A 576716-nucleotide genomic window follows, 5' to 3' on the forward strand; every position below is an offset into this window, starting at 1 on the left:
GCCACATACAGAGAGGGGAGACCACACTGTCAAAGCCATACATGGAACAGTGCCAGGAATCTTTCATCTCCTGCCTAGCTCCAGCTTCCTTCTCCACCCTACTGCTCCCCTGGCAGCAGCAGCTGTAGAGTTGACCTACTTCCTCTGCCCTCTCTGCTCCCTCCTTCTTCCCAAAGACAGGCAGAGAGAAAAGAAAAGAAAAGCTCCAGGGGTTGCCAGTAAGTTGAGTCTGGTGATATTGTGACAGCTGTGGAGAAGGACAGACAGGAGAAAGGGAGCAAGGGCTACTTGGAAAATGGATGATTCCTTTCCCCTCCCTCTGAAGCTGTGGAGGAACAGCCTGATTCAGCTGCCAACAGTTGCCTCTCCCTGCTTGTGGCTGGCAGCCATGTTTCATCTTTTAATTTCTGCCCCCCTCCCACCCGCCCTGAGGCTGCAGTGGCAAAGCAGAATTGCTGGGCTGCGGGACTTCTCTCAATTCCTCCCTCGCCCTTCCCTATCACTCCCATGCCAGGGCCATGGAATCAGTGGAGATGGTTCTTTGGCTCCTACAGAAGGTCTCCTGCACTGGGGTATTCACTTGGGGACCTTAGGTTTTTTTTGTGCTGCTCATAGTACACGTAGGAATTCCTTTGATGGTGTACGTCCCCTCCAGAACCCATCCAGCACCCTCAAAAGCAGACAATTTAGCCTGAAACTTCCTTTCAATGAGAGGAACTTAAAGTAGCCACCAAGAGAAAGAAGCTCATACTAACTGTTGAAAGCCACCTTATGAGGTCAGAGTTATGGAAGAGAATGACAAGGGAGCCACTCAATCAGTGGCTGAGGATAAACGGTTTCAGAGTAACAGCCGTGTTAGTCTGTATTCGCAAAAAGAAAAGGAGTACTTGTGGCACCTTAGAGACTAACCAATTTATTTGAGCATGAGCTTTCGTGAGCTACAGCTCACTGGAAATAGGTTACCTTGCATAATGACTTAGCCACAGAGGGAGTGGCTTGTTTTTTCCCCTTGTTTTTTCCTACCTGCCCCCTCCCCCCACCCCTGTTCCTCAGACGTTCTTGTTAAACCCTGGATTTGTGCTGGAAATGGCCCACCTTGATTATCACACACATTGTAAGGAGAGTGATCACTTTAGATAAGCTGTTACCAACAGGAGAGTGGGTTTGTTGGGGAGGGTGGGGAGAAAACCTGGATTTGTGCTGGAAATGGCCCACCTTGATTATCATACACATTGTAAGGAGAGTGATCACTTTAGATAAGCTATTACCAGCAGGAGAGTGGGGTGGGGGGAGAGAAAATCTTTTGTAGTGATAAACATCCATTTTTTCATGGTTTGTGTGTATAAAAACATCTTCTGTATTTTCCACAGTATGCATCCGATGAAGTGAGCTGTAGCTCACGAAAGCTTATGCTCAAATAAATTGGTTAGTCTCTAAGGTGCCACAAGTACTCCTTTTCTTTTTGCGAATACAGACTAACACGGCTGTTACTCTGAAACCTGTCATTAGTGTTTAAAACTAATGTGCAAATTATGCACCTAGATTTTTGTCTTGATTGCTGTGGTACAACTCAATATTAGCAAGCAGGTACTAGGTGAATTCAAAATATCAAGAAAAAGAAAGTCACTTAAACACAAAACCTGAAGTAATTGTTATGACCTAGTGAACAAGACTGGTTGCTAAATACATTATCACTTCCTAAAATGAAGCATTGCTTCAGGTTTGTTCACATGATGGTGGCTTTTTTTAAAAAGGTGATCTAATCACATGGTAATGGATAGCGGCCCCAGGTCCCACTGTAGTTGTTGAAGATAAGTAACTAAGCCAGTCGCTGTTATCACAGATGGCACAAGTCTTCATCCTTTAGACAGACATAAGGCCTAATCAGCTTCTCCTAATGACAGATTTAAATTCATAGCACATTACCTTGCCCCTGGGGTCTGGCACTATTTATATTTATGTTATCATTTTCCAGTAATATAAACACACTGCTGGGTAGTGAGAAAGTATCTAGTGTCAGAAGCTCACTCTTCTTTAAAGTTGTATTTTTCCATAAGGATTTCACTATGGTTAGTACACACATCGGGCCTGCCTAAGATTAGCCATGCTGTAACTCAAACTTGTGTTTGCTTTGGGGAGAATGCCCCAGAGATTGGAAACCTTATTCAGCAAAAGTTTGGGGCAAAGTTTAGTTGTATGTACTGGATTTAAGTTTTTTAAGCAGGAACAGTAAAGTTGAGCGAAAGGTTGGAAAGAAAACCTTCAAAATATGAATAAAAAGTCACAATATTTTTTCCTGAGTCTGCAAACAGGCTGGAACAACTGCTCTTAGAGGTGTGGACTTCCCCACACCCATTAATCTCAATGGGGCATTGACTCTAAAGTCCAATGAAGTTGCTTTAAAATGCTATATTAACGATTTAACTGCTGGCCATTTTAGTGGACAAAATGGGAAAGAGGAGGACAGCAGTCCATGGGAGATGGAATTGGTGCAGGAAAGGAAAGACAGAGATGGGGTGTGAGGGAGAAGAGAGAGGCAAAAAGAAAACGGAGAGAAACTTAGAAGAAGAAAGGTGCAGGAACAGAAACAGAGGGCAAAAATAAAACTAGTATAAGTGAGATGAATCAGGACTTATTCTGTGCATGAGTAAACTCTTCCAAGGCATAATTAGTAAAATCTAATAAATATGAAAAGGAATAATATTGCTCTTCGAAAGATCTGGGGGCCCTATGGATAGGATGAAATGTTTAATCTAAAATATGAGAATATAACTTACCATATATAGCAGGATTGTAGGGTACACTGAAGAAATCTCATGTTATTCTTTATTGCAAGGCTTAGTACCACTTTCTGAAACTATTGCCTCTTCTTTATATTAATAAAAAATGTCTAATGTTGCTGTGATTAGAATATTGGCTTTGGGCTGGAAATTCTACTTGTAAAGGGTATTTACAGAGTACAATTAAACAGATTTTGAAGCTAGTTTGATTAGAATGTCATCACTGGTGAAAATAACCTGATGCCTACCTTCCCTCAATAGTCTTGCCATGTAAATGGCAGAATGGATCAAGCTCCTGCAAAAGAAATGGAAAGAAAATGTTTTACACCAACCATGAATTTAAAAAGCCACAACATGGTGAGTTTTTCTTCTGGATTCAGTAAAACTGGTAATACTCCAGATTTGTGGTTAACAGCAGCTCTTTTTCATAAAGAAGGTGGTTGTGTGTTATCTTCCCGTTTTCAGTTAGGAATTGCATGGAAACTATGAGTAATAGTCTGGATGTTTCACAGACAACTTGTTTCAATAGCAAGTAAAGATAATTGCTATCATTTTAGTTTCTCAAATATTTTATATAATGGCAACACAAAGTATTTCACTCTAGGATATATTAACCAGAAGCCATTTTTTAAAACAATGACGACAAGAGTGGGATAAAGAAAAGGAGTACTTGTGGCACCTTAGAGACTAACCAATTTATTTGAGCATAAGCTTTCGTGAGCTACAGCTCACTTCATCGGATGCATACTGTGGAAAATACAGAAGATGTTTTTATACACACACAAAGCATGAAAAAATACCTCCTCCCACCCCACTCTCCTGCTGGTAATAGCTTATCTAAAGCGATCACTCTCCTTACAATGTGTATGATAATCAAGTTGGGCCATTTCCAGCACAAATCCAGGTTTTCTCACCCCCCCCCCCCCCCCCCGCTCTCCCCCACACACAAACCCACTCTCCTGCTGGTAATAGCTTATCTAAAGTGACCACTCTCCTTACAATGTGTATGATAATCAAGGTGGCCCATTTCCAGCACAAATCTAGGGTTTAACAAGAATGTCTGAGGAGGGGGCGGGGGGTAGGAAAAAACAAGGGGAAATAGGTTACCTTGCATAATGACTTAGCCACTCCCAGTCTCTATTCAAGCCTAAGTTAATTGCATCAAATTTGCAAATGAATTCCAATTCAACAGTTTCTCGCTGGAGTCTGGATTTGAAGTTTTTTTGTTGTAATATCACAACTTTCATGTCTTTAATCGCATGACCAGAGAGATTGAAGTGTTCACCGACTGGTTTATGAATGTTATAATTCTTGACATCTGATTTGTGTCCATTTATTCTTTTACGTACAGACTGTCCAGTTTGACCAATGTACATGACAGAGGGGCATTGCTGGCACATGATGGCATATATCACATTGGTGGATGTGCAGGTGAACGAGCCTCTGATAGTGTGGCTGATGTGATTAGGCCCTATGATGGTGTCCCCTGAATAGATATGTCGACACAGTTGGCAACGGGCTTTGTTGCAAGGATAGGTTCCTGGGTTAGTGGTTCTGTTGTGTGGTATGTGGTTGCTGGTGAGTATTTGCTTCAGGTTGGGGGGCTGTCTGTAGGCAAGGACTGGCCTGTCTCCCAAGATTTGTGAGAGTGTTGGGTCGTCCTTTAGGATAGGTTGTAGATCCTTAATAATGCGTTGGAGGGGTTTTAATTGGGGGCTGAACGTGACGGCTAGTAGCGTTCTGTTATTTTCTTTGTTAGGCCTTTCCTGTAGTAGGAGACTTCTGGGAACTCTTCTGGCTCTATCAATCTGTTTCTTCACTTCCGCAGGTGGGTATTGTAGTGGTAAGAATGCTTGATAGAGCTCTTGTAGGCGTTTGTCTCTGTCTGAGGGGTTGGAGCAAATGCGGTTGTATCGCAGAGCTTGGCTGTAGACGATGGATCGTGTGGTGTGGTCAGGGTGAAAGCTGGAGGCATGTAGGCAGGAATAGCGGTCAGAAGGTTTCCGGTATAGGGTGGTGTTTATGTGACCATCGTTTATTAGCACTGTAGTGTCCATGAAGTGGATCGCTTGCGTGGACTGGACCAGGCTGAGGTTGATGATGGGATGGAAATTGTTGAAATCATGGTGGAATTCCTCAAGGGCTTCTTTTCCATGGGTCCAGATGATGAAGATGTCATCAATATAGCGCAAGTAGAGTAGGGGCGTTAGGGGACGAGAGCTGAGGAAGCGTTGTTCTAAGTCAGCCATAAAAATGCTGGCATACTGTGGGGCCATGCGGGTACCCATAGCAGTGCCGCTGATCTGAAGGTATACATTGTCCCCAAATGTAAAATAGTTATGGGTAAGGACTAAGTCACAAAGTTCAGCCACCATGTTAGCCGTGACATTATCGGGGATAGTGTTCTTGACGGCTTGTAGTCCATCTTTGTGTGGAATGTTGGTGTAGAGGGCTTCTACATCCATAGTGGCCAGGATGGTGTTATCAGGAAGATCACCGATGGATTGTAGTTTCCTCAGGAAGTCAGTCATGTCTCGAAGGTAGCTGGGAGTGCTGGTAGCATAGGGCCTGAGGAGGGAGTCTACATAGCCAGACAATCCTGCTGTCAGGGTGCCAATGCCTGAGATGATGGGGCGCCCAGGATTTCCAGGTTTATGGATCTTGGGTAGTAGATAGAATTTCCCAGGTCGGGGTTCCAGGGGTGTGTCTGTGCGGATTTGATCTTGTGCTTTTTCAGGGAGTTTGTTGAGCAAATGCTGTAGTTTCTTTTGGTAACTCTCAGTGGGATCAGAGGGTAATGGCTTGTAGAAAGTGGTGTTGGAGAGCTGCCGAGCAGCCTCTTGTTCATATTCCGACCTATTCATGATGACAACAGCACCTCCTTTGTCAGCCTTTTTGATTATGATGTCAGAATTGTTTCTGAGGCTGTGGATGGCATTGTGTTCCGCACGGCTGAGGTTATGGGGCAAGTGATGCTGCTTTTCCACAATTTCAGCCCGTGCACGTCGGCGGAAGCACTCTATGTAGAAGTCCAGTCTGCTGTTTCGACCTTCAGGAGGAGTCCACCTACAATCCTTCTTTTTGTAGTGTTGGTAGGGAGGTCTCTGTGGATTAGTATGTTGTTCAGAGGTATGTTGGAAATATTCCTTGAGTGGGATAACATGCCAATTACATTAATTTGGGATAATGCTGCAGAAAATTTTGTGCGATAGATAGATACACACATCCCTAAAATTATGGCGACTCCCCAGTGCCAACCTATCTTGCAAGTAAAATAACACAAATTCATTAAAAGGTAGACATAAAATACCCACTGTGATAGATATGGCAATTTCGTGCAATATCTTGGAGACATCTTACTGTATTAAATGTATGTGTAGGCCAGTGATTGTATGTAATTCCATGGAGGAGGGTGCCCTCAGCCCTCCAGGAACTAAGAACAGTTGGGGGTGATTAGGAAAATTCACCCAGATTGTAACACTCCAGAGAGATACCACGACTTGGAGAGGCTTGCATATACTGGTTCAAACTGGATTCTCCAGAGACCATACAAAGGAAGGACTTTTGGATAAATAGCCTAAATGTAAATAGACTCCGGCCTTCTTTCTGATCCAACCAACCACCAGGATCTTCTGTCTAAGAGGGGCCTCAATCCTTCCTGAGAAGGATTGGAAGGACTTTGGCCCCGTAAGTCTGGTGGGTGACCTTTGGGAAGCTTTTAGCATGCAGATAGGAACTTCCATTGTTTTTTATAGGTTTGCTCTGTAATGCTTTCACCTTAAGAATAAATGTGCTTGCTTAGAAAAAGCTGTGTGGCATCTTATAACTGTGGGCAATTACATAGTTTATACCCTCGAGAGAGAGAGAGAAAGAGAAAGCGCAAAGCACAGATGCTGCTCATTTAGTGGGAATAACAGTATAGGCAAGGCATTGTGCAGCCTGGATAAACCCCTGCTCAGGAGGGTGAGACATGGGTTTCCACCCAAAAGAGGTGATGGCTGAGAAGCTGGGAGCCTATAAGTGGGTGGACACAAATGGGGAATACAGGTGCAGCTGCCCTGAGCAGTGACACCCGCCACTGTAAACTTTCTGTCCTGACCCATAAAAATCAGGCTCCCTAGCTAAGAAGCCACAGAATCTGCTTCCTAGTCTAAGGCACTTCTTCCCACTCAACAGCAGATGTGTATTACAATTAGGTGTTATAATCCCAGCCAAGGCCATTGTCTTTCCCGTCTAAGGACCTGATCCTTGGGTTCAGCTGATCTGCGATCCCAATCCCAGCCACAATCAGGAGTAGTTCAGCCCCATAGGGGCTGTTCAAACATTCCAGTGGTGTAAGCACAAGGTGCATCAGCCACATCCTCCCCAAACTCTATGGCAAAGGTGAGAAGAAATCTATTCACTTTTCCCCCTGTCCCCCCCCCATACACCCACACACTTATTAATCAAAAATGCTCTTCTGAACAAGGAAGGAGGGAGCACCGTTTCACCAAAATTTTATGAAGTTCATTTGCTAGAAATTTACTCCCAGAACCTATTTTTGCTAGCACAGTGTAGAATTTGAAATGGGTGGAGACAAAGATTTTAGAAGGGGTCTGGAATTATCCTCCCCCAGGGAATATTTTGAAATGCCAGTTATTTGGTAAAAAATAGACACTATAAGCGGTGATTTAGTATAGGTGTCCTCAAACTTTTTCACAGCCTGAACCATCTCTCGACAGAGAGACTGTCTCCTGTGGTTTCAGACCATCTTGGGGCACCACCAATATAATTTTTGTTGCATGACAGATCCAAGAAAAGTGTAGAGAACACCACCAGCAGTTGTCTCTGGCATTTCTTGACCTAACTAAGGCCTTTGAATCCATCAGTCGTGAAGCATTATGGAAGGTGCTGTCTAAGTTTGGTTGTCCATTAAAGTTAATTCGTGTTCTCAGACTACTTCGTGATGGCATGACCGCCACCATCCTCTGTAATGGATTGGAGACAGACTCGTTCATCATCTGTACTGTTTAAGCAGGGCTGCGTTATTGCCCCAACCCCTTTTTCCATATAGCTTTCCATAATCTTGATTCTTATTCATGACGGCCTTTCTTCTGGAATTGGGATTGAGTAGCACATGGACAGCCAGTTCTTCAATCTGTGGCATCTTCATTCTAAAACTAAAGTCACCAGGACTGTTGTAATCGATCTTCAGTATGCTGATGACTGTGCTATCCTCAGCACACTGAGGCTAACTTGCAATCCACTCTAGATCTCTTCTCCTGTGCCTACTATACCCTGAGACTTTCCCTCAACATTGGGACAACTAAGGTGCTCTACCAGCCAGCCCCAGCACAAGTTGACACCCACAAATTGTCATTCTTCCCCCACAATTTGTCATTGGTGGTGAGCCCCTAGAAAACATTGAGCATTTCCCTTACCTTGGTAGCCACCTCTCCCAAAAAGCCAATCTTAACGGGGAGATTCAACATAGGATACATTGAGTCAGTGTAACCTTCAGAAAGTTGCTCCATCATGTCTTTATTTACAGAGATCTGCGGATGGAAACTAAGATCCTGGAAACTAAGAGGCTGCAGTAGTCATCCTCACTCTTCTTTATGGGTGCGAGACACGGATGACATATTGAAACCATCTAAAGCATCTGGAATGATACCACCAGCCTTCGGAAGATTCTCCATATCAGATGAGAAGACTGTCGCATCTATGCCAGTGTTCGCTCTGCAGCTAACATCACCAGTGTCGAGGTGAAGATTATGAAACCTCAACTTAGCTGGGCTGGTCATTGTGTGCAAATGTCTGATACTTGTCTTCTGAAGCAAGTCCTCTTTTCTCAACTTAATCATGGTAAGAGGACCCCATGGGGGACAGAGGAAATGCTACAAGGACACCCAACATTGGGAAGAGCTCAGCTTGCTGGTAATAGACTGCAATGGCATCACATCTTACATCAAGCCTCAGTCCATTTTGAAGAGAATCACCTTGCTCAAGAGGCTGAGAAATGGCAGAGGAGGAAGGAATGGGTACAGCATCCCAGCCAGCAGTTGTACTCTCTCCAAGCAACCACCTGTCACATATGTGGAAACACCTATACAGCATGAATTGGACACCTCAGCCATCCTAAATCTCACCAGTGATTTTCCCCGCTGCCGACATCTCATGGTCCTGCTCTTCTACTTGTTATTACACTGATCACATGCCCTTCCAAAACATCTCTGTGGCAGCTACAACAATTGCTTACATGGAAAAGTAATAAAAGGAAAATATTTAATGCATTTTAGCTGTCTTTTAATGTGATTTAGCAGCTAGAAATAAGACAGCCAACACCATGTATCCAGCAAGCCCTCCATGAACCAACATATCCTGCAGATCACAGTTTGAGAACCCATTCCTGATTTAGAAATATTCAGGGAGGCAAATTTCAGGGGCAGCGAAATCATCCTAAGCTTCCCTTGTGTCAGGTGGCAGAACTTTTGAAAGGGGTACTTTGAAGCCCCCGCCCAAAGATCCTAGCAGCATGTTACTGCTTTAAATATGAAACAAAACCAACCCCAACTCCTTTGCAAAGACTCAAAGAATTGGATCTTTGGTGTCTTGTGGCTGACCTGGAACTAAGTGTTAGTTGAGTCATATGCCTGCTGTGAAATCCGTGAAGTACAATGTTTGCCAAATCCTAACTAGCATGTTATGATCAACTTAATTAGGCAAAGAATGTATCCTTACATAGTTTGCCAAACTTTTTGAACAATGCCTTCTGGGAATGTATTGTGATCAACCATTTTCTTAATACCCTGTTTCAAGTGCTTCTAATGATGTACAGTATATAAAAGTGAAAAAAAAAGCAAGCTTTGTCCTGTCATGCAGTACTTAGAAACTAGTACTTTAAACTAATTTGTCAAAATAACATTAATCTATGGGCCTGATTCATTCTGTTCTCACAGTTGCTTTACACTAATGTAACTCCATTGAAGTAAACGGAGTTACTGCTGATTTACACTGATGTAAGTGAGAGCAGAATCAGTCCCTATTAATCGCTGAAATTTATAGCACTGGGTCAAGGTGAAATCAGTGCATTGAAGTGTAACCTCCATAAGATTAACCACTTGTTTGTGAGCCCTATTATGCAGACCTAGGGAGCTCATGTAAACACAATCCCACTGGCAACAATCACTGCAGAACCAAAAAATGATCTGAACACCTACTGAAACATTGATATAGGCTCTAGCAATCACAGAAATTAAAGCCCATTTTTCCCAAAAATAGCCAGTGCAGGTTAGGAAAGGACCTTTTGAATGGACCAAAAGCCAGAGACTTTTCTCCACAGGTAGAGGAAGTAAGTGCTGAGCTGAAACTTGAGAGAGTCAGTTCTCTGCTATCACTAGTTTTTGCTATTGACACAAAAGCATCTGAGACTCTGTGTAGTCTGTAAGGACTTTGGAAGAGAGCCAGCTCAGAGACCCAGAAGCACTTCCCCATTCTACACTCCTCAGAAGCTCCTGCTTCTCTCCTTTTATCAAGGTGAATGAAATCTCAAGTGGATCTAGATAACCACCTGCTATAGTTTAGAGTAGGTTTCACAGCCTTCCCCTTTCACAGGAAAACTCATACCCCATTTGTTCCTGAGAGATCTCCAAACTACTGTTGCTTTGTGCAGTCTTCTCTTCTGTTCCCTGTCTCCTGCTCACCAGTGTAACAGGCCCCACAATCTGCTAACACAGTGTGTAGTTTTTGCATAAGTGAGACCCATTCAGTGGGGGTGTTTGTGGGGGCAATTAGATCATTTATTTTATCTGCAAGAGAGTTGTTTCAGCTGTGAACAGGTGCCCTTCCCAACCTGCTCTACAAGACAGTCCAAGCCTACCCATTTCCTGGGGGTTGGCTTTATTAACAAATAAACTAGTTTTTTATTTTTTCAAATTAAATTTTTTAATAAAAAATGGCTTTTTAGATGAACATTTTCATGAAAATTTGTCAATGTTATGGAAGTTTTTGCTTTGTCATTTTTATCAAAATACCCACTGAAATTTTTCATTGACTGAAAACTGGGTTTTTAGTAAACAAAATATTGATAATAATTTTTCAATAAAAAGTCATTGAAAAAAATCACTAAATAAATAATGGGTGCACTTGGAGCCCTGTGAAACCACAAACCACCTCTGAATGTTTTCCATTTGTTGACCACTTCTACCATGAATGTCATTGATATGTTACTGCCACCTGTTGGAAGGGTTGGGGGATACAGGGATAGAATGCAAAAGGAGAGAATGCCTGGCTTGGGGTCTACGTAGTGAGCCCAGGATTTCTCATGGATCTCTGGCATCCCAGTTATCTGGTCAAGCTTCCTGCCCTCACTCTGTCACATCAGAACTGTTCGATGCTGGCAGACCAGGTGCCGCCTCATGCCTAGGCCTCTCTGAACACTGACAAATGCATAGCTGGAAACCTATCTGGCTCACCTGTGTGTTAATATTGTTAAAATAGGTACTATATTTAGAGAAATGTGTTTAGTGTTTGGACTTTATGAAGTGCTTGTGAGTTGCTGCATGCATTAATCTCAATTATAATATCTGTATCCCATGTTATAAAGCAATATTTAAGTGTTTGCTATGAAACTAGAAACCCCCATAGTCAGGAGAGAAGCATTTCCAAGTGTAAAATACTAGTTTACAAGAGGTATCAGGTCCTGGCAAACAAAGGAAGACCTGTAAACACTAGATGAACCTTTGTGGAACATCAGTGGACAAAAGACTTTGGGAATGTCTTCACTGCACTTAAAGACCCACGGCTGGCTCACGCCAGCTAATTCAGTCTTGTGGGACTTGGGATACGGGGCCGTTTTAATTCTTGTGTAACGTTCAGGCTCAGGTTGCAGCCGAAGCTCTGGGACCCTCCCATCTTGCAGGGTCTTAGAGGCAGGGCTTCAGTCCAAATGTCTACACCACAATTAGATAGTCCCTTAGCCTGAGCTCAAGTCAGCCAGCCAGCCAGCCATGGGTTTTTATGTCCAGTGTAGACATACGTTTTGTTGATTGTTTACCCTATACCCATGGAGAGGGGACATGCACAAACACTTGTCCCATCACATCTTGAACTCTGGGGGAAGGAAATAAAAATCCCTGCCAAGAAGAAATTAGCATCACTAGGCTGCTTGGAATTTGAAGAGGGCAATATTTCTAAGCATAAGGAAGGATCCCCAATCTGCTTAGCTCTAAAGAACTACAGTGTTAGGTTCCAAAACCTAACTCATTTGTGTGTGTATGTTAATCTGCTTTAACCTTGAAAATAATGTGTTTCCTTTTCTTAGTTCATAAATCTTTAGTTAGTTGATTACAAGATTGGCTACAAGCATTGTCTTTGGTATGTGATCTGAGATGCAATTGACCTGGGGTAAGTGACTGTTCCTTTGGGACTGGGAATAACCTGAATATTGTGATTTTTGGTGTAAGGACCATCTATCACAAAGGCAAGTTTGCCTGGGTGGCAAGATAGAGCAGAGTGCCCAAGAGGATTGTCTGTGACTCCATGGTAAGGCTGTTATGGTGCTTGATGAGTTCACACTTTATACTTGGTTAGTGGAATCTAATTATAGAACACACAGCCAACTGGAGATTTGTGCCCTGGTTTGTAACAGTCTGCCATGAAGCTGGCACCCACATTTATGAGCCACTCCAGACTGCTTCACTGAGGGGACATATGGGATTCAGACTATTTTCTTCCCTTCTGTGGATTTTGACAGTTGAGAAGAGCATGAACTATAGTGACTGCTGCCTTCTGGGTTATGTTACAGTAGGTAGAGCCTCTGCTATGTAATTTTTTCACACTGTTACTGACATCATTTATATAATACTCTGTATAAGTCTTGCCAAAGAGACACAGATCATTGTCCCAGAAGAGACCTACCTAAGTGGCAGCTGCATATAATACTCAACAACACATGTTAGAACAGACTAACCTCTCGAGCACAGGATTAAAAACAGTGCATCCTTTTTTTAAACATTTCCAGCTCCTCTTGTGCTCTCTTTCTGAAACAGAGTAAAGGCTGCCTACTTGAATGCAAAGTTAGCATTAGGAATTTTAAACATAACTTCTGACAAACATTTGGCAAAACAAGTTCTTCCATCTCTATGGTAGCAAGTAGGCAATTGCAACATCTCCTAGAACAAAGCAGAGACTTTCGGGGGGGGGGGGGGCGTAATTTTTGCTTTGACATGTTAGATTTATTGCATAGAATTTTATTTTTAAAGATAATCTGCCAAATGCTAGAAGTCAAATCCAAAAGCTAAAATTACAAATATTCTTTAAAAGGTAGCATTTAAAAATATCCCTCCTCTTAAACTCTTCCTCCCAGCCCTACACCCGGGAAGAGTGACTCGAGAATTATGGAATATAAACAAAGTGATTCCGAACTCCCTGCACCACCCAAGCTAGCCATCATTACAGATCTATTTTTAAGAAGGAAGCATGCATGGATGTATTTAATTAAATACCAAGTGAAACGTAATTGCAGCATGCACAGGCTTTTCCCCTGCTATTGGTCGTAGCAGAGTAGATCTTTAGTGTCAGGATCAGACCTTAAAAGAAAAATACACCAGTCCATTTAAAATATATAAAGGGCCTGAATGCAGCAGACTCTTTAGGGAGTATAGGTAAGATACAAAGAACCCACAACAAGAGCTAGTTTAGAGGGGGTTTTGGACACAGGGTGAGTAAGGCATAGTCATGAGTCCACCGGGCATGGTCCCTATGTGGATTCACCAGCCAACTGTCTGCCTTCCATATTTCTCCTCCCTTCATCTCCTCCCCCGAAAAGTCTGGGTATGTTGGGGGATAGGGTTGTGGGATACAACTGCTCTGTTGCCTATTTCAGCTTTGATACTGCAGTAGTAGATTCTGCTGCCACCCCATGGCTTTAGGGGAGGGGAAAGACTTATTTTAACCCCTATATGTGCAGTAGGGCTCTAGCCCACTTACTCTGGCTGTGCAAAGTGAACATGATTTTCTCCTAAGTCCTGATTCTCAACAACTGAGGCAAGGAGAGCAAGATCAAGCTCTAGAACAGCCAGTTTTGTTCATATACACAAATACCGTGTAGATCATACCGTCTTCATAGTATAAACAGACTCTGCCTATAGGAGGACCAGAAACATTGTCAATTTATATCTCTCAGTTGTATGCTTCGTTCCTCTGTCTAAGGCAAGTCATGAACCTACCTATTTGAGGGTAGATTTACTGTAAATTAGTTTCCATAATAGTGGCAGTTTAATGTTTATTCTAAAAGTGTCATACTTGTAAGCATCAATGGTTTACACATGGAAAATATAAATCAATATTATGCCATTGTTCAAAATAGCAATACAAAAAATCTAATTCTAATGCATCTCAAACTAGTGAAAGACTGTATTATACTGGTCAATACTCTAAAATAAAAGGCTAGAAGTCCAACTGACTAGGGATATGTGAAAGGATTCAGCTCCCCAAGAGTCACAATTTGCCATTGATGTGTCCAGAGTTTGTGTTTTAAAATTGATCGGAGTCTCATTCATGCATGAAAATGCAACATTTTATAGCTGCTTGTCATTAAGAATATGGATTGACAATTTGCATAAAAATATCAGTTTTGAATGACTAGGCAGTTAATGTTATCACTGAAATACTTGACGGGAAACACATTCTTATCATTAGACTATAGCAATTTAAAGTCAACAAGCAACACTTTCTCAAATAAGTCCTAGAGCTAGTCCTGGCATCTTAAAGAAAAGAGAGCATTGGTGGAAGACAGACATGATTAGACTCCAACATTTGTAAGTAGCTATATCTGTCAAATGTTTTATCATGTTTTCAAAAACCTGCTTTTGGACATAGTTTGTGACTAGCCTAATAGTAGAAAAACTGAAATAAAAAAAAACTTTCCATACCACACGCACGTGCGCACACACACACACAACTTTGCAGGTTATATGGATTGTAAAACAAGTTATGCAAAAGATTATGAAAACAAAGCCTCAAAATGAGCCTTTAATTTTGCTTATAAGCAAACAAACTTTTCTCCAGCACTTGGACTTTTTGTAATTCCTAAAATTCCAATTAGCAATTTCCAATCTGTACATTATTAAAATGATTAATGAAAAATACGATTTGTGATTTACTTACCCAGCTTTCCTCCTAAAATAAAAAAGCCACAACAATGTGCCACTCTGTCCCTATTTTATAACCCTCTGTACTGCTTTCCTTCTTGGTGGTGTATAGAACCCCTTTCCCCTGGGATCACATGAAAGTGTTCTATTAATGTGAATTGGCTTATGTTTGAGAACACTATGTTGGATAGCAATGAAGTGTAAGGAATCTGATCCTGGGAGCTTTATAGCTATGACACATCAGATGCTGGATGAGAACAACATGAGAAGCAGGCAGCCCCCAACTACTGCAAACTGAGTGCAGTCTGTTTTTCTTTAGCTGTTTAAAATAGTGGGTCAAGTTCTCACACCAGTAGAACTCCACAGGAGTTACACCCACTACCTTTCTGTCCTATGGCTACACCTCTGTGACTTCAAACTGTTTGCCTCACCTAATGAACATTTTTCAGTGGAACATGACAAAGGCAATGGGAGTTCTCTCAGTTAGGAGTTCAGGATTGGGTAGTAATAAAACAACACAGATCATACCACCATTTTTAGGACTGTACTGCAAATCCAAGTGTGTCGGGGGAAAGCAGGGGGAGGGGTGGAGCATGAGATGCACACCTGAGCAGTAGAGATTGAGATTCCACTGGAATTAGAAATCTATCCCTAATATCAGAAATAACTCTTAAAGATGTTTTTACCTGATTTGAATTATGTAGCAGCTTTGGTTAAGCACCTTCTGAAATGGTTTATTGCTGAAATGAAAACAAACCATTTACTGAGATAGAGGCATTTAATTGCCTCATTGGATACATATCCAACTCAGCAAAAAAACATTAAGAAATTATCTATTTCACAGGAGTTTTGAGGCTTAACTAATTTTTTGGTGATGCCACAAATGCGAGGTGTTACAATAAAGACAAATGCATTAATATGGATTATTTGACCATAAAGTTGTTATCAGCAAGTTAAAGTTCAATGCATAGGTATCAGAATAATTGCTATATTATTTACCAAAAATTGCAACTCAGGCAAATCACCAGCTGGATCTTAATACAATATCCTGGCATTGCTTCTGCTTTTAATTCCTTTTAAAACATCAGAAGTACAAAGTGTGGAATATCTAGCCAACCGTTAGCTGGTTATTCTTATTAATTATTCATGTACATACATGTGAGAAGGAAGAGGAAAAGTGTTTGTAAATAGCTGTGGATTCCAGGGAAATAGATGGCTTTGAGTATTCCATTCTCTGCCAGTATGTTACCTTATCATAGCAACCTTGTCTACTGTTTCACTCCGTTCAATTCATTAATCTTTCCTTTTGAAAAAAATTCCTGGCGCCCCTTTGAAGGCTTTATCCTGCAAGGTGCTGAGTGCTCTTCCCTGAATTCCCAGCACCTCACAAGATTGGGCCCTAAGTTTGCTAGATTTCCATCAATAACTGGTGATCTTCATCCTCTGAAAATACCTACTCAGACTGACAATGTATATTATGATTTGATGGGTTGTAACCAAACCCACTGCACTGAAAGAATATCTGGAGGCAGAATTTTACCTCCCTCTGAGGTGAACTGCAAATGAGGAAAGGGAAGCATCTGTAAGAATCAAGAAGTGTTTTTAAAAAGATACCAGCACCAGTTAAACTACCTCCTTCTGTTCTCACTTGCAGAAATTGTTCCTTGAGGGGTAATCTGTACATCAGAAAGATCTATGATTGGACTTCTCCAGTTTACAATATTTACAGAGAGGTGTGAAATTTCCTTAGTAGCAGATAACCTATTAGGCTACAATCAGGGAGAATTATGTCTGAGAGGAAACCCCTAATTATGGCAAGCAGTTACTTCCTGGTAGAAGAGATGTGTGTTTGGAGGCTACAGAACTTGGATAGCCTCCAGTTACGGCCTTTTCCATGAGCTTTTTCCTTATCTTTAGGCTCCCCATCCCTTTCTCTGGGTTATACAGCCTCACAATTCCCCAGAGGAGAGGATGGGGGAGTCAGAAAGTAAGGAAAGGGCTCAGGGAAAAGGCAATAAGGTCCAGGAGTGAACAGACCTTGGCTGCTGAGTAGAGGGTCCCAGAGCTGGAACGCAGAGTAGAGGCCAGGGCAGGGTTCTCCTTCCAGCCACTGAGGAAGTGGTACTATGGGGCTAGTGAATGGGAAGATTGCCTGAGACTGTTGACAAAGAAAGACTTGGATACCCAGGAAGGGGGAATACACAGTGACCTGGCCAAAGGGCCAAATCATGAAGAAAGAGCACCTGGAGTCAGAGAGAGAGAGCACTAATCCCCATAGTGGCCAGCAGGAGGCACCCCTAGCAGTAAGTGGACCCCAGGACACTTTCATTAAGATTTAAAAGCAACTGGTAGTGGCTAGTGAATTTCTACACCAGTAAGTCTCTCTTTTGGAGTTAGAGAAGTGGTTTATGTCATATTGGTATATAAAGGTGGCCAAAGCATGTGCCAGCAAAGGAACATACAGTTGGAGCTGATTTCACGGCATCAGCGTTAGCACTGGGGGGCAAGTCACTTGGCTGTCTTATAAAACAAATCTGTTCCTGTGTACAACATACCAATGGAGGCTGCCGGACCCTGCACTTCAGAAGGAACAATGTAATCACTTAGACTGTTCCATTAAATCATGGTATAAAAAAAGCATGAAGCAATCTGAAATTCAATTCAGACTGAGCTATTGTGCCAGAGGCTAGGAAAATTGTGTATGTATTGCATTTGGTCCCGGTGGAAGAGGACTTGGGATCGCAAATGCTGACCCTTCACAAGTTACCCATTTTTTTAGGTTTCACACACTGATACATCTTGTAATTCCAATGAAAATACATCACTGAAGGGTGAACCTAACAGAGTCTGATGGACAGCAAATAAAAACAGTCCTGTCAAGAATAAATCATTGAAAAGCCTACAAGCAACTGAGCATAAACTAGTTTCTTTTGCCACAATCTTGGGTGTTGATGATACCCATTGGTGTATAAGCCTACTTATAGTCAGGAAAGTGAGGGATAAGGTGAGCTGAATAAGAGGAAATATAGAAATCAAAAAGTAGGGAAGCTTTAGGCAATATGTGAAAGTATGCAGCTCGCAACAGATGCTCATTCATAAAAAGATAATTCATATGTACTTGCATTAAGCCAGTGTTTCTATCCTGCCATAAGGAATCACTGGGAGGATGCAGTGCATATATGTTAGTTATTTAAGAATACTACCCTAAATTGCCTCAATTTCAGAAATAATGTGGTTTGTGTTGACTAATATTGCTGTAAGTGAGCCAATAGAAGACCTTGGTATGATTTTGGAAATACTGCTCTTTAAGCCTTCAGAGGTCATCAAGATCAATCAATCAGAGATGTTGCATATATATTGCATTACAAATTTACTGTAGTGTAGGTTGTTAAACAGGAGTCCCTCTGGAAATTGCTGGTAGTCTGCTGGGATCTGGCTGATCACATGATGCTGGCTTCTCATTTCCAAGAGCTGAATTGTTTAAAAGTCATCTAAAAATACGGAGCGGATATCTGTCTATGGAAATAATTTCCACAGGGATTGTTATATGATGGTGAAGGGAAGGGGAACAATGCTGCCAACTCATCAATAATGTGATTTATGCTCGTGTTATAGTTGTGAGTCCCACATGTGCTATTCCGGAGCCTAGGAGAAGGTGCACTAAACTGCACAGCTAGAACCCATGAATTTGGCTGCTAATACTTTTGTGCTCTTCACAATCCTTATGACAACCCAAATCCTGTTACTGCTGCCTTGATGGAGGTAACTATCATTCATCCCGTACACAGATAAGAACTTGCAGTGGATCACTTCTGGTAGAGCTGGAAATAGAACCCAGGTCCCTAATATAACAGAGCCAAGTTTTATCCGCTCGACACATTACTTCTGAGGGACTTATGGCAAAGTTAGGTGTGCTGTAATCATCTGCATTAAGCGTGGCTCTGTCACCCTTTACTGGCTAGACCACATAGAGAGGTTTGGGACTGCCACTGCTTCCATTATAGGACCACTGATTCCAGGGCCGGCTCCAGCGTTTTTGCTGCCCCAAGCGGCAGAAAAAAAAAGGAAAAAAACAAACAAACCAATTGAGCTGCCGCCGAAGTGCTGCCAAAGACCTGGACGTGCCGCCCCAATAACTGATGGAGTGCCACCCCTTTCTATTGGCTGCCCCAGGCACCTGCTTCCTTCGCTGGTGCCTGGAGCTGGCCCTGACTGATTCTGTAGCTCAAGTGATAGAGATTTATGATTTTACATCCAGAAGTCCGAGGCTCACTCCCCACAGATGAACCAACCATGGGTGCTGTGACATTTGGCTATGCTGTCTGTAGCCACTACACTTCTCTACTCACAGGGTCAGGAAGAGAAACCAATATCCCTAACGCCCAGCATTCAAATTCTCACAAATATTTATGTAACCCAGGGCACAGTGTCCTCCTCTGTATAAGTTAGACCACAGGGGACAATAGCATGCGTCTCTCCCACCATGGAGTTGCATCTCTGACCATCTTGGCTAATAGTAATTGATGGCTATCCTTCGTGAACTTTTCTAATTCTTTTTTGAACCCAGTTATACTTTTGCCCTTCACATCCCATGGCAATGAATTCCACTGGTTAAATGTGTTGGGTGAAGAGTACTTCCTCTAGATTGTTTTAAAGCTGCTACCTATTAATTTCCTCAGATAACCCCTAGTTCTTGTTATGTGAAGGGGTAAATAACATTTCTGTATTCACTTTATATCTGTACTATTTATAATTTTATAGACCTCTATCCTATCACTTAGTCATCTCTTTTCTAAGCTAATCAGTCCCAGTCTTTTTAATCTCTCCTCCTACAGAAGCTGTTCCATACTCTGAATAATTTTTGGTGCCCTTCTCTGTACTTCTTCCAGTTCTAGTATCTTTTTTTGAGATTGAGTAACCAGAATTGTATGCAGCATTCATGGTGTTGGCATACCATAGTTTTACTGGGGCATTATATTTTCTGTCTTATTATCTATCCCTTTCCTAATGGTTCCTAACATTGTTAGTTTTTTTTGACGGCTGCTGCACACTGAGCAAACGTTTTCAGAGAACTATCCATGATGACTCCAAGATCTTTCTTAAGTGGTAATTTAGACCCCACCATTTTATATGTATAGTTGGGATGAGATTTTCCAATGTGTATTACTTTACATTTATCAACATTGAATTTCATCTGCCATGTTGTCACCCAGAGTGAGACCTGAAGAAGAGATCTGTGTAGTTCAATAACTTCTCTCTCTCACAAAGAGAAGTTGGTCCAATAAAAGATATTACCTTACCCACCTTGTCTCTCTAATATCCTGGGGCCAACAGGGCTACAACAACACTTTGTCCATTTGTAACTCTTTGCAGTCAGTTTTTGTCTTAGCTTGAGTAACTTTATCATCTGCAAATTTTGCCATGTCACTGTTTACTTCCTTTTCCAGATCACTTATGAACATTGAACAGCACAGGTCCCAGTACAGATTCTTGGGAAACTCACTATTTATCTTTCTCCACTGTGAAAACTGACCATTTATTCCCACCCTTTGTTTCCTATCTTTTAACCAATTAATGATCCATGGGGACCTTTCCTCTTACCCCACGAATGCCTAATTTGCAAAAAAGCCTTTGGTGAGACTTTGTCTAAGGCTTTCTGAAAGTTCAAGTATATTATATCCACTGGATCACCCTTGTCCATATGCTTGTTTACTCCTTCAAAGAATTCTAATAGATTGGTGAGACATGATTTCCCTTTACAAAAGGGATGTTGACTCTTCAACAAAATATCATTTATCTATGTGTCTGATAATTCTGTTCTTTAAACAATAGTATAGTTACTACCAGTTTGCCTGGTACAGAAGTTAGGTTTACTGGCCTGTAATTGCCAGGATCATTTCTGGAGCCTTTAGAATACATATATCACTGTTACATTAGCTACCCTCTACACATCTGGTACAGAGGCTGATTTAAGTGATAGGTTATATACCATAGTGAATAGTTCTGCAATTTCATACTTGAGTTCCTTCCGAACTCTTGGGTTAATACCATCTGGTTCTGGTGACTTATTACTGTTTAACTTATCAATTTGTTCCAAAACCACCTCTATTGACCCTCAATCTGGGATAGTTCCTCAGACTTGGCACCTAAAATGAATGGCTCGGGTTTGGCGATCTCCACCACATCCTCTGCAGCGAAGGTCAAAGCAAGAATTCATTTAGTTTCTCCACAACAGCCTTGTCTTCCTTGACTGCTCCTTTAGCCCCACAATCATCCAGTGGCTCTACTACCTGTTTAGTAGGTTTCCTGCTTCTGGTGTACTTCAGTGGCATGCTATTTGTGTAAACGAGGCATGCAATGCATGCCCAACGCCCATGAGACAATTCCATCCAGCCCCTGAATGTGCATGGAGGACATTATTTTGCATGCAAGTGTAGAATTGCATGCCTGACTAAATGTCATTGCACGCCACTGATGTACTTAAATTGTTGTTAGTTTGTGTCTTCAGTTAGTAACTCCAAGTTCTTTCTTGCTTTCAACAAACCAGTTTGTGTATAGTCTTTTTAAAAAGATAGTAAGAGTTCTTGTGAATCAAACTGTACCTTTACATATTAGGTATTGTATCAACTACTTATTTCAGTAAATCTTAGATAGTGATATTGGAATTTTAAAATAAAATTATGCAAACTTGTTAAAAAGACATTGTATTAAGTGACGTTTGTTTTGCCTTGTAACAATATACTAGGCCAAATTCTTCCTTGGTGTAATTTGATTGAAGTCAGACTTGCACTAGGGATTTTTTTTTCTGCTGCTGCCCTGTGCAGTATAAAGACTACATAAACCTAAGCTTTTTTAATGGAATATACTAACCTGTGTTTCTGCTGTTATTCATCAGGCATTTGGATCTTGACTCAATCTTCACAAGCTTGTTTCTTTTCCAACTGAACTTCAAATGGAACATTCCTCTGGATTGATGTTACAGGACTAAATGATAAATCAACAAATGTAGATGAAAATGGTGAGTCTGAGCAACACATGTAGTCAAAACAAGATTATAATTTGGGACTCTCCCAGATTGCAAGTTACTTCTTTTCTATGTTATGTATTCAGAAAGTGTCTGAAATAAATATCTAGGAAAGAATTTTATATTAACGAGGCCCAAATGGGGTAATGTAGGTAAGAACTAACTTGTTTTAGGTTTCAGAGTAACAGCCGTGTTAGTCTGTATTCGCAAAAAGAAAAGGAGTACTTGTGGCACCATGCTCAAATAAACTGGTTAGTCTCTAAGGTGCCACAAGTACTCCTTAACTTGTTTTAGTATAGAATAGCTTTTATCTGAATTATAGAATACTCCACCTTAAATTAATATTCATCATAACTGTCTTCTCAGCAATAAGCATAAATTATTTGTTGTTCTTCTCAGCCCCTTGAAAGGCTCCCAAAAGTAAAAATCCTCTATAGTAATCCTTTTAGCTGCAATTCCTTCTTCTGCTTCTTTTAAATTACATAAATATTCATTAATGTTAAAAGGTGAGTCAGAGGTTCCAGTCCTGCAGCTGCAAGTTCTATCTGAAAAAGTTTGGTTTAAACCCAGTACAAAAAGCAAACAGGTTTTGAATAACAAAGTTTTGAATTTTTGGTCTCTCTGTGTTGATTGGTGATGAGATTACAGTGCCTAGCACAATGTAATCCTGACCTAGTTAAAACCTTAACAAGCTATTGTAATATCAGTTAAGAAAAATAGCTATCGCTATGTAAAAAAAGTAAACAATGTTTTAAATAGGATTCTTTCTTGTACTTTTTTGGGGGATGGTTAACAGCTCTTACAAACTGCAGTGATGAGTCTGACAGTGGGTCAGAAGGCACCGTAAACTGTAATTCCAGATGTAACGTTACATTGTTAGAGTTTAAATAGATCTATTTTGAAAAAGAAAGTTGTCACTTTAAAATGTTTTTTTTACCAATGCACGTAAACCCATTCTGAGCAACGGAACAGGATATTAAGGCTTTGAGGTTTCCATTTCACTCTTTACTTAGATTGTTAGCTTGTTTGGGCAGGGACTGCATTTGTGTTGGTACAATGGCTAGCACACTGGGGCTGAAGCTGTACGCACTACTGTATTATTATGGAGGCACCAGTCATTATTCCATAACTAAGATTGAACTCCATTTCATGCTTCTATAAAGCAGGAATTAAGCCTGTTTCTTATGAGTTTTTTAAATATTTACAGTAGTTACTCAGGGTACAGAATGAATTTGCTGAGAATTCACAAGTTACTATTAAATAGTTGTTAAATTTAAAAGTGGTTCTTTTGTTGTAGTAGCCAGGCAAGGTACCAACAAACTTCAACAGGACTTTATTTTTTTAAAGTGGAAACCTCTTTTCAAGCTGCTGCTGCACCCTCGGTAGCTCTCCCTCAGCCTCTTCAACTCCTCCCCCGTCCTTCCTGATTCCTGTCCTTTCAGACTCCAAACAGTGCTCCCAATTCTAGTAATTACAAGCAGCATCTAAACACCACATCTTTTAAGAAACTTATCATCTGCGACACACAGTCTTTTCTTTGTCCCAAACCATATTAAAGTATCACTAGAACTCTTCAGACTTTCCAAACATTCACATTAATCAGAATCTTGTGCACTGGCTATATCTGGAAAAATTAGGTTATAACTAAGCTAAGTTACTAAAGATTGTTTTATCTAGTTATGATTATATAGGCTACAAACAGGCTCAGGTCACTCTTAAGTGGGACCATCTTGACAGAGGTGACTTTAACCTTTCCTCTCAGTTAATTTGCATCCAACAATTCTAATGGTTGTAATGAGGCCATGGAATGAGGGATACTGCACAATGACAAGTGTTCTTATTGGAATATTAGTTGGGGATAATTTTAACAATCATTTTCATCCACTTTGTGACCATAAACACTAACAATCTTTAATCTTAATAGTTGTGGCATAATGTCAATAGAGAACAAAATTAAGGTTGTTTGGGTTGTAAGCTCTTTAGGGCAGGGACTATCTTTTTGTTTCATGTTTGAATAGAACCTAGCACAATAGGGTCCTAGTCCATTACTAGGACTCTGCGGAAGGATAGACTTACCATTGTAGTGCCCTCTTGTGACTTGACATGGCATAGCATCTCTTTCATCTTTAGCACCCCCTGCTCCACTTTTAGTGGTCTCTCTTGTTGCAAGTTGGCCTTCCAACCAGGTCAAATTTAGCCCCACCCCTTCCAGGGTAACAGAAACTCAACAAGTAATTCCAAGACCTTGTGTCAGGCATGGAAACTCAAGCATCCTTATGCCTTCCTAAAGATTTTACATCATCCTTATGTCAGAGTGGATTCATGCTACATTTCTTGTGGCTTGTAGGGGAACTCAGAAACACCCTCTACACTGGGTTCTAAACCAGGGACCTTAGAACATGCAGACAGTCTGTTCCATCAGCCACTTTCCCACTGCCTCCCTGGAGGATGCCTTCCTACCATTAGCCTTTTCCCCTCAGACTTTTCCTCAGCCCCTTTGTAATAAGCAATAGCTCCAAGGACTTCTCAGAGGTTTAGCTCCTGTCCTTATGTCAGCTACAGGAGTGTATGCCAATCACGTGTATTCCCAGACTTCCTTCTTCTACTGGTCTCTCTAGTCTTTATCAACTACAGAGAACTTGTTTATCTCCCAGCTACTTCCTTCTGTTGCAGACATCCTCTCTTTTTAATAGCACCTAACTTCATTTTTTATTATTCCTGACCCCTCTTTCAGGTGCAACCAGGTAGGAGAATTGGCTTTTCATGTGTACCCTATCACAGGCTCCTACATGCTACTGCAATGCAAATAATAATTTCCTGTAGCCAGGTCTATACTTTGAATTGATAGCTTAACATACAATAGTCTGGAAGAGTTCAGCCAGATCAGTTACAGCATTAGCAATGTCATTAGTGTGAGAACATCAATGAGTGCATGAGACCCACTTAAAATTTGGGAATACCTTTTGAATCATCAACAATTTGAGTAGCACAGCACCCAGAAACACAAACAACATAGCATAGCAAACAAGATAGAGGTAGTACAAAATGCCCAGCACTTGCATGAGTCACACCATGTCTTGCAGGGAAACCCCAACTGTTAGTCATTATCCTCCTTATCATCATCATCCTGATGTCTCCTACACTGCAGCACACAGGCTGGGCAATGTTTATTACAATGTGTTACACTGATGCCCCCTATATCCAATACATATTTATGGGGGTTTCAGTCCCTTTTTCCCCTATTTGAATTTTTACATGCCACTTGTATTGAAGTACCCCACTTCCTATAGGTTAATTAACCATTTATATCAAATTAATTAGCATTTATGTAAATTGGTTGCCATACTATTATTACAGTTAAACCTTATGAGTTTCATTTTTTACATACTGCCCAAAAATATCCTAAACTTCAGTCACCTGTGTTTGTGTTTTTCTTACTTCACATCCATCAACACATCTTATTTGTTGCAGAGCAAGCATCTTGTGACTTGTCATTTGCCTGTCATCTAGTCATGTCAAGCCTAGGCTTTACTTATGATAAGCCATACTTACCTTATAGACCTTGGGCCTGTCTGTTCTCTACTTGTATTATAACATTAATCAATACTTTTTTTTATTATAGACAAGATTACATTCCATATCTTAATATGACTGATTTTCTTTTAAATAAAACCTTAACTTTGAATTTCCTGGGTTTGTAATGCTTGGTTTTTGGATAAATACAACATTCTTGTAATGTTCTCTTCTTCCCCCACCTTAATTTACTGATATGTACTCTCAACCTTAGATCCATATTGAGTACTTTATCTTTGGCTAAATAACACAACTGTAGTCTGTGGTTAGCTGATGAGTTGGTGTCTGTATCTCAGTACCAAGTATATGCTTGTTAATTTACTTCACATGACATAAACTGCTTATTCAGGGATTAATTAATGTACATACTTAGATAACTGAAATGTCTCTAAATTAATTTTCACATTGTCTAGAAATAAAGATTCAATTATACTGTTGAACTGTACTTCGAGTGAATTTATGCAGGGAAGCTTAAGCACAGTAGCAGAATCTCTTGCAATCATGTCTAGTGTGAAATCAGTTTCTTAACAGGGTGAAAGTCTTAAGTCATCTTTGAATGGCTTTGCTCCATCTGGCCTTTTTGTTAATAGCAAGCCAAAACATAAAAACATAACTTTTTTTGCTAAGCCAAGAGGTAAAGAGCCACTGCTATCTCTTCCCTGCAGAGACAATTTTGCTTATAGACGTCTATTTCTTTTATTCCATATGTAATTACTAGAAATGTTTTAATTAAAACAGGATCTTTGTTTAAGAGTTGTAGTATCTTTGAGTACCTGTACATCTCTGCCCCCTACTGGATAGAAGATCAGATCCTATTCCATCTGTGCCAAAGGGAGGATTTCAGGTATCTAGTTTTCATACTTTTGGAATCTATTTTAGGGAAATTCTGGCTTCCTTCAAGGAGTTAAAATTATTCAGAAAGTAAAAATGGGGAAAAAAGTTCCCTGTGAATCCCCATTCTTACAGAAATGAGACAACCATATCTGAGAGATCTTTGGGGCCCACTCATCTCTTTTGTAATCAGTTTTCAATGTTAAAAAGGTTTAATTTAAAGCTTCATAATAAAAGCTTTTTACAAACATTTGCTTGATGTTTTAGCAATCTTAACCTAAAACTAGAAACTAAAGTCATAAGCCCTGCATTGGCACAGACAACAAGGATTTTCCTTTGTTTGTAGGCACCTGTGGAGTATCACATACAGTCCTCAACTAAAACCTCTCCAACACATCATCAGTGATCTACAACCCATCCTGGACAACCATCCCTCACTTTCACAGGCCTTGGGAGGCACGCCAGTCCTCACCCACAGACAACCTGCCAACCTGAAGCATAGTCTCACCAGCAACTACACACCGCACCATAGTAACTCAGGAACCAATCCATGCAACAAACGTCGATGCCAACTCTGCCCACATATCTACACCAGCGACACCATCACAGGACGTAACCAGATCAGCCACACCATCACCGGTTCATTCACCTGCATGTCCACCAATGTAATATATGCCATCATGTGCCAGCAATGCCCCTCTGCTATGTACATCGGCCAAACTGGACAGTCCCTGTATAAAAGAATAAATGGACACAAATCAGACAGTAGGAATGACAATATATAAAAACCTGTAGGAGAACACTTCAATCTCGCTGGACACACAATAACAGATTTAAAGGTAGCCATCCTGCAGCAAAAAAACTTCAGGACCAGACTTCAACGAGAAACTGCTGAGCTTCAGTTCATTTGCAAATTTGACACCATCAGCTCAGGATTTAACAAAGACTGTGACCGGCTAGCCAACTACAAAAGTTTCTCCTCCCTTGGTGTTCACACCTCAACTGCTAGAAGAGGGCCTCATCCTCCCTGATTGAACTAATCTCGTTATCCCCAGCCTGATTCTTGCTTGCATATTTATACCTGCCTCTGGAAATTTCTACTACATGCATCCGACAAAGTTGGTATTCACCCACGAGAGCTTATGCTCCAATACGTCTCTTAGTCTATAAGGTGCCACAGGACTCCTTGCCACTTTTACAGATCCAGACTAACACAGCTACTCCTCTGATGCCTGATTACTGAGGAAGCAGTGATAATTGTGCAGGCCTTGCTGGTCATAGATTCATTATGCTTGGCAACAGATTATTATATTTGAAGTCTTGTGAACTGCAGCTGCCTGGAGATGAATTTTGCGTAAAGGGGATGTGGAAATACAGCATATGCAGTCACGTACATACTTGAATAACTATTCACATGTGGTTTTTTTCATTACACACACATCTATGTTTCAGAACTGGTGTCTGGATGTTTATTTTCACTTAAAAATGGCTAGTTCTCTCTGAGGGATAGTCCTCAGTAACCTTCTGAAAAACATTTGAAACAACAAAGTTACAAGTAATTCATATTTAGCTTTCATGTACATATAGTAGAAAATATCTTTCTAGTTTTAGGTTTCACAGTTGCCTGCTGTGTAACTCCACAGTTCCATGTCGGTGCAGTACTCTGACAATTTATTTTTTGAGCACCTGGTGAAGTGCTGCAGTTTAAATACTAGTTCCAGCCATCAGAGGGTTCAATTTTGAAACAAGAATGTCTTCTCAAAAGCCAGATCAGGCTGTGGGGTAAGGATGTGCAGTAACCACGGCCTAACGTTGTGGACCAATCCTGTCTCATTGTTTGCTAGTACAGTGTCGCCCACTCTGTCTAGATCCGTCTGTTGTCTCTTTATAGTTAGGCTGTAAGCTCCTGGGAGCAGGGACCATCTTTTTGTAGGGCTCCTAGCAGTACAGGGTCTGGGTCCAGGACCAGACAATGCGACAGTAACACAGCTACACTACCGTGCTATGAACAAGGTAGGGAAGTGCCCTGCTGCAGATTGCACCGGCTGTAAAACCGCACTGTGCGTTGAACACGGTCACGCCCCAGGACCGGGGGCAAACCTGCAGCTCCCTTCGTCCTCCGCCTGGTGCGGCCGGTGTGCACCCACCATTTTGCATGAAGCGTGGGCCCTGCAGTTAATTTCCAGGTTTTAAAGAGAGATGAGGTGAGGGGGGAATGTAAAAGAACAACTACAGCGTGTCTCCCCGGCGCTCAGGGCAGCGTCAGGACCCCGCCCCCGCTGAGCAGAAACACCCGCCGCTCTAACTCCTCAGAAGCGCTTCAGCGGCTCCCTGAGCGCTGTGTGCCTCCTACACGCCAGGGGGCGCTGCAGATACTGAGCGACGGAGGCAACAGGGGACGCCGCCGGCGCTACACATAGCCCTCGGACGAGTTGCTTCCTCTCTGCTCTCCCCGCCCTCCATTGGCTTCGCGCTTTGGCCCTCGCGCTTCGCCGTTTCTAACAACGCATAACGCTCAGGGCGCTAGTGGCACGCGGGGCCCAGCGCGTTGAGGGGTGAGAGCCTGGCGGAGCGGGAGGGTCTGAGGAGGTGTTTCCCCCGGAGGGGGGAATGGGGCAAGGCCCGAGCCTGAAGGAGGCCGGGGGAGTGAGGAACGCGTAGGGCCGCCCGCGGCTCACGCTCTCCTTCTGCCCCGCCCGCAGCGGGGGCCGAGGCGGCGATGTCTGAAGATGCTGGAAGCGGCGGCGACTCCCTCCAGGACCGGGGCCCGGACTCGGGCCGCAGCCACCGCCAGCCTTTCCCGTCCACCTCTCGCAACGGGGCCGTGCCCGAGCACCAGCAGCGCAGGCTGGCGGGAGGCCCAGGCCGTCAGGGCCCCCCGGAGGCTGCGAACGAAGCGGGTGACGGGGAGGAAGAGGAGTCGGAAGAGGAGTCCGGGCAGGGCAGCGAGAGAGCCGAGCCCGATGAGGACCACACGGACAGGAGGATGCTGCGGCAGCAGTATCGTCAGCTGATCAACAGAGTGCAGCGTAAGCCTGGGGATCGCCCCGGCCCTGGGGTCCGGGAGGGTGATCTGTGTTCGTACGGGGCTGGCACAGTGCGGTCCTGGGCAGTGGCTGGTGCTCCTGGGCGCTAGGGTAATACAAATAGTAACAATGATAGCGCTGGGGTCTCTCTGCAGCAGCCAGAGACTTAGCGCTGCCGCAGAGCTGCAGCTGTCTCTGTCGTGCTTGCTGCAGCTGCAGGAGACTACTCCGCCCAGGACAAACGGCGTGTGCCCTACCCACTGGGAGGCTTATCGAGAGCTAGGGCTGAAGCTGGTGCTGGTCTTCGGATGATGGAGACTAACGTCATAGCAGAATTCGTCCTCTCCAGAGGGAAAACACTTTACCAGGTTCTTTAAAGGATTGTCTCTCCTCCTGAATTGTATGAGTGAGCATTGCCAAATTTTGGGCACTTAAGTGGTTTAACTTTCATAGGTGCTGGATAACCAGACAATTTGTTGCAGGAGTTGAGGGTGTTTGACATTTCTGAAATTTAGGCACCCAAATCTTTATTTAACATCTCGTTTTAGGCATCCAAGTTTGAAAATTTTGCTGTAAATGTGTTGCATCCTTTTTTGCTGCCAAGGCCCAATTGAGGGAGGCATACAGACTAACATGGCTGCTACTCTGATACCAGTATAAATTAAGCAATTTGAGGTGATGGCCTATTTAGTAGACTTTTATCTTTGAATTAAAAATAACTTTTGTCATCACATTTTTAATGTTAAAATGTAGAAGGGTAGCTGGTCAGTGACATGAGACGTTTAGTAATCACTATGTGGTCACCATAATTCCATATAAAACTGTATTAAAGCAATGTTAAGACTTCGTGCTTTATGACTTTTGGGATGAGATATGGAAAGTCCTTATCAGTATACAGCAATGCAGTGCACAGATGAAGATATCGTATTTTTACCAGAAAGAACAGAAGAATCATAGCCAGAATAGACCTAAACCAGAACGCTATCCTACAATTTGCAAAAGGGTCCATGGGGTTTTCAGTGATCACCAGTAGTTATGACCTGTATTTTACCTCTATGATCTCTTTCCCCTATGTGAACAGTCATCAGTGATGTCCCTTTGTCACTATTCTTCTGACTTGTAAGAGTGCTTGACTACTAAGTCATCAATAACAATTCCAGCAGCACCTGGTATTTTTTGTCTTTTTTTTGTTTTTGTTCCCCCTGCCCCCCGCTCCTAATTCCCCCGGAAATCTTCCATCTCATTCTGACTTGCTTAATTTACATGATTTTTACATGAAATTGCAACTCAGTTTTAGAATAACTCAACTAGTGTTATAAGATGTTTAATAATACACTTATCAAGAAAAACACCAGCGCTTTGGAAAAGTGTATCAAGAGCTGGATGCATGTGCTCAAACCACTTGAACACTATGATGCTGTGAGTAGTCATATGGAATCAGGCATTAAATATTCCCATTGTGTCGATGTTTATTAATCTAAATAAATGTAGTTTTGTTTTAACCTAGTGATGTCTAGAAATGAAACAACCTTTATTATTATTATATGTATTATTGTATAGTGTTTAGGAGCCTTAGTCAAGACCATGATCCCATTATGCTGTACAACCTTGCATGTTTTTATAGAGGTCCCTAATTGGTGATCTTTAAATGTGTAAGACAAATGACGTATGGCAGAACTCTCATGAGCTCTGGTAACTACTTTGACTTAGAACAGGATATTTTAATTGGAATGATCAGCAAATTACATATAAGATTGAGATCTACTTTTTAAAAATGTGCACATGCCAGAAATATACTGTGGATGGTTTGTAATCACTTTAGGGCTTGTGGGGGAAATCCTAGCTTTTGCATTTCTGAGTCTCATTCTATAAATGGGAACTCTTTTTATTGAAACATTCATTTTACAGTACTGAAATAGTCCTACTATCTGCAGTGACAAGTGCTACTGTTTTGATCTGCAAATACTTAAATGCTTAGCAGTAAACATGCGAATAGTCCCATTGATTTCAGTGGGACTACCCGTATGCTTAAAGTTAAGCATGGGCATAAACGTTTGCAGGATCAGGGCCTACATAAATGCTCACTGTAAAAAGTACTATAAACAGATTTGGAGTACTTTGAATTTGGTGAGATTTAGTGTCAAGCACTGTTAGCTACTTATGGTTAAGGCTATAGGTGTTTATTTTTTGATGTGTACATGTTTAATTTAAGATTTCATTTATTTGTTGTTTTCTTTTTTCCCAGAGAATCGTGAGGATATGCTGAGTTCAAAAAGCAATAGTTTGACAGATGCACTACAAGAAGCCAATAAATTGTTCAGTGGAGGTAAAGTTAATCCCACAGTCTATTTCAGAAATTTTTGCTTTGAACCTCAAAGCTATTGATGTGATACTCAAAATAAAAAAATTTATGGGAATCAAATTCAGGTCCAAGTATTATATGAAAACACTAAAATATAGCAGTACAGTTCTTTAATAAATTGAAATGAAGATGGAACTGCTTGAGCAGGCCTCACTACACTTAAAAAAAGGCAACAAACAAAGCAGCCAGGAAACTCCCCTTTAATAAATTTAGGTTTATAGCTAAAAACACAACAGTTTATTTATACTTCTGTATCTTGGCTTTGCAGTGCAACAGGAGTGAAAAAATAGTGTAAAAACTAATGTTGTTTAAGTAAATAGATTCAGTATGCTATATTTGGAAAGAGCAAATATATTGCGGAAGAAAATGTAATTTTACTTTAATGATAGCTTGACAGTGTTTCATGCTTCCTATTGGCAATGATTGCTATTGGCAAATAGCAAACGTTTTCTTTTAGAGCAGTCTGTACAATAAAAGGAATGGTTTGATCTTCAAAAATTGACTTACAAAGCACATTAGCTCCGATTTTAGAGTTAGTGTAGTGTATACTTTATCACATTTAGACAATTGTATTTTGCTAACATACATCTCTTTCTTTTTCCATAACAGTTTCCCAGGCAAGGGAGGCTGCTCTGGATGCCCAGTTCCTTGTTTTGGCATCAAATCTAGGAAAGGAGAAAGCAAATGAGTTACACTCTGAAATGACAGTATTTGACTTGCCAGCGTTTGCTGAAGATTTAGTAAGTTAAAAACTGCTGACTTGTTAAAATGTGGCTTGAGATTGCCCTATATGTAATAGAAGGGGAAAAGAAACTGGGGTTTGAAGATTTCAGACAAAACACTGCTCTTGCATTAAAACTTAGCATAATTTCTATGAGGTTCTTTAACTTTTTTTGCAAGCAGTCTAGAAGTTTATTCTAACTTTCTGCTCAATCTACAGTAGTTGTTTTAAAGGCTACATTTAGAATCTCCAGTTTTAATAAAGGAAATGTAGCTATACAAATTTAGACTCCAAATGTTACAGGATCAGCGTCTTACTGCATCAAATGATATTTCACAGCAGTAAATTGAATGAGGTTCTTTACAATAGTGTATTTAGTAAAGAAAAGAAATCTGCTGTTTGGTTTTGAAAAGCTATACCTTCAAAACAGCAATGTTTGCTGTTTTTTTTCTATTACATGCACTAATTCCTATTTTAACCAAAGCTGTGATTTTCAGTGGGACTTTGATATCTGAATCTTTTTGGCAGTTTTGAAGATCTTCTGTTTTATTTCTTGATACTCTGGCTAAAAAGTGCCAGTTTGTGCTGACATTGGAGCAAAAGCCAATTTCATCTTCTCATTATAAGCTGTTACAGTAGCCTAATGAGGAGTTGCAACTTTTTGTCAAAGGTGTAGCTTTGTTGTACAAGAGAATTAGGTTCCATTGCTTATTATTGGCTAAAGGGGGAAGAGGCATGTGATGTTTATACGGTACTTGAAATGTGTTCAGTTGTCCCAAAAATGTGGTATGTTCAGAAACTGTGTGCTTTTAATTGCATTGTAAAGTTAAGAAACAGTAACTTCCACACTTGCTGGCATAGTGGTCATGGATTGTATGAAGGCAGAGGCTAAACTGTACTCTCATTCTTAGATAAACTTGTCTTTGCATAGCTATAACACGCACTGGGCAATGGAAGAAAGCTTGCAAATGAATAGAGGACTTGTGTTGTCTTTCTAGCACCATTCATAACCATCCATTTGCATAGATATTTAGTTTATGGGTAAAAATACAGGTATCTGAAGTTATAACTGGCAACTGAACTTCTGGAGAACATCTGATAAGTAAGATAGTAGATAGCACAGCATCACTCTTTGCTGCTATGCAGGAGGACACTTCAATTCCTGTCCTCTGAAATGCAGGAAAGCTGTCATGTTGAAGACAGCCGTGAGGCAGTGTCTCTTTAAACAGCCTCGTGCTGGCAGTCTGAAAAAGAGAATTGATAACTGCCTTAGGTCCCATTGATTTCAGTGGAACTACTCACAAACTGGTCATAACTTTTTGCCTAAATCTTAGCAGAATCGGGGCTACAGGTCCCAGTTCTGCAATAAACTCTGTTCAGGCAGATGCCTATACCCACGTAGATGTCTGACTTCAGTGGGGCTCCCATAGGGCTGAATGGGCTACCTGTGTAGAGCTTGTTGCAGGATTGAGGCCTAAAAATTATACAGTGGGGGTGAGGATAGACAAATGAGAAACTATAATTAAGAGAAACTGCTATGTTCCAAGAAGGAACATAACAGTTTCTTTTTTTGTGATAAGACCAGTAAGATGTTGGACCAAGACCAATCATTCTTTCATATAATATTTAGTGAATTATTGTATAATTTTTAAAATGTGGATTTTTTTCCTTTTTAGTACAATTTGGGAAGAAATATCTAAATATTGGAATTTTTGTTTCAGTAGCAATTGACGACAGTGTGTGATTCTTTCATTAGGTAATTCATGTTTCTATAGTTGACTTTAACTTATGTTCTTTTTTGTTTTTTTTACTCTAATTGGAAAAAAAGTAAGCGATTCTTGCAGTATTCAAGTAGGGTATACATTATAATGCAATATGTTAGAAATAAGCAGCCATTGACTTTGCTTTAAGTGAAATTGAGATGCAATATCTTCCCCCCCTCCCCCCTTCAATAGCTAACATTTATGGGCCTAAATCGTCTAGAAGGAGAAGAAAATGATAGTGATGATGAGAGCATTGCTCATGGATTTTTACCTAATAATGCCTGGCATAAACTGGGAGCAGAAGCAGAAAGATATTTCAGAAGATCTCCTTCTTTTCACTACATGTAAGTATATTCAAGGAAAATGATCATGTATGCTGAAGTGCAACATGGCCTAATTCAAGTTAGTTTTCAAAAGGACTGACCCTTACATTATCAATGTTTAGGTAGTGCACTGTATTTGAGAGAAGAGATTAACTTGGGAGTCTGGCTGCAGTCCACAGCAGAGGTCTCTCTTGGCATTGCAGTTGCGTCACTGCACACTGAGTTGTGCCCTTCTCCCACCTAGATGAACTCATGTTCACCCAGGCATTTCAGATAACATTGTCGTTTCGGAGTCTGGTTTATGAATTAGTAACACAAAATGAACATAAACCATTTTTTCGCTCTTCTGAAGCAAACAGTTCTTCCACTGGACAGTAAGATGTCAAAATTTCCTTTACCTAGTCTTTTCTGCCCTACAGTGCCATCCTCTGAAAACATTCCTTCTGCCCTTGTAATATTTTCCATTTTCCTCATCTGGGAGGCACAGCCAAAGTCACAGGAGAGTCCTCCTCTCCTCCTTAGGCCTTCCCCAGGCCCGGTAAAGCACTTTGTGGGCTTTGCTCCCAGACCTCCTACCTGATTGTGTGTCTATCCTGATCTGTCTCCCTGAGCACCATGTAATCCTCTGCAGGATTCTGTAGTTTGAGAGCTTCCCAGTATTTCCTGCTTTTCTCAGCTCTTTCCTAGGAAACAATCTGAATCCTGGAAATCATCCCCACACTTCTCCTTTCCTGGCTCTACTGCAGGAGAGGCTTTCTGCTCCATGCAAGTTTTCCTCTGTGTGAAGAGGCACTCTTATGAGGTGCTGCCTCCAGGCTGCCGTCAAATGATCCTTGGTTACCTGACTCAGGCCCAGAAGCCCGGCATTAACTTCAGACAGTCCCAGCTCACCCTGTGATAGATCCCAATTTAAATGAAAAAGATCAGTTTGGTCATCCTGTCCCTGCTAATGCAGTTTTTCCCCCCTACCAGTAGAATTTCAACTCTGATAAAAGACTGAAGTATTTGGAGGCCTCAACCAGCTATACCACTTGTACTACAAGTAACTGTTGCAAGTGGTTGTAAAGATGATCATATGGTCTAACACACTGGATTGTAATAACAGATGATTGATATGTTAGGAAGACTAGTAGCTAGTTTACTGTTGTAATCTCAGATAGTTTTTGTGTTTTAAAAGTACCAACAAAGTGCTGAGGGTAATTTTATTCAAACATTATACTGGAAATGAACAAAGATATTGAATGGAAGAAAGTCTAACTTTGATTTCTCTCTAAATAGTTGAGTCTGGACCTTTAGCTAAACCCTTCTTTTATAGAAGTTTAGGTTTCCTATGGCAAAGTGTGAATATTGACAAAGTACTGAATTTTTGGTATCTATTAAAGTGCCCTGAATTAGAACCCATGTTTTAAGAAATTAGATCTATATCCATTTTTTCAGTCCATTGAACATACTATGCCCTATTCTGAGAGTTTTGTTTCCAAATGAGAAGTTAACATGTTCATAGCTACAGGCCTACAATTGTAAAAATTAAACAAATGATCAGAGAAAAAATATAAAATTAGACTATTTTCAGAAAAAGAAGCATGGACTACCCCAAAAGCTCAGTTTACAGAAGATATAAATTCAGTGTTACCAGTTAATATAAAAAATGTCATGTCTCTATGACAAATAGATTTTAATTTATTTTACTAAAAAAAACTTGGAATAAAATAATGCATTTAACATTGTATTGATTTATACTGTTACAAAGCTGATTGCAAATTGTAATTCACAGAATCATTAGTGGTGACAGTTTAGAGGAATCATAGTATATATTAGAAGCTTCATGTTCAGTTTCCTAGCATTATTTTCCATCGTAACCCAGCAAACAAACTGCTCAGTATATTCTCTAGTCAAGTAGTTTACATACATTCATGCTACTTTTCTACTTGGGTTAGGTTGGGATCTTTCAAGGCTGATCCTCCTGTACCAAGGCAACGGATTGAGAGGCAGAAAAGGAAAGCAGGAACAGAAGAAAAAAGGGCAATGCCTGCTCAGGTTTGTAAAGTAATATTTTTAATAATCATTTTTGACAGCATAGCTATCCTAAGTCACTTTTTTAGTTTGTGAATTATCTGTTTTCTCTACCACTATGGCTGCACTTAAAACACTATAGTGGCACAGCTGCAGTGGTGAGGGATTCTCCCGTTGCTGTAGTTAATCCACCTGCCAGAGAGGTGGTAGTTAGGTTCATGGAAGAATCTTTCCGATGACCTTGTGCTGTCTACAACAGGGGTTAGGTCGTCTTAACTACATCTCTCAGGGTTGTGGATTTTTCACAACTTTGGGAGACTTAGGTGATGTGGTCCAAGTAGGAGATGCCCAGGATTTTACAGAAATATCTCATCTCTGCTACCTGTATTTTCTGTTCAAGTTCTGCGGTAACGTTCCGTGTCTCGCGCACACATACTGAAAAATGGATATGACCAATGCGTGCAGCAGTTTCGGTTTGGATTCCAGGGAGATGTTCTTATTCCTCCAAATTGGCTTTTGTTTTGCCACTGCTGCTTTAGTATGCCACTCTTTATTATAGATAAGACAGATCTGCAAAATCACATTATGTCATTAATATCCTGTTAGGAGTAATTTCAAATCTGTCATGACTTTTCTTAAGTAAATGTCGGGCCGCCTTATCAATATAGGTCAAAGAAAACCTTAAGTAACTGTCCATTTTAGTAATAACAAGCCCCCCAACCCCCCAACCTGATTTTAAGGTTTTAGAAGTTTATGCACCAGCAGAATCCTCCCAATTCCTCACAACTAGGAAAAACAAATGGGCCTTACAATAAGTCCTGGAAATTGATAAACTGGAACTCTTGAGCTGGATTGGAAGAGGGGGAGTAAGTTTCCAAAGCAGCGGCCAACTGTCTCCTTTCTTAAATAAGTGGGGCTGCAGTTCAGGTGCCACTGTGCATGGCAGATGTGGCAAAGAGAGAAAGGTAGTCTTTCAGATAAATAGATTCCAGGCATTTGACATAGTCAAGTATGTTATGCATATTATGTTCCATGCAGCAGCCTTTTATTACTCTGTCTTCTGTTTTTTATAGCCAAATGCAACAATTCAGAGCTGATGTTTTCTTTCTGCTTAGTACTAAAACTTGTCACTAAAAGAATATGATTAAAAAAATGTAGAAAAGTGTTTTTTTCTCTGTAATGTTGGCTTACAGGAGGATAGATGCATGATTCTTGATATTTTTTTTCAGTTGAAGAAAATGGAGGAGTCTCATCAGGAAGCCACAGAAAAAGAAGTAGAGAGGATCTTGGGATTGTTGCAGAGCTATTTTCAAGATGATCGTAAGTGTGCCTCCAGTTTAGCTAAAATTTGCACTAAACAGGGAGGTGTAATATGCTATATAGATTACACTTTGGAAGCTAGGGAAGGAAACTCAGTTACTACATTAGTCATTAATGGGGTCTAGAATCCAAGGTCCCAGTGTGTCCTCCTTTGCTGATGAGGAGGTTAGGCTTGTAGACTTGAACTCTGGCCACATTCTAAATTCTGTCTCTGTGCGGTCTCCACAGCGATTGTAGTGCATTTATGGCCTGCAATTGCAGCATTTAGCCTGAGGAGCTATTGTTTCTCTCTCTGCAGACTCAGAAAAACATGGTTTCGGTTGACATTTGGAACAATAAGGACTAGAAACTTGATATTTTTAAATGTAAGCTTGGGTTCTGCTGAAACTGATGGAGGCTGTTCGAGAAATATGACAGTGAACCAGTTCAACTAATCTCTTGACTCTAGTCAAAAATAGGGGAATTAGAAAGGTTCTTTTAGTCCTTTTTTTTTTTTTTTAAACAAGTAACTGTGACAGCAGCCAGCTATCATCTAACTGATGATATTGCACGAAGTTAATTGAGCACAAATGACGCAAACAGTTGTGAGACCTCATCCACAATAAGTTTTTGAGCGGACATTAATTTGGGCTCTACTTGAATTTCATCCAGCATCACTTATGAGATTTTGGATGTGTTGAGACAACTTTTTTTCCATGACTTGTGTATTGTCTTGGCTAGTGAAAGCCAGTGGGGGAAAAACTGAATCCTTCACAGATGGGAATTTACAGTCCCTCTGTTAAGGGAGGACAAAATTCCAGTTCGCCTTAAGGAAGTGTGTTTCGTGGAGCCTGTGTTCTAGAAACTAGTCCTTGGTGTTGAGAGTCTATTCATTATCAAACTGTATTTAATCTTTCATTTTTGGTTAAGATTATTATTATTTGGATTGTTATGATGTGACAGTTTTCACAGCATATGGATTTCTTTGACGTATAGTAACTCCTCACTTAATGTTGCACTTATGTTCCTGAAAAATGCTACTTTAAGTGAAACGATGTTAAGTGAATCCAATTTCCTCATAAGAATGAATGTTAGCGGGGGGTTAGGTTCCAGGAAAAAAATTTTCGCCAGACAAAAGACTATATTTTTTACACACACAGAATAGAAGTTTTAAATAATTTAATACTGTACACAGCAATGATGATTGTGAAGCTTGGTTGAGGTGGTGAAGTCAGAGGATGGAAGAGGATGGGATATTTCCTAGGGAATACCTTACTGTTAAATGACCAGTTTCAGATTAGCAGCCGTGTTAGTCTGTATTCACAAAAAGAAAAGGACGACTTGTGGCACCCTAAAGACTAACCAATTTATTTGAGCATAAGCTTTTGTGAGCTACAGCTCACTTCATTGGATGCATTCAGTGGAAAATACTGAGTGGAGAGATTTATATACATAGAGAACATGAAACAGTCGGTGTTACCATACACACTGTAACGAGAGTGATCACTTAAAGTGAGCTATTACCAGCAGGAGAGCGCGGGGGGGAAAAAACCTTTTGTAGTGATAATCAAGGTGGGCCATTTCCAGCAGTTCACAAGAACGTCTGAGGAACAGTGGGAGGTTGAGGGGGGGAATAAACATGGGGAAATAGTTTTACTTTGTGTAATGACCCATCCACTCCCAGTCTCTATTCAAGCCTAAGTTAATTGTATCCAGTTTGCAAATTAATTCCAATTCAGCAGTCTCTCGTTGGAGTCTGTTTTTGAAGTTGGTTTTTTTTTTTTTTTTTTAAGAATTGCCACTTTCAGGTCTGTAATCGAGTCACCAGAGAAATTGAAGTGTTCTCCGACAGGTTTTTGAATGTTATAATTCTTGACGTCTGATTTGTGTCCATTTATTCTTTTACGTAGAGTTTGACCAATGTACATGGCAGAGGGGCATTGCTGGCACATGATGGCATATAGCACATTGGTAGATGTGCAGGTGAACGAGCCTCTGATAGTGTGGCTGATGTGATTAGCCCTATGGTGGTGTCCCCTGAATAGATATGTGGACGCAGTCAGCAACGGGCTTTGTTGCAAGGATAGGTTCCTGGGTTAGTGGTTCTGTTGTGTGTTTGAGTGGACAGCCCCCCAACCTGAAGCAAATCCTCACCAGCAACCACACAACAGAACCACTAACCCAGGAACCTCTCCTTGCAACAAAGCCTGTTGCCGACTGCGTCCACATATCTATTCAGGGGACACCACCATAGGGCCTAATAAATGATTTAAATAACTAGGGCTGCATCTTACAATCTGTCTAGTCAGGAGGTTGCAACCTTCTGTGATTTATACAGACCTTTCTATTGTGATACGTGCTTTTGTCACCTCAAGATTAAGCCGTATGCTCTCCATGGGGCTACATCTTTAGTTTGCTAAAACGGAAGCTACTGCTGAATGCAGCTCTTCACTTCTTAAGCAGGTGTCTTGCTGCAAACATGCAGTGACGGTATTTGGAATTTGTATTGGCCGCCTATTTGCTTCTGGCTGGAGATAAAGGTGGTGATTTGGACCTGAGAAGCCCTAAATGGCTTCGGCCCTGCCTGCCTTCACCTGAGATTGACACAGTTTGAGTAGTGAGGGGTGTTGAAGCTGGAGCTCACTTGGTATTTGAGAGGGCGCTATTGGCAGGGCGTTTTGAGGGCCTTTCAACTTTCCAGTTTAGTTAGCAATAATCTGAATTCGTTGATATCTAGAACCAAGAGTAATCTTAGACTTAGAAGTGTGTGTGTGTGTGGGTGATTACCAGCTCGAGGAGACATACTTGCATACATTCCCAGCTTGAGGAGACATACTCTCATCAAGCTACCATACTAAGAATAGTATTGTAGCCACAGTAGCATGGGCAGTGGTGAACTCAGGGTGACCAGCCTCACCACTGCCCTTGCTACTGTGGCTACACTACTACTTTTAGTGCACTAGCTCAATGAGAGCTAGTGTGAATATGTGTACTGGAGCTGGGAATCACCCCCAGCTCCCAGTATAGACCTAGTCTAAAAGCCTACCAGTTTAGAAGGCTAAGGTGGCTAGGGTTTGAAGGTTTTGTCAACTCAAAGGTGTGGAGTTTGTGCTTTCTGTCAAAGCAGAGATGAGGATGTTTAATATTTGTTGTGTGTTGTGCCTGGCTATTTTTTATGCTTGGAGTAAAGGGGTGCAGGCACTTTGATTGCTGGTCTCCCATTGCTGTTTTTGTTATGGATCTGTGTTTTTAATTTGTCATGCATCTAAAATCAGAGACAGGTGTGTTGGTTTTCATTTTAAATAAACAAATAGTTTGTTGAGCCACATTCTGCAGGCTCAAAGGCTAATATTTAGGGTGGGAGGTGCTGTTTTGGCTTCATTTCGTGTCTTGCTCTGGTTGCTGGGATCCCGATCAGGGTGCAGAATCCATAATTTTCAGATTTGAATGGGGAAACAGATTGTTCTCAGGTTTTTTGCATATGTAATAAATATGCTGATTGTGGACATGCTTTTGCCAGTAGTATATTAATATATTTGTATAAGAACATTTTAGTAGCATTGATCATCTATATTTAAAAAATATCTTCTCCAGCTAGACTTGCAGGGAAAACATATGTTTTAAAAAAAAAAAAAAGTCTACTTAGGATGCATAACTGGGAAACTTCTTTTAACAAGACTCCTAGGCAGAGAGAGTTCAGAGCCGTTAATTACATGTCTTTTGATCTCCTACCACCCCTTTCCTTCCTTTTTAATTCTTTCCAATGTATGGCCATTCCAACAGAGTAGGGCATGTTAGCACTTACCTTGCAGGAGTGTTCTTAATTAATGAAACAATGACAATTTTTAACTACTTTATTTCATTTCAGTGTATGTGGGGAGGTGGGATGTAGCGGGGAGAAAGGGGTAATACGCTGTGTATTAAAAAACAAAAAACAAAACCCTATTACACATTAAGAATTTGAAAATATATTAAAATTGTTTCACATAAGAACAGTTAAATATATAACAATTTGCTTAAGCCCTACATAGACTATTATATCTCTTAAATTAGCTTTTACATCTCTGCTAGCTTTATGTATACCATTTGTTTTATAACCACTGTTTTCTTATGTCTATAGCGAATATACCTATTTCCTTCTTTGATTTTGTGATTGATCCAAGTTCTTTTGCACGCACTGTGGAAAACATCTTTCATGTGTCCTTCATTATAAGGGTAAGGAGTAACTTGGTCTTCAAATCTTACTTGTATATTGGAATGATACAAGAAAACCAGAATATTTATTTGTTTTTTTATTCACTGTAATTGCAGCTGCTGTTTCCACAGTTTTAGTGAGGTGGTATATTTTTTGCTTCTGGGACAGGATGATTTGGGAATGCAGGTCTAACATTTGACACTCTGATTTGATACTGTGGAGTCCAACTCTGATTTTTTGCATTTGTGAAAATTTTATTGGCAAAGTGTTTGAAATCCCATTTTTTTCATTAGTCTAATAGAGAAGTTTTAATAGATTTGTGATCAAAGACAATAAAGCATAAATGGATTTTACATTGTCACCAGAACCCTAAGATAAAAATTGGGGTGGATTGATTTAAATTAAAGCTATATAAATCACCAATTTTAATTATAATTTCAATCAGCAATCAGGAATTTTGATCTTGTTTTGCATTTTTACTTTAGTTACTGTCTTAAAGGTTAATTCTCATTGGTCAGTAGTTGTTGCTAACAGGAGGATACACTGTAACAAATACACATCATTGCTTAAATTAAGATAGTTTAACATACATTTTTAAAATTAATTTTTACATTTGTATTGTTAGAAAATGGTGACCAATGCTTTTTTTATTTACTAGGTTGTTTCAGGCTGCATTTGGATGAAAATCTGTTTTAGTTTTTAAAAAAATTAAATAATATATTTAGCACTTTTTTGATTTTTATTTAGTTTTATTAATGTCTGTTTTGCATTTATAAGTATGGTTTATGCATTGAGCCTGGGACTTATACCCAGAAACTCCTGAGATCTAATCCTTGCTCTGACACTGACTCATTCGGTGGACTTGTCCATGTGGTTTATTGTCTGTGTAGATCAGTGGTGGGCAACCTGCGGCGCACGCAGCCTGTCAGGGTAATCCGCTGGTGGGCTGCAAGGCCGTTCGTTTACATTGGCACGGCTGCCCGCAGCTCCCAGTGGCTGCAGTTCGCCGTTGCAGGACAATGGGAGCCACAGGAAGCGGCGGCCAGCAAGTCCCTGTGGTTTGCGCCGCTTCCCGCAGTGCATCTGGTTGTGAAATCAACCATTTACCACCCGCGGAGGTGGTTTGAGGGTTTTTTTAGTGTTTGTTTGTAAATCATTTTAAAGAACTAAAATTTTGTGCAGGCACTAATTGATATACTCTTTTGCTTATATTTTTGTAAATTAATCCTCACTTAATCTGTGAAAGTGCTTTGCTCCTTTTGCCTGATTTCATACATGAAGTGTGGAGTACCAAGCATTATTCTTCTCCCGAATGACATTGTCCAGCAAGAAATAGGAATAATGCAAATGTGATAGTGTTTTTTTCCTTTGTTTTTCCTTTGAAGCGGCTGGTAAACGTATCAAGTTATCACAGTTACAGAACTGTGGAATATATTGGAATAGTAGTTGAATTGTTTTTACGCTGAGTTTTAAGGGCAAAAGCCTGTAATCGCTTAAGAAAACCGTGTTTTCCTGCGCATGTGTTTTAATGTATTTAATTCTGTAGTTGACACATTTTTAATTCCAAATCCCCTATTTTTGTATCCTTAACTTCACTTATATATTTTGCTTTGGGCTAGAATATCTCAAGTTTGTTCTCTGCCTAAAGTTTTTTTTCAGTGGTTTAAAAGTAACCAATCCAGTTCTCAAATCTTTTCAGGACTACTATGTGCTCAGATAACCTACTCTCTTAATTCAAGTTTGGCATGTATGTAATCAGTGAAAGGAATTCTTTTGAATTCAGCAAAGAAAATTTGAAAATGAATAAATGATAATGAAAACTATAACTATATTTTCAATTTAAAATGAATGTGGTGAAATGACAAAGGGAAGTGTGTCCATACTATATTCATGTTATGATTGAGATTTTACAGATACATGTTAGGAAGTTCAGTTATGTCTACCTTAGCAACTGTAAATTTGCACTCCTGTGAATATGTAGGAAGTATTTGCAAGAAGCTTAGTTATTGTTGCTCTGGTAACATAACTAAGATTCTTGATGCAAGAATATATGTACATTTCCACTAATATAGCATTACAAAGTTAGTCATATAAATAAACGAAAACTGTGTAGCCTTTTTAAAAAAAAAATTGTCGTTGTCTATTTCAATATTTTAAATCATCTGAACAGTTTTAGTTTCTGTAATTGTAAATCAAATTGTATTGCATTCTAGGATGGCTTTGCAAGAATAAAGCTGGATCAGGACAAACTGCCAGTAATAGGTAAAATACATTTAACTTTTAAAAAGACATATAAATTACTCAGGCACCAAAAGAGTTTGTGTATCTAGACGATTTATAGGTCTTTTAAGCAATAGATTTAGGACTTGTATCTCAAGACCTGACCATGACCTATTGCCTTCAGTGGGCATTGCTTCTGTTCCTAGGTGGTATCTGCTTCATAGGCCTGATCGCATAACCCTTGCTTATTTGAGTAACTGTAGGATTGGGCCATGCAACTTTCAAAGTATTGCAAACAGAGAGAAGCACTATAACTTGCATTTGTTAAATGAAGAGTCCTTTAAAGTTTACTTTAGTTTCAAACCAGTTCTGTTAGGATGCTTGACCTTTTTCTCTGCAGACAGACACAGACTGCATGGGCTTTGGTATATAGGTCACTGAAGTTGCTAAAAAGATTGCTATTAACTTCAATAGGCTGTGGAGCAGGCCCTATATGAGCTAAGAACATACATAAGAACGGCCATACTGGATCAGATCAAAAGTCCATCTAGCCCAGTAGCCTGTCTTCCGACAGTGGCCAATGCCAGGTGCCCCAGAAGGAATGAACAGAACAGATAATCATCAGGTGATCTGTCCCCTGTTGCCCATTCCCAGATTCTGGCAAAAGAAGCTAAATTCTGGCTAAAGAAGTACCTGTCCAAAAAACCCTAGAAAATAGAAGTCTAATCCAAGTGAACCTAATGGAAAGAAGTATAAATTATGGTAGGTAAAAAGTAAGATGAACATTAGGAGAGCAAAGAGAATTTGAAGAGAAAATAGTCTGCAAATAACAAAAGTCTTAAACATAATAGACAAAGCAGGAAGCCTGCAAAAGCAAAGCAGGCAGCCTGGTGTGTCTGCTAGAATGCCAAGGAAAAAAAGGGAAATTGAGGATAAGCTAAATTATTTTCTTTTTAGTTTTCACAGAGGGTAATGGGGTATATCTACCTGAGACCTTCATTTTTTAGGTAACAAAGAATTAGTCCTGGAACAAATTGATAAAGAGCAGTAAGTCACCTGGAGCAGATAGTATTAATCCAAGAGTACTGAAAGAATAAGAGAGAAGTTGACAGTGGCAAGCAAAAAATGCAATACACTAAAGTCAGCTACGGATGGCTGGAGAACTGGAGGGGAGCAGATGTCATATAAAAGGCAGTGACAGATACTTGGACTTACAGACCAGTGAGCCTTATATCAATACCAGGAAAATTGGTTAAAACAAGAATTAAGAACAGAATTATAAACACCTAGACTGTAATATTGTAGGGACAAACAAGTACATCACTTATAAAAGATAATGTGTCTAATCTAGAATTCCCTGAGCACATCATCAGTCATTAGTAAAGGATAATTAGTTGGCATGAATTGACAAAACCCTTCCTTAGAGGATACTAGGAAAACATGAGGTGTGAGGTAAAATCCTGTAATGGATTAGAAACTGCAATGTGGTGGTAATAGGTGAAGTTTTAAGATGGCAAAATATATATATTTTTGCCTGAAACAGTCTGGCAGATTTGACACAAATTCACTACCAACTACTGAAGTTAAGAGAGTGTTTACTGTTGGTTTTTTATGTAGCATCTGGTACTGGCCTGTCAGAGATGTAATAATGGACTAGATGGGCCACTAATTTGATCTGATATGGCAATTCTGATGTTCCTGAATGGTACTGTAACACCTGACATGCCTTTCTAACTGTATGGGTCCTGAAAACGTGGTATTTTGAACAGAGCCTTCACATGAAGAAGAAGGTAGAGAAAATGACCAGAATGCCCAAGTACGGAACCAAGCAGTCATATCTTTGAGCCATCAAGACTGGAAGGTACAATAGATGACACTGCCTTTTGTTTAGTTTAAATTTAAAGAGTCTCGGAGAGCTGTGCTATTCTATGATGTGAAGTCACAAAGTAATGCATCTTATGACAAGTTGTGTACACATCTTTGTATCAGTACATATTGATCATTATGGACTGTGGAAAACTAGTAGGTACAATCAGTTTCTTTCTATAGTGAGATATGGAATGGAGACTTCATTCCAGTCCATGTCACATTTATACTGCTTCCAATCTAAGGCTGTGCAGCTACAAATAACTTTCAATTACTGTACTATATAAAAGCCATGTAGATATTAGAAATCAGTCCAAATTGCTGTCTGTTTTCCTGTGTTACATGGCATTCAGTCATGGAGGGGGGGAAGGGATTTGTCTGCTATTTATCATATTCATAATTTGATTTAAAAGAATGTCCTAGGGTGCATAAGATCAGGCTTATCTAAGTTCCTGAAGGTGGTATGAAACAATGATAGTGCTCCATATGGTGAAGTGCTAATTGTAAAGCTATCACATATGCACCCACTTTTCACAGGCTGGGTGTGCAGAACTTGGTGACCTGAAGTTTAGTTTGACTAATAGACCTCAAAGTGATTTATTTTTAAATATACCTGTAGCAAAAAAAGATTTTGGGCACATGGAACTCCCATCCCTTCTCCTCCCTAAGTTGACCTAATCAGTCTAGCAAGTGCTGAAATGTGAATGCCCTGTGTATTTCTAATACAACTAATTCCTATGTGTTTAAGTAGTCATAGTAGTGTAATAAACTTTTTTTTTTTTTTTTAAATCTTACTTTCTCTGATCAGGACATTGTAGAAACTTTTGAAATCACAGAACCTATGATTCCCCCTCCTGGTGTCAGCCAAGAAAATGAAAGTAAGTATTTATTTAAATTGATTTGTCAGAAGACTTCTTCATAGTTCAAACCATACATTTTGTATGTATTTGAAAGAATTGTAGAGAAATTACCTGTAATGCTTGTTTAACCCATAGAATGTAATATGTTTAATGTAAATACTTGAAATTGCATATTTGTTTAGGGTTTTTTCCTTAAGTATACTTTAAAGACCACTTTAATTCAGGTGAATTACTCTGGATATTGCAAAGTGTTCAATTACAATGATGGGTGCTGTAGAAAAACCTGAGTGTGACTGTATTCTTTCTGGATCAAAAGTCTTTGCGTATAAATCTTTTAAACAGCAAAGAGTTGAAATATGTGTACTTGAACATTTTATGGCTGGCTAGTTGTTTGGTTCTCAGAACTTCATACTGATATTGTAAATATAATGCTGTGAATGATCATGGTTTAGTTTATATAATTTTTAATTTTAAAGAGGACAGTTGATAAGTGATAAAATATTCTAAAGGCATCTTAAAATACATCTATGGAATTTATTTTTAGGAATAGAATACATGAAGGAGCAATGATAAATGCAATGTAATAAGGTTTAGGTGATATTGAACTGTCTTTTAAAATGTCCTTTATTTCTTTTCTAGGTTAGGTGCCATGAAGGAAAAAAATGTGTGTTAAAATATTCAGATAAGTTTTATATGTATATACTGTATGATAAAATTTATTTTTGATGAGAACACTAGTTTAGTTTAAATTTGATTCTTTTTATATAACAAGCTTATTGTATCTTTTATTTATACATGTCATTTACAGTAGTAAAGGTTGTCATGATACATAAGGCATTTTCATCCTATCATGATTTTCTTTAATAAAGCCCTTCTGTAATGTTGACTGTTTTCCAAATTTTTATACAATAAATGTAGACAGGGATGGCCCAGAATACACAGACTACGTGACTGCAGCTTAAGTTCCATTTCTGGTTATTAGTGATTGTTATTGATACTCTGTACTTGATATGGAGGTGGGGTATACAGAAAATAGAAGGTGGTTTAGCACTCCTCATCGGGAGCTTTAGAAAAATGTTGGTGTCATAGTTGAAGTGGAATTAGAATGGAATGGAATATAAACACCAGAGGAAGAAACAAAACTTGCCAGATTTTGATCCTCAGTGTAGTGTCGGATGAATGCTACTCTGAAACCTGTTTAGAGGCTGTTGGTTTCAGACCTGTTGATAGTAACACTTCCCCCTCTTTTTTTTGTCTTTTTAACTTTCCTGTCTTAAGTGAGTTGACTTACGTCATGCCAATAACTTAATCAGTATTTTTCTGAAGACAGAGCTTCCTTTCTTATGAGGGATATTTTTGATGGGTTTAGATCCCCGCCCCGTCCCTTCTCCTTTCTGTTCTTTCCCACCCACTTATTGTTGCCTCTTCTGCTTTGTCTGATGCTGTTCTCCATTAGCACTCTGTTTTCCGGTGCATGATGTGCTGAAATACCTTGGCTGACATAATAACCTCCTCTGCTAGCTTAGGTAGTGTTGCCTCTGGTTTGAACATTTTAGGACAATTTATTGGCGCATTAGGCAGATTGAACTAGGCAAGGAAGGAGTTAACTCCCATGCAGGTTGAATGCAACAATTTCCTGCTTTTATCAGGGTGCTGCACTGAGGCCCTGATTCAGCAAGGCACTTCAGCAGGTGGTAAGGTCCCATTGACTGTAGTGGACTTAAGCACATATTTGAGTTATTTGCTGAATTGGGGCCTAAGTCTTGAATGGATTCACTTCAGCTACTCATTAGACAGTAGGTTTTGAATGGGACTCCAGTTCTGATGGACCTTACAAGAGAAAACTGCAAGTTTCTTGAAATGTTACACCTCTAGTGCAGTTTGCCTCCCCAATTTTTGTACAGATTCTTCCCTGGTTTTGGAAATCTTGCACTTTTTGCCACATGTTGTAATGCTCACTCATACTACACGCTGTTACAAAAAACTATGTTTTATCTGTCAGGATTTAAGCTGCACTGTAGAGTAGAGGCGAGGAGTGAGATTGATAGTGGACATTGGAAAAGAATTAAAACACAGGGAAATAAAGAGTTAAACAGGATAGTGTTTCACTCACTAACATCTGTGGGGAGGAGGGAGAGGCTGGGAAGGAGGAAAAGAATCAGAAGAAAAGGGAAATGAAATAAAGGCAAAAAGAACAAAAGTAAGGAAGAAACAGCAGTAATCACTTTCTTCTATTGAGATTTCTGTGAAATCCTTAGAACAAGAGGTGCCTTTGGTTATTTAAAAAACAAAACAAAACACCACCACCTGAGCTCATAAGTACTGACTGGCTCAAAAGGAACTGTCACCAGCTTTGTTAGACATAGTCTACCTTCAGCTACTAGTTCCTGACAGGCCAAAGCAATTGCAACATGCACATGGAGATTCTTTAAACTAATATCCAGTAAATAAACGGAGAGCTGAGAAACATTGGTTTCTGATCATGATGCCATGGTGATTATCAACTCCTTGTTTCTTCTAATCTTTATCAGGACTTTTAGTATTGAGGCAGTGGTAGAAAGGCACCTAGGAGCCTCATTCCTCAATGGAAAGAGGAGACATTACTCATTGTTGCAGTCTGTTGTTTGAACAGAAAATTGCTTCTACTCAAAACAATGACTAAGAGATCCATCCATTACCAAAGAATACCTCATCAGAAGAATTATGAGACTGAGGATGGAGCAAATCAGTTTGTTTTCAATTCTGTTCTCATAGAAGTTGGTGCCCCACAAGACCACCTCTTTGATGCCAGATGTATGAAAGATCTTAGACCATTCAAGACAATCCTCAACTCTAGAATATTAATGTATAGTTACTGTTAACCAAGGAGAGGAGATTTCATGGGTTTGAAGTGTCTGTGAATCCCAGGGAGGATGCATCTATGGACACTAAAATGTGAATGGGTAGTACTTGTAAGTCTACTCCTGACTGAAGATTGTCCTTGGTCTCCCATGATGCCAGAAAGACCCTGAACTCATCTACTCTTTAGGGGTGATACAAGAATCTCCAGCTTGCTTCCATTCACCACTGTTTTCAAGTTTCCCTGCACTTTCATTTGCATCTGATAATTCCACATAGTTGTGACTGAATGAATGTCAGTAAATTGATCAACCTTCGGTTAATAAGAATTTCCGGTCACTGCTTATTTTGTTATAGATGTAAGGAAAGGCACTTAGTATTGAAGTCCATGAAAGAGCTAGGAACTGCTGTTTATGGGGGCACTTGCATTACTGTAGGCAAATCACTTAATTTTAATTTTTGGAGGTGCCATATATGTTACTGAGGTCTCTGAAGAGAATCCTTCCCCATGTCTGTGAAAGTGAGGAAGAATGGTCTTGCAGTTAAAGCACAGGAGTGGGGCTCAACAGACTGGGTTCCATTCCTGACTCCTTGAGTAACCCTGTCAAGATTACTTAATATCTTGCTCAGTTTCTCCATCTTTATGCTGTCTTCAAGGGGCCAGCTAGCCTACTTTCCCTTTTTTGAAGTTTGGGAGAAAATTTTGGCAGATTTAGTACTGAAAACCATTTTGTGTTTAAGGCTTTAAGGGGGTCCTATAATCAAAATTGCCTTTTGCTAAAGGGGAAGAAAGTGTCGGAAAGAGACACGAGGGACACTTGCAGAAGTGGCAGGTGTGGGAGCCAGTGTTGTGCTTGATATGTTTGTAAGTGGCAGCTGTGGACCTCCTGTGAGCACAGGGAAAACTCTATAATCCCTTTCTTCCCCTATTATGGGGAACCTCCTTAGATTGCCAGGGGCCAGGAAAACAGGCATGTTCAGTGCATGCAGAGCTGAAAATGGGAAAAGGTGGTGTATGTCACAAATACTCCATGTTGGAGGGAGTGAAACTGGACATGGTCAAGCCTATATGCCTTGCAGTGAGATGAGGGAAGCTAATAGGGGGACTCTATGCTTGCACCAGGCCCATGGTGCTGCGGGAGGAGAAGAGACTAGTCCCACTTTTACAAAGGGGGGGAAAGGAGAAATTCATTTCACACAAACTTTAACCTGGAATTAAAGCTGCTTATACTCAATTGCCTCCTGTGCCCCACTTCTCCTACCTTGCCCAATATGAGTTTAATTCCAAAAACTCCAGAGTTAGAAAAGGTAGGATAGGTAGAGTACAGCCTTTTCCACACACAAAGAGCATTAGAAGGAAAAAAACCCCAACCAGGCAGCAAAAGTGTTGGAAGACTGAGGTGCAGAGTTAAGGTGATATCTTTCCCCCCCCCACCCCTCAACTCTTAAACGTTTATAAGAACAGTAAGTGAAATTTTAGGCGTACATTGATTATTTTAAGTTCATCTCTTTACAGCCCATGACTTGCTCAAAAATAGCTTTAGTAAGAGGGAAAAGCCTTTCATAATAATGGCAGAGTTCATGCCTCTAACCTTCCATGACAGACACTTTTTTATTTTGTAAGAGAGGGCTTCACTCCTTAAAATACATCTGGTAACGTATGTTCTTAAAGTGTATCCCACAATAAATATAAAAAAATATTGCTTTTATCATCCTGCATTTACTAGAATTGTGTACTAAACATTTTATTTAGGCTCCACAGCATAGGGTCTGCGTGAGTATTCGCTACCAGAGGGTTGTAGTAATGGGTTTTATGCAAAGTGCCACGGCAGGGGCAATACCTGCTTCGTTGAAAGTAATTGAACAAACAGCTTGGCGGGGCGGGGTTCTCGCGGAGAACGCTGTGTCGCCTCATCGACCCTCTACAGTCCACCCACCCAGGCTCCCAAGCGGTGAATTTTCAATCCCCGGAGCAAGTTCGTGAGGCGGAGCAGCTCCCGTGCATTGAACAGGGCGCCCGGGAGCACTACCTCACCGCAGCTATTATGCTTTATGATTCCAAACAGCGCCACGCCTGCCAACTCCCCAAATGCACGAAAAGCGTAAACCGGCTGCGTCCCGGCTGACGGCTTGTCGAATAAGGCCCGTGCACATGGCGGAGCAGCTGCGACCTTTCCCCCCCCGTGGAGGGGCGCTGCAGGGCGCAGTCCGTGGCCTGGTGTGAGCCCCCCCCCCCGTGCACGATGCACTGTACCGTAGTGGAGTACAGAGGCTGGAAGGAGGGTTACCAGTGTGGCTATTGCGCCTCTGCCCAAGGGAAAGTCTCCACTGGTAAGTAGGTATAAAGGGCTGGGCTGGAAACAAGCCCTGTAACACCGGCTCTCGCAAAGGCCGAGCAAGCAGCCCCCATCTTCAAGCACTGGTTGCCCAGGAGCCGGGCACAGCCCTCTCTGCCTGCTGCTACCTGTGGCGGAGTACACAGCACCTCCGCAAATGCCTGGGCAGAGGTCCAGCTTGCTCAACTAAAGCTGGGCACCCCGCCACCACCGGTCCGGGCCGGAGCTCTGAAATACCGCTGGGAAACTGGGACTCCCTCAGCGGCACTTGCCCTTGGTAAAGATGGCGGAGCTTGCGCCCTTCTCCTCGAGGAAGCTCCCGTGCCCTTAGTAAAGAGGACGGACCCGCCCCCTCTGTTTCTACTGGAAAACGTGTGGGCTGCCTCTAGTAAAGATGGCGGAGTTTATGACTGTTCCTTCCTGTGGGGGCGCAACCTCGCCAGGCTTGCCCATAACCAAAATGGCGACGGCGGTTGCTTCCGTGCTCCCCGGGGTCGCGAGTAGGGTTTCAGGCACGGCGCTGCCCTGAGCTGGTGGGTCACTACGGACCGTGGGGAAGATGGCGGGGGCCGACCGCTCCTCGAGCATCGTTGAGTACTTCGGGGGAGAGGCCGGCTACCGCTGCGGCTACTGCAAGAACGTGACTGGCAACCTCTCCCATGGTGCGGGCCGGGACCTCCCCGGGGGCGGGGGGGAGATGGGGGAGTTGGCGGGGGGCGGTTGTTGGAGCATTTGGACCGGTTAAAGGGGACTGAGGGGGTAGTTGGGCGGGGGGGCCGACCCGGAGGATAGCCTGTGGGGTGGGAGAGGTTGGTGGGAGGGGCTGGCTGGGGAGGGACTGATGCGGGCACTTTAGGTGAGGGGACTGGTTTGATTCAGGCTGCAGGATAGGGAGAGTTGCCACTGTGAGGGGGGCCGAGGGCGGAGAAGAGACGTCGGGACTGGGGGAGAGGGACTCGGGAGCATAGGTGCTTCTTTGTTTATTTTGAGCTGAGGGAAGTGTGGGAACCGGGGCCGTTCATAGGCTGGCTGGTGGAAGGGGTAGTTCTGAGGGTTAAAATCCAGTAGCAACCTGTTCACATTAAAATGCCCTGGTAAAACTGCCCCTTCTTCCTTTAAGCCTTTCTGTGAGCCCTGCCTTTCCCCCCAATTTCTATCAAGCCTGCATCTGAGTAGAGTTTACAGGTGTGCCAGTCAATCCCAGAAGTTTTAAAAAGCTCTCCTTAAAGTAGGCTATGCCACTTTTGGCTGTGAGAGATGTAGCATTTGTGGACTGAGGGAAGTCGGCATTCAGATTGATAGTCAGGAGAGGTATGGGGTGTGTCTGACCTTGCTGCTGACTTGCAACGTGACCTTGGCAAGTCACTTAAAGCCAAACTTTCAAAACTGGCCTCTAATGTGGGTGCTTCCGGTTTTGGATTCCTAGCTTCAAGGAACCTAGATCTTGACGTTCAAGGTGCTTAGATCCCACAACTCTTAACTGAACTCAGTGGGAGCTGTAGTCACTGAAAAGTTAGGTACATAGGTTTGAAAATGTGTCCCCTAACCTGTGTGGGCCTCAATTTGTGAAAGACTTTCAGCTCTAAAAAGCAAACATTTAAATATTGTTTTTACACTATTAATAGATGGGTATTTCATTATTATCATAATTTTAATGATTTGTCTAGATGTAATTTTTTCAAGTATAAATAGCTATTCAGTTTTCAGAGTAACAGCTGTGTTAGTCTGTATTCGCAAAAAGAAAAGGAGTACTTGTGGCACCTTAGAGACTAACCAATTTATTTGAGCATAAGCTTTCGGATGAAGTGAGCTGTAGCTCACGAAAGCTTATGCTCAGATAAATTGGTTAGTCTCTAAGGTGCCACAAGTACTCCTTTTCTTTTAGCTATTCAGTGCTTGGCAGTGTGAAACTGACAAGAATCATGTGAATTTCAGGCAGCAGCTGCCAAGGCTTACAGGGTCTGTTACTGGGGGGGGGGCTGCCCCACCATGTGGACTGCCCATTGCTGGATGCACAACAGGGCTTCTGTGGGAGTTGCTTAGCCAGCCAGCCGGCTTGGGAGTCTAGAAGCCCAGGTATCACTAGCCCAGGACAGTCAAAGCTGCAGGGCTGCCATGGAGTCGCGAACCCTGGATGTCCATCTCAGGATATCCAGACCCCCGGCTGCAGAGCCAGGAAGCTGGAAGCCCTCAGGGTATGTCTGTGCTGCAGTTGGGAGTGAATATCCAAGCCTGGGTAGACAGACTTGCACTAGTGGGACCTGAGCTACTGAGCTAAAGATAGCAATGTGGACATTATGGCTCAGGCTCTCAAGCCCACCCCACCCTGTAGGCCTGTGACCCTGAGCTGGAACATCCACGTACCTATTTTAGCATGGTGGCTTGAGCTAGGCATACCCTGAGAGTCCCATCTTGAGCTGGTGTGACTGGTTCGGTCACAGAGACCCCCTTGGGACTGTCACCTGATGTGTTGAATTTGCCTCTGAGCCCGTTTTCCCTGCCACCTTGGGACTTCAGAACCCTTGCCTCTGAGCTAGACATGCTGGTCAGCTGCAAACACAGACCCACATCTGGTCCACACCCCCAAAGCAGCAGATTTCAACCAAAAACTGCTCAGCAGGTCACCTATCTCCAGCACCCAGACACCCAGTTCCCAATGGGATCCAAACCCCAAATAAATCTGTTTTACTCTGTATAAAGCTTATACAGGGTAAACTCATAAATTGTCCACTCTCTAACACTGATAGCTGTGCATATCTCTCTGTTTTGCTCCCCCAGATGTTAATCACATACTCTGGGTTAATTAATAAAAGTGATTTTATTAAGTGTAAAAAGTAGGATTTAAGTGGTTCCAAGTAATAACAGACAGAACGAAGTAAATTATCAAGCAAAATAAAACAAATTACACAAGTCTAAGCCTAATACATGAAGAAACTGAATACAGTTAAATCTCACCGTTACAGATGTTCCAATAAGCTTCTTTCACAAAAAGAAAAGGAGTACTTGTGGCACCTTAGAGACTAACCAGTTTATTTGAGCATGAGCTTTCGTGAGCTACAGCTCACTTCATCGGATGCATAGCATATCGTGGAAACTGCAGAAGACATTATATACACACAGAGACCATGAAACAAAACTTCCTCCCACCCCACTCTCCTGCTGGTAACAGCTTATCTAAAGTGATCATCAAGTAGAGCCATTTCCAGCACAAATCCAGGTTTTCTCACCCTTCCCCCCCCCCCCCCCCCCCCCCCCCCCCCCACACACACACACACATACAAACTCACTCTCCTGCTGGTAATAGCCCATCCCTCTTTGAAACCTCTCTTTATAATGCGCATGATAATCAAGGTGGGTCATTTCCAGCACTAATCCAGGTTTTCTCACACCCCCCCCCCCCCCACACACACACCCCTCCAGTCTCGGCCCAATCCTTTCCCTGGTACAGTTCTTGTTAGTTCCAGCTCAGGTGGTAACTAGGGGATTTCTCATGACTGGCAGCCGCATTTGTTCTGTTCCACCCCCTATTATAGCTTTGGCACAAGGTGGGAATCCTTTGTGTGTCTCTCTGGGTTCCCACCCCTCCTCCTAAATGGAAAAGCACCAGGTTAAAGATGGATTCCAGTATCATGGGACATGTTCACGTGTCCTGTGAGCCCCCCTCCATTCTTCCAGGATTGGCCGCATGTATGTAGTGGAGGCTTGCAGGTAAACAGAGCCATCTACAGTTAATTGTCCTAGTCAATGAGAGCCATCAAGATTCTAAACCACCATTAATGGCCCACACTTTGAATAATTACAGTAGGACCTCAGAGTTATACTTCATATTTCAGGCTTCAGATACAAGAATGATACATTCATACAAATAGGATGAACGCACTCTGTAGATTGGTTTCAGAGTAACAGCCGTGTTAGTCTGTATTCGCAAAAAGAAAAAGAGTACTTGTGGCACCTTAGAGACTAACCAATTTATCTGAGCATAAGCTTTTCGTGAGCTGTAGATTATAAGCTTTGTAATGATACCTTACAAGAGACCTTTTGCATTAATCATATTCCAGTTACATTATATTCACACTTATAAACATCTTCTTATAAAACATGAAGTGCAACGTCATGCTAGTGGGGCCTGAGGTATTGAGCTAAAGATAGCAATGTGGACATTATGGCTCAGGCTCTCAAGCCCATCCAACCCCCTAGGCCTGTGACCGTGAGCTGGAACATTCACATAGCTATTTTAGCATGGTGGCTTGAGCTCAACATACCCTGAGAGTCCTGTCTTGAGCCAGTTCTTAGCTCTGTGTTTCCCAACCCTGGCTGCAGTCCACACAATGGGGCTGCCCCAGAGCCACAGATCCTAGAAGCCTAGGCTCCTTAGCGGCACACCAGGAAAATAGGCAGGCTTCTGATAGAGTTTGTCAAACCTGGGACGTTTCCGTGAAATATTTCAGGTTCAACAAATTTGCATTTTCCTTTGAAACTGTTTGGCTGGAAAGTTCCTGACCGGCTGTAATGCTTCAGAACCAGAATTCCAAGGTTCAGTCCCCACCCAAGAACACAGCATTATATTCACACAAGTAGTTCTTCTGTTTTCAGCTGGAGTACTCTTGTGAGTAAGGATTTGTCTACATGGGAAAGTTATACTAGTGAAGTTGTGAATTTAAACTGATACACATGTGTGGACACTCTTGTTTTGGAATAAGAGTGGCTTTTTTTGGTTTAGCTTATGCTGCTGTGGAAGGAGTTTAAGATAAACCAAAAAAAAAAAAAAAAAACCAAACAAAAAACCCCCACCACCTTTATTCTGGAATTATACTGGTATAACTGGTTAAACTTTCCTGTGTAGACATACTTTAAGGATCTGCAAGGTTAGGCCCTATACTGGTAGCTGTCTGTGATCATATTCTGTGCACTTGTCCTAACCACCCGTACAGTTCAGGCCATTTTATGGTCTGTCTTGCTTCTCTTGGCTTGAGGACTGCTCTGTTTCTTGAGTTCAGAGTCCCATTGTCAGGTAATATGGTATTAAGTCTTTTCATGTTGGGAATATGGAATCGTGTGTTAAAGTCTTTATCAGAACCACCACTGTGGTAGATACCGCAGTAAATGATAGCATAGTAGGCACAGAAAGAAGCTTGGATAATCCCTCTCATTACTTGTGCCCTTTCATCTGCATTTTGTTTTGCCATTTCTTCTGGTGTTAAGGGTCTGAAACTCTGGGTTTAAATCTGCATCAGGAGGCCTTTCAAATATATCCTGAGCTACTCATATCTAAGAAGTGGGGTATTTTGCTCCTAGCCTTGAATGGCATCACCTTAAAATTGGGGAACTCTATGTGATTGTCTCTTTCAGACATGTCAGTAGGGAATTTGGGAAACTAATAAATATAATCAGATTATAAAGTCGGTTCTACCTTTTGTATGGATGTGTTTGAATAAAATGACAAAACACAAGTATTTTAATACACTTAAACATAGTAACTATTTGACACTAAATTGTTCTAAATTAATTGGATGATTGACTTTCAGTTTTACTTCAATCTTGTTTTACATTGCCTGTTTTTAAATTCTCTTAACAAATTTCCCATTAAGTTTTTTGTCTCTTTATTCATTGAAGTGTTTGATATGAAGTTTATAAATATAAGAAACTGGTCCCCCAAAAATTGTTAGAAGAAATCCCAAATTAATCTTTTAGATTTACAGTAAGCTTTCAGTAGAAATTGCTTAAATTTTAATGTTTTAAAGATAACTGTGACAGTGACCTGTTTGTTACAGGCATGTGGGCGCATTCGATGACTGTTCAAGATTACCAGGATCTTATAGACAGAGGATGGCGAAGGTAAATTAAGAAAAACAGTCTTTAAAGGGATGCTGTCATTTTAAGCTTGGTCCAAAATTTAAATTTTGTTTAAGGAAGAAAAAGCTTTCATAATACCTAAGATCAATAGACTATTTTACTAATTAGATGGAAAAGTGAAAACAGCTGTATTTAAACAAATACACACATCACAGCACTGAGGAACTGAAAATGATTTTCCTTGTCCTAGCTGATATAAATGCAATGTGCAAAAGTATAAATAATGGCAGGTGAATTGGATTTTCAAAACTTTCACCAACATAAGTGAATATGTATTTATTTATAATATATTGTTCTTAAATTGTGTTAGTTTGAATTATCCTTAATACAAAAATACTTAAATATTTAACTCGAGGCCTACTTTTTCCTTTGGAGATTGGCATTAGATGACTTCCTTTGACTAAGACTTGAAGAAAATGGGTGCCTAAAGTCAGGCTGCTAACCCTGTATTTAGTCATTCAAATAAATGGCTGGGTTTTTAAAAGTGCTGAGCACCCAGCAGCACCTGTTGATTTCAGTGGGAGCTGCTAGGCACTCAGTATGTACGAAAATCCAACATGTAATCAGATGACTAAATATGGGTTTAGGAGCCTAATGTTAGGCACTTCATTATTATGTCTTGGCGTTTATGTTTTAGAACAGTACTGAAGTACTTTATACATCTTGAAAATGTTACTCTAATCCAGATAATCTGTAAATGCAAGAGTTGGGTCAAACTGGAGAAAGTTCTTTTCACAATTCTCCCCACCCCCCTTCAAAGGTGGAAGATGTGGATGTGGTAACCAACTCTAGCATCCACCTGCATGGAGAAATGAAGGAAGAGTGTCATAGCCTTTAAAAACTGAAATATTTTAAAAGATATCTGTAACATTCCCAATTTATTTGTACAGTATGCATGAAAGAAGAAACTTTCTTTTGAAGAAAATGCAAGTTTTCAAGTACTACTTGTTAGTAAATAAAAGAGAACTGCCATACAGATATGATTTTTATTCACATGTCAGCTCTCAAAACTTTCACCAGAGAACTACTGGCCAGAGGCTAACCGTTCTCGCTAGTGGCAGATATGAAAAATACCCTATTGAGAATCCCAGCTCACTCCCTAATTGTCAAGAAAAGGGGTGTGTTCTAAGACAGTGGTTTTCCACCTTTTTTTCTGGTGACCCAGTTAAACAAAATTGTTGATGTCCACGACCCAGCGGAGCTGGGGATGAGGGGTTTGAGGTGTGGGATAGGCTCAGGGCTGGGGCAGAGGGTTGGGTTTTGGGACTGAGGGCTGCGGGGTGTGGCTGGGAATGAGGGGTTCAGGGTGTGGGAGGGGGCTCTAGGCTAGGGCAAGGGGTTGGGATGCAGGAGGGGAGCAGGGCTCTGGGGTGGGGCTCAGATTAGGGGTTTGGGGTACAGGAGGGGGCTCTGGATTTGTGGCGGGGGCTCAGGGCTGGGGCAGGGGATTGGGGTGCGGACTTACCTCGGACGGCTACTGGTCAGCGGCGCAGCAGGGGTGCTAAGGCAGGCTTCCTGCCTGTCTTGGCACCGTGGACCATGCTGTGCCCCGGAAGCGGCGAGCAGCAGGTCTGGCTCCTAAGCAGAGGCGTGCAAGCGGCTCCGCGTGGCTCTTGCCCACAGGCACTGCCCTCTCCAGCTCCTGGCCAATGGGAGTGTGGAGTCAGTGCTCAGAGCAGGGGCAGTGCTCAGAGCCCCGCGGCCCCCCGCCTCTGAGCTGGACCTGCTGCTGGCCGCTTCCGGGGTGCAGCATGATGTCAGAACAGGTCGGGGCTAGCCTGCGTTAGTCGGACAGCACCGCCGACGGGACTTCTAACAGCCTGGTCGGTGGTGCTGACCAGAGCCGCCGTGACCCAGTTCCTTATATTCCATGACCCACGGTTTGAAAACCACTGTTCTAGGATTCCTACCAAGGTGCTATCCTTGAGTATTTTTGGAGATGCCATCTTTTTTATCGAACGTTGACTAGTGGGGACGGGGTAATAAATTGGAAGCTGAATTTCTGTATTTGAGGAAGAAATTGTTTTTTCATCTCTCTCTAACCCCTAATCCAGCGTCTTTTGGTTGCTTCAAGGAGGATTGCTACTTTACCTTTTCCCTAGTTTCTGTTTTTTTGGTTTTCCTACTCTGTGGATACCAATACTTGCCTCCACAGTTGCTCATAGTTTTTCCAAGGAGCAGTAGCAGAAGTATGTAATTGCCATGATCCTGATTCTTGTCAGTTTCATCGCTGTCCAGGTCTCTACAGCATTCATGAAATTGACCATTCTAATTTGTGAAGTCATTCCAACTTGACTTGGTTGTGGCTTGCAAAAGCTGTGAGCAAACAGATGACACTTGTAGGTATATGTCTGGAGACTCAGAAAAACAGTCCTGTATCAGGAAAAATATCTGCCATTATGAGGGCTAGGCATGTAACTTAAAAGAAAAAAATCTCACATTGTGTGGAAATTGTTAGCTTAGGCCCCTCCACGCTCCAGGATAAGCTTCCGTGGTAATAAGCAAGTAGATTTTTCAAGCCCTATTCTGCTTCTAATTACAGAGAATTGGAGATCACTATAAAAAGTGTCTTAACTAGAATATAAATTAACAATCAGGTAGGAAGGTATTGAAAAGTTAGGAGATGGGGCTACATGACCAAGATAAGAGTCTTTCATAGTTGTGTTTCCATGCCTCAGTTGGCATTATTGAAAGGCCTAAATATGACTGGATAAAATTTGAATGTGGAAGCAGGTAGCAGGTTGGTGAAAATGCTAAAGAACTTGCTATTTCAGTTTTGTTACTCTAGTCAGTACAAGATTTTCATATTACTTGAAGGAACAGTTTCACGTGTTTTTAGAACAATTTAGAAACTTCTGTGAATTAATTTTGTCTTGTACTTATAACAGACATCATTACAAGTTTAATGAAGTATTTTATTATAATTTTTAGAAGTGGGAAATATGTCTACAAGCCCATTATGAATCAGACATGTTGTCCTCAGTATACAATAAGGTAAGAGCTTATTGCATGTGAATAGTGCCTTTAAAGCTGTGTTGCATATAAAAGGAATAATTTAAAATATGATAGTAGTGTGAAAAATCGTAACATTTAAGGCCACATGTTCAAAAATAACTTGGCTTGACCATTTCCAGTTGAGATCGTGGTCATACAAACATGGTCTTCCAGGATGTATTAGTTCCTCCAGGTTAAAATAATCAGTTGGATGGTAAACCTACTTTTTAATGGTATTGCGTTCTTTGAATGTTACATAAGACATAAGTGGGTTCATGCAAACTATGACAGGCTTCATAATTCTGCGCCATCCCGTCGTGAATGCATCCTGGCCTATCACATCTAGATTGCCAGCTCAGAGCAGCAGTTATGTGAAGGCATACATGAAATGAGTTGGTGGTTGCAGGCTGGCTCTTAATGGATGTGTCTGCATCCTACAGGCACTCTCTTTAGTATTCTCAAAAGGGAATACTATGGACTGAATAGTCATGGAGAATGAACTACCTTTACTTCCAGGTAATGGTGGTGGGTAGTATCAAGGAAGCTTGGATTGCTGCCACCAGTGCTGTAACTGTTCTTTGGGTAACTGGATGGCTCCCAATAAGTTCTTTTCTCAAGCAATAAAACTCGCTTTATATTTTTAATGAGAATGTACTCCTTTGTCCATATACAGTTGCAAGGGTGCATATAAAGGTGCATATTGCAAAGGCATCCATGAGGTCAGAATCTTGAAAATAATCCTTTTAATAAAGTAGTTGAGCAGGTGGTTACAAGGGAATTTAAATAGACAAGAAATGAGTTAAAGAAAAATAAATAGTTGTATGCAATATTGTATTATAACGTTCTATAGTTCTTTGTTTTCTTTGAACTATATTTCTTGTAAAAAAGAGAATATTTAAAAATATTTGATTTCCTGTTTTAGATGTCGACCTTTACATTTTCAACCTTCCAAATCTCACAAGAAAGTTCTGAAGAAAATGTTGAAATTTCTCGCTAAAGGGGATTCTCCCAAAGTGGCTGGTGATGGTAAGAAATTGTTGGTCGCTGAAGAAGTGTGAGGATTATTCCCATGGAAGAGTTAATGTAGCCTGCTATGTTTTTAGAAATGGTTCAGGCCCTGAAAGGGGCTTTGATGGAGGGTGGGGTGGGTAAGAAAGTACTCTCATTTAACAAAAAAACAAAAAAACCCAAACAAACTAAAAACAAGATCGAATCTAGCCTCGGTGTTTATTGGTTGGATTCTAAATACTGTATCTTTACAACCTGCCCTGAGAAGGGGGCACCATGTGGCTACATTGCCCCAGGAGCAGACTAGGAATGAATTGTGACAATTCCTCGTGTGCTACTTCCTTTTCTGTGGAGGAGTAAGTTTAACTTTTTTTTCATATAGTAGCTTGCTTCCCCCACCATGTACCTGGCACTTTCTAGCTAGGGGAGTATCAGGCAAGCGGCTTTGTCTCGCCCTTGCAACTGAAGCCACAATCTGAACAGGATCAAGCGAGGGGCCTTTATTCCCATATGTGATTACAAGAACCCCTACTCAAGAAAGCTCAGAGAAATTTACAGAAAAACAAAACTGGCAATTTTTTTGGTGAGCCTTTCAGTTATTTTGTGCTTCCTCTATTGGTCACAGCAGGTTATTAGATCATAACTTGAGTATCTTTCTTGTTTGAAGTGAGATTAGTTGTGATTTTCATTTTAGGAAAGCAAACAGCTGTTATCATGGATGTGTGGCACAAAGAAGACATTTGATTTGATTTTTCAGGCTTTTAAGAGGGTAGTGCAAATAAACAAAAGCAGTGTATCTTTTTATGTTGAAAAAAACTTGTAAAATTGGGAAAGTGTAACACTATTTTGGATGTTGCCATGAGCGAAGTATGAGCTATAATTTATACAATGAAATTCACTCACACAGTTTTTTCCATGCCGCTTAAGCCTGTAGTGGGCTAGGCAGATGGAAATTGTAAAGGTGGAGAGGACATGTAGTGCTGTGCATGTTGGAGTCTCTACGACAGCACTGCACAAGGTATTGTGGTATTGGAATGGAGAGTAGTATTGGTGTTTGTCAGTGTACATGAAGCACAAGGATATGAATCCAATTGTTACAGCACACCTCACATGAGTTAGTGCAGCCTCTATTCCCATCAATAAGATAGAATAGTAGTCTGAGTTATAAGTAGTTTCAGGCCTAATCTGCTCGTGAATCTGAGTTCCCCTGGATGCTGTGTGCATAGGCCTCCAGCTCCTTTGGAAGCTGACTGACTATATTGGGTGGAGAGGAGAAACGTGATTGTAAAACTGATCCTAAAAAGTGGGGAAAAATAGACTTTTCTTGAATATTTTTATAATAATCGTTACTGATAACTAAGGTCCTACTTGCAATATTGAGGAAATTGTGGATTCTGCAGTATTAGGCTTCCAGTGCAGTTTTGACAGTGGGAGCCCTGACGTGTGTGGGACTGATGCTGGGAGTCCCGGCAGCCCTGGGCCCTCACTCTCAGCCCCGGTGGCTGACAGCGGGAGCCTCCCGCTCTCAGCCTCAGGCAACTGACAGCAGAAAATGGCCGAAAAGTGATAATGGACTTTATTACCACGAATAATAAGGTCCATTATTACTTTTCTGCAATTTTCCATGGCTTGTCTGCAACTCGGCTGCAATTTTTTGACAGTCATCCCACAATTCAAGTAGGGCTTTACTTGTGACATTAAAAGGTTAAAAAAAAAATTAGGAAGTGATTTTTAAGTGGACTGTCTCTTCAAGTGTTGGATAAAAATCCAGTGATATGTTTATACAAGCCAAAGACAATTACACCCACTGCTGTCCTTCTTTTTTACACGTTACTGTTTCCTATCTTAGTTACAGAAGAACCTATGGATTCCCACAGAGAGGATGCTGTTGCTTGCAGTTTTGTATTAAAAAATGAATCTGACATCAGTCAATCTGAACTGAAACCTCTGAGTGTGGAGGAGACGGAGAGGGTGGAGACTGAAGATAACGCAGAGGAGGAATTGAAAAAAGAAGTGGAGTCAGAGCCTCCCCAGACATGTGCAGATAAAGACAGTGCAGGATCTAGTGAACGATCGGATTCAGCTAAACTTGTTCATACAACACCCAAGCCAGGTAGCCAAAGTTTCTTTATTTGCCCCTCCCCCCATTATTTTTCCCTTCAGATTGTTTTGTTAGAGTGTTATACCTTGGCTAGTAAACCTAGGGCTGTTCCTCTTTCTTTCGTATGCTCTCAGTTGCCCAGGGAACTACAGTCTGTAAATCAAGATCTGGTGCATATTGCATGACTTTTTAATGCTCCCAATATTTTGCCCAGTTCATTTTGTTCAGTTCACTGGAGCCATCCAGCAGGTGCACCTCTACCCTGATATAACATGGTCTTTGGGAGACAAAAAATCTCACCGCGTTATATCGAGCTTGCTGTGGCCCCCCGTTCCTTGTTCCCTGACCACCCCCTCCAGAGACCCCCCTGTCCCTAATTGCCTCCAGGACCTCACACCCTACCCAACCCCCCTGCTCCCTGTCCCTTGACTGCTCCGACCCCTATCCACACCCCCTGCCCCCTGACAGGCACTCACCGGCAGTGGCGGGAAGCGGCGCAACATGGCCCCAGCCCGCTCCACTCCGCCACTTCCGCTTCCCGCCGCCGGTGAGTGTGGGGAGGTTGGGGAAAGGATGCCCTCTGCACTCACCTGTGGCGGGAAGCGGAGTGCTGCGGCTGGGAGCTGGCGGAGTGGAGCGGGTTGGGGCCGGGCTGCTCCGCTTCCGCCACCTCCAGTGAGTGCGGGGGGGATCCCTTCCCCCAAGCCCCCTCCCCTGAGGGACACGGCTGGGGCCAGGGCGAGGGAAGTGGAGCGGGCTGCTCCTGGCCCCCCGCTAATCCCCTGGGCCACTCTGGGACTGTGGGCCCACAAAAGTGCCCCCTCCCCCAGCTCCTGCCTCCCAGACCTGGCGGGGGGGAGCCCCTGACCGCCCCGGAGACCCTCTGCCCCTTATCCAACCCCTCGGCCCCGGCCTGGCACTCTTAACACGCTGCTCAGAGCAACGTGTTGAAGCTTTACCGCATTGTATGCGAACCCACGTTATGTCAGGGTAGAGGTGTATTTATGTCCATGGTTGCTAGTTTCTATGGCTGCCAGCTCATGGAAGCTTTGAGAGTCATCTAGGCTCTCCAGCCAAATAGGCAATTGATAAATCTCACCTCATGAGCAGCAATAGAAAACCAAATTGGTGTCTAAAAAAGTGGACTTAGTTACTTCCATTCATGAAAACTAGTTAGCTAAGGGTTATCTTCCTTTAGGTGGTATGTCTAGTTATCCTGTAAATTATTTTCTCTGTTATAGTTGCCTGTCTTATTTGTGCATTTTTATAAATTATTTTCTTCTTTTTAGGAGCTATGTTTCTTACACAGAAAAAAACATCATTTGCATATGTTCAGTGGCCTAGGGTTGTACTTGCCATTTTCTGTTCCAAGGACAAGTTGGATGGTACTTTGCTGCAGAAGCAGAATGCTAGTGTTTTTGCACTCCAGAGAAGGATAGCTTTGCCTTGGCCCTGAGCCCATGGAAAGACCCTCTATGGAAGTGCCCCTTGGCCTGTTTCATGTGTTTAGGATGTAGCCTCATTTTTCTTTGAGAGACTTAAATATTTTAAAAACTCCCACCCTGCTTGATGGTAAAATGTGAGATAGTGAAACTGTATTTTTTTAATTGTACGTGTAGTAGTTCCATTTTTCTTCTTTTATACAGCAAAAATAGACGTTTTCTAGTTCATTACACTTCCAAAGACTCATGCATTTGTACAATGCTGGGGGTTTTGTGTATCAAACACTGCACAGGAATTTTTGCTTATTTTACTTATTCTGTAGGACAATGACCTGTCTATGTAATGAGGTTTTTATTTCTATATAAACAAATTTTATCATGGAAAAGGTCAACTTTTTCCAAGGCAAAAACTAAACGTCTCTCAATCTGGAAAGTTTTAAACTAGAAGTAACCTTTAACACTAACTTCAAAGAGTTTTTCTTTAGAATTAAGAAGCAGAATAGTGGAGATATTTTTAACATTTTTCATAACTTAGTGGTTGTTTTACATTTTTATCGCACAAGTTACAGTTCAATCTCTCAACTGCCTTCAGATTTGTTGTTTTCCAAAATATTCACCTTTAACGGCAGAAACTAAGTATGAGATGTTTATTCCTAAAAAAACCCCAAACAAACAAAAAAAAAAAAAACCCAAAGCAAAATACTACCAATTGAGCATTCTAAAGGAATAACTTGAACAGGAGTCCTTCCATTCTAAACTCTTCTGTTTGTGGGAGCTGTGATATTGCTTAGTGTGGCAGCGGAGCCAGGCAATTTATAGCTCATGGACTAGGTTTTCTAAAATGATCAACGCCCCCCCCACCCCACCCCCCAATGGATTGTCTTTATTAGAAAAAAAAGTGTGTTCTTACCTCCTGTTAGTGAGCACATTCTAACTATACTGGGTGAAACCCTAGTGAAGAAAGACAAGGCAGTTTGTAGTTTTCACACATGTTGGCAGGTAAGTATACTGACTATGGGGGACCCTAGAGGTTAGCTTTACTTGCAAACGTGTGAAAACTACAAACCACTTTCTCTTCATGAATTATTTCTTACATTAGTTAGTGTCTGGCGAACGTGAGATAAACTAAGTATACACATTTTTTTTCCTAGCAAAAGCTCACCCAGCGAGTGACAGATTTTCAACAACACAATTTCCATTTAAGCACCTAAATGAAAGAGCCAGACTTCTTGTAAAAGTACAAAGCAAGAGCATTGGGAAAGCTGCTTGTTGGGCACTTCTGTAAATCTGGTCCCAGATTTCTAAAGGCTTGTTAGAATATGGTGATTACATTTTTTAAAAAGTTAAGTACTTTTCTACCCCCTCGTGGACATTTTTACCAAAAAACAAAACAAACAAACTGTTAAAAAGACAAAGCTTTGCCATTAACTATGTAAACTGTTTTCCTAGACCTTGAATGCAAACTAAATGGAAATTGAAAAGGAGTACTGGTGGCACCTTAGAGACTAACACATTTATTTGAGCATAAGCTTTCATGAGCTACAGCTCACTTCATCGGATGCATGGAAATTGACAGCAGATGGCAGTAAAGATTAGTATAAATTGCCTTGTTTTAAAGTCGAGGTAGAGTCCTCAATTTGTGTGAAGAATAACATTGTGTGACACTTTTTAAACAATATAGATGCAGAGAAAGTGTGAAATGTATTGTTTGTATTCATTATTTCAAAATTAAGCACATATTTTAGAAACAAATTTCTAGTGTTGTCCTTTTCCTTTTTGGAAGGCTTTAAATAAAATATAAAAGTGAGTTACAAACACACCCAAATCTTACTCAGTATACCTGCAATGTTTTAGATGTCGTCAGTGTTAAAGGTTACTTCTAGTTTAAAACTTTCCAGATTGAGAGATGTTTAGTTTTTGCCTTGGAAAAAGTTGACGTTTTCCATGATAAAATTTGTTTATGTAGAAATAAAAACCTCATTACATAAACAGGTCATTGTCCTACAGAATAAGTGGTCTGTTTCTGCACATTTTCATAAGGAAAAAAGGTTTGAATATTTACATAAAAAAAATGTATTTATTCCTTTGCTAATATATTGTTTGTGTAATTTACAGAAGAAATGTGAGATTAAACAGATGCTGAGGACAGGCTAGATGCTCAAAAAACTCTTCAAGAGTATCATGAATATTTTAAACTCTTCTGCTGATTTCTTCTAGGACCTTGGGCAAGTCACAATCTTTGTGGTTTCCCAATCTGTCAAATGGGTATAATGATGCTTACTTATCTTTGTCAAGTGCTTTGAGATCTCTAGATGAAAAGTATTATTCTCCTAAACAAAAATGTTAGTTAACTGAACAATAAGGATGATCACTTACATTCTTTTCATTGCATTGGCCGGAATTGCAGAGGAAGAGAGCAGGAGTGGTGTTGGGGTGTGGCAATTACAAGCTCCCACTTATTGGCCAGTCTTGCCTCTTCCCAAGGTCCTTGGGAAGTCTTCACCCTCTCACCTGTGGTGGTCGCTGCTCAAGTCCATTAGACTAGAACCCTTCTGGTAAATCATGGCAGGCTTGCCAGTGGAAGAAGCTGTCTCAGGAATGCAGTATGGTACCTCTGCTCCTGAGGGGCATCCCCCCCCCGCCGGTCTGATGGAACAAGTTTGCTGGTGAAAAGACTAACTTAGGGGTGGGTGACCATGGGTAGATCACCTGCTCCTCTGTGATATCTCATCTGTGTCTTCCTCTTGTCTCCCTCCTCCTCCCCATATCTTCCCCAGGTGCTTCCTTGTATTCTAGTAGAGCTGAGGCAACATCACCACAGATTTATTCATACATTTAAAGGTCAGAAAGGACCATTAGATCATCTAGCCTGTCCTCTTGAATAGCAGTCCATAAAATGTTACCCAGTTACCCCTGTATTGAGCTTCCCCTGGAGAGCCCTGGTTGTGCTAGAGCCTCTGCACCAGGTATCACACCTTGGAGAGCAAAGCCTGTGTGTGTCAAGACATTAGCCCGTCCATCTCTGGTTCCGCACAGTGTTGAGTCTTGATGTACCTGATATTGGACAGGTGTAACTTTATTACCTGGTTAAGTAGCATTAGATTAGATTAAGTAGCATTAGATTAGGCACTTAACTTTACTCCTCCAAGGGCTCCAGGCTCTACTCCTCTGTGGGCTCAGGACCTATTCCCTGTGGACTCAGGGTTTAATCTTTTGCAGGTTTACAACGTCTTTTACCAGTGAAAGAGCCTTACACAGTAATATCCTACTTAAGCTCTATTTATTAACAATCACCAGAACAATACACACGCTAAGCCTACAATGCTCACCACTCCCAATAAAGCAGATGAACTTTTCTTGATGGCCAGTCAAGATCAGGTCATCTGGGGGACTCCAGCTTCTGCATGGTGTCATTGGCAGGGTGTTGAGGGCTGCCAGCTCTGATCTTGGGGCTGTCCTGGAATTGGTTTCCAAGAACTTCCTTTTGTACCACAGTTAATATAGTGAAACTTGAGTCTTGCTTAGCTTTCCCTTAACCAATCATTTTACTAAAATATTACTAAACAATTTTCTAATCAATCCTAACATATTGTAAAACAATTCTTTAACCAATCCTATATACAACTTATTTAAGGATGTTTTGTTAAACATTTTGTTTGTTTAAGTGCTCTTATGAGGAAAGCACAGGAAATAGCTGTCCTTTTTTCTAACTGGATGAAATCAATGTTAATTTTCCAACTCTTGATATTCCCCATATCTTGTGTTCTAACATTGATAGCTTTTGCCTCATTGTCAATATCATACTTATAAAATGAATGATAAAATGGAAGATTACAGTTCCTTACGTTCTGAGTTCATTTTGTTGTATAAAAGCAAACGGAAATGAGACTACAGATTTTAGTCTTGGACCAAGGCCAAAATATTACTGCTGACTTGAAGGATCAGTCACTTTTGAAAGATTCAATATCTTGGCCAATGAAGCTAAGTAAAGAAAATAACAGATTTAGAAGACTGGAATATTTTCTCCAATTATCTTTTTCTAAGTCTGATGTTTTCTCCAGTATGCGTAATGGGACTTCATCAAAAACCATAACAACACAACAACTACTACCACCCACAATAAAACAATAACGCGACTTAATGGAAATTTTTTGACCAGCCCTGTTTATCATTGTACCAGATCTGTAGAGCTTGGGTAGAGAGTAGTGAGTTAATTCTTAAACTTTTAGGTTATGAAAGTATTCAGCACCCATTATTTTTTAATGAACAAAAGGGAAAATTATAAGTTGTATTGCCTTAATTTATGTACATTCAGCATTTGTTCATGAAAGACTGTTTATCTGTAGCATGTAGCTACTGGTTTTAGACTCTCTGTCAACCATGAAAATCAGCAAAATTCTAATAAGGGGTCAGGACTCAAGCATTTTTCTTGTTTTTCTTTCCAGCAGGGCCATTTCTGCAAAGGGAGACTTTCTCTTCATTTGTTTCTGTGCATCATTCCATATATATGTTTTTACCAAGTGCACCCGTTGTACCTCTGGATCAGAGGAGTATGCATAAATTTAAATGATTGTGTCTCATACTAGAAATGGAAATAGGCCTGTTATAGTTTATTTAAACTCAGACATTTAGTTCAGCTTCATGCGAGATAGGAAAGTGACATATCTGAATGTTTAGAAAAGGTGTCATTGGGAAAGAAAGCCACAGAATTTGAAGGTGAACAGGAATTCAGTGAGTCTAGTCATAAATTAGCGCTTTAAACAATGATTAATATAGCAAATATTAATTATTAAGTATTGTAATACTTTAATACCTTTTTAGTGAAAAGCAGGAGAAAAATTACATTATCCCATCTCAGTAAATATCAGGAGAGTTTTAATTATTATAAGCAATGTGTTGGTGTGTTTCCTGCAGCATGATGGGTCCAGTGAAATCTAAGAATACACTCTTTGAATTAATAACCATGACTTGCATGAATACATGTAATGTTCTGCATTCTATCAAAGGTCTAAAAATGAATATGCTTTCTTAAAGGCATAATTAATAGGTGTGAGATTTTTCCATTTTAACTATTTGACATCGGTACTCCAATATGAATCTTACTTCAAGTGTTTTTACAGGCACAAAGCCTGTGTATGGTTGGAAAATTTTAAAAGTTTTGATTATTTTTTAAAAGAAAAGCTCACTGTTTGTAAAGCATATAGTATTAGACGTTTCTTTGGTAAGTAAAAAAAACACCTGAATTTAAATATGATATGTCTAAAAATACAGTAAGTGAGATTTTTACAACAAAGCCAAGAATATTTTAACTTGTTTTAAAGCAGTATAATATATATTACAGCTGATGTGCTATTTTCATTTGCTAAATAAGAAAATAAGTTTTAATAAAATGGAAGGGAGAGTGGTTGGTTGTTTTTTCAGATCTTGTAAATTACATAAATACTAGAATACCAAAATGCTGTATTTTCTAGAGAGACCTGTTGTAAAATATTGTACCAAGTGTCTTCTATACAGTATACTGTTTCTAATGTGACTTAAATAAGATAAGAATGATATTTGGAATATTTATTTGCTTCTGAAACAAATGGAAATGCTAGAAATGGAAATATGAGAAAATACTATGAAATTATACATACTGTTGTACCGTTCTTGTTTTCATAGTTTAGAGTTATAGGAATATATTCAGACAGTAACATTTTCAAGAACATTGAAGTCTCATTCTCAAAGTGATGAGGGCACTTAAGAGCTTTGTAAGTCCCATTGAAAGTCATTTTTAAGTCAGCCACTTCTGAAAATGAGAATTAAACTCCAAAGTCAGTTATGCACTTCTGAAAATTTTACTCAGTATTAGTGATCAGTTTGTAGTAGTGAAGCACCATATAGTCTTTTCTCACTTATGTTAAATTATATATGGTCCGATAATCTTTAAGCTATTACTATTAATGACTCTTTCCCGTACATGTTCCTCTTATACATTTGTCTTCTTTAAAAAAAACAAAAACAAAAAAAAAAAAAACTATTTCACAACCAACCATAAGAAGTAACCAATAAGAGCCGACATAAAAATATGCACATTCAAAATACTGATGATGATGGGGTGCCGATATAGTTATTTAAACCTTTTTAAAAGTAGGCAAGCTAGGTCATATTTCAGACTACACACTTATCTGGCCTTTAGTTCTTCTCTGCTCTGCATATTAGAGCTATTGGCAATGACTGTATATATGTAGCAAAGGGTTTTCAGGCTGTGCGAAATAAATCCATTCTACTTTGCGTCCTGTGCATGATTCTGTCAGGTTGCCCTCTGCGTTGCTAATGCAATATGTCAATTCGCTGTTGGTGGTGACAGGTCCTTCCAGTGCCTCAAGGTGATCCTTTTAATTGCTTGGATATAGGACTGCTTTACACAATGCAACTAAATAGGAGCTGGCCTTTGTTTGTGGATAGATGTGGTAGTGCTTTAAGCACAGTGTGTGTGGGGAATTGGGAAGTCTTGATTTGTATCCTTGACTCTGAAACTGACTTAAGGTCTAGGCCAAGACCTTTAACTATTTACCTCAGTTTCTCCATCTCGAAACAGGGAATGATATTTGCATCACGGGGTTATTGTCAGGGCCTTGTTTATTTTGCACTCTGCCACCACTGAATCCATCATTTATAATATAACTTTGCTACAGAATTTAAGCTTTCATTTAAAATAAATAAGGTATTTTAGTCCTTGTGGTTGTGAATATAAGCATAAAAATGTGAATGAATGAGTATAACTAGATTATCCTCCTAAGTCTGTAGAAAGCATGAAACAGTAGCTCTGCCCATTTGTCTCAGTGGAACATTAATTCTGAAACCAACCCTTTTATTGGCTGAGCATTTTAGCTGAAACACCCACCTACTGTGTTTATCTCTGATTTCAAACTGACTTCCATGCCAAACATCCCATTTCCTACTCAGCAGCTAAAATCCTGTATAATTTATATGATACAGCTATTCATTTAGACAAAAATATGCAGCATATTGAAAACTGAGTTCAGGGTACAATGTAAAATTGAATTTAATGTCAAAATGAATGAGGGCTACTGTAATGATTGTATTTTTGTTTAATTCATTTAAAAATCTCAAATTTTAATTTAAGTGAAGCTACCATAGGATTTTTAGGTTGCCATATCAGATGCCATGAAAGGAATGATCTTGCTGCAGTTTAGGTCTGGCTTGCCTTAAGGCATGTGGGATCCTAGCTAATGGCTGCAAAATGTTCTGAACATGGAAAAGAGTGCTGTGTAAATGCTAAATAACATCATGCTATTAAAAAAATTATATCTTTTGTAAAAGTATTTTTTGTAACCAACTCTCTTCTGTCCCACCTTTCATGTAATAGCTATCTGTGATATAACCTTGTTGTTTAATTCTTTATGTCCGTCTAGGAAAAGGGGCTGATTTGAGCAAGCCGCCCTGTCGAAAAGCTAAGGCCATTCGGAAAGAAAGAAAATTGCACAAGCTTCTTCAGAACCAGACACACACACTTGAAGGCTCTCCAAGTCAAGTGGAGCCTCAGGTTTTACACTCTCAAAACTCTAAATCTAAAGCGAATCAACCTAAGTCCATTGAAGACTTCATTTTTGTCTCCTTACCTGATGATGCTGCACATCAGTTAGAGGTATTGTCAGTTACATTGCTATTGATTTATTTTTATGCACATACATAAGATAAATCATTTCTACCATTAGAAGCAACTTTCAAAGAAAAGACTAGTGAAAACATCTGAAGTGGAAAAGGCTCACTTTTAAAATAAAAGCACTGGAGCAATGATAAATATTATTTACATTTCCAGTGCTTAATTTGTCAGCTTTTGAAAATATATTTTGCTATAAAATATACATTATCAGGGAGATTTTCAAAAGTACCTAAATTATTTAGAACCGTGTGCTCATAAATTGCCTAGCCATTTTTTGAAAAATTTCCCCTTGAAATCTTATGAATGAGAAAACAAAGGTGAGCCTTGCTTGGCCTCTAGAGGGCACTCTGACTCTTACAATCATGGGCTCTTACTGCTGAGAATCCTACATTTAACAAAATACTTTGAATCATGGTGTATAAAATCAGTTTACAAATGAAAGAATTAGAATTAGTTGAGTGTTATGGAGAGAAAAATGCAATATAAATTTCTAAAGCATATACATATTTAACTGTCTATGATGAACCTAATAGGAAAATAAAACCTGTTCTTACAACTGAATTGAAAAGGCATAGTACAAAACTCTTTCCTATAAACGTATGTCTGAAATGATTTATAGCAGGTCATCAAGCTTTGCATCTATAATTTTTTTCTTAATGGCAGTCAATACATTTAGTTGTCTGTTAAATGAGTTACAAAAGAATTAGTAATATACTGGCTACCGGCTGGCAAGTCTGAGTTTTGAGAACTTTCTAAGCTTTTTGTTTATTTTTAAATTGGACAAACATTGTTCCTGGAATATGAGACAGAGAATAGTTTATTGAAGACTTTCTTGCCTCTTCTATAAACTAGAGCCTGGTATTTATTGACCACCATGGGCAGTAGCGTTCATAATATTGACTGAAGTTGAGAAATATAGTGCTTTTGTGCTCATAGGTTGAAAAGATCACTAGTGGTGGAAAATAATGACTTGATTTGTACAGCCTAAATAATAATAATAATAAAAAAAAAAAAAGAAAGAAAGAAAAACCCCACAGGCCTGGCTCATTCTTCCAGGTTTTCTGGTACAGTTAAGTTACAGGAGAGTAGGAGAGGACTTATGTATTAAGAAGGAAGGAGGGATAGTTGACCAGAAGATACCAGGCTTGTGGAAGGGGGGCCAAGAGTTTAGGAGGATTGGCAGGAGGGAGCCAGCACAACTGTCGAAGGGTGATTCCATGAGTTTTCATGGGTCATGGTGGATTTTATAGGCAACAGCAGAACCTCCCCAGAACTGGAAATTATATTGTTTCCAAGCTGTCCTTGATATTGAATACAGTCTTACAATATGTCTGAAGATACGGGATGAAGATGAGGTTGTCTATATGATATTACTTTTTTTAGTCTAGGAAGCAGCCATTTTCACTATAAACTAAAATTTCCAGTTATTACTTTTCATTTGTCATGCGGATGCCTGCTGTTGTAGCTCTGTAGTAAATTACGATTCCTGAGGCAACTAACAGATAGGAAATGGGAACAGAAAATGAGAAATGATTACCTAGGAAAGAGTATTGGAGAAAAGGAGCTCGGGTTATAATGGGGACCACAAACTAAATATGAGTTAGCAATGTAATACTGTTGCAAAAAAAGGGAATATCATTCTGGGATGTTTTTGCAGGCATGTTTCGAAGTAAGATAAGAGAAGTAATTCTTCCACTCAGCACTGATAAGGCCTCAGCTATAGTACTGTGTCCAGTTCTGGGAACCACAGTTTGGGAAAAATGTGGACAAATTGGACAAAGTCCAGAGGAGAGCAACAAAATGAGGACAGGACAAGAAGTAATGGGCTTAAATTGCAGCAAGGGAGATTTCGGTTAGACATTAGGAAACCTTCTTAACTGTAAGGGTAGTAAGCACAGGAACAAATTACCTAGGGAGGACGTGGAATTTCCATCATTGGAAGCTTTTAAGAAAAGGTTAGGCAAACACTAATTGGGGTGGTCTAGGTCAGCGGTTCTCGGGGGGTGTGGGGGTAGGTGTGGGCTGCGAGCAGGTTTCAGGTGGTCCGTCAAGCAAGGCTAGTGTTAGACTTGCTGGGGCCCAGGGTGGAAAGCTGAAGCCCGAGCAATTGCCCTGCTTGCTACCCCATAACATCAGCCCTGGCTTTTATATGCAGAAAAACAGTTGTTGTGGCACAACTGGGCTATGGGTTGGCCTCAGAAAGAAAAATGGTTGAGAACTCATGGTCTAGATGATATTTAATCCTGCATTGGTGTAGAGGACTAGACTAGACTAGAGGACTAGACATTTTGGAGGAAGTTCACTACTGTGGTGATGACAGGAGAACAGTTAGACCTTTTCCTAATTAAAAGGAAAAGAAGAGAGGAATCATACAATCACATGAATCATAAAAACGTAGGACTGGAAGGCCCCAGTAGTGAACTTCCTCCAAGATGTATAGAGTTCAGACTTCCAAGATTTAAGTGCATCTAGCATTTTTTCAGCATGATGTGAGATTACAGTAAAAACACATTTTTAAATTATGGAGATCAGTTAGCGTCTTGCATTTCACTCATTGGCTTATTAGTTTTTTTGAACAATATTTGTATATTTCTAATATAAGGGCTTAATTACCTTAAAATTAATACTTAGAAAAACTCAAGTTTCATGCACTGAGAATAAAAGAAAACCTTTTTTATTTATCTGTTACATGGTAGAATTTTTTAGCTAACACACACCTGAAAAAAATTGAAAGGTTGAAGCCTGATTTATTAATTAGACTTTTAAGTGTGATCTGTTTTGCTGAAAGTCAGAATTTCTCTGGTTGTGATATCTTTCATCAGCTTTTATTTATGTATGTAATTATGTGATATTGCAATAATGAATCTGTCTTTAACTTCTTCTGAAGGTGAGGGTAGTGAGATCATCTCCACCAAGTTGCCAGTTCAAAGCCTCATTTCAGGAATCTTACCAGGTCTATAAACGTTACCAGATGGCTATTCACAAGGACCCACCTGATAAACCAACCATAAGTCAGGTCAGAAGGCCACGTATAATTTTATGCAAAACCTCAGGTTCCCCTCCATTTCATAGGTCTTGGATGGATTCTGTGAGAAACAAATGTGGACTTTATATCCATTATATACATGTAACTCTAATGGAAGCATGTAAAATCAAGGGAATAGTGAATTAAACCAAACCAACATCCTGGAAGTGCAAGCTGTTTTTTGGTATCTTATTGTAGGTGCCACAAATATTTAAACTTTATTGCAGACAAAAAAATGAAGAAATCATGGGCATGATTCAGAACATTTGGAAGAACTATACAGGAAAGCCATAGGGGAGTAGGAGAGGTGGACCGTGGGAGGCACTCAGATACTAATATGAGGACCACCATATACATATTCAGCATTTCAGAGGGGTAAATCCTGAAGTAGAGTTTCATTGACTTAGATGTGACTCTTTACATGAGGAAGGCAAGCATAATATGAACCAAAATGTGTGTGCAATAATTATCACATGCAAAAATTGCCTGTTGAGGGTTTACTGGAGTTCATATAAAGCTCTTTGCTACTTACAGTTTAAAACAGTTTAAAAGAAAACAATACATTCTAGCTAAATTACATGTTGTCACTATTTCACACAATGAATGGACCTCATGTAATAGTTAAACTTGCCTGGTATATTATTTCTCTGTGAAGCAAAGCAAAAACTGGGGCAGGGGTGGGAGGGGAACTTAGGTAGCAAGTATTAGGGATGTGCCTCTAAAAAGAAGACTTTCAACCACACTCTGAACTGTGCAGTCAAAATAAAATGTCTGTTATTTTGTACTGTTTGTATTACCCAAGGATAAGAGGGCAGAATAAATTAGTACTTGCAGTATGACAGCCTTATATAAAATCTAATTTAAAATATCTATAATACTTTAATATCACACTCCTTTAAGGTTATGGGGTATACTTGCCTTACCCCATTTAAGATATGATGCTAATGGCTGCGGCTTTGAAATTGCTTTGAGGAGATCTTCCACTAGCCTTACCTTCAGGAGCATATAATCTGATAAGATGCATTTAAATATTTTGCTTGTATTTTCCTTGCTCTGAAGGTGAGGTTAGTACCTGTCTCCTTTGAAGACCCACAGTTCAAATCATCCTTCAGCCAGTCAGCTACTTTATTTGCCAAGTATCAGATGGCTATACACAAGGATACACCTTCTGAATGTGGCGAGTATGAGGTACAGTTCACTGCATGCACCTTTACCAATATTTTTTGATAATGTTCAGATAAGTGGTAGCAAAGGGTATACCTTTGAACTAGTCTGCACACTGAAAACTGTACTGCTATTACAATTTGGGAAGGAAAAAATAAAGCATTGTTGCATTCAGTATTTGTGCCAGGTTTTAGCTCAGAGGAAAATATCTCAGCAGGAGAGAGACTGGATATGTTATTGCAATCATAACAAAAAAAAATACTGACACCAGCAAGTAAATAGAGCAGTTGTACATGGTTTAATTAAGGAAATTTGAGACTGACATCTACAGTGAAAACAATGAATCGCAATGTGATGACTAAATATTTTTTACCTGAGTTAGAAAATGTGTTAGATTCAGGATACTGTTTGGTAGCTGTGACAACTTTACATTTCAGATGCCATTCTTCGCTGTATTTTGATGTGTTACTTCTTTTTACAGCTTTTTTTTTTTAACATCTCTATTTGTTTTGTTTTTACTACATTGCTAATGACATCATATATGGTCTGTTTTTTCCACTGCGAAAGCCAAATTAGCATTAAGAATATGCTTTAGACTGGTGGTTGCACACTCAACAAGAATACAAAGACTGTGGAAGAAGCTTGCTTTTTAAACCCCAAAAAGTGTTTATCCGATTTTAATCCTAGCTAACCACATAGAACGTAGGTGATTTCCTAAGAGGCAACATTAAACTTTAGCTAGCAAACTTTACAGAATTTGTGTCTTGTAATCTTTTCCACTCTTTTCCACTGGGCACAAGTATAAAGTTAATATGTATCCCTTATCTAGTCAGAAACCTCTTCCGAAGTTATACTTAGCTAGAGCATTTCATTCTTAGGAATAAGATTTGTACTAGCAGAGGTGGTATCAGATAACTCATAGTTGATTTCCACCTGGAATAATAAATAGAGTAATTTTCTCATTTGTTTTCAGGACAAAAGTTTTTAAAACATTTAAGGGAGGTCAGAAGGGCGTTACTGAAGGATGTTGAAAATACTGGTCTGTGAAGCCAAGAACTCTGATTTTTCACTTCATTTGATATCATAGTTTTATTATGGTTCCTAACATAGTGAAATCTGAATAATGTTTAGTCATTCCTTTCACTGGCATAACCATAGGTGGTTATACTGCAAACCATGGAAAGCAATACTGGGGAGGTGGTCTAGTTTGGACTCTAATGTTCATGGTGGTTAGATCATGAAATTGCTCTTGCTTGGGGTATAATGACTCTTTCCAACTTTAATGTCTTGAGTTTTAGTTTGACACAATATCCCCGATCTTTTTCGCTCCAAAGATCTTGCTGACACACAGAAGCAGAGATCAGAACCTGCCACTTTTAATTTCTTCTTGTTCTTTATATTAAAAAATGAATGAGGAAGTCTTCATATCATAAAGAAGCCTTAAAGGACAAAATCAAAATAGCTGTTTGATTTGCAGTTCATCTTTGAACTAGGGATCAGGAATTAGGGGTTGTCATAAATATAAAGGGAAGGGTAACCACCTTTCTGTATACAGTGCTATAAAATCCCTCCTGGCCAGAGGTAACATCCTGTTACCTGTAAAGGGTAAAGAAGCTCAGCTAACCTGGCTGGCACCTGACCCAAAGGACCAATAAGGGGACAAGATACTTTCAAATCTAGGTCGGGGGGGGGGGGGGGGAAAGGTTTTGTTTGTGCTCTTTGTTTTACGTGGTTGTTCTTGCTTGGGACTGAGAGAGGCCAGACAAAAATCCATCTTCTCCAACCCATCCTAATCCAAGTCTCCAATATTGCAACCAGTATAGGTAAGCCAGGCAAGGCGGATTAGTTTATCTTTTGTTTTATGTGAGTTTTCCCTGTGTTAAGAGGGAGGTTTATTCCTGTTTTCTGTAACTTTAAGGTTTTGCCCAGAGGGGGATCCTCTGTGTTTTGAATCTGAATACCCTGTAAAGTATTTTCCATCCTGATTTTACAGAGGTGATTCTTTTACCTTTTCTTTAATTAAAATTCTTCTTTTAAGAACCTGATTGATTTTTCATTGTTCTTAAGATCCAAGGGGGTCTGTGTTCACTTGTACCAATTGGTGAGGATTCTTATCAAGCCTTCCCCAGGAAAGGGGTGTAGGGCTTGGGGGGATATTTTGGTGGAAGAAGTCTCCAATTGGGTTCTTTCCCTGTTCTTTGTTTAAAACGCTTGGTGGTGGCAGCATACTGTTCAAGGACAAGGCAAAGTTTGTACCTTGGGGAAGTTTTTAACCTAAGCTAGTAAGAATAAGCTTAGGGGGTCTTTCATGCAGGTCCCCACATCTGTACCCTAGAGTTCAGAGTGTGGAAGGAACCCTGACAGGGGTGATATGAGACTCGGCAGCTCTTTGGACCAATGCGAGAAGTCTACCATAGGCTTTGATGGCTGTGGGCCCTGTTGATTTATGTTAAGAGGGAGACCTGAAAACAACAATTTGTAAAGATGGCTTGGTAGGAATCCTAATTTTCCATGTCTCAAGGTATCAAGAGTGCCATGAGGCATTTATTTGAATTTCAGAGTGGAAGGAAGGTGAATTTCCAAGAACAACTTAGCGCTTCTTCATCCGCCTCATCCTTGTGTAGAAATACAGTGTAATGTGATCCACTTGAATGATTTTACTATTCTTTTTTTTGATAGCTTGAGTATCAAGGCTACGTGTAGTTCCCTGCTTGGGAAGAAAGACCTAGTGCCTTATCCAAAGCTCATTGAAGGGAGTGGAAATACTTCTACTGACTCAAATGCCACGTTGCTCAAATGCATCCACCAGGGGCTTTTCTTGTGGCCGCAGCCTCCTGGGTGGTGAGGGGGGAAGAGCAAAGCAGCCATCCCTCCCCAGGGCCACCAGCAGGAGCTGGTCCTTGCTGTTTTCTGGAACCACAAACATGTAGGAGCAGGCAACCAGTGTGAGTTCCCCACCTTCGTGGGGGTAGTGGGGCTTGGACTTCGGCCCTGAGGTGGGCGGCAGGCTCTGGCCGTGTGGCGGTGGACTCCATCCCCCAGCCGCAGGGCTTCAGACTCCAACGCCAGCTCACCCTCCCATCGCCCCTGGCCCGCCCTGCCTGCCTGCCTCCCTCCCCACCTCCCCATCTAGGGCTTAATTTGTCCCCCAGCTTGCTGGCGCTGAGTAAGTCTGCTGTGAAAAGTGGTATTAACAAATATACAAATATCACTTTTCACAGTAGCAGATTTACTAGCTAGCACGTCTTTTTAAAAAAAAAAAAAAAAAAAAAAAAAGCAAAACATGCAAAGCATCTTATTTGTGTTTCTATTCTGTTTAGGTCCAGTAAAGAACAGACACAACTGTATATTACTTTTATTATTGAGTCTGCAAAAAAAAAACAACCCTACATAAATAAATTAAATGATTTGGACATGTATATGTGCATATTTATTTGTTTTTCCTAAAATTAAGTAAGTATTTTAGGAAAAAGTGTTAGTGCGTCCACCAGCAAGAGTTGGTGGCTGCACTCTGAGGCCACCAAAAAATTTGTTGTGAGAACCCCTGCTCTAATGACCTTGGATCAGGCCCCTTGAAAGCAATAGTAAGTCTCCTTTGGTAGAAGTCATTTTGGGAATTGTTTGCCCTTAGGATTTCTTGATTCACCATTAACATGCAATGAGGCAGAGCAGGGTGACCGATGAAGTAGCTAGAAGAATTGCAAGATGTTGTGTGACCACAACCAGTTGCCTCTCATGTCTGCTCCAGGGTGGATTTGATTTAAATCATGATTTAAATCACTAGTCAGGAAGACTCGATTTAATCATGGATTTCTTCATAAAAGTGCATTCTGGTTGGTTGTTATAATCTTAATACATATTCTTCACAACTCAGAGATAGATGTAGGTTTCATTTTTAGAAGGTACACACTATCCATTTTTTAAGTGATTTATTTTGAAATCTTTTCAGATTAGCTTTACAGCTATATCAGAAAATGAATGATTGTTTGGTTATTTCATTTACCAAAGATAATTGAAGCAGATATTTATGAAGTCATTGGGAGGTGAACTATCTCCAATTCAACAGGTTAATCATCAATATTTGGAGGATTTTCTTGCGATGCGGTATTAGGAGGAGAACATCACCAGACAGACATTTAAATTGTTTTATTTAACTAAAACAATGTTATGTATTCTGGATTTTTTTTCTTCAACAGCAAACATATAATATTTTAACAAAACAAGCAGATGAATTTTTGAATTTAGTTAAACATTTGAGTTTTTTTAAAATCAGGTTTGTTTTTGTTAAAATGAAATATTAAAACACAAAAATTAAATCGACTGTGTCAGCCAGGTCAACATGCCAAATTTAAAATATTGGCTTCTGCAGCTAACTCAGTCATCTTCAGCTTCATTTTCCTGTTTGTTCATAATCTGGAAAGGAAAAACAAGCTTTCCTGCTTTTTCAGGTCCCAAACGATTTCTCAGTTTGGAATGAATTAGTCCAAAAGAAGAAAATATTCTTTCTACGCCGGCAGAAGAAGCTACTGCTGTTAAAAGTGAGATTATCACTTCAACAGTCTCTGAATCCAAGTGCTTAAGTGACTTCCACCAGTTCACTGGTGTTACTTTCCTTAAAACATCATCAACAAACATAGACAGTATTTCTTGAAAGGTTCTTATTCCCAAACTGGGTCTCTTTTAAGGCCTGCTGCCATTATAGGTTTTCTCTTCTAGTGAGAGTATGGTATGGAAGATCTCAAATCAATGAAGTCTACACTCAGAAAGACCTCAAGACTTCTGGAATATGCTGCTCAAACAGTTTCGCTTTTGTTTCTACTGCTTGTCCCTCCCTTCTCACATTTATCTCCAGACTTCTTCTCCTTGTCCAGATCTATTCCGCCCCCAAAAATCTTCTATTCATTGAACTTTTTGAAACTTTGCACTTTCAGAGAGAGATAAGGGATTGACTCTGTGTACACAGATTTGCAGAGGGACAATATGGTTGAGGTCTGTTATTTGTCACCTCCTATATAGTTATTTTATTTTAAAAACATTTTTTCTATTAACAAGCATGTTTGAGAACTGCAAAACTAAGCATCTCTGATGGTATCTTCTAGACTGAGCACTGAGTCCCATAGGGTAGATAGAAAGATTTATCTAACTAATCTTTACAGAAGTTCCTGGAACCTAATCAGACTGGGTCCCTAATCCATGAACTATTGGAACTCATTTACAAAACTTTTCTTAAACATTACATGAATATATTGTCTCATACTATAGAACTATAATTTATAATCCCTATTCCATGATGAGAGAACTTTGAGCTATAATGTAGCTTAATTAAAACTATCTTTAGACAGGTTTTTTCCCCTAAAAAAGCATTTTGTCAAAAAAAAATCTGTTTAAAAAAAAAAAATCATTGATTTTTATTCACCCTGGTCTGCCCTGACTTAGTCGTTGTACGGTAGGAACAAACAAATATGACAGGAACCAGTGCTCGGACATTGGGCAGAGAGGGTTTTGTTTTGGTTCCTAAAGGAAATAGTCCACTGAGTGGATTCTGCATACTGTTTGTTACATATTAGAAGCCCCTAATTTTTCAGACTATGAGGGATAAGGAAGATGTCCTCAAGTCCTTGATCTGAGTCACTTGTAGGAGAAGATGGAAATCACCACATACAAGATTTAAGAGCTCTTAAAACACTCTTTTCTCTCCTCTTTAATTTATTTATTTAATAAATCATGCAGACATTAAAAAAACCCACTTTCTGGAGCCAAGCACTTCCTTGAGTGAATGTAGAATTAATTCTCTCTCCCCTGCGAAAGGCCTCTTATCAGGGTAGCCGCCAGAGTGGATTGAGTTTAAACTGATAAAAGCTAGGTAATGCAGAGTAAAGACTGAATAAAGAACAAAGACCCCTACTTCAAAAAGTTAGGTCTTGTCTACATATTGTAGCACATATGGGTGTAGTGGATAATCTTTCTGCTCAGGAAGAGAGTACCACAATTCACATATTTGGAGTATGGACTGATGCCAGTTCAGAAACTTTTCTAAGTTTTAAATTCAGAAACCAACCTCCTGAAAAAATTATGGAACACATTTCACATGCTCTTTCAGGAAGATGATCCTGAAATGTTGGCATAGGTATATACTGTGTACTCACATTGATAATTTTTTTTTGTAGCTCAAATATTTCTCATTGCAGCAGATGGCAGTTTTAGGAATAAAATAATTTTGTGACTGACAGAAAAAACTAAAGATGAAAGTTGTAAAGTAGTTAATAAAACTCTTAATCTGTAAAACTGAGTACTGCTAATATAACATGAAAGAACATTCACTTCCATGCAGGTTTAAGATGAGAACATGTCCCTTTACATCTGGATGTCAAATGAGAAGGGGGATAATGAGCCTTCTCTAAGAATATCAGATTGACTGGATTTCCTGTAGCATGGCACAGGCTGCAACTGTCCTAGCGCTCAAAGACTTTTTGAAGCACAGGCTGTTTAGTCCCATTCTGAGACCAGTGCTCAGTGCCCTCTAGAATATTCAGTTTAATTTTCTTTCCGACCATGGTTAGCTAAAAATACTAGAATAGTGCCTTTCATTCATACCTCTCAAACTGCTTTACAAAGGAAGGGAAATATAATTATTCACTTTAAGTTGGAGAAACTGAGGTGGTTGGTGGAAGTGGTTTGCTGTCAGAACAGGCTTTCTTTTTTGGTATGTTCCTTACTCCTAGGTTAGTATGTCTAACCACTGCAGTGATAGAACTGAATATCCTTCTCAGTTGCAGCTGAAGGAATTGTTCGCAGAGATTGTAAAACTCTCTGTGGGTTGGTCCTCATTTGTTTATTTTATGAGTAATATGCTCATGTCGCTTAGAGGGGTGTTTTTTCCCTCAATCCTGAGCGACAAAAGTTTTGCTGACATAAGTACTAGTGTAGACATGGCCTTAGTCAACTCTTCTGGACGACTTCAAGTGTCTGGTCCAGCATGTATAGCTGTACTAATTTGAAAGAATAAATCTTGTATCTGGCTCTGGTAAATAGTGAGTATTTCATGCTTGACTTGAGGGCAGTATGTGAGTGGAACGTGTGCTGTGGCCAATACCCTTTTGCGCTTGCTTGATAAGATTGCAAAAATGACAAAAGCCAGATATTAAAAATCTCTTATGTGCCATGAGTTCCTTTATTATATAAAAAAGAATGCTTTTTAAGACTGTATTGCTAGATTTTTTTTTTAAAGGAACTTTAACACTGAATTAAAAAGTTTCAGGAGCTAGTTGACATTGGGGGGTGTTCTGGGTGTTTTTTAAACCTTGATTTAATTTGGGTTGTCTTTCCAAAACTACAGCTATTTGGTGTGATATTTTTGCTCTGTCAGTGTGCACAACTCTACCTGAGCATGTGCACAAGAGAGAATAAATGACAGTATTCTGAACAGGAAGTTAGTGTGGTGTATTAACTCTTGTTTTGTTCTCTAATTTTTCTCCTTTCTTTTAAATTGAAAAGGCGAGCTTTGCCTTCCTAATAAACAATTTCATTAGTGGCCCATAATTAGATGCTCTACCTTCCTGCTCTGTGCAACGACAGTAGAACCACAAGACTAATACAGTTCCTTTAAAAAGAATACCAGTTTGTTCAGTCGAGTTCAGTGACTAGCTACTAGTCAAAACTGACTGAAATAATTGAACAGAAAAGAGCTGTGTGTTGCTGTTGTCTGCTTCATCTGGCAGTCAAGTTTTTCCCTTAAAAAAATTTTTTTTTTTTACATTCTACAAGTGCAAGACAGTCTCTTTTTGGTTCCCAAATCTCAGGATTTATGTAAATTCATAGCTAGACTAGTTGCAAGACTGAGCTCTACTTGTAGGAAAATATGTCATAGGTTATATATTTTGCTAATTTCTTGTTCCAATTAAGATATTGTTAATTTTGGATATTAATCTCTAATAGGTTTGTCAAAGACCACAAAATTATGGTAGTATAGGTATATTAAATATAGAGCTGAAAGGAAAAGGAAGGGAGACCATTCACTTTTTAAAAAACATTCTGATGCTATGTCTCATAGCTTTGTTTTTTGCTCACCACCATTGCCAATCTATTTCTACTGGACCATTGCCTGTATCAAAAATCTCTCTCTCCCTTTCTTTGTAAAATACATATTCACTTAACCTTTTCTCAGTTGCCAATTACAGTATTTTGTTTCCAACCTCCCCTTATTCAGCAGTGTTCTGGAGATGGCAGTCTTTTTGCCCCTCTAGCAGCATTTCTCAGCATAGTCTTGGTGACAATTTTATTTCTAGTTTTCACCTCTGAGATTGCCATTCTCCTTGTAAGATTATCACACTTCTTTTGGACCTAAACTGAACAGAAAAATCTTTGCTGACTCACTTGCCAGTCCTGTTCTGAGATGGCTGTGTCCCCCCCGTTCCTCCCCCCCCGCCCCCCTCACTATACATCTTGGCTACCAAATAACTTCTTGTACCTTGTGTTAACTTAAGCCCCAATCCTGCAAACCTTTACACGTGTTTAACTATACTACCTTGAGTAATCTCATTGAAATCAAAGCAACAACTCTCAGTAGTAGAGTTTAGCACACGAATAAGTGTTTGCGGGATCAGGTCCTTAGACTTTAAACTCTTTGAACAGGGGCTCTCTTACTTTTTAAAAACCCTGTATTTGTACAGTACCCAGCACAGCAGAGCCAAACTATGGTCATAGCCTTTGGGTACTGCGGTAATACAAGTAATGATTCTGCAGGGCATTGAGCACATTCCAAACCCAACTTTCCCTCCACCCTCTCACTGTATCTTTCCATTCTTCCTTATGCAAAAATACCTTCTTCTTTGCCACTTTCGAATTTCAGTTTTCATTTACTTACATTGCGTACTCAAATTCATGTTCAACTTCCTTCCTTCTTTCCTTCCTGAGTTTTAGTAGTAAACTAAATGATCAACAATCTTGTCTTCTGTGCACTGAATACACTAAAATTTGTAATGTTTTTCTCTTCTGCCTCTTATTCATATATGCACCCAATAAAGTGCTCACTCGCTAATAATATTTTCACCTGTATAATTGAAATTTTGAAATAGTTAATGTACAGATATCGAAATAGCAATCATTTTAAAAAAGGCAGTCATTTTTAGTCCATTGTATTTCATAAGTATTTTGCTCAACATCCCTTTTATTTCCTTCTAAACAGCACATATAATCACCTAAACAAGACCTTAGTGTTACTTGTTACATGATCATTTGTTACACCATATTCATGGCTGAAACCCTGGTGTTAAAGCTGCTCCCATTTTGTAAAGATTGCGCTGAGCAACTATATATTTTATTTTCCCATTGATACGTTTCTTATTAATGATACATTGATAATTGCATATATGGACACAATATATTAATCAGTGAGTTTAGTAAACCTATGTTAGTTGTGAATCAAGTCTCCTTCCCTCTTTGCCAGTTAAAAATACTGTCTACATTGTATGTCAACTTGATGTACTCAAGTCAGTTTCAGGCTTTGTTTAAGGTTAGCGTCCTACTGGATTTTGAGCATTTGCTGTCAGTGTCTATCAATACAATGGTTTTTATGATTCATCGTAACAGATATGCTGGAGGTGAGAGTCCTGGTGGAGGTAATCTAGTTCCAAGCCCCACTGATTGCGACAATATATTAAAAAAGTAACATTGTGATTGGTTCTCTAGTTGAAGACATTTTTTTTCTCTGATATCTTCTTCAGAATCTTTATAGCTCTTCCAACTGGTGGGCAGAGAAAATGGTTGCTTTGGAGCATGCTTGCCCTTTGCCAAAAATGCTATAGTTTCTCCTGGAATCCAAGGTAGTTTTAATTGCCAACAAAAATATTTTTTCATCTGTGCTTTCATCTTGACTTGAAAATAGCAACCATTTGGCACGTAAATCTTGCATCTATTAACTATTCCCTTTGTCTAGATTTGTTTACTATCAATTGCGTTACCCTTGGAAGACCACTTAAAAGCTACAGATAGCAATGACGCTTGCTTGGAGATGTTAGCCATGTGTAGAGCATGTTACTCCAGTGCTTCAAAGTTTGCAGTGGCCACCTCTTTGCTTCCACGTGCAATTCAAGTGCTGATGTTAATATGTGAAGTCCTAACTACTACAGGCCAGCCCTCCATATGCTCATTCTAATAGAGTAAATGAAGCAAGGTTCCAGTGTGGGAAAAAGACATGATTATATGACTGAAAACTCTCAATGCATTATAAGTAAGTAGAGGTGTGTGTGAACTGGATTTTTTTTGCTTTGGGGAGAGTGTCACAAATTTGAGTTTTCTTTGGTTTTCTTCCAGAATAAAAGCCTTTAAAACTTTCTAGAAGCTAAAATTAGGAAAAAGTTGATCAAGACATTTTGTTTTGACAAAATCTAAACATTTCTTTCTGATTTTGACTTGCTTCATTTTATAATATGAAATAAACTGAAAAAGTAATTTCAAAATGGAAAATCAAAACATTTCAAAAAAGTTGAAATGGGATGTATTGACCTTATGAAATGCTTTTTTAAAATTTTTTTAGTTTCTAAATGAATTTTTATTAAAAGGCAGCACACTTCCTCAAGATGCCATGCTTTCGATGAATCAGTGGTTTTCAGAGGAAAAATGTTCTATAGGAAAATTTCCAACCAGCCCTACACATGGAGGGCCAGAACTAGTGTTCCTGGGTGGTCTTGATTCTGGTATTTCCTGAGTTTTGGGTGCTTGACTTTCCAGTCTCAACTTTCTTTTAACATAGTTTATATATATATTATATATAAATTTCCTAGGTTATTTTAAAAAGAGGAAAAATAAATTGTATTTTGTGCAATTGTAGGATATTTGAACATTCAGGAACTTTAGTATTAAGGCTCCAGCAAGGTTCACAGAACAAAATACAGACAAGAAATGGTGATATTTGACAGTTTATAACACAATTAAATCTGAAAGGATTTTAAGGGGGATAACAAAAGTCTCCTTTCTGACCCCAGGGTCATCATCCGACCAAATTTCAAGTTCCTGCTGCAAACTATGGTGATGGTAGAGCTCTTAAAAAGAAAAAGTCAAAACATAGTTATAATGGAAAATGTTAGACAATATGAATATAGAGTTTGCCTCCACTCCTTGTATCATAAATTTGCTACTATATCAGGCTTCAGCTTTCCCATAATCATACCTTTTAGTATGTAGAAAGATGCTAATGAAATCAGTGCTGCAAGGATTTATTTACAGACTTAACAAAATTATTTGCTTATTTGTACTGAACTTGGGTGGTGGTTATGTGGGTTTGGTAAACCAAAGGAAATGATTCAAGCCATAAAGTAAGAGGAGAAATTACTAACGGTAGGAAAAAGTAAGTATAGATGTGACCTCTGTAATGAATAGCAATTTAACATGATGTTCTGATCACTGACCAAAAGTAAATTGCAATGTATATTTTGGAGAACTTTATCATGAATAGTGAACCGTAATGGATTTTGTGCAACCCTCCATTAAACAAGTTTTTAAAAAGTATTGAGTTTTAAATCAATGTCAGATGAACACAGTATCATTTAAAACGGAATTCTACAGATTACCAGGAGATCAAGAATAATATAGCTGTTCAGACAAACTGTAGTAAATGGAATTTTGTTCACTGATTGTGTTTTGAAATGTTTTTAGAGTTACACATTTGTATTAGTCTTTGAGTGACTAGGAAGGAGAAGTGGTTTATGAACTTGTGATATTGTTTGGAGATGTGAGTAATTTTCATGTTGAAAAAGCGATGTGGTGGTAAAATCAACTCCATTTTTCTTAGGAGCATTAATCTTAATTTTCTGCAGTAAACTATTATAAACCTTGCATACACTTAGAAAATTTATATGAAAATATTGGCTTCTTTGTTAAACCCATACACAACTGTGTATTTAGAAATCAGCTTGAGGTCAAACTCAGATGAACTATTCACTGAAATGTACATTTAAACTATGATATTGTCACCTCCTTATTTTTCTTCATCTCAGAAAGACATCCAGTGGCTGCCAATATATAAATATTAGAACTTGCCTCTAAGCCACAGTGACTATGAAAATGATAGAGTAAGATAGTTGCTATGAGAGAGTAAATAATTCACTGTCATGCTATCGAAAGCAAACAGTCATATTGTATTTCCATAATGAGAAATTAGTACAACAATATTGTTTGATTTATAAATGAATTAGATTTGTCTGACTCATCTAGCTTATTCGCTCCTCCAGACAAATGAGTTAAGTCAACTAATATCCAAAAACACTCCACAATTCAATACCATTTTGCTTTCCAATGTGATCTAGAGGAATTCGTTTCTCAGTTCCTGTGGCTTTGCTAGGCAATGTTAGCAGAATATCAAAATACACAATGCAAACTTTTCTTTTGTTTACTAGTTATAGTTTCAACAACAGAGGGATTTGACAAAGTTTATGTGCGCTAATTGGTCCAGGAGAATAAGGTGTTCATTCCAGTTTACCCCTCTGCTTATGCAGGTGCTCAGCGGAAAGGTTGAGTGACTCTCTTGAGACAGGGATTGGGAAGAGAGAGGGATTGGGAATTTCCCTGAGGCACAGGAGTCAAGGAGAGGTCCAAGAACACAGCAGAACCTGGTTGATATGACTTCCTGATGTGTGGCTTTGTTTACTTACTTAAAAAAAAAAAAGTGTGAATCAGAATAAAAAATGAGTTCAGGAGGTGTATAGTGATTTATCCATCTGTCTCCCATTGCTGTTATTGCAGTCTAGTTGTAGCTGTGTTGGTGCTAGGATATTAGAGAGACAAGGTGGAAGAGGTAATATCTCTTATTGGACCAACTTCTGTTGGTGAAAGAGAAACGTTTTCGAGCCACACATTGCTCTTCTTCAGCTCTGGGAAAGGTACGCTGAGCATCATAGCAAAATGCAAAGTGGAACAGATTGTTTAGCTTAAGTAGTGAGCACATATTGCAAGGGATCGCTCAAGCTAGAGGGGCCTGCTAACACCTCTGCAGACATAGGACAAAAAGATGGGGTTAGTGGGTGACAGATTGTTGTAATAAATCATAAATCCAGAGTCTGTTCAATCCATGATTTTTAATGTCTAGCAGAGTAATAAATTTAAGCTCCCAGGCTTAACTTCTGAAAGGGTTGTGCAGGTTTCCTTTGAGGATGAGGACTGATAAGTCAGATGTGGCATGATCACTTTGTGAAGTGTTTACCCACAGGTGATGTGGTATTTTGTCTTCTATCATTTTCCTGTGAGTTCATTCAAAAGCGTAGTGATTGTCTGGTTTCACCCACATAGTAGTGGTTGGGGTTTTTAGTGCGCTGGAGGAGGTATCCCACATGTTGTGATAGGCATGTGAAAGGTGTGTTGTGGAGGGTGTTGATAATTGTAGCAGTAGAGATATATATGTCTGCAGGTTTTGCATCTGTTGTTCTGGCAGGGGCTGGTGCTGCTTTGGGTTGGTGTGTCCTGGTCTGTGGGGAGCTTGCTTCTGATGATGACTTGGAGGGGGTGGGGTGTTGTTTGAAGGCCAGAAGTGGGGGGGTCAAGAAAGATATTTCTTTCAGGATGGGGTCCCCATTGAGTAGACGTTGTAGTCTGATATCCCGAATGGGTTCCAATGTGGAAAGTGAGAACAGGGGGGACAGTTGGAATGGGTTTTCTTTTATTGAAGCAGGTTCTTTCGGGGTATTTGGGAGGCCTATTCCATGATGCTATCTACTTCTGGTACAGTGTCCTTGTTTGGTGAAGGCGGTTTTAAGTTTGTTGAGGTGTATATCCTGGACTTCCTCCTCGGAGCACATTCTGTGGTATCTGAGTGCCTGGCTGTAGATAACAGATTTCTTGGTGTGTTTGGGGTGGTTACTGGATCTATGAAGGTGGGTATAGTGATCCATGGGTTTATCGTATATGGTTGCCTGTATGATTCCATTGTTGAAGCTGATTGTGGTGATTATTGCAGGGGACTGGACTAGAAGACCTCTCGAGGTCCCTTCCAGTCCTATGATTCTATGATTATTGAAAGTCATGAAGCTAGCACCCTGTATGCTACTTTGAAAATTTACCCTGCCTGTTTGTATTGTGAAAGGGTATCCAAAAAAATAATTAATATTTGTGATTGTAAACTTTACTAGGGGTGATGGATATTCCTAGTTTTTCAATGTAATATGCGTTACCAACTTAGTTACTATACTATGACTGTAATGTAGGGAGAAGAACAAATTATGTATACATCAAGTATCAAATGATTGATTGAACTGCTTTGAGTAAAAGATGTATAAATGTAAGCCTTTCATTTGATGTCATACAGTAGGTTATCAGCTAGTGGTAAATAATGAATAACTGAAAAGATTGTTAAGTTTTAGTGAATAAAGATCTAAACAATCCTTTAGGTTCCAAATTCTCTGCTGGTGGTGTTGAGTGCAGCTCCATTGATTACACTGGAGTTTTCCCATTTACACCAGCAGAGAATTTGGCCCTTTATATTTGAGTATGTTGATAGCATGAATTATGACAGTTGTTGCTACCCTATAGTGACTGTGCCATTTTGTTACTATGTTCTTTGGACAACTCCTTGAACTTTTAAGTTTATGGACAAACTGTTGAATGGTGTGGGGCATTAAATACTATACTAGCATATCTAAGTGGTTAGTTAAAACACTGAGGAATCTGTCTCCAGCTTGGAACCTTCAGGGACATTCTTAAAGTAGATGTAGTGAGTGCAAACATTTGTAATCACCATATACCAATATGAATTCTGAATAACATTCAAATCATACCTTTGTTAAAGAATATTCAACACCGAGAATGGACTATAATTAAAACTCTTACACCTACGATTGGTATGCAACAGTTGACAATTCATAAGTTTTTGTTGTTGTTGTTGAGGTTACTGCCCTTCTCACAGAAAGTACTGTACACTGGCTAGAGACACGTGAACACTTAACAAAAAAAATTTGAAAACCCTCCAAACGACAACTGGCCTCAAACTGACCTTTTTTTTCAGTTTTTTCTTCTTCTGCACTGACCTCAAAGTTAGGGTTAGAAGAACTCCTTAACTGAGAAAGAGGTTGGAGAAAGCAATTTTCTATTTCACACAGTCCCTAGAAACAACAGTACTTGGACAAGGAACTTGAATGCCTGGAAGTGAAATAATTTATTAGTCCCTACTGTCTTACCTTATTGGTAGGGAATATGTTTAAGTGACAGATCACTGTCCATTGTTCTAGCTGAACTACATTAGAATACTAGGGTAACCAGATAGTATTTGATGCTTTAGCGCAAATTCATGACTAGAACCAGGCTTTGCTCTCCTGGGTTTAATTTCTGCTGGTCGTGTTCCAACTTGATGTTGGTTAGTAACGCACACCCCAACTGTCTAAAATGTTTGGGGGAATCCAACATCAGTGGCAAATGCCACATTTGTAAAGCGTTCAAGCCTCGCTCTAAGAAACATTGAGCAGCTAGGCTTAAGTGTCTTCTAATGGAGTCAGTGTTTTGCCTTCTATTACAGCTGTCATGCTCAGATTGGACTTTGTGTGACAGTCTTGATATGGAAGTCTCCGCTTGTGATGTCTTCAGCACCTTGTTCTCTGTCTCTGATACCAATGAAGAGACACATCTTCCAAGGACTCAGTACCACAATGAGCAAGATCATCTGTACTAAGGCCAACTAGAGGCAAGGACTCTGGAAGAAGCTCTGATGGGAGACTCTTACCAAAGCATCCCTCATCTAAAAAGGGGGATTGTAGACTCTGTAACTTGTGCCATGTCAGTCGAGGTTGAATCCTGAAGTTTGCATCAAGCTCAGGACTCAATACTAGTGCTGATGATGTTGGAGGCATACACAGCTGTCAGTGGCCTTCCTGGACACTGTGAGGTATCCCCTATCCTGCTAGGATCTCCTCTCACCTACCTCTGTTGGTTTTATCGAGGGCTCACTGAGAACATTCAGGCAACATTCCTCAATACCTGGTACCGGGATTGGTACCAAGCAGCTGGAAGTTGCTCCGAGAGCTCCTCCATCGCAAGAGACTGACCAGGTATTGCCTCAGCATCCTGGTGCATCATCATCTTCATCACGAGAAGAGGCTATAGAGATGGTGAGCAATTCACCACTTCCAAGGGATTACAGGGCTCACAAGAGCCACTTAAAAGGGTAGCATCTGTTCTGGGCTTTCAGGCAGAAGAGGTCTGTTAGAAATCCAACAAGCTAATGGATATATTAGCTTTGGCGGGCCCTCCAGGGTGGCACTCCTGATTAACAAAGCAACTTTGGAGTGAGTCAAAACACTTTGGCAAACCCTTTCTTCCCTCCGTCCCACAGCGAAATGGGCAGAAAGGAGATATGTCCCTTCTAAGAATTTTGAACACTCCGATTGTGGCAGCAGCTAATGAACTGGGGCACCAAGTGTTGACCCCAAAGAGAAAGGAATTGAAGAGACTAGACTTGTTCGGCTGTAAGCTTTATTCAATGGGAGGGCTGCAATTTAGAATTGCTAACTAACAGGCTCTTCTAAGTCGCTATGACTACTCTCTGGGAGAACATGATGAAGTTTAAAGGAGCAGGAAGGAGTTTAATGTGATGGAGGAGGAGGACAAGCCGGTGGCCAGGACAGCTTGGAAGTGGCTGAGTCAGCAGCTCGAACCAGGGCATCTGCCGTAACTATGAGAAGATGTTTGTGGCCACAGTCTTCAGATTTTCCTCCATAAGTGCAGCAGGCTACCCAAGACCCCTGAAGGTCCCTCTCTCTCTACAGGAAAGATAGAGATGGTAAGGTACAAAGTAGACTAAAAGATTCCAGGGCGATCCTGAAGTCATCGCTTGGAATCTATACACCAGTGATGAAAAGGAAGCAGTTCAATTGGCAGCAGATTCTCAAATATCTGAGCTTTATACCTTGGTCCCAAGATGTGCAGAAAGAGAGTAGCAGAAATTCCAGGAGGTGACTCCCTCTCCTCTGCATCTTTGCATGGCAGATTCCTCTTGACCACCAGCCTGAGTTTGTCAAGGGCAATATAACAATCTGTTCGTATCCCTGTGTTTTTCAGTAGTCTATTCTGTTTCCTCCATGCTTGGGGACACATAAACAGGCAGGGGAGGAGTGTGTTTATCGCAACTGCATCAGGAGGTGATTCTCCTCTGGGAGTTCTGCATAGCCAGCTCCATTCACTTCAGAACTGCATACCTTCCAGGTGTGCAGAGCATGTTGGAAGATCATCAGGGCAAGGGCTTTCTCTGATCATTGTGACTACACACTATGTCTGGACATGTCCCGGTCCATCTTTCAGCTGTGGAGGGACTCCCCAAGAAAGTGCTATCAGTTCTGTTCCTGGGAAGGGCACAGCCATGGCTCATTGATGGACACTTTCCTGCTACCATGGAAGAACTCCCTAATGTATAGTGTATAGCACTGGTTTGGCCTTGAAAGCGCTGGTATTTGACCTTACTAACCATGTCAGTCAGACCTCTGTCTCTCCTCTTGGATCCAGATGCAATTTCTCAGGACCATGGCTATCTGGTCTAGGCCAGTCTGCAAACCCTCCAGCTGACAGAGTGGATGCTTCATGGCTAACACTGTTGGAAAGGGGTTGCTCTAAGGACGTTTTATAATTATTGAACACTAGAAAGTCCAGGTGCACGTACCTGATGAGATGAATTTTTTTTCCCTTTTAAATCTGATATCAACAGAAGCATCTCTTGGCATAGCAGGCTTCTATCAGCCACATATTTCGCACTAAAACATCAAGGTCTGACAGTTAGCTGTATTAAAGTATATTTGGCAGCTATTTCAGCTTTCTATCCTTCAGTGGATAATGGCTTTATTTTTTCTAACTACATTACTATCAGATTGCTACAAGGGTTAGGCTGATTATACCCACAGGTATACCTGTTCCCCATAGGATCTGACCCTGGTGATGCTAAAATTAATGGGGCCACTCTTTGAAATTCTCAAGACTTGCTCCCTGCTCCACCTCTCTGTGAAGGTGGTATTTGTAGTTGCAATAATTTCATCCAGGAGAGCAGGTGAGTTGAGAGTCTTGGTGTTAGAGCTTCCTTATACAGGTTTCCATAAGAGTAAAGTTTACTTCTGCCCTCACCCAAAGTTCCTAAAGGTAGTGTCTAATTGCCACGTTAATCAGTCAATTTATTTTCTGACTTTCTTTCCAAAGCCTTCATTCATTTGATGTGAGAAGAGCTTTAGCTTCCATTTGGACCGCACAAGGTCTTTTAGATCCTCAATTCCATTGTTTGTTGCAGTTGCAGACAGAGACCAACCAGTTTCCACTCATAGAATTTCCTCTGGTATTTCTTCTTGCATTCATTTGTGCTACCAGTTAGCTAATGTCACGCCAGCACCTAGAATGTTAGCCCGTTCAACTAGAGCATAGAAAGCTTCAGCATTTTTCCTGGTGCAAGTAACCCTTCGAGACATTTCCAAAGTGTCAGCTTGGTCATCAGACTACAACTTTGTTTCTCGTTATGCCATTTCCCATCAGTCCAGGAATGATGCTAGTTTTGGATGGTTGTCCAATTGCAGGTACACTTAACATGGAGCCAGGTCTGGAATCTGCTTCTGAGTCACCTACAGTGGAATGGACATGTCCAAAGACTTGGAGAAGAAGAAAGAGATACCTACCTTTCCATAAGTATAGTTCTTTAAGATGTCACATGTCGATTTTTTGCACATGTTTTGCACATGTCGATTTCGTGACCCACCCTCCTTTCCTTCTCTATTGGAGTCTATCTGATAAGAAGGAACTGAGGAGGGTTGGGGTGGCTCTGTCCCCTTATCTGCATGCAGTTGTGCACGACACCTGAGGCCATTTGAATTGCTCCAACAGATAGCACTGAGGAGAAAAAGTTCTCCAATAGCTGTGCATGAGGTGTGCACACACACCAACAATGGAATGGACATGTGCAACACATCTCGAAGAACAACAGTTACAGAAACGTAGGTAGCAGTTTCTTCTCGTGATGTGGCCTTCCACTAGTTTGGACAGAATAGTGGGTAGCTCCATCTAGTTCTTGCTTGAGGTAAAATTATTTAAACTTGTCCTTAATGAAATACGTAGACACCAAATATCCTAGTTTTCCGGACTCTGGCAGCCAAGCTTTCAGCACTGTGTACAATTACCTTCTTTTAGTTAGTTGAGGTGTTTTGTTTTTTTTTTCTTCCCCTCCCTTACCATCTCTTTCTGCTCTGTCCGCCACTCTTTGACCTATGAGATTCAGCCACCTTAGGGCAATGGCTTCTCTCTTTCTCTCCACACCTGGCAGGGGAAGCTTCAGCAGTAGTTTGCTCAGTTGACTTCCTCTCTCTCCCCTATGGCCACTAGCAGCAGTTTGTTTGTTTAAAGTTGTTTGGATCACCACACTCCTTAGCTGCAGTGGCTTATTGGTTTTGATCTCCAGTTCAGTGAAACAGCCTTGGGCAAGCCATCAGCAATATGAATTGCAGCAATGAAGATTCCTTCTCATGGCCTTAGTGTATACGCACCTGGTCATTAGACAGATAAAGATGAATTGAGGGGATGCAGAAAAAAGATACAAAGTTAGACACAGACTTCATGTGTGATCTTAGGCCAGGTCACTTCGAACCTGACTCCTGTGATGCTCAGCACTTATAGTTCTCAGTGAATTCTGCTGGAGTTTTGAGTGCTCAGCACCTCTGAAAAGTCTTTGTGCCTGTCTTCTGTTAAATAATACTTCCCCACTTTACATGGTGGTTGAAACTAAATAATTCATATTTGAAAGGTCACTACACTGTAAGTGCGAACTGTATTTATTGTGACTCAAAAGGAAAAGGCCAAAATCAGTAGGGAAAACAAGTATTTTGAAGAGGATATATACTGTGAATAAAAATAAATGGAAAGCTATTAGAAATGCTTCACGCAATCCCTTCCTCAACATCTTAACAATAAAAGACAGCAGTTGTTTAATTTCTGGTGCAGTGTGCTAAAAACTTAACCTTCGATAAGTTAAATAAACATTAACAAGTGTGAAGTTATATTTTACTAAACAAGTAATTCTTCTATGAACAGATCAGTTGTTGTTAACACTTATATTACATGCCTACTTTTTCCAGTAAGCCTAAGGGTGATCCCATTTTATGACAGTTGACAAATGAACAATATTAAATTCCTATAACTTAGTGTAAATGTTAGTTGTTTGTCTTTTGATGTGGAAATTCATTTTACCAGCAAAGTCATTTTGAACAACTGCTTATTTGATTAAAGATAATGTCCCCTGTCCTAGAATACTGTTAATTCTCAATTACTGCAGCTGTAAATACTGTGAATGTGTGTGTGACTGTTTTAAGTAGCCATCCAGGCATCCAGTAGATTTATCTGTCTAATAGATATTGAATGATTGTTGTTGTTTTTTATTTTAGTAATGTTGAAATCTGAAAGAAACAGGTAGCTTTTCCTGATGCTCTTGGTGATGTGTTGAAAGAAAATTATACTTTCTAGCAGTGCTGACATGGTAAAAACCAAAATAACTTTGGTAGTATTGCTAATAAACATAAAATTAAAAGGAAGGGATACAAAATAATGCCTAAGTATAATTTGTGTGGTATTCATATATAGAACTCCATTAAGATTAGTGTGGACCTAAAGCTGAAATATTTCACTGTTTGTTAAGTGAGTGAGTGTTTTCTCTTTTTAGACACTAGGAATTTAAACAGAGGTAATGCAGTAACAGTGTTACTATAATAATGCAAATATGAGAAGACCAGCAGGTTGCATTTGAAAGTGGTGCCAGTCATTAAACTTACGAAGGGAAGATTTTTCAATATACTGAAATACACAAGTAGGTGCAATTTCAGGTTACAAGTCCAATGTTCTTATTCGTTTGTCTTTTAAGGTAAATGAAAAGATTGACAAATACCTTGTGTTATAAAACATTTAATGACACTTGGCTTTCAGGTACATTATTTTGGCACCATTAGCCTCATTTATTATTTGTGCCATCTCAAAACCAGGTAAATAAATTTCTGGCTAAAGAGTGCTAAAGCTATCCAAATTCTAATTTTTGTAAAGTGTGGTTTGTTTTTTTGTTTTTTTTAACTACTAAGCGTCTTCGGTAAACTGTTGTGTGGTATTAGGCCACTGTAGATATATCCCTGGTTCAAGACTTTTCCGCTATTGGTTATCTTCAAAAGATTTGAGGACTTATAGTTTAAATGTAGTTTTTAAAGAGTCTAGTTTTACTGTACTAATATGGTGTACTGTAGTTTTGTATTATTTGTGTTAAGACATTTATATTTTTTTATTTTATTTTCCTTGCTCCTTTTCATCCATCATATGTAGTAATCAGTGTGGCTGTTCTAGGATTTAGCCACACGCTATTTCTACAATCACATTGTTAGTTAATGTAACTTCTAGGTTTTAAGTCCCTTTACAGCATTGTTCGTCTTTAAGAAAAACTTACAGCTGCAAGACAACCAAAATAAATGATGTGGCATCTGTACAAGTTAGAAAACATTTCCGTACATGATCATAAAACTTGTAAGCAGTTTTCAGAAAAAAGCCAAAATGATCAGTTTTATTGCCTTTTAGACCCACTGAAGCAAGAATTCTTATTTAACTTATTTGGGATATTTTATAATGACAAGTTCATAGAGGAAAAATAATATGCCCCTCAGTTTCCACTGCTAAGGTAGTTGGTCAGCCTCCTTACCTTATGCTTAGTTAAATATTTGTCTTGGAAGAAAATAATGTAATAGCATACAAAAGATTCAGTGTCTGAAAAGGTGCAAAAAATATTACCAAAGTGGTCAAATAGTTTGTTCTTTATTTTTCCAGTTTTTTCATTACCTCCCTGAAAAGACAGTTAAACCAGAACAGAAAATGAAGTCAGAAGTCCACGGTACGGCCGAGGGACTCATTCAGATCTTTAGAAACATATATCTGTGTAAAAAAAAAAAAAGAAAGAAAGAAAGAAAAAAAATTAAAAAGTGGATATACCTTGATACTTGACATAGTTGATATACCTTGTCTTCCAAAGATACCCAATACACTGGTCCTCTACTTTGGTGTCTTGAGTTTTCAGTGAGAGTGTGGCCAAAAGGCATATAGGTTGTGTGTTTGTTTAAAAAAAAAAAAAAAAAAAAAAAATCGAGGCTACTGGGGGATGCACATCTATACTTGCACCTTACACTGTTCCTCGGTCAGTTGGTGTATTAGTGCATTTGCTGACAACTACCAAACACTAGTCTCCCATGCCACTTTGTTTTGACTGTTGCCTTAGCAAATTCTTCCCCCTGTACATTTGCAAGTTAGTTTTTCAATTCATTTTCGTTGCATATCAACGCTTCCTTTGTTGGTGTTCCAAGTGTTCACTCTAGTTATTTACATGGCCCGCTTCTGTGTAGTAAACAGACTGCCTCACAATTGTTAATGAAGTTTTATTCTTACAACATCCCTATGAGTGAAGGAAATAGTCTGTGCTTCAGTTCCCTATTTGTAAAATAGATTATGTTAAGTAACATGCTCAAGATCACTCAGGCAATCTGTGTCTGAAATGGGAATTGAAACCATGTCTCTTGCATCCTAGTCTAGTTCCTACCCTGTATGTTGTTAACTTTCCCTGGGCCTGTTCTTGTGCAAACACCAACTGTAAGACTCACTGAGCTCCATCGCATTTCAGGAAGATATGGCAAGAGAAAACCCCAGTAATCTTGATCACGCAACTCAAGTTTGAGAAATGCGGTTCTCTGATACGTTAAATTTGCCCCATGATATCTTCCATTTGTATTTCCCCTTATTCAAATCTTTCCCTTGAGGAGACGATTGGGTCCCTCATCCAGACCTCAAATGGAAAGGCTATGTTGTTGCAGACTTTTTTTTTAATGTAACTTCTAATCATGTATCATCTGTGCTCTCGGTATCTCTGTAATGCTTTTAGGTGGATGCATGCCTTTAAAGGTGACAGGCAAAGGAAAAAGATTGGGCTTGTATCCCTTATTTGCCTGACAGATTTTTTGAAAGCAAATTTTCTATGCTTTTCTTTCTTTTTTTTTTTTTTGCATTAGAAGTTTTGTTGTCTGTCCTGGCAGACTGTGGAACTGAAGGTTAGTAAAATGATGTTGTCACAAGAGTTAAGAGAGCAATTACTAAGCAACTGATGGGAGAAGGGATTTTTAGTCACACTATAAAACTTACGGGGAGAAGGTGTGGGGTTTTTTTATTGAAACCTAGTTAACTATGGTGGTAAATGTTTGGGGTAAAGGATGTCTTTGTTAAAGATTCAGTGTCCTGCTCCTTCAGTTAAAATTAGAGCTCAGGTTAAACATCTGAGACAGGTTCTGATGAGTCTCCCAGGAAAAACAGGGAAGACTGTTGACATTCCTGATGCATAGGTGATAAATATCAAGTAGGATTAAAAAAAAAACAAAAAACCCAAACATCTTTTAGGCCTTGTTTGCACACTAAAGGTACAATAAGGGATGCCAGCTGTTCTTAAAACCCTGTGCTAGTCATCTCCAAGGGGAAATGTTTCTGTTTTTTGTCTAAGAGGTTTTCTTAAGGTCTGTTCCTGTATTACTCCTCTTTATGGACTCAGGCCGGTCTCTTTCAATAGCTGAAGTGTACTTAGCAGCCATTTCCTTCCACAGTGTTCCTGTACAAGGAATTTGTTGTCTTTTCTTTGTACCTGAATAAAATTGTTCCTTAGAGGCCTGGTGAATTTATATCAACACAAATGAAGTCCTTACTATCTGTCGGATTTTAGTCTGTTTTTTACTTGCCAATTGGTAGCACTTAAATTGGGGAATTACCCAGTTCTCCTAAAATCTTGCCCAGTAATGCTCACCCTGCTACAACTACAACAGGTCTGGAGGGAGAGGAGGATAAAAGAACAAAATGTTTGGCCTGGAAAGAGGGGCCCACAGAGAGAATCCTGAGGAACCTCCATTTGGCTTGTATGGAGTTGTCTTCTCTCTCCCTGTGTGTTTGTAGTACCTGAAGAATGCCATCAGGGGGAACTGGCAAACAGTTTGAAGGAAGGAAAAAACTCAGTAGATGGATCTTCTGTTCGTAAAAGTCCAGGAAGCCTGCAGAAAAGCTGTTTCTTCTGCAAGCTCTGTGCATCAGTTCCTGCAAGCAGCCTGCAGTGCATCATGCAGCCCCCCTAAATCAAGCAGAACTGCAATATGTCGGAAGAGGGAATGGGCTTGCTCCAGAACTCATGAAAATATTCCAGAGCCAGCAGATAAGTGGACAGTTATCTGTCTTGTGGGTGAAGATAGATCACTTTAGTTTTCAGGGCTGAGAGTTCGGCACCTTCCATTTAAAATGTTAAAACTGTTCAAAGATTAAGTTCACAGATAACCCTTTTTTCCCCAAAGGTAAATGGCAGCTATTAATCTGCCTCTGTCTTTGAAAATGAATTGCAAAGATAAGCAAACAACTAACATAATCAAAAAGAATATACTTTGTCTTTCAGTTGTGCCTTCCCTCTGAAGAGCTCAAATCACTATACAATCATTAATATGAAGCAGGACTGAGAGCTAACCCTTTCCCCATACATGCTATGTATATTGGATTTATGGTTACTGTTTTGCTTTGAAAGAAACCATGTTCTTAGATGTAGATCTCATTTACCCATAACATCCGATGCAGCTCATAATTTCCCACTAAAAAGTCAGAAATCTTATTTTTCTAGAAGCGTGTATTTGTCTTCTCCACTGGTTCCTTTGAGTTAAAAACTTCCCTACATTCTTTCCATACCCTTTTTAAAGTATTGCTTTCTTAATGTGGCTTTTTGGTAGTATATTCCTCTAATTGTATTTTCAGTTGTATTTTGTTTTATATTGTTTTTGGTAGTGGTTGACAATTTATTATAATAATTGGATTATGATAAATTAATGTAGCACTCATTTTATAATTGTATTTATTGTATGAAAAACTGAAAGCTATTGGTTTATATGAGGTTAAGATTAGAAGTTTGCACTTGCCAAAAGATGTCCAATGATATTTGCAAATAACTGTTGATAAATGGTTTCTGCTAAATAAATGCAGACACTGTGGCCATTTACCTCTTGCATTTAGGGGCAGCACTTTAGAAATGTGTTTGTAATTGTCTTGCATCTGAGAATGAACTTGAATTATACATTCATGGCTAATTTCAGACCTCCTCTTTAAATTGAGTGATTCTGAATCCAGAAAAGATACCTTTGTTTTGCTGGTCAGATTGCATTTTTCATTAAAGTGAAAAGAAAAGGAGAACTTGTGGCACCTTAGAGACTAACCAATTTATTTGAGCATAAGCTTTCGTGAGCTACAGCTCACTTCATCGTATGCATCCGATGAAATGAGCTGTAGCTCACGAAAGCTTATGCTCAAATTGGTTAGTCTCTAAGGTGCCACAAGTTCTCCTTTTCTTTTTGCGAATACAGACTAACACGGCTGTTGCTCGGAAACCTGTTATTAAAGTGAATTGCAGATGTGGGCATCCATCAAAATTTAGCAACCTTTCTGCCTCTCACCAGTCCCACTGCTGCCAAAAACTACACCGTCATTGAATCACTTATTTACGATTACAGTAGAAAACATGGCATTGCTAGTTTTAGAGATTTCTTATGTAAAATATGTTGATGGAGAGCTTTGTTTGTTAGTTTGTTTGTTTGTTTTGGGGCTGTTTGCTAATATTTGTTTATATCTTCACAATCATTGTTTTTTGACTAATTTGAAACACTGATCCGGTGAAGCCTACTTCCTAATTGCAGTTATTATATAGTTGGCTATTAATTGAAAATCATGAACTGAAAGATAAACATAAGTTATCTAAATGTTTACATTTAGATTAGAAACTAAGTTTCTTAAATTTAATTACAGTGGTTTATGCTCCTGGATTATATTAAACAGTTTGTGTTGATTTTTCTGAAATTATAAATATGGAGTTCATTAAACTTAAATCTGCAGATTCTATGGAACAATCAGTTCCTTGCTACTTTAAAATATTTGACTTTCTTAGATAAAATGTCAGGAAAGTTTAATCAATGAATGTATATTTTAATATGAAAGCTTTAGCAGATATAAATAGATGAGGAAAGTAACGTGCAATAATTAGATACGAAATCAAGTGGATGACTTGAAATAGTTTCCCATAAGATTGTGAAATAATTCTAGGTTATTATTTCTCCAGCAGAAAGACTGCTTCTGTGTTTCCAATATTTTCTTGGAAACTGACTTAATCTTTAACGATATGGGGTAGCTGTGGTAGTGAAAGTGCATTTCTGACAAGCAGTATATAGATAACTGCGGCAACATATACTCTCTGGCGAACACAGTTTGGCTGTGGAAACTAAGTCTTAGATTAAGATTAAAAAAAACTTTTCTGAAATCAAATGAATTGCACAGCAGGGCCTTAATCGATAAAACTGTTTGAAAAGTGTCTTTGGCTCAGTTTACTGACCCATAGGGTATAACTTGCACCATAAAGCTAGAGTTACAGATTAAGAACTATTGGGGGTCTTCTGACATCAAAATTAACAACACATGGTTTTTTTTTTTTTTTTTTTCTGGTGCCAGAACCTTCTAAAACTATTGGCTATAATGATTGATATCAAGGTCAAGGAAAACAGACAAGCAATGTAGGAATTTATAAATCTCTGCTCTCTTTTTAGCCTGTGTGCCTCAAATTTGAATGGCTCTTTGGAAAACATAAAATGTGCTTTTTTTCAGAATCCAGAAGTAGAATTAGAATATTACAAGCATACATTTTCCCATGCCTCAGCAATAAAACTCAGAATTACTCAGGGTGTTGAACCCCTTCCTTGTGAGCATATCTGAAAGGGCTAATTATAGACAACACACACAGTTTCCTTGTCCTCAGCAGCTGTTTTTAGACATTGCTTAAAGCATATGTCTAAATATTTACCATTCATTTGTAGGTTAACTTGATTTTATGTGTTTGAGAGAAAATGTAAACAAAATTAGTGCCCTAGGAAAAATCTTAACTTTTATTTCTGTTGAGCTCTTGATTAATTTACTGTAGAATCAGTCTTTTCTCATATACCATAATATACGGTTGTGATTGACTACTCAGTTTGTACTTCACTGATTCTCCAATTAGTGCATTGTAGATTTATGCAGCTTCAGGGGGCTGGAGTCAATTTTTAAGTGATCTGTTTTACAGTAATTTGGCTGTACAAACATTCACTTTCATAAGTAAGGGTTTTTTTAGGATATGTATAGCACTTTTGACCTAAGGTCAACAATGCCAGTGTAGTTTACATGTTGACAAGTTGGCATTTTCCTACTTTATTCTGTTGTAAGAAAGATCGTTTGCTGTGGGAAGTCTTGTTTATCAATGATACCATACATATACTCCTTCAGAGAGAATTAATCCTTTGCCTATATAAATCACAGTAAATTCATTAGGGGAGGAGTGAATTAAACCGGGCAACATAACACTACCTGTTAAATAAATTGATTATATTTTAAAAAATCCATTTTGGGATAAACTGATCCCTGTAGTATCTTTAAAATATTGACCAATACCTATTGTGCAAAATAAGTAAAAGTTATGCTGCTTTATTTAGAAGATAAATGGCATTGGGTAAATTACATTATTGTATATTCATAGTCTTTTTTTTTTTTAATCTTGAACACAATCACAGTCTTTCTGTTAGAGTTTCTCCTTTTACGGCAAACTATTTGTGGCACATCAGTATATGCTGAAGAAAAACTCTAGCTTTGAGAACACTTGCACTTTCAGGAAGTTGGTTTTCATGGACCTGTGCAGGCACGATTTTGACTGATATGCTGCCTGTAAATGTTAAGATTTAACCAATCTCTACCACCAAACAGGAAGGCCAAAAAAAAAGGTACTTTAGTGATAAGGATGGTAGGATGGAGGAGCAAGAGGCGTGGAGGTGGGAAGAGGAACTTTGAGCTTGTGCAGGGCATGGATTTAGAATAAAAATAAACCAGACACAAACTTTGTATATGTAACTGTAATTTTACGTAGTTTTCCTTGGTCCCTTCTGGCAATTTTTGTATTTTTACCTGTTTTGTATTTGACAGAAGATTTCAAATGTTTTGTAAAATTAGTTCAAGTTTTATCTTCCAGTACTGGTAAATAAGACATACAGTAGTATATTTTTGGAAGGTTTATTTTAATTTATGGAATCAGCTGTTTTTACTTTCAATGGTTTGTTTTGGAAAACAAAGTATTCTTAGAGATTGCATAAACTTCAGGGTATTCAAATTAATAGAGAAAATTTAACTTCAATGCTAACATTCTCTTGTTTCTCTGTTGTTTGTTCTGACCATCCTCGGGCGACTATGCTTCTGGTAAATCCTTCCAATGCAGTTCACAAGATTCCTCTGCGATTCTCCACTTGAGGTATGAATTTAATCTTAATTCTAAACTTTGAAATGATTTAATTCCAGCGTATCTTGGTTTCTTTTGCCTTCTGTAAACTGTACTTCTACCAGATCATTATCTAGATGTTACAATAAGAGGACTATCTGTAAGGGACATAGGCTGAGATTTGCAAAGGAGCCTATGGGAGAGGCACATTCTTCCTTTGAATTTCAGTGGGAGTTAGTCGCCTTAACTCCTTTAGGCTCTTTTGATAAACCCAACCATTGACTCTGGTGTGCACAGTACACCTATATTTTAGTATTGGGGATTGCATAAATAGAGGCAAAACCCGGAAGCCCTTAGTCAAGCAAAGCTCTTCAGGACTTTAGAATCAGGTCATGAAAGGCTAATAAGACATGTAAATTTCTGATTGATTTAAGTTAATGTTAAAAAATCGTGGTTGGATATTTTTTGTTTGCTTTTTAAATAATGGCCAGGTATCTGATTGAATGTTATAACTATCTTAGGATGCCATGCTATCTTTTTCCCTCTTCTCTTTAGTAGTAGTCACTAACGCAGAATCTATCCATAGTCTGGGAGAGAAAGGTATCAAATTATTAAGGGCATCATTAGTGCCCCTCCAACATTATAGAGGGTAGGGCCTTCTGTCCCTGCATTCCAGCAACATCAGCTTCATTGCCAGTCCAGCAAGATCTCTTGGCATATTTTGAGGGGGACTAAAGGGGCAGAAGTTAAGTAAAATTCTAAAGTTTTCATTGTGTTAATGTGCTTTCTCTGACCCCCACATAGGACATTTCATTCAATGCTTAGGACACTTGGTATTCTAAAGACCAGGCTTACTTTATATACTAATTATGAAACATGTTCGACAGTAATGTACCAAGCCTCAGTGAGTGTTTGTCCCTACAAAAGATGTTTTAACAAGTGAGGAGCTCTGTTTCTTATTTTAAATTGATTATGTTAATGTTTATCAGTTTCAGTGTCTAGTTTTTGTCCTCTGAACTGATTCTCTGGCTCTGTTACTACAGTACAAATCCAAAATAAATAAACAAATAAATTTAATAATTGAGGAACATGCCTGTTTGGTTCTATGCTGCAATTAACTTCCTCAGCCATCAACAAAATCCTTTCTCTGCCTTCCTTAAGATTCCATCTGCAGTGCACAGACCTAAGGCACTTTTGAGGACACGCCGTATAGTAAGGTTGTTGTTGCTCACTAGGTCTGGGAAAGATATCTTTTTTTAAAATAAGACATCCTCGTTTTTGCTTAAAAGGGGTGCAAATGGTAAATTGGATATTGCATCAGTTGGCTTTGCAGAAGTTTGGCTAGCACGCCTGTTTTATTCTGCTCATCTCAATCCATTGTTGTGACAAAGTGCAATAAGACTTTAACCTTTTCAGGATCCACTCTTTTAATGTTGGGGCCTGCATGCCAAACCAGGGTGGCTGTTACCAGGAAAATCTTTGTGTAAGTGAAAATTTTCACAAGATGTTGAAAGCACAGTAGTCTACAGGGCCTAACAGGATCTAAGATCTTTACTGTGCTCACATGCTTATGATTATATGTGATCACCAATTTTCTGTTCCTCTGCTCTCATTGCTGGCAGAAGTTTTTATCACAGCCTGACAGCTAGTCCCCTAGCTGGTTCCTAAATGCATGCTTGTTACATGGCTCTTCTGCTGGTTTAAAATAAGTTCACTAGTAGGTTTCTGGAAAATGGCTAATCTGTCAGCCTCAGTTTGTTTAATATCCTTTTTTCTTTTAAGAATTAAAACGATGGAAAAACATTTTTTGGGCGGGGGGGGGGGAAGGGCAGGGGGAAAGAGGCTATGCATAAAATCTCATGTCATACTTTGGGTTATTATGTCAATACAAGTAAATTAGAAATGATCAAAAAGCAAACTCAACATTAAGAAAGATTTTCTCCCTTTTTGGCAGTTTGTTTGTAAAAACAGGTCTGTTGTGAAATAAAGGAAAATTAAGTGAACACATCACTTTTTAATCTTATCTGCTTTTGTTCTAAAGAGGAGTCCAGGACTAGTGACTAAGAACTGAGAAAGGAGTTCACAGTTTGGAATGATGATTGAGATTACTTTATTTCCAGAACAAATACTGGAAAACAAAAATGTGGTACTGTCTTTGTTGTATGTCTTAAAGAGTTAACGACCACATGATGGCAATGAAATTGTCAGGTTATAGTAATTACACCAGTAATTTGATATGTTGCAGTTTGAATGAAGCCATGTGTGGAAGGTTTGTTACTTTTCTCTGCTGAATCTACCTCCTTTACATTCCTGCAAGCTGAAGACTAATAGAGCTCATTAGACTTTATAGGAAAAGGGCTTTTATCACCTCGTCAAGTCAGGCAGCAGATTTCCATTATATTTCTAATTTTGTATGGCTACATAGATGCTGATGTACAGTTCCCTGCTAGGTTTATGCTAGTATTCTTTCTTACAGACATTTTTTATTGACATTTAGAAGCTTGAATTAAATTTTGTGTGGCACCACTTACAGATGTCTTCAATTAGATGAAGTTAAATAAAAGGGGTTGTATATCTGAGGCCAAAGGATTCTTGAAATTCTCTATTCTAAAATGATTTCCACAATCCAATCCAGTAGGATGCAGCTTCTTCCATTTTGAGGGGGGGGGGGGGGGGGGGAAATTCAAAGCAAAACTAAACCTTATGTGAGTTTGAATTTGTTTTGAATTTTTAATCTGTATTAGCTGCAGCAAGTACCTATATTAAAATAGTCTTCCCACTCATTTTATTTCTCCTTCCTTTATTACTTAATTCAGTCTTGAGGTATTGCCATCAATTCTTAAACATGAATTAAAATATTATTTCCTTCGAGATATAATAGGTGACAGTGGAAGAACAGACAACTCTCTAGCAAAAAATACAACTCTGTAAAGAGAACCATCCTATTTTCCCCGCTAAGACTATATAAAAAACATTCAGCTCTTTATCACTGCTAAAGATTTTGGTGTCTTCTCAGTCTGTCTAGACAAGAGCAAGATTGATGGTGTGGTACAATGCACAGCAATCTGCCATATAAATATTAGCAGAATAGCTGAGAATTATTCAGTGAGTAGAAATAAGCATATCGGTGATGACACTCTCTTGTGGTACTCATTGGTGTTTACTTGGAGAAAATTCAATGCTCTTAAAACAGAAAGTTGCAAAGTCAAGTAAGAGTTTGTACATGAAGTCCTCTCTGCACAGAAATGAGAATTTACCTTACAAAAATACCAAGATTGGGGACAAGAGTAGGACTACAGTAAACGATCTTCTGAAGTTCCAAATGTTTGTGATGTTGGCAAATCTTTATTAAGCATAATTGTTAAATAGATTTTTGGTAATCAGCAAATCTTAGTCAGGTTTTTGTTATGTTTTTGTTACCCTCATTGGTTTGCTTTCCCCCATTTTACAAGCCTTCCTATCTGTCCTCTTCCCAGGCCACTTATGTTACTTCTTTATGGTCTCTCTTTGCCCTGTCTTTCCCTCACTTTGTCTCATCACCTCATTTCAGGTTCAGAACTTTATGCAAGACACCTGTTACTAGCATTGACAATGGATTTGCCATCAACCTTCTAAAATGCACCAGACAAGCTAGCTTTCAGAGCAGGCACAGCTTACATGTTTTGCTAAACTTTCAGGGTGAGGAACGAATGTGCTTGTGACAGCTGGTTTGCTGGCTGGACAACTATTTTCTTCCCCGACCGCCCCTTCTAAAAATATTTAAACATGCTGTTTAGTTAGTCCCCATCCTCCACCCCCCAAAAGTCATGGGTTACTGTTTAAGAAGTTAAATTTAAGGTTTGATTTATTATGCAGTGCTTAAAATATGTGGTTTATATTTTAGAAGAATAGAACTAACAAAAAGTTTGTGCTCCAACAGAAATTCTAATATTTTTATATCTGACCTTTTATATTCATGCTGTTCAGAAAACATCTGTTGGCCAATAAAGTTCTGATGTTTTAGAAAAACTAAGATTAATGGGATTGGTGTATAAGGTAATTCTATATTATATCCTGTTAGCCCTTAGTTACAGTTTGTGATAAAAATAACTGATATTTTTTTAAATGTCAGTTTTCTCTGCAGTTTCTTTGTCTTCTATCAGAGGGGTAGCCGTGTTAGTCTGTATCCATAAAAACTCCTTGTTCTTCCTGTCTTTGTTGGTCACAAGGCCAAGACCAATCAATACAAAAACTTTTCACCTTCCTTATCCAGCCCATCAAATTTTTGTTCAATCTCTGTTCTCCCTGTCTTTAGTTGCATTGCTGTGTAGCAGCTGTGTGGTGGTCATCATCTTTAACTCTTCATTTAACCAGTTTTAGTGCTAAGTGACTACAGCTGAGGAGACAATGGTTGTGAGTTCTTTCCTTTTAAGATCTTACCCTTTGCTTTTCCCCCCACATACAGATGATGTCATCTGCTGGACTTAATTTGTTCAGTTCTGATGGGATGAGGTTACCTTAAATACATTGTAACTAGACCAACCAATGGATTAGACTTTTGATGTCATTCTATCTGAAGTTAAAAAAGGTATGAGAATCTTGCAGAATAAACTGAGTAGGATTATACAAGCCTCTGTAAAAGGACAAAATCAAATTAAAACAGAAGTAGCCTCAGAAGATATTGCAGCACTTGAGAGCGGGGGGAAAGATGGGGCCTCGTTGGGACCACCCTTTCTTCCCAGTGCCCCAGGATGCAGAACTGTGAAGAGGTGAGGCATCCCTTTCCTCGGGAGGACCAGGGCCAATGCAGAGCCCCCTTGCCCAAGCCAGGTAGGCTGGGGCAAGAGAAAAAAATCAAGGGAGCCAGGGTCATAACTTTCAAGCCAACAGAAGCAAATGCAAAAGCAGGCTCTGCACCAGCCACCTTTGGACACTGATGATGTCATCAGCCAGCTTTCTACAGTTTTCACTGTGGATCAACAGTGACAAGGTGTCACTAAGCAGTTTCTTTGAATTTATTCCTGTTTCTAGGAGTTCTTACAAGAAGAGTCTGATAAAGTATCCTGGGTCCATTAAGATTCACTACTTGAGATACTTGCCAAAATTTTGCAGCATTTCAATAGATTACTTAAGGCAGTCACTTACCTTAGACCCTTTCACCGGGGAGCCTTAGTCCTACAAAGGTTGTGAGAACCTTCTCTCTTCCCCTTTGAATCTTCAACCTTAAGTTTTTATCTATTAAAGTGAGTTTCTAATGGCTATTACTCGTGCCTCCTTGATGGAGGAGAGAGCTACACTTGTGTAAGGAACCTTAAAAATAAGACATGAGCATATTTGGACAACTACATTGTTTTCTTCTGAAGGTAGCTTTCAAATTTTACCTCAGTCAGGGTATGTCCATTCTCTCTTTTTGTCCCAACGTAGGCAAGAGAAATCAAATTAAAAAGTAAGTAGTAATTTGCTCTATAAATTTTAGTTATAAAATTAATAGGTATATTATTATAGAACTGTACAAAAACATTCAAAAAACTTTCTTGATTAAAGACCAGCAGTCTATTTTCACATATTTGATCTGTAGAGGACAAACTCAGGGAAACTTAGTGTTCCAAAATGAACAACTCAAAATCATTTGTTACGAAAATCTTCATAAGTATAGAACCCATAGCATTCCACTCTTCTGCTGTAAGTATTTTAAAACTAGGGCACATTCAAAATGCAAGAGATTATGAACGTTAGCATATACAATCCTCACTTCAGAGCTGTTGAGTACAATGCTTTTTGGTACAAAGATATAATAATTGGTTTCCCATCCAAGGCCCTCATCCTGCAAAGATATAAATTCCTGAGTAATTTTGTGTGTTGTGAGTGGTCCCATTGACTCCAATGGGAGTGTTCAGAGTGCATTAAGCTAAGCACATGTGCAAGTGTTTGCAGGATCAGGGCCCTGCTATCTCCTTATCCCAACCCAATTTAGCGTGTGAGAGCTGTCAGGATCACATGACAAAGTGCATGACTACAAGCTGCATGTCTTGCTCATTTTTCGTTTTCCCTTTGATGTTGGATACACTGTTTATATACTGCTAGCACTCCCAATTGCTTTTCAGATACACTAATAGTAAGAGCTTGCAAATTAGCAAACTCTTTTCAAAAGAAAGCAGAAACCCTTTATTTAAAACAAAAATATTTCCCCTGAGGAATCCAGGATTGGTAAATTTAAGACACCAATATTTTTCCCATTATTGTTAGGGTGACATTCATTTTTCATCTTCACAATTTACTTTAGTTTTTAGTTCTCTTTTTTTCCTAGAAAAGTGTGAATAATTCTGTTTAATTTCATTATGGAAAACTACAATTTCTTCAATACTGGTTCATGGAAAAAAAATTGAATGTACATTTACTGAGGTTGTTTAGAGAAAATAGTTTCTTCATTGGCAAGCAAACCTCAGATTGTATGCTTAGGTTTCATCCAATAATTGCTACATACTGCAGCGAGTTTGCTTCTTAGGTTATATATAAAATTGTGGTACTTTGAGGCTTAGCTATCATAGCTAATTAAAAATCAGTTTAAAGCTTGTAACAGTCTTGAAACCTATAAGGATTCATATGAGTGCTGACGTTTGATTCAGTCGTTCATATTGTGAGAAATGGGAAATAAAAATATTTGGCCAAACTGTGAAGTCATTCCACATTTATTTCCTTGTGGGTATAGAGAATTATTATCAGCTACAAGAAAACCAGCAAAGATTTACATTTTTCAAATATATTCCAGAGTTGCTTTTATCAGTGACCTTTTTGTTGAGAATATATAGCGTACACTGCATCAACCGACGAAGTGAGCATGACTGTTCAAAGCCACCAAAACTGAAGAAATTAAAAATTACGACATATTGTAATTCAGTCTGACTAGTAAATGGGCATAATGTTAGTGTGATAGCATACAGGATCCTTTAAGTTGTCCCACCCTCTCCCGACCACATACACACAGTTAACTCCAGCATTAGCAGAGTTCCAATAAAAAGCGAGGGCACACCTGGCAAAAGATTCCCTCTAGAACCCCTGAGAGCGTGGCTAGCTACCAGGTTCACAGAATACTGGGGAGGCGCTTTGAAAGCCATAAATTCACTGACCCCAGGGAAAACTGTATCTAGACTAGAAACAAGAGATTTCTTCCTTTCCTTTCCCTTTATGAGTAGTATAGACTTGTCTTCTCACCTTCGTCTTTACATCCAAAGCAGAAGAGAAAGAACGTATGATCCCTTAATTGTTATGGTTAACGTTACATTCCATCTGGCAAGTGATAGTTGCTGTACTTCAAGGTTCATCAGGAATAGGTAGAGTGACCGGACTATATAGGAGTAAAACTACACAGTTACCTTGATTGTAAGTTCTTTGGGACAGGAACCATCTTTTTGTTTTGTTTATGTACAGTGCCTTGCACAATAGGGTCCGGGGCCATTACTCCTACGTGCCCTGGTAATACAAATTAATAATAATAAATAAAGTAAAGCTTCTAAAAGAAAAGTGAAAGTGACTGACATGCATTCAAGCGATCTGGGACATTGACTATCATAAGTGAAGTTTGAATATAACAATTTACTATAAACATGTTCCACTGTATTACTGGACTTATGATCAATACAATATATTAGATCAGGGATCGGCAACCTTTGGCATGCAGCCCGCTCCCTGGCAGGCTGGACTGGTTTGTTTACCTGCCACATCCACAGGTTCGGCCGATCGCAGCACCCACTGGCAGTGGTTTGCCGTTGCAGGCCAATGGGGGCTGCAGAAAGCGGTGTGGGCCGAGGGATGTGCTGGCCGCCGCTTCCCTCAGCCCCCATTGGCCTGGAGCGGCGAACCACGGCCGGTGGGATCTGTGATCGGCCGAACCTGCAGATGCGGCAGGTAAACAAACCGGCCCGCCAGGGAGTTTATCCTGGCGGGCCGCATGCCAAAGGTTGCCGATCCTTGTATTAGGTGATATAAGTTAATATTAAATATGATTTAAAGCACTAATGATAAAACATTGAGATGTAAAAGTTTATAGCCAGTATGGTATGAGGTCAAAGTAGAATCAAACCCTCTGGTGTTAATAGAATAGGTAGCTAGTTGAATGATAAGTGCAATTAATATGTAACAAAAATACATTTTATTGTACTTTTTTGACATGATATAAGCTAGTTTATCTTTTTATTTTGGTCCTGATTTTAGTTCTTAAATCTACATTTTTGATTGCACCCGTTGCACCCATAAATCTTTATAATTCTCACACCAATGAAGCCTTGATTTTTTTTCATATTGATACCTAATATTAGCATTTGAGACCTGGTAGCCTCAACCCTCCTCCGGGGTTGCGGGGGAGAACTAATTTTGCTTGTTTTTGTATAAAACTTCAACTTGTTCACTGGGAGTATGGTGTATATTCAGATATCCCACACTCTTGTGTTTTGGGATTTAAATTACTTAGTTGGTCTCTTAAACGAGATTTGCTGCAGAGAATATTGTAATAGGACGTTCTTATTTCTATCACTCTGCCTCTCTTCTTATGTTTAGCTGATACAAAAAACTTCCTGGGACTGTTTTACCCTTTTCCCTGCCTGTTTTTTAAATTAAAATGTGATACATTTTCAAGAATATATTCAACTAATCTATTCAAACTAAATAAATATTGAATTTTGTATATTTTTCTTTCTCATTATTTCCTGTGCTAAAAAACAGCAAACAAAACTGTCAAATGTATTGCACTAGATAATAAAATAAGGATATATTAGCAGAGGTTAATTAATGGCCAGTGGTGGGGCATGAATTGTTCAATTATAAACTATGCTGCTTTCTGTGAGTCAGTGTCTGTTAACTCAGGGTACAGCACCCTGTGAGAAGGGGTGGGTGTCCGAAGGCTTGGGATGGTACAAGATACCAGCAGCTCCTGCTGTACCAGATGGCCTGGAGCCAGGCCACCCAACAGTTTGCACCATGTTCTACTAACCTAGGGTTGAATCAAGCCCATTGCCTTTAAAATACCATAATAAAAATAATCCAAATGTTAGATCTTGTTTGAAGAAAAGGTAGCATTCAAGGTCATTTGCCTCAGACTTGTGAGGGCCTGGGGTTTTAATAATATAGCCCTTAATCACAGCATACCTAGTTGTGTTGTGATTCTCTCTCACAGCTTGAGGTTTAGCTTTTTTTTCCTCTGGTGTTTTTCTTTTTAATGTAATTTATTAAATGAGGGAAAAAAAACACTGTTAGCTTTTTAATTCCCCATTTTTTTTCACTTGGACCATGTTGTCTTTAGACACCCTCTTATTAAAACCCTGAAGGCATAAATATTTTAAACTGCGTTACTAGGGGAATATTATTTCTAACATCAGACTGTTTCAACAGAGTGCTTTTGACATTGGATTTCTTGGCTCGTTAATTTTAGAAGCTGTGGCACTTTTTGTAGTAATCAGAATAACTCAGAGTTTTTGTGGAATAAGAGTTAAGGTGCAGTGTTTCTGGTAGATGAGGTGAGCCCTGTACGATATATCTTAATCACCTGATGTCAATTATTGTGTACTTAGCATAGCGAGTGCCAAACATTGTCCCAGAAGGACACTTTAATACTGCAAGGTGCTATGAACCCATTTCTGGAGGGACAGATCAATATTTCACATTGACTTAGTATTCTAGATCTGTTATACCTGAAAAGCCACTAGATGGAACTTAATACAAGTAAGACCTCAAGTTCAATGGAGTTGAGCATTCACTAAGATATTGGGGAGTGTGGGGAACAATATGTTACAAAAGATTACTTTGCATGAAAGGAGGAAATGTGTAAAATAAAACTTTGTTTGGTGAGGTTTGGTTTAATATAATGTAGATTCCAGAACTTTGCTGGGAATTATTGGCATGCCTGTAATATATTCATTGTAAAATAGAATTTGTTTATAATATTTTACAATAATTGAATTGGTGGGAATTAATAGTGGGAATACTTAAGGTATAAATAGTAAATACTGTACCTGACATCTGACATCTTCTTTTGCGGAGGTTCATTGATTCATTTTGGTTGAGATGATGTATATGCATCTTCTCCCTCTACTCGCTGCCATCTGCGCACACACAGGCATTCTTTTACTTCACAAAATAACTGCATGTTAGCTGAAATGTTATTCTATATACTCTATGCTATACTTTGAAAGTTCAACAAATCCTGTTGGACAGTTTTTAACTTCAGATATTTAAGTTTAGACTTTTTTTGCATGTGGATAAAAGTTTACTCTTCCAACTTTACTGCTTCACAGAGATTGACTTTTTAAAGTGTGAAGAAATTAGAAGCAGTTTAATTTAGAAGAAACACAAGTACTCATTTCTGAAGCTGTGTAATGCAAAAGCATAAACAGCATTTTCTGCTAAATTTAAGGTACTGGGATGTGACTCTTCAAATAGAAATGCACCTCTATTGCACCTCTCTTGGTGGAATAAGACAAAAATAGAAAAACTTATTGCTCTTAATATATTTCAGTCCATGTCTTCTTGCTGAGGGCCTTATCAATATCTGTTGAAAGGGTGATGTGCAGTCTGAGTGCATGCAAGGGGCAAGAGCGTGATGCTCCAACAATGCTGGACCAGTGGAACATCAGAGCAAGCACAAATTAGAGCAGATTGTTCTATCTTGAAATAATGGCTAAACTGACCCCTGACTGCTTGCAGAAAGTGTTAAGAAGAGCTCTGGTCCACCTGAGGAGCTGGTGCTTAAAGTAGTGTTGCTTTCTCTTGGGACATGGATGTGAAAATAATCCCTAATGAAGAATTAATCATTAGATATAATATAGAAATAACTTGTTTTTTGTCTTGAGTAGCTGCTGCATGCACAAATAGTTTATATAAGAAAAAACATAACTGATCTGCATAGAAACAAGTCTGTGTATATGCACTATAGTTTGAGGTCCACTTTTTTTATTGATACACAAGCTGTCAGTTTCATATTTAGTGTTAGTAATACCACACTGCAGTTATTGGTTGAAAAAGCAATTGGTGAAATCTGTGCAAGGAGAAACATCTGAGTTTTAGGCCTTAAAATCTTGAAATTGTCCCATTTAGAGGTTTAATATTAACAAGGTTATTTCATATAATTTTTTTGGAAAATGGGGGAATATTTTGAAAATATAGATGTAGGGCATGCAGCTTTCCTAAATAAGATGTTAATCTTGCTAGTGTACTCCAATCTTAGCTCTGGTTCAATGCATTTAGTTTGTAATAACTATAGCCAAATACTTTCTCTTGTGCCTTTTATAAATGGTCATATTGTAAACACTACTTGCATGGTCTTTATCATTGGAATTACTTGTTTGAACAATTCAGTCACTTTTACCAAACAAGTCAGTTGAAATTATTTTTGCTCATGTGACTAATTTTTGACATATGGTACCAATCAAAATAAATTTGACTGACCATCATCTCTTCAGTCTAGGCTATGGTATAAAAATTCTTCACTTAAACCCACCTTCTGTTTTGTAATGTAAAACAGTTGGCAATAGAAGGTAATATCAGATTTATTGAGTGAAAAGTAGTTCTTTCTGAAGAACTTGTTGTTCAGTGAAAAACATGACAAGATGGATAATTAAGTTGAACACTGTGGAATTCAGGATTAAAGGGAACTAAACGGTAAAGAAAATGTCATGCCAAAGTCAGTTGTGCAATACATTTTAATTAGAAGATGGTTTTCTTCTTAGTTTGAAGAACTAGTCTCTGGGTTTAGATACTTACCTAATCTGCATACTAGACTGTCTATACAAACACACAACAACAATAAATTATATCCCTACAGCCAACCACCCTGCCCTGCCCTCTCTTTAGAGAGCTGAGAAAAAAGATAAGCTCTGAAGATTCTTCCGCAACAAATACTTTACAGTTTGAGTTTCTCCACTAGTTACTATGAATACTCTAAATTACTGTAAACATTAAGCGCCTCAATACGTGTCTGAGAGCAGTATTGTACCAATTTTAAAGATAAAACTGAGAAATGGAATTTCTCTGGCCTAAGTCACATAACGAATCATTTTTGGTACTTGGAATACAAAAGGTCGTCCCGCCCCCGGTAATAGCTCACCTTACCTGATCACTCTCATTAGAGTGTGTATGGTAACACCCATTGTTTCATGTTCTCTGTGTATATAAATCTCCCCACTGTATTTTCCACTGAATGCATCTGATGAAGTGAGCTGTAGCTCACGAAAGCTTATGCTCAAATAAATTTGTTAGTCTCTAAGGTGCCACAAGTACTCCTTTTCTTTTTGCATATTCTGAAAGTAATATGTTAAATGAAGAGGCATGAACAAAATCTTGTCCTGCATCGTAGTTAGTTGTGGGTTGATCTGGGACCATACTCAAAACATACTTGCCATAAAACCATAAATTATATCCTCAGAAATCCTGACAATTTGTAGTAAAGCAAAAAGTGTTACTAGAATTTAAGTATTGTACTCTAAGTATGAGAGCACATTGCCAAGATTGTTTTCCTGTTTGTTTTTTGAACCCCACAAAGCAGAATACTCATCTTCAAAGTTTGTGCTTCACTGAACTTGGCACTTTTCCTTGAAAATAATTTTGCAATGGAAGCCCTAGGTAACATACAGAGAGCATGACCTTTTAAAATGCAAATAGTATATCAGAACGGTGTAGCAGTGTTACTGACAGTAAGGTATACACAACTTGTTAGTAGCGTATGTAGTGTAACACCAAGGTTACATATTTAAACCCAAAAGGCAGAGAATATGAAGTAATAATTAAGGTTCTCATAGTGACAGTAACCCATATTGTACAATATATTCATGTATGCATTTAACAACCTAGCTAGCAACACTCTGTGATAGATGCATGAGTCAATGTTGGACCTGCATCCAACCGTCCTCTAGGGGAAATGTATATGTGTTTGACCACCTGTGGGAATTTGAGGCTATGGCTACACTGCCCTGCCCTTCTTACAGAACTCTATTAATGCAAACAAACCTTTTAGTTCTGCCCTTGGTGTCCACACAGGGGAGTTACAGAACAGCCCTTTGGTGTACAGTGCTGTTTATTCCCCTGTAGTCTGAACAATGGGGCACTGTAGACAAGTCCTGAGAAGAGCTCCTCAGAGTCCTACTTCTGAACATTTTTGACTTTTCCAAAATGGGAGAAGCAAAAAATAAGTCCTCGAATTAGTTTTAATAATAATAATAGAAATCCCAAACCTAGACATTTAGACAGAATTGTTCATATTAATATAGCACTCTGTGCTATGCTACATGATTACACGATTGAAGCCTTGAGTCAGTTTGTATCATTGAAATTGGTAATCTATACCAGCAACTGATCAGAAAAGAACTATGGGTTTTTTTTTCCCCATCTGAACAAGATTACAAGTGAGCTTCTTGTTATAGAAAAATGAGTTTGTTCCAATAATCATAAAGCAGACGTGGAGGGGTAAATCTAATCTCTTTCCAGCAACTGCAAAACTAACATCATATCACTAGTTCAAGGATGTGCTCCTATATCATAGCTTTTTCTGACAAATTCTTTGATCCCTGTAGGACCTATTCAGTCTAAATGGTGGCTTTAATAATTAAGGCTAGATCCTTTATATATTACACAAAAATCATTACATGTATTCAGATCGTAAATAGCTATTTGTTTTATTTAACAATGCATGGTGTTAAGATAAGATTGCACACTTTCTTTCTTTGAAGGGAAAAGAGTCAAAACAGACCTTTCCTGCTTTATTTCTTGCTCCCCATTGCTAATAAACTAAGAACATTGCTTACAGTTCTAAGTGCTTAGTCCAACAAGAATTATCTTCTGTTATACAGTAAGCAAGACTACAAAGCTTAAATTTGGTTCTTCAGCACCCTGAACTTACATACGATTTTTAAAAATAAATTCTTAACAAATCAACAAGAGGATATTAATGACAGTGGAAGAAATATAAAGCATTTATTAATCATAGAAGGTTAGGGTTGGAAGGGACCTCAGGAGGTCATCTAGTCCAACCCCCTGCTCAAAGCAGGACCAATCTCCAATTTTTGCCCCAGATCCCTAAATGGCCCCCTCAAGGATTGAACTCACAATCCTGGGTTTAGCAGGCCAGTGCTTAAACCACTGAGCTATCATTAAATAACACACACATTTGGTGGCATGTCCCTTATAAAGGTAGAAGTAGGAAAAGACTCACAGCCATATCAGGGAAAAGCATCGTTTGCAATACCGCTTTAAATTGCACATAAAACAATCTGGAAAAAACGCAGATAATTTTGATTTCTCCTAATTTCAGCAGAATCACTTTTCTGATGTTTGGTACAGAAAGTGTAGACTAATAATCATGACTATAGAGAGAACCATGCATTGACACCATCTTGCAAGCTATAAAGCTAACTCTGTGAAATGCATGTTTTTTCAAAACAGGAATTGATTGTCCATCTTATTTGATTTTGATACGTCAAGATTTTAGGTATTCCTGGAGATTTCACACTGCATTATTGTTTAATAGTGATAGAGAACAAAAGTAGTATGGAAGTGGAGGGTCTTCAAATTGTGTGTCCATCCCGTGTAGTGTGGAATAAGATTGCATTGTGTGTGGTGTTCTCTGCTATCTTTTTTTCAGTTTTGTTTATACAGAAAACTTGTTTAATCACTAATTATCCCTTTTTTTTTTGTTTGTTTCCCTTAGGCAGAGAATCCTCCCAGTGGTCCTGATTGTGGTTATGGTTCTTTTCACCAGCAGTATTGGCTAGATGGGAAGATAATTGCTGTGGGTGTAATTGATGTTCTTCCATACTGTGTGTCCTCTGTGTATCTGTACTATGATCCTGACTATACTTTCCTATCTTTGGGAGTCTACTCTGCATTAAGGTAAGAGGAGAACATTTTTGATCTTCAGTTAGTAGTGATTGATATTTGCTCTTAAATTTGAGTTTGTGTACTGTATTTCAAACCAAACCTTATACTGGAGATATTAAGCAAGAGTTTCTTGTTTAATTTTGATGAGGGAGAAGCTTTTAGGGGAAAAATCCCTTTATGTAGTTACTCGAGATTTAGCTTAAGTTCTGAACGTTCTCAGCATTGTCTACTAAATGCAGCTATAAAATTTCCATGTAGATTGAAAATATAGAATTACATTTAGAAGAGGGAAGACAATACTGAAATTGAAGTTTTCTTATTTGCTTCATCTTTTTATTTGGATTAGGAAATTGAGTTTTTAAGTGAAGGCTTTTATTTTTTATTAATCAAGCTTTATATCACAATAGACTAGATTTTGTCATTCTTGGGCCAGGTCTACACCACAGACTTATATTGGTATAACATTTCTCAAGGGTGTGAAAAAGCCACACCCCTGAGCAGCGTAGTTATGCCCACCTAACCCCCAGTGTAGACAGCGCTATGTTGGTGGGAGAGCTTCTCCTGTTGACATAGCTACAGCCTCTCATGGAGGTGGATTACCTATGCTAATGAGAGAAGCGCTCTCATTGGTGTAAGAGCATCTTCACTTAACTTCTTTAAGTGCAGACCTGCTCTTACTCATGTGAGGTAGTCCTTCACTCCTCAGGTAGTCTCATTGATTTCAGTGTTTACTATACTTCAGTAAATTTTTTTCAGCAACTAAACTATTTGTCAAAAAATGCATTTTTCAGCTGAGCAAAACTCAAAAATTTGATACAAATTCAACAAATAGTATAGGACAAACAAATTTTTGTCAGGATTAAGATGCTCTTCACAAAATGAGAAGAGGTGAGTGAAGAGGAAGGAAGTGGGGTGATGGTCTCTCCTTATAACTTTTAGCCCAGTGGTTAGGCCACTCACGTGGGATGTGGGAGACCCCTGTTCAAGTCCTCACTCTGCCTGATGTGGAGAAGGTATCGGAACTTCTTCGAGTGATTGCTCATGTGTATTCCACAATAGATGTGCGTGCTCGCCACGTGCACCGGTCCCGGAAGATTTGCCCCTAGCAGTACCCTTAGGGAGAATCATCCCAGCGACTCCTGGAGTGGCGCCTCCAGGGCGTAGTATAAGGGGCGCTGCACGCTCCCCCCACCCTCAGTTCCTTCTTGCCGCTAGTGAAGGTGCATCGGAACTACTCTACTCCAGCTTTGCTGTAGCTCGTCCCCAGAACTTTTTGTTTGTTCAGTGTTAGTACCTGTAGTTAGTTAGCTGTTCAGTTAGAGTGCCCGGGCCAGGGCATGCCCTGGGTTTTAAGTCGTGCAACACTTGTAGGCAATCTATGCCAAGGAGTTACCAGCACACAGACTGTTTAAGCTGTTTGGGAGAAACCCATATCAGTGATCGTTGCAAGATTTGCAAGTCGTTTAAACCTCGGACTGAGAGATTAGGCTCCAGGCTATTCTGATGGAGTCGGCGCTGACCCCGACTCTGGTGTGCCGCTCCAAGTCGGCACCGGGCACCGCGGCGACTTTCTGGCGCCTTCGACCAGTCGGCACCGCTCCCTGTACACGGGGCACAAGAAGGCAAAGGAAACGCCTTCTTTGTAGCGGCAGCGAGGGAAACCAGGGGCAGAGACTAGACCCATGTCAGGTAGTCCTTGATCCCCTCCGGCCTCAAGGCCTCCGACTCGCGTAAAGCGGAGTAGCCCAGCCACTTTGGAAACGCCGGAGGCCCTGCAAGCGGCCTGGGACGTCATGTCCATGCCAGTACCAGGAGCGCTGCCGATATTGGCACCACACTCCAGGGGCAAGCCATCGCTGGGTTCTCCGAAGTCGCCCCCAGCTTGGCACCGGTCTCAGGCCAGGGAACGTTCCCAACGCCGTTCGCCACCCAGCGACAGTTCAGGGCGTAGCCCTCAACTCCCACCAGACTGTCTGGGTGGGTGCCATCCGTCTGAAACTCTCGGCACCGGTCTGCGTCACGGAGTGAGTACAGACGGGACCGAGGCAGATGTCTCCAGAGGTCCATGTCTCATAGGGATTACCACGGCTGGTCATGGCACGGACGTCGACACTGTTCCCACTCTGAATCCCGCTCCAAGACTCGGCCAAGGCAACACCGCCGCAGCCCAGGGCATCGATCGCCGGCACCTCGCAGTCGCGAGTCCGCCTGTCTGAGCCCATCGCGGAGCAGCAGCTACAGATGGTACCAGTCCTCCGCATTAAGGTCGCGGTCCCGTGGGCAATGTTGTTCCCGGCACTACTGTTCCTCCCGGTCCTGAGACAGCGGCAGGTTGTTTGTCAGCCCGGCCTCCGCTTGTAGTCGCCCTTCCATGGGACAGGCCAGCCAGGCCGAACAACCAGGGCCTGTCAGTGCCGCAGCCAGTGCAGTGGCCCCGGGCCCCGTGGCGGGCCCAATGGTACCAGTGGGCACTGTGGCCCCGACACAGCCCCCAGTGGGGGCTTGCTCGGTAGCCAGAGCCTCAGAGGCACCGTTGGCCTCCCTCTCCAGACCTCCGAGGACGGGGGTCAGTGTGACATATGTCCTCGGCACCGTGCCCAGAGTCCGACCAACTGATCTATCCCCCAGTGCCGGCGGACACCCAGAGCACCGTGCCGGCCTTCTCGCCCTCCCCGGATGAGGCAATAACTGCCCTGCCCCACTCCATCCCGCAGGAGGACTTTAGGACTCATCAAAAACTTTTTAAAAGGGTGGCATCAAGCCTCCACCTCCAGGTAGAGGAGTTGGAGGAGCCCTCGGATGCCCTGTTCAACGTGCTGCCTTCTTCGGCACTGGGCAGGGTAGCTTTGCCCTCCATGAATGGTGGCAAAAATTTCAAATGCCTTGTGGCAAACACCGGCTTGCTGGCCCCCATCTCTAAGAAGGCGGAACGCAAGTACTTTGTACCCATCAAGGGGCATGAGTACCTCTACACCCACCCGGCACCCAACTCCCTGGAGTCATCAACCACAGGGAGCGGCAGGGCCAACCAGCTCCTACCCCAAAAAATAAAGTTTTGCGGAGGCTGGACTCTTTCAGGAGATGGCTTTATTCTCCCTTGAGTTTTCAGTTGCGGGTGGCAAACCACCAGATGCTCCTGGGCAGGTACAAATTCAATTTGTGGGGTTTCCTGCCCAAGTTCAAGGATCCTCTCTAGGACTGCGGTAAGAAAGAGTTCAAGGTGCTGGTAGAGGAGGGTACAGCGGCTGCCAGACCATCCCTGCAAGCAGCTTCGTATGCGGCAGACGTGGCAGCACGCTCCAGGGCCTCAGCGGTGTCCAGGAGAAGGGCGTCGTGGCTCCTGCTGTCTGGGCTGTCCAGTGGAGCGCAGGCTGCCATGCAGGATCTACCATTTGACAGCAAAGCTCTGTTTATGGAGCAAATGGATACAAAGCTGCATGGCATGAAGGAGCCCAGCCCACCCCTCAGACTCTGGGTCTCTATGTCCCGGCTTTGGCCAACTCTAGGTTTGGGTCGCAACAGGCTCCCACTCAGCCAAAGTACGAGGCTGCCTATAACAAGTCGAGGGTCTATAAAAGGTGCCCTCAGAGGCAGTCACAGCCTGCCCCGCAACCTGGGTCCTCCAAGGGCAAACAGGTGGGGAAAAAGGCGGTTTTGACGGGACGCTCGGGGGCATCCTGCCAGTTCTCCCCAGGGATTTCCCCGCTCCCCCCCTCCATGAAGCTTCCCTTCTACAATTGGTTGTGTGCTTTCCTCCCGGAGTGGTCACAGTTGAAAGGCCAAAGGAGGACTCAGGCCTATCCTGGACCTGCGGGATCTAAACCAGTTCATGGTGAGGCTCAAGTTCCGCATGGTCTCAGTGGCCTCCATCATCCTCTCCCTGGACCCCGGGGACTGGTACGCTGCCCTCGATCTGCAGGACACATACTTCCACATTCACATTTTTGAGGGGCACAGACACATCCTCCGTTTCCTGGTGGGCAGAATGACAACCAGTTTATGGTCCTCATGTTTGGCCTATCCACTGCCCGCAGGGTGTTCACAAAATGTATGTCGGTGGTAGCGGCCTACCTCGGGTGCTGGGGGGTCCAGACCTTTCCGTATCTGGATGATTGGCTGGTCAAGGGCAGCTCCCGGTCGCAGGTGAGGGATCACGTGACGCTTCTATTGTCCATGTGCTCCGCCCTGGGCCTGTTGGTAAACGACGCCAAGCCCACGTTAGTCCCGGTCCAGTGCATAGAGTTTATGGGGCACTCCTGGACAACTCATCGGCCACAGCCTCCCTCCCACCGGATAGGTTCGAGACCCTAAAAGGGCTCATCGACACAGTCACAAGGTTTCTGGTGACTATGGCCAGAGCTTGCCTCCAGATTTTGGGTCACATGTCGGCGTGCATGTACATGGTCCGCCACACCAGACTCCGAGGCCAGCCAGAGCTGGAGGGGCCCCATTCAGCGTTCTCCCAGGCCAGGGACAGGATGGACAAGGTCCTCACCATGCCTGACTCAGTGATCGCCTCACTGCGGTGGTGGTCCACCCCAAGCAACATGCTTCATGGGGTCCTGTTCCGGGACAGGACGCTGGAGCTGGTGTCCGATGGGTTGGGGGGCCTGCGTGGGGAACGTTCAGACCTAAGGTCTGTGGGCGGCACAGGATCTGTCCCTACACATAAACGTCAAGGAACACAGGGCGGTACGCCTAGCATGTGTGGCCTTCTGCTCGCACCTGCAGGGCAAGGTGGTCCAGGTCCTCACGGACAACACGGCCTTGATGTTCTATATCAACAGGCAAGGTGGGACCCGGCCCTCTGCTGCGAAGCCCTCAGGCTGTGGGATTTCTGTATAGCCCACGACATCTGCCTGAGGGCCTTCCATCTGCCAGGTGCCTGGAACACATGGGCAGATCGCTTCAGCAGGAACTTCTCCTCCCAACACAAATGGTCTCTCCACCCGGAAATGGCTCACCAGCTCTTCCACATGTGGGGCTGCGGCAGAACCGGCGCTGTCCCCAGTTCTTCTCCGGGGGGGGGCGGGGACTGGGACGGGGCGCTATCTCCGATGCCTTCTGCCTGTCCTGGTCAGACCAGTTTTCTCTATGCCTTCTCCTCCATTCCCACTGATCAGCAGGGTCATGGGGGGAAAAAAAACCCCAAAAAGACAGACAAGGCACGGGTCCTCCTGGTTGCCCCGTGGCCAGGCTACATTGGTACGGGACCTTCACAGGCCTGGCGGTTGCTCTGCCGCAGCCATTGCCACTCCACCCAGACCTGCTCTCCCAGGACCGGGGCACCTCTTCTAGCCAACCCAACGGCTCTCCATCTCACAGCATGGCTGCTCAATGGTTAGGTAGAGGGAAAAGGACGTGCTCAGAAAAGGTCCAGCATGTCCTCCTGAAAAACAGACAGCCCTCTGCGCCACGCCTACTTGGCAAAATGGTTCGGTTCTCCAGATGGGCGGCTGAATGGTGTCTCCCCAGTGGCTGCCCCAATCCAGCTTATCCTGGACTACCTCTCTACGTTAGAGCCCAGGGCCTGGCGCTCTCGTCAGTCAAGGGGCACCTGGCAGCCATATTGGCCCTCCATCTGCCAATGCAGGGGCACACAGTATTCCCCCATGCTGCGACTGACCAGTTCCCCAAGGGGTTGGACCGTCTTTCCCATATGCTAGGCCCCGGTCCCACAGTGGGACCTGAACCTGGTGGTGTCCCGTCTCAAGGGGCCCCCATTTCATAGAATAGAATCATAGAATATTAGGGTTGGAAGGGACCTCAGGAGGTCATCTAGTCCAACCCCCTGCTCAAAGCAGGACCAATCCCCAATTAAATCATCCCAGCCAGGGCTCTGTCAAGCCTGACCTTAAAAACATCTAAGGAAGGAGATTCTACCACCTTCCTAGGTAACGCATTCCAGTGTTTCACCACCCTCCTAGTGAAAAAGTTTTTCCTATTTGAGCCGCTATCAGCGTGTTCCTGGTCTCACCTCTCATGGAAGGTGGCCTTCCTGGTCACTATCACGTCGGCCATGAGGGTCTCGGAGCTCAGGGCCCTGACTTCGGAGCCCCCATGCATGGTTTTTCATGAGGACGAGGTTCAGCTCTGCCCATATCCTGCGTTCCTCCCTAAGATGGTCTCCGGCTATCACTTGGGTTAGGACATTTCCTGCCGGTCCTCTGCCCCAAGCCTCACACGTCCAGTGAGAAACGCCGCCCCTACACACTCAACGTGCGAAGGGCTCTGGCTTTCTACCTCAAGTGGACTAAGCCGTTCAGGAAGTCCTCGCAATTGTTTGTCGCCTTGGCTGAGCGCATGAGGGGTGGGTCGGTCGATTTCCACTCAGCGTGTCTCCAACTGGATCACTTCATGCATCTGCACCTGTTATGATCTGGCAGGTGTTCCCCCGGCACTGATTGTAAAGGCGCACTCGACTCAAGCGCAGGCCTCGTCGGCTGCCTTCCTAGCCCTCGTCCGCATCCGGGACATTGTAGGGCCACCGTGTGGTCTTCGGTTCACACGTTCACCTCGCACTATGCGATCGTCTCCCAAACCAGGGATCACGCCGGGTTCAGCAGGGACGTACTCTGTCCCGGGAATTTGTAAACTCCTACCCATTTCCAACAGATATAGCTTGGAATCACCTATTGTGGAATACACATGAGCAATCACTTGAAGAAAAGACAGTTACCTTTTCCATAACTGGTGTTCTTCGAGATGTGTTGCTCATGTGTATTCCACATCCCGCCCTCCTTCCCCTCTGTTGGAGTTGTCTGGCAAGAAGGAACTGAGGGTGGGGGGAGTGCGCAGCTCCCCTTATAAGGCGCCATGGAGGTGCCACTCCAGGGGTTGCTGGGGCGCTCCCCCTATGGGTACTGCTAGGGGAAAAACTTACAGCACCGGTGCACGTGGCGAGCACGCACACCTATTGTGGAATAGACATGAGCAACACATCTCGAAGAACACCAATTACGGAAAAAGTAACTGTCTTTTTTTCTCCCACACTGCAGGAGAGTGGCCTAGCCACGGGGCCATGGGATACTCCGATGTGGGTGTCTCAATCTGTCCTGTTGAAGCAGTTTATAAATAGCTTTAAATAGTCAGTGGAGCTGGGACTTGAACTTGGGTCTCCCACATCCTATGTGAGTGCCCTAACTACCAGGTGCTAAAGTTATTGTCTCTCTCTGGCCCACTGGCTATTCATCGTCGTTCATAGTGGCAATTCATAATGACCACCACCAATTCTTCCTCCTATTGTGTTAATCTATTGCATTAAAAATGCTTGAAACAAAATGTTTTGGAGAGAGTGAAACATGTTTTGTCTGAGCTGGAATGGATTTTTTCAATTTGCTGAAATGTTTTCAATTTTTGGTTTTGTTTAATCTGAATCAAAATTATATTGTTCCGTTATCTTTTGGAAGGGCCAAAGAACTGAAAAGTCATTTATTCACTCAGCTTTGGTGTTTACTATCTGCAGTGAGGCTAATTGATGAGTTAAGGACCTGTTGCCATGAATAAGGATGACAAAATCTGAATTCAAGGAAAAGTATATCCATTTCATTGTGGATATCCATTCTACATTTAATAAAAAAAAAAAAAAATTTCAGCAAGAAAGCTATTACTGATTGTGAAATGCAGATTATAGAATGTTAAATACATACATTAATATACAATTACCATGAAATCTGTATAGTTTTTTTATTTTCTATGTCAAAATTTAAGAAAGGAAGAGCATCTCTACAAAACGGCTTTAATGATTAATAAATAATTACCTAAAATTGGTTAAAGGAAAGCCCTGACCACAAATATATGATACCTCAATAATCTGAAGTCTGTGAAATTGAAGAAAATGTCTACAAAATGAATGTTAAATTTTCTTTAAAAATATTTTAAAGCATATTAGATATTAATTTTTCTTACTACATACTTCATTGATGTATTCCATTAAGAAGAGGCGACAAGACAAAATGCTGATTTAAATGAGACCAATGTCACTTTTATTGATTACCTCAATTTATTTAATGTAGTTAATTGTGGTACTGAACACTAAGGCCCTCATCTTGTAGCCTTAAATATGTGCTTTAGTTTAAGCATGGGTCATTCAGTTGAGTTCCCTTACGAATTTGAGGACTACTCTTGTACTTAAAGTTAAGCAAGTGTGTTCATCTAGTGGGAATAGGGTGAAAACCTCTTACCAGTAGATCATGTTCAAATATTTAATTGAACACTGCCAACTTGAAATGTAATTATCTATTTACTGAGTCTGCTTACCACTGAGCGCCCCCTCCTGGCCAGATGTGGCATCATAGCTCCTCGTTGAGCTAGCACCCCCTGTCAACGATCACTCCAGTGCCGTGGCAGTTTCTCTGCCTGCTGGTAACTCATTCAATGATTCAGCCCTCTGGCTAGGTCACAGTCTTTGATCCACCCCTTCTGGGGTCACAGTTATCCAAATTAAAAATCCCCCAAAACATCTTAACATAAAACATTCAGCGTCTTCCCTGATCAGAATTTCTCCCAGGCTTACCTGCCTGCCTGGAGAGCTTTTCCACAACTGACTCAGGGCCCTGCTCTTTGTACTCTTTACAGGTACAGTGGCATTTTCCTCGGCTTCGCCCCTTTCACTGCTCTGAGCGTCCTGCTTTTATAGGAACCTCCCTTCCCTTCTTTATCACTACTTAAGGCTGGCTCCTTTTATATAGAAATCATCTGATTCCTCCTGGAATTAGGGTTGGCTTAGCCCCTGGCTCTCCTGCCCATGGGATAAGCCACCATGTTACAAATCCCCACTCCAACTTTCAGTGGAGGTCAGACAGGGCTACATTCTTGGCCCTCTCCTTTTCTGTCTCTACACCTTATCTCTAAGTGATCTAATTAAAACATGGCTTTAACTATCATATTTTTGCTGGCAACTGCTCCATCTATTCAAACTAAAATCTCAGATTTTTCTGTTATCTGCTTGTAAATATGCAGCTGTCAACTCAAGCTCAACAAGGACCAAAGCTGATCTCTTCTCCCTCCCCCGATACACATTTCCCACTTTTTCAGTTATCATGGACAACATCCTTCCTTTCTCTCATTAAGGCCTGTACTCTCCACTTCATCGCTGACTCACTCTCTCTAGACTCTGACGTCCAGGACATACCTAAATCTTGCTGCTTTTTCCTGTACAACTCTTAAGATCCAACCTTACATATTTATTCACACAGCTAAAACGCTCAGCTGGGCACTCCATAATCTTGCATCTTGACTACTGCAACCACCTCCTTTCTGGTTTTGGCTAATGCCGTCTTGTCTCCCTTAAAACCTTTAAATATGCTGATGAAAAAACCATCTTCCTAGCTCATCAGTTTGACCATGTCACACACTAATTCTCCTCATAGTCATCACAGACAACCAATATCCAGAGTTCTGCAGAGGTTAGGGCTGTACCGATAGTGAAAGGGTATTTTCAGGGCACCAACAGAAAATGGCTACTCAGTTCATTTGCCTGCATTAGCTCTAGAAAAGCATATAGTGTTTCCAAAACAAGTAGATATACAAGATACATTTAGAGGTATACTAGCCCAGGTGAAAATAACTAGTTTCCCATAGAGTGACAAGCTGGGTGAAGAAGTATCTTTTATTTGACCAACTTCTGTTGGTAAACGAGAGAAACTCCTCTTCATTTGTGTGTGGCTCGAAAGCTTGTCTCCCTCATCAACAGAAGTTGGTCCAATAAAAGATATTACCTCACCCAGCTTGTCTCTCTAATATCCTGGGACCAACACGGCTACAACTACACTACATACAACCGTTTCCCATTGTTCATTTAATCATTAAGGATACTGTAGGTAGAAAACTAGTTGAAGATTGGAGACTCTATAGAGAGAGAGCAAAGGCAGGTGAATACTAAGCTCTTATCTTTATCTGTCAATTTTTTTCTGAAGCTCCGCATGTACTGTGAGGCACTTCGAGGATATGTGCTGACACTATTCTCTGTATAGCTTGGTTTGTATTTTTGTATACCTGCCCTATTGTATCCATATATCAGTTGTATTTTTAGTATATAAGCTCCTGAGGGGAGGGACCTATGTTCCTGTGCTCACTTGGTGTATGATGTCACAATTTTATTAATGTATATGACATTTTAGCAATGCAGACATTAAGAAGGCAAGGTCTTTGGCCTGGAGGAGCTTACACCCTGGTTTAAACAGGCGGCATACAAACTACTAACTGAGTGGGAGCAGAAGAGCATGTTGGAAAGTGAAATGAAATAAATAAATTTTTGAAGAGTGAAGTTGCTTAGTGAGAGGCTCTTCTAACAATAGAATGAAAAAATGCACAAAGTCAAGAATGGGAGAAAAAGACACTGGGAGAGAGGATTGGGCAAAGTCATAGGTCACGAAGCAGGATGGGAGAGGAAACTGAACTGGAACTAGGTCTTGTTAGTTGTGTGGTGTGCTCAGCTAATGTAATGCAGCGTAACAGCATTATTCTAAAATAGTCTATAATATTTTTCAGAGTTGCAGCCGTTTTAGTCTGTATCCACAAAAAGAACAGGAGTACTTGTGGCACCTTAGAGACTAACGCATTTATTTGAGCATAAGCTTTCGTGGGCTACAGCCCATTTCATCAGATGCATAGAATGGAACATATAGTAAGATACAGAACATATATCTATACACACAGAGAACATGAAAAGGTGGAAGTTGCCATACCAACTCTAAGAGGCTAATTAATTAAGATGAGCTATTATCAGCAGGAGAAAAAAAACTTTTGTAGTGATAATCAAGATGGCCCATTTCAGACAGTTGACAAGAAGGTGTGAGGATACTTAACATGGGGGAAAAGATTCAATATGTGTAATGATCCAGCCACTCCCAGTCTCTATTCAAGCCTAAATTAATGGTATCTAGTTTGCAAATTAATTCCAGTTCAGCAGTTTCTTGTTGGAGTCTGTTTTTGAAGCTTTTCTGTTGCAAAATTGCCACCTTTAAGTCTGTTACTGAGTGACCAGAGAGGTTGAAGTGTTCTCCAACTGGTTTTTGAATGTTATGATTCCTGATGTCAGATTTGTGTCAGTTTACTCTTAGAGACTGTCCAGTTTGGCCAATGTAAATGGCAGAGGGGCACTGCTGGCTTAAACACAGGGAATGCACTTTTAATATTTCTTGACATTACTGATTTCCTTTACTGAGTTTGTATAAAGGTGTACACTTGTCATTTCCAAAAGATCCCTAATCACATTGCATGGTAATCACATTGCATGGTGATCAAAACAGAATCTTTATAACTCTTTACTAATTGAAAAGATATTTAACCTTAATTTTTTTTAATGATGAGAAGCTCCATGCTTCTGCACAGAACGGACACCTTTATATGAGTTACTATGTACAGAACAGGGAGGCAAACGAGTTCACAATGGGATCATGGTCTCCTATCGTCTAATATTTTTTGAGTTACTTAGCCTCCCACTTCAGTAGCATAAATTTAGTAAATCCATTTCCAGGTTCAGTATCTTACTAGATTTGATTTTACAAAACTTGATACAGTAAAGCTATGAAGTTTAAAACCTTATATTGACTATCAACCTCATCATGGTATGCCTGGACTATGCGAATAGGCAGTGGTACTGCTTAATGGGAATAAGGTTTGCAGGATTAAATCCATACTGATTAGTTCACCTTTGTATATGTCTCGGGCTCTTATTGTAAAAATTAGGCTCTTACCATTTAAAGATGTCTATGGGGACGAAAAAAGCCCTCTGCAACTGTAAAAATATTATTCCTTCAATTTTTTATTTCCAATTATTGTGAAGGTGTTTTTTGTTTACATGAAACATACTCTCCAGGTTGCTATATATGGACCAATGCACTGGATCCATGTGCTTTTAAGCTCCCCTGGATCTGGGTGTGCTCCAGCTACAGTCTCTGGTTTCTCAGGCACACTTCTCAGGCGTAGACTCTTGTACAACTTCTAGAGAATGGGACTTTTCAATCCAGCTCCCTTGGGCTCCGTGGACCAATGCTGGCCCCAGAGACCAGGAGAGCCCCCCAAAAATGTTCACATGGTATGTATGACTGAACCACTTTCACTTTAACTTAGCATGGTACCATTCTGGTTTGGCCCAGTTGCCTTGCTGTCATGACCAAATTTCAGTTAGTGGTGTTATGGCTTGGGGCACCAGGTTGCAATGCCATTCTGTTTGGGGGGGGGTATTTCAAAAGGGGTGGGGGCCAAATGCCCCTTTGCCCCTCTCTTGTGACTCTGCCCCTGCCAGTGGTACGCACCGGGTGTAACGTGCTTGACTCCTGGCACCACTATTCAGGATGCCCCAGTTGCTCAAGCACACCTTCCTCAAATCTTCACCCTCTTCGGTACTCTGGTTTATAGTTCAACACTTCAGGAGTATGTGATGATTGAAGTAAGTAACATACAGACTTCTCAGAGGACTTTCTAATCACACTTTACTCATAGTGAAAGCACAAGAAATACACAGATCTAGGTACACAGGGATCTCTACACAGTTCCCTTCCACCAAGTCTTCATAATTCTTGGACCGCTCTGCTGGAACATGTCGGTGAACATGTCACTTTTTAACAGCAGCTCCTAATGCCCTTGTCTTTGTTCCTATTCTCCCCCCCTCCCCGCCCCCGAGGACTTTCCATTGCTCAGGCCCACCACTCCCCAAGTCCTATTGACATGCATGGGGAGAACGGATTTCTTCTAGGCTGCAGCCGTCTCATTCTTGTAGAGTGCCTCCATCTGAATGGAAGACCATTGCATTCAGGTTAACAACTTTTATAATTATTCCTGTCACACCTCCCCTGACCTAGTCTGGGCGGTACATGACACACACCCAGTTAGCAAATGGCTGCTACAATATACACTGATGCAATCAGTGATACAGTAGTTTCATAAACTTCAACCAGAAGTTATAAGTTTTACATAAAGAACTTTCCCAAACTGTCACAACATTATTTAAGCAGAGACCATGACTAGACTCATTGAATACTTCATCAACCCAAATTATGTTGCTTAAAGTTAGGCACCTAAATAAACGGTGCCTGATTTTTCAAAGGTGCTGAACACATGAAAGAGTGCTGTATTTTAGGACTGTTTTTATATATTTTTGTATGTATCACATTTCTTTATTTAACAATAGATTGACATAGACCATGCATGTGAATGTTTGGAATGATCTAAATTTCCTACATAATAAATTCTAAACTTTATGTAGGCACAACACACTTTCATGGCTCAACAAGCTGAGAGGCCAGCTTATAAATCGTGCTGCGTTTGAGGCAGTAAAGCTGAATTCCCAACAGTATTAGAAGGGGCCAACATAGTGTTACTCTTCTTACGTGCGCGCGCGCACACAGAGTTAGAGAGAATTTAGGAAATCGTAAAGGAACCTGATATTATAAAACCTGTTACCAATTTTACTCTGAGGAGATTGGAACTACATTAGTTTTGTCACTTCCACTATATGCTGTTGAGAATGTATGTTGCTGAGTGTGTAGAAAGGAAGAGATCTGAAGTTGACTAAGTAGTGTAGAAACACAAGTAAAGAACAAGGATAGGAGTAGAAAGTTACTAGTAAGATATCAGCATTAATGATTTTTACTACATGATATAAACTGATCAAAAATACACTGAGAATTGCACTATTCCCATTTCCAGAATGAAATTCACCCTCTTTTGAATACTACCTACTGTCATGAAAATTAACACTTCATAGTACTCTAATTTTTTTTACAGAACAAATATATTTCAAGTTCTAATTGAACTATTTTATGTAGCATTGAAATACTAGTTAAGAGTTTTATGTTAATTTAGTTAATGTGGACACAGAAGGGGTATATAGCTCAGAAGTATACTGTACTTTTACTGAGTGTGCATAATTTTTAAAAAGGTCATACACTGTTTTATAAAAGGTAGTTAAAGGGCTCCATTATCCCTTTTACACGTACTGTATATAAACTGTATAGTCATATGATATGTAAATTAAAGATGGAGTGGCAGCCTTAACTAAGAATGTTCTTGCTTTCATCTGGTTGAATCAACATGCAACATGGTTCCATAAGAAAAAAAGAAAATTATAATTGAAAAGATTTTAAAATATAAAGATAGTGTTTTTCATTTTAAATGCCAGCTTTTGTTTAGCAATTGTTTAGTTGGGCCCAAAGTAATCTGAATGGAAATATTAACATTGCTTAAGTCACATTGTAATTACTTTTTTAAAAGGTTTTATTTTGCCTATATTATTCATACTAAGCTCTTAAATGCCCTTTTATTTGGCTGGATTTTAAACACGTGCAGAAACTGTTATCTGTCTTGGAGAGTGACTGTCCTGTATCACCCCCTGCTGCCCCTGTGTTGCACTGTAGTCACTCCCTACCTCCGTTTCTCACCTCAAGGTGAGTTGTCTTGGCTCTCTGTGCTCTAGTCAGTTCTAGAGAGGGGTCTTAACCCTCCAATCAAGTCACAAAACAAGAAACTAAAGCATCTCAACAAACAAAAATGTTCTTCTGCCCTTTGGAGCTTCTCTTCAGTCCCTTTCTGGGCCCTTTTCCCAGTCCCTGTCTGGATTGTCCTGGTCTTTCTCTTCTCTGGGTTATAGTGCTGGCCCCTGAGCCGTTCCCTCTGGAGTTAAGCTTTCCCTTCAAGGGGCTAGCTCAGGACCTTACATGAGAGCCTACTCACTTCCTGTGGTTCCAAGTGCCAGACTCTACTCAGCCATTTTATAAGGCCCAAGTGTTGCTAATTAGCTGCCATCCAACCACTTAGATAATTAACTACTCATGGGTGGAACTGGCTTATTAGCTTATTCTCCTTAGCGGAGCCTATTACCGGTACGCTGCTCCATGACTCATCTGAAAGGACCAGCCCTCTGCAATTGTGTCCAAAAGTTTTCCGTTTGAATTGAATATATACATAGGTATAGAGTACGTTTAATAAAACACTTAGTTTCCATTATATGTAAGCATCATGTAATTTTTAAAAAGTTAAACATATTAGGATCTCAATATCTCGCAATATCCGCATTAGTAATTGAACAGTTAAAGAAATTAAAAACAAATGTTGCTTATCCCCTTTCCTCGTCAAACACACATGGACACACAGATCCATTAGACACAGAGTGGTGAGCTTCCATCCATGTTTCAGCCAGATGCAAATTTAAACTTCCAAGTTACAAATGCTTTAAAAAAGAGCATGATAATGGAAACACTGACAAAACCTTTACTATAGCAGCAGTGCCCAGTGCCAGTATAATAAAAAGAGAAACTTATTGTGAAGTATTGTGATGCTTTTCTCTCCTAATTTACATGAGGAAGTCATATGAACAGGCACTATATACGTGAAAAATAGCTTTTGCTGCATGAAGATGGAAATATTTGCATATAAATCGCTAGAACACACACAATAGAATAAACAAGAAGCTTCTCCTTGAAACTTGTTGATTTTAAAAATGCTCTGATGTTTGCGTGTACTGTTTTAGCCTGTCTCTATACAATTACTGGGCCGGATTTCTATAGAACAAGAAACCTGTTAAATGGGTGCCTTTAACCTCTTGCTCTTTGAATTCAGATCAGCCAATTGGTAGGCAAAAAATGAGGCTCTTTTGCTTGAAATGGTGTTTTGAGTTTTTGTGGTTTTGAAATAAAATTGCTTTTGAGTTTACAATTTTCATCCTTTACTTGACTAGAATTTTGTCCTTTTCTTCAGCCAAGAGTTAGGTAACTGTAGTGTATTTCTTTTATAAAAAGGGTACATGTATCTATGAAGACTTGCATTCAAAATTATTCCTTTTTCTTCACTTTCACAGGGAAATTGCTTTCACTAGGCAACTCCATGAAAAAGCTTCTGAGCTATGCTATTACTATATGGGTTTCTACATTCATTCGTGTCCTAAAATGAGATATAAGGTAAAAGTGTTTTTATTACTATATTAGCATATTTCATGCTGTTTGAAATGTCTGACTGTGATCATCATACTATTTTATAATTCTCATACTGGATGTTAACATGGACTTTGCAGGGTTACAGTCGAATGTTGGCTACTATTTAACTTGGCTTACGAATTAATTTTTTTTTTGCAAATGTATTTGTATGTGGTATTTATTACAAGTTGGCTTAAAAATTTCTTTCACTAGGAGAAGCTTTCAAGGATGTCAGATAGGAGTATGTCATATGATTGGTTACCTGGGTGTACCAGATTTGCAATGTGTCATGCAGTGTACTCTTGTCATTTTGTTTGTTTGTTTTGTTTTTTTTTTAAATCACATGTGACTGAATATGGAAATGTTGGGCAACAACAACATACCTTCATGGCTCCTGGGTATGCTTGGGTTTCTCCCATTTAATTTTTTGTAATAGGGACACAGGAAGTGCTGCACTGGAACAAACCAGTAGGCATTTAGTTGAGTATTGTGTCTCAGATAGTGTCCAGCAGCAGATTGCTCAGAAAAAGGTGCAAGAATCCCATAGTAGAGAGTTTGGAATAACCAACCCATCAGAAGTTTGTTCTTAACCCATGTTAATTTAAATCAGCTTATGTCCTGAAGTATGAGGGTTTTGTCCCTTCTATTTTTTTTTAAATCTAGTGTGAATCTGGGTGCTCTCGTTATCTCTATGAATGTAAATTCTTTTTTGAATCCTACTCAACTCTTGATCTCAATTTTGTTGTATGTTCCCCAAAAGTCTACAGAACAATGAAACATAGCAAAATAAATGTGTCGTATTAATACATTTCTTTTGCTGGCTGAAACATCTTTTTCTAGCAACAGAAAGGAATACAGCTGAAGGTAAAAGGCTCATTGCCACTTCTGTTCAAAAATAACTAATATAAAGTTTGAATGCAGTCAGAGTTGCATTTATTTTGAACACTAATTGGTAGAAAGGATGCTAATAGACCTGCTGAGATTTCAGTTTCTGATACCAGGGCGCTCTAATGTCTAAAAAAGCTTGTGAGCTTTCTAAGCTGTCTAATTGAAAGTGAGGCAAGAGCCATCTCAATTTTGCTGTGACCCACGTTCAGCATGTGTCCATGATTACTCGTTTCTCTCTAGCTGACAAAACAAGCCTGGTTTTGTTTAAAAAAGTGACCATCCCTTTTTCTTTTGCCAGCGTCAGTTTATCATCTGCATTCACCAGCCAAACCAAAGAAACAGTTACATTTGTAGACAAGTCAGTGAATAGCAAAATACCACCTCTGACTTCATGTCTCCTTAGAGTATCACATCAGTTGCTGAAACTATGGGTTTTAATTACTTGCCATGATTTTTGGTATACATTAGAAGTTTGGGATGACTCATGACAATTAAGGCACCACAGTTTAACATCCCTAATCTATTATGCAATGCAACATTTGTAGAGGAATGTATTTAACTTAATAAAGTATCTGAATAAGAAGAGAGACCTATTTATAACTGATAAGACAAACACTATCTCTCAACTCTTTAGGATATCATTATTAAGAATCACCTGTCAGCCACTGGCAGTAACTTTACTGGCAAGATGAACTTTGCATCCTGGGTGGAGGAAAGCTCACACACAAGCCAACTTACTAAAGTAGCCAACAAGCTATCAAACTGTAAAGACTAAATGGTGCAAATGTATGACTGACCTCCACAGCCATTCTGCAGTTATATTATTAACCACAACGTAGCTTGAGTTCTAGTGAGGTAAATTCTACTGTTTATGTTAGTTTAAACTGATTCCAGTGAAAATTTGACCTTTTGTAGATGCTTCCAGTTTGCACACTGTTTCCTATTAAATTCCTACTATGGAAGTAGGGCTGATTTGATATTCTGTGCCCTTTTTAGTTACTCGGAACCAAACTCTGTCCTCAGTTACACATGAGCGACTCTTTGACATCAATGGGGTGCTAGAGTGTATTTGGTCTTATTAAACCTATACATCTCTGTGTTCTTAGACAACTTTAAATGTCCCAGTTTTGAAATTCTGCATTTGCAATACCAGAAAGACTTCAAAAAACCAAACCCCCTCCCCCAAAAAACCTATACATACACAGAACACATTCAGTAGCAGAAGAGGAGGGAGAGTGAAGATTTATGGAAAAGGTTTCAGGTTTTTCCATTTAACAGTCACCACATGTGATGTCATTGCAAACCAATTTGACATTAATTCTATAATACCCCCCTCATTACTCTGAGTAATACTCTGGAAACAAACCTTAAAACAAAGCATTGAAACCTCTCCTATGAAGTGAGGAGTGGTTTTATATATGACTGGTGGTGGTTTTATGGATTAAATAATTATACAAGAAATTTCTAATTTGACATATTGGTGTTAAATTGAATACTCTGCTTAGTCCTGGTTTTAATAACTCCTTTTCTCCAGTGGTGCCAGTCTGGAAAAATATGAAGAGATGTGGCTAGAAGGTGTTCAGCTGATGTCATGGTGAACACAATCAAATGATGGAGGAGAGAAGATGGGAGTGAGGGGTGTCCTGAGAGAACTAGTCATTCTATAATCTGCTCTGCAGGGTTATACATTTTGAGACCATTTAGAAACTGAACATAGTCACCCTGTGGCTATTAAGTAGTGACTTTAGAAGGGAGTATACATATTAACACCTGGCTGCCAACTTCAGCTTGAGTTGAGTTGAAGATGTTCTTGCTTTTAACCAATACAGTAAAAAAGGGTTGGGATAGGGTTTTATTGGTGACCTCCCTTCTTTTTGTGCTATGCTGCTGCAGTTGATATATGAAGTCTTTTGAGCTGGGATCTCTCCCCTTCCCCCCGCCCCTTGGTTTTAAAGAAAGGTGCTGCTAGCAGAGCATTTTCAATGACAACACTGCAGTTCTGGAATTCAGACTCTCCCTGAATCATCTCATCTGCCAGAATTTAAATCTTTTGATCTCCTAAATGGTTTGCTAAGACTTCAGTTTTCCCTCGATGTTTGGGAAAGGGGTGGCTGATGACTTGGGATATATCAGAGTGGTGATTTTTATTATGATTTAGTGAGCTTGTGGTAGTGTTGCACTTCAAGTGGATGTAAAATTGAAGTCCCTTATCCTGTGGTTATGATCCATGAGGGCAGACTGCTGTTGAAATAACTGGGCACTGCATGCATGCAGCAGTCTGCTTTCATGAGTCACAATCCAGGATTGGGGCCGTAATTGGTAGTGTTCAGATTAAAAAGAGACCATATTGTGCAAAGTGCCTACTGCCCCAGGTGGGCATTTTAAAATCTTTAATAAAAAATGTGGCTCAAAGCTGAGAATGTAAACTCACATTCATAAACACCAGAGCCCTATTCTGACTGGGCACTTTTATGGAATGCTGATCACTGACCATATCCCTTTTGGACGCTGTGTCTGTTGTTGAGACCATGTAATATTCCAATTTCAAAAATTTTAGAACAGAATAACATTGGGTAGTCACTATATAATAATATGCTTTCTTTTTCCTTTGTAAGTAAGTGCTGGATTGCATTGTGTGCTATATGGAGAGCAGATGGGAGGTTGCCCCATCTGTAGTTTTTGTACTTATCACCATGGTAACTGGGCATCTGAAGTGAATTTTGCTGAAGAAAAATTAGAGGCCTATGTATTTTATATCTTTTGTGTACTATATTTTTATAGTTAATGTAAATCCGTATGCAAGAGTATCTTGGTTTGTGCAGCCTTCTTCAAGTATAGCCTGGGCTTAACACCAATGTTTTTAGCAAAGCTGAGCAAGTCAGTACTAACAATGAATAAATTACATCTTTAATGGTAAATGTGGGCCCTTTTCGTTCAAAAGATGCTATTTCCACAAACGCTCATATGACTCTTGGCACAGAGTGATAAATAGTGTGTAATGCTGGTTGAAGATCATAGGGAAATAGAATCCTCTGAACCTAAGTCCCATGGCACTATAATAGCACTTAACTATTCTGACTTCCAGGCAAAAGGTGGAATGACTAAAGGATAATTTTTCAGCCCTGGGGATCAGACATGTAGCTACAGTAGTTATTAAAAAGGAGTAATGTTTGACACCACCACCTCTCAGATCTCCCATTTGACTGTAAATGTGTCTTAAAACAGTAGTTATAGCACCAATTAAATTATTGTTAAACTGGAAGTGGGGGACAGGAATGTTCAAAAACCCTGTCGTGAGCTTTTTATATTCCCATCACTCTCCAGATTTTCTTCCATAATGGGTTAATATTTATTAATTGGTGAAATAAAACCCCCATAAAGCACAAAGTTAAGGATTTCTGTAAGCCAGTTAACCAATATGTTAGTGTGTGGAAAAAATATAGTGAATAAACATTACGCAGTGATATTATTCCATTTATTTTAGGGTGGAACTAAAACTTTTCTACGCAACCTCATGACCTTCTGGTAAAACTTTTCAGACTTACTCTGTTTTTATGTTGGAAAAAGTAGTCCGCTGGAAAGTTCAAGAATGTCAGTGTTTCCACATTCAAAAAAGCTCTCCAAGATTCATAATGCATGGTGCCTTTTTTCTTCGGCCCTTTGGAGTCTGTGACAAAGCTCCAAGCACAAGAAAGCATTTTAATTTATAGTGATGTTGGTTTCGGACTGTTCCCATGTATTTTAACAACTGTTAACGTTTCCCATTTAAAGGTCTGTGTTTACCGGTACAATTATGAGATCAAATAACCAAATTCAGCTAACAATCACTCCAGAGAGATCCTTGGGAAGGATCCTTTCTTTCTCTCTATTGCGCCTCCATCTGCTGCTTCGTAATTCAGAATGGAGAACTTTGACTGATCAGTGGCTACAGATGCTTAAACAACCTCATTCTTCCAGGTTTCAGAGTAGCAGCCGTGTTAGTCTGTACCACAAAAAGAAAAGCCGAACTTGTGGCATCTTAAAGACTAACAAATTTATTTGAGCATAAGCTTTCGTGACCTACAGCTCACTTGATTGGATGCATTCAGTGGAAAATACAGTGGGGAGACTTATATACACAGAGAACATGAAACAATGGGTGTTACCATACACACTGTAATGAGAGTGATCAGGAAAGGTGAGCTATTACCAACAGGAGAGCAGGGGTGGGGGGGGACCTTTTGTACTGATAATCAAGGTGGGCCATTTCCAGCAGTTGACGACAAGAACATCTGAGGAACAGTGGGGGGTGGAAGGGGAAGAAACATGGAGAAATAGTTTTACTTTGTGTAATGGCCTATCCACTCCCAGTCTTTATTCAAGCCTAGGTTAATTGTATCCAGTTTGCAAAGTAATTCCAATTCAGCAGCATCTCATTGGAGTCTGTTTTTGAAGTTTTTTTAATTGAAGAATTGCAACTTTTAGGTCTGTAACCGAGTGACCAAAGAGATTGAAGTGTTCTCCGACTGGTTTTTGAATGGACTACAATCTGTCAGGAACAGTATCCCTGATAATGTCATGGCAAATCTGGTGGCTGAACTTTGACTTTGTCCTCACCCATAACTGTTTCATATTTGGGGACAATGTATACCTTCAAATCAGCGGCACTGCTATGGGTACCCGCATGGCCCCACAGTATGCCATTATTTTTATGGCTGACTTAGAACAATGCTTCCTCAGCTCTGGTCCCCTAAGGCCCCTACTCTGCTTCCGCTACATTGATGACATCTTCATCATCTGGACCCATGGAAAAGAAGCCCTTGAGGAATTCCACCATGATTTCAACAATTTCCATCTCGCCATCAACCTCAGCCTGGACCAGTCCACACAAGAGATCCACTTCTTGGACACTACTGTGCTAATAAGCGATGGTCACATAAAAACCACCCTACACCGGAAACCTACTGAACACTATGCCTACCTGCATGCCTCCAGCTTTCATCCAGACCACACCACACGATCCATTGTCTACAGCCAAGCTGTACGATACAACCACATTTGCTCCAACCCCTCAGACAGAGACAAACACCTACAAGATCTCTATCAAGCATTCTTACAACTACAATACCAACCTGCTGAAGTGAAGAAACAGATTGACAGAGCCAGAAGAGTACCCAGAAGTCACCTACTACAGGGCAGGCCCAACAAAGAAAATAACAGAATGCCGATAGCCATCACCTTCAGCCCCCAACTAAAACCTCTCCAACACATCATCAAGGATCTACAACCTATCCTGAAGGACGACCCATCACTCTCACAGATCTTGGGAGACAGGCAAGTCCTTGCTTACAGACAGCAACCTGCAGCAAATACTCACCAGCAACCACACACCACACAACAGAACCACTAACCCAGGAACCTATCCTTGCAACAAAGCCCGTTGCCAACTGTGTCGACATATCTATTCAGGGGACACCATCATAGGGCCTAATCACATCAGCCACACTATCAGAGGCTCGTTCACCTGCACATCTACCAATGTGATATATGCCATCATGTGCCAGCAATGCCCCTCTGCCATGTACATTGGCCAAACTGGACAGTCTCTACGTAAAAGAATAAATGGATGCAAATCAGACGTCAAGAATGATAACGTTCAAAAACCAGTCAGAGAACACTTCAATCTCTTTGGTCACTTGATTACAGACCTAAAAGTGGCAATTCTTCAACAAAAAACTTCAAACACAGACTCCAACAAGAGACTGCTGAATTGGAATTAATTTGCAAACTGGATACAATTAACTTAGGCTTGAATAAAGAGTGGATGGGTCATTACACAAAGTAAAACTATTTCCCCATGTTTATTCTCCCCAAGGCCCCGTTCCTCAGACGTTCTTGTCAACTGCTAGAAATGGCCCACCTTGATTATCACTAGAAAAGGTTCCCCCCCTGCTCTCCTGCTGGTAATAGCTCACCTTACCTGATCACTCTCCTTACAGTGTGTATGGTAACACCCATTGTTTCATGTTCTCTGTGTATATAAATCTCCCCACTGTATTTTCCACTGAATGCATCCGATGAAGTGACCTGTAGGTCACGAAATCTTATGCTCAAATAAATTTGTTAGTCTCTAAGGTGCCACAAGTACTCCTTTTCTCATTCTTCCAGTCTCTTCTGACTAAAGGTCCCCCAAACAGTGTGTTTTGCTTCCCTTACACTTTCTGTGACTGTTACATCCCTGGCTCTCTAGTGGTTGTTAAAACTGCTTTTTGTTTCTGCTATTCTGGTTTCAACAATTAGTGTGTAGTTCGCTACTCTTTTTTTTAACTTATATTCTATATTGACTATAAAATAGAGTTTTATTTTATTTTAGACAGAGCTTACTTTCCCTCTGGGTTTTCCCAGCGTTCTTCAACTCTAATAGTTGTGTGCAAATTTAATTTTAATTTTAGTTCATGTTGTTGCTTACTTTGGCCAATGATCTGGTTTTGCATAAACTGTGTGTTTAAGTGTTTGTAAATAAAAACTGAAGTACTTTAAAGTGTGAAACAGAGCTAATAGCTTCTTGCCATGCTATCTCTGTGTACTGTTTTAAGGACATTCTGTGATATGAAGAGGTGTTTTGACTAAACTCTTTATCCAGACTTGTATGCAGGCCAAAGTAAATGGAATTATTTCAAACAGTCTACTTCAGTATCATGACGTGGCCAGACATCAGATAGATGGAACACTAGAAAGGACTCTGAAATGGCAGAAAAGAAACAAAAGGCCAATTCATCTGTGATTAATCATTCTTAAACTAAATACCTCAGACTGACTGTGGTCATAAGCAGTGCCCCTGGAATTCGGCAGAGCTTCAGAGCCAGTTTCTGTGGCTGATTTTTAGGGAATTCAACATCACTTCTGCAGCAGTGAAAATATGTTCAGTAGTAGTCTGCAGTTCCACATCCGCAAAATCCAGAATTGGCTGTCTAATTCCCAGGAGTCCTGGCTTTTTCACAGTTCCCTGACCAGGGAATTTAGTTAACCTTTTCAGTAAACTTGGATTTGCTACATAGGCAGAAATGAAATAACCACAACAGGGTACAGTCCAACAGGATTTTGCTTACAGCCTCATGCTGTTGTGACTCTGCCACTGAAGTGCTGAAAAGATTGCAAAGTACTTCACTAGCTCCACACAAAATAGAGCTGGCTTTTGTACCCTAGTGATGGATTCTTTATTCAGAATCTAATCGGATATCAACCAGCCATTCTTTGCCATGTCAATACTTAGACTGACCATGGAAAATGACAATTAGATGAGAGATTGCTTTGGAGGGAAAATAGGAGGATGTGAGACTAAGCCTGCTTAAATCTGTTAAGTTTTTAGTGAGTTTCCAGGGTTAAATGTTTTGTTGGGTTATTTGTAACAGTAAATGTACATCAAAACATACACAAATAAATGATAGTTACATAGTGCGATACCAGAAACATGCTGCAAAAACCAGTTACATTATATGATGGAATAATTAGCTTAGATCACAGGCCTCTATTCTTTTTTCTTAATTATCATATTTTATAGACTGGAAAACTATTATCCTCGCATACAATAATTTTTCTTTCTCTCTCTCAGTGGAGAAAGAAGCAAACTCCAGCATACAATATCTTTGATTTCTCATGGGATTGGTAAAAGACAAACTAAAATTGACAGGTGCTGTAGTAGCAGAATAAACACTCCTGGTTTGTTGTTCAATGGCAAATTAGATCTCTTCCAGACTGACTGACTGCCTTCTAATAGTAGCATCAGTTATAATGAATGCAGACAATGTGTAACTACTCTGACCTCAACCTTTGTTCCAGCTGCCACCACTCTAGAAATCTGTAATATCAAATTAAGAGAGCAAAGAAGTATATGTCAGCCCTCCACTTGTGGAGTAATAATACATGGAAATTACATCTTGAAATCACTGTACAAACGTGAGCTAAAACCCCCTGTGTGGTGAAGTGTATCCAGTGTAAAATGAGGTATTGAACACACAGATTGTGATATGCAGTCATGTGGTGAGTCAGTGGCAGAACTGGGATTAGAATCCAGAAGTCTTGACTCTTGGTCAACTATCTAAAGACTAGAGCATGCTCCCTCTGGTATGTGACAATAGTAACAAACAACGTTTATCTGGACAAGAAATAAGATTTGTGTAGTATGATGGAGAAGGAAGTGGGAAGGTACTTTTCTTCAGTAGACTTTTCCAGTGATTAGGATATCACCAGCTAAATGTCACGTGCACAGTTTAGATCCCCAAACTTTGAAAGCTGTGAATTTACCCCATGTGTTCTATTTAGTGTTTTTGATTAGGGACTGGCAGTCAAGACTGCTCCTGAGTTACATTACTGGTTTTGGCACTGAAACATAATGTGGTTTTGGGAAAAATCACTCAATCTGTCTGGCCAAGATTTTCAAAAGTGAGTTTGGATGCCTCAATATTTGATTGCCCAAACTGTGACACCTTAAAAGAGCCCAATTTTTAGACTGTATTGCTCAGCATTTTCTGAAAATCAGGCACTTTTTAAAATCGTCTCAGGTTGAGCACTCAAAATCACTAGTCACTTCTGAACATTTTGACTCTCATATACTGTAAAATGAGGATGATACCTATTTCTTAGTCCAGGTCTGTACTACAGACCTAGACCACTATAACTTCATCACTCAGGGCATGAAAAATCCACACCCCTGAGCAACGGTTATACCGACCTAAGACCCTGTGTAGACAGTGCAATGTCAACAGGAGCGGCTCTTCTGTCGACATAACTACGCCAACGGGAGAAGCTCTCCCATCAGCATAAGTGCATCTTCACTTAAGCGCTACAGCAGCGCAGTTGCATTGGTGCAGCTTCACCAATACAGAATTTTAAGTGTAGGCCTCCCTTTAGACAGTTTAAAAATTAATATCTGTACAGTGCTTTGAAATTCATCTATTATGACTGCTTTTGAAAGTAGGTTAAAGAGAGAATTCAAAGTGTCGCTTCCTTTTAAATGGAAATGACACAAGATGGCTTCCTGATTCCACTGTAAAAGCTGATTTTTCCTGGGCATCATCATCTAAGGGAATCTGCCAATTACCTACAAGTCAAATCCAGTGTGCTTATGAATTTTGCACTGCCCAAATAGATCCAGTAGGTCCTCTATTCAAGGTGTGGGATACGAGTCAGGTCGCGTGATAGCTATTAACCTCCTAAAGTCCACACCCAACCTCCTGGTTTTATCCCTTTTAGGTACCATCACAATCAGTGATGTCCAGGGGCTTTTTGATTTAGTAGTCACCCCCATATCTAGAATGTTTTCCACTTCCTCCTGAATTTTCTTCTGCATTTCTCCTTTAGCACGATATGCTTTGCTAGGAACAATTTTGTCAGTTAAACCTGGCCTGTTGGAAAATACCTGCCTGTAGTGTTGGAAAAGGTCTAACATCTGCTTTTGGTGGGGTTCAGTGCTCTCCAGAGTAACTGCTTCCTTATTCTCCCTGACTAAATCAATTAAGGGGACAGTAAACGTTCCCTCATCAGTGCAACAAATCACATTCACTGCCATCTCCCTTTCATGGTAAGCTTTGTGGAAGTGGAAAAAGGGATAAAGGAAATTTGAACGCAGACATCTTAGTTTTCTTAGGAATAGAGCAAGAGTCAGGTTCACTCTAACAACACGAGACTTTAAGACAGGGCCTGGGTGAGTGTGAAGCAAGTGGGAAGACTGTAAGAGATGCTGTTTTGACCTTGTGTTAGATAAGAATGGAATGCAGACTGTAGCAGGAACTGCTGAGAAACGTAAGATATCAGGAAGGAGTATAAACAAGATGGGGTTGTTGATCATTATTGTATGCAACAAAAGGTATAAATGCTTGCCCTAATTGTTTATCTGGCGGAGACCTGCCTAGGAAGGGAGAATCCCTGTCTGTGTGCTCTCTCCCCCTTGCAATTGCTTGAGAATAAACTATCTCTGACTTGTTGCAAACAACCTAAGACTGAAGACTGCAAGTTTTTCTTCCGCAGCTTTCAATCTATTGGCATACTTTGCACAGCTCCCCTGCCATAGGGCTTCCTTACATAGTAAGTGACCTCATTCTTTCTATCACCTCAGAAGGTTCTTCCCAACACTGTTATATTTTGTTCTTCACTGAAATCAACACTAATACCAAATCACCTATGCCAAAAGGTCTTTCTTCAGCATACCTATCATAACAAGCTTTTTGAACCACCTGACTCCTTTTAAGGATTTGCTGTATTAAGTCCATCATAGCCTTTAAATTCTCTTTAAAATGAGTGACATCCTCCCCTACAGGCTGTCCTGTCTCCTCTGTACTACCCTCCCAAGACCCTTGAATTAAATCTAGGGATCTCCTCACATGTCTCCCGTAAAGGAGATCAAAGGGGGCACAGCCAGTAGTTCTTTGGGAACATTTCTATGTGTGGGAAAACAAATAAAGGAGTAACACATCCCAGTCATTCTTTCACCTGATGACATACATCTTCAGCATAGCTTTCAAAGGCCCATTATATCTTTTCACCAGACCACTGGTTTCTTGGCAATAAGGGGCAGCCTTTATATGCCTCATTCCACACAATTCCCATAACTTTTTGAAAACTAAGAACATGAAATTTGCACCACGATCTGACAAGATTTCTTTGGAAAAACTTACTCTGCTGAAAAAGGTGAATATGGCAGTAGCCACCATTTCAGCTTCAGGGTAGCTGGTGGCAGAATCCACCATAACAAGTATGTATTTCTTTCCATTCCTGGAAGGTTTAGTGAGAGGCCCTACAATATCTATAGACGCTCTGCAAACACCTCCTTGATGCTGGCAATGACTGAGAAGAGACTTGCTGGGTCCCTTTAATCTCCTACACTTCTGACATGTCACAACTCTTACAGTCATCTTTTACTGTCTCAAACATGAGGCTAATAGAAACTCTGCTTAAGCCTGTCACAGGTTCTCTCCACTCCTAAGTGTCCAGCAAATGGGCAATCATGAGCTAACTGCAGCAACTGTGTTCTGTACGTATCAGGCACAACTAACTCACTTGGATCTCTCTCTCTCAATGACAGCCCCTAGACCTCCTTTAAAAAAAAAAAAATCTACCCTGCCCTTCCCCAGCTGGGGTGGTATTCTGAGCTGCAATCCTCTCTTGGTTCAGAGAAGGATCAGCCTGTTGAGCCTCCAACTCCTTTGGACTCCCACTTAAGTTGAGAGCAGACTCTGGCAAAGCAGTGGAATTTTCAAATCCCTTATCTAACAAAGGGCTGCTCGCATTCTCCCTCCCCAATCCTCCCCGCTGTCCACGGACAAAGCAGGTGAGTTATTGCCATACTCTTTCTGGCTGTGACTAATGACATTAACCTGCTTAGCCACAGTTAAAGTATTATTGCCTATTAAAATATCAGCAGGAAGAGGCTTTCTAATGCCCACAATAACATCTCCTTTAAAATCCTCCCACTCAAGGTAGACATTATCCAGTGGCGCAGTTATAGAAAATTCAGCCAAAGCAAATATATTTAAATTCTTACCAGGGAGTTTGTTGTCTTCCCTTACCAAATTTTCCTTGGCCAAAGCAATTTGGGACACTGTGTCCCTCCAGCCCTTACAATCTGTGCCATTTACCTTTAGCATTTTTAATAAATTCTTCATTACTTTCCCAAGACTCAGTCCTAAGAGAGAGTTCACTGGGCCTTTCACCTCCTCTTCTGCTGCCTCTGGATCGATGGTAGGGGCACTCACCTTGGGGATTGTGGGTGTGGACTGTGGGATGACTAAATTTTGGACAATTTGGTTTTATATGGCTGGAAGCCAGACAATGATGTCAGACTATCTGCCTTTCCTTCGGGCAGAGGGTTTTAAAACCTGGCCTCCGTTGTGGTTTTTATGAAAGCTGGGGTTAGGTTTATTCCCAGACCCCTCCTCTCTCTCAACCCAGGCGGATGGGGATTTTCCTTCTCCTGAGATTTGCACCCCTGTGAGCCCTTGTTTCAGTAGTTTCGTCAGGAATTGCTATAGCTTCCAAAACTGAAAGTTGTTTCTTTTTTTTTTTTTTTGGTCAAAGATGGCTGCCTTCACCTCATCTGTAACTACCCGTAACAATTGCTCCTGGGCCATCAGATTAAACAATTTTTCATAATCACCTTCTGCCCCACCCCATCATCCATTGTCTGATAAAATTACATGTTTTATGCACGTATTCAACATGAGCGATATTGTCAAATGTTAAGATTTGTATACTTCAGTTGATAGGATTCAGGGGTAATCTTAAATCTTTTCAATATATTTTCTTTAAATTTCTTCTTATACACCATAGCATCACTCTCCTCCAAATCATTAACTGGGAAGATGACAATAGTTTTTAATTGGTGAACCTTTTCTTCTGGAATCTTGTTATCCCATGCAGTTTCTCACAAGTGGACAGAAACTCTTCTACATAGTCTCTTTAAAATTTGAGCAGACTGTCTCCCACTTCCCAGTATTGTGTGGGAGTGTACTCTCAGACTGAGGGAAGCGCCTTTTGCTCCTCCAGTACTCTGAGCAGGAATGTGTGAGCTTCCATCTGTTTCCAGTGTGCCCTCTCCTCAGCTTCAGCATTAGCTTTGGCTGCTGCTATATGTTCCAGCCGTCTTTGGTGGGCTCTCTCCTCAGCCTCCTTGTTGGCTTTGACTGTTGCTTGGATTGCCTCAGTCTCCCTGACCACAGCTCCACCATCATTCTTTCATGCTCACGTTCTTCCTGGGCTGACTGTTGTTGCAAGCAGACCAGTTCCCCTGCAGTGTCTGGGGCAGGAGAGTGTGTGGATGCCTGGTCAGAACTTACGAGCAAAGCTCTCAATATCTGATCTGGGGCTCTCTTTTTATGGATTATTCCTCTTTCCTTAAATAACTTTTCAAGGTCTTTTGTCTCAAGACCATCATATGATTGTGGTCCACTCATTGTGTCTATTCATTTAACCTTTAAAAACTCTCAATATCAAGTTTAAACTTTTAACAGCGCTGGGTTATGATCTGTAAATCCAGCAGACTTGTGGGCATGTGAATCCTGCTGAGTTTGCCAAATGTCACACTGTCTGGAATGGCTCATGACAATTGTTGCCAACCTTAGGGCAGACCATCAAAAAGCAGGGCAGAAACCCCAAACTGGTTGTATGTTCTATAATTAGATTTCACCAACACAGTTACAAGTTTCAGAGTAGCAGCCGTGTTAGTCTGTATCCGCAAAAAGAAAAGGAGGACTTGTGGCACCTTAGAGACTAACAAATGTATTTGATCATAAGCTTTCGTGAAACAGCTCTGACATCATAATCAAAAAGGCTGACAAAGGAGGTGCTGTTGTCATCATGAATAGGTCGGAATATGAACAAGAGGCTGCTAGGCAGCTCTCCAACACCACTTTCTACAAGCCATTACCCTCTGATCCCACTGAGGGTTACCAAAAGAAACTACAGCATTTGCTCAAGAAACTCCCTGAAAAAGCACAAGAACAAATCCACACAGATAGACCCCTGGAACTCCGACAAGGGGTATTCTATCTGCTACCCAAGATACATAAACCTGGAAATCCTGGACACCCCATCATCTCAGGCATTGGCACCCTGATAGCAGGATTGTCTAGCTATGTAGACTCCTTCCTCGGCCCTACGCTACCAGCACTCCCAGCTATCTTCGAGACACCATTGACTTCCTGAGGAAACTACAGTCCATCGGTGATCTTCCTGAAAACATCATCCTGGCCACTATGGATGTAGACGCCCTCTACACCAACATTCCACACAAAGATGGACTACAAGCCGTCAGGAACAGTATCCCCGATAATGTCACGGCAAACCTGGTGGCTGAACTTTGTGACTTTGTCCTCACCCATAACTATTTCACATTTGGGGACAATGTATACCTTCAAATCAGCAGCACTGCTATGGGTACCCGCATGGCCCCACAGTATGCCATTATTTTTATGGCTGCCTTAGAACAATGCTTCCTCAGCTCTCGTCCCCTAACACCCCTACTCTGCTTCCGCTACATTGATGACATCTTCATCATCTGGACCCATGGAAAAGAAGCCCTTGAGGAATTCCACCACGATGTCAACAATTTCCATCCCACCATCAAACTGGACAGTCTCTACGTAAAAGAATAAATGGACACAAATCAGACGTCAAGAATTATAACATTCAAAAACCAGTCGGAGAACACTTCAATCTCTTTGGTTACTCCATTACAGACCTAAAAGTTGCAATTCTTCAATAAAAAAACTTCAAAAACAGACTCCAACGAGATACTGCTGAATTGGAATTAATTTGAAAACTGGATACAATTAACTTAGGCTTGAATAAAGACTGGGAGTGGATGGGTCATTACACAAAGTAAAACTATTTCCCCATGTTTATCCCCTCAACCTCCCACTATTCCCCCTCCCCCTCCCCGTTCCTCAGACGTTCTTGTCAACTGCTAGAAATGGCCCACCTTGATTATCACTAGAAAAGGTGTCGTCCCCCCCCCCCCCCCCCCCGCTCTCCTGCTGGTAATAGCTCACCTTACCTGATCACTCTCCTTACAGTGTGTATGGTAACACCCATTGTTTCATGTTCTCTGTGTATATAAATCTCCCCACTCTATTTTCCACTGAATGCATCCGATGAGGTGAGCTGTAGCTCATGAAAGCTTATGCTCAAATAAATTTGTTAGTCTCTAAGGTGCCACAAGTCCTCCTTTTCTTTTTACAGTTACAAGTGTTGACTCCTGAAGAACTATAACAATCTTATCATTGAGTCACAGACAGTCCTATTGGTCATTCTAGTCTATCTTGCCACCCAGGCAAGATGAACTATATGATGGTCACTTTACACCAAAAATCACGATTTTCAGGTTACTCCCAGTCCCAAAGGACCAGTCACTTAACCCAAGTCAAGTGTACTCGCATCTCAAACCAAAGACAAAGCCTGTAGCCAGTCCTGTAACAAACTAACTAAAGATTTATTAGCTAAGACCAGAAGAATTATTTACCAGGTTATAAGAGGAAATGTGCACACACAAATGAGTTATCTTAGATTTAAAAAGATAATATAAGCTTCTGTAATAAGCAACTCTGTACTTTCTTCGGTCTGATCCATGCAAAGCAGCATGGGGGTCTCTTGCTTATATTTAGGAATCTGCCCCTTAGGCTATATCTACACTACAGACCTTCCAGCAGCACAGCTGTAATGCTGTTGCTGTAAAGTGTCCCATTTAATCGCTCTGTGCCGACAGTGTAGACATTGTCTCAGAGTCTGGACAGCATAAAGATCCTGGTTTCTCCTTGATGGGGATTTATATCCCATTCACCCCAGAATCTAAACTGATAGAATGAATTCATGTGTATGCCTCCCCTTCCTGGAGATAGTGAGGAATGCAGTCAACAAGGACTTTGTCCTTTGATGCTACACAATGCTTCATTTGCCTTCAGTGGGCCATTTTATGTTCAGGATGAGCACTTCACCTTAATGAATGTTGGTTCTTCTGTTTGGTGAGTGACACAATTATAGAAGTTTACAATGCAAACACTCAATATAACTTTATACCATGGGATACATAAATTATAAGTAGGATTAATACATGCAGCATCCTACAAGCATTCCATAAAGTCTAAACGCGTTCTTGTAACACTAATATCTATTTAACTATACTAATCCACAAGTAAGCCAGACTGATTGTTCAGCTATGCATTTGTCAGTGTTCAGTGAGGCCTTGGGCCTTTGTCATGAGCCGACACCTGGGCTGCCAGCGTCACAGGGCTGTTTTAATTGAAGAAGTTAACTGTATTTCATTGCACTCCATTACATATTAGACTTTTGAATGCTGAAAATTGAGCTAAACACCTATAAATTCTTCCCAAGGAATGCGAATCTTTAATAAATGGGCTTGTTTTAGCCAAACAAGCTTTAGCTTAATTTATCTGAAGTTATCTGGAACCTTCAGTAAGGTCTGTAACATGGCTTTTCTGATGTCCAGAAAACTGAATCTCTCCACATTTGATCATTCATTTGTTTCAGCTGGAGGCAGGAGTACTAGTATACTGTAAGAGATTAGTCTTGTGGAGTGTCACAGGATTTAGTTCTCACTGCTGTGGTGCCTTCTTGTGGCCACCTCTGGGGATTAGCTCTCTACCAGTCTGACACCCCCGTCCATCTGTCGTTCATGTTGTGACCCCTTTCTCACCCTCGGAGTTAGTGTTTCCTCTTTGTGAGTCAGGATGATCCCTCTTTGTGGCTTGGCCTCCCGGCCAAGTAACTATAGTGTTCTCCTTCCAGCGTATCAAAGTCTCACTGGACTGGTTGAGTGAGTATCATTCCTGGCAGTCCTCCAACTCAAAGTTATGCCACTTCCCCAATGGCAGCTAGGGGAACCCAAACCCACCCACTATTCTGGGTTCCAGTTCAGAGACACTCAAATCAGTGGCCAATGTCTGTGCTGTCCCAAACCTTGCTACTATTTCCTGCAGCCCTTTTCTGCTCTATCACCCTTCTGGGTAAACCCTTTCTTCAGGGCTGGGATCCCAGGACTTCTGTTCTTACCCTGGGTCTCCTTTCCCTCTCTAAGCCGAAAGAGTGACTACAGGCTTCCAGAGTGTAGCCACCTTCTGCCCTCATTTCCTGGTGTTATACTAGCCCGGGGGGTGGGGGGAGGATGGACTTTTTGGCCTGAGGGCCACATCTGGGTAAGGAAATTGTATGGCGGGCCATGAATGCTCACAAAATTGAGGATCGGGGTGTGGGAGAGGGTGAGGGCTCTGGGGTGGGGACAGAAATGAGGAGTTCAGGGTTTGGGAGGGGGCCCCAGACTGGGGCAGGGAGTTGGGGTGTGTGGCAGGGGGGAGGTGAGGGCTCCAGCTGGGGGTGCGGGCTCTGGGGTGCGGCTGGGGATGAGGGGTTGGGGTGCAGGAAGGTGCTCTGGGCTGGGACCAAGGGGCTCAGAGGGCAGGAGGGGGATCAGGGCTAGGGCAGGGGGTTGGGTGCAGGAGGGGGTCAGGAGTGCAGGCCAGGTGGCGCTTACCTCAAGCAGCTCCCGGAAGCAGCGGCATGTTCCTTCCTCGAGCTCCTATGCAAAGGGCGTGGCCAGGCGGCTCTACACGCTGCCCCATCTGCAGGTGCCGCCTCTGCAGTTCCCATTGGCGTGGTTCCTGGCCAATGGAAGCTGCCGAGCCGGTGCTTCGGAGCGGGGCCACATACAGAGCCCCTTGGCTTCCCCTATGTGTAGGAGCCAGACGGGGGACACGCCGCTGCTTCTGGGAGTCGCGCAGAGCCAAGGCAGGCACCTCAGACCCACTGTGCCGCTGACTGGAGCCGCCAGGGTCCCTTTTCAACCGAGTGTTCCGGTCGAAAACTGGACACCTGGCAACCCTAAGTCTATATGAATCTCATTGCTGGTTTGGAGCCTAATGGAGCTGGGTGTAAAGAATTTGCTGGGTCTGGGGGAAAATAATGTAAATCACTAACTTGGTCTTTAGCCTAAAATGAAAGCTTTTATCACTTCACCCATTGTTGGAAGCACTATTATAGACCTGACACAGGTTTTCTTATCACTCTCTTAGCTACGGTTTCAGAGTAACAGCCGTGTTAGTCTGTATTCGCAAAAAGAAAAGGAGGACTTGTGGCACCTTAGAGACTAACCAATTTATTTGAGCATGAGCTTTCGTGAGCTACAGCTCACTTCATCGGATGCATACTGTGGAAATTGCAGAAGACATTATATACACAGACACCATGAAACAATACCTCCTCCCACCCCACTCTCCTGCTGGTAATAGCTTATCTAAAGTGATCATCAAGTTGGGCCATTTCCAGCACAAATCCAGGTTTTCTCACCCTCCGCCCCCCCACAGACAAACTCACTCTCTTGCTGGTAATAGCCCATCCAAAGTGACCACTCTCTTCACAATGTGTATGATAATCAAGGTGGGCCATTTCCTGCAGAAATCCAGGTTCTCTCACCCCCTCACCCCCCTCCAAAAACCACACACACAAACTCACTCTCCTGCTGGTAATAGCCTATCCAGACCACTTTGGATAGGCTATTACCAGCAGGAGAGTGAGTTTGTGTGTGTGGTTTTTGGAGGGGGGTGAGGGGGTGAGAGAACCTGGATTTCTGCAGGAAATGGCCCACCTTGATTATCATACACATTGTGAAGAGAGTGGTCACTTTGGATGGGCTATTACCAGCAAGAGAGTGAGTTTGTCTGTGGGGGGGCGGAGGGTGAGAAAACCTGGATTTGTGCTGGAAATGGCCCAACTTGATGATCACTTTAGATAAGCTATCACCAGCAGGAGAGTGGGGTGGGAGGAGGTATTGTTTCATGGTGTCTGTGTATATAATGTCTTCTGCAATTTCCACAGTATGCATCCGATGAAGTGAGCTGTAGCTCACGAAAGCTCATGCTCAAATAAATTGGTTAGTCTCTAAAGTGCCACAAGTCCTCCTTTTCTCTTAGCTACATTAGGCAACACAGATAAAGATGAAAATTAAAGTTGGAAAGTCATTGTGAAGGAAACATCTAAGGTAGTGCAGTAATAGCTTTTCTGATGAGGCCACCAAGTGATACCAATTACGTTTTAAATGTAATTAAATAAAACATTGGCGTTTGTTGAACCTAGATACTGCTTCATGTAGTGTTTGGGCAACGTAGCATCATTTGCACTGGAGAAACCAGATGGAATCGTGTTCTGCTCCTACAGCAAAAATGCTTCTAGGCTGTTTAATATTTTTTTTTTTTTTTTTGAAACACTGCTGATCAATGCTACCTTTTTATGGTCAACTGAAGCCCCTTTAGAAAAAAAATACAAAAACATACAGTTCTAGCTGTGCTTTTCTAAATGTATATACAGTGTCTGTTCCTTGTACCAAGCTGAACAGAACTGAAGTATAAAACAGCTGACATAAAGGAAAATAAATACATTTGTGGCTTTGTACACCCGTCTGCTTGAATCACCAATGAATTAAATGCTTGTTACACAGCTTTTTCTGGGCCTCTCTCTCTCTCTCTCTCTCTCTCTTATGTGACCAAGTCTCCTGTTCATTACAGCTTTTTTCCTCTGAGGAAATAACTAAACAAGCGGTCATGTGTCTGAAAACAGACACCTTTGGCTGTAAGTGAATATGCTTATTTAAGCATTAGAGAGTTCAACCTCAAATGCTATACATTTGTATGGTATGGACTTGCTACTGTACTAGTTGTCTACCTGGCACCATTTACTAGGGTAATGCCTTACTCACAGGACAAATTTCTTCAGAAATGCTTTATTAAACTTTTGTTGTTTTCAGTATTATTTGGAGTGTGTATTGTTTCTGCGCTATATTAATGGATATTTTCTTGATAGAGGAGGATAATCCCTCTTAAATCTTCACATTTGTTGTCTTTTGTACAAGGCTGATATTTTGTTTATGAATATGCGTTAAACACAAGAATTCCAATACAGTTTTTCAAACTCATCTTTATATTCTTTCAGTAATTTCAAATAAGATAAAATATCTGGCAAATGTAAATGCTCCATCCATGTGAGTGATATATGTTTATAAATAATCATATGAATTAGTCATTCAGTGATAAGTTCTAAAACTCTAGAGATTAAATTGTTACCTCATTCGAGTGATACTTAGTTTGGGACTTAATGTGCATTAGGAGTAAGCTTACAAATTTTACCTTGCTTACGTTAAATTCTTTTGTGGAACTTTTACAGTAACTGTGTAATTTTATTAATTTGTGTGTTACGGTCTAACGAGTCTAAATTGTAGTAAGACAATGAATTGACTTTCCATTTTGTACCATTATTTCTGTTTTTTTTTTTTTTAAAGATTGCTGAATTGCAAGGAAAATCTGTAGGGGTTAATGGCTCCAGAGTTATTAGGAGTAATTTGACTACTGCTGTCAAAGAGAGTTGCCAAAAAGATTAATTCAAGATCACCATAACAAGCCTGAGATAAACTGTCCTGTGAATGATACACTGGAGAGAAGTTTATCATGTCTAATGCATGACCCTACGCAGTCATAAACTCACTGATTACAACAGAACTCTTAAATCTTCTTCGTAGGCTTATTCATGAACTCCATGGCAACTATAAAGCAATTCACATGAGCACAATGAGAACCATACTCTGTGATTTATATAGCCAAAGCTTTGATTTTTTTTTTTGTACCGTAAGCAGAGTTTACATTTCACAAGTCATTGAGTCTTCCCACACCTGATATGATGAGATACAGCTCCATTTTCTAGCATTGATAGCATTTTTCAAGTTCTGTAAACTGGTTTTGTCATTTTGAGAAAGTATAAGAAATTTGGCAGAATATTGAATATATTTCTCAGGTTATAATGAGCAACTGATTAATGTTATATCATCATAGCTCAGATTCATTTCATTTTCCATTAGCGTGGGTCATTTTTTGGATGGTCCCATAAGGACACTATTAATCTCTTTTTTTGTGTGTATGTCTTTCTCTACACATCATCTTAGACATTGATATTTCGTTTTATCAAGTTAAAGAGAAGTTGGGAAGAACTGCCATAATTGATTACATTGGTTGTCATACTAACCAAGATATTGGCACCTTTGCCCTCTCCAACAATGATTTCTCAACCTATGGGGCTTGAGCCATGTGAGATTGTTGGTAGCCCTGCATATGTCTGTTTTCATAATAATGGGTGAGACGTTTTGGCATCAAAGGTCTGGTGTTCTAGAAAGAAAATTGCAATTAAATACAATCACTCACATAGACATCGGTGGTAGACACATCCATACAACCAGATTTACTGAGTCTAGTGTATACTATACTATATCACTCATTTAGCTGCAAATAATATAGCTCATATTGTATCCTTTTTTATTTTTCTGTTTTGATGATTGTATTAATTATAATTGTTTTTATTAGGCAACATTGTCTAGTGGATTTTATTGGGGATGGAAGCCAGGAACTTCTGCTACTCCTGCCCCTGTTGCCCTTTGTGGCCTTTACAGTAGGAGTTGGCTGACATATCTTGTAATCTACACAAAGAAAGAGCTTTCTCTTCCTCTTTCAGCAAAGAGTGAATAGCAGATGCTGTAATGAGGTCTGATCATACTAAAACTTTGTTAGTATACTACAGTACCTTTCTGGGAAGTATTATAAACTTAATCTATGACTAACAGTATATATTAACACACAGTCATGTTGTGATGCATTATTCTTGTGTTTGTTTGAGTTTGTTTACTTGCTAATTTGAACAGTGTGTGTCCCAGTCCATGCAAATTAGTGAGGTTTTACTATTGGAAATGTTCAGCTAGTCCAACAGTTTAGCTGGCAAAATATCCTTAGTGTTTAAAAGAATGATTAACTGGGTGGCAGCACAGCAGCATTGTCTGAATAGGAACTCGAGTCCTAAGGCTCATAAAGGGGATGAATTTGAACATCAGGAAAGAAGCATTATATGTAAATTTTCTAGCAACAGGTATTAACTGGATAGCATAGGAGCCAGCTGTGAAGACATCAGTTTACTTGCTATTATTGTCATTGCCTCTGATAACTATATCAGCTTTGAGATCCTCTCCTAGACCTTTTCCACACGGCTTATCCAGAACAACTCGCCCAGTTCTGGGAGAGCACTTCATTCAGTTTGCGGGGATCCAAAAACTCAGACTCCATCACTCGGGTTACTTTATTAGGTATGTAACAGTTCTATGCCCATGCTGGCCAGGCCCAGATGCAGGGGGTTTAGATAGGATGATACCACATTTGCAAATCACGGCACATGCTACACAGTTTATATACATTTTTCTTACCTACTAACATCTATTCTTCTTGAATCTAATTGGTTTGGACATCATATCGTTCAAAATAAGGTGCTACGGGATAAGAGGGAAGGTGATCTCATGGATTGGTAACTGGAAGATAGGAAACAAAGGGTAGGTATAAATGGTCAGTTTTCAGAATGGAGAGAGGTAAATAGTGGTGTTGCCCAGGAATCTGTTCTGGGACCAGTCCTATTCAACATATTCATAAATGATCTGGAAAAAGGGGTAAACAGTGAGGTGGCAAAATTTGCAGATGATACAAAATTACTAAAGATAGGTAAGACCCAGGCAGAATGGGAAGAGCTACAAAAGGATCTCTCAAAACTGTGTGACTGCGCAACAAAATGGCAGATGAAATTTAATATTGATAAATGCAAAGTAATGCACATTGGAAAGTATAATCCCAACTATGCATATAAAATGATGGGGTCTAAATTAACTGTTTCCACTCAAAAAAGAGATCTTGGACTTATTGTGAATAGTTCTCTGAAAACATCCACTCAATGTGCAGCAACAGTCAAAAAAGCAAACAGAATGCTGGGAATAATTAAGAAAGGGATAGATCATAGGACAGAAAATATCATGTTGCCTCTATATAAATCCATGGTATGCCCACATCTTGAATACTGTGTGCAGATGTGGTCGCCCCATCTCAAAAAAGATATGTTGGAATTGGAAAGGGTTCAGAAAAGGGCAACAAAAATTATTAGGGGTATGGAATGGCTTCCATATGAGGAGAGATTAATAAAACTGGGACTTGTCAGCTTGGAAAAGAGACTGCTAAGGGGAGATATGATTGAGGTCTATAAAATCATGACTGGTGTAGAAAAGGTAGATAAGGAAGTGTTATTTACTCCTCTCATAACACAAGAACTAGGGGACACCAAATGAAATTAATAGGCTGCAGGTTTAAAACAAAAGGAAATATTTCTTCATACAACACACAGTCAACCTGTGGAACTCCTTGCCAGAGGATGTTGTGAAGGTCAAGACCATAACAGGGTTCAAAAAAGAACTAGATAAATTCATGGAGGATAGGTCCATCAATGGTTATTGGCCAGGATGGGCAGGAATGGTGTCCCTAGCCTCTGTTTGCCAGAAGCTGGGAATGAGCGACAGGGGATGGATCACTTGATGATTACCTGTTCTGTTCGTTCCCTCTGGGGCACCTGACACTGGCCACTGTTGGAAGACAGGATATTGGACTAGATGGACCTTTGGTCTGACCCAGTAGGGCCATTCGTATGTTCTTATGTAAGGACCTTTGCAGATTGTGTATGGCCCAATTGCTTATGTCCTCACTTTATCTACATTTCAAGTTTGTAATTTCAGGGTATTTAACTTACCTCAACTAGCCCCAAAACACTATCTCTAGCACAATGGTATATTACACCCTTGTTTTTAGTTTAACCTTGCACTGAAATCAAACTGCCTGTCACACTCTTGTTTACAGTTCAACATTGTACTCACCCAAGCTGTATGCAAGTTTACTCATGTCCAGCAACATCTATGCCTGCAATCAGTAGTTGTGAATATATTATAGGATAAAACAGGGAAGTCTCTTTATGGGAATATAAAGCTGTAGGGTGCCTTGAACTGAAACATGGTCTGAATTATTTGTAGTGTTTACATTTGTGGTTAAATTAATCTGAAAATGGACTTTGTGTGGGGGCTTGAATATCCTCTCCATTCCTTGAGTTGTAGTTAAGTATCTGTTGGAACAGAATTTTTCAGGAGGAGGGTATCGCAGGAAATGAATTGCCAAAACGCTACAGAGGTTTCCTTGCCTGTTGTGTACGGCTGCTGCAGAAGCTTGGTGGACAAAAGTTTTGTTTTATTTTGTTTCACACATTAAGTAGAGCAAATGGTGTGCAGAGAAAGAAACAGGTTAAAGGATGTAGAAGGAAATCCAGAGCAATTTTGCCTTAGTACTAGAATCACAGAAGATCGTAATTAGTTGTGTTTAGATAACAGCAGAGAAACACTGTAGAACTTATTCCATAGTATCCTATGGTAGCTGAAATTTATTCAGGCCCATGTAATTTAAAAACAAAATCACAGTCCCAGTGCCCTCAGTTAATATTAGAGGCACTGCATTCCAGTCCAAGACTGTGGAGTCAGGCAAGCTCTTGGCTGGTGCCTTGTTTTCAATAATAGCATCATGAGGGCAATAGAGCTTTGACATACTGTACAAAACAGGGCCCCAGACAGAAGAATCAGTGGCGACGTTAAGTGTTTTGAATTTTTTAAAAAGTTTTGATGAATTCCAATTAAACAGTCCCAAAGGCTCTTAGAAATTACTTTATTGGGGCAGGTCTACTAAGATCTGGAAGCTTGGCAAGCTGTTGTCTTTGCTTTCAAAACATAAGGCTAAGTCTGCTACAGAAATACTGCAGTTTCCAGATAGTGCCTAGGGCTTTAGAATTACCATAAATGAAGTTTAAAAAATGTAGTTAATTTTCTCTTTATTCAGTTAATGTTTTTCAGCTGCATAATTAAACTATACTAGAAATGAAAGAATTTGAAGGGTTGCAGTTCTGAACACAATTACCAAATCTGTTTGTGTTGTATGGTGTGTAGGGTATTTCTGAGATTTTTATAGCATGTTTTTTTTTCTTGGATAGTGCGTATGATATGTTCTCTTCCTTTCCCTCCCCAATTAAAAATTGTGAGTAGTTGGGGCATGTTTGCACAAGCAAGAAGGGTGGTAGAATGGGGAGGAAAGAGGTTTAAAAATTACACTAACTAGCAGAACAAGGTTGCTCGGAGCAAAAGTACAGTGGCACTGATTTGTTCATCCCAGCACAAACATAATATTGTTTCGTGGGTAGGTAATGAATGGAGGAAAGAATGAACGTTTTATTCTGCTGACCTACTGATTTTGTGGGTTTAAAAACTGCTGTTCTAAAAGGCAAATTACAACTAATACATACTGTTGAGACAATCCCCCGACTATGTTCTTTATTTTTTCCATCATACCCTGTTACTAGCCAGTGTAATTCTGTTTGCTACAGTTAACTGTTGTTTGTCTCCTGGTTTCTTTTTGTTTTTGGTTTTTGGTTTTTTTTTAGTGTTTGATAATACTAAAAGGGATGACAGTCCTTCTAAAATCCAATATATTATGTGTTTAAGTGCTGGCCAATGAGAATGGAAACCAACTTTGCTTTTCCCCATACACTCAATTAAAAGGCTTTGTATTGACGGTGAAGACATTAAATAAAATGCTTAGATTAAGAGTACTGAAAGAAAAGGTCAGTGTGGTGGGCTGGAGGTAGCCAGTCCAGAGTTCTGCCTTTCACTCTTCCGTCTGGAAGGACCTGAGGATGCTGTGGAGTATAGGCAGCCGATTTCCTAGGAGGGAGATGAGCCTTAAGTTGGCTCCGCAATGATTCATAAGTCAGGAGTTGCATTGATGGGACTGCAGAAGTAGCAGTGATCTAACTATAACAGTGTGATATTTTGTGGGGGTTTCTCCTAGTAAATAATTTTGTAGCTTTGGTAGAGATATTGTCTGTTTGTAAGGACTTATTAAAACTGTGCATTTTAGAATCTAAACTGACATTTCCTTCCAAGGAGACCCTTTTCTGTTTTTGTTCTGTTTGTTTTTTGATGCTGATGACAGTGGCTTTTGAAAATAGCACAAAATGCCGCCTGATCAATAGGCGATGGTGAAGGGACTTCACATGATTAATGGTCTTCCTTATCACATGGTTGAATGAATTGTTAGCCCCAAAATAACTGGATTACAGATGGGACCCAGTTCTTGGTATAGTTCTTGGTCCACAGCACGTTTTACTTTGTGATCTGTGCTGTGGAAACAAGTTTGTGTCATTGCCCACCACTGAAAACCCACATTCAACCTTTTATATGTTCATTCAAAACAATATGCTTTGGGATGGAGAAAATTTAGGATTGCAACAAAACTATCTTATGTCTATGGTACGATAAGAACTAGATGCTCTGTTAGATATATTTTTTTAATTGATCCTTCTGTGTGCTGATTGCATTTTTTAGAAGAACAGTGAAAAGAAATAATGGGTGTGAACCTTTCCTGAGAGAGACTTAAAATTGTGAACATTGTCCTTTTTAGGGATTTATGATTTTTTCCCCCTAGGTTTAGGGTCAAATCTTTGTTACCTGCCCTCTGGCTATCTTAGGCTGTTTGGCTAACACAACACAGTTGAGGACTGAGCCCACAGAGTCCACTCAAACTATGATTCCATTTCAGTATAATAAAACTCCTTAATTCCAAACAGTTATATCTATATAAGGAGCTAGTTATAAACCAGTTTACACTACTACATCAGTTGTATAGTATACAATGAGCATTCATTCAAATTTTTTATTACATTATGATTGCTCTGTAATCTAACAAGGTGAACAGAACTATGTGTGCTTAGAGATACACATGTGCTTACGTGTTTTGCTCGATCAGGGTTGTTTGTTTTAGGACAAGTAGGGGAAGATAGTTCCTGGGACAACTTTTATTTTTCTTCTTTGGTTTTCCAGCTCTGTGAAACTGAAGCTATATACTTCTACAGTACAGTACAGATACTAAAATTGTGCAGGTGTACTTCTATTTTTAATATATACTTACTCATCATTGTGTTGTAGATAAGTTTTTCAATATATTCTTGAAATACCATAAACTCCCTTGGTGTCATGAGGATCTAAGTAACATAGTACAGTTGGTGGTTTAACTCATTTGTGTGCAAACTTATTTTTTTATTTTGTTATGGCAATTTAAGAAAAAATTAGTGACATCTTGACTTACTATTTATTGGGATACATAAAGCTTAGTTAAATAGAAATTTTCCAAAAGTGTAAGTAGACATATTTTTGTAAATTTTAAGACCAAGAGTATTTCTGAACTAACTGTAGCTAGTGGTAAAACACAATAGTAAATTATTCTAGCCATTCAGGAGAGTGCTGTTGAACCGAGGCAGTCTTGCATTTATGTTGTCACTTGGCAGAAAAACATCTCATATTTTCTTTCTTTTAAAAAAAGTGAGTTTCGTTTGCTCATAGGATTTCTGAACTTACTCCAATCTTACCGTTTATGTCACTTTACTACTAATTATCAAAGTTAAAATCATAAATCCAACTTGATAAATGTTGAAAAATCTCAGTATTTAAACACTTTGTTTTTAGTGCAGGAGACAGAATTGATTAACATGAGTAGAAGTTTGGAAAACAAGTCAGTTAAAAAAATTATACAATGCAAAGACCTTTTATATATTTAATACATTGTCCTGAGGCAGTCGGCATTCTCTCCAAAATAGCTTGGCATGAATGCAATACATTTTATCTTCTTGCTTATTTCAGGCCATATTTTCTGCACGTCATTCCTACAGTTGTTTAATATTTTAGTAATTGGATTCCTTTCCCTTATCATACATTTAGCATAGTCCGAAAGAGACTCAAATGGGTACAAGTCCAGAGACTCTGGGGCCCCAATGTCCCACGATTTATTGTAGCATCTAATACTGTTGCATTCTGCATTTCAAGTTCAAGTCTCACTAGGATTGAGAAACTGAATGGAAGCTTGTACTAGCTGCAACACAGTTCACAATCTGCTTTGTGCTGATTTAGATCTTTCAGCAGTTACAGTAGGTACATTTGTTGAGCCACAGGAAGGCCATGATGCTGGCTGTTTTGGGTATTTTAAGTTTTGGGAACCTAATGACGTATCTATCATGACTTTTATTCTTGGCATAGGTTTTGTCTGACTGATTGATGTGGCTGTTTTTTACCCTGATCAATGATCAGTTAGCTTTGACTCAGGTGTTTGTAAATTTTTATTTTTAGTCTCTGTGGTTGTGAGAGCCTTGATGAAGTAGAATTTTGCAGACAAATAGGTTATGTAAGAAAAGAGTTTATTGAACACATTTTAGGAACAAGCAGTGGCTAAAATTAGAATGTTCAGCTAAATAAACATATATTTGCTCTGTAAAAGGCAGTTCTGCTAAAATACATATCACTGATGGTCTAAAATGTAAGTTCTGTTTTGTACCAGTACTTTCATTTATCATTTAACAAGCTGTTGTTAAGGTTCAGATTCAAACATAGGTGCCTCCAAGTATGGGCAGCCCTTTATCCATAAGATCACGTAGGAAAACCAGACAGACTGGTAGTAACAGAGATGTGCATTCATCTTTCTCTCAGAATCCCTGATAACACACATGATGGACATTTTCAAATTGTTTTACATTTTCCCTCTTCAAATTTCCTTTTTATGGAATTATGTCATTTTGGACCAGCTATGTCCAATTGATTCTTAAGCTTAAGAATCTTAAATGGACTTATTATTTTTTCAGATTGTCATACTAAGATAAATCATCAGAAAGAAACATTTGTTTGAAATATTTACAGATTGGAGATTTTAAAAACAAAAATACAGATGGCTGTGATGCAGAGGCCCATTGGTGGTTCACTACTCTCTGAGCAACTCGTGTCAGGCCTGACTTACTCACTACACCTCATACGCTATTGTCAAGATATATACCCAACAGGTGGCATGTAATATATCATCGGAAAACTAATAACTCATCAATCATTAACATTCTTGTGTGATGTATGAATGGAATGTGTACAAAGAGTTATGGATATGTGCTAGAATTATGTTCTTGAAATGTGTTTGGTAAGCAATGCGTAAGCACCATGTGTGTATTTGCTTGTCTGAGCAACCTGGTCATCAGGCAATCACAGTGAAGGTACATAAAAGGTAAACAAAGCCAACTAGTGAGTGGGGGAGATAGCATCTTAACTCTAATGAGGGGAGGTCTGAACCTCAAATGATAATATTGAAGCAAGTGATTGTGTACAATTACTGTATTATGAAAGTGTATAGAGTAAGGGCTTTTTTGAAAGCCTGTAACACTCTGGTGATTAATACTGTGAAATGTACTCAGCACTGTACGAGGAACTAGGGATTCTCACTGATATTATGTTTAAAGTCGGTGACCACACAGGTTTTCTCCCAGACAGAAGGGAAAGCTGCTGTCTACCAGTGTCCAGTGTAAATTAAACAGTGTGGAATCAAAACAGTAGAATCTCTAATTGCATTCAGATTGGCAGGGGATGGAGCTAGCACCCTCAGGAAGTGTTCCTGCTTCTTGAAGGAGGTGTCAATGAACTTTGAGAAGAGAGCATGCAGCAGGAGAGAGAAGCTTTGTCTGTCTGGGCTTACTTTTCAAAGAATATGTTTCCACTGTTTACTGGACTGTAAATAGAAACGGGGGAGAGCCCCATCGTTATCCATCAGTTCTGAGATTAAAGGGGCCAGAGCTCTTGAAATCATAAGCTGTTGAATCCTTCAGTCAAGGGGATTGAGGTCTCTGGGAACCGAATATGGGTGAGAAACATGCTTAGGCAAAGATTGTAACTTGCTGAAGTTGAGTTTGTGTTAAAAGAATATTTTTACATTTTGTTTGTACCCTTTCTATCTTTCCTCCTCATGCCTGGTGTTGCTTAAACCTGTGACTTTTTTTGTTGTATAAACTTGTTTTACTGTTAAATAGAATGCAGTGATTGAAATAAGAGTGTTTCTCAAACCCCAGTTAAATTAATGAGTTGCAGTGTTTTGTCTCTTTAAAGGAGCAACAAATGAAAAAACTCCTGTGTGTGTTCCAGGAGAGGGCTGGATACTACTGAGGCAGACAGTTTGGGGAAATTTGATCCTGTGGGTGGTATTTGGGGTCAGTCTACAAAAAGTAACTGGTTGGTGGAAGCAAAGCTGTGATCTGTATGCTTGTTACAGGCTGTTGGTGTCAGTGCTGTGAGCCACAGCAGGACAACATTTCAGGTATCCAGAGTTGTAGGGCAAGTGGTGACATAACCCTTACTGGTCTGGCTTGAACCTCAAAAGCATTGAATATTTTTGAGATCAGCTAAACTGAGTATTTTACTCATATTTCAATACCTTATGGCTAAACAGAAATAATCATTGTTTAAAATCAAAATTTGTGGGTGCTTTATAATATATTATGGATTATCACAAATGTATGTATCAGACATCCATGACTTGGCATAAAAGGTAAAAGTTTTTTTTACGTATCTAAGACAGTATGGAACTAGCCATTCAGAATACTATTTATTTTCCATAAGTGTTCGCGGGCAAATCTATAGTTCCAAAAATATTAAGGGTGGGATTTCTAAAATCACCTAAGAGATGTAGGAGCACAAGTTGCACTGATTTAGGATGCTTTTGAAAAATCCCAATTTAAGTGCATGGTATGCCTTAATCTGATGCCTACATCTCCCAACTGAATTCCTAATTGGGCACATATGTCAACTCCTGCATTTAAACGTTTTCACTGGTGTGGGGGTGCATGGATAAAATGTAAAGACAGCTATAAATTACTCTAATATTTATTATGCTCCCAAATAAGAAATCAAGGTTCAAGTAAGTGGATGGACATGGAGGTAAGCTTTCTCTTTAAATGTGCAATTATACATTTGACATAAACTAAGCTACCATTGTATTTGCACATATAAATAAATCATAATTTGTTTGAAATAGTTTCCTTTAGTTTCCTCAGAATCATATTGCATATAATATATTTGATTATGCAGATTTTTATTTTTTAAATTGCCTTTCTATTCATAAAGTCAAAAAGCACTAAAAATACACAACTATTAGCCAAAGAAAATTATATATCTATCTATATATCTATCTATCTATATATAAAATGTAAAAATATATTTGCTATGGTTTACATAGGACTAATTATCATAAACCGTTTTTATCCATGTCTAATCTAATAGCAAGTTCTTTTCAAGTGAATATAACTTACAATATTATTTGAATTTTAAATTTAGTTTATCTCAGTGCCCAAGTAAATGATCATCATTGTTTTGCACTGACAAATTACTTGATGTTCAGTAAGGACTAAAAGTGAGACTGATCTGCTCTATATCAAAGAATCAAAAAGCCTTAATCCTGGAAGGGGCTCTTTATGAATATACACTAAATGCACACAGATCCTTTTGCAGGCTCATGTTACAAAAGGTAGACATGTGGCTCAAACAAAGATGTAAGAAAAGATGGAGTTGTGTAAGCTCTTAAAGGTGACTCTAAGCTACTTAAATGCAGATTTACTTTCAAAGAGCCCTATAGCTAATCAGCTATTAAACCTGAATGAGCTTCTAAAACCACTTTGTACTCTGACAGTTTCGCATACATGAACCTGCTGCTTGTGTTTATGTATTGTGTATGTGCAATGTATAATACACAATGATTATTTTCATTTTTCCTGGATACAAGAAAAGAACCCCTAATTTTCATCCATTTCATTTAACACACACAGAGAGTATTGTCATTTTTGCCAGTTCTGCAAAGGAAAGATATGGGATCCATGTGATAGATGCTTTAACTTCTTTTTTACTTTTCACAGCTGCCAAAATAAGCTTCTTTTGAGATGCACATAACATTGTTGGTGTGTCTCTACTGCAGCATTCCACTTGAGGGCTCCAGTTGGGTTTTATCTTTTTTGTCACAGTTCTGTAATTTTTTTAATATCCGTTTCTGAATTTAATGCCTGAGCCTCCTTAAGATCTTCTGCACTAAAAAATTTAAGGTGGTCACGTTTCACTCTAGTAATCACATGGTTTTATTTTTGAATATTCTCCAGCACCTTTGTTTTAAAAGTAAAAAGCTGTATAGTATCACTTACTGTTAGCAGACTCCTTGCAAATTTCTGAGAGTCAAAGATAATGAGTTCCACTTTTTTTGTAGCCCTTTTTCCCTACTGTACTTGATTTTTATTAGTAAAATACGCAGCTAAGAAATTTGGGGAATTTAAAATCATTCAGCTTACTTACAACTGGTACCTATTTCTCTTTTTCCCCCTCAGACTTCCGCATTAACTTGTAGTACTTATCTTCCTAAGGTTGTTCTATAGTCTCCTGTTGATTCTTCTGCTACTGAATTTTTGCTCTCATGATGATTAGGTACAGTATGACCAAAAGGGTCAGATGAACCCAATTCTCTGCTTCAGAAGCGTGTCCAGGCTATACAATCTTTAATGCGGCTGTTTTCACTGTTCCCAGTTGGTTATTTTTAATGGGCACTCCTGCCAAAAACGTCTTTCCCAAATTATTTGAAACCACTTTAGCTTTGTTCTGTGCTGTAAACTTTTTGTATCTGCTGCTATATCAAATTCTCAGTAAATCTAGCAGCTTGCAAGACTGGTCAGCAGCACTAGTGTTAGCTACAGTTAAATTGGTCCAGCAGGGTCCTCAAGACTAGTTATAAATCTCAGCCTCCCAATTGCCACAGTATGTATGGCTCTGTCAAACTATGCTCAGTTTTATATACATTTTGGAGAGTTATTTACTGTATCACATTTCATGTTTTCCCGCAGTCCACTTAGAACTGTTACCTGCTCAGAATTCAAAATTTGTGAAATCATCCCACTTTCTCCCTTGCTCTCATATTGTCAAATAATACTTATGTGGCTGAGGTAATTGTTTCAGACATGTGAAGCAAAGCTTGAACTCTGAAAGTAGGAGCCGGTGATCTCTGGTAAGATGATATTGGGATCTAGCAGAATGCTAAGATGAGAAAATTAGTTTTTCCACAGTGTCTCTGTGTTTACACAATCGATTGTATTCCTGTGGAGTCGTTCTGAAAATTTTTAGTGTATTCTCTCTGCTTAGGTTGAAATAATGTTTAGAAGTACAAATTGACTGTCCGAATAGAGTGCAGTGAATTTTATTTGAGTTCTTGGCTCTCTAATACCTTGTGTGTCCTCTCCCTCCCGTTTCAAAATTTTTTCCCTGGTTATCTGCACCATATTATTGACACAGGACAAAGTGTCAGAGAGTTCTTGCAGTTGGCTATACAACTCAGTTTCTTCATGTTTGGCTGCTGTAGTGCATAGAATCATAGAATATCAGGGTTGGAAGGGACCTCAGGAGATCATCTCGTCCAACCCCTGCTTAAAGCAGAACCAATCTCCAACTAAATCATCCCAGCCAGGGCTTTGTCAAGCCTGACCTTAAAAACCTGTAAGGAAGGAGATTCCACCACCTCCCTAGGTAACCCATTCCAGTGCTTCACCACCCTCCTAGTGAAAAAGTTTTTCCTAATATCCAACCTAAACCTCCCCCACTGCAACTTGAGACCATTACTCCTTGTTCTGTCATCTGCTACCACTGAGAACAGTCTAGATCCATCCTCTTTGGAACACCCTTTCAGGTAGTTGAAAGCAGCTATCAAATCTCCCCTCATTCTTCTCTTTCGCAGACTAAACAATCCCAGTACCAGTGTGGACACAAGAACAAATGGATATAAACTGGCCAGCAGGAAGTTTAGACTTGAAATTAGATGAAGGTTTCTAACCATCAGAGGAGTGAAGTTTTGGAGTAGTCTTCCAAGGGAAGCAGTGGGGGCAAAAGATCTATCTGGCTTTAAGATTAAACTCGATAAGTTTATGGAGGAGATGGTATGATGGGATAACATGGTTTTGGTAATTAAATATTCATGGTAAATAGGCCTAATGGCCTGTGATGGGATATTAGATGGGGTGGGATCTGAGTTACCCAGGAAAGAATTTTCTGTAGTATCTGGCTGATGAATCTTGCCCATATGCTCAGGGTTTAGCTGATCGCCATATTTAGGGTCGGGAAGGAATTTTCCTCCAGGGCAGATTGGAAGAGGCCCTGGAGGTTTTTTGCCTTCCTCTGTAGGGGCACAGGTCACTTGCTGGAGGATTCTCTGCTCCTTGAAGTCTTTAAACTACGATTTGAGGTCTTCAATAGCACAGATATAGGTGTGAGGTTTTTTGCAGGAGTGGTGGGTGAAATTCTGTGGCCTGCGTTGTGCAGGAGGTCAGACTAGATGATCATAATGGTCCCTTCTGACCTAAATATCTATGAATATCTATGAATCTATGATCAGAAAGATGTATGCCAGATTCTGATAATATGCAATGTTTTGACATTCCTGGAGGGCAATCCATTTTTAGCTCTTTCCATGGTGATATTATCATGTGTTGGACTTTCCTGGTGATGTGTTCAATCCAACCATGTTATGAGGGTACAGAAAATATTTAGAAAAAATTTACACAATTATCCTGTTTTATGTAAGCCCTTTTGAGGCTGTGCATACTTGTAATACTTGCCTTTGTTTCTCAGTTTGAAGAACTATCTTTCTCATGCTTGTCTGTCATTTGGATGTTATTATTTCAACTTTGGATAAACATTCAGCCAACTTAACTCAGTTCAGAGTCCATAAACTTGGTGTTTCTGTCATCAACAGACTGAAACCAAGGTACAATAACCACTGTAGACTAAATAATGTTATTTATTAGGCTTGAAGGGGCCATTTGTTAATCTTTCTATTGTCTTAGGATACCATGAAACACTAAATATATTGCTTTGAGAGGTCTTATACCTCACATTTATTGCCTTATGTTTTATAAGGCAGATCATGACAGTCATCAGAATGAAATGTTGAATAGTTTTTTAATCCTCCCTATTCATACTTCCCAGAGAAACATTATAGCAAAGTTTCTAAATGTTTCTGTTGTGCAAGCTGAGAACACCAAGAAAATCTAAGATGGCATTATACATGAAAAGGAGAGAGATAATGTTAGTGGTCAGTTGAAGAGCAACCCATTAAAAGTGGAGTCAGCACTTTAAAAGTCAGAATGTCTTTCCCCACCACCCTTCCATTCTTCACATTAAAATGCTGCAGGATATTGTTGGGCATTGTGTTTGGTCATGTAAACCATAGAAATATATGCACATGTTCAGCCCAGGAACAGTCATTCTTTAGGACTGCAGATATAAATAAAGTAAACATGTAAATGCAAACAAATATCAAGTACCTGAGGATTGTACAGGATCCAGTGAGGGGGAGGGGGAATATGAAAAACAAGAAGCTGTGATGAGGAAACAAATTGGTTATGAGATTAGAGAGAGCAAATAAAAGATATTTTAGATTGTGTGCTCTGAGATATTGCATCATGGATGGGATGGGGCAAGAGTGGTGGTATTAATCCCTCACTATTCAGCACTGGGGAGATGGCACTTAATATGTATAATTCTGAGTAGTGCAAAACTGGCAAGCTTTTTATAAAATGAGGGAATTCAGAGAATTGCAAAAAGAATGATAAAAGAAATGGAGAGCTTGATAAGAAGAGAGGATATAGAAGCTAAATATATATGTTTTGACAAAACTGTAACTAAAGGCTGTATAAAAAGTAATATTTGTAGCTACCAAGGAGAATGAGATTGTTTAGCATAGTCCAAGGTAGGGTATAATTTATATCCTAGACTGTACAATAGAATACCAATGCAAGTGGTGGAAGCCCCTTTGCTTGAGACATTCAAAATTAGGTTGGACTGAACAAATCAGAATATATTACAGAGAACTTCCTGTCTTGGCAGGACAAATTTACCTGACTGGTCTTTTCCCTCTCTTATTTCTGTGTTTCTGCTAAACTATTTCATAAAAAATTCACTTGGCAGTCATTGATGCTGTAATAAACGTGTAAAAGGCAAATCTGTTCCTACAGAACCTAGAATGATTACACTTAACTTAGGTAATGATACATTTTAAACCATCTTTTAGAATCCTGTTTCAGCCTCTTGTGGGCCATTCCGATTTTTCAAGCTGAAGTACTTTATTTGTAAAGGTTGTTTTATATTTTTTCCCCCGGCACAACTTGCTAGGACTCTGGAGGACTAGAGAGAAAATTGAGTGATGTCAACTCCTCTGTAATAAAGGAAATGAGCTCTACTATGTCTGATCCCTCTCAAGAGAGAATTTTGACAGAAACAGAATTGATAGCATGTACCTCAAAACAAAAGGGAAGCAGATTGTTCCTTGCCTCCCCCACCCCCTTATTTCTGATTCCTTCTGCCTTTTACCTAATCCCACTTAACTCTTTTCTTTTAAAATTGCACACCTGTCCTTTGGTGGAACATGCTGTTATTGAAAATTGTTTGGGAAGTATTTTCTTCCTGCCTTCCAGTAACATCACATTTCATTGTTTCTCCACATTAATGTTGTGTTAATGTAGTGCTCTGAGTTGAGAAACATGCATATTTGCATTTCAACACTTCAGTTTTAGTGCACCTAAACTCACCATCCAAAGCAAACAGAAGGTATCCTCTGACCCCCTTTTCAAATAGAGCTGGTGGTAAGGAATATTATGCAATGTTAAACTCACTTCTGACTCTTTTGGGAGGAAGAGGAAGGGAGTTATTCTTTTATTTTGAGGGAGAAAGAGTGAGATGGTTTAAAGAAAACTTGGTCTAGATCAGGTTGGGGTAGGCTATGTCTCAGCACCCCTTTCCAAATATTGCTAGCTGGAGAAAAGTTCAAATCTACATCTGTCAGAGCCTGTGGGATCTTTAGTGTGTATGGGAATTATTGGGGGGGGGGGCGGGGCGGGATTTGTGTGTGTATTATAATATGAATTTTATGTATAATATAGATGGGGTGGTAGCACTGCTTATTATTAAGGCTGCCCGACACCTTCCATTATAAGACCCTGTTTGGGCTAAAATTTTACAAACTGGATGACTGCCTCAGCCTGTGCACTTTTGGGGCTGGTGGGGAAGGGGTTGGTGGCAGGCCAGGAGTAGAGTTTGAAGCCAAAACAGTTAATCCATTTCTGAGAAAGAGGTTAGGGAAAAATGTTGTTTTTGTCCATGTTAAAAAAAAAAAAAAATTGGATGTTTTCTTTGAAAAGCTTTATCTGTCCTGTACTTCTGAGCAGGGATTTAAAATTTGACAGGGTGTGTGGGGCCTTTCTGTCAGGGATGTCCCTTGCCATCTGTGTGAAAACTCACCCAAATCTAGACAAGTTATAAGGCTTTGAAAATTCACCCGTGCTCAATAGAGACTTAAGAGTTTACCAGCTAAATTCCTTGAAGATTCCACGCTTGTTGAGCAGGATGTTCCTTGCAATTGCACCTGTAAGCTGCTGTGGGACATTCTGTGGGTCAGGGTCGAGGCATCTGAACTGAGAACAGGGAGCAGGTCTCTCCTTTGCTCCGTGACTCCCCACCACCACTACACCCAGCCAGCATGGAGGAGAAAGCTGCGTAACTTGAATGCACAGGGGACAACCACCAGACCTACAGGGCAACAACCTACAGGAAGTTGAGTCATGGGTGAATAGATGTGAAGAAGGAACCTAGGGGTGAAGGTGGTGGAAACAGGGACTGCAGGTTGGTGTGGAGAGGCGGGGAGGGAGAGGAGAGGGAAAACTAGGAGTTGAGGTGGTGGGGAGACTGGGTAAGTAAATGGGGGGGTTGGGCGGAGAGACTGGGACTGGGAACCAATGGAGCAGGGGGAAGAAGAGAGAGGCGCTGGGATGCAGGGGGGACAGCCGGAACTGAGTGGGCAAAGAAATTGGACAAGAAGCCTGATAGCTGGGTTGGGGGACGGACATGGAGACTAAATAAAAAGCCACGTGAGGGGGATTGGGACTGGGAGTCAGTGGGTGGGAGGAGCGACTGCAGGCTCATATTGGGAAGTGAGAGAGAGAAAATGAAGAGCCATGAGGAAGGAGAACTGGGAATGTCTGGCCAAGGAAACTGAGATGTAATGCGGAGGGAGACTGGGACATGGAGTTCAGAGATGAGAGACCAGGACTTGCTGGGCAAGAAGATTGTGAGTGGGATGAAAAGCCTGAGGAGTGGCGACTGGGACTCTGGATGACAAGTAGAGGATGGGGATGAGGATCCAGGGAAGGGGAAGAGATGGGGTCAAGAGTCCTTAATTACATGATCACCTACTTATTTTTTTTCCAAAGGACCCCTACCTCATTCAGTGCACTGCTCTGGGGATGAATCAGTGTTGTGTAGTGAAGGAGGCTGTTGTCCGTAGAACCTTGCCTCACTTGTTGCAGAAGTTAGAATTCGTGTAAGAACTTGAATAGTGAATGAGGCAGGGGATTACAGGAAGATTAAGGCAGCTGAATGCTGCCTGGGAAAATTATATTCTATCCCTGCTTCTGCCGTGGAGTTCCTACATGATGCAGGACAAGTTACTTAAACCAGACTTTTCACAGTGGTCACTAATCATGTGTTCCTCAGTCTGTGTACCTGACTTGACACTGTGTGGTCTGAAATGCTGCAACTGAAGTTAGTGCTATGTAATGCTAAGTTCTCTGAAAAATCTCAAATTGGTCTCCCAAAATCAGTGGATACTTTTGACCTCTGTGCCTCAGTGCCTTGTCTGTAAAACTGGGATACTACCACTCCCTCACCTCACAGGGCTGCTGTGAAGGCAAATTAATTCCTGTTTGTGAAATGCTCAGATACCACAGTGATGAGCACCATAGGAAAGCCTGTGAGGAAATTAATAATTTTGTCTTCCGAGCAAGGTTTGGATAGCATGCAGTAGATAAAGCATGTAGCCACCCACTGAATGACGAGGAGAAAACAAAATATTTAATAGTTGCTTTTTAAGTAAGCACTGTTTGTTTTGTGCACTGAATGAGGCAGGAGTCCTATGGAAAAAATGTGATCATGTGGTTATAGACTATCATAACCCATATGCACAAGGTTGCCTAATTATGGCTGCACTGGCAACCTCCTGGCATTTACTAACTTTTGAGTGCTTGACTTTGCATCCTTAATTTTCTTTTAACGTAGTTTTTGTGTGTGATATGTATATTTGTTTATAAGTGGTCCCTCCCATTCCTTTATTTTTTTAACACAGAGAATTGAGATAAACGTGGGCTTTGAAATGGTATAGGTGATATAGGTAAAGGGCAAAGATTAATATATTTTTTCCAAGATTTCCCTCGGTTCTTAGAATCTATACTGGTTCTATATCTGGGAAGAGAAACGGTCATTATGATGGATTTCTTGTCAAGAATCAAGTAGCTGTATATATGATATTATGCTCATTTCAATTCAGAGTTACCAGCAAATTGGAACCCTTAAAAATGTAGCAATTTAAACTTTCAGATTATAATGACCGAGATAGCCACTGCAATGTTTTTATTTATACATCAGTGTCTGTATGCATAATAGGGTTTTGTCTTAAGTAGGCTTTTCTGTCTTTCTCTTGGCAAAATCATTTTGTTACATGAAATGTTCAACAGTCATCATGGAATAATTGAGACACAATATTTCTGCAATATCCTATTTACATTCATTTTGGGGGTATCACAAATACGTTTATAATTTGTTTTTAAGTTATAGCTAGACTGTAGTAGTGTTATCTTGAGATGTTGTTGTTGTGGCAAAATGTATAGATATGCAATCAATACCTTCATTGAAATAAACGTTGGGTGAAACCTTCCTGCAGAAGATTTGACAGAGAGGCCATTGCAGAAAACGATCACAGTGTCTCAGTGTGGCTTAATATGCAGTACTCTAATACTCTTGAGTAGGGAGTATAGATAATTGTTGCTACTGTGCTTCAAAAGTAGAAATTTTTTCCATGATAGATTAAAATGTCTCCCTATTGCTTAATTCAGATAATGGTCATGGATTGGTGTGTGAGACAATCAAGAATATGTTTTTATGGTGAGATTTTAATGTGATTGAGGTGGAATTGAGGAACTTAAGTTTGCAGAGCAACCAAGAAAAGCTTTTGTATGTACGAGAAGCAGTTTTGCTGGATGTTAGAACAGAACTATTTTTATGGAATTACTACATCTGTATAAACTTAGCTGATGGTTGGGTAGTTTATGCTTGTTTAAAGCATTAATAGCTATTTTATGAATTGTACCTTCATCCCAAGGAACAAATCTGCTTAGTTTGTCCTTTCATTTCTCCCCAAAAAAGAATCAGTTCACTGTAGAAGTCCTACTCTTTTTGACCAGTTGGAAGTAATGTGTTCAGACATGTATAATTTTCACATTCAGTTCCCATAATTAGACATGCAAATATAGTATTTGCATGTGTAAATGACTAGTTAGATGTTTAAATGACTGCTTACACATAAGGATACCTCTCTGGAATGCTCAGTTTTGTAACTGTTCGCCTTTTTTACACACAAGTACTGAAAGTTGGGCTGTATGAGTTGGATTTTCAGAAATATGGTAGGCATTGCTCTAATTCTGTTCCAAGTAAAGTCAATGAGAGCTTTATTGCTAACTTCATTGGGAGCTGAGTTAGGCCAGTGCTGAGCACTTTTGAAAATCTCACCCTGTAGTACAGATTTTTCCTAAAAAAAGTAACACTATTGTTTAACTTCTCCTTCATTCTGTATGTTTAATTTTTCTAGGTAAAATCCATTTTGCCTTTAATAAAATCATTCAATTTTATTGGAATGCACATCAATATAAAGATTTTGGAGGAAGACTAGATATACATTCATACTTAGTTTAACTACTGTAATGATTTGACATAACTCAGAATTTCCTTGCTTTTATAATTGTAGACTTACTACCGTGGTCTAATTCATCTGAACACATTGGTAATGGTTAGTTCTCACTTAGTCTTTTTCCCTGTGCTATCCTTCCATTTCGGTTAAGGGTTATGCTGAAGTATCCATAATAAAAACAGCCTAACCATGACATATTGGGATCATGGTCAGGCATAAATCAAAAGGGTCAGTATTAAATCCATTTATATCTTGGATCTAATGTATTCGAGTCTGAGACAATGCAAACCTGGTTGTGATGAGATAATTCCTAAAGAGGTACAAATACCTTTTTCTCAGAATAAAGTCAAATAAATAGGTACATCTGGTTAACTATAGTGTTTCAAATCTAGTAGCTAAAATCACTTAGATCAAACAATTCAAACTTTCACGTAGTTGCCAGTCTTTGTGAATGGAAGGGGAATAAGCTTTTGTCAACGTGCCTTGGAGAGGAAAGGGACACTTGAAAATAGTTAGCAGAATATGTGTAGTGCATTAAATTATATTTCCTTCAGAGCTATGGCACCAGAAGCTGATAAAACAGCAGACAGAAATGCAGGCTTTGCAAACGCTATGGTCTGACTGCTATTTATAGTAATGAAGCAACAGTCTCTTGAACATACTAATTGCTCTTAACTTTGAGTTTAAATCCAGAATTATCTTACTGACTAATGTGGTGCTGTCAGTAAGGATAATGGGATCTGTTTAATATTAAGAATATGGCTAAAGACACAGATTATCTAAAGCACTATTGATTGGCTAGCTGGGTCTTTCTGATGTCACACTCTCAACAGTTCACAGCTGGGACTTCATCTCATAAACGCACACAAAATTTGCTAATCTCGTGTTCTGCGTGGGAGTGGGTGAATGTGGTTATGGAAGAGGAAGCAATGCAGCAGAAGGAGAGAAGTCACTTCAAAATGCCCCCTCCTCCAAAGTGCAAGCTGGTCCTTTCTGCAACACTTTGTGGATCTTTTGGACACATTTATCTCATTTTCTAGTGTAAAAGCTAAACTGAGAACTATTCAATAGTTCAGATTATTTTTATGAAAGAGAGCAATTTGAAAGTAGCTGTTAGGCCATTGACTCTTTTAGTTTCTGATGATAGGAGTGTCCAAATAACTCAGGGAACCTTGAAAAAAGTGAGAGAGAGCTTAGAAAAAAATTGACAAACTAAAAATATATTGAAAATAGTTGGGGAAATGAAGGTACATGTCAACGATTCCCTACTTTAGCTTTCTTGTAGGAACTGCCTTTCCTAGTGCAGGGATCGGCAACCTTTGGCATGCAGCCCGCCAGGATAAGCCCCTGGCAAGCCGGGCCGGTTTGTTTACCTGCCGCGTCCATAGGTTTGATCGATCGTGGCTCCCACTGGCCACAGTTCGCCACTCCAGGCCAATGGGGGCTGCGGGAAGCGGCACAAGCCGCAGGATGTGCTACCTTGCTCATTTGATATCTTGCTGGACTTACGCTGTCAATGTGGCTCTCCCAGCGAGCATCACTTAGCGGCTTCATGGTCAGATTTGTAACGCCTGTGAGGATCTTCCATCTGATAGTTGATGCTGAAAAAAGGATGTATATTCTTTGCAGTACTCTGAGGAGAGATACTGAATCTAAAGAAGATGACACTGAATCTGACACAACCAGATTGAGGGAATGGCAGCCGCAAGGCATGAAGAAAGCTACTGGATTCAGCATAGGGATCCTTGCCTGGGAGCCACTGTTTCTTCCCTTCATGTTCACGCCATTATCGTAGCCTTGGCCACGGCAGTCATGTAGTTTTATTTTATTTTCATTCAAGATGTTCATAAACAGTTCTGCTAGGCCTTTTCTAGTAGAGTTGTCCTCAGAGCGGAAACAGTTAGTGTTCCTTTACTTGGATACAGCCAGCATCGTCGTCAGCAAATCTTATTGTAAATTATATCTTTTCACTGTGACTAATGTCGGGTGTGCAGTCCATAATTATATTACAGCATAATAGTTTGCTTTGCTGAGCCGCATCAATATGTTATCAAGCACAGTCCTTGCCATAAGGTCAATCAATTCATTTTCAGTTGGTTTGCAACAGTAATGGTCCATAGCTTCTTTACAAACTACTCGACGTAGGTGCTCACACATCACATTGTCATATTTCCCAAGGAGCTCTACCAAACCGAGGAAATTACCATTATGTTCAGTGAACAATTTATCTGATGAGCCCCGGAAAGCTAAATTATTCTTTGCAAGAGGAAGGTAATTGATATCAGATCCTCGAGCACATTCCTTCAGTGCTGGATTTCTACATTAATAATGTGCTGGTTTTCTGCGTCAATGCATTTATTCAGCTTGAGCCTGGACTCAACCTCCATCCATTTGGAGTACGCTGTAAAATAGCTGGGTGACTTTTCATGGGCAGCACAGTATGGGGAGGAGGTGAGCAGCCCTCAGTGGTGAAAGAACAGGTTAAGGACTATTTAGAAAAGCTGCACATGCACAAGTCCATGGGGCCGGATTCAATATATCTGAGGGTGCTGAGGGAGTTGGCTGATGTGTTTGCAGAGCCATTGGCCACTATCTCTAAAAACTCATGGCAATCGGAGGTGGTCCTGGACAACTGGAAAAAGGCAAATATAGTGCCCATCTTTAAAAAGGGAAAGAAGGAGAATCCGGGGAACTACAGATCGGTCAGCCTCACCTCAGTCCCTGGTAAAATCATGGAACAGGTCCTCAAGGAATCCATTCGGAAGCACTAGGTGGAGAGGAAGGTGATCAGGAACAGTTAACATGGATTCACCAAGGGCAAGTTATGCCTGACCAACCTGGTTGCCTTCTTATATGAGATAACTGGCTCTGTGGATATTGGGAAAGGGGTGGACATGATATACCTTGACTTTAGCAAAGCCTTTGATACAGTCTCCCGCAGTATACTTGCCAGCAAATTAAAGAAGTATGGATTGGATGAATTGCTATAAGGTGGATAGAAAGCTGGCTAGATCGTCAGGCTCAATGGGTAGTGATCAACGGCTCGATGGCTAGTTGGCAGCTAGTATCAAGAGGAGTGCCCCAGCGTTCAGTCCTGGGGCTGGTTTTGTTCAACTTCTTCATTAATGATCCGGATGATGGGACCCTCAGCAAGTTCGTGGATGACACTAAGCTGGGGGGAGAGGTAGATACACTCGAGGGTAGGGATAGGGTCCAGAGTGACCTAGACAAATTGGAGGATTGGGCCAAAAGAAATCTGATGAGGTTCAGTAAGGACAAGTGCCGGACAGAAGAATCCCATGCACGGCTACAGGCTGGTGGGGACCGACTGCCTAAAGCAGCAGTTCTGCAGAAAATGACCTGGGGATTACAGTGGACGAGAAGCTGGATATGAGTCAACAGTGTGCCCTTGTTGCCAAGAAGGCTAACGGCATATTGGGCTGCATTAGTAGGAGCATTGTCAGCAGATTGAGGGAAGTGATTATTCCCCTCTATTCAGCACTGGTGAGGCCACATCTGAAGTATTGCTTCCAGTTTTGGGGGACCCACTATAGAAATGATGTGGACAAATTGGAGAGAGTCCCAGTGGAGGGCAACGGAAATTATTAAACGGCTGGGGCATATGATGTATGAGGCGAGGCTGAGGGAACTGGGATTATTTAGTCTGCAGAAGAGAAAAGTGGGGTGGGGGAGGGGATTTGATAGCAGCCTTCAACTACCTGAAGGGGGGCTCCAAAGAGGATGGAACTAAGTTGTTCTCAGTGGTGGGAGATGACAGAACAAGGAGCAGTGGGGGAGGTCTAGGTTGGATTTTAGGAAAAACTATTTCACTAGGAGGGTGGTGAAGCACTGGAATGGGTTACCTAGAGAGGTGGTGGAATCTCCATCCATAGAGGTTTTTAAGGCCCGGCTTGACAAAGCACTGGCTAGGATGATTTAGTTGGGGTTGGTCCCGCTTTGAGCAGCGGTTTGGACTAGATGACCTCCTGAGATCTCTTCCAACCGTAATCATCTGTGATTCTATGATTCTATGTTACTTCAGAGCCTCAAGCTAAGTTTTATGCCATAAAGCAGGCTCTGATATACTGATTTGTGGTATGCAGTTTTCTCACTGCTGTTTCTGTCCTCATACGAGGCTGATTCTTCTTTATCATTTCTCTCCTTTTCATGTAAACTAGATTTTTTTTGTCGTCATTCTCCTTTCTATGTGAGCCACATTCTTCTTTATCATCACTCTCCTTTTATGCCACCAGGAAATGTGGACTTTTCTCCATCACTTTCCTCACATTTCCATTCCTCATCTTTTCATAATAGGACTTCCATCATTTTACACTTTGCTCCTCAATTTCTTCTGCACTGGGATGATTGCTACTGCCTAGAGCCCAGTCTGTGTTGTTCTGTTTCAGATATTTTCCCATCAAATTTTCCCCTTTCTGCAAACTAGATTACAATTGAGGTTTTTGCTTCCTATACTGAGTTCCTGACTGGAGACACCGTGCCCCTTACATAATCGTGAGGCATGGTTGACAACATTGTAAGAGGTTCAAGGAAAATGTAGTTTTTCAGAAAGTCTAGAAGGGTCCACGAGATTCTAGAAAGGTCCAGAACATTCCAGGAAGTTAGTGAAAAATGAATCCACATACGGAATACTTTTAAAACATTTTGTTTACCCTTTTGTTGCTAACAACAAAAACAGCATTCCAAGCTTGGCGACCCCCACACCCATAAATCTGGCCCTGGTCTTGAGGGGCAGGCAGCAGATGGGAGACATACTCACAACAAATTCAGAGATAGAGTGACTCTGCAGGAAAAAAAGCTAAAAATAAACCAAAATGATGGGGAAGTTTGGATGAGGTTTCTTTTTTATTATGTAAATTTAACAAGCGACAATTCCCATGAAGGAGATGAGTTTTGGTCAATAACTATGTGCACACATTTTGCTAAGAAATTAATGTTGAGACTGAGCCTGATTTCATTTCTAGAACTGAAATTTAATCTCTACACTTTGAGTTAATTTAAAAATCTTAAACAGATAGATACATGTAACCTGGTGTATGTTGTTTACCTTAAATGTCTTGAGGAACCTTATCACAAACTTTTTGAAAAGCCAAGCAAATTATATGCAACAGGGTAAGGGTCAAACTCCTGACACATATTAAAAACTTGCATGGATAGGAAACAGCTTTCATTACTAGTTGCTCTTTAGACAGGATGAAAGCCAAGTTAAATTATTGTCTAATGTTTATTAATATATTAGTGACTGACAGTAGAAAGTTGTTGAAAATTTGGTTAGTCAATGCTAAAGATCGTGGAAACTCTAGACCTTTAAATAGAATAAGGTAGCTAATAGCAGAAAAAATTAGCTTGACTAAAGAATAAACATAAGTTGGTATCATCAGAGTAATTTAAAGTATCAAATGTAAAGTGTTTATAGATCATTAGCAATATCTAAAGTACTGTTACTAGGTCACATAGAAGTAATTGGTGCACCATCGTTCTGTGTGTGTTTTGAAGTGCAACTTTAAAGGCTGTGTATGTTTCATAATTTGAGGAAATAAAAAAAGTGAGAAAAAACATTTATTGAATATCTTTTCTGTGTACAAGAAACAGCAATAGCTACATCAGTCTTTACATTATCCTCGGTTGCTGCTAAACCTTTCCTTGCAAAGACTAGACAACAATGACATCACAGGTTTCAGAGTAGCAGCCGCATTAGTCTGTATCTGCAAAAAGAAAAGGAGGATAAATTTGTTAGTCTCTAAGGTGCCACAAGTCCGCCTTTTCTTTTTAACGATATCACAGTTAATAAAATGTACACAAAGTACAGAAAACCTACTGCTGGGTGGAAAGGGGTTTCTCCTTGAATTTTGATTTTAAACTTCTTGAGCACAAAAAAGAGGTGTGCAAGTAACATCCCGTGTGCATAAAAAAGCAAGAGGTGCCGCGAACTGTCTCTCATGCCCTAGGAGTGTGTCTTAATACCGAAAGTGCAGTTAAACTTCCAAGAATATTGTATTCATGTCCTGGAAAATCTCGATTGCGTGGTTAATATATTTTGAAGATTACATAAAAAGTACTTATTCACAGTGTGTTGTAGAGAACAAGATGTGCTAAAATAATTTAAGACTTTTTTTATTATTTGCATCCAGATTATGCTATAATATTTTATATTATATAAAAATAAACTCAAACAAAAAATCTAAATGTTCCATTCCAAAAATGTCAAAAATGCTTTTTTCAAACTTAGTTTCAAAACCAATTTTCATCACAAGTGGTATGTTCCTTGAAATATTTAGCTGTCAACAAAGCAACGTTTTCTGACACAAAAATATTCTGTTGGAAAATTTCCAACCAGCTCTACTTAGAATTGAAGTTTGATTGTATATTAATATTACTGGATATTTTAAAAAAATATTTGAGCAATATATTGGGCAAGAGAGTTCTTCATTTTTTAAGTCTTTTAGGCTCACCTGTTGACACATGGAATACATAGGAGTGATTTCTGAATGTTAGAAGTACAAATGGATTCAGATGTTTAGCTCTTTCTCTGCTAGTTCTGGCTCACCTCACTGACTCAGTGTAGCACAGACCAAACACAGTTTCTGAAAACAGAGTAGCTAGAGTTACTTGTAAAGCGCTCTCTTGGGGGCCAATAAAGTCTATCTTTGTTTATGTAATGAAATCAGGGAGCAAGGGTCTGCTGTAATTTTTTGCTGATGGGATTCCATTGGTATTGTCTTTCAATGAAAAGCCTGAATTTAATAAACCTTTAAGGCTGACTTACTTTTTCTCATGATGTGCTGCCTAGCCCTAATGGATTGCTGTTGATAATTTGGGTTGTTTTGTTTATGTAGTGTTAGAGCTTCTCTTTAAGCAGCTGGCTGGAAACTGAGATGAAGGCTGCCTTAATTCACTTTTAATAAAAGATCAATGGGTTTATTGTGGGAAAAATAAAATACAGATGTAAACTTTACCTGATATAAGAATTAAATGTATGTTTAACCTTTCTTTCTTGTTTGTTCAATGCTACTGGTACTTAATCCTCTTTGTTTTTGAGACTATTATCTTTCTTTTGTGCTTTTACATTTTAAATTTGACTTAAACTGTAAAAACAAACTATGCTGATGATTTTCATCTCAAATGCTCACCAAATCCCTCAGATTTTTCAAAGTATTTAAAAAGTAATCTCTAGACTGAAGTCTCATTAAAACCTTTGCTCTTGCTCTGGGACAAAAGTTCAGAGAAGCTTCTGATGACTTTGATTTGGAAACTGTAAAACAAAAAACGGCATGGTGTGAATTGTTAATTTAAGTTTTCTTGTAAGTCTGCCAAATTGTCTCCAGAAGTTTACAATTAATATCCAAGAATGCTTAATAATATCCTGAATGTCATATTAAAGATTTTTTCTCTTTTTATATTAAATATAAGAAGGAAAAAAGCCCACTAGTGAAAATAAAAATAGAGCATGTCTTATTTTTGTAATAGAAATAAGTCCGTGTTTACATGGCAGTAAATTAGCCCTCTAGAAAGAAACATCAGTCTCAGAGAAATCTTTCAGTGATGATTGTTTTCAGTATCTTTTTTTTTTTTTAAAACAAATCAATTGTCAAGATGTGTGCACTGATTTTTATGAAGACATTCATTTTATTTTTGGTACTTGGAAGGTATAGGATTTTAGATAAGGTTTACCGAAGTGATGTTCATCTTATCTACAGTAGAAATTAAAACAACTTCTTATGGAGGGTAATCCCAACCCAAAATGTACTGACATTTTGTCGTCTCAACAAAACTGGTTGTTGCAAATCCCTGGAAAAGAAAATCTAGCCTTAGCAGATAAATAACTTGAGCACTGGATTTAGAATCTATGAGAAGGCAATTCCATTATACTATAATTTCCAGATCTATTAAACCCACTATTTACACATTCTTTTAAAAAGTGCAGCATCCTACTATCTGCAAAATAATTTTCCGCTAGGCACGCTTTCTAGATTGACAAGATGAGTCATCAGCAGGTGGCACTGGAACTCAAGTGCTTAGAGTTAGAGGTGGTCTATGAGGTGATGTAGTTTTTTCTAATGGAAGTCGTCTTATATTTAAGAATCCTCAAGATGGTCACTGCCGTAACTACAGTACCATAAGAGCAAAGGATTTTAGGTTATTAGGAGAAGTAAGCCAAAATTTATTTATGCCATAGGTCAAATGAAATTTTATTCTTTAATTTGAATCCAGAGATGAATCTTTTCGGGCAGTTGTATTGGAAATCTTAAGTTACACTGCTGTGATGAACCTAAATGAGACTACCTGTGCAAAGGGTTTTTTCTTCTTGAGACAGCATGCTCATTTCTTCTAGACTTTCTGGGTATATTTTTAATATTTCCAGAACTGCTTCTTTGTGATATTGATTGTACACTTTGATATTTTTCTTAGAAAGGAAAAATGAAATCTGAGTGTTTGCCAGTGATTGTTTATGGAAAGGGTGCTAAAATACACAAATGAAACCCTGGCTAGATACTTATGTTTTCTACAGTAAAATGGGAGTGTATGAAGCATATCGTATCTTCTCATTTAGTTGTTTAAATTATTTATGGTGAATCAAATTATATTGCCTGTAAGTTGTTTTTTTGTTTTAAAAAAAAAAAGTCTTAGGGTTATATCTAAAATACAGCGGTATTGTTCTAATGTGTTATAAAGTGGTTATAGACTTCCATAAAATCTCCTGCTATGTGCATTCTGTAGCTTTCCTGTAGTTTTTGAAATTTAAATTAATATAACAGAGTTATCCAAGTTACTCTGAGGAACACACACACAGTTTCTCTCTCTTGATGACATTGCAGAATTTGGATTTAGGTAGTTAGAGTGAACCACAGCATTTAAAAAAGGGAGGAAAAAACATGTATGTAATGTTTGGGGATACTTGAAAACAGAGCGGAGATTACCTAAGAGGCTTGGGTAGTGGTATAGTTTTCACTCTACATACATTTATATTTCAAGTGATATCCATGTGATAAACTCAGCCTACCGTGAGCACCTCATCTGCACTCTATCCATCTCCAGCATGACTATTGCTAAGATTCTAAATATTTGGACGCAGGAAACATAAAGCAACTTGCCAGAGAACCGTTTGCTTCTCTTCGTTGTTCCTCCTCCCCATGTGGAATTTCCCCACAAAAATTTAATGGCTCGAGGTTCAGAACAGGCAATGTTTAGTACTGGGACAAGGGCAGGCATAAGCTCCAGTATCTCATAAATCGCCAGTTGAACAGCATATGCTCCATCCCCCCTTTCTAATATTAGAGGGCATTTGTTTCTAGCTATGGTAGATAACAGTGTAGTGTAAACTGTACATATATATTGAGATTAAGTCTAAATCTAAAAAAGATGAATATTGTAATTAATTCATAAATGTCAAACACCATAGAAGTGAGTTGGGATGATTTCACTCCTTTCTATATGCACACTTCTTTTGTCTTCGGTATTAGTAATTCAGGTCCTTTCCTGTCAAAGATCATGATGAAAACTTTCAGGTGACGACCCAGGAGAAAGTATAAAGGGCCCAATTAATGATTCCAAGGACTGCAATATGTTTTCCTCCTCTCTGATAATATATACTCACTGAAGGATGTAAGATTTCCTATGAGTTTATATTGAAAAAATCCTTTGTGTATGTTGTAAATTTCCACCATGGTATGAGGGAATGTAGATATTTTACATCTATTAGTATGACTCATGCATACAACTTTTTTCATGCTGCAGTGAGTTTTAATGGCACAATATAAATAGAAAGCCAATATGAATTTAGACACACAACTTCCATTTTAAAAATGAGAGTTTTAATGAGAGTTGCCAAACTAACTACTCAAGTCAACTTTGAAATTTTCTCAAATGTCTACTTTACTTAATATGTAAAGAATTGGGTTTGGGGCTATATCACTGAAATTATGAGTTCCTGGGGTTTTTTTGTTTCGAAGCTGTGATAGCTCTAAATTAGATTGTATTTTAATAGTAAATCTTATGACAAAAATGTTCCATGTGTAATGAAGGTTTGTGGATTTGCCAGGGATATAGTTAATTTTAATTTGAGGCTCCACTTTATTCCTTGAAAGTGGTGTTTTTTCACAGTTAGATATCACTATCCATTCTTAAAAACATCTTGGACTTCTGCTTTTGTACTTGTTACAGGCAGTGCTTGAGGTAGCAATTTCTTTGATCTTTCCTTTGGTTTAGAATCTGCCAGTTAATACTTGACTCTAGTTAATTTTATACCTAAAACTTCACCTCAAAACACACAGAATTTCACAATTAATCCATGTAATTTTTCAGAGGGCTGCACATTTATTTAATTTTCAAAACTCAGAACTTTAAACTCAGTATATTTTCAAACCCAGTGTAAATGCATTTTAGGGAAAATTGAGTTAAGATGAGTGACCAAGCTTTCCTTGCTTATGTAGATGAAAGTACAGTATGCAAGAGGCTGAGCAAGAGTTAAATTGCCTTACCCCATTGTTTAGGTTGGAAAACAGCTCTCAGAGATGGTTACTAAAATATTTGTCCACTCTTGACCATTTGAATCCATAAATAATTACACTTGTAATACAAACAGTTTTTTACTCAATCTAGCTGAAAACTGGTTTCCAAATCCCCAAATTGTTTCGTTGGGGTAATGGTGACTTAAATTGTGCCGTAAGTGTTACACTAACGTTTCATTCAACCAGCTCTGTTTAGAAAGCATAACATTTAAGAGTGGTTTATTTAATAAAGCAATTTCTAGTCTTTGGCTTAGACGAGAATGTTCTAAAGCCATGAGGTTTAAGCTTATACTTGGAGTTGAGGAACATTGTTTTAACTTAAAGTAGAAATTTGCTTTTCGTAAAACAGCAATAGTTACAAACTGATCCTGAATGATTTTCAAATGAGAAAATCAAGGTCAGATAGAGAGTTTTTAAAGTAAACGTTTTATTGCGTGTTTTAAGCAAACACTGTATACGGAAGGCTACTCTAAATGAAAACTTCCTGGTTGTCTGTAAATGCAAAGTAATCAGTTTAATCCAACAAAAGGTATTGATTATACAGAAGCCTTAAAAAAAACAACCTACAAATTGGAGTCATTGATGCTTGGAAAGAGAGGCATTGCTAGTGAGCAGAATGAACTATCATTTGAAGTGGAAGGATGGAGTGAATGGAGCTGGGAACCGTTAGAAGGGCTTCGCTTGCTAGAAGCTTCAGGAATGTAGCCTGGATGTGGTTCTGTGTAAAACTGATTAGTTCATCTTATTTTTTCAGTGATCAGTCTTAATATTGCAATTACTAGGTGGTGGTTTCTCATTCTAACTGTAATAAGTATGAAAGCTGCTGATCAGTACTGTAAATGGGTGGTTAGTATTTTAATTGTATGACATCAGTGTATGAATTTCTGACTCAGCATGCCTAAAGTTGAAGTAATTGGCAGGAAGCAATTAATTGAAAGTAATAAAACAAGATCATCTAAATATTGTCGAGAGTTTAGTAGCAGGAGAGAGGATTTATGCTTGTCTCAAAAAATTCAGAAAATTTATTTCTTCTAATTCTTCAAGATCAAATGTGCCACTGCATAAAGATTTGAGTATTCAAGTGGAAGAACAGAACACTGATTAATTTAATTCTGTGAATGAAATGGTTTCAAGGACATTGTTGTCATTGAAGTATAGCCGCAATAACAATTTAAACCCTTTTTCAGATCTTCTATCAGCTCTTTAGCGTCAACTTTTTTCAAGAGAAGTCTCTGCCAATTTTTTCGCAGTAGAAGATGAACATCAACGGATTGCCTTTTTTATTACGCAAAATGAACTGTTTAAAGAAGTGGCTGAAACTGTTTGAGATGCAGGCTTCAGACTCTGCTACATTCAGTGTGATTTGTCATAATTCTGCTCATGAGCAGTGGGTTTCAGACCCTATGTCGCTCGAATTTGTTCTTTGTTTTTTTACTTTTCATAGCATAGCCCTTGTTTTTGTAACGTGATACATGTTTTCTGTTTGAAAACTAGTCATGTTTGATAGTGCCACCACATTTCTTGAACTGTGTATGGAGGTTCAATGGGGGGAGTGACTAAAATGAATAACAGGTCAAAGGTGGGGTTTCCAAGTAATTAACAGCTCAAAGATCAAACTTGTTTTAAACGGGGTGAATTGTCTGATTAGAGTGACAAATTATTGCTGAGGTGATAATTTTCTTTAACTGCTGGGATAAGGAATATTTTAGTTGTTTTTTTTATTTCTAGAAACACCTTATAATCTTGGGAAGATTATCCTTCTAACAAAAATTCTATCTCTGGGGCTTTCCTAATGCTACTCATGATATTCTTGGAATGACTTGTATATTGAATTAACAAAAATGTTCCATTTCTTCTTTTGTATTTTAATATTTCATTAAAGGGCATAGAACAAATGATTCATCACTAACACAATAAAAACAGTTTGCTGCCATAATGGTGGGTCATACTGTTCTTTTTGTGTTTCGAATGAACAACATTTCAAACAAACTGCTTTTGTAGTGCTGAATTTTTTATTGTCAGCACCAACTCAGCAAGACGGTAGGTAATAACTGAGTTTAGAGTTCAAAGAAGCAAGACTTGAGTATTCATTGTGGACGCCATAAAATATATTAATATATTAATTTGAGAAACCTTTTTTTAAAAGATACCCAAGTCAAGCTTGTGTTTCTGAGATGGTGCAGAAATCACTAACAGGGTCACTTAATGTTTATGGTGAAGTTGTTTCTGGATCATTTTGTTTAGTCTTGATTAAAACCATTCCTTGCACATAGTGAACTCTGGAGTCTTGTAGCTGGCATGTTATGTAACTGATATGTCTATTCTTTTTTTCATTCTTCTTCATAGGGTCAGTATAGGCCATCTGACTTATTGTGTCCAGAGACATATGTCTGGGTACCCATTGAGCAGTGTCTACCTACACTTGAGCACTCTAAGTATTGTCGCTTCAACCAGGACTTAAAAGCAGGTAGGTTTATAATAAAAGGTAGGCCAAATTGTCTAACTTACTTTTACAATATCTATCACTGACATCATCTGCTAATAAGATTTCCATAAAGCCTTATCTATTTTTATAAACATCAAAAAAGCGCTTCCAGTAATCATAGCAAATAGAGAGCATGTCTTCAGCTGTCTATTAACAGTATGCAAGTGATGAAAATGAAAAGGTTTCAGTGTATAATACATTCCATAGAATATATGTAATTTAAAGTGAATATTTCCTAATGGCTTTATGTGAACATATACATTATTTATTCAGTCCATTTGATGAGCTAAATGACCAGTCTTTTCCTTCTTTAGACTTCAGTCTGATACAAATATTTAAATAAAGAAAAAGGAAAGAAGTCAGGATAAATATCTTAAGCTGAAAAGAGTACCAAAATTGAATTAAAAGGGATCTCCAAATGCGTTTATTAACAAAAAAGATTCAGTACCCGTAGGGGATTATATGATGAATACCTCAAATAGTGAGGATAAGAGGAGCATTGTACATATGACTAATCTTGACTTCACCTTGTTTTACCTCTTAGTGTCTGGATTGCTTCTTTCACACAGTGATTCACCAGCATGTGCTGTTCTGATCAAAATCATCACAGTTTAGAATATAAAATGATAAAAAAGATTAAAAACAACATAATAGAATAAAAAAGATGTACCTCTCCTGTAGGCCAACTCAATGCTCTGGAAAGGTTCTGTAGGAGTATTATAGCACTGGATAGCGCATGCATGAGAGAGGTGGCACAAGGACAGGAAGACAGCACTGCATGTCTTTGGGAGAACTCATTTTAAAAATAGCTTAAAATGAGGTGCTGAATACCTTTCTTTTTCACCACAAAGCTGTCTCTTCATATCACCACTCTATGAGGTCACTGACCATTGTACCATTCAAAGATGTAAAACCATTAGGATATGTCTACGCTACAAAATTAGGTCGATATTATAGAAGTCGATTTTTAGAAATCATTTTATTCAGTCGATTGCATATGTCCACACTAAGTGCATTAAGTTGGTGGAGTGCGTCCTCACTACCGTGGCTAGCATGGACTTACGGAGCGGTGCACTGTAGGTAGCTATCCCACAGTTCCCGCAGTCTCCCCCGCCCATTGGAATTCTGGGATAAGCTCCCAATGCCTGATGGGGCAAAAACATTGTTGCGGGTGGTTTTGGGTACATGTTTTCAGTCCCCCCTCCCTCCGTGAAAGCAACGGCAGACAATCCTTTTGCGCCTTTTTTCCACGCAGACGCCATACCGCGGCAAGCGTGCAGCCCGCTCAGCTCAGCTCAGCTTGCCGACACCGCCGCTGTTGTGTCCCAGGTGCTGCTGGCAGCAGACGGTGCAATAGGACTGCTGACCGTCATCATACACAGCTTCCGCTGCAACTCTGCTCTGCTGCTATTGTTTCAAGAGCAAATTTCTCCATGTTGTCTGTCATGGGCTCCTGGGTACATGTGTTCTTCCTCAGGAAATGTGCGGGGTGCTAACACATCATCCTCCACCACTTCCACTACAACTCTGCTCTCCTGCTCTCATGAATCCACCTCACAAGTCCTCTCATCATTCTCTATAAATGTCTATTCTCATGGCATCCGTCGTCAGCCACCACTTCCGCTGCAACTCTGCTCACCTGCAGTCGCCATACCATGGCAAGCATGGAGCCCGCTCAGATCACTGCGGCAGTTATGAGCATTGTAAACACCTCGTGCATTATCCTGCAGTATGTGCAGAACCAGAACCTGCAAAAGTAGGCGAGGAAGTGACAGCAGCACGGTGACGATAGTGATGAGGACATGGACACAGACTTTTCTCAAAGCACGGGCCCTGGCAATTTGGACATCCTGGTGGCAATGGGGCAGACTCATGCTGTGGAACGCTGATTCTGGGCCCGGGAAACAAGCACAGACTGGTGGGACTGCGTAGTGTTGCAGGTCTGGGATGATTCCCAGTGGCTGCGAAACTTTCGCATGCGTAAGGGCACTTTCATGGAACTTTGTGACTTGGTTTCCCCTGCCCTGAAGTGCAAGAATACCAAGATGAGAGCAGCCCTCACAGTTCACAAGCAAGTGGTGATAGCCCTATGGAAGCTTGCAACGCCAGACAGCTACCAGTCAGTCGGGAATCAATTTGGAGTGGGCAAATCTACAGTGGGGGCTGCTGTGATCCAAGTAGCCAACGCAATCACTGAGCTGCTGCTATCAAAGGTAGTGACTCTGGGAAATGTGCAGGTCATAGTGGATGGCTTTGCTGCAATGGGATTCCCTAACTGTGGTGGGGCAATAGACAGAACGCATATCCCTATCTTGGGTCTGGACCACCTTGGCAGCCGGTACATAAACCGCAAAGGGTTTTCAGTGGTGCTGCAAGCACTGGTGGATCAGAAGGGACATTTCACCGACATCAACGTGAGATGGCCGGGAAAGGTACATGACGCTCGCATCTTCAGGAACTCTGGTCTGTTTGAACAGCTGCTGGAAGGGACTTACTTCCCAGACCAGCAAATAACTGTTGGGGATGTTGAAATGCCTATTGTTATCCTTGGGGACCCAGCCTACCCCTTAATGCCCTGGCTCATGAAGCCGTACACAGGCACCCTGGACAATAGTAAGGAGCTGTTCAACTATAGGCTGAGCAAGTGCAGAATGGTGGTAGAATGTGCATTTGGATGTTTAAAAGCACGCTGGCGCAGTTTACTGACTTGGTTAGACCTCAGCGAAACCAATATTCCCATTGTTATTGCTGCTTGCTGTGTGCTCCACAGTATCCTTGAGAGTAAGGGGGAGACGTTTATGATGGGGTGGAAGGTTGAGGCAAATCACCTGGCCACTGATTACGCACAGCCAGACACCAGGGCGATTAGAAGAGCACAGCAGGGCGCGCTGTGCATCAGAGAAGCTTTGAAAACCAGTTTCATGACTGGCCAGGCTACGGTGTGACAGTTCTGTTTGTTTCTACTTAATGAAAACCCTCCCCCTTTGTTCACTCTACTTCCCTGTAAGCCAACTGTCCTCCCCACTTGGATCACTGCTTGCAGAGGTGAAACGTTGTTTCAAAATCATGCATTCTTTATTAATTCATCACACAAATAGGGGGATAACTGCCAAGGTAGCCCAGGAGGGGTGGGGGAGGAGGGAAGCACCGGGTGGGGTGGGGGAGGAGTGAAGGACAAGGCCACACTGCACTTCAAAACTTATTGAATGTCAGCCTTCTGTTGCTTGGGCAGCCCTCTGGGGTAGAGAGGTTGGGTGCCCGGAGCCCCCCCGTCCCCCCGAGTTTTCCGGCATCTGGGTGAAGAGGCTATGGAACTTGGGGAGGAGGTCGGGCAGTTACACTGGGGCTGTACCGGTGGTCTGTACTCCTGCTGCCTTTCCTGCACCTCCACCAGACGCCGGAGCATATCAGTTTGATCCCCCAGTAGCCTCAGCATTGCTTCCTGCCTCCTCTCATCTTGTTCCCGCCACCTCTCATCTTGCTTGTCCCTCCTGTCCTCGCGTTCATTTTCTGCTTTCTTGGACTCTGCCTTTGTTTGCCTCCACGCATTCTTTCAGTGTGGGAGGACTGCATGAGCTCAGAAAACATTTCATCGCAAGTGCGTTTTCACCTTCTTATCTGCGCTAGCCTCTGGGATGGAGATGATAGGAGGAGCGTTGAAATATTTGCAGCTGTGGGAGAAAAAAAGGGAGAGTAGTATTTAAAAAGACACATTTTAGAGAACAATGGGTAGACTCTTTCATGGTGAAGCGAGCTGTTAACATTACATAGCACATGTGCTTTCGGTACTCATTTTGGTCTCATTTTGCCTCTTATATTGAGGGCCTGCCAGTTTGGTGTGAGAGATCACACGCAGGGCCAGGCAACAGCATTCGGCTTGCAGGCAGCCATGGTAAGCCACAGTCTTTCGGCTTCTTCAACCTTCATAACATGTGGGAATGGTTTCAAACAGCAGCACCCTCCTTTCCCATACCAAGCACCTGTTGGGTTGGGCATTTAAAAGGAAGGGCTGCGGTTTTCGGGTAAACGTACAGCACAAGCCCAACTAAACCCCTCCACGTCCAATTCTCTGGGATGATCACTCTCCTGAACAGATGTTGCTTGAATGCCAGCAAACACCAGGACCATACGCTGCCATGCTTTGTTACGCAATGATTACGTGCTACTGGCCTAGCGTGGTAAAGTGTCCTACCATGGAGGACGGAATAAGGCTGCCCTCCCCAGAAACCTTTTGCAAAGGCTTTGGAAGTACTTCCAGGAGAGCTTCATGGAGATGTCTCTGGAGGATTTCCACTCCATCTCCAGACACGTTAACAGACTTTTCCAGTAGCTGTACTGGCCGCGAATGCATCCTAAGTCTTCAAGGCAAATTAATCATTAAACACGCTTGCTTTTAAACCATGTATTATATTTACAAAGGTACTCTCACCAGAGGTGCCTTCTCCAGCTTCATGGTTCAGGAGCCCGCCTTGGGAGGGTTGGGAGGTTATTGGCTCCAGGGTGATAAACAGTTCCTGGCTGTCGGCGAGAACGGTTTCTCCGCTTGCCTGCTGTGCGCTATCCTCCTCCTCGTCATCTTCCTCATTCCCAAAATCCTCATCTCTGTTGCATGAGACTCCCCCCTTGCAGGTGTCCACAGACAGGGGTGGGGTAGTGGTAGGGGCTCCCCCTAGACTTGCATGCATCTCATCATAAAAGCTGCATGTCTGGGGCTCTGACCCGGAGCGGCCATTTGCCTCTTTGGTTTTTAGGTAGGCTTGCCTGAGCTCCTTAATTTTCACACAGCATTGCTGCGGGTCCCTGTTGTAGCCTCTGTCCATCCAAGCCTCTGCCCTTGGAGATTTTTGCAAATATTTTGGCATTTCATCTTTTGGAACGGAGTTCTGATAGCACGGATTCGTCTCCCCATACAACGATCAGATCCAGTACCTCCCGTTTGGTCCATGCTGGAGCTCTTTTGCGATTCTGGGACTTCATGGTCACCTGTGCTGATCAGCTTGCCATGCTGGCCAAACAGGAAATGAAATTAAAAAGTTCCCAGGGCTTTTCCTGTGTACCTGGCTCGTGCATCTGAGTTGAAAGTGCTGTCCAGAGCGGTCACAATGGCGCACTCTGGAATAGCTCCCAGAGGCCAGTACCGTCAAATTGCATCCACACTACCCCAAATTCGACCCGGCGATGTCGATTTCAGCGCTAATCCCCTCGTCGGGGAAGAGTACAGAAATCAATTTTAAGAGCCCTTTAAGTCAACAGAAATGGCTTTGTTTTGTGGATGGGTGCAGAGTTAAATCGATCTGATGCTGCTAAATTCGACCTAAATTTGTAGTGTAGACCAGGACGTAGAGTACACATGGCTTGAATGTACATCTTGATGTTTGAAACTGTGGTTCCCTAATGATATCCAGTTCTTTTTTTTTTTCTGTGAGCATGAACAGTAATGGAATTAAATATTATTTGCCCTATTTTTCCTTAATTCTTATTTAAAATCATAAGAATATTTCCATGTACTTTAGTGTTGGGGTTTTTTAGTGTGTAGTTGACAGCTGAATAAAGAATTAGTGTTTTAATGGCAGTATATCTGCAGTGTGGGGAAGGATGGAGGACATATTGTCCTTTCTCACAAGCTGTCTGGTTGACTGAAGGGGTTGCTTTGGACCTTAGAAGGAGCTACATTCAGCACTGCTCATCAGTAGGAAGATTATGGGAACACAGAGAACTTCAAGAATGGGGAGTTCTAGAGGTGGGTAATAAAATATCTGAAAATATCTAGCTACTTAAATGCATTTGAAAGGAAAAAAAAATATGTATTTTGTACAACTCCTGAGCTAAATTTTAACTTGAGGCAATTTGCAATGTTAATTGTCTATAAAACTCCTTAAAAGTAGAGCTCATTATGGAAACCTGGGTAGGACCTTTTATGTGTATATAAATAATATACCCTGCCATTCATATTGCCACCAGTTATATCTTCCTGTTTCATTAGCCCATGTCTATTTAAGGAACATCATATGCAGTAGTAGCGGTACTAAGTGATATCATGTCACTGTTTTGCTCCCTACAAGTAAACTGTTGCAGGGACTAAAACAGTAGCATATGGTGCTTGTTTGAAAAGTGTTGTATTAGTGCAATATGTGCACTTACAGTAGGACCTGTTAAATTAGGATATCATGGAAATGCAAACATTTATTAAGCCTCACATCATTCCAGTAAGGTAGGTGTGTAATATGCTTTGTCACCATGCAATTAGATTACTGTAATGTGCTTAATATAACAATGTGATGGACATTGAGACCACTGAAATCGAAATTTAATGCAGAATGCATCAGCCCATTTATTAAACAGGGTTTCTTCTTGGGAACACACACCACCAGTGCTCAGTGATCTCCATTGGCTGCCAATAAGATTTTTGGTGCATTTCATGGTATTGACCTTAATCTATGAATGACCTGGTGTCTGAAAGACCTCCATTCTCCCTCTCCAGTACTGCCACAGTTGTGGTCAGCAGAAGAGTGCAAAGTGCCTCTCTTGATGGTAAAAATGAAGATTGCTGGTAGGGCATTTTCCATGATAGGTTTTCTGCTTTGAAATTCGCTCCTTTCCCCACCCATTGGTCCATCGGTGCCTAGATCTGTTTAACTGGGAAGCATGCTGCAAAAAAATATTTTTGCTCCTGGACATTTGGGGAGAGGGCCAAGGCTTAGAGAAGGGTTATTATATTTGCCATGGTGGGGTGTATATTTTAATTATCATTCTAATATGCTAGTGAATAGTTATATATTCTTTGACTTTCTAAAAGAAAAACTAGATTTTTCTTTTTGCTGCATTATTAGTCATTCCTGATTTGTGCTACTATTGGCTAAATGATTTTATTGGATCACTTGCTGTAAACTCCTGTGCCTCCTTTTGCATTTATTTTGCTCAGTTCCTGAATTTGAAACCCAGTGGGATTTATGGAATAAGGAATAAATCTACAGCAATGGTGGGGGGGTGTTTCATATGTTACTTGGTGAAGAGGGTGTCAAATTCCAATGCTTCTCCTCCGTCAGCATACCCTGATTGCTCTAAAAGTAGATACCAAGCATGTCACACGCTGTTCAAGAGAGCCAAGCCTACTCCTTGCAGTGGACTGCCCACATTATGAAGGCTTATATAGTTGCATATATAATGGGTTGCCATTGAAATGTCAAAATTTACCAAGCCACCACACCTATTGTCAGGTTTCAGAGTAACAGCCGTGTTAGTCTGTATTCACAAAAAGAAAAGGAGTACTTGTGGCACCTTAGAGACTAACCAATTTATTTGAGCATAAGCTTTTGTGAGCTACAGCTCACTTCATCGGATGCATACTGTGGAAAGTTTAGAAGATCTTATTACATACACACAAAGCATGAAAAAATACCTCCTCCCACCCCACTCTCCTGCTGGTAATAGCTTATCTAAAGTGATCACTCTCCTTACAATGTGTATGATAATCAAGTTGGGCCATTTCCAGCACAAATCCAGGTTCCTCCCCCCCCCCCCCCCCCCCCACACACACACAAACTCACTCTCCTGCTGGTAATAGCTTATCTAAAGTGACCACTCTCCTTACAATGTGTATGATAATCAAGGTGGGCCATTTCCAACACAAATCCAGGTTTTCTCACCCCCACCCCCACCCCCACACACAAACTCACTCTCCTGCTGGTAATAGCTTATCCGAAGTGATCACTCTGCAATGTGGAGAGTGGTCACTTTGGATAAGCTATTACCAGCAGGAGAGTGAGTTTGTGGGGGGTGGGAGAGAGAACCTGGATTTGTGCTGGAAATGGCCCAACTTGATTATCATACACATTGTAAGGAGCGTGATCACTTTAGATAAGCTATTACCAGCAGGAGAGTGGGGTAGGAGGAGGTATTTTTTCATGCTTTGTGTGTATATAATAAGATCTTCTAAACTTTCCACAGTATGCATCCGATGAAGTGAGCTGTAGCTCACGAAAGCTTATGCTCAAATAAATTGGTTAGTCTCTAAGGTGCCACAAGTACTCCTTTTCTTTTCACACCTATTGTATGGTTGTTATTGGCATATGTTGAGAGGAAGGATTCCCCTCAATGGTTAGGGCACTGACCTAGGACTCAGAAGACCTAGCTCTGCAACAGATTTTGTGTATGACTGGGCAAATCATTTAGTCTCTCTGTCACTCAGTTCCCCATCTGTAAAATAGGGATAATAGCACTTCCCTACGTCACAGGAGTGTTGATAAATACATTAAAGATTGTGAGGCACTCTGATACCACAATAAAGAGGGCTATATAAATACCTAGAAAGAAATGTTACTTTTTAAATATTTAATGCAGCTATTATGTTGGGTATTGTACAAAACACGAAAACAAAGACCGTTCCTTCTCCAAAGTTTTTATAATAGAGCTACAACAATAACAAGGCGCAGTGGGGGAAAAAAGACGAGGGAACTTATTTGGAATTTTGTTTTTAAGTGCTTGTGGATATCATGAAAAAAGTAGTTTTGAGGAGGCATTTAAATAGGGAGGATGGTGCCTTGACAAAGCAGGACTAAGTCATTGCATTCCAAAGAGAAAGCATGGAAAAATGTGCAAAGACACGAGTGGGATAAGGAAATAAATTGGTTTGGAGGCTGGCTTTGTTCCTTGCCCCAGGAAAGGAAAATGTTGTTGTACTTGCTAAATAACCAAACCAATGTAGGTTGGTGATAGTGTGGCAGTGAATAAACTAGAGACTTGGAAGATAACCCAATAGGGGTAAGGGAGCATCAGCAGCTCTGGGCTATGGAATCCTTATCATAGAAGAAACATTTGGAAATTTTAAGATGTAAAACTTTGTATCTTTATCAGTATTGAATATCTCAGTCCAGACACTATTTGAAATCAGACTTATGTCCTGTGGTTTAAGGAAATGAAAACACAGTTACATGCTGAAATATATGAGGCCTGCTGTGAGCTTACAGTCATTTGAGGTTTAAGTAGCTGCTGGCTCTAAGGAAGCTGCTCTCTACTGCAGGGCCAGTTTCCTGCAGCACACCCTCAGTACAGTCAGTAATGTGAGAGCCTATAATTAAGGTGTATTAGACAATACTGTTCTATTTTAGATGACTGGATTTTCCATAATACTATTACCCTACCTGTAGTTATTCTATTAAGAGCTCCCAATTTTTCAGCTATAGGCCTCCCTACTCTCAAATTAGTAACTAGTTTCAATAAACAGCTGAAAGAAGCTTCACAACATTTTCAGTGTCACCTTTTGGCAATAAAAAGTCACTGGAAATTCTCTTCTCCCTGTCTTCCTTAACATATATTTTTCAAGGTGAGAACATTTTGCAGACATTGATCAAGACAGGAAAAGAACCAACACTTTTTGCCACTTTCTAAAAAGCCAAATAATTCCAATTGAATTTAGCAGTTGCAGAATAATTGGTTGGTGAGGGAAGGGTGTATTTACTGCATTTGTTAAAATCTCCTGAGCAATGTAGAACTTTTTTTAAGCTCTTCCCTCCCCCACCTCTGCAATACTGTTAAGATTTCTGAAGTTCCTGTGTCTACCACGTACTAGAAAAGTATCTTTCCTTAAATCAGCTAGAAAATACTTTTGTGAATTTTCCACATTTGCATTTGGTTTTGATCAAATGGTAAGGCATACTTTAAGAACAGAAATACCGGGATAGTATTTGCATTTCTCATTTCAGAGGATTATGTCTGTTTCACATTTTTTGTGTTTTGATATTTGGAGCATTCTGCACTCTGTTTTTGTAATGGCTTTAAACTGTACCATTCTTTCTCCTTCCTCATACTCTGCTGCTCCAGCATCTAATATCTTTCCCTGCAGCAGCAGACTGAAGAAAGAAAGAAGGAGGGAGATGGGATAAACTCCTCCAGTAATTACACAACAAAGTGATGAAACCAAAGGAGAGTCTAACATAGATAATATAAACAAAATATAGGTGCTAATCAAACAATTTGTTAAGCCTGAAAGAATTTTAAAGTCTCTAATTATTTGGAACTGTGATTTGGGCTAGTTTTCAGGGTGGAAATCAGTTGGTGCCTCACAGCTGCATCAGGTTGGACTCATTACTGATTCTGGTCAACATAATAGGGTTCAATGCACTTTATTTAACAAACAAAACAAAAAAATGCTTCCAGTCTTACAGAAATAGTCATATCGTGTGTCAGCAAACCCTTAAAACTGATTTTAGAATATATTAGCATGTTGAAAACCTCTAGATATGTAGTTTCTAATGTACGATATGAAACAGTTTAAAAATAACTGGGTTCATCAAAAATGTTAGTGTTTTTATAATCACTAGTTAAACTTCAGATTTTAGAGCATACAAGCTGTGCTTTGCTAAAATATTCTTTCTTTTTTTAAGTGGTAGTGAATTCAGTGATAAATAAAATTTCTGTTTGCTGTCTTTGCATAGGTGTTTTAAGGAATTGTGGTAGGTTTAAACCTTCAGCATCTTCAATTCCTCATACTTCTGTGAGGAGGTATGTTAGGATCCTGATAGAAATCATTTAGGCAACACCAAGTATCTTCACATAAACAGGATTTGACTAATTAAATATAAATAGACAGGAAACTAACAGAACAGTGAAACGTACTGATAGTTTTTTGTTTTTTTAATAAAGGGAGGTTTGGAGAGTGAGATTCTTCTGAACTGTTTTCTCTGTGGTGTACAGATCATGAGTTCTTATCCCTCGAAATACTCTGCCTTAACTGAGCAGCCTATTGCAGACCAAGGGTCTACTGTATATTGAAACTAAACTCTCAGTAGCAATACAGAATGCCTCTAAAGATGTGCTTTGTCATCTATTGTCATTAAAAATAGTCAACTTGTTCACTAAAACTGTCCCCTGGAGCTTTAATAGACATTGTGTTGAGTATTCTACAAAAGTCAAAAATAAGGACAGATTCCTGTCCAAAGTTGTGAGGATAAATACATATAAGTACCTAAGATAGATAGAACAAATGAGGATAAAACAAAATATTGAATAGCTGTCCATTAAAGTGAGCACTGTCTATCCTGTGCACTGAATGAGGCAGAGGTCCTGTGGAAAAAAGTGAGTATGATCATGAATTAAAAATTGTATCATAATTAGGGCTCCATGTCTGTCGCAGAAGTCACTTCTGCAGCGGCCAGTGTGGCTGACCCCAGGGCTGCCCAAGCAGCTGGCTCCGGGGACAGCCACTCAGGTGGCCCCCAGGCAGCGCCACTGGTCACTTCTGGAGCGGCCGCTACTTGGGCGGCTCCAGGCAGCTGGTGCCGCTGTCCCCCTCCCCCCCCGTCCTCCCTCCAAACGGCAGCCCCCCAGCCCCTCCCCAGCAGTATTCCCGGGGGCGGCCAGAGCAGCCACTGCTCAGCGGTCCCCAACAGCTGATGCTGTTAACCTCCCCCACCCCAAGATTTAGTCAGGGTTGTTTATAGTAAAAATCATGGACAGTTATTGCCTGTGACCTGTCCATGACTTTTACTATAAATACCCATGACTAAATCATAGCCTTAATCATAATGTATATTCACAAAGGGGACTGAATTAAGATTTCACAGGTAACCTTAAATCTGATATTTCCTAACTTTTCACTGCTTGATTATGCAACCTTAAAAATGTTCTTTTAATTTTGGGTATAATATAGTGTATATTTACTGTAACGTAAGTAATTGAACAACTTATTTGTGTTGCCCTTGTTGACATTGCGAAAATGTACCAAAACGGAATTATTTTAAAAAAGGAAAGTCTGACGGGTTCGGTCACCCCCTTGCAACTGTCACCTGATGTGCTGAAATTACCTCTGAGCCCGTTTTCCCTGCCAGCTTGGGACTTCCAGAACCCTGTCTTGTTGAACCAGACATGCTAGCCTGCTGCAACACAGACCCAGGGTCTGGTCCACGCCCCCAAAGCTGCAGACTTAGGTAACCTGCTGAGCTGTTTTCAGCTATCTCCAGACACCCAGTTTCCAATAGGATCCACAACTCCAAATAAATCCGTTTTTACTCTATATAAAGCTTATACGGGGTGAATTCATAAATTGTCCGCCCTCTATAACAAAGATAAAGAGAGATGCACAGCTGTTTGCTCCCCCCAGCTATTAATCACTTACACTGGGTTTATTAATAAACAAAAGTGATTTTATTAAGTATAAAAAGCAGGATTTAAGTGGTTTCAAGTAATAACAACCAGAACAAAGTAAGTCACCAAGCAAAATAAAGCAAAAACGCGCAAGTCTAAGAAACTGATTACAGGTCACAGACTTCTTTCACAGACTAGATTCCTTCCTAGTCTGAGCCCAATCCTTTCCCCTGGTACAGTCCTTGCTAGTTTCAGCAGACATCTCATGTGGTAAGCAGGGGTTTTCTCATGACTGGCAGCCTCTTTTGTCCTGCTCCACCCCCTTTTATAGCTTTGGCACAAGGCGGGAATCTTTTGTGTCTCTGGGTCCCCATCCCTCCTCCTAAATGAAAAAGTACCAGATTTAAGATGGATTTCATTATCAGGTGACATGGTCACATGTCACTGTAAAACCCCTAGTCTCCATACCCCATTGGTATGGAGCATTGAAGTCCAGAGTCGGTAAAGCTTAATGCAGGGCTGCCATAATTTGGGAATAAAGAACAGGAAGTCATGTCTCTGCCTGTCGGTCTGCATCCATTTTCCTTCCACAAAGAGGCCATTGGAGGAAAATGAATATAGAAAATTTCATCCAGTATTAGCCAGCACTAAGCAGATGGAATTGACGGTGAAAAGGGTAAATAAGATTACTTATCGCTTGTCTGTTGGGTTGGTTGTGTTTCTAATTTAAAGCAGAAATATGCAGCTGTAAAGTCTTTTCAGCTTCAAACCTCAGAGTAACAAAATCAGTCTGTGAGTGCACTCATCCAGTAGAACCAATTTAATAACCTTAATAACAAAATAGATATGAAATCAGGAGAATATTGTCACTTTATTTTTGTATTATTAGCAAGGTTGCAGAAAAATAGAATTATGGCTTGCACTTCTTATTAAAACAGGTGCAGATGGATAATGCTAGTTTTTGGTACAAAGAAAGCATTTAACTGGAACTCCAACTTTTGATGATCTAAAAGTGGATGTTGAGCATATATTTTGCTATTTAATTAATTCACACCACTTGCCCTCACAAGTCATCTGTGTCAGGCACACTTACATAGTCAATTCTCTGTGCAACTGGGAAAATGGAGATTTCAGTTGATATGCTGTATTATTATATACTGGCACATTTGAAGTATTTGATTATATTGTACAGAAAAAAGAAAAAAAAAAACCTGGGTTAACTGGCACACTAAAATGCCAGCAATATTTCAATCCTGTGAATCCCCTTATTCACCTCAAGAATATGCTCCCTGAGGCTTAATAAGGTTTTCTTTAGTAAAAAAACAAAACTGCTAAATACCCACAGACTTGGACATTACATGAGTTGTTACAAATAGGCCTGTTCATTTTACAAGCGTGTTCATTTGCATAGTGCTTTCAGTGTTTCATTAGAGAAACTAGTATGTAGTGACTGTTTTTGTAACTTTGTGTTTGTTTGAAATGCACTTCACTTTACATACAACTTAGGTAGTAATCGTCTGTTTGAAATTTATCCCATTTAGAAAAGTATAAACTCCATATAAAAGTAGTGATGGTAGTAATATAGCATCATTTAAAATCATTTTGTATTTTGTAGCCATCATAGTGTAGAATGTGCATATTTGCTTATTGATCATATTAAGTACAGGAATTGCAATCAAATTTAGTGCTATATATTTAGTGGACTGATTTTGGCCTCCCTTTCTGCAAGAGCAAATTATGTTCATGTTTTTGTACCAAGAAAATGAACTACAGGTGCAAATTTAGCATGCTTCTGAAAGTTTGTCTTAGCACGGATAGTTGGTAAATACAGCGCTGTTGTTTCTGAATCTATCCAAATGGATTTATGTAAAATACAAACCAAACATAAACTTCAGTGTTTTTAACATTTCTCCTGCATGATCTGCAGTGTCAAACTGATCATAATTTAGGTGTTTTCAACAGTATCACATGCACCTTCTTGGGAAAAAAAAATAGATGTAAAATAAATCTATTCAAAACAGAGTAATTGCCTTTTAAAAACTCCACTTGTCTAAAAATTATCACACAGTAGTATCAGAAATTACCGCATTTTCCTCCTTAGGAGGTAGCTGTAAAGGAGGTTTGCAAATGTTAGCTTTTTAATAATATCTCTTGTACATACATCAGCCTGGGACAAATATGAAATAAGTACATTTTCCTATAAATGAAAGAGAACTGACTATTGTTTTTGTAGTACAGTAAAAGCTTTGTTATCTGGCATGGTGGGGGAATGAAATACCAATTTTCAAAGAATTAGAATACAATAAAATGAATAAAGTATAAACTACAGTACACAGGTATTCACCAATCTAGTAGAAGTAGTGCACTGCAGAGTGGTTGGTTTTTTGATGCATTTAGGTGTATATAGGTAAAGTTTTCTATACAGTAGGTTATCTTATGATACTACATATCACTATGGGCAGCGCATGGCATAAACCCAGATCACTATAAATACACTTAACACAGAAGGTATACTGAACATAATTTAATCTTTCTTTGATGATTCAGAAGGCACTTTAGGATCTTGCAGTGTCTCAGGGTCATCATTATCAACATCAATGATCATTGTAGTTGTAGAAGGTGTAGGAGATTGGGCTGAATCTGTAATGACACTATGACATACCTTGGAAGCTGCTTTTGTTGAATAACTCCCTGGTATGAGCTTGCTTACTTGTCTTCTGCCTCTTTTGCATAAAAGTAGAGTGCAGAATGTTCAATTGCATAATCTCCTGGCGGTATACTAGTCGCGGTTACTAGATTGAAGATTTGTATTGGGAGATATCAGAAATGCCAGTTAATAGAGCTTTCTGGTTGATAAAGTGCCGGATAACACAGCTTTTACTGTACTTGTGATCTTGACAATCAAAGATCAATTCCTTGCTCTGCCAGAGACTTCCTGTGTGATCTTGGGCAAGTCACTTAGCTTTCCTGTGTCCATCTGTAAAACAGGGATAATAGTATTCCCTGCCTCTCAGAGGTTGTGAGGATAAATATTATTAAATATTGTGAGGTGCTCAGACACTATAGTGATTGGGGCCATATAACTATCATAGAAAGCTTTACAGCAAATGTGCAGAATTGTGAAGTCCTTCTCAGTCTTATTTATGGGGATACTACTGCTATATTATAATACATCTGGTATTTACCATGTGTTTTAAAAATAAAGTGACTTCTGATTCCTTTGGGTACTTCAGAGGGCTGGGAGTGGGAAAGGGCATTATTACATTCTAGTAGATTGTGAAACATATCTTTGTTTTTCTTAATTAAAAACTGCAAAAGGGCTAAACTTTCTTTCTCTAAACACAGCCAAATGTGGTAGGCTCCAGTTGTATAACCAGCAAGGGAAGACCTGTATCAATTACTCCTATCAAGTCTTTTAGAATTTTGCATCTCAGTAGTTCATGTCTGTTTCTAATTAAGTTTATAAACACTTGAAACCAATCTGAAGTGAGTATTTCTAAATCCAGCCTGATCCTTGATCACAAAAGGTATTTAAACAGTGAAGATCGTGCTAATGAGCTGTAGCCAAGCAAATTTGTCAACTCTCTTCTTAGTATGTGAAGAAGGGGAGGGGGGGAAAAAAAGCTAACATCCAAATGAAATGGAAATGATCACTCTTGGATTTTCCATCACATGACTTCAGTTTTTAGAATTAGAACGATCACACCATAAAATCATCTTCTTGAACCTTAAATGTTCCAGTGTTTCTTAAAGGCAGGAAAGATAATTTAATCAATTTTAGTTAGCTTTATTGAGCTACTTTTTCAACCATCAGTGACTACAGACAAAAGTTTAAACCGTGCAATTTGTAGGAAGGTCACAAAAATTAACCCTCATAAGTTAAATTTGTGAACCTTTTGTATGTTAATATATACAAATGTTATGCACTTTTAAGCAAAATGTTCACCTATTGAAAAGTTGGAAATGCTTTCAAGATGTTCTTCAAAATAACATTACATATTTGTTTTTATCAAGACTGTTGCATATAGTAGTTGCACAGGTGACAGCTGTGTTCATTTTTATATTTCTCCAGATAATTTGTCTTGGAACTTTCCCATAAAAATTGGAAAGATTAGGAATGAGTCCACATATCAATTAGATTTTCATCCAGGTTTATATAGCCTAGGAAATGTACCTGTACTGTGTTCACTTTGACCTTACATTTCCTTATAGTTTTTTGCAGGACTAAATAAACAAGGTATTTGTGTGATTGCAAAAAATCTCTTCTTGGAACTGTCCCTTGGAATTTCAGATGTACTTTTCAACATTTATTCTTTTGATATTTCTTATGTATTTTGTGCTAAACTATTTTGTAGTGTTCATGTAAACTGTTAAACAGTTGCCACATATCACCCAAAGGCTATTTTAGGTGTGCTTGATGTGATTCTTATGTATGGTTTATATATTAATTAAAGGGCAAGATGCTGTGAGGTTCTGAACACCTCTCAGAATGGGCACCTTAGTTTGGTAAGTATTTTAGGGTCATTTAACTCAAGATACACTATAAATGTTAAGATAGTCATTTGGAAGTATTGAAAGTCATCGGTTCTGCAACAATAGTTTCCAGAACAATTAATTTTAAAGAAGAAATGTATTGGTTCAAAATATGACGACATAAAAATCCTTTCCTTCTCTAAGCTATTGCGTGTGATCATTTGCTGTAGGGAGGTAGACCATTAATACTATGAATCCATTATTAATGCTTGTTTGGTTTTTGCCCATATTCCTTCTGCTACTAGTATTTCAAATTTGTGTGTTCAGTTTACTGACCGTCTAAGTGTAGCTGCCTTCTGGTACATATAGACAATGCATAGAACTCCACTGGACCCCAACCACAGCTCTTTGTATTCCTGTGGAATGTATAAAATAATTGGCAGTCCTCATCTAAATTACCTTCAGAGAGATTGTGTGGCACCCACTTTTTCTTATTTAAATATTTTCAGTTATCCATAAACCATATTTTAACAACCAGTGCAAGAGTACTCAAAGAAGCCTCGTGAATATAATAAGTTTTGGAGTTCCTGGATAAAGACAACTTTGTGAATTGTGATGGCAAAAACCATAACTTTTCCGAAAGCGAAATACTTGATATTTTTGAAGTTGTATGGGTTCTGTTCAAACTTTGCTTGAAAAATAAAAATCTTCTGGCAAAATATTTATGGAAAATATTGAAAGGAAGGATAAGTTTGGGAACTACATGTCAAAACCTACCTTACCGTGGTAAATGTCCTATTTGTAATTTCATCTCCAAATCTATGATAAAATAGCATTTCCATGCACTAGTTGTTAGTATTGAGGCAAGTCTACTACATGTGTAACTTCATTGTGTGACTAAAACTTTTCCTCACTTGTCAATATCAAGAAATCAGGAAAAGGATTGTTAAAATTCGTGAAACCATTTTTCATGCTTGTAAATTGTTCAGAAAAAATGGACAAAATTCTAAAAATAGTTGATGAGATAAGGTGGACAATTCAGGCTGAATTGTTTCATGTAGAGGATAACCAACATATGGAATTAGTTACCAAACATGATAAAAGTTAAAAGTATAATTGAGCCCAGATATACAGCACATGCTGTTAGTGGCTCCAGGGATATGTGCTGGGCCTGAGTCCCCTTCCCACCGAACCAAGAAGAAACCACTAGGGGGACACTGGGTTCCAGCCAGCACTACCAGCTACTGCAGCTAACTCTTCAAGGGAAGACCTTTTTGTAAGGCCTTCACAGCTTCAGAACATGTTTACTCTTCCTCTGCTGTCATGATATCATCCACTCTAATCATGTGGACTTTTTTAGACCATAATTGATGCCATATTTTACTTATTTTTTTCCAGTAATTGATTGATCTAATGTGATTTATGTAGCCAATTTGCTACTGCCATTCCAGTCAAACTTTGCCTCTTTCACAACGACATCTGCATTCATCTTTGTGGTTTTCAAATTTATCCATTCCTCTCTCCCTCCTCTTTGCCTGGCTCATTCCTATCTCTTCATTCTTTACCCCAATGAGCACTTTCCTTTCCCCAGCTTCTCTGCAGATGCTCCTACCTTCTTTAATCCATTTATCTCCTTTGTCATTTCCACCACCACATAATTCAAAGCTACCAGAGCTTATCAACCACGTCCCCCCAGCAATCATACTATGTTCATAGCTTAGCAAAGCAAATGCAACAACTTGTAACTCTTGTCCTCCATGCTTTCTTCCATTCCATTGTTTTATTACTGTATGTCAAAATTTTGGGCTCAGTATTACAAATTGCAGTGTCCCCAAGCGTCACTGAAACCTACAGCTGGTGGGGGCTCTGGTAAGGTCAGGGACTATGGGCCAGATTGGTTCACTTCATTATAGTGCTGCTTCAATTTACACCAGTTGAGAATATGGTCCTGTGTCTTTTATTTGTCCGAAAAGTGCGTGCCATACTTTAGACACTGTATAAATATAATAAAAATATATTATTTCTGAAAAAAGAGGAGTTTGTAAGGATATAGCCAAAAAAAAAAAAAAAAAACAACCAAGATGATGAGACTAAAGTAAATCAGAAAAAGACAGGTGTGCTGTACTGGATTACTTTTCTCTTGAGTTAAATTTTTTGGTTTTAATTATTTAAGTATTTCTTGCATCAGACCTAGAATACACAGAAAACGTAATTTAGGACCTCAGTTCCTTAAAATTCAGGATAGTCATCCACAATTTTAGGATATTATTTCGAATATCCACAGTATATTCCTTTAATTTGTTTTTAATTTGAAATGGCTGAGGAATAGTCACTCAGCCTTGGGTATCAAACATCTAAAATTTATTTAAGCTTAAAAATAAAAGCTTTTACCCCATCATAAGTATAAATTAGTTTTGAAATCCTAGATGTTGAAGGATCTCACAAACCATCTGGAGGGACGTTCAAGCTCAGACTTTTTGGAAGCAGGCATGATATTATATTTGTGCACTACTTATGGCGACATAAATTAAACTGGCAGATTAGAATGATTTTGCCATATTGAAAATTACTGTTTACAGCAGAGAGAGATTTTTTGGATCTTGACTTGGTTTCTGTTATCTTTGTCTTCACAAAAAGTTAGGGCTTTAATTAATGGCTAAAGTTTTTTTTTCTAGTTAGTGTTTCTTCTGTACTGCAGTCATTTTAAAATATTTCCTTAGGCAAAATGTGTTCAGAAAAGTAAAGTGAGCATTCTGTATTTATCACAGACGTCCAGTGTGCTAGCTGGTTTTGAAACTTGTATGTCTTCAAGCTCATGTAGTTTTCTGCATTTGTTTATTTGAACAAACTGTTTTGACCAGAGAATAACAACGTTATGTTTCTGTTCTCCCTAATGAAATCCTCAGTCTAAGAGTTCCCTGCCATGCCTCATGACTCCTACCCATAATTCAACCATCTAGCTGTTAGGTATGCACACAGAGCTAATGAGCCAATTGAATTTACAAAAGACATCACCTCTATAGCTGAAGTTTCTTACCTTTCTACCACCTCAGGCAGTCTTGGAACCATTCTTTCCTCATCTACTGCATTTCGTTTATTTGGCCAAACTTTCTTTGTTGGTCTTTGTTGCAATTTACTTACATAAAATTAATTTGAAGTTACATTTCATCTTGGTATAGGATCCAGTCAAGGTGGTACTTCTGGAGAAGTATTCAAGCTCCAAGAATTGTGCTTCATGCGACAATAGAGGTGGCCCTCAGATCAGTATGTCAGTTGCTAAAACTCGCTGGGAAAGGGTACTCAGCACCTGTAGTATTTCTTTCACAGCAATAAGCAAGTTGAAGAGATGTCTTCAATTGGAGGAGGTCTTTTCCACTCAGTCTGTTGTATCAGTCTCTGAAGAAAAAAAGATCTTTGGTTCCAGTACCCTCTCAGAACAGTATAGATTTCTCTGTAGCACTGCCGCCTTTTCCCAAGAAGGTTTTCATCTATACTGAGAGATTCCAAAGAAGAGGCCTCAAAGTGCTCTAAGTCTAGGTGCAATTTCTTTCACCTTTTATTGACAGCAATGGTTTCCAGGAGATTGTAGCGTGCTGAATATGAGCTTCGTCATTCTAATTAGTGCAGTCCAAGGAAAAAGCACTCCAGATACTTTGGGAACTCCATTCAGAACTCCATGGCCTTTGGAGAAAAGTCTAAAGTTGAAGAAGTCTGCATCCAGGCCTATTATTAACTGATATGATTTCCAGCACCAGAGAGACTGGGTTGTGACACTACCACGTAGAGCTCAAGTCAAACTTTTATTTAGCCTTATTCTCTTCACTGTGGAGCTAAATCAGATGCTCATTTCAGCTGGCAGTCCTTCAGTCTTTATTTAACCAGCACTTCCTGTGGGTATTGCTAATCTTCTACAGTGGAGCCCTTCAGAAACAACTTCATGTGGAGAAAGAAAGGTTACTTTTGGTAACCACTGTTATTTAAATACTTCTACAGCTCTCCACTAGCCATTTCTTCTTCAGAGCATAATAGCTAGATTAAATGATTAGTATGATTGTAGTGACAGTTATAAATGTAGCTTCAGCTTCATATTCCTGTATTGTTTTCTGTTCACCTGGTTAAATGGCTTTAGAAGGATTCCAGAATTGTGGGCCATGGCATACAACTTCTTTTAGTGTAGATCTGCATAGGTGGTATAGTCCAAGAACTACATTTGCTGGTACATAAGTCTTTTTCAGCTTGCTGCAAGTAACATCTGAAATCTGAAAGGATCTTTATGAACTTTGTTGTTATAAAGAAAATACCTTCCATAGATATTTCAAAGAATATCTTCCCATTTGTCTTTAGCATTCAAATAATAAGAGTCAGAATACAATTGCTTAAAGTTCTGTTAAGGCAAGTCTGGATTATCAAATTTTGACTATTTGTCAAGTGTTTTGTCTGGTGGTTACTAAAGTTTTAATTCTAAATAAAAAATCAGTGATATTATTTCAGGCTCAAAGCCAGACAATTTTATAAGATGTATATAATATTTATTGTGTTTTCTTCTTTAACTATCCATTTTAAGGTTTAATAAGTTGTGCTTGCAGTACTGTAATTCTTTTCTTATTTGTTAAACAATCACAGATGATGATGAGCTAAGATGCATTTTTCCTCTTAGGACAAAAAGTTTGCCTTTTGAATAGTGATTTCAGAGATCACCAACTTCTTTTCTGCTAGAGTAAGTGAACTGCAAAGACTTGGCTGAGTCAGACCATCCTGAACGTTTTACTGTACTTCCTTTGTGACTTGTTCTTGCTGGTTTTAATTAAAAACTTTTTTTCCCTGGTGAGGTGTTTATGTTAGCTAATGCTTCCTTTTAGCTGTGCTTTTAGTTTGGTCCGAAGTAGTAGTTTTATATCATGAGGGATATTGGACATTAATTTTTCTTGATGAATGAGTTTGAGATACAGTTTGAGACAAAAAATACTAACTTATTGTTTTGCATAAATATTAATATTCATATGTCCAGCCTATCTGAATTGTGTACTGTATCTTTCTAGTAATAGCTTATGCTATTCTATTTTTCAAATTTTTGAAAAGGCTTCCAGTATCTCGCAGCTGACACAAAAGAAAACATACTTTACAATCAATAAAAAGCAAATTAAAATAAAACTTGGTCAGATATGTCATACTTAGTTTTCTAGCTAGCTAGTTTAAAGTCCATTACCATTGATCTGTACATCTTTAATTTAGTTTATCATTGCAGATCTGAGTTGTAAAATTAGAAAAGGTGATAATGTACAATTAGTTTCCTTTTGATCTGAAAGATCACATGATATGAAGCACTTATAACCATTTATAAACTAAATTTGTATTTGAATTGAAATTTTAGATATTTTAGCTTCCTGCAAGTTACCACTTTTTTTTTCATCATTTTTGATGTTGGCAGTATAAGGCAACTCTAATCCTGACACATTGTACATTGTGCTTCTTTGCAGGTTTAACATGCTAGAAAACCTTGGAATTAAATATGAAATTAGCATTTATGACTAATAAGTTTCAAAGCAAAGTGGAAACTGGTCCATAGTCTCTTTTATATGATGATTGTTTTAAAAGCAGCCTCAAAAGCTGCCAATCACAGAGATCCAACTTTTATTGTTAATGGCACATTTTTGTGCCTCCCACTCTGATTTTAAATTATGGAGTGATACGCTGCATTGTCTGACCATTAATTCTTCAGTTATTTTCTCTAAGGTACTAAATATGGAGCTAGCTCCTCCAGTATGGTAAGGTTGTTTTGCCCAGGTTAAGCAGCACAAAGAAGCCCTAAAAACAGTATAACTGGCAACTTGAGGATACCCACTGGTTACAGGAAGCTTTGAATGGCATAGAGCCGCCCAGTGGCTCCAACAAGACTCCCCCATTCTCACCCCAATAACTAGCAAATGAAACATGGAAACTGGTATTTGACAGAACATTATTATGCCCCAGTGATCCCCAACTGGTGAAAGGGCCCTTTGGGCCCTGGGCATCCAGCACAGATTAGAGCAGACCTGAGGACAAAGTTAAGGTTGTGCATGCAACTGTAATGTTTCCTTTGTGTTCAGTTATTAGGGTTCCCCCCCATGGAGTGTTCTGAATCCAGTAAGCAAGTATTTACTTGCTCTGTGAAATAAGTTTTTATTTCACTTTTTAAAATTTTGGGGGCGGGGAGTTAAGCTTAGGTTTTTGCGTTGTACCAAAGGCCATAAGATCTAAATTGAAGTTACTGATATATGAAATATGAGTTCTTGGATTGAAACTAGAGAATGAGCAGTATTTTTAGATAGGTAGCACTTCCAAATGGATTTACTCCTGTCAATTCAAGCACCTATTGCAGAGTTACACGGACATTTCTACATATAGAAAATAATGTGCATCTGATCTTTGGAAGTTGAAGCTAGACAAATTCAGACTGGAAATAAAGCATACATTTTTGACAGTGAGGGTAATTAACCATTAGAACAATTTACCAAAGGTCATGGTGGATTCTCCATCACTGACTGTTTTAAAATCAAGATTGGATGTTTTTCTATGCTGTAGGAATTATTTGGGGGAAGTTCTATGGCCTGTGTGATACAGGAGGTCAGATTAGATTATTACAATGGTCCCTTCTGGCCTTGGAATCTGAATCTGTGAATTTACCTATACTCAGAAATGCACTTTTTACCTTTTGGAGAGCATCAGTGCATCCTACTGTTATATATTCGTCTGTGCTGTGAAATCATTAGTGGACCTGTGTGTATGATGTCCTCTTGTTACCTTAAACATGTGTCTCAAACCAGATGACAGCAGTTAAAGAAATATAAGCAGTCTTACTGGGAAAATGGTCTTGATGGCCAAATATTTTGCATGGTATAGGTTTTGTAGTGGATTTAAGGAAACTTGGAATTATGATCAGAGACGGTGTCATATCAGAGTTTAGCCGGGGTATCATGATTCTTTCTTCATTAGAAATAACATAACCGAATAAGATTTTATGGTGACTCTCTAGCTGTATCCAGTCTAGAAAAATAGAGGAATATTTTCCTAATTAGTGACTTTAAAAAAAAATTGGCCGTTGTCCAATTTCCTTTCTGTTTTAAAAAGTAATAAATGGCAATAAAACTTACACTTCTTAATTTTTTTGGCTATTTCTACTTGTTTATTTTCCTGTCATTCAGAATTTTATGTACTTAAAAGATTAGCTTTTAGCTTGTTCTTTTTTTGTTTCTTGCATAATTTGAGAATTGGTCTTGCATAAATTGAGAATTAAGTACATCAGCAGTCCATTAAATGAGAAAGAAGAATCAGGCAAAAGGTGTGATAGTGATAGCTTCTTCAGGTACTGCCAGCGCTCCTCAGTTCTGCCTTGATTGACCTTTAGCCTCTTAATAGGCTCTTTGTAACTGGGCACATTTTTGTAACACATCTTCCCAAACTCCTCTTATTTCTGCTCATTTCTGCCACACGTTGAAAAAAATGACTTTCAGAGGCTGTATTGTGACTGTCTTTGCTAGTCTTTTTTCATCAAAACTGTTTGAACCCAACACCCCAAACTTGAAAAACTGATTAAGATTTTAAAATTTTGCTGCAAAGAAGTTTTGAACCATTAAGCTTTTCATGTTGTAGTGCTGATTTAAAGCATGTTTCTACTTGCAACCGTGCATTAGTTCGACTATGTGTCTACATTCTCTTGATCTTTCTGTGTACTTCAAAGGGCCCTGTCCCCCGTTACTGCCACAAACATGCAAACACAAAATCTAACACAAAATTCTTTAACGACCTTTAAGAAACCAGGTAAATCTGCTTGTTCAGCTGGTATCAGGTCATAATTAAGAAAATTTTAAAAAATCTTTGGATTAGATTCAGGAATAATGTCAGAGAACAAAAAGACTTGGGCTCTAGCTGCTCAAAATCTTTATAGGAATAATAAATAAAAAATAAATTCCCACAAGAATTTTAAAAAAGTAAAGCCAAAGCTTAATCTGTGAGAACCTGCAGTGATACACTCTTATGTTCACCTCGTTCTTTGTATGAATAGAATGGCAAAATACTTTGTTTTATTAAAACACTGTCTTTCACCAGTTTCCTGAGTAAGTGAGATTATTGCCATAGTTAGCATAATATCAGTGTTCATGGCACTACAGTTAGGGCTGTCAAGATCTCAAGGCATAATTTGCAAGTTTCGCTTTCCAGTTTTCTTTACCAATTTTTGAGTTTTTCAGTTGCCTTGTGGGAAAAAACCAAAGTTGAAGAAACACTGCTTTAAACTGTGGTAATCAAATAAAGGCTGCTCTCTCCATACATCGCCACTCCCTCTAAAGTCCTTACCAGCTGCCATATTGCAGAAACCTTCCCTAGAGCGAGATTGTTTTTTGGAGAACCGACTATTGTTATTGTTAAGTGATCACTCAGTGTTTGCTGTGCAGCAAGTAAAGGCCCTCACTTCAGTATCCGAGTCGGCTGTCTCAACATTTCTCATACCTTTTGACTAGAGAATGAGTATCCAGGCCAGGAAATTGAATCAATATCTCTTCTAGCAAGACAGAATGCTAACCACAGGGCCTCTGGGCCAGCCCTACTGCTGATTTCTTTTTCACTGATATTTGTCAAGCCATTAGTCCATAATGACAGCTAGATACTACAAATCAGCAAATGATTTAAAAATATCACCTGGTAGCCTTCTCTTTGACTTGTGTGGTTCTTGTGCATGTATGAGATTTCATAACTTTTTAAAAACAAGGAAATCCGCAGACAAAAACTGTACACTAGGCGTTAAGGTTGCAAGTGCGTACCAGTTATTTAAGGGTAAAAACCATTACAAGGGTGTTATGATTATCCCCAAAACAAGTATTCCCAGGAAATTAAGAGTTAAAGTTAAACTTAAAGAAATTCAAACATATTAAGATATAGAAATGGATGGCTAAGGCACCCAAAACCGTCACTCTGCCCTGACACACTGGGGTGGTGGGGGAGGGGTGTGTATGTGTGTGCGCGATCCCAGTATCTATAAAATTAGTTTACTCTAACCTGGAATAATCACCAACACTAAAATGCATTGATCATAGTTTTATAGGTATTGAATGACTTCAGGTTTAACTGGTCTACAGTGAAATGTGTAGAAATCTCTTTTGAAATCTAGTGGTTTTAGCATCCTAATTTAATGATGATAGTTTTTTGCATGGCAGCTAGGATTGTGTGGTAAATAGGAGACGTAAATAAAGTGTATGTAATTCAGCTGTGTCAAGCAATTTTGGTTTAAAAAATAAAAATCAGCAGATGACTAGTAAGTAAATGACTTTGTGTGTGTGAAAAAACGTGGAGAGGACAAATATGTTTTTAAATTAACTTTATTCATCAAAATTTCCATATGAACTTTTAGCTTAGAGATTTTAGTGCTTGATCGACAGCATATTATTTCTTGGAAGCCTAACCATAGCAATTTTCCCAACTTTTGCTGAGCTTTCAGAAATATTTCCATTCATGCTCTGTAAATTGTTCTGGATAAATTACTTGAAAGAAGAAAAGAGAACTTAAGATCAGTGTATCCTGTTAAAAAGTTAGTTGATATGCACTTTGCTATAAAATTACCCATTTTTATTCAAAGTGTTTCAAAGTCTGTTTCCCATTTGGAGAAGAAGTTTTAAATTGATTTATTCTGTACTCTGGCATAAGCCTCCAGAAAATTGTTGCAAATCAATATGAAAACATGTGAGAGACTAAATCACTGGATAATACTTCTGTTAAAGTTTGCCAACCTGAAGTAGAAGCATAAACCAGTTTGGGTTTCTTTAAACCAGATCCATAACTTGGGTAGCCAAAAAGTTTCATATTGTGTTGTACTGAGGCTTTTAAAGCTGTGTATATTTTTGGAGCTATCCTTCGACCGGTAACTCGGAGCCTCAACTTTTTGCATGGACAACCACAATTGGCTCTAGGTTCAGAAAATCAAAAGCACCCTCATCCTCTGTAGTGTTGAATATTTAAATCCTTTGCCTTTTTCAATATGTAACTAAAGTCCAGATTCTGCTGTGTAGCTGTATAGAGCCATAAAGTAATCTGAGTCTGATCCTCTACTTTCTATGAGTATTTATTTTTCTCGATTTCGCTGGTATGTACTATACAGGAAGGATAGACATGGGTGTTAAAGGTAGGGGAGTAGCATTGGACATGAAACATTCTGTAATGAAATAATTCTGAGTAAAGAGAACCTGCGTGTATACAAATCCCAAGTCATAATAATACAACTCTACTAGCGGGTTTACCCATAAGAGAAAGATGTTGTGTATGTAGTTTTGGGGGAGATCTAACTAAATCTAATAAAAGCAGTAACAATGGGTGACTTCACCCTAACCTACGTGCATATAAAGTTAGGGTTAGTGCTAGGGGTTAGGGTTTGGGTATTTCATCAGAATAAAGTTTAGAGGACTGGTATTTTTGAAACCTAAAATTATTTCTTGGACCAGTTAGTTCTAGAGCATACAAGTGATAATCTACTTCCAATTTGTATTAAATAACACATTTGTCAAGGTTCCTTCCCCACTCTGAACGCTAGGGTACAGATGTGGGGACCTGCATGAAAACCTCCTAAGCTTATCTTTACCAGCTTAGGTCAAAACTTCCCCAAGGTACAAAATATTCCACCCTTTGTCCTTGGATTGGCCGCTACCACCACCAAACTAATACTGGTTACTGGGGAAGAGCTGTTTGGAAATGTCCTTCCCCCCAAATACTTCCCAAAACCTTGCACCCCACTTCCTGGACAAGGTTTGGTAAAAAGCCTCACCAATTTGCATAGGTGACCACAGACCCAAACCCTTGGATCTGAGAACAATGAAAAAGCATTCAGTTTTCTTACAAGAAGACTTTTAATAGAAATAGGAGTAAATAGAAGTAAAGAAATCCCCTCTGTAAAATCAGGATGGTAGATACCTTACAGAGTAATTAGATTCAAAACATAGAGAATCCCTCTAGGCAAAACCTTAAGTTACAAAAAAAGATACACAGACAGAAATAGTTATTCTAGTCAGCACAATTCTTTTCTCAGCCATTTAAAGAAATCATAATCTAACGCATACCTAGCTAGATTACTTACTAAAAGTTCTAAGACTCCATTCCTGTTCTATCCCCGACAAAAGCAGCATATAGACAGACAGAGACCCTTTGTTTCTCTCCCTCCTCCCAGCTTTTGAAAGTATCTTGTCTCCTCATTGGTCATTTTGGTCAGGTGCCAGCGAGGTTACCTTTAGCTTCTTAACCCTTTACAGGTGAGAGGAGTTTTCCTCTGGCCAGGAGGGATTTTAAAGGGGTTTACCCTTCCCTTTATATTTATGACAACACTGGAGTTGGTTGAAGAAATAACTATGTACAGTCAAGCCATAAGGTAATAGTGACCACAAAATAATTAAATTCAACCTTTTCAGGAACCAAAAAGTAGCACTGTGGCATTCTAGTTTAAAAAGGAGAACTTTTAAAAAAATAAAATAAAATAAGGAAACTATTCAAAAAGAGCCTAAAGTCAAAAGCGAGGAAATGAAATTCTTAGGCTCAGCATGGAGGCTGCTTAAGCATACCAGAATTGAGTCACAGAAAATATACATACCCCTAACCAAAGAAAGGGAAAGGAAAGGAATAAAATGATATTGTTAAATGACAGAGTCCAAGAATCAGAGGGGTAGCCGTGTTAGTCTGTATCCACAAAAACGAGGAGTCTGGTGGCACCTTAAAGACTAACAGATTTGAGTTAAACAGGTATTCTTAAAAAAGCAAAAAACAAAAAAGGAGAGAAATCCAGACCAACTGACAACAATAGAAAGCAAAATGAACTATGACAAAATTAATATAAGATGAAAATTAGAAAAGCCAAGGGAGATTTTGAGAGAGAATTAGCTGAAGACAAAAAAAATTTTTTTACATACATCCAAAGCGGGAAGTGTGCAGGAGATTCAGTGAGTCTGCGTACAGCTAGGCAGTAAAAGGAGAAATGGAAGAGGATGTAAACACAGCAAAGTAGCTGAATGGTTACTGAATGGTTGTCGTGGCCTTCGTGGCAGAAATAATTACCCTAAATCAGTGATTCTCATCCCGGGGTCTGGGGATCCCTGGGGTGGTCGTGAGCAGATTTCAGGGGGTCCTCCAAGCATGGCCAGTGTTTAACTAGCTGGGGCTCATGGCAGAAAGCCAAAGCCCCACCAAATGGGGCTGAAGTCCGTGGCCCTGAGTCCTGCCACCCTGGGCTGAATCCGAAGTCTGACCAATGTGGGGGCCCCTGGCAGTTGCCCTGTCCTAACACCAGCCCTGGCTTTTATATGCAGAAAAGCAGTTACTGTGGCACAGGTGGACCGTGGAATTTTTATAGCATGTTTGGGGGGGGGCCTCAGAAAGAAAAAGGTTGAGAACCCCTTGTCCTAAATCTCATCTTTTTAGGTAATAAGGATAAAGCATTGCCAGAGACTGAGGTATCGAAAGAGGAAGCGTTGAGATAATTTTAGAAAATAGTAACAAATCCGCAGGACTAGATGTCATTGATTCAAATAGGCATAAGAGATAGAATTGAGAAAAAGAGCATTTAGGGTGAATTTCAAAATAAATTTCTTGACAGTGAGATGTATGATGTAGTCTTCCCAAGATATGCGTAGAAACTCTCTTCTGCAGGACATTAAAAACTGGCCTTGTGGGGAGGGGGAGAGACTAGGAAATACACTGTAAATAACCTTGAATGGTCCCAAGGGTGGACTGGTTGATCATGTCTTTTCTGCCTCCAACATCTATAATGTTAGGAGCCTTTTGAGACTGAAGAATAAAGCGCACAAAATTGAGGGGAGAAACAGAGGTCATTGGGTGGTTCATGAGAATATACTGTGAGAAAGTATGGGAGAAAAAGCATCTTCTGATTTTTATTTTATTTTATTTTTTTTAATTATAACAGCTTCTCCAATGAGTAAAGTTGCTGAGCTGCCCTTTCTACTTCAGCTGTGTCTGGCAGATAGTAACCCATGAGAAAATTAGGGAGGGAAACTAGGAAAACACTAGTTAAAACTATTTTAATAAGACAGAGAAGCAAGATTAGTCTTTCCTGCTTTTAAAAAAAACACTGTTTCATTTACATTAATATACTACGGATTTCTTTCCAAGCTGATATGATAGCGGCAACCTGTTTTGCACCTATGTCACAACAGCACAGTTACACAGAGAAGAAACATTGGTACTCATATTTTCAAAAGTACAATTAATTGTCTTTAATGTGTGCTTAATATTCAGATTGAGCAGCAGATTTCTGATTTTTATGTTTGTCAGGTTATTTCTTCTTTAAACAATACCAGAGCCCAGTCTGTTTTTATTTTCCATTAAATCCTCTGGAAGCCATCCTACTTAAGGTAGGATGGCTTCCAAAGAATTTAAATGAATAAAGTGAATACTTTCCTACGCTCATATGATTTTGGCACTAGAACAGTAGCAACTGGAAGCTGACTAAATTGTTTCTTATGGATTTGGTATTGTGGTGACAGAACTTCTTATTCACCCTTTGTAAAAGCTTAATAGTGTACCTGAGATTAGTTTAGTGATGACTTAAAAGTGCAAGTAAAAGCCTTTCTTTTTCAGATGCACTTTGAATCATATTTATTTAGTCATTTAAGTACTTTCACAACAGGTTCTTTTTGTCACATAACTTTATTCTTTTATGGGGTTGACAAATTATAGTCACAAAAGAAAGATAATCTCTCTGGTGTTTAAAAGAACACCTATGGGAAGGATTTTATCATTCTGGTCTTTGTGTAACATCTGTAAGAATCATGAATGGGCATTGAATAAGTGTAAAACATATATATGATCACTAAAAGCATAAGTTAGGGGACTATGCATATCTGAGTTTAACATATTACCCCTTAAGACAGTTTTTACATGCACATACACACAGTCTCTGAAGTTGTGTTGATGCTGAACTCAGGATGATTCTTCCTTCAGCAATCTTCAGGATAGTTGGAAGTTTCCCTGTCTGCCCTGTAAGGGTGCATTTTTCTGAAGACTTATAACATGGTGCCACTGTCCAAGCTGGGATTGGTCTACTGCATGGTTCTCTCCCATAAAATACTTGCCCACAGCTATGCTAAAATCGTGGTAGCAATAAGTATGTTGCATGTTCTGATTCCAAAGAGGACAATGCACTAAGATCTGATGTAGTGAGTAAAAGTGAGCTAAGCATATAAAAACACACATTCAGCAGCCCAAACAAAGTTCAACTAAGCCAGTGGAGACTGTGGAGAAGTTGAAGGTGCAGGAGCTTTAGTTACTGTAATACATACAGTCTGGGGCAAGGAGCAATACAAGCCAAAAGATTCATTTGCCCACAATATCTGGTTTCAGTTTTAAATGGAAGTAATAAATATCAACAAGTAAGTAAAGAACAGCCGTGAAAGTGCTCTCTTCAGACAACTTATGAAGACTAGTCTTGGCACTGGTCCAGTTCAGGTTGCAATACTTGGCCTAAAGGTGTAGTAAGTACAAACTTTTGTCTCCCATTTAAGAAGTTAAAATAACGTTAATTGTGTCACTTTCTGAGGCTGAACTTGTAAATTTTGTTCTCTGGGAACTTTCACAAAGAATGAGAATAGTATAGAGGAGTGGGAAGAATGGTAGAAAAACAAATCCATTAGGATACCAGAAAGGTATTGGCTACACATCAAAAAGCCTAATGGATTTCAAAGAGGGAGAAAAAGCCAAAACAAAGTGTTTTTTACTTCAGAGTTTATCTAAAGCAAGTGCCAGCAATAATTAGTGGAGAAGCATATCTTAGCATGTACTATTCAGATTTTCTTCTTTCACATCACTCTTTCCTACTCAAGAAGAACATTGTACCTTTATGTAAGGAATCACAACAGATAAAAGTAATGAAGTCATTCTGAACTGGATGAATCTCTATGTTATGTATTAATATCCGGATTCAAGCAATCAGCAGAAAAATTGATTCTGCAAGCTTCAGTGGTGACTTTCAAAGGAAAAACATTGTTAGTGACTTCTTTTGTTTCTTTGTAATGCATAAAGGCGGCCTGAAAGGGATTTTAAAACTTTTTTTTTTTATAGTGAGGGTCACGTTTTAATAGACATTCTCATGAACAGCCTCCCATTCCCCATCACATACGCCCATCTCCCCTCTCTTTCATGATAACTCAGCCTACCTGTGGCAGCTACAGAGGTTGCTTACATGGAAAAATAGTTAATACATTTATTGCATTTTTTAAACCTTTCGTGTAATTTAGGTGTTGGAAACATGGCAAACCAACACCATGTAATTAGCCAGCTCTTCAAAGACCATCAGCAGGTACTCCAAAGACATCAGTGTGGCAATACCTGGACTAAATAATGCAGCATGAAAAATCTGTCTAGTTTACGTTACTTGTAGTCTGTTCAGGTCTATTCTATTAACTGCTTGCAAAGAATTTCAGATGCACTTTGGAAAACCCGTTAGGAAAATATCGGCCTCAATTTTGGAAGGCTCTGTTTTTTCCTCTTTTTAATTAAAACTGTTTACCCATAAAGTAACTATTAGAATTATTAGGATTTCCACATTGGTGGTTTGATTGAATCAGCAGAAGACATCATCCCAGTTGTTTATAATTCATAATGCAAAGGGAAATGGTGTAGAATGGACTCCAGAAAGATTCATTTGAGGAGTCTTAAATCTATGGGAAATGGATTGTTTTTACATTGGGGTGGCAGCTTTAGTTGTAAAGAAGCACAATTTTTGACACAAGTAAATTTGAAATGTTAGAAATTTTGAAAATATATACATGGATCATGAAATGGCTTTATACCTCCCCATAAGAACTTTGTAGCCAAAGCATCTTCTGAGCCCACAAAAATATGTGGTACTCTTCGCATAGCTTATGTCCTATTTACTGGCATTGTAACGAATGTCCTTTTGCTCTGTTTTCACTTAGCATTCTAATAGTTCTACTTTCCAAAAGGAGCTTTTAAACTGATTTTTATATTAATGGCCATGTAAACCTAGTGTTCAGCAAAGTCAGTGTTTTCTTTAAACAACACTTTGTAAAAATCTTATTAATGTAGCATGCAGCTGCTTCAGGCATATGGCTAGTTGTTCTCTTACTTAAGTAAAAATTTTGTTTCCCAGTTACTCTAGAACCATTTTGCCTGGGATGTAAACACCTACACAAATGAGAATTCAGCAATAGCAGCAACAACTGGATGCAAACAAATGAAGTTTTAACTTATTCAGCACAATACTCTTGCATGGTGCTTGTTAGAATAAATCAGAGTGGTATTGTACATTAGGTTAATAAAATGTAACTATGGATGAGGCTTGCTGCCTGTCTGGGTCCTGAAAGCCTAGGGAAATTGGTCAGGCCAATGCTGTCAACCCTGTTGTTGGGTCTGCAGGACTATGGTATCAGACTGGGAAGGGTTAAGTAATACATGACACATGCTGGACCTCATTCCACTACTGGACCCAGCAGATGGGTATTCATGGAAGAGTGCAAGAGAGACTAGGAGTTGGTTGGGGATAAAGCTGTACTCAGTTTGGGAAGAAATTTTGTCATTTATACCCCAGAAAGGATTATGTGGGCACCTTTCTCTGCCAGCGAACCAGGGATCCCATGCTATAGCAATAACATTTGGAAACAGTGTAGTTGTCAAAAACAACACTGCTTTATGGCAACTGTAGGAAGTCCATTTTGGTCAATGATATTGGAAAATAGTTTCAAATACAGTATTGTTTCTGGCACGGATCTCCACTGAACACAAATTTCAATATAGCTTTTTATGTGTGTTAGAAACAGCATACCTGACCGCTTCAGGAGGGTAGATGCATGATTTATTTTCACTCATCATGGATACATGTTTTCAACTTATGATTTACATTACTCCACAATCCATGCATATAGATCAGCTCGAAACAAAGTTATCTTATTCTTTAGTACTAAAGAGAGCACATTACCTTTTCTTAATCAAAGCAAATAAGGTGAGGAAATGCATACTAACAAGGACAATATGTTTATTAATTTGAGTTTTATTTCTTTTTGCAGTTGATGAAGGTTGTATTAAAGAACTGGGCCGAGTTCGGGTTCTTCACAAGAGAATTGTAATGCCTTACAGCGTGTATAAGAAAAGACGGAAGGGGCCAAGTGATGAAACCAACGTTCAGCAGTATGCAAGTTTGGTGGGACAGACATGTTCAGAAAGGATGTTGTTGTTTAGAAGTTGAAGAGTTATTAAATGGCACTTCTATGCCACTGTATTTTATTGCACTGCTGTTGAATGATACATAATACAGTTCTGTATGCCTACTAAAATAGAGCAGTATGAAATATAGGTATCTGCAATAGGCTATTGTGAATACATGGTAGTATACTTACACGCAAAATCTATTAACACTTCAAATGATTTTCAGCAAGGCTTCAGCAATACGTAGAGTGTCTTAGTTAAACTTGCTTGCATGAATTTTTTAAAATTAGGTACTTTTGGCCTTTCTTTGCATTCTGAATACCTTAAAGTACCCAAGTGAACTGAATAACAATTTTTTTTTCTGTAGAGGCAAAGGTTAATCATAACTCTTCCCCAGATGAACGATACATCTATTAGAAAATCTCTCATATGGCTCCCTAGAAATCTGTGATAAAAAATTGTGGAAGTTGTAATGAAATGTGTATAACTCTTAGGTTTGTACATGAACTATTGCGAGAGACTTGAAGTGTGCAATTACTTAATATAGAATGCTGCACTATTATATCATACAATTTATTACCATGTAATGTAAATATATAGAGGGGGCTCATAATTTCATTGGAACCATTTTGTTATTTTTAAATAATGTGTATTACAGTGACGGAGATCACACTGAACTTGGAAATTAGGTTCATTTCTCCATGAAAAGGGCAACAAAGTTTTGGAAAGCTTTCTTCCCCTTTAGAAATAAAACTGAGTAGTTTCGTTATAAAATTACCAAAGAGATACAGCTAAGTGGTACAGTGGGTAAATATGCTAGCCTTATACTTTTGCTGAAAACAGTTCATATCCAAATGTGGATCACATGTGTAAATGAGCTTGGTAGTTAGCTCATACTCATGTGTACATATTATAAAACCATGCTCAAAAAACACCCAGGCCTTGACGTGAGGTACCACTGCTATTCCGCACTGAGGTTCATTTGAAGAATTGTGTGGGGAAGCTTGCACAGCACTTGCCTGTTCTGTACGCCTTCTAGCTAGCAGTGTTAGCATCCCTGGCTTTCATTTACACTGCAGCCATTCATCGGATGACACATTTAATTTTTTTTGAATAAATATTTGTACTAGTTAGAAATTCAAGAGGTTCTGTTGCTTTCTTATAAGCACTATATTATCTCATATTTGAATATTATGTGTGCTCTTTTGCCATCTTTGTGTCAGTATCTGCTGATAGAACCCAGTTCTTATATAGTTCATCAATAGATTGCAATATCATAAAACTCCACACATTTGAAGTTTTGTTACTGTTTTTGCTAAAAGGAATCAGTACTTAAACTGAATCAGTTTCAAGTTACATATTAGCCTTTCAAGAAAGTGATTCCTTTGTTGGAAAAAAAATCTTTAGGTGCTTACACTCTAATGTGCATTACCTGTGGAATTAAAAACCATCTTCAATCCTTCAGGAACCTTGTTTTAATTTTAAATAGTAGCCATGTACAAACATTGGCACTATGATAATTAATTGGAAATGAAACAAGAATAACTAATTGAGGTCCAAGCAATGCAATTCAAGCAGACATTTTTCTTCCCTTCTACTCCCCAATTTATGATCATCATAGTATTGGTTTTAAATACAAGTCCAAGAACATTTTTGAGAACTCTTTCGTATTTTACTCGACATGGTTATTGCATTGGTCTAGTCAAAGTCAAGTGGCAATAAAGAAATGATTATGGGTGTTAGCATCACATCTAAAGTATGATGGTCAACCAGTTAGAATTCAGAGGTAGTTTCCATATGCTGTAATTCACATAGTTTATCCATGATTCAACTGTGGCCTACACAGTTGATTTCTTTCTAAAGAGGAAATACTCTTCCTACACTGTGTTAATGCTTCTTTGAGTGATGCACAGTGACACCACAAATTACAATATAACCTTTATAACACTTTCTACCTACAAAGTATATTGAAATGTAGTAATATTCAAAAATAACTTGTAATGTAATCTACATTTATACAAATTGATCAGAAAGGCAGGAGCTCCCAGTGGTTTTGGTGTTAAAATGCAACACTATGGATGGTAGGCTTCAGACTTACCGGGTTTATTTTGGTTCGTGGACACTTATGCATTTCATACTAAGCCACCCAATTGTCTGAGGTTATTCTTTTGAAGAGCAGAGCTCTTGCTGTGCACTCAATTAATGGAGGCACAGAAGGGTACAGAGATGATGCTCAAACTTAGGATAGGCTTTTCAGAAGCACTCAGTATTGGCCTAGCTCTACTCTCCTTGAAGTCATTAGTTAAAACTTGCATTGATTTCAAAGAGAGCAGAGCTAGGGTAATTGAGTGCTTTTGGAAATCCCAGCCTTAATGCCTCATAGAGATGTATTAGTTTGTTGTTTTTATTAAAGAATGTTACAATTCTTGGGAAGATGCTTTGACCAGATATACAATTAAAGAAAAATGGGATATTTAAACAATTGAAATTTGAGGACCGTCAGGTTTGATGTTGCCGTATTTAGTTTGACAAGAGAATGTACTTGTCCATTTCCTAGATGAACATTGAATAGGTGTTGCCCCTCTCTCTGAATTTCATTTCAATTGCAATGCTACAGCTATGTGGACTTTCTGTTAAACTTGACCACTTAGTTCATCCAATCTAAAAGGCTGAGATCTGACTTGTTTTTTCTTTTCTGTTATTTCAAAGGAGATTATTAATACAGTATTTGTCAGCACTGCTCACTCTACTCTTGTTTTGGAAATGGTACAAAATACCTAAGGTGAAATCCTGGCCCCATTGAAGTCAATGGGAGTTTTGTGGTGGACTTCAATGGAGCTGGGATTTCACAACTAGTCATTTTGAATTTAGTATAATGTCATGTCATTGAGAACTACTGTAATTAGAAGTTGTGAGTTTAGGAAAAAATATTTTATACATTACTTTTTTTCCAGTGTCAGTAAAAGCTGGAAAGTATAACTCCCCAAACGTTAGGTTGACTTTATTAAAATCTGTGTGGTTTCTAAATGAACAGAAAAAAAGTCAAGAAAATGCAAAATGATGTCAAATACTGATAGAATATTTAATTTTAATTAAAATTAGCTGGGAAGCATATTAATTTCCAACATAAACAGACCAGCAAATGTAAAGGAAAGACTTGCCTGCATGTTGAGTTTATTGTATTTGTAAGTGCTTTTCAGCCAGTCTGCTTGACATTTTAATACAAAAAATAAAGTGATTTCCTGTTTGCTGTGAATGCTTATAAATAATTAGTAGCTATATGATTGTGGTCTTCAGTGTTTCTGTTTCTGAACAGCCAAGACATTTGTTTCCTAATGTGTAGAGCAAGGACACAGAAGTCAAAGGACAACGTTGATTAGGTGGCACACGTATCAGCTCAAATGCAGCTTTTCTTTGAAACTATTCATTTTTGTCCTAACTAGTAAAATTAAAACAGCTGCTCACCTAATACCTTGATACAACCAATTCCCTATTCTACTGTGAATAGAATAAAATCTAGAGGTATTACTTTTCAAATATAGGGAAGTGGCACAACTAGTCACTTTAATTGGTCTTTACTATTTCCAAAAGGAAGTTTTAAAAATGAATTACCTGACCCAGGCAACCAAATGTTCTGCAGTTTACAAACACAGGAATAATGCCAGAAAAACTGCAGTATGTAACAATATGTATCTGTTATCAGACCCTGAAAAGAGCACCGCAAAACTGAGAACTATGTATTGCTCTGTATGTGTTTCTAGTTGCATATAGGTACTTTCTGAGAGCTCAAGTATATAGCTCATTTTACTTTGCTTTGATGGCGATTTGTACAATCAGATCTTCACTCCAAACTATACAACATGGTCAAGGCTCAAATATGAGATCTCCTATGCAATCCTTAATACATTAATACACATTAATAACATAAATACACATGGGGTGAGAAGATGTTAATCATCTGAAAAATATCACTTTGCCTGAAACTTGGAATTCCAGGTTTCAATCCAAAACCTGATATTTTTTGTTGTGTTTATCAAATCTGAGATAAATCTGGTAAATTATTTTAAAATTATATGTAATGTAAATTAATAACATTACATAATTATGTATAATTTTTCATTTTATAATCATTTTTATTTTTAAAATCCTGGCCAATGAATGCAGGCTTAGTATGAGACCTGCTGATGCCATCCCAAGGGGCAGAGCCTTTCTGCGAGGACCATCTTTTGCAGGGCTCAGACTCAGGTGCCCAAATTGTCTCACTCTGGTTAGTGCAGGGGAGCTCTTGAAGGACTTGTGTATCTTTGATAGGGAGGCCCAAACTATGCCACAGCCATGAGAAGAGTTCCTTTATCACTTTCTGTTGGACATGGGCTTCTCCCCCCCTCCGCCCCCCATGATGGCTAAGCAAGGTGGATCTTTTCCCTCAGAACTAGTTGGGCCAGAATTCCACTATCTTAGATTTCTGAACAGAACTTCTGTCAAAAGCCTAGTCCCTCAGTGGTTCAAACCTCTGCTCTAAGCAACTTATAGGCTCCAGTAGATGGTATGTTAGTTTGCTTCTCTTCCCTGGTGCCACATTTTCTGAAGGTAGTGACATTTTTCTACCCTCCAGTAGCTGCCCAGTGCCTTCAATGAATTCTGAACCTAATCTTCCTCAATTTATATAGACCTCCTTTTGTGGTTCTCCACTCAATACATTTACAATTGCTCACCTTGAAAATAGTGATCAAGTGATGACTTCAGCAAGAGAGTGGAAGAGCTCTCCACATTTACCTGTATTCCTCCATATTTGGTCTTCTGAGGTGGTTCCTCGTACCTGTCCCTGTTTTCATCTGAAGACTACTCTGAGTCTGTCCCAGTCCAAATATGGAAAGAGTAAACACTAGTTCTCAGAACAGCCTTAGTCCCAAGTATGCAAATGGTTATTGAACTCAAGGCCTGATGGGACTACGTATGCAAGTAAATTTATGTCCATAAGTATTGGGGGATAGGCCTTAAGATGTGTTAACTTCATTTTAAATGCATAGCACCATGTTAATGCAATGCGCTAGCTCATGTCATCACTAAAGATTGCATCCAGGTGGTAGTTCTGATTTGTAAATCACGTTTCTAAATATGTATCTATCCAATAAACCAGTATGCTATATAAAGTATGTATTTCATAACCGTATAAAATGTGTCTCTCACTGAGAAATTAATGTTCACTTTAACATTAAGATTCTGGCACAATTGAATGAAGGAGTTTAAACTGATGCTATTTCTTTAGCTCACAAAATATTGTCCTTTTCCCATAAACATTTCAGTTGACTGAAATTTTTAGCCCTCTCCCCCACCCCCACCCCCACCCCCAATTTGCAGGCTTTTGGTAGTTTGTACTAGGGGACCCCTAAAATCTATTCAACATCATTTTATTTTTAAATGTGTAACTACTGTTAAATGAGGCAAGATGGTTACTTCATGAAGTCCAGTTTGTCAGAGTTGTTAATTCTATGCCCCGAGACTATGGAGACAAAGCTTTTCATTATTAATGGGCCTTTTTGATTATACAATTAAACAGTGTTATTACAAGTTTGTGATTAGGGACCTCAGGCTCTTAGTCAAGTCCTATATGAAAACTCAAGAGCCTATATTTAATATACCAACCAAAATTGGGGGCAGGGCAGGCTACTATTGACAACAAATGGAATGGATGCAAAGTGTCTTTTATAAAGAATTATTTAGCATAGTAAACATTGGGTGTTACAAATTATTAGCACATTGATGGATAAACTCTGTATTTGAAGCCGACATGAATAATCCCAATGTACTTGTCTGCTCTATGTCTAGTCAAGTTTTGAGACTACGAATGATGCTAGGTTGGAAAGGAGGCTTACCATTGCAAAGCTAGCTCCATTCATAAAGAAATGCTTCAGAAATAGAATAGACTTGTTCCTTCAATAGTCACCACAATTTATAGAGAAATGGCAAGATAACCACTAATCTGACAGGTAGTCGTAGAATAGTCTCTTCCCAGGCCTCTGTCTGACTGCTTGTATTAAGTGATTAATTGTAAAGTAGATATTAAGCAGTTTTATTTTACTTCTCCAACCTCTTCATATTATGTAACTTGATAGTTTTCGTACAGTACATTTTTCAATTAACTATAACTGACTTTAAATTTATATACATCTACATTGCATATATGTCTATATACTGAGTTTCTACTGTATTGAATATAATTTCTATTTATTACTTGTTGGTACAGGGGAATTATATTTCAGAATATTATTGTAAGGTTTATCCTGCGTATTTGTGTTACTGTTGGTTAAACTTGGGGGTTATTTCTTGCAGTCTCTCTGAGCCCTGAGAAATGTTAGGACTGTAATGTTCTAAGAAGTTTCTCCAAAAAAGGAAATCTAATAGTGGAACGTACTTCCAAGAAAATACACTTTATAAAATATACTGTAAAAGAGAGGAAATGGAAAATGCAATATGTAGGTACTATATGTATACAACAGGTTCCTTAATTTGATGCGGTGGAAGTTTCTGTGTAAATAATAAACCAAAGAAAAATGTGGATGGTAAATTTTTAAAATAAAAGATTTTGACCTATCTTCCTTTCCAAAGTGATTCAAAGCCTAATAAGGCTAAAGCTAATTTTTGATTACACTCTGCCCTGATATAGAGCAAAGGCTACTTCCAGTCTCCTCAGAGTATACAGTATAATTCAGTATAATAACAGGCTTCATTCATGTTTTAGTTAAGTTTCAGATTCATAGGACTCTTCACAATTATGTAAGATCTAGATGGATAATCTATAGATACAGGAGTTTGCCTAAAGCATTTTGGACCTACGATAATACAATTAGGAAGTAACACACAATTAGGTTCTGACCCCTGCAAAGAGTTACACCCCATGCGTGTTTTAACTCACACTGAGTTGTTCCATTGAAGTTGATCTTAATTTATAAATGTAATGTGCCTGTTTAGAGCATGTGGATGTCTTTGTTTAATTTTTGGTGTGGCATTAGAGAGGTCTGCATGAATATTCTGTCTACTGAGATTTAAAATAGAATCATAGAATATCAGGGTTGGAAGGGACCTCAGCAGGTCATCTAGTCCAACCTCTGCTCAAAGCAGGACCAATCCCCAATTTTTGCCCCAGATCCCAAATGGCCCCCTCAAGGATTGAACTCACAACGCTGGGTTTAGCAGGCCAATGCTCAAACCACTGAGCTATCAGCATAATTTGTACTCTTCTGAATTTTCTTTTAGTTTATGCCTCATTTTCCCTGCATGCTTTCTACAGCTGGATCGTAATCCTCATACAAATTATGCTGTATTCTCTGGTTTCAGAGTAGCAGCCATGTTAGTCTGTATTCGCAAAAAGAAAAGGAGTACTTTTGGCACCTTAGAGACTAACACGTTTATTTGAGCATAAGCTTTCGTGAGCTACAGCTCACTTCATCAGATGCATTCAGTGGAAAATACTGAGTGGGGAGATTTATATACATAGAGAACATGAAACAATGGGTGTTACCATACACACTGTAACGAGAGTGATCACTTAAGGTGAGCTATTACCAGCAGGAGAGCAGGGGTGGGGGGGACCTTTTGTAGTGATAATCAAGGTGGGCCATTTCCAGCAGTTCACAAGAAAGTCTGAGGAACAGTCGGGGGCGGGGGGTAAACATGGGGAAATAGTTTTACTTTGTGTAATGACACATCCACTCCTAGTCTCTATTCAAGCCTAAGTTAATTGTATCCAGTTTGCAAATTAATTCCAATTCAGCAGTCTCTCATTGGAGTCTGTGTTTGAAGTTTTTTTGTTGAAGAATTGCCACTTCTAGGTCTGTAATAGAGTGACCAGAGAGATTGAAGTGTTCTCCAACTGGTTTTTGAATGTTATAGTTCTTGACGTCTGATCTGTGTCCATTTATTCTTTCATGTAGAGACTGTCCAGTTTGGCCAATGTACATGGCAGAGGGGCATTGCTGGCACATGATGGCATATATCACATTGGTAGATGTGCAGGTGAACGAGCCTCTGATGGTGTGGCTGATGTGATTAGGCCCTATGATGGTGTCCCCTGAATAGATATGTCGACACAGTTGGCAACGGGCTTTGTTGCAAGGATAGGTTCCTGGGTTAGTGGTTCTGTTGTGTGGTGTGTGGTTGCTGGTGAGTATTTGCTTCAGGTTGGGGGGCTGTCTGTAAGCAAGGACTGGCCTGTCTCCCAAGATCTGTGAGAGTGATGGGTCGTCCTTCAGGTTAGGTTGTAGATCCTTGATGATGCGTTGGAGAGGTTTTAGTTGGGGGCTGAAGATGATGGCTAGTGGCGTTCTGTTATTTTCTTTGTTGGGCCTACTCTGTAGTAGGTGACTTCTGGGTACTCTTCTGGCTCTGTCGATCTGTTTTTTCACATCAGCAGGTGGGTATTGTAGTTGTAAGAATGCTTGATAGAGATCTTGTAGGTGTTTGTCTCTGTCTGAGGGGTTGGAGCAAATGCGGTTGTATCGTAGAGCTTGGCTGTAGACAATGGATCGTGTGGTGTGGTCTGGATGAAAGCTGGAGGCATGTAGGTAGGAATAGCAGTCAGTAGGTTTCCAGTATAGGGTGGTGTTTATGTGACCATCACTTATTAGCACAGTAGTGTCCAGGAAATGGACCGCTTGTGTGGATTGGTCTAGGCTGAGGTTGATGGTGGGATGAAAATTGTTGAAATCATGGTGGAATTCCTCAAGGGCTTCTTTTCCATGGGTCCAGATGATGAAGATGTCATCAGTGTAGCGGAAGTAGACTAGGGGTGTTAGGGGACAAGAGCTAAGGAAGCGTTGTTTTAAGTCAGCCATAAATATGTTGGCATACTGTGGGGCCATGCGGGTACCCATAGCAGTGCCGCTGATTTGAAGGTATACATTGTCCCCGAATGTGAAATAGTTATGGGTGAGGACAAAGTCACAAAGTTCAGCCACCAGGTTTGCCGTGACATTATCGGGGATACTGTTCCTGACAGCTTTTAGTCCATCTTTGTGTGGAATGTTGGTGTAGAGGGCTTCTACATCCATAGTGGCCAGGATGGTCTTACTATGCCATTAATGTTTTCTCTGTAAGGGTAATTAGTAATTTTCTTTTCAGTCTCTACAAATGTACAAATGAATGATATGCTTTTTTCACAGGATTCTCAGACCCTTTGGCATCTTTCTTCTCCCTCCTCAACCTAAGAAGAGATGTGATATTAACATTTAATATTTTACAGCAAAATTCCCAGATTACTTTGTTTCTAGGTGTCATACACCAAGCACTTTTGAACAAAGCCCACCTGACAAGTTGCTGTAATAATTTTCTGATACTGTTTTGTTTTTTTTAAAAATGTGCTATTTAAAAACGCTAAACTGTTGTATGATAGGTCTGTACTGCCATACATGCAACTGGCATTGGCAATTCTGATGAAAGCCCTCTCTCCACCACAGTGGATGTGACAACACCCTTCCACATGTATTGTGGTAGTAGATGTGACCAAAGTGGCAGAAAGCAGGTTCTTGGTTTCAGTCCAGTTTTTCTTCATGCATTTATTGCCTGATACTGGATAATGAGACTAAGGGCTGAGCTCTCCTTCATGGTGCAAAGTGCCCTTGAAGTAGTTCAGAAGTTCCAGAAGTAGTTCCAGAAGCTGGGAATGGGCGACAGGGGATGGATCACTTGATGATTACCTGTTCTGTTCATTCCCTCTGAAGCCCCTGGCATTGGCCACTGTCAGAAGACTGAATACTGGGCTAGATGGACCTTTGGGCTGACCCAGTATGGCTCTTCTTATGTTCCACTGCCATGAAGCTGATTCAGGTGACCCTGCTGCATCTTAAACCAGGCACCCCCCCTAACCCCTTGTTAGGGGAGGAGGGAATGTGTGTGGGTGTGGACAATGGAGGGGAGAAGAATGTGGCAAGGCAGAGCTACACCTGATCCTCCACTGGCGCTAATTAGGCCTGCTCCGTGGAGCCCTAACTTGAGCTGTGCCAGATGGCCCTGAATCAGGAAGCTGCAAGTGTCTCCCTGAAGCTGCCCCTTTATGCTACATCCAAGCACAAATCAGATCTTACATTTTTGTCCTCCAGGTGAAGTACTCTGTGTGAGAGGAGCACAAATGAGTCCCATCTTATTCTGAGTCCTTACCCCCTCAGTGGTGTGAAACAAAAACAAGATGGGATGCTCAGGGCTTGCTAGCAGTATGCTTGTGAGCCAGCAGATGGTACTGTGTCCAAGTATCTATGTATGCCTAAGTAATGCCATCGATAAGGGGTCTGAATATCCTGTTTGGGCAAACATGCTAAAGCCCCAAATGGGAGGGGCATGGCTTTCCCAGAAAACTGACTATGCTCTGAAGAAGCAACATAAACTGGTATCTGCATGAGTGGGCTCCTGTTCTCGTATAGGATAGCGAGGACAAAGGGGTACAATAACAGGCATGTGAGTGGATATGGCACTATAGAGCCACCTCCGAAGAGCCTGTAGATTCTTCCGAGTGGCCTTCTTGCCTGCATGTACCCCGCATATCTCTTCCCTAAGCTTAACATCCTTATCTTGGTAGTCGAACCTTGCCAGCCAGGATGTAACCCTGAGTAATTTATCTAGGTGAGAGATGTAGGGGGAGGGGCACTCAGCTGTTGGAAAGAGTAAAGCTGTGTCTAATATTGTTTCATGACCCATTAACAAAAAATTGTCTAATAATCTGGTGTCCGCTGTCCACAGTCTTTGAAAGGCTGCACACCAGACTGAGTAGATAATAGGCATGACCTTTACCATTCATTGCCTGTACATATTCTTTAGTCCCAGAATAAGGAACTGTGAAGCCACCCTGAAAACCTTCTCCCAGACAGGAACACTGATGTGCTGGGGAAATTCCAAAACAGCTCTCAGTACTACCAGCAGGGAGGGTGAAAAGAGGCCACCTGGATCAACCTGGTGATCAATGGGAGTGACAGATGTCAAAGCCAGGAAAAAGCATGAAAGGAAACCCTGTAAGCTGAGTGCACTGAGAGGAATGAGGGCACTTTTCCCTATGAGTACTGTTTAAAAGGCAGGCCATTGGTGTTGGGTAGGAAAGGCTGGTCTTGTGGTCAAGATACTGGACTTGGATATCTGTGTTCGGTTCCCAGCTCTGCAACAAACTGCTTGTGAGACCTTGGGCATAGTCCATTTGTAAAATAGAGAACACAGGACTGTTGTGAGGATAAATTAATTGTTTGTGGGATGCTCAGATGCGAGGTAATGGTGGAGAAAGGGTGGCATAAACTATTAATCTTTCTACGGGGTGTGTGCTACATTGTGGCCTATGTGGATATGTCACTTTAAGATACCACCACCTACATAGTAGCTGCAAATTCAAGGACATAGTTTCTTATATTAACATAAAACAATGTATATAAACTATTTGAACAGTTAATTCTGGGCATTGTCAAACCTTTTAGTTCTTGAATTTCATGTTACATTTTTCTTTGAAACCAATATCTGTCAGTATACACTTTATAAAATATGAATCATGAACATTAATCTGTAACATAACCTCAAAAACTTTCCTACCATATCTGCTCTGCGGCTGCATGTTCCCGGTTGACACCTATTATCTGTTTCTTTGTAATTTCTTTTGTCAGATGTTTGTGCTTCACCAGTTATTTCCAATTTCCTTTTGACATTCAATACACCTGTGTAATGTCTGCCTAAAGTCCATCATTGAGATGGTTATCAGAGCAGAAGAGAAGTGTTAGAAAGTCTATTAAGTGGTGAGAAGAGTGGGAGAGTCGATAGGGACTAGGTCAGCTTGGGATCTGTATGTTTCAGGAAAAGGCGGATTCATTTATTTATGTTCACAGGAATCTTTTGTTCAAGTGCGGTCAGCGAATGTTCTGGGTGCGTATAGTTTAAGAGTAACAAAGCTTATCACTATCAAGCCCCCATTAATCAATTGTTTTCCCTTGTCTGTGATGCTCTGGCCAGTATAAATTGACAAAATACATGTATTAGGGAGTATCAGTACAGCATAATGGATTGCACGATGCAAGAAAAAAGCCTTCAGGTCAATGCATATGAGTTTAATTCAGTGAAGTACTTGATTTAAAGGATGACATTGCATTAATTTATTACAATTGGGATTCTCAGCCTGCAACTGTCAGAATGGTTGTTTACTCATTGCAATTCTTTGGCATTCGCTGGTAACATGAAAGCATACAGGCTATGTATAACCACACTGAGGATGGTTGATACCCACAATGCCAGCTGCAGAGGTGGTTGGTCCATGGCCTTGGAATATCAATGTGCTGATTACTTTTAGGTTTCAGAGTAGCAGCCGTGTTAGTCTGTAACCGCAGAAAGAACAGGAGTACTTGTGGCACCTTGGAGACTAACAAGTTTATTTTGTGGGCTACCCACAAAAGCTTATGCTCAAATAAATTTGTTCGTCTCTAAGGTGCCACAAGTACTCCTGTTCTTTTTGCAGATTACTTTCAGTGTAGGGAGGAAATTTGTGGGGACTCACACATTAGTGTTCTGAGTTTGGAATGAAAGTCATTTCATACAGACTTCCCAAAATTGAGATGCAGGCTTTCTCAGTACTGTCCCATTGTCTTGTTACATGTTTTAACTAAGAGTATATTTATGCTACTGTTTGCCAGCTTCCAACAGCTCTATCTTCTGCACAGAATTAAATTATTCAACCCAGGCTTCCAACTCCCACTCCAGTCCTCTAACTGTCCCAGACCATGCTGCCTTTTGTTGTGCCTACTCACCTATTTCATTCTGAGAAAAGATAATACAAATGTTACATTAGCTACAATCAGTGCCTTCTAAATGCATGACTACTGCGTGTCCGCTCCAAAGGGGAGCTACTCAGGTAGATTACCTCTCATGCAACTAATTGCTGCTACTCTTTCTTTTGCCAAAATAACAATTTTCACTGTTCTAACGAAACCTCCAGTCTAAATATACATCTAGAATCACTGTTAATCTGTCATACTCTTAGTTCCTTAACTATCTTAACATACCTCTTCTGTTCATATTACTTTGATTAAAATAACTGTCTGATCAGGTTATTCGTGTGCAGTCACCAGGGGGCATGTTTCAACAAGGAAGTTACATGGTATCTCCCTACAATGTTAACAAGTGTTTGAATAACAGAATTCTTTTTTGGTTTTATCAGCTTCGTCTGCCAGTGTCATTCTGAATTTTGGCTTTTCTTGGAAGGGGAGACATTTTGTTCTCTATCCTAATCGTGCCAGGAAAAAAACCTTATTCACTGGACGACAAATTTCTGTGGCCATTGGTTCAATTACCCAATCATTTCTCAATGCGATCCCATTAAAGACTGAGTTATTTCAGTACAAGTGACCATGAGATGATGTACCAGAGATAAAATTAAGCACTAAGGACCACTTCACGAAAGCAACCACCTGACAAAGTTGCCCACTTTAAAGTATCCTCACCCTGGGAGACAATGCTTCCTGGGATCCTCCCCTGACACAGTACCCTGTGCACAAGGCTGTGCCTCAGGACACAGTCTAGCCTTTAGAAGATAGAGAGGACTTCACCTTTGGCAGTCCCTCCAGATTGTTCCATTCTGTTTTATGGTCACTGTAGATTTTTATGTTTTACTGCTTGCAGCGGCGTGGTTACCCGCTCCAGCCCAGACAGGGCCGAGGCCAGCCTGGGGAGAGGGCTAGGGCTGTGGGAAAAGCCCAGACGGATTAAGGGAGCAGCCGCAGCTGTGGCCCGCTCAATCAGGCCCAGCTGCCCCTATAAGAGGCTGTGAGCCAGGAGCCGTCAGTCAGTCTCCCTCTGCCTGTAGAGGGAGAAGGGCCTGGCTGCAAGGTGCCGAGCAGGACACCTAGATTGGAGCAGGGCTGGGGAAGGACCAGAGGAGCTGGGAGCTGCAGGCCTGACTACAGGCCGAATAGGTGCAGGGTTGCAGAGGGGCAGTCCAGGGGTAGGCAGAGGCAGCAGGTCCAAAAACGCCTTGCCTGTGATGTGTGGCATACACACTGCAGTCTGCCCCAATACAAGGGGCTAAGTGGGGACTGGCAATAGCCCAGACTGAGGCAAGGTGGGGTTAGAGGGTGGGGGGTTCCCCTGGGTGGGGAGACCCAGAACCCGAGAGTGTGGAGGTACTGCCGGGGGGCAGCACCCCAGCGAAAGGGGCCCTGGGAGGGACACGGGGGCCAGCAGTAAGGCGGGTCACCAGCCTGCAGAGGGTGCTCCGGTGGCTGGACGAGCTAATTCCTGACAATGACCAGCAGGAGGCGCCACAGAGGTGAGTCCAAACCTTTACACGGCTATTTTAAATTCCTTAAAAGCTTGCATGTTTTATAGCACAGTGTACTTGACCTTACCTTTATAACTGTGCGTTCTTCTGCCCCTCCAGAATACCTTGGACAGTTATTACAGTATGAGGAGAAAATGTCCATTTTGATCATTCTATTGAGAGAGTACTATTTCTTTCTGAAGCTTGTTTTGTCTGAGGATTTCAAAGCATTTCAACAATTGATTAGTAAATCAGCATAATCCCCCTGTGATGTAATTAAGGGCTATATTGTGCCAACTGAAATGAACATGGCAGCTGATAGTTTAGGGAAGGAAGTAAAAAAGAATTTTCTGTCCAGCTGAGGGACTGCCAGGGGACTTAGGTGAGCAGAATTTAGATGGAAGTTAGCCAAGACACCGGGGTTAATACCCCACCCTATGAAATGTGCCACAAGTCTTTAATGACCTCAGTTTTACACCTCATCCAAACCACGGTATAAAGTTGGCTCAGTGCTGGCTGCGGGGCGGGGGGGGGGGAGCACGGGGGGAGGAAGCAGCACCATTACTACCATTTCCTGAAGGTAGGCATTCTGTTAAAGCCTTCCATTCAAATATTGGCCTGGGAGTGAAGGGGTTGCTGGCCCCTTCAAGGGAAGTCTGGACCTAGGCTACCTCTCAAGAGCTCATTTTGAAGGGAAGGAGACCATCTAGGCAGTCGATTGAATAACGAGCACCTAGGACTCATAAAAGGCCACCAGGGCTCAGTTGCAGGGAGGTGCTCCTAGAGACAGGTGCTCCCTGAGACTCTTGTTGGAGATGGACTGTGGCCTATAGACATCTCCCAGGTAAAGGTGAAAGGAGTGAGTACAAGGGAATAGTTGGGGAAAAGATGACTGAGAATTACCTCTGGCCTGAAGCATAACCCTGTTCCAGGAGAAGAGGTCGGGGGGTCCTGGCTTAAGGAGAGTGAAACTCTTTGTTATAAACCAGAGCTGGGGACTCCTGAACTTGGCTGGATGCTTATTGGTTGGTATTAGCCCAGGGTTAGAAGAAGGGTTGGACTTGAGGGGCTAATGAGGAGGGTTTTCTTTGTAATCTGGGAAAAAAGATCCTTCAAAAGGGAGCATCTGGTTCAGAGTTCCTGGGTCTGAGTTAATCATTGCAATGCGGGGAGAAGAGGGCAGCCAGCATGCAAAGCCACACCGTGCCACAAGGGGTATTCTCAAGGGTGTTGCCCTATGACACTGTGCTTAGCTCAGTGGATATTCTGGGGATCCCAACACAAGATAGTGAAGCTGTAATTGATGCATATTTATTCTGCTTCTAAAAACATGAAACCTGTATTGTTTTTCTGTATTCCCTTTTATTATAAAACAGCTTCTTTTCTTCACGAAGGAAAGAAACCAAACACCAAAATATAATAAGGTGACCTGCTAAAAAAGCAAAGCCAAACATATCTCATATAACAAAAACCACACTACCCAAAGAATTGAACCTGTCAAAGATCACACAGATCAGGTGTTTTTTCCCTGTACATATCATTGTTTCCTCACTGTGTCCATGGTCCTCGATTTTTCTTTCGCACTTATTAGCTCTTTTTAATTCTTGTACAGATTTCATAAGAACTGGTGCATTTCTGGAGCTAATCATTCAGTGACACATTTAACCATGCTCTTCATTATTACCTTGCAGAGTGACCTACCTGACAGCAAACAAAGAACACATTGACATTTACAGTCGCTAATCTATTGATTCATGCTGGAATACACATTGCAGTCAACAGGAGAACCGTAATTGTTTCAGTAAATCCTACGAACAGCACCCTGTACATTGATCTAAAATGTCCTGAAGTTGTAGCTTCACAATGTCATGACTCTCCCTCCAGGCATCATATTTTTCAACTTACAAGCACTTTTTGAAAGTATTTTTAATAGTCTTGGAGCATGGAACCAGTATCTTATCGATTTGAAATATCTTTCCTTAATGTGACCCTGTTGCAGATAATCCACTGACACAAATGCCGGCAAAGCCCAGCAATCTGAGGTGTGACTGATTTCACACTTTTATATAGGTGTTGATGCTTTGGGATTGGCTCTGGTTCAGATGAAATCAGACTGATGTGAAAGAGCACAGTGAGTACTACACAACCTCATATCGTACCGCGTCTTTCAAACAAATGATAGTCTCAAAGTGAAGTTTTTGAAATATAGCGAGGCAGAATTGTCTTTTGTGGTCAACCCAGTGAACTAGAACTCAAGAGAGCTTAGTTAAATTACCAGTTTTGCCATGGACTTTCAGTGTGACCTTGGATAAATCACTTCATCTTCTTGTGCCTCAGCTCTCCAGCTGGAAAATAGGGATGATCCTTTTTCCTACTCTTTACTTGCCTTGTCTCTTTAAATTGCCCCCTCTTCAGGCAGCGACTCTTTCTACGGTGCCTACTTCAGTCAGCGCCTCTAGGTGCTACTGTAGTATGTATTACAGTAGTATTAAGAGATGGGCTCTCAGTAGGGTGAACAGATGTTCCAATTTTATAGGGACAGTCCCGATATTTGAAGCTTTTTCTTATATAGAAGCCTATTACCCCCTCAGCCCCATCCCGATTTTTTAAAACTTGCTGTCTGGTCACCTTAGCTGTCAGACGCCGAGAGATGGCACAACAAGGCTGTTTTGATGGTAGGAGTTGCAAAGGAGAAGCAGACCTTTAGTACTGTGGTAGCCATACAGATTTTAAAAATCATCAACTACAAGTAAACACGAGTTACTGCAATACCTACAATATTACTTCTGCTTCGTTCAGGGGTGTAATACAGTAACTTTAATTAGTCGACCCAAAACTGCAAAGATTTTTGTGGCTGTCGCGTTTGGTTCCCTGTGCCTGCTTCTCCTTGTGTTCAGTTGGCTCTCCCTGCCATGCCCCCTCCCCAACCTTATGGTCTCTGTTCTCTATGCCTTGAGCAAGGAGTGTGGATAGTTTCCTCCCCTCTTCCTGTGTCTCAAGGAAGAAAAACTTCATCAGATGAGGTCCTTACTCAACTTCCATTGAAGTATCCCAGATTCTTGGGTGGAGAGTTGAGGATCTTCTATCCTTGACCACAGTAGCTACTGGGGGTGGGTGTCTAGGAGGGTGGGATTTTTTTAGCTCTGGGCTCTGTGTTTTTCCACACATGATGTTGTCTCTGTGTTTTAGTAGGAATGGCCTGGTGGAGATGTTTCATTGATACAGAGATCCTGTCCTGTCTTTACAGCAGCTTTACCTGGGCTTACTTTTTCAGAACATTTTCCACCATTGCTACCACCCAGATAGACAGAACACCCTCATTTTTACCTGTCTGAGGAGGGATAGAGAAAACAGTGTTAAAAAGGCCCTCAACCTGTCTTGACTAGTGCTGGTGGTAGCACAGCAGTTGGAAATGTTAAGAAAAAGTTCAGTTTTGACGCATCCATTGATGGGTCTTTTAGCTCACCCTGTGCTTGATCCTTTTCAGACCTCTCTCTATATCCATTGCCCACCAACACATTATATGGTAAATCCTACGAAGGAACTAACAATGAACCTGCCTGTGTTCTACAAAGATTTGGGTTAGGTGGTAGACTGAGGGAACTTTTAACTCCATCCTTTGCCCTCTCAGCTTCTGTTTGGCAAACACTGCATGGGGTTTTCCGAGTCTGTACCTCGTTCCCAAATCATGCCAGACCTGAAATATTTTCAATTCATCTGGTTGCATTGGAGAGTTAAATCATCTGGATCAGCAAGATAAATGCCCCAGAGGCTTGTGAAATGAAGTTGGGAACCATAAATATTAGACCCTTCTTAGAGGCTTGGTGCTTCAGCCTAACACATTTTATCAATTTATTCTATCGTTCAGAAGAGACGGCAGCTTCACTTTTCTGGTCTCTGACCTTTTGGGGTTAACAAGATAACCACAGGCCAGTTGACTCTCCTATTGGCGAATGTATCCTTTCTTCCCCTCTCATGGTTTGTCTTTGATAGCCAGGACTTAGTTTCCCCTTCCACCCACCTTGATGGTCTCTTTGCCTTGTCTGGTTCTTGAGCATCTGTGGCCTGTTCATAATTCTTTCATTTTTCCCTCTGCCCTAGCTGTCTGGAATGATAACAATTGGCCATTTGGTGCAAGTCTGTTGCCTAGGAATTTCTTTCACTGGGTTGTTCCAGGCACTTTTAAAGACTGTACCGGCAAGTATGAACATTGGGGAAGAAATTGTGACCTAGGTGCCAGTGTGTCCTAGAGAACTGGATTGGGACTTGGGAGACCTGTGTTTTGTCCCTTGCTCTGCTGTTGATTTGCTAGGTGACCTTGGGCAAGTTACTTAATTAACTATAGTTAGAAAGCTTTTCCTAATATCCTAGCTAAATCCGCTTCACTGCAGATTAAGCCATTTGCTTCTTGTCCTACCTTCAGTGTATGAATGACTCAGTTTTGGCATTGCTGTAAATCAATATTTTTTTAAAAAATTACTTAATAAAAATGACTAGGTTTTTTTGGTGGGGAGGCCGAAATAAACTTTTAAGCACAAATAAAAATGGATTTACTCTTTTACGATTGCCCTTATTTTTCTAATAATTAACACTAAAAATCAGGTGGAGGAGGAGAGGGAGCAGCATCCCCCAGAAACCTTAATTAAGGACTAGATTTTGATACTCTAAGTCATGTTGAGGAGCACCTTGCTCCACCAGTTATCCTTGTGTTTTCAGTGAAACTCCTCACAGAGTAAGGTATTACTCAATGTACCCTATTACTTATGCCTTCTGAACTGTGAGACATTCCCTCCCACTGAAGGCGAGGGCATTAGATGGACTATTGTTCTGAGCCATGGTATGCGCCTGTGCAATCCCTGACACCTCTGTTGAAATAACCCACCAGGGCGCCAGTTCTGACTGGTGTCTATTGGATGTGTATCGAAAGATCATATCCACACAACTCTGTGATTTTATTAGGGGACATGCAGCCAAAATCATGCACAGTTCTTTGAAAATGTATGGGGCTGAACTATATGTCCTCTCTGGGGAGAACTCCCTGGGTCAGTCAAAGTGAATTAAAACCAAATGTGTCCGTTTTCCAAGTTTACTTTTTAAAATAAATATAGCGGATCGGCAGAATACAGCTGCTATTATGAAGAAGTTTTCCATTTTATTTGGAAGCAAGAGGGGATCTGTATTTTAAGTGCAGGCTCTATTGACAGTAAAAAGAACAGTTAATACTGGACCACTGAACAATTCATTTATCAAAGTGGAAGAATTTCAAGGAAGGGGAAATAACTCATAATAAAGTTGGAGTAAAGAATGGCAGCTAGTATACAGAAAATTCAAACAAAGAAAAGTAGCGCTGACCCACTGGGCTCCTATCAGCTCCACAAGAAATAGAGATTGAAAGATCTAGAATATTTTTGGGGGGGTTAGATTACAGTTGTTTACTTTTATTAGTTGACGCCCCCGGGTACCTGACCCAGAACACTCTTGATGGTTTCTTCCCTCTCTCAGCAACTCTTTACTGTGCCTTTCCTAATATTTATGCTAAGGTAACTTGGCAGAATAGGTCCCACTGAGTTAGTATTACAACTGTTTCTGTTCAAGTCCTGGCAAGTGGTTGGAAACAGTAACTAGAGCATGGTGGCAGATGTAAGCAAGATGGATTTGGCAAGTCACTTAATCTGTCTGTAAAATGGGGGTGATAGTATTTAACCACTTCTGTTGAGTGTTTCAGATGAAAAGTTCTGTGTAAGTACCAAGTATTATTGGTGATGATCTGGATTAGAGGTAAAGTCATACAATGGGATGCCACCAAGATGGGATAATGGCTGACGGAGTGAAAGATACTGACAGATTGCAGGAGAATTGTGGCAAAATACGGAAACGGGCAGCCAACTGGAATTTACTATTGGGAGTGTAGGATCATGTTCTGGGAGGAAAAAGCAATTTCTATCCTCATTAGTATCTAGAAGGAGCAAAGGAGACACAGAACTAGGGGCATGAGCCAACACCTGCTGAAGTCCAGGGAAAGACACTCACTGGTTTCAGTGCCTTTGGATCAGGCCCTCTGTAAAGGTATCTGGTAAGTGACTTTAAAACTTAATGGGCTCATGCAAAGAGTTATAGATGATGGTCTGTTCTTGTGGCAAGGTAAGGTTCTGACATAGTTCTGAACTGAAGCTGAAGGTGGAAAATATTAAACTGAATAACAGAAGAGGCTTTTTCTCAAAGAATTACTCCATCTGTGAAAACATTTGGGGTAGTCAGTGTGAAGGAATATAAAGTTATAAGGGAAAGAAATAATATGACTAGCCTACTGAGAAGCAGTGTGCAGCTGCTCTGAGGCAGGAGTTCAAAGTACAGGGACTTTTGGTTTGTTCAGCAGTAATGATTGTTCTTGTGCTTTTTATCAGCTAGTACAGGATGCTCTCTAAGTAATAGCACTCTTAGACCAGACATCTCAGCCCTTTGGACATGCACTTGCCAGAGCAGAAGAAGTAACATGCAAATTGTATCTTGCATTCACACAGCAGTAACTCAAAACCAGTCACGGCTTCTGAGCTATGTGGGCCAGCCTATTTTATTATATAAAATCATGATGAAACTTTGCAGATTATAAATATAATTCTTCAGTCCTTTCCAATTGCTAAAGTCCTGTGAATCACGCAAGGAGAATTGTTCAACACACATTCCAACAAAAGAAATTCTAAGGATACTGAATATTCATAATGGAGCTTGGAAAATCTGATTAGATCATAGGCAAAGTTTGATAAAGAGACTGATTGATTACTTTTCATAGTTTGCTCTGTACTCATATATTAATTTGTACTCTGTTCAAACTCAGCCCACGCTTTGCAGAAACAGAAAGAGTAGGTGTTGGAGAAATATTGGCAAAGGTGTATCTTTGTTAGAATCAGAGAGCAAATTTCAGTGGACTTCTCAGCATGGCAAGTATCTAGATGTATAATTTTGTTCTAGTTTTTTCTTGGTTGGACGTTCTAACCCAATACTTCATACCAATGGAAATAACAACATTTTAGACAAATGTATGCACTGCAGTGAATATGAATGTCACCACATTTTTCACCTCAAATTAAGAATTTAAGACAATTATTGAGAGAAGTGAATGACCTTCGTCAAGCTGATGATTCTAAGGCAAAGATTTTTGTCTACTTTATGTGAAAGGAGATCTGGTCACAGCTGGCACTTGCATATTTAAACTAAGAGGCAAAACAGTCAATTCATATTTTTGGGTACCATCTTTAAAATATATTCTCTAAAGAAATCAATCACCCCATGCATATTAAAGTAACAACATTTTATTGCCCTTTTTTCTTCATAGAAATGGGCTTGAATCAAACCTAGGATCCAACCACTGGTGACTTGTGGAGTGTTTGAAATATTGATCTCAAAACCCAGACACCTGGGTGATGGGGCCACAAAGGTGTCTATATGGAAAGACAATCCTAATCCGTTCTCTAGAAGGGGTGGGGAGGAGGGAAATGGAAAAGGGGGAAAATACAATAGATTCACAAATGTTAATTAGTGAAAGTTCCATTGTTAAATCAAGTTCCTCCGCCGTGCTGTTGACTTCACATTACCACTGAACCCTGCAGCCTGCCTCTATTGGGTAAGGCAAACCTTGTTTTTACAAAAGTACATGTGTTTGGGGTTGGATGGGTTGTTTGTATTTAAATCTAGGGACCATAAAATGAGAAGAATGAAATATTATGTAAAAAGACTGACTTGACCTCCCATTCCAACTCTCCTCCTTGTGTAACATAACGACCCTTGTTAAAGAAGTTTATTTGAGTAGCACAGGAATACTTTAGAGGGGACTGGCATGCAAGTAACAAGTGTATAATACCAGAGCTTTCAACTACAAGTGTGGAGTGGGAGAGGGAACATGTAAGCTAAAACACTCTTTTCTAACTGCTGTCCTTTGCTTTATGGCCACCTCAGGATGCCTTGTTTTCCAAAACTGAACTATGCAAGAGGTGTGTTTGAATCCTCCTCTCCATTTTGAGTCATGTGGGTCCTGACGCCCACTGCCTACAGACATTTGTGTTTCAAATTTGAAATTTAACCTCACCCAAAACTGCCAATTTTTCTCTGATTTCATATCCAAGCCAAGGGAACTTACAATTCTCTTGATTTTTGATGCAGAGCCACCAAGGGATGCCATATTTTTCTTATAGCATGGTAGTCAATTATTTTTGTCAAGGTCCAGACTACAGAGAAAATAACAAAAATAATAATGATAATAGTAGGTAAATAAAAAGATTTCAGGGTCCATTTAAAAGCATCTGGCAGTCTGGATTTGGTCCATGGTCCGCCTATTGACTACCCCTGTCTAACAGGTTGGGGAGCCTGTCAATGAGCTTACTCTGAGTTTTGTGTGCCTGGAGAATTCTGCTTAGTTTGGGTCTGTTGCAAACCTCTCGCATCTCTCTAGCTCTGCTTCTCCTAATTCTCTGGCTCAGTTGGATTCTCTCACCTGGAACCGATGTTATGCCTGCTTCTAGTAATGTAATTGCAGGACACTGAAGTTTAAAAGGGAGAATGGAGTTGAAAGTGTGTGTCTGAATCCATCCTACTTCTTCCCTACCAGGGACAAGAGGGATGCTGGTGGTGCTATCCCATATGCCATAGCCCACCTTCGAAAGTGAGTCTCACCTGCCTCTGAGTAGTGGCTGCAGCTACAAATGAAACTGCATTGTTTGGGGGGATGGTATAGTTAATTTGATGGCAGCTGTTTGAGATCATGTGAGTTCCATTGAGGTGAGCCATCTCCCAGCAGCCTCTGGCATTACTGGGCTCAGAGCTGGAACAAGGGTGTATGGCTAACAGTCTGGATGGTGCTGCTCCTACCCCTCCCCCAGATGGCAGTCAGCTTCAACTGCCCACAGTCAACCCCCACTAGCCCCTCTGTTCTCCTTCTGGGCTGCAATCAGCTCCCATTGACCTTCCCACAATCAGCTATCATTGACTCTTTTCCCTCCTGCATGGGAAGCCACCATTTTCCTCCCTACTCCACAGGGAACCAATCCTCCCCCTCTGATGCCAGCAGGGAACACCCATTCTTGCTCACAGGCAGTGACCCTTTATTTCCCTTTCTTTTTCTGCCCTGTCCCCATCCCTCTAGCTGAGCAGCAGGTGCTGCTACTTTTCCTTCCTCTTCTTCCTGCTGGTTCTCCATGTAGTAGTTGTTGAGGTCCTTCCTCCTAGCATAGCTGGAATGGTTTCCAATCATAAACCCTCCTTTTTCTCGGGTCTGGGAGATCTGTTTCCCTCTTCCCCTCCATCCATCCTGCCCCAATCATGGGGAGTTGGCTGACTGGACTGCCGTGTGTGACCTGAACTGTCAACTTAGGAGAAATGTGCACGATCAGCTGTTCTCTGGGCTGAACAGTTTGGCAAAGTGTCAGTCGATTTCCCACCAGACAGATAGGACTATGGGAGTTGCTTTAGAGCCTTTTGTTGCTGTTCTCATAGTGAAAGTTCCTCTCTCCAGTGAAATAATCACATTGGTCAGTTGTGTCATCGACCCTCATGATGTAGTTGTGGTGAATTTTAGGAACTGGCTTTGTGCAATACAGTAATCCAGGAACTAAAGCGTTAATTATCTGGTTCTATTGTTCATGATTTAATTAGAAGAGATGTGGCTTCTGTATTGCTATTAGCTAGAACTGCCTGGGAAGAAGACAAAAAAGCATAATTATAGGTAATGTTCGGATTTGCACCTGTGTTTAAGGGGCCAAAAATTATCTGTGGTGTAACTCCAGGATGATTTTGACCCTATGAGCCTGCTTTGGTTTTCAGTTGGAGGAATCTATAGAATCTGCTTAGGACACTGGATTGTTTGGTATTTTTGGTGGATAAATTGAAATGGATGCTTTGTACTCAGCAATGAACTTCCAAGGCTTTCACTTTGGACTGTATTTCCAGTTGATAGCCAAATTGCATTGCATGAAGAATTGTGAAGAATCATAGAATATCAAGGTTGGAAGGGACCTCAGGAGATCATCTAGTCCAACCCCCTGCTCAAAGCAGGACCGATCCCCAATTAAATCATCCCAGCCAGGGTTTTGTCAAGCCTGACCTTAAAAACCTCAAAGGAAGGAGATTCCACCACCTCCCTAGGTAACGCATTCCAGGGCTTCACCACCCTTCTAGTGAAAAAGTTTTTCCTAATATCCAACCTAAACCTCCCTCACTGCAACTTGAGACCATTACTCCTTGTTCTGTCATCAGCTACCACTGAGAACAGTCTAGATCCATCCTCTTTGGAACCCCCTTTCAGGTAGTTGAAAGCAGCTATCAAATCCCCCCTCATTCTTCTCTTCCGCAGACTAAACAATCCCAGTTCCCTCAGCCTCTCCTCATAAATCATGTGCTTCAGCCACCTAATCATTTTAGTTGCCCTCCGCTGGACTCTTTCCAATTTTTCCACATCCTTCTTGTAGTGTGGGGCCCAAAACTGGACACAGTACTCCAGATGAGGCCTCACCAATGTCGAATAGAGGGAAATGATCATGTCCTTCGATCTGCTGGTAATGCCCCTACTTATACAGCCCAAAATGCTGTTAGCCTTCTTGGCAACAAGGGCACACTGTTGACTCATATCCAGCTTCTCGTTGATTGTAACTTCTAGGTCCTTTTCTGCGGAACTGCTGCCTAGCCATTTGGTCCCTAGTCTGTAGCAGTGCATGGGATTCTTCCATCCTAAGTGCAGGACTCGGCACTTGTCCTTGTTGAACCTCATCAGATTTCTTTTGGCCCAAACCTCTAATTTGTCTAGGTCTCTGTATCCCATCCCTACCCTCCAGCGTATCTACCACTCCTCACAGTTTAGTGTCATCTGCAAACTTGCTGAGGGTGCAGTCCATGCCATCCTCCAGATCGTTAATGAAGATATTGAACAAAACTGGCCCCAGGACCGACCCTTGGGGCACTCCACTTGATACCAGCTGCCAACTAGACATGGAGCCATTGATCACCACCTGTTGAGCCCGACGGTCTAGCCAGCTTTCTATCCATCTTATAGTCCATTCACCCAGCCCATACTACTTTAACTTGCTGGCAAAAATACTGTGGCCGACCATATCAAAAGCTTTGCTAAAGTCAAGAAATAACACGTCCACTGCTTTCCCCTCCTCCACAGAGCCAGTTATCTCGTCATAGAAGGCAATTAGATTAGTCAGGCATGACGTGCCCTTGGTGACTGTTTCTGGTCACCTTCCTCTCCCCTAAGCGCTTCTGAATTGATTCCTTGAGGACCTGCTCCATGATTTTTTCCAGGGACTGAGGTGAGGCTGACTGGCCTGTAGTTCCCTGGATCCTCCTTCTTCCCTTTTTTAAAGATGGGCACTACATAAGCCTTTTTCCAGTCGTGCGGGACCTCCCCCGATCGCCATGAGTTTTCAAAGATAATGGCCAATGGCTCTGCCATCACATCTGCCAACTCCTTTAGCACTCTTGGATGCAGCGCATCCGGCCTCATGGACTTGTGCTCATCCAGCTTTTCTAAGTAGTCCTGAATCACTTCTTTTTCCACAGAGGGCTGATCACCTCCTCCCCGTGCTGTGCTGCCCAGTGCAGCAGTCTGGGAGCTGACCTTATTCGTGAAGACAGAGGCAAATAAAGCATTGAGTACATTAGCTTTTTGCACATCCTCTGTCCCTCATTCAGTAAGGGGCCCACACTTTCCTTGACTTTCTTCTTGTTGTTAACATACCTGAAGAAACCCTTCTTGTTACTCTTAACATCTCTTGCTAGCTGCAACTCCAAGTGTGATTTGGCCTTCCTGATTTCACTCCTGCATGCCTGAGCAATATTTTTATACTATTCCCTGGTCATTTGTCCAATTTTCCACTTCTTGTAAGCTTCTTTTTTGTGTTTAAGATCAGCAAGGATTTCACTGTTAAGCCAAGCTGGTCACCCGCCATATTTACTATTCTTTCTACACATCGGGATGGTTTGTCCCTGTAACCTCAATAAGGATTCTTTAAAATACAGCCAGCTCTCCTGGACTCCTTTCCCCCTCATGTTATTCTCCCAGGGGACCCTGCTCATCAGTTCCCTGAGAGAGTTAAAGTCTGCTTTTCTGAAGTCCAACGTACATATTCTGCTGCTCTCCTTTCTTCCTTGTGTAAGGATCCCGAACTCTATCATCTCATAGTCACTGCCTCCCAGGTTCCCATCCACTTTTGCTTCCCCTACTAATTCTTCCCGGTTTGTGAGCAGCAGGTCAAGAAGAGCTCTGCCCCTAGATGGTTCCTCCAGCACTTGCACCAGGAAATTGTCCCCTACACTTTCCAAAAGCTTCTTGGTTTGTCTGTGCACCGCTGTATTGCTCTCCCAGCAGATATCAGGGTGATTGAAGTCTCCCATGAGAATCAGGGCCTGCAATTCCGTTAGTTGCCAGAAGAAAGCCTCGTCCACCTCATCCCCCTGGTTCTGTGGTCTACAGCAGACTCCCACCACGACATCACCCTTGTTGCTCACACTTCTAAACTTAATCCAGAGACTCTCAGGTTTTTCTGCAGTTTCACACCGGAGCTCTGAGCAGTCATGCTGCTCTCTTACATACAATGCAATTCCCCCACCTTTTCTGCCCTGCCTGTCCTTCCTGAACAGCTTATATCCATCCATGACAGTACTCCAGTCATATGAGTTATTCCACCAAGTCTCTGTTATTCCAATCACATTATAATTCCGTGACTGTGCCCGGACTTCCAGTTCTTCCTGCTTGTTTCCCAGGCTTCTTGCATTTGTGTATAGACACTTAAGATAACTCACTGAACGTCCTGCTTTCTCAGTATGAGGTAGGAGCCCTCCCCTCTTGCTCTCTCCTGCTCATGCTTCCTCCCGGTATCCCACTTCCCCACTTAACTCAGGTCTTTGGTCTCCTACCCCTGGTGAACCTAGTTTAAAGCCCTCCTCACTAGGTTAGCCAGCCTGCTTGCGAAGATGCTCTTCCCTCTCTTTGTTAGGTGGAGCCCGTCTCTGCCTAGCACTCCTCCTTCTTGGAACACCATCCCTTGGTCACAGAATCCAAAGCCTTCTCTCCAACACCACCTGCGTAGCCATTCATTGACTTCCACGATTCGACTGTCTCTACCCGGGCCTTTTCCTTCCACAGGGAGGATGGACGAAAACCCCACTTGCGCCTCAGACTCCTTTGTCCTTCTTCCCAGAGCCATGTAATCTGCAGTGATCTGCTCAAGGTCATTCTTGGCAGTATCCTTGGTGCCCATGTGGGGAAGCAGGAAGGGGTAGCGATCCGAGGGCGTGATGAGTCTCAGCAGTCTCCCCGTCACATCGTGAATCCTAGCTCCTGGCAAGCAGCAGACTTCTCGGTTTTCCCGGTCAGGGCGGCAGATAGATGACTCAGTCCCTCTGAGGAGGGAGTCCCCGACCACCACCACCCACCTCCTTCTTTTGGGAGCGGTGGTCGTGGAACCCCCATCCCTAGGACAGTGCATCTCATGCCTTCCAATCGGCAGAGTCTCCTTCTGCTCCCTTCCCTCAGATGTATCATCTAGTCCACTCTCCGCATTCATACCTGTGGAGAGAACATGAAAATGGTTGCTTACCTGTATCTGCATTGCTGGTACATGGGCGCTCCCCTTCTGGAGGTCACATGCTGCCAAATTTCTTCACCGTCATTCTGTCCCCGCTGTGCAGCCTGCTCTGAAGCTTCAGAACGTTGTGCCCGTAGAAGCATATCCTGACGTCTGTCCAGGAAATCTTCAGTTTCTTTTATGCAAGGCAGGGTCGATACTTGTTTCTCCAGACCTTGGACCTTCTCTTCTAATATGGAGACCAGCTTGCACTTTGTACAGACAAAGTCGCTTCTGTCCTGTGGAAGAAAGACACCTGCACAGGATGTGCCATGTTTAACAACAGCTGAACACTCACCATCCATATTACCTTCCTTCTAAGAGCTTCATCTGGTGTTGTAGTAACTACTCAGAGAAGCTTGCAAGATGGAAGCCTCGGTGGCTCTCCCCAGACAAACTCCCTCTGTTAGGCTCTCTGCTGTTCGCCGCTCAGCTGGTTCGCAGCTGACTGGCTTTTTATAACAGTCAGGTCCACTCAAAGCTCACCTGGAACAAAGCACTCCCAATTCACACTTTTCAAACAAACAATCAAGCACACAAGAGTGAACTGTCAGTGTGCTGTAGGCTTGTCCACTTGACTGGCCCAGCAGTAGATGTTCAGATACAGTGATAGTTGCTTTTTGAACCATAATGTTTTTTGGTTTGGCAAAGATATCACCAGTGTGTCTCATATCAGAAAACTGACCATAAAACCCTAATGCTTGGAATGCTTGAAAACTAGATTATATAAAGCAGAGGGAAAAAAGCAGGAAACAAAGCTTCGTGTACCCTGGGGGATAGGTCTTTTTTGTGTTTAGTTTATGATGAAGACTGCGTTTGCGTTGTTTTTATTGTCCTAAAGACCCTGAGCACTATGATAATACAAATAACAATACTAAACACTTCCTTGCTAAGTATGGTGGTTTTATCTTTTAGTACCATTGTTAGGCAATTTTGCCGTGTCCATCAATGCTTTATTCCAAGTACAGAAACTATAGCAAAAGTAAAATACACTCACTAAATTAAAGCTCAGGTAAAAAAATTACGTAATAAAGCTCAAGAAGTGCGTGATTTAAACCCAAATTATTTAGTTTTTTTTCTAAACTAATCAGCACACAGATGCTTTAAAGGGGAACTTCCTCCTTTCTTCTGATAAACATGTGGCGAGTCAAAAGTGTTTAAGTGTGGTGCCCAGTGTTGCCCTTCAGTGGGGAGGTCACCATGGTAACAGGCAGCTGGTCTCTAGAAAGCCCCTGTATGCTGCCAGGGGGCAGTCAGCAGGGGCACAGGCTCTGTTGGCTGTGTTTAGGATTCCCTCATTGTTTTCTAGGCATAAATACTCTCAATAGGATTAGAATGTTTAAGAGGCTAAAGGCTGTGGGAAAACTTTTGTGTGCCATATTTCTCTCTTCTTCTGTTGTATCTGAACATTTCCACTAGATGAACAATAGTGTTAAAACATAAGGGCAAATGTTTTGGTAGTTTGATTTGGAATTATATATTCATGAATCTACATAATAGCCTTTCAGCTGCAGCATTGTTGCTTAATGCGCAGTCTAGGAGTCGTGAAAGAGGTGGGGGCAGGGAAGGAACAGGGGAAGCGAATGGTGAAAAGGGGGAAAACTAAGACTTAATCAAAGGAACTTGAGAAATGGTATGAAATGACATTTTTTTCCCTGTTCACACCTAGTTTGCACTTGTATCACTTTCATGGAACTAATATGTCCCTTTTCTCTATTTGGTTACTTGCTTAGATTCTTGGGAAGGAATGGAATAAAGCTGGTCTTCAGCACATACATCTGGATTTTCCTTTGTTTGATGTGATTAAGGTGAGTGCTGTGGACCTGTTGGGTTACCCTAGAATGTTTCGCCTGACCTGCAATCTGTGGCAATCTCACATAATGAAGGGGGAGATATGTCACTTAGAAAAGAGGCAAACATGGCAAGCAGCCAACAGGATCAATTTAGATGGGCAGCTTACAGGAGAGTACCATAAAAATGCCCACCCTGGGCATCTCTAGCTAATGTGATCCTCATTTGGGCATGTTTTGAAGTCTCTAAGCACTGTTAAGCTCTCTTGACTTCACTCAGTGCAGTTATTAACGCTCCTGCACACATCCCTGAATTCATCCTTTATAACTGTATGGATTTAAAAAAATAAAGCAAAGACACCGTTGTATCTCCCTCTCACATCTTTATTTATATTACAGTAATAGCGGGAGGCCCCAAACAAGATCAGGGCCACAGTGTGCTAGGAGCTGTACAAATGCATAGTAGGGGATAGTCCCTGCCCCCCAAGAATTTACAGTTTAAGGCTGCGTCTACACTTATAATGCTACAGCGGCACAGCTGCAGCTGTGTCACTGTAGTGCTCCAGTGTAGACACTAACTACAGTGGTAGGAGAGGTTCTCCCGTCACTGTAGTTAATCCGCCACCCTGAGATGTGGTAGTTAGGTAGGTAGATAGAATTCTTCCATCGCCCTAGCGCGGTCTGCACTGGAGGTTAGGTTGTCATAGCTGTATCTCTCAGGGGTGCAGGAAGGGAAGCAGAAGCACAGAGAGGTGAAGAGGTGAAGGTCACAGCAGTGGTAGAGCCGGGAGTAGAAAGTTTCCTGACTCCCAGTCAGTGATCTAATCCACTGTACCGTGTTGTCTCCCAATTACTTAATCGATTCAATGTAAAGCTTTAAAGATGTTTTCCATGTATATAATATATAAAATGATGCACTATTAGTTTAATTTACTTTTCCTCAAAGAGGATTTATTTTATTTCAAAGATACAAGAGCTTCTAATCAAGCTGTAACAAAATCCTCTTAGAGCATTAGAGGTCTTATTAAATATACTCATTATGGTACTAATACCAAAGACTGTGTCCTCCTAGTGCTATATTATTGGAAAGTGGAAGAACTTTATACTTCTGCCAGGTACACCCAAAAGCATTCACAGGTTTGCCTAGCCCTAGCTGATTTGGGATGATTAATAAGCAATTAATTATAAAATATACTTTATAGTCTCCAAACATATCTAGATGTGTCCTGAATAACTGAGTTACAAGTATACATATTGCCAGCAGTGACAGATTCTGGAAGTTAGCACAAGAGTGCAGTGGGTTAATTCACATAAGGCTTTTTCATAGAATGTATTGTAGGTTCTTATATGGCCTTCCATTACTGTAGTATCTGAGCACCTCACTCTCTCTAATCAATGTATTTATCCTCACAACACCCTTGTGTAACAGGGAAATACTATTCCCACCCTTTTACAGATGGGGAAGGGAGGCCCAGAGAGACTAAGAGCCAGATATTTAAAGGTATTTAGGTGCCTAAAGATAGGTGTTTAGTGGGATTTTCAAAACCACCTAGCTGCTTAACTCCCAGTGGTTGAGCAGAAGCAAAATGGTGTTTTTCATCCTTAACATTTTTTCTGATGTTTTTACTTAGCGTTCAGATGTACTGATGATTTAAGTTCCAATAGTGAACTCAATGCTGCACAAGCAACAAAGGAAGGCACAACCCATGTCCTGGGAGTTTGAAACGCAAGGGCTAGAGTCTTACAGCCTTTACTCAGCTGCTTGGGGAGTAAGCAGGAGTAAAGCCTCTCCTTACTCTGCTGCTTGACTGTGTCAGCATGTGGCTCAGAGTGTGTGGAAAAAGCAGGAGTTATTCATCCACTGCTCTCCACTGCAAGTGAGCAGCTGAGGATGGGGTGGAGCCCTAGCTCGCTCCTCCCTATTTTCCTACAAGCCTGGCTGGGTAAACGAAGAAGAGTAAGTTTCTGCCCCAACGGGGATGAAGTAACTTCTTCTCACCCAGAGAAGCAGGGCAGCTGGTCAGGAATGGTGATTCTTGGGCCAAAATCATCCTGTCTCCACAGGGAGAAGAGTGCACAGAGGAGTGTCTTCTTCGGAATTTTTGGTTGGTTCGTTGTTTTCATTTAAATATACACATCGCTGTTGCAGAGAAGGCAGGTCAAAGAAATGTGCACTTGGAGCTGATGGTGGTGAAGTTTGTGATGGTTCTATTTCCTGGGGAACTTCATTCCACAGTCTGGGACCAGCCACGGAGAAAGCACTGTCTCCTGCACAGACGAGCTTAATCCTTATTGTCGAGAATTCTGTTGTGTCAGAGGAGTGACCCATTTGAGCACAGTCTTCATCCTGGAGCTTTAAGCAGTTTTTTTAGATATCCTGCGTGCAGGTCATGGAACACCTTATGAAGACAAGGACTGAACCCTTGAACTTGATTCAAAATTCTGTGGGTCACTGGTGTAGCAGAGGATGGGTGTGATGTGCTTGCAGTAACCTGTGTTGCTAAGGAGACAGAGTGCACTGTTCTGTACTTGTTGGAGTTTCCTGATTGGTGAGGCTTCATGCCCAGGTATATTATATTTTTGCAGGGCAGCCAAAAAGTGGTGACAGTGTAAATCATTGAGTCTAGGTCATCATCTGCTGGGATGGGATGGAGTCTCATAGCCAGCCAGAAACAATAGACCGCATTACTTGTGGATGCAGCTATGTGAGACTTTAGCTTGGATTTCTTAGCAAGGAATCTAAGAGTACTCCAAACCTAGGCTATGGACTGAACTGGCTAATTTTGGGTCTAAACCTTCAACCAAAGGAGATTGCACCATAGCTGTGAACTCTTAAATGATTTCCTATACCCATAAGTTTCAGCCAGCTGCTGTTCATTCATGAGCTGATTTCATCCAAGCACTGGACCATTGTAGTGGTCGTGATGTGGTGAAAGTTATGTAGAGATGTGTTGCATATTGCTGGCAACTGAGTCCATGTTGTCTACCCAGCTCACCTAAAGATTGCATGTAGGACAGGGAAGAGAAATGAAGTCCTTTTGGAACTCCACAAATGAGGGGTCTAATGATGGAGGTACAATTTCTCATCACTACACATTGGGTACGTCCCTCCAATGACTCAAGCCATTTAGCGCATTCCCCTAAACTCCCGCAACCTCTCTAAGGCGGGATAGAAGTATCTCATCATGGTTAACAGTGTTGAATGCTGCAGAGAGCTTCCAGGTGGACGAAAATGGGTGTCTGCCTTTCTTCCATTGACAGGAGGAGATAAACTGCCTTAGTGGCATTGATGATTAAATTCCAGTATTCCTGCTAGGATTATATTTCAGCCAGCTCCACAGTCCAGCTGGAATTGAATTGGCCATTGATCCAATAGTATAGCTGCAAACATGGTAGTTGAATGGCTGGCAGCCTCATTCTTCAGTGCCCATATGTTGAGAGTCTTTGGATCTGTGACGATCATACTGCAGACATCCTCTTCACTGGAAGTCTCTGCAACCTCAATCGCTACGTGTATGGCTGCTTTTTTCTTCCTGTGATAGCTGTAGCATTGGGATATAAAGGGGTTCTGTTTCCCATACTCCTTGCACTGTTTTCCACAGACTGGGCGCTCTTCTGCCTGTCATGTTTCTTCCTGCAGTATATTCACTGGATCATGGTAGGTGTGTGCTTCCTGGGTTTCTCGGGCTTGAGCCTGTGTACTTGTTTTGCACTAATGGCCTGCCATTATTCTGATACTTTCCCATACCAGTTCAGCTGCCCTTGCTATTTGGAGGCATTTCTCTAGGATTAGATCTGTTTCAACAATCTCTCCTGTAAACTGAATTTGTGTGTTCAACAAAGAGTCCAGTCTCTAATTAGTGAGTCTTTTATGCCTCCAAAGTTACCTGTGGAGGCAAAAGTTCTCAGCTCTACAATGTAAGTATTGATTCCCTTGTCTTGATTTCTGGCAAAAAGCAAACCCATCACCACCACAACAGTATCTCTCTACAGTCTCATTGTGTCTGGGATCACAGTATTCTTCAGACACATTTATCAGTTGTTCAGTTTTTCCAGCATTATTTCTGGCAACGGTCTCACTCACTGCTCATCCTTTCATTAGTCAGGTCTGATTGTAACTTTATGCCCTAGGACTGAGATTTTCTCACACCCATCCTTATTCACCCTGAGTAGTACCTTTACTTTAATGGGGGCAGCCTGGATTGCCATTTATAATATGTTTAATAATAATACCAATCCTGAGTGTAAGTGGCAGAATCTGGCCCTGAATAAACACTTGCCATTGATTTAGTTCTCAGTGCAGACTAGTGCTTGTGATTGGGGAGAAATGTGGTTTTATAAGGGCCAGTTTGCTTCCCCTTAGGGTGACTAGATAGCAAGTGCGAAAAATTGGGACATCTTTTTTCTTGGGGTTGGGAGTGTAATAATTGCCTATATAAGACAAAGTCCCTAATATTGGGATGGTCCCGATAATATTGGGACATCTGGTGACCTTACTTCCCACTCTCCCTTGTTCATGCTGACTCCATGAATAGTCCCATTGAAATCCATGGGGATATTCACTGAGCAAGATGATGCCCAGTGTGATTAAAGAGTATCAGGATCTGGTCCTTAGGGTGGATGAATGTGCACAGGGCTCCATGAGTTCTTTGACAATGCATGGCAAAAACTTTAATTTTATTTATAGGATGCAGTTGTAATTAAGGAAACCATAGCACTGAACTTGTATTTGCTTGTAATGGAAGATCATTTCTGAATGTCTGTGAGATGTGTGATGCCTTTCAGACTGACTTTATTATTTTTACTTAACTAGTGTATGAAACTTCTTGTAACTAAAAGTCCAAGATGTGCTTTTTGGAAAATTATGAACACCTCCTTGGCAATACTTTAGAGGAAAAATCCAGGCAGATTTTAGGGCATAGGCCAACATGCTTGTCACTTTGTGTTTAAAAAATATTAGGTCATTATAAATTTTTCTCCTTACAATTTTTAAATTGATAGGTAAAATATTATGGAGAATAGTATTTTGCTCACCTAATCTGTCTTCTCTTCCCTGGACGTTGGCTCACTTCCCCTAATGATAGAGTAAACGAAAGTAAGAAATGTATGGAAAAGAGAATAGAGTAGTTGCACGATACTAGCTGTCGCGATGCTGTTTCTGCAGCTGTTGCTATTAGTGTTTGTCACTTTTTAACACTTCAATGAATTAATGTAAAATTTGTGAAGCAGGTGTTTTCACTATATGATGTAGTGTGGTGATCTAGCCAAATGCCATTGCTTTTAGTTAAATTCAGTTATTCTTCTGAAAGGCAAACCTAGAAGCAACTTTCACTGTGGCTCCTTACACAGTATAGCACTTGATTGCTGTCATCTTAGAACACTCAGATTGCTTTTGAAATGTAACACTTCTTTTAAAAAAAGAATAGATCCTTTTCCCCCTCTTTCCCAGAAAATTGTTTACAAAAGAAATGTCATGATTTGAAGAAACACATCTGAACTGTCTTATTCAAGGATTTTCTTGTTTCATCCATGAAAAAAAGATCTTTTGGAGCAGTCTCTTCCACTTGAACGAGGGTAAGCACATTGTCCATACCAGTGTAATCGTTAAAATATTAACAGAAGCATGTCTGTGGGGCTTGTGCCCAGGCAACAAAATAAAAGACAGATTTCTAAAATCTGTTTTCATCTTGGTGTGCCAAGAGTTAAGATATAAATCCTTTTGCATCAAGATAATAGACTGCTAAGAACTCTGTTAATGGGGAAAATGAGTTAAACAGAAAAAGCAAACTCTGGCTAAGATTGTGAGTGCTAATGTTAATTTAAAAACCCAAATCATTGCAAAGTAGACCAAATAGAAAAGTATTAGTAAACTGCTTCTTCTTTTGAATAGATGATGTGCTGTGATCATTGTCACCTTTGACTTTAAAAGTACTTCACAAAAGGCAGTAAAGGCTCTCCTCTTGCTGCCACTCAAGGCAATGACGAAAATCCCATTCCTTTCAATTTTCAATAGGTGATCAGGCCCCAAATGAGCCTTGAGGCTGCAGAATAGAAATTTACTTAGCTGCAGTACATTCTCTGTGTCTTGCATTATTGATGCACTTAGTTTTCTTCATAGCTATCATATCAAAAGGTAGTTACTTAAAAACTGATCTGTTCCATTTATTTACACATTGTCATTTTATACAGTTGATCCCCAGAAGTATAGCAATTTTATTTTTTCTGATACAGTTAACCAGTGTCATAGCCTCAATTCAGTAGTGCTGATCATGGATGCACGTGAGTCTCTGTGTTCAGATGTGCTGTTTGCCTTATGAAAATGTTTACATGCCCTTTTTTCCCCCCATTCCAATAACTGGAAAACAGCTTTTAAAATTCTTATAGAGCTTCAGCTTAGTGAGGGCTGGTGGCTTTGATATCTTTAAGGGGGAGAAGTGTTCTAGAATGGAGGCCTATGGTACATGCATGCTACATGGTTTCCCACTAAACTTTTAACATGGTATGTGATGAAGCTCCAAATAACTATTGTGACAAAGTTCCTCCTCTACCTTGGTGGGTCTTGCGCTTATTGGCAGATTTGCTCGCCTAGGAGCTTCACAGCAGCCCTCAGTTTGGCCATTTTCATGAACCCACAGTCCAGGTCTACTCCTCCTGTGTCTGACCAGGAGTTTGGAGGTTTGGGGGGAACCCGGGCCCGCCCTTTACTCCGGGTTCCAGCCCAGGGCCCTGTGGTATGCAGCTGTTTAGAGTGCCTTCTGGAACAGCTGTGCAACAGCTACAGCTTCCCCATGGCCTCCTCCCAACACCTCACCATAGGACCTTCCTCCTGGTTTCTGAGGATGCTTGTGTTCCTCAGTCCTCGAACAGTATGCGTTCTCACTCTCAGCTCCTAGTGCCTCTTGCTCCCAGCTCCTCACACGCACACCACAAACTGAAGTGAGCTCCTTTTTAAAACCCAGGTGCCCTGATTAGCCTGCCTTAATTGATTCTAGCAGCTTCTTGATTGGCTGCAGGTGTTCTAATCAGCCTGTCAGTCTTAATTGTCTCCAAAAGGTTCCTGATTGTTCTGGAACCTTCCCTGTTACCTTACCCAGGGAAAAGGGACCTACTTAACCTGGGGCTAATATATCTGCCTTCTATCACTCTCCTGTAGCCATCTGGCCTGACCCTGTCACATATCCCCCCCTCTGCTCAACACTACGGGGTTGGGCAACTTGGGACGTCAGGCAGTGTACTCGTGACAAGCCATCTGCATTGGAATTGGAAAGGTTGTAGGGACAGGAACCATCTGGTCACCCTTGCATTCTTCTCTTTATTTCGCTGCATCCACTGGAGGGGTGCATGGTCGGTCACAAGGGTAAACCGTCATCCCAGAAGGTAATAACGTAGTGTTTCCATGGCCCATTTCACAGCTAGGCACTCTTTTTCAACCACAGCATACTTCTGCTCTCTCGGGAGGAGTTTCCTGCTGAGGTAGAGGATTGGGTGTTCTTCATCTCCGACCATCTGCGTTAGGACAGCTCCCAATCCTACTTCAGATGCATCTGTTTGTAAAATGAATTCTTTGTTGAAGCCTGGGGCTATAAGCACGGGGTTATTGCAGAGGGCTGTCCATAGATCCATGAATGCTTTCTCTGCGGCATCTGTCCACTTCACCATGTCTAGACCCCGGGCTTTTATCAGGTCTGTCAGGGGACTCGCTCTGGTAGCAAAACGGGGAATAAATCGTTGGTAGTACCCCACCACACCCAGGAATGCCCGGACTTGCTTTTTCCGATTCAGCCGGGGCCAATTTTGGATAGCCTCTAGTTTTAGTTGGGGCTTGACCATGCCCCTTCCTACAATGTAGCCAAGGTATTTAGCCTCGGCTAGCCCTATAGCATGGTTGGCTGTGAGGCCAGCCCGTCTTAGTGTGTCCAGAACCGCTTCCACCTTTTCTCAGTGGGTTTCCCAGTTGGGGCTGTGAATAATCACATCTTCCAGTTATGCCACTGCATAACTGGTATGGGGCCATAGGAGCTTGTCCATAAGATGCTGGAAGATGGCTGGTGCCCCATGCAGTCCAAAAGGAAGAACAGTATATTGAAACAGACCCTCTGGTGTAGAGAATGCCATCTTTTCTTTCGCATCTTTGGCAAGAGGAATCTGCCAGTATCCCTTTGTTAAATCAAGGGTGGTCAAAAATTGGGCATTGCCCAGGCGATCAACTAACTCATCGATATGGGGTATGCATTGAATCTGGATATCTCATTCAGCCGGTGAAAGTCATTACAAAACCTCGTGGTGCCATCGGGTTTGGGCACCAACACAATTGGGCTTGACCATTGACTGTGGGACTCTTCGATGACTCCCAGCTCCAACATCCTTTTTACCTCTGCCTTGATCTCCTCTCTTTTTGCCGTTGGGGCCCGATAGGGCCTTAAAGTTAGCTTTGCCCCAGGGTCTGTAATAATGTGGTGATATGTTTTGGTGGTCCGACCTGGTTTGGTTGAAAACACGTCCTGGTATTGGTTGATCATCTCAGTTACCTCCTTCTTCTGGTTTGGTGTCAGATCCGGAGATATCCTGATCTGCTCCTGCATGTTATTTCCCTGGATCGAGGTCTCTTGGGTCACTACGCACGCCTCTCGTTGGTGCCAAGGCTTTAAGGGGTTAATGTGATAAATTTGTTCTTGTTTCCGGCGTCCTGGCTGCCGCACCTTGTAGGTTACTTCCCTCACGGGTTCAACCACCTCATAGGGCCCCTGCCATTAGGCCAAAAGCTTGCTCTCTGCCGTGGGTACCAACACCATCACCCGATCCCCTGGGTGGAACTGTTGGCCTTTTGCCTGGCGATTGTAATGGGTTCGCCTTTTCCAAATGTTCCCGTACAATAGCTATCCATTCTCGCGTCTGCAACACATGGTCAATTATATTTCTCCCTTCATTGGGTTCCTCTTCCCAGATTTCTTTTGCGATATCTAGTATGCCACAAGGGTGGCGTCCGTATAATAATTCAAAGGGGGAAACCCAGTTAAGGCCTGATGTACCTCCCAGATTGCAAACATAAGGTAGGGTAGTAGGGTGTCCCAATCCTTCCCGTCCCGACTTACCACTTTCCTTATCATTGCCTTGAGGGTTTGGTTAAACCTTTCTACCAGCCCATCAGTCTGCGGATGATAGACTGAAGTTCTCAGGGTATGTATATGGAGCAGCGTACAGAGGTCCTTCAGTAGCTTTGACATAAATGGGGTACCTTGGTCTGTTAATATCTCCTTTGGTAGCCCCACTCAGGCAAAGATCCCCACCATCTCTTTAGCTATCGTTTTAGAGGCTGTGTTCCACAGGGGGACAGCTTCTGGGTCGCGAGTAGCATAATCCAGAACGACAAGTATACATTGGTGGCCCCGGGCTGTCTTCTCCAGGGGTCCCACTAGGTCCATGGCTATTCGCTCGAAGGGGACCTCTGTGATGGGAAGGGGTACTAAAGGTGCCCTGATTAGCCTGCCTTAATTGATTCTAGCAACTTCTTGATTGGCTGCAGGTGTTCTAATCAGCCTGTCAGTCTTAATTGTCTCCAGAAGGTTCCTGATTGTTCTGGAACCTTCCCCGTTACCTTACCCAGGGAAAAGGGACCTACTTAACCTAGGGCTAATATATCTGCCTTCTATCACTCTCCTGTAGCCATCTGGCCTGACCCTGTCACACTATGTGAACAGCTGTATCTGGTGTGCCACATGTCTGAGTCTTGTGTGAAAGTACAAATACATTAAAGTTCTGTTAATGGCTCTGGGGAGAATTTTCAAAAGCACCCAAGTGTCTTAGATGACTGAAAGTCAATGGGCTGTGTGCTTCTTAATCAAATCGGCACTTTCACAAATCCCACCCTGAGATTTTAAACACGCACAAGTCTGGAAATCCAAAGTTCATGGCTCCTTCAACAACCATCTCTTTCCCCTCCTTGTGCATATGTCAAGTCAGACAGAGCTGCATCTGCTTACTCAGGCCTGAATTTGACCCCTTGTATTTGCATATTGTGTAATGTTAATGTTAATACCATGTGTCTTGTAACAGGACTAGGACCTGATCATGCAATGGGTGCTTTGCAAATGCAGGGGTGTGCCCACTCAAAGCCCATTGTAGGATCAGGGTCCTAATTCGATTTTGAATGTCATTAGAAATGGTGTCAATTATTGTTACTTAGATTAATATCAGTGTGTTAATATTTCTGTTAGAATAAAAAGCACTCTCTGAAATATACATTTGGAAAATATGTGATTTGAGAATCATTTAAAAAGACACATTTGTCGTAATCTACTAAAAATTCTGTGCTATTTTTAAAAAATTATAGCTTAGTGCTGATTAATATAAAGACTAGTCTAGCATAGACCTTAAACTTTAGTTCCTGAATCAGTGAGACACATCTGTTAAAATATAGGAATATCCTAACATGTACTAACATAGCACTTAGCCTCCTGTAAAGAAACCTCTTCAAGTGGATTAAATACTGTTTTGATTTTTATTTTCTCCTAAAAGTACTGATGAGATCTGCATGAATAATGGTAGGAACATTTTTTTTTTAATTCTCAAATTAATTGACTAAACTGTTCTGTGAATCTGCTTAAGAATTATTCCATCGGCTTGTTAAGCTAGGCAAATAACAGAAAAATATTAGTTAGGCAATTTGTTCAAAAAATTCTCAAGTTGAAATATTTATTAACATTAATTTAATCAGACCTGATACTGACACAGAGATGCAGCTTGCCTTAACTCTGAGTAAGAACTTTCTTCTAGTCCAGCTATATCCCCAAATCCCTTCAGATACAGTATTTGCAAACTTGATCAGGAGTAACAGGTTTTTCTCATGACCTGTTGTATAGTTTCCCTCCTGAATGGGCTGTTGTGCTAGAACATCTGCAAATAACTCTGGCTTCAGCATAAAGGGCCCTGTTTTGCCCTTATGCCCCTGTGCATTTCACACTGGTACGTAATTTCAGTTTAGAAATGGTGCTACACGTCTCTCCCTTTCAAGTTACACCGAATGGTTCATTTTCTTCTTTATTCACTGAGGATTTAATTGCCCTGCAACATCAAAAGAAGAATATACCCCAAAATTACCATTCTCTCTCTTAGAATTTAGTTACTGTGTGTCTCAGGGAACTGGCCAAGATATGCTGGCAGTGGGGGTTGGGGGGGAAGGGGGGGGGGATGGGGGGAAGCATGCATCCAAATATGGGCTGTGAGAGGAGGGTGAAGAAACAGACTGGCACAAATAAGAGAGTGTTAAGTGTTCTCCTTTTTACTTTAGCTTCCATCTGTTGGCAGGAGACATTATTATGCCTCTCCCCATCTTATCTTGATATTTTTAGCTATAGAAAAAGGCAAAGAAAGCCTTTCAGTGTTTGTGAGTGCTTCCCTTGCGAGCTTCATAAATGAAGGCTCTGATCCGTTCTTTAATACTATTGCAGTGTTTTTGCAAGTTGTTGGATGCCCAGGCTGTTTAAAAAACAAAACAAAACACCACCACCCCAATGCTCTTTTCCCAAACTATGAGCTGAAACTACAGACTTTTGCCAGTTAGCAGCAAATATTTGAGGGGAAAAAATCAGGACAGCTCAAAACCTCTTTGACAACCAAGGCAATAGAAAGACTGGATTTCAGTTTGCGACAGACTTGCAGTCACAGAGTCTTAGAAGTGTAGGACTGGAAGAGACCTCAACAGGTCATCTAATCCAGTCCCCTGCACTCAGGGCAGGACTAGACCATCCCTCACAGGTGTTTGTCTAAACTGTTCTTAAAAACCTCCGACGACGAAGATTCTACAGCCTCCCTAGGGCAGTTTGTTCCAGTGCTTAACTACTCTGACAGTTAAGAATTTTTTCCTAATATCCAATTTAAGCCACCCTTGCTGCAATTTAAGCTGTTTGCTTCTTGTCCTATTCTCAAGAGGTTAAGGAGAACAAGTTTTCCTCCTCCTCTTTGTAACAACCTTTTATGTACTTGAAAACTCTCTTCTCTTCTCCAGACTAAACAAACCCAATTCTTTCAACCTTTCCTTATAGGTCATGTTTTATATGACTTTTGCTGCTCTCCTCTGGACTTTCTCCAATTTGTCCACATCTTTCCTGAAATATGGCACCAGAACTGGACACACTACTTCAATTGAGGCCTTATCAATGCGGAGTAGAGTGGAAGAACTACTTCTCATGTCTTGCTTACAGCACTCCTGCTGATACATCCCAGAATGATGTTTGTGTTTTTTGCAACAGTATTACAGTGTTGATTCCTATTTAGCTTGTGATCCACTATAACCCCAGATCCATTCCTGCAGTACTTCTCCTTAGGCAGTCATTTCCCATTTTATACGTGTGCAACTAATTGTTCCTTCCTAAGTGCTATACTTTGCATTTGTCCTTAGTGAATTTCATCCTGTTTACTTCAGACCATGTCTCCATTTTGTCTAGACCATTTTCAATTTTAATCCTATCCTCCAAAGCACTTGCAACCCCTCCCAGCTTGGTATCGTCCACAAACTTTGTAAGTGTACTCTCTATGCCATTATCTAAATCATTTATGAGGATACTGAACAAAACCACACCCAGGACTGATCTTTGCGGGACCTCACTCAATATGCCCTTCCAGCTTGACTCTGAACCACTGATAGATAATCTCTGGGTTATGCACTAGCCTTATAGTAGTTCCATCTAGGCTACATTCCCCTAGTTTATAAGAAGGTCATGTGGGACAGTATCAAAAGCCTTACTAAAGTCAAGATATACCGCATCTACTGCTAACCCCTATCCACAAGGCTTGTTACCTTGTCAAAGAAAGCTGCTAGGTTGGTTTGACATGATTTGTTCTTGACAAATCCATGTTGACTGTTACTTATCACCTTATTATCTTCTAGGTATTTGCAAATTGATTGCTTGATTACTTGCTCTATTATCTTTCCAGGTACTGAATTTAAGATGACTGGTCTGTAATTCCCCAGTTTGTCCTTAAGCACTTAATGATAGATTGGTACTATATTTGCCCTCTTCCAGTCCTCTGGAATCTCTCCCATCTTCCATTAGTTTTTGAAGATAGTCACTAATGGCTCAGATATCTCCTCAATCAACTCCCTTCAGACGATGAAATCAGATCTCTTCTTCTCCAAATGTGAGGGACTCCTAAAATTTCACTGTGGGTAGAAATTCAGACTCTTTCCAGAGATTTATTTTTTCAAGGGGACACCTGTACATTGTTCAATTCTCTTTGGAAGATGCTAACCACTTCAGGATGATGGGCTTCCCAATTGTTTTCCATGCTGCAGACTGGTATTCTTGGGAACATGTACATTTCCTACCGTCTTCAGTCTTTCCAAAAGCCAAGTGCATCTTGAGTTGTGCCCCACTGGAAGCTGACCCGACCAAATTATTCAAAATGATGCACGTTCGCCATTGCAAGGAAGTAGAGGAGCTTGCCGTAGTGGAAGTCACTGTCTCAGAGGCAAAGCAAAAGATTTCCATGAGAAATCTGTATCTCTCCTTATGGATCAAAACTAGTACCCTTGAGAGTTTGTTTTGCCCATATATAAAATTACTGGAAGTTACAAGTTATGTATCCATTGCATGGTCTCATATCCTTCAAACACTTATGCACGTGCATACTTTTAAGTATGTGAATATTATTATTGACTACATGAGTGCTTAAGTGTTTTCTTGAATCAGGCCCTTGTCCTTCTCCTCCTCCTCGCTTCCTCCTTTTTTGTATCTTGCATCCCTTTCCCCAACTTTTCATTTGTTTTTGTCATTTTAGATTGCCAGCTTTTTGGGGCCCTGATCCTGATTGAAGCCTGTAGGCATTTCTGTGGTTTTAGTAGTAGTAAAAGAATAAATAAAGGTATTCCCTTCCTGTTTTGCTACTCTTTTTTTTCTTTTCTGTCAGAAACACTGGTGCAAAATGCTAACTGGTTCATGCACTGGTTGGCAAGCTCTCCCTAGATCTGCTTAAATAGAATGCCTTCAAAGGAAACCAGAAGACTTCAGTAGACTTGGAGAGCATAATTATAGATGCCTTTTAAAATAGATGAAGTGATTGAAAAAAATTACTTTTTACCCCCAAAATTGGTTTTTTTTGGGGGGGGGGGCAGAATTATATTTATACTTGTAGCAAGTGGTTCACATCTTATTCTCCTCAATTCAGGATAACACTTTTTTTAATAAAAGTCAAGCGATCCCTTTCTGAGTTTGAACCACATTTCTTTATGTATAAAATATCCTTATCACTCTGCAAGCTGACACACTGATCCTGCAAATGCTTCCGTGTGTGCATAACATTAAGCACATGAGTAGTTCTCTTAAATCGGTGGGATTATTCATGCTTAAAGTTAAGCACATGCTCAAGTGTTGGCAGGAGCAGGATCTACAATGAACTACCAGGAGCATGTGCATGAATACGTGTGGTAGTTTTTAAATAGTTTATTTCAAATTAAAATATTTTACAAGGGAAAAGATAGTGAAAGATAAATGTTGTTTTCAAGTATGTCCATTGCACATGCAAACATAAGGAGACAGTACTTCAATGAGGACTGTTTAAGCAGCTGGAAGAAATGCAATTTGTCAAAGAATTATGATTGTCTAGTCCAGACAAGACTAGCGCCTGAACCAGAGTTTCCAAATCCTGACAAATCAACATGTGTTGAAACTTGGAAATATTTGTTAAATTTTTAAATAGGAATTTCTATTAAGTTTATCAAGGAAAAGTTATTCAGATTACCACTGAGATTTGTAACTTAATTGTCTTGTCACTGAGATCCCAGACTCATCAGGATATTTGAGGTGTACCCAATTCACACTAATTTGAAACCATTATTTTCCCCCCAGCATTTAGCTGCAAAAAATTAGCAGTCATTCAGACTTGGATCTGAGACAAGCAGGTGGTAAGCAGAGACCTCACTTCATTAGACTCTGCATGAGCAGGCAAGAGGAGCTAGGGATCATATCCATAAATAAGATAATCAAAGTAAGCCATAAATCACCTTTTAGGTTTTTTTACACGTTTGTTCCTCTGCTCTTTTGAAAAATTTGAAGCCACTCTTCTCCCCTTCCCATCCTCTACAAAAAGCAGAATGGAATGGTCTCTGGGAGTAGGCCATTTTGTCGCACAAGGCCATACTGCATTGTGGTAAAGCTCTAATTAGCCGAACGTTTTCACACAACATCTGTCCATTATCTTTAAAATATATAAGTAAATAAACACACACACACACATACGTGCACAAATAAAAAACCATACACACAGTTTTTATGGGTGTAATTAAATTGTCTTTTAGAAGTTATGGCACTTTTTTTTTAAAGCAATAAATTGCAAAGTTTTGTGCTGAGAACACTTAATGAAGTTGATCATGGTATTCCCTATTGTTGCCGGCTTCTTTTAAAGTACAGTGCCCAGTTTCATTAAATGCTGCTCTCCCTCCACACTTCCCCTCCTGTTGCGTTGAATGTCAGACTTTCACTGTTAGCATAGGTTTTCATTATTAGGCTTTACACTTCCAGCATCTGGGAGCAGCATATATAGCATATGTGCACATAATTTATTTATATTTAGAGAAAGTGTGGTGTAGGTTGTACAATGTTAAATTCCCCTTAGGATGGCTGTTTCCTTAATGTGTTAGCACAATGTTTTCAAGAGTATTAGTATTTCCTGCAGTAAAGACTTGATTCACGGTTGTGTCATAACATGAATTCTCTTGATACCAGTGCAGTGATATTTTTAGTTTAAAATGAGGTTTCTTATGCTGTGCAACATGTTGCGGTCAAGGCACTCTTCTTTTTAAAACACCCCCTTTTATTTTTTGTTACATGTTTTCTGAATCTTGTATGCAATTTTTAATAAGGCAACTTTAAAAGACCCAGAACAAACTTTATAACATAAAAATAATTAAATGGAGTAAGTATTGTCCCAGATCAGTTAACAGGTAGGTATTTGAGCACTTCTAGTTGAAGTTCAGCTGTTTTCTTACCTTTGAGGACAGCATTTCTGACTAATAGCTGCAAAGAGCTGTGTGTGTGAAAAAGGCACTGTTGGGTTTTTTTGTGTTTTTTTTTTTTTTAGTTAACCCAGTCCCTCAGAATGTTTTGGAAATACGTGCTCCAATCAGATCAAAGCAGCCAGGAATAGTAGTAGGCTTTTTCCTTACCTGAAAGCGTGCCTTGTTAATAGTTGTATTCATCTGAGTTAAAATTAAGTTTCTGTGGTGTTGACCTACAGCCAGCTTTTCCCACAGGACTATTTATTTAAAAAAAAATCTAAAATAGTAATGTGCATATGGCATATGCAGTAAACTTGAGACAGTCAGGATCTCCATTTGGACTAAAGCTTTCTTTGTATTTCTCTGGTACTTGGAGCCCTAAAGGAAAAGTGTGGCAGTAAGCTGACTTCCCTTTCCAACACATGGAATACGCAGAATTTTTAACTTGTTTGGGAGTAAAGCATTTCAGAGGGCTTTGTACTTGGAGGCAAATAATAAAATTCTGACTTGAATTGCTAGTATTATAGTCTATTACAGTTTAGGGATAAGTTAACTTGTAGCTTAATTTGCTACAAAAACCTGTGGGCCCCCACCAGTATTCCTATTGTGAACCTAGTTTTGAAAAGAATAGGACTGAGATGGCTGTTACTAATCCTTTTGTAAGAAAACTGAATAAGGTTTATGATGTGACCATGACTTAGAGTTGTATAACTCATCTGTAGAGCAAATAGACTAGCATTTGTACGTTATGGCTTGCTTAGTTTAGTTCATTTAGTACTCCTGTAAGGTACCTGGTGAACTGAAGCCTTTTATCTATCCACAGAAATGCTATAACATGGCAGCAGGTTTCCTGCCAATGGTCGCAATAGCTGTTGGAATTCCCTCCAAAACATCCATTGCCTGCCTTCCCTTACACCCCTGTAGAACAAACCATGGTTCTGCCCCCACCAAAGTCCTGAGGTTCTCAGAGAATGGGAGTATGGGGGCTGTCTTTAGGACACAAAGCCTAGCCAGTATAGTATGATGGAACATTTTTTCCTACAGCCTAGTAAAGTGTGCTTTGTATATAAATGACTCTCATGGACTCTGTTAGGCATATCTGAACCTAGAAGGCAGTGTGACTGGTGGATGATGCAATGGACTGGGGTTCAGGAGACCTAGGTGCTATTTCCAGCTCTGCCACTAGTCTGTGCGCAATCTTCAGCAAGTCACTTCATGTTTTCCCTGTCTGTAAAATGAGGATAAGACACTGACCTCCTTTGTAAAGAGTATTGGGATCTATAGATGAAAAGTGCTCTCTGAGAGCTAGGTGGTATTATTTATTATTATAATGATATTATATATGTGACTATTTCAAAGGAAATTTTTTTAAAAAAAAAATTCAGATGCCTCCCATATTCAATCTCTTCAGGCTATCTAACTCTTAATAGTTTTTTTTTCCTTATTAACAACCCCAGAAGACATTGCTGCATCAGTAATCAATAAACCAGCTACTCAGAAAAACATTCACATATACCTTCCGAACCGTGATCCACCGGGGGTGGGGGGGTGGGTGGAGGAGAAAAGAAGGAACAAAAAAGAGATTAGAGCTTAATAACTAGCATTTATTTCCTGTCAGTATCTTTGTCTCATCCCTTGAGGAGAGTCCTAGGCTTCCTTGTGCAAAGTCCGACCAAGGTGGATTCTTAAAAACTGTCATAAATAACTGAAGTGCAACTGCACTCTTTTTGACACCTCCTAAGCGCCCCTGGTTCATTTGCAACAAGGTATAGCTTAAAAAAACAAATTCCATATATTCAAGTCTGTATCATTGTAGAGTAATTCATAAAGATCAGTCACCTAGAAAAATTCACATGTCAAAGAAAAAACTTCTAATAGAAGCTATGTCACTGCCACATACGAAATGAATGCTTGATACTTTAATATCAAGGGAAATTTACAAATTATATTTTGGCTTGGCAAGACAGTAAAATTAAATACAATAACTAAAAAGTCTTTCAGTAAACAGTCTACATCACTGGTTATAATTGCAACGATTCCAGTCTTTTGTTACCGACTGGGTCAGTAGCACAGAAGGAATAACTTTTCCTTTCCTTTCTCTTCTCTTTATTTTTTCCAGTAAATGCTGACATATATCTAAATCAGAGGAAAGCCTGGAATAAGTGAGAAATACAGCTTTTATGTTTCTGTACTGGATGATTAATTTATTTTTTCACAAGCTAAGAGAAGAATATTTTATGGACTTTTTACTCAGCCACCGCCAGTCTTTGTTTACTTAAAAGTTTGAGATCTTCAGGGAAAAACAGCTTCATAAATTTAGGGCAATTCTATAAAAACCTACAAAAATAGGCATAATAATAGTAATAAAATGTTAAGGTGAAAAAGCAGAGAGGAAAGAGTGTGGAGAGTCCCCAAAGAGTTATGTAATTCCAGGAAGATTTTCCTACCTGGCTGACTCAAAGTTTGACAGGTTCAATGGGCTTGAGTGTGAGAGATGATGGACATGTCTAACTCTCTCTTGTTGACTTTAACTGAAGTCATGGGTGTGCAGCCCCTCTTAGCATCAGGCACATATACTTTACTTTAATACTTCTCTCTTTTTTAACTAGAGAATTAGCCAGCTTCGGGTGTGGCAAAATCTGCCTTGAATTCTTAATACATCTGGATAGGCAGAAAATGATATAATTTATATTTTATTTATTTATTTTTGTATGGTACAACAGCTAAACCAACACTCCTGCCCACTGACTTCCTGCTGAGTGCCAGACTGAGCAGGAAAGAATAGTATCAAGTTGGAAAAACAAATTTCTTTGACATTTTAGGTGTGCAGAAGGACCTGTTTCTGTTTGTGTTATGCACATACCTTTTAGTGAGCACTTTGAAAATTTCCCCTCAGCTTGTTTGCATTGGCATGCACCACTCTAGGCAATGGAGCATTTGCAATGAGGTTTGTGTTTCTTACACAACTTGAGGATCGGGGAAGAAGATGAAGAGGTTATAAAGTTCTGTTATTAGGCTTGGGTTTAGCATCCAGAAGTTCAAATCTTTTAGTCTGTTTTGCTTGCTTGCTTTATAAGCAAACCCATAGGGAAAGCTCTATCTGTCAGTTTATTGGGTGAATGTTAAATTTTAATATTGTGTACAGTATTATAAATAGAGAGCCTTAGCTGTGCTGAGTTCACATGGCAGGTATCCTTTTCCCATCTCTTGCTGGAGTCCTTCAGAATGCTGGCATTGTTAGCAGAGGCAAAAACGTCTCTCTTTTTCCTGCACAACCTTTTGCTTCTGCGTTGCCAGTAAAAATAAGAGAATGAAATGGCTTAAATTGCAGACCTCCCTCAAAATAACTTTGTGGTCATGCGTTGAGGGCAGAAATTGTTCATGCTCTTTTAGCATGTATGAGATAAAATGTTTCGCATGATTGTTCCTTTCCTGTCTTACTTTTGAAAGAGGGGTTCAGGTTTTCAAGTAATTTCCTATGAGCATGATTTTCCTTTGAGATATTGTGAGAAAGCTAATAAATGCATATTTTCATTGGAAATATAACTTGAACTTTCTTTTTCCTGCACTGCAAAAATGCTACATTTTTAAGAGACCAAAATAGAATATTTTGAGGCCTGATTTTACTCCACCTTATCAATTCTTCACTGTTTTTGTTAAAGTTTATCTCAAGGAACAAATATATTTTGTCAACAGGGGCTACTCAATCTTGGAGAATTTCCCTCCTTAGTTCCTCAATATTACCCTAGTATATTGTGGAATGAGGAAAGCTTTGGAATGCTGATGCACTTCTCAACAAGCCCACTTATTGGGATTCTGAGATTAAAGTTCTTCTTTTCATCAAGATAAAACTCTGACCCCTCCGCTTTCTTATAACTCAGCATCCTCTAGATGGGCCTTAGGCATAGCTCACCGGCTGGTATGTGGGGATGGCTTAATAATAGAATTTCCTGCAGTGAGGTTCTTATGGATTCTGTGAAACCCTGGAGAGAGTCAAGGAAATCTGCATTATAATACATTGTTTGGTACAGATTTGTGCACTGAGAGGATATACAAAAGGTAACGGAAACTAAATGTGTCAGGCATCATCTCTCTAATCCAATATGGAGTCTGTTTAATCTCTTTCAAAAAATGTCTCAAGGACTCCCACTGCCTTCATTGACTGAGAGTCTTTACTACTGATCACTCCGGGGAATGGGAGTATTGCATAGCAAGGATGTGCTGACTGCGATGATCTCTCCATTTTAGAAGTTTTCAATTTATGTACGTGGAAATTAGACTTGATTAACTCATAGAGGTGCATCTCTTGCTAGAGTGTCCCTGCCAAATGCTTCAATCAAAGGCTCTGAAGGGACAAAAATGCAAAAGACTGTGGAAGAGGAGGTTGGCAATTTGGAGGAGGAATTTATGATGCTATAGGGTGCATGAAGAAAGAATGGAGGATGCCTGACATTTTTGTCCCAACTAGGAAATTCAGAAAGGCTTAAGCGCAGCCCTTTAGATGCAATGGAAGGTGGCAGAACTTTTACAATTGGACATTATTCATGATGTGGGAGCAATGCTTTGGGTTAGTTCACAGATATCTAGGACCCCTGCAAAGTCATTTAATTGAGGCTGACATGGGCCAGATCCAAGTTTCAGTATATGCGTCTCCCTCTACAAGCCTCAAACTCCTATGCAAACTGCAGGAGGTTGAGCACCATCAGCAGGAGGGAATAAGAAAGGTGTGCAGAGTTGTTTTGTGTGTATGGGGGGGTGGAGGTGCGGGGGAGGGAGTAGGAATGTAGAGTAATAGCAAATATTTTTACCATGAGATTAAACATTCGTTAAAATTGATGTTCCCAGGGTGGGCCCAAACAATGCTAGCAAACCTGCAGCTACTGGAAATCTCTGGAGCACAGGGTCCCTTCTAATGCTGGTGTGATGTTTACTGCTTAAGCCCCAGTTCTGCATGGTATTAAGTGTGGGCTGTTTCATGCTGTCTGAGAACTATCTGAGGATAACATCTTGAGTGCCTTGGGGACTCAAACAGAAGGAGTGGCAGGTGCCTTAACAATACCTACAGCAACATGCTATTTATATAACATAGGCAGAAAGTGTATACCCAAGCAAACAAATGAGAGAGAAATAAAGAATGATATAGGTAGATCAAACTTTCGGTATTGATCGTCTGCTTGCTAATATAATTTTACTATCAACTCTTGGATAGCTTGCCTTTCCTAAAGGCGATGGAAAAGACACAATAAATGACCAAAGACACAGACAACATGAAGCAAACTTCTCTTGTCAGAGGTCACAGGTCATCTTTACTGTAAAAATCACTGTAAAAGGAAGAAAAAGTCAGAATCCCTTTAGAATCTGTGTTCCAGTTCCTAGCTTGACCATAATTTAAGTGATAACAAGAACACCATGTACTTATTAACCAAATACTAGAACTTGTATATAAAGGCCTATACAAAGATAAAAACCGCAACATGCTTATGAAACATTCAAGTGTTGTCTCTCTCTGTCTGTGTTGGCATCAGAACCATCAGCTCCATCCAATTTTTGTCTAGCAGGTTTTCAGCTGTGCTACAATTACAATAAAGATAAATCTTTCCAATACAGTCATCCTTGTAAACCCGTGTTTGGTTAAATAAAACAAAACCTGTCTGTTGCTTTTGTCTAAAGAGATTGTTCAAAAATCTTGCCATCTAGGTACACAGCCTATTATGTGTTCAGTTAATATGTAGATTGACTTCAGTGGGAGTTTTGCCAGAGTTAGTTTGGTTAAGGGGGGCAGGATTTGCTCCCCCTTGATGTTTATGTGTATCAGGGTTTAAAGAGAAGGGGATTAATAGAGAAATGTATTCATATAAATATACATGTATATACCAAAAAACATAAGCAGCTGACAGGATTTTCTATTAGAATCTGCATATTTATTCAGTCACCACTCCGAACAACAGCGGCAGATCCTCAGCTAGTGTAACCTGGCATAGGTTCTGCTTAGTCAGTGGTGCTTATCTGATTTACATCAGCCGAAGTTTTGGCCTCTGGACTTGTGTTTTGCTCTTCAACTGATGTTCTCAAACAGAACTTTAAAAGGTATTGGAGCTCTAAGATAGATGTACTAAAATTCTGAGCTGCTCTGTTGAGGAGTCTGTGTAAATAATTCAAACTTTGGGTGGTGCAATACAAGCCAACTTGACACCAGATTCTACACTTTGTAGGTTAGCTTTCCTGTTATTTCTGTATGCCAGGCCCAGTAAGTAGGGAAAATGACAACTAGGCAGCACTGATCCTATCCTATTCTGGGTGCCGCTAGAATACTAATAATCAATATAGGCCAGATCTTACAATAAAAATATATCTGTCTCCTAGTCACAGGATTGGTTTTCTGTATCATTTAGGTGGTTTCTGGTGTCTGGAAACTATAGCAATGAATGCGTTAAAAATGTGTGGGCCTACTCCTGTTTATGTCAGTGGCAAAATTTCCTTTGACTTGAATAGGATCAAGAGTGAGTTCATAGTCTTGGAAAAGAGATAATTAAAGGGGCGTATGATAGAGGTCTATAAAATCATGAATGGTGTGGAGAACGTGAATAGGGAAATGTTATTTACCCCTTCACGTAACACAAGAATGAGGGCTCACCAGGTTTATGATTGCCCTGTTCTGTCCCTTTTCCAGTGCCAAGATAAAGAAAGGGGTGCGGATAGATAAAGACAGTGGTGGGAAAGAAGGGAAAACACCAAAAACAGAACAATTCAGAGAAATTTCAAACTTTTTTGCAAAACATATTTACCATTTTCCAACTAGCTGTACTACTTGTGGGGAAGGAAGATGATGATTGCAAATAAATGTAGCTTGCTTTCATCTTCTGGTTGGAACAGCTGCTGGGAGTATTCAAATTTGCCTAGTTGCATTTTATGACACATTTTTTGTGAAAAACTGTTATTAGAACAGTAGCTGCGAATGAAGGAATGAGGATTAAAGTGGGAAAAGTTTCATGCTTTCATTTTAAACTTGTGTGTGGGTTTCGACAGAGTCTTTCATCTCTGGATTCAAGGGTTCTTCACTTTTTTCAAATATCCTTTTTGAAAACCATTTGAGACTGAGAGGTTGTGCAAACATTAACTGGCTACGGTAAGAGTTCAGCAAGGAACTCTTAAAATGTTTCTGCAATGTGAGGCTTTTAAATATGGTGCTCTGGGTACACAGAATGTTTTTTTTCCCTCCCCACAGCGGTTTTATTTTGTGGGAGGCAGGTTCATTAGGTGTATGGTCTATGTAATTTTGATAGGACAGATTTATGACAGCAAACCATTATATTTTAGCATCGTTTCACTGTGGTGGATTTGTTACATCATTAGCACCATACAGAGTCAACTTTGCAGCTACAATGGGTCTAAATCCAGGTCCCAGCTCTAAATAAGCTTATGGCTTTTATGCTTATTTCCATGTCTGTTTCCTAAGCAGGCTGCATGTCAAGGCTAGTTAGGTATAGAAAGGACTGTGGAGAATGTTCCTGTATCCTTGCCAAACACAGAAAAAGCAAGGAGGAGAACTGGTTAATCAGCTTTACCAAAGATGAAAACTATTCAGTTTTCTTTCTTTTAAATGTTTATATCATATGAAAATATCACTGTATACTAAGGAATTGGGAAAAGGAGGGATAATTTAACTGGTTCTGCAAAGACATGAAGTCAAGCACATGTATAAGTCATTGAAGGAGTGGGGACTTAGATGGTTGAACATCTAGCGTGAGTATTAACAGAACCATATTTTGCCTGTAGTGAATTATTAGTGACCTAGAAATATACTGCTTATTGCTCTGCAATTAAGTTCTCCAGCTGGCTTTCTTGAAGAAACAAGCTGTAAAACAATCCTTTTAAAAATCCTTTTAGGTACACTTTTGTTCATTCCACCATAGTTCCCATGTTTTGAATTCAGAACTTTTCCAGTGAGATGATTCATCTAAATAAAAGCTCACCTTCACTCTTTTTGGTTTAAAAAAAAAAAATCCACACTGAGGACAGCTCTACACATGAGAAGACAGGAGCTTTTCTACTCCACCCAACTTGCATAACTGTTCAGAGGATGAAATGAAATGAATTTTGTGTAGTATGTTGATGAGTAATTTCAGCCAGGGTCAGGGAGAGACTGATGTCAAGCCTGGAAACATAAACAGTTACTCGAGTAAACAAACATCATGGACAGGTTTTTAACCTTTAGCTTACTTTGATTTTTCAGACTACAGAACATGTTCCTTCTCTTGCCCTTTGGTCTTTTAGCTTAGGAACACTTTTGAAGCCTGATTTAATTAATTCCTCCCTTAAACCAATTAAAGAGGAAGAGGAGGTAGCTTTCATCTTTTTCCTTTGGCAAGAAAGGTGACATTCATGTCTCTCTGTGGATGACTTGTACACTTTACCTGTCTTTGATGGGGCAAAAATGGGGAGTACAGTGCCATCCTCTGAAAATTAGTAATTACTTTGGCAATAGCAATGGGTTATTTTCCTGCTGGAAAAATACATGAGGGAACTTGAGTTCCAGTGGGATATTTTCAGCAAATGGCACTGCCTGTCGACCCAAATGTATCAACGGTGTAAATCCCTTGGCTTCAGTCGTTATTCTTGGGATGAATTTGGTCCATAGGTCTTCAATCTAAGTTTACTGCAACTCCTGAGCTGTCTAGTATTCTCCGGGTTCCTAAATACAGTGTCTCTATTCCAATTTATCTAGCGCTTGAAAACAGTCATAGTATGCAGGCTACAAAATGAGAGGCTGATAAATGCTTCTGTTCTCAAAGTTGTTAAGGAAGAATTGTTCTTTTTCTGGAAAGAGGATCTTGATTTGAGGAATGTTCTTCTCGGTCTCTCCCTCTCTCTCTCCCATAGATCCTGCGGACAAAAATGTTGAGCACCCTGTGAAGAAATGATAAATTAGATGCAGTGGAAATGAAATTTCCATTCAGTCGACATTACTCACACAGTAGTTAAAATGGGCAGCAAAGTTTGTGCTGAAGAACTGCAAGAGATGGAAAAGGAAATCAGACAGAAAGTATATATATATTTTTTTATTACCAAGTAGCATCAACACTTCCATTATACTAGCACTCACTGGATATAATGTTGTACATCTTCCTATTGATGCACAAAGATCAACTAGTTAAGAGCTAGATGAAGCCTTTAAACAGTGATCTGAGTATGTGGTGGTCCTTGTTCTTGGGAATATTTGTTTGCTACAGCCCTATGCCAGGGGCAACCTCCCCTCTGTGTCATGGTGGCTCCGTTCTATGGGCCAGTGTCTCAAAGGTGTGAAAAGAAAAGGAGGACTTGTGGCACCTTAGAGACTAACAAATTTATTTGAATATAAGCTTTTGTGAGCTCACTCCTTTTCTTTTTGCGGATACAGACTAACACGGCTGCTACTCTGAAAGCTGTCAAAGGTGTGAGAAGCTAAAGTTCTTCTATATATGTACCTATTTACAACTATACAAGCACAGCTCACTCTTCTAACTTATGTAGTTCTTACAGTGAGATTTCCAGAGCAAGTATGAATTATTACAAATTGGGAATTCACATTTTAAAAAATATCCTCCAATATAACTTAAAATTCCTGGTTTCCATGAATTTCCTACTAGTGTGTTCAGTTGTCAAAATATTTGCTGAAAACTAACACAAAAGAGGTCAAACATAGTCAAAAAAAGTTCATTTTAAAATATGAATGAATTTTCAGGGTTCATTATTTTTTGCAGCATTCACACATTCACTACCAGACATTGAACTGGAAGTGTCAAGTTCCAAAACCCATTACGAATCACTTGAGCTGCCCAATCTCCCTGCATTAGTAAAACATTTTGTCATGGCTATGTGGATTTGCAAGCAGATTTAGCGACCAATTTAACAGCGAGAGTCTCCAGAGCGTTAAGTCTTTTTTAGACAGATTTAATATTCCCCCTGAAAAATACCAAGTCAATCAAAAAGATGTACATTATTCCAAAAATGATAGGTTTATTTTTGGCAGGTGTTCAATAAGCTTGGAATTAAAGGGAGGGTCTGAGACTCATGATTCTGAAATTACAAGAGATTTTTTCCAACCCACATTACAGTGAAAAGGGAGGTATAGCTTTTGTTACAGTGCTGTAATGATTACACTAAGATGTCCCACAAAGTCAGTGCTTCTGTTTTCAAGGGTTTACCCAAATGTAGGGCAGAGAGCTCTGTGTACTCTCACAAGTTCAGGTTTCTGGAAAATGTTTTATAAAACTTCTACAAGAACCTGAAACAGAGAAGTTCCTTTAACCCTTTCAGTACATCTGTTTAAAACAAAATAAACATATGTAAACATTTTAATTTATTTATTATGTGCATAAAGGCGTGACACATGAAAGTGCTGGTAAGAAAATGATCTTTAGTCTCTGACTTCAGTCAGATGACATGGATCAGGATTAAAAAAAAAAGTTCTGTCCCATAAGATCACATAAGAGTGATCAACACACACTGACTCCAATGCCTAATGTTATAGCTGTAGCTGTTCCGTGATTAAATTGTATGAGTACGTGTGGTGAGAATACATGTAGTGGTGCAGTGTTTGAAAGAACTTCAAAATATCAGCAGAATATGCTGGACAATAAGTGTATGTATCTATTTCTGGTACTTATATGGCCCTCACTACTGTAGTATCTGAATGCCTCACAATCTAACATATTTATCCTTACAACACTCTTCTGTGTAAAATTATCCCCGTTTTACAGATCAGGAACTGAAGCACAAAAAGACTAAGTGAATTGCCCAAGGTCACACAGGAAGTCTGTGGCAGAGCTGGGAACTGAACACAACTCTTCCAAGTCCTAAGTGAGCTCCCAAACTACTGGGCCATCCTTTCTCTTGAGGCTGTGATTAGAGCTCAATATTTGAAAAGATTATTAGACAGTAAATTTCAGGGTCAAAGCCCTTTTACATGTCAAATAGCTGAAATGGAATGTAGCCACTTTCACCTGGACCAGCAAACTTGACTAATTGGAGTTGGCATTGGCATTCTTCAGTTTTCCAGATGTGGTGTCTTCCTGTTACGCTGGGGAGTGGAATGCTTTACACCTGACGCACTCAACACCTCACAAAATAACACGGGAGCTGAAGATTGCAAAATAACCAGGGACTTGTTTGAGCTGGAAGGGATTCCTAATAGGTCGCGTGGTCCACGCCCTGCATTGTGGCAAGATTAAATTAATTATTCGTGAAACATGCGTGATGGATGGATGTAAAATCTGACCTTGATTTTTCTCTGATTTGGGTGATTTCACAATTACATTGGCAGCAGAGTCTGTTTGTTGTTTAATCTATTTCACTAGGCATACAACAGCTCTTTACATATTTGTAGACCATAATCTTCTCTCCCCTCACCCGTCATTTCTTAAAGATAATAGAATGACATGAGGGGTGTATTTATCATTCATTTTTTCTCAGAAGACTGGTTGAATATAGTCCTTTCTGTGTTTAATTTTGATTGTACATTACTACATGAACCACTTCACACATTCTATCGAATCCCATTTTATCTCTTATCAGTTTCTTTAGCTCTGTTGATACAGAATAAAAGCAACAGGGTTGAATGTGATAGTGTCCCTTGGGGCTTATTGTTTGAATAATTTAATCTGTTTAAATGCTGTAGTGTAAATGCTGTCCTATGTTACCACATCAGAAGGGAAAATGATCTGATTTAGCTATTTGTCGCAAAAAGTAAATCATGGTTTCGGGTATAGTAATATTTCAAGAAAATATGTTCAGATTTCAACCAACATTCACTGAACATGATGAAGTTGAAGGTTCTGACTTTGTCCATAGTTTACCTTTTCATGCGGTCTCCATGGAGTCTGAGCGAAGTGCATGTTAATATCCTTTTATCTTCTTCCTAATTAAGTAACCTTGAGAATCAACCTGCAGAGCAAGAAACTTAACACAGAGAAATATGGCTGGCTGCTTCATCCGTGTTATGAGATATTGTGCCAGCACCTAAAATCAACAAATATAATAACCACGGCTCATGTAGAGGCTCACGCAGTTTCCTGGTATACCCCTCACAACACTGGGGACAGCATAGATTGTTATGACTGCAGCAGACAGTGACAATGGTTCACCATCCAATATTTTTAATATAAATATTACAGATGGATATGACTCACACATGGTACCAGACACCCCAAAACTTTATTATAAATTTTCCCAAGATTAATTGTTCTATAAAAATAAAATGATTTAATTTCTTTTCTTAGCAAAGCTCCATCCAGTTGTGCATACGCCGAAATTGAATAACCACCTGCTCTTACTATTGGAACTCCAATTATCTTTTCCCTTCTTCTTTTTTCTTTTTTAAGTACCTTGAAGTGTTGTCATATCTAACTTCTGTACTGTAAGGTCTCCAGGGCAGGGACCATGTGTGTGTTCTATAATGTGCCTATTGCATGTGTGGGTGCTGTAATAATAACAAAAATAGCAGGAGCTATTTTAAAATGTTAAAATCTGAATTTTTCCTTCTTTAGCTTATCTCTAGTAAACACACAAAAAAGCCCAACTGTAGTCAATTTAGAGTTAAGGGTGCAAATGCCACCAAAGCAATAATTAAAACCAAGAAAATTGCTGATTAAGCCAATGTTCTTGTCCATGCCAACATCATCTTGCATAGTGTACTGCTTGAACACTATTGTACTTGCATAATGTACTGCTTGAATTTTACCTGAACACACACCCTTACTCCCTGTCAGTTCTGTCTATTAAGCTGGGAAGTTGTGGTTAGTGTTGAGCCAGGATGTGTAGAAGACATGGGGCGAAGGGGAGAATTCTGTGCAAGGGGGAACTGTGGTGATTGACGGTATTGAGGGCCAGGACTATGCTTGGAGTCTGCCTTTGGGAAAGCCCAATCTCTTTGTGCTGAAGGGCTGACTTGGAGGGACTTGCCTTCACCTCCTCCCTAAGCCTATATCTTCTTCACAGCTCTAGTTATCCTACTACATTTACCACCCCTTTGCCCCTCCCCCCCCAGCTTCAATCCCACACTCCCTGCCCATTCTGCCTGTCTGGATCACCCAGAGTAGTTGGAAAGCACAGCTGGTGAGTCAGGGAGGCAACATCAGAAAATGGAAGTAGCTGGTAGAAGTAGTCTGTACTTGGTGTCGCTAGCATAGGTTATGCTGAAGGACAGGAAAAACTTAAAAGCTTTTATTAGGTGATGTGTAGAACTATCCAAAGTGGCATTATTGGAACGTACGTGTGTGTGAAGTTTGGAGTGTTGGGTGACTGTGGTTCTTTAGTTACAGAGAGCTGAAAAAGTCAGACTGTGGCAGCCAAATTTCAGAAGGGGTTTGCTCCTAGGAAGTGTCCTAGGCAGACTTAACTTAGACGCTACAAGGGACGAGGGCAGACCCTCAGCTTGTGTAAACGTCCGTGGAGTTATGGTGATTTACGTGAGCTGAGGAGTTGGCAGAAGAATTATAGTCCTGCTTTGTGTGCAAACCTTTCAGTTGTGACCAGTCCCTCCATAATTACTACATATGAACTTGCTGCAGATTGTAGATTCTGATATGAGATTTAACCCTGTTAGTCTGGCTACTGCAGCACACAGGATTGTGCTATTTAAGAGAGGAGTAGCGTCAGCTTGGTTTGTTTTTGTCATAAACTTAGGCTTTTTTTCTTCTCGCTATTGATTGACTTTATACATAATGTGTCTAACATTTTAAGTACTTCCTGACCATGGCTGTGTCAAAACTAGCAAAGGAATATCTCAGTGTTTTTCACCCCGTGAGATGGGTTCTCCTGGGACTGGTGCCAGATTTGTTGAGAAGAGGTCACAGGGCAGAGTAGAGATTCGTAATATCCAGCTGCTCTCTGTGCACCCTGCAAGACTGTGGCCTTTGTGGGCCTACATTTGTTGTACCCCCTTTTGAATTTGGACTGTCAGGTGCTACTATGGACTTCTGCCTCTTTCAGCAGCAGCCTAGCCACCTGCTGATCTTCACTGTAGTCCAGGAGTGAACTTTATAAAGGGGATTGGCCTGAGGAGGGGATGCAGCATGGTGCAACACTCCTCTGACTCCACCTCTCATGCCATATCCTACTTCTGGGGAAGCAAATAGGAAAAAGGCTGGGGTCTAATGGGGTGGAGCTAGATTGTAGGCATAGGGAGGAGCTGGAGCTGCTGGAATGCTACGCAGCACCATGCTGTACTATAATAGTGAGGAACGTATCTGAATGCAGGGGCCAGCAGGTCAGGTTGGAGGTGGGTGATGGGATGTCTGGGGGCCAGAGCACCATCTCCACTCTATATAAATCCATCGTACGCCCACATCTTGAATACTACATGCAGATGTGGTCTCCCCATCTCAAAAAAGATATATTGGAATTGGAAAAGGTTCAGAAAAGGGCAACAAAAATGATTAGGGGTACGGAACAGCTGCCATATGAGGAGAGATTAATAAGACTGGGACTTTTCAGCTTGGAAAAGAGACGACTAATGGGGGATATGATAGAGGTCTATAAAATCTTGACTGGTGTGGAGAAAGTAAATAAGGAAGTGTTATTTACTCCTTCTCATAACACAAGAGCTAGGGGTCACCAAATAGGCAGCAGATTTAAAAAAAACAAAAGGAAGTATTTTGTTTGCACAGAGCGCAGTCAACCTGTGGAACTGCTTGCCAGAGGATGATGTGAAGGCCAAGACTATAAAAGCGTTCAAAAAAAGAACTAGATAAGTTCATGGAGGATAGGTCCATCAATGGCTATTAGCTGGGATGGGCAGAGATGATGTCCCTAGCCTCTGTTTGCTAAAAGCTGGGAATGGGTGACGGGATGGATTACTTGATGATTACCTGTTCTGTTCGTTCCCTCTGGGGCACCTGGCATTGGCCACTGTTGGAAGACAGGATACTGGGCTGGGTGGACCTTTGGTCTGACCCAGCATGGGCGTTATTCTGTTATGTTCTTATGTTCACTCTCATAAGCACAACAGGAGTGGAGGTTAACAGCAGGATTTTTTTAGTGAGAATGCAGGAGGTGTGGGACAGAGCTGGAACAGTGAATTAGAGTCAGTAAAGTGTAGCTGGGGGCAGGGTCATACAGCATTGCTGAGATGTCAGGGTGGTGGACTTTTCTTCTCCAGACCTTAACCGCAATTTTAAACCAAGAGCAGGAGCTTCCCCCACCCCATCCAACTCCATCTGTATGGCTAAGCCAGTGTCTGAGCTGGGTGGCCTGTCAGTCTGTAGGGGGCTACTCTGAGATCAGTACACCTGGCACTGCTTCATTGCATGGGTACCAAGTGTGTGGCTCTGTATGTGGTGAGACAGGATTCGACGATAGCTGACAGACTTGGATCTCTGAATGGAAAGACTGAGGGCTGCACGCCACCAGGCGAGCCTCCCTGCCTCTTGCTGCCCAGAAGCTGCTCCCCTCATGCCAACTGTCAGCGTTGCCTTGCTTTCCCAGTGTCCTGTACAGCTGAATGAGTCTCAGCTCTTAATTGGGAGAAGCACAGCGTGGAGGCTGAAATGTTTGTTGAATCCTGTCTCACTCCAGCCTTGGGAAATGATGTTGAAATACTGCAGAAAGGACATCTCTGGAACGATCCATTTGAAATTTTAACTTGAAAGCACAGAGGGGCTGCTAATGCAGTGAAAATAACTTTTGTACAAGTCTGCCAAACAAGAGAGGAAAGGAGAATTTAAGATGCTTAAGCTGCCTTAGTTGGACTTTTGTAGCCACACTGCTCTTTGCTGCATCATTCCTCATTCTCTCCTGGATGAACCTGGAATGCAGCCCTGCTGTTTAATCACTTCACTTTACTGCTCACTTGTGGCTAATACTTGCTCCTCCATATTGGAAGTGGAATGCAGTAGCGCTACTTCACTTTACCATCACACGGCTGAAAAGCAAGCAGACATCAGCCAAATTCAAAGGATTCCTTTCCACAATGCACTGGGCATGGAGAAATACCTCCACTCGCCACCCCCCCTGCCAAATACCAAACGGACGGCCTTTTTATCTACAAAAAATACTGAAGCAAATTGACAGCCCCGATACATGATGGATAGGTAGATGGGGAATGGAGGGTAGCTCTTATTCCACCCGCTAACGGCCACATTTTTTAATGGTCTGGAACTCTGCCTTTACATTTGAACCTGCAATTTTGAACCCACAACCAACTGTGGACTCAAAATTGCAGATGTCATTCAGTGGGGCAAAAATGACACAATTCCATATTCTAACCACCGAATCCAAAGGAACAGTGAGACAATTAGCTGCCTAAATGCCATCATTTGTGCCCACAATTAATTATAGGCAGAGAATTAGAGGCATTAAAAAACCTCTGCCCTAAGTAAGCAGATTTATTCTCTCCTAGTCATTAATTATACTTCAATAAGTGGTCTCGACAAGATTCTCCTATCAGTTGAGACTGCTCTTGTGAGAGAAAACTAGCTGATATTCCACTATGAAAAGATTTTTTATTTGTTTAATGATGTAAAAAAATACCCCAAACAAACAACCCATAATACAACCCAGATGGAATATTTAAAATGTTTTAATTACTTTTTTTCAAATCCAATGCTCTTATGCTCTTTCCATGTAATTTAAAGTGCAGAGTGTGCAACAGCTATTGCTCAGGGCTGTGCCTGAGCCCATAGTCTTTAAAAAGAATGTGTGGCAATATATAATTGCACACTTTCCGAGAGAGACCTATTTGTTTGACAGTCTGACTCCCCTAGTGTGTATGTGTTTTTTTGTGACATTGGCTGGTTTTTGTTGTAGTTGCTAATATTGGAAATCAAACGAAAACTTAAAATCCCTCCCTGATAGAAGAATGGCCTTCAGGGTGCTCCGTTGCACGAGAGAGCCCCCTTTTAAAAAGAAGTGTTAGAATGATCAGCCAAAAAAGACGTGCTGTTTAGTTCTTTTCTATCCGTACACAGTAGTGCTACACTGGGTGTATAAATGCGTTTAAGACTTTGTAATAATATTTTCAAAGGAAGAATAAAATTCATAGTTTCACATTGCAGAATGATTTCTCTTGTTCTGAAGTGCGAATGAATTATTTTTGAAGGAAAAAAAATCTCTATACAAAAGAGTCTGATGCCGATACAATGTGTAGGATGTGATGTGATGTGTGGAATGCCCATATAACTTTCCTGTAGGACTTTCAGCACAGAGAAGTTGTCTGATAGATTTTTCAAATGGAAAAGAGTTTTGTTTGCTTGCAATTATGATACACAAGCAATGTAAAATTAAATGATCACTGCTTCTGTAGACTTACTCTCACATTCTCTTTCATATAAAGGCAAATAAGACAGTTGACAATGCAATTCCATGAAAATGAGACAAGTATTCAAAGTGCAAATAGACTTAAGTATTTGTTCAGAAAGATAAACATTAAGGGCCAATCTATGCTACAATCAGAATGAAGGTGAGAGGTTTTTACATAGGTGAGAGGTTTTTCGCAGGAGTGGGTGGGTGAGATTCTGTGGCCTGCGTTGTGCAGGAGGTCGGACTAGATGATCATAATGGTCCCTTCTGACCTTAATATCTATGAATCTAAGTCAGGGGACAGGTTACAACACAGTTCTAGTTTTATGAGTAGGTGGGCCTTACCTGTGCTTCTCAACCTGATACAGTCACTTCCAAGGCTTTAGCTCTGTTATGGGACATGATTAACACATTCAGAACTCTCTTCAGTTGTAACCATGTGTCACACACATTCACTCCTCTCCTTCAAAGTTCTCCTCAGATCTCACATCCCTCATTCCTTTTGGTTAACTTTCCAAATCTGACCTCTCTTCTGGACACTGTTCTAAGTATAGTAAGAACTTGCAAGATAGGAATGTTGTAAAGCATATACGATCCCTGTTTTAACCCTTTGGTCCTGTTTTTAACCATTTGGGGGTCTCTCTCACAGCCTTTTATTCCCTTTCATTCCTTGCTTTGTCTAATTTACACTGTAAACCCCACAGGGGAGGAATACGTCATTTTTACATGTCTGAATGTGGTGCACACCCACAGTGGCATGTAAACAGTAACACATTTGGTACATTGTTTATTTTCTTCCGCCACCAATACACATTTAGGCAAAACTTTCATAAGAGTGACAAACAGAGTGGAAATACTTTTCAATAGAGTTGGGGGGAATTTTCACCTTCATAATTTAGCTTTTACAACTCTCCTGCAGGCGTACCATTCTGTGCTATGTTTGTGTTTGAGGCTTTGTAGCATTAGCTCTCTCTATGTGATGTACCTAGACTCAGTGGTGAGCTGCACTGGTTCGCGCAAACCGGTTGTTAAATTTTGAAGCAATTTTAGAACTGGTTGTTAACCCGCTTCCCTTCGGGGGCGCTGAGGCTTTGATGGGCTCCGGCCGGGAAGTGTTGTAATTCCTCCTCTGGCCGCCGGGGGCGCTGCACTGCGGGAGCCATGTGGGCTGCCGCCTGGCCCTGGGCTCGAGCCCTGTTGCTGCTGCTGCTCCCCCGACCCCTGGCCCTGGGGCTCCCGCTGCTGCCTGGTGGGTCCCCAGCTGCTCTGCTGGGCCTGGGCTGCCTCCTCCTGCTCTCCCCGTGAGCACCCGCCACCCCCTGCCCTGCCCGCAGCCAGCCCCTGTCTCCAGCCAGCCCCTGCCGTATGCACCCCTGCCTGCAGCCAGCCCCTGCCTCCAGCCACCCCCTGCCCTGCCCGCAGCCAGCCCCTGCCTCCAGCTACCCTCTGCACCCCCCGCCCGCAGCCAGCCCCTGTCTCCAGCCACCCCCCCCGCCCTGCCTCCAGCCACCCCCGGCACCCCCTGCCCGCAGCTAGCCCCTGCCGCACCCCCTGTCCTGCCCGCAGCCAACCCCTGTCTCCAGCCACCCTCTGCACCCCCTGCCCGCAGCCAGCCCCTGCCACATTCACCCCCTGCCCTGCCCGCAGCCAGGCCCTGCCGCACCCCCTGCCCTGCCCGCAGCCAGGCCCTGCCGCACCCCCTGCCCTGCCCGCAGCCAGGCCCTGCCGCACCCCCTGCCCTGCCCGCAGCCAGCCCCTGCCGCACCCCCTGTCCTGCCTGCAGCTAGCCCCTACCGCACCCCCTGTCCTGCCTGCAGCCAGCCCCTGTCTCCAGCCACCCTCTGCACCCCCTGCCCGCAGCCAGCCCCTGCCACATGCACCCCCTGCCCTGCCCGCAGCCAGCCCCTGCCGCACCCCCTGTCCTGCCCACAGCCAGCCCCTGTCTCCAGCCACCCTCTGCACCCCCTGCCCGCAGCCAGCCCCTGCCACATGCACCCCCTGCCCTGCCCGCAGATGGCCCCTGCTGCACCCCCTGTCCTGCCTGCAGCCAGCCCCTGTCTCCAGCCACCCACTGCACCCCCTGCCTGCAGCCAGCCCCTGCCACACGCACCCCCTGCCCTGCCTGCAGCCAGCCCCTGCCGCACCCCCTGTCCTGCCCGCAGCCAGCCCCTGTTTCCAGTCATCCCCGGCACCCCCTGCCCGCAGCTAGCCCCTGCCACACCTCCTGCCCTGCCCACAGTCAGCCCCTGTCTCCAGCCACCCCCACACTCCCTGCCCGCAGCCAGCCCCTGTCTCCAGTCATCCCCGCACTCCCTGCCCGCAGCCAGCCCCGCCACACGCACCCGCTGCCCTGCCCGCAGCCAGCCCCGCCACACGCACCCGCTGCCCTGCCCGCAGCCAGCCCCGCCACACGCACCCGCTGCCCTGCCCACAGCCAGCCCCTGCCTCCAGTCACCCCTGCCCTGACCACAGCCAGCCCCTGTCTCCAGCCACCCCCCCTGCCCTGCCTCCAGCCACCCCGATACCCCCTGCCCGCAGCTAGCCCCTGCTGCATCCCCTGTCCTGCCCGCAGCCAGCCGCTGTCTCCAGCCACCCTCTGCACCCCCTGCCCGCAGCCAGCCCCTGCCACACGCACCCCCTGCCCTGCCCGCAGTCAGCCCCTGCCACACCCCTTGCCCTGCCCACAGCTAGCCCCTGCCGCACCCCCTGCCCTGCCCACAGCCAGCCCCTGTCTCCAGCCAGCCCCGCACCCCCTGCCCGCAGCCAGCCCCTGTCTCCAGCCACCCCCATACCCCCTGCCCGCAGCCAGCCCCTGCCCTGCCTCCAGCCACCTCCGGCACCCCCTGCCTGCAGCTAGCCCCTGCCACACCCCCTGTCCTGCCCGCAGCCAGCCCCTGTCTCCAGTCATCCCCACACCCCCTGCCCGCAGCCTGCCCCTGTCGCACCCCCTGCCCTGCCCGCAGCCAGCTCCTGTCTCCAGCCACCCCCACACCCCCTGTCTGCAACCAGCCCCTGCCACTCACACCCCCTGCCCTGCCTGCAGCCAGCCTCTGTCTCTAGCCAGCCCCTGCCCTGTCTCCAGCCAGCCCCACACCCCCTTACCTCCATCCAACCCCGCACCCTCCTGTCTCCAGCCAGCTCCACACCCCCTGCCCTGCCTGCAGCCAGCCCCGCACCCCCTTGCCTCCAGCCAACCCCACACCCTCCTGTCTCCAGCCAGCTCCCCACCCGCTGCCTTGCCTGCAGTCAGCCCTGCACCCCCTGCCTCCAGCTAGCCCTGCCCCACGCCCCTGTGTGCAGCTGACCCAGCGTCCACTGGTGCCCTGCAGTTCCCAGGGCAGTAACCCTGCACACCTGCTTCAATGAGAGGGGCAGGGAGCAGCTGGGACCCACACATGTGCACACCCTAGGGTGACCAGACAGCAGGTGTGAAAAATCAGGACAGGGGGTGGGGGGTAATAGGAGCCTATATAAGAAAAAGACCCCAAAATCGGAACTGTCCCTATAAAATCGGGACATCTGGTCACCCTAGCACTCCCCCAGGGAGTGGCGGGGACCCACATATGTGAAACGGAGCTCATTTCTAGTTCAAGCCCATCTTTTTAAAGAAGAACTTTAGGCAGGGTTAACATACATCTGTATTTTCCCAGACAGCTCAGGCTTTTTGGTTCTTAAATCGCTGTCCGGGAGGAATTTTTAAATTTTAAAAATTCTTCCCAGGAAAATACGGACGTACGGTAACCCTGTTGGTACAAAAAATACATACTGGGGCACATCCCTTAAATCAGAACCTTTTATAGGGAACCGGTTGTTAAGATTGTGCCTAGATTGAGATTACATCAGATTTCACAAGCTAAGCAGAGATAGTCCCGATCAGTAGGTGGAAAATCCAGGGTGTTGGTGATTCTGTAGGTGCAGTCTCCCTCCTCAGTCAGTTCTGAAATAAAGTCCATCATTTTGCTAGAGAGCAAGTAGCTGGTGGAGGTGCCATCTGTCAGATAAGACCATAGCTTATCACTGATGGCCATTAAAATCCCCAATGGAGGAAGTTAGCTCCATTCTTCTGGCTGAATTCCCAAGAAGGATCATGGCATTTTACTTCCCTACATTTCTCCCACTTATTAACGATGTTCACTTATAGTGTACTGACCTGAACTCCTGAGCTGTAGTGTTGTGCACTGTTAAACAGCCCAGAGGTGCCACATTTCAGTGGGTGGAGAAAGTGGCAGGCTCTGTATAAAGGTAAAGCTGTTATTTATACAAAGGACGTTTTCATGACACTGCAGTTCCTAGCCCAGCATGTTAAGGCTGAAATAATAGTGGGTCTCTTTAGAAAACCATGTTTTATTTGGCACGTTTTGTAGAATATCAGTACAAAGGAAGAAAATAAAGTTACGTTTATGGCAACTGCTTCAATGATCATTGGTAACTGCTTGCCACAAATAACTGCTTGTTCGTGCCTACGCATGATATTTGAAGAGATGAGCAGAATAAAATGATACAGCATTGGCAATATTTAGTGCTATGTACTGTGCTACCCACCACAAAATTAATGTAATCGTGGCAAGTATTTATTGAAAATGAAACATATTATGTTCTGGTCTTTGCTTTACAGTTTTCCATGATTCAGCACTATTCTCTGCCTCCATATTCCTCCCTCTCCTGCCGCCCCCCCCAATTCTGCCTTGTTGTCAGCCTTGGTGCCCCCTTTGTTGCCTTCTTCCTTGCTGCCTCCTCGTCATGAAAACATCCTTTCCATATCCGTTCACCAGCCCTCCTCAGGTGTGTAACAGTCAGCTAAACTTTTTGCATCTGGGTCTGTTTTCTTTAATATCCAGGATTACAATGTTGTAAAGAAAATGAGAGAAAAGACTGGCCATTGCTTCAGAAACCTCATTTATCTTGTCTATTCTACTCCTTTCTTTTCAGAGTGTTCATATACAAAGAGGCACTCATGAGCTGTTTGTGTCAATCCCTTATTGAAGATGGCAAGCATTTCAGTGATGCCTAGTATCACCAGATGTCATGATGCTGCAGAATTCTAATACACCCATGGTAAACAAGCAGTGACAATGACAATTCTGAGATGGAGTGCATTTGTACCAGGGCTAGTAGCCGTACCTGAAATAACAAAGGGATAATTGAACTCATTGGGATGACATACTGCAGCACAGTGGCAAAAGGATGGAAAAGGAGAGATTAGCAGGACTTGGCTTGTTCAGGATGACACATGATAACATTATTGGTTCTGTCATTTGATGCTGGATAGACAGTGCAGAAAGAAAGCTATTTTAATGGTCTACGTTAGCATATGATATTGGTAAGGTCATTTTCTCGTATTTTCTGTTCCATTCTTTCTTGTCCTACATATGTTCATTCCTCTTCTCTTTTTCATTGCTCTTTTGCTGTTGAGCAGATGGTACAGTCCCTGTTCACGGGCAGCAACATGACTGCAGGATTCTTTACATAGCAGAATCAGATGAGAGCAATAAATACAGTAATTCATCACTCGTGTTATCAGACCTGGGGTGGGCTTTGAACAAAAAGGGAACTAGGAATTTGAGATTTTCTGGGGTGTAACGGTAACTTGAAAAGCTGGTTCTAAAACTGAGTGAATAATTTGCAACAAATAATTTAGTTGACGAATTTAGCCTGTATTCCCACTATCACAAATTATGCCAGTTATATTTAGGTGCTGAAATATGCATTTAGGAGCCTAATGGTAGTCAGATTTGAAGATATTGGTCTTCTGAGTGTATATTCCTTACATATGCACTCATTGGCATAGGAATGTCTATGTAAATAGTAACAGGTTTTAGAGTGGTAGTCGTGTTAGTCTGTATCAGCAAAAACAACGAGGAGTCCTTGTGGCACCTTAGAGACTAACAGATTTATTTGGGCATAAGCTTTCGTGGGCTAGAACCCACTTCAGCAGATGCATGGAGTGAAAATACAGGAGCAGGTATAAATACATGAAAAGATGGGAGTTGCCTTACCAAGTGTAAGGTCAGTCTAATGAGACAATTCAATTAACAGTAGGATACCAAGGAGGAAAAATAACTTCTGTAGTGGTAATGAGAGTGGCCCATTTCAAACAGTTGACAAGAAGGTGTGAGTAACAGTAGGGGAAAATTAGTATGGGGGGAAAATAGGTTTAGGTTTTGTAATAACCCAACCACTCCCAGAATTGGTATCAGGCTATCACTCTGAGGGAAATGTGAAAGCCTGCAGTTAATGCTGTTCCCATCCCGTAACTAGGTGAAGTCTGATTTGGAATTGAGCCAGACAGATGCTTTTATAGCTGATCTGTGATTGGGAAGGTAGACTCCTGCTGTCTTGTTTTATCACCAACAGCCAGATTCTGATACCCTTACTCCAATAGATTAACACTTTATTCCACATGCCATTGAAATCAATGGGACTATACATGCATAAACTGCTACTCAGTGCAAGTAAGGGTACTAGAATGTGATTCTAAGGGTATATTGACTGAGAGGTAAGATTGGCAGAGGGCGGGGAAGGGGAGACAGGAAGAGCAAACAGCTGATCTTTGAATGCTCCATGTATTTGTCTAATGAGAGTAGTAAAGTGGGATGAGTCGTCAGCTCAGGATTGATGACTGCAGCGATTTCCAGGTATTCTCTTTTCTTTTGTAAGTTAATGGAAGTTGAGGGCACATTGAAATTACTTTTTAAATCGGATGAGTTGGGTGTGCAATCTCATCAGCCATCTAACATATTGGGCAAAGACATCACAGGTTTAACTGAAGCCTCAGTCAATTTGTGGTTGTTGCAGTAAATTATTGTGTTTCTTCTAAACCTGATAATATGGTTGTTTTTAGATTTAGATGAAGGCTACTATTTTATTTCATTTTATTTTATTTCTTTTTATTTTATTTCTGGTGATGCTTGAAATGTGTTAGGTGTGTTTCAGACCAAAATGAAGGCATGTTCCCTGCCCTGAGGATCTTACAATAAACAGGCAAAGGTTATGATGAAGGAGTATAAGTAGAGTGGTCCAAGTAGTGCTTGGCTGTATCTTCAACTAGACACGATTAGCCAGCTAAATTTCCTTTGCAGCCCAGCAAAAGTGGATCTTTGAGAGGGACTTAAATACAGAGACGGTAGCGGCCTAGTTGATGAACTCAAGCCACAGGGAGCAACATAAAGGAGTTCATGAAGTGAGAAGTTGACAGATAGAGGGATGAGGCAGGTGAAGGGGTGGGGGAGGATGTGGTTGTAGAGTATGAATCTATTAAAATGTGAAAGGGCTTGAATGTAATGTTTTTCATATCAACAAGTAATTTCAAATCTATTTACCATTAGGATGTTAAAATCTTAAGGGTTTGTTTTCAGGGTTCCATCCACAAAAGACCAGTTATTCTTACTTGACTGTAATGCATAGTCGGGGGAGCTTTAGACGTAATCCTGATAGGTGAGCACATGGAGTATCACATTTCCGGAAGGAGCTCTGCTGAAAGGAGAAGCCAAATGCTCAGAAGATGTTTCTGTTCTGAGCAGCTTGATCCAGTTTTCACTGAAGTGAATATAAAGACTCCCCTGTACTTTAATGGGAATTGGATCAGGCCCTAGTTTTGTATTCCCAGAAGCTGTGGCTGGATGGTGGCAGCTGGAAGACTGATTCCTTGTCCTTGCAGGATGGAAGAGAAAACTATGGGAAAAGAGAGAGAAGGGAAAGTCAAAGGGGTAAGCTGGAGAGGATGGAGATGGTGGCCATGACCTGGCAAAAAGGGGAAGGGTCCAAGATGGGTGGATCTGCTTGGTTGGCTTGATGGGGCATAATGGTAGCCAAGATGGGCATAATGGTAGCCAAGAAAAGCCACCATATAAAGTTGGTCCTCCGGTTAGCATTTTTACAATATCACTTCAACTGTGACGTTTCATTTTGCTGCTAATGGTCTTGAATTTTCTGGATGTTATTTCTGCTAAAATCTGAATGGTTCCTCTAGTTGCTGTAACTGATGTGTGCATATTCTTGAAGGAAGAGTATTCTCTTCCAGTGGAGCTATTAAAAAGAGTAACAAAGTGACACCAGTTTTGATGTGAGTGTGAATTGGACATAGCAACAAAGAGATGGGCTGACAGGTGAAAACCCTTCTCCTTTATCTCACTGAGCTTGTCTTTCATGCTTTTAGGTTTAAAATACCAAAACTGTTAATTCTGATGACATTTCTGTGTTCAAACTGAGAGCACTGACACCTAGTAGTTGCTCATCTGATGTGTAAGCAAACATCTTTTTGCGGTGCATGTGTGGAACGGTGTAGTCCTGTTAATTAACTGTTGGAGTTTATTTTGGAAACTGTTCATGGCTTTGTCTGCACATTTATTCCCTACACTCAGAAATACTGCAAACTGTTATTGTGACTTTGTGTACTGAGTTACTACGACATGAAGCTGTTTCAGAGGGAGGTAGCATTTGGTACTCTGCCAAATTCCTCTGGATACCCAGCAGCTTCTGCCAAAGCCTCCAGACCATCTGCTCAGAGATGGGATGATGTTACTTGATGGCTGGAATCAGTAAGATGAGGAATATTTGGCATGCAGAAATATTTGAATTTGCCTATAGCTACAGTGAGTACTAGTTACAACAGAGTATGTGAGCCACTTCAGTCAGTTGTGCCATTTCTATAACAGAATCATAAAAGTTGGAGATGGACAAGACTTGTTCATTCATCCAGTAATCTCTCTGAAAATGCAGAACTTGTCCCTACAGTTCATTTTCTAGACTTTTGCTCAGTCTTGTTTTAAAAGCCATGAGAAATAGGGCTTCCATCACTGCACTTGGAAGATTATTTCACAGCCTAAGAGTTTTCACTGGAACTCCTCCCCCCAACCCCACACTTTACAGCATAATTTTTTCTTATTTTTTTTCTCATTACTCATTTTCCCATTACTCTTATCTAGTCCTCACTGGTGTTTTTAAGGTGTTGAACTACCTCCAGTGTAGCTCTACTGGTGATAGCTCTGCTGGGAATGCCGGTGAAGATGGTTTTACTGCCATGTTTTGTAGACTGGCTGAGAGGAAGACGTGGGAAGATTTAGAGATGGTGTGGGGGAAGGGGAAGAGAAGTCAGGGATGGCTCCCAGGTTAATGGCCTAAGTGACCGGAAAGATGGTGGTATTGTCATCAGTGACAGGACTGGCCAGTTTAGGAGGGATGGTCAGGAATTCAGTTTTGTCCATTTCGGGTTGAAATTAACAGTGGATGCTAGAGAGACATCTGAGATGTGGTAGGGGTTGGTGGGAGACAGCTCAGGGTGGAGATGTGGGATTTGGTGGAAAGGTGAGTTATCTGCAATACAGATAGTAGCTGATGCTATATGACCAAATGAGATAACCCAGAGAGAGTAAAGGGAAAAGAAGTGTACGGGGAGACTTTGGCAAACTAGTAAAGTGCCTGAAACCACTATGGCTTATTGCTAAAAGCAGCCAAGTCAGCAGGCTGTAAATTGGCCAAGTCAGCAGGCTTAGCTTAACCAAGGCAGGAGGGGAAGGGGTTTTTTGGGTACCACAGAGAGGGCAGCTTGACCCCGCATCCTTCCTGATAAGAATTGTGTTGAGGTTGCTGATACATGCATCTTAGAAGAGCAGGATGTGCCCCAGGAATGTCTATTGGGGCCTCAAGGCTGCAAATGCTGGAAAAACCCACACCTGGTTAATCGATGATCAGAAGGAACCTCTCACTTGACCATTGAAACTGCTTACTTAACAAGTTTGCTTTAAGGGACATGTCATTCCATTACTGATGTATAAATAAGGGGAAAAAGTTTGAGGTAGGGGGAACTCTTCAGGACTGGACTCTCCCTCTGGATGCATCTTGTGTTCCCCACTAGCAGACGGGTTGCCGCTGTGCCACTCGAGAGCCACACTCAGCTTTGGTAATTAGCAAGGGTTGGGGATGTTTTACTAACCTGTTGCGGAGGGGTGTATAAGTGCTTGAGACTAAGTAAAGTTTAGCTTTAAGTGAAAGCACTCTTGTGTTGTCCTGTTTGTTCCAGCCGTCTATTGGTCGGATGGCCGTGTCTCCCCTGATTTATTTCCTGACAGCACCTCGCACAGAGTAAAAGTTACCAAGAGCTTTGGGTTGATAGAACCCCGGGTAACAGAAGGAGGGGATGAGGGTTGGATCCCTCTTGGGAAAGGAAGGAGGAGGATTCCCTGAAAGATGCTGAAGGAACAATCAGAGGTAGAAGGGAGAATAAAGGACAGAATCATTGATGTGGGTTGCCAGTGCAAGTGCCCCCTTCTGCAGTGTTGAGAAGGCAGGTTGCAATCCTGCCCTTAGGGATTTGTGGCTTCTAAAATGGGCCATATGTACTGCACAGTAAAAATAAAATACCAAAAAGAATAATGAAGATTTCTTCAAATCATGAGGTTCTGAAATGCAACGTAGTTCACTTGAGTACCATCTTGCTGAGGTTTGCTCAGAGACTGACCAGTCATTACAACACGTGAGTTTCTCAGTTGGATGACGTTGCATAGGAGTTGAAGATACTATTTACCAGAAAGAGTTAGGTGTGTGGCTCTATAGGAATATGGCTGCTCTTTTGTCATGTTTCAGAGTAACAGCCGTGTTAGTCTGTATTCGCTTTTGTCATGGAAACTATGAATTCCATGCTCCTTTGTGTCAACTCTTTTACTGTAGACTTTTTTTTTAACTATAGTTTCATGATTTATGTCGTTTTCACTAACAACTCTATGCCTTTTCTTAAAAATAGTCATAACAAAATCACAGCCCTATTTTCATTATGTGTAACCATTAGGAATTGTACATGTAGTCGCTGGAGATTACTGTTCCTGAGTCTCCAGTCACGGAGGCGTCAACCACACCATTCCTAGTTCTATGCTAAGTCAGTTTATAGTGGAACACGGACATTTTGTTCTGGGACAGTTTGCCTCCCTCTCTTCTTACCTATGGAACTGGAAAAGCATCAGATGCCAAAAGGAGATGGGGCGCAGGGTTCATAAAAAGGGGAAACCACCACGAAGAAGGAGCAGCAACAGCAGACCTCAGTGTTTTTTAAACTTTTTAGACTCTTTTAAACAATGCTGCTAAAAATTAAACATTAAATATTAATTTTCCTATGCAAAACAAACTATGTAAGCTGCCTTTTGTTCTTTACTTTGGCACTGAGCTTCAAATAGAGCATACCATGTTGCCCTCTTACACTAACCCAAAACAATTAGCTCTAATTGACTTTTAGGCTTTCGTAACATTGGATTCTGTGCAAGTCCCCTGCTTCCAGTAATAAGAAAAGCTTAGTTATATGAAGTGTAATTTACGAGAGGAAAACCAAAATATGAAGACATACTTACTGAAAGTCCTACGTGGTTTTCACTTGGTAAAATATGTAACCTTAAACGGGTCATTAAGAGAGAGGGGAAAATAGTATTTGTGGCTTTCTTAATGTGTCTTTTTGGATCTTGCATGTTATCATGTATAAAAGTAACTCCTATTTCAATGAGGAGCCATTTTAGAAAGAATTAAGTTTATTATTGGATGTCTAGCCCAGTTTGTTTGATTTGTATGCAACTAAAGGGATGAGGGCATACTTGACATTTCTACTGAGGTAGAATGTCTAAAGCAATGCCAGTTTGGGATCCATTATGGGAAGCTAATAAAATCCTCTCAGTCTTCTGTCTTCTATGAATGAGATTCTGCCATCCTTGCCTATGTTGAGTAGCACCTTTTTAGTAGTCCCAATGAAGTCAGTGGGTCTAGGCATGGAGTAAGGTACAACTCAAAGGGTTTCAGAATATGTCCCTGTGACAGGGTGCTGGCTAAGGAAATCTGAGCCAGGCCACTATCATGCCAGCTGCAATCAAGAAAGGGGATTGGAGCTGGCTGAGTAAGCCCAGCCCTGATTGGCAAACAGGGAACCGCTGCCGGCTTCGTTAGCTGGGGGCTACATAAAGGCTGGCAGGAAAGAAACAAAGGGAGGAGCATGGATGGTGGGTATCGTAGGAACAGGAACGTGTTGCCTTCGCAAACAGCCTGATGTGTCCATCCCCCCCCCGCCATGTTCCATGCCCAGGCCGCATCCTGCCTGCTGTTCCCTGGCAGCCAGGGATCGGGGCCGGCAGTGTGGCCCAGGGAGGCTGGGGAATGCCGGTCAGGGGTCGGGCCTGGTGGCATGGCCTGGGGAGTCTGGGGCTGCGCTGCCCAGCTCTCGGTGCTGCGGGGCTAGGGCAGCTAGCCCGGGGTAGGGGCCAGCAGCCACAGTGGGGGTGGGCTCCAGTGGGTGTGGAAGGGGCGGGGCTTCGGGAAGAAGGGGCAGGGCTGGGGGCTAGCCTCCCCAAGCCAGGGGTTTATCCACTGCCCATGGGGAAGAGCCAGAGAATTAGAGGGAGTGGGAACTCTTCTCTGCTGGCTGCTGGAGCTAGCGGTCCTTGAGGCTGTAATACTGAAGCTGTTTGTAGCAAGAAGGTGGTGGGAAAGTGTACTGTAAATAAAGAGCACTGGTGTCTGCACTCACGGAGAGGGCTCTGGCTGGTTTGTGGGCGCAGCAGGGGCAGAAGCGAGGAGGGCCAAGCAACGCTCTCTTACAGTCCAAAATATCCCTTTCTTTTATATTGTAAGCTCTTCGGGGCAGGAACTATTTATTTCCAAGTTTTAGGGTATGGACACCTGTCCACGAGGAAGTGACATTTCACACAGAAGCAATCAAATGGCTAATAAGCATCTATATAGCATCCGTGTAGAACAAAGTAACACCTTGTAGAAATGTGAAGCATTTTTTCCTGCTAATTTAATACTAAATTAAAGTAGGAGGCACCTCTTTGTACAATAGGGCAACACAGAGAAAGAAAGAAAGTGGGCGAGATTTTCTAGTTAGTTGCTGGCCTCTATGTACCTTTGTGACCCAGCCACAAATATCCAGCAGAGAATTATTATGGCATAGGGGAGCTCCCTCTTGGTGCACCTGTGTTGCAACGGGGCCTGCCAGCGTCTGGGGCAGAGAGAGGGTGTGGTGGAACTCTCATGCACCATGGCAATCCTCGTCGCCAGGGGTCCATTAAGGATTCTGAGCTGCTGGCAGAAGTTAAAGCTGTCTGGCAGTGGCTCTAAGTGACATATGGGCCAGGGTTTGCGTAGGAGAGAACCCAGCCCAATATCTGAAATGATGAATATGTGACTAGGATGTTATTCTGTAAGTTAGTGATTCGATGGCTCTATCTATTGCTCATTCATCAGTACTACTCAGACTCTTTCTATATGGCTGCCCATCCTCCTTTCTGGACTGATATGAGCTGCAAGGTGTTTAGGGCATAGAGCTGAGCAAACTGGATATTAGGCTGAATCTTAAGGCATGGCTGAATTGCAGAGAGATGTGGCAAAAGATGGCTGAAGCTAGCTCACCTTTGCCAACTTCTGGTCCTGCTACAGCTCTAACCGCATTCTGTGTTTAAAGTCGCCCTCAACCTTCTCTAACTTATGCTGGCTGCAAACGGCCACAAGGGACTGAAAACTCAGCCAGTGATTGGTGTGGCAGGGGGTGTCTTGTCCACACTCTTTTCCCTTGCTGTGCTGACAGCAGGAGTGGCATTAGAGCTCCTTCAAGGGCTCCAGGCTGGAAGATCAAACTTGCATCTGGGTAGTCAGGTAATGGGCACCCCATGTTAGGACAGATGTGGACAATTAGAGAGCGTCCAGAGGAGAGCAACAAACATGAGAAAAGTTTTAATAAAAAACATTGGCATGTTTAGCCTTGAGAAGAGAAGACTGGCAGGGGACCGGATAAGAGTCCCCAAGTGTGTGAAGGGCTGTTATAAAGAGAAATTTGTTCAACTGATCCCCTACCACTGAAAGTAGGACAAAAATAATGGGCTTAATCTGCAGCAAAGGAGATTTGGGTAGGTAGCAGGAAAACCTTTTAACTAAGCACTGGAATAGCTTCCAAGGGAGGTGGTGGAATCTCCATCATTGGAGATTTTTAAGAACCGGTTGGACAGACCTGTCAGGAATGGTCTAGATCAGGGGTGGGCAAACTTTTTGGCCCGAGGGCCACATCTGGGTATGGAAATTGTATGGTAGGCCATGAATGCTCACAAAATTGGGGATTGGGGTATGGGAGCGGGTGAGGGCTCCGGCTGGGGGTGCAGGCTTTGGGGTATGGCCAGAAATGAGGAGTTCAAGGTGCGGGAGTGGGGTCCGGGCTGGGGCAGGGGCCTGGGATGTGGGGGTGAGTGAGGGCTCCAGCTGGGGGTGCAGGCTCTGGGATGAGGCTGGGGATGAAGGATTTGGGGTGCAAGAGGGTGCTCCAGGCTGGGATCGAGGGGTTCAGAGGGTGGGAGAGGGATCCAAGTTGGGGCACGGGAGGGGGTGAGGGGTGCAGGCTTACTTCAAGCAGCTCCTGGAAGCAACGCCATGTCCCCCCTCCAGCTCATACATGGATGCATGGCCCCATCCTCAGGTGCCGCCCCTGCAGCTCCCATTGGCCAGGAACTGTGGCCAATGGGAGCTGTGGAGGTGGCGCTTGGGGCAATGGCAGCATGCGGAGTCCCCTGGCTTCCCCTACGTGAAGGAGCCGGAGGGGGGACATGTCGCTGCTTCTGAGAGCCGTGTGGAGCCACGGCATGCATGGAGCCGGGCAAGCCCCGGATCCTGATACCCGACTGGAGTGCATGAGCGAGGCAAGCCTCGGACCCTGCTCCCCGGCGGAGTTCAAGGGCCAGATTAAAACATCTGAAGGGCTGGATGTGGCTCCCGGGCCGTAGTTTGCCTACCTCTGGTCTAGATTTACTTGGCCCTGCCTCAGCCTAGACTAAATGACTTCTTGGTGTCCCTTTCAGCCCTACATTTCTATGATCGTGATTCCTCTCTGGGGCAGATGAGTGGCCTTTACAGTCAGAATTTGCTGGTGGGACAAAGCAGCTGCCCTCGGCCAGAGGATCTGGCCCATTGCATCTATGGTGTCACACCTGTGTATATGTTCAAGAACAAGGAGTTGAAACACACTTTCCCTTAGGACAATGGAAGAAGCTGGTAAGCTGAGAACATTTATAAAGTGGCCACAGTGTTGTATTAAAGTTTGAATTTTGAATATGACATTTAAGTGAACTGGTCTGACTTCAGAACACAAATAGCAAGATTTATCTGAATTTTTGAAGCACACCCAGTAAATTAGGGTTCTTAAGCACATCTCAATTATTTTCCTGTTGTTTAGCAACTATCAGTTTAAGTTTTCTAGTTGACTGGGGAATCCCAAAAGTATTCCTACTTTCTATAGCCACACAATTTTGATGGAATAAAAGGACTGAATGCTCCCATGCACAATCACCGTAAATTCCTGATTGCCTTCCTTCACTTAAGGCCACACAGTTAAGTCTGCCTGGTATTTTTAAGGTACCTGTTGTCACTCTTCTCTCAGTGCCAAGAGAGGCTGGAAGTATTCGTGTAATACCTCATTCTTAGTGAATGCTGCTAGCCGTACTTTTTCTTGGTCCTGAACTTCAGACGGATGACCAATATTTTACTATTTATTTATTGTTCTGGAGGGAAATCAGACCATCCGGAATATGCATCCCAGGTAATTTGGGGGTTCAATCTTCCATAAACAGAATTATGTTTAGAGTTGCTACTTCAAGAGTATTCCCGGCTTTGCTTTGCCTTTGCTTTTCTTTATTCCTTTTCCTGGGTTTCTAAATGACTGAATCCTTCACCTAAGGGCTTCAGAAATTTTAGCTTGTATGTCACTTTCAGTCTCCATTTCAGTACTATCTACTCATTTCCAATTTGCAAGTTTTAGTCTGTGTTCAATTTTCCTCAAGTGCAGGAAGCTTTGCAGAGCCCATCTGGTTCTCTCGAGATATTATTTATTATTTGTAATCCTGTAGTGCCTAGTAGTCCTGGTCATGGACCAGTACCCCATTGTGCTAGGAGCTGTACAAATACAGAACAAAAAAAGAAGGTCTCTGCCCTAAAGAGCTTACAATCTAACTACACCGGACCCTCGCTAGAACGCGCGTCTCTGTAGCGCGAATTCGCATATAACGCGGTCGTGGCCATGAATCGCAAATGTAATTACTTTAATTGGAATTCATTTTAACGTGGTCCCCGCTATAACGTGATCCCCATGTTAACATGGTACCGCGCATGGATCCCAAATCCCACGTTCTAGCAAGGGTCTGGTGTATAAGGTATTGCAGTTAATCTATAGCTGTTCCTTAAGAATGGCTTGTCTGCTTGGTTTTGAGTCAGAATTTTCCAAACAACTGAAGATAAATGCTAGGAATGGAGGTGCCAAACTGACCTTCCCTACAGCACTGATTCACTGCCAGGACTCTCTTTCATAAGTGTCCAATGAATTTAAGAGTGAAGACATGGGGTGAAATCTAGGTCCTGTCGAAGTCAATTGCAAAACTCCTACTGACTTCAACAGAGCCAGGATTTCATCCACAGTATTTCAACAGTACAGAAATGTTACATGGCAGGTAGTTTTTAATAAAGAGCAGAAGTGATGGGTCCTTGCCCTTCAAATGTGTTCAGTTTTTAGTATTTTTTCCGGTATCTTTAGGGCATTTGGGGAGATGACACAGGATTTCTTTCTATGTCTGGAAAATGCCTCGCCTTTGTAGGAACTATGAGAAATAGAAAATCATCTCTCTTCAGTTGCTGTTTGGGAAAAACCAACACAATGCACACAGGATCAGACCCATAGTGAAGTCAGTGGCAAAACTCCCTTTGACTTCACTTGGGGGCTGGACTGTGTCCTGTATCATCCTGGGAGACATTTGTCTTCTGTAAAAAAATGAATGACATGAATGATTAATAGTATGAGTCTTTAAAATGCTTTGTGGTTCAAATGGGGCCTGCTCAAAAACCCACTAAAATCAATGGAAAGCACATGTTCAGCTTTTCCTGGGTTTGTCTAAAATTGTGTATATATTTCATTTTTTAGCAATTTTTATACCAGTTCATTAATTAGTGGCCTTAGAATGGTTTTTCAGCCAAGGGCAATACTGGTGCTATAATTTAGCACTATCTCTCATGTATTCTGCTTTTTGTTACTAATATACTGAAAGCACATAGCAACCAGGAAAACTTTTATTCACGTCCCACTAATGTCTCTGTATTTTCTTCCACAACACCCTCCCTGAACTAATTCGTTAGGCAACTACCCCTCTTGGCCTTCAGTCTTACATACTCTGCTGCCATGTCGTCCACAATAAATAGCCAACAAATAATGAAAGCACTTCAGGGCAAGGACTGTCTTCCTGTGGCCTGTGCAGAATCAAGCATAATAGAGCCCTGAGCCTGAAGAGGATATCTGAGTGTTACTGCTCTACAAAGAAAATAGTAATGGTGATGTATAACTTTACTGGTTCTTAGATCTGAGTTTCTGAAAGGATCAGTGCTTTACGGCTCGTAGCAGAGGGAGAGAGAATTCTGTAACTGATCAAATATGTTGTGGATACGAAATGTAATTGAGGAAAAGGTGAATATTATAGAAACATTTGCCCCAAATGAAAGAGAATGGAGGGCCTGAGCATTAGATGTTGGAGCACAAAAGCCCTTTCTGTGAACTGTTCAGATCCAGCCCAAGGTCAGAAATGACTTTGCGTTTGTTTCTACCTGATGGCCATTTGGTAGCTTATGTGAACTGACTTTGATGACCTCCCTCCAGTTCTCATTAGGCAAGTGTCTAGTAAACAACAGTGGGCAGCTGAAAGGCTAAGGACTGACTGAACGTGGAGGGTTAGCTACCCTCTTACAAGGAGAGGTGTCTTCGTCTGTGTTGAGAGAGGTTGGTATGGCAATGTGGAGAGGTTTGCTCTGCTGCTGTCCAAGTTGTATCAGATCTCCGGATAACAAGAAAGAAAAAACAACAGTTTCTAGGGGCTTTCAAAAAAGCAGCTTTCGCAAGCACTAAACTCTCATGAAATTATAAGGAAACCCCTCCAAATCCCCGAGAAACATTGAGTAGCACTGACAAAATAAAAGGGATGATTAATACGCCCTTCATAATGCAACAGACACAAAAAATACAGCCTCCTGAAAAACTGATTGCTTACAATTTTCAAAAAAGAACTTGCTAGAAGCCATAATGTGCTTTGGAAGGAACAGGGATCATATTTCAGCCTTGGATTTTAGACACACATTGTGACACCCTGTGGCAGACATGCCAGGAACTTCATTCCATAAATCACATTTCTTGAAAAGGGAGGCCTCTGTGCTCAGTAGTAGCAGCAGCAGCATTTGTTTCTTCTTTTTCTTGGCTGCCTCACTTAGAAGTGATGTAAAGATTTAACCCTCGTCAGGAGAACCTGCAGAGACATAATGTAGTACGTGAGAGCTCCAACTTTTGCCTTGTTAAATGAATCTTAGTCCATATAAACATCCCCTGGAAAAAAAAAAAAAAAATAGACGCGGATAGTGCTGCAAAATGGGTGTGCTGTTTTCGTTTAGTTTTTTGGCAGCGTTTTTAGCAAGAATGTTTTTGTGACTCTCAAATCAGACCCATCATCTTGGATGGACAACAGTGGCAATAAAAACATCACACACACTTTTATTCCGTACGCAGGTCTTGTTAGAAACATCTTACCAGATAAGGAGAAATAATGGACAAGAATATTTATTCATTTTCTCAGAAATGAGTGAGTTCTAAATCAGGATTCTGTCTTTATCTGCGCCCTTAAGTTCTTGGGTTCCTGGGTTTGTTTTTCACTGAATGCCCCTTTCCTCAAAGTGGTGCTTTTCCTTTTCTTTAACTGTGTTATAGAACTCTATGGAACTAGACATATTCTTTACCTGGCCTTTTCATCCTGAAGTGTCTGAAGTTTAGTAGGTTGTTTCCTCACAAGCTGAAAATGTTTCTGCATTCTTTGTGTTTATATTTAAACCATGTGAGCTGTGGCAACCAATGGGATACTCCTGTGTTTAAAGTTACACATGTGCTTAATTAAGTGCTGTGCTGGAAAAGGGGATATATGCCCAGTAACCTAATGTAGAGCACAGCCACATTACTGGTTCTTTTATGAAAGAGAATGACGATCTCACCATAGGATGGCATCTTGGATGGCAGTTACACTATAGTGTCTGCAGAGGAAAGTTCTTTCAGTCAGCCACTGAGAATTAAAAAAGCTCTTCGCCGTCATAAAGGAATATATGTTTTGGATCAAAGTTCATTTTGAATTACACTGTTCCAGTATTTTAAAGAAATCAAGCACGACTGCTGAAGACGTTGCTTATTAAAGTGGAATCCTTTAAATATATCATTCAAATTTATAGTGAAGAGAGAGATCGTGTAAAGGGCTGGATTGGCAGTCTGACAATCAAAAGCCTCTGTTTATTTGTGGAAAAGGTACAGCACAGGCAGCTGCAGGTTAAATTGCCTTGCACGTCTGCAGCAATGTGTTTCACCTGGGACTGGAGATCCATCGTATAGGAGAGTGCAGCAGTTCAGTTTCCATACCTAGTTGTTCCCTGGCCTCTCCAGAGAAAGGATCATCAAGGGTGTCAATTTGTACCAATTTTGCTGTCCCATGATGTTGATATCTGTCCACTAGAAACTGCAATGAGACTGCAAACTTACTGAATGATGTAGGCATGACCTGGAATGTAACATTGTTTGACTATTGACCTGGACTGGATTCAAAGGGGTATGTCTATGCAGTAGCTGGGAGGTGTAATTCCCTGTGTGGGTACAACATACACGTGCTAGCTCTGCTTGAGAGAGCACCTAAAAATGGTGATACACAGTGCTGTTGAGATTTCGGGCAGCTCTATGGCCCATAGGGCAGCCCTGTGAGGCTGCTAAAGTATGCCAGAGGCCTCTTCTCCCCCTGGAGAAGCCCACGAACAGGAGGGCGTAAAGATGGCTCAAAGCCACTTGTGCCCCTCACCCCAGGTGCAGTGACTTCTGTGCTGCACCACTTAGAGGTACAACACATAACCTCACCTAGTATCTCTACCAATCCCTACAGCCATTTGAATTCTGTCTCATTTCCCCCACAAATGGCTGTCTTTACTCTCTGTGACACCAGGGCAAGAAATCCATCTTTTTTAACATTTAAAGTAACATCGACCAGAAAATGTGGAAATCTTGACGTTGTAGCTGCCTCAGGCAGGCCCAAAACATGTTTATGTGTTATATTGTTTGATAACAAAGAGCAGAGCATGAAAATGAAAGGCAGCTTCCATGCAACAGATGTGCTTACAATCTTGTCCTCCTTTCTTTTGTTTAAAACACAAGTATGCAGGTACTAAGACCCTGGCCACACTGGGGCTAATTCCCAGTTCCAGCAATCAGTAGCCTGCCATCATTTTAGTGTAACTGGTATATACCACTAATACAGACAAGGAAAGATGCAATTTGTGCTTATGATGGCTTCAAAAAGAAATTAGCTCTGTGTGTACAAACCACATCTCTCCTTGTCTGCATTAGGATTTTGCACTAGTACATCTACATGGATGGCTGGAATTGAAGCAAATGCCTTGTTGTAGTCGAGACTTAACTCTTCAAATTCACTACCTCTTTCTGCAGAGAAACCCAGAGGTCCGGCCCTTCCAAAAGCCATCTCAATAATATTTTGCACTTCTCACCATTCACCCAAAAATGAGAGCTTTTCATATGTTAATGACTGAATGAACTTTGTTGTAAATTTGATTGCTATGGCATACAAAAGGAAAGAAATGAAAAGGGTTGTTTTGCTGAGCATTACTTGGTGGTGTGCAGTGTTAAGGCACTCAGTGAGTTAACTTTGCATTGTGATATCATTTCTGAGCTACAAGTCTGCCTCTTTTTGAAAACCACCCACACAAAAAGGGAGAACTGTCAAGCAGCAACATGTATAGGACACCTAGACACACCTATTGAAGCAATGCTTTGCCTGATCTAGTGTTTTGCATTCATTTAGCCTTTGTCTACTCAATGGAAAAAAGCAAACAGGTATTGTATAGTTTATTTTCAAATTTTTTTTGTCAAACACCAGAGACATTCTGTGAATTGCAATGCATGGACAGTCATGGAAAGAGCATCTTTGTAGCACATTTTCCTGCAGGTTCATAACTGCGTACAATACATCATTCCGCACATTGGTGAAAACAGCTGTTTGCATGTATATGCTATGCTGAGCCTCTTGCAGCATTTGCGTTTTGCCTAAGTGTTTTGATTTGATGTTTTTTTCATTTATACTATGCTTTGTATTATTTGCTGAACACTGGAAGATGCAAGGAAGATGTGGGTTTGTTAGTGCTGTGGCAGTGGTTTTCAATGCAAGTTCCAGATGGACGGATCTTTAACAAAGGCTGGTTTGAGCACAGTACCGGGAGCCAGGAACTACCGAGTTCCAGTTCTGACACTGTCGCCAATTTGCTGCATGGCCTCAGAAAAGTCACAGCCCCAGTGTCCGTTTCCTGATCCGTCAAATAGGAATAAGGGCTGGTCTATGCTGGAATCTTACGTCGCCATAGCTATGTCTCTTAGGAGTGGAAAAACCCAACCTAACCTCCAGTGCAGACAGTGCTAGGTCAATGGAAGAATTTTTCTGTTGACCTGGCTACCACCTCGTGGGAGCAGTTCTCCCATTGCTGCTGTTAATCCACCTCTCCATTGCTGTAGTGCGCGTCTACACTGAAGTGTTGAAGCAGCACAGCCGGAGCTCTGCCACTTATAGCAGTTTAAGTGTAGACATACTAAGACTAACCTACCTCACAAGGATGTTGGACGATGTAATGGAAGAAGAAAAGTATTTCAGAAGTGCTAAGTATTATAGTTGTATATCTGTAGAGGGTGAGCAATGAGTATTTTGGAAAGCAGTGACTGACTGGGATGTAGAGTCATGGTAGATAACCAGCTGAATAGGAGCTGCAATTGTGATGTGGTAAGAGAGCTAATGCAGTTCTTGGGTGTATAAGCAGGGGAATATCAATCAGAAGTAGAGAGGAGATATTTCTCCTTTATATAGTCTTAGTGAGACCACTACTAGAATACTGTGTCCAACTCTGGTGTCCACATTTTAAATTGAGAAATTGGAAAGGATTCATAAAAGAGCTACAAGGATGATTTGGAGTCTGCAAGCCTACCTTACAATGAGAACTAAAGAAGCTCAGTATGTTTAACTTATCTGAGACAAAGTTGATTTGATCATGGTCTATGAGTCTACACAGGGAAGAGATTTCTGATCGTAATGGGATCTTTAATCAAACAAACTAAGGCATAACAAGATCCAAAGGCCAAGTACAGACCAGACATGCCAAACCCTTGAAAAAGACGCAGAAATTGGGCTTGTTTTTGGCTTAATTGGCTTGTGAGTTGCTTGTTGGCTAGTTTTTGGCTTGTTGCTTGTTTGGCTTGTAGCTTGTTGCGTCTTCTTCTTCTTTTTTTTTTTTTTAAATCAGCTCCCGGCAAGCAGGGGCAAGGGCGGAAGAGAGTCGGGGTGCACAGCGGGCCCACCACAGTCCCAGACTGCACTCTGGCGGGATCTAGTCACACAGAGTGTTGGAGTTCTTAGGGATTGGCTTGTTTTGGCCTTGTTTTGAAATGGGATTAGCTTGATTTTTGGCTAATTGTGAAAGTTGGGGTGCTTATATACCGCGTGAAAGGTGGCAACTGTGGTACAGACTAAAAATAAGGTGCACATTTTAAACAGTAAGGATAATTAACCAGTGAGACAATTTTCCTAGCCATGTTATGGATTCTCCATCACTTGAAGAGTTTAAATTGAGACTAGATGTCTGTCTAAAAGATCTCTCCTAGCTCACCCAGAAGTTATGGGCTGAATAAAATAGTTAATGTGAAAATCTATGGCTCGGGTTATGCTGGAGGACGCATTAGATGATCAAAATGGCCCTTCTGACTTCAACGGTTTAGATAATGGCATAGAGAGTACACTTATAAAGTTTGTGGATGATACCAAGCTGGGAGGGATTGCGAGTGCTTTGGAGGATAAGATGAAAATTCAAAATGATCTGGACAAACTGGAGAAATGGTCTGAAGTAAACAGGATGAAATTCAATAAGGACAAATGCAAAGTACTACACTTAGGGAGGGAACAATCAGTCGCACCCATACAAAATGGGAAATGACTGCCTAGGAAGGAGTACTGCAGAAAGGGAACTGGGGGTCATAATGGATCACAAGCTAAATATGAGTGAACAGCGTAACACTGTTGCAAAAAAAAGCAAATATCATTCTGGGATGTATTAGAAGGAGTATTGTAAGCAAGACATGAGAAGTAATTCTTCTGCTCTACTCTGCACTGATTAGGCCTCAGCTGGAGTATTGTGTCCAGTTCTTGGTGCCACATTTCAGGAAAGGAGAAAGTACAGAGAAGAGCAACAAAAATGATAAAAGGTTTAGAAAACATGACCTATGAGGGAAGATTGAAAAAATTGGGTTTGTTTAGTCTGGAGAAGAGAAGACTGAGAGGAGACATAATAACAGTTTTCAAGTACATAAAAGGTGTTACAAGGAGGAGGGAGAAAAATTGTTCTCCTTAACCTCTGAGGATAGGACAAGAAGCAATGGACTTAAATTGTAGGAAGGGCAGTTTAGGTTGTATATTGGGAAAAACTTCCTAACTGTCAGGGTGGTTAAGAATTGGAATAAATTACCTAGGGAGGTTGTGGAATCTCCATCGTTGGAGATTTTTAAGAGCAGGTTGGACAAACACTTGTCAGGGATGGTCTAGATAATACTTAGTCCTGCCTTGAGTGCAGGTCCCTTCTAGTCCTATGAAAATCTATGAAATAGTATGTTTTAGATATTATACTGAAATACCATCTACCATAGTGGTTTGAACTTTATTTATTTATTTATTTATTTATTGTTTGGTCTAATTAAATCCTCCTACATGTAGTAAATGTGTAAATCAGTGTTTAGGGTGAAAAATAAAATAAACTTTCCAAATTGTTGTCTCTGATGATCTTCCTTCCCTACCCATTTCCCGCAACAAACTTGCTGTGAAATTAAATTGCGTCAATGTAGAAGGCATTAAATACAAGCTTTTCCAGAGTTTTTTGCAATCCTTTGGTTCCATCTTTTACATGTCAGATTGGGTGTCTTTATGGTATCATGCCAGGTGGTAGTTTGCCAGGGAATACCATAGATGAAATTGTATAGTGTAATATATTCCAGAACTTCATTCCACTCACTTTCTGCTCACTTAAAATAGTATTTGCAGTTACGGAAGGTGAAGTTTTATTGTGAAAATGACAAAAATTGTCCATGTGTTTAAGTATTTGACGAAAGCAAAATGATTTAATGATTGCTACTGCAGGTTCTTTAGGGGACAAGTGTTTTATTTCCACAACTGTCTATGTAGTGCCATGTCATATACAATTTTTTTTAAGGCTAGATCTTGGCCTCCACCATGGCTGCTATAATGTATGCTTCACTGGCCCCTACAGATTTCCCTTTGCATGGGGGAATTCCCCAGGTGGCTCAGGAGCTCCTCCACCGCTTACCACCCCATTCTCCAGCAATCACTAGCTACCAGAATGGCCTACTGGAGGTGCAACCAGCTTAAGGATTGGTTAGGGTAGCTCTGAGCAGGATTGAAAATGTCTAAAAGCATCATTCTATAGATTGTTGACTGAAAATCGTGACTCATTCTTTGTGCATTATAGAAATCTAGCTATTATATTAACTTTTGATATAATCACTTTTACTTCTGTTGGTTTTCCTCTTCTAGTGGTGATTGCCACCTTAATGAGCCTTGGTCTATATTTTTGGTTTTCCTATAGGAAAAACACGAAAAAAGAAAATGCTATTTAAAATGGGTTCCTTTTCTCTGTTATTAATGACAGCAGTGAGTGAATGTATACATGAGTTGTGAATTGTCCCACATAATTGCGTTGTAAATGACTGATCCATGTTTTAATACTCTGGAAATAGCTGGCAGATAAGAAATTGCTTTCTGGAAAGCTGTATGGTGGTTCTTGCATTTCCCAGGATGCAGACTCTTAAATGTATTTCTTCTCCCAGCTGGGACTGAGTAATCCTTAAACACTTTCCTCCTTTAACTAGACTAGTCAGACTTACTCTTGCTATGCTTAAGACATATTATTGAACATATTCTAGGGGTACATTGGTGTTTGTTAACTGTAAATGACAAACAAGTATTTTGTCTTCAGTATTTTGACTTAAACTTGGGGGAGGGAGAGTGGGGAGGGTCAGTTTGTTCAAGTCAAAAGCAAGTTCTCATAGATGATAAACTAGTACACTGGTAGTGAATATATGAAAATGATTCTCTGACTTAGAATCAGGTTTAAAGCCAAGGTCTTAAAAGGTCATCTAATCCCACACCCTGCCAATGCTGGATTGTTCTTCACTGCATACAGAAGAACCTCAGAAATGCACCCTATATTATGAAGTCATCATAATAACTGAAGAAATCAACAGGCTTTCAAAAACTGACAAAGTTTGAAATAAATTAAAATTTTCTACAAAAAAAAAAAATCATTTTGGGAAAGAGAGGCCATTTTCTGCTGAAAAATGTTTGAGGGAAATTTTTTTGTCCAGCTCCACCTCTACCTCCCAAAGGAATGAGTTGCACAGGTGTGAGAGAAGGGCTTGACGCTGATCATAGGTTGATGTACCGAGTTGGCAACTGGAGCAGGGCATCTTTTTACTTTGTCAGCAAAGCACATTTGATATGGATGCCCAGGATGGCATTGTTAGTCAGGTCTCAGGAAAGAGCTACATATTGAGCAGGGAATCCTTGGAGGACAGCGATTGGAGCAGATGGGCACTGAGGAACATGAGGAATCTCAAAATGTACATTTAGGAATGTACAGCAATTTTTTTGCTCGAGCAGATATTATTATATTTGTCTTATACAAGTATAGGCCATTTTCAAAGTTACTTTTTGCTAACGTGCTTCACTGAGTATACCCACTAAATTATTTAATAAAACAAGCCTTTATTTTGTTGTTCTTATACCCGCTTTCCCTCCTCCATTTTTCAAGCTTGTACTCACTGCAAAAGGAGTTTGCAAAGTGAGTCGTCTCTTCCATTTCTGTTCACAAACCGTACAACCATTCTTGAGCACTGCAGTTTCCTCATTACTTTTTCTTGTAGGTCAGCACTGTAACTTTTTACATATAAAAAATGACAGTTCCGTGTCATATACTGATAGCTGACTTTGCCTTACAAACATAAATCTTCCCTTACAGGAACAATACCGATTTGAATGGTTTGAAATTGACAAACCAACAACATCCATGGGAGTGCTCTATAAATAGTGATATATCCTGAATTTTTTAAAAAGGAAATTTTTAAAGTATTTTTTCCTGCTCCCTTCTTAATGTTTATGGGGGTGGGGAGGGAGGATTCAGCAGGGGAAGAACTAACTAAAGTCTGGATCCTGCAAAGAAAAACACACAGGAATAACCTTAGTCACGTGCTTAAATATTGGTAGGATTAGACCCTTAGCTCATTGGAGAATCTGTGCAGGTGTAGGTACACTACAGAGTACAACATGGCAACCCTCGCATAGTACAGTCCTTGAAGGGTCCCAGAGCTCAGGCTTCAGCCTGAGCCTGAACTGTACACAGCAATTTTTCAGCCTGAGCCCCGTTAGCCTGAGTCAGCTGACTTTGGTTAGCCACAGGTCTTTTATCCCTGTGTGGACATACCCTGAGTGCTTCAGTTCCCGACCTGTACACTGAGGTAACCGCACTTCCCTACCTAACAGGGAGAGTTTTAAAGATTGTTGGTTGCTCAGATGCTACAGTGATGGGGCAATAAAAAATACCATATCTAGAAAGAGTTAGAATTCAATTATCTAGATTTTTAGTACAGCTGGCCTAGTTTTTCTCTCACACAAGTCTACTATGACCCCTCCCCCTTCGAACACATAAGTGACTGCCATTATTTACTACACAACTCGGCCCTTGAGATCTGTGGGTGAACCAAAGTCAAATGTTACGATTTGCACGGCAGTTAGTTATACTTGACGACCTTGGACTGTCTTGGGCCCCAAAAAGGCAAGTGCGTCTCTCATATCTAATTTAAACCACCAGCACCTTCCCTCCCCACTCCCTGCCCTGCCGCTACCCGCACCCAAACATGCTGTACGTTACTCTTCTGTAGAAATTCATTTCAGATGGTTTTAACCTCCCTGGGACTTCAAAGGGATTTCTATCTGTGTTCACTCTAGCAAGCAGGGTGTGTCCTCGGCAAACTGCTTGTGACAGCAGAGCATAGGTAGGTAGGAGTTTATCAGAGGGGCCGCAAGTGCTTCACTGTTCGGTCTGAAGACTGCGAAATCTTAAAGCTAGAGAGATCTCCAGAATATCATTGCAAAAGCCTGCAAATGAAGGGCAAGATTCTGGAGCTTTTGCTTGTATTTTGCCTTTTTTGTCCTTGAGGATTAAGGCACTACTCAGTGTCAGCAAGGTGGCATAATCTGGACCCAAATCTTTAAAATAGGGGTTCTCAAGGTTTTTCATCACATGGACCACATCTTAGTGTAGTGTGTCTTGTGGACCTGCCTCCACTCCCACTCATGAGCATCACAGAGGGGAGCCAGCTCTTGTTGCCTCACCCACATTGGGGCATCTTGTGTACCTCATTTAATAGGGGAGCGTGGGAATCTAGCTGTAGAGAGAAGGTGGGATAATCTTGGTTGCCAGCACAACCCAGTGGAGTTCTGGAGTGTTTGGGTCTCAGAATTACTCCCAGAGTTTCTGCTGTTCCAGTGCTGTTCCCTTCTATAACCCCCGCACTGGCGATGACACAGCAATGGCTTACATAGACAAAGGACACTAGGAAAGTACTGAATGTATCTGTAGCTGTCTTCAAATGCAATTTAGCGGCTGGAAACAAGGAGAGGCAGCACCATGTGGCCAGCCAGTTCTCCACACAGCATCAGCAAGCACTTTGCAGGCCAGTCAACAGGCTATCGTCCGAGAATGGATGATGGGGGGGGTGGGGGTGGGAAGAACTTTCTGAAGACACCCTCACAACAGAAAACCTCCCTCCACATGAACCCTCTCCATCCCCATTGAAGATGTCAGAGGGCATGTCTACATTAGAAACGTAAGTCGACCTATGTTAGGTTGACATACAACCACTGCAGTAATTACTGCAGTGGTTCATGTCCACACTATCCTCACCAGGAGCTCTTCCACTGACTTAAGAGGGGTAGTGTGGGGGGCTGAGAGCCTGGGCTCTGAGCTCCACACGCAGCTCCCCACCAGGAGCCTGGCTGCCCCCCAGAATCTCAGTTCCCTGCTGCCAGGAGCCCAGCTGTGCCCTGAGCTGTCAACGCCCTGCTCCCTGCCGCAGCTGGGCTCCCGGCTGTGAGCTCTATGCCTGGAATCTGGGAGCCTCTGGGTAGCTGCCAGACTGTACCTGTTCAGCTTCCCACTCCCAGCTCCGAGCCGGGCTGTGCCCTGGGCTCCCCACTCCCCGTGGGGAGCCCACTGGCTGCACCGAGGCGCTCACTCACTGCAGGGAGCCTGGTGGCTGCACTGATGTTCCCTGATGGGAGCCCAGGAGCTGCCTGGAATCTGGGCATGGAGCTTTCTGCCAGGAGCCAGCTGCAGCACGGAGTCAGGAGCCTCCCGGGAAGCAGCTTGGCTGGCAGTGGGGAGCCTGGTCAGCAGCTGGGCTGGGAGCCACGACTGGGAAGTTGGGGGGAAGCCAGGCTCTGAGTGGAGAGGAGGGCAGGCTCAGCCTGGCTGGGAATGGGGAGCCCAGGGGCAGCAGGGCTCTAGCTGGAGCCCCCGACCTGCCCCAGTGACAGCCAGGCTTTCTTGTCAATGTCACGGCTCCAGCATCAGCGGGAGCAAGGCTGTAGTGTGTAATGGACATAAACAGGTCGACATCAGCTGCCTTACGCTAACCTACATCTGTAGTGTAGACCAGCCAGAGTGTCTTTCCCTGGGCAAATCACCTAGCCTCTTTGTGCTTCAGTTCCCAAACTGTAAAATGGGCATAATAATGCTTCCCTACCTCACAGGGATCCTATTGGGTTCTGGGTCGTATGTCACAGGGGTGTTGGGAGGATAAATATGTTGCTTTCCCTCTTCTACCCTCAAGTCCCCATGTCACAGCCACCATGATGCAGAGAGTCCCTATTTACTGGAAATCAGAGGTGCTTTTTAATAAACTGGAAGAGGATCTGTAATGGTTTAAAACAAACAAACAAAAGAGCGAGAGAGACAGAAAGAAAATCTGACCTCAATCCATTCTTTTGAAAAGGGGACTTTGTACAGATTTAAGACTACTCTTGTTCCATTCTTGAAGTTACTGAAGTTACTTTATATCTAAGTTGGAATTTTAAGCTAATTTTAAGATTTGCTGCACTTAACTCTTCCACCCCAACCAAATTTGTAAAAATCAGTGTCAGTGTTAGAAACCTTAATCTGCTTTTTCTCTAGATCTCTCTTAATCCAAAACTGAGATAGTCAGTCACAATTGTTCTTCAGGAACTGAAATATCATGGAGGCGGGGGGAGCAAGAATTTGTAATCTGCTGAAAAGCTTGTGACACTGAAGTGAGTTCTAGGAGTAGGATTCAGTCAAGCCGCACTCTCTGTGTTTATTTGTAAAATGTGTGTCTCTGGATGTTTAGAGATTGGCAGTACTGGAAAATTAAGTTTGTTTATTCACAAGATATGTATCATACAAACAGCTGCAAATGGCTTCCCCTCACCACTCTGCTAATGTGTACGATTTTGACCTCAAGAGACCACCCTATCTGTGGCTAAGAGGTAGTGGAGTCTCTTTGCAGGTTTGTTTATTGGTTTGTGTTGAGAAGACAGAACCAGTTATAATGGCTTTTTGTACTGACAGCTCTCTAGCAAGAATCCTATCGCTATGCTTATTACTTCTATAAAGCAACAGGGGAAGTAAGTTCTTGTAGCCAGTCAGTAGTAAGAAGCTTCCTAAGAATGACTGACTGAGACCAGATGCTCAGCTGCTGTGAATTGGTGAACAAATCAATGGAGCTATGTTGATTTACACCAGCTGAGGATCCAGCCATCAGGCTTTTCTGCAGCACCTGTCACAGTAATAGCTAAGGAGTAGTAGAAAATCTGGTCATGTGCTGCACTCAATTAAACATAGTGGTGGTAGCTACCATTCAATGTACTGAAAAGATTTCTCAATGAATGAATTAGCAATGGTATTACTTGTGACTGGACACCTGGATTTTGGAAGAGATCTACAAATGTTTTCCTTTGGCAGTTTTGTTCCCACCCCAACCCCGCTTCTCTTAAAGGAGGATCTCAGACAGGTAGTGGATCTGTCAGTTTTTTTAGATGTGAAAGATTGTGGGGATTTTTCTCTGGAATTATCTCTGTTCTTGGTACCCGAGAAATGGAGAAGTTTTTTTGCCTACATCCTGGGTGTAAAATATCAGTGGGCCCTATTTTCTCGTCCTCCAGGAAAACCTGTCAGAGAGCTCAAAAGAGATGGAAGTCATGGCAAGATTTTCCTTTGGGAATTTTCCCTAATTGCTTCATCGGGAAGATGAGGTTTGCCCCATTCCCTCGCTCCCCCTGCAGAACAAGCTGCTGGGCTGGCCTGGCTCCAAACCCAATGGATCCCCCAGGAGGCCCTCAGGAGACCTGAATTATTGTTGTAGAGGCCCATGTTTCAATGCAAGATGCAGGCTTCATTATAGCTTTGGGGTGAGCACCTCCAGGTGTGTCCTTTTGTTATTCTTTAACATTCACCCCAACCCACCTGCTCCTTCCCAGACTGCCCACTTTTTCCGTGACCCATGCTCAGACCAGCACATAGCCCCCGGCTTGGGAAGTGTGTGGTTGCTGAGACTCCTTCCTGCCTCGGGGTGTGGAGTTCCACATGTTGAGGGTCCTCTCTCTGTGTGGGTTTTGGACCCTGTGTTACTATTTTTCCTGTTTCAGAATAGTAAAGAATAATAGGAGAGCTGTCCTGTCCTGGAGTTGAAGGAAGCATTTCTCCATTTTACAATGAATCCTCTAGCAGACATTTTATCTGATCCTTGATGTGAGGGGTCAGATACTTCCAGTTCATGCTGTCCTTGTAGCCTCTAAACAAGAGGATCCAAACCTGTCATTCCTTCCTGCCCACCCCTCCCTCTCTCCCACCCGGAGAATCTCACTTCTGAGATCTCAAGGCAATTTGTATACAATGACAGCTAACTTGCAAAGGAAAGGGACACCACCACCACAGTGACTGACATCAGGGCTTTATGTCTATGTAAATACAATTTCGTAGTGCAAATGAATTGGTTGTTACTGACTGTTGCTTGCAGTTACCATTCTCTATTTGATTTGGGGACATAGGCTAGGACAGTGTCACTTCTTACTAGTAAATTATATATATATATTTTTTCCTCCAGAGGCTTAGAATCACAACTACAGCTACTCTGCTTTAATCTGTATTTTCTTCTACAATTCTCCCCCCCCCCCCCACCAGTTTTCTCTTCTGTTGTACAGGGAGTTTGTCCCTCTGGAGATTGCAGCAGTTTTTGCTGAAGAGCTGTCAGCTTCTCTGTTCTCCAGAATTTAATTCGTAACGGGTTTCTGCATACTGAATGGGTGAGACAGCTGATTTTTTAGGGAATAGATTACTGCATGTAAGGCTTCAGGGAATATAATTTACAGGCCCTTTTCTTTGCTTCAGTTCCTACTACTGTATAAATGCTTAGTGGGACCATTATGTTTTCACCCTCTGTGCATGTGAAGAACTCTGATTAGCTGAAATATTCTCTGCAGTCCAAAATTTGTTATTTCTCTCTGCTTCTCTAGTTCTTGACTTAACATCTGTTTATTTTTATGGATCTCTAGTCCTTCACTCTCCTGGATGGCTAAAAACACAAATTAACCACACTATTTTTTTTTGTTTCCCTTATTTGGATTTAATTGGGATAAATATCCCATTAAATATTGGCAGGATAATTTAAAGCATTTATTTTCTTCAGTAGATTTACTATCTGTCTGTGGGCTAGCAGTTGGATGGGCTCTTCAGACTACTGGTCTGCAGCATAAAATATTTTGAGAATCATAGAGTGAGGGGACTGGGATGTTGGGAGGTGAGCTGGTTCACGAGATGATTTCCCTCTTACAAAGTGATCCAATGACTGAAACAACTGGAGAACTCTTGACACACGATACTGCTGAACTCTCAACTGAGTGCCACGCTGCAAGTTACCAAGAGTCTGAGGGCTGTACTTGGGTCTAGTCTGAGAAGCACTCTGTGTTGAGTGTCTTTAATTTGTCTAGGCCCACCTTACATGTATCAGCATCTTGTTCTTCATCTTAATTAGATTGATTTTATCTGTTAACTCTTGGTGTGATCTGCCATTGAGTATTTTGCCTTCAGCAGTCAATGGGAAAGAGAGGAGCGCAAGTTGGGATAAGCCATTGCTATGTTCCACAACGTCATGCTAAAGTTGGCACTGACTGGATCCTTCTGAAAAACTTCTGTTATAGGATTCCAGTCAGAATTCTTTAGGGTTTCCACATACTCTTAATAGCTTTCTCAAAGTCAACAGCTTGTGTGCTACTTACTGTTGCTCTTAGCATTGATGATTATTTCAGATCTAATGATCGCCAGGTCTAAGGCTTGCCATCTGAATCCTTCCCAGGCATAGGATGGAAGGCATGAGCACACACAAGGCTCTGCCATCCCTGTCTATCATGCTTTTTGCTGGAATGCATACCTTGATCTGTTTCTCTAACTTTACTTTTTAGGAGGATAGGTGGTTGGCTGATCACTGCCCCCCTCTGATCTGGAGGACCAGTGGACCACTTGCATCTGGTCCCTACTCTTTGACCTGTCCTGCCTGGGTGGCACTTCCAGGAGTTAAAACTCCCACCAGTATAGGTCTCAGGGTCATTAGAACATACAAGCCTTCCTGCCGTGACAAAGTGCAGTCCCTAGGGAAGGAAAGGCTTGCCATATTGAACTGAATTTATAAAATTCCCTTAATTGAGCATTAAGCTTAAAGTACACTCTGACAGCCCTGCCCTTGTTAATCTAGTGTTGCTTACTGTGGTCATCAGATAACTACATACTTGCAGTGTTGGATGTAGAATCTTTGGCTCCAAAAACACAGGCCTGAACTTGATGAGCTAAAAAAGAAGTGGCTGCATCTCAAAGGAATGTCTGTATATGTGAGCCAGTCTGACATATTCCTTCCACTAGAGGGCAGTGTTACACACCTACCAACATCCATACCTTTTACTACAGAAGCCGTAGTAAAAGAATCCTGCCCTTCCTGCAGCAACACATACTCCTCTAATTTTTTTTTGCATAACTGTCATAACTGAATATCTAATTACATTCCCCTGAAATCAAGCTTCTAGCCTGCTTACTTGTATCTACTATGTGAAACATTTCCTGGTCTATTTTACTTTTCAGTCATGGAATCTGTTGAACTGTCTGTCTGTCTTATCTGGCCCTCCATAAGCAGAGTTTTAGTACCTCATAACTGTTATTAAATTTTAACCCTCCATAATCACGGAACGTACCATTATTATTCATTAAAAGATTGAGAAGATGGTTCGGTCCTAAAGTTACCTGCTGTCTCATAAGGGGTCTCCTCAGGGTATTGCATCAGTAACGTAATATTTATTGTTGTTTACACGGAGCTTTGGTGGAACTTGAAAATATAAACCCCAATGACCTTGTCGTTAGCCCTGAAGGAAAGCGGTGCATGTGCCCTATGAGAGGAGACTCTGTATATTTGTTTACACAAGATTGCATAATAAAGTGAGGATTTTCTTTTGTTTAATATTTGTACTGTGGGTAGTGCCTAGAAGCTCCAACTGAGACCCGGGCCCTGTTGTGCTAGGCAGTGTACAATGACCGAGTAAAAGTTGAAGAGTTTACAATCTAAACAGACTAGACAGACAAAGGATGGGAGAAAAGAAGGCTCTATTCTCTATTATCCCCATTATCTAGGTGAGGAGCTGAGTCACGGAGAGATTCAGGCCATGGCTAAAGCAGCACTTCTACCGTGCTGCTGCCGTAGCGCCAGAGTGTAGACGCTTCCTATGTTGACGGAAGGGGCTTTTCGACTGATGTAGGTAATCCACCTATTTCAAGAGGCAGTAGCTAGGTCAATGGAAGAATTCTTCCACTGACCTAGCTGTGTCTATGCTCAGGGCACAGAATTTTTCACAGCCCTGAGCCACATAGGTCGGTCAAGCTAATTTTTAATTGTAGTCCAGGATCACACAGAACACCTGAGGCCTCTAGCCCCTTAATGTAGATCTAGACTACAGCAACAGAAGGGGCTTTTCCATAAGTGTAGGTAATCCACATTCCCACATGACAGTAGCTAGATTAATGGAAGAATTCTTTCATCAGCCTAGCGGCGTCTCTATCAGGAGTTAGGCTGGCATAGCTACAGCACTTTCATACCCGGAGCACAGCTATATTGACCTAAGTTTTAAGTGTAAGTCACCACACCATCCTTCTTCTTTAAATCTATCATGCAACAAAGTTATACAAATAATTTTTTTTAAAAATTCTGGAATCCTATAGGTAAAATAAATATACAATATTCAGCAGTTGTCAAGGAAGGTTACATGATTTACTATCTAACAATCTAAAGAACGTATAGCTGGACAGCGCCTAGCACAATGGAGCTCTGATCCTTGGCTGAGGTCAGCTGGCACTATAGTGAATGCAGATGAGAAATGATCATTTATTTTTGTCCGAACTGTCTTAATGCATTAGCTAAAATAATTGTATTTCTCTTAGTAGACTCTGCTGTGGCATAATGAAAATGGGATAGACCAAAAATTGAAAGGTATAAGCAATTACATTGCAACAAACTGTAGTTTAAAGAAAAAAGGGTCTTACAGTTGCTGGATGCTTAGTATAGCTTTATCTTCTTGTGGATGGCAAACTGGAAAACTCTGATGATGCTCTTGACATATCCTGCTGCTGCACAATAATTTGATAGTCAGTTTCATGCTTTGGTGTGTAATGACTGATTCTACTGGCATTAAAATAAATAAATTCTTACCACAATTTTTCAGTTGTGCAGCATCTTTATTGACGTTGCAGTCTAATAATTTAAGCCTTATGATGGGCACTCTCATTTAAAGAACACCTTTAATAATAATCATTTATATAGTTTGAAGTGACTTCCATCCCAAAGTATCTTAGAAAATGTATATAGCAACCACTTCACTTACCATTGGAAGAAGAGGGGTAAAAAATGCTGAGGCCAAGATGTTCAAAAATGGATGCCTGCGGTTGGGTTCTTAAATCCACATTTAGGCATCTAAAGAAGTTGCTATATTTGCAAAGGTGCTGAGCATCCAAAATATGCATTGATATCAGCTCCTACTGAAGTTGATGGAAGCTGCAAGTGCTTTGAAAATCAGGCATATTATTTAGGTGTTTAAATATGGATTTAGAAGCTTAATTTTAGGTTATATTTAAAACAAATATTGGCCCAAATGTCTAATATTGCACAGCATTATTAGACAACATTTTAAGACAAGACATGAGCAACTTACCCAAAATGGGGAAAATAGTACGTGGGCAGATAGCTGGAGTTAGCCCAGGACGCTGATGTAACTGGAACTAACATTCCTCTCATTTGAAAAATGCCATCGGAACTTTTAGGAGTAGAAGTGGTCCATTTTTAGGTCCTCAGGGCTGTAGTTAGACCACATTTGATGATAGATAGCTTGTAGAGTGTAACTGCATTACATTTAAAAGTTAGGATGAGATTTTCAAAGGGTCTAAGAGAGTTAGGTGCCCAATTCACATTGCCCTTCAATGGAAGTTGGGCACCTAAGTGCCTTTTGGCCTTTGAATGTGAAGGTGTATGGAACCTGAGTTTTGGCTCATTCTGTTATGAAGGGTGAAAACCAGGACCAGGTACAAGTTTAAGTTCAGATCCTAGTTTCCCCAAAGTCTGAGTGTTGTTCAGATCTAGAGATTGGACTGAACTCATCTCTAATTACAGTTGTGCTTTCATCTGGAATTTGAGTCTTATACTTTGTGCCATAGTTGATGCTGAATGTTAATTAGATCAATGTCTATTTATGGAGTAGAGAAACAGGGAGCCCGGATGACTGAAGTGACAAAGATTTCAGAGCACTGAAAGATTCAATTTAACTTTCTCCCCCTCCCTCCTTCCTTCTTCCCTCTCCCCCACCCCACAACTTCCTTCAGTCCATATGCTAGGAGACAGTACAGTTCGTGCTTTTGAAACTTATGGTGCAAAGGAGTATTGATGTCCTCATTTTCCTCCTTCCCTATTGAGGTATCATTACCAGAATGAAAAAGGATGTGAGAGCTTTTGAAAAAAGGGTGACTACTCAAGACACTTTATAAAGGGGGAAGAAAAGGAAAGAAAATAGAACTCAGCAGGGGGTAGAAAGATTCTGAATGTGTGCCTCTTCTGACTTTTCTTTTGCTGAAAACCTGGAGCTGCTGTTCCTATTTCAGCTCAAACTGTCCTAGTTGTTGATGGCTTTACTGCCCTTGCTCCTGAACCTCAACAGATTGGGGCTTATTTACCTATTCACACTCCACTGAGGAACCTCGTTAATATGCTTATTAGCCACATCATTCTCTTGCTGCAGGGTTGACAAAAAAGATTCCAGCCACTTTGTGAGAGAGAGAGAGAGAAGGGCTGCGGGGAGGGAATTCTAAGGAGATTACGCTTCCATTCAGCAGCCTAACTGGTGTGAAAGCCTCCCTGGGCCCACTGAAATCACTTGAAGCCTAAATATGATGACAGAATTTATTTTTTTTAAATTTTAAACAGGCTTTTGCTTTTCTCAGGTTGAGAAGTTTCACTATTGTGGGTTAGCTTGCAAATTGACTCATTTAAGAGAATAGGGTGCTGTTGATAGATAGCTGCTGTCTTTTCATCCCTCCGAAAAATAAATTCAGAGAACTGTTTCCAGATATAAAAATAGATGTCCTTATCTGTCATTATCAGTGGAATGCTTCCTTTTCGTTCTTTCAGAGTATGCAAAGATATTGATGAATGGCGAAACTGCTGTTTCCTGTGTTGGCCAATAATTTATGTGAGAATGTGTTGAGTGTTTTCAATGGACATGCTTGGAGCTGGGGAAATTGGATCTTGACTGTGACATCTCGGCTTCTCAATTAGATCATTCCAGTGTCCATTACTTTAGGGAGAAAATTAAGAATTCCAGTCAATGACAAACTTGTCCCCATCCCTTCCATAGCTTGTCTTAATGATGGTGACAAGGTAAAAGTACTTCCTGGGAGACGTACATATAGTTGTGAACATTTGAAAATGAGTTTCTGATGTCCCAAAGCATGTGAACGGAGATATACTGTGTTGTGGGTTTCAGAGTAGCAGCCGTGTTAGTCTGTATTCGCAAAAAGAAAAGGAGTACTTGTGGCACCTTAGAGACTAACAAATTTATTTGAGCATAAGCTTTCGTGAGCTACAGCTCACTTCATCGGATGCCCATTTGTCAACATTGCACACAGATTAGAAAATGTGCAGTAGCGCTGTGCTTAAATAAGCTAATATTAAATTGATCAACCCTCTAATTTAATTTGAGGCAACTGCTGCATATTGATCTTGTTGTCAAGCTGATTCCACAGAACAAGCATTAAATAGAATCTATATAAATAACCTTTTTGTTATTAGTGTTTATTTTAGTAGCAGTTTAAGATGTTTGAATTATGCATTGTTTTTAAATCTGTGTGTCCAGGCAAATAACTTCTGCTGGACTATTTGATCAGACTCTTCTTTTTAGAACTCAGGAGTACATTTCTTAAAGAGGCACTGTCCCTGAAAATCAGATGCTAATTTTATGTTTCATACAACAAGGTTTTGCCAAACCTAAGGTTGATTATTTATTTATTTTACTGTGGTAGCCCCCAAAGGCCCCAGTCAGGATTTCAGAGTAACAGCTGTGTTAGTCTGTATTCGCAAAAAGAAAAGGAGTACTTGTGGCACCTTAGAGACTAACCAATTTATTTGAGCATAAGCTTTCGTGAGCTACAGCTCACTTCATCGGATGCAAGTCAGGATTTCGGGGCCCATTATGGGAGGGGCTATAGAAACACACAGGTAAATGCAGTGCCTGTCCCCAAAACTTACTCAATATAAAGTTATCCATTTATTTTCCTAATTCGTTTTTTGTTTGACTTTAAACGTTCCTCTGCTGTGTTAGCAACCCAGACTGTTCACATTGTGCTAGTGCATGACAGCCAGACAGTGAAAGTGACAAAAAGTAGGAATGAAATTAACCAGCCTGTTTTCCTTGTCCAGGCTGAGGGAATGAAGTTCATAAACAAACAGCACAAATGGTGGAAAAATAGATTTTTACAATTTTCAGCTTTAACCATTGGAAGTGTTCTTAAAAACATAAGTAAAGGTTTTTTGTCAGTGTTGTTTTAATGGATGGTGCTGAAATTGTGAGGGTTGACGGTCATATGCAAGCTGCCTGTTTTACTGCTTCTTTATAATACACCTCAAGCTCGGATCCTTGACATTTAATATGGATGATGTTGTGCAAGATTGTTTTCCCGCTAAAAATTAGGGTCCGAGTTAGCAAAGCCCTTCAGTACATGCTTAGCTTTAAACCGATGTCACTGCCCATCGCCTTCAAGGAGAGAAGCTGAGCACGTGATTAAGTGCGTGCGTTGCTGAATCGGGACCGAGCTGAATAATTTTTTTTTTAAATCAGCTTTTACCCCTAAGCTTTCACCTGTGTCTTTGTCACTCTCTTCTTCCCAGGAGGGTAAATTCTCCCAGTAATGAAGTACTTGTGGCACCTTAGAGACGAACAAATTTATTTGAGCATAAGCTTTCCTGAGCTACAGCTCACTTCATGGGATGCGTTCAGTGGAAATTCAGGTATTTTCCACTGCATGCATCCGATGAAGTGAGCTGTAGCTCACGAAAGCTTATGCTCAAATAAATTGGTTAGTCTCTAAGGTGCCACAAGTCCTCCTTTTCTTTTTTGCTAATACAGACTAACACAGCTGCTACTCTGAAATCTCCCAGGAATATTATACATTATGAAGGCTAGTGCCAGTACAATTCACTACTATTTAGAGACGTTTCAGAGTAACAGCGGTGTTAGTCTGTATGCGCAAAAAGAAAAGGAGGACTTGCATCCGATGAAGTGAGCTGTAGCTCAGGAACGCTTATGCTCAAATAAATTGGTTAGTCTCTCAGGTGCCACAAGTACTCCTTTTCTTTTTACTATTTAGAGCTTGATCTATTGCCAACTTTCTGTGGACTTCAGTGGGTCAGGATCAGTCCCTTTATGAAACAATTAGAAGAGGTTAGGGTAGTTTTTAAAAATATCGGGATATTTTAAATGCTATCGGTTTCCAACATGAGATGGGGGGGGGGGCGGGGGCGACTCGCCTGGCAGACAGGAGCCTGTAAATTTCTTTCAGTGCAGATTTTAAAGGGGGATTTTCTCCCTGCTCATTTGGTTGTGCCACTTGGAGGCGTTTTCAGAGCGAATGCTCTAAAAGAGAGAGGGAGGCAGAGAAATCCCCGCTCCGAGTCCCGGTGCATCTAAGGGGGAAGAGTCTGCGGAGTTAAACATTGCCTGGGACGGCTGTGATTGGCAGAGGGAAGAAGAACTGTCCAGGAAATGGCTCGAGTTTCAACGAGGGGGGAGTGACCAGGGGAGGGAGGAAGGGGAGAGAGAAAGAGAGGAGTGTGTAGGGGGAGGGAAAAAAAGGGTTTGTAGACTTGACAAAGCTTTAGAGATTACAACCGGAATTCTGAATGGAGTGGACCTGGACCTAGGACTTGTTTTTAAAAATCCCAGATATGCCGTTGTGTTGGCTGGAAGTTATTCTTCCCTTTCCCCAAGGCTGGATCTCCTCTCTGAGCCCCTAACTGGAGAAGTGGAGGGAAGAAAAGTTTGGCTGATTATTAAATCGAGGCTTATTTCGTTTTAATTTTTTTTTTTAATCTCTATTCTCCCGGCAATTTGCGTGCGAATTGCGCGGCTCAGGCGCTCCTGTTCCGCAGCCTGGGTTTGCCACCGAGGGGCCGAGCGCCTGAATGTGGAATAACCGAGGCACGATTGTTTTTCTTTGGAGAAGTTTCCCCCCCAAGGGAGCCTGTCTTCGTCACTTTGATTCATCCTGCGCACACGCCTGCTGCAGGGGGAAAGCAGATCGCTTACTCGGAGCCTTTTCATTCAAGGTAATTGCACCAGTGGTGGGTGGAGGAAACAGAGCCTTAGCGGAGCGGGACTGGGGTCGCAAGGACCCGAAACGCAGCAAGGAAGGACTCGGTGGCTCTGGATCCCTTGCCCATCTCTAGTGTGGGCCTCCCTCTCCCCCCCCCCTTTTTTTTTTTTACTTACAAACGGCTCTGTGGGCCCCATCCACTCCTGCCTTGCACCTTGTGCAGACCTGTCCACACCCGTGCAAAACGCTGCGCCGTTCCCACTGACAATAGCTTTGCGCTGGTGACAAGCCAGGCAGCGGCGAATCGGGCTCTGCCCTAGACTCGCAGGAACGTGGAGTTGTTCATTGGGGGTCTGCAGACCCCCTGTCAGCTTAGCCAGCCTGATCTCAGCCCTGCAGGTTTATTTAACGAGGATGTCTTTTGTTTTGGATTGAGGGAACTGAGGCCAAGCACCCAGGGAAAAAAAATCCGATCGGGGAACTTCCCCCTCCCCCAAAGAAGAGGGTTGATTTTGAATGCATGCTCATTTTTGTACAGTGGCCTTTGGCTATGAGCGCCCGGTAGAGCGGCAATGAAAATGCTCATCCCTCATGTATCATTTCTGCTACTACAAGTACAATAAAAGAGATTACCTCATCCACTACAAGACTGCATTTTTTGTCTTTATTGCATGTGGACTCGGTCATCTTTGCTGTTAATTACAGTGAAGCCTGACAAACCTTAACCCTTCTTTATTTTTTCTATACACGGTTTATTCCTAGCAATTGAATGCCATCTTTCTTACCCAATTCATAGAAATCCACTTATTAATATTCAGTGGTTACAACACGATCTAATTTGCCTGGCCTATCAGTAAACCATTATCATGCTCTTAATTAAAAGGGAGCTAACCTTTGGGGGGCAAAAATAGATCTAGAGTACTCACTTGCAGTAAAAGTGGGGCTAAGTCTTTCAAACACCTAACAAGTTAAAGCTTGTGTGGCAATGTTTTAAACCTATGTGGCTGTGGAAGGCCACAGTATAAACTCAACACATGGAATCTTTTAGCAATAGTTGCAGCAATCTGTGTCAATGGAGAGAAGACTTTTACATGGAGCTTAGTGAAAACATGGAGCAAAAGTTGTTAAAATCAAAAGTACAAGAGGTTCCTCATCTAGCCATGCATGATTTAGGTACTTTTTCGGGTTTTTTTTTTTTAAGCGATACATAATTTCCCCTTTCTAATGAAATATATATTTAAATGTAAAACTGCCCTTTCAAACAGTGACCTATTATGAGTTTGGTGTGAAACGCTATCAACATTTAAAACCTCATTGTCTCCTTTGTACCAAATCCCTGTAAATCTTCCACTAGCCTTTACTCATTTTCATCTGAAAAGCCTGTTTGAGCTGAATAGACAGCAATCAGTAGCCTCTGTACCTCTCTCCCTCTCTGGAATGTCAATTAAAATGCAGATTCCCCCTCCCCACCCTTCCCCCCCCCCCCCCCCCCGATCTCTTGGTGGCAAAAGACTCGGAAAAAAAACAGGATAGTCCAGGAAAGTAAATTAAAAGTCCAAACAATGAAGTCTCACCGAAACTGCTAGCCAATTGCCATTAGTCCTCTAGAATTCATGTTTAATAGCTGTGATACTCAGATCTACTTAGAGATTGAATTGAGATGAGTTTTAGTTTTATATAATGTATATGACATTAGCTCAATTATACTGTCACTTTTTAACTGCTGTACAGCTCATTCCCTTAGCGGCAGCTGATAGTCATATGATTTTTAGAAGGAGAGATCCATACTTGATTCATATTTTGGTATCCCCTGATGCCTAAGTGTTCTACAGTGTGCAATGTATTGATTTGGATAACATGCTCTCTACAAATTGCAACCTCTCTGGGGAGTGATAAACATCAACACAACAATGGGACGAGATTAAAAAGAGCTCCGAAGATTGAATTTAATTAAAGCCACTGCTGAACAAGTACTGTGTGTGTGTTTAAAGTTGAACTACAGCTTGGAGGAATTTGGTTGCGCTCCCAACTCAGGTTGTTTTCCCATGCTTGTCAGTTTGGCAAAGAAATTTGGGCAGGTATGTGACGAGGTGAAAATTGACTTGATGAGCGGGTGGCAAGGAGAACGATCAATCATTGGAGGCTGACAACTCCTCCCCAAAGTGTAGGCTGAGAAGAGAGACAGAGTTCCCTTTCAAGGGGAAAAATAAACACTACGTGTGGCTTTCACTGAGTCTGAGACTCCAGGAGGGATTATGGTATTGTAGTCAGGAAGCCAGAATTGTGGAGGCCAAAAGCATGCTGGGGCTGTGTTCCAAACATTGAGATAGAGGTACATAATTATCCAGAGTAGGAGGTCTTTCCAAATTCCAAAGAATTGTCCACCAGCCACAGTGGCAATTAAAATATGAAAAGAATTTGGTTTCATTTCTTTTTTGGGGGGTGGGGTGGGGGGAGGAACTGCTTTGAGATGTGGGATTCTTGAACTGCTTTGGGGGCACCTTAAAGACTAAAAGATTTATTTGAGCATAAGCTTTCATGGGTAAAAAGTCTTGTGGGGGAAATCCCTTCTCTTCATGTGTCAGTATATTTATGTCTGCTTCTGTAATTTTCACTCCATGCATCTGAAGAAGTGGGGTTTTTACCTATGAAAGCTTATGCTCAAATAAATCTGTTGGTCTTTAAAGTGCCACCGGACTTCTTGTTGTTTTTGTGGATACAGACTAACACGGCTACCCCCTGATACTTGAACTGCTTTAACATTTTTGGGTACCTGACATATTGCAATGCAAATTGCTTAATGCCTGGATGCAAATATCGGATTTCAGCTTTGCTGTTAAATTGTAAGAGAGATCTGCTGCATTTCAAACCTGCCTTTGCGCCATGGATTAAGAGAACCTATTCTCTCCTGGCAAATGTTCAGATGCAGAAACCATGCTAATACTCAGGTGTGAAGGAGTCTTGACAGAAGCCTAGTGTTATTGGACTGAAGAATGTTTATGATGAGGGCAGGAATAATTTATATACTTTAAAACCTTTTCAGGGGTTTAATGTAGCCTAAAATTCTTTAATGATTAAAATGTGACTAGAGTTAAATAATATTCCAGACCTGTTTTAAATAGTTTTCTTTCTTGCAATGATAGTTTCCTTGCCTGTGATTACAGTTTACATTTATATATACCCTTTAATCAAGTTCAAAGAAGGCTTTATAGAAATGTATTAAATTAGCTTCACAACCATCCAGTTAAGTCATTAAGTATTGTACCTATTTTACACATGGGTAAACTCACAAAGAAGTGAGTCAAATGGCAGTTAGGAAGAGAGCTCAGGTACAGACTTCTGGTTCCACTGCTCTAATTTCTAGACAGTCAGAGACAAAAGTTACTTAAACTGGTAGCAAATTCACTCCTGCTTAGTTAGTCCTTATTTAAACATTTTTTTTCAGATCCTCTTTAAAATCAAAGGAGTACTTGTGGCACCTTAGAGACTAACAAATTTATTTTAGCATAAGCTTTCGTGAGCTACAGCTTTAACCTGTCTTTAAAATCATTCCTTGCAGTGATCTAGTGTTTGTTTCATTGAAGGTTTAATGATAGCTGTTACAATATACATTATGAAAGCTCATGCAATGTTTAAATTTCATTTCACAGAGTATAGATCTGCATGAGATAAGGAGAAAAAAAGCGGTGGCTTGAAACATCATGTATTAATTAGCAAAAAGTATCTTGCAATTACATTTTTAAAATGTTTAATACATTTCTGTATCTGAAACCTGAGTTACACTGTGTAGTATCTGAGGGGGCAGAAAATATGACATCAACATTTTCCCTATTTAAGGCACAGGACAGGTTAGTTTTATGCATTATATAGCTTAAACAGGATATCTGAAGGCTGACACATTCTGAATGAACCCAGCAATACTTATTAAAGGATGAATCCGTGTGTCAAACCGTTTAAATGCTGAGGAACCAGGGTGCGGAGTATGTTACGGATAGATGTTTTGGAGAAAGTTCCAGTTAAAAAAAAATAATTGGAGGATGGGAATGGGGAGAAGAGAGAGAGGGACAATGAAAAAGGAATTTTTGATTTTTTTGTTTTTCTTCACAACTACCACCTCTGAAATTTCAGTTAGGACTTAATACAACTAAGATTAGTCATTAGCCAGGTCACACAGATCAGAATTAATGATGCAGTCACTTGATTTATTCATTCCCTGAGGAGTAGTCTTGTTTTGTGTGTGTGTTTCGGGGCGGGGGATGGAGGGGAAGAGAGAGAAGTTTGTGTCTGGTCCAGTTGTTAAGCCACTCTGTGTTGGTGCCGGCATTTTGATCCATGACACATCATTGTGGTGATTACCAGGTCCATTGTGGGAGCTGCAAGTTTCTTTGGCACTAAATTTTTTCCACTACATTGGTGTTTCATAAAGGGTGCTCTTCATCCTTTTAAGTGGCTTGTTTTCAAAAGATTGAAATAAACTTTTTTTCTTGCCTGTATAACGTCTACTGATTCACGTCTATATTCTGTCTCAAGGATGTCTCTCTAGATACCTGTGTATATATGTGTGTTTATATGTATACTTTGTGCGTAAACAAATAGAAATGGTAGATCTTGTGTGATCTCTAGCAGAAATGTATTTTTGTGGCAAACATTATTCAGATTTTCATTTTCCAAAACACAATGAATTGAGCAAGTGCAGCTGCAAAAACTGGACCATTTTAATTGTCCCAGTCATGCAGACATTTGCATTGACAGTGAAGTTAATGCAGAAGAATGTAAATATACACGACAGTTGGAATCCCAAGTATAAAATAAAATATCAAGGAAGATCTAAGTGGCAAAAAGTAGAAAAATACTATATTTCTATGTGGAACATTATTGGTTTGTTTTAAAACTTAGCTGACTCTACAGCTATATAGGTGAGGGACCGAAAGGCCATGCAAACTCAAACATATGTTCAAACAATAGCAAGAACAGAATTTGTATAATTGTGGTACTTTTGTAGCATTAAGGGTTATTTGTCTGCACATGTGTGCCTTTGTATTTCTTAGCAAGCTGTATATTTTTCTGTGATTAAAATAGTTCTTTAAATATGTGCCGAGGAACAATTTTGTGAAATCAAGAAGGGCTTGGTTATGCCTGAGGTGATGATGGAAACTGTTAACAGAAAATGAAAAATCACTCACTTTTCTCGTGCTTTCAAAGCTGTAAAACTATTTCTCCCCCCCTTGGGTTTTTGTGAAGATTTTCAACTGGCATTCAAGATGATTTCACTGACACTACTAAATCTCTCTTCCCTACAGTGGCAGCAACAGTTCCAAGTGAGAAGCTTTTTATCAAGGCTGAAGGCACTGCTTTCAGTCCATGCTTGTGTAGAAGTGTTCAGATGGGATTAAAGTCCACATGGATATATGGAAAAGGACCAGGAACTGGCACTAAAAAGATGGTCAGCTGCAATTCGGGTTGCCTTATATGCTTGGTGGTGGTCGCCATGGCTGGACTTTCCCTGGCTCGGCCATCATACAATTCGGTTGTTCAAGACACCACTTTGGAACCTGAAGGTAAGGCTCTCTAGATTAGAATACTTCAGCGTCAAAATAAGTTCATTTGAAATGGTGCCTGAAATATAACTAAATTAGTTTATTTGCCCAGATAAACATAGAGAAAGTGTCAGGTTAGACCAGAAATAGTTTCATGTATTCTAATTCTCTCCCTTCCAAATATGGGTTCCGATTCGGCAAATGTGCATGTACTTAACTTTATGCAGGTGAGTTGTGTCAGTGACTTCATTCGGACCTTCGCTTGTGTGTAGTGTTAAGCATGTGAGTATATGATTGCAGGAATGGGTCTGTGGTTTCCTTTAAGAGAATTCATCTCCTAGCTGAATGGAGCCACTGTGTTTGTACACATCTGTTACACATTCTGAGCTTATATATATATATATAAGAAGCATAAATGTCTTTAAAAAATCCCATTTATTTTTCATCATTTGTGCTGATTATGTAATTTTGCAGTTCACTCTGCTAGGAGAATGAAAACGGGTTACTCAGTTTTATTTTTGTTTATGGTCAGTTTCTGTTATTGTTTCTAATGCCCCAGCACAAACTCTGGAGTGTCTGGTTTGCAAATCCTACGGGGGAATGCTTAAATCCACACTAGATAGATATAATGTAGGATTTGCAAACCATACACTCCAGAGTTTGTGCTAATATATTTAGTTTGGGTTATAGTGTTATACAATTATATATAGTCTGGATTTAAGCATTCCCCTGTAAGGATTTGCAAACCACACACTCCAGAGTTTGTGCTTATATATTTAAAATTAATATATTAATTCAAGTGAAAACAAAGAATAATGTGAACATTTCTATTTATAGTATGCTTTATATAAACAAGTTCTTATAAAATCTAATATTTTGAGCCTAAATGTGCCAGAAACTGTTTCTTTAGGGATATCTTTGTGCAAACTGATTTATTTGTTGAATTTTAAGAAGGTGTTTTTATTATAACATGTTTATTGTATTTTAAGTATATTTTTGTTATGCCGTACAGCACCCTCACTGGCCCCCTAGGCACCTTAATGGGGATGGTTGTTTCTTAATAAAGTTATCTTGTAATACAGTGCATGGATACATTTCTAATAACTGGGCTGTCAAAACAGTCTTCTCAAAATAATTGTGTATTGGCCCCTTCCTATCCCAAAAGCATTGTTTAAATAATGTCGCCTCTCTCTGTTATATTGTTCACATATAGGAATACCGCTTTGGTTTTCTTCAATGTATTTCAACGCTGAACTTCTTTGTTTCAACCCATTATGTCTAAAAGTAGGGTTACCAGTTAGTGAATTTTAAAAATAAATTCCTAATACATTCTTATAGATGAGTGAGGTTGGATTATTTAGATATGAGTGCTCTCCCCTAGTGTACGTTCATAAAAATATTAACAAAGTATTGTAATATTGAAGTCTGTCATCAATAGAGATTATTGGTAGCAAAGTAATTTTGCTCATGGTAATATGAGAATTAAAAAAAACAAACAAAAAAAGGGCCAAACTCTCATCACTGCTTAAGGGACCTGTTTGTTCAATAGCCCACCAGGTGCTTTCTTGACTTCTTGGGAGCATGACAAAATCATGAATGATTCTGATTTCAGGGCTGCTGTTTATGGCAAGGGCTTATGGTTTAAGGGTTAATGCAGAAGGAATGTGATTTCATTGCAGGGCAGTATAGTAAGAAGATAAATGTTTTCATCTTACGGTCATCATCATTTTTCAGTTTTATAGGGAAGAAATAACCATTATTTTTATTTTAAACTTCCAATTCTAAAATATGATGCCTACAAAATGAGTATCCACTGGATGAAATCTGGATCTTATCAGAGTGTAAATTATTGAAAAGAAGTTAAAAATTTTTCCCTGGGCAGGAATGTCACTTACATAAAACAATTTCAGATGTGAGAACACTGAATTACTACCAGCAAAGCGAAAATAGGCTTTTGAATTAATGGCATAATAGCTTTCATCTTGCAGAATAGAGGGAACCGTGTGGGATTATATTGGAGATTTGGGAAATAAAAACTCCTTTTTGTTTATTTCCAGTATATCTTGGCACTTTGAGTGAGAGTTCATCTCAGTCTGTTTATAAAGCAACTGGCTCAGTGGAGCTTGATTCTGACTGTGGCCTCTAGGCAGTACCGTAATAAATAATATTTACACAGTAGACTACATCTATCAAAAACAAGCCAATTTATCTTGCAGTGTCATATATACTCACTAAGGGCCCGATCCTGGCAGCAGGAGTGCTGGAACAATTTGTGTAGTGGGGTGCTGAGAGCTATTGAACCAAATTGTAAACGCTGTATATGATGGAAGCCACTTCAGGCTAGGGGGTGCGGCCGCACTGCCAGCAGCCCTAATTCCAGCACCTATGCCTGCCAACACTTATTGCTGATTGGAGTGCGTCCTACCGCATGTCCTAGTAAGAACTAACATTAGCAGTGTTTGCAGCAGCAGAATGTTAAGGACTCGGTTTTAAGCCTGCTTGTGTGTCTGTAGAATTATACCTAGCACTAAATGTTATGGGGCGGGAAGAGTAGTTCTGAGCAGGGGGAGTAACACAATCTCCACTTTCAAATTATTGTGATATTTAGAAATAAGCATATTCGACAGCATATAATGGAGTTCTTCTGTTATTGCACACTCACACTATGCAGTCTTTTGATTGCAGCCAGCACTTAAAATGCTGGGGTGGGGTGGGGGGAGTTGACCGCACACATAGGGTTACTTTGTGAACTGAATAATTAGTTTAGACACACATTTGATAAAGGGCAAGCTAACCCTTGACCTTCCCCTCACCCAAGTTGTCTGTTATGAAGCCTGCCAGCTAGCTAATTTAGTCCCCTCCATGCAGGACTTTGACACTGCGCTCTGTATACCCAGACTCACTATTTCCACCTTTTCCCCACAGTTTCAGGAACAATTGTTTTTAATTTAGCGCTGTTTTTAAAGCCCTAATTTAAACTCTCCATAAAGCACAGCCTAATTTCAAGCCCTGTGAAAAACACAATAGTTTAAAATTAGTCTTAAAGTGTAGGAGTAGCAGGGTATACAATCTCTTCAGATGGGTATCCCCCTGGGTGATGTATGCTTATGTTAGACACACAAGTGGCTAATAATTTGTCATTTGATATTTAACTCAGTAACAAGTATTCACTGATAGTAAATGAACGTAAATACCAGCTGGTGTAATTAAATACCTAAAGCAGTTCATTAATCTCTGTAAAGTGTTTCATAATCCACTGGCAAAGAACTGTGCTTAATGTTAATGTCACTTGATTAATACAGTCCAATCACAATTAAATCAAGTAACACAATCCAATCTAAGTCAGAATTCTTTTCATCATTGCTACCCAGACTTGATTTGCCTGTGCTGGGACAGACATCGGAAATGAAAAGAAGAGCAAACAAAAATAAAAAATGAGTTAAAGTTCCCTATTATGCAGGTTGTGAGGGGCATCCGGCAGAAGAACATATTTTAACATAGCTTTTATTTTTTCCCCTTTGTGAAATCCTCTTATTATGCTCAGGACTGCAGGAGGTATTCCAGAAGGCATAATTTTGTGATACTACAAGTACTATTGGTAGCAATGACATTTTTGGTATGAGTCAAGTCACAGAATGATGCATTTTGGGATGCCTTCTTATCTAAGGAAATAATAGAATTTCAGAGGGAAGAAAATAAGTTCCAATTTGCCCTTTTAAATTATATGCCTGACAAGGGCAAAGAAATGTCTGTTTTAAACTCAATTTTCACTTGAGTCGTGCATGGTGTAGCTATAGCATATTAGAGAAAAACTGCATCCATTTTGCTCAGCCCAGTGGTATGGCAGTTCACTGGGTAAGAAGCACTTGTCAGCAAGAATAAACTATAATTAAGAGAAAAAAAGGCAACTGGTATTTCTGAGACTAGTGTGGAAGTGGCCATGTTGTGTTTATGTGGCATCTTTTGAAACACTCAGGCCTGGTCTACACTACGAGTTTATGTCGGATTTAGCAGCGTTAAATCGAATTAACCCTGCAACCGTCCACACAACAAAGCCATTTTTTCGACATAAAGGGCTCTTAAAACTGATTTCTGTACTCCTCCCCAATGAGGGGATTAGCGCTGAAATCGACATCGCCGTTTCGAATTAGGGTTAGTGTGGACGCAATTCGAAGGTATTGGCCTCTGGGAGCTATCCCACAGTGCACCATTGTGACTGCTCTGGACAGCACTCTGAACTCAGATGCACTGGCCAGGTGTACAGGAAAAGCCCCGGGAACTTTTGAATCTCATTTCCTGTTTGGCCAGGAGGGCTTATCAGCACAGGTGACCATGCAGAGCTCATCAGCACAGCTAACCATGCAGTCCCAGAATCGAAGAAGAGCTCCAGCATGGACTAAACAGGAGGTACTGATCTGATCGCTGTATGGGGAGAGGAATCCGTGCTATCAGAACTATGTTCCAAAAGACAAAATGCCAAAACATTTCAAAAAATCTCCGAGGCCATGAGGGACAGAGGCTACAGCAGGGACGCAACACAGTGCCGCGTGAAACTTAAGGAGCTCAGACAAGCGTACCAGAAAACCAAAGAATCAAACGGACACTCCAGGACCCAGAGCCCCAGACATGCCACTTCTACACTGAGCTGCATGCAATTCTAGGGGGGACCGCCACCACTAGCCCCCCCCGTCCGTGGACTTCGATGGTGGGGTACTCTCCACCATGCCTGAGGATTTTGCAGATGGGGAAGATGAAGAGGAGGAGGAGGAGGGCGAGCTTGAGGAGAGCACACAGCACACTGTTCTCCCTGACAGCCCGGGTCTTTTTATCACCCTGACTGAAATATCCTGCCAACCCAACAAAGTTGGAGAAGGGACCTCTGGTGAGTGTACCTTTTAAAATATAATACATGTTATAAAAGCAAGCATTTTTTAATGATTAGGTAGCCCTGAAGACTTTGGATGCATTCTTGGCCAGTACAGCTACTGGAAAAGTCTGTTAACGTGTCTGGGGATGGAGCGGAAATCCTCCAGGGACATCTCCATGAAGCTCTCCTGGAGGTACTCTAAAAGCCTTTGCAGAAGGTTTATGGGGAGAGCAGCCTTATTCCGTCCTCCATGGTAGGACACTTTACCACACCATGCTAGTAGCAAGTAATCTGGTATCACTGCATGACAAAGCCAGGCAGCGTATGGTCCCGGTGTTTGCTGGCATTCAAGCGACATCTGTTCTTTATCTCTCTGTTTTATCCTCAGGAGAGTGATATCGTTCACGGTAACCTGGTTGAAATAGGGGAATTTAATTAAGGGGACATTCAGAGGTGGCCATTCCTACTGGGCTGTTTGCCTGTGGCTGAAAAGAAATCCTCCCCTCAGTTAGCCACGTGGTCAGGGGTGGGGCGGGGGCATTGGCGCTGAGCTGTTCGCGTTTGGCTAGCAGGAATCTTCCCTGATACCAGCCACGCGGTGGGCTGAGGGGTAAAGCGATCATCCTGGAGAATTGGATGCGGGGCGGGCGGGGCGGTTAGTTTGGTTTCTGTTGCTGCACGTTAACAGGAAAACGGCAGCACTAAATGGCCAACTCAACGGTCTTTGCTTGGTATGGGAGAGGAGGGTGCTGCTGTTATGAAGGTTGCCGAAGCCAAAAGACTATGGCTTACCATGGCCGCCTGCAAGCCGAATTCTGTTGCCCGGCCCTGCGTGTGTTATCTCTAACACCAAAGCCGCAGGCACGCAATATAAGATGCAAAATGCTACCAAAATCACATGTGCTATGTAATGTGAATAGTGTTGTTCACCGTGAAAGAGTATAGCCATTGTTCTGTAAAATGTATCTTTTCAAATACTTCACTCCCTTTTTTTCCTCAGCAGCTGCAAATGTTTCAAGCCTCCCTCCTCCATCCCAACGGCTATTTCAGATAAGGCGGCGAAAAAAATGGACGCGCAATGAAATGTTCTCTGAGCTCATGCAGTCGTCCGGCACTAACAGCTCAGCAGGATGTGTGGAGGGACACAATAGCAGAGTACAGGACAGTGGCCAATGAACGTGAGGAGAGGTGGTGGCAGGAAGATCAGAGGAGGCATGAGGCAACGCTGGGGCTACTGCAGGATCAAACGGACATGGTCCGGCGTCTGGTGGAGGTTCATGAACGGCAGCAGGATCACAGACTGCCGCTGCAGCCCCTGTTTAACCGACCTCCCTCCTCCCCAAGTTAGGGAATCCCACTGCAGCAAAGCCATCTAGTATGACCTGCACATTTCCCAGAGTGTCTACCTTTGATAGCAGCAGCTTAATGCGTTGGCTACTTGCATCACAGCCACCCCCACAGTAGATTTGCCCACTCCAAATTGATTACCGACTGACCGGTAGCTCTCTGGCATTGCAAGCTTCCACAGGGCTATTGCCACTTGCTTGTGAACTGTGAGGGCTGCTCTCATCTTGGTATTCTTGTGTTTCAGGGCAGGGGAAAGCAAGTCACAAAGTTCCATGAAAGTGCCCTTACGCATGCGAAAGTTTCGGAGCCACTGGGAATCATCCCAAACCTGCAACACTATGCGGTCCCACCACTCTGTGCTTGTTTCCCGTGCCCAGAATCGGTGTTCCACGGCATGAGCCTGCCCCATTTGCCCCATGATCTCCAAATTGCAGGGGAATGCGGTTTTAGAGAAAAGTGTGTTCATGTCCTCATCACTGCGCTGCCATCACCTCCTCGCCTGGTTTTTCAGGTGCTGGTTCTGCATAAACTGCACGATAATGCGCGAGGTGTTTACAATGGTCATAACTGCTGCGGTGAGCTGAACAGGCTCCATGCTTGCTGTGCTATTGCCCGCTCGGGCAATCCAGGGAAAAGGGCCAGAAATGATTGTCTGCTGTTGCTTTCATGGAGGGAGGCAGGGAGGGTTGACTGACAACATTTACCCATAACCACCCGCGACAAATTTTTGGCCCCTTCAGGCATTGGGAGCTCAGCCCAGAATCCCAATGGGCTGAGCTCCCAATGCCTGATGGGGCCAAGACTGCGGGAACTGTGGGATAGCTACCCACAGTGCACCGCTCAGAATGTCGACGCTTGCCATGGTTCTGTGGACGCACACTGCCGAATTAATGTGCTTAGTGTGGATGCATGCACTCGACTTTATACAGTCTCTTCCCAAAAATCAACTTCTGTAAAATCGGAGTACTTTCTTAGTGTAGACATGGCCTTACAGTCATAAAAAAGAGCTCCAATATTTAAAGAACAGGTTTAATTTTTAAATATAAGCCATTAGCTCTGACTTCTGTTAACACAATACTAAAGCAGATTAGAAAATGGTCTGATGGCCACTTCCACTGGGCTCCTACACTCAAACTGTATGAAAGTCTCACACATATTCTCTAATCACTGTGGGTTCTATTGCTCTGGGAACCCCGGGCACCTTGAGTCTTGATTCATACCCTGGAATCTAGTAAGCTGTTCCTCAGACTCCATGTGCATGTGTGCCAGGTTGCCACTCCTAAAGTATTGTATTTTTTGGTTGGTTGTGGTTAGATGGTTCCTGCTCCCAATCTAAAGGCATTGTGGAATGGCATGAAGCATCAGAATCCTTCTTCCTACTCCTCCCCAAAACAGAGAAAGAAGACCAGCTACATGATGCACAGAGATGTGCCCTGTTTGTGAAGTAGCTAAGCAATAATACTGGGGGATTCCTTTAGGTCCCTGTGCTAGGGATTATGGGACAGCCTAGCATCTTCACTAAAGGTTATCTTCTTTCACTGCAATCTTTGGACCTTTAAAAAGACAGACTTAGTTTTAGTTTTAATCTGCATCTCTGAGCTCAAAGAAGCATAGTTAAAAGTACACCAGCATGGATACAAAGATTTTCTCCTCTGCCAGCAAATTCAGATAGGTGGTCAGTAGGTGATAGGACAATACAAAATACTTCAATTTGGTCTGCATGCTTTGTAAAAGGCAAGGGAATGTAGATATGTGAACAAAAATAATTTTGACTTGATAAAACTTTGAGCCATTTATAGTGAAAGTCATGGACAGCAAGGCCTTGTCCCCATTAAAGGATTAAACAGTGGTAGTAACAAACCCTGGTTCTTTTTAGTATGGCGCCAAGAAAATCCAATGGCTGGAAGCTGAGCTCAGAAAAATTTGAACTGAAATTAAGATTCAAATTTTTAACTATGGTAATGAACCACGGGAAAAGATTTATCAAGAGATGTGGTAAATTCTCTATCAGAAGAATTCTTTACAGCAAGATTTAGATATGCTCCGGTTCAATAGCAAGTTTTGAAGCAAGAATTGTTGAGTGAAGTTCTATGGCCTATGTTGTACAAGAAGTCACACTAGATGATCATGAACATCCATTTTGAACTTAAATCTATGAACCGTTAGCATGGACAAGGCCTAAATCTGCAGGCATGTGCGTATTATACTGCTGTACTGATCATACACTAGCATGTGTTAAAACTTCAGCTATATTTGCATTTTTTCAAAGTATCAGAAACAATTGCGCATGATAGGCTAATTTGCTACATTTTAAACCCAGTCCCTTTTTTATAATCTTGTGGGGGCGGGGTTGGGGGGTTTTTTTTTTTTGGTTTTTAGTTTTTTCTGGGCCAAAAACATTTCAGACTGGTTGAGTTCTTTTTTTTTCTTTAACTTGTGACTAAAAAACTAAAACAATTAAATGGGTGTGTATTTTTCTAATTTTAAAATAGTTACTCCTGAGTAGAGAACTTATAACTACATTTTAGCCCATAGTAAATTTTTACAGGCAAGATACAAACTCATTAAAACAGAGTTTACAATAAAAATCCTGACATAACTGCAACTATGTGAGGTTGTAATATATACGAGACAATGGGCTATTATGGCACTGCAGTAATAAATGTGGCATAATTCGTAATGAATATTTTCTCTACACTAGCTTTCCAACTCCAGTAGAAATAGTTGAATCCCCTTCCTTTTATACAAATACACCAAGATTCATGTTTGGTTAAAATAAATGTTTAGTTTGGAAACAGATGGAAATATGAAAAAAAACACTTAACTGTACTCTGTCTTAGTGCATCAGCGTCCCTTCTGATCACGCTGGGTCTTGCACTGTGTCCACTCAGCCCAGCTGGTTTGAATCTATATAGTAGCACATCCTTGGGGTAAGGACCTTAACTTCTATCCCTCTGTGCAAGGGCTTCCCCTTATATATAGTCGGGGGGCACGCTGGCTGGTCCTTATCTTCAAGGCTCTTGGAGGCCCCCTTTGAATCTAATTTTCTGTTAAAGGGGAGTTAAGGGAACACAGGCCCAACCACTGCACTGTCTGCAGCTCAGGGCCCTTAAACCAGGCAGGCAGAATCAATCCTCAGCAATTCTCCTGCTGTGCCCATAGCTCCTGCCTAGCTCCCTTAGTTCTCTAGGCTTTTTCAAATGCATCTGCAAGTCTTCACTCACCACTGAAATGCAGATACTTCTGTAATACATTCAGGATTAACATGCAGGTCTTGTTATAAATCTACAGCACACCACTGCTAGGTGGTAGATACAGCATCTTAAGTTAACAGTTCAAAAAAAAAATTGACCCAATGGACCATCTTTCACTAATATTACCTACTGCCAAGGAGAGAGTTCTGGGACAGGGAATCACTTTGATATTTATTTATACTGTATTAAAAATACCCATACCTTTTAAAATGACTCTGGGACCATCAAGCTGTGAAGATATATAGCCTGTGTAACTGCCTCATCCTGTAACCGTGTCCTCCCTTTCCCCAGGTGCTATTGTTTGTTACTCTCACTGGTTGCATCTTGTTTTAAATTAGGCCCTGACCCTGCTTTGAGAGCTGCAAAGACAGAGCCCTATGCTCAGAGCCCCATTGAAGCCAGTGGGGCCTTGCACAGGTGCAGGTGTCTGATCACATGCAGTACATTGCAGGATCAGAATGGTGGACTGTAAGTTCTCTGGAAAAGGAACTGTGTCTTCCTGTGTGCTCATACAGCTCTAGCACATTGGGACCCTGATCCTGACTGGGACCTCTGGTTGCTACAGCAATATGAATACTGATATATGATACCAGGCTTTAATGCTGGTTAACCAAAGTGGCTATATTTGATTAAAAGGCCTGTGTTGACAGCCTTAGGTAGCATGTCAGGAAAGGGAATGCTCTGAAAAAACAGCCCATCTGGGAGTAAAGTGGGAGGTAGAAAAGACTAGTGTACAGATTCTGCAGTTTAAAATACTTAAAGCAGTGGTTCTCAAACTTTTTTTTTTGCGGACCACTTGAAAATTGCTGAGGGTCTCGGCGGACCACTTAATGAGCTTTCCAAATGTTTTTTGTACTATTAGCTAACTATTGTAAAGCGCTTTGGATAAAAGTGCTATGTAAAAAAAAATTAATAGTTAACTTTTTTTGTTCTACAAATAAAAGCACACGACTCATATTTTAATATCAGTAGTCTTACCTTTCTAATGCGATGGATGTGCCCTCTCTTCCCTGCCACAGCAGCCCCCAAGCTGGGGCGGGGAAGGAGGGTTGTCTCTCCCTGGCAGTTGCAGCCTTGGAGCTGGGGAAAGTTGCCTCTTTCTCTGGCCGCCGCAGCCCTGCACATCCCAAATTCCCCTCACCCCCTCGTCTCACTCCACTTCTCCCTCCCACCTACCCTCTATTCCCCACAAGGCCACCACCTCACCTTACATGTGCATCTTCTCCAGGGTCCAGGCACCTAATTAGTGAAGCCACGCCTGCACGGCTCCACTAATTAGGTGGGTGGCCCTTCACTCTCTCATGTGCGGCCGCCCAGGAGCGCACCTTAGAGGGAACTATCCACAGACCACCTGAATGGAGCTCACGGACCACTGGTGGTCCACAGACCACAGTTTGAGAATCTCTGATTTAAAGCTTGTATCTGGAGAAACTCCATTGGAGCTAACAGATTACACAAAGGTCAGAATTTGGTCCATGCCTCAGCTCCTGATCTTGGGGCTGTGCAGGGCAAATAGCATTAGCATTTAAGTGGAACCAACAAGATTTTGAATCTTGATAGTAGTTGGGACAGACCAAAGTCAGATGATACACCATGGTTTTAAGTTAAGAGTAATGTATTAACGATAGGAGTTTCAAGAATGCTTAAGGGAATTATAGGCATCCAATTCCACTGATGTCTAAAAGTCCCATCCTAGCCATCAAAGGAGGTTTTATTTTACAAGGAGAATAGTGAATTCGCAGAATAGACTTCCAGATGAGGTCAAAAGGAGAGCTGGGTGGGAAATTATTTTCCTGTCCTGCAAAAAATTAGAGATTCCAAGGTTTAAGCCCCTGCAATTCCCACATCCCAGGTGAGCCCCCCCAACTCTTGGGCTATAAAGTTAGTCTCTCTGTCCCAAGGAATATTGAATTATTTCTGTAAGTGGAAAAGCTCTAGCTGGCGAGACTGAGAGAGACCCACCTCTCAATTGTCTGTGGTGGTTAGGGCTCTTCCTGATTTGGAGCAGGGACTTGAACTTTCCTATTTCCCATGTGAGTGCCCTAATCACCGAGAAATTGACTCTGGGTCTTTCTCTCTTTTTTTTATTTTGATGAATTGGCTTTTTCTGACAAAAAACACACTAACAAACAAGCAACCTGTTTTTCCTGAGCTGTTTTAATCAAGAGTATTAATATAGTCGTGTGTGTGGTCTAGTTTTTACTTAAGAAGCAACCACTGCTTTGCTCACAGAGAACCTGAGTATGTCCCCTCTCTGTCCAGAAGTTATGCAACTTCTAATGTTAAAGTTGTACTATGTTCCCATGGTATGTTTACAGTGATAACACCACCAGAGGATGGTGTGAGCCTTGAAGACAGAGGCTTAGTTCCATTTTTATGTGATGGGGAGTGGAAAGCACTTCCCCTTCATCACTCTTATAAATGGAAATAGGGGACTGGATAAAAAGGAATAGTTTGGGATGAGTCTGGTGGTTGGCTTAAGATGCTTTTTTGTTTATTCTGGATCCTGAATCAAATAGACCCACCCCTTTTTCCAGGATCATGTCTCCTATACATAGTGTTTCCCAGTCAAGCAGATAGCGCCAGGTAGCAAAATGAAACCAGCTCAACCCCTCTACTGCTGTGTCATGAAGTAACTGCTCTGTGCAGGAGCAGAAAAGATCTGATGATGTGCTGTTGTTGGAAGGAAAAGCAATGAGGAGACACATGATATTTGTCTCTCTGCCCATCCCTCAAAGTGTGCCTTTTAGCAGTAGTAAAGGTTGTTTCACAAAATGCTACATTCAAGGTTCTAGAAAAGGTTGATGTCCCTTTTTATCATTTTACATGTTACACAAAAGATCCCACTGTAATTAGCTTCAATATTTGCTTTAGTTTTTATGAGATTGATTAACTGTGTGAAGTACACATCATATTCCCCAATAGCATCTAGTTTGCGTAGAGGATAACAACCTACTACTGTGTCCAACTAATGGAGGTATTACTTTAGCTCCAATGATAGGGGTCTGTACTTTGGAGCTGAAGGTCGTGGGTTCAAGTCCTGCCGATGACATGTGGTTTGGTCACCATAACTGCAGTATAATTAAAGGATACTTAATAATGTAACTGGGGTGACTCCCAAGAGCATGTAGTACATAGCTAAACCCAGGAGCATGTAAGACTTGGCACTTCCCATGTGTATTGTGTACTCTTGCAGCCACAACTCCAAGGTCACTTCTGTAGTAACGTTCTTTCTACTGCAGTAAGGTGGACTGTGAATGCTGGGTGAAATTCTCACTTCCTGTGCAAAGCTTGAACAAATAAGCTTTCTCACAGGAGACCAACGCAGAGGTTCTGTGAGATGCAACCATCACTCTCCAACCTGGAGGCAGGACATGTGACACTGAAGCACCAGTACAGTGCCTGAAATAGTTTCTGTGTTCCACTATGCCTTTCCTCCCCCACCAGTAGGGTTTGTAGCTAGAGAATCTGTGTAGTTTGAGGATCTGCTGGCCAGATTACTTCATTACTTCGTTGCCTCCCCAAGAGCCTGCTGGGGCATCCTGTGCAGTGGGCCACCCTGGACCGTAATGCCATCACCTGCAGAGTGCTCTGGAGTTCCTTTGCAATACACTTCATGTTGTCCCAAGTGTAGAATGGTGTCATTTCTGTTGTATTCTGTCCCATCCTTAGCCATGTTAGGGGAAATGTGACTTTCACGCATGGTGTATAAGACTCCTTGGTAATCAGGTCTTTTAAAGAAATTGCAGTTATTTATTTTAAATGCTCTTTTCTGCCATGCACGATCTACATCCTGGTATTCACGGCCAAGACTAAATAGAGCTGAAAGGAGTTCTCTGCAGGAGTATGCAGCATTACTTCTCTCATATTGATAACCAACCAGTTTCCAACCAGTATTACTTGAAATCGAAGTCCTCACACAGGGATTCATTTTAGGTGTGTTTCTGAGGCTTTCCTCTTTGCTAATAGGATCTTCAAATGTTGGAACCCGTTGCTATTTCGCCATCATCATTATTATTATTATTTTTTAAAGTCCTCAGTGCTTAGGAAAACAAGTCAGCGCCGGGTAATATTTTCCCCTTCCCATGATGATGTTGGGAAATATTTCTATTGGAGGAGATTCATTTTTTTTTTCTCCCTGTCCTAGTGTGTGTAGCATGTGAGAGAAGTTATTATGGTCCTGTAGGCTCATACTGTAATTACTGATTGCTGTAAAGTATACACTCATTGGAGTACGAGGTATACAGAACATGACATCATAACTTAACTTGTTTTGCAAGTTTCCTCTGCCAGAGCAGAGTAACTTGACCTTTTGAAATGGCTTTCTGATGTATGGTTTTCATCTCAGAGCTACACCCTTTTTTCATCTTATCTCATTGGTGGTACAGCCCTGCACACCTCAGGTGACTAGTTGAGAAGCCCACTTCTTTATAGGATAAAGATCCAAGGGTTAAAGGATGCCAGAAAAAAATCCCTCAGTTTATTTGGGAATCTGTCTCTTAACATATTTTGTAAATGAGGCTGTGATTTGAAATACTGTAGTTCAAGTAATTTTGTTCAGTAGCTTCTTTGAAACAGAACTAGAATTTGTCACACTTTTCTTCTGTCTGTAACTATCAGAATGAAGTCCAGTTCCCATTCTTTGATGCCATTTATTTTATAAAGACTTTTGCTTCTGATTGTACTGACATTTTTTTAATTTCTTTTTAGAGGAAAAAATTAGTCTCTGCTCTTTGTAGGGCTATTCTTGACCACAGAAGATTTGTGTGTGTGTGTTGTGAGAAGATATTTATAATGGACTGCAGTGTATTTGGGAGATAACGTATGGCAACAGAACAGCTGGAGAAGTCATAGCTATGCCTGGTCTAGGGTTTTGAAAAAAGATTGGGACATGGATGAGAGCTAGTTGGCTGAAGCTCAATCCAGACAAGACTGAAGGGATTCTCGTAGGTTGGGGGAGGGAAGTGGAAGATGTGGCAAGAATGATCCCCACACTATTAAATCGGGGGTGCCCACCCTCTGTGAACTGTGTTCCTTGGTCTTTACCTGCTGCCTGTTGGTTTCTGGATAGTACTAAAGCTTTTGTTTTTGACCTACAAAGCCCAAGTGGTTTGGGACTTTCAATGCCTTATGAGAGACATAGATTCCAGGGCCAGAAGGGATCACTGTGGTCATCTAGACCGACCTCCATAGAGCCTAGACCCGTGGTTCTCAAAGCCGATCCGCCGCTTGTTCAGGGAAAGCCCCTGGCGTGCCTTCCCGCAGCCCCCCCATGGGCCTGGAGCAGTGAACCGTGGCCAGTGGGAGCAGCGATCTGCCGAACCTGGGGACGCGGCAGGTAAACAAACCAGTCCGGCGCGCCAGGGGCTTTCCCTCAACAAGCAGCAGACTGGCTTTGAGAACCACTGGCAGAGACAATTCTGAGATCATATCTTTTAGAAAAACATCCAATCCTGATTTTAAAATGGCCTGTGATGGCGAATCCACATGACCCTTGGTAAGTTCTTTCAATGGTTACTTACTTTTGTTAAAAATGTGCACGTTATTTCCAGTCTGAACTCGCCTAGCTTCAACTTCCAGCCAAGTTGGCTCATGTTATACCTTTCTCTGTTAGATTAGCCTTAGGATAGCCACTCTTCCCATCCCATACTGATACAGTCCCCCTCAGTTTAAAAGAGAGGGAGCTGGCAGCAGAGTCTTCTCTGTGAGGGGCTGTCAACTTTGCAACCAGCCTCTCTGATTCAATACAGCCTGGGTCTTTGTGCTGCAGAGGGTGTTTGGTTATTTACTAAGGCTTTTGAAGTGGAAGAGGCTTGAGTTGGGGGAGGGGGATATGGCTTTTGTGAAGGTGGAGAGCTTTTTGGGAATCTTTGCTGGGTCTTATTTATTTATTTTTGGGGGTGGGATATGTTAGCTGATAGTTTGTTTGACTCTAACTACGATATCCACATTCTTAACTTTTTGTTAATATTTTAATAAATTTAGAAAACATAATAAAATGCATATATAAACCTCTTGTTTAGATTGGTCATGCCCTAAATGGAAACGCTGTTTGGAATATAATTGTATTCATAGTAATATGAAAATGAGCTGTAGGAATTTCCACAGTCCTCTCTTCTGGCCACTTGGCTCTTAAACAAACAGCATTTACACCATTTGTTCAGGATGGTCAGCTGGCCTAAACCATGGGGGAGGTGGGAGGACACCCAAGCCCGTTTGTCAAACATTTATCCCAGAGGTGCCCAGTTTTGCAAGGGACTCCCCCTTGCTTTTTCTCCACCTATGTTGTCATGGATGTGTTCACGCACGGGCACTTCTTTTCCCGTCTGACATTAAAATAATGATGTCACTGTCAGCAGATGATTGACATGAATGTAAAAGAAAAGGAGTCTTTTTTTCAAGAATTAAGAATTGAACTGAACTTTGAAATCCTTTAAAAAAAATTTTTTTTTTTTTTGAGGGTGGAAGGACAGATGATAGTTACATTGCTTAATGCACCACTGGAGGCGCTCAGATACCACGGTGATGGGGCGATATAAGAACCTGAGTACTAAAAGATACAAAGAGTGTTTGGCTGCATTTGTCTTCCACCCCCGATTGAGTAAATTGTCAACTTACAAACTCAGCCTGAGGGGCCAAATTGGACTCCCAACCTGTGGAGCTGCTTTGAAGGGAGGTGCCACCCACCCTCTGCAATTGCAAAAATCTCCTTGATGGTGAGGAGTCATAGCCTTGCCTTTTCCTCACCCCTTTTGGGGTGCCAAATGTCTGGTAGTACTGAGCAGCCCTTGTGCTTGAGGGAACCACAAAGGCTGCATCTGAGGCAAACCCCAGGATGCAGACACAAGAGAAGCCAAAGATCCTTGGACATCCATATGAGGTTGGGTTGCAGAAACAGCCCCTGTGTGGGCCTAAGGTCCAGCATTAATTGGGTCACACAGTGTGTGTGTGTGGTGTGCAGAAATTGGCCCTGTATTCCTTGCTGTAAATCTCATCTGAGTGTAAAAATATTTATTAACTTGCAGAGTACTTGGAGAGGAGGGTAGTTTTGTAGAGTACTGTAGTTGGCGGGAACAGTTAACAGTTGAAACCTGTTGACCTTTGACTATGAAACTATTGGACAGGATAGTGCTTCAGTGTCCCACCTGTTCCCTGTTTGCATTTGGGCACCAATTCAACACCCAGACTGGAAAAGTTTTATCAGCAAACATTATAAAAAGTGGTTCCAGAGTAGCAGCCATGTTAGTCTGTGTTCGCAAAAAGAAAAGGAGTACTTGTGGCACTTTAGAGACTAACCAATTTATTTGAGAATAAGCTTTCGTGAGCTACAGCTCACTTCATTATAAAAAGTGGTGGTCTTAAGTGCTGCTAGAAACACAAAGCCTTAACTGAAATAGCTCACTCCTTCCAAACATTGGTTATTTCCTGACAACTCTTGGTGCTATACCTTCCTGCAGATGATATTACTAGAGAATAATGCACTAGGTCAAGGATTACTAATTTGTACAGATCAGTATATGAGTTGTCCATTCTTTGTTGGCTTACTAGTAATTTTTCTTTTAGAGCTGTGGTTAAATATGACTTTTGACTTGTGCTGAAAGATTAAGTAGGATAGCCATTTAAAAAAAAATCATTTGGGGTGGAGTTTGAATATGGTTTATCTTTCACGGCATGTAATCACAGTTGGAGTAATCTGTATGTGGAGACATTGCAATGGGATCCAGAGGGCCCTGTCTGTTTGCTTTCTTGAACTGTTCAGTATAAAGCCCCTTATAACAGTGAATGGGAAGGCTGAATAAAGTTATCAACACCTATATTGGCATTTTAAAAATTTAAACAAGTCATTTTTAAAGACATCTGTAAATTGTTGGCATAGAGTAATTCTGTAAAACAAATTTACTCTGAAGATAGAGCCCACTACAGAAGCTACAGAGAAGTCTGTAAACTCTTGTACTGCAAAGTAAATTTGTCATCTTGTTTGTTTTGCAATTTCAGGTAACTTAAAAAAAAATCTTTGGCAGTAGGATGTGAGTTTTCTAGTTGTCTTGGGTTTAATCTTTACTGATATGAAATATATGTAGAAACCACTTGTCCTCCATCTGGAGATCACTTTTATAATAGCACTATTTGGTCCACTATGTTTAACTTGTATAATGGATCAATGGAATTCTTAACATGCCAGCAAGACTAAGGTGGATGAGGTAAAATGAGTTTGTAAAAAGTGTCAAGTTGTATTATAGCTCTTTGAAGACTTTGGCTAGAGAATGTTGTTCCCAGAAGTAAGAGTTGACATCGCCTATTTTAAGATGATGCTTGGCTCCCAACAACACAATATGTATATTTTATTTATACATATACACATAGGCATACTAGACAGTTGGTGTCTCCATGTTGAAGGATATTTGTTGGGGTTCTTAGGAGCTGGAGAGCAGCTGCTCCACATGACACACCCTTCTCAGTATCCATGATTCTCCCCTTCTTTGCTCCCTGTTCCACTCTGGAGAAAGGGAGGAGGAGTACAAGTGTGGAGGAGAGTAGACTGTGGCTACATAACTGCTTCTGAGAGGAACCCATGGGTACAGAGGGACCAAATTCCTTCATACAATGAAGCCTAGGGCTTTGAGGGGTTTCTAACTTTCATGCTCCATGTCTCACAAGGACAGGAATCTGTCCCACTTGAGGCTAACTGTGAAGTGAATTTCCAGTGTTCTTTTGGGTTTTGGGTTTTATTTTGGGAGAGGATGATTTCGGTCATATAAATATAGAAAAACTTAATTTGAATACCAAATTTGTTTGAGAAAACAGCTGCTGAAGTTCTTGTGAATATCCTGATACAGTAAGGGAACAGAAGGGTGAACTGTCTCATCTTGAGTTTGAAAGTTTCACTCACATGTCAGTAGGTGTTTACATTCTACTCAGGAGAGAGTGTGAAATAAGAAAGGGAGAGAACCAATTCAATGGAAAAAAAGACTGTAAGTTGGAGCAGAGAGTGGGCAGTATGGAAAACAAATATAGAAAGTTTGAAAAAGGAGCAGAGAGGTGCCAGAGAGAGGGGATAAATTAGTCCATATATACTGTGTATAAGCAATGGATTTATGCCAGATTAGATTTGTTCTTGTATCCCCTTATCCCTATTCAGAACCTCTCAGGGAGAAAAATGTTTTGTTTTCTATTTCTAAAATGAATTTCTCTTGGTGAAAAATATCCATTCATTTAAGTACAGGGATGAAGTAAATGTTCTAAATTTTGCATGAGTTTTGTGAGTCACCCCCTCTCCCCAAAATTGCTTTGAGATCCTCAGAATCTCAGACTCAGTGACATTCAGCTGACCAGAATTAGAATATTTTGTAGGCAGCTTTTGGTTAACATACAATAAGAATGTTACAGGGTTAACATACAATAATAAGCAGTTATGTGTGATGTGCCTCTTCATAATCACATGCGAAACTATCCCAATGAAGAAAGGAAGGACCACTGCTGCTTTGGCAGGGACTTTCTTTGTGGTTTACTTTTTACAAGTAAAATGTGCTCCATAACTGCATGCCTTTCAATTTTATAAAGTAGGTGGCTGGGAGAATTTGATAATGAAACATTTTCTTAACATAACTTAATTTCTGTGGATGAAAGGGGCCTTTACTAACTTTTGTTGGCAATTCTCTCCTTTCCCTTTTTATTTTTCCTCCTTCCTTCCACTTTGCAGAGCCACCAACCAAATACCAAATCTCTCAACCAGACGTATACTCAGCACTTCCAGGAGATCCACTTAAGTTGCGTTGTCAGTTGAAAGATGCCATCATTTGGACTAAAGATGGGGTCCAGTTGGGGCCCAATAATAGAACAGTGATTAGTGGGGAATACTTGCAAATTAAAGATGCTGCACCCAGAGATTCGGGCCTCTATGCTTGCACTGCTGTTAGGACTACAGAAAGTGATACTCTATACTTCATTGTAAATATTACAGGTGAGTGAGCTGAACACAGATCTTGCACGTAGTAGCAATTTTCAGTGTTAAAAGTGCGATATAAAACTACATTCTGTTCTAATTTGAAGACGTCCAGTGAGACGTAAAGTAGGATACACAGAATAGCCTTTCATATCGTGAAGTTTCTAATATTTTCCCCTTGAGCCAGATCCTGAACAGGTGTAAATTGGCATAACACTTCGTTTACTTCAATGGACCTATGCTGATTTACACCAGCTGAAGATGTGACCCTTTGCTTTATGTGTAAATTACTGGATTAGATTATACAAGTGACCACAGTGATAAAACAGCCTGTGTAATGTATTTAAATGATATGATTTTCATATGAGAAGTATAAGCATATCCTAGAACCAACCACGCAGTTCTGCATGTTGCTGTATTACCTGCATCCTACAGTCTGCTAGTGACAAATCATTCCTGAGACAATTAGAGCTCTTAAGAAGAAAAGAATCATAACTGGAAAGAAATAGATTTTCTGTAGTTAGCAGCCTTGCTTTGAAATCTCTATAGCAATTTCAGGATTATTACCTAGTTTTAGTAGGTTTTGTAAGACTCATACACATTTTATGATTGGGTTTGCTACTCATTTAACTTCGGCACATTTAAAGAAATCTAATCCAGATGTACCTTGTTTAGGTGTTCTCAAGTGTAGGAAATTGCGTGTGCTACAAAATGCATCCTATAAAAGATATGATCATCTTTAATATGCAGATGCTCTTTCATCTGGAGATGATGAAGATGACAATGATGGCTCAGAGGATTTTGTGAATGACAACAACCATATGAGTAAGTAACAGCCGACTGCTGGAGGTGCCTGGCGGGATCCATGTGGAAAGTAGTTGCTTTCTAACCTTTTGCACTGTCAACTACTTGGCTTCTTGGCTCTTAAATGCATGTGATATCAAATAGCAATAACTTTTCCCAACTGTTTTCTCTGTGTAATTTATTTCATGACTCTAGAACATGAAAATAAACTAACATTGTTGCATACCCAGTTTGTTTTACTAGTCTGTTCTTTCTATCTTAGTTTATCATTAACTTTTTAGTAGTTTTCCTTCTTCCTAAATTAAAGTTAACCATTGTTGTGTTATGGAGTCCAATTTATAAACTATCATCCCCTTTCACTTTCTGCTTTTGTGTCTGATTTGAAGTTTAACTAAAGAAAAATAATCTGTTTGAGAATGAATTAGTTAAACGGTGGTTTGGAACTATTTTTAACTGAACCTTATTGGACCAAATCCTGCAGCCTTTACACAGGCAGAAATTCTACTGGAGACAATTAATGGATTTAGAGACAATGGGATTTATTCCTGGAGTAAGAGCTGCAGGATTTGATCCCATGGAAAGCACTTTCTCTAATTAGTAGTCCAACTAAACGTGAACATTTATGATCCTCAGTTAATGTGAAAGTGGATTAAAAGAATCTGAAACCTATGTGGACATTAAAATTCCTTCCCTTTTGGTTATTTAGAGAGTTATTAATATGGATGGATCAATCACTAGGAAGAAAAGTGTATTCATATTGATTTCTTAGGTGGCTCAATGGAATTATTATTAAACCTCCGTGGATTACTGGTGGTGTGCCATTGTGCACGCTTTTGTAGTGTCACTGACTTAAGGAACATAGACTGCTACATTTCACATTAGCTTACTTAGACATTATGCATTAGAGAGGTCACAGTGTTACAGTATGTAGCAGTCAAGTAGTACATTCATTCTTCAGGCTGCTTTGTAATTAGCTCTTGTTTGGCATATAATACGTAGCTGAAACATACGTTCAAATGATTTAAGTACCGGTGTTGTTCAACTGTACTAGAGATACCTGCTGTATATAACTGCCTCTGTTCTGACAATGTGAAATGTTAGATGCTATTTAAATTACATAAGTTCTTAGTTGACTGTCTGGCCCCTGCCATCTGTTAGTGTGATTAGCACAGTCTGATTCACAGGTGCATCTTAAAGTGGCTTAGATTAAACAGCTCTAGGCTGCATTGATAAAGGAATGTGGTGGCAAGGATAATTGACAAGTTTGGAAAAGAGACATTTCCTTTAAAAACAGAGTTTCGTAGTCAAAGCTGGTGAATATAGCAAATGCACATGAGGGCATAATTCCGTGTTGCATGTTTTAGGAAACATCCATATTTAAATTCCCATCTTCAAGTTTGTTTTACACTTGCTGAAATGATTTTGTGGCATTTTTTAAGAAGTTAGTCAATACGGTGGAGCTTCTGAACCACACTAATAACTGTGCGTGAGACGCTGTGATGGAATGAATTTTGTGAGTGACTAAAGTGAGCAAAGAGGAAAAGTCCAGATTGCTGCCTCACAAAAGAGCTTTGTTTGCTTATTTAACAAGTTGAATTTACTACTATTTATTTATATGTCCTGTAGTGTATTTTGCCACAGTAAATGACATTCTTGTAATATGAGTCTTCATTGTAGGCCACTGCTAACTCTTTGCTGAGAAGAGGGTGAAAGACGGATGATCTGAGTGTGTCCAGATTAGCAAGGTTCATTTGCATTCTTGCTGCTCAAAATGACACTGATGATGTAACCTTCGACTTTGCATATTCAAAACTCATTTTATGTAGCAAAATAAAAGTTTGTTAAATTTTTAGGTGTAAACACAAAAAAACAGAATCTCTGATAAGAAAGACAACTGTTAGAGTTCTCTTTAATAAGGCTTTCACGAACTGCTCTGCCTGCCTGCAAATGGAAGCCCGAGAAAGACACTTTTTTCCTAGCTCGTCTTCCTGGTTCTTGCAAGGGTGGGGAAGGAAATGGCTGCAGAGCTTTCTCAGGAAACCAAACCTTGGCATGCTCAATCCTGGATGCTTAGAAATAAAGCAAACATTTTGTGTGGTTTTATTCACTACTTTTTAAAAATGTCTTTTAAAATACTATTTAGAAGTTTCTTTGGTTACAAATATATTTTGTGTGGCCAAAGTTTTCAGATGAAGGCACCTCAGTCTGTAGGTAAATGCAGTCTTCTTTCAAAAGTGCCAAGAACACACAACTCTCTGGGAAGTTCATGGGTGCCGTAAGTGCTCAGCAGCTTTGAAACCAGGCTGCTTTTATTTAGGTGACTAAATATGAATTTAGGAGCCTAAATCTAGGCAACTAAGTTTGATCATTTTGGCCTATGTGCATTTTTTAAGTGACGGGCATGCACAGCATATATCATTCTGTATTTGGTTTCCTTACATGTTGCCAGATATTTGAACGGTCAGAAAACAGTATCCTGAATGGGTTTCTATTGCTTCCAGCTTTTGTTTAAGGGATTAGTGGTGCTGGGCTGAATGTACTAGAAAATAAAATCCTCTCTCCACGGAATAGCTTTGGTGGCAGTTCAAGCTTCCCCATCATGGACCTGACAATCTGCCTCCATCCTGGTTTTGAGGGCCACCTCTAGGGGCTACAAGGCTATTGGTCACGAATGCTGATTCAGGGCTCAATCTTGCAAGTCACAGAATGCCTCTTACATGGTGCTGAGCATCCTCAGGTTCTCTTGGCCTCAATGGGAGTGCATTGCCACCATTTGCTGATTGGTCACACCATAATTAATATACCACTGACATCAATGGGAGTTGATGAGTGGTCAGCAACTTGAAGGATTGTTTTAGCTGTTTGTGCTCATTGCTGAGAATTCTGACATGAGTATCCGTTGTGATGATTTGTGTGATATGGATGCTTGTTCACGAATAACTGGACTGAGGCCACCAACTGTAATTTCACATGGGCCACTGAATGACCATCAGGCAGGTCACTTCTAACTTGGACTGAATTCTAATATATGAAAGGCAGCATATCCAAACTTAGTCCTGTGACCATCCAGTTCCTCGCTCTCTCCATCTCCTTTTAAACCATTTCCTTTCAGTTAAATAAATGTATATTGGCATTATGAGTGTTTGTTTTAAAACAACCTGTATTTGAACCCTAAGTCTTCCTTTTGAAACTCGAAGACTATCCAGAAGCATAAGCTATATAGTTATAAGCTATGTCTGTCTATAGCGTGATAAGTGATAAAAAGGTGCAAACGAATCAAACTGCAGAGAACGGAAACCCTCTCAAGGGAGCAGCCAAAATTGGATGTCTAGTAGAAGTGGTCTTTAAGTAAAGGTCAAATTCAATTGTACTGGAAACCTTCGGGATACTTTGATGTGGTCACTTAAAGCAGGGTGTTGCCTGCTGGAGTTGGTTCTCAGTCAAGCGTCAGTGCAGTTGACATCTTTTACATTTGTGTTTATTGAGTACTTTTTGTAGGACTTTGTAAATCCTGAAGCAAAATGGTCCTCTGCATTGTCTAATTTCAAGTTTGCATGTTCGGGATTTTCCTGATTAGTTTTAATTTGTCTGTAGACAAGGGCAGAGCAGGTCAGCAGAATATTTTCTTAGCTAACGTGAATTCTAAAAGTAATCAGTAATTCTCACCAGTTCATCTAGTACTTATACTGTTACTGTACTGTGAACGTTAAACTGATGTACTATCTGTATACATTTAAGTGTCTAGTTAGTTAGCAAAGATAGTATGTGATCAGTATCGCTCATAAAAAGATCCTGCAGAAGTATTAACATGTATTGATTCTTGGTTTTAGTAGATCTGGTAAAAGTTATTTTTCCGTAAGCCAATAAAAAGCACTATTGGTCAGAAGTTCATCTAGAAAGGAAGAAAACCTTCCTTGTTTTTCTTTGATACTTTCTTCTCCTTAATAAACCAAAATAATATGAAGATGGGTATTACAGGTCTGTGCTGCTGTTTTTCTTTTTATTTCTGTTTAAAAAACAATTGGTATGTTGCTAAAATATCTCTCAATGATTGTCTAAGGAAATACCATAAGGCCCTTTGAAGGACTGATTATTAACACAAAACGATATGTTTTAGCCCAGTAGAAATATACTAATTAACTAGAAATCTAATTGCACAAACTGGCATTGTTTTGGGGATCCTTCTTCCAACTAAGGTCTGGATCCTGATTGTCTTGGTTCCACTGTGCTGGGAGGAATATTCTGCAGACAAGTCTCCCAGGAGGACTCAGTCCAGTCCTGTAAATTGTGGAGCAGTTTCCTTCAAGACAATGTGGAACGGGGTGGGGGTCTGCAATTATGGGGTTCCACTAGGTAGCTGCAAACCTCGTGCACACACAAAAACACACACACTCTCACAGTGTATGCTTGAGTCAGTGCATGCAGTGGACATGACTACAGCCCATGTGTTATCGTTAGACTTGGCAGAATTTGATTTTTCTTTTTGATAATTTTGATGGACCATAGTAATGTATATTTTGAAGCTTTTTCCTTTTTATAGATTTTAAAATGTTCACAGTTGCAGAAATTACAGGGTAGGGTGGGGTGTCAGACAATAATTATTTAATGACAATAGACACTGTAGTTCAAACACTCAAAGCTTTACAATTGTTAAAACACAAATTTTGAACATCACCTGTCAAAAAATACAAAGTAAATATCCTTAAAACAAACTCTAATAAACTCTCCGGCAGCATTTTTCTTATCTTGCTTATTTTTAAAAGTTGATTATTTTCGATGGAAATACCTTTTTCATAGGTTTGTGTGTGTGAAATCAATGTTTCCTGACATTTACCAATAAAAATTGAATCCTTCCAAGTCTACTTATAATATTTGCTGGGTGGGTGCTACACACATGGTAGGAAGGATTGCGTGCACTCAGCTCTTTGTAGGTACTCCGATATCTCAGTGAGGAGCCCAGAATAAATAAATGGCTAAGCGGGTAAGTAGATTGCTTGTAAAAATCAAGTTTAATCTGACTTCAGGAATCATGGATTTGGCCCAGTGAGCATATCTGTTTGATCACATTGCACTACCTTATTGAATATGTTTAATGGTGCAGAGAAAATATTCTTATGCATTAGTACTTTAATGTAATTCTCCCTTTGCTTGATGTAGTTTTAATGTAATTCACTTTTTGCTAAATGAAGTAAATTCCTTTGGTCTTACTACTTCAATTTATTGAAGGAACCTTTGGTCTGTAAGGGAAATACTGTTTTTAGCTGATAATTTTAATGGTGTTTTCCTCTGCATCTTTGTTCACTTTGGATCATTTAGCAATTTCTTGGTCCTGCAGTTTAATTCCAAATACTTACAAGTTATCTAATTTTATGTTTCAACTTCATGTGCAAATTTACTTTGCTTTTCTAGTTCATTAATTTTAACACTAATTGCTTCTTCAGGCTAAAAAACCCCACTTGTCGTATCCAGCGTCATTTAAGACTTGCTTTTGGAATGTTTTTCTTTATGGAGGAGAGGTTGTTAAAGAACTTATTCCTGTATTTCTGTCCAGCTGTATTTTTATTTTGAGGGGGGAGAGGTCACAGGATTTCTGAGTTTTTACCAATTGTAAGAAGTGCTATAAATATTTAAGAACGGAAGAGTTTATTTATAGTGGAGTGCTAGACTGCTAATGAAGGAAATGAAACAGGGCTGAGAGAAGTGCAGTTATTTTTCTAGACCCCTTTAGTCCTAAAAATTCCATGCTAATCTGATTGATTTCAGGAAGAAGCCATTGTAAAATAAAGTAATATTTCTTACTCTTAAAGAGATCTTGATTTTTTTAAAGCAGGTAAGGTGGCTTAATTAAAACTGTTATGAAACCACCATGCAGTTTAGCCCAAGTAGTGTACACTCTGCTTGAGAGGACTAGATCTAGTATAGTAGGTATGTTAGGGCAGTCCAAAATTGAGATGAACTGACAAAGTGTGTGGGGAAACTGGTACTGTGTATGGCTCATATAGTTAGTGCTAATAGACCCCCATGAGTAATGGGCATCAGCTATTATCTATATTTATCTACACGTGTGTTAGGGTGACCAGATGTCCCGATTTTATAGGGACAGTCCCAATTTTTGGGTCTTTTTCTTATATAAGCTCCTATTACCCCCCACCCGCCCGTCCCGATTTTTCAAATTTGCTGTCTGGTCATTCTAACGTGTACGTGTGTGTGTGAATATATGTAATTTTTTTTTCCAAACTCGGCATTCACTGGGTAAAAACAGACTGGTTTCAATTCTTTTTATCACAGTTTATGATTTTGATACATGACATATTAAGGGCCCAGTTTTTAGACACCAGAAGCACACGCGCGCACACGCGCACACATCACATTTATCTGTGTGTGTGAGCACTGACCATAACTACAGATGGAAATGGGTATCTGGAGGTCTAAACATCCCTTTGAGTGCAGTAATGATAATCACCCATGTAAGTGTAGGCTCACAGATACGTGATCATTTTTGTACAACCACCTTGGGCTTTTCTATCCACTGAAGTTTTGGTTTGAAGGATCTTGACGAGCTCATAACAGCGAAGAAATCCAAAGGTTGCAACTTTGCCCTGGTATCATCAATTTTTTTTTAATCAGATAACCTTTAACACAGATGCCGCCAAATTCTCCGCCCTTCCCCCCCCCACCAAAAAAAAACATGTCCTGAAATACAATTTTGCTGACTTGAGTTTGGCTCTCCTCCAAATCCATGTTGAGACCACCACTCTGCAAATCGTACACGATGGAGTGTTCTTGGGCAGGGTCTGCCTCTTGCTGTTGGTGTACTTGACTCATTTGGCCGCCCGCATCTTCTCAGATAATTCATATTTCCAACACGGGAAGAACTGTTAACTGAGCTGTGGCCAGTCAAAATACATATGCAAAAATGAACTGAGTCCACATTTGCCCCTTGGCATGTAATATCTCCCACTTTTTAGATCCTTGTAACTTCTGAGACTCGGTGAAATAAATTAAGGGTATAGTTCTCTTAACCACAGTGAGTCAGCAGCAGAACTGTGATTAGAACGCAGAAGCATGTGACCCTAGTTTTGTGCTACCTCTAAACTACATTGTCTCCCACAGACAATTCATGCAAAACCAAGAGTGAAACTTTCTGGCAGTGGGAAGGGAGCTCAGAACAGTTTGTAGATACTTATTTTTGAATATTTATTTTTTGGAAACAGGAGCGCCCTACTGGACACACACTGACAAAATGGAGAAAAGATTACATGCAGTCCCAGCAGCTAACACAGTCAAATTTCGTTGCCCGGCTATGGGAAACCCAACACCAACCATGCGATGGTTAAAGAATGGAAAAGAATTTAAACAAGAGCATCGCATTGGTGGATACAAGGTAAGGTTACTTTTTATTATATGTCTATTTCTCATCTGCAGTATGGGTCTGATCCAAAGCCTATTAAAGTCAATCGAAAGGCTCTCAAAGGACTTTGGATCAGGCTTAGAATCATAAAAAGGCTTCTAAAGAAAATTAGTTCATCTTGCCTTTCTTCTGTCTATTTTGGCCATTATTGAGCTTGCAAGCTGAGTTTTATACCTTTTTTTTTTTTTTTTAAACAGATTCAGTCTCAGAGAATATAAATATATTTGAAGATACTTTTGAGGGCTAATTTGGAAAACTAAGAGAAAAATAACTTTACAAAACATGTTTTTTACAGATCAGATCTTAGCAGCCCAAGCTTTCAGCTTTAGTATCCTGGAATATTCAGTTGCATTGTTAAATACAACAATCTACATTGGTGATTACAGAGGTTTAATGAACGAAGGGTCGGAAGTCAAAAGTTATTATTTTCTATGGAGTTTATGGTCTGTGAAACTGAAATGGGAAGCAGAGTTTGAGGGAAAGTAACAGCAATTACTGACTTACTTACAAGGCTTTGTTTGAATTTTAAATAGTTTAAGATCAGAAGTTTCAGTCTCAACTCGTAGTTACTGATTAAAAGGGAGGTTTAGGGGACCAGCTAGTTCACTGGTATAGTGCACTAACCTTTAACCTCTGGAGCAGGTCAGATCAGAAGTCAGAATTTGGTCCCTGTACCCTAGCCTTTGTTGAACATGAATTTGTTCATACACCGTATTGAACGTGTTTGACGGTAAGTGTCTGCACAAGAATCATAATTTCCACCTTGCCCCACAGCTCCAGGCCAGCTCTTATCCAGCCTGGCATCTGCCACAGCCATGCTGCCACTGACTTCCTCAGACACTTCTAGAAATCCCACCAAGGGAGAAGAGTTTCCAAACATGTGCAGGAGGCAGTAGTACAAATTATGGTAGAATCCCTGTCTCCTTCCACTCCCACTGATTCCACATACTGGGACCACACAATAGGGTCTCTAAGGAATGGGGCGGATCATGGCATATGCCTTTAGCTCTTCTCTTTTCTCCCGCAAAAAAAAACCCAACTTTTTTATGGCCGTGAGCATGCAGAAGTTAATGGTAAAGCTTCTATTGACTTATTACAGTGGAAGACAAGACCAAAAAAAAAAAAAAAGAAAAAAAGTTGTCATCTGCACATATAAGCAAATGGGAGCATAGAGGAAGCCTTCATTATGGGTGTATTGACAGGTAGACTCATGTAAGGAGTTCACTCATCCTTAGCACAGTCTGTATTCAACTCATGTCAGCATCTCCAGAGAAGCTGCTGAAAATGGCTTTGGTAAGGAAATGTCTTCATGGATGCAAAGACTTTCTTGAGCATCTAATTAGATTGCTTCATATTTCTCGCATTGAGAAGTGAATATATTGATTTTGAGTCGTAAAACTTCTGAATTCAGTTTCATTTATGAAATGTAGTGTAAATAAGCATACATATATAATAATGCCAAGGAATGTGGCAAATACTTGTTTCACTTCCTCAAGTTTTTTCCTCTGAATTCATCATTTAAGATATTTTTCCCTTAGCCTTTTGTCCTGGCATTTCATCCTTCTCCCACTTTGTGCCGGACACTGTAGCACTTTTTATTTGAAGATCCCAAAGCGCTTTCACACACCTGAAATAACTGAGAGAAATTAAGTTACGTGTTCAAGGTGACACACTGAGTTAGAGGCAGAGCTCAGACTAGACCACAAGAGCCCCAATGCCCAGCTCTCTGCTCTAAGCCTGCTGCTGCACTGCTTCCCTACTCAGATTGGTGTAATCTTATTACTGCTTTACAGGCTAAAAAATTAAGGTGCCTTGTCTTGAAATGCCCTGCTGTAGCAAGCACGCATATTGCCTTTCCTGCTGTTGAGTCAGATCATCCCTATTGCAAAAATTTGTTTCCTGGGGCTAAGGAAGCCAGATTCTAGGCTCCCCTTTGTCTTTTCTACCCAGATTTACTGTAGAAGGTGTCAGTTTTTCCAATATTTGCATTTCTACAGAGCTAACTCCCAGCAAATTTCCCTAAACAAACATTAGTTCTTCAAGGGTTTTCAATCTGATTTGCTTGCTCCATAAATTACTGTTCCTTATTAGTGTACACTTGGCAACACCGTCTGTCTTTTATAGTACTGTAGTGTGTTAATGAATTGGCTACAATTCGGTGGTTTCGTAGAGTTGTTAGAAAAATGAAGCCAACTGAGAAACCATTAATCCTGTCTCGGAGCATAACAGTAGCTGTTTTTTAGCACTAACGTTGCCATTGTTTGAACACTTTGCACCATGTGAGGGGGGAAAACACAGATATCTAGCTGAAAAATATTAAGTGGGGTTAATTAAATTTTGATCATGTGTGTAAAAATATATGTAAAAAATACATATATGCCACCCACCCACACAAATCACAAACACATATTCCTGAAGCTGATGTAAGACAAAAATAAGTATATTCCTATAAGCCTAAATCGTAAAATATCCTACACATTTTAAGATTAACAGATGAAAAAAGCGTGCGGTATTATGATTTCTCATAGCAAGCATATATCAAATAAATGCCTCCAGAACATTTCATATTTATCATTGTCCTTCAGTAAGCAGTCTTCCTACTTGCCATAATTACCTTTAGCCTAGATCAGGGATCGGCAACCTTTGGCACATGGCCCACCAGGATAAGCCCCCTGGCAGGCCTGGCCGGTTTGTTTACCTGCCGCGTCCGCAGGTTCGGCCGATCGCAGTTCCCACTGGCTGCGGTTCGCTGCTCCAGGCCAATGGTGGCTGCGGGAAGTGGCGGCCAGCACATCCCTCAGCCCTTGCCACTTCCCGCAGCCCCCATTGGCCTGGAGCAGCGAACCACAGTCAGCCAGTGGGAGCTGTTATTGGCTGAACCTGCGGATGCAGCAGGTAGACAAACCAGCCCAGCCCCCCAGGGGACTTACCCTGGTGGGACACATGCCAAAGGTTGCCGATCCCTGGCCTAGATTATGACAGTGGTCCTAGTAAGCAGAGTAAATTGTGCTCAGAGAGCGTGTTACAGAATGAAGCCCAAGTTGATTTTTGGGAGGTATTACACGTTTATTCAAAATAATTCCTCGGGTCAGAAAAACTTTGCGTCCTACTAACCAGTAAGGCTTGGTATGCATTTTGCAACCTCAGTATGAACAGTTAAGTAGGGAAGGAAGACATTTTAGAAATGACTAATTTTTTTTTTTTCTATTGCACCATATTCAACCAGGCATGGCAGCATCTTGTGCTGACTTTTATAAATTGGATTGTATGTAAAGTCTTTCTGGGGCTAAAGTATGTAAAAGCTTCCTGCTGTAGAATTTCATACTCAAGGTATTCAGAAAGACTTAACTGATCTAGAATGGTTAGAAGAGAACGTCTGCATCCGCCATTGCTACTTGACATGACAGTCTGTGCTTTTTTCTTCTGACAGAGCCAATAATCTACACAGATATAAAGAGCAAACAAGAGGAAGGAAAATGTAAAATTGTTTACTGATCCTCCATTCCTCCCCACATGCTTCTTTTTCCTCCCCTCTTGAGCTAAGGAATCTATTCTTTTTTCTTTTTTGTTCTCGTTATCACAATCAGATAGCAGTACCCAGTACTTTGTTCATTTGAGGTGTGTGGTGAGTCAGTTTTCACTCAGGCATGATAGCAGAATGGGTATCTGTGAAGGGAGGTAGGCTCCAGAAGGGAATTCCTCCACAGTGAGTAACTTTTTGCTTTTTAACCCCTGGAAATATAACCTTTTATGGTTTTCATGATATACTCAGAGTTCATATATCAAAGTAAAATGGCCCCTTACTTACCTTTCCAAGCCTTTTTGATCCCCCGTGTCCCCTCTAACATGACTATGGTATTTGCTAGGTCATTTGAAGAGATTTTGTAATTTCTCAGTGTGTACTTTAAAAAGAAAATATACTCTGTGTGAGATCACAGGACCCTTTACTTTTCTGTACGCCACCCAGAAAGCAAATTTACTTCTATCTGTTGTTACTGTTTAAGTATTAACAGGTGTTTGTTTCCACATCTGCGTTTTGATAAACTCCATCACCACAGCCCTTTTCACACATTTAAATTCAGCTTGGGTAAATATAGGATTAACAAATAGTTTTGAATCTATAAGAACTGTAAGAATATATACTTTTTGCACGTACCTTTTTGCCCTAGCTCTGTGGAACTGAGTATCCGCAGCAGGGAAATTGTAAAATACTTTCATTCTGTACTACTTGATTCATGACTAGTCGATCTATTTCTGATACAGAGCCATGCTAGTAAATTTCAGGGTTTTGGTTCAGACTCCCCTTTAATATTTACATTGTATTATGTTTTTAATCTGTGTATCTGAAACCCCATCAATTCTGGAAGGGTTTAGAATCCCAGTCCAAAACCTAAGTTGCTGACTGGACGTCGTCTTTATAATGGGGGCAAACCAAATCCCCAGTGTTCAGATCAGAGGGGTAAAGTGCTTTGAAATCTGGATCTGAATTTTGTGGCTTTGGTACTAGTCTGAATTCACATCCTGTATGTGGAGGTAAAGAGACAGAGTATGTTTCAGCAATTTAGCTGATACCTGGAACTCTTTGAGGGGCTAAAAAAAATTTATGCTAATGAGTCATCTCAGTTATATGTTACCTCTAGTCATGGAAGGGGTTGTTATTAGAACTTGGCAAAAACCTGTTGTGGGAGCAAATTTACTTTCTAAAAAAAAAATTAAAACAGAACATTTGCCTGTTTTCTCAGTCTGGCAAGCATAGTGCAAGTGTAATGAAAAATATAGGGCTTGTCTTTGTGAACAATTTAAATTGTGTAGTCACAACTGTTGTCTTTTCTCTCCTCTATTTAGTTTCTCTGCCCAATACTTTCAGGGGAAGATAAGCAACTTAAATGATGCTTTCATTGTTTTAGGGCTCAGTGCTAATTTTTCCACCCCTCTGTTTCACTCTGATGCACAGCAGTCTGCTTTCATTTTCACCAGGTTACAGCAAACATCCTCTTAATGTTAGGACTGGTCAAACATTTTCTCTCTGTTTTGTTTTTCAGTGGAAAATTGGATTTTTGACTAACCAGTTTTTTTTCTGAAAAAAAACCCAGCTTTTTTTCTGCTTTCCGTAGAAGATTTTGACTTTTGTTCAATAAACTAAACACCCCCAAACTGAAATGCTTTTGATTCAGAAAGGGTGCTGCAGTGCCTCATGGAAGTTGTAGTTCAGCTGGCTCATGCCTCCTATTCTCCTTTATGGGCTGGATTCATCAGCCAGACTACATCTCTTACGATGCGCCATGACCAGGACCTCCCATGAGGCACCTTAGCAGCATGGCTGAATTGAAGTTTTTGATTTTAATTTTTTTGCTGAAAAATCAATATTTTCTCTCACTCTCTCTCTCTGTGGGGGAATCCGATTTTCTGACCAGCTCTACTTAATATTACTTTTGGTTCTATCAGCATTGAAGCAGTTTAGATTTCCTATTAGCGTCAAGGTGAATTTGTATGGTTTTGATATGGTGCCTTGTGAGATTCTATTTTAAAAAATTGAAGTGGCTGTGATAGGGTTACTAGGACATGAATCAAAAACTTGCTGACAAACTAAGCAAAAATAGCACTTCACTGATTTGGTTAGACTGCTACTGGGGGACATGCAAGGGTCAGTGTTGGATCCTAGTTTCATTAACGGTATTGCAGAGACAATAGAAAAAAATTGCAGCTGTTGTTCAGGTCAGGGGAGCTGTAAACACCTGAGCATAGAAATAAAATAAATGCAACCTGGAAAAATGCAAGGTGGTATATTTGGGGGGAAAATACTGCAAAGCATGGCTATAAAATGAATAGATGATGCTTGGAAAGCAAAAATACCAAGATAAAACTAAACTGAGTGGTGGATTATAAATTATAGAGATCAGCTCGCAATAAGGTTTGGTGGCAAAACATTACAGGCCAGGCTGTGATAATCCTTCTGTATACAGCTGCAATTCCAGAGTGTTTGGAATGTTGCATGCCCTTTGGGGTGCCCCGGGTCAAGAAAAGGCCTTGACAAACTGGATAAAGTGAAGGACAGTAAAGCTGGTTAGTCTTGGTGAGGTGTGCATATGCTGAAATAACTTGAAGGGACTCAACCTTAAAGAGAGCTTTAGGTTGGTATCACTAGAAGTAGTAGGGTGATAATGGACAAGGAAATATTGAGGGTGGACAGTTAATAAAAAAAAGAAAAAGAAAAAGGGTTTCCCTAGCTAAAGATTAATGAAGGGTGTATGGAATGTTCTTCCAAAGAGAGTTACTGAATCGTTGTCACTGGAGTTATTTATATTCAGTGGTACAATTCACCCCTGTGAAGGCCAGCACAAGGCCTATGTCCAACATAAGACCCATATCGGCCTGATTTTGACATTTTAAGTGGAAGTTACGTGCTGTTTAGATCTTGACCTGGCCTCCTCCACCGGGGCCAGTTTCATTACCTGGTCCCCTTAGCTCACAGGTTAAATCAGGTTACCTAAGAATGTGTCAAAATTTTTCACCTTCTCCTGTAACAGTGTACAACACTCAGTGACAAATGGTACCACTTCAGAATCATGGCTAGATTCTAGGGATGATTATAGTTAACCATTAAGGTCAGTAATCTTCATCAGGAGAAATTCCATCAATGCAGGAAAATAGCTTTCACTGTTCCATTTACAACATGGAGGCAGTGAACCAACAAGATAAATCAGGTTAGCAGCCAAAAATCTGATTCCTTGACAAGATGTCCTAAATGCTTTGGGCATCTACAGCAACTGATTAGTTTAATTTAAAGAGGCTTAAATTGTGTGTCTAATCTGGAGATACAATAGCTCTTCCCCTCTGGGATATGAGAGGATATTTCCACTGTTGCTTTTTTATACTGACATCGGTTACATTCACATTTTAGCTATAAGCCTTATTTTCCTATCAAAAGTTACATAATTGATTGTATTTTCTTCCCAGATTAATTATTTGAGTAGCTGTTTGTTTTGTGGACCCACACTCTGTTTGTCCTGTTTTGATATCATCTAGGCTAAAAATTCTTGGTCTATAATCCTAAATCCTCTAACTTGGAAAGGCAAAAAGCATAGAAAACTTTTATGTTTCTTCTTCCCAATAGAGGCCATGAAGCAGTAAAGCATCCAAAATACATGGCAATTGCCACCATTACTTATTGGCAATATGACAACAATAATCTTCTGACCCCAAATACGTAACATGCAAACTGCTTAGCAGCATAAAAACAGAATACAATAGTTATTTATTATAAACTCTTGATACTATGAAAAATTTGTAAATACTTAGGATAATTTTATAAATATAGAAAAAATTAACAATTTTGCATAGAGCCAGCACAGAGCCTCTAAACCACTTACAGCATAGTAACTGGTATGTAGGTGTAGCTGCGTGTCTGCAAAGGTTTGAAATTCACCTGTAGGGACAAATACTGAGCAGGCTTCATTTTCCATGGTAGTACACTCCAAGAACTTTTCCACTGCACTGGCAGAATAAGCCAGCAGAGAACCAGTGTGTGGGCACTCCATGTTCCCTGAACCCTGTGGAGCAGAGCTCCAAGGTAGTTCCGTGCATAGCACAGGTTGTAGGGGGAAATCTGGGCAGGCCCAGCATGTGGTCACTATGTCTATATGTTTTACGAATCCAGAGACCTCAACCCCTACCTGTTTGGGAGCAGCAACATCTGCCTGGATGCGTGCTAGTCATCGTAAGCGAGGGCTGAAGATGCTGGTCCTGTATTCTGTAGCGTTTCTGAGTGGTTTGGTTAGTGTCCAGGCCATTCACATAGGCTTGGACTTTCTTCCAGGATTTGACCTTTTTAAAGCACATAACCAAAGTGACTATTTCCTGGTAGGTAATAACTAGCTGTGAAGGCACAAGGGCAAGGCCAAGAGTCCTTGACTGAGCTGATAGTTCACTTATATAAAATGCCTGAACTCTGGAGGCCATTGGTGCTGTCACCAACATCAAAGAGCAGAAAGATATAAAGAAAACAAAATACCTTTTCATTTGCTTTAAAGTGCAAAGCTAAACTGTATGGCTAAACCATGGGTACGTTATTGACAACACTAGTCTCTTCCTGACAGATAAAGACCAGTATAATAACCAAAAGGAAAGTAGGATTTCATAGATTTTCCCAGATTTTCACTTGAGTCCTTACTAAGCTTCTTTTTAGATGTATAGTATCTGACAGTATCGCTGTAACCCCTAAAAGTTATTATAGAACACAAAATTGTGGAAGGGAGAATTCACTGTTTTCCATTTTGCATGATTAAAATCACTCAAATTTGTGTTTACAGCACTTGACTTTTGTAAGCATGGCAGTTCATTGATGAGGCAGGTGTAGGGGGTCCTGGGCAGTGAAGGGCAGACCTTGGATCTAATTTTCATGATATATTTATAGTTCATAGAATTGAACAGAAATTTAATCACTCGACCTAAAAGTCAGAAAGTTTTCAGTTTATCTAACTATGTGTTAATTTCACAATACCACTTTGAGGGTTTTGTTTAATTCCAGCGTAATTTCCTTTTTCATTGCAACATTCAGATGGCCTTGTATTTTATATCAGACAGGAATTTTTAGAACCGTTTTCTTGAAAAGACCCTCTGCTGATACAAATTAGATTCCTAAAATAATAGAAGATCTACTTGAGTATTAATGTTGCACTTTTGGTTTTTTTGCTCTATAACAACTCTGTATCTGGATTGTTAGTTGGCTATAGGGCCTTTGATATCATGGGAAAAATCCAGCCCTGGTTGCTAGAGTGATACAGCCAATACCATCAGATAACTGTTGGAGGCAGATGTGAAATGTCTTGGCAATCTAAATTCAGTTTCTAGTGGACTGGTGTCTACGTCGTAAAACCATAATCCAAACTGGGACTAATTGTGGCACCCTTGTTGTCAGTTGGAACAGAATGGCTGAGGACTGAAGTGCATTGAAGACTATTTTTCCAACTTAAGGGTGAAGTACCTTGGTAAAGGAGGGTGTGGCAGCATTCACTGCTACTGCCTATGCTGTGGCTCCTCTGTGCATAAATAAAGGATTTTGGTCTCCAGACCTGTCAATCCAGCGCTGCCGTGGCTTTTAAAACATTAGTGTAACGGAAAAAAATAATCTTCCTTTTATGTGGGAAAGACAAGTACAAAATTGTGCTATCAACTTTTAAAACACTCTTATTGAAATCCTATCAGGTACGAAACCAGCACTGGAGTCTCATTATGGAGAGTGTAGTCCCATCTGACAAAGGAAATTATACTTGTATAGTGGAAAATGAATATGGATCCATCAATCACACATACCACCTAGATGTTGTCGGTGAGTAAAATTCTATCAACTACAAGAAATGTTTTAAATTAATGGCTTAATTTTATTTCTTTATTTAAAACTAAATTTAATGGATATTTTAAAACTAAATTTAATGGATATTTTAAAATTAATTTTAAGGATGATTTCAGGGTTGGATAAAAGAATAACTTCTGTTCTTTGAGGCTATTTCTACTGTTTTGCAACTACAGCAAAACCTCATTGATTCACACACCTTATACATAAATTCTCTCTCACACACACACACCAGTTTCCTTGTGTCTCAGCAAAGATGTGGTACCCAAGTGTATGAGGTCTCATATTATGAATTCATTATTGTTATACAATATGAAACAGTACACTTACAAGTGCATTGTGAAGTGTAAATAATTCAAATCTTACTGCAGTTGTCCGAATTGTCACATGGTTCTCTGAAGTACTGTAATTATAGCTGGAAAAAAAATCATTCTATAAAGGGTCAAATCCTAATCTCAGTTACATCTGTGTAACTCTGGAGTGTTGGCCTTGAAGTCAGTACAATTAATCTGGATTTACACTGGTGTAACAGATATCAGAATTTGGTCTGTGAAGTGCTGACATCATTTACTGAAACATAAAGGATAAATGTTGTGAAATCATTTAGCTGATGGAGAATCTTTTTTTAAAAAAATTCTTATCAGTACCAAGGCCTTGATTTAGGAGAGAACTTAAGCACATGCTTAACTTTAGTCATGCGCTTACGGCTTACTGACTTCAATAGGATTGAAGCACATGCTTTAAGTGCTTTGTTTAATTAGGGCCTAGAATCTCAGGACCCAATTCCACCGCACATACCCATTCTGAGTAGTACATACTTAAGTGAGTAGTGGTACTCAACATGACTATGGTGATAGAACTGGGTCCTTAGTTTCTAACATATGTGAATATAGCTCATGCTCACACCAGATGGTTAAAATGATGTGGGCATCTGAAGCTTAGTGAATAAAACCACTGATCATTCAGCACTGAAAAGTAACTTTTGGCAATTGCAGGCCAGTTCCAACTAGAGACAGGAGGTGCATTCCATCTCCTGTTAAATCAATCGGAGTCTTATCATTGACTTTGGATAGGGATCAGACCAACAGTGACCCATTTTTGTCATTTCTATATTCATTCATTGTATTTATACAAATAATAGTGCACCCATCACATTGTCTCTGGATACCTGGAAGTGAATTAATAAAAAGCAATGCTGCATTCAGATCACAACTGTCCAAATCTGCAAAAAATTCAACCCTGCATTCAGTTGTGAATACAAATGCTTCCCAAGAAAACTTTGAGGGTGAGATTTTCTAAAGCACCCCAGGGGTTTAGGAGCACATCCTGTTGACTTAGGGACTTTTGAAATTCCCACCCTGACAGAATAGAGGAGCTTCACACCTCTTCAGCAAACTTGGTCCTATCTGACCAGTAGAGACAGAGAACGCCCTCGAATGAAGACGTCCTCCCCGCCGACATTTAAATTTAAAAAATTAGTTAATCTGAGCTGTTCAGCAGGTCATTGCTGTAGCTTTGGTTCACGAAGAGAGATGCAGTTTGTTATGAAGCTAAGACCCAAACAAATGCAGGGCCTTTTACAGCACTAGCAACACTTCATAGTCTGCATAGAGAGCATATTCATACAGTTGAGGTGAACTAACTAAGACACAAAGCCATTTTTGTTTGAACACTTGTTTAAACAAAGTTTATTGAGGGTGCAGCACCAACAGCTGCCAGGAATTGTAGTAAATTGTATTACACACGGCTCCATCCTTTGCAGACCAGCTGGTGGAAGGGTGCAGTCAAACCACATTAGCTCACCAGGGAATGCTAGCAAAGTAAGAACAGAGTGGTACAGAGTTCTGCAGTGATTTTCTTTTCCCTTCAAGTCCTGGCTTTGTTCCACTTTGCTTGAGGTTACAAAGTATTTGTAGCAGGTTAAGGGGGAAAAAAGACCCTTTTAAAATGCCTGGAATTTTCTTAGCTGAAGTGAAACTGATTAAAAGGCGCCAAAACGGGCCAATTTCACATTGACTGTGAACCCTTTCACCCAGTTCTCTAGCAAATGTGTTCACCATGGATAATGCTGTCACTTGAGTAAATATTTGCCAGAAACCCCTTACCTCCTCTCCCCTTTTAAGCCTTTTCTGAATGTCATGCATTCAGGAATATTATGCAGAAGTTTATTTTTCCTGGCAGTAAATCACAGTGGCCTGCATGAATGAATGGAATGGTAACAAGGATTATGTCATTTATATAAATGTCTATTCCTTTCCTATAGAGAAGCAGAAAAGTTAATCATGAAGCCAAGATTTCAAAAAGTGATTTGTGATTTTTTGGTGCCTCTGTGTTTAGGTATTCACTTGAGACCCCTTCATTTCAGATGGTGGGTGCTCAGCACTTTCTGAACACCAGCCCCCTTTCACGTGACTCAAATTGGGCACCCAAAATCATTCACTACTTTTGAAAGTGGCAGTTCATGTTTTTTGGAAGCTAGCCATTTTAGCATTTACAGTGAACATAACCATGTTTGTCCCCAATAACCCAGTGTGAGTGTGTAAAATGTTTTTGGGGGATGTATGTAACTGCCACATTTCTAGTTTGACTTGAAGTCCTATATGTGCAGACGTTTGATTCAGTGTCTGCTGAAGCCACTATGAGTCTTTGTATTGATTTCAGTGGGCATTGGATTAGGACCCTTGGTTGAATGCATGTGGATGGGATTGTTGGAAGGGGGTCAGGCAGATTTCTGTGGCTGCTAAGATACTGAAAGCCACTGCTGAGTGTGGTGGTTAGGCAGGAGGCAGAGCGGAGGACTGAATTAAACCAGGCACGGATGGAGACCTCTGCCAGCCCTTCCCTATTGTATTGGTGTATTTCTACGGAAGTTTGGTTTGTTCTATTCTGCTCTATACATTTTCAGCTCCCATCGGGTTAAAGAGGGTTGTGGATGTGTGTTGCTAGTCAGTCATACTCCTTGGTATGTTTAGCCATTGGTGATCACCTCTCACAAACTTCAGGCTATAATTTTAGGCCAAGTTGTATACTGAGAATGTTTGAAAACTGTCAGCTAAAATTCTTTGAAATAGATTTTCCTAAATGGTTTAACTGGTTCCAGAGTTGATTTTTAGTGTAAGTCATAAGGAATAGTATTAAACATGGCAATCTATTATAATAAAATGAGCAGCTGACTGTACGGTGTAATGTAGAGAAACTTCTGATTATGTCACAGTTTTGGGAGGTATCCCAGCAAAATTCATGCCAAATAATGACACAGTCCTAATTGGGAATATCCATTATTACTCGACTCAAATAACTTTCCAAACCCTGAACCCTTTTGACACGTAGAAGCCCAGAGCCAGCAGAGCACGAGAGGTTTTCGGTCAAAATGTAGGTGTGAAGTATAGTCATTTTTACTTGTAATTACTTGGAAGAACTTTATAAAATAAGGACTCCATTGGCTCAGACATTCTCATTCTCATTCAAATTTACAAACCTGGCACACAGTCAGATTGAATTTCTTACAGCAAGTGGGAATAGAAATAAAAGTAGCAAATTATTAGCCATCCATATGTATATCACAAAAGACTTGGCCATATTTACAATGATAACTTCTAACTGTAGAGTAGAGCTGGTCAGGAATCTTTGATGGACAGTGTGATTCTTGAAATGTTTTGTGATGCCCCCCCCCCACCTCCAAAATTTTTTTGACTGGCTCTAATGAGTATGAAATTCACAGCACTGCAGAGGGTCGAGCAAACGGAATAGACACCACATTAGCTTTCACAATGGGACTTAAGTGGTACCTAGACTTTGGGTTGGTCTCTTGCCAATGGGTGAATTTCACCCTGAGACAATTAGTTTGCAGTAGCAGCAGATGATGAGGATTTATTATAGGTCTGACACATTTTTTAAAAGTCCTAGTAAAGCTCAATTGTATTACACACACACACCTATTCACCCTGTAAACCAGGAAGTGTGTTTTCTGGAAACCAATACTTTTTCTCTCATCTCTGTGTCTCCCACTCTTTTCTCTTCACCAGAGCACCAGGAAAACATCCGTGAAAGAGTTAGTTGTATTATTAAAGGGCTATCATCTTTTATGATCTTCAAGCATTAAATAAAACCTGACACAGTACTTAATCTTACCACAGAGGTGGGAGAAGGCATTAACATCATGTAATAAGTGACTGTGCTTATTTTTGTTGATGGCAACAAAAAGATGAGTCCTGAGGTTTGATAGTGGACACAGAGCTGTGTCTCTGGGGCTCCCTGGCCTGTGGGAAGGATTCCATGCTCCCAGAGATCTTGCAGAACTCCCTGTATAAATCACGTTGTGAATGCATCCGATGAAGTGAGCTGTAGCTCACGAAAGCTTATGCTCAAATAAATTTGTTAGTCTCTAAGGTGCCACAAGTACTCCTTTTCTTTTTGCGAATACAGACTAACACGGCTGCTACTCTGAAACCTGTCCAGAGGAGAATAATTATAATCTTATTTATTACGGTAGTGCCTAGAGCTCCAAACAAGATCAAAGACTCTTTGTTCTAGGCATTGAATGTACAAAGAGCAAGATTGACACTCGAAATACATGAAGGATGGAAGAAAGGAAGTATTATCAATCCCTGTTTTATAGATTAAGAACTGAGGCACAGAGAGAGAAATTAACTTAGCCTAGGTCTCAAAGGAAGCCTCTGGAGATCCAGGAATTGAATCCAGTTCCAAGTCTCCTAGTCCAGTGACTTCAATTATAAGACCATCCTTCCTCTTGTAAATTTTGACGTTCTTGTCAACTGCTGGAAATGGCCCACCTTGATTATCACTATAAAAGGTTCCCCCCCCCCCCCCCCCCATCGCTCTCCTGCTGGTAATAGCTCACCTTAAGTGATCACTCTCCTTACAGTGTGTATGGTAACACCCATTGTTTCATGTTCTCTATGTATATAAATCTCCCCACTGTATTTTCCACTGAATGCATCCGATGAAATGAGCTGTAGCTCACGAAAGCTTATGCTCAAATAAATTTGATAGTCTCTAAGGTGCCACAAGTCCTCCTTTTCTTTTTGCGACTACAGACTAACACGGCTGCTACTCTGAAAGCTTATCAGCTGTTACTAGAGTTCAGGTGAAGTACCTTTTTATTCTGCTGTACTTAATTGCAGGTAGAAACTTTTATTTATAGGAAGCTCACAAAACAGATGCCGTCCATGTATAAAGTCATTCAGTCTTAAGGGGAAATGATTGGAAATTACAGTTATCATGTACCAGTTGTATGTAGCAAATTCAGACTATAGAAAGCAACATGGGAACACAGAAGTGCTGGAGTTTTTATATAATTAGATTGCCATTATCACCAGAGTACAGCTTGGGTAGCAGTTGCTCTCTATAAGCATGGAAATCATTTTACAACTAATTGAATTTATATTGTAACAGAAAAAAAGAGATATTCACTGAACATTTAGGCTGTAGGTTGCAATTTGTCCTATTTAATGTAATCATCTGGGGAAACAAAAAATTGGTTAGGTTTCAGTTTAAGTGCTTCACATTACCTCATCTACAGGGTGTTATAAGCAGCTAACAATTGTTCAACCTCCTCAAAGAATGTATAGAAAGACTATGCCATTAACTGTAAAATTAATAGAATTTGTCAGAAACACTTGTCTTTTTTTAAAGGCACTATTGCAACCTGTTTAGCTGGTTATTAATCAGTTTCTAAATTGTCCAGTTGGCTCATACTTATGGGTTTTTTTTAATGGAATATAACTATAAATGCAGCTGAGTACCTTTAGCTCTACTCTATTACCGTAATTACTATTTTCAGATGAAAATGGTGGCAGAATAACTTCTCCATGAGGAGCCATTTAAAGTCTTCTGTTAAACACTGTTCTGTTGAAAACCCTTTGTCCTGATCCTGCAAAGACTTATGCATGTGAGTAGTCCCATTGACTGATGTGTGTAAAGTTACATACTGAAGTCTTTGCAGGATTAGACCTCTTATTTTTTGAAGCAAATTTTCTTAACTATGTTACATTATTAGACCATCAAAGATTCGAAACAGCCAATCTACTTTTCGCTGTTGATGATTGATTTTCTTTTTTGTATTTCTCTTTGGGAATGAGAATGAACTTCTTTTGTTTCTCGTCAGATTCACTTACAGGTTCTAGTGTGCTGTAATGTTGCAAAAAACACTGCAAGGGTTTTTTTTGTTTGTTCGTTTTTAAAGAGGCATGTCTCCATTTTGTTGTTCCTAAATTCAAGGAAACCTATCCACTGATCTTAGATTTTGTAAACACTTACTTTTCAAAATCTAAGGTTTGGCTTGTGTCCCTTCAATTTTTTATTTTTTTTAAAAATAGAGTATTCAGTTTATATGTAGGAGCAATAATGACTTACATTGTCTAAATTTATAGCTTGCCCTGTGTATCATCCATGTCTGGTTGGAGTTAAATGTAGGTATTACAACCAAGCCCAAACTTGCATTTCTGGCAGAGGTGAATGGAAGTTGTTGACTAGATCTTTACATGAACATGCTTTAGCATGACATATTCACCTGAGTGCATGCAGCCTGGGACATGATGGGACAGAGACTGAAAGAATGAAGGAATACATACTACCCTCAGGTATTTGGTTAAATTGAGCAGGAAGAAGGTTTTATTCGAAGTACAAATAAGCCTGACTGTGGACTTTACACCCAGCATTGGGCTTTTGGCAACACATCTACAACTCTGAGAGGAAATTACACAGATTGTTTAGGTTTCAGAGTGGTAGCCGTGTTAGTCTGTATCAGCAAAAAGAATGAGGAGTACTTGTGGCACCTTAGAGACTAACAAATTTATTTGAGCATAAGCTTTTGTGGGCTAAAACCCACTTCATCGGATGCATGCAGTGGAAAATACAGTAGGAAGATATATGTACACACACACACACAATATGAAAAAATGGGTGTTGCCATACACACTATAACCAGAGTGATCAATTAAGGTGATCACTCTCATTATAGCGTGAATGGCAACACACATTTTTTCATGTTCTCTGTGTGTATATATATATATCTTCCTACTGTATTTTCCACTGCATGCATCCGATGAAGTGGGTTTTAGCCCACAAAAGCTTATGCTCAGATAAATTTGTTAGTCTCTAAGGTGCCACAAGTACTCCTTTTCTTTTTACAGATTGTTTAGTGCTTGAGGCTGTGTGCTTCACTGTTGAGAATAAAGATTGGTGTGTGATGGTTCAGCAAAGGGAAAGTGAATTGATCTCCCTCCTTCCCCCCTCAGCTCCTGTTAATAAAGTCAAAATATTCCAAACCTGTAGTTTTATAGCATTGAAGCTTCTGATTTCATTGAGTAGTCTGGCTAAAATATATTTTATGAACATATACTAGCATCATTACTTCATCCATTGGGTGAATGCTGAATTTCTCACATTTGAAATGCTTGCTGACTAATCTTTTGTGAGAGGACTAGCCTCCCTGTCCCACTTTCTGTTTTCTTACAGTCTCAAGACAGGTATTTCTTTTTGGTTTGAGGGACATTATTGCAGCTCTTGTGCAGATTATTCTCTTTAATCTTGTCTTTTAATTCATCCAGCTTCGCACTCACTGAACTTCAAGTAGAAGTTTGCAAGAGTTGTCTGAAAATCCCAATGAGCATGTTGTATTACTAGATGTGCGTTTGGCACTTGCTGAATGGCACTTGTGTAATCTGTGTCTTTGTGACCCTCCACTCCACAGACTTATCCACAAAAGAGGTTTATGAGTTTGCTACTGTGTCCAGCAATGAGTCTGCTATTAGTGCTTCAACTCAAATCGCAGGGCACTCACCCTGTTAGCTCTGAAGGTCCCAAGGTTCAACCTCTGCTTTTGGCCCAGGTGCATTTGTTTACACGAGTACATTGTTATATTGCAGTTTACCCATGCCTTAATAATTAAAGCTATCAGGAAAAGAGTTGGTGTTTCGTCTTTCTAAGGCACACAAATTAAGTACCATGCAGCTTAATGGGTGAGGTCTATTGGATGAGAATGTGGAATTCTGTGGGCACTGCAGAGACACTAAAGATATAAAAAAAGAGGTTTTCCCTGACAGCCTTCATGCAAATGTCCCCTCTACTCCCTCTTGTGCAGAGTGCTGTGTGCCCTTTACTCCAGATATGGCTGCATTTCATAGGTGTTGAGGATTTTAAGTCATTAGACCATCATTGGATTGCTACCATTCCCAAGGTGCTTTCGTAGCAGTTGCTGCATTTTAAGCATGGAAGTACAGTTAAAGCTAGTTTACTTACACTTTAAAAGCCCTATTAAAAACCATACTTTGTGAAGAATTTTGGGATATTTTAGGAGGAAAAATGCTCTATAAATAAAAATTGATTTTTTTTTTTCAGATTGCTCTTTGGCAGGGGTGGCTAACCTGTGGCTCCGGAGCCGCATGCGGCTCTTCAGAGGTTAATATGCGGCTCCTTGCATAGGCACTGACTCCAGGGCTGGAGCTACAGATGCTAACTTTCCAATGTGCTGGGGGGTGCTCACTGCTCAATCCCCTGCTCTGCCCCAAGCCCTGCCCCCACTCCATCCCTTTTCCCAATGACCCTGCCCCTACCCCCGAGCCCGTCATGCCCTCAGTCCTCCCCACTTCCCACCAGAGCTTCCTGTGCATGAGAAACAGCTGATTGCCGCAGGTGGGAGGCACTTACTGGTGGGGCTTCCAGCGGGCTGGGGGCTGGAGGGTGGGAGCTGATGGGGGGTGCTGACGTATTGCTGTGGCTCTTTGGCAATGTACATTGGTAAATTCTGGCTCCTTCTCAGGCTCAGGCTGGCCACCCCTGCTCTTTGAAATATTTCATCCATTCAGGTCTATTAAAGAACAACATTGATAGTGTTAGAAGTAGAGCTGAATGGAAAACTCATCATGACGACCTACTTTTATCTTTTTCTTTTTGCAAAATGTTGGCAAGCAGATTGCGAAGTTCTCAGATGTATTAGTTGTTGGAAATTATTTCTCACCTTCACAAATTATTCTGTCATAAGTCCTCCTTTTCTTTTTGCGAATACAGACTAACACGGCTGTTACTCTGAAATCTGTCATAACAATAGCTCATGAACAAATAGGCTCTATTTAAATTTTAAAATTCACACTGTTGGTTAGTGCTGTGAGCTAGCTGGTATTGTTTCTCTTCTCTGGTTGGATGAGACACATTAGTATCCAACACAACTTGTATTTCAAGTGGTGGTTTCAAATATAAATTTGTTTTCGGTGACTATTTGAGTATTTGATCTTAACTTTTTTTTGAGTGGGTATTTGTGCTAATACCGGTACTAGGGTTTGAATATTTGCAGAATGTTCCCATGTCCGCAGTCAGCATTCACTTTCAAATTCAGACAGACAGCTTTTTTCCCGCTCTTCACTCAGCTCTAGTGAGATGGCATTTCCATCAAATACACTTGGCCAGGAGGATGGAGATGTTGCTTCTGAACCTGAAGAGAGGAACGTGTAAATCTGTCAATTAATGAGCATGAGGAATGTAGATTTTTGTTTGTTTGTTTTTAGTAAACCCATAAACAATTGATCGATGTTCAGATGACTGGAAATAGCTCTGCTGCTTCTCCGTGCATCTGGTTACATGTGAAAGTTATGCTGTCCTTCCCATTCGAATGCTTATGTTAAAAGTCAGACAAACCTAGATACAGAAGGGAGATTAATAGCTGAAGAAAATGACATGAGAGACATTGCTTTGTCTTTGACACATCTATCGTACATTTGCACCCAGGCGTGGCCAGCTTAAATGTTTTCTATTAAAGTTGCTTCACCTTTATTTGTTGAAGCAGTGGAGTTAAGTTAAAGGTGATGAACAAATATACGGTTGCAGTTGGCCCATCTAGAAGCTGCTGTGCCCTCCCTGATAAGCCACTAGGAACCAGGGACATTTAGCACTTTTCTGGAGTTGTACGACATCTTTTCAGATCCGATCCAATATTTAGAACAGACTCCAGATCAGGGACGGGCAAACTTTTTGGCCTGAGGGCCGCATTGGGTTTCTGAAATTGTATGGACAGCCGGTTCGCGGAGGCTGTGCCACCCCAAACAGCCAGGCATAGCCCGGCCCCTGCCCTCTATCAGACCCCCCCATTTCTTGCCCCCTGACAGCCGCCCCTGGGACTCCTCCCCATCCAACTTCCACAGTTCCCTGATGGCCCCCCAGGGACCCCTGCCCCATCCACCCACCCCTGCTCTCGGTCCCCTGACCGCCCCCGGACTCCCCGCCCCTAACTGCCCCTGCCGCTCCATCCAACCCCCCTCCTCTTCCTGACTGCCCCCCACGGAACCCCTGCCCATCCAACCACCCCTTCTCCCTGACCGCTCCCAGACCTCTTGCCCCTAACTGCCCCCTACAACCTCATTCAACCCCTCCTCTCCTTCCTGACTGCCCCCCCCCCGGGACCCTTGCCCCCATTCAACCCCAGTGTTCCCTGCCCTCTGACCACCCCAACCCCTGTCCACGCCCCTGACCACCCCCTCTATCCAACTCTCCCTGGCCCCTTAGAGCACTGCCTGGAGCACCGGTGGCTGGCAGCATGGGTGCACCAGGAGAAGCCGCTGCGCCGTGCAGCACAGAGCACCAGGTCAGGCCAGGCTCTGCAGCCCCGCTGCCCAGAGCATTGCGCTGCATGGTGGCATGGTTGTGTGAGAGGGGGGACAGTAGGGGAGGGGCCGGGGTACAGCTTCAGGGGCCGCGCAGGACGGTCCCACAGGCTGGATATGGCCTGCGGGCCATAGTTTGCCCACCTCTGCTCTAGATTCCATACCGCAGTACAGTAAGAAGAGGGAGAATTGTGGAAACGTAAAAGAACTCAAAGGGTTTCAGTGGTATTTTCCTGTCTACTTTGAAGGCAGACACTTTTCAGGGAAGGGAGAGTGTGGAGATAGAAACTATGTGGTGGAGCCACACTAATAATAATGAATACTTCGCATTTTATAGCATCTAACTAACTAATTAAATCTCACAATACCTGTGGGAGTTAGGAAAACACTATTATCATCATTTTACTGATGAGGAAATGGAGTCACAGAAAGGTTGTGATTTGCCAGAGTCCTACAGCAAACCTTTGGCAGAACCAGATATAGAGCCCAGCCCTGTGCTTTCTCCACAAGACACTCCCTTCATCACCACCATCATTGCCATTATTAAGTGGTTGTGTGCTGACTGCGTGCTCACTACTACACACAACACAGAACACACAGTTCCTTCCCCCAAGAAACTTAATGAAACATCTGGAAATGGCCTGGACAGTGACATTTTCCCCACTTTCCAGCCTTGTCCGTGAGAAGTTACATGCCGCTTTTCACATTCTCTTGAAGTTTTAGAAGAAGCAAATCAAAAGTAATTTCAATGGAAAGCTTTTAATTGTTCTGCTTCTCATGTTTTTTCACACCAAAATGAGGCATTTCTCCTTTGCTCAGATGTGCCTAACGCTGTTGCTTATACATGTAGTGTTTCAGGGATACCACAAGTGAACTCCTTGGCTTAGTAGGGCAGACATTAGTCTTTTTTCAGCTAAGACACTTTTTCACTCTGGCGAGACTGATGAAATGCATACTGTGGCAGACTAACAATAGGGTGTTGCACTAAGGATAGTCTAGTATTAAGTATTACCTTGTGTTGACAACTTAGCATTTTAAAACAAGAACGTTCATGTTGCATGCTTCAGTTCTTGAGTATGTCTTGACTTGTCTCTTTTTTTTTAAACCCTCTGATGCAGTCATGATTTTAAAGAACAGATTTTATTTAATTTTGATATGACTTTTATCAGGCCCTGATCCAAAGCCTGTTGAAATCAGTGAGAATCTTTCCACTGACTTCACTCAGCCCTTATAAAAGCGGCCTTTTTCCTTGTAGTGTCATATTCCACTTTATTTTGCTACAGCTGTCTTATCCCCACCCTGCAGGAAGCTAGTGAAGTTTTAGTCCTTAATCCTGGAAAAGTTTATGCACATGGTTAATTTTATGCACCTGAGCGGGCCTTTAGGAGTCAATGAGAGTACGCAGGTGCATACAGCTCAGCACATGCATAAGGGTTTGCACAAGTGAGGCCTTAGCGTTAATTCCCCTTCATGCCCTTACATGTCAGTACTCCCACCTGGAATAAATCTTGAGAGTTGCAAGCACTGACCAGAGTCTTATGTTTAGAAAAAATAATGCTTCGCTGCCTGCTTAAAAAAACCCAGCAAGGTGCTGGAAGGTCTATGGTAGCTGTTGCTATTTACATTGAACCACCACAGGTACATTGTTCTGTGCTTGATCTAAGAGAAAATATAAACAGACAGGGTGACATCAGTGGAAGTTTTGTACATGGAGGGAGTGCTGAAGAGGGATCAGTATTTCCAGTCTGCGGCGAAAAGTAAAAGGAAGAGCCAAAGAGTTGAACACGTGAGTCATTTCTGTGAAGGGTTGAAAGGTATTGTAATTTTCTAACCTGACCTCGATGTGATTACTTTCAAACCAGGAAGGCAGTTTTCAGATGGCACAAAGAAGCACAGTGATAAATGCTTTACTGAAGATAGTGTATCAACTGCTCCAAGTTTCCGTAATGACACAATATATTTTAAAACGATAATTGTTTAAAAATCACAGATAGCCCCAGTGAAGCCATTCAAGCTTTTCTTAAAGTTGTGAGCCTCATAACCTTACCTAAGAACTCTTATTCAATAATCAACTTTAGGGAAACAATATTGCCCCTGACCCTCCAGTGTGGTACTTCAGTCTTATGCCAGTGGACAGTTAGGCCCCGTAATTAGCAATGTCAAAGCATGTGAAACAGCAGCAGAAAGAAATAACCCAGTCTTACAAAACTGGAGCCACTAAACTTTCGCTAGGTCAGAGGAACAAAGAAGATGGTGAAGAAAAAGTAGGATAAAGACTTTAGTCCCTGTCAGTACCTACATGGGCAGACCTCTGTGCCTGCATGGAGCCCTACTGACTTCCTTAGGGCTTCTCGAAGCACTGGGGTCCACCCACACGGAAACAGTTGTGGGACTGGGGTCTTAGGTGTTACCTCTTTAAGGAGTCTTGAGCTGATCGGAATATTGTATACAGAGAAAAGAGAAGAATATGATCAAAAGATAGAAGACCCTTGTTTCCCTAAAAACTTAGCAGAACAATAATTACATAATAAAAAATCTTCTAACAAGTCCATACTTATTTTAACTCATAAGAAACCTGTTGCTGAACAGTAAAGCTGTTTGAATAATTAGTAAAAATTTATTGAGGAACAATTATTTTATCAAAGATGCCACCATTGGTAACAAATTATATGACCAGCTCTGATGAACAAAATTGGTCCAAACTGCAAAATCCATAGTCCATTCTGCTTATGAGTTACCTGTTAGTAAACAGCTCTATGTCTGGGATAGTCTTTCCAGTGTTGGAAAGGAATATTTTCTCTGGTTTACCATGTGGCTATCTCCAGTTTAAATTACAGAGTGAATGATTATTTTATATACAAAAATAGAGCATCGCTGTTCAGCAGAGCTTCTGAATTGGGTATGAACAGAATGCAATGCTTTGTGAAACAAGAGGAACCAAACTGACACACAGCTGGTCAAAGCTACTCAATCCCTGGCTCAGTATATATATAATATATGACATTAATTAGTAGAGGTACTTGCCTATACCTGCTTAGTTGTTGCTAGTCTCCTGAAGCAGCAGCCATCCCTCAGCTTTACTTCTGAACATCATTGAGCACAAGTGCAATGGAATTAATAGTGTTTTCCTTCTAGCATTTCAATGACGCAGGCCCCCATAAACCATTGCTTAGTTCTGGAGTAAGGAAATTTAGGCATGGATTGCCACCATATGAGCATACACTGAGGTGGGAAATCTCTGTGGACGCTCTGGAGTTTCCCCTAATCATCTTGCCAGTTTGAGCGCTCCTGTGTCACTCTACCTAGGAATGTACAGCCTGAGATCCCGCAGATCAACTTGAGTGCAGCTGGGGACACAGGGCCAGCTGAACTCTCACTCTCGCTGAAGCTCCCATGGCTATAGCTTTCCTCAGAGCCCTCCTTGGAAGAAGATTTCCCCAGTGCAGAGAAGGCTCCAGCAACAATTAATGCAGCCTGAGGCTTAATTAATTTTTGGACAGATTTACCATTGGTAGCTGAGGTGTTTGGTGATGGACAATGGACGTCTCCCTTGGCCTTTCTTTTTTCATCCCTTTCCTTCACACTGGTCCCTGGGGCCCTCTACAGCATCCAGAGTGATGGGCATAGAGATGCGGAAATTGGGATGAAGATAGCACACTTCACGTGCACCAACCAGCAAATCTGTCCCTGATGGATCCCCAATCTTCCTCCTGGCCTTTAGAAACTTTTCTGAAAATTCACCAGACTGAGTGAATTGTAGTCATATATCTTAGGGACTCTTTAAATGAAGCTTTCTAATGTCAGCTTTGAGTGCAGAAGGTAGGCAACTAGCTTCGGAAAATGAACTGTTAATCAGAATTAATATTATAAACTATAGCAATAGAGAATTAAAATGATCAGAGGAAACAAGTGTCCACATGACAAAAACCCCATCAAAGTTGGCAATAAATAGCATGTTTGTTACAAGGCTGGAAAATGAAAGAAGACTAATGACTGCAAGACCAAACATGAGTTTAGGGAGATCCTTGAAAAGGCAGTGAACTAATGCTCTTCTGCAACTTGTAATTAGCAAGACACATTTAACGGGTGACTGATCTTACTGAAAATAAAGGTGCTTACATAATAGTGCTGATAATGGCGGGAGCCTTGAGTGTCACTCACTCTTGCAGAATCATCTCAATAGCTGCTGCTGAGAAGCTGCAGAGGCACTCTCTTGATTGCATGTCCAGGAAAGGAAGAGGGTCCAGCACAGTCATCTGAAGGGGCAGATCCTGTATCTGTTTCTCTGTGGAGAGAAGAATTCCCGTGTTCTTTGTTCCCCACCCTGTTCGCCTAGAGCCTCAGGTTCTGCAGAGTCTGGGAGGTCTCATTTCTCAACCAACTGTCTTCTAAAGTGATGCTCTGCAGGAAACTCCATGAGGTCAATCTCATGGACTTTTCTGAACTTCCTGGCTCCCTTCTGCAGATTTTTCTGCTGGAGGAAGGCAATCTGGCCTGATGCTTTAATGTTAATAGTTTCAATAATGCATCCGTTAAAATATGACCATTTCTTATAAATTGTTGGGGATTTTTCTTTGTTTGCAAATTGTTTACAATCTCCATCATTTCAGATGTCGATTCTGTTATTTCCTTTTATTTAGGCAATCCAAAAACTGGGCAAACAAACCCTGAACATATTTATATATTGGTATGTAATTTAGATATCTTAAATTTGAAATAAGGCATTACCTACACTGATGATCATTGTGGCTCTGCCTCTTGTAAAGGAAATGATTGAACTCTAGTGAATGATTGACTCTTCAGATATTGACCAGAAACCTACTTCTTTGGAAGGGGAATAGGCTGTTCTTTTGTTGTTGTTTTTAACTCTGAGTTACTTATCTCCACATTTCCTTGAGTTACTGAGAATGAGCCATGCTTTCTGTTTGTAAAATATTACAGTGGTTGACTTCAAGAGGAATTAGAAGGAAAGTAAAATTTAACATGCTCTTGTTCAAATTTATATTTTTATAGCATTGGACTTTGCTAGTTCCAGCTCATTTTAGAGAAAAATATATTTTATTATTTCAAAGCCATGTAATGTGAGGTACTAAAAAAATCATTAAGAAAGCAGAATTGATCTTTGAAATACCTCGTAGACCTGAATTTTGTTCAGTAATTAAATATCTGAGGGTTTGAGTTAATGTGTCGGAATAAAACAAGTGCCTAGTAACTTTTATGGTGCTAGAAATACAGTGTTTAGTATGCCTGAAAACATTTGGACATCTTTCTACTCTCCAGGGCTTCCCCCTATGTTATAGCCGATGATGTTGACCTGTTTTTGGGCAAACATGTTATGTTAGCACTGGAAATGGAATGCTATAAAATTTAAATGGTCAATTAGCAAAGATTTATTTCCCAAAGGCCTGATTCACCTGTCTATCACACTGGTGTAAAAGGAGGAAGTATACTGAAATCAATGGAATGACAGCAGTCTAAAGCTAGTATAACTGAGAGGACAGTTGGGACCAAGTTGTTTTTATCAAAATATTTAGTATTTTGAGTGAAATTATCAAAAATGTATATATTCTCCATAATTTAGTTTATCTACAATGCTTAGCTACAATTGTTAGACGATATCAAATAAATCTACATTCTTAAGTATCCATCAGACAAACTCTTTATTTCAGAATTAGTTTCTGTTAACTTTGAGGGATATTTTTAAGAGAGAACTTTCAACTCTTTTGTCTATCTTTATTGAGCAGATTTCATAGCCTCATGATATTAGAGCAGCCAACTGTCAACATGGGGATAGCTGCATACTAATGTAAGGCTTAGGTTTTAAATGTACATATTGACCTGGAATTCATATACAAGATCTGAGATAGCATATAAAGATCCACAGTCTCTTTGATTAGTTTTTGCACGTTGCATTGAAACAGCATATGAAATGTTAGCACTCTAATGGAGACCAAAAATATCTTACACAGAAATACAGTCAGCAACATGGTCACAGTTTTTCAATTTTACTAATTTTTCCATAGTTTTTCTTTTCCCTGTGTTAATAAATACTCTGTTTCACGTGAAGTAATTATCTAATGCCCTGATCTTGCACCTTATTTAATGAACGCAGACTCCAGGATTTACACAGAGCCCCAGTGACTTCCTATGATGTAGCCTGACTTCAGCAAGGCTCCAGGCATAGTGTGAAACAAGTGGCAGGATCAGGGATTAAGAGTAAACTGCGAAAGGTCTTAATCATAAAGATCAGTTCTAAATCTGTGCAGTCTGCCTGTCCAGTGGAAGCAGATGAATAGGAGTTGAACAAATACTGATCAGCAGTTTATATCCCAGTGTGCAAACTTTAATTTGCTTCTAATGCATTTAACTGAAATGCATTTCAGGACATAGCAAGAGGAAATTTCACAAGTCCTTACCCCTGTTTGACCTGACTCTTTTAGGAATTTAGGAGCAGGAGTATAAACATTGCTTCTACTTCTTTACTTGGCCTTTTTTTTTTTTTTTTTTTTTGAGGGGAGGGGGGTTGACAGTCATCAATAAAAAATTAAATTGTTGATGGCTATTGAGATAAACCAAACGTGTTTTGTGTGTTGATGCTGGCGTAGTAGGAACTTTTCCAAGATGTTTCAGGCCTCATTCTCTGGTTTGTTTAAGGGCAGAGAGTAAGGTCACAAAGGAAATCAAACCCTGATGTGGAGAAATGAAACATGAGGCCTACTGACTTTTAAAAAACATTTTAAATAACATTCTCTAAGGTTTCATTTTATACTGAAGGCAGCTGTAATAAGTTTTGGAAGATGGTGTAAGGTTTCTATTAAAGGGAGATCATGCTTGCTGTTTGTGTACCCAGAAGAAGGAGCAGGGGAACATGGAATTAGACCCTATTTAGTATAAGGTGAGAAACTTTATAAATTCTCTCCTGGACTATAAAATAGTAATTTATACATTCTACTGCAATTTACAAATTAAATAGTAAGCTGTTCCAAGGCCTTAGAAAATAACACAGATAGCCATGGAATAATTTAATAACTGCAACACAAATGCACTTTTTCCAAAAGTAAAACAAGACTGCTGCTTTGTAGTACACTGCCAGTGTTGCGTCAGTGAATAAATTCCCAGTAGATGCTTGCAGCATGCCAAATATATTGGACTGTATGAAAGATTCCATTGTTCAGTGGGCATCATTATTTGCTATTACACTCACACTGTTTGATTGTGAAACAATTTATTGGAAACTAGTATGTTTAAGAAAGAACACTTGATTTGAAATTCAGTTGATTTGGCTTATTACATTTAAGCTCTTATAATACATTGCCTCTATAAATATTTAGGTCCATTATCCTTTTCTTATCTTTTAAATAAAATGTCTTGAAGGGGGTATGGATGGCTCAGGAGATTTGGCAATGTGACCTTCACTTCTAATTCATGGGCTCAAATTTGATCTACGTCACTATTAACTGTAAATATTTACCACCCAACCGCTATTTAGTGACTTACATGAAGTGAGTTGCTGGTCTTAGTCTCATTTCTAATAGGTATCCAGGTTACAAGAAATGTCCCTCACAACTTGAACCCCTGTTTATCTCAGAAGAAAGGACAAGGGGTGGATGGGTGTGGAGAGTGTACTAAATTCACTACTAGACTGCTCAAAGTTGAGGAAGTTGAATGATGTATTGCTCCTGTCAATTATGATGTATGGATAATTAGGAGATTTCAGTGTGCAGGGCTGTTGTTAAGACAAGGCTGTCGTTAAAACAACTTTAATTGACACCATAGTCAGGTGGAATGGTTTTAAGCTTTGCTAGAGTTCCTTGTCCACCCAATGTAGCCAATGGAAGCTTTGGGAGGCTGATCCTGTCACAGAAGTCAATGAGAACTTTACCATTGACTCCAGTGGGTGCAAGATCAGGCTCTGTGCACAAAAAGAATGCAGAAGCAGGCTCCAAGAGCGAAATCCTGCCTTTGCGGCACTCAATGGCAAAACACCTATTGACGTCAGTGGAACCAGGATTTCATCCCAAATCTTTACATATGTTGACAACAACTTTCTGCTAGTGACAGTAGCATATTGCTGACTCCTCTTGTAGGTTCACAGACTGTAGACGTAATAGTTAACTGGCAGTAATAACCCATGGTGCTATTGAAGATAATTCCATATTCCCCTAAGCTATACTTAGAATAGGAAGCAGCTTTGGTTTTTCTGATGCTGTAGTTGATACAAGTTGACTTTTGTTCCCTGTGTTTCAAAAGCCTACTTAATTTTTGTTCCTCTTGTACCAAGAGTTTGATGCCTATGAAGCTTTTTTATTATGCCTGTAATATCGTCATTCATTTTAGAGCAATAATTATTTAATTTTATAAAGTGATGAAACTTTGTGTTTTTCTGGTTTTATATTAAGTAGAATAAATAAAAACTCAAAAGCATTTGTTATGCTGAACTGTAAAGTTAAATGTATTTTCCTTATTCGGTGGTGGCCCAACCTTGAAAAAATGAAAAGTTTGTCATGTGGCTTCTCTCCCTCACCCCCCGCCCCCCCCCCCCGCGCCTTCTAAATGGGTATTCTTTGAACTACAAGTGTAGTACTCAAGTGATCTCCTTTGAAGTGTAGTTTTTGTTATACATTTTGGCTGCACTGTTATTTCAGAGGAGTCAGCCAACAGGCTTATAGGGCTTTTTGGCTTGAGTTCATAACAGTGTTCTTGGCAGCACTGCTTATTTATTTATGCATCTTTATTTTTTCTCTCTCTCACTCCCACTCCCCATCCCCACAGAACGATCACCTCACAGGCCTATTCTCCAAGCTGGCCTTCCAGCAAATGCCTCCGCAGTGGTCGGGGGTGACGTGGAGTTTGTCTGTAAAGTGTACAGTGATGCTCAGCCTCATATTCAGTGGATTAAACATATAGAGAAGAATGGCAGTAAATACGGTCCAGATGGATTACCGTATCTTCAAGTTCTAAAGGTGAGGCTTTTCGGCACATTAAGCAGCTATTTGGAGAATGGACTATATGTTGTGTGAACCCAAGAGTTTTGAGATCAGTTCTTCTGTTTTCAAACTGATTAGCTTAACAGAAAGAACATATCTTACAAATGCAATGGTATGTTGAAATTTGCTAGTCTAAATGCTAATTGCGCTAGCTTAAGGAAAGTCTGTTGTTCTTCCATAATTTCTTAAATCCATCTCTAAAATAATTTATGCATGTTTTATTCAAAGAAGTGAAAAGCCACTAAAAGAACATCAATGCTATTTATTTGTAGAGAGCATCCAAAGCAAACCAAAGAGAATCTACTCTGTCTCTCACATTTCTTGAGCCTCTTCATTTCAAAGACCCCTTAGTAATGATGAGATCTGCTGCCAATGACTGTTGGCAGTGCTGGGTTCTCTGGATGTGGAGCCTGCAGAGATGTCAATTTTTCACCAACTTGATGGGGCATATGAATGGCACAAGGTTATTCTTCTTGGCAGGCATTCTAAGGAAGTTCGTTTAAGGAAATTTTCTGTTATGAAGTTTTCCAAACTGGTTGGCGATGCCAAGAATCCAACCAGTTGGCATCCAGGCTGGTCAACTATAAGCCATGTTATTCCATTGAACTAGTATACCAGCTCTGGTGCTCCTTCCCCCCCCCCCCCCCCGACCCCATTAACAACTCCTCTTAGTTACTTCTAATTAAAAAACCCAAACAACAAAAACAATGTTTTGACACTGGTGTTTACACTAAATGGAAGGTATGTTCTCATGCAGTGTTGGTGGTGGGACCATAAACAGAGTAATGTCCATATTGGGCAGCAGTTACATTGTTCTCCTATGTTATTGGTCTATTCTAGCATTCGGGGATAAATAGTTCCAATGCTGAAGTGCTGACGCTGTACAATGTGACAGAGGCGGACGCTGGAGAATATATTTGTAAGGTCTCCAATTATATAGGGGAGGCCAACCAGTCTGCCTGGCTCACTGTTACAAAAGGTAACAATGTTTTTTAAAGAAAGCTGGATGTGTAGAAGCTGGAAAAAAAATGGTGCTTTGGGAGACTGCAGGCAGCTTGTAGGATAACTCTTTGGCCTTGGTATATTTATAATCCTCCTTTGGTGATGCAACTGGTATTACGCCAGCAGCCATGGAAAAATTCTCACAATAGTCTCTGTCTGTGCTCTGTGTTTTCTGAAGTTGATCTGTCTTAACCAATTTTATTCTCTCTTGTATTTGATGTCTGTCTCTGTGTTTAGGTTTGTTGTTAATTCTGTATATTTCATCATAAAAAATACAGAGTGGTATTATATAATATTAAGGTCTAATTTTTGCTGCAGCAAATATATAAAATTTACATACGTACATCTCAAGACATAAGTTATCACAATATTTAGTCATTAGTGACCTTCTACATTACATGCACATAAATTGCATGTGATTGATTTTTTCCCCATTACTTTGTTTACAAAATAACTATAAAACACAAAGCAGCATCATATTGACAATTTATACCTGAAATGATGGATAAGATTTTGCTCAGTCTCTCCTTCATTTACTTCAATTTAGTTTCTATTTTTGTTTTAAAATTGTGTTCTCTATATGTCTGACCTACTTCCTCCTAAGAGTCAGTGCAGTGCTTTGCCCCATTGAACAGTTTGTAGGATCAAGGGCTAAAAGTCTCTTTCTGAGTTAATTCTGTTTGTCAAAGTTTAGATAATCGATTATACAACAGATGACTTGTGACGTGATCAGTGTTGTCAACAAGAAACTTTCAAATATCATGGTTCAGGCATCAAAAATCAGGAGATTTGTTTACGTGTGCTGAGATTTTTATATATCTACTCAGGTTCTATTTTGTTTGCCTCCTGATTTTATTAACCTTTAGGGCTTTCTAGCTTTTCTCCACAATCCTGGGCTAGTAACATAACCTGAGGGGAAAAGAAGAAGAAGCTGAGATTCTTACATAATAGCATGATTCTAGGAGATGGGGTTTTAAGAAAAGCACATCATGAGACTAGATAATTGAAAATGGTGAGACTTGGCAGCACTGTGTAACATGCCATATTTAAATACAGTGCCATGGATAAAGATTTCTTAGGGCCATATTCTGCTCAAGATAGCAAACAAGTTGTTTGTGTAGCTGAGGCCAGAATTTGCCTCTTAGGTTTCATCTCTTCAGTGTATATTTTTGTATGGCATGATTCTTTCTGGTAGCTGAGTGGTACTAGATACTGTCCTACTTTGTTTTCTCTCTGTTTTTCTTTCAATCTACTTTTATTCTTAAAAAAAGAAGAAAGAAAACGAAGTGTTGTGGGTTAATTTTTCCATGTCATTTGATTGCATGCATGTTTAGGTGGTGAGTTTAGGTCTGGTGAAGGGTGTTGATTGCTCTCTGAGGTGAGCTGGGACCTGTTGGTAAACGCCTTTTGGATGAGGGATTTGTGGATGGGGAAGGAACTTTGGATATGCACACCACTGACTTCAAAAAGTGCAAAGCCCTGTGGTTCCATAGCCCTGTCCACAAGAATTCCCACAATGTCTAGCTTTTCTATTGCTTCCCTTTTTTTTTCTAGGCCGCCGGTGTTAACACCACGGACAAAGAGATTGAGGTTCTCTATATACGGAATGTAACTTTTGAGGATGCTGGGGAGTATACATGCTTGGCGGGTAATTCTATTGGGATATCCTTTCACACTGCATGGTTGACAGTTCTGCCAGGTATACACTGCTCTCTTTCAGTGGTTTTTCCTCTTTTATTTTCTTTGTTGATTGCTGCAGAATTAGCACAGCTTCTGTCTCGGAAATGGGGCTTTTATTATCCTCAAAATTCTTAATTATTATTATTTTTAAAGAAAGTCACCTTGATAAGTCTGTGAATGTCTTACAGAACTGCACTTAGTCTGCAGCTATAAAAAATGTAAAGGACAAATTGAACTACTATCAGGCTTAATTTAAACATCTTTACATTCTGTCAAACATTCATCAGAAATTTGAAGGAAATATATTTTCTTAGCGCTTAATGAGATACTGAGAATCAACACACTGATCATCACAAACTTTTCCCATAAGAGGAAATTCAAAATTACCTTGGTAATTTTGAAACTAATTTGGCCATTATAAAGTATGTTTCATCAAAATCTCTAAGCCATTTAATATGATTGGGTTCACTTTTACCTATAACCTAAGTCTCTTGTGAGAATCATTGGGTCTAATTTTAAAGCCAGCAGAATGTATACAGAAGCAGTGTATGATATACCTTGGGAATCGGTTCTGTGCATCTTTCAACATTGCATGTTTTAAGAGAATGAATAGTTAATTTGCTTTTACTGCAAAGCATGTCCTAGAATGCGGGGATTGATGTTTTTTCTTAGGAGAAACAAACATCAATGCGCTTTATTGCCTGACAATTTTTAGCTGTCTGAAAATGTAACCTTTTAGTTTATTTTTATGCTAGTCAAACTTTCTTATGTATAACTGTTAGCTATAATGTAACTGCCTTGATGTTACCTTTGAGATAACTTAGGTCATCCGAGGTGTGCTGGGCCATTATGTACTTGAGCATTAATTAATTCTTAATCCTAAGAAAAAGATGCAGTTACCTGCATGTGTGTCTTGCATAATTGTGTAGTTATGGTTTGTGCTACACAAGTGAAATGTTCTTAATATCTACTGGCCATTATGTCTTTATTATTAAAATGCACTGGACAAAACAGTTCCATTATATCTCACTCTCCTCTTGCCCAGTGAACTGACGTCTGCATGGTTCATTCATCACTAAGCAGTCAGACAATGCTTATGCTGAGCTTGCTTCTGCTAGCAGTGTTTGCATTTTGCAAGTGACTGTTTAGCATCTTTTAACCAATTTGCTTGAATGAAATATGACGTTAACTGAAGACGAAGTACAAGAAAATGAAAATTTGGATGTGCACTGCTTGCAGAGTGACCCCTGATTGCTGTGGAATGCTGCCTTTTTGGAGGCATATTCCAGATAAAGGCTAGGTAAACATGAACTTAGAGTATTCGCATATGTAACCGTCTTGAGGATAACTTCAAAATGGTTTCAATAAGAATAGCAGCTACTTACAAAAAGACACACACACACCCCGCCCCTCCCCAAATAAGGACTAATCTTATTGACCCGTTACCACTGATGAGGTTAAAAAAAAAAGTATGAAAACTATTATGTAGGTCTGACTGAAGGAGAATCATTAAAGTGTATTGAAAGCAATTCAGTCATCATGTTTGTTTATTTATTCTTTTTTAGTCTGAGGCTGGACTCTTCAAAAGAGCCTAAGGGAATTAGGCACCCAACTAAAATAGAAATTAAGTAGGAGTTGGGCAGCTAATTCCCTTCAACTCATTTAACAGCCTGAGTTAAGAAGCAAACTTCTTATAAGGGGCTGATGGATCCTGAATTCCTTGTGCACTTATTTCCCAGCGGAAATCTTGGATACGCAAGCAACACAGGCTCATGCCCAAAGTACGTTCTGTTTAGGAGTTTATAAGCCTTTCTTTTAGCCCAGCTAAATGAATAAGTGTTTGTCTGTAAATGTGTGTTCAGCCGGTTAGCAAAGTTAAATACAATGCTTTTGTGAATTATTTTGACTTAAATCTGTCATTTGTTGCTATCAAAAAATTGGCTTAACTATTTATTCATCTGGAGTGAATTATGTGCCCATTTTCTCCTCCTCGAGAGCCTGGCTTAAAAGTCAGAATTAGAAAACAAACTTAGGTGTAGTTTTAATTTTTAGAACTGAATTCACAGTGAAGCAAAATGAGTTATCCCAACAACTATATATATGTGTAGACACACACACACACAAACACACACACACAGTTCAAAATTGTCTTGAACCAGCTGGAGAGGGAGACCAGTGTACTGGTTATGAGATGTTCTAAACAAATTCTTTGGAGATCAACAGTATTCTGTATTTCGTGAAGTCACTGCATGAAGTCCCCATGTAATTTAATGTTGTTCCAATTACTGTACTGATACATGTTTTTGCTGTGTGCTAACTCTGTGGCATGATTATTCCTCCTCCAAACTTCCAACCTAGCTCCTGATGAAAAAAAAGAGTATCAGACATCCCCAGACTACCTGGAGATAGCCATTTACTGCATAGGGGTCTTCTTAATTGCCTGTATGGTGCTGACAGTCATCCTGTGTCGCATGAAGAATACTACCAAGAAGCCGGACTTCAGCAGCCAGCCTGCCGTGCACAAGCTGACTAAGCGCATTCCTCTGCGTAGACAGGTAACAGAAAGTAGATAAAGAGTTTAAAAAACTTTTCCCCCCAACCCCCACCCCCCAAAAAAAGAGAGCAAGAGGCCATGAAATTGATTTGTAAGATCAGAGTTTTGATGTAGATTCAAATCAGTTGTACACAAAATTGCCATAGAAGAGTTGGTTTCAGTGCCTAAAACCCTAGGAAGCCAGAATATGGAGAGCCTCATCCTAAATGTAGAGTATATGCCTCAAGGGGAGAAGAAAGCAGGGTGGGTGGTAGGGGAAGGAAAATTAAAAATGAAGCATGTTCTATATTAGCAATCCACAGGGGAAAATGCACTTGATGCAATTATGGCCTGATCCATTGCTCGTTGAAGTCAGTGGAAAATTTTCAGCTGGCTTCAGAAATGGGCATCACAAGTGATCCTTATTTAATTTTATTTATAATTTTGTTTCTAAGGTACCTATCATCATAGTAAGTGGGTACCAGAGAGAAAGAGGAAATTTTTAGGAAGCATTTCCGGAGACTGAGCAGGAAGGAATTTCAGTACATCATAACGCTAACCAAACACATAGAAACAGCTTCAGAAATACACAAGAGCATAATCAAATAGTAGGGGAGAGATTAAACAAATTCCCAAAGGTAATTTGATTAAGCTGCAGATGCATTTGGAACCTGGCCATAGGGAAAAACTAATACCAAATTTGAAGCATACATCACAATAAAAAGTCACGTGAAACATTCACTGAATCTATTAAAGTATACTTTGACTCATCATTGGCAGTAAAAGTCTCTGGAGAGGGCAGTACCAGGAACTACAAACCAGTCGAGCAAGTGATAGGCTTTTTGGCTTTGTCATAGGCCCATCACTTGCCAAACCAGCAAGATTCCCACATATTATCCTCTTTTAAAAGACTTGTTTCTTTTGAGGTTGTAGTGTAATATGTTTTGATTTTCTTGCTATAAGTCTTCAGAAGAAATGGGCCTAAGCCACAAAAATTCACTCCCAGATTTCCAATGCCTCAGGATTCAGAGGTGTCTGGATTTGGGGGTTTGCTTCGTTATAAAAAATATAATTTGCCATCAGCAAAATTTAGATTCAGATTCTGCTTTCTAATGTTCAGTGGTGTTTGGATCTGGCCCATCTATAAAATTAGTAATTTGTACAAAATTCCCATTGTTTTTGCAGCCTGTTCAGAATATTATGTAATTTGTAATAATGTGTGTTCCTCAGAAAGTTTGGTTTCTCAATGTGGATAAGCAGATAGAAGTTTAGATTCTTATTGTGGGAATGAGTCTTAATTTAATAAGCTGTGCTTTTTTTGGTTTTGTTTTGTTTTTGCTGGATTTCTAGTTCTTCTGGGTTAGAAACACTGTGAGAGGAACCTTTATTGCAATATTTTAGTCTGATCTTGAATACAGGAAGTGCAGAGGTTCATAGAATTTGAATAGGGAGGAAAAATGCGCAAACTCTTTCAAACCTTAAATATGTTTGGTTTCCTCTTATGGTCAAAGATTTGTGTCAGTTCTTATTTTATTTGAATCTCTTTGCTCATCATAATCATTGTAATTCTGTTTCTAAACTTGCTTGCATTTGCATTTGATTGCGAATGAGGAGAGAGAAAGTTTGGTGTGACCCCCCCTCCTCCCCAAAGCACTGCCAATTAAGCCTGTGGAACTTGATTGATTGATTGATCAGAAATAGCCACGACATGTCTCTCTTCACCAGATAGATATATATTAAAAATTCTATGCCAATTGTTCTTCACAAAGAAGGCCTTTTAAATGTAGCCCCCTTAACCAGAGAAGGAGATGTGTATCAGCTCCTACGATAAAAGACATTTATTGGACTGTGGCCTGAATGACAAGAATTGTACTAAAATGTTGTTGACAGAGAAAATGCCGTAGGAATCCTCTGCGTGCCTTCACTGTCACCAGCCAGGCTTAAGGCTCATTGTAAACTCATCTTTTTCTGATGGAAAATACTTTTGGACTGGTGGTTTGTTAGGTGTCCTTTTGGTATGTGTGTGACGTCCTGTGCCAATAATTGCCCTCAGTTTAATCATTTGTCATCAGTAGTGAATTCTTCATGTGTTATACATTCTCTGCTGATGGGTCAAATTCCCAAGGGGCTGATTTGAGCATGAAACTGGCAAAGATGAGGAATTTGTTTGACTGTGAATGGCATCTTCTCTAGGTAGGAAGAGGTTTACTGCTGCGTACCGTATGGCTCGGGTTGGGAGTCTTATAACTATTATTTAGTGAATATCCACTATATTTTATCCTTCTACACATGTAAGATTTTTTCCTACCAAAATTCAGTTGTTTCCACATTCCAGAGAAGCTCTGGGGTCACAATGAAGTTAATCAGAAAAAAATATTTCCCCCACCCTTTGCCCTGACCTCACTGTGTCCTGTTACCTTCTTTTTGAACAGGAACTGCCTATGAGCCCAGTGCTGTTACTTAGTTACAGAAAATCGAACCTACCTTGGTGTGTGTCTATGGCATTCTGTGTGGGAGTAACTATTCACAGGGTTGGGAGGTGAACTGCTTATGGGATTGGGTATTATGACACCAGTCAGAGAATAGATCTCAAATGGTCACTTCATGGGCCAGAGGAACCAAAGTGAAAAGTTGAACATCAGTAAGAACTTTCACTTGTTTTGTAGAACAATTTTATGCCTTTAATAAAATAGATGACACTGTACTTTAGTGTTCCGGATGTTAGGGTCCCATAGCTCGTGACTTGCCAGGGTTACAAACATACTATGGATAAGTAGGAACGCTCTCATGCCTAGAAATTTTCCAAGTATTGATCACAGTAATGGATCAGAAGGAAATATTTTCAATCCCTTCTCCTTTGTGTGTTGTGAGAAGGGAAGGCAATTTACAGAGAGACATGTTTTAAATACATGTAAATTAATTTGATGAGCCTATCAGCTGGTCTAGAAGTAGGCTGTTGAGTCTAAAACTATGGAGATATAGCAAATGTATTTGTAATGATAAAAAGGATAAAAAGATTAATTGATCTGCGGGAAGACTGAGTTCACCAAATGGAATAACATCATTCAGAACGATGGTATTTGATAGGATTAAAAAAGAAGAGAGAGAAAGAAATAGTTCAGATTTAGGAAATTAAGATTAAGCATAATGGAGGATAGCTGGGGAGTAGAGAAGGTCAAACATAGTACCTGTCTTTGAAAAGGGTAACAAAGAAAACCTAGAGAATTATAGACCAGTCAGCCTAACTGCAATACCTGGAAAGACACTAGAACAAGCTCTTCATAGGACAGGATTAGAATTCAAAATTAACTTGACAAATTGGGGAATTTGGTCTGAAATCAACAAGATGAAATTCAATAAAGAGAAGTGCAAAGTACTGCATTTAGGGAGGAAAGATCAAAGGCATGACTACAAAATGGGGAATAACTAGCTAGGTGGTGGTACTGCTGAAAAGGATCTGGGAGTTATAGTGGATCGCAAAGTGAATATGAGTCAGCAATGTGATGGAGTTGCAAAAAAGGTGAATATCATTCTGGGGTGTATTAACAGGAGTGTCATATGTAAGACATGGAGGTATTTGTCCCATTCTGCTTGACACTGGTGAAGCCTCAGCAGGAGTACTGTCTCCAATTTGGGGTACTACCCTTTAGGAAAGATAAGGATAAATTGAAGAGAGTCCAGAGGTGAGCAATCAAAATGATAAAAGGTTTAGAAAACCTCACCTGTGAGGAAAGGTTAAAAAAACTGGGCATGTTTAGACCTGAGAAAAGAAGACTCTGGGGGAATCTCACAAAAATTTTCAAATATGTGAAAGGCTGTTATAAAGAGGGTGGTGATCAATTCTTCTCCATGTCCACTGAAGGTAGTACAAGAAGTAATGGGCTTAATCTGCAGCAGGGAAGGTTTAGGTTGGATATTAAGAAAAAACTTTCTAACACTAAGATTAGTTAAGATCTGGAATAGGCTTCCAAGGGAGGTTGTGGAATCCCCACATCCCTGGAGGTTTTTAAGACCAGGTTGGACAAATATCTGTCAGAGATGGTGTAGGTTGACTTGGTCCTGTCTCAGCACAGGGGCCTGTACTTGACCCCTCAAGGTCTCTTCCAGCCCTACATTTCTATGATTCTATAATATTTCATGTAGTATTGATCTATGAGTTTGGTCTTCATCCCACACATACTCTTACAAACAGTTCTGGATTGGATATGGCCCAAAATGCTTGTCTTACTATATCATCAATCATCATCATCATCACTCCCATAACCACATTGGGCATTGGGGCACCATCATTGATGAGCAATCAACCAATTGTCTCCACCCCTGACGATTGTGTGTCAGTGCTTGAGTCTCCGCAAAGTCCATTCCTGTCCATCTCTTCTTCTGTCTACCTCTTCTTCTCTTCCCCTGTACTGTCCCTTGAAGGATGACCGTGGATAGGCCAGATGATCTTGTTACATGGCCATACCACTTCAGCTTGTGCTTCTTCATGGTCATTCGGAGGTCTTCATATGACCCAGCGCATTGGGTGATGATGCTGCGGACCTCTTCATTAGTGATGTGGTCAAAGTAGGAAATGCCCAGGATTTTACGGAAGTATCTCATCTCTACTACCTATATTTTCTGTTCAAGTTCTGCCATAAGGGTCCAAGTCTCACATGCATACAGAAAAATGGAGATGACTAATGCAAGCAGCAGTTTCAGTTTGGATTCCAGGGGGATGTTCTTATTCCTCCAAATTGGCTTTATCTTTGCCACTGCTGCTGCTGTTTGCGCAGTTCTTGCCCGAATTTCAGTCTTGGATCCTTCATCAGTGATGATTGCCCCCAAATAGTTGAACAGTTTCACTGTCTCCAGCTCTTGTCCACCGAGAGTGATGTGTGAGCTGATCCCATCACGTTTATTTGTCATCATCTTGGTTTTCTCTGCACTGATTTCCATGCCATATTTTGCAGAGGTTTCATCAAATCATTTTACCAGGTTGGCAAGTTCATCTTCACTGCCTGCCAGGCCATCAATGTCATCAGCTAACTGAAGATTTGAGATTGTTCACCCGCCAATGCTGACTGTGCATATGTGATCTTCTAGGGCTTCAGTCATTATACATTCCAAGTAGATGTTGAACAATGTGAGTGAAAGAAGGCAGCCTTGCAGGACTCCCAACAGTGGTGCGAAACCACTCTCCTGTTGTGCCATTGATGAGAACTGCACTGGCTGGCCTTGGCATACAATGGTAAGAATAAGCTTACAACCAACATTGTAATCTTTGTGGTTGCCCAGATAGCTTCGTGCCATACTCTGTCAAACACTTTCTTGAAGTCAACAAAGATGTGGTAGATGTCCTGCTGGTGTTTTAAGAACTTCTCACATAGAACACAAAGGTTGAAAATCTGTTCTGTGGTACTTCTTCCAGCACGAAAGCTAGCCTGTTCTTCAGCTATGATATTCTCCACTTGTGGCTTCCACCTGTTCAATATGACTTTCAGCATCACTTTGCTGGGATGGCTAATTAAGCTTATGGTCTGGTAATTTTGACACAATTGCAGGTTGCCTTTCTTTGGCAGAGTGATGATTAGTGACTGTGTCCACATGGAGGGCCACTCATCAGTCTGCCAGATCTTGTTGCAGATCTTGTACATCTATTACTATTTCTCCTCTGAATTTCATCAGTTCGGCTGGGAAGTTGTCAATACATGTAGTCTTTCCATTCTTGAGTGATTTCACAGCTCCGATATGGACCATTAGGTGTGTGCCATGTTGATCGTCTGGATGCTTTATGTGCTCCTAATGTGTTTTCAAGAACCAGATTGTTGTAGCTGACATTACAGAAAGGGCCACAATAATCTCACCAATCTGCCTGTGCGTCAGTACCCACTTTAGCATTCCAATCTCCTTGTACAATCAGGATATCTTTCTTGTGTACCTTATTGATGATGTCTTGGAGCTGATTGTAAAAATCTTCAATTTGCTCATCATCATAGTCTGCTGTAGGGGCGTAGACTCGTACCACTGTGATATTAAATGGTACTGCCTATAGACGGATGGAAATAAGCCTGCTGGACGATTGGTGGCATCCTAATACTGAATTCTTGATATCTTTATGCACAAGAAATGCTACCCAGTTGACATGTTTGTCCTCTCCACTGTAATAGAGTACATGGCCTTCTTCTGTTAGTGCCTCTCCAAAGTTCCCCCATCTGACCTTAGATATTCCTAGGAGGTGCCAGGTATATTGTTCCAGTTCGTACATGAGTTCTTTCAACCTCCCTATTTGTCACAATATCCTTACATTCCGTGTGGCTAAGGTGATGTTATCTCTTCCATGGGTCCTCTTTGTTGGTCATTATTAACCCAGGCTGCGATCAAGCCAGTATGGACATTGTTGACTTGCTCATCATATGGTGTGTCTTGGGCAAATTTCTAACCTGGCGGAGCGCATCCCTCTCCACACAGCCCCCTTTTAGTCGCCTCTTACAACATGCAGGAGGAGCAGTGGGTCTATTCTGGCCCCGGACCCACAGGGTAGTCTTAATATATATTTTTATCTTAAAAGTATGTATTATTTTGGTTTCTTTCTTTTATATCATTAGCTCTCTGCAATTAAAGTTGCCTTGCCTAGTAGTGCTGTTCAGGTTCTTCTTTGTTACTTCATTGAGCAGAAACTCTTTCTGAAAGTTGTATGACCGTTCAGTTTTTGTAAATGGCTTGAATGCTTATAACTATAGTAAGTTAATGAACTTACTCCTCACTTAATGAATTTGCTTTGTATTTTCTTAGGTACAGTCATTCAGATGGGACATGTTATCAGGATTTCTGTCAATAGCTGATTGCATTGCTTACTTACTAACTATGCATGTGACTTCAGATTAGCTTTTAGACTGAAGCCTTCAAAGAGACAGAAAATAGACTTTCACTGCTAAACCCTCACAGTCTGTATTGCAGAACTGACAGATCTAGGCTTTAGATCTGCATAAATCATAAATGCAGGAAAACATGCCTTCATAATCAACTACTCAAAATTACATGCTCTTCCACAGCTAATTTTGTCACATTAAACTTGAATTACCATCCAAGATTTATTTATATTTTGGTACCGCATACAGTATATAAATTATTAATTTTTTTCTGAACTGGTTAAATTCAGTGCATTCAACCCAAGGACAATTACTTCATTATAAAGACTCACTGAGGTAGATGCATAAGGGTAGAGTGAGTGGGAGACTCCTTGCTTCCCATTTTAAGCTTGTTCGGGCAGGCTAGCCACAGAGTCTAGGGAGTTAAGGGACTGTACAAGTTTGGTAGTGAAGTTGGTTCTAGAATGATCCTCCAAAAAGGAGAGATGGAATAAGAGCAGGGTCTATAACTGCAATTCCCTGTGTAGCATTCAGTGAACTTGCTCAAGAAGGAGTGAGGAGAATGTGTACCACACTAGCCCATTTAAAGGCTGGCGCAGAGGATCTGTTGCATCATGCATGCTCCAGAAGGAATTGTGACTGAGTCAGCCAAAATTCTGCCTTGGGTTTTCACTACAGTGCGGTTTCTCTCCATCTCCTTAACACTGGGCTTTGCCTCAAAGGCACAGTCTAGCCTTTAATATTTACACCATAAATCTCTCAGATCATTACACGATTGAAATCAAAACCTGCTGTCCCACACTGCTGAAATGAATTCTCCATTCTGAACTTTGGGGCATATCTTAGCAAAGCAGCAAGCTCTGGGATGAGGTTGCCCATGTCCCCAGAAGCATGGGGCAGCAGTGATCTACTTAAAAAGGGATATATAATATGCAAGAAAATGTGAGTTTCCTACACACGACTCCTTAAAAATATTCAAGTAGGTTAAAACTGCTGTAATATGTCATTGAGCTTCACCTAGGTGGAATGTTCTTCACTGTTATATAGTGTGGTCCGATACTGGATAAACAAAAACGCTTGATGTAGATTTCAAAGGCTTATTTTTGCTATTACAGAAGGGGGAAAAGGCCATTTTTAAATAGTTGTCTAACCTCAGAGGGCCTCCTCTGACCAAGGGCCAACTCAGTCTGCCTTCCTCTTTTCTCAAGCAGGACTTTTATAGCCCTTCAGCTTCCATAACTTCTTGCACTGTTCCAATTAATCAATCAAAATTATATTCCCTGTGAGCATGGTCTATTCCTTTCCTTATTACTAATACTGGGGAATCCTTCTGGATGTCACTCGTCCGTCATACCAGGCTAATGCGCTTTTATTTCATATAGCAGTTAGTCAATTACATAGTTATTGTATGAAGTAAACAGATTCAGTTATATTGAAATGGAAATTGGCAAAAAATTCCAGCTGTTTTTCTGCAACATTTTTGCAATTTTCTGTATTCAAAATACACTTACAGGTTTACAGTTTCTTCCAAGTTTAAATGTAAACATGTTTTTAACCTGTAAAACCGCTGACTACAATCCTCTTTTAAGTTAAGAGCAAGCAAATGATCAAAGATGAAGAGACAGTTATTTGTACTAATGACATCCTTTCTATTGTTAAGTTGCTACTAAATGTGAGTATGATCATCACCTATGAATAATTCTACCTGCCAAGCATCAAGAGAGTCACTCTTGCTGCATTTACCAAAACTTAAATGGTGCCCTAGCAAATTTGGATGGAATATTCCAAATTCCATCTTTGGTTTTAAACTACTTCTCTCAGGAACTGCTTGCCATCATGAGTTCTACCTATTTGTGGTTGTGGAAAATTCCTGGACATGTGTCTGATTTTGTGAAGTATGCTGTTCACTTACATGTCATTTCATTGCTTTGTATCACTTAAGAGCTTCTCAGCTAACACAGAAGGACAGACAGGCATTTGTAAATAATATAGGGTATGGACATAAAGGGTGAAATTCTGACACCATTAAAATCAATGAGAGTTTTGCCATAGACTTCAGTGGGGCAAGGATCTCACCCAAGGCATCTACTCCTTGTTGTGGAAGTATAAAAAAAAAAAATTTATGTTGCACTGATAGAGTGCTAGACTCTTGACAGACAAGTATAAAGACAGAATACCTGCCCCAAAGATCTTTCAGTCTAAAATAAACAACGTATAAACAAAGTAAGGGGAACAAAGAGCAGTGTGACTGCATGATGAAGTGGGACTAGCGTCTTGTGAGTTTCACAATTTCTTTCAATATATGTTTGGTGTTTATCATTAGTTAGTTTGATGACCTGGCATTTTGGTCATAAACGGGGATTGAACTGGAGACTTCTAGAGCTAAAAGTATCAGCCTCTACAACTTGAGCTAAAGGTCTAATTTTCCAATCTGGGAGTTGTATACAGAATTGTATCCTCTGTGAATCAGGCACATTAGCACTTCTGCTGAAAGGACTAGGATTTATAGGCTCTAGGAAGAAGTGTGCTTTAAAGAAGGAAAGGCATAGAGGATGATAGATTGGATCAGGGAGGAATTTTCAGGCATGGAAGGAGGTCTGGAAGCCAGAATGAAGGAAATTAAAGGGCTAGGTGAGGGACGAATGAAAGGAGATGAGCACAGAGAGGCAGGCAGGAGCTAGATTGTGCAGATTATTGAAGGTGAGCACAAGGGGTTTGCATTTGATGTGGAAGACTGTGGGAAGCCTGTAAAAGTGATTTGAAGAGGGACTGGATGTCGTCAGAGTGGCAGGCAAGGTAGATGCCTTGAGAGAGAACATTTTGGGCAGATTGAAGAAGCCTGAGCTGAGAGTATGGAAGGCACAACAGGGAGGAATGAAGTGGAAAATAATAATTGCCTGGGCCAGGGTCTTGGCAGTGGGGATGTAGACACATGGGTGGATTCTGGAGATATATGGAAACACTGACAGAATCTAGTGATAGCATCAGTGTGCGAGAAGAAGGAAAGAGGGGAATTAAGGATAACACTGAAGTTGTGAGCCTGAAGGACATATGGGATAGTGGAGTTGCCATTTTGCTCAGATTGCTCTGTATATTTCTAGTTGTGCTATCAGTTCATTTTATGAAGTATATTTTTTAAAAGGCACTTGTGAAGGGAAATAGATAAGTAAAAGTAGAACTCAAATTCTAATCCTGGGTCTTCTACTGACTTGCTCTGTAGCTCTGGGCAAGTCCTTTAACCTCACTGTGCTTGTTTCTGTCTGCAAAATGGGGATAATTATTCTTAGCTCACTGCAGTGTGTGGAGACTCTTTGGTTAAAGTGCGTTCTCTGCTTAGTATAGCCGTGTAAGCAGTATTAATAATGGCCTATTCATATACCAAGTGGGCAAGGTATTTATTATTCCTTAGTCACAGAGTCCTCTGTGCCATGTATTTATATCTTCTATAAATGGATAGTGACTTACTGATGTTGAGGAATATCCATTTGTATGTAAAAAGAAGACTTTAATTTGAGTTGTCAGAGTCACCTGTACCCATATCCACATACCACAGATGCAGAAGTTGGAGTTGATCCATGGCAACCAGATTTCTTTTGAAGGCAAGTTTGTCAATCAGCTGTAAAATGGAATGGTTTCCTAATATGTTAATTTGTTGAAAGCAAACCACAGCACCTTTCTCCCCATTTCTAGACATAGGCAGTCCCCAGGGAGCTGCACCAAGAGGCCAAATCCACCTGATGTCACATCATAGTCTTGGGGATCTTCCCATGTTGAGAGCATCATTACCTCCACCATATCCTCCACCCACCTTAGAACTCTATTCCTGGGCACTAAGCAATTTAGCGAGCTTTGGCACTGTAACTATACTGGGGTTTAATATAGGTGGGAACCAAAGTGCAGTAGTCTGATGTCACAGAGGCAGCAAGGATGTTATGTGTTTTCCATTGGCATTCGCAGGAGAATGTTTTTCTCTCTCTGGATGAATCAGGATGGTTGGGAGCTGCTTTATTTATGATTATTTTTTCATTTAATTGTGTTTGCTGAATATCTGGAACAAATGTGAAATATGTGGCCTGCTAATACTGTACACCTGCCACATGTCATTCAGCCGCATGTGGGCCACGGGCTAAGGATTGATCTCAAGACTCCTGGTCCCTACTGTGATAAAGATCAGGTGTGTTAGTCATACTGATGTGTTCAATCTCTGGCTTGGGATGGGAGCAAACCATGCCACTCTTCGAGGACCTCCTGCCAGCTGATTGTGAGGATTGGTATTGATGGCAGCATTGAAAGAGAACCTCCATCGAACCCTACCAACAAGATACTGGGTTTCCAGAAAGAACGCCAATACCTGGAGAAAAAAGGTGGATTCAAAACTAAAGACAGAGACAGGGTGGCAACGACACTAGAGATGCCTGAGACGTGAGGAGGTCTGGGGGAGAAAAAACGCTATTTTGTTTTTAAATTATCTTGCAACAATGAGATTGAATAACAGTGGGATGCATGCAAGGGAAACGCCATATGTAAGGTGGCATCTTCTCTTTATTTTGTGCAGAAACTATTTTTATCCCACAAATGTAATCTGTGACATTGCTGGTGCCATTTTTGCTTAGCGGTTAGCACTAAGGGCCTCTAACATTATACTGTGAATTCCCGAATGTCTGTTCTGGGTGTCTGTATGCACAAACTGAGGAGCTGTGAATCTAGCCGTACAGCTGGGGAGAGGGGAGAACTAAAACCTGTTTTCATGGGGGGAAAAAAAATCAAAATGCCAAAGTTCCTTTAATTTTGCAGTGTTTGACATTGAGTCATTTTTCATTCCCCCCCCCCCACAAAATTTTAATGAATTATTTTCAATATTTTTTAATCAAAAATGTTATCAATATGCTTATTGACATTTTTCATTGTCCAAAAACTTGTTTTTAGTAAACCAAAAATGTTGATATCCTTTTTGATATTTTTGATGGTAATTTAGGGAAAAAAAACAAACAAAAAAAAGCCCTAACAATAAAAGACATTACATTTTCCCTTGTCCCCCCAAATGAAACATTTAAACAACGCTGACAAGTTGGTTTTTGTAAAAAGGCCCACTGAAATCAATGGCAGTAATTCCGTTGACTTCAGTGAGGTCAGAAATTCACCCCTCTTTTGGTTTTGTTTGTTTGGAAGGGGATTGGTATTTTTTAACTTCACATTTTTTATTTATTTTTTATGTTGTTGTATGCAGCCCTACGCGATCTTATGTGGGAAGTGTTATAAATATAATTATTACTTTAATCAGTTGGGGTATGGCTCTGAATCTGTCCTCACAATAGGATTTCTCTGTGTACCGTTGAGCTCCCAAACTACACTTGCTTAGTGATCCCAGTTGAGCACAAAGTAAATAGAAATTCTTAGAAAATAAAAATATATTCAGGTGTACATAGGGTAAAAATAATAAAAAGGACAACTAAAATGAATGTCAATGTTTCAATAATTCATCATCTTAGAAATGGAAGAGGAAAAATGATGCCAACTAAATTAATAGTGAATGTGTTTAAACACTTAGCACTGTCCAGTTTTCTGCTTGTACAACTGACTCATTCTTATTGGCAATTGAATTAGAGTCAGTGCTTTATTTAGAAGGGAAGATAAACATGTCCAAATGAAGTGTGTGGTTTCATCCACTCTTCATTTTCTTTGGTTATAATGTATTGCCATTGTCCAATAGTTGGGCCAATATTACATCTCCTCCTTTTGCATCTTGTATTCCAATAACAGGTGTCTGCAGATTCTAGCTCCTCCATGAACTCCAACACACCTCTGGTGAGAATAACCACTCGTCTCTCATCAAATGCTGATGCCCCAATGCTGGCAGGTGTCTCAGAGTATGAACTGCCAGAGGATCCAAAATGGGAGTTCTCCAGAGATAAGTAAGTAGACTATTTCCATTAACACCACTTACAGACATCTGAAAATCACAACATGGTACTTTGAAGAGGTTTTCTTTCCAAATCTCTTCAAGGATTACTTTAGCTGTATATATTTTCCCTAATATGGTTAAATGAAAATCCCAAATATCTGAACCCTTGCTAAATGTCAGATTCACTTCTGTTTTATGAATCCAATATTTATAGTTCTGATTTATTCTGAAGTTTTCAGATGTCCCTCAGAGACATTTAGATAACGGTAGTCCACCCTGTAGAAAACTTTAGCAGATCCATATAACTGACTTGTTAGTAGCAAAGGAGTAAATCTTAATTGTGAGTTAGCAATGAGCCACGAGTTTATACAATCTGGATCAGTAATAGATAATATCTTGTTAGCAGTTGTTAAAGTTAATGGGCAATCAGACCCATGGGATTCCTTTCCATTAAACCATGTCTCTTAATCAATGTGGGTAATTAATAAATAGAAAATGTAGTACAACGCTAATGGAGATGATAACAGTTTTGGCCTATTTGGAACTTTTTCTTTTTTTGAATAAAGCTATTCCGGAAAATCTATTCTTAGCAAAGTAATAAAGCTGAGTATCTGCAAAATGAGCTAGAACATAGTCTTTACCATAAATATCATCCAGGGTTTAATCTGTATGTGTGAGAGCTATGAAATATTAACACAGGTAAAACCAAAAACGTAGAGTAAATTTAGTATTAATTAAAAAAAATCATTAGGTTGGTTTGAGAAAACTTGTTTTTTACCATGAACAGTTTCCTTTGTAAGATCAGACTAATAACTGTTGGCTAGAGGAGTTGTAATCATGTATGTTTTGAGAACAGTTATGGAAATTATTTGAATTATGTAGTCGAAACCTGGTGCAATACACTGTAATTGCCACCTGCAATGTTCTGGTCAACAGTGGGGGTCTGTATGAATAATTTTGTCAGCCCTCACCCTGGGGGGATTCCCTGAATGCGGAACATTTTAGAGTGCTAAACATTTAAAAACCGTTTTCAGCACAAATATAGGTGGAGCTGGTTTGCAATGAAAGGAGGCTATTTAGAGGCATTTTATGAGGTTGTGGGGCAGCAGGCACACAATGGCAGGATTGTTATGCTGGTGCTAGCGGTGCAATAACACATAAATTAACCATTTTCCAATGCAAATGTTTGTTCTCTGCCAAGACCCTCAATTCAATTATAGTTCTGGATAAAACGCAGAATGACCTCAGCATAGCATACCCTGCCCTTCAGTCTTTGTACCTTGTCAAGCTAGTGTGCACACTAAAACAGATCCAAAGCATGTTGATACTTTTTCACTAGTATTACGGTTCAATTAAAGAACAATATTTAAAGAAAGTCCATCAAATTGTCCCAGCTGGAAATATCTTTCTGTTGTTTTCCCTGTTATATCCAAGGAAATAGGTGAGATTTTTAAATCATTTAGCACTGGTCTAATCTATTCCTGTCCACCCCTGTGCTAAAATCTCCTTTTACTTCAGTGGTAACAGATAGAAAGCAATGCTGGGCGTTTTTTTCTGAACATCCCATCCTGTATACCTATTCATATGAAAAAGATGTTACTTCCAAAAGTGGACCCACACAACTTGAATAGCAGTTTTTATAGCCCTGTATGTCGAGGATATTTGGATCAGACATATTTGGATCAGACATGCCAAACCCGTGAGAAAAATGCAGAAATTCGGCTTGTTTTTGGCTTAATTGGCTTGTGAGTTGCTTGTTGGCTAGTTTTTGTCTTGTTGCTTGTTGTAGTTTGTTGCTGCTGCTTCTTTTTTTTTTTTTTGATTGGCTCCCGGCAAGGGGGTGGGGGGGCAAGCAGGGGCAAGGGGGGAAGAGAGTCAGGGGTGCACAGCGGTCCCACCACAGTCCCAGACTGCATGCCGGGGGATCTAGTCACATAGAGTGTTGGAGTTCTTAGGGATCGGTTTGTTTTGGCCTTGTTTTGAAAAGGGATTAGCTTGACTTTTCGCTTATTGTGAAAGTCGGGGTGCTTATTTACCACGTGAAAGTTGGCAGCTGTGATTTGGATCCCATTATTCACACTGAATAGCAGCAGCAAACGCCACAAGTCGTCTCATTGATGCCAGTGGGGCTATTTGTGGAATAAAATACTGCTGCATGTGAGTAAAGAGAGCAGAACGTGGCCCTGAAGCATTGATTTTGTAGTTCTGTAACTTTGGGTAAACACTGATATTGGCACCGAACTCTCTCAAATCTCATAGTTTTGCAATCTTTGTTTTTATCTATCTATCTATTTATTTATTTATTTGTCCCCCCAAATTTGAGAATGAAATTTCTCTGTTACAGTTTAGTGGGTACTGCCTCCCGGGTGTCCTATCCACATTGCATTTTACACATGCTGGTGACCTGGGTACTGAATGTTCTTGTTAAAGTCTTTTATGGTGAAAGTATTATGATCAAACTTTACTTTCCCCAGCCCCTGCCCCAACTCCCTGGCTGGAGACAGGGGTTGGGAGACTCTCTCATATGACATCTGGGGCAGGAGAGAGCATACAGCATGGAAATTGTCCCCACAGAGACCATACTGGGACACAGCCCCTAGTGAGAGGAGCTGAAGGAGTGGGAACAGGCATCCTACTGCTGAGGATGGAGAAGGGGAGCACTTTGGGAAGAGGAGGTGCTGCTCCTGAGAGCACTTACACCAGTAACTGGCCAGCCAAGGACAGAGGCTGCCTCTGTGTAAGTGGTGCCAGTGCTCACAAGGGAAGAGCAGAGCCAGGGAGAGCCATCAGCACTGGCAGCTCCTGGCAGTTGTTCAAGGCTTGGAGGCATTTAGAGAGAAGCTTTCTATATGCTCTCACAGCTGCTTTACAGAAGCAGCTCCTCCCTACCCCCACTCCCTATGGACTAGCTGCTTGGTCGTCACTGGCAGTTTCCCCTTTCCATACCCTCTTGCCTATGTCTTCCTTCCCTTTTCCCATAAGCAGAAAGTTGTCTGGCCACCTCATTGCCCCCAACCTTGGACCCTTTAGTGGGAGAAATGGGGGTTGTGACCCAGTATGCCTGTCTCTGTGCTACCTACTCCGTTCAGCTCAAGATGTCATGAGAGAGAAACTTGCTGCCCCTACCTGGAAACAGGAAATGGAAAGAGAAAACTGATCTAAAATTAAACTGTTTAGAAGTCATTTTAATGTCTCTATTGCCTCCAGACTGTGGGTTTATACCACATGAGCCACTGATATTTAAAAGGTCCCAAAGGTGTTGATACCACCCTTTAACACAAGAATCATTCCAACTCCAAGTTAACAAGTAGAGTTGAAACCAAACACAGAGCCAAACACAAATAAATTCTTTTCTCATCACCCTGCACTCTGGCTGGAAAAGAAGAAAATGACCATATTATAGTGATGTGAAAAGTTCAGCCGCTGTTGGCCAATCTGAAACACTGCATTTTAGTTGAGCAATTTTTAAGGACTACAGCTTGCGAGCCCTGCAAATCTGACCAGCTAGCCATCATATATAGTGTTTGTTATTCTACATAAAGGGAGACTTCAAAAACTGGTTTAGTAACTGTTCTGGCAGTATTGGATGCTCACTGAGGTGTCACTAAAAAAAAGCATGCTACAGTGTGCATGAAACCTGGTATGCACCAGGAGTCTCATTTGTTCTTTATGATAAATGATTCATGCTATAGCAAGTTGTTGCAAGCTTTTTATATCTTGCTCTGGAATTTCACTGGCTATATCCCTTCCCCAGATGCTGTGTGCTAATCCTCTGTTTACACCTCTAGGCTGACACTGGGTAAACCCCTTGGAGAAGGTTGCTTTGGGCAAGTTGTCATGGCAGAAGCAGTGGGAATTGACAAAGACAAACCAAAAGAAGCAGTTACTGTGGCAGTGAAGATGCTGAAAGGTAAAGGGGTGTGTGTGTGGGGAGGGAGACGAGGTGGTAATTTTTATCAAGAAAGTTCTTTTGTGGCATCTGAACTCTATCATTATATGGGATCAGAGTTCACATAGTTGACCTCAGCCTTCAGCAGTTTTCAGTATAAATCAGTGCCTTTGACAGCCTATTTATCTTCAGCAATGTGTATTTACAAGCAAATTGAAGTCTTGTTCGAACTGTTCAGTTTTCTTGTCTGTTGGTTTCATTCACAGGAGAGACGATATATATTTAGATATACCCATGATTTTCCATTTCCAGGTAGACAGGTACATGTTTGTTATAAACTTAGCTATAAGATTAGCTCTCAGAAAAGATGCAACAATTAATTGCTTGAGAGTCCAGTGCAGGTTTTGCAGCGTCTTGGCAATCTCCCCGTATTTTTTGCTTTTTCCTCTAAACAGAATGTTATTGAAGGGGACGGGGAAGGGGGCAGCTGTCCAGCCTGTTTCAAGAGACTGAGACCACGGCTTATCAGGTCACATGACTAGGTCACATGACATGACTTTGTCCTAGAAGCTCACATTTATTCCTAAAGCAGTGTCCTTTAGATGATGTCACGTGATCTGACAAATGGCTAACAACCCAAGTTAAGCTGGCATGCCAGAAAACGTTAGATGAACTTGTTTTCTCTTGTGCAGATGATGCTACGGAAAAAGACTTATCTGACCTGGTGTCAGAGATGGAGATGATGAAAATGATTGGGAAGCACAAAAATATCATCAATCTTCTTGGAGCCTGTACACAGGATGGTGAGTACAAAGCAGAAAGCTAGCCAGTGCTTTCATTCAAACAGGTCTTGAAGTGTCTCATTTATCATAATTTTTCAATAGTTTTAAAGGAAACAGTCGTACTGTGATGGGATTTGCAGATATTTCTTTAGCTTAGCAGCAATATTTTAACTTCCATATCTGATTATAAACAGGCTTTGCAGCTGTAATGTTAAGAGGGGATACCGTATAGTGTGAAACCTCTGTAACTTAGCTCTGCTATAGGGAAAAGTGTTTTGTTTTTTTTTTTTTACAGCAGTTTTACACACTTTATTCTAGGTTTCAGAGTAGCAGCCATGTTAGTCTGTATCTGCAAAAAGAAAAGGAGGACTTGTGGCACCTTAGAGACTAACAAATGTATTTGAGCATTAAGCTTTCGTGAGCTACAGCTCACTTCATCGGATGCATTCTGATATAGCTGTAGCTCATGAAAGCTTCTGCTCAAATAAATTTGTTAGTCTCTAAGGTGCCACAAGTCCTCCTTTTCTTTTTACACTTTATTCTGACACTCTCAATCCTGTTTTAGTGAAACTTTTAGTGTGTTATTTGGAAGGGATCACTTTACTCTGTAAATGTTTTACCACTTTGTTATTACAAGCTAATTAAGAGGAATAAGGAGTCCAGAACTGTGTAAAGGTGACAGGAAAACTAACTTTTTTTTTTTTTTTAAAGCGGTGTAATCTTTTGGGGGTTTCATGCAATGTTTGTTCTGCAAATGTATAAAGTGCAGGAGAGAGCATGGTCTGAAAGGAATAAACTCAAGGTTGGGATTTAGGAACTCTGGAGGGCTAATGCTGGCTCTGCCACTGACTTGTGGTGTGGCCGTGGGCAAATCACCTCACAATGTTTCTGCCTCTTTTTCCCTATCTTTAAAATGGTACTTGCCAATTTCGTGAAGCTTAGTTAGTGAATGTATGTGTGTACAGTGCTTTGAAGATGGAAAGCACTATATAAGTTTCTGTTAAAAATCATTTTACCCTTTGTCCCTGTTTCAACTCTCATGCTGTCTATTCTGTTTATCTAAAGGTCCGTTGTATGTGATAGTTGAATATGCTTCTAAAGGGAATCTGCGGGAGTATCTGCGAGCACGGCGACCCCCTGGAATGGAATATTCATTTGATATCAACAGGGTACCAGAAGAGCAGATGACATTCAAAGACTTAGTATCATGCACATACCAACTGGCAAGGGGCATGGAGTACTTGGCTTCACAGAAAGTAGGTAGAGATTGGCAAATGCTGCACAAATCTTTCTGGGAATATTTGTCTGATGCTTTAAACTAATTCGCTTCAGTTTTAGTCTGACCCCTTTTGTGTTAACTAGAGAATGTATTTAGCAGCAGAAATGTTAATGGAGGCCTTGTTCCAGCAGGTTCATGACTCTGTGCACATGATTTCATTTTAATATGTCTCACACATTCAGCAATTATTTTTCTTTTTTTCTTTTTCAGTGCATTCATCGAGATTTAGCAGCAAGAAATGTTTTGGTAACTGAAAATAATGTGATGAAAATAGCAGACTTTGGTTTGGCCAGAGACATCAATAATATAGATTATTATAAAAAGACTACTAATGTAAGTGGATTGCAGTCTTATCTCTGGAACCAGTATTTCTTTCAGTGGGTCATTTAAAGTAGTGTGATTATAATACTAATGGACTTCTTGTACACCAGCCTAACTTTTAATCACTGAAAATAAAATAGTAATCAAAGGCATAAGCATCTCTAATCACTTTTACTAAGCGATGAATGTTATCTGTTTACACAACCTGAGAGAATATATATTACATGATTAATTATGAATGATAACATTCAGTATTGCTTTTCATAGGGCCTGATCCAAAGTCCACGGAATCAATGGAAAGATTCCCATTGTCCTCAATGGGCTTTAGATCAGATCCCAGGGTCTCTGAAAACATTTAGTAAACAGTAAAATGTTTCCTTTTATGGTACCCAAATAATGTACATTATTGTAGATATTTCTGGTTATACTTGCATTGTATTCAGGTTTGTAAACACTTTACTGTGGTGGTAAGTGGGATTGGAGTCAGGAGAATGGGTTTCATTGACCACTCTACTACAGATCTGCGATATGATCTTGAGCAAGGCAGTTAGGTCAAAAAAGTGGTCACTGATTTGGGATACCTAATTTGAGATACCTTTCGCCTAGTTTTCAGAGGCCCTGAGCAACCCCAATTCCATTTGAAGTCAATGGAAGCTATGCAAAGTGCTTTGAGATCCACTGATTCAAGTTGCTATATTAGTTCAAAATATTAATATAATATATTACATTAAATGGTTAATTCATAAAAATAAGTTTCTAAGCTACCATCCATTGCACTTTTAAGGGTGAAACTGGGCTTTGTGTGGGCAACTCCATGGTCTTTGTCATGGAGGGAATAGAATCCACCGTCAATCTTGGGGCAAGACATAGCCCCTCTGCAGACTCGTCATTGGAAATGTCATAGAGTCATAGAATATCAGGGTTGGAAGGGACCTCACGAGGTCATCTAGTCCAACCCCCTATTCAAAGCAGGACCAATCCCCAATTTTTGCCCCGATCCGTAAATGGCCCCCTCAAGGATTGAACTCACAAGCCTGGGTTTAGCAGGCCAATGCTCAAACCACTGAGCTATCCCTCCAGTCTCTAGTCCTCTGCAGCTCTCCTGTGCCCACCATGCTTGGGTTTGGGCCACTGGAGCAGGATAAATGTGAATCCAGTAGCCCTAACCTCACCTGCCAACTAGTCCCTCTGTGCTGGTCTACTGGTTAAAGAGTTGCTGAAATTCATCTGTTTGCAGAGTGTCCGAGGCGTCAGGCCCTCCCATATGAGGCTACTGACTCTCTCCATCTCTTCCTCCCACTGATAGGCAATGTGGGGGATACGTGGCATGCAAGGGTTCTTTCTGTGGATCCTTAGATCATTTTGTCTTAGCTAATTTTGTCTGAAAAGTTTACATCTATTTATTTGAGCCCGGGGTCTGGAGAATATCAGTCTTTGTTATCTCTGAGAACACCATGTCATTAATCCTTGCTTTTTTATATTACAGTATCGAATATTTTAGAAATCCTATTGCTGAATTTGCCTTGTGAATAACTACAATTTTAATTCAGTGTTACTTATTTCTCACCCACCTCCCCCTCATGTTTCCAGGGCCGGCTGCCGGTAAAGTGGATGGCTCCAGAAGCCCTGTTTGACAGAGTGTACACACATCAAAGTGATGTGTAAGTAACTTTATTTTCTTTAGCCTTTTATTTTATTTTATTGTATTTTATTTTAGTTACAGTTTTGGGAATCTTTATATCTTTTTCTGTTTTCCTTAAATCTTAACTGCATGCTTTCTCTGCTTCACACATTAATAGAAGGAGCAGGCATCTCCCTTAGAAAGTGAGGATTTTATGGTAGACTGCTAACCAATGCTCTGTTACTAATCTGCCTGGCTTCAAAGCACATGAAAGGTGGAGAATGCTAACCTCCTTCTGTCAGTGCGGAAGTTTTCCCCCCTTGAACTTATTTACGGATGTGCAGCTACAAAGCATGTATCTAATTTGCTTGGCTTTGGGAATATTCTGAACTTCCTTCTATTTTTTTTTTTAAAAGGAAATAATCCTGAAATTTTCACTTGTTGAAATTTGTGCTAAAAATGGTTTTGATTTAGGTAAAACATACAGTGGGCTTACTTGAAAAGTTCATTCTGCTTTTAGAGTTATTACTGCTTCCAGAAGCATTCCCTATTTTAAGTAGGGGGAATAATTGTAATCAATAATACCTCTAAAACTGGAACAAACTTTTTAAGTTTCCCCACTGTATCTAGCTGACATAACCTTATGGGGTTTGCTCTACTTTCTAGGAAAGTTTTCTAGGATAATCTTAGCACTCCTAATAATTCTGGGATTACAATTTGAAACAAAATAAACTCTTTTATGGTGTAAATATTTACTGTTTTCCAGTGTCTTTGTTTCCTATACTTTGGTTTGATTTAAGCAGAAGAACTCTCTTTTTCTCTCACTTTGGGTCTCAGAATCACAGCGCTAATTGACACTACTCATAACAATTTAAACATTGCTTTTGTTGCATAGTCTTTATACAGTGCTGATGGAAATTGCACATTTCTTTATTTTTATATGAAGAGCTATTAACCCCAAAGGGCTTGATGCTGCACAGCACAGACATGAGAAATTGAACGTATAAACACAAAGTTTAAAAAAAAAAAAAAAGAAAAAGACAGGACGGGAGGAGTTTGATCCTGCACTAATCAGAGCACTTGCATCTGTGTATAACCTCTACTTACATTTACACAGAAGTGTAACAACCGTATGCACCATATGAGGAACTGAAGGATTAAGACCAAGATTTGCAAACATAGCTGGTGATTTTTGGGTGCTTTAACTTTTGCGGCATCTGATCCGCAGAAAGTGCTGAGCACCCACCCTGTGAAAATCGGGCCACCTTTAAGGGGTGTCAGGCTGGGCTCCCAAAATCACTAGTCAATTTTGAATATCCTAGTCAATGTGTAGTCTTTTAAAAAATGTTAATAATGTATGATGTACATTTGGTTTTCATGCAGTGTTTTCATTATTTGTAGACAACGCCGTTAACACAAGTTAGTGGTAGCTGATTTAATTTGTTTGAGAGAGAGTTTATATTTAAAATAGAATTAAATTTTAGCACCTTTTTTGAGCAAACTTGCAATAAAAGTTGCCATATGTCTACATATAGTCCTTGCCTTGACAAATATATTTATCTGTCTATATTTTTAGTAGTCTTCAAGTTTGCCAAGGTTCTGGGACCCTAAAAGCCCAGCTCCATAGCTCCTCGGGGTTTCCTGCCTGGTTTCCTACAAAGATTGGCCAAAAGTGACACATTCCTGTGGAACATTTTGTTTTTAATGAATTGGCATTTTCTGAAAGAGAAATGTTCTATCATAACATTTCCAGCCCGCTCTACCATATATGTATTCTATAAATAATTATACTGTTAATTACAATTTCAGTTTTATTTACAATAGCCCTGGAAACTGACAACTTGGGAGTTTGGAGAACATCGAACGGAGGCCTCAATTCAGGGAAACATTTAAGAATGTGCTTAAGACAATCCTTATTCAGCAAAGTCCTTATGCACACGATTAACTCTAAACATGTGCTTACGTCCCACTGAAATCAGCAGATGCATAAAGTGGCAAATGCATAAAGTTAATTTCATGCTTAGCTATTTTTCTGAATAAGGATGGACTGCTGAATTGTGGCCAAATTTAGGACCAGATTCTGCCATTGTTTCTCAAACTGAGTAGTTCCTTATTTGATTAATCATCTCAGTGAAATGGGAAGTATTCAAGGAGTCAGATTCTACGTAATAAGGCTGGTAGAATCTGACCCTTAAACACAGAACTGCTGCAGAAAATAACAAGGAATCACTGTTCTCTGTCTCTTTCAGGGATATGCCTTTGCTTTTATAGGTAAGATTAATTTAATTATGCACTGTTCCCTTTTATTCTGTAGTTGGTCATTTGGTGTGTTGATGTGGGAGATCTTCACTTTGGGAGGATCACCCTATCCAGGAATTCCAGTGGAGGAACTTTTTAAGCTGCTTAAAGAAGGGCACAGAATGGATAAGCCTGCCAACTGCACCAATGAACTGTAAGGACCATTATTTACTGAAGTAATACAACACTAGCATGGTCACACAGCTAATACTGATTTGAATCCCATGCAGAATCCAACATTTTCTAAGCTGCTTGACTCTATAAACGGGAGCATTGCGTATAAAAAAGAAATGGTTGAAACATGTTTCCAGGAAATGTGTGATACAGGATAGACATTTACTCACTTAACTTTGGTACTGTTGAAAAACAATTAAAAAAAAGATCTCAACAAGTCAATCTTTGGTGTATTTGTTATTACACTCAGTCCTAGCGTATTAAAATCTATTGGCAAACCATTATCTGCATTTGGTAACAGGTATGAATATGACCCCTGACTGTCTTTGCTACACATTTCCCCCTGTTTTGTTCTCTCCACCCTCAAGGTCCTTTATAGTATCCATCATTCCTCCCGCCAAAGAGGAGGAGGTGCAAGAGTCTGTTTGTACCACTTATTAATCACCCAGCAGGATAGAACGCTACAAGCCACTTTTCCTGTTGTCAAGAGCTCAGTGGGCCACTAGGAGGTACACCTACCCTTTGGCCTCCTAGGAAGCCAGAGGCTTGTGGGAGTGCACAGCACAGACCCAAGGTCACCCCGTGGCCCCTCAAAATATTCTGAAATTCTGAAGGATATCAGAATGCAAGTTAATGGTACATCCCTGCACATAGCACTTTAGCTCCTGAGTCATAGGCAAAGCCAAGCATAAAATTAACTAGTTCTGGTTGTGTTTTTGAGTATCTGCAGAATGCTGTACAAATGTCCTATATCTGTTAGGGTGCAGTACAAAGTGCAGAGCCGTTTGTAAAGTATAAAGTTCTATAATAATTTAACATGATTGGTCCAGTCTGGATATGAAATAGACCAGATTTTCAGAAGGGCTGAGCACCTGCAATTTCATTGGCTTCAACTGGCGATGTGGGTGCTCCTCACCTGTGAAAGTGGGGCCGTATATGTCAAATGAATTGTCATGCTTATAGCCAAAATCCATACTTGTCATGGCAAATGTCATGCTCTGCTTGCATGCCGTTTTGTTGAAACCAGTTGATTTGACCTCCAAGCTATACCCCGGGTAATGCCCAAAGTTAGGACATAAAAGGCATTAAATCAGAGGTCCTCAAACTGTGGGGCGTCCCCCCAGGGGGACATGGAGGAACATGCGGGGGGAGTGGCTGGGGACCAGGCCAACCCCCACAGGAGGGGAAGCACCACCTGGCTCCGCTCCTGGCACTGGCTGCTGGCCCAGGGCCCCGCCTGCTGGCCCCAGCTGCTGACCCTGTGCCTGGAACTCCGCTCCTAGCCCCCTTACCGTGTCCGAGTCTCCCCCACCCCCAGAACCATGGCCCCACTCCTGGCCCCAGCTCGGGAGGGGGGGCATGGATGGGGTAAGTGGGGGGGGGTGCAAGGTAAAAAGTTGGGGGACCACTGCATTAAATTATACTTCTAGTAGAGGAGAGCAATAATTACAATTCACAGAGGCTAAATTCCCTAATTCAGCATAGTATTTAACCATGCGCTCAACTTTAAGCATGTGATTTAGTTCCATTGAAACTGATGGAACTTAAGTGCTTCCCTGAATCTGGGCCTAAATGCTGTGATCTAGATGCTGGGTTTTCACAGTTATTTGCAGTGGTATAAAACTAGAAATGCAAGCTCATTGCTAAGCCCTAATTTAACAGAAGTGAAGTATTGTACAGTGACCACATTAGGGTCCATGGGCTCCTAGGCGCCGCAGTAATACAAATAATAATAATTGTGAATTAAATGGACAGGCAACAAGGATAAATATGGTTTATTAACCCAATGAAATGCATATTTATACAGCTATATGATGATGAGAGATTGCTGGCATGCAGTGCCTTCGCAGAGACCAACTTTTAAGCAGTTGGTAGAAGACTTGGATCGAATTCTCACTCTCACAACTAATGAGGTAAGTAAAGTATATTCACTTCTTAACCAGCAGATCAGAACATAAAGTTTACAAGATAAATGTAATTTATTAAAATATGAAACTGCTCTATTTCTATTATAATTCTATTTATCAGTTTTCCACTGGGATCTCACATAGATAAACTATATGGCTTAATGTTTTTTCTTCTAGAGGTTTTGATTTATGTAACAAAACAAACACACGCATGCGCGCACACACGCGCACACACACAATAAAGCGTTTTCCCTTGTCCCTCTGCATATCTCATAATAGTTTCAGCATATCATCCAGGAAAAATGTGTGTATGTGGGGGGGAGGGGGAGGATTTATATTTCAACACTACAGTTTGGTGTGAGGGACAGACCTAGAGTTTTATATTCTGAATTTGTCAACTTAGTTTGATTCTCACTTACAGTAATTAAGTCAGAATAAGCAGCCAAAGTAAATGGCAGATTTCAGTTGATCTGTCTAGGCGTTAATTTGCTTCATTGAAATAGCTCTGCTGGGGGTACAAGAACCCAGAGGGGAATATGGAGAAACCATGCAATTCTACAAGGGCAACATCTAGTACCATTCCAGTTGGAAATATACATGATGCTATTTTATTCTTAAAACCTTATTTTCAGAGGTCTGAAAATCTATTAGTTGTAGCAAGCAATGCATTAAGATATATAGATAGGGATCATTTCAGTTCTCTTACCACTAACTCACAGCTACCAAAAGTTTGGTGCTTTGGTTTGGATAAATGCTGCATCCCTAAGAGGAAGAGAGAGGGCTTAAAACCGTCTTTGCACACTCCTGATTCTATGCTGCTCTAGGGGCCCGGAGCTTACAGCGGCCTATTTGTTACTGCAAACTGCCTAGCTAACCTATGGGCAGCCGTGTTGCCCATAATCTCCACAATGCTGTGGCCATGTCCCTCTTCCCTCCCTCCCCCGCACACCACCTGCACTGGGGCTTGCCAAGGGGTCTTTGGGAGCAATCTTATCACGGTATTCCAAAAGGCCAGCTCCAGTAATCTGCCTCAAGCTTGATATGAGGCTTTTAGGCCCCATTACATCACTTTGGCTCTTCTATGTGATATAAAGGGGCTGGAGTGGGGGTGAAGATCTCAGCCCAGATGATTAACTGAATTATGTGAAACTCTTGGATCTACGAAACTGGGTTAGAAATCTCATGAGAATGCTCTCTCTCCCTCTCTCATATTCTGGTACTTCCTGCTTCCATTTGTGTCAGAAATTTCCAGACCATTCTGGTGCCCTGGAGCTGTTTCCCTAACCTACATGTGTATCCTGTCTTCAAACAGTTACAAAGGCCAGCTTTAAAAAAATTGCTTGTGAAATATGAAGTTATGTTAGATCAAAACTGCAGTCTAGGAACCATTTTGTTGCCTGCTATGTGGGTGTTTGTTTTAAAACCTCCGTTATTGCCCTCATTTTAAAGCTATGACCATAAAGTCCTGACACTTTAAGATATGATTTTGAAGAATCATTTAACTCAAATAATTAAATGAAATATAAAATACTGACTGATAAGATTTGTCTCGTCAGCATGATCATAACTTGTGGTTTAGCAAATGAGGAGATAGCATTAAATGAATACAGCTGCCCTTCAGAAGTTGAAAGAGAAGGAACATTTCAAGGGAAAAAATAACTTTATTCTCCTGCCAAAATTGCCGTTTCTAGCAAAAGTTGCTTAACTCGAACCTTGGATTAAACTGAAATTATTTCCTTTTTGTTATACTGTTCTGGTCATGGCTACTCTAGGACAGTAGTTGTGAATCTTTCCAGACTACTGTACCCCTTTCAGGAGTCTGATTTGTCTTGCGTACCCCCAAGTTTCACCTCACTTAAAAACTACTTGCTTACAAAATCAGACATAAAAATACAAAAATGTCACAGCACACTGTTACTGAAAAATTGCTGGCTTTCTTGTTTTTTCCGTATGAAATTTTAGTTTGTACTGACTTCACTCGTGCTTTTTATGTAGCCTGTTGTAAAACTAGGCAAATATCTAGATGAGTTGATGTACCCCTGGAAGACCTCTGCATACCCCCAACGGTACACAGAACCACGGCTCTAGGGGGCAACAACAAAGAAAGAAAGTCGCAGAATATTTAGCGTAGAGAACCCAAATCCAATGAATATGGTTTTGTTATTTTTCATTTCAGTTCTCATAAGCATGCAAGTGTAGTACATGTCTAAATCTAAATTTAAAACCAGATAGTCAAACTGACCAAAGGAATATAAAAATGGAAGTATCTTTTTCTCCAAATCATTACCATATGCTAGAGAAAAATGGTTCTATTTAGGATGAAAATTTCATTTTTATCATTATAAGCAAAAAGTCCTCTTTTGATGTGGTGAGTGTGTTTATTTCCACTGATGCGGTTAATGCTCATGTTGTTGGAAATGACACGTCTGCCTTAGACTGACTCTTTCTTTCTTTCTCTCTCACTTTCTCTCTCTGATATATAGGCGACAGTCCATTTTGAATGTAGCTGATCTTTCTTAGTATAGAATTGCCTGAACATTTTTTGTCTGTGAAATATACATACTGCATGACAAAGCCAAATCATGTGGCAATGTGCTTTTGTCATTTATATAAATAAAATTATTTCTCTCTTCCATTACAGGAATATCTGGACCTCAGTGGACCTCTTGAACAGTATTCACCCAGTTATCCCGACACTAGGAGTTCGTGTTCTTCAGGTGATGACTCTGTTTTTTCTCCTGATCCAATGCCTTATGAACCCTGTCTTCCCAAGTACCAGCACATAAATGGTAGTGTTAAAACATGAAAGGAAAGCATTCTTATTCCTCAGAGGAATAAAGAAACAAGAATGCCAACCTACCTACCACAAGTAAAGAGCTCTTTTCTCCAGGACCCTAATGTTTCTGTTTGTACATATGAAATATAAGAAGAAGAAAAAATATCTTGGAGGAAGATGGTCAGAACATGTGTAAAGAATTATATAGTTTGGAACTCTTAAGCAATTCCAAAAGAAGGAGAATGTTTATGGGCCATGTATGGATGTACCTCACCATGTCAATTTTCTGGCTCACTGCAAGCTGCAATGGACTTTGTTTGTACCATGGACCAGTTGGACTTAAGGCAAACTCTGGGTCTGCCTTTTTTGTTTATTTTGTAATATTTGGAGAAAATATATGTTGGCACACACTTACAGAGCACAAATGCAGTATATAGGTGCTGGATGTATGTAAATATATTCAAAATATGTATAAATATATATTATATATTTACAATGAATTATTTTTTGTATTGATTTAAAAATGGATGTTCCAATCCACCTAGCAAATTAGTTCTTTTTTTTAACAGCTATTTGCTAAATGCTGTTCTTACACAGAATTTCTTAATTTTCACCATTCAAAGGTGGAAAATACTTTGCTTTCAGGGAAAATGGTATATCATTAATTTATTAACTAATTGGTAATGTACAAAACAATTAATCGTTTATAGGGTTGTTTTTTGTAATTTAAATGGCATTTCTAAGCAGGCAGCCCAGAGATCTAGTAGATATATTGCTCAGACTTTCGTAGTTGTCAGATCTTTAAAAAAAGAAATATTTACAGTATATAACTAATTTGGGGAGAATTATGCTTTTGATTTATTTGTGTTTTAAACTTCAGTGCCAGATGATTGTTCTTATCAATATCAAAATTCCCATATTTTAAAAAAATCCTTTAATAAGAAGGTATTCTGTTTTCTATGTGTCTGGTTTTGTAACTATCACTAAAGCATATGTGACACTTGAACAATATTTTCTAAGGCCCAAATAACACAATCATTCTATGGAGGGGAAAAAAAGGAGAGTCTTTAATGGGTTCCTAAAGTAAGGAAAGATATTAACTTCTCTATAACCATAGCAGAATGTACTGCTCTAAAAAGAGCTGAGCTTCCACTCTGCTTTGCTCATGCATCAAATTAACTAGTATTGTCTTCGTTGACTTGATAATGGGTTCCAGATCTTCTGGCCCGATAGTAGCCTTTCAGCTGTTCCTATATTGTAACATAAGTTAAAAAGAGAGAAACAATTTATCATGACAATTTGCCATAGGAATACTACCATCTTTTTAAGGGATTAGTTCATACTGGCTCCAGTGTATTTTTCCAAACTATTCCTTGATATCAGGCATAGTTCGCTGGGGTCAGACAAAATATTACTGCATTTCTTTCATTTGTATTTTTTTTTTTAAATATTGTGTTTTTACTTTCAAAACACCCATTCACTCTGATATAGCCATGCAATACAAATGCGAATTACACTGATTTACTTATTAAAAATTTGGGAAAAAAGTATTAACATCTGTTAACTTTTGTACTGACAATAAAATGTTTCTACAGATACTAATGTTAACATTACAAAATAAATGTCATGCAGCTTATTTTTTTAATCCTGTGTGTCTTACAAAATGGTTTCCTGTACTTAAAATGATGGGGCTTATCAAGTAATTCTTCTTATTGGCTTTACATTAGATCACATACTTGCAAAACATTCTTTTAGTACAGGGGTTTGTACACCATCTTTCACACATGTAAGCATGAGTCACTTTACTCACCTGAGTAAAATATATATAAGTTTTGGTGTTTGCAGAATATTAGTTTGAGCTGAAAATGTTTTGTGTGATTTGCCCAGATAACAAATTGATGCCAAGAAAAATTTTGGTTTCTCAAAATATCTTTCTCTGTTTGCTCCAGCCAGTTTGTATCCATTGCTAGTAGGCATTTATATTAATATTTGAATGGTACTATCCTTTGTGTCAAAGGTTGTTGCAAAAGGAAAGAAATTGCCATAAATCTTTCATTTTTGCCCTACATTTCTGCTTTGATATCTTATGCAAAATTTTAGGAATAATCAGAGCTTCTTTCTAACAAATGTAGCATATGGAAAGAAGGTCTGTCTAAATTAGAATTTTGAATTATTTCCATGGCAAATGATTCCCCCCCCCCTTTATTAGTTAGACTTTTAAATGTTACCTATCAACCCTAGATTCATATACAAAGCATAAGAGCTAAACCAGTTCTGATGCTTCAATTTAATAAGAAAGGTTTTTGTGCGCTAGGATGGGGAGTTTGCCATAGATGCTGTTTTTTCATAGCCTCTTAAACATTAACTTGTTTTGTGGTGTATGTATGTATAAACCTTCAAACTTTATTTCAGGTTCCTTACATTTGTTTAGTATTGCACTAGTACCTAGATGCCTCAATCTTATTGTGCTAGGTACTAGGTATAACCAATAGATGTTCAGTGTTCTAAAGAGCTATTTAGATCCAGGAGGCATCCATTGCCATCCACTGCTATGCTTGCTCCGGTCCCAAAGAATTCATAAAATGTCCAGTAAATATCCAGTTGTGGCAGTTCTGTTTTAAAGAGGCTCTTCTTTGGGGCTATGAGAAGAATCTATTTTTTTTTTTAAAAAAGAACAGGAGTACTTTTGGCACCTTAGAGACTAACAAATTTATTTGAGCATAAGCTTTCATGGGCTACAGCCCACTTCATCAGATGCACAGAATGGAACATATAGTAAGAAGATATATATACATACAAAGAACATGAAAAGGTGGAAGTTGCCATACCAACTCTAAGAGGCTAATTAATTAAGATGAGCTATTATCAGCAGGAGAAAAAAAAAACTTTTGTAGTGATAATCAAATGGCCCATTTCAGACAGTTGACAAGACGGTGTGAGGATACTTAACATGGGGAAATAGATTCAATTTGTGTAATGACCCAGCCACTCCCAGTCTCTATTCAAGCTCAAGTTAATGGTATCTAGTTTGCAAATTAATTCCAGTTCAGCAGTTTCTTGTTGGAGTCTGTTTCTGAAGCTTTTCTGTTGCAAAATTGCCACCTTTAAGTCTGTTACTGAGTGACCAGAGAGGTTGAAGTGTTCTCCGACTGGTTTTTGAATGTTATGATTCCTGATGTCAGATTTGTGTCCATATATTCTTTTGCGTAGAGACTATCCGGTTTGGCCAATGTACATGGCAGAGGGGCATTGCTGGCACATGATGGCATATATCACATTGGTAGATGTGCAGGTGAACGAGCTCCTGGTGGCGTGGCTAATGTGGTTAGGTCCTATGATGGTGTCACTTGAATAAACATGTGGACAGAGTTGGCATTGGGCTTTGCTGCAAGGATAGGTTTTGGTGTGTGGCCGCTGGTGAGTATTTGCTTCAGGTTGGGGGGCTGTCTGTAAGCGAGGACTGGTCTGTCTCTATTAGGTCTATTAGATCTATTAGGTCATCTAAACTAGTGCCTGTCAGTACAGGATTGTTCCCTATGGCATATTTGCTGCTGCTTTGTTCATTCTTGCTTTAAATGTCCCAAGGATTTAGGCTTTCACCTCTTACTGTGCAAAATTTTCTACAGTTTCATAAATCTCACTGTTGGGACTTTTACCAATTTACAGAATACTTTTCCCCTTTACCTAATTTCATGGCATGAGTTCTATTTAATTCCTTTGTGCTACCCTATTTTTTTTCCATCTCTTGGAGGTAAGTACTGCCCTTGGAGGCAGTCATTTCTGAAGCAGAATGCAGCAGCACAGAAACAATGTGCAACTCCTACACAAGAGGTGAAGAATAGCATATCTAGTTGGAATTGTGGGGGCAGTTTAGGCAGGTAGAATATAAATATTCAAGTTAGAATTTGGTCAGGACACAAGGGCAAGCACCTTTTAATCTTGAAAAAATTGCCACGGCTCTTTCATGAGCAGGTCAGAAATTTGGTTTTACATCTCACCTGAAACATGGGTCCACCACCACTACAATGTGCCCTCACAATAGACTAGAGCGTGACTCAAGAAGTTGCATGTACTGAATATCCATCACCACTTGCTGTAGCACCTAATTGTTTTTGGGTTGTCTCCCATCCAAATATTGATTTAGCCGAACCCTGCTTAGCATGTGAGAAGACAGGATTATGGCACAAGATGGGATAGTTGCAGTCTATAAGGAGGTTTCCTTCACTTGTTTTCATATTTACCTCTTGTCTTGTTTTTACCTCACGTCCTTTGTTAGGATGTTACACTTCATACTGGTCAAAATCTAATTTGTGACACTGAATACTCAAGATTATGAATGAAGGTCAAAGATGGGGAAAAGTTTGTCGTCTTGTTCTTTAAAATAATATGAGCAATTGTTCTGGAGATCTTATGGGTTCTAGCATCCATACTTCAGAAAGAGATTTGAAAAAATAGGAAATATTTCAGAAAGGAGCCACAGGAATGATTAAAGTACTGGAGAACATGGTCTATAGTGGAAGCAGGGGTGAAAGTAAGCCGGTACGGCCCGGTACAGCGTACCGGTAAGAGCCGGTGCGCCGTACCAGGACTGGCTTTCCGAGAGGGCAATTTAAAGCCCTGGGGTAGCGGCGGTGGGGCTGCGGCGGGGATTTAAAGGGCCCCGGAGCTCCAGCCGCTGCTACTGCCCTGGGGCCCTTTAAATCCCCGCCTGAGCCCTGCTGCCGAGCCCTGGGGTAGCGGCAGCGGGGCTCTGGCGGGGATTTAAAGGGCCCCGGAGCTCCAGCTGCTGCTACCCCCCGCCAGGGGGCCCTTTAAATTCCGGCCTTAGCCCTGCTGCCCAAGCCCCGGCGTAGCGGCTCTGGCAGGGATTTAAAGGGCCCCGGAGCTCCAGCCGCCGCTACTGCCCCGGGGCCCTTTAAATCCCCACCAGAGCCCTGCTGCCCGAGCCTGGGGTAGGGGTGGGAGGGCTCTGGCGGGGATTTAAAGAGCCCTGGAGCTGCAGCCACCGCTACTGCCCCGGCCCTTTAAATCCCCGCCAGAGCCCTGCTGCCCAAGCCCTGGGGTAGCGGCAGTGGCGGGGCTCTGTTGGGGATTTAAAGGGCCCCGGAGCTCCAGCCTCCGCTACCCTCCCTGGGCCCTTTAAATCCCGCTTGAGCCCTCCTGCCGAAGTCCTGGGGTAGCGGCGGCGGGGGTCCGGAGGGGATTTAAAGGCCGGGGCGGTAGCGGCGGCTGGAGCCCCAAGCCGTTTAAATCCGCGCCTGAGCCCTGCTGCCCGAGCTCTGGGGTAGGGGTGGGGGGGCTCTGGCGGGAATTTAAAGAGCCCCGGAGCTGCAGCCACCGCTACTGACCTGGCTCTTTAAATCCCCGCCGGAGCCGTGCTGCCCAAGCCCTGGGGTAGCAGTGGTGGGGGTCCGGCGGGCATTTAAAGGGCCGGTTCAGTAGCGGCGGCTGGAGCCCCGGAGCCCTTTAAATCCCCGATGGAGCCCGGCCACCGCTACCCCAGGGCTCGGGCAGCAGGGCTCAGGCGGGGATTTAAAGGGCTCGGGGCTCCAGCAGCTGCTACCACAGCGGAGCCCCAGGCCCTTTAAAGCTCTGCCAGAGCCCAGAGCCCTGGGGTAGCGGTGGCAGCTGGGAGCCCCCAGGGCTCCTCAGTGATTTAAAGGGCTCGGGGCTCCGATGCAGTAGCGGCAGCTGGAGCCCTGGACCCTTTAAATCGCCCCCGAGCTCTGGAGCTCTGCAGCTGGTAGCTCGGGGGTGATTTAAAGGGCCCTGGGCTCCCAACCGCCACTACCGCAGCTGGAGCCCTGGCCCTTTAAATCAAGTTTTAAAGGGCCCAGGGATTTAAGGCCCTGCTTCTTCCGGTTGAGGCCACGCCCCGTGCTCAGGACTCCAGCGTACCAGTAAGTCCTCTAACTTACTTTCACCCCTGAGTGGAAGAGGCTGTAGAACCTCAATATAGTTAGTTTATACAAGAGAATGTTAAGAGATGACTTGATTGTGTTCTTCTATTACCTACACAGGGAAGAAATTTCTGAGAGTAAAGCGTTCTTTAACTTAACAGAAAAGGACATAACAAGATCAAATGACTGGAAGCTGAAGCTAGACAAATTCAGATGAGACAGAATGCACACCTTTTTAACAATGAGGGTCACTAATCTTTGAAACGATTTTCTTTGGGATGTGGTGGATTTGCCATCACTTGAAGTCTTTAAATCAAGACTGGATAGATTGCTAAAGGATATGCCATAGCTGAAACAAAAGTTATGAGCTTGGTGCATAAGCTACTGGGTGAGGTTCTAAGGCTTATGTTATGTAGGAGGTTAGACTAGATGATCACAATTGCCCTTTCTATGAAAGGAAAAATCCCTGTCATGAAGAAACTGAATTGCAAAGCTAAATGTTTTTCAGTTGCTCAACTAATTGCAAGTGAATATCAAGCATCTCATCAAATGGACAGCTTTATTGCAAAATTTTGTATATTGCAGTTTGAAACTGTTGAAAAAATGTACTGAAACACAAATCTCGGGGGGAGAAGTTCCAGGAACTTTCTTGGTGTTGGTTTCTCTGTTTTTTGTTTTGTTTTTTGTTTTGTTTTTTCTTTGTTTTATGAAGTATGTGTGACAATTTTTTTAAAAAAAATCTAGGCTCAAATGTAAAGCTGATTAGGTTACTAGTATCAGAAGAGAAAATAGTAACCAAGATTTTTTAATATAAAGAAACTTCTTATAAAATGGAAATTATATAACTCTAATGAGCTGATTGCTATGAATAATTATTTTTATATGGAAAATGTAATTCCTTCTGAAATAAATTTGTTCTCCTAAAAATATCACATGCAGTTACAACTAACAATTCATGTTAAGAAGGTTTGTTGTTGACCCTGCCTCGCCTATAAATATGGATACAGAGCATTGGTTCTGAGTTTTCATAATAGTCATATCTAGAAATGAAATGCAGGTTAAGAAGTCAATTGCTTTTGTTTGTGGAGAAAACTTTCTTTCCTCTTCTTTAGAGTTGCAAAATCCTTGCTTAACTGTGTTTTCCATAGAACTCCTAGCATGGTTCTTGTATAATATGACCTCAGTTTTGGAGAGGAAGTCTGGAAAGCTACTCTTTTCCTTCTTGTATTCATGTGTAGGATGCACAAGGATGTTAGGTTTAACAAAAAGGTCTGATCACAGAAATGAATAACTGAAAATTAATTTCCTGCTAGTGCTACTAGTAAGGAAATGGAGAAAGTAAAACAACAAATGCAAACATAATATGAAATCTAAATATTGAAATCGCCCAGAACATATTTTTATTGCAATTGGCAAAACAGGTGATTGATGGATAAAAGTTAGACTTGATTAACTGTACAAGTTAGGAGTTCAGGTTGAATCAGATCTTGAATGTGATGATATCAGAATGTTGTGAGCTGTTCTCAGGGTGTTTTGGATGCATCTGAACTAGAGCCAGGAAATAGGCCACTGGACCTGACATAGAACATAAGGGACATGGTTGAATGTGGGGGGATTTGAATCTGATTCTTTCCCACCACATCTTATTCCCAGCCCCCTAAACATCTAAGGAGTTCCAAGTTCAAGATTCGGGTTTGGCTTCATTTCTAATGTTTAGAGGTGGCTGGCAATTTTCTGACAGCACTTACAGTTGGAAAAACAAAACAGTCAAAATTGAAACTTTGGACAGTTGATTTAGATGAAATTTTGTTTAGAATTATTTTTTTTTAAAATGAAGATTCTCAACCTTATCATAATGGAGTGTTTTTAATTCTTGTTTCAGAATGACTTTTCCTTTTAAAATTTATTTTATTTTATAACTTATATGTAACATTTTAAAAAGTAAAAATTAAAACAAAACAATTTTTGATTTTATTGAAACTGTATGCTTCAGCCCAATAAGGTGTTTTTTGTTTTTTTGATCTCATTGTGTGGGAAATTTTTTTAAAAATTTCCAATTGGGAATTGAAACAAATTTCAAAATGTTGGAAATTCCTGCAGAATAGAGATTCTGGGATTCGACCAGCTCCAATAATTTTTATATTTCACAGAGCTCCTTTAAAAAAAGAAGAAAAAAAAAGCGCATTTCTGATGTGTGACATCTGTGATAATGCACCAGTCATTAAGGAACACAGGACAGATGCTGCCTGAAGGTCTGTGTGTGAAGGGAAGGTGTAAATGCAATTCCTCTATGCATTTCCTGGGACACAACACTTCAAATGTGAGTCAGTGGAGAGGAGGCAGGGCCATGCCCCCTTCTCATCAGCCAGCAGAGTGTGTCAAAAGAGTATGCTGTGTCCTCTGAAAGGGTGTAATTATTGAACAGGCTCTCCTGTACTCTGAGGAAGTCTGGGAAGAGGTCTAGTGCTTTCTTTGGAGAAGAGACTCTGTGCTGCTTCTAAAGTGGTGCAGTGCCTTGAAGCTGTTCTGAAGCAGTAGGGAGTGGATGGAGGAATAGGAAGGGAGACCAAAGTCCGCTTCCGATGCCCCTGCCATTTGGAGAAGACCATGGCATATTACATCTGACCAAGAGAGACTGAAAATTTATGGAAAAATCTGAAGTGCCAAAGACACTGTTTTTCAAGACATTTGAGAGAAGAAGGTAGCCAAGGTGTACTATTTTGTCTAGACATGTTTCCCTGGCATGACTATAACTTTTTAGGTCTATTTAGCAGTATGCAGTACTTTCTCTTCCAAAATTATGTTGCCACAGAGTGGTACAAACAAAACTACATAATGCTAACTGCTGAATTGAAGACAGTAAGGGATCTGACATCTTAATTATTGTTTGGCAGTTCACAATACTGCGTTAAATCCAATCCTGGAATAAGTGGGACCAACGCCATTGAAAAGAATGTACCTTCTTGCACCACAGCTGAATTTGGCACATTGTCTTGTAAACCGTAAGACATTCATAACATTTGAGGACCTGGAAAAACGAGTTAGTGCCAATGGTTCTGAAGAAAGCTCTAACCATTCATGCTTGAGGTTTGCGTGTGATCATCTTTACTGGGAAAAGAATCAAACTGCAATGGAAGAAGGATGCCTTTCTTTTCTGATCTATCTAGCAGGATTATAAATTGCATCTCTCTGCTTTCTGTGACATTAGTTGAGTCTTGGCCTCACTGAGGTCAATGGGAGCCTGGTAACTGAGTTCAACAAAGCCAAGATTTTTACCCATTATTTTTGTCATGAACTGTATTTGTGAGTTTCTGGTGGTAGTAATGCTGAAGGTAAAAGGAAATGTGACACAATGACAGAATTGGGAATACCCTCTCTCCCATCCTTTCATCTATCATTTGTTTTACCAGATAACACTTGTACTGTGCAACAAATGTCACACTCAGTGGTATGTATGTTGTCTATGTAGATGGGTTGTATGAGTCTTAATGGTAGAAACTCATCCTTTGTGATGAGTAATGACTCCCTGGTGTAACTTAATCTATGAAGTTCCAACACACATGAATTTGGTACAATATGTATTGTACTTTACAATGGATTTATCCACAAAGAGCAAAATACAGCCTGCTCCTTCTCCCACCAAAGTTAGAAGGAGTTTTACCCTTGAGCTCAATGGCAATAGGATAAAGTTCACAGCACATTGCTCTTGGCTCTGTAAATACTCGGTCAAAGATGGAAAACATCCCAAGTGCAACCTACTCTGGTTGACACTTACAGCCTCAATGGTCACATACTGCCTGTGTTCCTTTTGACTGGAACATGGCAAAAAGACAAGAATAGTTTCAGAGAACACATGACAAAGCCCCTATACTAGAAGATGAGTCAGCACTGCTATTAGCTTTGGCACTAGAATCTATAAGAGGAAACTGAGGAATATAGAAGTGAGGAAGAAGATCCATCACACCCGGGTATTCTGCAAGAAGAGAGACCCAAGGACATCCTCTTAAAGAATACGTTTTGACCACAAAAATGGACATCTTTAGAAAAAAGAGGTGAGAGGAGAAAACCTGCACCACTGGTGTGAGCTCTCAATGGAAGGTTGGTTCTCATTCTCCCCTCACCAGCCCTGTGAAGATGCCAACATGAATGTCTGGATTGTCTGTTGTGAAAGTGTTGGTAAGTATGAAAATTGCTTATAGGCAACTTTTCCAAGGGTTTTTCTCTTTATTGTTCATGCCAGCCTTATTATCCATCTTTCATTTTTTATTTTTAAATATTGGAAGGAATTAAAAATGAATTTATTTCAATTTTAAAAATATAGACATGGAGGAGACTTCAAATTTATGTTTGCTAATTATTGAAATCTTGCTTGCTTATTTGTAAAAATTGACTTTACTTTTAGTGAAAATTTTCAGGTGCTTATTTTATGACATTTGTTAGGGCTAGTGTCCTAGCTGGTGTAAATCAGCATGGTTTCATTATCTTGAATGGAGCTCTGCTGCTTTACTCTAGTTCTGGATTTTCCCCATAAAGCAGATTCCAGTTTTTTTAAGTGCACAACAATGCATTCTGAGTAGCTTTCAGAAGGAAAGCAAAATTAAACTTGGCTCCTTTCCCTTCTGCTGATTGCTCACCATGTGTCTAAATACTTGATAGACATACAATAGACATGACTTCCCAATAGACATACTGCACAATTTTTTTTTAAGTTTTGAAATATATTTAGCTGGTTGGAGAAAAAAAAAAGTAGAATTGTTTTCATGTGGAATTAAAAGGTTTTTCCCTCACATTTGACAACATTTTGTTTGTTCTTGTTTGACTCTGTGCTCCAGTGTTCCCAGATACCGTGTTTATCCTTGGCTGGTTTAATGATCAGCAAACAGCATTTATAGCCTAGACTAGTTCTAATAAGTCTTAAAATCACCCCAGAATATCATATCCAACCTCCTTTTGAGTGTTTGCTTTAAATGTGAAGGATGTCACTCAGATCCAAATCAAGCCATAGTGAAATCATCCAATTCCTGGACCTTCTAAAAGTCAATAAACTTTATTTGTCATATATACTGCATATGTGTGAAGTCAAATTGTGAATATGTACTGAACTGTCTTAATTTTTAATGTTGCAGTATACATAAAGGCAAAATCTGCTGTGGTTTCCCTCGTGCTCTGGCTGGCTTGTTGCAGATAGACAAAGAGTGAAGAGGCAATGTGGTTAGTTGCTTTTGATTGTACTGTACTTGCTGTCTTTCTGTCTGGGGCCCTTCTCCTCCTCCTCCCACTCCCCGATCTGCCACCAGAGCACACAACATATCAACATATCAGTAGTTCAGAAACATGCACCGTTAAAGACCTTCATATTTTTTGAGATTTCTTTGTAAGGCTAATGACAGACGGCTGTTGCTCCATTAATCACCTTGTTCTGTTTGACAATTGGTAGATTTACAATACTGCATTTATGAAACACAGAATGCAATTAAACACAATCAATCAACTCAACTGAAGTTTCCAGATACTGCTCACTGAATCAGTTTCAAACACCACTATGGTTTGGTTAGAGTGGGGCTTTGAGAAAGAGTGAGGGAAACAAAGAAAAGACTTTAAATGCTGTTTTCAATCACTAAGAAAGATATCTAAAAAAATATGACAACTTCAGGAAAAGGGCAAGAATCTCTTTGCTGTTTCAAGTATATTACTTTGTTTCAACTCAGGGGAGGTGGGGAGGCTTGAAATTAACAAAGAAATAAATCCCCAGGGCTTTAGTGGTTTGTGCGGGCATAATGGCTGCCCCTTCTCTTTTAAGTGGGACTGCAATCATGAATAGTAGGTTCCTTTGAGGAATACATATGTAAACCCTGTACAGCCACATGCTAAATTTGTAAACAATTTTGTCTTTTTAAACACCTTTAGTTCTTTTGATTTTCATAGTTTCTCCTGCCCCCCATCCTGAAATATATAAAACTTCCACAAAACCTACCCAAGGATCAGAAGTAGCTTAGCTTTTTTGCCATTGAATGCTATGTTATTTCTTAAAGGATTAGAATAATAGAATAAAATCCTACATTTTCTGCCGTTCTTGCACATTTATTCTTTGAGGTGACACAGTATAATGAAAGCAGTGTCAATATTATCACTAAAAGAAAAGGAGGACTTGTGGCACCTTAGAGACTAACAAATTTATTTGCGCATAAACTTAGCTGACTTAGCTGTAGCTCATGAAAGCTTATGCTCAAATAAATGTGTTTGTTAGTCTCTAAGGTGCCACAAGTCCTCCTTTTCTTTTTGCGAATACAGGCTAACACGGCTGCTACTCTGAAACCTAATATTATCACTGTTATATCTACTGAAAATATTCAGAGTCTTTACTTTATGGAACAAGTTAGGGAAAAATTGAAGTTTCTCGAGAGAAATCCTGTTTTCCTTACACAATCTTTACCTATTGAAGTAATTAAGGGGAGATCAAGGAAGCATTCCTATACAGATTAGGACTGAGGATGCCCCAGATCCTTGATAACACAATGGAAAGCTCCTGGCTACTCTACCAATATTGATGAGAGAAGGTGGAGCTCACCCTCCCTGGGTTAGGTCAGTGGCAACTCTCCATGAATCCTGATTCTGTGTTCAAGGGCAAGGGAAGATAGCCCTGAGAGCTTGAGAATAAATTGAAAACTTATTTCCATAAAGTTTGCTCAAAACACCTCGTCTCCCATCCTAGATATTCCTACATATCAAGTACAGAAACAGAAGTGATTATTAATGTTCAAATAACCAAGTCCAGCTTAGTGAGCAGTAATTGGCTTTGGAAGTGATGCAAATCTGAAATGGCAATGGCAAAAAGTCCCAGCAGGCTTTGATTTGCAGTGTGGTCCCTCATTTGGACTGTGTGTTGTCTCTCATCTTCCAGAGATGTAAGAGATGAAAACGTGTGCCATGTGATGTTCTGAAACGGTTCAAGGTGGACCGTTGTTTCCAGAGTAGTTTAACACCTGGAAGTTCTTTTGTGGGGTCGGCAATTAAGTGTGTGTTTGGGATATTAGCATTGCTCCAGAATTCTTTCCAGTGCAGTGTGCCTCAGGATTGGATGAGGATTCTTTAAGAGCCTTAGACTGGACCCAAAAAGGCATGTGAGATTTCCGGTGTGTCTTCAGAAGGTTCTGGAGGTCCTCATGAATTGGTAAATTTAAGCTGGCCATTCTTCAATCATATTCTTATGCTGTGTGTGTATGTCTCTGGTGGAGCAACCATTGGATAGGTGTTGATGTTAATGTTCCAGCTGTGATTCTCATCATAGCATTAAGCTGCTTGTCCAGAGATCTTGTCTGTGAGCAGCCCACCCAGAGTGGTACACTGTAGTAAGCAGTCACCTATATTAATGCCAGAGTCACTGTTTGAAGTGCGTGTGCACATTAACACCGCATGTTGTGCCCATAAGTTTTTGGACCAGACTAGTCCTTGCTTTTACCTTTCCAAGTGTCTTTTCCAGGTGAGTTTTAAAAGTCAAGCATTGGTCTGAAATGAGCCCTATCCAAAGTACTTGGGTGTAACCTTGGACAGATAGGGCTCCATTTTGGACAGCTGACCACAGAAGGTGACATTGCATAGTTCCTTGGAGGCTTTGTTGTTTAGGTGAAAGGATATTACCAAGATTTTGGAAGTAGTAGGGCAGAGCTTCCAATATTGGAAGTATTCTGCCATTATCTTGTGATTAATGGAGAGGGTGTTGCTGATGGTGGTGCGGGCTTTGCCTTGCGCTACAAGAGTGTCATCAACATAAATGAACTTGCACAAAATGGCATCAGGGTAAATCACTAATATAGATGTTGAATAGTGATGGAGTCAGCATGGATATGAAACCTTTGCTGTTTTGGAGCTGCCCAACTCAGAAGGCAACAGATGTATGGGCCTGAATGGGCTCAAAAGGGTTTGTATATAGGGGACCACATTAAAAACAAGATATTTACCACTTGCTGTAGTTAAATTTACCATAGCATTTGTTAGGGTTCCCATTCTAAGTATACGCAATGTGATACTAGCAGACAAGGTCAATTCAGGGCCACAGGCCCATTCACGTGTGTATTAGTACACATCAAAATAGGTGTATACGTGTGTATTCATACATTTAAACTTCATGAACACTAGCGGAATGTTACTTGTATTGTTTTCACTTATCTGTTACTGTTATAATGCAAAAAGAAAAGGAGTACTTGTGGCACCTTAGAGACTAACAAATTTATTTGAGCATAAGCTGTAGCTCACGACTAACACGGCTGCTACTCTGAAACCTGTTATAATGCAGTAGCAAACATTTACATTGTGTATAACCCTGTAAGTAAATCACCCATCAAAGAAATCTTGTGAAATGCTAATGAAGGACTTAAGGACTTTAACAGAACAAGTTTCAGAGTAACAGCCGTGTTAGTCTGTATTCGCAAAAAGAAAAGGAGTACTTGTGGCACCTTAGAGTTAGTCTCTCAATAAATCGGTTAGTCTCTAAGGTGCCACAAGTACTCCTTTTCTTTTAACAGAACAAGCTAATTTCAAAGCAAGTGGCCAATATGTATGCTGGTTGGAGGACAAAAGACTTAAGTGTATTCCTCCCTCACTGTCATCAAAGGAAAAGCCCACAGGGGTAGAGATGCTGTCAGCTTGTTTTCTTTGTCAAGAAACTATAAATATGGATTCAAAGAAAGATCCTTTGTCTCTAAACTGTTTGGACACTTACAAGGGACTGTCCAAGATGCAAAGCGGAGATCCTGAGACACAATCTGGGTATCCTGAAAGACTTTTGGGAAGCTGGAAATTTATTACATCACTGCCACCATTTAGAATTATAAATTGTGAATCACCTGTGCATATATTTTAGCTGATTTAACTTCTCAATAACTCTCATTTCCTTTCCTTAGCGAATAAACCTATAATTAGTTTACTATAGAATTGGCTGCCTGCGTTGTCTTTGGTGTAGGATCTGGAGTACTAGTTGATCTGGGGAGCTCACATTTGTTACTTGTTTGGTGAAATTTAATTACAGAACACACCACCAGCTTGGGCTGTCTGCCCTGTTTTCTGACAGTCTTCCCTGACATAGGCACTCTCAACTGTGAGCTACTCCAGACTGCATGACAGTCAGGACCATAAAAAGCACAGTAATGGTATACACTGCAGGACCATAAAGTCCATTTTTAATGACTATCTATCACTATGTTTCCTATTGTTTTTTTTCCTGTTGAAAGGCAGACAACATTTTAAATATGGAATTTCATGCTTTTAGTAAATAAATTTTAAAATGTGTATCATGTGCACTAGTAACGTTACATATAACGTTTCTGTGAATGTGTAACGGAGAAAAGTTTCTACACTGTCTACATTCTAAAGCACAAAATTAGCTCAAGAAGTTAGAATGCAGACTCTCCTCCTGAATGTATTTAGATAACACAAGAAGCCTCTCAAATGCCAAAATCATTAATCTGCAGGGACTTTATTATGACATATTTACCTCTCATGTATGAGACCATATGGATATATAAACTAGTTTTGGCTGAATTTCAGACAAAAGCCATGTTTTGAAACTTAATTATTCACCCACTCATACGATAACAAAGCAGCTCTCTGGCTGATTGTTACATGATAGGCAGACATGCCATTTTCCACCTGTGCCTAGCACACAAGGAACGGGGGACAATGAGGAGTGAAACCTTCTGATAGTTTGTATTTCTTTCATTACACACAGTAGAATTTGGTCCATACCTGTTTGGGATCCTTGGGGCAACTGGTACACATGCAATGTGTCTTAATGTTAGAGTCCAAGGAAACCTCTTAATAAGTGCCATAGTCAATCAGATCATTGCTCCATCAATTCCAGCATCTTGTTTCTAGCAGTGGTCAACACTTCACTTCAGAGGAAAGCCTTAAAACTCCCTAGTGCACACCTGACCAAGTGTGCAGTGCTGTACCTTGGATGGTGGGGAGGGTTTCTTCCTGACCAGTGGCAATCATTTTACTTCCAAAGCTTGAGCTTTTAATAATTTTATCTCAGAATGCACAACTACAAATGCTATTATAATCATGAAATTATCCAGCTTTTTCCTAAATCCAGCTACAGTGTTTGACTTTCTGACCTCCTACAGCAGTGAATTCCACCTGCTGTGTAAAAGAATTATTTTCTTGGACTTGTTCACATTTACTAACCATTAAGTTTGTTAAGTGACCCTCAGGTTACTTATTAAGGGACAGCATACAAAGGAGGAATGGATTAGTGCTCACAATAGCTTTCATTACCTTGAAATATCTGAGTCAAAGTTCCCACTGAAACTTCTGCTTTCCATGTTAAATAGTGCGAGCTTTTTGTAATCTTTATACATATATTTCTCTCTTCCTTTTTAACCAGTTTCAGTAATCCACCAAGCATTGTTGGATCACACCAAATCATGATGAAATCACTTAATAATTGCTCTATGAAAAGCACATTGTTTTCTAAAAAATATTTGGGAAAAAGAAATATTGAGTGGTGGATTGTGATTTGAGGCACAGGCCTGAGGAATGGATGGTGTGTGAACTACACCAACCTAGGCGTAGTGTTAGGAGACATAGTGATTGAGACACACAAATGTCAGTGCCTCCTCTGCTTCATCCTTGCTTATGGAGGTAATACTTTACTGCTGGCCTATACCACTGGCTCAGCTACTGTCCATCAAGAAGTGTGGATGGAACCAACACTCAGCCTGTTCCACTGCCCATTCTTGCAACTCCTTCTCTTCTTTGTAGAGAGGAAGTGGGTGAATAGTTCCTCTTACTTCTGTGCACCAGGGCCCAAGGTCCGTGTAGTCCATTAGGGGAGTTAAGGAATTTAGTCCCTTTGCCTAGTGCAAGTAATAATCTAGTCTTAAAATGATTATTCTTATTGACAATGCTGGAAGGTTTCCAGGCTTCTATATTTTGGCAGACAAAGTGGGCATGGGAAGGACCCATTTGATGTTAGCTTTGTCTGACCTATTCACATACTGCTGCTATATTTCTCACTGAGATTTGCAGTCCTCCAAAGTTTGTGTGAACACTTCTATTAAAAGTCTTATCAGTGGTTCCGATGAAACCTAATGTACTGCATAAAGTGTTCCATTCATCTCTTCTCTGAACAAAGGACCCAGTTCAAAAGAGAAACTACATTCACTTTCCTTTTTGTAATGATTTTTACAAAACTATCTGATGGAACAAAATGTGTTGAGTAGCTCCACTAGTCACAAGGAGTTGCACCTGCTCCTTCACTAGGGCTGAATTTGACCCTTAATCTCTATTCTCAGCCAGGGATCAAATAAAATAATAATAATAATGATCCATCTAGTAATCTCATGGAAGTTTTATTTTTATTTAGATTTGGTTGGAGATGATATTAAGGAGGCTTGAATGGTTTGAGAGATTGGTCAGGTGGAGTGTGGAGATTTTTACTGCCATGTCACTAGTATGGAACAAATTACCATGTGATGATTGATAGGTCATTGGCTATGTGAAATGTGATAAAGTTCTCAGTCAAGTTCCTTGTAGATGAATGCTAACATCAGAATATCCTTCATCACAATAGAAATTAATTGGTATCCTTGTTGGCAGTCTCAACAGAGAGACCAGAGATGGAATCTGTATGGAGAAGAAATTATGCTCTCATTCTAGAAGTAGTCACTGTGTGTCAGAGTAGACGGTAGAGCTGAGTGAAATTTTTCCAACAAATAAAAAATGAAAAATGCAGTTTGGGTCAACACAAAAGCGTTAGTGAATTTAACATGAATATTTTCAACCTTCACAAACTGGCCCTAGGAAGAGGTGACAGTTATGGTGCTGCTGTCACCTCCCCCTTCCCCCATCCCTTAATAACCATTCGGCCAGTGGCTAGGGGGCTCATCTGGGATGTGAGAGAGAACCACTTTCAAATCCCTGCTCTGGAACAGACTCAAAATGGACTTTTTTTTATTCACTGAAAATTCTAAAACATTTCTGATTTGGTTTGACCCAAACCGATTTTTCCTCGTTTTAGTTCAGAACTGGCACCGAACCGAAAAATCCATTATTAGGGACCGAATGGCTAGGCAGCAGTTCTGCAGAAAAGGACCTAGGAGTTACAGTGGATGAGAAGCTGGATATGTGTCAACAGTGTGCCGTTGTTGCCAAGAAGGCCAATGGCATTTTGGGATGAATAAGTAGGGGCACTGCCAGCAGATCGAGGGACGTGATCGTTCCCCTCTATTCGACATTGGTGAGGCCTCATCTGGAGTACTGTATCCAGTTTTGGGCCCCACACTACAAGAAGGATGTGGAAAAATTGGAAAATGTCCAGCGGAGGGCAACAAAAATGATTAGGGGATTGGAACACATGACGTATGAGGAGAGGCTGAGGGAACTGGGATTGTTTAGTCTGCGGAAGAGAAGAATGAGGGGGGATTTGATAGCTGCTTTCAACTACCTGAAAGGGGGTTCCAAAGAGGATGGCTCTAGACTGTTCTCAGTGGTAGCAGATGACAGAACAAGGAGTAATGGTCTCAAGTTGCAGTGGGGGAGGTTTAGGTTGGATATTAGGAAAAACTTTGGTTTAGGTTGGGTATTAGGACGAGGGTGGTGAAACACTGGAATGCGTTACCTAGGGAGGTGGTGGAATCTCCTTCCTTAGAAGTTTTTAAGGTCAGGCTTGACAAAGCCCTGGCTGGGATGATTTAGTTGGGGATTGGTCCTGCTTTGAGCAGGGGGTTAGACTAGATGACCTCCTGAGGTCCCTTCCAACCCTGATATTCTATGATTCTATGATTATTCTCCCAGCTCTAGTAGCTGGCACTATGCACAGCAGCTTCCTGTGCTGTATGCAAAATAAACTGGGCTTCAGTCTCCCGCTTGGTCAACCTTTCACCTTTTGCTTCAAATAAAAAGACAGGCGTAACTTTTTAAAAGACATTAATTTCAAGAGTAGGGCTATACCAAAGAGGAGATTAATGGAATTCAGAGGCATTACACCAAGGGATAAATGTGGCCCTTGGACTGTTAGTTTGAATTATGGATATGGTCAACATGGTATCAGGATTCTATGTCATAAATTTGAAGTCAGCATTGCAGAAATTTTAGTATCAAAATTAATCAAGATACAATGGAAATATCACCAGCAATCTTAGTCCTCTTGTGGGTCTAAAAGGTGTGAGCATGTTGTTATATTGGTCCAAGACAAAGTGTCATGTACCATCTTGACCCATCTATGCTAGCGCTCTTGGTAATTGTATCAGTTAAAGACATAGCAGCTTTGGGTTACTACAACATGTTCATGGCATTAACAAGACTTCTTTTCTGTGAGAAGAATATTACTAATTATGCTGGCAACCGTGCAATAACTCTAGTGCAACCTTTGAAGTTTAAAAAGGCATCCAAAGTGATTTAGTTATGATTTCAGTCCATTAAAAATGTTGGCACTTTTTAAAAAAATGCTTCAAGGAAGGAAATTAAAATCTGAGCGCATTAACAATTAAAATAAATGAGAGACTCATTTCAGCTGACTAAAGTAGCATAAACTGAAGTTTTAATGGTATAATTCAGGTTCAACTGGTTTTCACTTTAATTGTTTTAATTACTAAAGTACATCCAGCTGATTATCACACAATCTTTTTTAGGATGATGATGAAATAGGAGGCAAAGCCAGTTTTAATGCACAAGGGAGAAGATTGTCTCGTGGTAATTCACCCTACCCTGATCAATCTGTAAAATATCAGAGAATGTAGCATGTACCATATGTATTTTTAGTTTGCTCTTTATGAGGTAGTGATGCTTTCACTGGTTGTAAGCAGTGTTTTCAGTGATTCTGATGAAGTGAGTTGATTTTTAAGACGCATCTCAGCCATTTGTTAGTTGCTCTTTAGACTCCTCATAGGTTAGTGCGTAGGCACTGTGAACAGGCCTACGGCCCTGACTTCTGGACTCGAGTTATCAGGACAGAATCTTAGCTTTCATTTAAAAAAATGTTTCAGAGCCTCTCAGTTGCAAAGAAAAGTTCAGAAATGTAAATCAAACAATGTCCATATGAATCTGCACCCAGCCTGAAATAATGGCTTTGCGAGGTGTGAACTGCTCCCTTCATCTTAATGGGTTAACTCTGAAACCCACTCCTCTTAGGATACCACGGACACCACCCCTCCAGAGGACTCTGGTCCTGATTCAGGAAAGCACCTGAACACATGCTTTAAGTATACACATCCTTAATTACCACTGAAGTCCAACTGAATTTAAAGCATGTGCTTAAGTGCTTTCCTGAACTGGGGCCTCTGCATGTGGAGAGAGCATGGTCATGTGTCACAGTGCAGGGCTTGGTGCTCGGGGATTCCATAAATGGGGTGTGCCAGAAGTCCTGGATTGCTTTAATCTGGCCTTGCCCTCAAGTTGACAAAATACTGCTGACACTGAAGTTCTCCTGATGAAGACTATTCCAGTGGAAACAAATCATGTTTGCTAGTTCCTAGGAATAGCTGTATGGAACACTTTTACCTGGGTAGACTTCTAACTCTCAAGAGCTTTTAATTGTACATTGAACCATACTCCAAATTATGTATTATATATGTGACTTTTGTATAGCATTGTACACACCAGGAGTGTCTCACAGGTTTTTCAGGGTGACATGGTCACAGATTAGAAATGTACTATAGATTCGATCTGGCTGAATAATTCCCAAAAGGTTCTACTGGTTTTTATTTGTATTTGGAAATGAATTCGCTTTGGCCTTGTACCCACCACTTTTGAGTTCACTCTCTAAGAACATTCAAGTGATCAAGTTTCACGGGCACATATGGCTGAGGAAAGCAAATTTACAGTCCCGCACCACGATGTTTGCAGAAACCAAGTTTTATATTACTCACCGCAAGTATTCTCATCTGAAGTGCTTGTGTGCCTCTATAAGAAGGGAACAGAAACAGTACCATGTGACATATCTGACTGATCACAGCTACAGCTCAAACAGCAAAAAATGAACACTTGCAAATATGTAAACAAAACAATGTCACAAATCAAATCATGGAATGATTTCTAATACAGAGTATGTTCAAGAAGCTTGAAATCTGTTCATGGGTGTTCCAGGACCAGTAAAAAGGCTAAATTTGTAAAATAATGTATTATTCACTCAGCTCAAATAGAGATACAAAGGCATCAATTGACCAGGTCTCCCCTTAGCAAGAGGGGAAATGATTACATTTCTAGTTAAGCATATGAACCAACAGATAAAACATTATTTTGGAGAAACTGTTGTATGGCTGAAAGCTGAGACAGCAATTACTGTTTTTTGAATCTTTTTTCCTCTTTTAGTGAAGCTAGCATCCTAAAGCACTGCTCTGGAACTTCTCTGAGTTCTTTTTTAAATTTTAGCTGACCTGTTTAATTGGTAATGTTGTAACCCTTACTTGTACTCATTTACAATGCTGAGATAAAAATAGAACTTTTTTAGGTACTGATTTAAAGAGACAAATGTGGCAGTTAACAATCATTTGGAAGTCTGTCAGATTGGTGCAGATTGCGCTCTGAGATTATGCACAGGACATTTTTTAAACATAATTTTTGAATAATAAAATGGACCAAATTCTCTGCTGGTGTAAATCAGTGTAGCTCCATGGAAATTTTACACTAGCTGAGCATCTAGCCCATAATTCCTCTACTTTAGACATATGAGGTAGGGCTGTCCAAATGCTGTAAAGGAGGACCAGGATTAGGCTATTATTATGGCCATTATTTGTGGCTATTCGATTAAAATTAATTATATTCTGGACAGATTGTTTCCTAACGCAAAATGGGATACTCAGTTCAGGATTTCCATGCGGGGGAAAAGTTTTTATAATATTTGTCCATCCCTATATAGTATTATGTTTTATGGCATATTTAACCAGTTGAACATTGTGGGTTTTAAAATTTGATTTATTGGGTTCACATTCTGTTAATGAAACATTTCTTAACTGGGAGGTCTATTAGACTGTCACCACTGAGGAAGCGCTGAGTTCATCATTGCTCGAATCATTTTATAAGGGTCATGAACAAAGCTTTGACAAGAATAGACTTTGGGGAAAAATTCTGCATCAGTAGGGTATAGGACCAGACTTACCTAATAAGCCTCTTTGCATCTATGATTCTGTGAACAGTGTAATGTCCTGAGACACCGTGGTTGGAATTGGCTCATTGGAAGAAACTGTCAGCATATTGATGTCTTTCAGGTGATGGATTCAGAGCTCTCTAGACCATATGTCAATATGGGACAGATGACCTCAGAAGAAAGCTATAGACACAGGAGTTGAAGTTGCCATGTTGTGTTGTTTAATAATGTTCCCCATATGAGTTTTACAACACTGTTAAAAGTGACTTTGTGAACTGCTTGCCACACCCTTTTATTTCCTCTCATTATTAGATTTTTTTCCCATTTGAACATCTTTTCCTCACAAAAGCGATTGCTACCTTAATGACTCTTGTAGCAAATGAGAAACACCTGTACTGTACTGCATGCCGCTCCATAAAGAAATGCAAATCCCAAAAGCATTTGCTGAAAGCAGGGCACTGTAGGTTCAGATTTCAGGAGTGTGTGTGTCGGCGGGGGGAGGCTATTAGCACTCCTTGTTGGGCTGGGGAGGAACATTGACCTTTCACATTGTTTATCGTGGGATCAGGGACAATGGGGTTTGGGAACCAAATGGAAGGAGGAGCTCCCTGCTCCTGTGCTGTCAGATCCTGCTGAAACAAGAATCATTCAGGCCAGATAGTAGCACAGCAGTAGTAGTGATGTGTCAATTGTGGTTCTTTTGAGACTTTTTAACCTTCCAGTCTCTCCAAAACAGAAGGATTCATATAAGCTGGGCCAGATTCTCTACTACATGGCCTCTTTATGCCATTCTAGTGATTAACAGCTGTAAGGTCAGCAGATCTGGCCAACGAGGAATATTCCTTGAATGCCATAGAGGAGGTGTGGATGCTCTACCTCACCACCTGATGGCTTCTGGCATAGGGGCCATCTAGGAACATGGCTTGAGAGAAGGGGGCATAGCCAGAACATTGTCATATATTCTAAGCTTAGGGAACAACCCCATGCAGGTCCCTTTTAAGCATAATTTTCATGTGCTCCATGCTTTATTTCTCACTATGTCCCTCACATTTTGATGATCTCAGCCCTAAATACTGTGGCAGGGACTTCTGATACAAACTTTTAGGAGTGCTGTTAAGTTTATACCATTTTCAGTTTCAGTCCTGGCCAACTGCACATTCAAACCTAATTCTTTTCCAACGGTTTATTCTACAGAGCTTTCACATATATATATATATATATATATTTAATTCACCATACTAGTGGACAATCAGATACATGGTCTTCCATTTTATTTAGAAAATAGATAACAGGACTGGTAATTTAGTGACTAATAACTTTTCTAGATATATATGGTAAAATGAGGGTAGTTAGAGCTCATGCTCCAGAACGTAATCTGATGGCAACAGGTATCAAGCAAGAATGTGTCTCTCCAAACACACTTTCATGTTTAGCATTACAGAAATGACTAGGTGCATTAGGTGAGGGAGTTCCCTTACCATGATGCATAAGGTCTGGCCACTTTCAAGAGGTCGGATACTGGAAAAGGAATACTTTGAAAAATGAGTATGTAAACACCCGTCTGAAATGATCTGCTAGTTGTATCTATTTGTATCTGATGAATTAAGTACCCACCCCCTCCCCCCCAAAAAAAGGGGAGAAGAGAAAAGAAAAGGGCAGAACAAATATATCTTAGGAACCTTCTTCTTGTGCATCAACAAATTTGTTTACTAGGTTTGACAGTTTACACCTATACATATCCACTGATGGCAAATGAAAATTATTTATTTATTTAAACTCTGGTAGCCAACTGCAGTCACAAGCAGAGGCTTCTGTAGTTTTGTAACCAAGCAATATAAACTCCAGCAAACATAGCTGCAGTTTGGTCCTAGAATAAGTAATATCAGCAAAGAATACATGGACAACAATGAGTATTTCAGACTAGTTTATTTGTTCCATTTCTAAAGGACAAGGTTGTAAATGTTAGGGTTTTCCAAGTATGGATTTAATTTAGATTTCATTAAAATAGCTATTAAATGTTGAATAAACACCAATTCATTATTAAACAGAATTCGCTTGGATGCCCTGCCTTGTTGTCTCAAATTTAAACCATCTTTTCTTTTCATTATGGCTGGAGGTTTTTACAAGTTTATGCCTGACACCGTGCCCTTGCTTTCTGGGCAAGAAAGGTAACTGTTCATTTTTGGTAGCTCAAAATGGCCAAAGGTATAAATCAGACTGCAGTTCATAGCCAAAGGCTTTTAAAAAATAAAATAAAACCCACCTAAAGCTATGGGGACTAAGATGGTTTGGGGGATACACTGAGTCAGTGCATGTCTGCTTCCACCTCCATTGGCCGAGCTTTTAGGGAGTGCCCAGTGACGTTGCCTCCCTGCTGGGTTCAGTAGTCCTCGCTGGCTCAGCGTGGTGCTGAGCCAGAGGAATAAATCTGGATAGATCAGAATTTTAACTTTTTTCCCAACCAACAAAAGGAACAAAGTGAAATAATGCAATGGCCAATGTAAAGTAAAGTAAAGCTGAGAGGGCTGAGCTTTATGAGAAAATATAGTAAGGAAAGGTAGCCAAACAGGCAATCGTTGGCAAGACTTGCATCCTGAACTGCTACCGCCGGGACAGTTTGGTCCAGTCCATACATCTTTACTGCCATAAGGAAGGACAAACCTGTATGACCCTTTTGGCTCCCTATCTCAATAAGGGCAGAAGGTGGGTCACTTTCACCTCAACCCTGGCAGAGCCTCCTTAATGGGGATGAGGTTGTGGGGTGACCTAGCTGGAAAAAGATTCCTTTTATTGCTCTCCACCCTCCCCTCTTTGCTTTCCCCTGCCTTCCCTATTCTCTCTCCCTCCTGTGCACAGGGGTAGAGTTTCTGCAACGGTAGTCAACTTTTATCATACCTCTCCCTCCTGCTTGTGGTGGCTGCAGCCTTCTCTCTAAAATGGCAACAGAAGTACTGAGAGTGAGAGAGTATTCCTGAGCAGAGGGAATTCAAATGAACTCTCATTCCCTCCATGCCATGTACAATGCCATACTCTGCTGCTTGAGAAGAGTGACTGCATAGTCATTACAATTAAGGCTTTTCACAAACCTGCCCTGGGCTCCATATTAGGTGACAACAGAGACATGCACTGCCCACATGTTCCAGTGCTCAAAGCAGTCACTTCTACCGCTTAATGGGTAATACTATCTGATGGATAAAGGACCCAAATGAGCTTCTGACATTCTGAAGATACTGTTGTGAGCTGGGTTAAACATTGTTTTGGGTTGAGTTAAAACATCAGTGAGACTGATGTGTGAATTTACCCTTCCTTTAAGATTGCTGTAAGAGACTGTTAAGGGGCCACACCCAAAACAAGGCCTAACAGAGTCTCTCCAGGAATTAGGTATTGTTCTGCACAGGAGACTCTGTGTGTGTGTGTGTGTGTGTGTGTGTGTGTGTGTGTGTGTGTGTGTGTGTGTAAAAGATAAGCTTTGGGGGGTGTTTGGGAGGGAGGACAAGAACTGAGAGACACTCAGAGGGGGCAAGAAAGCCACGTAGCAGCCTTGTAACCATGGTGTAACCTTGAGAGAAGCCTAGAGAAAGGTGGTGGGTTGCAAGTTCTGGCTGAAAGCAGCTTGGGCCTGTAAGTTAAGAAACTACTCCTTTGTTTTTGGTTTCTCCTGCATTTGTAGAAGCATGACTCTTGTTTACTTGCAAGCAATGCACAGACCGCATCAAAGAAAATACCACACTCTATTAGCAATTGCTAGTGCCAAATGGAACATCTCCAGCACCTCAGCATTTGACTAGGCACTTAAGTAAAAAAGGGGTAACAATATTTTCAAAACCGGCATCCTCTGAGAAGTCAGAGAGGTGAAAGCACAGGTTTAGCAGACAAGTTGATGTCTGTGATGATGGGAGCCATATAAGAACCTAATCAGACTAGACAAGAACAGAGAAAGTGCAGCCAACAGAGTTTGACAATTTTGAAAGCAAGATTCGCCCCCTTGATTCAGAACATCAGAGGGGAAACCTGCCAACAGAAAGCTCACGTGTGGTCATTCAAGGTCTTTTACACCTACCCCTGGGTTTCTATGTTAAATATAATTAGGGCTGAGTATCACTGAACCTGCTGAAATGAAGATTAAGGGTAAGCAAACCCTACAAAATCTGACTCTGGTCTCCAAGATTCCAACTGAAGCAGAGCCAAAATGTGTCTTTAATATTATAACCCATTATGCAAAAAGCTTTTTGAGTACCCCAGCCATCCTCTCCAAATGTTCCATTCAGCCGCAGCTGACTGCAAGGGCTGTCCTCATTACAAACCCACATTTAGCTCTGTCCCAAATCTGGTTTTGATCCTGCCTTTTGTTACTCCCATCTGAAGGGCTGCATTATGAAATGCAGATTAGTAACATTAAAGAGGTTCGTAACTTATAACATATTGCTTTGTAGTGGATCTTTGTCACAAATTGTATTTACTTTGACATTTCTAACTGAATGTAGAGATCGAGAAATTGGACTTGCTACAGCCAGCCTAATATATCTGAATCATAACCTGGAAAACCCCCTCTGATTCAAATCTGAACTTCTTCGGGCTTCTAACTATGCTGATTAGAGTACTGGGTATTCATTGTTGTGACAAATGGGGAATCAAAATGGGAATGACAAATTTATTTTCACTCAAGAATTAAGCAAAAATATCTGCTATGGACTGCAGTGGGTAAGGCTGATGCATGAACTCACTACGGTATCTAGATTCCATCCCATGTTTCAACAACATGTGTTCTAAACAGAGGCCCTGGCCAAGTCTTCCAGTTTCTCTAAAGTCATATCTTTAGTTTGAGCAAACCTACCAGCTTTGGTGAAATGTGCAATTGACCATAATAAACCAATCCTATGAGTAAGTTCTTTTCACTGTGTAATTGGCTAGCTACACTGCAGTATGTAACTGGGGATGTGGCAAAGAGCATGTGTGTGATCTTCTGTCCTCACATCTGCATTCGGAATTGTATCCTTCAATGATTTCTTTTATACAAATCTGCATTCAGTTAATTTTTTGTTTTTACTTTAGTCTGGGTGTTTGCAGAATGAGAATCAGTTACACTGAATGTTCAGAGAGAGTGCTGGCACTCGAGGAACTGTTCCAGTAGGAGCGAATGCATCTTATCTCAAAGATAGTTATATTATTTTTATTAAAACATAAACATTGTTTATGTAATCCCTGTGGCCTGAAGCCTTAGAACTCTCAATGGTCACCTGTTAGTGAAATGGGAGAAGAGTGACTCCATTGGGGAAGGTGCTCTGTACCAACATCTACTGGAGAGCAAGAGTCATTCACTGAATGGGCCAGGCCTCCTTCGCACTTTAGGTATGTGACAATTTGGGGTATTTTGGTTAAAATATAGTTAAATTTTGGGTTTGGGGGGCAATAGAATGCTATTGACATTGTTGGGAAATGCAAGGACAAAACACCAACATCAAATGTGCTTAGGGACCTGATGTATGAGATTTCTGCCTGGCACAGGTGGGCAAGGGAGCCTGGACAGAGCTAAAGAAGGAAGAGAGAGGGGAAAGAGACTTCTACCATTTGCTGTGAGTGTGTTATTGCTGATGGAGACTCTAAGTGCCGTAAATGTTACTGATCCCTCCCTAAAACCTGAGCTGAGACTGCTGGAAAACAGAGGATGGCACAGAGTGGCAGGAGCTTCAAGGTGATGGGTGGCGCAGAGCAGTGGTGGCCAAAGCAGAGCTGAGGCAGCTTGGGTTGAAGCCACAGAGAAAGAAGCAGCCTGCCAAAGGGACTCCAATGCAGGCTTCTCTACCAAGCAATTAAAATCGCCCCAGTTGGGTCAGGCGTTAGAGCAGCCCAGGAGTCAGTACTGGCCTGCCAGTATGTTTGGACATCTCCAACCTAAGATGGCTAGCTAAATGGGGTGCTGGGGAGGAGGGTGAACTAGAACGTACCAGTTACTGTAAATTGCCAGGTGGACTGAGGTTGGGACTGTGGTTAAAGCACCCTGGGGTGGGAGACTTACTTCATAGAATTTGTTGGTTTATTAATTGCTTGTTTTCCCAGTTTATTCTGTTTTGGCCCTGCCCGCCCCCATAAAGTTCCAACAGTTTTAAGCCCGTGTATTCATTTCTTGCAAGTGGGGAAGTATTGCTCATTGGGGCGCCCAGGGTGGTAGATATAGTTTCCTAGGTTTCTGGGTGGAGGGTGTAAGCTAAATCTTTAAGGAAACCCTTAGAAAATTGAACATGGCCTTTTTTGCTGCCATCAGCACCTGGCAGAACAGTTACATTTATGACAATAAATCCTCTCATCCCTGAGAATGAGTAAATGAGACATTTTAGGTACAGCTTGGCTATTGATTGAGATTACTGTTCCACAGCATATAAATTCAGTGTCTTGTCATATTTTACAATTAATACACAAGTACACTGGGATATGGTCACCGAATTCCATGGACACTCCTTTGAAAACCGCAGCCTACAAAGATAGCGGGTTAGAGTCTGATCTCATTGACACCAGTATAAATCCTGAATATCTCTGATTTTCATGGTATTGCTTCAAATCCACCAAACTGAATGTAATTCCAATATAAAATACTACAATAAATGCTTGCCTGTATTTTTTTCAGATTGATGGTATGGTATGCCCTAAAAGCAAGGAGGCTAGAGACAGGAAATCACATTAATACTCTTGTGACAGAATACACACCTGTATTCACACCATTCATGCTATTGTAATAACGTTTGTGCAAAGTATGCCTTGTAAAATGTCATCCGAAAACTCATAATTTGCGGGTCAGTATTGTTCTGGTAAAATGTGTGGCAACATTGTATATGAAGTTTTAGGATTCCCCTGTAGGGTGTTATTATCATATGTTCCAAACCCCACAGTCCTGCCCAAACAGAAGTTGGCAAATAGGTCTATCCTAAACAAAGGACTGTGTGCTCTGCTTAATTTTTATTTAAGCAGTAAACAGAATCACCAAGCTGCGAGGGAAACAAAGAAAGCTCAAACAGGTGAGAAAAGGCCATCAGGGAACATCCTTCCACATAGACTCTTTGTCCCTCCTTTTTAGTTTCAGATCCCCCTTGAAAAACATTTCCAGCCGGGTACTAGGAGACAAACACCCCAAGGTCCCCCCCCCCATCACATTCATTATACCTGAAGAGACAAATAAAGCAATTGCTGGACTCTGGGGGAGGGGTCCTGACACACAGTTTTGTCAGTAAGACTGCTGAAAGCATGTGGTGAGAAACTTTGCTTGAATCTGATATAGTCTAAGTTAGGCAGTAGTAAACATTTTATCTTATAACCATTTCTGACTTTTATGCCTCATTATTTGTACTCATTTAAAATCTATCTCATTGTAGTTAATAAACTTGTTTTACTGTTTAATATTATCCAGTGTGGTTAAACGGAAGTGTCTGAATAACTATTTGAGATAAGAAGATGGCATATTATTCCCTTAAAAGAATAATGGACATAAATATTTGTACTGTCTAGGAGAGGGTGGGGCAGAACAGGACATACATTTCTGAAGGGAAATGGGAGGCTGGGGGTGTGTTGGGGGTCAGCCTGCAGTATAACCAAGGCTGGTGAGAGCCAGTGCAAAACCCAGCATGGCTGGCAGGCTACAGTTATACACAGATACTGAGGGTGTGGCTTGCATGCAGTAATTCTGTTTGTGAGTGGCCCAAATGGGACCTAGTTCAGCAAGGCATTGTAAGGCATCCAAGGTAGCAGGACAGGGGTGACACAGCCCTCGAGTCTCGACTGTACCCTGGATGTCACAAATCTCTTACAGATTCCTTTTTCTTGGCCACCTACGAATCTTAGGGCTTGCAGGGTGTAAATCTACAGTGTACTAGCCTGTTGTTTGGACCCTGCTACCATGCGCTAAAGGTTCCTTAATGGATTTGAAACAGCAGTACGTGAACACGCACTATCGAACTGTTAGTACACGATATCATGTCATTACCTAGTGCACATCAGTCTTAGCGCTGTACATTGACACTCTGGCTTGCCGAACGCTGAGTTTCTGTGTAAACAAGCCTTTAGTCTGACCTGAGTTGCATCTCAACACATGTAGCTTTTCCCCAACTCCTGCTTTAAATAATCCAGGCCCAATCTGTACATTTTCTGTGTCAAAATTTTAGTTCCTTATGATTAATAAGGTGGATCTTTTTCAATATAGGTTTTCTCTTCCCTTAATGCTGTCCAGTAACTCAGGCTAGAACCTGCAATGAATTCTACATGGCCAACCAGGTCCTTGTTCCTGGGGAGAACTCCACTGAAGTCAATGCTCACACAGAGCTCATTGCAGGATCGGTGCCTAGGAGCTTAAATCACTCTCTTTTACACCCTCTTTTCAACTGTGCACTGAGACAACTCAGCCCTCTTACCTAGCTGGAACATAAGCTTTTCCAACTGTCAAGTCATTCATAGGGGTGTAAATGTAATCTCTTTTCAACCTCAGTATTGTCAAATACTTGACTTGTTGCTTCACACAGTGCCTAGTAAAATGAGACAGTTCAAATTGTGTGGATGCAAAAATTGACATTACATAGTCAACAAATCATGCAAGGAATTCAGTGATCTGTGTATTTAATCTAAATTTGTTAACACTGGCAAGATAAAGGTCATTTTGACTCCATGCCCACTCCTGAAACTGGGACACTGTTCAGAAATTCTGAGTTTCTGCATCCAGCTGTGTACATGTGCCCTGTTATCTAATACTTTAATTGCTAACAAAACAGTATGTGGCAGCATATATGCTGTCCTGTGTCAATATTTAAGCAGGAGTTTTACTTTGTGGCTCAAATTTATTCACCTTGAGAGAGAATTTTTGCCTCAGTTGGATCAATGGGTAAGGTAAAATAGCAAGGTTTCATCATGTTCTTGTGGTCTGTGTCCTACTGTAGCCAAACAGGTAGACAACCCTTGTGAGCTCTACTCCTTCTCCCCCGTGCCACTTGGAGGGCTATTTCTTGATTCTTCAGGAGACTAGACATTTCTAAATAGCTGCATGGTTGCTGTAGTGTAAACCTTTTAATGAAAAATTCTGTGTTACTAACCAGGCAATTTTACATCACCTACTCTCTTGTGTCTATAGAAATGTTAGCGTAGGAGGAAAGGGCCAAGTTTTCATGGGGGTGGAGTTTATATGCTGATTAAATTTTGGCTGGGAGCATGAGGTTCTTTGCAGAATTAAAGTTAGGACAATCACAGAAAATATCTAAGTTCTCCAAGATTCTTAGTTCCCATCAGAATAAGTTTACTTACAAATTCTTCCTACTCCTTTGGGGGTCTTGCTGCTTCTTGAAGGGCATTGTAAGCTTGAGCTTCCATAAATTCAGACAAGAACAACAACAAACATGACCAACAGCATGTGAAGGGTGAAATAATGTAGTAGAAGGCTATAGCTGTTCTACAAATATATGGCTTTAAAATATAGCCACTATAGAAGGCTTTTTGTGCCATTTTTATAGCCTTTGTGATTTTTAACAAATGTGATTTTCCATCTGGTGTGTGTGTGTATGCAGTATAGAAATTATGGTGAACTATGAAGCAGAAACAGAGTTCTGATCATCTTGCCTAGACACAGTCTTTGAATTAAGAATCTTTTTAGATGAAGGGTGGTCTCTTGTTCCATTATTTAAGGAACAATTTTTATTTTCATCCTAATGTTCACTGTGCCATGACAGTAATAACAAACAAGGTAATTATTAAGTTGCATACTTTGATAATTGATTCCTTCAACTCCCAAACAATTTCCTGGCTTCCTAAATGCTACTCTGATGTCAATGCCCTATATATCCATTCTGTACTGTGAAATTCATTCTTCATAGATCTTACCTCTTCTGGGCTGTAGAATGTCCCATAGAATAGAACTGTTAGATCAAGGTCCCCGATTCTGTGCCCTAAGAATATAGGTACATTCTGTATCCCGCACTAAAATAGGACAAAGTTGTAAATTATGTAGCATATCATATGGTCCCGTTGAGCATCACAAGGTTGCAGACATTAAGGTTTATCACTTGGATAAATATGATCTGGGATTTGTGTGTGATTGTGTGTTTACATATACTCTGTGTGTGTGTGTGTGTGTGTGTGTGTGTGTGTGATTCCTGTATTCCTCAAAATGCTCATTGTCCAGCTTTGGAACTTCATTTCTCCTGTGGAGCAGAAGTTGAACTGATAATTACATTACAATGCTAACTAATTATATTGGTTGCCAAACTTCTGCTTTTAATACTGGTCTCGTTATTAGCTTAAAACTTGACTTATGCATTTATGCCCATAAAAGTTGTTTGAAGCACAGATAATGTGCAAAAAGAACACAGCATAATATTAGGAAATTGAAAGGATATCTGAAGAGATTAAGAAGCAGCAGCATGTTCTAAACAAAGGGGTCTACTCTGCCATAAGGTATATGCACATGCCATGCATACTTCAAATGCTGCCAAATCTGCTGCTGGCTTATTTGAGATACAGAGCCATGCTCCTCCATGGATCTCATTGTGTGGGAAAAATAGACCCACACAATCATTAAAGGGGGAAATTTAGCAGACATATTATCCAAAGCAATGGGTTTTGGGGTCAGATTGAGGCTGGTCATGCATGGGGTGGGTAGGTGTGTTCAAGGAGTCTGCAGATAAGCCACCCACAGTCTAGGGGTGTATACATAGAGGATGTAGAAGGAAGGCACTCAGTCTACAATCAAGAATTGCCACTGTGCTAGCCTCTCCAAAGACAGCTCTTCACTGGCCATTTGAACTAAGTCAGCTGGGGCAGCCTGAACCCTTTCAAAAGGCAGTAGAGTTGTTGCTCCAGAGCGAGCTGCCCCAGAGCTTATGTTGGACAGAATTTCTCCAGGTTTTCCACGGCAACTTTCCATTTCCCCCTCCTTCTCTTCATAGAGGCTCTGATGCAAAGGTCTCAGTGGGCTTTAGAACAGTCCCCCTCGCTGTGTCAAGAGCTGTACTCAGTTCACTTCCTTCATTTCTTATTCTTGTCTCCTCTTGAAACTCTGAAATTTATTACCAAATTTCACTCTAAATTTGTCTCAATTCAGACAAAACATTTTTTGGTCAGAATTTGCTGGTTTGTCAAACTCAAAACATTCTGGAGAGACAATTAGCTTTCAATGCAGATCAGATGGATTTTTGCCTGGTTTCCAGTCAGCATGCCAGCCCACCTCTGGGCAGCCCAGGCTCTCAGGGATTCCCTAGCTTTGGGACAGCCTGCCAGGTGGACTGCCCACAAGCCAGGCTTCCCTTCCCATTTGTGGAGAATTTTGAAATTTCATTCTGAATCAGAATGAACCCGAATTTTAAAACATCAAAATCCTTCACAAAACAGAATTATTTTTCTCCACCTAGTTCTAATCAATTCATTGTATAACCTAGTAACATTCCTTACTGATGATGTCCACAGCATCTCTCTCATTGCTGTTAGAAAACCCTTTATGAATTCCAGTAGGCTAGTGAAGCATGACTCTTCTATTTATGAAATCATGATGGTTTTCTCTAATCTAGTTTTTCTCTTCTAAATATGTTCTCTCATTTCATCCCTTAAAAGAGGCCCTCCGACTTTCTCCCATAACTGAGGTAAAACCAAGTAGCCTTAATTTCCTAGATGTGTCTCAGGCCCTTTTGAGATGAACTCATTTTCCAGTCTTCAGCAGTTTCCTCATTACTGAATGGCCTCTTATTACTGAATGAAATGTTTACTAGTGCTCCACCAAGTACTTTCCAAACTTTCATTATAATTCTTCCATGGTCTGAGCTCTCATTTAAATAATTAAATTTTTATAATTACTTCAGAAGTTAATCTTTATCTATCTATCTATCTATCTATCTATCTATCTATCTATCTATCTATCTATCTATCTATCTATTCAGGAGAGTAATTCATTTGTAAATGAGAATTTTGAAACATCATCACAACATGGTCATGAAAGTCTAAAATAGATTGTGACACAGTCAGACCAACAAATCTGATCCAGTCTGGTAGTGAAAATGGAGGATGGAAGAATGTGGTCCAATAGTGCCAGTTATGTGATTTTAAAAAAATAATTCTTTTTATTTACCTTCTGGGTTTTCAGCCTTTAAGGTTCACTTTTTCAAGCTTTCTCTGTAACCATGAGGGCTAAAAACCTCCTTTTCTTTTTAATGAAAGCTGAGATACTCACATATCACCTGATTCTAGAAGCTGACGCTTTAGGGAAAACACACATGGTCATCTAAAGGGATGATGGGATAACATGATTTTGGCAATTAATTGATCTTTAAATATTCATGGTAAATAGGCCCAATGGCCTGTGATGGGACGTTAGATGGGGTGGGATCTGAGTTACTACAGAAAATTCTTTCCTGGGTATCTGGCTGATGAATCTTGCCCATATGCTCATGGTTCAGCTGATCGCCATATTTGGGGTCAGGAAGGAATTTTCCTCCAGGGCAGATTGGAAGAGGCCCTGGGGGTTTTTCACCTTCCTCTGTAGCATGGGGCACGGGTCACTTGCTGGAGGATTCTCTGCACGTCGAAGTCTTTAAACCATGATTTGAGGACTTCAATAGCTCTGCATAGGTGAGAGGTTTATCGCAGGAGTGGGGGGTGGGTGAGATTGTGCAGGAGGTCAGACTAGATGATCATAGTGGTCCCTTCTGACCTTAATATCTATGAAACTGCATGCAGGTTCTCACACGTGCAAGAACCTAAGAACTCCAAACTACACATGCTGGGGAACGTAAAACTACAAAAGGCAGCTACATCCCATCATGCATTTTTAGGGTTGTTTGTTTTTAAGTAATTACTGCATAAAGTGACAGGTCTGGAACAAAAGCTTGCGTTACATTATTAATAATAATGACTACTTTATGGGGAACTCTAATATGGTGGAAAGGGGTGTTTTTTCCTGCATAGCCCAGGATAAATGTTTGTTTAAGAAAGACATCTAGGCAGAGAATACAAACCTGTTTTCCAACGGTTAAGGGGGAAAACCTGTTTGCCTCTAATCCTAGCACTTAACTCCCATCGTTATCAGGGACATCTCTTCTTTCAAAGCCATATTGTCTTAATCCCCCACACAGGTTTATTTTGGACATCAGAATTATGGACATCAGAAGGGCAGAATCATGGGTGATAGCAAATGTTTCTACTAATGCAGTTAAATCCACATTAATTTACATTTCCTATGTTATTAGTTTCAGTGTGCATTTTTGGGTCTTTTCCTCACATTTGTGTCTTGGCATGCTGAAAAGTACATATATTACACTGCACCCATTGTTCTAGCCTTAACTGTCCTTGTGACAATATTATCCCTGTAATATGGCCAAAGAAGAGTCTACAGGGATTGTCTGTTGCTTAATTGCTAATATTACATAATTTAAATATACCTTGGGCAACTTTAAGATGGACACCCAAGTCATTCAAGCATTTTTAAGAAGGCTGCCATTCATGCTTTATTGCTGTTGTTGAATTCTTTCCCATATCCTCATTCTCTACTGTTTGGAATTTGCCAGCTGCTAAAAATGAAACAGGGATGTCATGCCTCCATGCCAGCGTGGATTAAGATAGTGCATAACATACACATGAGAGTCACCTATGGGCTACCATTGCCACCAAGTTGGTCTGGCTCTATGGATTTTCTCATGTCTTATTATTGCTTACATGAAGGACATTATCTGTGGTGTGGGCCCTTTGGGTTTGTCTTCACAGCATTTTGGAACGAGCCTCCCAGTCTGGGTTGATACCTTGGGATGAGAAGGCTCACGCTAGCACTCTAAAAAACAGTGGTGTAGACAGCGCTTATTTCCATAGTGAGCCAAACTCAAACATGGGACTTGAATTCCATGTATGTTATTTCCAAATCTCATACTTTGAAGGGTAGGCCCATTTCTAATCAGGTCTTGTTCAGAACATGGCTTGGTCTTGTTTGCTAGACCTGTTATACAAGGAAACTACTCTGTGGTAATTCTAGAAACCCCAACACTTGTTCTTGCTTACTCTGCCATTGTTATTATTCCAGTTCAGGTAAATGTAAATTTCACATGATACCCTATCCCACAACTGATGCAATAAATGTAACCTCTGTGGCTTTGGGTGAGATCTCTGATGGATTGCCTACATAGAGCCAGGGGATGAGTCATGTAAAAAAAAAATCCCAGTTGTAACAGTGGCTGCCACATAAAGTCTTCTAATCAGGTCTCTGGGTATTTTCTGTAATTGGCATAGCCATGAAAACCTACTGTGACATTATGCCCCATATTCTTCATAGAAATATTATGATATAAATATGGCATAACTAAGATGTTTTATGCAAGATGGGTCATGTGAGGTATCATTGGAAAGATTATGATTTACTGAATGTGATTATCCAATGTGTATGCATGTATTGTTTCTGTATTTGAAGTTAGGAGTATTGACTATGTAACAATTACAACTGTGTATGTACTTGGGGCATGCCCACCAGACAGTATACAATCAGCCTGCATGGGCCATTAGGAAGGACAATAGGACGTTGAAGATACTAATCTCCCTCCTTTCTGAGAAGTTTTCTGGGATGCTTCTTTGACACTGCAGGGTCATGTGATCATGTCACCTGGTACAGGATACCATCTTGAAATGCTGCTACTGTTCCAAAGGAAGGGGGTGGGGGGGTAAAACTGGGAAACAAAGGATTTGCACCATATGCAGAATCTATTTAAGGCTGGGGAGTGAGTTAATCTGGGCTCCTCTCCACTGCGTGCCCGCCCAAGAAGGAAGACTGCTGAAAACACCTGAAGAAACAAAGGAACTAAGCTGGGGGAGGCAGGGGTTGAGTTCAGGTGAGAAAGGTCAGCCTGTAAAAAGGAATCCCTGGAGCTTTAAGCTGCAAGTGGTGCAGTTTACCTTCAAGAAACTCTGCAACCTGCTTGAAACAAAATTTAGGGTGAGAAATTATTATTTGTAACTAGTATTCCTTAGTGTATTAAGCTTAGTTTGCGTGTTTTGTTTTATTTGCTCAGTAATCTGCTTTGATCTGTTTGCTATTCCTTATAATCACTTAAAAATTACCTTTTGTAGTTAATAAACTTGTTTTTTTTTTGTTTATTCCAAAACCCAGTTTGTGCAATTAATGCCGGGGGGTAGGGGGGTAGGTGAATTTCATGCTGTGCATATCTTCCTCCATGTTGAGGGAGGGGGTGCATATCTTCCTCCATGTTGAGGGAGGGGGTGAATTTCATGAGCTTATGCCGTATAGATCTCTATATAGTGGAAGACAATATAATTTTCTTCCAATTCCCCAAACTGAGTCTTCCCACTCAGAGCTGATTGCAGACTGTGCGATTCTACAGCTGGGTGCGCCCCTACCTGCGTGTGTATGTGTGTGCAGCAAGACAGGGTGAGGGAGCCAAGGCTGGTGGAACAGGTGGGCTCAGTGGTACCCCAGCACATCAGGTGGCACCTCGGAAGAGAGGACCAACCCTTCACACGTACCTTGTCAGAAAATAGCTAATAGAGTCTGTGCAAGATCACCAGACATCTTTTGAACCTTTAAAATTAGCTACATTCCCCTGGATGGATGGGGGAGGGAAAAATGTCTTCCCTGAGTTGGGACCCAGTTTGGGAACCAAAGGAGAAAAGAAGTCTCACACAGAGCTTCAAAACCCATCCTTTGCAAGCTCCGGTACTATCCAGACCTCAGAGGGTATTCCAGGACCAAGGCACTGCCTGATCTTGTGTTTCTCAGAAGCACATGGATTCTTTACCCCAGCCAGGAGCAAATAAATAATGAGTGACTTGGGGAACAACTGACATAGGTTATAGAGCAGGCTTCATAGCCTTGCCTGCACAGAGAAACTCAGTGGTTCCTGAGGGATCCTGACCCTATTATTGTTTGGTGCCCCTATTTCTTACCCCATCAATGGAGCCCTTTGTCTTTGGCAACAGGTCCTGTCACTTGCAAGTGAACCAGGCTTTGAGCTGTTAAGATTGAAGCTTTTTCAATAAGTACTCTGCATTTTTAGTTAATTCTTTGTGTCAGGAATTCAGTGGAGAAGGTGGGTTGGGGGAAAAGACTCTTTGTGTGGTGCTTTTATAGTAGTAGTCTGTGTGTTGCATTTGTTTATCTTAATTATTTAGCCTTTTTTCTACAATTTCCTAAATTCAGTCTTCCTACCTTTGTAGTTTAAATAGAGCCACTCAGGTACGACCCATCTTATGAGATTTCACTGTCCACTTCGTGGGTTAACTGGCTCTTATAGTCTTTAAGCATTGTTCCTTTTTGTTTATAGGGCTTACATTGAGGTTCACTGTAAAGTTTTCCTGGAAAGGAAAAAGTAGAGCTGGTTGGGAGTTTTCCATTGGTAGGACTTTCTTATAGAAAATTCACTTTCTGCTAAATCAAAATTTTCAAAGGGAAAATTTCAATTTTGCAGGAAAACTTTGATTTTTCACCAGAAAATAATTCCAGGCTCCATGTCTCCTGTACTTCTCAGCAGTTCTCTAGGCAGGATGCCTTGGAGCAAGGGCTATCAGGATCCCCAATGACTATCCTGCAGCCAGGGCTCCTGGGATCCCCAGGGCTCCAGGGATCCCCAGGGTCTGTGATCTGTCCACTTCCACTTATGGCAGACTGCTGGAGCATCAGCTTGAGGAGCCTCAGAAACATTTAGAAAAGATCAAGACCAAATGTCAGCTCAACTTTTTTTAAACAAAATTTTGGAATTCCAATTTTTGAAATTCTGCTTCTTTTGTTCCATTTTGGAACTAATCTTTTTTTTTTAAGTTTAGTTTAGAATTCCCCATGGAACAGGAATTCCAGTAGCCAGCCACTCTAGATTAAGCTTATGTGGCTATGTGTCCACTGACCTTTTTACCTAAAATTTCCCAGCTAATGTAGAATGGCTACCCGTGCTTTAATCATAATTCTGTTTGACCCTGCTCAGTGCAAGTCTAGATGATGTAATTGTTCAATTGCAAGTGCCTTGTCTGCAGCAGGACCTAGTCAACATAAGACCTACTACTGCCACCAGCTGATGGAGTTTTCATATAGCTCCAGTGGTAGAAGCCTGTAGTAAAGATCCCAGGGTTCTGTCCCTGCTGATGCTATAGAGTGGAGGATTATTACATAAACATTTTTTTCACATTGATCTTTGACTGAATCAGATTTCCTTTTATGTTTCTTAGCTTTGTGATTCAGGTTCTAAATGTCATTCAGAGCATTTCATCTACAACTATCGGTGTACACAATAGCTTTGTGGTAAACAGTCTACTGCTTTCTTCTGTCCATAGATGAACATTTTTAAAACAGAGACAAGGTGGGTGAGGTAACAGCTTTTATCGGACTAACTTCTGTTGGTGAGGGAGAGACAAGTTTTTGAGCTTATATAGTGCTCTTCTTCAGGTCTGTGCAATCTCGAAATCTTGTCTCTCTCATCAGTAGAAGTTGATCTAATAAAAGATATTACCTCACCCACCTAGTCTCTCTAATATCCTGGGGCCAACATGGCTATAACAACCCTTCATTCATTTATTAAACAGTTTACAAGGGATAAACCAAACACATTGCTTGCTTATTGAACTTAAAGTTTAAAATTTCTTTCTCTCTCACATTGCCACATCATTTCTTTCTCCCTGTTCTTTTCTCTTGGTATAAGGAGGAAATTGGTAAGTAGAATGGTTGCCCTTATAACCCAGCATTTGCTGACAAGCACCTTCCTTTGCAATTTGAGATATCACAGGTTTTCCCTTATATTCAGAATAGGAAATAACTGTGCGGTGACTATTTGCACATGCTGACTATTTAAAGGTGCCTCCTATGGCTGGGATTTCCAAAAGTGCTTAAGGGAGTTAGATGCTCCTCTCCCGTGGGCACCTAGTTCCCTTAGGCTTCTTTGAAAACCCTACTCTATGTCTGCCTTACCCGGAAGATATCATTTTCTCATGCATAATCAACCTAGCAATTCTTTAGCCTTGTTTTGTTTGTTCTTGAATGTCAATAGAAATATTGTTTTTTGTTGGAAAGAATGGATGGGAACAGGAACTGGATTGACTAAAGAAAATAATCTCGCTTATCTTTTTGGCATTAGCTATCTTCCTCTGCCATGGTTTTTTCTGTCTCTTGACATCTGCTCTCCACCCAATACTTGCTGGCCTCTTTTCTTTTTTATGTACCTTCTTATCCCATTAGAAAAATATGATTTAATGATATCACCCTACTTCTGTTCAGCTACAGTTTTTCTGTCCATCCTCAAACAATTCCATCTCTTCAGTTTTCATACTTTCTAGCTGCTTTATCTGAATAAAGCATCATCAGTCTCCATAGCATCTTGCTCTACAAATCCCCTGTGCAAAACTGCATGTGAGGAGCTCAGGCAAACCTAAGAAGCGCTATGTTAACACTTTACTTCTTCCTCCTTTCTTTGTCTCGATAATGCAGCTGAATGTCGTCTTTTTAAGTACAGAATCCTCTTCTTCTCAATGCTATTGATGTATGCACGCGCCCCCTTTCTATGCATTGCCACCTCCTTGGAAGCATTAAAAGAATGGTATTTAGGCTGTAGAGTCAAGCACTTGAAAGTTACAAAATGCCAGATTTACAATTGCCCATGCAACCTAATTCAGGTCTCTTTGCATTTAATTGCTATTTTGGCAGGCTGCGAAAATTTTCCTGAGAAATGCAAGAAAGAGAAGTGAATTGGTGATTTTTAACAGTTTGTCTCAACATAAACTTTACAGAATTTGATGGCACAAAGAAAAGGCACTTATCTAACTCGAGGGTGTTTCTACTGCCGAGTGTCAAAGGCAGCTGTAAACGATAGAGGTGGGAAAGCTTCTCAAAGGAAAACATGTAAAAATCCTTTCTAATGTAACAGGCAGCCTAAATACTGGGGAGATCTGTGTTAAAATATTTCCCTATAACATTTCTAGCTTTCACTTCACATTGGTGTTCTCAGATCTGTGTTGTTAGTGTTAGCTTTTGCCAGTTCAATCACTACCTGGTTAGCTCTGTCCTCTGACCAAATTTTCTACTGTAGAGTATGGCACAAATGTTAATCAAGAAAGAGGTTGGTTTGGTTGTCAATAATATCTGACCTATTTTAAACTTACACTTAAATGCTGGAAAACTCGGAGGCCGCTATGCCAGTTGGTTACAAAGTACTCTTTGTTTTCTGTTTGCCTTATCTTTAAGCACAATACAGTCTTAAGGCAGCACACCAATTCTTAAATGTTTTTCTTGGGAGCCAGAAACATGTGCTGTAGAGTATTTATCAATTTCCATGTAAAAGTTGGGTGTATATTATGAAGGCTGGGGTATGGGGCATGCTGTGGTAGTGGCAGAGGAAATTATATTTATACTGAACTTTATTGGATGTAGGAGCCAGCTTGCAAACTGAATTATAACTCTTTGTTTTTCTAAAATGAACAGAACTAGCCACAGACCACACCTCGCTAATGGGAAAGTTGTGAGTTCACATTATTTGATGGATTTCTTTTTAAGACTGCTACACCTTGTTCTGCAAATAAATGGAACACTTTAGAACTTCAGCAGCTACGCTATTTATTCCTCAAATAGTTACGCAATGAGTGCATCTCGCTTGCTTTTTATAACAGACCTGCTCTTTTTTCTCGGTTTGCTACCAGTTTCCCCCTTATTTATATAATCTGTAATAGTGATATTTTCTCTGTTTGCTTAAATATTTAATCTTGTTTTCCCCTGCGTGCTGATTTGTCAAGTACTAAGGTCTCTAGAGAACACCAGAGCTTATTTGAGCAATTGTTAACTCCATTTGACTAGAAGGGTTGATCCTGCACAGTGCATGTAAGGTATGTTGCCTGTATATGTGCAAGGTACAAAGGGATGAGCAGAACAGACTATTTAGGGAAAACTGATCCGGCACTAATGAGAACTCTGTTGCATGCTCACCGAGTTATTCTTGTATAGGAGCAGAAGTGATACTAAGGAGCTAAGAGACTCATTTGAACATGTAACCCACATTAGCATAGATGTGTGTCATGTCCCCCTCTGCGGCTGCTCCACGAGAGGATAACAGCCTGCCACTGCTATAAGTTAACATAGCTACTCCTTTAGCTCCAAAGGTGGAATTCTATGCTTCAGAGGTGCCACTCCCAGGTTCAAACCCCTATGGGATTAACCTTACTTACTTACTGGCCTCCTTTTTCACTTGCACTGGAGCATGACGACTTTTCACTTATTGTTGCACATTGCATAATGACTTGCAGGACCAAGGCCAAAATAATAAAAAACACTTTCACTTAAACCTGCCCTGCCCCAGTTGTTTTAGTTGATACTGAACTTTACCTATGTAAAAAGAGTCAGAATGAGCTCTACCCTGACATCTGGTGGTGAGCTGTGGGAAAGGACTTCAGGGGCTGATCTCGTTTGCATGGGCACACCCACCCTGCCTAACATGATGGACTGCTTGCCCAAATGGTCACTTTGGCTGCTGTGGGGTACCCAGTCTCTTTGTTATTGGGGCAGGAGTAATAAAGTGTTGTTATCCTGGTTATGTGAATCAAGGACAGTAGAACTGTACTTGGCATTTTATGATGGAGGGACTTGCCCTCAACTAAGTAGCACTTGCTAGGCAAGGGACATGGGTTCCAAAATCCAGTGAATAGCAAGAGGCTGGGGACAGGTATGTGTACCTTCTAAGGGCCATAAACACTACTTTGACCCCCTCCTCTTTCCACTGTGTGATAACAGAGCTAATTTTGGCTCCATTAAGAGTCTTGTTACATGCTGCAGAGCTGAAATCGCTGACACCTAGATCTAAGCATTAGACCTACTTTGGACTAGTGGTGCACCAGCACTGAGGCTCCCCTGCTACCAGCTAAAATCACTGAGAGCTGAAGTCAGTAAGAGCTGGGGGGAGGGGCTGAAGACAAATTGGTGAGTGGACAACAGGATGGCTAGTGCGGAGAGTGGAGTGGATAGCAGGGTGGCTGGCAGAGAGGAGCGGATGCCTAGTTGAGAGGTGTGCAGAGTGGCACGGAATGGATAGCAGGGTGGCTGGCGGAGAGGCAGAGCTGGCGGTGAAGACTGCAGCAGAACCCCATGGAGAGACGTGGCACTCGGCTGTTGACCCGAGCAGCTGTAAGATGCCCCCCCATACCTCTTTCCACTTCCACCGAGGCTGGGATGTAAACTCTGCAGATGAACTTCTGAACTCTGGGGGCTGCACTGATCAAGGTCAGAAACTGTGGGTGGGGTGACTGGTGGGTTGTTGGACTTAAAACCCTGAGGGGAAAAGGACACTGTCAAACTTACTTTGGGGGTGGTTTGGCTTGTGGTTTGTGTTATGAATCCTGTTTGCTGTGTTTCCCCAACGTAATGCCACATTGTTTCCCTCTTCTATTAAAAGGCTTTTGCTGCACTCAGACTCTGTGCTTGCGAGAGGGGAAGTATTGCCTCTCAGAGGCGCCCGGGGGGTGGTATGTAATTGTTCCAGGTCATTGGGTGGGGGCTCAAGCTGGTTTTGCCTTGTGTTATTGAAATGGAACTCCTAGATACTGAACCTGGCCCTTGTTGCTGCCAACTCTGATGGGCAGAAGGGCTACACGTAAAAACTATAGATGGACCAAATCTGGAACTGCAAACTGGAATCCACTCCAATTTTACAAAGGTACAGGGTTGAATCCCCAAATCCAAGTCTGCCCATATTATTTTGGTTTCAGGTCATAATCAAATGGCCCTTGGGTCCAGTTCAGATGCAGCTGCAAACTCAGATGCATGGCTGATCTTTTGAGATCTCTGCTTTTTAGAGTAAAAATCTTGTGAAAATAGCTTGTGAGATTTTGGCCCTTTGCGAGCAGAAAAACCTAATCCTGATTTGTATTTTAACTCAAATATTTTAACTTTCAGGTTAATTGTGAAAAAAATGTTTTTCCCCCCTCTACTTTCACACTCTCATTGTTTTCCATTTTGAAAACAGAAAATACGTCTGAAAAGCGGGTTCCCACCCACCCCTTTTCCACCTTCCCATCTCTATGTCTCTTTTAGGGAAAAATCTTTTAGGGAGGAGGAGAAAAAAGGAAGCGAATGGGGAACAGAAAATGGAAAGTGACATATTTTTGGTTCCCCAAACAAAACATTTTAAATCAAAATGAAACAAAATTTGTAATTGGGAATTTTCCAGTAAGAAAACTGAAAAAATGTGTTTTGAAATTGCTGATTTCCCACAAAACATTTTGATTTGATAGGAAAATTTTTCACTCAAAAATTTGGAACTAGCTGCATTCAGTGCTGATTAATACTATAAGAAGTTAAAATCCAGCATTTCAATAAGGTGTTGAGCTGTTTAAGCTATATTCAAACTGTATAATCTTATATTTCAATCCATTTGTCAAAGGGCTTGAAAGTCTCATTGCAAGGCAGGTGAAACAATAATAAATACCGAGCAAAGAAAGTTAAACTCTTTTCAAAGCATTCTATTAAATACAAAATTAAGAAAAAAAAAATCAAGGTGGCAGGTTCTAGCCAACTCTTTCCTTTTGCAGAGTCTTTGCTGCTTTTGGCCATTTACTTATTTTTCTTTTCTTTGTTTTTGTTTCATAGATTTTCTTCTTTTTCTATCTGAAAAACATCCAGTCCTCTTGCTTCAGGAGTTTTGTCTGCAGAAATTACACTCGTGCAAAATCAGTGCAGGAAAAATCATTTTACTGCATAAAATATGATTTTGTGATTCATTGCATCTTATTTCTCCTAGATATAAGGGGAGACCTCGTATATCCCCTTTGGGTTGTACAGTTTCAAAGGAATGATCTAATTAGAGGGGGAATGATCTAATTAGAGGGGAAAGAGTATTTTAAAATATTAGGCATGACATGCATATTCAATTAAAAATGGAAATATTACAGTGAGGAAGAGGAAGAGTACAGTCCTTAATGGTCCCAGTTCCAAAAATGTACACTGATTACAAGTTATTCACTGTTCCAGAGAGTGATTCTTCAGTGGTTGCATGTGCTTTCTGAGAGAAAACACAGAACTGGTTTTAAAAAAACACACCCAAACATGTCTTCAATATACATTTTAAAAAATATTTTACAAGCAACAGAAAATTAATCTAGCATATGTTTCAAGGAAAAATAATGTCAAACATATGCTGTTCTTTTTTCTCTCCTTAATGGGTGTTTTAAAAAATGTTTTAATTAACCAAATGATGTCAGCCTGCATGAGATGTTTTCCTACACAGGTTTCTGACTGGTAGGTGTGCAGAATGGTGACTACCACTGTTGTCTTAACTAGTGGCTCATGTAGATTCCAACTGTTGACAACATGGTTATTCTTATTTATAAAACTACAAACATTTTTTGCTCTTGTGAGGTTTTCTGGCCTTCACTGAATTTCTGTGTATCAGTGCCTGGAAAATCTTCACTAAACCGCACAGGAGAAAGATATTTAGCAACAGCCATTTTGATTTAGGAAAGGAAATCTGACACCAGCGGCATTTTAGATGGTGTTCTAAATGCTCCCATTTTGGCCCCAGTCCTACGATCAGGTCTGTGAGGGTGAACTCCTGTGCCTGTATCAAACCTTGGTGAGGCAGAGGGATCTGCCTGTAGAAATCTGATCACAGGATCAGTACCTGAATTTGAGTCTTTGCTACATTTTAGTCCTCAGTGACTCTCTTTAAAATGGAGATCCATGACAATGACAGCGGCTCAAAAAATTTGGAATTTTAAAATTATCCAGTGCAAAAAGGGGACACATTTTTCAAGTGTATGTTCATAAAATGTTTCCATTTTGGGGCCAGCTCTAATTGACAACACTTACTTAATCCATAAGTGTAGTGGGTCTTAATTAATTAATTAATATGTCTACAAATTGCTTTGAGATTCTCAAGATGAAAAGACAGTATAAAATCTCTCTTTCTCTCTTGCTCTTAGAGTTTTATACTGCTGTTCATCATCATAGTATTTGAGCGCCTTCCACATAAAATCACTAGCAATAGCGAAGCCCTTAGCAGACTTCATGGAATTTCTGGCATGTCTCCCTTCTTGTGGTTAAAACTCTGCTCAGTAGAAGTTTGGGAATAGAAAAGGGATTCATAATATGAGCATTTCTGATGGGGTGGATGGCTTTAAAAATAAAATAGGGCCCATAATTTTATTATTATTTTTATTGTATGTGTTCATAGCATAAATGAATGCTTAAGTGAATGAGATTCTAGTACAGTTTCAATGATTAAAGCCCCAATCCACCAAGATATGCTACACAGGTGTGTAACTTCCAACATTTACCTTGCAAAAGCAGATACAAAGTTGGCTTCAATTTCCAGGTCATGGTGAGAATTCAGTAGGCCTAGAGTATATAAACAGTTTTGAGAATCAGCAATATGCTTCTTCAGAGCACTGTCTGTCATGGCACTGACAGCAGATGGAAAGGGGTGGTTCATCTTAGCTTCATTTCCTAAGCAGTCATGTGTTTGCATGTCTAGATTATTGGTTCTCAACCAGGGCTACGTGTACCCCTGGGGGTACACAGAGGGATTCCAGGGGGCACATCAACTTATCTAGATATTTGCCTAGTTTTACGACAGGCTACATAAAAAACACTAGTGAAGTCAGTACAAACTAAAATGTCATACAGACAATGACTTGTTTTTTCTGCTCTATATGCTATACACTGAAATGCAAGTACAATATTTATATTTCCATTGATTTATTTTATAATTATATGATAAACATGAGAAAGTACGCAATTTTCCAGTAATATGTGCTGTGACACTTTTGTATATTTTATGTCTGATTTTATAAGCAAATAGTTTTTAAGTGAGGTGAAACTTGGGGGTATGCAAGACAAATCAGACTTCTGAAAGGGGTACAGTAGTCTGGAAAGGTTGAAAGCCATTGAGCTAGATGACTGGTTCATAAAAACGCGTGCAATTACTAAGCGCAAAGGACAAAATAACACGTCAGTTTTTTAAAAAAAATGGATTTATAGCTGCTTGTTGTAATCAGACATCACAAATTCTTTCATGGGAACAATAAAACAAGTTTTCTCATGAGGAAAAACAAATACCGTACAACAGCCTCCATGAAACAATTGTGAATTTCTAGCCCAGTGCAAGATTGGGGGAGGAGGGAAGAGGGAAAAGTACCCAGCAATAAATCCTTTGCACAGCTTGAAGAGTCAAAGCTGCTAGGACTTGCTTGGGTGACTTATTCCCAAACAATGGGGATGGAAAAAAGTTTATAATACAGCTGCAAACTTTCACCATTTCTATGGTGTAGTCATTGTCCCTGTGAAACATCTTGATATACACATCAAGTTGTTTTAAATAAATTGTTTGTCATTATCTCCATGATCATTTATATTCAGCTCTGCAATTCCAGCTGACTTCAGTCACACTTACTGTACTTTCCTTCCCAGGAACAACCTTTCCATCTGAAAGACTTTATTCCATCTCCATTGAATATTGCATTAGAGTGGCAGAATCCTCAGATTCCCCTTTAAACGGCACATATTTCTTTTTCTATTGTCCTTCCCAGAGGAGAAGAAAAATGCTGACCAAGAACAATAGTGTATCAGAAAACTTCAAAGGCAATATTTCCTTCTCTCTCCCTATTTGGCATCTGATGACCTCACACTGGCAACAGAGCGGTAATTTGTAATTGTTTTGATGTGTGTTGGTAAAGGTTATTTCTTTTAAGGAAATATATATTTGATAATTACTGATGCAGTGGTGATATCAGGGCTGCTGTGGTTAACTTGGGGCCTGATCCAGAGCTAATCCCAGTCAAGAGGAAAGACTCCGGTTGACTTCAGTGGGCTTTGGATCAGTCCCTTGGACATTTTGCTAAGAGAAGTGGAATGGACAATTACCTAGATATATGGACTGATTGCCACCTTGCATTAAGATTCGCTTTAGAGTGTGATAACAATGCCAATAGGCTTGAATGGCTGATGGCTATTAAAAGGCACTGAAAAGGTCACCAACATTTTATGTTTATATATATATATAATTTCACTTACGTTTTCTCAGTTATGCTCCTGATACATTTTGATTGCTTATTGTAAGAAACTCTGTTGTCAGCGTACAGTACAACATTTGAAATTGTTACTACTCTGTGCTGTGCACTTCACCTAGCAAGCCACATTTTCAGAAAGAGACACAATTTTCCTGCACTAAAAGCAGTTGTGCATTTGGTGACTAAGTCACCTTTTGTGCACAGGATCATGGTAACTGTGCATGCTAACATAATGGCATCATTTCATACACGATTCTATTCAATGGGACTTGATTGGCATGACAAGCTACACAAATGTTTCCAAAGTATAAGAAAAAGACAAACTCCTTTGTGGTGGTCAGAGACAGGTGCATCCCACCCAGGATAGGGTTCCACACTATGCTTGGGGTTTGTTTCTGGATGGAGCACAGATTTGAGCTGGGGCCTAAGGCCCCTGGTTCTGAAAAAAGAGCTTGGCATGTTCCGTATTTTATTATTTTTGTAGAAGAGCAGCACAGTATACTGATATAAGACTGCATGACTGCTCTTCCTGTCATGAAGAGGTGATGTGTATCTCATTAGGCCATCACATGGAGGTTATTCCCTGGTGACACAAATCTGTGCTCACTGGCAAGGTCAATTAACTGTTAAATATATTTGGTATGACTAGCTCCTTGCAAACATGCATGAGGTGCTTTCATGAAGTCGAGCTGTGGCTCTTTGGCTTTCTAGGAGAATGTTGTGGCAATGACTTTTTAATTGGTGGGGTTTTTTGGGAACAGCGGAAGCTGGTGCTTTGCCCGGATTACATTGCCTTTCTTCTTTTGGATTATTTTCTTTCCTACTCTTTTCCCCGTGTGCTTTGTTATAAGAAAGACGCACAGTATTCTTCCAGTCCTCTAACAAATGTATAATAGATGAGTATCTTTTAAATTAAATAGAACTTGAGCTGACCTGTCTCTGACTTGGATTTCTTAACAGTATAAAACACAGCCTTTCCAACAGTCTGAAACCTGTGGTCTTCAACCTTAATCTAAGTATGATTAGTAATTAATGGACCTTGAAAAGTGCCTTTATTTATAACTGCCACAGGTTGCTGTTGTCTAGATACCAATCTCCAGTTTTCTGTTTCGTCTTGAAACGATATCCATAATAATGGGGCACGTATAATTATGTACCTATATGCTATATTTTCTTTCAGAAATCACCTTCTTTGGAGAATGATGTTGTATATTTCTTTGACACTGGAAACAATGTACTTCTTTATTCAAGTCACTCCTGATAACACCATATCTGTTACATAGACAAGACCCAAGTATCAAGTACTCTTCATGGAAGAGAACATCTGAATATGGGACAACGGCTCTGGGTCCAAGGAGGTGAAATCACATCAAGGGGTAGCAGTGAACATGAGATTGTTTTGCAGCCAGATGTTCTCAAAACACAGAGGGAATTCTGTGTCACTGCTAGGTGAAATGGATTCTTCCCATCTGTGGCTGGTTAAAGCCACTGAGTAGCCTCTAGGTCAGGGGTGGTCAATTATTTTTTGTGAAGGTCCAGATTTCTTGGTCAAGGTATGGTCAAGGTCCGGACTCCAGAGAAACATTTTTCACATGACAAATGCACCTGTTAAATGAGCACATACAATGGTGTGTAATGTACCCAGGGCCTATTGCAGGGGTAGTCAATAAGAGGACCGCTGGCCAAATCCAGACTGCCAGAGGCTTTTTACCAGACCATGAAACTTTGGGGGGCCATGGGCAGTTAGTGGGCTTAGTGTGGGCAGAGGAGTGACTGGCTGCGTGCTTGCGGGAGCTGGTGCCTGGGCTGATATGTAACTCGGGGGGAGGGAGGTGCCCCCCCAGCCTCCCTAAGTGGAGCTCTACCCCTGACACTAGGAGCCCTGGCACACCTCCCATGGGGCTGAAACTCTGCGTGCTCCTGCTCACGCTGGGACTCAGGGTTTCAGCCTCGCCCGAGGCATGCTGGGACTTGTGGCTTCAGCCCGCTGGGGGAAGCTTCAGTTCAGCATACCTCCTGCAGGGCTAAAGCCTTGATTCCAGGCAGTGCTGAAGCCCCGAGTCCCAGTGGGGATAAAGTTCCAAGTCCCGGCTGGCACGCCTCCTGCTCATGCCAGGACCCGGGGCTTTGGCCCTGCCTGAGGAGCGCCAGGACCTGGGACTTTGGCCCTGCCTGAGTTGTGCCGGGACCCGGGGCTTCGGCCCTGCCTGAGGCGCGCTGGAACGGAAGCACCCCCTCTTCAGGCAGGGCTGAAACCCCAACTCCTGGCATGCTTCCCACGGTCTGCTGAAAAGCCTCTCACGGTCCGGATTTGAACCGCAGGCCGCCTATTGACTACCTCTGCTCTAGCTCATTTTCTTTTTAAGACTGTCTTAGGGTTAGTCTACACTGGAATCGCTACAGCGGTGTAGCTATGCCCCTGTATAGCTGCTAGTGCAGACATTCTTCCGATCGGAGAGCACTCTCCCATCAGCATAATTACTCCACCTCCCCGAATGGAGGTAGCTATGTTGGCACAAGAACTTCTCCCATTGACATAGCACTGTCCAAACCGACTCTTAGGTTGGTGTAATTTACGTTACTCAGGGAGGTGGCTTTTCCACATCCCTGAGCGACATAAGTTATACTAAGGTAAGTGCTAGTGTCATGTAAGAAATCACTACTAGAGGCTTGATCCAAAATTCCTGGAAGGCAACTGCAGTCTTTCCACTGAAATCAAGTTGGTGTGGATCCGACCTTACACAGAAATGATCGCATCAGATACTACTTTGTTTCTAATTGTTTGGGTCAGATAACAGAAACCTGATGATGAATTGATTGCAACATTACATGACCTCTGCCAATATTCTTGACACTTCCCAGTCAGGGTTCAACTCAGGATGTGATACAGACATGAAGCTTGTGGAACAGGTAGGTGATCTTATGGCTATAGCCAGAAGACAAGCATCCCTGCTAATCTGTTGAATCCATAGTTATCTTTCGGCATACTAAATCAGGAGTGCTTCTGATTCCTTATGAGATCAGACAGGGTTGAGCAGAGTTGCATTAAGCTGCCATTCATGCTCCCCAGGAATAGATTCCAGAGAGCAGCTACTTCTGTCACCCTCACCCCTGCAATCAGATCTGAATCGAACATTCCCCAAAGTCTGGGGATATCCAGACTTGGTATTATTGTTTGGGCCCATTTCTATTTTACAATATTTATTATGAGTAATATTATAATGGTAGTACCTACAGGTTTCAGCTGTGATTGGAGCCTTATTGTGCTAGGCACTATACAAACGTATAATAAGAGGCAGTTGATGCTCCAAAGAACTTACAACTAAATAGATCAGGGTAAGAGAAAGGAAGTACTCCATGTTACAGATGGGGAATTGAGGCACAGAGAGATTAAGAAACTGGCCCAAGGTCACACAGGGTATCTGTGGCAGCGCTGGGAAATGATTCCAGATCTCCTACTCTAGTTCACTGTCTTAACCACAAGATCATCCTTTCTTCATATGCTATTTTTATACAAAAAAATCCATCCTTGGATTTTAATTTACAATAACTGCTGTGACAAAGTTCCTCCTCTACCTTGGTGGGTCTTGCGCTTATTGGCAGATTTACTCGCCTTGGAGCTTCACAGCAGCCCTCAGTTTGGCCGTTTTCGTGAACCCACAGTCCAGATCAACTCCTCCTGTGTCCGACCAGGAGTTGGGAGGTTTGGGGGGAACCCAGGCCCGCCCTCTACTCCAGGTTCCAGCCCAGGGCCCTGTGGAATGCAGCTGTCTAGAGTGCCTTCTAGAACAGCTGTGCGACAGCTATGACTCTCTGGGCTACTTTCCCATGGCCTCCTCCCAACACCTTCTTTATCCTCACCATAGGACCCTCCTCCTGGTGTCTGATAATGCTTGTACTCCTCAGTCCTCCAACAGTATGCGTTCTCACTCTCAGCTCCTAGCGCCTCTCGCTCCCTGCTCCTCACACGCACACCACAAACTGAAGTGAGCTCCTTTTTAAACCCAGGTGCCTGATTAGCCTGCCTTAATTGATTCTAGCAGCTTCTTGACTGGCTGCAAGTGTTCTAATCAGCCTGTCTGTCTTAATTGTCTCCAGAAGGTTCCTGATTGTTTTGGAACCTTCCCTGTTACCTTACCCAGGGAAAAGGGACCTACTTAACCTGGGGCTAATATATCTGCCTTCTATTATTCTCCTGTAGCCATCTGGCCCAACCCTGTCACACTGCATGTATAATTATTTTTATATATAATAGTTATCCATTAATTAGAACTAGAGATGGGCAGGAAATGATTTTCCCTATCCTGATGGGGCAAAAAGTAGATATGTAAAAAAAAAAAATTGTGAAGTGAAATCCGAGAAAAATAATTATTTGTGTCATGTTTCATTTTGTATTTGACCGTTTTTTAAACGTTTAAAAAACTATTAATCATTTTAACTTTCTGAACAAAAAGTTGTTCTGAACAACAACAAAAAAGAACGTTTTATTTTGAAAATGTTAAAAGGGGTCATTTTGGCAAAACTTTTTTTAAATTTTTTTTCAAAAAAGGAAATTCATCAAAAACAACCCTTTCCTGTGAAAAATTTCAGTTTTGACAAATCAGTTTTGTCATACAGAAAATGTTTCAATGAAAAATTCCCCACAGCTGTAATTAGACCCCTCAAGGCCAAATGCATGCACTTCTATCAACCCATCTGTTTTCTATAGTACCCATCATCATAGTTTCTAAGTGCTTGTCTTACTATTAACATTTTTAAGTGATTGCTTAGATTTTTAAACCACTTTAGTTTGAAATGTCTTTTCATCAGATTTCTTTCTCCCTTTAAAACTGTAAGCAGAGTGTTATTCTTATATGGCAGACCTGCATCTCTATCCTGAAAGATGTCTTAATCTACTAGGAGATTAATTCTGCATCAGTGTGTTTTAATCTTGAACACATAACTCAACAGATGAATATTCAAAAGCAAAATCATTCCTCAGAGTTCTTTTCACATAAGGAAATTAAGCATAGTGACAGGGCAAGTGTAGTTTTGATGCCAAAAATGTGGAAAAGATGGAAGTGGTATGTAGCTAGCACATAAAATATAAAGATTTTGGTTGCAAAAAGCCTTAAAATATAATTATGTGACGTTCTTCTTTAGCATATTTTTCTGATGGATAAATTACTTAGAAAAAATGCAAATTAGGGTAGGAGGGATTCTGATTGTCATATATTATTTTAATATATTCTCATTTCATTATTTATCTACACATTTATGAGCTTTGCAGTAAAAAATAGCATTGAAGGAAGAGAACCACCTGCGTAATTTAATACATAGTCTTTGAAAGGGATGACTTAACTGATTAATAGTAAAGATGTATCCCTACATACAAATGTCCATAGAATAAGACATCCTTTCGTAAGGAGTTTTCAGTCTAATGCAGATAAGACAAAACACAGGATAACAGTGCAGGCAAAAGAGCCTTGAGAGATCATAGAGAGTCAGCGGTAGGAAGCATTAATGGAAGAAATGGATAACTGACAGATGAGAGGTGAGAGACACATGGTGCAAGACATGAAGAATCAGGCCCAACAGTATAAATAATTATCCTTCTTCCATTATGAGCTTCATGTTTTCATTCCTGGTGCCTTTTGTGTTTGACGTAGTATCTCATCTATTGTCTACCAACTCTTCCTTCTTCCATAAGCACTTCTCATGCTGATGTGTTATCTGCTCCAATACTTTTAGGCTCAGATGGTAAAGGAATCAATGTTTTCTGGGGCAAATGGATCCATTCACATTATTGATTATCCTGGTGCTTGCTGGTGCCAAAGATTTGGACACACTGAATCATTAAAAACTATGTCTACATTGCATACCACTGGCAGTGATGAGTAGGGTATGTGTAGCTACATGCTGCAGCAAAAATCAGGCTGCATCACGCTGTGGTGTGTAACTACATGTGGCAGTGAAAGGCCCTGGCAGGGTGGAGGCAGTGGGGAAAGGCTCTGGCAGTGGGAAGCTGCTATAGCCTTTCCTCACTGGAGATTTTCCTCACTGGGCTCCAGCAGCTCCACACTGCTGGAACATTTCTCTGCCGCAGGGAGCTGTCAAAGCCTTTCCCTGCCGGAGCCTTTCACTGAGGCAGGAAAGACTCAAGGAGCAGGGTGGCGCTGGGATGCTACACTGCTAAAAATATCATTGTGGACAGCAGAGGCACTGCTTGGGCTCATGGAGAGCCATGTAGGGTACATCCCTTATGAGTTCAGGCATGTCATTACTTAAGAAGTGCCTCACTGTCTACACTGCTATTTATACCTTTGCTAAAGGGCATGCAGTGTACTTACTCTCCACACCACAGTGAGGAGTGTACAGCATAGACGGACCCGAAATGTGGCTGTATACATGTTTTGGTGAAGATTCACGTTAAAAAGGCAGGCAGCATATCTATTGATCACAGCAGGACAAAGTTGGGCTTGCATGACTTAGTGACCCATGCTGCATATTTTAGGAGTAGCCCAAATAGGTTCCCTGTGGCCTCTTTCATCTAGTCCTCCTTGGCTGAAAGTTGGAAGCTTCAATGCTGCATGGTAAAGGAGGATAATGGGAAAGGCCAGCTCTCATTAGACCAAATGCAGGGAGGGTTCCTAAAAAGATAAAGACTCAGATATCTCAGAGTCTTGACGACAGAAAACAATTAGCTAAGAGACTTCACTTAATGGAATAGGCATTGTACTGCAACATGAGCCAAAGATATAGTTCTAGCCGCCTAATAACAGAAAAAAGGAAACAAATACAATGCTACATATATTGGATGCTTTATATGGTTTAGTATTTTTTTCAGCTGTTGATGTAAAGTATTTGATTCTTTTTGTTGCTCTTCTCTGATATTTAAGGTTTCAGAGTAGCAGCCGTGTTAGTCCGTATTTGCAAAAAGAAAAGGAGTACTTGTGGCACCTTAGAGACTAACCAATTTATTTGAGCATAAGCTTTCGTGAGCTGTAGCTCACGAAAGCTTATGCTCAAATAAATTTGTTCGTCTCTAAGGTGCCACAAGTACTCCTTTTCTTTTTTCTGATATTTAAGGAATTTGAAGTATGTTTTATCTCCAGAACTTTAAACTGTTTTTACTCCAATGTTTACATGGTTTACAGATAAATTACTGATAAGGATTTCATTTTCACAGATTCAATGAAATAGTTGAATAATTTGACTTTTAATCTAAATATTTAAACTTCCTAAATTCGCTGGTAGGGGGACCACCCCTTCCCACTCCCCCTCCATGGGAGATGCAGGGAGTGCTCTCCAATATATTTTGCCATTCTGGCTGTTTTCCGTAATGCAGATTTATGAGTGGACAACAAATCACTGGAATCATAGAGCCAGATTCCCAGATGGTGCAAGTCCCTATAGCTCCATTAAGGACCCTACACCAATGGTGTGCAATTTAGGACTGCCTGGCATTGTTGGGGCTGGTTCAGGCCTAAGAATCAGGGAGCCATAAACCTCTTTTTCTCTTCTCCAGCTCTAAGGAATTATTTTTATATATAATAGTTATCCATTCATTAGAACTAGCTCTTCTGCAGCAGAAAGTCTTTATTAAGTGAGTATGTAACTCTTTGCAGGATTGATCCTTTGTTACAGTCACATATGTTTTAGCTCCATTTAGATTGTGAGATCCTTGGATCTGTCGCTGACCATGTGCCTGAGAAGCAGCTAGTACAATGTGACCCAGATTCTCACTGGGTTCCTAAGTGCTATGCAATACAAATAATAATAATAATAATAATAATAATAACATTTCCTGGACACACATGAAACAAATGTTTCAATCTAAGCAGGGCATTCATTTTTGAAATATGAATTTGAACTATCCAAAAAAAAGTGAGCATATTCCAATGGTGAATAGCAGTAATAATGGAATCTAGGAGTAGAATATAGTTATGTTTGAATAAGGCAAGTCATGCTCATGCTCCTTGGCAACTCTAGAGAGCCCTCCACATTTCCAGGTGCCATCTGAGTTGAACATAAACTTGTTGCAAAAATCTGTTAAGAATGGAAAAGATCAAATTTGTGGTTTGTTTGATTCAGTTTTAGGTTTTTTTAGATAAACAAATGATAGTAAAATGGGAAGAGTTTCATTTTTATCACACACTTCAACTCCAACATATTGAATAGGGCAGGAACTTTAAGGGAATTGAGCACTGAACGCCTGGTGACTTTCATTGAGAACTGGGCGTCTAATTCCCTTAGGTCTCTTTGAAAATCCCTGCCTAATGTTGTTTGCCCACTTAAAAAGAGAAAATAATCCAGAGAGAAGTGCATGACAGTAAAATTGGAAAAACTTAATTTTTGTCATTTGTTTGTTTAAAAAACCTGAAACTGAATCTTTTGTCTTTTCCATTCTTAACAGATTTTTAGAACAAGTTAATATTCAGTTCAGATGTCAGCTGGAGATGTGTGGGGCTCCAACAAGCATGGGCATGATGTGCATTTGTGAGGGAAAGATCACAGAAGATACTCCATTTGGATTGATGCAGCAATAGGGAATCTCCATTGGTTGCTAATTAATTATCATGATTCCTATTTATATATTAGTTTTTATATTTTATTTATTATATTTTGACATCTAAAGGCCTCCATTACTCATGGTGAGTAGAACTTGATTCTTGAGTGTTTCATTGATTTCAAGGAACTACTCTATTTAGGTAAAGGTGACATAATCTGGCCCTTAGAGCAGAGATGCAGCCTCTAGAATTTCTCCGTGTTAGGTTGTCAGGTGTCCAATAATCATCTTGACACTGGCTCCATAAAACAGATGAACTCAGATGTAACTCTGTGTCCCTTGCTGTGTGTTGACTCTGTTAATGATCAATAAACATGGCCCACACAGGGTTGAAACATCCCACCCCCTCTGTTTATTTTGCAGTGTTGCTATGCATTATAGTGACTCAGACCTTCTTTGGGGGAGGGACATTCTTACTCAATGAGCACATTTACACTTTATCTGATGCATGGCATTTTCCTGGTTCATATAAACAATTATAAAAAATAACCTGATCAAAGAGATGGCATGGTTAACACCTGAAGTGCTGCACTCAGTACATTTCAGTAGCTCAGATTAGCCATTTCCCCAGCATCTGATTTGCTTGTGTATGTGAAAAAAACAACAACCCTTCATGCTTTACAAACCCATGGACTCCCACATACCTTACCTGTATGGCACCACACTGTATCTATAAGTAATGCCAGTGACTTACTGACAGAGTGATACTCAGATGAGGGTAAAAGGTCGCGTGTGACTTCTCTCTTATAACTCATCTGCTGAATGATCTTTGTGGCTGAAAGGAGCAATGCGTCTTCTTAATTTTTAGGTTTTTCAGTTTAGGCTTTTTTTTCAGGATAATTTCCTGAATGGTCTTGCTGCTTTTTGTGATAAAAGTCCAAAGTCAGAGAATCATAGACTTTAAGGTTAGAAGGGACCATTATGATCATCTAGTCTGACCTCCTGCACAATGCAGGCCACGGAATCTCACCCACCAACTCCTGTAACAAACCTCTAACTTATGTCTGAGCTATTGAAGTCCTCAAATCGTGGTTTAAAGACTTCAAGGTGCAGAGAATCCTCCAGCAAGTGACCCTACCCCACGCTGCAGAGGAAGACGAAACCCCCCCAGGGCCTCTGCCAATCTGCCCTGGGGGAAAATTCCTTCCCAACCCCAAATATGGCGATCAGCTAAACCCTGAGCATGTGGGCAAGACTCACCAGTCAGACACCCAGGAAAGAATTCTCTGTAGTAACTCAGATCCCATCCCATCTAACATTCCGTCACAGGCCATTGGGCATATCTACCGCTAGTAGTCGAAGATCAATTAATTGCCAGAATTAGGCTATCCCATCATATCATCTCCTCCATAAACTTATCAAGCTTTGTCTTGAAGCCAGATATGTCTTTTGCCCCCACTGCTTCCCTTGGAAGGCTGTTCCAGAACTTCACTCCTCTGATGGTTTATTGTAACCTGCTTTGAACTGTTAGCAGTTCCAATACAATCATAGAATGGAGGCTGTAGAACACAGCCTTTCTCTGCAGTGCCAAAAGGAAAGCTCTCATCAGTTTCAGGTTGAAGTGCAGAAGCAGGGCAGTGAGAGAGCAGTGTTAATAAAAACACTGAAAATGAAACGTTAGCATGGGGTGGTGAAAGAGCTCAATTTTATTTTGTTTTCGCACATTAGGTTTTGCTTAAAGCAGACAAGCACCAGGGAGAGCGTTCTGAAAAGGAGCTTTGTATAGGAGCTGGAGTTCTATCCATCAGATTTGTCATTTCAGGAATGTAGCCAGATGTATTGACTTGCTAGCAATTGCACTGGTGCCATCTGGCCTGCTGGAGGCTTTATTAAAGATGGAAAAAACTGAACAGGAGAAATGAAATTTGTTCATCATGCCATTAACCTTGCTGCTTATTTAAAGAGGGGGAAAATGTAACTTCTTGGCAGGGGGTTTACTATTTGAAAATCAAATATATGGTTTTAAGGAACACGAGTTCCAAAACTCAAAACCAAGCAATGATGTTTATATGTAGACTTGAAAACTGGCCTCCACTGCTGTCAGTTTGTATATTTTTCAGTATAAAAGCACTTTCAAATCCTACTGTTCTGAGTGGAATGAAAAAATATCAACCTTATCCCACTGCAATAGCCAAAGTGAGTCACTCTTGATTCTCTTTAATATCTGATGGGTTCACATTCCCTTTTGTAGTTGTCTCCTCTTTTCTGAGTACTGTACTGTATGCACAATATTTGCTACTTTAGACAGGGGAGTAGCTTTCTATTGTATTCTAACTTCAAATCCTTTCTTTGCTGACTAATACAAATTGTTCTCCTGTATAAAACTACCATTCCTAGAAAAAACTAGAACTATACTTACATTTATTGTTTTTATACCAGCACGCTCTCTGATGTTCCTATTTTAAAGACTAAAATCCAATAAATGTCCAACCTTAAATATTTCCACACATTCTTCCTATCAAGGTGGATTTTTAAAATTAATATTAGAAGAACTAGGATAAAGTTCACTATGAACTTTCTATCTAGGTACATACAATACAACACTCATTAAAGTCAATGGAAAGGTTTCTTTCACAACAATGAACATTGGATCAGCCCCTTGAATGCCCCATAACTGAAATAGCTGAGCTCCTCAAATGCATTGATCAGTTGTTCATTTAATCTCCCTGTGGTGCTTCCCTACCACACCGATTTGCCACCCTTTTACAGGATGTGTGTACATTTCCCTTTGTCCCAGGCCAACTCCATTTATCTGAACCCACTTTTCTCTGGCCATACCTTCCGCTTCTGCACTTACGTCCATACCACCGGAGAATTCCCCAGGGGAATCCTTTAGTAGCCAGGTAGGCTGGATTTGGAGCTGCTTTGTGCCATGGCAGCTGCAAAAAGCAGCCCCGACATACCAATGTACCACTAAGCAAAGCCATCGATATGCATTGCATCTCCATTTTGTCCACTTGCAGTATCCTAGAAATAATTCCAAATAGCTGTGCTTGTAATGAGAAGGTTGTTTCTATAATATGGCAGCTGAAGTGGAAGGGGATGGATTTTCCCCTCAATGCATTCATTGGAGGGCATAGTTTTCTATTGCTGGGTTGTTGTTTTGTTTTTTGAAAATACAGAATGTTAAAACATTACTAATGTTATGACAGCAGCAGACTGAGAGTGCTCCATGAGATGAGACACAGGACAAAATGCTTCTCTGGCCAGGAACCACACACTGACTAGGTCAAGAGAAGCATAAACATCACAGGGGAGGAGAAACAGAGTTTACTCTGCTTGACTATCTTTCTGCAGGAATTTCCACCCATGGAGAAGTTGTGACCAGAGTTTGGTAGCCATAGGAAAAGTGTAAACTGCCCACATCAGCTACTGAGGGTTATGATGGGGAATGGAGGATGGTGGCCAGTTCTGAAGTTTGAAGGGGGAATGAAAGAGTGATTGGGGGAGATGGCAGAATTGTATTAATGTGGGTTCAAAAGCAATAATGCTTCTCCTCAGAATTTCTGCCCCTTATTCTAAATCCCATCCAAGTAGTAGTTTGGGTTGTTTGCAGTCAGAATGATAATTCTTCAAAAATTTATCTAGTTTCATGTGCATCCGTGTTTTATATATATATAAAAATTACCGACAAGATGTAAAATTACATATTTTCATGCGAAGTATTATGAAAGTCTCAGTGGTACAGACCTTCGGCATAACAATAGTTGATTTTTTGGGGTCAGTATAGCATTATATAAAATATTATGCCAATTAAAAGAACTAAACAAAATTCAAACTAAGTTGCAAGCTCCAACAAAAGAAACAAAACTAGTATGGATATATATTTTTTGTATAATTTAACATATCATTTCCCATTTATCATATACACACAGAGATGTAACCAAATAATTCATTTTACATTTTTTAGTATTTTAGAACCATTTGAGAGAATACGGATATAGATATATGATTTCTATTTTAACATATGTTATTCATTTAGGTAACATATACATTTTTAATTTTTTTGCTTCTGAAGTAAGAGTGATTTTTAAATCAAGCCATTATCAAGCCATTATAATATTATTTAATTGCATGGGGCTCAAATGATTTTTTATTATTGCAGTTTATTATTTTCTTCACAAATCTGTTTTTAAGGGTTTTTTGGTTTTGGTAGAAAAAATATAGAAGTTAGTTATTAGAGAAGAAATTTATCCCAATGCAGAGAGCCAGTACAAGACCTATGCTCAATGTAAGTCCCACTTAAGTCTCTAAATAAGACTTAAGTAAGACTTTAGAGATGTATCGACCTTGTTCTGGCCCGCTGCACACAGGCCATTTATACTTAGGATACTCTTCATATGATTTTTTTTCCCAATGGAGTTGCTGTTGCTAAGTAATCTTTGGTATGTGTTTAGCAGGTTCAACATCAGTCTGTATCTAGTCAGGAATATCAAATAGTGAGGATCCATTCATTCTCTGTTGTTGTTGTTATAGGTAATTGGGAATTTTCCAGCGAAATGGTTTTTCATTGGAAAATTCTGACGCATCAAAACTGAAATTGCTTACAAAAAAGTGTAAATTTTGACAAATCTCCCGATTGAAAAAAAAATGAATTCTTTTTTCCTGTTTCAATATTTTCAAAGTGAAGGGTTTTGTTTGTTTGTTTTTGGTTTCAGACAAATCCTTTTTTTGAAATTTTAATTAGTTCATATAAAAAAAATAAAAGAATAAAAAAGGTCAACACTGAAATGAAACATGTTGAAATTATGAAAACTCAATATTTCTCTTAAACTGATCTGAGATTTTTTTTTTTCAGATTATCAGTTCGCAAAAGCTTTCGAGATTTCGACTTTTCGACTGATTTAGGATGGGACAGATTTTCAAAATCTCAGAAATTTTCATGGCATTTAAAACTCTTTCCCACCCTGCTTTAGAGCCTGCACGGTCTTTTCTGTAGTAAATATGGCACATCCCTTGTGCAGGGTCCCTGCACACCAGTGAATTTCACCCGAAGACATTTGCTTTCAATCCAAAAGATGCTGGCTGAATTTATGGGAAAGTCTGTTTAAAAAGTTCCCTAGCTCATTTACACTGCTTGTGGTTAAACAGTTGCACACGGAGCATTAGTATTAAAAATATAACAGCACATTTCATTTGTTATAGTACATTCAATATGGATCGTTTGGGCCAAATTCTGCCCTTGGTGTAGGCATGTTCAACTCCCATTTAAATCAAGGGTGGTTTTGCTTATGAATCTGAGGATGGCACTTATCCTGTTATGTTTTAAAATGAATTCAGATGAATAGCAAGTTTTGATGTAAAAGATTAACAAATCTAGTTCACTACAGAGAACAGTGGAATAACGTGGCTATATGATCCAGAACTGCTTGCAGAGTGTAACATCTATGCAAGACATACTTTTTACATCGATTATAAAGTCAGAAGGGACCATTGTGGCGATAGGACTTCCCTGAACTAGAACACATCCTTTAGAAAAGCATCCAATATTGATTTTAAAATGGTCAGTGATGGAGAATTTATGTATTCTTTTTCTAGTGTATTGTACACCCTTATTTAATAGGTTTCTAAATAACTCTACCTCTGTTAGTCAGGAAGGTGAAGAATAGATGGCTTTACCTACAGGTCTTTTATATAATGTTCATCAAAGAAGCGCTGGTGATTGGATGTAGTCATCCACTTCTAGACCACTCATCAGGTAAAATCTGGCGCAGTGTTTTTGTAGTTGACAAGATTCCAGATTATAAACACTGCCATTGCATTTTGGCAGCTAGTTAGTAATCTCAATGGCAACTTCAGCAGGGAGCCAAAGGACTGAATGGCAGGGGATTGACTTACCTTTTCAAATCAAAGAATGGTCCTCCAGAGCGTGGAGTCGAGGCTCTTTGATAAGGAATTTGAGGAAAGCTTGAACTTTTACTGCTTGTGTTGTACCTGCTCCCTGGATAAATGAAGTATTGTGAACTCCAGGATTAGATATCATTCATGAGTGCTATGTTTGATCAAAAAAATAAGAACATATTCTAAAGTGTAGCCAAGATACTGGCCTTTTGGTTCTTAAACTCACGGGGACATGGCCCAGGATTTACTTTCAGTGGGTTGGGATTTTGCCCCAGATACTTGGAAGACTGCAAATTGGTGCTTTGCTCTAGTAAAGGCTTGCTATGAATGATACCTCATTTCTTAGGAAATATGTTTTCTTTCAACTCCAGATTTTCCAATATGGAACATCACCTCAATGTATTAGGGTTAAAATTAGGAATGTACTATCCAATGAGAAACAGCTGTGAGAAATGGTTCCTCTAGCATTGCATGTCACTTCTGTTATGCTGCCAAACAAAGACTGATCTTGATAACTGAAATGACTGCAGTTTTGCTGTTCCTTCTACTGTTCAGGTTTGTCTGTTGCAAATGTATTATTGTGCTCAGTAGAAGCAGTCTAATATGATTCAGAAGAGGAACTAGTTATTGCACACTACTTTGCTAAGGCTGACCGCACTGCTCTTTCCACTGTTAAGTGCACTTAAAAGTCATCTGACTAAAAGAGGACATACTAGGAAATTCTTGAACTGTTGCTCTTCTGATTCCTTTGCTGTCCTTAAGCTCCATTCTGCTGGCTGTTCCCAAACCCCCACATTAAGTGCAGTATTAACCTAACTTTGCAATTAAAATGTGCAGTGTGCACACAGTTTGATAGAGCACATGTGCTCTCTCACATTAAACACCCACACGCATGTACGTGCACACACAAACCCAGAATATTACATGGAGGTCCTTCGTTAAATCACTGTCCAGTCAATAACTCTTAAATTAAAAACACTACAGTAGATCTCCAGTTTCCTTTATTAGGTGATCATAACTCTGTATTTGAGTAAACCTGAACACAGGAAAGCAATTTTAGTAAACACAATACCAGAAAACAATTTTGAAGTTACTTACTGGCATCTAAAGCATAATAATCCCATACAGTTAGATTATTTTCTTTGGGTCCACTCTCCAGCCTGTGCTTTTTATTAACCTTTTGAATACCCCATTATCCATCTACTCAGGTGCTGCTGTTTCCTCATTCAGCATAATGTAGAAGGGTAACCAAGATATACAATATTATTTAGATAGATTTAACTATCTGGCTAGATTTTGTGTACATGCACATTGCCCTGAAACATGAATAATTGGGGAAAAACTCCAAACACAAAAACAGGCTGGGCTTGAGTGCATGGTAAAGTTGTACCACCCAATCAGAGATCCCCAGAACATGGAGGGGTTGCACGGGATGCATCTTCCCTGGGAATTGTACCTCACCAGCTCCATATGTGGTTACAGCTGGAGAGAAAGCTCATGATCCTGTGTCTTCTCACCTTTCCCTGTCCCCTTTTGGATGATGTGCGCCTACACTGGGAGTGATTGTCCCTAACTTTTGTGCATGGCGCGGAATAGTGTTTGTGCCCTCCCCTTCCCTGAAACACCCACAAAGATAAGCTGGCATTTTATTGTTGAAATTACTGTATCAGCCATTCAGTAACAGAGCAGTATCAATATCTTTCAAAAAGACACATTTGTACTAGCCTGACATAAAGGCTTTAGACTATCAAAACCCTTCTTTAACCATGCCAAGAAAATAATTGAAAGCATATTTAACTATACTGAACGTAGAAACCTAGAGGAATTTCACTGGTATTGTGGTTAGTTAAAGACAAATACTGAGAGACATTTAGACCATGGTTTTTATGAGCTACATATTCATATCCCTGAAATATGAGAGTCTTTAACAATGATATCCATTTTAAAAGCAGGGTTCAAGGTTCTTTTGAATTGTTCTTGCATGATTTTGGCCACATCAGTAATTTTTACTGGGGGACGCTCCAATCATGAATCTGGCCTTATTCATTGCAAGCAATTTGAACCTTCTTTAGGCTATTGTGCTTCTATTTTGGCCACACTGGAACGCTCTTCAGCTAGTTTTCCAGCTTGGTGGATATTTTTTCCCCCAAAGGCAACCTCTCTCCAAGATTGCAATCGATGCAAACTTTCCCTTCAGATCAGAACTTATAGGCTGGCTCTGTGTTATCACCTGACAACAGTATCATAGCTGTCAACAGCAGATCCGAAGGAATTATTTACCCACAGTGCAGAGAATTATAGAGGACAGGAGTCTATCACCCATAAAAGTCTTTCAATTTTCTGAGTCTGTTTCTAGTTCTAATAGCTTCAATCTGTCCTCAAGCTGGATTTCCCTCTTGTTTTAAATCATACTCAAGACACCTCCTAGTAAATTAGTTACATGATTTGTAACCATTCAACCCATTTATGTACGAATTTATTTTATTTCCTTACATTTATTAAAGTCTCTATAGGTGTCTTCCCAATGTTCTGGGAGTATAATATTTTTTTGTACTTGTTACTTTGTTGTTACATTCATGATTAAAACTTCTGTGTTTGTGTTGTGTTAACACGCACACGTTCTTTAACTTGCAGTTCTGGGGCGGGACTGAGAGCGAGTTAATGCAAAGTGGGACAGGATTAGGATGTGGGAGTATGTCAATGTTAATGCTCAACTAGTGGGATTAGGATAAGGCTATAATTGAGCAATTCAGCTAACCTGGGATTCACTGGGGGGTTTTCAGAAGTATAATATACAGGCATGTCAATGAAGGGAACTTTTGACTGTCAAGCAAATGTCATATTGAAAGGCTCTAATTGCATGGTAACAGGGTTGAGCACTTATCTCATTCTGCATGTATAAATGTAAGATTCGCTGCTGGTTTTGGCAAAAGGTATGCATGAAAATCAGCATTTCTGAATGTTTAAAGTTAATGGGACAACGAGAAATGAAAAAGTGTTTTGTCTGAGGAAGTCAAAAATGGTGGGCAGATGATAGTATTTATGAAATACCATTAAAGACACACTATCTGGTAGAATTTAAAGAGACTCTGAAGTGATAACTAAGCTCAAGGGACTTTTAAAAAGGCATTTTAACAGAATGCCTAGTGCCAGCAATTTACTAGATGAAGACAGATGAAATTTCACATATTTCTGTAATCCCTCTAGTTCATGGATTGAAGTGGGTAAAACTGTGTGGCTTTAATAAATACATCAGAGATGAAATTCACCCCTGTGTAGAGGGCCCTCAAAATAGGACTTAAGTGGAAGTTAAGTGATATGTATGCCTTGTGCTGGTCCCCTGCACAGGAGTGGATTTCACCCTCAAAACATACAGTTATGCCTTTCAGATATGTCATATCACAATTTAAAGTTGGTGAACCCACCCTTGATAAATGACCCCAAATGCATACTATTTTAGAGGGCCCAAAAACATGGATCATTTTTTTAATGGCTTTGCTTTCTTATATCCCTGCACTTCTAGTCATCACATCACTGACTTTAGCTGGTGTGCCTAAAGTGATCATATTGCTTAAAAAGCTGTGCAATTTGTCTTGCGTGTGCTTATATCTGAATAAGTAACGAAATATAGCCTTGTTCTGATGACATCACAGCTGTGGGCTAAGACTAAACCTTTCTGCCTCTGGCTGATGGTGGGATTTTTGCTCCGTCTGATATATGGTGTGTGTGTGTGTATATATATATATACATACACACACACACACACACACGCACTACACTGGCAATATGCCAGTTTGTATGATTGTTTTATTGGGTGTCCACTGTTATTAAGCCTTCCTGTTTCCCTCCCATGCTTTCGCTTTATACTTCTGAACTGCATTTCTGTAACCAATTTGCATTACTCTATATTAAGTTTCACATGCCATGTGTCAGCTAAGTTATACAGCAGATCCAAAGCTTTGAATGCGTTTTGTTGGCCATGCCATATTTACTACTAACCCAAATGTGTATCATCAAGGGATTTCGCTCGTTTTGAGATGTTTTCTGTGTCTGAGGCCATGTACGTACAGGATAGATTAAAAATTAGTAAAGGTTCAAAAACTGAACCCTCTGGGACTCCTCACAATACAGTTTCCACACAGCTCTGTAAGGATCCTCCTATGTTCTGATTTTTTGTGCTCGTGCAGCTGTTGAACTATTCTGTCGATGTATGCAGAGGTTGGCCATGCCAGTGCCTAGCACAGTGGTGCTCTGGACTTGACTTGGGAGCCTTTGGGGGCTACTGCACTACACAAATAATAGCCTGATTGACATCTGTGATATGCTACAGCTGGTAAAATATGTATTTTTATTTATAATATTTGTAAATCAAGTCCTTTAGAAACTATCTTATGTTAGCTATAGTTAGGCATTTCTAAAAATTAGTCATAGCACTATAACCTCGTGGACTGTCTAATACTGTGCTGTATCGCATTTCCTAGTGAGAATGAGATCCTGAAGATTCAGCAATGGCAGTCTACACAACATATTTTTATTTTTAGCAGCTCTCTTGGTTCTTGCATGGGCCACACATTCAGACGTCTGAATACTGTGCTAGGTTTTGCCTATTTGCTTTAAATGTTGCACTCTGCTGTGAGTGGAATGGATACAAAGGGCCTTATTCTCTTCTCATCGACACCATTGTAATAACTGAGCAGAGAGTCAGGCCCAAATGACTTTAATTCTGATCTTACACTGATGCAAAACAGGAGGAGTTCAGCTGAAGTCAACAGAGCTAGTCCAGTGTAAAGCGGATGTAAAGAGATCAGAAACAGGCCTCTTCAGGCTCTCGCTCTAGGATACATTTACTCATGCTCGTGGCAGTATATTCACAAAGCTCTGAAGTGCTGGTTTGTCAGAGTTCACAACAGTTCACTTCAGCTCCAAATAAAATATTATCTGACTTGGCTTTCTAGCACCAGTAGATGTAACAGTAGAATGGTTCTAATTCATTTTACGAATCCAGTTTTCTTACACTAGTTTCTTTATTGGAATTCATGCAGAGCTTTCTTTAAACAGCCTTTCACTGAGGAATAACAACAGAGTGTTTATATAGGACAATAGAGCAGACATCGTTTACTGTACGGGGTTGGATTTTAGCTTATGCAACTAAAACAAAGGGAAATGAACACCCCCATGTGGTATAACCTCTGTACAAGTTTAGATTTGTTATTTTAAAGTCTGAAACTCCGTAAGTTTGAATTTTTGAACCATATACTGTATAACGTACTGTGTTCTACACTCTACAGGATGCTGGGGCACAATGGCTGCCTTATGTTTTTAAATTTAGTATGTGTACAGGAAGACAACTGCCACCTTCTCTGAAACGCTGGCTGCAACGAAACTCAGAAACTTTCAGTAACGTTAACAATGTTTCCTTGTTGCACCCCATTTCGCCTCCTAGCCCTTAAGAGGCTGTATTACAAAGCCACCTCACATTTAACAAGTCAGTTCTCCGGTGCTAGCTCAGCAAGGAGTCGGCAATGATTTCTATACATTATGTATACGTTGGTTGATCTATATGGAAGTAAATTGAAACTTTTCGGCCACCAAGCTCATATGGCTTATAAAAGTTATCAGCCAGAAGTTCCAGTAATGGATGGGCCAAAATCAGCACTTCACATCTGAACCACATCCAGTTTTGGGGGTGGAATTAGATTCAGATTTCTGCATCCAAACCCTCCTCGATGATTTGGATCTGTGAGGGAGCCTAAACTCTCAAGGGCCCTTTTTTCCAGTTCATACTGGGCCAAAATATCTCAAAACAGCTATTCCCATGAAATTTCAGCCCAAGGCAGTAGAATTTTTTTGAAAATAGCAGACTTAATAAGATTTCCCACATTTTGGAGGTGAATTCTTGCAAGAAGAGCTCTCAAGATTGTGGCACTGCCAATCTGAACCTGAACCTTACCCCCTGAAATGGGATCCTCTGCTCCCTGTGGAATGAGTTTCAGGGCTGACCTGCAAACCTGGAGGTGTTTAGGGATCCACAGGGGGGCCTAAATCATGCATACTGAAGCTCTGTGTCCCAGTACCACCTGCCCTGAATATTGCCTGCATCATCTCCCCTCCACTCACCCACTTCCTGGCAGTGCAGCTCCAACAGAGTCACTTGGTTGTGGATGCCACTGGGGCTCATCCCCTCCATGGAAAGTGATCAGCAGAGCAGGAAATACAATCCCAGATTCTATTACCTTTCCCAAGAAATCTCCATGAGGCTGGAGGAAGAGAAAAGATGCTTTCCCTGGCCTCAGCCCTACTAAATCTCCCCCCTGCACATATCCCAGTCCCCAGTAGATCCTACAAAGAGAAGACTGTGACAGGGAAGAGGCTGAGCCATCTTTCTGTATGGGAAAAGTGGGGTGAGATCCATGCCCAAAGGGAATTCTCTGTATGTGGATTGGTGGGTCATGATGTGGCTATAAGTGAGAACACCAGTATTTCACCTACAATCAGTCCTTGTGGCACATGGGGCCCAACTGCTGAGATATACCCTTAATCTACTGCTGGATATCTCTAAATGCATATCTTAGCAGAACAGGGTAAAATTAAGGACCAAATTCTGTTCTCAGGTCCCACCGTAGAGGCAGCTGAGAGAGCATGTCCTAGGGCAGTATTTTACTTCTAGTTAGAAAATATTTTATAGTAACTATTGGAGTTACACTTATTGATTTGCAGCATTTCTGATGAAGAGTGCTTTTGCTCTGTTTCTGCTGGAGAATATAACCCCCCTTGGAAAAGTATCTGATTTAATAAGGAAATTCAATATTTGTGTGTGAGAGAGACAGAGAGTGAGGTCTATTTCTGTTCTTTTCATTAACAAATAGATTAGGGGAAGTTTGAAAGTAATCTGGAGGCTTCCTTTGCAAATCTTTGATTTACTAACAATCCAAGCATGATACTTACAGAATCAGCAGCAGGTATTTGATAAGAAGAAAATGCATTCTGATTTATAATCTGGTTAATGTAACCAATGATTTTAGTTTATTATCGATTTATTGTGTGATGATATGATTAATCAATATGTTATATTACATATATTCATTGTATATAAATTAGAGTTGATTTTTAGGATTATAAAAGTGTAAGATTGATCAGTATTTAGAGGAACCAAGTAGGAGACATGAGTAAGACGAGCTAAAACACAAGAACCTGTAGGCTGAGGCCTGCAAGACTTGAGCTTAGCTAGTTTAGGCCTTGGAGAAAAGAAATGATGGCGTAAGTCAGTGACCGAGAAATAACCCGAAAATTATGGGAAAAGAGGTATCAACTGGTAATATTGCGAACGTATAACTGGGAAGATTAAATTTAAATTATAAAATGCTGTAACAACAAATACTGTCTCCAGCATGTGCCTTAATTGCAAGATAAAGGTGGTACATCAATGTTAATGAGAACCTACACACCCTATAGAATTCAGGGTCCCTCGTGTTTCTAGGGGACACAGACCAATAAGAAAGAAAGGGTTAACACTTTCATGTACATGCGCAGAAAGTAGGTATAGACAGAATCAGAGTATAAAAGAAGGGTGCCCAGAGTAGGAAAATTGATCTTCCTGTGGGAAACTCCAGCAGGAACCTCTCCCGTATTGATGATCAATCCATGAGAGGGCCAACAGACTCTAACACCATCTAGGAGGATGTGCGTATGTCTGTAGGTATAACTGGCACGTGGTACTTACCTTTAGGAATTATATATGCGGTGACATTTATAACTTTGTTGGTAACTTTAGTGAAATTGCTAAAGTTTAGCGGAAATTGCTAAATCTTGTAACTGTATGTGTTGTTTGCCTAAGGTTTCATGTGTTCCTATGGGCTCTAAATCCAGAACAGAGATAACCCTGTTGAACTTGAGACTGTAGCCACCAGAGCCGAACCCACTGAAGTATGATTAACATTAAATACGATAAAAGGCTACACTAATCATATGATCCTGTTGGGATCCAGGAAGTGGGCGGGCAGAAGACCGCCTACTGCTAAAGGACCTTCTCCCAGCCTAAGGGGTGGATCCACAGGTCTGGGATTCCAAATGATTGCGGGGGACAACTAAAGATATAACAGGAATGGGAATGAGGTCACAGGGCTAAACAAAGGGAACCGGACATATGATGTAAGTGATATACTACAGTCAAATGCATAGCTGAGAATGCATGACTTGGATTCCAGTGGCTCAAAACGTTAACCTCATATTTAAAGTTAGGTGCATAAATCTGTGTTTATGAGCTTACACTGGATATTTATTAGTAGTATTTATTTATATTCCTAAGGAACTCTTCCCTGTAGTATCTAGACTATGGTAGATACCCAATTTTAAATCGTGTTTGAAAACTGGACCCTGTGTCTACTAATTACAATATTTAATATGCTGTAGCAGTAGGTGATTGTTGAATATCCAACTATTGATTAACAGTTTACATTTGTGCGAAAAGTTGCATTGAGGACACTTTTTGGACTCAGAGTTCATTCTGGAACTCTTGCCAGTAGCTTGCTATCTCAGAAATATATATATATATATATACACACACACACATATATATTTTGTCATATTATGCCGATTCACCAGACCCAAAATGTTTTGCAGAGACTTATCTGGTTTAATAAACTTAGAGTGAACCACAGGCAGGGTTCCAATGGAAGCCTGCCTAGTTTCCTGCTAGCTCACTTGGTGGGCTGCTGGAGAGTTTGAGCTTCCAGCATCTGTGGGTCCAGGACCGCCCTGCCAAGCATACTGCCTTGAGGTTGGGGACCCAGGCTCCCTGCCACAGAGCCAACAGCTGGCTGCTTCATTTTGAAAAAATCCAACCAAAGCAGTTCAGTTTTTCCAGAATGAAAATTATCTGAATTTCCTTTCCAAAGGAAATGTTTCCATTTCAAATCAGACCAGAAACTCTTTCGAAATGTCAGAATTTTGAGGGGAGCAAAAATTCTGAGTTTCAGACAACTCTACTCAGCACTCCGAGTTGGGGCCAGACTTTCAAAAGGGCTCAGCACCTAACATATTGAGCTCTTTTGAAAATCTGGCCCAAAGTCTCTCAGTGCACTGTGACAAAGTTCCTCCTCTACGTTGGTGGGTCTTGCACTTATTGGTGGATTTGCTCATCTTGGAGCTTCATGGCAGCCCTCAGCTTGGCCGTTTTTCTGAACCCACAGTCCAGGTCAACTCCTCCTGTGTCCAACCAGGAGTTGGGAGGTTTGTGGGGAACCCGGGCCCACCCTCTACTCCAGGTTCCAGCCCAGGGCCCTGTGGAATGCAGCTGTCTAGAGTGCCTCCTGGAACAGCTGTGTGACAGCTACGACTCTCTGGGCTACTTCCCCATGGCCTCCTCCCAACACCTTCTTTATCCTCACCATAGGACCTTCCTCCTGGTGTCTGATAATGCCTGTACTCCTCAGTCCTCCAACAGTCCGCGTTCTCACTCTCAGCTCCTAGTGCCTCTTGCTCCCCACTCCTCACATGCACACCACAAACTGAAGTGAGCTCCTTTTTAAACCTAGGTGCCCTGATTAGCCTGCCTTAATTGTCTCCAGAAGGTTCCTGATTGTTCTGGAAACTTCCCTGTTACCTTACCCAGGGAAAAGGGACCTACTTAACCTGGGGCTAATATATCTGCCTTCTATTACTCTCCTGTAGCCACCTGGCCCAACCCTGTCACAGCACTGACTTCATCTTTGAAGACTTGAATGAAAATTCTCTTATAAGCACAAGTACAAAATGAATGTAATGGCCTTGCCTAGAGTGAAGTTTGAATGATTAGCAGTTGCTGCACAAGAGAAACCTAGATCTGGAATAGGATAAGTTGTAACAGGTTGAGACTGGGCTACAGTTAGGGTGACCAGACAGCAAATGTGAAAAATCGGGTGGGGAGTAATAGGAGCTTATATAAGAAAAAGACCCCAAAATTGGGACTGTCCTATAAAATCGGGACATCTGGTCACCCTAGCTACAGTAGTACAAAGGCACGTGCAGCATTTCACAGTGTTTCTCTGTACTATGCCTGGTACAAAGCAGTGTTATTAATCCAATTAAAATAAGTCCAGCTGCTATACAGAGACTCCAAATATTGGGCCTTTAAACTTGAACTCTCCTAAGTTCTTTTGGGGGCGTCGGGGTACTGATCTTTTGATGTCTGCTAGGGTAAGATAGCAGCAGGGATGATGGGTCTTGACTTCTGATCCACAGGGGTCTTAGGAGCTAGGCCATCCCAAACTGGCACCCAATGACCTGCTAAGAGCTGCTAGAATAGCAGCTGAACTCTAAAAGAGGACTTTACTCCTGGCATCTGAATGGTGGAACCCTGCAGGTCCTGATTAGTCCCTAGCCTCTATGTAACCCAAGCCCAGGAAGTTGTCCATACAACTAGGTTCTTCCTGTTCAGGACTGCTTCCCTTGCAATACCTGGTCTTATTGCCTGCTGCTGATCTCGTGGTAACCTCAACCTGCCTGCCTGTTGACAGCTGACTCCCAGTTTGCCCTCTGGCCTGTCTTGGATTCTGACCGCCTGCTTCTGATCCAGCCTGACTTCCAGCCCATGCTTTGACCACCCAGTCATGACAGACATGATGCTGTAGCATTACTGGGTGCATGATAATTAAAGTAAAGAACATAAGTCACTCACGGGCAATTTGTGAGCAGGACAAAAAGGAGAAATTAACTGAATAAATTATTTGCTGCTAATGATTTGCCAACTCTAATTAGGTTGGCAAGTTTTAAGTGTGATGATCTCATTACAACACAATTGTGAAGTCAAAATAGACAATTCTAAAGAAACTAGCAAGTGGTTTCTGCAAAGTTATAATATCTGTAGTGAGGGAGAGTGGCCTCATTCTGAGCCTGACAGTGAGGGCCTACTACACTCCCTCTGGTGGGTGGAGCAAAACCAGCCAGTCCCCCTGGTGGAAGTGCAAGGATGGGACAGGAATTATAAAGAGAGGGCCCTCCACTCAGTTGGGGCCGAGTCAGGGAAGAAGGCAGACATCTCAAGTCCTCAGCAGGACTCTGGACCAGGTGCCAAGATGCCCCATGCCCTGCCACCGGAGGGGACCAAGGACAGAGAGGAGTTACTGGTACTACTGTTGGCTGTCTACCCAGAAGCTGCTGAGGATGTGTGGCCAACAGAGCCATGGCAACAGACTACGGTAGGAAGTAGCTGAGGGGAACCAGACATTAGTACGGCTGGGCTGCCAGGAAGTGAGTCAGCTTGTTTCAGACCACATGCCACCGTTAGGGCCCTGAGCTGGGACCTGATTGAATAGGGTGGGCTTGTGTCCCCTTACCTCCTGTCACCAAACCCATCTCTGGGATGGTGGCTTACTCACCCTAAGCCAGAAGGCCTGTGCCTTGTTTGTGGCCTGTCCCAGCCAGGAGGTTGTGGGCCCTACTCTGTAAATGTTGTCTGCTCCAGCCTGAAAGCTGAACCTAAAGACTGCTTGCTGCTTTGCCCCACCCAGAGGGTCAGAGCCCCAGACTGTTACTTGCTGTCTGCCCCAGGCAGGAGGCTTTGGGCTAAATACTGCTCCTTGATCAGCACCGCCCAGAGAGCCAGGGCCTCTAGATTGCTGATTGGCTGTTGTTTGCTGTCTGACACAGTCAGGCAGAGTGGCTTCCCTCTGAGCCTGACCATGAGGGACTACTACAGTCACTTTCCTTATGTTTCTCTTGTTTGCCATGAGAATTATGACAGAAAAAAATGTGATTGATAGGAAAGTAAAAGTGTGTGTGTGTGGTGGTGGTGATTGGGGTGGGGAGGGGAGTGAGGGAGCATTTGCAAAGTATGATAACTAGTTGGTTTTGATCTATAAAGTCCTAAATCGTTCGGGACCTTCCAATCTGAGAGACCACTAACTTAATCTCTGGAATGAAGAGACAGGTGGAGGCGACCTGATCTGGAATGATGCTGATTTAACCAAGAGGGGACTGGCAGTTGAGCATTCCTTGTGAGGGTTCTTCAGCTTTGAACCAGCTCCTGTCCTCCTGGTCTGCTGACACTACAAAGCACATTCATTTATTTACCTAGGTGGTCTCTCTCTCTCTCTCTCTCTCTCTCTCTCATTTTTTTTGTAAACATGTGTGGAATGAATGCGTTTTGTATGGATATGTCCATCACTTGTTAGGGTATGTCTTCACTGCAGAGTTAATTCAGGTGATCTGTACCCAGGTTGAGTTAGTTTGGGTTTGAGTGGCTACACACTACAAAGCCACACTGTAGTTACTGGGTCTCTACTTGCTATATTGACCCATGTGAACTTCTAGGCTTCTGTGATTATAAACAGAGCCATTCTATGATTCTTTCTGTGAATTATGGTATAACTTGTCTGCCCTTCTGGGTGCCCGGGGGGAATTGTGGGAAGGCTTTGGAAGACTAGAGGCTTAAGTGGGTTAGCCTGCATTCATACTACAAAGTGAGAGGGTTACTAGCCTGAGTTCAAGTAGCGTTTGGGCGACGGTATATTCCTCAGGACAAGCCAGCTAGCTCAGGTGTAAAGTACTCCACTGGAGCCAGACGGTTTTGTGTGTGTATAGGAGCTGGGTTGGAGCAACAACTGAATAAGAGCCCAAGTTAACTGTGCACTGAAGACAAATTTTTACTGAATGCTTCTTGGAGCTTTTTTGATAAACTTAAATTTAATTTACAACTTTGTAAATTTAAGTCAAAAGAAAAAATTCTATGGTAAATTGAAAACTTGTTTTTAAAAAGGGCAATAAAATGTCCATCATCGGCACGTTAAGTATTAATTAGTAAGTAGAAAGCTTAGAAGTGTGAGTGTTGACAAGGGCAGTCAGGGCCCAGGGTCAGAGCAGGGGCAAAACTGAGGCCTGGAGTAGCAGAGGAGCTCATAGTTGGGTTCCAGATCACCGCTGATACCAAGGGTCAGAATCCAAGTCAGGTTTCAGGGTTTGAGTCAGGAGGCGAAGTCCAGATCAAGCCAAGGTTCAAGCCAGGAATTCAGGACCAAGGGGCAAGAACGGTCATGCCAGCTACAGGAGACCCACACTGCTGCCTGGACACTTCCTGGAAAGCCCCTTGGATTTATATAGGGATGGAGCCAATCAGGAGCCATGAGGCTGTTATCTGTCAAACCCTTGAGGTGGAACTTCCCCTGGTCTGTGTCCACAGCTGGTCATGGGAAGTGGAGAGAAAGCTAGCTATAGATGCTGCTGGGTGTCAGTCAGGAGATGTTAGCTGTCTGGTAGCTGGCAAGGAGCCTTATACTGAGTAGGCAAGGTGTATTTGTCTTGCAAAGTCTTCTAGAGGGGGCTGATCCCACAAACACACTTCTGTTGGATTACTCAAGCAAGTAGGGGCTTTCAGGTTTGAATCCTTTATACTATAGAAGCTGTTCCTTATTCCTCAAGCGTTATCTCTAAGGAGTTATGAAGAAGTTCCTGAATTGCTTTTTTTTCATAACCACTGAATGCTCAAACTCTGCCCATGTCAACTGCTTCCTACCCAGATAAAGTGAAGGCAAATTTATTTGTAGCAAATGATAGACTGAATATTTCATTTTGAGAACTTCAAAGTATAAATCAAGGTAGTTCAGTGATAAAAATGCTTGGCTGGGAACTCCTATTGGCTTTTCAAGATGAAATACGACGTGAGTTTATTGTATTTTTTATGGGCACAAATGTTATTTTTCCCTGGCTGTCAGAAGAGGCCTATTACAGCTTCTTATACCATTCACCATTGAGATAAGTTACCAACTTAATCCATTGTATCCATTAGGCTGAATAAACATTGGGATTTGTTCATCTTTAAATCTATTATATAGGATTTCCCAGGTGAGGTAAGCTTTGTGTTTACTCATGTAGCAAACCTTTAAAATATGGCATTTGGAGCTATATTTCCCCGTCTCCCCTGTCAAAAGCATACAATTCAGGAAGCGACTACTCAGATCTTCAATATTAATATTTTACAGTTACCAGCACAGCCTCTTCAACAAATGTCAGATGGCTTTCAGGTACAAATTCTCATGAGCAAATGACACTCTCAGGTCTGACCAAAAAAACAAAGCAAAAACTAGAGTTTGGCTTTATATATGTGTTTAAAGAGCAAACAGTAACCTCTAATGTGAAGATCCACTATGTGCTCTAACTTTCTAGAAAGATATTTCCAAACTCACATGGTTTTATAGATTTATATTTGCAATGTCCTCAAAAGGATGTGGTTTGACTCTCAAATGGTGAAAGGAATTAAAAAACAAAAACACAACACTTAATTCATCGAATGGTATTGCATAAAGGAACATCTGAAGACAGATTTAAGGCTTAGTCGACGTCATACATTTTTCAAGTTAAATCAGAGACTCAAATGCAAATTATTTTTGGATTTTGCACATATTCTAGAAGTATTCTGGGGGAAAAACAGATGATGTAGTTACATCCCAGGAGGATGCTAAACAGCAGCTACTAAATTTACACATTTTTAAATTCAGAGGTCTGGATAAGTTGCATCTAAGAATTTTAAAAGAGCAGGCTGAGGAGCACACTGGACCATTAATGATGATTTTCAATAAGTCTTGGAATAGGAAGGAAGTTGCAGAAGACTGGAAGAAAGTTAATGTGCCATTATTTTAAAAAGGTAAATGGGATGACCCAGGTAGTTATAGGTCTGTCAGTCTCATATCATTTCAGCATAAGATAAATGAGCAGCTTAGCAGGACTCAGTTAATAAAGAATTAAAAGAGGGATAATGTATTTAATGCCAATCAACATGGTGGTTTTTTTGAAAATTGATCCTGTTACCCTAACTTGATAACTTTGTGTGATGAGATTACAAATTTGGTTGATAAAAGTATAGCATTAACATAATATATTTAGACTTCTGTAAGGCGTTTGACCTGCTACTATATGGCATTTTGATTAAAAACTAGAATAATATAAAATTAACCTGGCACACATTAAATGGATTAAAAGCTGGCTAACGGTTAGGTCTTAAAATGTAATTATAAATGAGGAATCATCACAGAGCAAGTATGTTTCTAGTGGGGTTTCATCATGATCAGTACTTGGCCCTACACTATCTATTTATCAATGACCTGGAGAAAACATACATTCATCACTAGTGACACAAAATTTGGGAAGTGGTAAATAAGAAGAGGACAGATGACTGATACAGAGTGATACAGGTATGTTGGGCATATGCAAACAATATGCATTTTAATATGGCTAAAAGTAAATTGATATATCTAGGAACAAAGAATGCAGGCCATACTTTCAAGATAGGGGACTCTATGCCGGGAAACGATGACTCTGAAAAAGATTTGGGGCTCATGGTGGATAATCACATGAATATGATCTCCCAGTGCAACGCTGTGGCCAAAAGATCTAATACAATCCTTGAATGCATAAACGGGTATCTTGAGTAGGAGTAAAGAGATTATTTTAGCTCTGTATTTGGCACTGAGACAACTGCTGCTGGAATACTGTGTCCAGGTGTGGTATCCACAATTCAAGAAGGATGTTGATAAATTGGAGAGGGTTCAGAGAAGAGCCATGAGAATGATTAAAGGATTAGAAAACATGCCTTATGGTGACAGACTCAAGGAGCTCCATCTATTTAGTTTAACAAAGAGAAGGTTAAGGGGTGACTTGATTACAGTCTGTAAGTTCCAACATGGGAAACACATATTGTGTAATGGGCTCTTCAATCTAGCAGAGAAACATGATCCAATGGCTGGAAGTTGAAACTAAACAAATTCAGAATGGAAATAAGGTGTACGTTTTGAACAGTGAGGGTAATTTACCAAGGGGTCATGGCCATCACTAGCAATTTTTAAATCAAGATTGGATGTTTTTCTAAAAGATATGTCCTAGAAATTATTTTGGGGAAGTTCTATCACCAGTGTTATCAGTTTTTCACATTCAAGAACCTTATAACGTTCACCAAAGTCCCGGCCTCCCTGCAGTGAAAAACACCAGGGAAAAATGCTATAGTTTCCAAGTCTCCAGCTTCCCAAGGCACTCAGATTTGGACTGAACATTTAGCCTGTGTGCTGAAAAAGAGCCATGTCTAGGGAGCCAAAAGCAGGATTTTGCCCCCTTGAATGTCAGTCAGTGTAATTTGCTGAGATTATGGCAGTGTTGAGGGAATTTAAACTAATAACCAGTGAGCTTGGCCTATTTCTCTTTTGGTTGGTGAGGCCTGCAGCATTGTATTGGATCCATTATTGAAAATGATTGTCAGTACTTACCTAGGAAGGGCAAGAAATAAGCAATTTGTAGACATTTGCTCAAGAAACTAGATATTGAGGCTGACAAACTCTCCAACTGTTCCTTGTAGTGAATCCCTCTTATTCAGGGAGGATTAAGGTTGTGGCTAAGCAATCTGGCAACATTTGGAATCCTTGGGTCTCCTGGACCCCAGACAATTTATTTTAAAGGTATGTGCATGACATGGAATATACAATGGTTATGTTAGTATAATATTCTTTGTGATGAAGACCAGGTGTTCTTTCTGACTCTCTTAGATCTGTCAGCTGCCTTTGACACCATTGAGCATGAGGGTTTGACGACACAATGGTGGGCCCTCGCTGGGGAAAATGGAATTGCTTTTGACTGCCTCTGCTCACTTCTTTGTGAGATTTGGATTATGCCTCACTGGCTGGGTAAGACTGTGTGTGTGTTGGGGAACCCAGCCAAGATTGGTGATGGTTTTAGCTCTTATGAGTGGGAGAATTTGCCTGCTGTTTGTTACACAGGTTCACACCCCATGGGTTCTGCTGAGTCCCCAGCTGCTTCTGGATGGCCTGCTGGGAGCAGTGGTAAGAGCAATTTTTTCCATTTGTCTGTGGCTGGATGGTTTCAAACATCTTTCAGAAACAGAGCTCACTACAGTTAGTTATATCTTTAGCACCTCAAGACTGAATTACTGCAATATGCTGTAAGTGTGGCAATACCCTAACATGACTACAGCTTTCAGCACCTGAAGCTAGCGCAGAATGTAGTGGGTTGTGTTTTGAGAGTTCAGCCATATTTGGCTTGACGTATGGAGAGAAAAGTGAAATTTGGTAAATTCTGTCTTTCCACTTATTTCACCACCATGGTCCTGATCCAGAAATAGTGGTAGTTTCCAGTGTTGTGGTGATCATTTTAGAAATAAGGATGATATACACAGTACATTAACGCTTTGTGAATCAATTCTTCTCTGCTAACTGTTGTTTTATATTCAACATCTGTAGTTACTATTCTGAGAACTAGGGGTAAAAGTTTGAAAAGAGCTTAGGTCACTTAGGAGTCCAAGTCCTATTAAAAAGCTTCCAGCTTTTCTTGGCCAATCTCAAGGTATCCAAAAAAGATAACATGGAGCTGGAGAAAAGGGACTGGTGAACATCTTATGAAAGCAGGGCTAAATTTCACCAAAAATACAGATTTGGATTGACCAAAATTTTTGCAAATTTCTGTTGATTTTGCCAAATTGTTTTGGTAAAAAACTAAAACAAAACCAAAAAAGCATAAAATGGAAAAATTCTGAAAAAATCCAAAATGTTTTCCTTTGACATTTTCTAAATGAAATGTTTCAATTTTTTAAAATTAAAAATGACGTTTTGTTTCACAATTTTCTTCAATTTTATCTTTAAAAACACAAAAAAGCCATGACACTGAAACAAAATGTTTCATTTCAGGTCAAACTTCTTTGCTCTGAAATGGATTTTTTTTAAAAACACTTTTTAAAACCTTTTTGCTTTGCCAAAATTTTTTGGAAAAAGTTGGTTTCAGGTTGTCCTTTCTTCTCCCCAGAACTGCCACAGGATCAAAAATTCAGTTATTTCACAGCACTAGTTCTTACCCAGTTAGGTGCCTAAAGGTGCAGATATGTCCCTCACAGGATTTACAAAAGCCCCTAATTATCTTTGTATCTCTGGCAGCCTAAATACTATTTTCAAAAGGGCTGAATTGATTTAGGAACTTTCATGGGACTTAGGCTACTAAGACATTAGGTGCTTTTGAAAAGGTTACCCTAGGAGACTACAACCTATCATTTAACTCTTTTCCTCCTATTCACTGGTCCATAGCTGTTAAAATTGGGTATATTTGAGCTTCTAATATAAGAAGCTAAAATCAGAATAAAAAGTGTGGGTGTATGGTGTATACCTGCCTCCAATCCCTTGGTCACATACTTGCCATTGATTAAGTTTACAAACATTCCATTCTGTTTTTACACTTTAAAGTGCTAGAGTAAAAGCTAAGGCATCTGTTGAACCTGACCCAAAATATTTGAAATAATTAAATCTAGTTGAATACGTTTCTAATTCAAATATTATTCATATTTAACTTTTCCCTCCCACCTCCCCTCTTAAGTTAGAATCTCATTGTTCTCACTGGTCTGTGATTCTTGTTTTTCTAAATAATTATCTGGGCTACCTGACTTTGTGCTTGGCTATCAAACTTGCTGAGTTAGGAATACTGAGGAAAGCTTAATGCCTTCTCCTGCTGCTGATTATGTCTGAATGGGCTACGTCTGTGAACTAAAAATATCAAGCATGCCAAGGCAAATATTCTGATTCTCCTGAACTCATTAAAAGAAGTTTGTTTTAAATTTGAGAGCATTCAGGTTATTATACCAGAAAGACATGCAGTACAAATACATTAGACATGTCAATAATTATCGGAACTTTAAAGAGTTCCTTTAAAAAAAGGTCAAAAGCTGTTTCTTATAGGAAAACATTATAGACTTACAAATATTTTATTCAAATTCCACCACCTATGGGGAGAAACTTTTCTTCTCAATGAAGTGCTTTCCAAGTTTGGACTTTCACTCTGATACCTTATATGAAAATAAGGTAAATCCATTAACTAGCTCATATTTCATGCTAAAAGGGAGCGATGGCAATAATTCAGCATACAGAGCATGTAGGGGCATGAACACCATGTAGAAACTCGTGTAACTTATTGAGTTTCAGGGTAAATCATGAGTGGCGCATCAGGCTCCAAAGAAACCCTTATGCATTTTTCTCTCTTTCCTTACTGTAAGTCTGGTCTCAGGTTTTTTTTATGGAGTTAGCTGCCATTCAGTCTCAGTTAAACTGCCAGAGTCTTAAAATAATAAAAGCAGGAAATTCTCGAAAGATAAATTCAATATGGTAGCTACAACTGGGCTTCATTGGACTGATTAAAATTATATCATATTCTGAAGCATATTTAGAAAGAGACTAAAACACATTTGACATTTATATTAAAATAAGAAACAGAAGAATACATCTTATCTCACTTCATGGCCATGCCATGGCCAATATATTCATCTTCAAACTTATTCTGTTTATAGCCTGCACAGGACAAGGTTTATTTGAACTGATTCTATTTTGTTCTGTCATGTGGGTTTCTTCTGTGAACTGCAGATGTTTTCCACAAGTTCTCGTGTCACTCTGCCTGGCTATTCTTTTTGTTGCCGTGCCAGGGTTTATCACCACTCACTTCTGGATAGTGTTAATGATGCAGTCACTTCCTGTCTGCCAAACAAGTGTAACATTCACCAGACTTCCCTGTACACTACAGAGCAAGTCAGGCATCATTACCTGAAATGGTAAAAAAAAGAAAAAAAGAAAAGAAAGAAAAAGAAAAATACCCACACCACAGATGCCAAACCTTAAAGGGATATTAATACTGTATATAGACACTTTTTCATATATGCTGAACACACTCATATGAAATGTGAGGAAAAAGTAGTAATTTCTGTATAAATTTTTGCAGCCTTTCAGATGAATGACACTTATTTCACAGTGTTGTACTTTTAAAAATTTGTTGTGGAAGTGAGCTCTCCATTTTCATCATTTATGGCAACATATTGTGTATATTAATGGGAAATGGAAACCAAAGAGGAAGTTAAGAAATGATGAAGGGGATGAAATCAGTTTCCCCCGTCCAACACTGTGTCAGTTCAGGGAGTGGAATGGTTGAGACTGACAATTAATTGTTCAGCTGACCACAGTTCTCAGACTGCCTCTTTTCCACCACAACAAGAAAGATACATTTCATTAAGGGGCCCGTGTGAGAGAAGATGAGAGTCACAGCATGGAATGCCAGGGCAGGTAGAGGAAACATATCTGGATACAGGTATTTCAAAGCATGAAAAAGTATTTCAGTTTGGATATATTTGTAGGAGAGAGGCAGCTACTGTGTGAAGAGGGATAAAATGGGAAGGAGGTAGGATTTCTGCCACTTGACAAAACTTGGCCAAACTTGTCCTAGACATTGAGTGTTTCCAGAACTGATTTCTTAGCAAATGTTTTAAAGCCAATCACATTTGTTCTTGGAAACTTCAAACTATGCCAGCTACAGTTTACCCATTGCAAACATTTAATCATTTTACTATTCTTACCTAGGAAACTTAAGCTATTATACTCTGATGTAGGTAACTCTCCCACCTACTGTTGGTAAAGAAAGAAAATAGCCAGCACTGGCTTCAGCTGAGGAGATCAGGGTAAGTCAGACCCTTTTAGTCCTCCCTTCCCTGGAATGAATCCAATCCAGTGCACTGGGTCTGGACCCATTTTCTTCCTCTCCTGTCCTCTACATGGAAGAACAGCAGCAGCATTCAAGAAGAGCCTGCAGAGGGACTGACTTAGGAAAGACCCAAATTCTTGGTGCTCCTTTCTGCAAGTATCCAGCACATGCTAAAGCCAAGGGCATGGGCGGGGGAGGGGAGAAGTAGGAGAATCAGGACCTTCCATTCCCCTCTACCCCCCAAGCCAACTTCACCAGACCTAGACAGACCCATCTCAGCAACTGAGCCCAATAATCTTCCCTTCTCCACATGAAGAATAACAGCATCTTTTGCCAGGAAGATCTTATAGAGTATAAAAAATAGTTATGTACTGTTGTTTTAAAAGTGTATCAGAAAGCCAAGCAGATGTGGGCTGGAGAAGGTTCTAGGTAGAGATGGTGAGGAATTTTCCACTGGAATGATTTTCAGCCAGAAAATTCTGATTTTGCTGATTTTTTTATTTTATTTTTTTCTGTTGAGACAATTAAAAGGAGTTATTTCATTTTGGCTCAGTTCAACCCAAATTGGAATATTTAATTTTGAACTGACCCAAAATATTTTCTTTATAATCAGTTCAGCAAAACATTAAACTGCATTTCCTTTGTGGCACATTACCTTATGGGAGTTTTAGTTCAGGCCATCATTCTCTCCAATCAACCATGCTACTTAAAGGACTACATCTCCCATAATGCAATACAGGTTTGAGCTGCGTGATGCATCATGGGAGTTACATGATTGGGTGACTTCTGAGATATTTAGTCTGGCCAGGAAGCCTGAGAGAGTGGAGACATGAGGATTCTGAAACACAACTCCCATCAGGCAAAGTGCCCTTTTAGGAAAATGTAGTTTAATATTGAACTGATCATAAATTAAGCATTTTGTACAGTACAATAATCCAAAATGAAACATTTTGTTTTCAGAGTGTCAAAATATTATTTCTATTGAAAATGTTGAAAAAAGTTTCAACATTCCTGAATTGAAATTTTTTTCAGGATTTCTTTTAAAAAAATCAAATTTTCGTCTTGATTTAAGATGGCGGGGGAAGGGGAGGTTGAAATGTTGGAATTTCACATGGGTTGGAAAATCCAAATTTCATTCAGTACTAGTTCTAGGCAGTAGCTATACAATGAAGTGGAGGGAGACAAAATAACTTTGGGAAGAATACAATTTCCCTTATTCTTATGTAGTTCCTCATTCATTAGTTGAAGAAAGTGACTCTCTTCTCTTGTTTTTAGTCTGCATTGTATTATTCCGGGGGATAAACTTTGGAAAGCCCGAGATTCTCACAGTTCCTTCCTGAAAGCATTCCATACCAGCTACTGCTGAATTTCAGGGCTTTCCATTTCTGGGCCAGGAGAGACATGTGCTGAAGAAATGGAAATTATCTCTTCCTCTTCCTATTGCTCTGTCCTGAATGGAATAGCTGGCAAACTTAAAGGGAGGTACCACTCCTTTTTACCTACTTTACCATCTCTTCTATGTTTCTGTAAAATTCAGTGCTGATCTCCTGCAAAAATGGTCGTTAATTACTTCTGTAAAATATTTTAACTGTGCTCTAGTGATGTGGAAGCTGACAGAATGTAGGCAATTCATAAAATGCAGACTGATATAAAAGTTAAGATTAGTGGTGATGGTGTCTTAGGGTCAGTTGTGTGTGAGAGAAAAATCTCTAACTTGCTGTGTTATATATCGGGGACCTGTGATGTGGCCAGACTTAGTAACCCACGACAGTTTTGAACTTCACTGTGATACTTTTCTCCACTTTTCCTTTGAAGCCCATCAGTTTTGTTACAACTGTTTGGCTGTAAGCTTCCAGGACAGATGCTAAGGTGTTGTTGAGTGACATAATACTCTCTCTTCCTTCAACACTGTATCTTTCTGGGGAAGCCAAAGAATATGTACATTCTAACTTGTTAACAATTGAATGCCATTTATCATATATGAATATGCTCACTTAATGAAGATATAATTAAAATATATTGCTGGGAGTCTGCTGAGTCTCACTTTAATCCTATTTTTAAAATTTAAAAAATAAGTTGATCAATCTGCTATGGAACATCCTGGATAATATTTCCACACAGAGCACATATAGCCCACGGTAGGTAACTGGAAAACTGGAGATGGCTGTGTAATATTAGGGATCTTACAGGGTAACTAGTACTGCACGAGACTTGAACAGATTTTTCCCTTACACTAGTATAGTGATCCTACATTATTTTCAACATCAAATAATTAAGTTACTTTTGAGCACTGAATCATACAGCCTAGCACTACAATATGCCTGACCAGTATTTATTGAAAATTATGCAGAAAGAGAAGGAACATGTGGGCTGCATGTCAGAGAAACAAAAAGGCAGTCACACATCTGGGCATTTGCTTATGACTAGGGCTGTCGATTAATCACAATTAACTCGTGATTAACTCAAAAAAATTAATCATGATTTAAAAAATTAATCGCGATTAATTGCAGTTTTAATCGCACTGTTAAACAATAGAATACCAATTGAAATGTATTAAATATTCTGGATGTTCTTCTGCATTTTCATATATATTGTATTCTGTGTTGTAACTGAAATCAAAGTGTATATTATTTTTTATTACAAATATTTTCACTGTAAAAATGATAAAATAAATAGTTATTTTCAATTCACCCATACAAGTACTGTAGTGCAATCTCTTTGTCCAAAAAGTGCAACTTACAAATGTAGATTTGTTTTGTTACATAACTGCACTCAAAAACAAAACAATGTAAAACTTCAGAGTCTCAAGTCCACTCAGTCCTACTTCTTATTCAGCCAATCGCTAAGGCAAACAAGTTTGTTTATATTTAGAGGAGATAATGCTACCCTCTTCTTATTTACAATGTCACCAGAAAGTGAGAACAGGCATTTGCATGACACTTTCATAGCCAGCATTGCAAGGTATTTACATGCCAGATATGCTAAACATTCGTATGCCCCTTCATGCTTTGGCCACTATTTCAGAGGACATTTTTCCATGCTGATAATGCTTGTTAAAAAATAATGCATTAATTAAATTTGTGACTGAACTCCTTGGGGGAGAATTGTATGTCCCTGCTCTATTTTACTTGCATTCTGCCATATATTTAATGTTATAGCAGTCTCAGATGATGACCCAGTACATATTGTTCATTTTAAGAACACTTTCACTGCATATTTGACAAAACACAAAGAAGGTACCAATGTGAGATTTCTAAAGATAGCTACAGCACTCGACCCAAGGTTTAAGAGTCTGAAGTGCCTTCAAAATCTGAGAGGGATGAGGTGTGGCGCATTCTTTCAGAAGTCTTAATAGAGCAACACTCTGATGTGGCAACTACAGAACCCGAACCACCAAAAAAGAAAATCAGACTTCTGCTGACTCAGATAATGAAAATGAACATTGTCGGTCCACACTGCTTTTGGATATCAAGCAGAACCCCTCATCAGCATGGATGCATGTCCTCTGGAATGGTGGTTGAAGCATGAAGGGACATATGAATCTTTAGTGCATCTGGCACGTAAATATCTTGTGACGCTGGCTACAACAGTAACATGAGAACACCTGTTCTCACTTTCAGGTGACATTGTAAACAAGAAGTGGGCAGCATTATCTCCTGCAAATGTAAACAAACTTGTTTGTCTGAGTGATTGGCTGAACAAGAAGTAGGACTAAGTGGACTTGCAGGCTCTAACATTTTACATTATTTTATTTTTGAATGCAGTCTTTTTGTACATACTTCTACATTTGTAAGTTCAACTTTCATGAGGATCTGAATTTCAAACAATCCAAACTTTGAGATTGTTCAGATATGTGATTTTTGTTTGAGCCTCTCTCTGATAATGAATTAATATATTTTTGCCAGTTGTCTACATTCCTGGATCCAGCCCATACCTTGCGTTGGGTGACAGTATTTCTCAACCTTTTTGATATCAGGGACCGGCTTGCTGTCTTCCTAAACTGTGTCAGGGAGATCTCAGGGACCAGTGCTGGTCCACGGACCTATTGTGGAGAAACACTTAGCTGGAGCATATCTTTTAGAAAGAGATATGTGACTATGGGGATCTGCTCCCCTTGGAATGTTACAGCTGATCCCCAATCAAGGATGCGGACTCTTATGTTGTAAAGACTTTTAAAATGTGGTTTTCAAAAGAAACTATAGGAGTCCGGTGCCGAACTCCTATTGAAATGTCCAACTCACATTAAAATTCAGTGGAAATTGAACACTTAACGCCCTTAGGCTCCTTTGACAGTTCCAGCTTTAAAGAATAAATAAAGCCAAATACCATGGCTCTATAGTGGAGATCTGACAATAGCATCTGGCCCTGCATAATTTACAACAATTTGTGGTTTTATTTGGTTATGTTTTACTTTATTTTGTAATTCCAATGTGTATTTAACTTATTAAACAGTTGTTGTTCAGTGGATCCATTTTAAAATACACCTACTGACTTCATTGCTATATTCAAGGATGTAAAATCCTATAAAATGACACAGTTCCCTTGCAACTGAAAACCTTTGGTTTTGTGTGTTTGTTATAAAATTGAACAACAGGACAATTGAGGTTTCTCAGTTACAACCTCAACCTAGAGTGACATTTTAGTGGTTAGTCCCTGCATTTCATAAACTTCAATTATCCATTTGAGAACAGCACTGTATTTGGAAGGCAATGTAAGCTTTTAAAGAGAACTTCGCAGAATACAGAAATACTTAAGCAACCTCACCCAGGTCCCATCTCTTCGGCCTCCCTAGCAGAGCAGCGGCAGTGAAAAAGCCCCAATAAGGATTCCCCCACCTATAAACATCCCTGTGTTACCACTTCCCTGCCCCTTCTGCAGTTTCATTGTTGGGTTGGTGGGGGATGGTAATGCATCCTCCATATATATCCCTTCCCACCCATATTATCCCATGCCCCACGAAGGGCCTCAGTGAGGGCCACAAGCAGGGGTGTGGTATCATAGAGATGTCTGATCCCTCCTATTTCCACAAGTAAATGGGAAGAACTGTTCACAGAGGGTATCCTTTATGTGCTGCTGAAGGAGACATCATCTGGCCCTTCATTTTTTAGTATTACAAGCTAGAAAGATAGGAAATGACTTTGCATATATATACTGTTTTACTTTCTGCACACATTTCCCCTTCTTATGCCACTTTATACACCCTTTCTATCTTCTTCTGTCTATGTGGACCCCACCAGATAAAGTTATTCAACTGCTTAAATATCTTTGAAGCTAAATGTTGAAATATATACCTCAGTGGATGCACAGGTGCAGTTTAAGATGAATGCATTATAAACTCAGTATCACCCACTCACATTCTTCAATACCACATTTGTTTCAGTAATGATCTTGGAATTACTGCAGGAAGAATAGACATTTATTGAAAGCCCTGTAACGCACAGTGTACAGTTTGGCTGTGAATGTGATCCAAAGTCCACCGAAGTCAAAGAAAAGGCGCTCATTGATGCCAGATGGGGCTCATTTTACTATGGGGCTGAGAAAAGAGAGAGAATTGAGAAGCTGTGTTGGTTTTTCTTTAAAAGTTGGCTTGTGGGAGGTCAGCATAAGGTTGTAGGCTTAGGCTGGGTTTGAAGGGACTGCCTGCCTGCCAAGTCCCTGTTTCAATTCCAAAGTCTGAAGAACACCATACCCAAAATAACCCTAAAAATTGGGTTTGGTGACCAAGCGAGACTTGCAAAATTGTGAAAATATACCAGTCTGGGTACAAAATTTACTTGTTTGTCTTCTCCTAGGAAAGCTGATGTGAAAGAAAATAATGAACTAAAAAACTGGGTAAAATTGCCTCAGAAATACAATTATTCACCTTGTGTGAGCAGAATTTTCCAAGGGTGTTCAATAAGAGGACAGGAGATGTCCACCTATTGTCTCTTGGCCATCCTGTACTTAGACAGTAAGCTTCTTGGGGCAGGAACTGGTTTTTTTTTTCATTGTGCTTATGTATCACCGAGTATGGTAGGGCCCTGACTGCAATTCAAATAATTAAATAATAATGAGTGAGTTTGCAGTGGGGCAAGAAAGGGTCAGGCTGTGACCAGAGATAGGGTTGGAATTTGGCCGGACTATGCTGTGTCACTCCTGATTACTGACCTAAAGATCTTTTCCGTTGTCATAATTTTTATAAACCTTTGAATCTGTAGGATTTATGTATTTTAATGACACAATATACTACGTCTAGTGTATCTTCTGGCTTAAATGCAGTCCTTGTGAACAGATTTTTTTATGGTACTAGCAGCAACCCAGCAACCAAACAGCCGCTTGGAAGGAGGTGCCAGCGTTAATTTTTGCACAGCTACTCAGGCAATGAAAACGCTTAGCACTGAATAATAGAGCGAAACACGTTGACAAAATTATTGTAATCAATTAGCTGAAGCCCACGCAGTAGTTTAAAATATTCTTTGAATGAATCACCTGCTGGTACGTTTCCTGGTAGTGATAGGTACATTTTTTGGGTACTTTTATTCATACTGCAGATATGTATTGGCATGGTATGTGGAAAGCACATAAAAATGAAAACCTGAAAATGTTATATTGTGACTCTGCCAGCTCTCATGTATGTGTCTGTGCATTGACTGCTACCATACTGACTATTGTTTTGATCTTTATCCTCAGGACTTATTGTAAGAACAATTCAAAAAATGAGTTTTTAAAAACAAGTTGTTGCAAGTCGACGCTTGGATGAGGTGTATGTCACCTAAAAAGAAAAAAAAAAACCAAACAATAAAACCGTAATTTATTTCATTCTGAGTAGATCCTGGCAGCATGGTCAGTGATATCACCAGCATGACTCAGGACTCAAATATCTGGATTAGACCTCAAGAAAAGCTTGTACTTTTTATTAAGGAAATATTTTTTCATGTGTCTTGCACAACCTGTGTCTCCCTTCTTTAATTTTTAAAACTGAAAAAAAAAATAAAACCAGTGTTTCAGAAGGTGGCTGACACTAAGTTAAATAAATGAGATTTTATTAAATTCAATTTGATATCCACAAGCGCATATTTTAATTACTCACTGGCATAAATTCTTTGCATAACGATAGAATTGGTTATTTTGAACAATCTATGGCACACATGTAGCTTCTTTTGTATCAGAAATAGTTTAGAAACCACTCTTGATTTCTTTTGATTTATAAGTATTTACTGAATTGTTTCAGTTAATTTCCAGCCTGTGGATTTTTTTCAAGACTGGATGGCTTTCTGGAAGATATGCTTTAGTTAAACAAGTTATTGGGCTCAATACAGGAGAAACTGGATGAAATTTTATGATCTGTGATATACGAGAGGTTGACTAGATGATTTAATGGCCCTTTCTAGCCTTAAAATCTCTGACCGGCATGAACATTCACTCCCTGTTATTGATGTTGGTCACTTGCATCCCATTGTATTTTCTCTATTCCAGATACTGTGTGTGTTCCATGACAGGATGGCAAAGCTTTTAAACAAGAGAATAACAACAAGCTTTAATTTATGGGTGGGGCTGGTGAAGGCATTGCCAGAGTGTGTTTATGATTAATTGTACTTCTAAGACTTTATTCAAGGTGCCCAGAGCTTGGGGTGTATGCTCTTTGATTTATTTATTATAAATCAAAAGAAATAAATATCAGTCTAGTGCTTTAGGCACAAGTGCATCTCCTTCACCAAGGAAACACTGTGCAGTGCTTCTATAATATGGAAAGTCATATATAAAGGCCGAATAATTATTTTACTATTATAAATACCAAGACACAGAAATATTCAGTGACTTCCCTAATGTCAGACAGCGAATAAATAACTGAGAAAGAAAGAGAACCCAGGAATCCTGTCTCTCTGTTCAATCTTTACACAACATTCCCGCTCTAATTTTTCCTTTCTCCGTTCACTTTAATAAGCTCCTGATCTTGGCAAATTCAATCTTTGGGGTTTCTCTTCCAGCGGGTGGGTTTTTCCGAATGGACCTGGATCTGCTCATTATGTTAAAGGCCAGATGCCAAAACTAGAGACCAAATAACGGTGTGTGAACTTGCATAAAGCAAGAGAAACGAATGCCATCCTTCCTTTTCCTCTGCCGTAGGATCTGCTATATAATTGAAGGTCTAGTTAGAAATTTCTTGTTAAAACAGGATACAGCAAGAGCCTTTTAGATATACAAAACTGCTACTTCTGATGCTGGAAATATGAGAGAAATAAAATTATATACGCCATGGTGAATGTCAGAGCTGGAAGAAAAATAAGACTGTCAAATGCCTTGAGTCCCATTTGGGAGAATATGACAGACTCAAGACAGATGCATGAGAATAAATCTTCTTTTAATGAACCACATTTGGCTCTGCTGGGCTGTATCAAAAGTATTGCCATGGTGTCTGTACAGCCTCAGCAACAGGAAGCTGAATTGCCAAAGAGGTAATATCCTGAGTCTGATCATTATATCATAATCAAGCAGTCTCTAAACAAGAAGAATATAGTGTCTTGTGAGTCATATTGGACTAAACAAGTTTGCTAAATATCTTAATTTTTGTGGGCTCAAAGAGAAGATGTCAAGGGACAGAGAGAAGGAGACTCATATAATATGTTATTGCAAATTATTGCAATCCTCCCACTGTATATTGTCCTTATTTTAATATTGCTGTGTTGAAAGTATCACTGTAGTTAAGATTCCATTATAGATCTCATTTTCCCAGGGTCTATAATTCACCCATAATAATTTGCTGAAGGTTGAAACTTGGCAGACAGGGCTGAAGACTGGGAATTAATTTTGGTAACACTTTATAATGAATGCTTTATAATTAATGTTAAATGAAAATGGAATTCCTAAGGAATTACACACAGCAGTCACGCAACATGCCAAGTGAGTTCATCATCATTAATGTTGTTAAAATGAATATCAAAAGTAATAATCAGGATTTGCCATTATTAAAAGGTGTTACCAGAATTCTTTTACCATTGACATGAGATTGCTTTTAAAGGGACACTGTCAGGGTTAAAAGTCACATTTAAAAAAAAGAATAAAAAAAAAAAAGAAGGCAGCCAGCTCTTACAAACCCTATTCACATAAGGAATTCTTATCCATGCACAGACTTCTGTTGGAATCAACTTGACTAAGAATGATTCAGGTGAGTAATATGAATACTTAGACCCTGATCAGGCAAACACTTATGCATATAAAGGAACTTCTCACATACAAAAGGTTACTCATGTGTAAGTATTTGCAGGATTGGGGTCTTACTTCTAACACAAGTTTTCTTCCCTATATCTCAAAGCACTTAACATAATGCAATTATCACTATCCTCATATTTCAAATGGGAAAACTAAGGAAAAAAGAGATGCGGTAAAGTTACGGGTTCAACATCATACAGCAGTTCAGTGTCAGAACTGGGAATATAAGCCATGCCTCCTGACGCCCAGTGCCTTACCCACTGGATTTGGTACCTCCATTAGAATTTACATCAGTGGCCCTTCTGTTCAGTGTTCCATACAACACCTGAAATTATTAAATCTGAACTTTTTTTAAAAAAAACCTGATTTTATTTTTTATTACTTTTTACTGGTTACATTTTGTGTGTGTGCATGCCCATACTCAATTTCGACAACAGATCCAGTGTAGTCAACTTCACCTTTGTCTCTAGCTATTTTTGAGTAAGTGTGGTCAAACAATATTGCCCAAATACAAATTCTGGTGAATTGTGGCCTTTTTTTTGGTGGGTAGGTAGTATAAATCACAAGCAAACCAGTGGTAGTCTATAGATTATTCACAAAATATCCATTTTGAGGGTTCCGAATTCAAGCTTCCAAATTGGTCACTTCAGTATTCTAGCAGGCAGAATGCAGGCATTCAGCTAAATCAGTCAGACCATGTTTGAAGCTTCTGATATGTACAAATTCAGGATGTAGTCCAGCCAGGAAGTTCACCCCACAGGAGATAACGGGAGCAAACTTCAACTCCCAAGGGGATCCGTGGCACTATGTAGCTAAACTCAAAACAAAAGATTGCAGTTCATTTCAACGAACTGAAATATTTTGATTTGGGTCAAAAAGAAATATTTAATTTCAGTTTTCTATTGAGAACATTGAAAAAGTTTGGCGCCATCAAAATCTTCCTCTGGGAAATTTCAATTGTGCAGAAACTGCATTTTTTGTCAAAAAATAATTTTGACAGAAATTCCTGACTAGCTCTCATTCTCAGTTATCCAGTCTAGAAATAGAAACTTGTCTTCAGCACACCTCTGTTCTTACAGTACACACTTAGGAACATGTGGAACACAGAGCTGAGATGAGCAATAGTGCTGCATAAACAGCCTGCTTAATTGGCTGACATTTATAGTAAGCAGTAATGGAAAAGCTCTACAACCAGAATATGTATTTTGTCTAGGTCATCACAGTAGTTTCTCAGCTGCTTACAGTTATTCCTTTACAGTAATATTCTTCCTCAGTTCAACAAGGCTCTTTTTTGCGCCATACAAAAATGTGATAATTACTCTCACTAATTACTCTACTCTCTGTACTCTATCTCCCATCATGTCGATGTTATCACTCAAGTTTCTCAAATCTGGCAAGAAGACGTAAAATTAAATAGACACACTGGTGCCACCCACCCACATCAAAAAGCTGAAGCCATCTTTCTCTGAAATTATGGAATATTTTATATTTATGCTGAGGAATAAGGAAGGTTAGTTTTATTTACGTTAGGGGTGGAGGAGCCTTCTGATATAACATCTGATTTTAAGCCAGAGGATTTGAAATTGCAGGAACCAAATCAGATCACTAACTGTAGGATGGTAAATAAAGAAATATGTCAGAGAATAAAAACAAGCTTTCATACCGCAACACCCTTGACACATGACGTTACCAGCTGCACAAAACAATATGGGTTTCCAGAATTCTTTGTCTGCTTTATGAATTGAAATAGAGCAGATAGAGATCTTTCACTAGAGATCTTTCCATATTATACCTGGCCTTGGGGAAGGGAAATTCTGGCTCTTTCTTTTCAATGTACATTAAGTATAATTGCCTCAAAGTATCTGTTACTATGATCCCCTTCCTTCCTCCTTCCCTCTCCTTCTGTACTAGGGATCAGTGACTTGTGATTTCATTAGTTTTTTGTGCTTGATTGAGGCACTGTAGTACAATGATGTGCTAGTGCCTTTCTTTCCTTTCCCCCTCCCTTTTGACCACATTGTACACTCCTTTTTCACACTGGTGAGCTGTTAATCACACGAGTAGGCACTCTGAAGTTACAGTATGGCCATTTGATTGCATATTTACAATCTGAACCTGATCTGTTATGAGTTAGAATAACTGAAATAAATTGACATGCTTGCAATTTCTTCTTGCATTTTGAAGCTATTCTGAGCAATCTGAGACACTATTACTCACAGTTTCATGTGTCCCTCCATACTGCACCATTAATGCTTTCTGTAAATGTCAGTTTCTGTAGCTTCAGTTTCGGTAGGGTGTTTCCCACTGATGCTCTTTATTATCTCACACTCCTGTCATTTAGGAGAAAACAGTTTCCCACAATGCTAGCTTGTAGGGCGGCTGCTGTTGCTGTGGTAGGAAGCAAATCTTATGTGAGTTGTACACATCCATTATTTTCCTTATATATTATTGGAGTTTTATAAGTGCTACGACAAGGGATAACAAAAGTCACACCATTGACAAATCCACGTACATACTTTTAAAATATAAGGTCATTTCAATATCTCACGCTTCTTTCGTAAAAGCATTGAAACTAGAGGTACTAATACTATTAGATTATACGAATAATATTGTAAATATTAGATATCAGTGTAATACTTAAGTGTGTCCACACACAATACGTGTACCCTAAATATGACTTTAACAGAGTACATACAATAGGTATGCTGGGAGAGGAGAAAGCCTTTTGAAAGCTAATGGCACTCTGGTCATTATATATACAATATTAACACTATATGAGCAGTATGGATACTCAGTTATATTATGCTTTAAAGTCTGTGACCAAACAGAGGGAGAAACTGGTCCTCTTTAAAGAAGCAATGGACCTTATTATTCATCTCAGTGTTCCAGAAGAGGGCTAGACATTTCAGGGCAGGCGGTTTGGGGAAAATTCGGGATGTGGGGTGTATTGGGGTCACTTAGCTAGTAGTAACCAAGGCTGGTGGAGACCAGAGTGTGGTTGTGGTGTAACCAGTGGGCTGGTGGATTCAGAGCTCTTGAACTAGGGCTGCTCAAGATACAAACACTCAGTGCACACTTGTATGCTGGCTACGAGCCTCCAGACAGGGAGCTACAGCAGCAGAGCATATTAAGGCACTCAGGGTTACAGCACAATCAGTGACACAACCTCTCACTGATCTGGAATGCATGAGACAAGACTATGTGACAAGAATATATTCACTTGTGCAATAGGTTCAGGATTCCAGACAGAGCCAGGCCACGCTGTGGTTGAAAGAGTGCTAGCAATAGCTTCCAGCTGATGGTTGCATTGCTCTACCACCAATTTCCTGATAAGTGTTGTTAGTTTTATTTTCCCCAAGGTCCAGATCCCCCAATTTCACTTTGACTTTTCTGTAACACCTCCTATTCAAGGTTGGACTGTGGCATTTTAGGAGGAAGAGCTTCCCAATCTAGTGGAGCCCCATCTAGAGGATGCTGAGGATCCATTGGGAAGGGTCATCCTAGATCCACAGAAGCAGGAACACTTTACATGTCCCTGCCATTCTCAGTGCATCGTCATTGGTCCTTTTCTTACCTAGTAATTTAGCTCTTGGAGTTCTGCTGACATGGGTTAGATCCTCTGCAGCTGCCCCCAGTAACTACTGAAGGATCTTAAAGGGAGCTGATACAGTTTTGAGCACAAATTCAAAGGGTGTGCAGGAGACTACCACAAACTTTCACCAGTACCATGTCCCATCTCTTCATAAACCTGTAGTGCATCTTCTAATACCTTGAATACCTGTGAATTCACAATCATGGAGGTAAGTTTCTCAATTAAACAAAAGAGCTCAGATTTTACCAGCTGTCCTTTAGCTCCCACCTGAATACTTCTACCGAGCAACCCATGTGTTTATAGTTCTGCTTTATCTTTGCAATATTCACTTATTTGAACATGGATAGCACTGATATTTGCCCTATACCATGAGTGCCATATTGTGTGGGATGAAGGAAAGGAGATGAGATGAATAGGGTGTGCAGATCCCAATTTAAAAAGAGTGAGAATCCCCCAAATTTATGAAACTCAAATTCACAGTATACTGAAAAATTGCTCTAAGCAAAGCACTTTGGGAGGTTACTTTATTCAAAAAGCATGCAGGTATCGAAATTTTACCAGCATATAGGAAGAAACATGTCTTATAATAGTGCTGAGGTGTCAAAGATGTGGACATGCCTTCACTACCACACTGCCTGTAACAATAATTATGGCAAAGTAAGGAAGGAAGGAGAGCTACGTGTACATATACTGAGTTATATCTGGTCTTTCATGCAGTTCAGTTGCTACTGTGAGTTGCCATCATAATTTCTTTCTGGGAAAGGCAACCACATAGAATTTGAAACGTTCCCCACCACAATACAACATTTCTGTGTCTAAGGCTCTTTAGGATCTGTATGGTCTGGAAGTGGAAGTGGAATGGCATATGCAATGAATGAAGGAAGGCAAAACATAAATACAGGAACAAAAATAACTTTGTTCCAGACCACGTCTGATTTCCCTCGCTCAGTATGTTTGGCAGCATTCTGCATGTCTAGAAAAGTGACACGTATTAAAATAATCATAATGGTATATGTACTTGGGGGCACTCTCTTTCAAAAGTTTGCTTAAAAAAATAGATAATGAATGGCCCTGATTCTTCAGACCTTTATATCTGAACATCCTGTGTTGAAAATAATGGGATTATAAACCTGCTCCTGCAACACTGAAGTTAATTTTTTTCCCCCCATTGGCTTGAAGAAGCATAGGCTCAAACTCCACATGCAGGAATTAGAGGTTTCAGAGTAACAGCCATGTTAGTCTGTATTCGCAAAAAGAAAAGGAGTACTTGTGGCACCTTAGAGACTAACCAATTTATTTGAGCATAAGCTTTCGTGAGCTACAGCTCACTTCGTCTCCGGAGCAGGCCTTAAGAAAGCAACGAGTGCTTTGCACTACACAAGAAGCTGTATTTGTTACACAATGAAAATGTCTTCTATTCAAATATGGTAGCTTGGGGCTACAATTCTTATTGAAGGTGGAGTTAGCAAAAGGCAAGACTGGAAAAGACTGGGCTGGCCAGTTACCCTGCGGGGGGACCACCTGTCACAGATGAATAAGGAGAAGAGGAGAATGTAGTTTGAAGTTGAACATAGCTGGAAAAGATCCAGCAATTCAGAGTCATCAGTGTGGAAAATAACAACATACTGACAGGTCTCCAGAACAAAAAAAGAAGCTTAATTTAACCCTTTATTATTACAACTGCTTGAGTGAGTCTTAATGAACTGCTTGATGTCTGTAAAACATTTTTGAAACAGAAAAGTATTATGTATAATAAATGATGCACCTTTTTGTTTTCTTTAATGCTATATAGGACATAGAACTGTATAGTGGGTGACAAAGGAAACTGGGAACTGGTGCTTTAGGAAAAGCAAAGGTTGCATCGCTCCAGAAGATAGAATAGTACAGTCACAAACTTGAGCACATCTTTAGAGTATTGACCAACTCTTTTACAATGACTGGAACATCTGGATCAAGCCAAAAGGAAGAAACCACAGTATGAACTAGTTTACACTGCAGCACATTCTAAAAAACATGAAGATCAGTCACCCCCTTACCTCGAAAAAGAAGGCCAATTCCTTTCCAAATATTAGACACCCAAGGGAAGTGGTGAAAGCTGCCTCACTTGAGTCACTTAAAATTGAAGGTAGTACTATAGAATATATGGTTCAGATAATGCATGCTTTATCAAGGAATAAACAACCTAATGGATCTTTGGTTTCCATCTTTATCAGTTCTCTGGATCACTGGTTTTTTTTAATATTGGTTTTGGGGACTAAGATATTTAGTGAAATGAGATTTAGGTAATTTTAGTCCTGATGTCAAGAGCTGCACATTCCACAAGCACCGTTCTGAGAGTTATCTGATTGTCCCCTTCACCAGATGATCTGTTGCAACTCACAGTGGTCAATTAAAGATAATCCTATCAGTATACTGAAATTATAGTCTTTTTCCATTGGGGCCTATAGGCAATAATCATGTTTATTATCCATTTTTCTGTTTCCCTGTGTGAAGTTTTCAGATTAACTGGCCAGAATAAATTTGAAGAGTCTGTCATCATTTCAGGACTCCTGGTGCCAGAGGGCTTCTAACACCTATGGTATTTTTAGCTCTCCTGCCAAACATTTTTTCCCCCTTCATTCATTTGCAACTTGGTTGCTATTTGTATTTGATACTCGGGGATGGGGGGAAGGCAGCATTATTTAGCCCATGTCCCAGTCCACACTGGAAAAAAAGCCAACAACACGTAATACTGATTTGATATAACTTTGAATGGCATCACATCACTGCTTCCAATTCATTCTTCCCTTACAAGGGCAATATTGTACATTCAGCAAACTGTCAGAGATACTAAAAATGGCTTGGGAGCAACAATAATTGTGAATAGAGTGAGTAGGTTCCCTGTTCTGACTTGTTTCAGGGGCTCAACTGTTGGAAAACAGCCTAAAAAAATACCAATTTAAAGAGGAAAAAAAAAAAGGACCTAAGGCATTTGCTAAGGCCAGACTTTAGTTCCATTTAGGGCTTAAACCATCCCACACTTAATTGTAGGTCTGCTGCATTAGCTTGTAGGAGTAGTAAAAGCATGTAATTCGAGCTAATCAGATCGGCTCAGGAACTGGGTATTTAGTGCCAAGTGAGACCAGGGAACAAAAGGACAAATGTGATTTCAGAAAAAGTAGCTTTATGCAGAACACACAAAAACCATAGAAAATTCTTGCAAACCAGTCATTCTGAAAAAGCACAGAAAGAAGTATAAGAGTCAAAGTACCTAAGATATGTTGGGGTACAATCCCTTTTTGAACTGTGAAACATTTGGTCCAGCCTTTAGGCAGTCCTCACACAGGCAGAACTCCCATTGAACTTGAAGGGTGTGCAGGCACTCTAGGACTGAGCTCTAAAATCAAAAGGCCCATGTCGGTGCCCAGTCAGCCCTAATAGATAAATTGGATAGTAGGGGGTTATGATGAGTGGCAGGGGGAAAGAATCCTTCCCCCAGGCTGTGGAGAAGCTGCAGAGTCACTCTGGAGGCTACTTCAATCTGCTGGCACAAGTAGTTCTCCATACCCCTTACCTGCTCTCACTTTGGGCTGGAGGGATGGAAGATTTCACTGTGATAGATCTTGCACCTCCCCCTCAGATCACCCCATATGAGAATTCAGTACCGCTGAAGATATAATGAGGGCTGAGATACAGTGAGAAAGTGTCCCTCTGTCCATCCTTAGGGCTGAATTTTGTCCTCGGATATGTATATCCAATTCCCATGAACATCACTAGAGATGTGCTTTTGTACTTCAGGGCAGAATTTGGTCCTAATTATTTTAACCCTTCCCTGGAAAATACATTGCAAGGGAACAATCTTGGTCCCTGTGGCCTAAAAGATCTCTCCTTCTCTAGCCTCTATAATGAAATGTAGTTTGTTATATGAAAATTTATTGAGGCAAATAATAAATATCTGTCGGAGACACTTGCTGAGAAGATAGTTAGTGTGCTTAATAACTGTGGCCACTGTTGAAAGAGTTCTGTTCTGCCTCTTTTAAATCAGGTTTCCGCTCCTCCCCCCACATTGAAATATGATGTGATATGGTTTCAATAAAGACTAACGTGCACAGGTTATCATGATTAATTGTTTTCAAATCACAGTTGTTTCTGGAGTGTTGCTAGCATAAAAAATACCTGTAAATCAGTTAGCCAAATATCAGTCAATTGCTGTTTGTTTATATATGTTTTGCATCTGATTTAACCATGTCTGAACTTACCATTAAAAACATGACTGATAACCCCCTGAAAGTGAGGTTTCCCGCTCCCTCCAGAGGGAAAACAAGCCAGATTTTTGTTTCTCTCGTATCCTATGCAATTCCAGCAATATGCTACATCATCATAGAATTTGAACCAATGTTACCAAGACTGAGGTAGCCAGAAAATGTTTTTCATTTTCCCACTGAAAATTTGGACAAAAATGAAAAAGTGTTCTGTTTTTGCCCAAATTTTCAGTGGAAAATGCTGACTTTTTGTAGAAAAATCAAAACCCAAATATTTTGGTCCCCAAACTGAAAATTCAGCAAAAATCAGATATTTTTTTCAGGTTCTTGCTGAAAATCTTGAGTTATCTAGTGTTTTCTAACAAACAAATAGCATTTTTTTTTGAGGAAAGCAGACACTTTCCACAATAAATTAAGTGTTATAAAAAACCCAACTGAAAACAAGTTCGATTAAATTTTTTTTGATGAGCCCTATTCATAGATCCAGAGATCTGAAGGCCAGAAGGGGCCACTAGGATCACAGGTCTCTTATTGGAAAGGTAACTCACATTTAGGCTTCAGTTAAGTGGACTGGACCAGAACCACACTGGCTGGGTGAGGGCAGTGTCGGATGGTACCTATCTACCCACTAATAAGCCCTCAGGTGTTCAGCTCAGCCCAGCTCCACCAATTCTCCTCACCAATGCACTCTGGGATCACTGACTGCATTATTCTGGCTGCTTCCTGCGTGGGAGCACTAGGGCTACCTGCACAATCTCTCTCTCAGCACATCTGTCATCCTTCAACTATAGCATCACAAGGACTAACACAAGAATAAGGTCTGATGGTGTCAGAATATGAAGTGTAAACATTAAATAAAGGGTTAAAAAACAGAAGAATTGTATCTGTCAGAAAACAGTTATGAGTCCTATACTTAGAGGAACAATGGATGCATTATGAATGCATTATGATTTGTCTGAATCTGCGTGGTCTGTAGAAACATTTGCAATTCTTTTCTCAGGTGATTTAAAATGGAACTTCTTACTCTGTCAGCAGATCATTTTTGTTTTTAAAATCATAAGACAAACCATCAAATAGAGGAGAAAATAAAAGGAAAAGTCTGGCTTCAATTGTCATGTAGTTTACAAGACAGAGAACAATTCCATCAGTAAAAAGAGTGAGTACAGAATAAAACCATGTTGCTGTGTTTGGTTTAGTCAGATCCTCTTGCTATTTAGAATTTATCTGATATTAAATATTCGAGAGTTTAAAGAATGGGATCCTGAGGTTCAGCTGTAAAATCTATGTTTAGTCACCAAGTGGCCAGAGTTTCAAAGTGGTGAGCATCCAACAGGTCTCGTTTGAGGTGGAGCTGAAAGTTATAAATAAATAAATCAGTTCTGATTGGGAAATTCTGATATTGCAAAATTTAAGTCCCAAATCTGAATGAAAAGTCAAAATAGAAAACAATTTTTGGAGCAAGAAGTTCTGAAAAATTTCAATTAGGAAATATCAGAATGTTTTGTTTCAACATTTTTTACCAAATCAAAATGTTTTGAGTTTCCTAAATTGAACTGCTACATTTTAGTTTGTCCATCTGAAATGAAAAGTTTAGTTTTGGGTCAATAGACATTAATCTCTACATCCCTCTAAGCCATGTGGGTTCTTCATGCCCCATTCTTTCTTATTGGCCTTTCTCCCCAAACAAACTACATTCCCCATAATGCACTAATGGTCTTTCCTTGTAGGTGAGCTGTCACAGTGCCTCATGGGAATTTATTTGTCAAAACCCTGTTTTCTGATAGAAAAATGTTTCTTTTAAATTTTTCAACCAGTCTTACATTGATGTCAATGGATTTAGAAATCAAATCTTAGGCATCCTTGCTTAAAAATCTTGGTCTCGCATTATAATTGGGTTATTTTCCTGTTGGTAAATGCTGCACTTGAAAACTATCTTTCACTATAGTGTCCAGTTTTCAATTGCTCTTTCAAAGCTACCCATAACTTTGTCTTCATCCAAAGTTGAATATATCTGGAAACCTAGAAGTAAATCCTTCAGTTTTTATGGAATTATTAAGAACATAAGAATGGCCTTACTGGGTCAGACCAAAGGTCCATCGAGCCCAGTATCCTGTCTACCGACAATGGCAATGCCAGGTGCCCCAGAGGGAGTGAATTTAACAGGTAATGATCTAGTGATCTCTCTCCACCTTCTGACAAACAGAGGCTAGGGACACCATTCCTTACCCATTCTGGCTAAAAGCCATTAATGGACTTAACCTCCATGAATTTATCCAGTTCTCTTTTAAACCCTGTTATAGTCCTAGCCTTCACAACCTCCTCAGGCAAGGAGTTCCACAGGTTGACTGTGTGCTGAGTGAAGAAGAACTTCCTTTTATTTGTTTTAAACCTGCTACCCATTAATTTCATTTGGTACCCCCTAATTCTTATATTATGGGAACAAGTAAATAACTTTTCCTTATTCAGGTTTCAGAGTAGCAGCCGTGTTAGTCTGTATTCGCAAAAAGGATGAAGTGAGCTGTAGCTCACGAAAGCTTATGCTCAGATAAATTGGTTAGTCTCTAAGGTACCACTAGTACTCCTTTTCTTTTTTCCTTATACACTTTCTCCACACAACTCATGATTTATATACCTCTACCATATCCCCACTTAGTCTCCTCTTTTCCAAGCTGAAAAGTCCTAGCCTCTTTAATCTCTCCTCATATGGGATTAAAGAGGCTAGGACTTTTCAGCTTGGAAAAGATATTGAAGCAATATCCAGTAATCCCAGTAATTTGTGTACAGACATCAGGGTGTTTGCATGTATAAATTCATGTGCAATTGTGGGCATATAATTATAAAACTCTGTCCAGATATGACCGATAATTCTTTCACTGAAATCAACAGTAAAACTACCATTGACTTCAATGGGAGAGGAAAAATAGGCTTTTGGATATACTGTGCCTTTAAGATGCAGCCCTGGTGAGGGAAGGAGCCATGCTGCAGCAGAAACTTTCTGGAGAAATAATGGCTAATTCAGCCAGAATTCCTTCAGGGGCCCTAGGGAAGCACATGCTGATGTGTTAGCTCTGCCAGCCTTTGAAAGGGTGCAGCTTGTGCTCCCCACTGTGTTCAGCCAGCTGCTGCAGATGGAAGGGCAGAGTCATGCTGCCCTTCCTCTCTGCCTTGGGGAGGCTGGCACAGGGTCTAATCCTGCACCCATTAAAGTCAATAACAAGACTCACAATGACTTTAATGGGTGAAGAATTAAGCTTGCAATACCTGTGCTGTCCCACCAAAACATGGCCAGGACCCGAGCACCAGAATTTGGCCCTTGCTATTTCCTCTGAGTTGTGTTACGGTTGTTCGGCTCGGTGGCTGGTCTGATAAAGAAAAGCATTGCTCTGTAAGGGTTCTGTCTGCTGGCTGGAGAATTCCTAGATATCACTTGCACAACAATTCTCAGTTTGTTGAAAGTTAGATGGTTGATAGAATTTTTTTAATCCATGATCTCTGTTTGTACATTGGGAAGGAGAATTTGCTGCAGAAATTTAATCCTGGCTTTTATTTATATTTTCTATTCTCTCCCCTGCACCTTCCCTTACTCCCCCCCCCAAAGAAAAGAAAAAAGAAAAAGAAAATCCTTGATAGGAAACACACACCTTCTTAATCTGTATTCTTGTTGAATGATAAGAAGAGGAGCCCTCATGTCTTCAGGTTTTAGACAGCATAATGTCTATTAGAAACAATGGAAATCATCAAAGCTGAGCCCTAGGGAAAACAAACTCTCCCATCTTGCTGTCTATACATGAAGAATTCTGATATTAGGTGTTGTAACTGACGCGATTTGACATGCTCACTGAGTTTTGAATAATTGCTTCTTGCTGAAAACATGTATATTCTTTTTACTGTGGCGCTGATGTACTGTGCTTGGCATTTTTAAGAGAGACATAAGGAAACAGTTGCTTTGTGGGTTAAAAATAAAAGGTGTCCTGCTCTTTCAAAGACTCAGGCACTATTATGTCCTGGAAGCACACTGTGGGGTGGATCTCTCCTCTGCAATGTGGAGTTCTGAGCAGGGAATCCATATTAGATTTAGACTCAGACTTGGGTTTCTGGGCTGAAAGGGACTGAGGTTCCGGTTTGGATTGACTCTTACCAAAAAATCTCACAAGTTGTTTTCAAGTAGCAGAAAACTTGGGCAGAAGTCTCACAAGAATGGCTGTTCTTATATGTTTTGGGGTAGCTCAGGCACCTGATCCTGCAAAACAGGCACTTTTTGATTGTGGATTCAGTGGAAATCCTCACAGGAGTAGTCAGCTACTAGTCAGCATGAGTAAAAGAGGGCAGAATTTGGCTCCTAGTCTTGGCCCATATGAGACCAATGATAAAGTAACTGTGGATGGAAACTGAAGGTCTGCACACAAAAACAGCTTTGAGAAATTTGGTGGAACCTTGACAAACCGGCCTTTGTGGGATATTTCCCCTAGAGATTATTTCAGGTTTCAGAGTAGCAGCCGTGTTAGTCTGTATCCACAAAAAGAAAAGGAGGACTTGTGGCACCTTAGAGACTAACAAATTCTTTTTGCTAGAACTACAGTTTGTGCAAGGTGGACTGTGCAAGATTAAAAGCTCAAAACACTGTATGGAAGTGTAAAGTTGAAGACAGTAAGACGGTACGTTTATTTAAAACTTTTTGTGATTTATTGCAATCCAGTGAATATTACATACATATGGTATTGTTTCACTATGAGAGCACCAACTTCCCTGTCACTTTGGATTTTGTCTTTTACAGTGTTAGGGAAATGTGTCCTCTCAAAAAAATGAGTGCCATATATATCACATAATACACCATAAAGTGTTATATCTTGTGTATTGTATCAGTTAAAGGCCACCAGGAATCAATCATGTTACAAAAGTTCAAGGAGTTTCTTCGTACTAGTCTATAGCTGCCACCCAACCTCTTTGCAAACTTTACTCAGAACTAGTTTGCTGAAGCAAGTCGTTATTTTTAGAGAATTATAACCCACTTACAATCCAGCAACTGGAAGTGTAGTGAAGACACAGCAGTATTATGGAGTACAGAAAAATTAATCAGGTGGATCATTAATTTCCCAAACACATTATTTCATTTTGGACTAAAACTTTTTTGGAAATTGGTTTATAAAATGAATTCTGGAGCATTAGGCTTTCTATTTTCAGTATATGTCTCTGGGCAAATGTGTTGCTAATTAATATAGAGAGTTTGGAGAAAATAACAAAGCTTTTTTGCTCCTTGAATATTTGACAGGTTTCAGAGTATGAAGTGAGCTGTAGCTCACGAAAGCTCATGCTCAAATAAATTGGTTAGTCTCTAAGGTGCCACAAGTACTCCTTTTCTTTTTTTGAATATTTGAGGAGATCATCTACAGAATGCAATCAAGAATCCCCTTTTGTCATGCTTTTCATATGATGTACATTATCTTTGTGATGCATGTCCGTAATGTGCTAAATATACTTGTGTTCTTTTTGTATGCTTTCAGCAGATGTATTGAGGGCCACAGTTTATACTTTGAACTAACAAGCAGTGTTGGAAATTTCAAATTGTGATATTTATATTTGAATTTACAATTAAAAATTCATGCTGGTGTTGGTTTGTTGTGTAAATCGTCCAAAAGGGAACAGAAACAATACCAACTGATTAATTTAAATAGTCCCACAGTGTTGATTTAACTTTCACACCGAATGGATTTCATGAATACTTGCAGTGAACTGTTCTCAAATGACCTGCAGACCAAGAAAAAAATTGCAATAATTTTGAACAATGAATAAATCTGAGAATTTCTCAGATGATTCGCAGCAGCACAATCATCAGATAAATTATTCATTACAATGTGGATTTTCAAAGTCTCTAAGGGAGCTAGACACCCAGCTCCCACTGCATCTCGAATGGGATTTGGGTGCAAAACCGCCTTAGGCTTTTTGGAAAATCCTAGCATACACATTATTCACTCTGCTCTGGCTCTAAGTATCCTAGACCATGGTGCCTTTCTATAGCAAAGCTCCTTGGTGATATCTGTCCCTATCCCTCATCTTACTACACACCTGAGAATAGCAGGACTAGGCAGCATGGTCCAGCATAGAGAACACTAGAGTGGGAGCTTAGAGTCCTGGATTCTATTCTCATCTTTGTCCTGATTTTCTGGGGAACCACAGGTCAGTGACTTAACTTTTTCTTGTGGCTCAGTTTCCCCAGCTGTAAAATGGGATAATGATTAGAGGTCAGAAAATTACTCCAAACCTGAAATTTCAGCACCAGTAATGATGCTCATCCACCATCTTAAAAAGCATTAAAATCTCTGAATGGAAAGTGGTGGTAGTATTTATTGTTTATTTTTATTTATTTATTATTTGTATTGTGTTGGCGCCTAGGGACCCAACCCCTTTGTGCAAGGTGCTGTACAGCTACATAACCCAAATATAGTCCCTGCCCCAAAGAGCTTACAATCTATGTACTTAAGTAGTATTATTACTTCTCCCAGACAGAGAAGCCATCCAGTGTCACAATAAAGCAGTCCGGTACACAAGGCCTTTGCACTCATAACTCTTAAAAATATCTAGCGCACAATAATACTACAGTTATACTCTTCACCATCATATTGTGTTTACACTAAGACTATATCAAAACTTTTGCAGCTGCAAAAATGATGCAACAGTATTTAATATTGAAAAAATAAAAAACGTGAGGAGGAGGAGAGGATGGCCTGGGATGACATGATGCTTGTAGCAACCTATGTAGCACACTGCATATTTGCAGTCTGAACCCTTATAGTAAAATCCTATTAAATACAGAATAGATGAAAACAAGAGTCTTATTTCAATTTAATAGGGTGCTATGTAAATGACTCTTAGAACCTACAGAATTTAACTGTGAATGATATCCTTTCTACAGGTTTTTTGAACCATATGCTAGAATTCTGTAACATGGCTATTATTGTTTATTAATTCTATAGGATTGTCCAAAAAAACTACAGAAAAGTTATACTTTTACATTAAATTCTATAGGATTTTTTCCATAAAGGGAGAACAACTAAAAATGGCATCCCACAAACATCTGCTAAAATCTGACCGGAAGCAGCAGACACTCACAAGAGCTTGTATCTATTCTTTAAGAAAGAATTTACCCCGGCCTGCATGTCTCATTAAACGAACTCTTTGCCAGGCTGTTTACAAAGAAGGATATGGCGACAGATGCTGTAAACAGCCATACATTTTCCAGGGCACGAAGAAGAAATACTGAAGGAAATCAAGATCACAACAGAATACTGTGAGTAATTTAAAACGTAGAATGTCTGGAGGCTGACAAGCTTTAGGTCCTTATTCAGCAAAGCACATAAGCACAGGCTTGATTATGAGCATATGCTTTAGTCCATCCCTATTAAGCAAAACTTTGAGTTATGAATAGAATTAACTTTATAATAATCATATGTAGTTCTGATATAGCGCCTTTTATCAGTAGATTTCAAAGCACTTTACATAGTAGTATAATTATTCCCATTTTACAGATAGAGAAACTGAGGCACAGAGCGGTGACGTGATTTGCTCAAGGTCACCCAGCTGGCCAGTGGCAGAGCTGGGACTAGAACTAGAGTCTTCAGAATCCCACTCCTATTAAGTCTGTGCTTGAGAGCTTTGCTTAGTGTGAAAGTCTCTTCCCCCAGAATTCTGAAGGAAGTGGAACAAGGGATACCACAAAAGCAATTTAAATGAATTTGCCTTGCCGTGGTAATGTAAGGGAATCAACTATCAGGAAAGATAAAGAGAAGGCTTTGCACATACTATAATTTACCTGAACTATAGGAATTACATTGAAAATGGAACACCATAAAAAGTCTAATCAATAAGATGATCAGTTAGGGGGTAATTTACTTAACTGGATTAAGGTTCAAGAGAAGTGCACAGTAATAGTTCCCATAACAGATGCAGAATCAATATTCAGATGTATTTTGATTTCATTTTGTTTGCTCTATTTGTCAGTGTTGTAGAAGGAAGTGTGTGCCTGAACCTGGTAACATGAGTAATAATGCATAAGAGAAGGCAACATAATTCAACATGGTTTGAAAGATCTTGAAACTGGTGGGTTATTTTTATAATTCAGTCTGTTGAAATGAATATAAGGGGACAAAATATTCACCATAAAACAGGAATAAATATTCATAGCAAAAAACTGCACAAGATTAGGAGAAAATTGAAAAGGATTTAGATCTGTTTCTGGAGCAGAAAATAGTTTGAGGGATTGTAAAAATGGGATGGCCCTAGCAGGATTTCATAAATATTTGGATTTACCCTACTGGTTCTAGGGAACTATTGATCCATCTAGTCTAGAGTCCTGCTTCTGGCTCTGACCAACCTTTCGTCCTTGGTAGAAAGGAGGAATAAATCATAGAATCATGGAAGTGTAGGACTGGAATGGAGCTCAGTGGGTCATGTTGTCCAGTCCTCTGCACACGAGGCAGGACTAAATAATAACTAGATCATTCCCGACAGGTGTTTGTCTAACCTGTTCTTAAAAACCTCCAATGATGGAGATTCTACAACCTCCCTAGGCAATAAGGCTAACAATCACCAAAAGCCAACTAAGTGCTGTAATGTATCAATATAAAATCATATATGATGAAAGGCTCTACACACCATTTAAGCCTTTAACATGGGATTTATGTGGTACATAGGTCCCTTTGCAGGTTCCCTGAATTGAGGTGAATTTCATCATTCAACAACCTTGTCATTGCAAATCTGGTACAAGAAACACATTTTACTCTAAGGGACTTTTGCAAGATTAGTGTTAAAAATTCCAGTGTGCCTAGTATATATTTTTTTGAGCAAATGAGAATAATGACCAGCTGCCTGTACAGAGGGCATGATTCTGCAAGGTGTTGAGTACGTTGGCCCCAGTCCAGCAAAGAACTAAAGTACATGCTTAATTTTAAGCAATGAGTAAATCCATTGACACCGTTAAGCATGTATTTAAATGCTTTTCTGGTTTGGAACCAGATTGTTCAGCCCCTTGCTAGATTAAGACCTCAGTGCATGGAGGGGCAAAGTATTTTCAACATTTTTAGAGCAACAATGGTCAGTTGTCCAGTACCTTGTACAATCTGGCTTATCTGACACAGTGACTTTTACGGTCTGCTAACACATTGCTTGATTTCTGACAAAGCTCCTAGAAATGAAAGCTCTGAATTGTTTCAAAGGGACTGTGTATCATGATGAAAAATCACATTTCCTTTATTGTTTACTATCAGATTGGTTTTTGCTTAGCTACCTTTCCTTGTCTGAACTCAAGAGAGAAACAATCTGTGTAAATATATTAAGCTAACCTCTTCAAGCATTAATATTTATTATAACTGTACTTCAGTGGAACACTCCTATAGGGCCAAATCCTGGGTAAAATAGTCAGTGGGAATTCAGTTCCTCTAAAGATTCGGTCTGCCTTAAAGCAAATTTCTTCACAGTACGACTTCAACTAATAGGAACAGAAATTTGCACACTGCAGCATATTGAAACAATATTGGACTTTATTCTCCTTCCACTATAAATGAGTTCACTATAAGAAGGTTCTGTTCTAGAGTATAAATTTATTTTGTTGGTTCAATTTTTTTTTAAATGTACTGTGTCATTTTTTCCCCTAGTGTTTAACAGCTTTTCATTCAATCCATTTTTATAACCGACTCTCAGCAGATTCAACGCACTGCAGCTTCCCTAAGTGTTAGATTGTGGGTGGTCCCTTTCATTTAGGGTATCTCTAGCCAAATGTGAATAGAAAACAGCTTTTGGTTCTGCAGTTTTGGACTTTAACCTTAAATACCTACTAGAATGCAATTATCCACACATTACCGGGTGCCAGTAAATAACCTATTCAATTATTCAGAGCTCCAGTGGAATAGATATATATATTTTTCTTCAGCAATTGGAGGCATTAGAGCAAGTTAGTGACTCATTTTTTTTCACATTAAACTGAGTTAGATGTTTTACTGGGAGGGGAGAGTTACAGATTGTTTTTTACAGTGAAATAAGAATAATATAGTAGAAGTTGTTTCCTGATAGACAGGAGGCTAAATTTTCCTCTGTTATACATAGTGTAAATGGCAGTAGAATTTGGCCTCATGTCTTTTTACATGTGTTAGGCCAGATTTTGAATAGCATAGAGATTTAGAGTATGTCTACACTTCAAACTGGAGGTGTAATTCCTTGCTCAAAGAGGCATACCTGCGCTAGCTCTGCTCGAGCTGGCATGCTAAAAACAGTGTGTTACCACAGCAACACAAGTGGTGGGAGGAGCTAGGTGTTCTGGGTACATGCCTCCTCCCATAGCCGCTGCAGTCATGGCTTCACTCTGTTTTTAGTGAGCTAGCCTGGATATGTCTTCTTGAGCTGAGAATTACACCCCCAACTCAAAGTGTAGACATACACCAAGTCTGCGCAGAATTTTACTATTATTTTATGGTATTGTCTCGGAATCCTAATAAAGAATTAGGGCTTCACTGTGCTAGGCACAGTGTACAGGTATTTAAAAAAAAAAAAGACAATCTCTGCCTCTGAGATCTCACAGTCTAGGTGTTGGAGAAGGTGAAACAGGTGGATGAAATAGACAAATGATGGGGAGAGAACTGGAAGATGAACTAACAATATAACAGAGTTTAGCAGAAAAGTGGAAGTCTTAGCTTTCCACTTCCCTAATCAAAGCCAAACAGGAGTAGGTGCCGCAACAGAGGTGGGTTTAAAGGAAGGATTTAAAAAAGGATAAAGCTGAATTTGACCTTCGGAATTTCTTTTTTTCTCAGTCAAATAGTTAGCTGAACAGAATGTGTTTCTTTTGCTCTCTTCGGAAATTGCCACGAGGACACTGACACTGCAGCATGCAGTAAATTGGCTGGAGTGCTGCAAGGGCTTCTGATCTGAAAGAGTCATGTTTGATTCCATCAGACATTTTCCCTCCCCGAGGACTTTTCTACCGTTTTTGTAATACATCAGAGTTATAACGTGATGCCGCTGCTCCCTTTCTCATAATCAGACAGCTCCAATTTGTGGCTCCCCAGAGAGTCATTAGAATGTGGTGGAAGGGCATTGGGTTAAAACTAGTTTTACTAAGCAACCTGTTTTTTATCATATTTTCCTTAGGAATCAAGCATGAGTTTTGGCACATTGTACACAAAGAAATGCTGCTCTGGGTGGGAGAGTATCTAGTGGTTGAAGAAAAGGAATGCGAGTCAGCAAAGGACTATGAGTCTAGGCCTTCTGGGGTCTATTCCAGCCTCGTCTACGGACTCACTGTGTGATCTTGGACAAGAAACTTTATCTCTGAGATCAGTTTCCACGTCTGTAAAATGGGAATAATAACTCCTCACAGAAGAGCTATGAGACTTGGTTATTCTGGGTAAGATCCTCACCCCTGCTCCAGACCCCTTATGATGGTTAAAAGGGCCAGAGCAGCATACAGGGTCCCTAGAGAGCCTTATATCAAGCCTGGGGAAGATTCCCTTGGTCCAGGTACTATAGGAGCTAGCCATAAGTTTGCATTCCAAGGAGACCCTTGCAAGCCTGAGTGCAGTGGGAGGCAGTGGGCAGCACTGCAGAGATTTGGGGTGGGACTGTGGCTCATGGGTCAGCTCAGGGAGGCTGTCGTAACCTAGACAGGCCCCCAGCCCTGTCTAAGTTGCCCAGAGGACAGCTCAGGATTGGAAGCATGCAAAGATGGCTAAAAGCCAATTTAGTCCCCTCTTTCCCCTTGGACAGCAAATTCTGTGCTTCGCCTCTTAGAGAGACAGCACAGAATTTCACCCAGAGTAAATATGAAAAAGAGCTCTGAGATCCCCTGCTGAAAACAGCTTCTCTTTGTAAATGCAAAGCAGGGTTTTTTTGTGTGTGATTTCCTTGATACCCTGGTACGTGTCATTCTTTTGTCATTCTAAGTTTAGTCATATGTATAAGGCGTTGAAGGAATCAAGGACTGTGCTCCATTTTGCTAAAGCCTCAGCACTGAACTACTTATATGCCACCTTAGCTATTATCTCCATCTGAAGACAATTGCTTTCATTTTCTAATTCCTAAAGGCAGCAAAAAGTCTGGTCTCTTGGCTCCAGAGTCTCTGTGGGCATTTACGAAAGTGTGAAAATCAGACTTTTACTGCCTTCAGTGGCAATGGAAGATATGAAATGATTTGTTCTGAAATGAAAGTATGTAATGTTGTATGACAAACAGTTCAATGCTGGGATTTTAGGTAGACGGCACAATGCAGGGAATAAGGAGCTTGGTTTGGCAGACACATACATATCTGCGCCATTCCTTCATTTTATTTGCATTATTCCTAACACAGAGCAATATGTTCGGCTTTCCTCCATGTACATATGTTATAGTGACATGACTGAACATACCCACAGAGAACAGTATTGTGACTTGGGGAGAACTCTTGTTTATACAGGGGAAAAGCCTGCAGTAGCTAGCTACTCCACATTAACTCCTTGTGTGGACATTCCTCCTGCACCCTAAGAATGCCTTTGTGCCCAGTAGCTTAATTCACTCTGGAAGTGCATTAAGTTAAGCCACCCAAGGGTACTCTTAATGTTCGGTAGGAGTCTCCAATTGGGGAATTAGTGCGGAATCGCCAGTGTGTTGTAAATTCACACCCTAACTTGCTGCACACTAACTTCTCCCACATAAACATATCCTCAGAAAAAGGAAGACCTAATTTTTAGAGTCCTCTTTCAATGGTGCCTTTGGACTGTAATAGGAAATCTCTGGATCATGATGAGCACAACTAACTATTGCACGTGGGGCAACCAGGCCTTCAGAGAGAGGATTTCTCTTGAGCTCTTACTTTAAGTATGTTCAGCACAATCAGGGTATGTCAGTGGGCCAAATTCAGTTACAACTGCTCATACCAGATCTGAAGTTGACCCGATCTGTGAAATCTGTCTTTCCTGCTCTGAAAGGACACCCATTGATTATTGGACTTACTCTTTCTTCCAACTAATTGCCCGCTTCTTGGGACAAATATGGTATTGGGCTGCATGAAATTCATTCCTGTGTGGCTGCCATGAGCTCACCATAGCAAAATGGCTGTTACATTTTTCCAAGGTAAGTATCTTAAAGGGACATGTAGTACCAACACTTTGCTAGTGTCACTGTGTAGGAAGATTTGGTCCAATTCTGCACTGCCTTGCAATATTTTTAGTTCTTTGCATTCACTTTGCATAGGTGTAAATTACTATACCACCAAAACACCCAGGGATATAGTCTGATCCATCTTGTAGACAAAACCCCTACTCCTTCTCTCTCTTGTCCATTTAGATTGCAAGTGCGTTAGGGCAGGGACTGTCTACTACTCTGTGTTTTTACAGTGCCTAGTGCCAGCACAGAAAGACCCTGATCTTGGCTGGGCCATAGACATGACCATAACAAAAATGATTATTAATAATAACAACAACAGCAAGACAGGTTGTTTGGTAAAGGTAAACACATTTTATCCTCATTTACCCTAATAAGAGCCTTTTGACATCAGTGGATTTAGGTTTGGGCATAATATGGTGCAAAGCCCACCACAAAGTTATCCCACTGGGAGCAATAACAATAATATATGAGCCAAATAATGAGGCAATAATACAAGAGCCAAACTCTTTCTTAATTTATAGCCACCCTCTTGCCAACCCACTGATTTCAGTGTGTCAGAATCTGCTCTCATTCACACAGGTTCAGTTCTCTGTAACTGAGAGCTGGATTTAGCCCTTTTACTCTACTGGGTCACAAGATAGTGTAATTGAGAACAGAATTTGGCGCCATTGTCTGTGAGGAAAATTGACTAATGTTTCACAAGGTACTGAATCCATTTATAGACACTAATTCAGCAAAACACTTACGCAAATGCTTAACTTTAACAGGCTTAAAGCTTTTAGTCCTGTTGACTTTAATGGGATTGAAACTCATGCTTAGAATAAAGTACATGCTTAAGTGTTTTTCTGAAACAGAATTGTTTGCTGAATTGGGGGCTATACAGTGTGTAGGGATCTGAATTGTTTTCAGACGTTAGTAAATAACATGTTAGTAAGTGATGTAATCTTCTTCCAGTCTGCAAGTAACTAGTATGTACACTTTAAATTTTATTTACTAAAATATTCCTTTAAAAAAGTCTTTAATGCAACCATAACCACCTAAGGTAACACTTCATAGTACCATAACCACCTGTGTTCAGGAAGTATGGAAAACTGGTGGAAAAATCCTAAACCTTCAGACTCTCAAACAAAGCCAAGCAGTTCTTAATGTTGGCTTGGATGTGATGGTATGATTCAGCTGTCTCTGTTATCTTGAAGTTGTTTTTTCAAGTGCTCTAACTAGGGGAGCAAGTGTGAACATAAACTTCCTGACATGCAGTCACCAATTTGTAGCTTTTACTCTAAACAGATTATTTTTAAAATGATAACACTGAATTGAATGACGAAAATTTCCTTTGATTTATTGACAGTAAGTGTCATAGCATTCCCTAGACAACAAACAGTTTTCTTAGCTAGATTGGGAGACCAGTTATCCTAGGATGATTTATATGGCTGTGAATGACACTTTCCAGTATTGCTGTGCCCAGACAATGGGACAGCTCAAAAGTGCTAAAGCTGCACATATAAATTACAGTCCTAGGGAAATTACATTCTAATCTCAAGATTGCAGGTTTCTGTTAAAACAGCACTGGTGACTATTTGTTTTTGCCATTTTAACAGCATTTAGATATAAGAGTTAAATGGAAAATATATTTTATGGATTTGAATGATGCAGAGCCTTGAGAAATGCAAACTTAATCTGAACATGTAGTGTTCTCTGCTATATGTCACCATGTACTTGGACTATGTCAGTTTCTAGTGCCACATAACCATTTTAATTTTTGCATGTGGTTGAGCACGTGTTATACAACTTGATTAATCAGTTCTTTGTTCCTGGTCTGAAGTGTGTGATTTGTTCAGTATGACAGTTGTCTATGTAGGTGGCTTTGCCATTCTTGAAGGTGTTAATTCCATAGGCTAATTTGGTCATTGTGTACTGTGCCCCAGAATTATAATTCTCCTTGTATTCTTGCCACTTATGCCATGTCTTGGCTTGTTTGTTTGGTGACTACCATTTTCTAGGAGATGGTATGTAACCTGATCTATTGTAGTGGTCCTCTGTCTTCTTTGGGTTGTTGGTAAGCTTCCAGATGGTTATCCATGCTTTCTTGCTGCGGTGGATCATGTCCACACTCTCAGTGAGTTTCTGCCATGACTTCTGCTTTTACTCTTTTATGGCAGAGACCAGTTCTTTGCTGGCTGCGATGGTATCCTCATCAAATGGGTCTGCTTCAGACTTCTCCTTGTATTTTGTGTTCTGATCTAATAACTCAGATGTTAGGCCATAATTTGTTCGACAGCCTTCTGAAATATTCTTAATTTAGATAATGGACTCCACATTGACTAACTGATCATAATTTTCTGGTATTGACTTCATCTCTTTTACAATGGCATTGAGGGCACCAAAACGTTATGGCTGCATTGATCTGGATGTGATGGGACAGTGCTGATAATGTGGAATCAGACCCAAACTAAGTTTGTTACACAAATCAGCTATGTTGTTGCTAACAAATGCCAGATCACGGTTCTGGCCCCGTCTCCATCAGCTATATTGAAAGAACTGGGGAGCTTAGGGTCATGAATTAAGCTTAAGTGGGTATGCATCTGCCACCTGATTCTACTAGTTCACCATTTTCACCAGTTACGCTGCTCTGATTGTTAGTCACCAATGATCACCCATGTTTTATCGTGTTTGAGGTTATGTGAGCTAGTGAACCTGAATTGTTTGCACAGCAGTTTGTAGACTGATGTGATGGAAATGCCACTAATGTCTACAGTCAGAATTTCAGTGTCATTATTATTGGTCATAGATGTTGGGTGGATGACAAGATCAGATTTGATGAAAATGGCAATACCATATTATTGCTTGCGTGGTCTTTCAATGGTCAAGTTCATCCCAAATATCTTCTAGAGGCATAACACCTGGCAGTTGTAGTCAGCATACATTTCGGCTGTTAGGTCTTGCTTGACAAGCAAGAGCTCTTGACATTTTCTGAAATTATTGTCAGTGCCAGCCCCGATGAGGACCCTTTTGAATGACAATGACGACTGCATTGAGCTTCAGGAACAGTTGGTCAGTTATGCTGATGACTGTGTCAGTCTGCAGGCATAGACATATACTTTGTTTATACTGTAGTGGTAGGTGTTGAGCTGGATTCTCAGATTCAGAGAATCTAACAGGGGCCACAATGGGAACTCTTCTGCTATAGCCCCAGTGGAGCCACAGAACTTCAGGCCTATATCACTACTAAATCACCTCTACAAACTGTATGAGCGTCTCATCTTAAACCACCTATTACCAAGCACTGAAAAGCACCTAATCCAGGAAAGGCATGCACCAGTCAAGTGCTGAACCCCACACAGTACACAGAAGATGACTTTGAAAAGGGAGTGGTAACAGGAACGGTGTTGGTTGACCTAGCAGCAGCATGACACAATGAATCACTGAAGGCTCTTCACTAAAATATACAACATGACAAAAGATCACCACTTTGTATGACTGATACAATCTCTATTAGAGAAGTGAGGGGGTTTTTTTTGGTCAAACTGTTGCAATATTCTATCTCAGGATGTACAACTTTGGCCATACCATCTGCTGTGGGAGATGCCAGGGAGGGAGCTGGGTTTGGAGGATTTTGTGAGGTCGGAAATCATCTTAATTGTAAATGTTGGTTAATTATTAGTAAGTTAACCTTAACCCTTTCCTTCCCCAAATCCTATTTTCTGTTCACTATAAAGTTTGTCTTCTTCCCATCCCACCTCCCATTATAGTGTTATTTTTGGTGTAGTATCTGTATATACATTGAGGGGTATCACTTTGAATGGAGGCACCAAGTGCCAAGAAACAGTAAAACCCGGGACCCACTCCACTTGAGGAGTGGGAAGAAGCTGTTCCAAGTGCTGGTGATACCAAGCGCCTGGGAGAGAAAAGGGAAGAGGCGTGAGCCACACCTTGGGGGACAGCAGCTTAGATCATAGAAATATATGGCTGGAAGTGACCTTGAGAAGCCATCAAGACCAGTCCTCTGAGCAGAGGCAGGACCAAGTAGACCTAGACTATCCCTGAGAGGTGTTTGTCCAACCTGTTCTTAAAAATCTCCAATGATGAAGATTCCACAGCCTCCCTTGGAAGCCTATTCCAGAACTTAACTACCCTTATAGTTAGAATGTTTTTTCTAATAACTTACTTGAATCTCCCTTGCTACAGATTAAGCTGATTACTTTTTGTCCTACCTTCAGTGGACAAGCAGAAGAATTGATTGCTGTTCTCTTTCTAACAACCCTTAAAGTATTTGAAGACTATCAGGTTTCCCTTACTGCTAGTCTTCTTTTCTCAGGACAAAACATGTCCAGTTTTTTTTAACCTTTCCTCATAGGTCAGGTTTTCTAAACCTTTTATCATTTTTTGTTGCTCTTCTCTGGCATCTCTCCAATGTATGCTTTTTTTCCTGAAGAATGGTGCTCAGAATTGGACTCCAGCTGAGGGCTCACCAGGGAGAGTAGACTGGGACAGTTACCTCCCATGTCTTACATACGGCACTCCTGTTAATGCACCCCAGAATGATGTTAGCCTGTTTTACAACTGCATCACATTGTTGACTCTCATTCAGTTTGTGATCCACTATAATACCCAGATCCTTCTCAGCAGTACTACCACTTAGCCAATTATTCCCTATTTTGTAGTCGTGCATTTTATTTTTCCTCCCTATGTGAAGTACTTTGCATTTGTCCTTATTGAATTTTATCTTGTTGACTTCAGACCAATTCCAGCTTGTCAGAATTCTATTCTGTCCTGCAAAATGTTTGTGAACCTTCCCAGTGTCGTGTCATCTTTACTCCATTATCCAAGTCATTAATGTAAACACTGAACAGGACCAGACTCAGGACTCAGCCCTACATGACTCCATTAGATATGTCCTCCCACTTTGACAGTGAACCATTGATAATTACTCTTTCAGTATGGTCTTTCAACTAATTTTGCACCTACCTTATAGTAACTTCATCTAGACCACGTTTGCTTATGAGAATATTATGTGGGACTGTGTCAAAAGACTTACTAAAATGAAGATATATCATGTCTACTGCTTTCCCTCTATCCACTAGGCCAGTAACCTGATCAAAGGTTGCTTTGGCATGATTTGTTCTTGACAAATGCACTTTGGCTCTTCCTTATAACCCTATTATCCTCTAGGTGCTTACAAATTGATTAATAATTTGTTCCAGTATCTTTCCAGGTATTAAAGTTAGGCTGACTGGTCTATAATTCCCCGGGTCCTCTTTGTTCCCCTTTTTGAAGACAAGTACTATGTTTGCCCTTCTCCAGTCGTCTGGACCTCACCCATCCTCCATAAGTTCTCAAAGATAATTGCTAATAGTTCCGTGATTGCCTCAGCTAGTTTCTTAAGTATCCTAGGATGAATTTCATCAGGCCCTGCCAACTTGAATACTTCTATTTTATCTAAATATTATTTAACCTGTTCTTTCTCTATTTTGGCTTGTGTTTGTTTCCTCTTGTTGTTAATATTAATTATGTTGAGTATCTGATCACCATTAACCTTTTTTTTAGTGAATACTGAAGCAAAATAGGCATTAAATACCTATGCCTTCTTGATGTCATCAATTATTAGCTCTCCTTCTCCACTAAGTAGAGGACTTACATTTCCCTTCATCTTTCTCTTGCTTCCAATGTACCTCTTTTTCATGTGTTATATGTTATATATTTCATTCCTGGGCCAACTATGATGCTTTGATTCAGCTGGATCCTGGGAGAAGGGGTGGTATAGATTTGGTTTCTGAAAGTATCATTTTCAAACCTTTCTTTGTTGGCTGAATAATTGTCCAACACTTTATAACCTTAAGAGTCCCATACTATCCCTTCACTGGAGAGAAGATACTTCACTGAGAGAAAGGAGTATAGATGGCCCCAAAACTAAAGTCAAACACTCAACCAGAAAAGCAATAAAATCAACCCAACATAGTGTAATTATAATTAATTAAGAAAGCTTCACATCAATAACATTCTTAAAGCTATACTAAGTATTTTTTCTGCCAACTTAGGAGAGATTGTATAGCAAAGCTAATAAGATTATGCTGCCCTATTCAAAGCAATGTATTCTGTGTATGTCAGATATGCAAGTTTTTCACTTTGTTTTTCAGCCTATCTTACCGAATTCTTCAGAACACATAAGGCACACACACACAAGGTTTTTGTCCTAACAAACTTGTAATAACAAGGAGATATTGCTCCACAAATCTTTCAACAGCTCTGCACTCAGAATAAAATATGAAGCAGTGTGGAGCAAAGTAGTAGCTCAAAGCTAATGAACAAGCAGTAGCTAAAAATTCTAATGTCACAAGAATGTACTTACATGGGTGTATTGGATCAGAAAAAAATCTCAAACCTGCCTAAACTGTGGTTCTGGAAGCTGTCCAAATTGATTCAGATCTTTTGAAAGGTTCATATAAGTACAAAATAACATAGGTGGGGGTTTTTTAGGTTGCATCTGGTATTGAGACCCTTCCCTTTCATATTTTTGTGTAGGGATCCCGTGAATAGCTCTGCCAAGGGTCCGGATTAGAACCGTGAAAAGAGGTTTCAATTAAATGCAAAGTGACATGAAACTCATCTGTTTGGGGGGCATGTTATGAATCTGAATCTCAGCGCAAATTCATAGAAAATTTCACTGATCTTTATAAAAAGAAAAGGAGTACTTGTGGCACCTTAGAGACAAACAAATTTATTTGAGCATAAGCTTTTGTGAGCTACAGCTCACTTTATTGTATGCATGTAGTGGAAAATACAATGGGGAGATTTTATATACACAGAGAACATGAAACAATGGGTGTTACCATACAGACTGTAACAAGAGTGATCAGGTAAAGTCAGCTATTACCAGCAGGACGGGGTGGGGGAAACCTTTTGTAGTGATAATCAAGGTGGGCCATTTCCAGCAGTTGACAAGAATGTGTGAGGAACAGTGGCGGGGGGGGGGGGGGGGAATAAACATGGGGAAATAGTTTTACTTTGTGTAATGACCCATCCACTCCCAGTCTTTATTCAAGCCTAAGTTAATTGTATCCAGTTTCCAAATTAATTCCAATTCAGCAGTCTCTCATTGGAGTCTGTTTTTGAAGTTTTTGTTGTTGAAGAATTGCCACTTTTAGGTCTTTAATCGAGTGACCAAAGAGATTGAAGTGTTCTCCAACTGGTTTTTGAATGTTATAATTCTTGACGTCTGATTTGTGTCCATTTATTCTTTTACATAGAGACTGTCCAGTTTGGCCAATGTACGTGGCAGAGGGGCATTGCTGTCACATGATGGCACATATCACAATGGTAGATGTGCAGATGAACGAGCCTCTGATAGCCTATGAGTGGCTGGTTTGTAGGATGTCCTTGTAATTAAGGTGCAAGCAAGGAACCTTGGGGTCTGTCCCTGATTCTGTGTGATGTTGAGCATATCACTTAATTTTTCTGTGCCTCTGTTTCCTGATCTGTAAAATGGGAATAATAAACTACCTATTTCACAGGGTTTTTGTGATGTTAATTTCATTAATAATTGAGAAGTGACTGGGGATACTCAAATGAAAGGCACCAGAAAAGTTCAAAGTACTACTCATTATTTTCTATATCTTGGGCTGAAATCTTGAATCACCTTGGAAGGCTCAGGGCATAGGTAGTGAGATATAGAACCTTTCATGGTTAGGTGGCCAGTTCAAATCTTCTCCTGTAGATTGTTTCCATCTGATGCTTGTTTGGCCGTATTCCCACTGGTTTCTTATGGCCTATATAGAACGTTTCTTGGTTTCAGTCCAGGTCACAGCATATCAATGTCTACATCACAAAACCCACCACAATTGGTACCATTGTCTCAGAAGAGAGGCAAAGAACTGTGTAGGCAGAGAATCTGAACTATCTTCTCACCTGGAGACATGTTTCCTGCAGGTGGAGACTGAGACACAATAGTGGTGGGAAGAGAGTTTGCTGTTGTACTTTTGCTTATGGATAAATAAAGGACTTAATCTTCAATTATATCAGCTCAACACCTTTATGGAAGTTCCTGAGACTGATGCTTCAAAATCAGATTAAGTAAGTAACAACAATTCATACAGATTTTCTTGTGATTCCCTGCAAGGTTACAAAGAATCTTCAAGGGCTCCTGCTCTGGAAATTCAACTTCTCACTGCTCAACTAAATAGTTTTAGCTCATGTTTAGCATAAAACTTTTGAAATTGCTAAGCTCACGTATATCCATTAGATGTCACAGTACATTCTCCGCTACTGATGTGCATATCCATTTTATTGGCCTCCTTCTGTTCCAGGCCATTAAACACAGCTGCTGTCAGTAGAAAATAAGCTGAAAGGAAAGAGGCATCAAGTGTGATTATGGATCGTGCACCGGCCATGGTATGACAATTCAATATGGTGCTGAAAGAAGCAGCAACGTATCCGTACATGGACACAAGTGTCCATGGTAAAAATGTTGAGCTCCATGGTCATTTTTCAAAAAATGGAATAACTGAATAACCACGCCCCAATGTCCGTCACTAAGTATAGTAATTTTGTCAAGTGTCTGTAGTGCAACATGGTGGTGCTGATCCCTGAAAATAAGCCAATGTGTAATGTAGTATTAGAAAACCTCAAGTATTCAAAAATCAGGAGTCAGAACCCAAAAAATCTTGAGATTGGCTCAAAAATCATAAGATTTTTTTAAAAATAATACAGATTAAGTTATTTTGCTTTGCCTTCTGACTTCTGAGCAGGTGTTAATGTCACAGAGCAGGGAAATAATACTTCCTCAGGGTATAGCATTAGTTGGACTGAATTAAGAAAAGAATGGCAATTTAGAAAGGACCCAGAGAAGCCAACAGACTGTTTAAAGATGAGACTGTAACTCTAGTCTCTTGGATGTGCAAGGTGCCTCATTTCTCCCTTGTGCTAGCTATCCATATTGCAGGTAATTGCATGTGGTGCAATAGCAGCTGCTATGCATCTTCCCACTCCAGTGGTAGGGGAGTGGATGAAAAAGGCAGGGACTGGTTGGAGATTTGAGTTAGTCCCCATCTTTGTGCAGCAGAGCAATCCTGGAGGGGGAAGCAATCTCCTCTAGGTCAAGGGCTGAGATGGATTACTTCCCCCTGGAGCAAGGGGTAAACTGGGGACCAGGTTGTGACTCTCTCTCCCCTATAAACACTGAAAAATAAAACTACTTTCCATAACTCCTCACACATAGGGCTGCCACTAAACATTGAGAGCCTGGACTCAAAAAAAAAAAAATGTCCAGAGGGCAACATTAACATATTTTTTTTTTAGAAATGCAATTGAAAATTCACTTAATGTTTCTTTTTCTTTGGTTTGTGATACCCACATGCACATCACACCAGTGTAATAAACCCCATAGCTAAAAAGGTAACAATGAAGTCTTTATTTTGATATATATATATAATATCTTAAGAAATGAGCAAGAGTGATCAGCAGTGCAAAACCAAAATGTTCATGTGTATAAAAATGCTCATCAGAAACAGTGTTGTATGAGAACTGCATGAACTCAAAGGGTTTAAAACATAATCCCTGAAAAATTGATCATTTCCAGTAGTTAATGACCTGTTAGTCTGCTAACCATTAGGAGGGGAAGCTAAGGGTAGTTAACACTTAAAGAAACACAGTTGTTGCTAACAATAGTAATGAGCCATATTTTGAGCTTGTTGTTATAGACTATATAGGAGAAGTATAATGTGTGCTTTAAAATGGCAGTGGATAATTAAAAAGAATGAAGACACAATGCTGAAGAGTGGCTGTAGAAATGATCCAGTAAGAGAAGTTGTATGTCACAAATATATCAGACAAGCAAAATGGCTTTGGTGCATACCTGTCATTTATTTTAAAACTGAGGGCTAAACGTTCGCCTCCTACAGAAAAGCACCCAGGAAGGGAAAAGTTCTCAAAATTCTCTACAGGGTTCACTTTGTGGGGGGGTCACTGGTGAATTCTCCCTGAATGGAGAGGCAGGAGATTCTGCACAGCCTTGAAACTCCAGTGAGCCAAGGGTCTTTGGGGAAATCTGCTCCCCTGGCATCCTCCATCATATGCCATGGAAAGCGTATCTCTCTGTATTACAGTGTGAACTTCCTCATGTCCTTGGCAAGAGAGCTCACTTTGGGGTCAAGTTGCAGTTGGTCCTTCCCAAAGATGGGATGCCGGGAGGGGCTGAAGCTACAGGTGGAACAAGTAGCATAAAACCCCACACATATTTCTACCAGACAACCTGGAGCACTCTGAGGAAAACAGGTTACTAGCATAAGCAACATTGCACCAGCTATCCAAATCCACTTTTTGGTGGTGGGAAGGAGAAGGGAAAACAAGTTTGGAGTAGAAGTATCAGGGCAGCCCTTACAGCAGGTTACACTGGGAGCAACTTTAGTCCCTTGTCGGAGGGAAAAATTGGGGACCGGTGTAAAGGTAGTCTAAGCAGAGTCTGAATGAGTTCTCCCCTGGCATCTAGTGATGAGCTATGGAAGGACTTCAGGAGCTGATCTCGTTTGCATGGGCACACCTACCCTGCCTAGGTGCTCAGCATGATGGGATTGCTTGCCCAAATGATTACTTTTGGCTGGTTTTTGATCCCCAGTCTTCTTGTTATTGGGGCAGGAGTAATAAAAGGTTGTTATCCTTATGTGAATCAAGGACAGCAGAGCTTGGCATACCCTGATTGAGTGACTCACCCTCAACTAAATGGCATTTGCTAGGCAGGGGACATAGGTTCCAAAGCCTAGTGAGTTAAGAAAGGGTGGAGTTAGGTCCCTGTCCTAAGGGTTTTTGACATAATTTGACCCTTTCTTTCTACGTATAATTAAAAAAAAAGCTAATACAGAGTTAATTGAGAGTCTTGTTGCACACCACAGAGCTGAAATCACTGATACCTTAGTCTAGGCATTAGACTTGCTTTGGAACAGTGTCTCTGATGCAAGAGACTGCCCGGTGTGTACCAGCAGTGATGCTTCCCCCCCACTAACAGTTGAAGTCACTGAGAACTGTTAAGTATTGGGACCTGAAAACATCCTGGTAGACTGGCTATTGGCTGGCCAGTGGAGAGGTGTGGCAATCAGCCAGCAAGGCAGTTGGTGGAGAGGGCTGGAGTAGAGCTCTACAGAGAGGCATGGTATTCAGCCAGCAGGGCGGCTGGTGGAGAAGATTGGAGCGGAGCCTGGCGAAGAGGAGCGGCGAGCAAGTGCCCAGGCAGCAGGGCGAGTAAGTTGCCTTCTTACTCCCTCCTTGGTCCATAGTGGGAGGTGAAATCTGCAGGTGCACCTCTGAACTGTGAGTCTGCACTGACCAAGGACAACAACTGTGAGTGGGGTGCAGAGAAGTCCCTTCTTTGTGGAGCATGTTAAAGGGACTTTTGGGTTGTTGGAATTAAAAACCTGAGGGAAAAGGACACTACCCAACTTACTTGGGGGTGGGTCTTTTTCTCATGGTTTATGTTGATGAACCCTGTTTGTGGTGTTTTCCCAAATTAATGCCGAGTTACTTCCCTCCTTTAATTAAACATTTTTTTGCTACACTCAGACTCTGTGCTTGCGAGAGGGGAAGTATTGCCTCTTAGAGGCACCCAGGGGGTGGTGTGTAATTGTCCCAGGTCACTGAGTGGGGCTTCGAGCCGGTTTTGTGTTGTATTGTTGAAAAGGAACCCCTAGATATTGAACCCGGCCCTTGATGCTGCCAACTCTGACTGTAGAAGGGTTACAGTAGCTTTACCTTTTCCCCAAGCTACAATAAGTGTGACCTTAGTACCATTTAAGACTTAGCCCTATGTGTTCTGAAAGGGAGGGCAACCGAGGCTTTACGCAGGAAAAAACTGGTTAATAGGTAGGAAATGGAGAAGAGGAGTTGGAGGAAAAGGGATAGGATTTTGCCATAGAGGGTATAAGATACTTGAGTAGATAGCAGATAGAAGAGCATGGGCAAAGTGGGGAGGAAATTCATGGTGAATAAATGTAATCAGGGAGAGCTCTGTGTACAAAATAGATACTTGCCAACAATCAACCCCAAAGGAAATTCCCCTTTAGGCCAAAGCTGGTGGAAGTCAGACTTACTCTTGGTAGAAACAATGGAAGAAGGGAGATTGAGATTGTTCTTTCTGTTACTCCATTGTGTGGTGTGATCACAGCTGGGCACTGTTGGCAGAAAGTATCCCAGCTGATCTCAACTCCTGAGATAGCACCTAGGGGACTGGCAGCTTCTAAGGGCTCAATTAAAGTTTGTCACAAGCCCTGAAGAAGATGCAGCATATAGTTGCCCATCTCCAAGAATAGACCAAGAATCAGAATGTGATGGTAAAAGTCACAATCTTGGTTCCCACCTGTTGGTCTGGGAGAGACATAATCTGCACCATCCGTGTAGCTAGCAAAATTTATTTCCTCCACCACGCCATCTCAACTGTGTTAGCCAGTATGTAGTTGGGGGGGCTGGTCTGGGGTCAGAACCCACAGCATGAGAAGGGGAGTAAGGTGGTTCACAACTGAGCCCTAAAATAGCTAAGACCAAAAGTGTACATGTGGAATCCTGGCCTCATTCAAGTCAAGAGGAGTGTTGCCATTGACTTCAATTGGGCTAGGATTTCACCTGTGTAGTTCAGTATTTCTCATTCTTTTCGAAATTAACTGCTGAAATGACAGAGTTGTGCTTCCATTTTTGGTAGTGTGAAAGTTGTGAATTTTGGAGTCACTTCTACATTCATTTAAGTTCTATTCTTCAGATGTTCAGAAATTAGCAGTTGTAATTCTGTGACTTCATGGTGATTTTTACGCTTTTGACAGATTTCCCTTTGCTTTCTTTCTGTGTAGTGGATTTTGGGTCCCCTCTCGCTCCCAGAGTTCAAAGACAATCTACTGCAGGTTTCTGCTGCCTGTGTGATATACAACTGGTTCAGAAACTGTCATAGTTTCTGCTTTTAACACTGATCAAGCTTCATTCCTTTAATTTGAAAGCCACCCAAAATAGCTCTACAGCAAGTGGGAAATAAATTTCACAGAAAACAAAAGAGATCTTTTTTCATAGGGTGCGAAAATGGAGTTAGTGAAAACAAAACCAAAGATCTTTAGGAAACGTAAAAGGAGAGGTGGGAGACTTTGGTGCGAGGAGTTGGGAGGAAAAGGGGCTAATATAATTTTATACAATTACATTTTTGTCCAACTGCAACACTGAGCTGGAGAAGTGATTTTTTTTAAACGATGTACTGTAGAAATTTAGTAGAAACAAATCCAAGTTTTTCCTGGCTCTGCATTTTTTAGGTTTGTATTCCTCATTTTTCAATCCTTTTATTGTCGAAGGTTACTACTGAAGACATGGAAAAAATAACAATATTTAGAGCTTTAGGAACTCGTTCCTGGTAGCAACTGATATTACTAACCCTGGGACCGATTCTTCCCTCAGTTATCTCTGTCATTGGAGATTTTTAAGAGCAGGTTAGACAAAGACGTGTCAGGAATGGTCTAGATAATACTTAGTCCTGCCTTGAAAACAGGGGACTGGACTAGAAGACCTTTCGAGGTCCCTTCCTGTCCTATGAGTCTGATTCTATTTGTCCAGCTTCCATTTAAGTGAATAAGGGACAACTGAGGGCATAAGTGGCCCATAGTAAATTTTGCAAAAATACACGATAGATGTAATCTAAACCCAGAATTTGGCACATCTGCAAAATGCTATATTTTAACGCTGCAGGGCTAAAATGTAAGTATATCAACTCCAGTTATTAGTTGTTTTCAGAGCTAGTCCAAATTTTTTGAATGAAAAGTTTTTTTTCATTAAAAAATGGCCACTTTTCGAAATAGAAAATTTTCTCCAAAAATATTTGCAATGAATTCACAAATATTATTGTGATTTTTTTCCTATATGCTTTAACTTCTTTTTAAAATGATTAGAGAAAAAAGAATGGGGGAGTAGGAGTGGAAAGGAAAGGAAAGAGGAAAAAACAAAAAATGAGAAATGAAATATATATATTTAAAACATCACAATTTCTGCCCACCCATTGGTCCTTTCAAAGCCCTGTGCAATGAAAATAACTTCAAAAATGGTTCACCAAACTATTTTCCATTTTTTAAAATTCACCCCTATAAGGTAGCAGCTATGATTTCCTTTCTTTTTCTTGGTTTGAAGATATGATGACATTCAAGCCTTAGCAACATGTTCTTTTCCTGAAAGAATGATCTAGAATTGGCAGATTGCACTGGCCTCTCTTCAAGGGATTTTTTGTGCTCACCTTTTTTCTCTTGTGATGGTGTGGATAATGCCAGTAAGGGGAGGTGTTTAGAAACCAGGCAAAGCAAAAGTTTTACTGCTTAGAGCAAGTGTAAGATCAATTAAAAATCTTGACAGGTTTCAGAGTAACAGCCGTGTTAGTCTGTATTCGTAAAAAGAAAAGGAGTACTTGTGGCACCTTAGAGACTAACCAGTTTATTTGAGCATGAGCTTTCGTGAGCTACAGCTCACTTCATCGGATGCATAGCATATCGTGGAAACTGCAGAAGACCTTCTGCAGTTTCCACGATATGCTATGCATCCGATGAAGTGAGCTGTAGCTCACGAAAGCTCATGCTCAAATAAACTGGTTAGTCTCTAAGGTGCCACAAGTACTCCTTTTCTTTTTAAAAATCTTGAGTTACTTTGTCTTCTTTTCCTACCTTAACAGCTATTGAGGTGCTTGATAATAGCCAGAATGCTACTGACGTGCCAACAGGCTTCATTTTCCTCCCTATCGTATCCTTAAGCTGCAAGGCGTGGAGACGGTATTTCTGTCCTCACCCACAACTATTTCACATCTGGGGACAATATATACCTTCAAGTCAGCGGCACTGCTATGGGTACCCGCATGGCCCCACAGTATGCCAACATTTTTATGGCTGACTTAGAACAATGCTTCCTTAGCTCTCATCCCCTAACGCTCCTACTCTACTCGCGCTACATTGATGACATCATCATCATCTGGACCCATGGAAAAGAAGCCCTTGAGGAATTCCACCATGATGTCAACAATTTCCATCCCACCTTCAACCTCAGCCTAGAACAATCCACACAAGCGGTCCATTTCCTGGACACTACTGTGCTAATAAGCGATGGTCACATAAACACCACCCTATACCAGAAACCTACTGACCGCTATACTTACCTACATGCCTCCAGCTTCCATCCAGGACACACCACACAATCCATTGTCTACAGCCAAGCTCTACGATACAACCGCATTTGCTCCAACCCCTCAGACAGAGACAAACACCTACAAGATCTCTATCAAGCATTCTTAAAACTACAGTACCCACCTGCTGAAGTAAAAAAACAGATTGACAGAGCCAGAAGAGTACCCAGAAGTCACCTACTACAGGACAGGCCCAACAACGAAAATAACAGAAAGCCACTAGCTGTCACCTTCAGCCCCCAACTAAAACCTCTCCAGCACATCATTAAAGATCTACAACCTATCCTGAAAAATGATCCCTCACTCTCATAGATCTTGGGAGACAGACCAGTCCTTGCTTACAGACAGCCACCCAACCTGAAGCAAATACTCTCCAGCATCCACACAACAAAAACACTAACCCAGGAATCTATCCTTGCAACAAAGCCCGATGCCAACTCTGTCCACATATTTATTCAAGTGACACCATCATAGGACCTAATCACATTAGCCACGCCATCAGGGGCTCATTCACCTGCACATCTACCAATATGATATATGCCATCATGTGCCAGCAATGCCCCTCTACCATGTATATTGGCCAAACCGGACACTCTCTATGCAAAAGAATAAATGGACACAAATCTGACATCAGGAATCATAACATTCAAAAACCAGTAGCTGTAGCCCACGAAAACTTATGCTCAAATAAATTTGCTAGTCTCTAAGGTGCCACAAGTACTCCTGTTCTTTTTGTGGATACAGACTAACATGGCTGCTACTCTGAAACCTGGTATTTCTGTCATAGGCCAAACAGTTGGACTGCATTAGCATGGAAGAGCTGACCTCTGAGTTGAAATATGAAATGATCAGCCATTTCTTCTGCCTCATCAGGCCTTAATTAAGGTACAGTAGCCCAACTTTCACCTGCTTGCTGGCAGACAGTCTTCTTAAAGAAAAAAAGGCACGCACAAAAAAATCTCAGGATAGAAGATAGATAAATACCTTGAACTCCCTGAACAGAGCATCAGCTGGATTTATAAGATGAATGAAGACTAGCAAGGCTGACCTTTTTTTGAATTATGATGATCCTAATAGAGAGCGAGATAAGTGAAAACTGATGGAAGGAAAACATTAATCCCATTAACTGATACAGAGCCAGTCTGGCCGTTTGAAGATCCATGTGTATAACTTGAAAATATCAGTGGATATCCACAAATAATCAGGGTGGAAGAACTTAGTTTAGAATCCAGCCTTTGATTTGACAGCTCCTGTATGTAGTGCCATAGTCTCTCTATAAGTAGTCTCCATATTTCTTGGTATAAAAAAAGAGTCTCTTTACTGCTGTCTTTCATTTTTAATATCAGGGCTTCAAATATCTTCATGAAATAAACAACAAAACAAAACAATTTTGAAAACTCAGAAAAAGAAATCCTCCTTTCCAATCTATTTGGGTTACTTTGTTTTTTATAACGTGAAGCAGAATTTACTGTTATATACACATTCCACCCAATGCATTTTATTTTATTTTATTTTATTTTTGTATCATAATAGTGTCTAGGAACTCCAGTCATGGACCAGAGCCCTATTCTTTCAATATCATCATGTGAAGAAAAATAAAATATATTATTCAAGAAAAACACAATCAGCATTGACCACTCCATAATGGTTCCAAAGATAAACAAAGTCAATGAAAGTCCTAAATATTTGTGAAAGGTAACTGTATTGGAAATTACCTGGCATTTTAACACTTGTTTTTCATCACAAACTGTGGGAATCTAGCTTTAAATTGAAAGCCACTTAGTACTTTTTAATTGAATCCTAAAGGTCTCAGGTTTTTATTAACGTGACTCCAAATGTTGCATGAAGTCATATTCTGAATATCTGAACTATGTTGCTTCATTGGGTTTCATTGATTCTGTATTTTTATGCTGAGAGTGAATTATTCTACTGCTAAGCTAAACAGAATTATGTTAAAGTTATACAAGATTCCAGAATTAGTTCCACTGCATGACATATGTTTTAAGAAATGGAAAAACACAGCATGCAATATCATGCATATGTTTTCTAGGAAACTCTGAAAAGACCGGAGCAAATTTGGGCTACTATCATTATACTGAAAATTCTTCTTGTTTCTGCTAAGGAAAAAGGTTTAGTGAGTGAAATTTTATGTCCTATTTGTCAGTTTTTTGTACATCTAAATAAGTCATAAAACTCTAGGAGGTAGTCTCCGAACATGCTTAGCCATTAGAGCAATCACAATATTATGTTGAAGGTCAGGTTTTCATATTGTAACATGAGACTTGATTTGTCAGGCTATGTCATTGGAAGTTAGGGCCTCAAGTCCAGGCTTCTCTGGCTGTGAACTTCAAGTTAGTTATAATTTATTACTAGCCTGGAACAACTTATGCAGGATTTGGTATATTTTGACTCAAGGCTGATATTTAACTCAAAAGCAAAGCTTCTGCCCATCCACCTCTGTGCTTAGCAATATTAAATTCCTTATCCTTGCAAGCATTCAAGGCGTTTTATAGGGAAAAGCCAAATGTCAACAGTGTAAAGTTACTTTAATAAAACTGACCAAGATCAAGTTTCCTTGTTGGCTGCCTGCCACCAGGAATCCTTTTGTTAGCTTTGTAAAATTTCCTGTGACAAATAGGAGCCCTTTCATTTCTCTCTATCAGACTGAACACAGTTTAATTAAAAGGTGAATAGTTTGATTGCAAAATGTCATAACATGGAAACCTCGGGAGCACGGGCATTTTGAACCTAGCTAGTTGAGGGGGTTTCATTATTTTCATGAAAGGTATAAATCTCTCTCTAGTGTGGAATGAGCGAAGCATCACGGAAAAAGTTTAATTTCATTAGCCAGTTTCAGAGTGACTATATCCTCTCAGTTTCCAGGAGTTTATGATAAAAACATTATGGAAAAACAAAACAAGAGCTATGGTAGACAGAAAATATATATATAAATACTGAAAATTAAAACACAATGAAATCATTAAGTAAATGAAAAGAATATTGTACAGTGGGAATGAACTTGATATCTTTTGGACAGTTAGCTATAGTGAATACTTACTGTTTCCTTAGCTGCCATGCTTGGTGGTACTGCTATCAGCAAATGTAGTAAGCAACTCCAAGAACAGAGCCACAATAAAGGTTGTGCCAGATACTTCACTGAAATATAACGAGAGTTAGGGTTTCAGATTTCCGCTGTTTAAAATTGGATTGGGCTACCGCCACATGGCGCAGTATAAGTTATGGATGTAATTAGTATGTACAAATAATTTTTACCCAAACAGTCTGAATCTATTAATATGTCTACAGTATATCTTGTGTGTTTTTAATTCTTGTGAAAGCAACCACAAACAAGAGATTAAATACAATTGTAAGTAAATACATATTCAGGAAGCAGGTAAATATATGGAGATTGTTGAATTTGACTGGCAAAAAACCTTGCTTGTATTCATAAGTCTTTGTCAGACAGTGTTTTTGGCTTCACTAGATATTGTGGCTCACAGCAAGGGCAGTTTAAAGAATGACGGAAGGGTTTGACCTCTGTCTTTTCAGTCAACATCATCCATATTTCTGTACGAGTGCTATTTAGTGCACAGCTATATTTCAGAAGAGGCGCAACAGTCTCTCTTGGCATTCTTGTGTTCTCGATAATGGACCCCAGTGTGGACAGGTGTTCCCATTTTGGAGTAGTTAAAAAAGTTCTCAGTTGCCGCATTTGAATGGAGAGCATATCTCAGCAGAGAAAGCCATGCTGCGTCTCTGTGATGTCGCCTCGCCATGAAGATACCCAGGAGAAAAGACATTTTACAAATACTTACACAGAGAAGCAGGCAGATAAAGAATCAGCCAGACTGAAGCAATGAAGCACCCTCACCTCCTGTCACCTTCTAATCATTGTTATTTGATTCATCTCTGTTCTGCTTGTCTCTAATGGAAAAAGATGTCGCACCCATGATGGTTAAGTGTGGCAAATTCAAAACAGGGGGGAAAAAAAAATCACCATTTAATAGAACATTCTGCTTTAGGGACTGCAAACAATAAACGGAAGTGGCAATAGCTGTGTTTAAAGCCAAACATTGTCTTTTTCTAAAATGCAAATATTTATGCCATTTTAAAAGAAGCATTAGTATAGCCTAGCAACTCTGCTCATTTGCCCAAGTATGGATTTAGTTAAAAATGAGTGAAGACCTCAGGAATTTATACATAGCCATTTGAGCTCAGGACAGAAGAATTAAAAAGACCTTCCCCTGTATCTCTTGAAAGAAATTAACAGTGGGGAGATGAAAATAGCAATAAAACAGATAATCTAAAGAATGCCATAACAAGTGTGGCAGGAACCATCAGTGTTTGGAGATTATTATTCAATATTCCTGTCCTACAAAGAGACAGGAAATAACGTGATTCAAGTATTCTGATGGTGATTGTTCCAGAGAATGACATGGAGAGGTCTTAGGTTAGGGAAAATGCTGATGTCCCAAATCCATCAGGATGACCTCGCTCTTGGGATATGGCCCTTGAAGAAGGCTTTTTCTCAAAATGCAGTGGCCAGAAGCCCATTTTAGTATGGTGGTTTTTATCCTGCATTTCAGTATCTGTAGATATTGGGGGAGAGGGTCTGAGATGAAGGAGCAGTAAAGAGGGAGGAGAGGAAAGAAAATTTGCCCGAGAAGAGTTCTAATGACAGGAAGAAAGAACAACAATGGCATTTTTGACCAACAAGGTTGTAATTTGATTTTGGTTTTAGTTTCTGCAGTACCTCGTAGGTCAGGTTTTGCAAATCTAAAAACAGAGGTGTTTTGAATCTAGGTGCCATTTTCTCCATATCACCCAAGTTCATGTGATACAGTGGGTGGTGATGGGGGAGGTGGGACTTGGATTAAATGTTTGCTTGGTCTCATCTCTAGTTTTGACAGACCTTTAGTGTTACCTCCCAGGTAAAAGCAAATAAACAGGAGTGTCTCTTATATGGAAGCAATAGACCCATGTACTGAATCACTCCAAAATGGGAAACAGACGAAAAAATGCTTTTGGTTTGGCAGCTTTCCTGAGTAGTGTTACATACAGAAGAGTGAAGTGAATTATTCATGGGAATCGGCCCTGCTTTGAACACATCAGTGTTTCTAAAGTAGGTGCCTAAAATAAGAGTGTTCAGAGCAGGCTGGATGCCTCAATATTTTGTTTAATTCAACCTGCCCTCACTGAAGACCTGCCAGATAAATATAGCTTTCTATATATTTATTTATTCTGGCTAATTTGATGTACATGTGTTTCATGTTTGTTTTTGGCTTGACCTATGCTAACTCTCCCGTCCCCCCACTACTATTGGATTTTTTTGTAGAGAAATCAAATTCAGTTATTTGCAATTTGCATGTCTCACAGAGCCAGTTCCATACAGGTACATGACTTTACTCCTTACTGTGATCTGGTAAGAAAGCAATTAAAAATCATTGCTGGAAGCTCACCGTACAGTGCTAACAGCAAGAAGGGAGTCTCAAAACTTAGGTCTCCTGCCTTTTCACAGGCATATTAGCAAATACATAATACATAGTCAGTGAGTGAGTACAAAGCTATAATTCTTCTGAAGAGCTCTTATGTTGATGTTCTGAACAGTAGGGAGGCAGCCCAAGAGCACAATGAATAATATAAATCATCCAGCTTATTTCTATGCCTTTCCAATACCAGAGGCAGCATGAGTTTATGAGTTTACATGAAGAAAAGGAGTACTTGTGGCACCTTAGAGACTAACCAATAAAGTGTAGAACACTTTCCACAGTATGCATCTGATGAAGTGAGCTGTAGCTCACGAAAGCTTATGCTCAAATAAATTGGTTAGTCTCTAAGGTGCCACAAGTACTCCTTTTCCTTTTGCGAATACAGACTAACACGGCTGTTACTCTGAAACCTGAGTTTACATGGGCTCAATGTAATTTACACAGATGTTCAATTAAAATACATATTGTAGGTTCATAGCACCATTTGGAATGGTGGGGATTTCTAGTGGGTCATCTAGTTCACCCCTCTGCATCTTGTCAGGATATATTTAATTAGTCCCAAACGATCCCTAATAGATGGGTTTCCACGCTCAGTCTTGAATACTTCCGGTGACTCGACTACTAGCCTTGGCAGTTAGATCTATTTCTTCTCTGTTTTTAGAGATACAAAGGGTCTGATCTTGAGCCCAAACAAAAATGGCTGTGTGTCATCTTTGAAGTTCCCCAGTCCAAGAGGCTGCTGGGGCCAGTTCAGTTAGAGCAGTCTCAGGGATTCAGCCCAATGATAATGGCTCCTAAGGGGCTATTACATGAGCTGAGGCTTGCCAGTCAGTAGCAGCAGTCAGGCCTCTGGCATGTACTCTGTGCAGAAGGGCCAGGAAGGCAGGTGTAAGGATGACTATGCCCAGCTTCATACCACCTAGGGATTCTTCTGTGCCAGAGTTTGGTTTGGCTAGCTTAGGCCATTTGCCCATAGTTTTCCTTCACACTGAGCCCATACAGTTTCTGCTTCTTATTTAACTGATTGAATCTTATGTCCTCACAGATTATGCAAACATTTCATCCTATTCTTTTATAACATCACCTTTTACATTATGTGTAGTTTTGAAATGGAGATTGGCCCAAATCATGACACTCCCGAGCCTATCCTGAACTTTGGAAATGCGTATGGATGCAAAATTCATGGCTCAAGCCTGTCCCAAACTGGATCACCACATCCAAATGCACCTGAACTTTGGGGAAGACCGAAGTGATTCAAAATCTGGATCTGAACTTGGTAGCTCAGGCCCCAAATCTAATTTAAAGACCACACCTTCATACCCTCACTTGATCTTCTAGAACTACCAAATGCATCACAGAACAAGCATTCTTCAGTGCACCAATGATTCAGGGTACAATCCAAATCCCCAAGGAAGTCAGTGGGACTCTTTTCATGGGCTCCAAAATGATTTCATGGATGTTGAATCAGATCCATATAGCATTTGCCAGGAAATAGCAGTGCATTGTTTGAAACATATTAAAATTAAAACATACGTTCCAGGACAGATACATTTCCCTCGGATGGATATTGCACTTTTATTTACAAGCATTTGTTAATTCAGAGCAATTTCTATTTAAAACCTTTTTGCTATTGTCTAACAAAAAAATCATAAAAAGAAAGTGTGGAGGATATTTTTCTGTTGTGGTTAGCTATGGCTATCATACAATTAATACTTTCTATGTATTTAATTCTCCATAGGTGTGGTCCACTCTTACCCATCTTATTTAGTGTTTAATAATAGCTTGCTTCTTCTATACACGGCCTTTCATCTTCAGGGATCTCAAAGCACTTTAAATACACTGAAATCACTCACCTACCAATACAGTGTAGTTACAGAATGTCTAAGGTACAATGAGGCAGCTGTATAGCAGCATACAGAAATGCTACATACCAGGTTAGGGCAGAAAGTAAGAGAGAATACAATATATACAGTTATAACTTTTAGGAATATTTAGGCAGGGTGAATATAGTTACCCATACTGGAATTTGGCCACAAAACTAAAATTAACAACTCTACTCTTGTGAAAAGTGGAATAAGATCTTAAATTTTTCCATTCCTTTTCCATTAATGACCACAAGTGGTCATAAGGTTTTCCATCTCAGCCAAAGGACGGCATTTCCAACAGCACACTACAGTACAATGTACTGCTGGGACACTGGTACAAAACTGTTTGAGTTAAGAGTGCCACCTACTGAATTACTGATACAACTTCCTTCAGCATCTAGATGTTCCAGGTCTGTCAGCCATTTACTGACCAGCACTGATCATCCAAGTATTGAACCCTGCTAAGCCTGTGAGAGCTGCTGAGATCATAGCCTGAGGTTGTGCAACTGCTTATCTAGTCTTTGAGCTGTCTTTATGAAAAGGGTTAGCGGGATCTGCATCTCTCTGATGCTCTGGGCCTAATGCAAAATGGTAATTTACGTATTCCTTTGTATTTTTCTGTCTATTAAAACTCTTTGGAATTGAATATTAGGCATTCAAATGAAGATGTGCCCAAGATACAAAGTCTGGACCCAGAGCCAAACTTCTCTAAGGTTCTAGGAGCGATGGGTTGAATCTAATTAGAGTCTACATCTCTACAGTAAAGAAAAAAGTCAAGCAAAATGATCAAATCCTCTCCTTACAATGAATGTTGAAATTCCATGGCAAAGAATAACCTGGCACAGTATTGGAGGCCAGACGCAAAGGCTGATGGTATGTGGTGTGACAAAGAAGGGTCTTTTTACATTTGAAGCGGGGCACAAAGAATTATAGTAAATGTGATATAAATGAGGAGGAATATTTTATTGTGAAATGACGTCTATGAGAATATCTTGTTTTCCAGATGCTACATTTAATCAAGATGGCTTGCACTGCAAGGCCTTTCATTTTTCCAATTAAAATATAGTGGTTATGCTTCTATCTGGAGGGATCGATATTCTATAGCATTCAGAATAATTACTGGTGCTTAATTTAAAGGGTGCCCTGAATTGATCAGCCCTGTGCACAGGGTTAAAAATGATCAATTGGTATCCTGTGTCTGCTCCAGTTGTAGAATATTAAGGTCACCCTGAATCCTGGCACTGCTGACTGTCATTTCACACATCTATCAGAGCTGATTTATTATATATAACCATACACATTTAAAACGGTATGAGTAAACAGTTGGTATTTGAAATGAGATAGTAACTATGAACTGCTATAATAGAGTATCTTACTAACTTATGGAAATATAGTAATGTAAAACCTAAAGGATAAATATAAACTTTTGTAGATAAAGACTAATAACTCGATCATTTAAAACAGGCTTCCTTTGAAAAGAGGTTTTATTTTACTTAAATGATTCCAAACAGATTTATCTGTTGTTCAGGCCATTTGGAAAGACGAGGGAAGGAGAGTGTAACTTCCCATTTTTGGAATAAATTCTCATTCTCACCTCCCACTCCACCATTATTATTTTTATTTTTATTAGCTAGAGGTCTAAACTAAGAACAGGCCCCCTTGTGCAAACACGTACTGAAAGATAATCCCTACCCTGAAGAGCTTACAGTCTCAATAGACAAGACGGACAAGGGGTGGAGTTAGAAAGAGAAGTGGACTGACTTGACCAAAGTTTCACAGTATTTCTATGGCAGAGCCAGAAATCAGTGGAATGATTCGCTAGGTGCCCAATCCTTGAGCCTGGCTGAGCTCTCCATCGGTTGTGTGCCCTCCCCTATCCTGGGTCTGCTCTAAGTTACACCTGACTAATAGCAGCTGCGAGGAACTGTTTTGGCAACTGGGGATTGTCAGAACACAGCAATTTTCTGCCCATACCCTCGTTCCCTGAACATGGCCCTGCTGCCACCTTTTGCTAGTGTATACAGCTCTATGCCACTGGGGAATTCACCTATACCAGAGGAACACTCCACTAGCCAGTTAGTCTTTTTTCTGTAATCAGAGAGTCACAAAGCAGACATAATGAGGGCCAAACTCTGTTCTTAGGTGTATACATGCAGTTGCTATTGACTTCCATCTCCCCCACGTGCCCCAGAATGGTATTTGGCCTTAAACAGGACAAATCCAAGACAAACATTACAAGTGACAGGCATTCCTGTCTGGCATTCAACCTTTTCTCAGGGTGCCACTGAAATAAAATGTAGTGGTAAACAGTACTAACGATGCAGTTTTCTGAAGCAAAATCCATGGTTATGTCATCCAATTAAAAGAAAGCTTTACAGCTCAAATGATACAAAACACCATTAATGTCACTTTCTCTGGGCAGTTGTTAAAAGAAATGGAAAAGATGGATTTGCTGAGGACAGATAGAAATGAGGCATTTTAATCACTAGAGAAAATGACCATTCACTTTTCTATTCCATGGTCTCTTTATGAAGATTGGCTAATTATATTGCAAGTGAATGGTTTGAGCAGACACTCATGTTGGGAAATGTGATCGATGTAAATTATTGAGGTCAATATTTTTAAACGCTGGAGCTCGCACTGGCCTCACTGGGAATTTTGGGGGCTCAGCACCTCTGAAGATCAGGACACATTTATAGTAGGTCCCTCATTATGGATTACGAATAACTGTAGCTCCCAAGCTGAAAACTGTGGGCATGAATTTTTGTTTTTCTAATACGTACTCAGTTTAGTGTCCAGGTACACCTAGTGCCTGATCCACACCCATTGAGGTGAATACAAAGGTTCCTGTTGACTTCAGTGGGCTCTGGATGACTCCCTTACCATGCAATCATTTAAAAATCCATATACAAATTGTTTGACCTAATGCCACTTTTAAATCATTTCCAGGCCACAAATAATAATTTGTAATCTGCTCCTTTCATGCCGTGCCTCCCTTCATGTTGCTGAGTTGCCCTGTCCAAGCTCTCCTCCCCATAGCCTGGATTCTCCCACAGCAGTAACGTGGTGCCTCTCGTGTCAAGGGCGAAAGTGGGCAGGGACAGAATTTGGCCTTGAATAAACATGCTGTCCAGCTGCTTTCCTCAATGAGAACACAGAGGTCCATTTCAGTGGAAGTTTTCGTCAATGTTTCCATTTTGATATAGCTTGGGTGTTTAGCTATGGCCCGCTGCACTCCTAACTCAGGCAAAAGTCATGGAAGTTTTGCCTGAGTCAGCACTGTGGGATTGGGCCAATATTATTCTTACATGAGCTTGAAGTTTTACCTGTTTGCCAATTTTGCAGTGAATGAGTAGGCGGCAGAGGGGGGAATGCAGGATGTAGACTAATCTTTTTATTTCTTACTGTAAGTAGAATGGGAAGGATGGTGGGGCCAGCAGAAAGGGTTAATCCATCACTGACTCTCTTGTGCAGGGCTTTCACTCAGTGGAAAAAAAAATCCGCAGTAATGTGAAAGGAAGGCACATGGCTGAGGGCTCTTTTCATCGGATAAGGCAGTTGCTGATACCTTGTTCACACTGTTGCTAGCAGAAGTGAACTTATACTCACACCTAGTGCCTCCAAAGATAACACGTTCCTCAGATAAGATCATGTACCTTCTGTCATGCATGTTAATATTCATTTTCCTCTATTGCAAGGCCACCATTGTGATAGTGGGCGGAAATCTGATCCTCAGAAGAAATATACATGTCTTGGGTCACTGACAGCTTGCAGAGGTTACAAGCTTCCTTCTGTCACTTTGGCACAGAGATGCTGCTGGAGCCTACACAAGCACTAGTGTTTTGTAACATGAGAAAGAGGTGGTGCAATCATTCATCTCCCACGTTATCTTGGCCCAAGCTGCTCCCCAAGAGTAGCCAGCTTGAATGGATTGTTTTGTAGCCCACAAAGTAGAAGCACTCTTGATTCCATCGTGTCTATGCCAAGAAGTGGCTTCCAATTAGGTCATTGTTTTGACAGTTTGACAAAAAAACAAAAACAGTCAGAAGTAAACAGTCATCTATTTCTGATAACTTGGGACACTTGTAAGAGGATAATGAAGTGTATCCCAAACTTATTTTAAAAGCCTGGAACACTACTGAATATTCAGCTTTTATTAAAAGGCAAAGGGTCACAAACCCAGTATTGTTAGCTGGTGATTCAGATTCCCTCAGTGGATTTTGTAACTGTTGTTGTTCTTAACCTCTCTGCCATCAGTGTATTTGAAACTCTTGTGTTGCATAATTATATGATTGGGGGAAGAAAATAATTTCAAACTTCAGCAACATTCGTTCTATTTAGGATACTCTTGGTGACGTGTAGGTTGCTTTTCTTGGAATACCTGGACTTTTTTAACTGGATCCAAGATTATGCCTGTATCAGTGATTTGTAGAACTGTGTGAAACGTTCACAGTGAACTCTGAACCCACTGAAACTTAGCTTGGGTTCAGTGTTCACTGCAATGTTCACTAGACTTCAGCCTAGTCTGGCAAAAGTTCATGAAGGTTGTGTTCTTCCTACCCCTCCAGTCCATCTCCCTGCTTCCACCCTTCCCCTTCCTCACACATCCATCAAAGCTACTTTCTTTCCCTCAACAAACCCTTTCCCCACCTTACATTTTTTTATATCTACTCTCCACCCCTTCTTGTGCCTGGTGGCCATTGATCTCTCCCTGGTCTTTAGAAAGTGCTGGGTGGCGACTCTTTGCCAACAAGCTTTTTACACTCCTGACATTATTCTTGTACTAATATGGGACAAAGACAACCTTCAGTCTCTTTCATGTGGTTGCATCTCATCAGTGGATTGGAATCTCCTAATGATTCTCTGTTGACCACATGCTGGGGATGGATTATGGCTTGCATTTCATCTGCTGCACTACAAAGAGATTGACTGCATCCTGCATACCAGAAGACTATGTTAGCTGTAAGAGTCAGAGTCTGAGTGGCACTTAAGTGATGCATAGGTCTGCTGCTGGTCTGCTGCACAGAGGTGAATTTCACTCTTATTGAGCTAATAAAGTCTCACAATATAGATATGAGTTATGATGTCATCTTAATAGGGCATATTACCATAGTTTTGGATCTCATTAAAAAGTTCTACTTGGCATGTGCAGAAATTAGATTTCAAAAGCTACAAATAAATCTTTTAAAAGACATCTCTCCAGTGGGAATTTCCTGCCTGAGAAAAGAAAAGGAGTACTTTTGGAAATAAATAAATAAATAAGTAAATAAAACCTTAGAGACTAACAAAATAAATTTGTTAGTACTTGTGGCACTTTAGAGACTCCTTTTCTTTTTGTGGATATAGACTAACATGGCTGCTACTCTGAAACCTGCCTGCGAAGCGTCACATTTAAAGGTCAAGAACCTTATAACACAAAAATGGTTGAATGGCATTTTCTCAAACTTCCCAGCAATGTTCACCAAGAGCTGACACCAAGTGTTTCAGCTCAAAATGCTCATTCAGACTGAGAAGCAGTGAAGCTAAAGATCATATAGTGGCAGGAGAAGAGAGCGGGCAAAAATTAAAAGAGACAAAGCAAGCTTCCTGAAAGGATAAATAGTACTGGCTCACTGTGTTAGATTATAGTAGTATCAAGTAAACCTAACAGCTGTTTGCAGCTATGGTCACATGCAATCCTATTTCTTTCTATGGTCCTGATCTATAAAATGCTAAACACTTTCTGCAAGGTTCCAAACACTCTCAACTCTCACTGATTTTTCAGAGGGAGTTGATGTCCTTAGCACCTTGCAGGATCATCCACTTTAAATGCAACCATATTTCATACTAAAATAACACCGTTAAAATGAGGACTAAAATCCAAGGGGAGAGAAGGGGATTTTCACCTCTTTTTCACTGCTAATGTAGTGTTAATAGACAACCTAACCTACTTGATGTCAGGAACACAGTACCAGGGTCGGAGAAATAGGAATGTCCATATCTAGAATATTTATTAGTTATTTTCATTTAAAATTTTGGCTGACTATAATGGCCTCTGGAGTTATGCAATTCCAGTTATCAATTCCATAAGGGCCATAGGAACAGGGGGAGTCACAGATGCAATAGTCAGAGTTTTACAGTGATTAAGACCTAAAGCTGAATCCAGAATTGGCTGCCTCAACTTCCATCTAACTATGAGCAATTTGCCTGTCTCAATGTTTCTAGCTCCAAGTTCTGTTCTGACTCTTCTCCTATGCAATTCCATAGAGTCCATGGAGCTGCACAGGATACAAGTCAAAGGACAAACTGGTCTTTGGTGTGCAATTTACCTGGAGCCCAATTGTTTCTTTCCATATAAAAAGTAAAACCCACAGGAAGGAGTTTGAGGAGATGCCATCTGCAGACTTGTTATCCAAGAGGGGAAGAGGGCACCCACCATGGAATGAACAAGAAGTTGTGAACCTAGAATCCACATGTTCTGGCTGGCCTTAAGGGTGGGAAATCAGGGTGGTCATCCTGGATCCCACCATTTGGAGGTACCAAATCCATGTTTGCTGTTTTTTTCCTTATGACTTTTGACCTGGTAGCAGGAGGGAGGATGCCAAAAACATTTTCCGCCCTGGGTGACAAAACACCTAGGGCTGGCCCTTTGCTGATATCTGGGCTGATCACAAGGGATCTGCAGGAGGCCAAGGCCACCTGCACACAGTCCCTTTGTGTCTACACCAGTTCTTGGATCTCATTCCTTTCCTGTTCCTTCCATGTACCCATTAAGGGGTTTTACAGCATAGGTGGGGAGCTGCAGAAAACGTAATTTAGTGTCAACCTATACTAACCTTTCTTCAGGTTCTGGCAAATAGTGTGTGTCCTCTTAGACTACCTCCTCCCTCCCCCATTAAGAATAAAGCATCGGGAACCTGGACGTTGTATGCAAACTATATAATGACCCAGTCTGTGTATTTTATGAATATGCCTTGCCTTATTTACATATATGACAGCAAATATCCTAATTACTAAAACTTAAGACTGATGAGGCTGTAGCATGGCATGAATATTGAGAGCATAGGAATTGCCGTGCTCCTGCTGGTTCTGATATATGAGTGGGCTAGTGCCCAAGTAACTTTCAGCTCTCCGAGGTTCTGCCCTTGCTTACTCCTTGTCTTGGACTGGTTTGAGGGCTGGGGTCAAGTTGTTTGCTCCTGGTGCTGGCTGCTGCTTGCCCTGAGCTGGTGGATCAGACTGACTCCTGCTATCAACTGTGTCCTATAGAGCCAGTTTAGAGTAATAACTGGCAACCAAAACAATTATTAAGCACTAAAGAATCAGGCTACACAGCTGGGTCTGTTCTGGCTAGGCTGCTGGCCCTGAGTTGGGTGCTTATACCTGGGTGCTCCTTGCCCCTTGGCTCGTGGGGTGGGGTGGTTGTTTCAGGCTCAGATGAGGAGAGATTTGGCACAAAGGACTGTGCTGGCTGGAATGGAAAAGACCTATCTCTGTGGCACTGCAAAGTAGTGCCAGCTGCTGCCAAGCCCAATTACATTTTTCATATTTCTTAGTGTTTCATTTTGGAAAACTGTTTTGCAAAAATGTGCTGAGTTTAAAGTCTTGTTGCAAATTTTGCCAGCTGGCAGGGTCCCTTTCCTGCAAACAAACCTGACTTGAAAAGGGCTGGGTTTTAGTAGGTGCTCTCTGTCTGAGCCACAAGTTTGGAACAAAAATGAGCAAGAGTGGAAGAAAGAAATGGAATTAACCAAAACTAGGTCACCTAGGTATGTTACTCACCTAGACACACCACTGCTCTCACTTCAACCACCATCAAGTCTGGAAGACCTCCTCCAACCCTGTCCCTTTTGTTTGATTAATTATACCTGGCCATTTTAATTGGTACTAATTTTTCAGTTTTGTTGGCAGTCTCAACAAAGAAATCATGGAGACTGAACTGCTCAAAATGTTCCCATACTACTAAAGGGCCAGGTGCAATAGTGTTGGCCACACAGTTCTCTCTTGTAACTCAGTGTTCTCCCTGAGTCAGTACTCAGTGAATATGCCAGTACTCAAGTAATAGCTGGAGGGCACTGTGTTTCTGGGTGTGCGGAAACCTAAAACCCAGGTTCTGCTAACTACTTGTGGTCATTGAAAGGTCCCACAGACACATTTTTCAAGAGTAAGAGTGTTAGATTGAATGTTCAGGCTACATCCCCTAGTGCATCTACTTACATTCCCACTACATTTTCAACTGGATGACAGTTTCAGAGTAGCAGCCGTGTTAGTCTGTATCCGCGAAAAGAAAAGGAGGACTTGTGGCATATTAGAGACTAACAAATTTATTTGAGCATAAGCTTTCGTGAGCTACAGCTCACTTCATCGGAAGCATTCAGTGGAAAATACAGTGAGGAGATTTATATACACAGAGAACATGAAACAATGGGTGTTACTATACACATTGTAAGGAGAAAGGCGAAAGATTTATACGATCCGAAGACAAAAGTGATCACTTAAGATGAGCTAACACCAGCAGGAGGGTGCGGGTGGGTGGGGGGAAGGAGGAAACTTTTGTAGTGATAATCAAGGTGGGCCATTTCCAGCAGTTGACAAGAATGTCTGAGGAACAGTGTGTGTGGGGGGGGGGATAAACATGGGGAAATAGTTTTACTTTGTGTAATGACCCATCCATTGGTTAATTCTTCTCAGTGTTAAAAATGTACACCTTATTGGCAGTGTGAATTTGTCTAGCTTCAGCTTCCAGCCATGGGATCATGTTATACCTTTCTTCTCTAGACTGAAGAGCCCATTATTAAATTCTGCTTTCTATTAAACCTGTGTACGTCAGAAGTAAGCTGCCTGAATCTTCTCATCTAAACAGAATAGGGTCAGTTTTTTTGGGTCTGGTCTGTCTGTTTTGCATTATATCACAAGTACTGGAAAACCTCTCTACCCAGCCCAGGAAGGGTCACCATAATGACAGTCAAATTTATTTAAGCATAAGCTTTCATGAGAAGTGAGCTGTAGCTCATGAAAGCTTATGCTCAAATAAATTGGTTAGTCTCTAAGGTGCCACAAGTCCTCCTTTTCTTTTTTCAGCTGGATGAGTTATTCCGTATTTCCTCTCTAAAAACACTGTGGTATAGTTGCTTCAGTTAGTAACTACTGTGCAAGCACCCCATGGATTAATGAGTAGCAGTAGTGAGTGAGGTCATCCCCTTAAGTGCAGTCTTTAAAGCCCTGTGAGATGCAAGGTGTGTTGTAATGTAAGCAGGTCTTGTTATTTTTTCTACCCCTTGACATCTGAAAATTGAAAACAAACCAAACCAACCCAACAACAACCAAAAACTGCAATTTCTTCTCTTCAGTTAGCACATTTAACGTAGTGCGCTTAACTTTAGAAGTCTGTAAAATACTAGGCTGAGCACTGCCAAAGCCTGGCATGGTTTATTTTCAGCCTGCATGTTTCAGATCTATTCAGCACTGCATGTGTAAAATGAGAATGGTTAAAATAAACAATCTGATTCATTTTACTTGCTTTTAAAATATTTAAAGAGTTTTCTGGATTTATACCTATAGCAGCAACAATTTCTGCTTTTTGTCACATCAGGTAAAGTTATTGCTGTGTTTGAAACTGTCAGCCCTGGAGAAGAAGTATTAGAGACACTTGGGTCAGTCACAGTCATTAGTAATTGCTCATTCGATGGCAACTTGCCACTAGGCTGATGTAGGCCAAGAAGTCTAAAGTTGGGATCTTGATTTTCAGTGGGATTTTCAAAAGGGCCTAAGTGTGTTAAGGGCATGAGTCCCATGGTTTTCAATGGGACTTGTGCTCCTAAATCACTTAAGCTCTTTTGAAAATCCTATCCTTAGGGTCCTAACGAGCTTGGCTGATTTTCAAAAGTGCAAAGCGCCTAAGTAACTTCCATTGACGTCAACATTCTACACTTTTCAAAATCAACGCACTTACGTTGAAGCCTAAGTCAGGATTTAGGAGCCTCCATTTAAGCTCCTATTTTTCAAAATCTTGACGCTAACTCTCACGATGGAGCGTCACTCTCATAATCTAATGTGAACCGCTCTCTCCCTACTCCATTACTGGCCTGATAGAAGAAAGGAGAGGAGGAGAATCAAGGAGAAACCAATTCTCATCTTGCAGTGGTGTAACTTCCTACTAAGTTGCATACTCCGCTATGCAAGCTACAATATATAGTGCTTGGATCTGGTAACGCTTCTCTATAGAAAATGACAGAGGGAGTATTTTAGCCTGAATATTGCTGTTTTAATACCAAATGTATCTTTTCTTTACATTGATTAAAATTTACTTTAAAAATATTTTAGTTTGTAAATGTATGTGTGTGTGTGTGTGTATTTCATGGAGGCTTTCCAGTAAGTGGTACTTTCCAACCAGCCAAATGCAGTTAATTCCCTTTTTACATAGTCCTTGAATGATTTTTCAAATCTTGACTGTATCCTTTAGCACAATGTCCTATATGGAAGAATGCAAGTTAATTCTAGCAGTGATCACCCCTAAGTGAAAGGTGAGCTCTCTTGTTTGGAGGGGTGCAGACCACTATCACCCCAGACTACGCTTTGGGAGATACACTGGCCCCAGGAACATAGTGGGTGGCTATGGCGCTGTTTGAAAGGTGCAACATGTGCCTGCTACACTGCAGGGTGAACAATGTGGGCCTTCACAGAGGCAGGGTTGTAGTTACATGAGAAGGATGTAGGATTCATGAGACGTTATCCCCATAGAAAAGATGACTATGGAAATAACACCCTGCACAGGGCTGCGAGCCGAGAATCTCACAACACTTTTAATATATATGCTCTTACAATGCCCCTGTGAATTAACCATCGTTACAGATGTTTATTCCCGCCCCCCAACCCAAATTATTGATGGGTAACTTTAGACACAAAGGTGAAGTAACTTGCTCAAGGTCACCCAGAAGTTCAGTGGCAGAAATGAGACTGTGAACAAAGCCCCAAACCACTAAATCAAACCACCTTAGTCTGGGTCCTGCAGCAGCTAACCTGCATTTTATTGTTTTTCAAGTGATTTGAATTTATGGCAAAAGTGGCCCTTTTTGGGGGGGGGGGTGGGTAAGTATGTTACTATCATCTTCTGCAGTGTCTGCTTTCATTTGGGTAACTCAAGGTATTTGAAGACCCTTCTCTCCTTACTAAAATATTCAGCGAGATCTCCATCACAATGAAGGGTGAATACAGCAAAACTCTGTGATTTCCATCTTCAATTAAATTAATGTCATGCCCATGAAAAATCAGGCCTTTAATAATACATAAATATTTTCTTCTTGAAGTAGCTACATGATTTCCCCTGCAACGGTCCCTTTCTACTTCTTGCAGTACTACCAAATTATGATTTAGAAGCTGCCAACGTAGGTATACTTTCATAAGTGTTCTTCAGCAAAACTTAATTAGCCTCCTTAATAATTATCTACTTAATATGTTTATGGCATCCCTTAGAGCTTGAAGTGAGACACATTTGGATTACATAAACCCAGCTGGCTATCCTAAACATCAGCTCAATTTATAGCTTTATCAGATTCAGGCAAAATAAGATCCTGAATATACTTTCCTAAGCATGCCTATTCTTAGGCTTGAAAAGGAAAGCATATGCTTCAGGGTTTGCTAATATCTTTTCCATAATGTGTGGTTTTTTTAAAAAGTAATTGATTGTGTCATATTCCAGCTTTTCCTTAAAACCTCGGTACAAGCACATTGATGAGACAGGCATTCTAAAACAGATAATTAGACAAAAATATTCTCTTCTGACTCCATTTATAGGCTTGAACACTGTGCCACTGTTTAAGCAGAGTGAAGGAAAACAGTCTTTCTATCTGACTTCTGTAACCATGTGTAAACCCCATTCGGCAGCTGCTTCAAGCTACAATTGTCCAGAAGTGGAATAGTTGTCAACACAGTTGACCCTGCACAAAGCCTGGGAATTTCACACATACCTCCTCTCATGAAATAGCAGTGGTATGTCAAGTTTGTACATCTTGCTTTTTCACCTTCCATAAAAAGCTGCAGAGCAGGCATAGGAATGAAGTGGCATAAGACCGAACAAGCACTGGGAGAGGCCATAGGAGCCTGGGTGTGCCAGCGCATTTTTAAAACATTTTTTATTCGAACTTTTCAGAGCAAAAAAATGAAAACATGCTTGCAGTTTATTCAAAACAAAATCTCCGTTTATGAACACAAAAGGCTAGAATAGGTACAACATACATAGGTATGCTCTGCATTAGCTTTGTGTGTGTGTGTGTGTGTGTGCGCGTGCGCGCCTGGATTACTATAAAATCTCGTTACTATTATTGAACATACTGGTCAAATGACCTTCCAGAGACTGGACAAAAGCTTATATTTTAGCATTTTTCTGAGCCGCCCCCAACTTCACAACAAAATTGGGGAGAAGAAGGGTCGTGGATAGTCTGGGGTGGAATCTATCTAATCTATCCATCCATCCAGGTCCGGCCTTACATAGGGGCGAACTAGGCGAAGGCTGGGGGCGCTGTTATAAATGGGGCACCTCCAGAGCAGGGGTGCCCCGCTCCCTTCCTGTTCTGCTGGGGTCTGCAGCCCCGTGGCTCCTGCCGGCTGCCTTGGATCCGCCTCTGCAGTTGCTCTGGGGAGCTTCCAGCCTGCTGCGGGGGGGGGAGGAATGGGAGGAGGGGTGCTGCTGATGTCAGGGTGTCCCCTGCGCCCCTCCCCACTCATGTACCCAATCTCCGCAGAGCGGGGTGTGTGTGTGGGGACAGGGATGACCAAGAGGGGAACGGAGCTGCTGGCAGCTGCTGCTGTGTTTGAGGGAGCTTTCCTTCAGATTGGTGGTGAGTGCCAAGGGGCAGTGCCCGTCTCTCACCCACTCCCGCAACTCTCAACTCCCTAAGCTCACACACTGTCTCTTTCACACTCACCCCCCCCCCCCAAACATATGCTTATATTGTGGTTGTTGTTTGTTACTTGTTGGTATTTCCTGCAATGCACGTATATTCTCTGTAATTTTATTCTTTTAAAATGCTGTTATTTTAGTTTTTTGACTCGTCTATGCATTTCATGATTTTATTTCTCTCTTATGCTTACATTTAATTCTTTGAGTAGTGAGTTCTAAAATATCTAACCTGTCCTGGCTGGAGTAATTATCATTATTATTTTTATTATCATATTGTGCTTTGTCATTCATTATTATGGTACAATCAAATAATAGTATCCTTCTAGACTGTAACATTAGCTTGTGCTAACCTTAGCAGTGCCAGTTTAAAAACATAAGCTAACATGTAAGTTTAGACACTGGGCAGATGCAGGTCGCTTATTTTCAAATTGTATTTTCAGTTATATCTGTAAAATAACCTAAAATTTGCATGAATATAAATGCAGTTCCAACTATGATACCAATAGCAATGATGGAGTCAAATGTTAGCGAGTCACGTACATGATTCACAAATTTATTTGAGCATAAGCTTTCGTGAGCTACAGCTCACTTCATCCGATGAAGTGAGCTGTAGCTCACGAAAACTTATGCTCAAATAAATTTGTTAGTCTCTAAGGTGCCACAAGTACTCCTTTTCTTTTTGCGAATACAGACTAACACAGCTGCTACTCTGAAATGTACATGATTGTGATCGGTAAACATAAATGCCAAAATAATTAGAAAAATAAATTCCCTTACTTAATAAAAGAGAAAAAAACCTTAATCACATATGTTAAAATTCTGTTTTTAGTGAAAAACCAATGACTAAAATAGAGTAGATAATGGCAGTAACACACTGTGTCTGTTAGAGAAAGTAAGCAGATTTTAAGCAGATTTTGTTTATTTTTATTTATCTCCACTAAAGATAGTGTACAACGTATCAAATGTGTGTTTCTGATATCTGTGTTAAAGCTACAGAACTGATACCTCAAGGCTTGGGATTGGGAATATCTTGCTGTATTATCTCCTAATTATTCTAAATGTATATATGAACTTTAAATGTGGCTTTAACTGGAGTTTGTATATATTTTTTCTTTCTTTATATAACAATTAGATACAGTGCTCCTGTCAGCTAATTCCTAAGTTATTATTTGCAAAACGCTTAGAGTTTTCAGGTGCTAAATAGTCCCTGGAATCATGGTTAAAGTTTCCTCCCTCCCGCTAAATCTGAAATGGCGCCCTGGGTGAGCCAGGTAGTGGCCAGAGGGCTGCAAGAGGGCCATGGGCTCTGGCAAGATGCAGCCCCCATGTGACAGCGTGAAGCCCCCCTTGAGCCACATGCTGAGCATCATGCACGACAAACCACAGCAGCAGTGCAGAAAGGTGGCAATATACCATACCACCCTTACTTCTGCCCTGCTGCTGGCGGTGGCATTGCCTTCAGAGCTGGGTGCCTGGCTGGCACCCGCCGGTATCAGACCATCCTGCCAGTGCTGAGCTCTAGCATCTGGCATCTCTTTCAATACAAATTAAACACTGGGGGAGGCAGTGGGGCCTAGTGGTGATGGGGGGGGAAGCACAAGGAGCCCGTGGGGGCCAGAGTGATGGGGGGGAGGCGCCAAAATACATGTTTGCCCAGGGTGCCATTTTTCCTAAGGCCGGCCCTGTATCTATCTGTCTCTAAACAGTAATCTACTGGCTTCTGTCCAGTCTCTGAAAGAGAATTTGAGTGGAATATTCTATCATTGACCATATGATGATAAAATCACATTATCTGGAATAGCTAATGTTCAATGAAGCCTCTTTAAGAAATCAAGGCTGAATACTATCATTCTTCTGAACCATCTCTTCAGCCATTTTACAGTCTTCTCTTTCTCTCTGTGTTGTCTTGTAAAAGATAATTCCAGGCGTGCATACCCACACACACACCTACACAGGCCCACCGAGAGTAATTCTGGAACCCAGGGCCGTCCCTGAGTGGGCGAGGTCTGGGGAGGAAATGACGATTCGTCACTTCCGAATGCTGTCACTTCCGGGACTGACCGGATGCTGTTACTACCCCCAGTGGTCGCACACGCCCATAGGAACCCTGCGGCCCACCCGGGCATTTAAAAGGGCCTGGGGCTCCGAGGCAGCGGAAGCTGGGGGCCCCCGGTCCGTTTTCAATCTCCCAGGCCCCATGGCAATTGTCCCCTTCCCCCCCCGCACCCCCTATGTCACCACCGCCTTATATTCTGTCCCTCTGTTTCTCTCCTTTTCCAAGTATGTCTCCCATTTAACAAGGTACTTAAGCATGAGGCTAACTTTAAGCATGTGACATGATGGGACTACTCAGTTGCTCACCTTAGGCATGTGCTTGGGTACTTTGCTGAACTGGAGGCCATTATTGTATATGGTACTGAATCATGAAGGACCTGAATTAAGTAAGGAGATAGAAGGAAATGGACAGTTAAGACTTAATTTTTTCTTGAGCAAAGGTAATGGGGTGACATAAATCCAGTAGCTTCTGATGATGACTTTATTATTGTAGAGCAGACACACAGGGAATCCTAGAATGTGTGGTTTTAAGTTAGACATTGCCTTAATGTGTCTTAAAAACTTTTAATTATTCATCATATTTTAGTGAGGGGATTTTTGTTTTGCTCAAAGGTGATCCATTGAATTAACTTTAACTGAAGCTAAAATGAGCTCAATATGATATCGTTGCTCAGCAAGCTTGCTACAGTATAATATAGCTACTCTGCTGAGAACTTGTCTTAGTTGGAGTCTGAGAAAGCCTTTGGTGTTATACTGAGATCTAATTAGTTCCAAAGAATCTCAATGAAACTTTAAGACATAGGTTCAGAGGAAGCAGGAAATTGAAAACTATGGTGGACTATTAATCTTATCTGAAAGTTTTCTCGCTCTGTGGAAAAACGTGATGTGATACCTGGTTCTTCAAGTGAGTTCAAATTGACTCTGAAGACCAGTTCTTGGGGAAACCCTGAACTTAAACTGTTCTTAAAGTGAGATCAGTGAAGCAGAGCTTTCAGTTCACTGAAATGTGGAAATCTACAGTAGTTCCTTTCATAGTCACCTTAGAAACTTGTAATACACTTGTATCTTAAAGATTTTTAAATGGACTCCTTTTGCTTTCTTCAACATGTCAACAGGTACGAGTCCGGATTATTAACTGAAAGGTCTGTTCAACCATAAATATTTGTGCATAACTTTATTAACCCTATCAATAGAAGCAGTGTATATTGCAATAAAACAATTAACCCTTTAGTGACTGCCACTATTTGGCTATTTTCCTTTGTTATCCAGGTGCGAGCACCAGTAATGCTTGTGAGAATTGCACCCATATTGTGGGAACAAGGGACCGTTCTGTAATTGTTTTACACAAGGGAAGAAAATAATCTAATTCTAGGACAAAATCTTAAATAGGCATGCACTATTTATCTAATCAAATATAATTTAATCAAATGCAATTATAATATACCCATCACAGTAATAATCAGGGGCCTATATAAATGAGCACATTTTTCTATAATTTGTATTAGAAGCCATTAAGGATTTCTCAAAAGAAATTCTTCTTTCAGTACTACGGTAATTAGTGACTAATTCTTAATCTGGTCACCAAATCAACTTCAGCGAGACCCGCCTGTAAAAACAGTCCTTCAATTTCTCTGTTTGTTTTCTGCTCTTGCAAATGCACTGGAAATATTCTCCTGCTGTCAAGTCAGCTTCTAAGTAATAATATAAAGTTCCAGAAACAGGAATTGCTAAATCACATTTGTTAGACAACCTACAGTTCAAAGGAGCGTTAGACTAGTTGTGAAATATCATCGCTGAGTCCATAATAGGATGTTCCAACACTGGGAGTAAATGATCATGCCAGATAAGAGTAAGCAGTTAATACTATTTATCACAGTAATTTGATTCTGATCCTGTGTAATTCACTCTTTTTACACTGTAAGTCTCCCAAATAGTCAAGAAAATCTTTACATATACTGTCTTGATATATTTTAAACAATTGGAGATTTTAGATTGAATTATGGGAAACTCTTAAAAATACACAGAGAGGAAAGAATAATAGGTGAAATGTTTAACTTTTTAACATTATGGAACCGGATTTTCAGCACAGAACTATAGGAAGTAATTCATAATAAGTCATAATAATGTTAATCCAAATAGAAAAACCTGTGCATTCTTTGTAATGAAAGCATCATTTGTTATGGACAAAGTGTAGATTGTTTCATTTGTTATCTTTTGTTCTGCTCTGGTCTCTTGTCATGTATATTGTACAAACTGTCAACATGAACTGGGATATGTCCTGTAAACTCTCCTAAAGCAATCATTCTGCCGGATGGTTAATACAAAGAACAATATCCCACATCAATTTATGCACATAAAACTGCTTTTTATTCCTCTTTGTGAACAATGGAGATTCCTGATGAAAAAGACACCACCCAATAATTGATGTGACCCTGGCGTTCCCTCTCCCACATTAAAAGGTGCTGAAGGGGAAACGTGCCTACAAAACTCCACTCCCTTTCTACACCTGCAGTTTGCCACATGGCTTCTCTTGCGGCAATACTTACAGATGGGCAAAAGGGATTTTGCCTAAATTTGAACATCGAAAGAAAATTAGGAACATTTGCTTGACATAAAATAGGGGCTCAGAACTTCTGAGGGTCACATTCCATTTAAGGCTGGCCAAGCACCAGTTCTAGGCTGCTGCTGAGGCATGCAGCAGCTGACCTCAGCTGCAGCCCTGAACTGGGAGTCCATTCATCTGAGGAAAAGGGTCTTTTGAGCCGAAGGACCCAGAAACACTCTCCCCAGGTCTGTTCCACTGTCCTGTTAAACACTGTTGATCAGAAAGGAAAAGTCTGCCAGAGCCAAGGAAAAACTCCCACAGGCCTGCCCAGTTGATGTTTAAGCAAGTAGTAGATAACTGCATTGAATATTAAGAGGATGGTGGGATCCCTAGATGGTAAAAGGGAAACACAGACTACTTTTAGTAGTCCTACACAACAGGCCTGATTCTCTTTTACACAAAGGACCCTTTAAATTGTTTGGGAAGTGTAAAATGCCCTAAGAATATTCATTGGACAAGGCCTATCTTGGCTGGGCTTAGAACTGATGTAAGACCTCTAACACCTGTCCTGCTCCCAGCTCTTGATGTAAGGAGAACGCTAGGGCAGAGTGTAGGAATAAGGGAGCAAATCTGATGTTTACTACTCTAGAGCTATTCTATGTTTCCCAAGGCCCTCAGGAAAGTGGGAACCAAAGCCTTATGTCTGTGTAGCCCTGAGGCTGCTCTAACTTTCCTAGGGAGGCCTTCAGCTGTCCCAGAAAACGGGGAGAAAAGGTAGGTCAAAGTCACTTCTGCTGCACCTTCCATTCCTGACACAACTACATGAAAATTGGGGCCAATATACAAAGAAAGCAGAAGTATTTTATTCAGATTCGACGACTCATATTGAGGCTATCTGTATTTCAGCTAATCAGTGTGCTACATACCAGGGAAAGATTTCATGTTACCACATACAGAGTACATTGTATATTCACTAGTGCTTTGCTGTACAATGGAGCACATCTCTTGTTAGTCATAGGCATGCTTTCCCCCTGACAGTGGTCTATGCCAAATTTTGGTCTAATTATTCCACTAACAAATAGATTCCCCCCTTGGCCCCCCCCCAAAAAACCCTTTACAAAAATATATGATTACTGAGGTTTCCTAGTGGAAATCTGAGAAAGCTTACATAATTGCTTCCAGCAAAGCAGCTGGCACTGGAGAACCACATTCACAACTTTTATAACAAATTATAGGGGCTAGCATATTGCTTAAAGTTTTCCTTTGGTGCAAGCATTGTTAGTATTAACCTTATTTGATCAAATTTCTCTTAATTTTGAATTTCATCATCTCAGCTCCATTGTGTTTTCCTTTTTCTTTGGAACGTCCCTGGGTGACGAACTAGACTCATT

The 576716-nt window shown here is 40.4% G+C and overlaps 3 protein-coding genes across 24 annotated transcripts; all 3 read left to right on the plus strand.

Moving 5' to 3' along the window:
* Positions 1–28174: 28174 nt before the first annotated feature.
* Positions 28175–47871, plus strand: NSMCE4A (NSE4 homolog A, SMC5-SMC6 complex component). Its single transcript, XM_037904829.2, has 11 exons — positions 28175–29368; positions 31611–31691; positions 32337–32467; positions 34404–34555; positions 36472–36571; positions 37777–37867; positions 41967–42061; positions 44255–44303; positions 46031–46122; positions 46936–47005; positions 47627–47871. The coding sequence occupies exons 1-11, from the start codon at positions 29059–29061 to the stop codon at positions 47629–47631; spliced, it is 1176 nt and encodes a 391-aa protein (XP_037760757.1). The 5' UTR covers positions 28175–29058; the 3' UTR covers positions 47632–47871.
* Positions 47872–51715: 3844 nt separating this feature from the next.
* Positions 51716–253856, plus strand: ATE1 (arginyltransferase 1). Of its 15 annotated transcripts, XM_037904826.2 has the most exons (13): positions 52561–52823; positions 57933–57996; positions 60946–61008; positions 61931–62034; positions 63866–64129; positions 72978–73210; positions 77313–77441; positions 105724–105756; positions 120392–120573; positions 136361–136460; positions 190321–190441; positions 211671–211730; positions 224059–224164. In XM_037904826.2, exons 1-12 carry the CDS (start codon positions 52721–52723, stop codon positions 211727–211729), a joined length of 1455 nt encoding a protein of 484 aa, XP_037760754.1. In that variant the 5' UTR covers positions 52561–52720; the 3' UTR covers position 211730; positions 224059–224164. The 15 variants fall into 15 exon arrangements, with proteins under 15 accessions (XP_037760753.1, XP_037760747.1, XP_027682413.2 ...); XM_037904825.2 differs by lacking the exons at positions 77313–77441; positions 211671–211730 and adding an exon at positions 76116–76244 and having other exon boundaries at positions 51716–52823; positions 224059–227453; XM_037904819.2 differs by lacking the exons at positions 77313–77441; positions 211671–211730; positions 224059–224164 and adding exons at positions 76116–76244; positions 191715–192891 and having other exon boundaries at positions 51716–52823.
* A 19-nt stretch (positions 253857–253875) lies between these two features.
* FGFR2 (fibroblast growth factor receptor 2) lies at positions 253876–424001 on the plus strand. Of its 8 annotated transcripts, XM_037903927.2 has the most exons (19): positions 292378–292460; positions 301954–302146; positions 332524–332781; positions 351929–352189; positions 352922–352996; positions 360190–360359; positions 369591–369714; positions 389127–389317; positions 391898–392042; positions 394382–394578; positions 407168–407319; positions 411098–411219; positions 411891–412001; positions 413046–413236; positions 413470–413592; positions 415171–415241; positions 417516–417653; positions 419481–419586; positions 422222–424001. In XM_037903927.2, exons 2-19 carry the CDS (start codon positions 302134–302136, stop codon positions 422384–422386), a joined length of 2613 nt encoding a protein of 870 aa, XP_037759855.1. In that variant the 5' UTR covers positions 292378–292460; positions 301954–302133; the 3' UTR covers positions 422387–424001. The 8 variants fall into 8 exon arrangements, with proteins under 8 accessions (XP_037759857.1, XP_043407872.1, XP_037759855.1 ...); XM_037903929.2 differs by lacking the exons at positions 292378–292460; positions 301954–302146 and adding an exon at positions 253876–253893 and having other exon boundaries at positions 394382–394584; XM_043551937.1 differs by lacking the exon at positions 301954–302146 and having other exon boundaries at positions 292338–292460; positions 394382–394584.
* The last annotated feature ends 152715 nt before the right edge of the window (positions 424002–576716 follow it).

The sequence above is a fragment of the Chelonia mydas genome, chromosome 7 (assembly GCF_015237465.2).
Source record: "Chelonia mydas isolate rCheMyd1 chromosome 7, rCheMyd1.pri.v2, whole genome shotgun sequence".
NCBI lineage: Eukaryota > Metazoa > Chordata > Testudines > Cheloniidae > Chelonia > Chelonia mydas.

What these genes read in the sequence shown, in the direction of transcription:
- FGFR2 (XM_037903925.2), top strand. An exon ending in CTTCATTGTAAATATTACAG is followed by an intron (nt 352,190 to 352,921) that starts GTGAGTGAGCTG and finishes TTTAATATGCAG; the next exon opens with ATGCTCTTTCATCTGGAGAT. An exon ending in GAATGACAACAACCATATGA is followed by an intron (nt 352,997 to 360,189) that starts GTAAGTAACAGC and finishes TTTTGGAAACAG; the next exon opens with GAGCGCCCTACTGGACACAC.
- NSMCE4A (XM_037904829.2), top strand. Translation starts at nt 29,059, where the DNA reads ATGTCTGAAGATGCTGGAAGCGGCGGCGACTCCCTCCAGGACCGGGGC. An exon ending in ATGTGTCCTTCATTATAAGG is followed by an intron (nt 42,062 to 44,254) that starts GTAAGGAGTAAC and finishes ATTGCATTCTAG; the next exon opens with GATGGCTTTGCAAGAATAAA. An exon ending in TGAGCCATCAAGACTGGAAG is followed by an intron (nt 46,123 to 46,935) that starts GTACAATAGATG and finishes TTCTCTGATCAG; the next exon opens with GACATTGTAGAAACTTTTGA.
- ATE1 (XM_037904819.2), top strand. Translation starts at nt 52,721, where the DNA reads ATGGCGGGGGCCGACCGCTCCTCGAGCATCGTTGAGTACTTCGGGGGA. An exon ending in GTCCTAAAATGAGATATAAG is followed by an intron (nt 136,461 to 190,320) that starts GTAAAAGTGTTT and finishes TCTTCTTCATAG; the next exon opens with GGTCAGTATAGGCCATCTGA. An exon ending in CAACCAGGACTTAAAAGCAG is followed by an intron (nt 190,442 to 191,714) that starts GTAGGTTTATAA and finishes TTTTCCACGCAG; the next exon opens with ACGCCATACCGCGGCAAGCG.